At 46.9% G+C, this 558,263-nt stretch overlaps 24 protein-coding genes, 3 long non-coding RNA genes, 51 other non-coding genes and 2 pseudogenes across 94 annotated transcripts; 41 read left to right on the plus strand and 39 right to left on the minus strand.

Moving 5' to 3' along the window:
* Positions 1-9,262: 9,262 nt before the first annotated feature.
* On the plus strand, positions 9,263-12,480 carry Klhdc9 (kelch domain containing 9). The gene is made up of 4 exons (XM_048452118.3): positions 9,263-9,979; positions 10,220-10,379; positions 10,465-10,663; positions 12,203-12,480. Exons 1-4 carry the CDS (start codon positions 9,453-9,455, stop codon positions 12,367-12,369), a joined length of 1,053 nt encoding a protein of 350 aa, XP_048308075.3. The 5' UTR covers positions 9,263-9,452; the 3' UTR covers positions 12,370-12,480.
* Positions 12,481-12,793: 313 nt separating this feature from the next.
* Pfdn2 (prefoldin subunit 2) lies at positions 12,794-22,555 on the minus strand. The gene is made up of 4 exons (XM_048452216.2): positions 22,423-22,555; positions 15,118-15,206; positions 14,891-15,014; positions 12,794-13,111 (listed from the first exon to the last, which is right to left on the minus strand). The coding sequence occupies exons 1-4, from the start codon at positions 22,495-22,497 to the stop codon at positions 12,935-12,937; spliced, it is 465 nt and encodes a 154-aa protein (XP_048308173.1). The 5' UTR covers positions 22,498-22,555; the 3' UTR covers positions 12,794-12,934.
* On the plus strand, positions 22,546-25,994 carry Nit1 (nitrilase 1). Of its 2 annotated transcripts, none has more exons than XM_048452131.3 (7): positions 22,546-22,640; positions 23,224-23,319; positions 23,689-23,946; positions 24,053-24,156; positions 24,353-24,486; positions 24,615-24,740; positions 25,437-25,994. In XM_048452131.3, coding segments are annotated over exons 1-7 (987 nt in total). In that variant the 5' UTR covers positions 22,546-22,638; the 3' UTR covers positions 25,704-25,994. The 2 variants fall into 2 exon arrangements, with proteins under 2 accessions (XP_048308088.1, XP_048308103.1); XM_048452146.3 differs by having other exon boundaries at positions 22,553-22,672.
* Positions 25,995-26,604: 610 nt separating this feature from the next.
* Dedd (death effector domain containing) lies at positions 26,605-37,923 on the minus strand. 5 transcript variants are annotated; one of them, XM_085687709.2, is made up of 7 exons: positions 37,776-37,872; positions 36,715-36,855; positions 36,042-36,074; positions 29,564-29,952; positions 29,279-29,386; positions 27,868-28,014; positions 26,605-27,399 (listed from the first exon to the last, which is right to left on the minus strand). In XM_085687709.2, the coding sequence occupies exons 4-7, from the start codon at positions 29,886-29,888 to the stop codon at positions 27,023-27,025; spliced, it is 957 nt and encodes a 318-aa protein (XP_085543835.1). In that variant the 5' UTR covers positions 29,889-29,952; positions 36,042-36,074; positions 36,715-36,855; positions 37,776-37,872; the 3' UTR covers positions 26,605-27,022. The 5 variants fall into 5 exon arrangements, with proteins under 5 accessions (XP_085543835.1, XP_048308126.1, XP_048308141.1 ...); XM_048452169.3 differs by lacking the exon at positions 36,715-36,855 and having other exon boundaries at positions 37,776-37,896; XM_048452184.3 differs by lacking the exons at positions 36,715-36,855; positions 37,776-37,872 and adding an exon at positions 37,615-37,699.
* A 14,624-nt stretch (positions 37,924-52,547) lies between these two features.
* Positions 52,548-57,783, plus strand: Ufc1 (ubiquitin-fold modifier conjugating enzyme 1). 3 transcript variants are annotated; one of them, XM_048452351.3, is made up of 7 exons: positions 52,548-52,671; positions 52,757-52,950; positions 56,094-56,161; positions 56,376-56,439; positions 56,737-56,813; positions 57,064-57,154; positions 57,352-57,783. In XM_048452351.3, exons 2-7 carry the CDS (start codon positions 52,828-52,830, stop codon positions 57,430-57,432), a joined length of 504 nt encoding a protein of 167 aa, XP_048308308.1. In that variant the 5' UTR covers positions 52,548-52,671; positions 52,757-52,827; the 3' UTR covers positions 57,433-57,783. The 3 variants fall into 3 exon arrangements, with proteins under 3 accessions (XP_048308308.1, XP_048308316.1, XP_048308325.1); XM_048452359.3 differs by having other exon boundaries at positions 52,559-52,671; positions 52,828-52,950; XM_048452368.3 differs by having other exon boundaries at positions 52,594-52,776; positions 56,376-56,468.
* A 618-nt stretch (positions 57,784-58,401) lies between these two features.
* On the plus strand, positions 58,402-64,339 carry Usp21 (ubiquitin specific peptidase 21). Its single transcript, XM_087906151.1, has 13 exons — positions 58,402-58,600; positions 59,421-60,041; positions 60,811-60,870; positions 61,043-61,163; positions 61,374-61,485; positions 61,668-61,823; positions 62,290-62,354; positions 62,547-62,650; positions 62,837-62,923; positions 63,173-63,244; positions 63,458-63,572; positions 63,659-63,773; positions 63,986-64,339. The coding sequence occupies exons 2-13, from the start codon at positions 59,442-59,444 to the stop codon at positions 64,074-64,076; spliced, it is 1,698 nt and encodes a 565-aa protein (XP_087762277.1). The 5' UTR covers positions 58,402-58,600; positions 59,421-59,441; the 3' UTR covers positions 64,077-64,339.
* Positions 64,340-65,016: 677 nt separating this feature from the next.
* On the plus strand, positions 65,017-69,329 carry Ppox (protoporphyrinogen oxidase). 4 transcript variants are annotated; one of them, XM_048452247.3, is made up of 13 exons: positions 65,017-65,394; positions 65,492-65,586; positions 65,736-65,870; positions 65,983-66,131; positions 66,284-66,416; positions 66,668-66,812; positions 66,918-67,108; positions 68,114-68,174; positions 68,328-68,446; positions 68,542-68,652; positions 68,751-68,900; positions 69,024-69,066; positions 69,144-69,329. In XM_048452247.3, exons 2-13 carry the CDS (start codon positions 65,500-65,502, stop codon positions 69,284-69,286), a joined length of 1,467 nt encoding a protein of 488 aa, XP_048308204.1. In that variant the 5' UTR covers positions 65,017-65,394; positions 65,492-65,499; the 3' UTR covers positions 69,287-69,329. The 4 variants fall into 4 exon arrangements, with proteins under 4 accessions (XP_048308204.1, XP_048308211.1, XP_048308214.1 ...); XM_048452254.3 differs by having other exon boundaries at positions 65,030-65,394; positions 66,016-66,131; XM_048452257.3 differs by lacking the exon at positions 65,017-65,394 and having other exon boundaries at positions 66,000-66,131.
* Positions 69,330-69,424: 95 nt separating this feature from the next.
* Positions 69,425-75,745, minus strand: B4galt3 (beta-1,4-galactosyltransferase 3). The gene is given in 9 exon segments (XM_087906148.1): positions 69,425-70,201; positions 70,282-70,386; positions 71,806-71,928; positions 72,054-72,244; positions 73,299-73,508; positions 73,510-73,535; positions 74,068-74,362; positions 74,691-74,859; positions 75,636-75,745. Coding segments are annotated over 7 exon segments (1,185 nt in total). The 5' UTR covers positions 74,327-74,362; positions 74,691-74,859; positions 75,636-75,745; the 3' UTR covers positions 69,425-69,930.
* A 25,590-nt stretch (positions 75,746-101,335) lies between these two features.
* On the minus strand, positions 101,336-111,853 carry Adamts4 (ADAM metallopeptidase with thrombospondin type 1 motif 4). The gene is made up of 9 exons (XM_048452380.3): positions 110,686-111,853; positions 109,270-109,593; positions 108,923-109,055; positions 108,211-108,381; positions 106,864-107,150; positions 106,574-106,760; positions 106,109-106,284; positions 104,863-105,038; positions 101,336-104,412 (listed from the first exon to the last, which is right to left on the minus strand). Exons 1-9 carry the CDS (start codon positions 111,367-111,369, stop codon positions 103,986-103,988), a joined length of 2,565 nt encoding a protein of 854 aa, XP_048308337.2. The 5' UTR covers positions 111,370-111,853; the 3' UTR covers positions 101,336-103,985.
* A 3,092-nt stretch (positions 111,854-114,945) lies between these two features.
* On the plus strand, positions 114,946-132,579 carry Ndufs2 (NADH:ubiquinone oxidoreductase core subunit S2). The gene is made up of 14 exons (XM_048452393.3): positions 114,946-115,093; positions 115,895-116,001; positions 125,621-125,811; positions 127,925-128,045; positions 128,412-128,524; positions 128,737-128,811; positions 128,936-129,013; positions 129,156-129,241; positions 129,456-129,575; positions 130,227-130,356; positions 130,757-130,852; positions 131,014-131,097; positions 132,109-132,166; positions 132,347-132,579. The coding sequence occupies exons 1-14, from the start codon at positions 114,999-115,001 to the stop codon at positions 132,382-132,384; spliced, it is 1,392 nt and encodes a 463-aa protein (XP_048308350.3). The 5' UTR covers positions 114,946-114,998; the 3' UTR covers positions 132,385-132,579.
* Positions 132,580-132,697: 118 nt separating this feature from the next.
* Positions 132,698-136,906, plus strand: Fcer1g (Fc epsilon receptor Ig). 2 transcript variants are annotated; one of them, XM_048452509.3, is made up of 6 exons: positions 132,698-132,806; positions 133,168-133,243; positions 135,709-135,800; positions 135,946-135,981; positions 136,386-136,403; positions 136,546-136,906. In XM_048452509.3, exons 2-6 carry the CDS (start codon positions 133,195-133,197, stop codon positions 136,606-136,608), a joined length of 258 nt encoding a protein of 85 aa, XP_048308466.1. In that variant the 5' UTR covers positions 132,698-132,806; positions 133,168-133,194; the 3' UTR covers positions 136,609-136,906. The 2 variants fall into 2 exon arrangements, with proteins under 2 accessions (XP_048308466.1, XP_048308456.1); XM_048452499.3 differs by lacking the exon at positions 132,698-132,806 and having other exon boundaries at positions 133,084-133,243.
* Positions 136,907-138,772: 1,866 nt separating this feature from the next.
* Positions 138,773-139,987, minus strand: Apoa2 (apolipoprotein A2). Its single transcript, XM_048452478.3, has 3 exons — positions 139,831-139,987; positions 139,384-139,516; positions 138,773-138,998 (listed from the first exon to the last, which is right to left on the minus strand). The coding sequence occupies exons 1-3, from the start codon at positions 139,880-139,882 to the stop codon at positions 138,878-138,880; spliced, it is 306 nt and encodes a 101-aa protein (XP_048308435.2). The 5' UTR covers positions 139,883-139,987; the 3' UTR covers positions 138,773-138,877.
* Positions 139,988-141,933: 1,946 nt separating this feature from the next.
* Positions 141,934-146,565, plus strand: Tomm40l (translocase of outer mitochondrial membrane 40 like). Its single transcript, XM_048452448.3, has 10 exons — positions 141,934-142,089; positions 142,312-142,561; positions 142,843-142,910; positions 143,202-143,294; positions 143,577-143,678; positions 143,825-143,930; positions 144,108-144,230; positions 144,342-144,418; positions 144,629-144,731; positions 144,865-146,565. Exons 2-10 carry the CDS (start codon positions 142,447-142,449, stop codon positions 145,002-145,004), a joined length of 927 nt encoding a protein of 308 aa, XP_048308405.1. The 5' UTR covers positions 141,934-142,089; positions 142,312-142,446; the 3' UTR covers positions 145,005-146,565.
* Positions 145,646-150,556, minus strand: Nr1i3 (nuclear receptor subfamily 1 group I member 3). Of its 3 annotated transcripts, none has more exons than XM_048452469.3 (9): positions 150,370-150,556; positions 150,058-150,200; positions 149,441-149,571; positions 147,882-148,051; positions 147,545-147,684; positions 147,216-147,361; positions 147,008-147,121; positions 146,735-146,837; positions 145,646-145,901 (listed from the first exon to the last, which is right to left on the minus strand). In XM_048452469.3, exons 2-9 carry the CDS (start codon positions 150,192-150,194, stop codon positions 145,772-145,774), a joined length of 1,071 nt encoding a protein of 356 aa, XP_048308426.1. In that variant the 5' UTR covers positions 150,195-150,200; positions 150,370-150,556; the 3' UTR covers positions 145,646-145,771. The 3 variants fall into 3 exon arrangements, with proteins under 3 accessions (XP_048308426.1, XP_048308418.1, XP_048308429.1); XM_048452461.3 differs by having other exon boundaries at positions 147,008-147,124; positions 150,370-150,555; XM_048452472.3 differs by lacking the exon at positions 147,008-147,121.
* Positions 150,557-169,359: 18,803 nt separating this feature from the next.
* Pcp4l1 (Purkinje cell protein 4 like 1) lies at positions 169,360-192,478 on the plus strand. The gene is made up of 3 exons (XM_048452527.3): positions 169,360-169,589; positions 190,393-190,447; positions 191,291-192,478. The coding sequence occupies exons 1-3, from the start codon at positions 169,581-169,583 to the stop codon at positions 191,431-191,433; spliced, it is 207 nt and encodes a 68-aa protein (XP_048308484.2). The 5' UTR covers positions 169,360-169,580; the 3' UTR covers positions 191,434-192,478.
* Positions 171,472-173,342, plus strand: LOC125412010 (uncharacterized). Its single transcript, XR_007235446.3, has 2 exons — positions 171,472-172,006; positions 173,056-173,342. It is a non-coding gene; the product is annotated as an uncharacterized LOC125412010 (long non-coding RNA).
* Positions 192,479-203,025: 10,547 nt separating the features above from the next.
* Mpz (myelin protein zero) lies at positions 203,026-208,772 on the minus strand. The gene is given in 6 exon segments (XM_048453004.3): positions 203,026-204,242; positions 204,352-204,412; positions 204,559-204,694; positions 205,256-205,469; positions 205,747-205,913; positions 208,626-208,772. Coding segments are annotated over 6 exon segments (939 nt in total). The 5' UTR covers positions 208,693-208,772; the 3' UTR covers positions 203,026-203,948.
* A 3,473-nt stretch (positions 208,773-212,245) lies between these two features.
* On the plus strand, positions 212,246-229,693 carry Sdhc (succinate dehydrogenase complex subunit C). Its single transcript, XM_048452560.2, has 6 exons — positions 212,246-212,343; positions 216,853-216,909; positions 218,968-219,069; positions 222,686-222,747; positions 225,086-225,249; positions 229,528-229,693. The coding sequence occupies exons 1-6, from the start codon at positions 212,282-212,284 to the stop codon at positions 229,630-229,632; spliced, it is 552 nt and encodes a 183-aa protein (XP_048308517.1). The 5' UTR covers positions 212,246-212,281; the 3' UTR covers positions 229,633-229,693.
* A 2,752-nt stretch (positions 229,694-232,445) lies between these two features.
* On the minus strand, positions 232,446-235,668 carry Cfap126 (cilia and flagella associated protein 126). Its single transcript, XM_048452545.3, has 5 exons — positions 235,526-235,668; positions 234,229-234,291; positions 233,955-234,035; positions 233,193-233,369; positions 232,446-232,859 (listed from the first exon to the last, which is right to left on the minus strand). The coding sequence occupies exons 1-5, from the start codon at positions 235,550-235,552 to the stop codon at positions 232,644-232,646; spliced, it is 564 nt and encodes a 187-aa protein (XP_048308502.1). The 5' UTR covers positions 235,553-235,668; the 3' UTR covers positions 232,446-232,643.
* Positions 235,669-248,583: 12,915 nt separating this feature from the next.
* Trnav-cac (transfer RNA valine (anticodon CAC)) lies at positions 248,584-248,656 on the minus strand. The gene has a single exon. It is a non-coding gene; the product is annotated as a tRNA-Val (tRNA).
* A 6,106-nt stretch (positions 248,657-254,762) lies between these two features.
* On the minus strand, positions 254,763-254,834 carry Trnae-cuc (transfer RNA glutamic acid (anticodon CUC)). Its single transcript has one exon. It is a non-coding gene; the product is annotated as a tRNA-Glu (tRNA).
* A 452-nt stretch (positions 254,835-255,286) lies between these two features.
* Positions 255,287-255,358, minus strand: Trnad-guc (transfer RNA aspartic acid (anticodon GUC)). Its single transcript has one exon. It is a non-coding gene; the product is annotated as a tRNA-Asp (tRNA).
* A 478-nt stretch (positions 255,359-255,836) lies between these two features.
* On the plus strand, positions 255,837-255,919 carry Trnal-cag (transfer RNA leucine (anticodon CAG)). Its single transcript has one exon. It is a non-coding gene; the product is annotated as a tRNA-Leu (tRNA).
* Positions 255,920-261,057: 5,138 nt separating this feature from the next.
* Trnag-gcc (transfer RNA glycine (anticodon GCC)) lies at positions 261,058-261,128 on the minus strand. The gene has a single exon. It is a non-coding gene; the product is annotated as a tRNA-Gly (tRNA).
* A 775-nt stretch (positions 261,129-261,903) lies between these two features.
* Trnal-cag (transfer RNA leucine (anticodon CAG)) lies at positions 261,904-261,986 on the minus strand. Its single transcript has one exon. It is a non-coding gene; the product is annotated as a tRNA-Leu (tRNA).
* Positions 261,987-262,421: 435 nt separating this feature from the next.
* Trnad-guc (transfer RNA aspartic acid (anticodon GUC)) lies at positions 262,422-262,493 on the plus strand. The gene has a single exon. It is a non-coding gene; the product is annotated as a tRNA-Asp (tRNA).
* Positions 262,494-263,593: 1,100 nt separating this feature from the next.
* On the plus strand, positions 263,594-263,665 carry Trnag-ucc (transfer RNA glycine (anticodon UCC)). Its single transcript has one exon. It is a non-coding gene; the product is annotated as a tRNA-Gly (tRNA).
* A 400-nt stretch (positions 263,666-264,065) lies between these two features.
* On the plus strand, positions 264,066-264,137 carry Trnae-cuc (transfer RNA glutamic acid (anticodon CUC)). Its single transcript has one exon. It is a non-coding gene; the product is annotated as a tRNA-Glu (tRNA).
* Positions 264,138-277,867: 13,730 nt separating this feature from the next.
* On the minus strand, positions 277,868-277,938 carry Trnag-gcc (transfer RNA glycine (anticodon GCC)). The gene has a single exon. It is a non-coding gene; the product is annotated as a tRNA-Gly (tRNA).
* Positions 277,939-278,752: 814 nt separating this feature from the next.
* On the minus strand, positions 278,753-278,835 carry Trnal-cag (transfer RNA leucine (anticodon CAG)). Its single transcript has one exon. It is a non-coding gene; the product is annotated as a tRNA-Leu (tRNA).
* Positions 278,836-279,693: 858 nt separating this feature from the next.
* Positions 279,694-279,765, plus strand: Trnae-cuc (transfer RNA glutamic acid (anticodon CUC)). The gene has a single exon. It is a non-coding gene; the product is annotated as a tRNA-Glu (tRNA).
* A 4,480-nt stretch (positions 279,766-284,245) lies between these two features.
* Positions 284,246-284,316, minus strand: Trnag-gcc (transfer RNA glycine (anticodon GCC)). Its single transcript has one exon. It is a non-coding gene; the product is annotated as a tRNA-Gly (tRNA).
* Positions 284,317-286,305: 1,989 nt separating this feature from the next.
* Positions 286,306-286,377, plus strand: Trnag-ucc (transfer RNA glycine (anticodon UCC)). The gene has a single exon. It is a non-coding gene; the product is annotated as a tRNA-Gly (tRNA).
* Positions 286,378-299,517: 13,140 nt separating this feature from the next.
* Trnag-gcc (transfer RNA glycine (anticodon GCC)) lies at positions 299,518-299,588 on the minus strand. Its single transcript has one exon. It is a non-coding gene; the product is annotated as a tRNA-Gly (tRNA).
* Positions 299,589-300,392: 804 nt separating this feature from the next.
* Trnal-cag (transfer RNA leucine (anticodon CAG)) lies at positions 300,393-300,475 on the minus strand. Its single transcript has one exon. It is a non-coding gene; the product is annotated as a tRNA-Leu (tRNA).
* A 4,869-nt stretch (positions 300,476-305,344) lies between these two features.
* Trnag-gcc (transfer RNA glycine (anticodon GCC)) lies at positions 305,345-305,415 on the minus strand. The gene has a single exon. It is a non-coding gene; the product is annotated as a tRNA-Gly (tRNA).
* Positions 305,416-306,701: 1,286 nt separating this feature from the next.
* On the plus strand, positions 306,702-306,773 carry Trnad-guc (transfer RNA aspartic acid (anticodon GUC)). Its single transcript has one exon. It is a non-coding gene; the product is annotated as a tRNA-Asp (tRNA).
* Positions 306,774-307,575: 802 nt separating this feature from the next.
* On the plus strand, positions 307,576-307,647 carry Trnae-cuc (transfer RNA glutamic acid (anticodon CUC)). The gene has a single exon. It is a non-coding gene; the product is annotated as a tRNA-Glu (tRNA).
* Positions 307,648-312,919: 5,272 nt separating this feature from the next.
* On the minus strand, positions 312,920-312,990 carry Trnag-gcc (transfer RNA glycine (anticodon GCC)). Its single transcript has one exon. It is a non-coding gene; the product is annotated as a tRNA-Gly (tRNA).
* A 1,753-nt stretch (positions 312,991-314,743) lies between these two features.
* On the plus strand, positions 314,744-314,815 carry Trnag-ucc (transfer RNA glycine (anticodon UCC)). Its single transcript has one exon. It is a non-coding gene; the product is annotated as a tRNA-Gly (tRNA).
* Positions 314,816-320,340: 5,525 nt separating this feature from the next.
* Trnag-gcc (transfer RNA glycine (anticodon GCC)) lies at positions 320,341-320,411 on the minus strand. Its single transcript has one exon. It is a non-coding gene; the product is annotated as a tRNA-Gly (tRNA).
* A 1,134-nt stretch (positions 320,412-321,545) lies between these two features.
* Positions 321,546-321,616, minus strand: Trnag-gcc (transfer RNA glycine (anticodon GCC)). The gene has a single exon. It is a non-coding gene; the product is annotated as a tRNA-Gly (tRNA).
* Positions 321,617-322,743: 1,127 nt separating this feature from the next.
* On the minus strand, positions 322,744-322,814 carry Trnag-gcc (transfer RNA glycine (anticodon GCC)). Its single transcript has one exon. It is a non-coding gene; the product is annotated as a tRNA-Gly (tRNA).
* A 1,313-nt stretch (positions 322,815-324,127) lies between these two features.
* Positions 324,128-324,199, plus strand: Trnad-guc (transfer RNA aspartic acid (anticodon GUC)). Its single transcript has one exon. It is a non-coding gene; the product is annotated as a tRNA-Asp (tRNA).
* An 8,327-nt stretch (positions 324,200-332,526) lies between these two features.
* Trnag-ucc (transfer RNA glycine (anticodon UCC)) lies at positions 332,527-332,598 on the plus strand. Its single transcript has one exon. It is a non-coding gene; the product is annotated as a tRNA-Gly (tRNA).
* A 5,571-nt stretch (positions 332,599-338,169) lies between these two features.
* On the minus strand, positions 338,170-338,252 carry Trnal-aag (transfer RNA leucine (anticodon AAG)). Its single transcript has one exon. It is a non-coding gene; the product is annotated as a tRNA-Leu (tRNA).
* Positions 338,253-343,602: 5,350 nt separating this feature from the next.
* Trnae-cuc (transfer RNA glutamic acid (anticodon CUC)) lies at positions 343,603-343,674 on the minus strand. Its single transcript has one exon. It is a non-coding gene; the product is annotated as a tRNA-Glu (tRNA).
* A 333-nt stretch (positions 343,675-344,007) lies between these two features.
* Positions 344,008-344,079, minus strand: Trnag-ucc (transfer RNA glycine (anticodon UCC)). Its single transcript has one exon. It is a non-coding gene; the product is annotated as a tRNA-Gly (tRNA).
* A 716-nt stretch (positions 344,080-344,795) lies between these two features.
* Positions 344,796-344,867, minus strand: Trnad-guc (transfer RNA aspartic acid (anticodon GUC)). The gene has a single exon. It is a non-coding gene; the product is annotated as a tRNA-Asp (tRNA).
* Positions 344,868-345,272: 405 nt separating this feature from the next.
* On the plus strand, positions 345,273-345,355 carry Trnal-cag (transfer RNA leucine (anticodon CAG)). Its single transcript has one exon. It is a non-coding gene; the product is annotated as a tRNA-Leu (tRNA).
* Positions 345,356-346,074: 719 nt separating this feature from the next.
* On the plus strand, positions 346,075-346,145 carry Trnag-gcc (transfer RNA glycine (anticodon GCC)). Its single transcript has one exon. It is a non-coding gene; the product is annotated as a tRNA-Gly (tRNA).
* Positions 346,146-349,362: 3,217 nt separating this feature from the next.
* LOC146894847 (uncharacterized) lies at positions 349,363-391,079 on the minus strand. The gene is made up of 2 exons (XR_015001118.2): positions 390,906-391,079; positions 349,363-349,775 (listed from the first exon to the last, which is right to left on the minus strand). It is a non-coding gene; the product is annotated as an uncharacterized LOC146894847 (long non-coding RNA).
* Trnag-gcc (transfer RNA glycine (anticodon GCC)) lies at positions 362,606-362,676 on the minus strand. The gene has a single exon. It is a non-coding gene; the product is annotated as a tRNA-Gly (tRNA).
* On the minus strand, positions 363,382-363,464 carry Trnal-cag (transfer RNA leucine (anticodon CAG)). The gene has a single exon. It is a non-coding gene; the product is annotated as a tRNA-Leu (tRNA).
* Positions 363,870-363,941, plus strand: Trnad-guc (transfer RNA aspartic acid (anticodon GUC)). The gene has a single exon. It is a non-coding gene; the product is annotated as a tRNA-Asp (tRNA).
* Positions 364,699-364,770, plus strand: Trnag-ucc (transfer RNA glycine (anticodon UCC)). Its single transcript has one exon. It is a non-coding gene; the product is annotated as a tRNA-Gly (tRNA).
* Trnae-cuc (transfer RNA glutamic acid (anticodon CUC)) lies at positions 365,104-365,175 on the plus strand. Its single transcript has one exon. It is a non-coding gene; the product is annotated as a tRNA-Glu (tRNA).
* Trnal-aag (transfer RNA leucine (anticodon AAG)) lies at positions 370,538-370,620 on the plus strand. Its single transcript has one exon. It is a non-coding gene; the product is annotated as a tRNA-Leu (tRNA).
* Trnag-ucc (transfer RNA glycine (anticodon UCC)) lies at positions 376,193-376,264 on the minus strand. Its single transcript has one exon. It is a non-coding gene; the product is annotated as a tRNA-Gly (tRNA).
* Positions 378,205-378,275, plus strand: Trnag-gcc (transfer RNA glycine (anticodon GCC)). Its single transcript has one exon. It is a non-coding gene; the product is annotated as a tRNA-Gly (tRNA).
* Trnag-ccc (transfer RNA glycine (anticodon CCC)) lies at positions 383,448-383,517 on the plus strand. Its single transcript has one exon. It is a non-coding gene; the product is annotated as a tRNA-Gly (tRNA).
* Positions 388,486-388,557, minus strand: Trnae-cuc (transfer RNA glutamic acid (anticodon CUC)). The gene has a single exon. It is a non-coding gene; the product is annotated as a tRNA-Glu (tRNA).
* Trnad-guc (transfer RNA aspartic acid (anticodon GUC)) lies at positions 389,774-389,845 on the minus strand. Its single transcript has one exon. It is a non-coding gene; the product is annotated as a tRNA-Asp (tRNA).
* An 84-nt stretch (positions 391,080-391,163) lies between the features above and the next one.
* Positions 391,164-391,234, plus strand: Trnag-gcc (transfer RNA glycine (anticodon GCC)). Its single transcript has one exon. It is a non-coding gene; the product is annotated as a tRNA-Gly (tRNA).
* Positions 391,235-396,246: 5,012 nt separating this feature from the next.
* Positions 396,247-396,318, minus strand: Trnae-uuc (transfer RNA glutamic acid (anticodon UUC)). The gene has a single exon. It is a non-coding gene; the product is annotated as a tRNA-Glu (tRNA).
* A 323-nt stretch (positions 396,319-396,641) lies between these two features.
* Trnag-ucc (transfer RNA glycine (anticodon UCC)) lies at positions 396,642-396,713 on the minus strand. Its single transcript has one exon. It is a non-coding gene; the product is annotated as a tRNA-Gly (tRNA).
* Positions 396,714-402,853: 6,140 nt separating this feature from the next.
* Positions 402,854-406,884, plus strand: Fcgr2a (Fc gamma receptor IIa). Its single transcript, XM_087906153.1, has 5 exons — positions 402,854-402,996; positions 403,676-403,696; positions 404,332-404,589; positions 405,371-405,625; positions 406,160-406,884. Exons 1-5 carry the CDS (start codon positions 402,912-402,914, stop codon positions 406,342-406,344), a joined length of 804 nt encoding a protein of 267 aa, XP_087762279.1. The 5' UTR covers positions 402,854-402,911; the 3' UTR covers positions 406,345-406,884.
* A 2,472-nt stretch (positions 406,885-409,356) lies between these two features.
* Positions 409,357-409,427, minus strand: Trnag-gcc (transfer RNA glycine (anticodon GCC)). The gene has a single exon. It is a non-coding gene; the product is annotated as a tRNA-Gly (tRNA).
* Positions 409,428-409,817: 390 nt separating this feature from the next.
* Hspa6 (heat shock protein family A (Hsp70) member 6) lies at positions 409,818-411,656 on the plus strand. The gene is given in 6 exon segments (XM_087906634.1): positions 409,818-409,907; positions 410,127-410,249; positions 410,252-410,402; positions 410,405-410,609; positions 410,611-410,910; positions 410,912-411,656. Coding segments are annotated over 6 exon segments (1,416 nt in total). The 3' UTR covers positions 411,459-411,656.
* A 6,707-nt stretch (positions 411,657-418,363) lies between these two features.
* Trnal-cag (transfer RNA leucine (anticodon CAG)) lies at positions 418,364-418,446 on the minus strand. Its single transcript has one exon. It is a non-coding gene; the product is annotated as a tRNA-Leu (tRNA).
* Positions 418,447-418,975: 529 nt separating this feature from the next.
* Trnag-ucc (transfer RNA glycine (anticodon UCC)) lies at positions 418,976-419,047 on the plus strand. Its single transcript has one exon. It is a non-coding gene; the product is annotated as a tRNA-Gly (tRNA).
* Positions 419,048-419,978: 931 nt separating this feature from the next.
* Trnad-guc (transfer RNA aspartic acid (anticodon GUC)) lies at positions 419,979-420,050 on the plus strand. Its single transcript has one exon. It is a non-coding gene; the product is annotated as a tRNA-Asp (tRNA).
* Positions 420,051-423,126: 3,076 nt separating this feature from the next.
* Trnan-guu (transfer RNA asparagine (anticodon GUU)) lies at positions 423,127-423,200 on the plus strand. The gene has a single exon. It is a non-coding gene; the product is annotated as a tRNA-Asn (tRNA).
* Positions 423,201-426,062: 2,862 nt separating this feature from the next.
* Fcgr3a (Fc gamma receptor IIIa) lies at positions 426,063-434,218 on the minus strand. The gene is made up of 6 exons (XM_048452609.3): positions 434,117-434,218; positions 433,614-433,634; positions 433,021-433,275; positions 429,641-429,898; positions 426,459-426,633; positions 426,063-426,278 (listed from the first exon to the last, which is right to left on the minus strand). Exons 1-6 carry the CDS (start codon positions 434,154-434,156, stop codon positions 426,209-426,211), a joined length of 819 nt encoding a protein of 272 aa, XP_048308566.3. The 5' UTR covers positions 434,157-434,218; the 3' UTR covers positions 426,063-426,208.
* A 44,989-nt stretch (positions 434,219-479,207) lies between these two features.
* LOC148122042 (glyceraldehyde-3-phosphate dehydrogenase pseudogene) lies at positions 479,208-480,465 on the plus strand (annotated as a pseudogene).
* A 10,365-nt stretch (positions 480,466-490,830) lies between these two features.
* On the plus strand, positions 490,831-507,253 carry Fcgr2b (Fc gamma receptor IIb). Of its 2 annotated transcripts, XM_087906155.1 has the most exons (8): positions 490,831-491,006; positions 496,296-496,316; positions 498,102-498,359; positions 499,726-499,980; positions 500,639-500,764; positions 502,867-503,007; positions 504,813-504,850; positions 504,948-507,253. In XM_087906155.1, exons 1-8 carry the CDS (start codon positions 490,904-490,906, stop codon positions 505,032-505,034), a joined length of 1,029 nt encoding a protein of 342 aa, XP_087762281.1. In that variant the 5' UTR covers positions 490,831-490,903; the 3' UTR covers positions 505,035-507,253. The 2 variants fall into 2 exon arrangements, with proteins under 2 accessions (XP_087762281.1, XP_087762282.1); XM_087906156.1 differs by lacking the exon at positions 502,867-503,007.
* A 9,341-nt stretch (positions 507,254-516,594) lies between these two features.
* LOC148122043 (uncharacterized) lies at positions 516,595-518,132 on the plus strand. Its single transcript, XR_015737795.1, has 3 exons — positions 516,595-517,054; positions 517,726-517,787; positions 518,030-518,132. It is a non-coding gene; the product is annotated as an uncharacterized LOC148122043 (long non-coding RNA).
* Positions 518,133-522,028: 3,896 nt separating this feature from the next.
* On the minus strand, positions 522,029-523,632 carry LOC125412347 (small ribosomal subunit protein eS24 pseudogene; annotated as a pseudogene).
* A 3,925-nt stretch (positions 523,633-527,557) lies between these two features.
* On the plus strand, positions 527,558-535,672 carry Fcrla (Fc receptor like A). Of its 2 annotated transcripts, none has more exons than XM_048452657.3 (5): positions 527,558-527,728; positions 532,000-532,161; positions 532,637-532,903; positions 533,280-533,564; positions 535,116-535,256. In XM_048452657.3, the coding sequence occupies exons 1-5, from the start codon at positions 527,650-527,652 to the stop codon at positions 535,160-535,162; spliced, it is 840 nt and encodes a 279-aa protein (XP_048308614.2). In that variant the 5' UTR covers positions 527,558-527,649; the 3' UTR covers positions 535,163-535,256. The 2 variants fall into 2 exon arrangements, with proteins under 2 accessions (XP_048308614.2, XP_048308608.2); XM_048452651.3 differs by lacking the exon at positions 535,116-535,256 and adding an exon at positions 535,272-535,672 and having other exon boundaries at positions 527,565-527,728.
* Positions 535,673-541,452: 5,780 nt separating this feature from the next.
* On the plus strand, positions 541,453-548,459 carry Fcrlb (Fc receptor like B). Of its 2 annotated transcripts, XM_085687714.2 has the most exons (7): positions 541,453-541,915; positions 542,523-542,594; positions 542,850-542,870; positions 543,208-543,462; positions 546,337-546,603; positions 547,125-547,403; positions 547,569-548,459. In XM_085687714.2, the coding sequence occupies exons 2-7, from the start codon at positions 542,564-542,566 to the stop codon at positions 547,997-547,999; spliced, it is 1,284 nt and encodes a 427-aa protein (XP_085543840.1). In that variant the 5' UTR covers positions 541,453-541,915; positions 542,523-542,563; the 3' UTR covers positions 548,000-548,459. The 2 variants fall into 2 exon arrangements, with proteins under 2 accessions (XP_085543840.1, XP_048308627.2); XM_048452670.3 differs by lacking the exon at positions 541,453-541,915 and having other exon boundaries at positions 541,957-542,594.
* Positions 548,460-558,263: the final 9,804 nt, after the last annotated feature.

Genomic DNA, 558,263 nt, shown 5'->3' on the forward strand with positions numbered 1-558,263 from the left:
CCTCCTTCTCTACGGTGTGCCTCCCCACGATCATGGGGAGGACAATGTGCCTGGACTTTGCGAGGATTTCTATCCTTGTACCCCTGTAACTCTTATGCTCATCCGATCACATATTTCCAATATGGGTGAATAAAAGTAACCAAGGGACAGCTAGAGAGCCGGAGGAAGCAGGGGTACATATCTATCCCCTGAAAGAGGGGAGGCGAGATCCCTGGCAGACTGGAATTTCAAAGACAGGTAAAAGTCAGACATGCTGGTGCATCTCTGCAGTCCCAGCCCTTGGGAGGTGAAGGCAGTTTTGGTTACATAGAGCTCTGGGCTATCCTGGGCTATATATGAGGCTCTACCTCAAACAATAATAATAACTAAAAAGACACATACATGTGGGGATAAACCCAGGGAAAGAAAATAGAGAGGTTACACAGTTCTCATGTCCAGAAGCATAGAAAAGAAGAAAGAAGTATCAATAATGGGGGAGGTAAATAATGTAGAAGATTTTCGGTCCCAATTTCCCCAACTCTACCTGTTCTGGTTTTCTTGTTTGTTTGTTTTTTAGGCGGAGGCCTAGGACCAGCGCTTTGTGCATACAAGCTAAGCTCTCTACCACTAAGCCACTTCCTCAGTCCCCTTACCTGTCAATCTTGCTCATCTCTCAAAACTGACCTCAAAGGCCGTATCTCCCTTGAAGCTTTCTCGGCTCCTCCCACCTTTCTTCTCGTCTTCCTCGGTCCTTGCCAGTCTCTTTATTATAGCTTGTGCACTCATAATTTGTGCACATCTTATCTCCTTAACTAAATTGTAAGCTTTAATTCAAGAGCCATTGATTGAGGCCTGTTGCATGCCCAAGATTTAACAGTAAACTTGTTAAACCGAGGGAAAGGATGGCAGCTGTCCTCTGTGAAGTACTAAAAGTCGGGCTTGTTTTATAATTTTGCCCAGTCAACTGTGCTAGGGGTGTTCACAACCATGATGGGAACTGGGTGCATTTTTTAGGAAGGCCTGCATTTCTAAATCAATAGTGTCAGTCTGGAGAAGATGGTGAGGGAGGGTCAGCAGGCAGAGATCTCAAATGATCATGTTCCCATTCTGAACTGGGGTTGGAATCCAGGCTCTAATGCTGCCCCATAGAGTAGACCCCTCTCTGGACCCTACCTCTCAGCAGTGATTATGATAGTGGCCTCTTCCTCGAGGGCTATTTCCTGCGGGTCAGAGGCAGATTTAAGGGTCAGGCTGGATGCCAAATCTCCTTAATTTCTCTCCACCTCCGCCTTGGCAAACCCCTTCCCCTCTTCAGGACCCAGGTCCCCACCTATGCCAGGGGAACAGCCCCACCCCGATGCTGCTTTGAGATCCAGTGTGGCAGGGGTGGGGTAGGGCCAGGGGGATGGGAGGGGGAGCATCCTGTGTTATAATTATAATTATCACACTTTGGATCCTATCACATGCTGTCAGAGGAGCTCTTTCCTTCCCACGGATTCATCCCTCTAGGTACAGGAAATCACGGGAGAAACTGAGGCATGGGGATGGGAAAGCAGCTAGACCACAAAGTGAGTATCCAGTCTGCTTGGGTAGCTCTATTCACAATATATTCTTCTCCTCAGAGGGCTACCAACCAGAATATCTCTGAGCCCCTGGAGACTGGGACCCTAAATCAGTCGCCCCAACTTTAGTCATAGGGATCACTAAAGGGGAACAGGACTTCTCTGAGGCAGTATTAAGGTAATGAACACCCCTACATCTTAGTGGATATGGTTAGGCCCTAGTAAACAACATTAAACTGGGGGCTGTAGGTGCCACGGCCAGAGAGAATAAGGCGGCTGTCCATGCCTTTAGTTGAGGGAGGAATTTTTCTTTCCTCATCTAACAAATATTTATCTTCAAGTCCTCCCTCCCTTAGTCCTATAATGATTCATGTAGACCATACTCCTGAGAAATATGCTTTATATTCAAGCCTTTTCTAACCTCTTCTGAGATAATTCCCAGGGAAGCCATATTTCAGGTCAGGGGCCATATACTAAAATAATGGTTATGAAAGCCTTTCAGGACCAGTGCCTACATTCAGAGCCCAATTCTTTCAACACTGACTCCCCATTCCCCTCATGCCTCACTACCTACCCTCCTCCCACCTACATTCTGAGCTCGAAGAATGGGGACAATTCAAGCCATGAAAGATGGCATCCTTCGCACATGCATTCGTCTGAGCAGCATCACCGTGCATGCCTGCAAGTGCACATTCAGTCAACAGACACTTAAGTGTCAGGCTCAAGGGAGGTGACAAAGACATAGGACACGCGATCCCTGACCTCAAGGGCCCTCAATCAGGAGAAGACAGACTCATCTATCTCTGTGACCCATGACATCTCACCATCACGTTTCCTTTGCGTGTCTCTGTGTGTTGCAAATACACACGGGCCTGCCTCTGTCCATATCCATGTGGATATTACCTGCATGTGTCCAAGCAGCTACTTCAACTGGTCTCAGTCCCCATGGAAGGCTGCACACCTAAGCCAAACCGGTTGGAGAGGCTTATGCTGAAATTTTTGTTTGTGACAATGGGACCTGAGGTGAGTCAGGGAGGGACAAGGCTGGGTGGAGTGGTGTGGGGGAAGAAGAGTGAGAGTGAGGGTCAGATTGAGTGATCACGGGAGGGTGGGAGTGGGCCAGAGTGGGAAGGGATGGGGTGGGGTGGGGTGTCAGGAGAATGGGCCCGGGGTAGGAGGAAATAAGAGGACTCCTCAGTGAGTGATGTCCTGTTTGTTTGCAGTGAGATTCCCGGTCAGAGAGCAGACATAAGCTTAAAGAGGAAGGTGAATAATAAATCAGGACACAAGTAGGTAGGAGCATGGGTGTGGACGAAATGTTGGTGCTCCGTTTCTGCACAGCCTTGCTAAGCTGTGTCGTCTCCCCCCCCCCCCCCCCCCCCAGTTCATCCTCCGGCTTCCTGCACAGAGAGCTGTGGATGCTGACTGACAATGGTAGAAGAACATTGGTAACTGGGGCTTGATTCCATCCCTGGGACTGAGGTTGCAGCAGGTCACCTCTACTGTTCCTCCATAGGATGCCTCTCCACTTACGGAGGTGTGGGGAGAGACTCCCCACATACACAACACAGGGGGCTCCAGAAGCCCTTCCTACCCCGGAAAAGGACTCAAAACCCCCACCTTAAAACCTCGCCACACCCAACATCGGGATGGTGGCATCTTGTTTTCCAAGCTATTCCATCTAAATGTTGATATGTGCCCTCTGCTCTTATCTGCCAATCATGCAGTCTCAATACCCAGCCCATCTCTTAATGACAACCACATTTCCTGGTTGCCTAACAACATCCCTTGGAGCTCAGGGGGCTGGGCGTGCTTGTTCCTCAAGGGTTCCAAAGCTGAAGTGAGCCACCCAGGAACAGAGAGGGCAGAACACAAGGCATAGCTGGGTCCCTGTTCTGGGCAGAGGCGGCTGAACGCAGAGCCCCTCCTCTTCGCTCTCACTCAGCCTCCGTAAACACACTTCCACAACACCAGTGACGAGAACATGGGTGAAGAGACAAAGCCTTTATTATTTTACCCTGTGTTTACGGATGGGCTGGCACTTTTAGAAGGCTGTTGGAATAGGCCCCAGCTGGCACGGGATGAGGATGGGAACTCTCAGGGAAGGCAGTCTCTGAGAGGTGACAGTGGCAACACAAGATGTAGGGGGGTGGGGTGGGAGTGGGGTTAAAGAAATAGGAGCGAAGGTAGGGGGAAGCCTGAGAAATTGGTGAGAAAATGGATTCTAGTGAGGACCCTGGCTGTGTTCTCCCTCTCCCCACTATCAATCATAGACAAAGCTAGTTTCCTCCTGGGGGAGCCCACTGTATTTGGAGGCAGCTCCCAGAGCTTTACCTGAAGTCTTCCTGATTGGTTTCTCTTTCAGTTCCAGAAGCAGCATTAAAAACAAAAGGGTTAGGTATCAAGAATGTTCACTGCCACTGATAACTAGCAAGGTCAGGCGCCTAGTCTAAGGGCTATAAGGAAAGGGTAGAGGAATAAGGACAGTAACTAACCAATCAGCATCTAGGCTTCCACTCACTGTGGTCTCCTGGGGGGTGAACGGTGGGGATCATATGCCTGGAAAAGTCCTACAGGGTGCTCACTTAGGTCCTTATCATGAAGGTCTTACGAACTGTGCCAAGGGGTTCCACTTAGAACCACCGTGTGGGGTTCTAAGACGCAGCTGAAGGGAAGATGTCTAGCCATTCCTGGGTAAGTCAGGTGGCAGCTCCATTCGGCAGAGAGGAAAAGGCAGAATCCTAAAAGGAAAGCAAGGGAAAACAGAGACAGATCCAAACTAGCAGAAAGAACGTTACACTGGGAAGAAAAAGGAAGGAAGCAGGCGCTGTGACCTAGCATACCAAGGAGGCTGAAGCATTTTTTGGTGGAGGGAAGAAGCCTCCTGGAGTGTCTGTATTCTATATGGAAGTCCCAAACTCAAGGCTGTCCCAAAACATTTTTTTTTGGGTGGGGGGGCTGACACAGTCTAGGAATGGGGGCATGCTCCTGTAAACGTAGCAAAAGCATGGGGAATGTCATAAGTTCAAGGCCACCCTCATCTACACAATGAGTTTTCAGCTAGCCAGAATCTCTCGTGTGTGTATTTGTGTGTGTGTGTGTATGTGTGTGTGTGTGTGTGTGTGTGTGTGTGTGTGTGTGTCAGAGTGCAGGGTGGGGCAACTCCTAGCAATGGAGCTCACGAGTCAGAGTGCTTGTCTAGGACCTAGAGTCCATTCCTAGGATTTTTTTTTTTTAAGAAAAAAAAGATTTTATTTATTTATTTATACAGTATCCAAGTATCCAGCCTATAGGCCAGAAAAGGTCACCAGATCTCATTATAGGTGGTTGTGAGCCACCATGTGGTTGCTGGGAATTGAATTCAGGACCTCTGGAAGAGCAATCAGTAGTGCTCTTGACCGCTGAGCCATCTCTTCAGTCCTGGTTTTGGTTTTTTCGAGACAGAGTTTCTTTGGGTAGCCTTGGGTGTCCTAGGTTTAGTGGCAGATCTCTTTATTTGATGAGCCAACTTGCCAGCTCCCCCCCCCCAAAATTTTAAAAGCAAAAGATAGCAGGGTGTGGTGGCCACACCTTTAATTCCAACACCCCAGAGGAAGATGCCCGGGGATCTCTGACTTTGAGGCCAGCCTGGTCTATAAATCAAGTTCTAGGTCAGCTAGGGCTGCACAGAGAAAGAAACCCTGTCTCCAAAAACAAAACAAAAACAAACAAAAAGCAAAAGATAGACAATCTCTAAAGAATGGAAATTACATTTATTCATTGTGAGGATGGTGTGGGGCGTGGGTGGGGGTGGTGGTTACAATGGCCCTCATGTGGAGGTCAGAGGGCAACTTGCAGAAGTCAGTCCTTCCAGCATGTGGGGCTGGGGTATTGAACTCAGGTCATCAGACTTAGCTGCAAGAACCTTTCCCTACTGAGCTATCTTAGAGAGGAAATTTGGAGACAAAATCTGAACAAGAGAAATCCTTTAAGAGAAATTTCTGGATGCCTACTGCCCACTACTGGGAGGATTTCTTTCTCTCGGATACTTTCCTTAAAATCTATCTGTCTGTCTGTCTGTCTATCTATCTATCTATCTGGTTTTTCAAGACAGGGTTTCTCTGTGTAGCCTTGACTGTCCTGGAACTAACATTGTACACCAGACTGACCTCAAACTCAGAGACCCACCTGCCTCTGCCTCCAGAGCACTGGGATTAAAAGCATGCGCCACCACTGACTGGCTTCTCTCAGATACTTTCTAGCTCACATCCAGTGAAAGGCACTCTCAAGCCCCTGACCTCATGCATTTATTTTCCTGGCCGCTCCTCTGATCTTGTTTGTCCATGTCCCCTTTGAGCTAAGAACACGGGCAGGATTTGCATCAGGCTATCATAAGGTCATGGAAATCGAGTGGCCAGAATGGGCTGTAGGAAAAATGGAGACAGGTCAGGGACACTAGAGGAAGAGTCAGAGAGAAGGCCTGACAGATGCGGCAGCCGGAGGAGACAGGAGGGCACGGTGGAAGTCCTGGGAGTGTGACAGAGACTCACTGGCAGAAGTGCTGGCTTTTGTGTGCACTGAACAATTCCGAGGCCCAGAGACGATGCCAGGGTCAGCAAATGAGTCAGGGACAGACATGGTGGTACATGCCTATAACCTAGCAGTCAGTAGGCCAAGGCAAAATTGTTTAAGGTCTGCCTGGGGTACTTAGCAAGGCCTGTCTCAGAAAAGAAAAGAACACGGAGGTAAGGCAGGGAGAAGATAAAGAGCACTGTGAAGATTGAATCAAGGCTTAGGTTTGGGTCCGGGAGGAACATCTCAGCCTGGACAGCATCGACCACCTCAGGTGCCATTCTCAGGTATATGTCATGCAAACGCAGACTGGCAGTGGTGGTGCACGCCTTTAATTCCAGCACTCAGGAGGCAGAGGCAGGAAGATCTCTGCGAGTTCGAGGCCAGCCTGATCTACAGAGCAAGTTCCAGAACAGTCAAGACTGTTTCACAGAGAAACCCTGTCTCGAAAAAATCAAAACCAAAACCAAATGCAGACTGGCTTGAGCCCACTTCCTCCTGCCAGCTCTCCCTTTTCCTGTCTTTTTTTCCTGCTTCTTCCAAGATAATGACTTGGTTTAGAACAATCAGGAGAAGAGTGAAGTCTAGGCAATCCCTCTCTTGGGAATTTCTCTCTAGGGTTATTGCTAGGTAGAACTGAAGGAAATACAGAACTGGAGTACGTACAGCTCAAGAGTGTGTGAGGCTCAGGCTGCATGTCCAGGTACGATGCACGAGTCCAATGCATGGCACTAGAGTCCAGGCTAGAAGGAAAAGAAACAAAGCTGGGAGAAACCACAAAGGCCCCTGGGATGGGGAGTTACTATTTCTCATGAGGAGAGGCAGAAAATAAGACTGGCAACTCAGTCACAGACAGGCAAGAGCAAGAGCCGAAAATGTGTAGCAGACCAATGAGGTTCAAGTAAAATGATCCCACCCCATCTAGCCAGCACCATGTTGACTCCAAGGAGTGAGTGTGTCAGATCCGTGTCCAGTTTCTGGAAAGTGAGTCAGTGAGAAGCCTTAGGGAGATTAGCTTTTAGCTACAGATACAAAAAGTTGGGGCGGGGGGGTGGGTGTCTTTGTTTGGGGGATGTTATTATTTAACTTTTTTAAAAAGTTAGGACCTTTTCATGTAGTCTTGGTTAGCTTAGTTCTGTGTAGCCTAGACCAATCATCCCCCTGCATCAGCTTTCCAACTGCTGAAATCAAAGGCGCTGATTATTCATGTTCATGTGTGTGCATGTGGAAGGACACACATCTGTGTATGTTGAAGGACACACGTGTGTGTATGTGGAAGCCAGAAGACAGTCTCAGGTGTCGTTTCTTGAATGCTGTCCACTAGTATTTTGAGACAGATCTCTCATTGCCCTGGAGCTCACCTAATAGACTAGGGCTGGCCACCAAGCCCAGGGATCCACCGTCTCTGCCTTGCCAGCACTGGGATGCCATGCCCATCTATTTTATGTGGATTCTGGGGATGGAACTCAGGTCCTGGGACTTGCATCACTGAGCTACCTCCCGGGCCTTAGATGTTTCTTTTAGAAGAGAATTTTACCATAACTTAGAAAACTGAGGATCTGACTTGTCAAATGCAGGAAAAGATAACTGGATAGGCAAAGACACGAAGCTATTGTTGAATCTCAGCTTAACATACAGGTGAGGACAGGCCTGGTGGGCGGGCCTGCAATCTCAGCTAGTCAGGAGACTGAGGCAAAGACTGCCTGAGCTACAAATGAGTTGAAGGCCATCCTGGGAAACTTATCAAGACCCTAACTCAAAGTTTAAAACAAAACAAATAAACAAACAAATAAACAAATAATAAAAAAACAAACATGGGTTGGAGAAACAGTGAAGTAGTGGAGTGTTAGCTAGCAACACCCTAGGTTCAATCCTCAGTACCACAAATTTTCAAAAAGTAAGGGAGGGATGGAAAAAAGGGCAATGGGTCCTGGTAATCACATAGTCTACAACTGTGGCTTCCCCTGCAAGCCCTCCCCATGTAGCTTCCTCTCCAGATCTAATTGGGATCAGGAGGGGAAGGCCCAGTGCACACGATCCCAGTCCCCTGAATACCATGGCCGTTCCCACTGAAATCTTGGACCCTCTCCGTGGCCTGGATTTCTCAGGCTAATCGGGAGCAAGTTCATGTTTAGAAACCAAGTGCCTTTAAGTGGGAAGGAAGCCATCCTTCCCACTTAAAGCCCAGCTTGGGGGACACAGATCCAATTCTGCCCCTCCCCAGCTGGGCTAGGAGGAGAAATCTGTCTCATTTCCTCCTACAGCCGAAACCAGTCAGCCTTGATCTGGGCCTCTCTATTCTGCACTGGGTCCTGTGGGGACAGTGTTAAGGCCTTCAGTAACCCGGCTTGAATCAAAGGAAGAGAGCAGGGAGGGGCAGGGGTGTTTTTCTCTCCTCCCCGTCTCACCCCCACCCACCTTCTAAGGCTGGGCACCTCTGCCCAGGATCCTATCGGAGAAACTCCCCACCCTTCCTTAATCCTGAGTTCCACAGTGCCATGCATTACATGATTCTAAAGAGGCAAGATGAAATCATTATTCTTCCCAGGACTCAGTAGTGAAAAAATGTCCGAGATATGCCTAAGCTAATTTTCCTCACGCACTTTACCCACTCTAACTCATCTCCTCCTCCCCATGTTGTCTCTTTTCTTTTCCTATCTCTCGCCACCATCACCACCTTTCGCTCCTGTCTCTTCCCTTGGAGGCTGGACTCTACTGCCCTCTAGCGGCCAGAGGTGAAAAGACTCTCCATCCAATCAGTACTTTGAAGGACTTTACCAACCGGTTACATAAATGGGAACGCTGGAGGAACTCTACCCAAATCTGACTCCAAGTCACTTAGTCGGTGTTCATTCCCTCAACCTCTGACCTGTGACTTGTTTCTTTCCTACCTCATCCCTAGAGAAAATTTCAAGTTTGAAACTTTGCAGCGGTGGGGAGTGGGAGGAAGACACGGTCCGTTCCCACAAACCCTACGCCCCGAATGTCATAATCAAGCTAACTCGTCAATATTGGGTTTTTCTAAGGACCTGTCAGCGCCCACCCTTTTTGAGCCCAAGTCTTTAAGGATGTTTACTGATTTCCCCACATCTCGTTGCATCACTGTATGATCGCGGTAGCTAACCAGGTGTCCTGTCTCCAAGGTAACAGGCGCTTTGCGACCTTCGGTTTGCAGCGGTCGCACTGCAGTCCTTGCAGTGGTTGCTGGGCGACAGCAGTGGAGAGAAGGGGTGTCTTGAGTACGGAAGGACCTGGGTTGGTCCTGGAGGGGAAGCTAGCCCATGCCTGAAGGAAGTGCTGGGCCCCGCAAGAAGGGGTGTGATCTGAAGCGATCCAACGGCTCTCCCTTCTGCTGGGCCCATGGCTGGGGCGGAATCCCCCGGTCGAGCAGTGGGCTCGGCCTGGATCTGGAGGCCAGTGGCGCGGGATGCGCTTCTGGCTCGTGCCTTCCATTCATGCACCGAACTGCGGGGACGGTTCTATCTGGTAGGGGGTCTCTTAGAAGGTGGTGCAAGGGTGCCCAGCAGTGATACTGTGATCTTTGACCCAGCTGGGGGACAAGCGGTACGACTGCCAGCCCGGGGTAGTCCCCTTCGCAGTCACCATGATGCGGCACTGGTGGGAGGACGTTGGCTATGTGTGGTGGGGGGCTGGGACGGGTCACGTCGCTTAGCCACGGTGGCCGCTCTGGACACGGAGAGTGGAGTGTGGGAGATATGGACTGCGAACCCTGGCAACAGCCCTCCTGCTGGCCTCAGCAGTCACACTTGCACTCGCCTATCAGACCGAGAGCTGCGAGTGTCCGACAGAGAGGGTGGTACCCGCACTCAGCGACGCTATGGAAGCATCTACACGTTAAAGTTGGACCACAGCACCCGCACTTATTGGTACAGCAACCTTTGCCCCAAACGTCTATTCATTTTCTCTATATCTAGAAAAACAAAACTTAATAAACTTACTGGTAATTGATTCCTGTCCTCACCCTAGCACCCTCCTTCTTGGATCTACAATTTCCAAGATGGCCTAACTATCTGCTCCAAGCCTGATTTTCTCTTTCACAAGGGCACTCTGGTAAAGCGGTACAACACTCGAATCTTTTCAGAAAACCCGAATTTGTGTACCAACAGCTACAAGGAAGAAGGCTGTCACACTGTCTCACGGTCTGGTCACTGTGCTGCTCTGCTGCCCACTGCTGGACCCCACCCGGGTCATCAGCTATTGCTCTTTGGGGGCTGCAACTCCGTTGAACCAGAAGTAGCAGGGCAATGGAGCCACGGGAAAATTAAGGTATTGGCGCCTCACATTTTAGAGTAGAAAAGGACTAAACTGAGATGAGCAAACCCTTCAGACAGTCCCTTTTCTCTCTCCAAAGGAGGAACCACCTGTTGCTCCTCGTTTGATGGAACAGCTTGCAAGGCTTGTGAGCAGTGGGCAGGGGTTGCAGCAGGGACCCCAGAGCCTGCGGCACCATTCCTGTTCAGTGGTGGGACCTTTCGCTGTACTCTTTGGTGGGGAAACTCTGACCAGAGCTAGGGACACGATCTGCAATGACCTCTACATCTACGATACCCGTGAGAGCCAAACTAATGTTCGAGGAAGGGAGGAGGGAAAGACGTGAACCAGAAAACTACAAAAAGATGGAGTGGTGGGACAGAATGGAAGACAAATTAGTTGACACAAGTTAAAGAAAGGTGGGCCGGGTGCAGTGGTGCGTGCACTAGGGGCAGAAGCAGGAGGATTTCTGAGTTCAAGGCCAGCTGGGTCTGCATAGTGAGTTTCAGACAAGTCAGAGCTACAGAGACCCTGTCTTTAAAAAAAAAAAAAAGGAAAATGCAATAGAGGATCAGAAAGCTAGCTCAGCCTTTAAAGGCTAAGGCTTACTGAACCAGATATGGAGGCTCTCACCTTTCAACTCAGATGGAAAGTAGAAGGCAGGCAAATGCCTTCTATGTGAGTTCAAAGCCAGCCTGGTCTGTATAGTGTTGTGGAATATTTCTTTCTTTCTTTTTTTTTTTTTTTTGGTTTTTCGAGACAGGATTTCTCTGTAGCTTTAGAGCCTGTCCTGGTACTAGCTCTTGTAGACCAGGCTAGCCTCGAACTCACAGAGATCCTCCTGCCTCTGCCTCCTGAGTGTTGGGATTCAAGGTATGCGCCACCACCGCCCAGTCGTAGAATATTTCTTTAACTAGGCAAAGATGTGTTACATTTGTTTGTGCTGCATTTAATTATGTAAAGATGTGTTGCTTTGCCTGTCTAAGGCACCTGATTGGTCTAATAAAAAGCTGAACGGCCAATACAGAGGCAGAGGTGGGATAGGTGGGGCTGGCAGGCTAAGAGAATAAGTAGGAGGAGTCTAAAGCTAGAGAGAGAGAATGAGGGAGAAAGAGAGCGAGACACTCAGGGCCAGACAGACATGGAGTAGCACATACAGAATTAAAGAAAGGTAAAAAGCCCCGAGGCAAAATGCAGGTAAAGAGGGGTTAATAAGAGCTAGTGGAGCAAGCATAAAATAAGGCTGAACATTCATAACCAATTAGATGTCTCTGTGTCTTTACTTGGGAGCTGGTTGGTGGCCCAAAAGAAAGCATGTTACAATATAATGAGTTCCAGGTCAGTCAGGGCTACACATAAGACCCTATCTAATATATATACACTTTTTAAAAATAGAGCCATAGCCAGGCTGTAGTGGCACATGCCTTTAGTTCCAGTACTCATAAGACAGACAGGAGAATGTGAGTTCAAGGCCAGCCTGGTCTACAGAGCAAGTTCCATGTCAGCCAGGGCTACACAAAGAAACCCTGTCTCAAAAACAAAAACAAAAGAAAAGAAAAAAGAGCCAGGTATGGTGGTTTACACCTTTAATCCCAGTACCTGGAGGCAGACAGAGATCTCTGGAAGTTTGAGGCCAGCCAGCCTGGTCTACATAGAGTTTGAGACCAACCAGGATAGTGAGACCCTGCTTCAAGAAACAAAACAAAATAGACAAGATACATAGAATATTTGAAAAGGCCAACAAATTAAATGGGGGAGGAAAATAATAGGCAAGCATTGTTGAAGCGAAGACCAAGGTATCCCCCCTCAACAACCACTTTCTGCTCTCCATCCAACAGGCAAGTCTCCGCCTCTGTGGTTCCACTTCCCCTGCGCAGACCGTGGACTGAAGCGCGTGGGCCATCGCACTTGCCTTTGGAATGACCAGCTTTATTTGGTTGGGGGTTTTGGTGAGGACGGCAGGACAGCAAGCCCACAGGTTTGCATCCTGGAACTCTTCGTCTAAAGAGCAGCCCAAAGGCAAATGGCCAGAGCCTGTGTCATGGCAGACACACAACACTATCATCAGAGCTATTGCCCACTTCAAATACTTATTAAACTTCAATCCGAGAATCAACACTTTGTCTCTGAGTCCGTTTTAGAAGGGCACTACATAAGTAGACACCTTTATTTGCAAGGGAAAACCTAAAGCCTCTCTGATACTGGGAGCCGTTAACCTGGTAGAGACAAAAACTGCAAATCAGATACTATTTTTTTTTCCTTTTTTGTTTGCTTGTTTGAAACAGAGTCTCACTATATATAGCCTTGGATAGCCTGAACCTCAGAGACCTGTTTCCTGTTACATTCCAAGCGCTAAAAGGCATGTGTGCCACCATGTCCAGCTGTATGCTGTCTTTTGTCCTTAATGAGAGAAAGTTTCAGGCTACAGCTAAGCATTCTGACCAAAACATTTAATTAACAAAAAATATTACAATAGCAGAGAAAATAATAATAATAATAACAACAACAACAACAATAAAAAGAAATTAGAAGTGGGTGTCAGGGTGAAAAAAATGCGGAGGACTTAGTTCCTAAGAGACCAGCACTCCTGCTGAGCTGGACTTCGCCCCAGCCCCTTCTGAGTTCTCCTTGGCTGCTGGCTTCTCGTCTTCCCCCATAAGACGAATGTTGTGCTTTTCCCGAAATTCATTGAGTTCTTTCCCCTTTGCCTGAAGCTGCTGTGACAGTGTCTCAATGATCTTCTGAATCTAGAAGTAAAGAAAAGAGGCTATAGAAAGGGCTGCACGCCTCCCTTCCCCGACCTGGAGTGGACAATGATTAGAGAAAGCGAAACAAGATCATACTCAACGTCACCTTTAGCCCAGGCTCTCAAGTTGTCTCACACACAGTGTCTTATACAAGGGAATCCCCTGACCTTCTTACTTTTGTTAGTCTTTGACAACTTCATAAATGTACAATGATGTGGGCGGTCCTTCTGTCTATGTGTTGCTTTTATTGGTTAATGAATAAAGAACTGCTTTGGATCTATAGTAGGGCAGAACTTAGCTAGGCAGGGAAGGGCAGAGTCAGAGAGAAGCTACAGATCCTCCACCTGAGACAGACACTGGGAACATTACCCAGAAAGCCACTGCCATGTAGCGATACACCGATTAACAGAAATGGGTTAAATTAATATAAGAGTTAGCCAATAAAAAGCTAGAGCTAATGGGCCAAGCAGTGATTCAATTAATAGTTTCTATGTGATTATTTCGGGTCTAAGCTAGCCAAGTGGCCAGGAACCAATAAGCAGCTTCCTCCAACAGTACAGTGTACATAATATATTCTGATCATACTTAGATACTTAGCCCCAGTCTTTTGTTTTGTTTTGTTTTTGAAACAGAGTTTCTCTGTGTTGCCCTGGCTGTCCAGGAACTCACTTTGTAGATCAGGCTAGCCTCAAACTCACAGGGGATCAACCTGCCTCTGCCTCCCAACTGCTGTGATTAAAGGTGTGCACCACTACCACCTGGCCAGCTCCACTCCTTTATTCACCTCCCTGACAAATCCCCCATATCTCATAATCATATATCTTGGATTTGTCTTGTGACCCACTGAGTTTTACCAGGACCATCCTTGTGGGCACGAGTCTGGAGCTATTCACGGGAGGATGAGCAACTCACCAGGGGCTGCAGTACTGAAGACAATGACCCACCCTCTCCTAGCAACCTTTAATTGCCAACAGCTTCCTGGGAGGGTGGGTTGCTTATTCTTAAAACAGCATTTATTGGACTGGAGATGACTCAGTGGTTAAGAGCACTGACTGCTCTTCCAGAGGTCCTGAGTTCAACTCTCAGCAACCACACGGTGGCTCACAACCATCTGTAATGAGATCTGGTGCTCCCTTCTGGTCTGCAGGTATACTTGCAGACAGAACACAGTATACATAAAAAACAAACAAAAAAACACAACAACAACAAAAAAAACAGCATTTATCTCCATCATTTCTCTTTGGTCACATTAATTTTTTTTTTTAAACTTATTGACTCGGATGGTTTTAAACCCAAGATTCCCCTGCCTCATCATAGCAAGTTAATCACCAATATGTAGCACCCCACTCAGTACTCTTTCTCCTTTTAAAATGTCACTTATGGTATCTTTGAGGGTCTGGTTCAGTGAATCCAGAAAGAGCGTAAGAAGTTGGATTTTCAACGGATTCTTGGCTGGAGGTGCAGCAGTAGCAGAGCTCTTAGCCTGGATTTGATCCAGCACTATTAAACTAGTTCTTCAGGTGATTTTGATTCAGGTATCCATAGACTACACTGTGAGAAACACTGCTCTACCCATCCTCCTCCCAAATCAACCACATCAAAGAGCCTATGGAAAGGGCACGCAGCCAGCAACTCCCTATGTAAGGAGTTGGACTTCGTAATCGTATAAAGGGCACAGACTAACAAGCTACACACCATCTTCAACATGAATTTCTGCCGGGACTTTCTTCCCTCACATTCCCTATATCCCTGGTCATCCCTATTTAACCCCTTGCTCACCTGCTCTTTGTTACCCTCCAAGGCAGGCAGCACTTCTTTGACAGTCCGCTCCACCAGCACACCTCCAACCATTCGGTAGCACTTGCGGGTTTCGTCCACTTCCTTCAGGGTATCAATCACTAGGCTAGGGTAGAGAACAAGACCTCAAAATTCAGTCCCACTCTACTGCAGCCCACCCTCAAAACGGCCCATCCAATTGTTCTATTGTTTCTCTGTGACTTTCTTACCTGTGCTCATTCAGTTCCATCTCCAGCTCAGCTGCTTTGGATGCCAAGCCTCTCTGCTCCTGCCGAAGGCGATTAAAGCCAGCAATTACCTAAGACATGAGAAAAGATGAGAGATGAGACAGTGAAAATGCCAGAAAGTGAAGGCAGTCCACAGGACGGCAAGTTTCACAAAGATGGAGGAGTGAATACCCATCTTGGGAAAGGAGGAGAATACAAATCTGCAATTTCTTAGTCTGTGTAATTCCTTCCCAGTAGGCACTTAGTGCCTACATGTGTGAGGCATTTGCTAGACACAAGGAGATTTAATAACTGATCAAAATAGAGGTAGGATGGGGCTGCTGGAATACCTACAGGAGACTTGCAGGAAAGGGAGGCTGTTAGCAGCCAGGTGGTGGTACATGCCTTTAATCCCAGCACTTGGGAGGCAGAAGCAGGCGGATCTCTGTGAGTTCCAGAACAGCTAGGGCTGTTGCGCAGAAAAACCCTATCTCTAAAAATCAAAAAAGGAGGGCTGAGAAGGCTTTTTTGTTTCTCTCAATTTATTCATTTTTATTATATGTTTATGAGTGTTATGCCTACAAGAATGTATGTATATGTACCATGTGTGTTCCTGATGCCTAGAGGCATCAGATCCCCTGAAACTGGAATGATGGTCGTGAGCCACCGTGTGGGTGCTGGAAACTGAACCTGGGTTCTATGCAAAAGTAGTAAATTCTTTCAACCACTGAACTATCTCACCAGTCTCCACCCCTACCCCTTCCCCAGCAAGATGCTTTTATCTTTAATTATATGGATATGTATTTGTGCACACAGAGACCAGAAGAGGGTGTTGGATTCCCAGGAGCTGGAGTTACAGGTCTGATATGGGAACCCGGAATCAGACCTGGGTCCTCTAGAAGAACAGTATGTGCTCTTAACCACGCCACCATCTTTTCAGTCCTTGCCTTTTTTTCTAAGATTTAAAAATGTTTACTTTTGTGTGTATGTGGTGTGCTTGTATGGAGGTCAGAAGAGGGTGTCAGATTCACCTGGAGTTAGTTACAGGTGGCTATGAGTTTCTGGGTGTGGGCACTGGGAAGTGACCTCCAGAAAGGACAACCCTGGGGTTCCATTCTCTCCTTCAACTTTAAGGATCAGATCCCAGGCAAGGTCCATGCAGCAAGTGCTTCATCCACTAAGCCACAGTGTTAAACTATCCTGAAAACTAGTAAGAAAAAGACAAACGAGTTGTTTGTTTTGTTTAGTTTAAAAAGGAGCTTGGCTTTGTGTGGCAAGTCTATAATCTCAGTACTGAGGAGACTGAGACAAGAGGATCACGAGTTCAAAGTCACCAGGGACAGAGGCTCTGTCTTTTAAAAGAAGGAAGAGAAGAGAAGATGAGAGGAAGAGAGGGCAAGAGAGGAGGGAAGATGAGAAAGAAGAGAGGGGGAAGTAAAGTAAAAGGAAATCCTCTAACTAAAGAAGACTCTAAATGTTCTTCCAGCACTATGGCGCGCTCTTCTGGACATGTGTGGTATCACACTCCTGGCCAACATCTTACCAACAGCCACCTCTCCACCCCTTTCACCTCAGTGTTAGACCAGACCTAGGGCTTGGGGGGGGGGTGTTAAGAAGGCATCTACCAGGGAGCTATCCCAGCCCCCTACCCTATTTCTTTATGCTAGTGTAATATGAATTATCTGTTGTTGTTGTCTTTCAGGATATCAACTAGATCTACTGAAATGAGTGAATTATCCCCAGTTGTGGAACAATTCGGACATAACTGCAGTAAAAGTAAATACACCGTCAACAGAAAACTGCAACATAACTCTGAGTAGGATGCACACTCAGCCAGTTTTAAGCAGCCATCGTTGGGGTCTCAAAATCATCTAGCTCCACTCCCACTCCTCGGAATTCCCACAGTTCGTGTGTGTGTGTGCGTGTGTGTGTGTGTGTGTGTGTGTGTGTGTTTATGGACAGGGTTTCTCTGTAGCTTTGCAGCCTGTCCTGGAACTTGCTCTGTAGACCAGGCTGGCCTCGAACTCACAAAGATCCTCTGTCTCCTGAGGGTACCAATACCGCCACCACCTGGCCACATTGTTCCTTTTAAAATACAAATTTTCTAGTGGTCTTCTCTGCTATGGCTATATCTAATTCTTCGCTTTTTCTTTTTTTCTTTTTTTTTAAAAAATATTTATTTATTTATTTATTATGCATACAATATTCTGTCTTTTTTATGTCTGCAGGCCAGAAGAGTGCACCAGACCTCATTACAGATGGTTGTGAGCCACCATGTGGTTGCCGGGAATTGAACTCAGGACCTTTGAAAGAGCAGGCAATGCTCTTAACCACTGAGCCATCTCTCCAGCCCCCTCTTCGCTTTTTCTTATTTCCTGTTGTTCTTTTTAGGCCAGAAGAGAGCACCAGATCCCACTATACACAGCTGTGAGCCACCATGCGGAAGAGTAGCCAGTACTTTCAACCTCTGTAGACCAAGCTCAACTTGAACTCAGATCCAGATCCGCCTGCCTCTGCCACGTGAATGCTGGAATTAAAGGCATGCGGCACCACCAACCCAGTATTTCCCCCCTTTTTAAACACAAAATCCTTTTCTTTTAAGATTTATTTATTATATATACAGTGTTCTGACTGCATGCCAGAAGAGGGCGTCAGATCTCATTACAGATGGTTGTGAGCCACATGCAGTTGCTGGGAACTGAACTCAGAACCTCTGAAAGAACAGCCAGTGCTCTTAACCTCTGACCATCTCTCCAACCCCCAGAAAATCTTTTCTACTTTTTCTTTTCTTTTTTTATCCCATATAGCCCAAGATGACCTCAAATTTGCCATGTAGCCAAGATGACTTGAACTTCTGATCCTCTTGTCCCCAGCTCCCAAGTCCTGCTAGGAATACAAGAGTGCTCTTCACACCCAGTACATTCAATGCTAATCATTCAACCTGAGGCCTCATGCAGAGAAGACAAGCACTCGACCCAACTGGGCTATACCCCCAACCCCAAATCTTTTTTATTTATATTTGTTTTATTTGCCACTATATATTGTGCCTTCTTTTCTATTATCTCTCGAAAAAATTAACATGTAAATATAACCCATTTTTAAACACTTAACTCTTTCATGACCCTACAACTGCTTTCCCCAGTATGGAAAGTAAAGAGCATCTACTATGTGCCAAGCTCTATGATAGCTTAGATGCTGTGTCTTGCTTACTTCTAAAACATGAAAACAAATTAAGGTCTGGCTCAGTAGTAGAGCACTTGTCCTATGTGTATCAGGGTTCAATTTACAGGCGGGGGGGGGGAGGGGGCAGCTTTACATGGATCCTGGGAATGAAGCAAAACATCATGCCTATGCCCCTGAATCATCTTGCTGACCTTGTGAAAGAACTCTTTTTATTTTTCCATTTTGTGTGTGTACATGTATGTGTGTGGGCGTCCATGTGTGTGAGTGCATGTGGGAGCCTGATGTTGAAGAATCCTACTGTAACACCGTGAAAATGCGTTGCTCTCATTGTTAATAAAAAGCTTATTGGCCAATAGCTAGGTGGGATTTTCAGGGCAGAGAGAATGCTGGGAAGAAAAAAGGCAGAGCCTGCAGGGTCAAGATGAGACAAAGAGGAGCAGGATGAGGTACCAAGTCACAAGGCAGAAACAGACAGAAGTATGGGTTAATTAAAACTGTAAGAGCTAGTAACAAACCTAAGCTATTGGCTGATCATTTATAATTAATATTAAGTCTCTGTGTGGTTAGTTGAGGACCCGACGAAAAACTCCTCCTACAGGAGGCTGGTTCCAGGAAAGCAGGTTTTTGTAGAGTCAGACCGCTTCTCGAGTTTTTCCCTTTCTGCAAGCACACACTCGCCCTTCCCCTGTCTACCTCTTGCCAATACTGCTGTTATAACCATGGAATTGTCAGCTTCCAGAACCCTGAGGCAAAATAAATGTTTCATTTGTAAATTTCCCAGGCTTCCCTAGGCTGCAGTAGTATGGACTAGGGCATCTTTCCTTCCATCCATAAACACACACAAAAGAATAAAAGGTGAGACTAGCAGAAGACACGGTCCAAATGTAAGTTAGTCTAGTACAGTAAGATCATCTCCCATTTGTACCTGTCCCTACCCTTTTGTACATTAACCACAATAACATGCATTGTTTTATAGAGTAAAACTAATTGTAAAATATATGTTTCTGGGATTTCCTCACAGCTTACGGAGAGCTAGAGAGATGGCTCAGCAGCAAAGAGCACTTGTTGCTCTTGCAAAGGGCCTGGGTTCAATTCCCAACACCTACATGGAGACTCCAGTTCTAGGGAATCTGATGCTCTGCCCTCCACAGTCCAAGGGCATCAGGCACGAATATGGCATGCACATACATATACATAGGCAAATACTTTGTCGCCAAGTGCTTTGGTGCACCCGGGAGGAGGAAATGGAAAGAATGCCCCCACAAGTCCTAGACCAGAATTGTCTACATAGCAAGTCCCAGGCTAGCCAGGACTAACAGGGAGATCCCATCTCAAACAAACAAAAAACCCCAATAAATGATAAAGAACAGAAAATAAAACAAGTGACTCATATAAGGTATTACCAACTCCTATCTTCCTTATAAAAGACATATTTGGCTTGAATTAACATCAGTGATAAATACTTCAATTGAGCTGGGGAGAAAGTCCCACAGGTAAAAAGCCCAAGAACCCGAATCTGATCTCTGGAACAGACAGACAGACAGACAGACAGAAAGAAAGAAGGCCTGAAGGCACAAACTGCCCACAAAGGAATGTTAGACTGTTGGCGAACTTAACCCCCCGAGGCATATTTGCTATCCAGTGCTGGGGAAAGAGGACCTAGGGCTGGCTAGCCATCCCAGCTAGTTTGGTGAGTTCTAGGCTAAACAAAAGAAGTTGTCTCCAACAACAAAGTAAATGACACCTATGACAGCTGATGTCTTCTGGTCTGCAACCCGCAGACAAGAATGCTTGCACACTTTGGTCTCCTCTGGGGACTCTTCCCTATCACCCCTTGAATAACAAACAGCTGGACCATCCCCTTTCCATTTTTTTTCTCATCTAAAGTGCCATTGTCCATCAGAAACAGAAACCCTGTAGCCCCCTTTAAACTTTGCACTATATAGCTTTCAAGTCCACTAGAATTTCCAAGGCCAGGCTGTTCATGTCTGAATGCTTCCGAATTATTAATTCTAACAAAAAAACTCTTGACCAACTTTTCTCATCCTTCATAATTAAGCTGCAGAATTTTATCCTCCAGAAAATAAAAGCAAATTACCATTTATAGAAAATGTTTAGGCAAGGCAGTGGTGGTGCATGTCTTTAATCCCAGACCTCAATAGGCAGAGGCAGGGGGAATCTCTGTGAGTTCAAGGCCAACCTGGTCTATGGAGCTAGTTCCAGGACAGCCAAGGCTGCACAAAGAAACACTGCCTTGAAACAAAACAACAAAAACAAATGAAAAATTGTTCAGATTATGTGCGTGTATGTGTGTCTGTGTGGGAGCAGGCACACTTGAGTGCAGCTGCCTTGGAGGGCAGAGCAGGGCATTGGATTCCCTTGAGCTGAGGTGATAGAGAACTGGGAGCCAACCAACACGGGTGCTGGGAACCAAGCTTGGGGCCCTGCAAAAACCATCTCTCAAGCCCCTTATTAACATTTTTTTGTTTATTCTTCAAGACAGTCTTTCTCTGTGTAGCCTTGGCTGTCCTGAAACTAAACTAGCTCTGTAGAGCGGTCTAGCCTCGAACTCAGAGATCCTTCTGCCTCTGCTTCTTGAGTGCTGGGATCAAAGGTGTGCACCACCACCGCCAGGCCCATAAAATATTTTTTAAAGCCTCATTGTTTTATTTGTTTTTTCTGTCTGTCTTGTTTGTTTTTTGAGACTGTGTTTCACTCTGTAGCCCAGGCTAGCCTGGAAACGGACGTGGCAATCCAGCGAGATGACAGGTTTGAGTCACCACACTTGGCCATCTTGTTTTTCTTTGATCAAGTTGAAGACAAGGTCTGTTTTATTTACCTATTTCTCTGTGTTCAGTGGAGCCTAACTCAAGACAGACCCTCAAAGAGCATTATTTTTTGTTGTTTTTTCCACTGTGTCAGATGCTCCCTCTTCCATCCTCAAAACTTCACTGCAGTTTACTTCTCTTCGAACACTTACTTTCTGTCTCACAGTAGAATCATGAAAATCCTCCCTCCCCCCATTTTGTGGCTCCAATAGATTGTGCTCTTTGATAGGATAGGTTTTAAACTCTTTATGCTGATACTTTTACCTGCTTGTACTGATTTTTCAACAATTAACTAACAAATGCACCTATGATTAAAACAACTGTTCAACACACACACACACACACACCCCAACCTGAACACCCTCTCATATCCTACACTTCAGGGCTTTCCCACTTGACCCACTTAGCTACACCGCTAATCACAATTCAATTATGTGATTTTTCTTCTATTATGAATTAATCACTTAACAAGGCACAGTTCCCATACCACAAAGGGCTTTCTGATTAGTCTGACATATCCCAATGTTATGTAGGAGAAGCAAACTTGGATCAGAAAAGGGGTTCTGGTCCCTTCTGAAAAGTCAGTCTAGATTCCGAGAACACAGTCAGCGACTTCGAGGCCAGCCTGGGCTACTTGGTGAGACCATGTCTCAAAAGACTAAACAACCCTGGCCCAACATAGTGCCGCACGCTTTTTAATCCCAGAATTTGAGAGGCAGAGGCAGGAACAAGCAGATCTCTACGTTTCAGGCCAGCTTGATCTACACAGTGAATTTCAGAAAAGCCAAAGCTACATAGAGCGACCCTGTCGCAACCTCCACCCCACTCCAAGACCAAACCACAAAGCCTATCTACTTTCTACTCCTCGGTTAAAATAGTTACAGAAGACTAAACTGGTCGAGTCTGAGGCTCGTGGTTCTGCAGAGTGTCGGCGATGGTGAACGCGTGGTTAGGAGTCACAGACTAAACAACTCATTGACTAACAGCCCTCTGGGATTCGTTACTAAATGTCATACCAAACCATACCCTCTTTATGGTACCTCGAAGATGGGGCAAAGGACGACCCACACCCTAGGGACCTGGACACCCTCCCGCTCCGTGGCATGGCTCTCAGCTACATACCCGCCTACCCATGCCCTAGGAGGGCTCGAGACCACCCGCAAAGACACCCCTTCCCCTGTGTGCGACCACGGCGAGCGTGGAGGGGCCTAAGGGTCCGTCCAAGCCACAGACCCCATTTCTTGCACGAGCTCGACAGAGACCCAGTAACCCTCAGCGCTCGCGATCCGATCCTCACCTGTTCCGCCGACACCGCTCCCTTCCCCGTGCTGTTCCCGCTGCTCTTGCTCACACGACCGCCGCTGTCCGCCATCTTCACCACCTGCAAGCTTTCCGGCCTGCGCACTCCCAGTGCGTCACATCCGGTCTGGTAGTTACCACCCACTTGCCCGAGCGCTTCTGGTTCCAGGAAGCTCCTCAGATCGACCCTGCGAATGGTTTTGGCGGTGTCTTCATGTAGGACCTACTCCCCAACCCTGCCCGCTGCGGTGAATTCCACCTGCGATGCTTTAACTTGTGCGACAGAGATTCTTGTCCCAGGGAGAGGCGGGGAAGGACGCGCTAATCATAGGGCGGGGTCTAGGGTTGGGATCTGGTCCTGTGCCCCTTACCCACCACGAGATGGTGGGGATCCAGGGAGAGAGTGAACGCTCCTTCCGAGATACTGGTGTCAGGGGAAAGATATATGTTGAGTCTATAAAGCTGTGCAGGTGGCACAGCCGAGAAGAGAGAATTGGGGAAACGAGGAAGGTTCCATGAGATGACTTGAACTGCGGAAACGTTTGGCAGAGGAAAAGGGCTTCAGTTTTAAATGTGAGATCACTGGAAGTTGAGGTATTAAGGCACGGATCATAGTCTTCTCTCTCATTTTCCCATTTTATGATCTCCTTCCATAGCTACTAATAGTTTTTTTTTTAAAAAAAAGTGTTTTTGAAGCCTTGGGGGAGGGGAGTACTGACAGGGCCTGAAAATGGCAGAGAATTGTAGAAACTTACTGCTTGAAGTAGGGTTAGGTGTCCTGATTTCTCACCTTCTTCAGGCTGGGCTTCGTCACCAGGCCTCCTCGCCAACTCCTGTCCCTTCTGTGTATCGGATACCGATTACCTCGAAGCTCAGTACTTTGTACTCAGCCCAGGTAACATGTTTCTTTTTATGTTCTCTCTTGGCACATTGCTGCTCAATCCATGTTAATAACTGCACAGTGGGAGACAAAGGCGTCTGTCACCCACCAAGCAATTAATAAGTGAACTCCAGTAGCTCTGGGGTTCTGCTCCGTAAGAATGGTGGGACACACCACTATGTAATCTCAGCATTTGGGGAACAGGCAGGAGGAGGATCAGTCAGGAGTTTAAGGTCATCCACAGCTACATAACAAGGCCTGCTTGAGCTACAAAACACCCTGTCTCAAAAGAGAAAAACATATACGTTTCTGGCCCAGTCCCACTGGGGCCTCCGGGATTCTCCATGCTAGCAAACCTGAGAACACTGCCTGTGCCCTTCACAGGCCCAGAGCCATGGCGGTGTCCTCATCAACTTCCTGGGAGCTGCCCCTGGTGGCTGTGTGCCAGGTAACATCAACCCCAAACAAGCAAGAGAACTTTAAAACATGTGCTGAGCTGGTTCACGAGGCGGCCAGACTGGGTGCTTGCCTGGCTTTTCTGCCTGAGGCATTTGACTTCATTGCGCGAAATCCTGCCGAGACATTACAACTGTCTGAGCCACTGGATGGGGACCTCATGGAACGATATAGCCAGCTTGCCAGGTACGAGGGTGGGAGGGAAATAGAATCATGACTGGGCAGTGTTCCTGGATTGCCACATAGAGGGGGTAGAGCCTTGAGTAGAGTTGTCAGTGTCCCCTCCCCCCAGGGAATGTGGAATCTGGCTGTCCTTGGGTGGATTCCACGAGCGTGGCCAAGACTGGAAGCAGACTCAGAAAATCTACAATTGTCATGTGCTTCTGAACAACAAGGGTGAGACTCAACATTTTAGCTTGCCTCTTTCCAGGCTTTCCTACCTTCAGCTCAGATCCTTCAGCATTATTTTCTCAACTATTTGGCTTTAGTGCATTTTCTACTTCTGTTCTTAGCTTTATTACTCTTTGAGAGAAGAGCATAGCTGGGCTCCTCGCTTGCCTGTACTGAGTATTTTGTCTATCTCTTCCTCTAGGGCTAGTGGTGGCCCATTACAGGAAGACACATCTGTGCGATGTGGAGATCCCAGGTCAGGGGCCTATGCGGGAAAGCAATTCTACTATGCCTGGACACACTCTTGAGCCACCCATCAGCACACCAGCAGGCAAGGTGGGAGTTTGAAAAGTCAACAGAAATACATTGAAAAAGTGGTAACATCCCCCTTTGGAGTAGGATAACGAAGGTGCTGGATGTTATGAACGGGACAGGGAAGATGAGTGGGTTGTTTTTGATTTCAGGTGGGTCTAGCAATCTGTTATGACATGCGGTTCCCTGAACTTTCTCTGAAATTGGCTCAAGCTGGGGCAGAAATACTTACTTATCCTTCAGCCTTTGGATCGGTTACTGGACCCGCCCACTGGGAGGTAAGAGAATGGTTCTTCAAACCATAAGGACTTCTTTTAATCTTATTCTTAGTAGCGTGGTACAGAGCTAAACTCCAGGCACTCTAAGGATTTGCCACAGGTTCAAGGCCAATATGTTCTACATAGAGATACCTTGACTCAAAAACAAAAACAAAAAAACAAAATAGAAGCCAGATATAGTGGTGGCACACACCTAGAGGCAGAGGCAGGTGGATCTCTGAGTTCCAGACCAGCGAGGTCTATAGAGCAAGTTCCAGGACAGCCAAGGTTACACAAAAGCCCTGTCTCGAAAAACAAAACAGAAAACAGTGGGGCATGTGGTGCCTGCCTTTTATTCCAACACTTGTGAGGCAGAGACAGGCAGATCTCTGTGGGTTCCAGGCCAGCCAGGGTTACACAGGGAAACCTTACCTCAAAAAAAATAGAAAATACAAAAAAGCAAAAACAAAACAACAAAAAAAGCAGCCAAATCTTACTCTCCTTCTCTTTCTACTTGAAAGGATTATCTTCCTTTCCCATCTAGGGGGAAATTCATTTCTTAGACAGATGTTGAGTCGTATTAGAGAGTTAATACAGTCACTAATTCTGGTTGATTTGCAGAATGGTCAATGAGTAAATTGGCCTGGAGTGTCCACTTCTTGTCACTTGCCTATTAATCGCTGTATGTGCTTGAGTGAACACACTTCTTCTTCTCAGGTGTTGCTGCGGGCCCGTGCCATTGAATCTCAGTGCTATGTAATAGCGGCAGCACAGTGTGGACGCCACCATGAGACAAGAGCAAGTTATGGCCACAGCATGGTGGTGGACCCCTGGGGTACAGTGGTGGCCTGCTGCTCCGAGGGACCAGGCCTCTGCCTTGCCCGAATTGATCTCAACTTTCTGCGACAGATGCGCCAACACCTGCCTGTGTTCCAGCATCGCAGACCTGACCTGTATGGCAGTCTGGGTCAACCGCTCTCTTAAGCCTTGTAACTTCTGCTGGGGTTGAGACACACACAGACATACACAGCTGTGAAGTGAGGCCACTGTGACTTGCAGGCAGGACCCAAGCACAGTTCTCTCACTTGCAGAACCTGAAACTCTTAATGGAACACAGGTTCAGGTTCATGGGAAAGAAGAAACTTTGACCTGATCTCAGATTTCAGTTTCAGAAAAGTAAAATTTTATATAGTCAGTGTTTATTTCATGAAAACTGAAGTTACGCTGAAGGCTGAGCAGCACTGGCATTGAAAAAAATATAATAATCATAATGTCTGTCTGGGCTTCTCCTTTGGGGGCTGGAAGGGGAGGTGGTATGGTACCTGCTTGAATAGGCTCCACTTGTAGGCCTCCTGGCTCAAACATGCCTCCCTACCTAAGAAAGTGCAACAAGGCTCAGTGCAAGTCCTAGCCCCATTCTCCAGGAGGAAAGGTAGAGGGCAGGAGGAGTTGATACCGAATACTCACTTTCTATCAAGCCAGAAGGAAGCAAGGGCAAAGGGGCTCAGGATAAGGGAAGAGTTCATTTGTTATTTCACTAGAAATGGAAGGGACATGCCACACACCCCCTCCTTTTTGGAGAAACTTTAACCAGCACCCTGTCCTCCGTCTATCCTGTGTATTGGTGTCACACATACATCACAGCTGGGAGGGGTTATGAGGCTACCCCAGTCATTTAACTGTTGGAGAGAATCTGACAAAGGGAGAAAAGGAGGGAGCCACATGAGGCAGCAGTTTCAAGCCATGGAATGAAGGAAAGGCAGAGAGGAGCAGCACCAGAGGCCAGGAGAGAGTGGAAAGGGCCACAGCTTCTTTGTTTTTAAAAAATTCTATAATTTGGAAGAAGGTGGTAATTAATTTCCAAAATACACTTCAGAGTCCCACCTTCCACATACCTCCTTTACTCACAGCCCTTTGGTTTTTCAGACAAAATTTAAGAGCCCTCATAAAGCCATAAGTATTGATTACCCCTCGATGCACCTGAAAGCAATGTTCAGTCCCTTACAAAGGCTATGTTCCATAGACTCCGTCCCTATACACTTGTCTTACGGCTCAGTGGTAAGGTGGCTGTAGAGACACACATTACGGGGTAAGTGGCAACAGGAAACAGAGGGGAAGCCCAGGCACATGGGTGCAGGGAGGGGTAGGGAACACCACTTCCACTTTCCTTTGTCTTTTCCTTTAAAAAAAAAAAAAAAAAAGGCGGTGTGATTGGCTGAAGGGCAGAGAACAAACCCCAGAATAGTATGTAAGCTCCAGAGGTGATGGAGCAAACAGTCCCCAGAGGTGAGAAGGGGGAAAGGTCAGGGCAATGCTTGCAGCATCAAGTTCCTCAGGAGTTTCTGTCGGCCCAGCTCATAGTCCTCCTCATCCACGTTCACCAGCAGCTTGATGGCTTCGTGGCCCACAGCTTGCTTGAGAGAGTCTGTGATGAAAACACCTTTCAGTGCTTCTAATAACGAGCCATTGATGTAGTCGCGCCAGAATGCGTCGAGGTAGGTGAGCTCAGAGAACTTGATGTCACAGATGATGGAGCCCAGGTCCCGGGACTTGAGGATAGTGTTGGCCTGGTTAAAGCGCTCAAACTGGCGCTCAAGTGGGTCCTGCTTATTGGAGAAGACGTTGCCTTGCAGAGCAGTCTCATGCTGGCAGTATTCCGCCCGGACTCGAAGCCTGATGTCTGGGAGAATTTAAGGAGAATGGTTTATAGGAAGGACTGTGTTTACATCCAAAGCTAGAAAAGCAAGCAAGACCAGCAGAGTAGAAACCCTCCTCTCTCAGCTTCCCCATCCCTCCCCAAAACCACTGTCTCTGAAGTCCTTGCCTCAGTGTTAGAGCTTCCCTACAGTGAATATGCTCAGGTCACTCACAACAGCACCTTGTTTGTAACAGCTGTTTTATTAAAAAGGTGCAGAAATGTATTTTAATTCTGTCTTGACTTGGTTCATCCTGTAATAAAGAAGTCATATTGGCATTCCTTTGACTTAACTAAAAAGAATTGTAATATAACACTGCCAAAGGATAATCTCATAAAAACCACACCCGACCTGACAAAAGCAACCAAAGCCTGCCTTGCACTGAACAACACACTGCCCATTATCCCAGGAGTTCTTTGTATTTTTCCTCTAGAATCCTTGAATTTCCTTACCACATGTCTGCTTTTCCTTGGGATCTGGTGTCACTGACTTCCGGCGTTTTCGCTGGTTCCCAAGTGTAGCTCTCCCTCGGGCTGGTCGCTTACTACACATCTGAGAACCTGAAGTGGGGCAGCACACCACAGGATAGTGGGGAGGCACTGACCAGAAAGGAAACGGAAACACAAGGTTTTAAAAGCAGAACTTTCAAATACTTCACTTGGAATATGCAAAGGAATCATTTATACTTAATATTAAAAGCAGTATTGATGAATCTGATGGCTGAGGTGATCAAATGTCTGCCTAGTATTATTGAAGATCTGTGCTCAACCCCAGAATGGAGGTGGGTACCAAGTGTGGTGGAAGAAGTTTGTTATCCCAGCACTCAAGAGTGAAAGAAGGAAGCTGGGCAGCAATGCACACCTTTGATCACAGCGTTTGGGAGGCAGAGGCAGGCAGATCTCTGAGTTTGAGACCAGTTTGGTCTATAGAGTAAGTTTCAGAACTCTGTCTCAAAAAAACAGCAACAAGAAAAAAAGTGAAGGAAGATGAAGTCAAAGGCCAGCCTGGACTACACAGAGTTCTACATTACCTGGGCTAAATAGAAATCGCAAAACAAACAAACAAAAAGTTGGGAGAAGGTCAGGCAGTGGTGGCACACCCTTTAATCCCAGCACTTGGAAGGCAGAGGAACGTGGAACTCTGTTGAGTTCTCAGTTTATAACATCTACAGTGGCTTATAATTATCTGTAACTCCAGTTTGAGGGGATCTGACACCCTTTTTCACCTCCACAGGACCAAGGCAGATGCTCATATACATAAAAATAAATTAAAAAACCACAAAACTGCCCTAAAGGCTGGAGAGATATCTAACGGGCATGCAGACAAAATAGTCATATGCATAAAATTGATTTTTTTTTTCAAAAAATGACTTAAAAGGAAGATCTGAGTGAGAATAAACACTGGACCTAGACAAAGCGTATCTCATCTGATTTGTGTGTGTACAGGTTCATAGGATGTAGTCACATGGGCATGCCTGATTCAAAGGCCAAAGGTCAACAGTGGGCATCTTCCTCAATTCTCTGCCCATTACTTTCTAGACAGGGCCTCTCACTGAACCTCGAGTTCACGGATGTGCTAAGGCTGGTTGACGGGGAGCTCCAGAGATTTGCCTCTCTCTGCCTCTACAACTGTGCTTACAGCCACTCTTTTTGATTACCCAGCTTTTCTATGTAGGTGCTGGGATGCTGAACTTGAGTCTTCATGCTTATGCAACAAGCACGTTACAGACTGAGCATCTCCCCAGACTCTGACTTTTTTAATGGAGTAGATGAAGAGGACAACATCCTTTCATTGATGTTGGCCCAGCCAGGCATGTGATGGGGTCAATATTCTTGCTTATGAAAATTACAAGTAAAATCTCACCTGTTTTAGAGGGCTGGGGAGGCCTCGGTTCTGGATCACTGAGGGCTCTGGGGGTCACATAGCGAATTGATGTTTCCTCCAGATACTTGTCTACAAGGTCAGGGCATACTGTAAGAGGAGAATGAGGTACTCAGAAAAAATACACATCTGCCTCCTCCCAAGGGTCTCACAGCTTATTCTCTGGGTATTCCCTAGGTCAAAATCACCTCCCTTTTAGACTCCTATGCTATGAACTCCCACGAGCCTTCTCGTACTCAAGTGCTCCCAGACCCCGTAAGCCCTCACCAGCCCGTCTCTTCTTGAGAGTAACGTAGGGCAGCAAGTCATGACGAGTGATGATGCGCAGCAGCTGCAGCACCTGGCGAAAGTTACTCTCATCACAGCGGCCCTGGCGCTCCAGTGCCAATAAGAAGTCACGGCCATTTCGAATGAGTCCACGCTCATGGTCGTCAATAACATCAACAAAGAGGAAAGAAAGCACACGAACATCTCTGTGCGTTAAGTGGGTGCCCACGATGTCAAACATACGGTGGAGGCTGTAGAGCCCATGTTCCTGCTCACCATGCTCTTCAGGCCACACCTGGCTTGCCCGCCGCTTCAGGCCCGCCATGCTAGAGGCTCAGGGACAGAGTGCCTTCCAGAACCCCTGCTCAGCAGCTGCAATCTCCAGTGTCCTGTAAGGCAGGCCAAGAACCCATGAGCCACACACTGGTAGCAACTAATTTTATTTATCTGTAGTGTCTCAACATGCTACTAACAGTACACTGCTTAGTACATTTATTAAATATCACAAAGTATTTACTTAAAATAAGTAAACAAACAAACAAACCCATCCTTGGTATGATGGTTCATGCCTTTCATCTCAGCATCCAGGAGGTAGACACAAGTAGATCAGAGTTCTTGGACAGTCAAGGCTACATAGAGACCCAGTCTCAAAAAACAAACAAACAAATCCTAAGGCTCTTCATACTGAACAGATGACACCCTAAGTCCAGATCCTATGGAGGGATACTTCCTTGAGTGAGAATTTTTGTGCGATTTTAGTATGGCATAGTTTAGAAGTTTCTCTAGCAGCTAAGCACGAGAGTGCACACCTGTACTACAACACTCAGGAGCCAGAGGCAGGAGGCCTGTCCTAACTCTGAAGTATTCTGGTCTGCACAGCAGGTTGCAGTCCAGTCAGGGGTACATAGGCAGACCACTTCTCAAACAAGACAGGCCCGTGTGATAAAGCATGCCTGTAATCCTAGCACTCAAACCAGAAGTTCAAAGCCATCCTCAACTATAGAGCAAGATCTAGGCCAGTATGGACTATAAGAAACTATCTCAAATTTTGTTTATTTCATGCTATCCAGATTGTTCAACACTACAACACCTCTTGTCTTCAAAACACTGTTTTTGGTCCCTTGAAAACACGGGTCATGGAGCCACATGCCTATAACCAGCAATGATGAGGCAGAGACACTAGGCTCTGAATCCAGACCAACCTGGTCTAGTTATTGAAACCCCATCTTATACAAACAAAAATACAGTAAGAGTAACATCTGGGCGTGTACCCCTTTGATCCTAGAACTCAGAAGGAACTCTGTGAGTTTGAGACCAACTAAATGGTCTACAGAGAGAGTCCCAGGCCACTATGTAAACCTGGCTGTCCTAAAACCATGTAGACTAGGCTGGCCTCAAACTCAGATCTGTCTGCTTCTGTCTCCTGAGTGCTGGGATTAAAGACAGGCAATATCACACCTGGCCTCATGCATTCACTCATTTAATCTATCTCTCTTTCAAGTGGGTTTCTCTGTGTAGCCCTGGCTGTCCTGAAACTCACTCTGTAGACCGGGCCAGCCTTGAACTCACAGAGATCCACCTGTGTGCACCATCACCATCTGCCCCATTTCTTAAATATAGGCAAAACCGAAAAGTAGAGAATACAATCTTTGATATAGAAACTGAATCAGACACTAGCTAGAGCTAGTTTAAATTCTGACTGTATCATTACACACTCTAGTTGTGTGACTTTAAGCATGTCCCTTAACTTCAAAGTCTCAGTGGACAAAGTGAGTATAGTGGCACACGCCATAATCCCAGCACACTGAGAGCCTCACACAACAGGAGAATTGGGAGTTTGAATCCACTCTGGGCCACTGGTTTCAAAAACAGAACAATACAAGAACAAACAAAAAACTAACCCTTCCTCACAGATGACATGTAACAAACACCTGCAAAGGACCAATCACAGTTCTGTATTTCATTCACAAACTCACCCTGGGTAATATCATTAACCAATCATCTAGTCTTAACAGTTTTACCTCCACTTTATAGTTATTCATACTTAGTGTCTTGAGAGATAGTTTTATTGAGTACTGTTCTACCCTGACCATGACCACCAACCACAGCCAGTTCTCAATTCCTACTGTACAATGTAAAATATTTTTTGTCTCTGTATCCCCAGTGCTGGGATTAAAGGCGCATGCTACCACTGACTGGCTGCAAAATATTTCTTAAGTGTGCTCTCCCTTTTATTGCTACTGCCATTGCCATGGTTCAACTAACTCTTTCAAGTAATCTCTGTTCTCTAAATCTTTTTTTTGACACAAAGTCTCAACATGTAACCCAGACTAGCCTTGAACTTGCTAAGTAACCTAGGTAGGCAATAGACTTTCTTTTTTGTTTGTTTTTCGAGACAGGGTTTCTCTGTAGCTGTTGGAGTCTGTCCTGGAACTAGCTTGTAGACCTAGCTGTCCTTGAACTCACACCCAAAGAGATCCGCCAGCCTCTGCCTCCCGAATGCTGGGATTAAAGGCGTGTGCCACCACCGCCCGGCTCATCTCTATAGTCCTAACCCTAACAGCAGACATCTGTAGGAGCAGCCTGTTGTTGAGAATTGAACTGAATTTCTAAGAGGTCAACAATACAAGCAATGCCAAACTCAAACTTATCAAAGTCCAAGACTGAGAGAGGACCCCACCAAAAAGACATGGAAACCAGGCATGGTAGTACGTGTGCACGCCTATAATCCCTGAATTAGGAGGGCTGAGGTGGGTAACAAATTCAAGGCCAGGTTGAGTTATACAGTGGAACCTGACTCGGAATGACGTGGGTAGGGAGTGTGCAGCACATTCCGTATTTCAGTAACCAAGTCCATACCATAAAAAACTACGCACACCAAACTAGCCTATTCAACAAGATGGTGTTCTGACCATTTTACACACAAGGATACTGGCTAAGCTACAAGACAGAAACTGAGCTTTAGCTATCACTCAGTGGTAGAGTGATGCTCGGCCCTCATGAGGCCTTGGATTCCATTTCTAGCACCAAAAAGAAAAGAACAGAGTGCTAAGCTACTTCAGAAGGACCATTATGATAGCTGGTAGAACCTTTCTCCCTCAGTGACCCAACAAGGAAAGTGCAGAGAGACTCCTTCCCTTTAAAAGAAAAATCCCAGCACTCCAGAGGCAGGCAGGCCAGCCTGGTCTACAAGGCAAGTACCAGGACAGTCAGGCTACAAACAGAAACCCCGTCTCAAAAAACAAAACAAAACAAAGAAACAAACAATAAATAAATTTTTAAAAAGAAAAAGGAGAAATCCAAGAAAAAAAAAAAGGAAATATAAGCCACATGTAGCTTAGGTATCCCACCCACAGTATGGGAAACAGCTGAGGAAACCATTATTCACTACAGACTGGCTTTCCCCATCTCTTCCTCTCCCATTTCACCTGTTGTCACTGAGTACAAATGGGGCTGCTGAGGAAAAATAGCTTCTTACTCAAGTAGGCAGCAGGAGAAAACTGAGCTTCCTTAGAGTCCCTGCAACTTTCCCACGGTCCCTATCCCACCTGTTCCCTGGGCCAGCTGCTGATTATAGGCATCCCAAAGAAAACAGATGGGCAGGTTTCACGTCCAACCAATCAGAAGAGCAGGTTATTCCTTGGTTCCCTAATTCAAAGTGTCCTGAAACCCTAAGCAATTAAGAAAAACCACCCCCACATACTCTGTCCCTGGAAAATAAGGCAAAATAAAGGAAAACACTATAGTCCTAATTTCACAATCAATGTAATTCTACAATAGGTCCTGATCCTCTGGGATCAACTCCCTTCACTTGGGAGGGAGGGAGGGGGAAAAGAATCACCTTTAAGTCCTAGATCATCTAAGGTACTAGGATTCATCAGAGCAATTTGTCCAACCAGGGGACATCTGGCAATGAGACAAAACTGGAGACAGTTTTGATTGTCAAGCTTTGTGAAGAGCCCACTACCAGCATCCAATAATGCTAGGGCACTGCTACACATCCTATAGCGCAGGAGACAAGCACTATTAACAAAAGTTTATCTGGACAAGGTCAGGCGGTGGTGGTGGAAGCCTTTAATCCCAGCACTCAGGAAACAGAGGTAGGTGGATCTGTGAGTTCCAGGCCAGCTTGGTCTACAGCCTGAGTTCCAGGACAGGCTCCAAAACTATACAGAGAAACCTTGTCTTGAAAAACCAAAATAATAATAATCTGGATAAAAATGTCTATAAGTACTAAGTTTGAGAAATTCTATTTTACATAAGAGATGGTTAAAAAAGGATGCATGTCACTTTCCTTATTAGATCCAGAGAAGGAGCTATTAGGTCTCTTCAACCCAAAACAATTCTATCATATTCTACAAGAAAAGGAAGGCCAGTCAGACACAGCTCATTTAACTCATAAATCCAACTACCACAGAGGAGTTTCATTTCACCCCAGCAATGCCTCCTCTGTTGCCTGCTGTTGCCATTCAGGTGAACAGCAGGTGGTAGAGACAAACTCCCTTCTGGTTCATCCCAGGAGGTCTACTTTGACCTAGTTATATCTGAAATTGTGAGGGACTAAGAAAATGCCATCTTCTTCAAGACCAACACAAATGATCCAGACTCTTCCTTGTTGGGCCACTGATCAGACTTACACTATTCAAGGAAGCAAAACACAGAAATAAGCATTTCCCAAGGCATGTCTTCCAGCATAATATCAAGACGCTGGCATGCAGGCTGGTAGGCAGCTCTCCCCACTTAATTATCATCTAGGATTGTGAGTTAACTCAGCAACCCAGCCAAGGTGTCTAAGAATCTAACTTCAGGATGAAAAGAATGTTACCAACTTCCTCTTAATCCAAATTATATTCAGCTTTCAGTGGCAAGAGAGCTCAGCCTAGACACAGAGCCCCTAGATGGAAGATAGCGCAGTGACCAGAACACACTCCTCTAAACAGATTTCTTAGAAAGAACGTTTGTGTTGGTATCTAAGATACGGTAACTACTGAGAGAAAGCAGCAGGCAGCCAAGCATGGTGGCACGCCTTTAATCCCAGCACCTGGGAGGCAGAGGCAGGTGGATCTCTGAGTTCAAAGCCGCCTGATCTACAACAGTGAGACTCTATAAAAACAAACAAACAGGTACACAACCATAAACAAGTAAACTGATCCACTGAATGATCTTGCTATATTTCAGATATTAACATGTACTTTTTTTTGTACTAAGGATCAAACCTAGGGGCTTTGGGCATGAGTAGGTAAGTGCTCTCCCACTAAGCTACATACATCCTAGCACAGAAAAATTCTAGATTCTGATGAACTGCTGAATTTCCTGGAGTCCTCGTTTGTTCTCCTTTAGGGAGGACTGAAATAACCAAGAGCCTCTAAGAGGCTATATGTACCTAGACGGTTTCTTCCTGACAGATTATTCTCTATTGGGTTTCCATGTCCAAGCAGTCTAGACCCTCCCATCCAGAAATGACAACTCTAACTTTTTAAAGTGCTTTGATTATCAGAAACAATATGTGAAGAAATATCTTAGAATAAAAATGTAGCTTCTAACAGAAATAACAGCTATATTTTCACAAGAGAAAAAGAAATATTTGACTCTTTTGGAAGCCCTTAGAAGACTAAGTCATGTGGAAGAACTTTAAAAAAAAGTGACAATAGCCAGGTGTTGGGGCACACCCTTTGATCCCCATACTCGGGAGGCAGAGGCAGCTGGATCTCTGTGAGACCGAGGCCAGCCTGGTCTACATAGCAAATTATGGGTCAGCTAGAACTACATAGTGAGAACCTAACTAAAAAAAAGAATGGCTTGCCAGGTGGCGGTGGCAAATGCCGTTAATCCCAGCACTTGGGAGGTGTAGGCAGAGGCAGGCGGATCTCTGAGTTCAAGGCCAGCCTGGTCTACCATAGTTGTTAGACAAAGAAACCCTGTCTTGGAGGGGGTGGGGTGGGGACAGTGGCTTGAACCTTGAAGCAACTACTACGTGAAAACTCTTCAAGGCAGTTAAGAGTACGTGAAGCGCTTTCCTGCTGGTGGGACTAGGAACACATAACCAAATATATCTGGAAGGCAGAATTACACAGTATGTTTTTTTAAAAAAAATCCCAAGAACTCTGAACAGCTGGGAGAGACAGTGAACTAGAAGAAAAGCCTTCCCGCTGAAGAGCCTCAGCCACCCTCCAAGAGAAATATTTCACAGATAATGTACAAGAGCACAGCTTTCCATATGCTAAACACGCTTCACTCAGAGCTGACCAGAAGGCTGGACAATAGCAAACCAAACCTTGTCCCAAGACACCTAAGATCCATTTTTCTCTCCTCCTGTCTAACTCCAGTTACCTGAGGAGTAACTGCGACAAACCTTAATGAACTCAGATGAGTGAGTGAACCTCAGTTTCCCTAGCATCTATCCACCTCACCACAACGCTTGCCATACCATTCCCATTCCCTTCCACTGTTGGAAAACAATAAAAAGTTCCAGACTTACCTTTGCAAGAAATTTAATTTCCCAGGTCTCTTCCTAGCACAAGTTTCAAAGCCAGCAGAAAAACAAAAACAAAAACAAGTAAGGAGAGAAAGGGCAAAATTTCAAGCTTTAATTGAAACTTCAAAGGTCCAGTTAGTCAAAAAAGTCATCGGAGCCTAAAGTCACCTCACTGAACAAACTACTCCAAGCTAAAGAAGAGAACTCAAACATAACAAAGTCCCCAAGGTCCCCTCTCTGATTGTCAATTCACAATGTAGTATCAACCCCAAGAATTTCCAGTCTCAATGGCTCATAGCAAGAAGAGCCCCAACTCAAACCACCTCTGGGGAAAAAAACCATTCCACTGACACCGTCTCTTTTCTCCTCAGATCCTTAGTCCATCTATTTTCTTACAACGTGGGTGCTAAGGGGGAACTGGAGGGGAAAAAGTTGCAGCCCAAGAAAGCACTTCCTTGGCTAGACTTCACTCAGCAGACCAGAATCAATTTCGAACTTCACCTTTTCCTTTAGCACACAATGAGAACCAAATAGCCACTAAAGCAGCCTCCAGTCACGCCTACGCTTCACTAAGAACCAGGCCTCGAAATATGCATATGGACCCCCCTTCCCTCCTAGCACCCGAAGAGCAAAAGGAGGGTCTGCAAAGGAAGGCATATTTAATTAGCCTGATTACCTAAATGCCAGCCTGCCTCTTCCATAGCCTCCTCAGGCTTCCAGCGCCTCCACCTTGGTATATAAGGTTCCAATCACGATTCCCTCCCCATTCTTGTACGGCTAATTGCAAAAAATCTAGAAGAGCGCTTTACTCATCTCCCTATTTGTAACCAGGAAAAACAAGGAAGCAGTAAGCAAGAGACTGTTTTGGAAAGCAAATCCGGTTGAACCCTCATTCAACCCCAATTCTCCAAACCCACATGACCATTCCTTTCTGCCCTTCCCACCCTATTAAAAGCTAAGCGCCTGGCAATTAAAATTGGCTGCAACTGATACTGCTTAACTCTGCTGTCTTTCACAGGGGAGAGGGAAACCCCCAAACCTCTCTCATCCGTGCAGCTCCACTGCCCTATCTCCCCCTTCCTTCCAAACTTTCCTCCGGGTCTCTCACTTTCTACACCGCCTCGGTACATCTCCACTCTTCCCATTCCCCAAACCCTCCTTCTCTCCCTTCTCTCCTTTTCCACCCGAATTCTCCCCAAGGCCCTTCCGCTTCCACTACCAATTTTAACACTTTGAAAGCCTCCCTTCACGAAACGTCTCAAGTCCAATTCTTCCCCCCTTCTCCCACGTCCTCACAACAGCGCTCCCGGGAGTCCGGTCCCTCCTGCCACCACCGCCTACCACAAGCCCCCTGCCCCTTCGCACCCTCAGCCTCTCCCTCCTGCTCCTACCCCTCTCGAGGCTCTGGATCCCAGCCCCGCTCCCCACCTCGGCCTCTTTAATACCCCTGGCCTGGCCCGGCCTGGGCCCTTGTTTACGCCCCTCCCCATGCTCGCACTCGTGCGCCCCGACCCCTGCCCTCTCCCACAGTTGCCACCTCCCCTGCACGCCCCCCTCGGCAGCTCCCCTCCCCCACCTGGCAGCGTCCCGTCACCTCCCTCCCCGGAGGTTCTCCGGCTGGACGTCGCCACCGCCTCCCCCTTCACTTTCCTTCCCCCAAGCCCTCGGCGGCCCCGCCCGGCCCCGCCCCGTCCCACTCGACTCCCCCTCCCCACTCCGGCCGCCCCGCCGCCTCACTCTCGGCTCAGGTTCGGCGCCGCCATGTTGGATCCATCCGCGCGGCTCTCCCGGGCCTGTCTCCCGGCGCCGCATCCGGGCTCCAGCCGCCGCCGCCTCCGCCTCCGCCGCCGCCGCCGCCGCGGGCGTGGGGGAGGGGAGGGACGGGCGGGGGTGGCTGCATCCTGCACAGCGCCTCCCGGAACCTGGCCGGTTAGTGTCGGCTTCGAGACCATAACGAGGCATGAGCGGAGGAGCCATACTAGGTGAGGGCAGCCTGGCAGCGGCATTAAGCAGGGAATGGCTAGCTTCACGTTGGGAAGAGAGAATGGAGACGGGCAGCCATCTTGCTTTGGGGCAAGCTGGCAACGCAGGGTTTTCTTAGCGGCCGTTTCGGGGCGGTTCTAAGAAGCGGAGAGAGTAACGCGCTTGGCTGTGGAAGACTTGGTGGCGCCAGAGCTTGCTGGTATCGGACTCCGAGGCCCATTGGGAGAGTTGGGCTGGCAGCCATGACACGTAAGGGCGGAATAGTACGGGAGCTGGACTGCCTGGTGAACTTGGGTGAAAGTTCAAGATCTCGTTTTAACCTTTGCTTTGAACTTCCTGTCACCCGGACGTTCTGAAACCCGGACCTTACAGCGCTTCTCAGAGTCGCTCTCGGAATTCATCCCTTCAGTGTTTTCCTTTTGCGCTCTCACTTCCTGTCGAACGTCTCTCCTGGGCTGACTCGAGAAGGACTGTCGGGAATTGAATAGGGGGGGTTGCGGTGGGGTGGGGCTCACGTTTGTTCTGGAGCTGCCAACAGCCTAACGTGGCTAAAGAAGAAGGTAATGCATAAGGTCTTTGAGATAGGGAAGGATCTGGTGTCGCGGCCTTGTAGATTTACTTTATCCTAAGGGCAATGAAAAGGCTTTGAAGGGTCTAAGCAGAGGTGTAAGCAATTATGTTTGTATTGTAGAAAGATCACTGCTTGCCAACCTGGGCATGTTAGTGCCGGTCTGGAGCCTGAGGCAGGAGGATTGTTTGAGCTCTGGAGGTGGAGACCAGTTTGGGCTTCATCTAAGCGAGGAAGACCACTATAACATTAGCTCAGTGATAGAATGTGTTCTTAGCACGGTTAAGCCTGGTGTTCACTCCCCAGGGAGTGGGGCTGGGTGGAAAGATCACCGGTTGCCATGTAAAGAATGATTTGGAAAGTAGAAGAGAGAACAATTATGAAGATAAGGAAGAAACAGTGGTGGTGTGTAGGTAGGAAGGCATGCGTTGGATAAGGTGATATGAATGTTCTGACTTGAACTGGGTTACATTATTTTAACTCTAAGGGAGATTGTGTGGGTTGGAAACCAAGAAATATGTATTTGAGGGATTAGACGAGGGGAGGAAGCCGAAAAGAGGACAGTAAGAAGGAGCAAATAGGAAGAAAGAAAGAAAGAAAGAAAGAAAGAAAGGCATCAAGGAAATTTGCTTAAAATGTTACATGTAACAGGTCAGGTAAGGGTGGATTAAAATGTGTCCTTTGGATTGTGGAAGAAGAAAGGACACTAGGTACATTTGAAGAAAGCTGTTGCATAGATAGATAGGGTAAGAACCGGATTGAAATGGAAAGATAAAAACATTTTTGTGGCCAGGTATGGCAACTCAGACTTGTGATCCCAGCACTCAAAAAGCTGAAGGATATGATTTGAGCCAAAGCTGGACCTATGTAACAGACCAGCCATATGTTACAGGATATTGGATCACACTGTGAACGCCAAGATTGAATTATGTTGCTTTCCATATCACATTGTATATTTCCGATATTGCATTACGTTGTTTTTCTCATTACTTCATCAAACATTTTTTCAAAGGTATCTCCATCTGAATCAGCCAGTTAGATATCCATAGATTTTAGATTGAGGAAACTGTTTACGAATCCTTCTTTCCTTCTTTCTTTCAAAATTTATTTGTTTTATACAGTGTTCTGCCGGCATGTATGCTCACACACTCCGAAGAGGTTACCAGATCTCATTCTAGGTGGCTGTGAGCCACAATGTGCTTGCTGGGAATTGAGCTCAAGGCCTGGAAGAGCAGCCAGTGCTCTTAACTTCTGAGCCATTGCTCCAACTCCTATGAATTATTTCTAATAGCTATTGTACAAAATATTTATACAAGATGAAGCTGTTTAACATTCCTTGTGGAAGAATTTTCTAGTGGTACCTTTTAACAGGCTGGGAATTATTAAAAGTAGGCATTGTGAAGAGAAGCTTTTCTCTGTCCGGTTCTTGTAAAGGTATAGTTAAGAAGCAATCTATAACTATACCTTGTAAAGTTATAGTTAAAAAATAGCAAGCTTACTTGTCAAATTATCTTTGGCCCTCCAGCCTGCAAATAATGACCCGCAGACTTATTACTAATTCTTAGCCTTAGCTTAGGTTTTTATCCAACTAACTCTTATAACTTAGCCCATAATTTTTAATCTGCCTTCTACCACGTGGCTCAGTTACCTTTTTTTGATATGTCACATTCAACTTGCTCTGAGTCTGGTGGTGAAATTGCTCACCTAGATTCCTCCTCCCAGTTTCTTTCTCTCTCTGCCTGGAAGTCATACCTATTCTCTCCTGCCTAGCAATTGGCCGTTTAGCTCTTTCTTAAACCAATCAGAAGGTGCCTTAGACAGAGACACAATACACTGCAGCACACTATAATAGACCATCCCTTAGGTAATAAGGAAGACAAGGAAATTCCAGGCTGCAGAGACCCCATTGGCTGAATTGCCTTAGTTATAACTCTCAGATCTGTTACCATTCTCCATTTTCCAGGTTTCTTTTTAATAACAAATATAGGAGAATTCCAAGGACTGATCAATTCTTCAATATGTTAAACATTTAACTGCTGCTCTGCCAGCTGTTCTAGTGCTGTAACAAACTCCATCTCAATAAATTCATTGCTATGTTAGCTGTCAGTGGACTTTTCTTTCCTGTCCGCCAGTTCCCAACTAACCAATTTAGAGACTCAATAAATCTTTATAAATGCTTGACTGATAGCCCAGGCTTATTACTAACTAGCTCTTACAACTTAATCCAGTTTTTTTTAAATCTTAGTTCTACTACTTGACTCGTGGCTTGTTACCTCATTTTGTACACATTTCCTCTATGTCTGGCTGGTGACTCGAAACTCCACCCTTCTTCCCTACTTCCTTCTAGTCTGGCTTTCCCACCCAGTCCCTTCCTGCCCAGCTATAGGCCAGTGAGCTCTTTATTAACCAATGAGAGTAATACATATTTACAGTGTACAAAGATTGTTCCACAGCAGTTAGCCACAAATGGTTTTAATTTCCCTACCTGTCCTTCTGGCCCTGTACATTCAGTCCACCTTGTACTTTGTTTTACCTGAGAAAAAGTTTCATTCCCTAGAAGCTGAATATTTACCTCCTAAAGAGGCCAGTCTTGGTGCCAAGATTTGGGTGAAATGTTGTGGGATATTTCTTTACACTATATGAGGATGTGTCACTGTGATTGGTTTAATAAAGAGCTGAATGTCCAATAGCTAGGCAGGAGAGTTAGGCAGAGTTGAGGGGGAGGAAGAGAAAGACTAGGTGCAGCAATTACGCTGAGGAGATGCCAGGAGACACAGGAAATAGAAAGTGCAAGATGGAAGAGAGGTAATGCCATGTGATATAAATGGGTTAATTTTCTTAAAAGAGCTAGTTAAGACAAACCTAACCTAAAAACCAAGATTTCATAATGAATAATAATAATTATTGGGTACTGCAATAAGATTACTGTTATTTCTGCTCCTGTATCTCCTAAACCTTCAGTTTCAATGCCATTTATCTATATTTTTAGCTTTGGTCTCTGACCATTTGTACCAGTTTGCCAAAATACTTGTTTGATCTCTTCTGACCTTTTTGTTTTATCTACTGATACTGTTCTAGCCTTTATCACATCCAGAGCTGTGTTGTTTTTAATAACAGGTATTAAGTCTTTCAATTGTTCTGTGGATGAGTTTCTCCAATGCTGACAGGGAATGATTGAACCAAATTTGGTTTAGAAGCCTGCAGTATGTCCCTTGAGGCATTTGCTCAAGGCATAGGGTTACTTTGCTTGTCCTTCATTGATTTGCATTCGTTAGTCCAATGCTTTGCCACACACATCTTCTGCATATTCCAGAAGGCTGGGATGTGTGGATGTGCCATGTAGTCATGTCATGTGTTGAAAAGCCAATGTTGTTTTTAACAAAATCTCAATTGTTTAATTTTACCAATAAAGACTCAGGTGCCAGATGCTCAGGAGAAGCAGAGAAAGCACCAGCTGTGTCTCAAACAGGAGTCCCCCCCAACTCGTTGTCCCTCTCTTCTGCTTCCTGTGCATCTCTCTACCCATCCTTCTGATTCCCTCTTACTCCCTATGGTTTTTCTTAATAATCTTATGTTCTCTTCCTGCCACCTAATTGTTTGCTCCCCCTTTTGGTTGACTTTTTTTTAGTCCTGTTTACAAAATACAAATGGAACATTAATAAAAATATATGTCTTTTTCCCTGCCTAGTCTGTTTATTGTTAGATCATTCCCTCAAACCTTCAGAGGATGGAAGGAAAATTTTTTGTGTTCTTACAATGAAGATTTATTTGTAACAAGTCTTCCTCTGTTCCTCCAGCATCCAAATAATGACATGGGAAGCTCAGCTTAGATCTTAGACCTGTTACTTGCTCACTCTTATAACCTAAATTAACCCATTTATATTAATTTACATTCTGCAACAGGTCTTGTGGCTGTTAGTTCACTTTCTGCACATCTTGTTTGCTCTGCATCTCCTGGCGACTCTGCCTTTCTTCTTCTCAGAGTCCTCTCTGTCTCCTGAGGGTCTGCCTAACCTCTTCTTGGGCAGAGAGAATGCTGGGAACGAAAAGGCAGAGATGCTAGGAGTAAGCAGGATGGGCAACATAGAGGAGATAAAAGTCATGAGTCACGTGGCAACATGTAGATGAATAGAAGTGGGTTAATTTAGGTTATAAGAGCTAGTGGAGCCAGGTGGTGGTGACTCATGCCTTTTAATCCCAGCTTTTGGGAGGCAGCAGTGGGTAGATCTCCACTAGTTCAAGGCCAGCCTGGTCTACAAGAGCTAGTTTCCAGACAGTTAGGACTTTTACACAGGGAAATCCTGTCTCTAAAAACAAAACAAACAAAAAAGCGCTAGTGGGACAAACCTAAGCTATAGGCTGAGCATTCATAATTAATAATGTCTCCATGTCATTTTTTTGTGAGCTGGTGCCCCAAAGGAAATTCCATTTACACTCTAACACAGTAAAACTGTATATAACAAGAATAATCACCAGGTAAGAATTACGTTTACAATATCTAATTCATTTGTATTTGGCAATTTTGGAGAATATTCTGTTGTCTTGCCTATGTTAATGCCAGACGTGGAGGGAGCAATATGGGTGATGGGTGATATGGAGAGATGAAGTAAGGATTTATGCAACAGAATGTAGGTTAAAATAAATGGGTTAATTTATAAGAGCTAGTGGGACAAGCCTAAGCAAAGGCCAAGCTTTCATAATGTCTCCATGTCATTATTTGTAAGCTGGTGGCCCAAAGAAAAACCCAGCTACATATGTGTGTGTGATATTTATATCTGTGTGCATGGTCTATATGTATATATGTCTGTAATATGTATGTGTGTGTAAAAATGTATGTGTGATATGTGCCTGTATGTAATATGTATATGTATGTGTGATGTTATATCTAGATATATGTGATATGTATAGCTGTGTACATGATGTGTGATATGTGTGTTGTGTGTAATATGAATGCAGCCATGCAGATACCATGACGAATGTACAGAGGTCTGCAGTCCTTGCCTTCTCCCTCATTTGAGATGAGATTTCTTTTTGTCATTTACCACTGCAAACAGGATAGCTGACCTGTGAGCGTCCTATCCATGCCTCCCATCTCCCCTTAGCAACACTGAGATTAGGATTCAGACTTCCACATCTGACTTTGGTGGGTTCTGAAGATTCAAATCCAGGGCTTTGTACTTGTTCAGTAACTTCTTTATCCTCTGATCCATGTCCCTAGCCATGGTCAGTTTTTTGATACAGAATATTGTTACATAATGTAGGCTGATCTGGAACTCACTGTATAACCCAGAATGTCCTCAGACTCATGATGCTCCTACTTCAGCCTGTGAGTTCTGGGTTTATATATGTGTACCACCATGCACAGAGCTCTTGAATTTCTTTTCGTTTTCTTTTCTTTATTTTTGTTTTTTGTTTGTTATTCAAGAAAGAATTTCTCTGTGTAGTCCTGGCTGGCCTGGAACCTAAGTCTGTAGACCAGGCTGGCTTTGAACTCACAGATATCCACCTGCCACAGCCTCCTGAGTGCTGGAATCAAAGGTGTGCATCACCACTGACCAGCTGAATTTCTTTTTTTATGATAATTACTTTCATATCAGCTCTTTCCTCCCCAAAGAGTGTCTACATCTTTGTAAACCAAACGCTCTGACACCCTAAACTCTTTATCAGATTGTAGCAGGCTTTCTTTTGGGCTACCACTAGCTCCCAAAATAAGACATGGAAATTTATTATCAATTATGAATGCTTGGCTATATTTTGTGCATGTCCTATTAGCTCTTGCAACTTAATTTAATCTGTTTCTCTTCATCTATGTTTTGCTTCAGGGCTTTTTACCTTTCTTTCATTCTGTATGGCCTACTTTTCCTGCTTCCTCCATATCTGGCTGGCTTGCCCTGGGCATCTCCTACTCTTTCTCCCTTGTTGTCTCTCTTCTCTCGAGCTTAGAGTCCTCCTCCTGTTTATTCTGTCTGCCCACCAGCCCTGCCTATCAAGCATAAACAAATGTAACACATCTTTACATAGTTAAAGCAATATTCTGTAACATAGCAAATGTAACACATCTTTTCATAGTTAAAACAATATAGTACAACACCAGATGTCACTAACTGCTAGGTAAAGTGAAGTCACAGTGAAGGTTAAATTCTTCCAGGTTTGCAGCATGATAATGAATGGATGCAATTCCTCACTCTAGAGGCTGAAGCCAAAAAATCAAAAGTTTCTGGTTAGCCTAAGCTACCTAGACTGCCATCATTCCCAACCCCTTTGGTTCTTGCTGGTAATTAGGTCTGGAGGTGGTAGAAAAGCTCATGAACTGATAAAGGATGTGAATTCTGGAGGCAGGCTGTTGTGGAATACTATTTAACTTGGAAAAGATGTCTTATATTTGTTTATGCTGTGTAAAGCTGTTACGTTTGTTTATGCTACACTTGTTAATTATGTAAAGATGTGTTGCATTTGTTTCATTTTGCCTGCTTAAAGCACCTGGTTGGCCTTATTAAAAACCTGAATGGCCAATAGCTAGGCAGGAGGATAGGCGGGACTGCCCAATGGAAAGAATAAATAGGAGGAAGAATCTAGACTAGAGAGGGGGAGGAGAAAATGAGAGCCAAAAAGAGGGAGATGCCCGGGGCCAGGCATCAGCTGCCAGCCAGCAGATACAGAGTGGGACATACTGAAAGAAAGGTAAAAAGCCCGAGGCAAAACATAGATGAAGAGAAACAGATTAAAATAAGAGCTACGCTAAGGCCTAGCATTGAAAAGTAGTAATAAGTGTCTGTATCATGATTTGGAAACTGGTTGGTGGCACCAAAGAAAAAGCCTGGTACTCCAGGCTATGCTTGGGACTGAATAGCAGATCTGTCATTATATGTGAGGTTCATCGAATCTACTGTGCTTCTGTTTCTTTTCTGTTTTTCTTTGTTTGTTTTGTTGTTGGTTGGTTGGTTTTTGTTTTTTCCAGACAGGGTTTCTTGTGTAGCCCTGGCTGTCTCTGGAACTAGCTCTGTAGACCAGGCTGAACTCAGACTCAGAGATCCTCCTGCCTCTGCCTCTTGAGTAATGAGATGCCCAGCCTATTTCTTTATATGTAATTGAAAATTATAAAAGTACCTAAGAAGAGCTGTTGTTAGTATTCAAGGAGTTAACATACATAAAATATTTAGGACCATACCTAGCACATAATAAACATTCTGTGAATTTTACTATTTTCTTATCAAGTGATTATCTGCATGAATCTAATAGTTTATAGCAATAATAAAAATCAAACTATAATTTACAATAATTCTCATTGATGTCCCCAGGATAATTAAAAGAAATTACGTCGGGTGGTGGTGGCGGCGCAACCTTTAATCCTAGCACTCGGGAGGCAGAGGCAGGCAGATCTCTGTGAGTTCAAGGCCAGCCTGGTCTACAAGAGCTAGTTCCAGGACAGGCTCCAAAGCTACAGAGAAACCCTGTCTCAGGAAAAATGAAAAAAAAAAAAAAGAAATTACAAACTAAACCAGCCTACAAATCACAATCCCAGAGAACCTAGACAACAATGAGGGCCCTAAGAGAGACATACTATAGACCTAATCTACATGGGAAATAGAAAAAGACAAGATCTACTGAGTAAATTGGGAGCATGGGGACCTTGGGAGAGGGTTGAAGGGAAGGGGAGAGGCAGGGAGGGGAGCAGAGGAAAATGTAGAGCTCAAAAAAAAATCAATAAAATTAAAAAAAAAACCAAATTACAAACTGGCTGCTTGTGTATACTGATATTCTACATCCCTACAATATAAGGAGCATTTCTCTAACCATCTTAAAGAATCTTTTAGAGCAGAGGCTGGAGAGATGGCTCAACAGCACACACATGGCAGCTCACAACTGTCTGTAATTCTAAAAAGGTCCAGACCAATGCCTTAAAGTTCACAAAGAGCTCTCTTTGTCTCTTTTAATTTTGTTTTCCCCCAATCCAATGTTTTTTTTCCCTGATAGAATAGTCACATCTCCTCCTGTCCCACAAACTTGCTTGCCCTGTAATGACTGATAATGGCCCTACCAGAAACTCTCTGGAGCCTCCCCATTCACCAGCTGCACTCCTCAGCCAAACAGTAGTCTTCTATCAGTGCGGTTTGTACACTGAGTTATTCAGCCAGACCTGCTCTGCCACTTTGCTTAGATGTGTTAGAATCATTTCCATTTCCATGAGTACAGGGACTCTGAGTCCCTTGTGCACTACCTTATCTCCAACACCTAAAGTAGAGTAGGCTTTGGGGTTTTTTTTGTTTGTTTTGTTTTTTGTTTCAAGGCGCCTTTCCTGAAACTTGCTCTGTAGACGAGATTGGCCTCAAACTCAGAGATCGACCTATCTATGCCTCCCAAGTGCTGAGATTAAAGATGTGCACCACCACCTCCCGGCTAAGTAGGAATTCTTTAAACATATATTTATAAATGAGTTCTTCCTCTAAAAATAGGTGAACTTGAGGCCCTCCTTTAATCTTTTAGAATTTAGTTTCTAAAAATATTCTATAAGAATTACTTAAAACAAGTATAAACTAGCCGGGTGGTGGTAGTTCACACCTTTAATACCATCACTTGGGAGGTAGAGGCAGCCATAGATCTCTGTGAGTTTGTGGCCAGCCTGGTCTACAGAGTGAGTTCCAGGACAGTCAGAGTTTCACAGCGAAACCCTGCCTCAAATAAAAACAAAACAAAGACCCAAAAAGAATAAATTCATAAGAGACCATTTGAAGCTGGGCAGTGGTGGTGCACATGCTTAATTCCAGCACTTGGGAGGAGAGGCAGGTGGATCTTTGTGAGTTCGAGGCCAGCCTGGTCTACAAGAACTCGTTCAAAGACAGCTAGGACTGTTACGCAGAGAAACTCTGTCTCGAAAAAGCAGAGAGAGGAGAGTGGGGAGAGAGGAAAAAAGAGACCATCTGAAAAAACTAAATTTGATAGTTCCCCTCCTGTTTTATCCTGGTTTGCACTCTGAAGCGATGAAGATCTTTGTCCTGTTAAGAGGGCTCTTTGTACCTTGTGTACTGATTAATGGTCTTGATTATTTGTCTATAAGCTGATCTGAATTCTGGCTCCAGGTCAGAACATCTTACGTGGATGAGTCACTAACCCCAGCTTTATTAGTTGTATTCAGGGACAGGCTTTTGCTGTGAACAGAATGCTGCCTGCATTCTCTGAGTGTGACTTTAAGAAATATTTCTTCAAACTTGGGCATGCTCATTGAATATTTAATCTCACATGGATCAGTGATTTTTTTTATTATCATTATTTTTGTGTGATGCATGAGCATAACACAGCATCATATGTGAAACGTTGTGGAGTCAGTCCCTCTGTGGAAGAGTCCTTCTGTACACTGGGAAAATGTGTTGCTCTGATTGACCGATTGCTAGGCAGGATTTTGGGGGCAGAGAGGATACTGGGAAGAAGAAGTTGAAGGAATCAGGAGAGATGCAGAGAGAAGCAAGAGAGATGAGCGTGCTATGTTGAAAGGAGGTGCTAACATTGGCAGAGGGTATATAAGAAATACTGGTTAATTTAAAATTTTAAGAGTTAGCTAGTAACAGGCCTGAGCTCTTGGCTAAGCATTTATAATTTGTATAAGACTCCATGTTGGTTATTTGGTAACTAGTAGGTGGGAAAGAAAAGTCTGCCTACACAGTCCCTTACTTTGATGTGGGCTCTTAGGGTCAAATTCAGGCTTCTGTGGCAAGTGCTCTTGCCCTCTGAGCCATCTCAGCAGCCCTGAACCAGTGATTTTTAAATATCAGTGGGTATGTCCCAATATCATAGTATATTTAAAGAAAGTATTAAAATTTTTAAGTTATTTTTTTTTGTGTGAGAGTTTTGACTGCATGGTATGCATGTGGGTGCACATGTGGGTGCATCCTGAGTGGTCAGGATATGCTAATGTTGTTCTGCTCCTTTTGTAATTTTGGAGGTCACCTGGGGAAGAGGTGTTTTTCAGGCTACATGGCAGAACAGGCATAGGTGTGGACATGACCTAAGTCATTCTCCCAGCTACCTAGGAAACAGACTGCTAATGAACTTCCCCCTCCGTTCATGTTTTGATATAAAAGCTGTTTGGAGAATAAATGCGGGTGATCTTCAGGATTTGAATGGACCCTGAGACTCCCTCCCGATACTGTCGTGTAAACTGTTTCAATTATTCCAACACTTCCACGATGGTACGAGAAATGGTTTATGTCTGGGCTGGTCCTCAACAGTGTTCATGAAGCCCAGAAGAGGGTGTCGGAACTTCTGGAATTGAAATTATGGAAGGTGGTGAGCCACTGTGGTGCTGGGAATATACTGTGTTCAAAAAGTTTAGATTCTCTCTCAGATTCAAAAACAGAGGTAGAAGGTCCGAAGAGATGGCTTGTAGCAAGGCTTTCTCTGTATTGCCAACTCCCAAATAATGATACGAAGACTTATTAATTATGAAAGCTCAGCATATAGCTTAAGATTGTCCCACTAGCTTTTATAACTTAAATGAACCCATTTGTATTAATCTACATTTTGTCTTGTGGCTTTTTATCTCTCTTTCATCAGCACTTCCTGTTTTCTCTCCATGTCCTCTGGTGTCTCTCCCAGAAATACTGCCTAACCTCTTCCTGCCTAGCAATTGACCATTCAGCTTTATATTAAACCAATCAGAAGGTACCTTGACAAAGACACATCTTTACAGTGTACAAAGAAGATTATTCCAGGGGCTGGAGAGAAGGCTCAGCAGTTAAGAACATTGACTGCTCTTCCAGGGGACCTAGGTTCAATTCCCAGCACCCACATGGCTGCTAACAACTGTCTGTAACTCCCAAGATATGACATCTTCACACAGAGATACATGCAGGCAAAACACCAATGCAAATAAAATAAGATTAAAAAAAAAAAGCCAGACGGTAGTGGTGCATGCCTTTAACACCAGCACTTGGGAGACAGAGGCAGGCAGATCTCTGAGAGTTCGAGGCCAGCCTGGATGCAGAGTGAGTTCCAGGACTGGCTCCATAGCTACTGAGAAACCCTGCCATGGGAAAAACATTATTCCACAGCAATGACTCAGTAGTTGCTGCTCTTGTAGAGGATGGGAGTTTGGTTCGCAGCAGCCATGTGAGAACTTAAAATTATAACTTGAGTTCCAAGGAACCTGATGTCATTTTTTTTTTTTTTTTTGGCCTCTATGGGCATCAGGATGCACTCATACACATTAAAAAAAAAAAAACTTAAATATATTTTCTAAAAGTGGTTAAAAAAAAAGGTAGTACATGTAGAGATCCAACCAGGAATGTTAGGAAAAGTTAGTTTTCTTTAGAGATGCATATCACAGAATTAGAATAACTAAGGACAATTGTAAAACCTCATTTCTCATCTCTGTTCTCTGACCACATCACTGTGCCTACACCAAAAATGAAATAAACCTTTATTTACCTTAGGAGATCTCTAGTAAATCATTACAAAATTGTGTCTTATCTGTATCTAATATCTTTATGAAGAAATTTATAGTGTGCTAATAAGATAAAAAACGCTCATATAAAGAAATTTATAGTGTGCTAGTAAGATAACCCTCAGCCGAGTGGTTGGTAGTAGCATAAACCTTTAATCCCAGCACTCGGGAGGCAGAGGCAGGTGGATATCTGTGAGTTTGAGGCCAGCCTGGTCTACATGAGCTGGTTCCAAAATAGCTAGGACTGTTAGAGAAACCCTGTCTCAAAAAACCAAAAACTAACTAAATAAATAAATGAAGCAATTAATTAAAAATGCACCAGTGTGGTTTTTATTGTCCTTTTGTTTTGTTTCGAGGACTGAAGGGATGGCTCAGCAGTTAAAAACACTTCTACTCGGAGCTGGAGAGATGACTCAGTGGTTAAGAGCACTGACTGCTCTTCCAAAGGACCCAGGTTCAATTCCCAGCACCCACATGGCAGCTCACAACTGCCTGAAGATCCAGTTATAGGGGAACTGACACCTTCATACCAGTGCACATAAAATAAAGTTAAATAAACCATAAAAATATTTAAAAATAAATTTCTACTCTCACGGAAGACAGGTATTTACTTCTTACACCCACATGGAAGCAATGTCTGTTACTGTAATGTCATTTCCATGGTATCTTACATGCATGCAAGCAAAGCACTCATATAAAATACAAACAAATAGGCCAGATGTAGTAGTGCATGCCTTTAATCTTACCACTTAGGAGACAAAGGCAGGTGGATCTCTGTGAGTTCAAGGCCAGCCTGGTGTACAGAATGAACTCCAGGGTGACCAGGTCTGTTACACAGAAAAACTCCATCTCAAAAAAAAAGAAAACCACAAACAAAAATTTAAATTTTAGTTGAAGGGGCACACACGCCATAACACATGTATATGTCAGAGGACAACTTGTGGAGTTGGTTTTCTTGTGGGTTCCAGGGATGACTCAGGTGCCGGGCATGGGTTACAAGCGCCTTTACCTACTTGAGCTATTTCCACATCTGTTGTTCTTGTTTTTTTTTTGAGACAGGATCTGGCTGCCTGTGTAGACTTAAACTCACCAAGATCAGCAGACCTCTGCCTCCCGGAAGCTGGGATCGGAAATGTGCACCACCACAGCTGCCACATAGGGGCCTTTGATTGTTTGTTTGTTTTAGATTGAGTTGCAGCAATCTTCCTGTCTTGCCCCCACCCCACTGCACCCTGTGCTGGGATAACAAGTGTGAGATCTCTTAGCTTCAAATGAATTTAGAAATTACCCGATGGCACTTGGGAGACAGGCAGACTGATCTCTGAGTTGGAGGCCGGTCTGGTCTACATAGTGAGAACCTGTCTCAAAATCAACAAAACGTTACCAGAAGATTTGTCTTAAACTAAGAATAGGCATTCAGTGACTGTACCTCTAGCCATTTGGGAGAATTCATCCTGGATCGAATTATGTCTATATACTTAGTGCATAGCACATAAAAAATATTCAGTAACTCTTTTCAAAATCTTTTATCTTTGGGGCTGGAGAGATGGCTCAGAGGGTAAGAACACTGATTGTTCTTCCAGAAGTCCTGAGTTCAATTCCCAGCAACCACATGGTGGCTCACAACCATCTGTAAAAAAAATCTGGTGCCCTCTTCTGGCCTGCAGGCACACATGCAGACAGAACACTGTAAACTAAATAAATAAATAAATCTTCTTTTAAAAAAATCTTTTATCTTTCAGTTGATTCTAAAACATAGACACATTCATTTTTTTTACATAAGCAAGAAGAGTTCCAGGCCATCCTGTGTGAGACCCTGTCCCCTTTAAAGACAAACAAGCGTGCCACAAGGACATGTGCTCAACTATGATCATAGCAGCTTTGTTTGTCATAGCCAGAACCTGGAAACAACCTAAACGCCCCTCGGCCAAAGCATGGATAAAGAAAATGTGGTACATTCACACAATGGAGTACTACACAGCAGAAAAAAATGACGGCTTCAATTTTGCAGGAAAATGGATGGAGCTAGAAAACATATTTTGAGTGAGGTAACACAGACACAGACAGACAATTATCAAATGTACTCACTCATAGGTGGTTTTTTTAATATAAAGCAAAGAAAACCAGACTATAAACCATAATCCCAGAGACCTTAGACAACAATGAGGACACTAAGAGAGACTTACAGAGATCTAATCTATATGGGAAGTAGAACGCAGAAAAAGACAAGATCCCCTGAGTAAATTGGGAGCGTGGGGACCTTGGGGTAAGGTTGAAGAGGAGAGGGGAGAGGTAGGGAGGGGAGCAGAGAAAAATGTGGAACTCAATAAAAATCAATACAAAAAAATACAAAAACAAACAAGCACGTGTACTTCCTAATTAGGTGGTATTCATTTTTCACTAAGGAAGTAACTCTGAAGCACAAACACGTAAATTGTGCATTCTAGGAGACAGTACTTTGAAGAGTGTCTCGAAAAACCTGAAACAACTTTCCTGGTTTGGGAAGGTCGTGGGCTTTTCCAAAATTGCTTCTGAGCATGAGCGGAAGTCACTCTTTGAGCAGTCTCCGGTGTGGTTTAATGATAGGTGCCATATTCTGGACGGAGTAGCCCGTCTTCATTCTGTTCTTCCGGAGGTTCACACCAGTGAGTCTATTTTATTTTCTTACAAGAAAATAAGAGTGCATTCAAAGACGGCTTTAAGGTTACACAACGCCTCATCTTCCCATAGTAAAGATGGCGAAACCCTGAGTAAGTAAGAAGCAACTCCACTTCCGCATTTTTCTTGTGCCCTGGTCCAAGATGGCGGACGAGGCTACCCGGCGGGTCGTGTCCGAGATTCCGGTGCTGAAGACTAACGCCGGACCCCGAGATCGGGAATTGTGGGTGCAGCGACTAAAGGAGGAATATCAGTCCCTTATCCGGGTCAGTTTTACTGCTGCGGTTGACCGCGTAGAAAAAGGGTGGCGGGGAATCAGGTGTCCTCAGAAATTGGCTCCGTGTGGAAGCTGCTTCCGGTTTTTAAGTTTATAAATTCATAGAAATGCGACTCTTTGGGGGTCTGGGGGGGGTGGGGTTTACGGGTGGACGGAGGGAGGATGCAGAAGAAATTCTAATTAGGAATACAGTAGGACTAGACCTTGAAGGAAAAAAACAGCAGTGTTCTTGGAAGGTGACGTGTCGCTCCCGCTCCAGGTGTTTGCGCTACTGAATATAGGACTAGGGGTCAAAAGTGCTTCTTAGAGCCCGAGGTCTCAGCTCTTCTTTCATTCTTCGTGATGAAATTAATGGAATGAATGTCAAAACTGAAAACTTAATGTGTTAGTTGTAGAGCTAGGGATTGGTGCCTCTAGTTATAAAATAGCTATCTTTTCAGCTAATCTGTTGTATCAAAAGAAAGAGTACACCCCTTATGGTGGTTTCTATCAGCTCTTCTTATATATTGCTTCACTGAGAAACTGGCTGAGTGCTTGCTTAGCAGGGGTCTACTGCTCCTAGCACCTCATAAACTGGTGTGACTCATGCATTCTCAGCACTCAGGATGTGGAGGCAGGAGGATTGGAAGTTCAGGTCATTCTGGACTACACGAGACCCTGCCTCAAACACAAAAACAATAAAACATTATTGTGTTCTTAGTACCCTGGAAGGCATACAAGGTCACTAACAAGGGTCCTGCTGAGGTTGACAGGAACAGTGTTATGCTGTGTTTAAGTGGAAAGACAGACGTAACTAGGATATTTTGAGAGTATGAGGAGAGATGTGTAATTCAACTTTAGTTTGCTAAGGTAAGGATACTCAGAAGTTTAAAACCTGGGGGCTGGAGAGACGGCTCAGAGGTTCAGAACACTGATTCCTCTTCCTCTTCCTCTTAGAGGTCCTAAGTTCAATTCCCAGTAACCACATGGTGGCTCACAACCATCTGTAATGAGATCTTATGACTTCTTCTGGTGTGCAGGCATGCATGCAGATAGAACACTGTGTATATAATAAGTAAATCTTTTTTAAAAAGTAGTAAAACTTGATTTGAAACTTGAACTATAAATACAGGGGCAAGAGAGAGATGGCTCAGTTTGTAGAAATGGGCTACTCAACCTGACAACCTGAGTTTGGCCCCTGGAACCCACATAGTAGTAGGAGAGAACAGGATCCTTTGAGTGCCCTCTGACTACCACGTGCACAGTCTTGACATGGGTACACACACACACACACACACACACATCTAAAACATAAGGGTAGGAAAAAAGATACTCAAGACATAAGGACAGAGGCTGGAGAAATAGCTCACTTACTGCCCTTGCAGAGGACCTGGTTTGGTTCCCAGCACTTAAATGGTGGCTCACAGTTATCCAGTTTCAGGGGTTCTGATGCCCTCTTCGAGTCTCCTCAGGTACCATGTGCACATGTGGTATATACAGGCAGAAAAAAAAAATCACTCACGCACATAGATATTTTTAAGAGTTTTGTTTTTATTTTTTGTTTTGCAAAGGAAAAAAATATAAGGACACCATGAGCAAAGGAATGCAAGCTAGCAACAGGATGGTATAAGCTGGGAGCCTGTAACTGCAGCAGTCGTGGTGCTGAGGCAGAAAAATTTCAGGTCTGAGGCCAGCCTAGACAGTTTCAAAGCCTTCCTGGGTTACAGAATGAGTTCAAGGCCAGCCTGAGCAATTTAGTGAGACCCTATCAAGAAAAGAAAAAGTAAAAATTGGGCTAAGGCTGGCTGTCATGGTACATATCTATAAACCTAGTATGAGGGAAGCAGAGGCAGGAGAATTTCAGTGACTTTATTGCCAGCCCTGGCTACAGAGAGACCTTGTAACAGGCAAACAGCAGAAACTAAAGTCAGCAGGACATCATGAAATATTAGTGGGGAAAGGAAAGGGAAGGTCAAGGATGAAGGCTGGTCTTTTGGTTTAGTGACTGAATGAGACTGCCACCTGAAATTGAGAATGTGTGTGGTGGTTCACACCTGTTATCCCAGCACTCAGGAAGGGCAGGAGGATCAAAATGTCAAGGTCATTCTTAATTATAAAATGTAGGTTGGGCAGGAGTCCCTGAAGTGGAAGAGGCAGAGGCGAGGGGTACAATATAAAATCCAGATGGGAGTGCTAAGTTTCTGTTTTCTGTTAAAGGTATATAAATTGAAGTCAGAGGGTGGTTGTAAATACCTTTAAAACCAGCACTGGGGAGGCCGAGGTGGGTAGGTAGGTGGGTCGCTGTGAGTTCAAGGCCAGCCTGGTCTACGAAACAGTTCCAGGACAGCCAGGGCAACACGGGGAAACCCTGTCTTAAAAAAATAAATTAATTAAAATAAGTAAATTTAAAAAGAAAAGGAATAAACTGAAACATGCAGTTGAATTATAGAACCTGAAATTCTGGTTTGAGTCACTAACTTGTAGGTGCTAATGAAAGCTAGCACAGGGTCCTCCAGGAATAATGTAGGTGGTAAAGTGAGTTTGGGGCTAAGGAGAGGTACTATCAGAAGTGAGAAAATAATCCTATGAGTCTCTAAACATTTCATACTTGCTGTACTGTGGGAAACCTGGACATTCTGTTCTCTATTCTGGGAAGGCACCCAGCTTACATATGTATCCTTTTCTTTCATTTTGCTTATGTCTGATAAGTTGTGAAAAATGTACTAGAACAGAAAATAGTCATACTTTTGAAGAGGGACAACCCTTGACTCTAGCTCCCCCTACCCTTTTTTTTTTTAAAGATTTATTTATTGTACTATATATACTGTGTTCTGCCTGCATGCCAGAAGAGGGCATCAGATCCCATTATAGATGGTTGTGAGTCACCATGTCACTGGGAATCGAACTCAGGACCTCTGAAAAAGCAGCCACTTCCCTTAACCTCTGAGCCATCTCTCCAGCAATCCTCCCCCTCTTTTTTTGATACAGAGTTTCTCTGTATAATTCTTTGGACAGGAACTCACTTTGTAGACCAGGCTGGCCTCAAACTCACAGAGATCCTCCTGCCTCTGCCTCCTATGCTAACATCACAGGTGTGCGCTCTCACTGCCTGGCTCCAGCTCCTTCTTCTAAGATTTCATTTTCTGCTTTCAGTATGTGGAGAACAACAAGAATTCAGACAATGATTGGTTCCGACTGGAGTCCAACAAGGAAGGGACCCGGTAAGCAGACCCTCTTGGGAGGTATGAGTGGGATCCTTACCTGGCTTAAGCAATTTGTTATCCAATAACCAACCCAAAGCCGCCATGCCATACATCAGTTTGGAGTTCCCTAATTCCTGACCTATGAGTCTTCCTGCTTGGTGGCCTAAACAGAGGTGTCATATGAGTGTGATCAGAGTAGGCTGACTAGACTGGGGTTTGGTCTTTGTTCCAGGTGGTTTGGAAAATGCTGGTATATCCATGACCTCCTCAAATACGAGTTTGACATCGAGTTTGACGTGAGTGTGATAGAATGGGAAGTATGAAGGTTAGTAGAAAGGGATTGATCAGATGATTGTTAGCAAGCTAAACTGTTTGGAAGGGACTAAATAAAACTTGTAAAATGGGAGGGGAAAGCTGAGGTTTGAAGCAGATATGTAACAGTTGCTAATCTCTATGTTTAGAATCCTAGCCTGTACCTGTCGCTTGGGGGATCTGCTGAATAAGCAATTCAACCAAGAAATGTGTATGTTTAATTAGACGAGTTCATTTCTCTCCTGATTCTCTGTTTTATTAAGGCTTTGTAATTTCTCCAGATTCCTATCACATATCCCACTACTGCTCCAGAAATTGCAGTCCCTGAGCTGGATGGAAAGACAGCAAAGATGTACAGGTAGGACTGGGTAGGAGGTGAGAAAGAGCAAGGAAAGCCTTAGGGAGGAGCTCAAGAGACAGAGAGTTTCCCCAGAGGGTACCACTCCAGAGTCTGGAGGGAGTCTAGGTTTCCCTGTGCCATGCCTATGCAAAGTACTTAGCTGACCCTGTTCTCAGTTCTGAGCGCTAATCTTCCTGTGTTCCCAAGAGACTGCTACACATTATGGCTAGTTTTTCATGTCAATGCCTTCTTCTTGTCCTCCTCCTAGGGGTGGCAAAATATGTCTGACTGATCATTTCAAACCTTTGTGGGCCAGGAATGTGCCCAAGTTTGGACTAGCTCATCTCATGGCCCTAGGGGTAAGTTTATTTTTCTTGGTATATGAGAGGAAGTGGGGAGGGTTCATGACCTAACCAGTACCAGCAATGTAGCTGAGACTAAGGGAGTAATGGTGTTGTCACTTGGGCATGTTGTGGAGTCTCTAGGAAGGAGGGTCAGATGCAGTAAGAGGCGCTGACTATGGCAGTAACCTCACAGGGTCTCCCTTGTATTGCAGCTGGGTCCTTGGCTGGCAGTGGAAGTCCCTGATCTGATTCAGAAGGGTGTGATCCAGCACAAAGAAAAATGCAACCAATGAAGGATCAAGCCACCGAGGCAGGACAGAGGAACTTGATAGGCTGTATTCCTGTTTTCTTGTGAATTTTTTCCCTAACTCATGATTCTTTCTCGGATCACCTCTGGCTGTTACAAAGTAGCTATAGGTGGAGTGGGGGGAAGAAACCAAAACCCAACAATAGGGTAAGGTCACAAAGTTTCTAAGTTAAGCTGTACAGGGAGATAAAAGACTTGAACCTTGAAAGAGGCAATTTGTATTCCTTCTGCAAGTGGAACCCTGGAGGCATCTTGGAGGCACAGGGAATTAACTGACAGCTCATGGCTTTTTTTGGTTTCTGGAAACAACCTGTCAATAAAAGCTGCTTCCCATGTATGTAGCCTGTGGTTCTCACTGATGACTGTTACAAGGTGAACAAGCAAAATACAGAGGGACATGAACAACTATACTAGGTTGGGAGGGGAATGTCCTTTCAAAGGATAACAAATGGAAGAAAAAAATCCGTTTTTTTTCACTGTCGTTGAGATTTGAGTTTGCCCTTTAGCGATGAGCCATGTTTTGCTTACTGCCTGAGCCTGCAAAGGGACTTGAAGAATGGGTTTTACAGGTTTGGCGTTCTATGCTCACTAGGGATCTCTCATGCCTAGGTGGAGTGCTAAATGCTTCGCTATTGGTTTTCTGGCTGCAGCTGGACCTGGCATGCAGCTTTCCACGCTGCATCCCTTTTGTTTGGAAAGAAGCCCTTGCAAGTCCTTCCGTTATTCGATGTTTCGGTTCTTCATCCCTTTGAACCGCATGAAGGGATGGGGGGCCCTGCCCTCAAGGACTTGCAGCAATGGTTTAAAGACCACCAACCAGCAGGGCCGGGAACTAGTGGTTCTAAAGTTGGCTGCGTTTCCATGGTGTCGGTCGGGGAGCCGTGGGGGCGGGCTCACGCAAGCGCCGAGGAGGTGGGTGGGAGGATTCCGAGAGTGGGCGCGCAGGCGCCTTAAGAGATTGTGAAGCCGGTGGCCGGTGGCCGGGCGGCACCAACAAAGATGGCGGTGGCCCTTGCGGCGGGAGCAAGCTGGGCAACAGCTGCGGCTAAAGCTGCAGCCCGGCCCGCGGGGAGGCTGTTCGGGGTTCGGAGGGGGTGGCCCTGAGCTGGAGCTGGACCCCGGCTGGCCTCCCCCGCCGCCTCACCGGGGGACAGGTATGGGCCGGGACGTTATGGCGGGGTGGGGTGGGGTGGGGTGGGGGAGCTGAGGGAGCTGAGGGAGGACGGATCCAGACCCCAGAGGACGTTCATCACAAAGGGAGAGGCTCGCGGTGCCCAGCGGGGCCTGGGAGAACCGAGCTGGATGAACAGCATTCTCGGACCGCGGGGAATATGCCGCCGGACCCCGTAGCCAATCAGCGGCCTCGGCCTTTCTGCCCTCGAGGGGGGCGGACCCGGGTAAAACCCCCCCCCCCCCCGCTGTGGTGGGAGAGGTGCAGAAATTAGGGGTCAAGTAGTCGTCCTCCATCTCAAACCATTGCCCCCTGAGTTCAGCTATCAAGTGGGGGCCCAGAACTGGAAAGGGAATGGGTTGCAAATCACCCATTTAATCGGCTTCATTTGCAACCCAGAGGGGCAAGGGTTGAGGTTGGAATGCTGTCTTTTGGACTGATTCCAGAATCCAGGGTCCCAGATCTGGGGTATATCTTACTTGACTAGCCAAATATGAGGATTTTTAGGAGTTTGTAGATTATAAAAACGGCTGAAATTGGGACCACCACTGGCTTTTCAATAAATCTGTATTCTATAGAGGGGGTGGGGCATGAAAGGTCAAAATGATGGGCTACTATTCAGTCATTAGTTTATTCAAGGGATACTAAGGATTTCCTTTATGTCAAACATTGCTAAGTTCTGGGGATGCAAGAATTGATTTTATAGACGTGATTCATGCCCTCGGTACATATAGAAGCCAGCTTGCGTGGTAGCCTATATCTTATCTCCCTTACTAATTCAAATGCTGATCTTCTGTTCTCAGGTCCAGCCTGTGGTGTCCACAATGCCCCAGGCTTCTGAGCACCGCCTGGGCAGGACTCGAGAGCCACCTGTCAATATACAGCCCCGAGTGGGAGCCAAGATACCATTTCCTCCCCGGGCCCGCAGCAAGGAGCGCCGAAACCCAGTTCCTGGGCCAAACTCCATGTTACGGCCTTTGCCACCCAGGCCATGTCCCCCAGATGAAAGGCTCAAGAAACTGGAACTGGGTCGGGGTCGGACCTCAGGCTCTCGTCCTAGAGGCCCCCTTCGAGCAGATCATGGGGTTCCCTTGCCTGGCTCACCGCCCCCAACTGTGGCTTTGCCTCTCCCATCCCGGACCAACTTAGCCCGTTCCAAGTCTGTGAGCAGTGGGGACTTGCGTCCAATGGGAATTGCCTTGGGAGGGCACCGTGGCACTGGCGAGCTAGGGGCTGCACTGAGCCGCTTGGCACTCCGGCCTGAGCCTCCCACTTTGAGACGTAGCACTTCTCTCCGGCGTCTTGGGGGCTTCCCCGGTCCCCCTACCCTGCTCAGCATACGGACAGAGTCCCCTACTTCCCGTGGCTCCTTCCACATGATATCTGCCCGACCCTCTGAGCCTTTCTACTCTGATGACAAGATGGTGAGGACTTGCCAGCACACGTGGTCTCCCATGACCATGTTACTCTTGCCTTCAACTCTCTTGTCGTAATATGGCTTTCTTGTTCCCTTCTCCAAGTCCCCTTGTCAACCCCTTATTACACCAGTGGACTCTTCTCTTTTCTGAGGCCTTCTAGATATTATTTTGGGTTGTATGTGATTCTTCAACTCGATGTGCCATTCTGGTCCCTAGGGAATTAACTATTTAGAATTCTTCTTTAGGTCCTTAGGCCCGCCCGTTTAAGGCAATTTCTCTCCTAGGACTGGGCCTAGACCTAATTAATCCCTGGGTTGAAGAGGGGCGGAGTTAGAGCCCCTGGGCTGAGTAGGGGCGGAGTTAGAGCATCTACTGCTACTGTTCCCCATTTCCTGAGCTAAGTGAGCTAAGCTGCTTGCAGTTGGAGCCAGCAGGACAGGGTGCAAGAAGGGGCCACGGGGGCAGGAGGGGGATTTGGGGGCAGTAAAGTGGGGGTGGGGAGCAGCTGGGCAACCATGCCAGTGCTTGGGGAATTGCCTCAGGAACTGCAGCGCCGGCTAGCTGGGCAGCGGAGCAAATGGGGAATAGGTGTGACAGCCATGGCTGAGTCTGTGGTACACTCAGCTGTGATGGGTTTACTACTCATGACCAATGAGGTAGGAGGACCAGGGAGGGCAAAAGGGTCGAGCTGGGGCACGAATAGGGTGGGGGAGACTTTCAGCAATATGCTGCTGAAAGTACCGACTAGAAAAATGACTGTACTCTGACCTTCCAGGCTCATCACACCCTGCTTCTGGGCTCTGGTCATGTTGGCCTCCGAAATCTGGGAAATACAGTAAGAGCCATTTTCCTGTTCTTTTCTCTGTAAAAGGAGTGTGAAATGGTGTTGGGGGTGGGGCCAGCCTGCGAATTTGGGGAAGACACACAGGAGAGCGCTGACCTCTCCTTAAGGCTGGTTGGACCCCATTACTGGAAAGGTAATGGCAGTGTCCCTGCTGCTTCCCCAGTGTTTCCTGAACGCCGTGCTACAGTGTTTGAGCAGCACAAGGCCTCTTCGAGACTTTTGTCTTCGAAGGGACTTCCGGCAAGAGGTCCCTGGAGGAGGCCGAGCCCAGGAGCTCACAGAAGGTGGGCAACGTCCTTCTGATTCTTCTGTTCACTTCCCCCTATCCTTTCAATTCTATACCCCAGTACCTATGGTTCCCAGCCCTTCAATCTGACACCTACATCCATTTTCCGGGTTCCTCCATTCTAGAGGTTTTCTTTCCACTGACTCTCCTCTTGCCTGCTCTTCTAGACACTAATCTTTGTGCCCCTTCCCCACGGTCACACCAACAGCCTTTGCAGATGTGATTGGTGCCCTCTGGCACCCTGACTCCTGTGAAGCTGTGAATCCTACTCGATTCCGGGCTGTCTTCCAGAAATACGTTCCCTCCTTCTCTGGATACAGGTGGGGATACTGAGAGGATGGGAGTTCTCTCTGGCTGGGGCTGGGGCCAAGCAGGGGCTACAGCTCCATCGTTCGGAGCCTTGAGAATTTCTGCACTGAGGATATAGGGACCCATATTTGGGCAGGGAATACTGTCTGTGGACTAAGAGGGGATCAGTTGCTCATATTCTGTCCGGCTGTAGCCAGCAGGATGCCCAAGAGTTTCTGAAGCTCCTCATGGAGCGGTTGCATCTTGAAATCAACCGACGTGGCCGTCGGGCACCACCAATCCTGTCCAGTGGTCCAGTGCCCTCTCCGCCTCGCCGAGGAGGGGCTCTGCATGAAGAACCAGAATTAAGGTAAAGGTTGCTCCCCCTTGCTCTTCTCCCCAGTAGCAATCAGTCGTCACAGAACTGAGCTAAGTGAAACTGGAAATGTGGGACCCTGGGGAGACCCTTTACCATAGAAAAATAAATGGTTTGTAAGTATAAGAAAGGACAGAAGGGAGGAGAAGGGAAGCTGAAGGATGCAGATAGAGGCATAAAATAGAGTTGGGGGTGTCACTAAATTGGGAAAGGAGGGATCTTTTACAATAAAATATACCAATGGGCTTTCAGAGGGGGGCTGGCATTTTTCCTTTATATACTTTTCCTCTTATCCTGGACTTCCCCAGAAAGTTCCTGAAAGAACTTTGACTAGAAATTTAGGGAAGGAGCTGGTATGCGGATAGGGAACAGGGCTCTGTGGTTAATTTCCATGGCTTGGGGGTACCCGTTATTATAACTGCCTCATGGGTGCTCCCTCCCTTCCCTTGATCTGTGGTAGTGATGATGACCGAGCTAACTTAATGTGGAAGTGCTACCTGGAGCGAGAAGACAGCAAGATCGTGGGTATGGAGTGGGCAAAACAGTGGGGGTTTGGGCTTGGGAGAGGAATGAGAGCGAGGCTGGGTGATGATGTGAAGTGGTTTGTAGAGTCGGGTGGTGGCGGCGTTGGAGTCAGAAAGGCAGGTCCAGCAGGGGCAGGATTCTGCCGCCTTCAGCGTCCAACAGTGACTCTCTCCTGCTTTTGCCTCTACCCAGACCTATTTGTAGGCCAACTGAAAAGTTGCCTCAAGTGCCAGGCCTGTGGGTATCGCTCCACGACCTTCGAGGTTTTTTGTGACCTGTCGCTGCCCATCCCCAAGGTGGGATTCCAGAAGGTTCCAAGGGTGGATGAAACATGGGTTCTGTGACCCACCCCTATGTGTGGGTGGGAACTATGTGGGCCTCTAAAGCAGAATTGAAGCCTGGATTATGAAAAGATAAAAGATTTAAAAAAAAGAAAGAAAGAAATTCAGAACATTCTGACCCTTCCTTCCTTCCCCCCCCAGAAAGGATTTGCTGGGGGCAAAGTGTCTCTGCGTGACTGTTTCAGCCTTTTCACCAAGGAAGAAGAGCTAGAGTCGGAAAATGCCCCAGTATGTGGGGGTTTAAAATGGTGGGAGACTTGGGGGAGTCTGTCTGGATAAAAGGAAATGCATACTTACTTAGTTGGGAACATGTCCGGGTGTGTTAAAGTTAGGATCTCAGATATGTTGTAGTATGCCTAAGTTAGAGGGGGAGGTGCAAAGCCATGAGAAACATACTAAATTTATATGTGAAGTGGGGTGTCAAAAACGAGCTGAGGTGAGAACACACTGACCTAACACTATTTGCTGTTTATTTAGGTGTGTGACCGATGTCGGCAGAAAACACGAAGTACCAAAAAGTTAACAGTACAAAGATTCCCCCGCATCCTTGTGCTCCATATCCTAATCTTCGCGTTCTTATTCCTCTTAGGGCATCTCCCATACATTCTCTTTCCTTACCTTCATTGTAGTTTTCCCTCAGAAAAACCTGCCACCCCAACTTTCTTTGCCATCTCTCAGGACATGTTGGGGGAAGAGAGGGTACTGAATTTCTTACTGCAGCTCCCTTAGGGACCCTCAGCCTCCCAAATGCTCCTTAACCAGGGCTTAGATCTGAATCGATTTTCCACCTCCCGAGGCTCCATCAAGAAAAGTTCAGTAGGTGTAGACTTCCCGTTGCAGCGACTGAGCCTAGGGGACTTTGCCAGTGACAAAGTGGGTGAGTCTGGTGGGGAGTGTCCTGCGGCACCTTCAGGGGTGGAACACAACTCTTGATTGAAGAAACTCATGTTGTCTGACCCGCAGGAAGCCCTGTCTACCAGCTGTACGCTCTTTGCAACCACTCGGGTAGTGTCCACTACGGACACTACACAGCCCTGTGCCGGTGCCAGACTGGTTGGCATGTCTACAATGACTCCCGGTGAGCACAGCCTCTTATTCAACTCCTGCCCCATCGCACTGCAGCCCTGGCACCCTCCCCTCCTCTGAGGCCCCAAAAGATGAGCTCCTGACAAAGAAGTCTCGGTCAAGTCTCTCCTGAGCTCCACCTGGGTACTCTGAGTTGAGGCCTGTAGGGGGGAGGGGGAACACACAGGAATAACTACAACCACTCCCTATTTCCCTTCTTCGTAGTGTCTCCCCTGTCAGTGAAAATCAGGTGGCATCCAGTGAGGGCTACGTGCTGTTCTACCAACTGATGCAGGAGCCGCCGCGGTGCCTGTGACACCATCTTGAAGCCCTGGCACCTGTGAAAACCTTTTCAACACCCTTAAGCCCCCAGGCTCCCCATTTACCTCAGAGACGTCTATTTTTGTGTCTTTTTAATCGGGGAGGGGGGTGGTTGTAGCTCCCATTATTTTTTTTATTAAGAAACACCCTTTCACCTTGTTTCCTGTCCCATGTACAGAGCTCACCAGGCCCTTGACCATGTACAGCCCCCAGAACCTCTGCAATCTCACTTTTTGTGAATAAATTTATTAAGAAAAAGTGATGTTCACGTTTAAATTTGCGGATAAGAGGGAATGGATATCCAGCATTTGGTTCAATTGGAGCCGTTCTGGGGCCCAATTCCGTCTCTGAACAGGCGGGGGCGCTCTCAGAGTAGAAGGAAAAGACGGGATTGAGTAGGCCCAACACTTGTGCCCTAACGGAGTTTTAGTATTACTCGGAAGACAAACATTGAGACTTGTGAAGCGGCGGAGAGGCCTAAAACTAGAGCGCAGGCATTGGCACGCCGGGTTTGCCGGAGAGAGGACCTGCCCCTCGAGATCAAGGCACCCAAGAACCCCTGTTGACAAACACTGGTTTCGTTGCCGGGTGGCCTTTGCTCCCGTAGGCCCTGACTGTTGCTAACATCAAAGAGCTGTTTATGGAACCACCTCCCCACGGACTGGCCTCCAAGTGTCTCTCTCCAGCCAAGGCTCATGGGGCCCTCCCTCCAGGGTTCTCACCACAGGCCTAGGAAGCTTGAGCTGGGGAATGCTAACTCCCGGATTCAGCTTTTCACTGCCTTGGCCCTGGGGAAGGCCGCGCCGGCTATTGCAACTAACTCCGATTAGGCAAAGAACCGGTTAGCTGACTCTGGACGTAGCTGCTGCTCCGCTGGCAACGTCACTGCCAATCCGGTGTCTTCATTGGTGGATGTATCCAGCACTCACCAATCAAGAGCCTACTTTCCAGAACCCACCAATCCTGAAGCAGTAAAGCAAAGCGCAGCTGCGGGCGGACTGAATGGAGTAGACGGAGAGTCGGAGGGACCCTAAAATTTAGGGGCGGGGATCCTAGACTTGAACCTGCTCACCCGCTGAGGTTGGGGAAACCGTGTGCTGCAGAATTCTGGCCCCCGGAGGGTTTGAGCTGGGAAGATAGCGCGGGCGTGGGCCTTATCTGCACACCCACAGGAGACACTGGTCCTAGGGCCTCTATATCACTCATTTCCCCTGGTTTCCCCTATCTGGTGGGTAAGTCCTGACCTCTGAACGAAGACTTCACTCTTCTACCAGCAAGTACACGCGCGCTCTGCCTTAGATGCTCACAAATAAGTAAGTGCCCAGAAGTGGGGTACGGGGCCAGTGGGGGTTTCTGCAGTTGTAAAACAGTGTGCCTCCGGTTCTGCCGGGTATCTTGACCTTTCCCTAGGCCTTACAATGGGCCGGACTGTGATCGTGCTTGGCGGGGGTATCAGTGGATTGGTCGCAAGTTATCATCTGATCCGAGGCCCCTGTCCCCCTAAGGTGAGTTTCCACTAGAACCAAAGAAAGACTAATTTAAAACTCTTAACATTTCCCATAAAAACTGAATAGATTCTGTTCCATGGAATGTGAAGTTCCCTCTATCCCCAGTCCCTTCCCCTGAACCCACAGTGTCTCACTTTTGGCACCAGGTGATCTTAGTGGAGGGCAGCAAGCGTTTGGGAGGTTGGATCCGCTCAGTCCGAGGATCAGATGGTGCTATCTTTGAACTTGGACCTCGAGGAATTAGGCCAGCTGGAGTGTTGGGAGCCCGGACCCTGCTCCTGGTGAGCGTCTTGTGGAATGTGTAGGACAGACAGGCAGTTGGGGGAGGGGGAGCTTTCCAAAGGGAGGGAGTGGCAGAGGGGAAAGACATTTGTTGGGTCAGTTTTTCCTTAGTGTCTCCTCTTCCTGAGGGCTTGTGGAGAACAGGTTTCTGAGCTTGGCTTGGAGTCAGAAGTCTTGCCTGTCCCGGGGAATCATCCAGCTGCCCAGAACAGGTTCCTGTATGTAGGTGGTGCCCTGCACCCCCTACCCTCTGGCCTCAGGTAACACCTCACCTCCTAACTGTACACCTACCTCTTCCATCCACTCCCTGTCAGCCCTTCCAGCCATAGGGGTTAAATGAATGAAAATAACACCCAGGAGCTGGGAAAGTGACTCGGGGAGCTTTCTTTTCACAATGCCTTCCTCCATGCAGGGGGCTACTCCGCCCTTCACCCCCCTTCTCCAAACCTCTGTTTTGGGCTGGGCTGAGGGATTTGATGAAGCCCAGGGGCAAAGAGCCTGATGAGACTGTGCACAGTTTTGCCCAGCGCCGCCTTGGACCTGAGGTGACACTGCTCAGACAGAGGTGGTCTCAACCCTCTCCCCTCCTAAACCAGCTGCTGTATCTAGGGATATCCTCTTCCCATTACTCGGTGTTGGGAATAAACGCCTTCCTTTCCTTCCCACCCTTTGGTTATAGTGGGAACACCCCCCAACACAAACTCTCTCCCTTCCTCATTCCCTCCCAAGCAGGGGCAATGGAAGTCAGTCAGGGTGCCTTATTCCTTGACCCCTCAGACCCAGTCTTACCCTTAAGGTGGCATCTTTAGCCATGGACAGTCTTTGCCGAGGAGTGTTTGCAGGCAACAGTCGTGAGCTCAGTGTCCGGTCCTGCTTTCCCAGTCTCTTCCAAGCTGAGCAAGCCCATCGGTCCATATTACTGGGGCTGCTGCTGGGGGCAGGTGAGGGGAGGGGCATTGGCTCACAGGGTGAAATATAAAGCCTGACAAAGTGAGGTATTTGTACAAAGGGTACTATTTTGATAATATATATTTGTCTCCTTTTAGGACGGAGTCCACAGCCAGACTCCTCATTAATTCGTCAGGCCCGGGCTGAGCGGTGGAGCCAGTGGTCACTCCGTGGAGGGCTGGAGATGTTGCCCCAGGCCCTTCACAACCACCTAACCAGTAAAGGAGTCACTGTTTTCAGAGGCCAGCCGGTCTGCGGGCTCAGCCTCCAGCCAGAAGGGCGCTGGAAGGTAGGAGAACCTCTGGAGTATAGTAAACTTGTATCAGTGTTATTGGATTTGTTGTTGCTGTTGTTGTTATATTTAATATTGCAAAAATACATTTAGCAAAAAGTTTCATATGAAAATGTGCATGACCCGATTTTATACCATAGTCAAATAGGACCTCTGGGGAGGGATGTGGACTTCTCTGCTGAATATCCATCTCTTTAAACTTGGTCCAAGACTTAAAAACACGTTTGCCATGTGTCTTCCATCCTATTATTCCGTGGTCCACAAGTTATCATCTCTCTACACACCTCCCAGTCACAAGATTCACAAAGGCGTCAAAGCCCTGCAGTATTCTGTGGACATACCTGCCACCTTTTAACGTCAGTGATAACTTCTTGTCCACAAACTTCTGCTATGGAGCAAGGGAGGGACTGAAGAAATAACTCAGCAATTAAGAGTACATACTGCCTTTGCAGAAGACCTGGGCTCTGTTCCCAGAACCCACATCAGGTGGCTCACCACTGCCTGTAATTCCTCCTCGGGGGCTCAGAAAATCTCTACTGGACTCCACAGACTAGTATGCACACACACACCCTGTTTCACTATCTTTGTCTGAGTAGTTTAACCAGGTCAGGGCTGATAGCATTCGACTGTTTTCTTGCCTTAGAGAAGCTCTTTTGATATTGACTACCTCAGGTTCCTAAGCTTTATGTGTGAACCTTCCTCAAACAGCCCTTATGGATGTGAAGAGAAGTAATTCTTTGGGGTGGTCTGGGACAGGAAGAAGATAGCCCACTTTCATTGACCATTTCAGAGCAGCCACGCTGACCTCTTTCTGGTCCACCTTCTGGATTATGCAGAGGATTTTTGTTGTTCAGATGATATTGTCATTCCCAGTCTTCATCCTGGGTCAACACCCAGTCTTTCCTGTCTCTTGGGTACCTGGGAAGCTAAGAGTGAGGCAGCAAATCTCACTTACCTCTAAAGTCCTCATAACATCATTATCTCTCAAATGTTATCACTCAGGTGTCTCTAGGGGACAGCAGTCTGGAGGCTGACCACATTATCAGTGCCATTCCAGCTGCAGGTAATGGGACAGTCCCTCCCTTTCCCTAACCAGGAGGCGATAGTATGCCTTCCTATGCCAGCAGGGCCACATTGGGTTCCTGGGCTGGTCATCCATGAGGGATTCCTATAAGACAAAGCTAGCCTACTATGAATGCCTCTGCCTGATCCCCAGTGCTCAGCAAGCTGCTCCCTGCCGAGGCTGCACCTCTAGCTCATGTCCTGAGTACCATCACTGCCGTATCTGTCGCTGTGGTGAATCTGCAGTACCAAGGAGCTTGTCTGCCTGTTCAAGTAGGAAGAAGAGGAGGGGGAAGAGGAGGAGGAGGAGGAAAGACATGTCTCAGTGAGAGCCCTTCCCTCCTGATCTACAGATATTTTTCCCCCAGGGATTTGGACATTTGGTGCCATCATCAGAAGACCCAACTGTCCTGGGAGTCGTGTATGACTCAGTTGCTTTTCCTGAGCAGGATGGGAACCCCCCAGGCCTCAGAGTAACTGTGAGAGAAGGGAACTTTGCGTATAGTGGGGTTTCCAAGGACTCCTCTGTGCCTTAGTGGAGGCAAGGCAGGATGGCCGATGCTGTATTTCCTCGCAGGTGATGTTGGGAGGCTACTGGTTACAGAAGCTAGAAGCTAATGGTCACGAATTGTCTCCAGAGCTGTTCCAACAGCAAGCACAGGAAGCAGTTGCTACACAATTAGGACTGAAGGAGCGACCAAGTCACTGCTTGGTCCATCTACACAAGGTGAGTTGAGATTCTTATTAGTTCCCCATTGAAAATAAGGACTAACATGTTTATCAGTATGTCAGCCAAGCGAGGCCTTGGAAATCAGTAATAAACTTGCCCTTACATCTTGTCTCTCCTTAGAACTGTATCCCTCAGTATACACTAGGACACTGGCAAAAACTAGGTAAGCTGGGAAAGCGGCTGGGCTGAGGAAGTCGGAGCCCAGCTATAACATTCCTCTCATCCTTCCTTACCTTTCAGAGTCGGCTATGCACTTCCTGACTGCTCAAAGGTTGCCCCTGACTTTGGCTGGAGCTTCCTATGAGGGGGTCGCTGTCAATGACTGTATAGAGAGTGGACGTCAGGCGGCAGTTGCTGTCCTGGGCACAGAATCTAACAGCTGATTTCCCTTCTCCCACTCACGAAAATAAAAGTTGCTGGAACTTGGTTTGGTCTTGCTATTCTGTCAGCCTACAGGCTTGTTGGGACCAGGGGTGGTGGAAGAGGAGAAAGTGTCCTGGAATGCAAAAGGCACAAGCAGAGATGAGACAAAGTCCTTTATTAGAAAAGATATCAAAATCCTAGCCCCCTGGGCCAAGACCAGAGGAGCTACTCCAGCACAGGCAGGAAATGCCCTGGAAGGGGCTTCCTCCACCAGACAGCTTCTTGGGAACCATAAATAGAATAAATATTCACAGAGGTCCCAGGAGAAGCCACGTCACTCGTGGAAAAGAGTGGCATCCATGGACGAGGAAGGGGCTTGGGGTCCAGCCCTGCTCCTACCCCGGGGGCAGGGGACTCCCAGGATTCGTCACATAAAATGACAAGGATTCACAGTTATAAGCCCTGATAGGTGGCCCCTAGAAAGAGGAACCTCCAGGTCTAGAGGAGCCCAGCTCCAGTCTAGCAGTGAGGAGAGGTCCCTGCCCCCCAGCCCAGCACTAGAGTTTAGTCCCCTCACATCCCTCCGAGAGCAGTGTGGAGCAGAGGGTGTGGGGAACACAATCCCTCTGATTCAGTTTCATGATTAAAAGTGGGCAAAGAAGAGTCAGTGTGAACCATGGGGAGCTGTGTGGTTGGCAGTAGGCAGAGGGCCAGGCCTAACTGGGGGCCGGCGTTGCAGCATCTCTTGTCGGAAGGCCTGGGAGGAGCCCGGTGGGTATCGGGGACCAGAGGACCGAGGACCCCGAGGGTCAGTTCCAATGTCTGCAGTGATGTTGGTATAGAGAGGACCCAGTTCTCTAGCCAGCAACTGGTATGTCAGTGAGTTCATTCCATCTTGTGTCCAAGAATTCTGGGTGCGGACCAGGAGGTCAAATCTGAAGGTTAAAGGTTTAAGACTAAGATCTAAAAGGAAGAGCCTGGAGTTTGGGGACCCCAATAACAACGCCCTTCCTACCTGTGGGGATTTTCCTCGTTGCCTTTGTCCCCTCTGTGCTTCACCATCTTATAGTGTCCTACAGAGGTGGGTGGTCGAGAGATCTTCATCCCAGCCAGACGGACCCTAGGAGAAAAGAAAGGGAGGAAGTCTTGGAGGAGCCAGAGTGGGGAAAAAAAATCTGCTGGCAGATGAATGAGGAAAGTAAAGACAATCAAGGAAGTGATGACATATGCCTATACACAAAGAATAATTACCGTCTGTCTGGCAAGAAAAAAAAAATAAATAAAAACTGCCAGGTAGAAGAAGGCAGGAGAAAATCAAATAGAAAGAAGGTAAAGTTGGCTGTACCCAAGTCAGCAGGGCCTAATGCCAGACGCCCTGGGGCCTTAAAAGAACTGGCAGAGATAGATATGAAATTCTTTGACTTCCTTTCTAAATGGCTCCTAGGAGTGCCCTTGGAGTCTTGGGAGGACAGAGAAGAGTAACCATTTTGTCTAAAGCATAGAAATGGCAGATCTAAAGTCATCCACCTCTGCCTTTCGGCATTTAAAGTGAGGCTTACGTAGGCTAAACACACGTGACCACCGAGCTGCACCCCTAACCCAGCAAGTCTTATTTAGAAGTAGTGTAACCACCCAGCTCCTTTCCAGCTGCTGCCTCGTGTGAAAGAGAAGAGCAGAAGCAGGCAGATGCTCAGGACCTTAAACAAGCCCAAACTCTGAAACATAAAAGCAAGGAGTGGAGGTAGTTTGACAAAGAACTGAAAAAAATACATCTAGAATTTTCAGGGTGTAAGATTTACACACAGAGAGATGAGAATTCACATAAAGATGTCGCTACAGGGGACAAAAGGGGAGGGGAGGCAATGGACCCGGCATACCAAGCTCAAATACACCGCTCATGAAGCTGGTTCAGGGGAGGCTAAAGATAAGAATGTTTCACGTGCTAGGAAATGAGTGGGCATTATGCCAGTTAGGAGCCCCTCCCTTTTTTTCCTTAAAAAAAGAAAAAAAGAAAGAAAAAAAAGTGATTCTAGGGTATGTGGGGCAGAATCCCTCTCCTCCGTTCTCACAGAAGCAGTCTCTGCGTAAGCCTATCAAAATGAAGAACTACTGTCTTCTTTGTTGTTGTTGTTGTTGTTTGTTTGTTTTTTGAGACAGGGTTTCTCTGTGTAGCCCTGGCTGTCCTGGAACTAACTCTTGTAGACCAGGCTAGCCTCGAACTCACAGAGATCCGCCTGCCTCTGCCTCCCGAGTGCTGGGATTAAAGGTGTGTGCCACCACTGCCTGGCTGAACTTTAGGGGCATGTCTTTAGGCCCCTTCTTGAGAGCTAGAATTCCATATTTCCAGTTGATCTTACCCCTCTTTTCAAGAATATAACCAACCAGATCTATCTAGAAAACTGAAATTTGACAGAACGGGCAGCAGTGGACAAAGGAGGTCGAAGGAAAGAGTTGGCTCAGTGTAGAACAAGGAAGCTAAAGATCTGTGTTGAAAGACTGTGGCCAGGGTTTAGGAAAGAGGTGTCGTAAGAAGTCTGACCTGGTAGCAATGTCATCATCCTCACCACCCCAGCCCCAGTATTCATTGGGGAAGCCGTTCATCTTCAGGTACTGGTCAGGAGTGAGTGCCGAAACCCCACCAAAGTACTGGGGGTACGGGAGGCTAGGGAGAAAAAGATCTTTGTATTTCACAACTTTGGAGCATCAACCCTACCCACAATCCCCTTAGCTCTCCACCTGCTACAAGGCTGCTTTCCCGGCTTTCTGGTGCTCTTCCATGCCCATTACCTGTATCCAAACTTGTTCATGGCAACAGCAACATGGCGGGGTCCCCGGGGGTCGCAAACATACAGGTTATGATCATTTTCTGGAAGAAGGTCCACGTCATGTAAGAACAAGCAGTCCCATTCTTCATCGCGCAGGGCTTCCCGCACCCCAACATTCAGTAGCTTTGCCCTGTTAAACGTTCCATTTCCAGCCTAGAAGATAATGAAGGGGACCGGGCTCAGTATGAGAAAGTGTCTGTGCACGAGCACTGAAGTAAAAAGAGGAAAGACCTAAGCGGAATATGGGGCCAAGAGGAGGAAGAACAAAACAGACAGCTGAGCGTGGTGGTACCTGAGTGTAACTCCAGCACTCAGAAGACAGACAGGAAGATCTTAGGTAGACTATAAGCAAAACAAGGGCTGGAGATGTGGCTCAGCTGGTTGAGTGTTATCTAGCATTCATTAAGCTCTGGGTATAATCCTCAGCACCATATAAAACCAAGCATGGTATCATGTGCCTGCAATCCCAGTGTGGGAAGGTAGATGTAGCAGGATCAGAAGTTAAAGGTCATCCTGAGCTACATAATAAATTCTTAGGACAGCCTGGGCTACATGAGACCCTATCTTAAAAAACAAAACAAAGGGGGGTCGGAGAGATTTAGAAGTTAAGAGCACTGGCTGTTCTTCCCGAGGTCCTGAGTTCAATTCCCAGCAACCACATGGGGGCTTACAACCATCTAAAATGAGATATGATGCCCTCTTCTAGCCTGTAGGGATATATGCAGGCAGAATACTGTATACATAACAAATAAACAAATCTTTAAAAAACAAAACAAAGGAAAAATCATAGAAAAAAATATAAGAGAGTAGGAATACCTTAACATAATAGGGAGGCAGACCTGACAGAAAAAGAATGGGACTAACAAAGTTGAAAGAGCAAGGCTCCAATTATCTATTGTCTAATCCTTTAACAGTTACCCCACAGACCCATTAGACGAGAGAAGAGGCATTTATTTGAGGCTTCCTTAACATCAAAGAAAGAGGAAGGAGCCAGGTGTTGGTCTTTAATCCCAGCACCTGGGAGGCAGAAGCAGGTGGATCTCTGTGAGTTCAAGGCCAGCCTGGTCTACAGAGTGAGTTCCAGGACAGCCAGAACTACAACACAGAGAAACCCTGTCTCAAAAAACAAAACAAACAAAAACTAAATGAAAAAATGGATAGCAAGAGTAAGGTGGAAAGGGGGAATACCTGGTGGATGTGGGGATACCTGGTGGATGACATAGATGCCATAGGCAAGCTGCTGGCGCTGTAGGAAGGGGTGCAGGTGATAGAGCAGCAAACGCAAATGGTGCTCCCTGGCACGATGGGGTACAATTATGGCTGTTCGGGAGCGTGGCTCACATTCTGCAGGACGGTACCGGCCCCCTGGTTCCACCCGGGGGTTCCGCTCCACAATCTCTGCTAGAGATGGCACTGGGGCTGAACGATACTGACACAGGACCCACTGTTGGTAGGGAAAGGCAAGTTCAGAAATTGGAGACACGAGGAGAAAATGGGCATCAGAATCTGAGACTACCTCTGGCCAAATAGCCTGATTCAGGGCTCACTTCCCCCAAGGACTCACTCAAAAATCTAACACGCCTTGGATTTCCCTTCATTAAGACAGTTCCACAAAGCCTAAAGCTGCAGGCAGCCTCCTTACCTTAGACTACTTACTTTCTTATTTTAGGGTTTATATAACTTTCTCTTGTCCCACACTGAAGCTACAGGAGAAGAGCAAAAGGACTTCTACCTAATAAAGCCAAGACTCATCTACAGGAGAAGTAATTCCTACCCTGGGGCATAAAGAGCCCATAAAATGGGCAGGCAGTGGAAAGCCTGGTACCAAGAGCTTAGTCTATTTGAATTCATAGGTCACTCTATCTCGACATGAGCCCAGCTTAGAATACATTAACCTAAGTCTCAATTCGTGCCTGTCCAAGGCTCCCTGCCCCCTCTCCTCGTTCTCTTCTTCACCTTCTTCCCTTGGTACTCACCTAAAAAAGGAGATCTTTCTGGACAGTAAGGCAGAGCTTGGGCTGGAGGAACCCCTGCAGCGACAGGAGCTCCAGGCAGGTGACTGAGGTTACTATAGACATCACGGGGATGAGAATAATCAAACGTTGGGCCCTGATCTCGACCAAATAGGGCACTAAGGCTTCGGAAGCCCCCAAGTGACAGATACATCATAACTGCCAGCTGGGAGCCCACAAGCAGGGCCAATGTGCACGGTCTCTCCAGTAGCCTCCGCAACATCCTGACTTGAGGGCTAGGGAAAGAGTTAAGAGATTTCTGGAAGCAAGCAGGAAGGCGGAGAGCAAGGCAGCGGAGACATCAGCGGGTAGGGATGAAAGCGGTGCCGGGAGGAGGAAGAAAAATGGGCAAGGAACAAAGTCACAAAAAGAACACCGCTGTAATCAAACAAGGAAAAAAAAAAAAAAACAGCCCAGAAGGTAGCCAGTCACTACCAGTCCTAAATACAAGTCACTAAAACTCTTTCATTTTCACCCACAGCACCCACTTTCGGTCTCCACCCTCAAGAAAGCTTACGTCAGTCAAGTCCTACGTCCACTTCAGAAGTCTTTAAAATCCAGTCTTACAAAAGAAGAGACAGACGCACCTGTGTTCAAGCTGTCTTCTTTCGGATCATGGGGGCTCCAGGAGGTCCCCGGGGAGCAGAGAGGGGAGGCATTATCTAAAATTGGAACTGTCACAGAAGACAGAAAAGGGCATTCCAACAGCCAGCGTGGGACCAGCGGGGACAGACGTGATCAAGGAGAACCAGTGACCTGTACAGCAGAGTTCACAATCAGGAAGAAACAACTTTCCCATCATGGGGAGTGCGGGAAAGTGATTGGAAAAAAGAAAAGGTCAAGTCTCAGGCTCCCTGCAGCGGAGGGGCAAGTGTCAGATCCGTACCTAACTCTGTACTCCAACAAATTTGTTTGGGGGAGGGGGGTCAGGGAAATGAATGGAGATACAAAAAAAAAAAAAACTATTCAAGAGGCAAGAGAGTCGTGAAAGGACCTTGGCGTGGCCTAGAAAACATTGGAAACAGGTTCTTTCGGTTCTTCACGTACCAGGGAGCGCCTCCGCAGGTGCAGGGTGCTTGACCACCTGGGAGCTGCAAGCAAGCAACCCGGAGCGAAGCCCAGAGAAGGGTGGGGGTGGTGTCCTTGTCCACCTCGCTCCAACCCTAGTGGGGGTGGGGAGGCGAGTTCTAGGTGAAGTGAGAAGTAGAGAGCGAGGGCCAGGGCAGACTCGGCCCAGGACACCTGGACCGGCTCACCTGGAAGGGCGTGGTCAGCGCTTTGCGCGCGCGGGGGATGGGGATTAGAACCCCATTCTTTTCGGGCACGCCCATCCCATCTCAGTCGCTTGTGTTTGTCCCTACCGTGCAACGTGAAGGCACCGGCCCGCGTCCACATTTCCACCCGAGACCATGATGTGCTCAATCTGGTTTTGCAGCCTTTACTCAGAACTTCTCCTCCCCGGCCCCCCCCCCCCCCGACCTCCCGATCCTTTCTCCGAGGACTCTGTCTCTGAGGTTCCAAGCCCACCATACCTGGTCTGCTCCCAGTCGTCACCGTCGCTCGGACAGCCGGGTAGGTATTGCCACCGCCATCTTGGAAGCGGGCGCGGGGGGCGGGGCTCGCGTCACGGGGCGGAGCCTCTAGCGGGCAGGCGCAGGGGCCCAGCGGCGCCCGGCCTGTTAGCCTCGGAGCTGGCGACCTGCACCGCGGAGAAGCTCGCTGGTGTCTCGGAGGAGTCCCAGACCCCCGATCTTCCTCTCCACCTCACAGTCTCCTTACGGGGCTCCACTGCTCACGTCGGAGCACAGCAGCTAAAAGCCCTTGTTTCTCAGTAGGGTTGAGAACCAGTTTCTGGTGCATCGGACTACCTCATCCCCGGGGCACGCTGAGCCCTTTCCCAAACGTGTCAATGGCGCCCCCTATAGCCTAGTGCTACTTAGTATCGAAGTTGTTACTCTCAAAGGCTACTGTGACAGGCATTTGTATCCCCATGGTTAGTTAACAGGGAAGCAGAGCAGGTGGACGGAAAGGCAGCGTCGGCTCTGATGTAAATATACTTTCCGAAGTATTAGACTAAAATGAATGCTACGACGATGTGCAAGATATTTAATCCAGTGGCGTCTACCAGACCGTAGTTTATTATTCCTTAGAAGCAAATGTTCATAAAAGGAAACAATAAAAAGCCAATTACTTACGTCGTTTGCTTTAAAAAAAAAAAAAAAAAAAAGCACCGTCTCCTGTGGGGGGGGTGCGGAGCTACAAACAATATAGTGCAATGATCATGATGACTCGAAAGGACACCTCAACTGCTGGTGGTGGGTGGCACACGCATTTAATCTTATCACTCAGGAGGCGGAGACAGGCCAGTCTCTGTGAGTTTGAGGCCAGCCTGGTCTACAGAATGAGTTCCCGGATAGGCTCCAAAGCTACAGAGAAACTCTGTCTCGAAAAACCAAGAAAGAAAAGACAAAGAAAGTACACCTCATTCACGTGTGGCAATGCTGGCAAGCTTCTCAAAGGTAGTCAGTCATGTCTAATAGGAAACCTAAAGGACTTGTCTGCAGCATATCTTGCTTTAAACATTGTTTTCACGCAAGTTACCTTACAACTCAGTATAGGTGAGTGTCCTGCACGCAAATGTCTAGTAAACACCTCTTGGAGAAAAACAAAGTGAAGTATTTGTCTCCATTTTCTCATTCAGTTTTATATTCATCTGTAAGCATGTGCTCTGTGAAGTCAATTCCTTCATCATTTACACAGTATAAACAAATGTTCCCTTTGTATATGACTATTAAAAAGGACTTGGGTGGGGAGGGGCTGGAAAGATGGCTCAGTGATTAAGAGCATTGCCTGCTCTTCCAAAGGTCCTGAGTTCAATTCCCGGCAACCACATGGTGGCTCACAACCATCTGTAATGAGGTCTGGCCTACAGGCATACACACAGAATATTGTATACATAATAAATAAACTGTTTTAAAAAAAAAGACTTTGGGGGAATGTTTCAAAACTGGGTTTCTTTGTGTTACCCTAGCCGTCCTAGAACTCCATCTTGCCTCAAACTCAAAGATCCACTTGTCTCTGCTTCCCCAGTGCTGGGATTAAAGGTGTGTGCAACCACCACCTGGCTAGGCCCTCTTTTTAACTAGATCTTATCTTTGGTGACCCTGTCATGGTACTGCCTAAACAGTTTTAGCCAGAAAGAATCCTGCCAAACCAGATAAGCAAGAGTGATCTTGGTACTGCCTAAACAGTTTTAGCCAGAAAGAATCCTGCCAAGCCAGATAAGCAAGAGTTATACCACCATCCCCGGGCTTTCTGGTGGCCCCCATCTGCCTTTAGTAAGAATCCTGTCAAGGCAGTTCACCAGGTACCCCTCTATTCTTCATGTTATTTTGAAGCTGAATAAAGACTCATTCGACTCATTGTCAGATTTCCATAACCCTGTTCTTCCTGTTTCCCTCATCCTTTTTCCTTTTACGATCAACCTGAAGAAAGTCTCTCTAACCAGCCGTGCGGTGATGACACACGCCTTTAGTTAGTCCCAGCACTTGGGAGGCAGAGGCAGGCAGATCTCTGTGAGTTCGAGGCCAACCTGGTCTACAAGAGCTAGTTCCAGGACAGGCTCCAAAACAAAGAGAAACACTCTCTCAAAAGAAAAAAGAAAAAGAAAAAGAAAAAAAGAGAAAAGAAAAAGAAAAGGAAAGAAAAGAAAAGAAAAGAAAAAGAAAGTCTCTTTAACCATTTTAAGTGTCAAAATATAACAAATCTGAATGCTGAGATTTGGGCCTGGGGCTCAAGCAGGTAGAAAAATATTCTAAGTGTGAAAAGAAAGATGACAGTGACAGGACAGGGAGAAGCACTTGCTGCCAACCCCAAAGACCTGAATTTGATGCCTGAAAACTACTGGTAGGGGAGCCCTGACTCCCACAGGATATCCTCTGACTTCCACACATTTATACTATGACGTGCGCCCCCCCCACAATCAATCAATAAATGAGAAAAAACAAAATCAAAAGACTATAAACCTCTTTAAAAGAGTATGGAGCTGAGGCTGTATGTTGGGGAATATTATTTTAAGGTGTGTTGCTTTTGTTTATGCTGCATTTGTTTAACTCTTCTCAGAATGTTTCTCTGGTGGAGATGTGGCGCATCATTAAAGTGGTCAAGACTGAAGCCGGATCTCTAGTGTAGGGCCCGGGTCTGCCCCTGCTCCTGGGGTGTATCTTGAGGACAGTTTTCTGGTCAGGCAGCTAAAGCATTCTGTTTGTTCCTGTGCTCCCTCTGCCTCACCTGGTGATTAGCTGTAGGACACTGTTTCATCTTTGGTATGGTAATTTCCCACCTATCTGGGGGGAAATCCTTGTGCAGCAGCTAGGTTTATAAGGATGTCCCCAAAGTTGAATAAATAGCATTGGGCTGATCTCCTTTCAAATGGCCCAGGTTTCTTGTGTGTTCTTTCCATCTCCAGGCCCTTGCCCGACTCTCGAAAGGTACAGTGGTGCGTGAACTGTACCGAGTGGGTAACACAGATTCAGGAGTTACACTCTACGTCTGTGGTTGTTTACTTAGACTTGGCAACAAGTAAAAGGCTATGCAGGCAGTTACTATAGAAATCAACAGTGAGATCAAGCTTATGCAAATAATGTATTGCTGGAGCTAGAGAGAAGGTTTGGTGGTTAAGAGCACACATTGCTCTTGTGGAGGACCTGGGTTTGACCAGCAGCTCACAATCATCTGTAATTCTAGTACCAGGGTTCCAATGCCACCGTCTGGTTTCCAAGGACACCAGACATACATGTGGTGTGTGGTACCCATATATACATGCAAGGAAAACACTCATACACATAACTAAATCTTCTTGTTAAAAATAATGTAAGTGGGTGGGTATTGTGGCACATGCCTTTTATCCCAGGCAGAGGCAGGTCAAGTCAACCTGGTCTACATAAGTAGGCTCCAGGCTAGCCAAGGCTATGTAGTATAAAGTGGTGTTCCGATGTGGGGCCCGGATTCCCACATAGGGCCTGTAAAGGCTGAAAAAAGAAAAAAACCTCCCCTCCTCCAATGGATACAGCCCCTTTAAGAGGCTGCGCCACACAGCGAACACTTCAGTAGCTCACACGTTAAGTGGAAACAAAAAGCTAAGGAAAAACACCTGCCGCAGGGCGGGCACCAACTTTCTGGAGCTGGGGTGGTTGAATTCAGTTCTAGGTTTAAGGCTTAAACAGGCATAAGGCTCACAGACCGGGAAGGGGGTGGAGCCAGCCGCCAGAGCCACAGGCATAAGGCTCACAGACCGGGAAGGGGGTGGAGCCAGCCGCCAGAGCCACAGCAAAGGGCCTAGCAACCACTTAGCAATTTAAGGTTTGATTGACACAGTTATGAAAGGCTAGAGACAGACAGTAAAGACGGGTGCCGGTGGAAAAAAAACCTCTAAACAGGTTACAGTGTGTTTAAAATGAGCATAGGCTTAAGGAAGAAATGAAAATGGGTATAAACAATTATAGGAAAAAGTAAATAGTTTGTAAATAATAAAGTCTATAAAGAGAGAATAAAGTAATACAAAGGGGGAAAAACCACGTAAAGATGGGAACTACACAGGGAGTCTGGATTTGTATGGTGTTACTGATTTCTTTTGCTTATTTATTATAAAACTGAAGAACAAAATGTAAGATAAAAACCTGAGGTGGGTTGCAAGCTGCCAATGAAAAGCCCCGCCTGTGCAGCTTTCTGGTTCAAAAAGACTGTACTCCTCCACTCCGCCTCTTGTCATGTCCATCCCCAATAAACATCCCATCTCTTGGACCAAGATGCTCCTCTCACTTGGCTGGTGGACCAATGACAGAATTCCTGTAACGTGTTCCCCTTTTTGTGTAATTAAGAAGGAAAGCCTTGGCGCTAGAGAGATGGCTCAGCAGTGAGCATGGCTGCTCACCCAGAGGACCAGGATTCAATTCCTATCACCCGATGGCAGCTCACAACTGTCTGTAACTCCAGTTCCAGGGAATCTGATGTAAGGCCATATTATACAGGCCTATGTTTCTACATTGTATGGCGGCCAGAATGTCAGGCCAGTTTGCCCCTGCCACACAGGAAGTGGTCACCTAGCCTTTTGAGAAAAACTGACACCATCCTAAACGCCATCCTAAACAAAGGGTTGGGGTATGCTAACCTCACTCTGCTCCTTCTTTGTAATTTGGGAGGACGCCTCGGAAAGAGGTGTTAACTCAGTTTACGTGGCAGAGCAGTCATAGACAGGAAGACGTGACAAAATGGGATAGAAAGATGTGGTCGGTACCACAGTCATTCTTCCGGCTACCGAGGAAAGAGAATGCGAATGAACTTCCCCCTCAGTTTATGTTTTGATATAAAAGCTGTTTGGAGAATAAATGCGGGTGGATTTTCGGGATGTGAACTCAGGACTTCATGAAGGATCCCTGAAAACGCCCTCCCAATAAAGTCATGTGAGTTGTGTCTATTCTTCCCACGCCTCCCCTATGGTCTGAAAAGTAATTTATGGTCCAGGCTGGTCCCAGATCACGATATAATAACGCCCTGCAACGTGGGACTGATTGGTGAACCCCCCCCAAAAAAAAAACCCATGAAAGAAATGACCAGACATACGGAGGAGAAGGTGAGGAACCCGTGAGGGAAAATTGAACCACAGGTGGATACATGAGTAATGAGCGCTCAGAAATAAAGAATAGAATTTTTAAAAGCATAGACCAAAGCAAGACAAAATAAAATTGGGAGTAAAATTTGTAAATAAATTATATATATGGGATAAGGAAAGAGTATTCAGTTATATATTTGGATAACTAAAGGAAGCTAAAGTGGAACAGAAACGTAACAGAGATATTTAGAATCTGTAAGCGTGATAGTCGCAGAGATACAACTTTTATCACTGCTAAACGGGTAGGAAAGTGAAGGGAATACGGCATTTGGCCCAAGAATCACCTAGGTTTCCACTGAGATTGTCACAGTCCTTGCACATGCGCTGTAGCTGAGTTTTGACCCACGCACAGTAGCCAGCTGAATCTAATCTGCCTGCACGGTGGAGCCAAAAAAGAAAGCAGGAGTTAACGTTAGAGGGTAAATTTAACCCCCTACACGGTCAGCAGCCCAGAATATGTCAATACAACAGAGGAGAGGGTTCAGGAGTATCTTCACAAGAATAGGAGATCTTTCCATTTTCTGATGTCTTAATTTTTTCTTCAAAAATTTAAAGTTCTTACCATACAGTTTTTTTTGTTTTTGTTTTTGTTTTTGTTTTTACTTGTTTGGGTAGAGTTACTCCAAGATATTTTATGGTGTTTGTAGCTATTTATGAAGGGTGATGTTTCTCTGATTTCTATCTCAGCTCATTTATCATGTTGTAGAAGAGTTGCATTTTGGGTTGTTTTCGGGTTCTGGCTACGACAAAATAATTCTGCTGTGAACATAGTTGAGCACATGTCCTTATGGTATGGTTGAGCATCTTTTGTGTGTAGGCCAAAAACTGATATTGCTGAGTTTTAAGGTAGATTGTTGCCTAATTTTCTGAGAAACTGCCATACTAGAATCCAACGTGGCTGTGCCAGTTTGCATTCCCACCAGCAATGGAGGGGTTTTTCTCTACCTCACATTCTCTTCAGCATAAATTATCAGCAGTGTTTTTAATCTTGGTCATTCCTACAGGGATAAGATGGAATCTCAGCGCTGTTTTCATTTGCATTTCTCTGATGGCTAGGATGTTGAGCATTTTTTGAGTGTCTTTCAGTCATTTTAAGTTCATTTATTGAGAATTTTCAGTTTAGTTCGTACCATATCCCATTCTATAGGTTGATATTATGTCTTGTTGACTATGTCCTTTTCTATACAGAAGCTTTTCAGTTCAGGAGATCTCATTTATTATTTCTCTCAATGTCTGTGTCACTGGGGCTGTATTTGAGATGTGCCAATGTATTCAAGTATACTTCTAACTTTTTCTTCTATGAGGTTCAGTATTGTTGGTTTTATATTGAGGTCTTAGATTCATTTAAACTTGAGTTTTTTGCTTAGAGATAAATATGGATCTATTTTTATTCTTCTATATGTTGATATCCAGTTATGCCAGCATTATTAGTAGAATATGCTTTCTTTTTTCATTTTCCTATTGGTTAAGAGACTTGCAACTTAAAAAGAGGACAGCTTACAAACTTATAATTAGATGTAAATGTCTAAAGCCTTAATTATAATATTCTTATGGGAGATCTTGAGCTACAAAGTAAAATTCTTAAAGGGAGCAATGAATCAATTTCCAATAGAAAGCTTATAAAAACTTCCAGATGGGTACTCAAGCAGGTAAAGTATATTAATTATGATTCAGCTATGGCAAGATATGTATATATTAAGTACAAAACTTAATTCTATAGCAGTTTTTTGGAAAAATGCTTTTTATGACTGCACCATTCCATTTTGCCAGCTAGGATGTTAAACTCCTAATTTAAAGCAGTTGTTTGTCTAATACAGAAGAGCAGGCTGGAATCTAGGAGATGATTTAGCAGAGTGCTGACTAGGATCAACGTTTCTTATACTAAGGAATAGATGAATTGATAATTTTAAGATAGTGATTCTTGGACAATTGTGTTTGCTCAATTTAAAGACCAGAATAATAATCTTTTCCTAGATGATCATTGCTGCAATTTGCAGAACTATATTTTGTTATTGTTATAGCTAAAGATCCCTTAAAGGATGTTATGCTAAATTTTACAAAAGGCTCTTCCAATGGAAGGCCCACATATATGGTTAATAATGAAAAGGAATTGTGGAGCCAATGGAAGGCCCGCATATATGGTTAATAATGAAGAGGCACTGTGGAGCCAATGGAAGGCCCGCATATATGGTTAATAATGAAGAGGCACTGTGGAGCCAATGGAAGGCCCGCATATATGGTTAATAATGAAGAGGCACTGTGGAGCCAATGGAAGGCCCGCATATATGGTTAATAATGAAGAGGCACTGTGGAGCCAATGGAAGGCCCGCATATATGGTTAATAATGAAGAGGCACTGTGGAGCCAATGGAAGGCCCGCATATATGGTTAATAATGAAGAGGCACTGTGGAGCCAATGGAAGGCCCGCATATATGGTTAATAATGAAGAGGCACTGTGGAGCCAATGGAAGGCCCGCATATATGGTTAGTAATGAAGAGGCACTGTGGAGCCAATGGAAGGCCCGCATATATGGTTAGTAATGAAGAGGCACTGTGGAGCCAATGGAAGGCCCGCATATATGGTTAATAATGAAGAGGCACTGTGGAGCCAATGGAAGGCCCGCATATATGGTTAATAATGAAGAGGCACTGTGGAGCCAATGGAAGGCCCGCATATATGGTTAATAATGAAGAGGCAGGAATTGTGGAGCCAATGGAAGGCCCGCATATATGGTTAATAATGAAGAGGCACTGTGGAGCCAATGGAAGGCCCGCATATATGGTTAATAATGAAGAGGCACTGTGGAGCCAATGGAAGGCCCGCATATATGGTTAATAATGAAGAGGCACTGTGGAGCCAATGGAAGGCCCGCATATATGGTTAATAATGAAGAGGCACTGTGGAGCCAATGGAAGGCCCGCATATATGGTTAATAATGAAGAGGCACTGTGGAGCCAATGGAAGGCCCGCATATATGGTTAATAATGAAGAGGCACTGTGGAGCCAATGGAAGGCCCTCATATATGGTTAATAATGAAGAGGCACTGTGGAGCCAATGGAAGGCCCGCATATATGGTTAATAATGAAGAGGCACTGTGGAGCCAATGGAAGGCCCGCATATATGGTTAATAATGAAGAGGCACTGTGGAGCCAATGGAAGGCCCGCATATATGGTTAATAATGAAGAGGCACTGTGGAGCCAATGGAAGGCCCGCATATATGGTTAATAATGAAGAGGCACTGTGGAGCCAATGGAAGGCCCGCATATATGGTTAATAATGAAGAGGCACTGTGGAGCCAATGGAAGGCCCGCATATATGGTTAATAATGAAGAGGCACTGTGGAGCCAATGGAAGGCCCGCATATATGGTTAATAATGAAGAGGCACTGTGGAGCCAATGGAAGGCCCGCATATATGGTTAATAATGAAGAGGCACTGTGGAGCCAATGGAAGGCCCGCATATATGGTTAGTAATGAAGAGGCACTGTGGAGCCAATGGAAGGCCCGCATATATGGTTAATAATGAAGAGGCACTGTGGAGCCAATGGAAGGCCCGCATATATGGTTAGTAATGAGGAGGCACTGTGGAGCCAATGGAAGGCCCGCATATATGGTTAATAATGAGGAGGCACTGTGGAGCCAATGGAAGGCCCGCATATATGGTTAATAATGAGGAGGCACTGTGGAGCCAATGGAAGGCCCGCATATATGGTTAATAATGAGGAGGCACTGTGGAGCCAATGGAAGGCCCACATATATGGTTAATAATGAAGAGGCACTGTGGAGCCAATGGAAGGCCCACATATGTGGTTAGTAATGAAGAGGCACTGTGGAGCCAATGGAAGGCCCACATATATGGTTAATAATGAAGAGGCACTGTGGAGCCAATGGAAGGCCCGCATATGTGGTTAGTAATGAAAAGGAATTGTGGAGCCAATGGAAGGCCCACATATATGGTTAATAATGAAGAGGCACTGTGGAGCCAATGGAAGGCCCGCATATATGGTTAGTAATGAAAAGGAATTGTGGAGCCAATGGAAGGCCCGCATATATGGTTAATAATGAAGAGGCAGGAATTGTGGAGCCAATGGAAGGCCCGCATATATGGTTAATAATGAAGAGGCACTGTGGAGCCAATGGAAGGCCCGCATATATGGTTAGTAATGAAAAGGAATTGTGGAGCCAATGGAAGGCCCGCATATATGGTTAGTAATGAAGAGGCACTGTGGAGCCAATGGAAGGCCCGCATATATGGTTAGTAATGAAGAGGCACTGTGGAGCCAATGGAAGGCCCGCATATATGGTTAGTAATGAAGAGGCACTGTGGAGCCAATGGAAGGCCCGCATGTATGGTTAATAATGAAGAGGCACTGTGGAGCCAATGGAAGGCCCGCATGTATGGTTAGTAATGAAGAGGCACTGTGGAGCCAATGGAAGGCCCGCATATATGGTTAGTAATGAAGAGGCACTGTGGAGCCAATGGAAGGCCCGCATATATGGTTAATAATGAAGAGGCACTGTGGAGCCAATGGAAGGCCCGCATATGTGGTTAGTAATGAAAAGGAATTGTGGAGCCAATGGAAGGCCCACATATATGGTTAATAATGAAGAGGCACTGTGGAGCCAATGGAAGGCCCGCATATATGGTTAGTAATGAAAAGAAATTGTGGAGCCAATGGAAGGCCCGCATATATGGTTAATAATGAAGAGGCACTGTGGAGCCAATGGAAGGCCCGCATATATGGTTAATAATGAAGAGGCACTGTGGAGCCAATGGAAGGCCCGCATATATGGTTAGTAATGAAAAGGCACTGTGGAGCCAATGGAAGGCCCGCATATATGGTTAGTAATGAAGAGGCACTGTGGAGCCAATGGAAGGCCCGCATGTATGGTTAATAATGAAGAGGCACTGTGGAGCCAATGGAAGGCCCGCATGTATGGTTAATAATGAAGAGGCACTGTGGAGCCAATGGAAGGCCCGCATGTATGGTTAATAATGAAGAGGCACTGTGGAGCCAATGGAAGGCCCGCATATATGGTTAGTAATGAAGAGGCACTGTGGAGCCAATGGAAGGCCCGCATATATGGTTAGTAATGAAGAGGCACTGTGGAGCCAATGGAAGGCCCGCATATATGGTTAATAATGAAGAGGCACTGTGGAGCCAATGGAAGGCCCGCATATATGGTTAGTAATGAAGAGGCACTGTGGAGCCAATGGAAGGCCCGCATGTATGGTTAGTAATGAAGAGGCACTGTGGAGCCAATGGAAGGCCCGCATGTATGGTTAGTAATGAAGAGGCGCTGTGGAGCGCGCCACGGCTCCTTGAAAACAACTGAAAAGAATAAAAGCTGCGGACAGAGCTGGCATGGCGGCACCAAGGTGACCTTTGCTAAGGCAAGGTGGAAAAGTCCTTGCAATGAATTATAAAAAGACTCAGCCTATATTAATTTTGGGTCGAAGATGTGTTTGTGCTTTTTTCACAGAAAGAAAATAAAGCTGGATGAGATGGCTGTATATACAATAAAGGAGTGGCAGACCTGATGACATCGTAGGTGCAAACGTCGCCATAGAGAAGTTCGAGAAAGGAGTTGGAGAGGAGTCCTTGGGCCAGTCTTCCCCGCCCCCAGAGAGAGTAGTGCCTGGTCTGTAGGACCAGCTGACACCACTCTGCGCTGCAGGGTGCCATGCTGCTCTGAGGGACAGATGCTGAGCTGCTTCCAGACACTCCGGACACACACAGACCCAAGGCCCTGCTACAGGATTACTACAGTTTTCTGCAGTCTGAATCCCGTTTGCTGTGGAGCTGAAATGAAGACTGAACATCTGACTGTTTTAGTCTGTGGGACACAGAACTCATTTTGATTAAGATATTGAACCTGAGAACTAAGACCTATGCTTTCCCCTCAGGGAAAGAAAGATGCAAAATAAGGAATGGCTGAAGCCCCTCTTCACTTAAGAGGGGGGCAGCCTAAGGGTTTAATTACTGTTCAGAGACTGGAACTGGTATTTGATAATAGTGATGTCATTGTACTGTCACCCATCAGAAAAGCTTTTCTTGTCTTTTGATTAATAAGGATTTAAGAAGATTGTGATATGTTAAATTGTGGATTTATTGTTAATTTCCATTCTAGAATTATGGTATTGACCTGATAATGTTTGTAATTGTTTATAAGATTTTGAGAAAAATTTGACACGCCCTGTAAATGTTTGGGTTTAATGCATATGTTAAGAATTTTAGATTTTGATACAATGTAAAAAATTTAAGAGGTGCTCTAGACTAGCTGAAGAAACATTTTCAACTCAGGCAATCCTCCTCTTCTTTAAATAGAAGACTACAGTCTTTAGGAGCATGATTGTTCATAAAACATTATGATCTCTCCTGACTAGACAGTATGGCTCCGAGACACAGAACCCAAAGGTGTTTCTCTCCCTTAATCTCTTGTTTGTTCACAGAGGACAGCAGTCAGAAACGGGTTTGAAGTTTCTTCTCCCCAGATGTCTAAGACAGGAGCTCTCATAAATAAAATGCCTGTTCCAAGGACGGGTAAATTTGGGTAAATGTAAGAGTCTTTGCCTAAGACAGAAGTAATCTTCTGTCCTGTTGCAGAAGCACAGGTTTATGTTATTATTAAAATTAATAAGAGGGAGTGGATTGTAGCTCCATATTGTACAGGCCCATATTTCTATATTGTATGGTCAAAATTTCAGGCCAGTTTGCACCTGCCACCCAGAAGGTGGTCACCTAGCCTTTTGAGACAAACTAATGCCATCCTAAACAAAGGGTCGGGGTATGCTAACGTCGCTCTGCTCCTTCTTTGTAATTTGGGAGGATGCCTGAGAAAGAGGTGTTAATTCAGTTTACATGACAGAGCAGGCACAGATAGAAAGACATGGCAAAAGGGGCATAGAAAGGTGTGGATGTGACCACAGTCATTTTCCCGGCTACCCAGGAAACAGAATGCTAATGAATTCCCCCTCAGTTTACGTTTTGACATAAGAGCTGTTTGGAGAATAAACATGGGAGATTTTCAAGATGTGACCTTAGGATTTCATGAGAGATCCCTGAAAACTCCCTCCCAATAAAGTCATGTGAGTTGTTTCTTCATTCCCACGCCTCCCCTCTGGTCTGAGAAATAATTTATGGGCTAGGCTGGTTCTGGACCATGATAATCTGATATCTTCATACCAAATGTGCATAAAATAAAGTTAAATAAATATTTTAAGAAGGGAAAGGCTCTAATTCTAACATAGTAAAACTATATACAATAAGAATTATTATTGTCCAAAGAGAAAGAAAAGGTAATAACTTTAACAAAAATGGAAGTACGTACAACAAGAACAATTATCATGTAAGAAATACATTCTCAATGTCCAGTTCATAAATAATTGGCAAATTTATTTATTTATTTATTGCATAATTAAACAAGCTGTATAGGTACCATTTTATAGGTAATACCTTAAGCAAAAATGGAAGCAGATGTACAGTCTAAGGACAATAACCTCAAATTTGTAACAATATGCAAAAATATCTTAAACAGGAGTAGAAACATATATATATAGTGTAACAAAAAACTTAAATTTGTATCAATATACAAAAATCTATACCAATGTAAATTATTTAAGTCTAGTTGTTGTTTTTTAGTTTGAAATTTGATTTAGTAGTCTACCATTTCATCTTATATCTGTATCTCCCTTTTTGTGACTGTACCCAATAACAACTTGTAAATAACCCCTTACATGATGACAAATATCCATAACTCAGTAAAAGACCAAAAACAACCTACTTAAAATTACTTCCTGTTGTCTGGGGGGTGATGGCACCTCTAGGGGACCCTGGGAAAAAAAAAATGAGGCTACGGTTAAGTCCTGGGAGAGTTAGCTGTATCATGCGTTGCTAGCTTCTCAGCAATGGGAAAGTGTAGGGCTTATGTGAAGTACTGGCTGGAGTAGTGCCTGAGGGTGGATCATCTCAATTAACCACCTTGGAATTACCCTGAGCAGTTTGCAGCCCAAAGTCAATCTTTGGGTGGTATTTATCAATTGAGTGGCATTATCACAATCCAGGTAGAAATGCCGTTGTGGGGCCCCATGTGTTTTGGAGACTTCAGAGATTGTTGTTAGGAATGTTTATCATTCACTGTACATAACTTACACATACTAAATGTCATATGCTGTAAATTTTAGGGAGGTTAAATGTCCCTGATCTACTAAATACTGATATCCAGACTTAATTCCTAAATAGCTGTTTAAACTCAAGCCTGAAATCACATACAGGAAGCTACATGAAGCCTAAGTTAGAATTAGTTAGTACTTTATAATAACATTAATATCAAAGCAAAGTTTATATTTTAAGATAGTACTTATACGTTAAAAAAAAAGTTTTAAAGAGTCAAAATAAATTTGAGGGGTATGAGATTAGTGACAATACAATAGTCTCTAGATTTTGGTTTTCTTCTGTACCATATCAAGTGGCTCTTCTGATATGAGACAGAGACTTTGAATTTTCATTTAGCAGACATGCTTGGGTTTAGAGAAAGAGAGAGCCACACTGCAACTCCAAAGTCAGCCTTAGTTTTGAATTGAGTTGGATTATATAAAGACTATCAGTTTAACATGTCTATAGAAACCAGCAAAAACAGACATTTTGAAAGGTTTAAGAAATTTTATCGTATAGGAAATATTCTATACCATTGGGCCATATTACTCCTCTTCCTGGTACTTTCTCAGATGGTTCTCCCTTCTTTTTTCGATGATTCATTTGTCCAAAGGTCTTCAGATTTTTCAGTTGGATGTTTTTATTTTTCTGGAAAGCCAAAATCAAATCCCTGTCCCTACCTTAATTTTGTGAGTTTTCCATCTTGTCAGATTGAATCGCCACATTGGTGGTTGAACTATCACCTCTTCTAATCAAAAGGTCTCTCCTGTTTCGAATGGAATCCTGGTCAGTTTGACAATATCCATACTTTTCTTTTCCTGAAGAAATAAAAGTAAAACTTCTTCTCCAACGTAACATTTTCCACTTTAAAGTATACTGACTGATTCAGTTTAGTGATTTTTTTTCTGTTATCTAAAGTCTCTCTGCAAATATTGTTCCATTTTTCTTAACATTTAAAAAGTTTAAAATCAACAAAGTATTGTGCAATCTGACTCTAGGGGTCATTATTACCCCTTTTGCTTATTAAGCATTTCTTTTTTAAAGGATTTATTATGAATACAGTGTTCTGCCTGCATTAATGCCTACACGCCAGAAGAGGGCACCAGATTTCATTCTAGGTCGTTGTGAGCCACTGTGTAGTTCTAGAAATAGAACTCAGGACTTCTGAGCCATCTCTCCAGCACATAAGCATTTCTTGTAATGTGCAATTATAACTTTCTATAATTTGCTTGTCCTGTAGGATTTTATACTATACCTGTAATATGTTTTATGTTGTAATATGCAAAAAAGTTTCATTTTACTAGAGACATCATGCTGGAACATTGTCAGTCTTAATTAGTACAGGTATACCCATGATGACCATAACTTCTAATAGATGTGTAATTACAGAATCAGTCTTTTTAGAACTCAGAGTAGTTCCCCACTGAAACCTTAAATATGTATCTATGGTATGGGGTACATACTTTAATTCTCCAAACTCTGCAAAATGAAACACATTCATTTGCCAAATTTTGTTTCTTTGAGTACCTTGGGTTGATTCCTGCAAGTAATGGAGTTTAGTTATACAAAGAACAAGTAGGACATTTCCTTATAAGTTCCTTGACTTGTTTCCAAGTGATAAAAAATTCCCTTTTCAAACCCTTGCTATTAACACAGTGTTTCTTATGAAATGTTGAGACTTCCAGCACATTTCCTAGCAATAGCTGATCAATTTCATCATTACCTTGTGCTAGAGGGCTTGGTAGACCTGTATGGGATCTGATATGTGTAATATATATGGGATGATTCCTATTCCTGACTATTTACTATAACTGTAAAAATAATGAAATTAATTCTGAATCATCAGGAATAAGTTCAGCAGTTTAAATACATAAAACAACTCTTTCTGTATATTGAGAATTAGTAAGTATACTAAGAGTTTCTGAAAAATCTAATAATACCATGAGAATAGCCTGTAATTTTGACTTTTGAACAGAATCTTAAGGGTTTTGAGCCATTTTATTAAATTTCCTGATTTATAATCTGCTTTTCCTGATTTATTTGCACCAGCATAGAATGTAGGGGCTCTAGATATTGGTGTTCCTCATACAATCTGAGAAAGCATCCAATTGGTTCTTTTTATAAATTGAAGTCTCTTGGGGATGTATGTTGTTAATCTTTTCCAAAAATTTATTGCAAACTCTTTGCCAGTGTTCATTTTCATTACATAAGGAGAAAATTTTAGCATTAGTAAAAGGCACAAATATTTTTGTTGAGTCTATTCCTGTTCATTGATGAAATCTCAATTTTCCTTTTAGATTCAATTCAGAAATCTTTTTCATATACGTCTTTAATTTTTTGTGCTGTTTGTGTGACTGTAGGTACCAAGGTCTTTTTCCCTTCTCCTTGGGGATTTGCAGGGCCGTGTGACCTCCAGCTCCCTGGAGATTCTGAACTAGCACTGGCTTGAGGGGATAGCTTAGGAAGAACCTGGCTCTCTTTGTTATGGTGATTCCACCTGTAATCAAGGTTCTAGCAGTGGGCTCCACATGCCTGGCCCCTCCCAGCTGATTCTGCCTGAGGTGCCAGGGCCTTTAATCTCCTTCTCCTGCTCCTGATGGGAGGAGGCCTTTCCCTTTTGATCCCCCTTGCCCACTGGTATAAATACCTGACTTGAGTTTAATAAAGTGGCCATTTACTCTTGGTAAGTGAGCAAGGTCTCTTTTTTTTTTTTTTTTAAATATTTATTTATTTATTATATGTACAATATTCTTTCCGCGTGTATGTTTACAGGCCAGAAGAGGGCACCAGACCTCATTACAGATGGTTGTGAGCCACCATGTGGTTGCTGGGAATTGAACTCAGGACCTTTGGAAGAGCAGTCAGTGCTCTTAACCACTGAGCCATCTCTCCAGCCCCGAGCAAGGTCTCTTTTGTGTGTGTCTCTTTAAACCCTCAGGACAATCGTCCATTCTTGTGGGCCCGAGTTGGGGGGGGGGAGCGCGCACCTGGATCGGGTGTGGGTATCCACAGAAGAGGCGGGGTCCTACATGTGACAATAATATCTATTGCAGAATATTATCTTCTCTCTGCATAAGAATTCCAGTGTGGGGAGGCTGGAGAGATGGCTCAGAAGTTAAGATCACTGCCTGCTCTTCCAGTGATCCTGAGTTCAATTCCCAGCAACCACATGGTGGCTCACAACCATCTATACTGAGATTGGGTACCCTCTTCTGGCATGCAGGCATATATGCAGGCAGAACACTGCATACATAATAAACAAACAAACAAATAAATAAATAAATCTTATTTTAAAAAAATCCAGTAGTAATGCCGAGCATTGGTGGCACACTCCTTTAATCACAGCACTTGGGAGGTAGAGGAAGTTGGATCTCTGTGAGTTCCAGGCTAGCATGATCTACAGAGTGAGTTCCAGGACAGTTCCAAAAGTCCAGAGAAACTTTGTCTCAAAAAACAGAGAGAGAGAGAGAGAGAGAGAGAGAGAGAGAGAGAGAGAGAGAGAGAGAACTCCAGTAGGAGAACAGGCAGAAGATAGAATAACTAGAATACAAGCTCCGGATTCAAGAGACCCACATGTGCATCCTGTAATTTTTTTTCTCTACCACACTCAATTCTCTTTCAGCTTCAGCTGATAATTTTCTTGGACTAGTTAAATCCTTGTCACCTTGTAAGGTTTGAAATAAATTACTTAGTCCGTGAGTTGTTCATCCAGTTGTGTGCCATAGCCAGTTAATGTCTCCCAGTAAATTTTGAAAGTCATTAAGGCTGTGCAGTTGATCTCTCTGGATTTGTTCTTTTTGTGGTTGAATTTTTTGTAAACCCGTTTTATAGTCTAGTAATCAATAGGATCTCCTCTTGTATTTTTTCAGGAGCAATCTGTAATCTCCAGTAAGGTAATATTTTCTTTATTTACCTAAACATTTCTTTTTAAGGTATCTATGCTTGAATTAGCTAGTAAGATATTGTCCATATAATGATAAATTATGGATAGAGGAAACTGTTTATGAATTATTTCCAACTAATCTCTCTACATGGGAACAGTTTTGAGACTGGACAGTAAATGTAACTACTGTGGAATATTCCTTTACACTGTGTGAATATGTGTCATTGTGATTGGTTTAATAAAGAAGTTGGCCGATAGCTGAACAGAGTAAGGTTAGGCAGGAGAGCCAGACTATGAGAAAGCTGGGAGGAAGAAAGGCAGAGTCTGGAACTGTCAGCCAGATGCAGAGGAAGCAAGAGATGAACGTGCCATAAGTAAAGGTGCTGCGGTATGACAGAGTGTAGATAAGGAACATGAGTTAACTTAAAATTTAAATGCTAGTTGGTAATAAGCCTGAGCTATTGCTTGAACACTTATGATTACTTTAAGCCTCAATGTGTTTGAGAGTGACTGTGGGACAGGAAAACTCCACTTACATGTTACAACTTGTTTCCCAAGACTTGATCATTATTTCAATTTTCTCTGGGTCACCTAAAGATACTGTTGCCCACAGACAGAATAGAAAGTATTCTTTTTTTTTTTTCAAGACAGGGTTTCTCTGTGTATCCCTGGCTGTCCTGGAACTTTCTCTACAGACCAAACTGGCCTCAGACTTACAGAGATCTCCCTGCCTCTATCTCCTGAGTGCTGGGATTAAAGGCATGTGCTACCATGTCCAGCTAGGAAGCAGTCTAGAGAACACAATGCCCACATTTCCAAGAGGTGGGGTGAGTGGTTTTTGGTCATTTGGTCATTATGGATGTTTGTCATCGTGTAGGGAAGATATAGGAATATAGGATAAAAAGACAATTATTAATCTCAAATATTTTACATTAGTATGGATTTTAGTTTATTGACACAATTTTAAAGTTATTTCTGTTATACTGTATATATGTTTCTACTCTTGTGCTTATGCAGCTCATTTTAAAATGTAATGTATAATGAAGAAATGCAGGAGAGGCGGGTGGTGGTGGTGCACACCTTTAATCCCAGCACTTGGGAGGCAGAGGCAGGTGAATTCCTGTGAGTTTGAGGCCAGCCTGGTCTACAGGAGCTGGTTTCAGAAAAGCTAGGACTGTTACACAGGAAAACCTTGTCTCAAAAAACCAAAAAAAAGAAGAAAGAAAGAAAGGAAGAAAGAAAGAAAGAAAGAAAGAAAGAAAGAAAGAAAGAAAGAAAGAAAGAAAAGAAATGCAGGTGAATAGTTAATCTTCTATAATAATCAAATTTGTAGTCATATTAGGTATGTTTTCGAGGTTAAACTTATATATTCTAGATAAGTAATCTTCAAATGTTTCAGAGACCTACAGAATATGGCAATTAAGATATTTAATAGTCTAAGGATTTTCTTGACAGTGAGACGCATCTGTTCCTGGTCGCACCAATTCACTTCGGAAAGGATGATAGGCATTGAAGAACCTTCATATGGAGTTTACTTTCATCATGGAAAAACTAGCCATTTGGACAAGAAACTGCCCTTGCCTTGACTGCTTATAGTATGTTGTACAAACTGAGCAAGCAGGACCCAAAAGAAAAAGACTGCTTAGACTAAACTTGTCCTTCAAAATTCCTGCTTCACAGAAAAGTCTGTCAGATAGTCTTCAGGACACAAAGGAAAGTGACTACTGAGCTTTGCCAAAACAAGGTAGGCTAGTCCTTCAGGATTCCTTCTTCAAAGAAAAAGTCTGCCAGATCTTCTAGGCCTGGAATCCGAAGATGTATGCCCCAACATTAGAGAGGAAACTTGGGTGATTATCCAGGCAGCCAGGAGTCTTAGTTGTTTCTATAGTTCTGGAAGTGGCTTGTACTGTACTTCCTATTTACTCAGGTAATATTATATCCTTCTGGGTCTTTGATGGAGCTAAAGACTAGATAGTTATAATTTTCCCTAGTTATGAAAGGTAAATTAGGTACAAAACTTTGGGCTCACAAAAATAGAATAATGGAGTATTTTTTCTGAATTTGCCAAATACAAATAGATTGGACATTATAAATGTAGTTATTAATTGATAATTGTTCTTTTTAAAAATTTTACTTATGGGACTGGAGAGATGGCTCAGAGGTTAAGAGCATTGCCTGCTCTTCCAAAGGTCCTGAGTTCAATTCCCAGCAACCACATGGTGGCTCACAACCATCTGTAATGAGGTCTGGTGCCCTCTTCTGGCCTTCAGGCATACATGCAGACAGAATATTGTATACATAATAAATAAATATTTTTAAAAAATTTTATTTATTTATTATGTATACAGTGTTGACATCAGATCTCATTATAGATGGTTGTAAGCCACCATGTCGTTGCTGGTAATTGAACTCAGGATCTCTGGAAGAACAGTCAGTGCTTTTAACCTCTGAGCCATCTCTCCATAATTGTTCTTATTGTATAGAAATGTTGTGGAATATTACTTTAACTATGTAAAGATATGTTACATTTGTTTATGCTGCATTTGTTTAACTATGAAAAGAAGATATGTTGCATTTGTTTTTCCTTGCCTGACTAAGGCAACTGATTGGTTTAGTAAGAAGCTGAACAGACAATATCTAGACAGTAGATGGACAGGCAGGACTGGTGGGCAGAGAGAATAAGTAGGTGGAGGAATCTCTGCTCGAGGGTGGAGAGAGAAGAGAACAAGGGAGAAAGAATGGGAGACGCCAAGGGTCAGTCAACCAGACACAGAGTAATCAGGGAAGGAGGACATACAGAAGGAAAAAAGGTGAAAAGCCCCAAGGCAAAATGTAGATTAAGAGAAACCGCTTAATTTAAGTTATAAAAGAACCGCTTAATTTAAGTTATAAAAGCTAACTAGAAACAAGCCTAAGGTAAGGCCGAAAAGTCATAACTAATAATTAAGTTGGCGTGTCTTTATTTGTGAGCTAGTTGGTGGCCCAGAGGAAAGCCTGGTACATTAAAAATCTGAATAGGTTCAAAATTAGGTAATATTGGAAATGCAATGGCAGCTTTGAAAACCTCTGATTTTGTGGCTGCTCATTACACTCTGGGTTTCATCTGCGAAAAGAACCCCACTTTAAGACTTGTGGTCATTAGTAAGGACTACAGAAAAGTGTTGGTAGGCAACAGACGCTCTGTTCTCAACATCTGAATAGTGACCACAAAATAGGAACTGAGTAGAAGCCTGGTTTTCAGCTTAGGACTTAGTTTGGTGGAAGGGCGGTAAAAGGACGTTTCTGTGGAGTTCTTTCTCTCCCACCTCTTATAGGTTCCAACCAAGATTGTCAGGCTTACACCATTGGGAGCAAGTACCTTTAACCCACTGAGCCACTTCACTGGCCTCACACCTGATTCTTCTGGGGAACCGACAGGAGTTGTTTGGTTGTTGGTTGGTTTTGCTTTTTTTTTTTTATTTTATTATTTTTTTTAGCTCACTTTAGCAGAAGTGTCAGATCATTGGTATGTGTTTCCCTCCCTCCAGGGAACTTCTCTGTAGCAGATAGTCTTTCTCTGTCCTGCCAACCAGCCCCCAAATAATGACATGAAGATTAATTATGGAAGCTTGGCCTTAGCTTAGGATTGTCCCACTAACTCTTATAACTTAAATTAACCCATTTAGCCAGATGTGGTCGTGCACGCCTTTAATTCTAGCACCTGGGAGGCAGAGGCAGAGGCAGGTGGATCTCTCTGAGTTCAAGGCCAGTGTGGTCTACAAAGCAAGTTCCAGGATAACCAGGGTTATTACACAGAGAAACCCTTATTTTGATCTATGTTCTGTTGCGTGGCTCATTACCTCATCTCTCCAGACTGCCCACACTACTTCCTCTGTGTCTGGCTAGCAGTTGCACCTTCTTCTTCCCAGAGTTCTCTCTCTGCCCAGAAGGCCCACCTAGAACTCCAGCGTACCTATTGGCCATTCAGCTTTTCATTACACCAATCACAGCAATACATACAATATACAAATATCCCACAACACTTCCGAGACTTTGCTCTACCACGTGTTTCATTCCTTTTGCTGTTGATGCTTTTGTTTTCCTTGTTTTGTTCTGAGACACATGTAGTCCATGCTAGCTGGGAACAACTGGTCCTCTTGCATCCTGCCTCCAGTACTGATCTTATGGATGTGTGTCATCACACGCAACTACTTTGTTCTTCTGTTTCTGCTTTGTTTTGTTTTGTCTTTTTGAAACAGGTACTGCCATCTGGTCTGGTATTCATGGCAATCCTTCTGCCTCAGCTTCTGAATTTCTGGGGGATTATAGACATGAGCCACCACATCTGGAATAGAATTCTATTCTTGTAAAAACTGAACTTTATGTTCCCTCTTTTTACTTTTGTTTTTACCTTTTTGGAGTGTGTGTGTATGTGGTGATACACGTGTGTGCATGGATGTGGAGGATATAAGTGGATTTTGGGCATTGTTCTTTGGGAGCCATTCACTTTGTTCTTTTTTTTAATTTTATTTATTTATTTGTTATGTATACAATATTCTTTCTGTGTGTATGCCTGCAGGCCAGAAGAGGGCACCAGATCTCCTTACAGATGGTTGTGAGCCACCATGTGGTTGCTGGGAATTGAACTCAGGACCTTTGGAAGAGCAGGCAATGCTCTTAACCTCTGAGCCATCTCTCCAGCCCCCCACTTTGTTCTTTTAGATATATTTATTTTCTCTAATTTTTAGATATTCATTTATTTTGTTTTTGTGTATGGATGTTTTGCCTTTATGCACATATGTGTACCACATGCATGCCTGGTACCCACAGCAAACCAGAAGAAGGTATTGAAATCCCTGGAACTGGAGTTACAGGTGATTATGAGCTGCAGTGCGGGGGCTGGGAACCAAACCCCAGTCCTCTGCAAAAGCTGCTGAGCCATCTCTCCAGCCCCCATTAGTTATTATTTTTATTTCATGAGTGTGAGTGTTTAATTGCCTATTTGCCTGCTTGTGTGTATGTGCACCCAGTGGTGCCCGGTGCCTGCAGAAGCCAGAGAGGGTGTCAGATCGCCTGGAACTGGAGTTACAGGTGACTGTGAACTGCAGGGTGAGGGGCTGGGAATCCAGCCTGGTCTTCAAAAGTAGTACATACTTTTAACCACTGAGCCGTCTCTTCAGCCCTTTACCTAGTCTTTGGAGACCAGATCTGGAACCTGAGATCAGCTACTTAGGCTAGACCAGCTGTCTCCACCCCCTTTCTAGGATTACAAGTACATAAGGGTCTGCCTCCTTAGACCCTTTTCGAGTTTTTGAAGCAGTCTTTTTCCTTTCTCCCTTTTTTCTCTACATAGCCCTGGCTGTCCTGAAACTCACTTTATAAACCAGGCTGACCTCAAACTCGGAGATCTACCTGCCTCTGCCTCCCGAGTGCTGGGATTAAAGGTTTGGACCACCACACCTGGCATGAGGCAGTCTTTTTTCATAGCCAAAGTTGGCCTGAAATTCCTGGCAAATCTTCTGCCTCAACTTCCTGAGTGCAAGAATTACAGTAATATACCTTCATACCCAGCAGGATTTTTAAAAGATTTTATTTTATTTATTTTATGTATACGAGTGCTCTATCTGCATGTATGCCTTTATGCCAGAAGAGGGCAGCAGATCCTACTAAGATAGTTGTGAGACACTGTGTGATTGCTGAGAATTAAACTCAGGACCTCTGGAAGAGCAGCTGGTGCTCTTAACTGTTGAGCTATCCCTCCAGCCCAGCCTATCCCTCCCAAGCAGGATTTTTAACTTATTCTTGAGACTCATTTTCCTGATCTCTCTCCCCTCTCCTCTTTCTCCTCCTCTTCTGTCTCTGTCTCTTTCTTTCATGGATATTTGCAAATACATTATCAAGAGGATGTGGCTAACATGTCTCTATCAGGGTGTGTATAAAATGTGTGTCACTGTTTGCTAGAGCTCATGGGACTTCTGTTAGTTGAATACTATAGTGAATGCTTAAATATACTTTCACCCTTCCTCTCCTTCCCAAGGCTAATTAAGTACTCTGAGCCTGTCCCCATATAAGGTCCTGTCTGGGGATGTTGTTGAGTATATTGCTCCCCCACCTTCTCTGACTCCCCTCTTTCCAAGCATATTTAGAGCTGGTGGTTTCCTCCAGCTTTCAGCTGGTGACTCTTGTGCTGCCAAAGATCTTGGCTCCCTGCCCCCCCCCCCCAGCAACAGTCAATGGGGAAGGTATTTAACTGGCTCAGAAGCATCGTTCTCGTACCCAATAAAATGTTAATCCTTTGAATCCGGTCCCTTGGCCCTTCCTCCCTGACAAGTTCTGACCAATGAGATACTGCTTTATCACTGTCAATCTAGTATTTTAGAGACAGAGGGAAAAAATACTGCATGGAGAGGAAAGAAGTGGAGCAAGAGCTCATGTAGAAAAATAAATACCCATTCAACAGCACTCTCCAGAAACCCTGGCTCTCCCACCACTACCACAAAAATAGTGATTGGACAAAAGCCCAGATTTCCTCTGCTCTAACTGCAGAAACGAGAATATGATGGCCAGGCAATTGAAGAAATTGGTCCGACTCATGTATCGCCTCCATCTCCTTCCCTGTTCAGATGAGTCCATCTCATGAAATGAGCTAGTCCGAACTCCTCTTGAACTTTAAGAAGTACGCCCCTTGTCAATCACTGCCACCTCTTTTACAAGTCCCTTACCGCTTCCTCTTTACACCCTTACAAATAGAGATGTGAGCAATCTCAGTGCCTCCTTTTTTCTCTTTTCCTTTTTTCTACTCAGGACCTCTGGAAGCGTAGTCAGTGGTCTTACCCACTGAACCATCTCTCCAGCCCCTCAACTACTTCTACACCACATCAGAGTTCCAACCTACAGAGGCAATACTTAGACTGATATGGTCATCTTGGCCCATAAATGAAGAGGTATATTCCCTCATCTCCATTCCTAGCAAGAGCTGTTGGACTCAACTTCAGGGTAGGTATTATGTGTAGCTTATATCTGGCTGTGGGGCAGGGTGGAATATGGAAGACATTCCTGGAAGGGGTCAGGGGCTGACTGACACTGAGGACTGGACTACTCGTCTTTTTGAAGTACTAGCTCTTTCTGACCCCCTTTCACTATATAAATCTTCCTACTGTCTCAATCACAGTAGGAGTCTTTAAACTCAATACTTTCTAAATTTATTTATTTTTATTTCGTGGCTATCCGTGATTTGTCTGCATATATGCCTGTGCACCACACACACGCCTAGGACCCACAGAGATCATGTGGTGGGATATACTGATCACACTCTGACACTCCCAAGACTGCCCAATAAAGTTTAACTTGATTCAGGGGGTGGAGCCAGTGACTAGCTGACCAGAATTGACCATGGAGAAGCAAACAATTTGGATAGAGAAGAAGCACAGGAAGGAAAGGGCGGGGAACGGAGTTTGAGCTTCCTCTTGGTTGTGGGATGAGGATGCATCACTTGCGGTGTCTCCTGCCAAAGCACAAGATCAGCTAGCTGCTATTCAGCCTCTCTGAGTTAGCAGGTTGTACCCCAGCCTTTGACTCCTGAGTCTTATTGATACATCTATGATAGAGATTTTATTAAGCCTACATATCGCAGCTGCGGTATAGCCGGGGCCTAGGGACTGGAAGCCTCGCCAGTCTGCCCCTGAGTGGCCAGCCGGTGGCTGACTGAGGGGCCGTGGGGCTGCAGATGATCATTAGAATACAGTAGATTCATGTGCAGTCACTGAGCTGGCAGAGGAACATCAATACCCGAAGAAAGTACTGGATTCCATGAAACTGGAGTTGTAGATTGTTGTGAGCTGCCATGTGGCTGCTGGGACTCAAACTCAGTTCCTCTGGAAGACCAGCTAGTGGTCTTAAATGCTGAACCATCTCTCTAGCCTTCAATACAGTCTTGGAAAAAAATAAATTTCTCTTCCCCTTCCTGCCACCCCCCTTCCCTCATGCCAGGGTTTCTCTGTGTTGTCCTGAAACACTCTCTGTAGACCAGGCTGGTCACTAACTCATCAATCCACCTGCCTCTACCTCCTGAGTGCTGTGATTAAAGGTGTGTGCCACCACCACCCAACCCTCCTCCTCTTCTTTTGAGACAGGTTTTGTGTAGCCAGGCTAGCTTAAATTTACTGTTATGCAGCAGCACAGGCTGGCCTTGACTTCCTGATCCTTGCGCTTCCACCTTCCAAGGAGAAAACTTCTTTGTGTCAGCCTAGTGAGCAACATAGTTTCTTAAAAATAACTTTTGTGAAAGTGATTTACAAAGTAAATTGCCAAGTGCCCTAAGGAAATGTGAGAAGGGCTATCATAGTGATCTACCTTCCAAAACCCAACCAGGGTTCCTCCTTCCTGAGCCCTGAGGGTGCTCAGGTTCCAGGCTCAATCTCTGCAAAGTCCGTTTTGCCCTTATCTTAAGTTCCTTGTACTATTCCTTTGTTTGTTTGTGCACTTGCAAGGCACAACCTCCCCTCCCAGGATACAATGTGAGCTCTTTAAGGACACGGTCATATATCATTTGTGTTTTTATTTTACCTTCACTTGAACAGAGCTCGGCTTGTACCACGAGTGCATAGTATTAAGGTCCAAAAGCGTATGGTCCAATTTTACTGGCTAGACAAAGCAACTGCAGATCCCCTTAGTTTCATCCCACTCTCCAGTCCCTGCCTCCTCCTGCCTGGTTGGTAGCAGGACCCTAAGACCCACCAGAGAACAAGAACAGCAGGGGGAGCCACGCTTGCTAGAGGGAGAGAGAGGAGCAAGGCCATCATCATCCCCCCCCCCCCCTCCACGTGCTGCTGTAGGAGTGAGCAGGTAGGCACTGTGCTGGGTGGTGTAAAGCTGTCTCATACAGAACCTGATCAACAAAGCCTCTCTCTGTAGCTGGCTTTTTTGGACAACCAGTCCCCAAATCATGACATGGAGACTTATTATTAATTATGAATGCTTGGCTTAGTTTAGGCTTGTTTCTAGCTAGCTTTTATAAAACTTAAATTAACCCACTTCTATTAATCTACATACTGGGGCTCATTCACCTCATCTACGTACTGTCCATTTTGCTTTCCTGTTTCTTCCATGTGTGGCTGGCTGGGCGCCCAGCTGGCTGGTCCCTTTTCTATCTGCTTGCCAGCCTTGCCTATCCCTCCTCTGCCTAGCTATTAAGCACTCCGTTTTTTATTAGCTCAATCAGGTGCCTTAGGCAGACAAGGTAAAACAGAACATATCTTTTCATAGTTAAACAAATGCAGCATAAACAAAAGCAACACATCTTTACATAGTTAAGCTAATATTCCACAACACAGCTCCACTGAAGAGAGCACAGCACAAACATCGACAACCTCTGGGCCTGCCTCTCCACCCCAGAGGCCCTGCTTTGCACCTCAAGTCCTATCGGGCAGTTCCCACTGAAGGTGGTATGGTAGAGCAAGATGCCTTTGGTTTCTCCATCGTCCACCCTTACCTTGGGGTCTTCTCTTCCTACAGCTCCTTCCCACCTCAACATCCAGTCCCTTTTCCAGTCCCTAGCAGGTCTGCATTTGCCACTTAACATTCAAAATTCTCCACCATGCCTTTGCCCACCTGTCCCATCTATAGCACACCCAAGACTGACTAGGTTATTCCTCTTGTTCCTCAAGGAAAGGAGATCCATTTCAGCTCAGTGCTGCTCCTCACATTTTGCACCACTGAACAGATGGCTCCACTCTCATTAGATCCGTCTACGTTTTTTTCCCTTTTGCTTTGCTGTTTATTGCTTACCAGACCACATCCTGTTCCTCTCATTGAATTCCATTCTAACCTCACATCTTCCAAGAAGTCTATTGGGCTTACATTGACTGATGTTGGAGTCAGTCATCACAAAGGTCACTTCCCATGTTACAACACCCTTTGCTGTTCGAAAATCCTTGAGCACAGAGCAATGGGAGCAGTTACTATTGGCCCCATATGCTTGTAATCCAAAATTGTGTATCAGTGACTTGCCCAACATCACCCAGGTAATAAGGTGCTGAACCCTAGCTCAAGTTCAGATCCATCAGCTCTGGAGTGGCAGGATGCTACCGCAACATCCTCCATCCCTCAGAACCATCACTCTTACAACTACACTCTTGTTTGTGTTGAAGGAGTTGGGTTTTTGGTTTCTGTATCTTCATGTTCTTGTTGGCTATATTGCCAAGTGTTTATAATGTCTGCTTCAGGTGATTATGTGCCCACGGAGGGAGGGACAGAATGGCCTTTTCTGACAATGTCTCCCAATCTTAGAGTTCTGACAACTACGGGATCTGAGCCTGGGGATAAAGAGCAGCATGAGATGGATGCTTGTCGGCTCCACAGAGGAGCAGTGTGGGCAGAACAATGATGAGAATAAGAGCAGTCCCCATTGCTGAGTACCTGTGGAGGGTGAGGCATTATGCTAGTTCTTTATTTACATTATTTAACCCTTACAACAAATTTCTAAGGGAAGTATTATTATTATTGGCAAATGAGAAAACAAATGCTCAACGATGTGGGGCCAAGGTGCAACCCACATTTGTCTGACCCCCAAAGGGGCATATAAATAGCAGACTTCGATCTGTACATTTAAAAATATGATAATCCCTCACTCCCTGAAGACCAATCCTACCTTTGGCTCTCCTTTTCCCAGCCAAAAAAAGCCAGGGAGAGGAAAGCAGGACAGGTTGTACCTCATACAAAAACACACGCGTGTACACACACACACACACACACACACACACACACACACACCACTTATATTTGTTACCACCACCCTGGATTTCATAGCTAGGGTGGGGGCTATAAGGGGTGAGTTTCCCCAAGACCCTAGTCCCCTTCCCTGGTGCTAAATAAAAGTGAATAAATACTAAATAAATACAACTGGGATCCAAGCCTTCCCCTCTCCCTCCTGTGACCTGCAGGGCAGAGGGGGCAGTTTAGATAGGGGACATCTCCTAACCCCTTTCCATTCACCTACACATCGCTGCCTCCCAGGGCAGGAAGCCAGGGCAGGGCCAGCCTGCAGTTTAGGGCAGAGAGGCAGGGTAGGTTTCGCCCTCTACAGCACTTCCCTGCTGTGTTTTAGCATGAGGCAGCTGCAGAACCCCCTCCCCTCATTCTCCCAGATGAGTCCGAGGCCCCGGCACCCCAAAAGGGCAGCCGGGAGAGTGAGGTTATTTCCTGCCGGCCCAGGGACGCTTCCGAATGATCTCCAGAATCTGTGCCCGGCGGTGCAGCCAGTCTTGGGGAGGAGGGCGTGGTGTTGAAGGAACTGGCCGCGGAACGAAGAAGCTGTACCGCAGACGTGCGTTCTGTGGGTTGCCAGCCACCAGGACTTGCAGCGTCAAGGGTTGGGCCAGAGGCCCATGTCCAGACAGTGTCTCTGAGGCTGCCGTGGCTCCGCTATAGCGCAGACTGACTGCCCCAGGAAGTATCACATCCGTGGGGGAGGGCATCAGCGTGTATTCACCATTGAGGGCGTAGGAACCATCTGGAAGCTTCAGGGCCAGGTAGATGCTCCTGGGGCCAGAACCCCCTTGCTGCCGTACAAGAATATGGGTGGCTCCGGCGGGGATAGTGACCACATCACTGTATCCGTACCTGTGAGGAAAAAGTAAGTGAAGACCTCGGCATCTCTCTAATCCAGCTTGCCCTACTGTGTTTGTCTGAGTGAGTGAGTGAGTGAGTGAGTGTGTGTGTGTGTGTGTGTGTGTGTTTGCCTCTTCAGGCTTACACAAGACACGTATCCACCTGAGAACAGAGCTACCAGCAAGTGTGTCTTCCTCACTGGACACTTCCTGTTGCTGCTTTTTATTCCATTGTCTTTCCAGTCCCGGCCTCCTTGGGGCCTGTCCAGTTCCTACTCTTAGTTCTGAGGTCACCACCCCAGGAGACCTTCCCTGGTGCCCTCAAAGGCTCTTACGGCATCCTGTGTCCTCTCTGTTCACCGTGTGGAACCTAGCATTGTAATGCCTGCTAGTCTGTCTCCCGTCGTAGCATTTAGCCCCAAGCCCAGCATAGCAACCAGGAAAACAGAAATGGTGAAAAGACCTGAATTTTCTGAAGGAGCCCGACTGCTTGCTGCAGCTAGAACCATTCCCGCCGCAGACCATGCACTTGTCAAACTTCTTTTTGGAGCCAATAATTCGGTCACAGCCAGCATGGATACAGCGCCCCTGGACACAGACTGAGGAGCTGTCTGGGGAACACGGAGTTCCGTCTGCCACCTGAGGAGTAGAGGAGGGACATGGCTAAGGGTTCTTGCTAAGTCGGGAGGGGTTTGTAAGCTAAACATCTGGAAAGTGGTGTCAGGAAAAAAAATGGGTAAGGAAAGGGATGTAGTGGGGCTTTACCTATATGGAATTTTTTTGTTTGTTTGTTTTTTGTCTTTGTTTGTTTTTGTTGTTGTTTTTTTTTTTCCGAGTCAAGATTTCTCGGTAGCTTTGGAGCCTGTCCTGGAACTAGCTCTTGTAGACCAGGCTGGCCTCCAACTCACAGAGATCCACCTGCCTCTGCCTCCCGAGTGTTGGGATTAAAGGCATGCGTCATCACCACCCAGCCTCTAAGGGATTATAATGATAATAGTGTTGTGATCATTTTCCCAGCATTACCTATGAAACAGGTAATGTGAAAAATGCTTTGTAAACACAAATCTAGGTCCCACAATTACTGCATGAGATTTCTAAGGGTGAAATTATGAGGTTTAGAAAGATCACAAACTGAGAAGGCAAGGGTTTTTAGTCCCAGCAACAAAAACTTAATGGTATGGCCTCCGGATCGACACTAGAGGGCAGCAAACCTGTAGGAATTTTCCATAGACTACTGGGGAAGGGAGGGGGTCCAAGGCTGGTAGGCAGGGCATGCTTTGCCTGAACCAGCCACTCTGTAATACAAAGGGAGTGTCCAGATGTCAGTAATTTCTGGGAGGTCTGTCCATTGAGGACTGGCTGTCCAAGGGTAAATACTTTGACAGAATGCTTCATGGAAAGGAGAGCTGAGGACCTCCCCAAAAGGCCACACTCTTCCATTCTCACCAAATGGGGTACGAAAGGATGGACAAAGAGGGAAGGAAACAGAGGCACGACAAGTTAGAGCAGCTTCCCTGGCCACGTATCCAGAGTTAGGCATTTGTTTTCCTAATACTGGGCGTGGACAGACAAGCTAGTGAATCTGTAGGCAGGCCGACATGGCGTGATGCACTCCAGCAACGGTCTGAAGGGACTTCCCCCCGCCCCCACAGAGGGATCACTGGGAAGTGTGTAAGCCCTGACTGGGCCTAAGGGTTTCTGGTCCTCACCCGTGGCTCCAGTACATAGTAGTAACCCAGTGCCCGAGCCTGGCAGGTGAGTTTGCACTGGTCTCGCGGGGCTACACCTGTGTAGCGTGGGACCCAGTCCATGGGCCCTGGGAAGCTCTTGAAGAGGTCCGTCCTGTGGTTGTAGGCAGCACACTGCTCCTCACGGAAGGTCAGTGCTATGGGGATAAAATGGGTAGACTGAGCCTCTCTCTCCTCCCACTAGCCCACACAGCCTTCCACCAAGCCTCTCAGAACTTGAGCTGGCATGACATCTCTCTCCCTCACAGACTGCCAGGGACAGTTATAGAAAGATAAAGAAACACTCCCCCACACCACCCCACACCATTCCCCCCCCCCCCCCCCCCGCCGGCAGCAGAGTCAATGAGCACCTTAGTTCAGCAGCCTAGGGACAGCACCTCTCCTCTAGCATCCCTTCCCAGGGCTCTCAGCCTTCCCAGCCCTCACCTGAGCCGGTTGGGCAGTTCTCAGTGTTGCAGGAGCGGAAACGGGTACGGCGACCCTCGCAGTACTTGCCACCATTCCGGGGGACGGGCCTTGTGCAGTCCCGGGAGGAGAACTGGACACCACCCCCACAGCTTCTAGAGCAGTCACCCCATGGTCCCCAGGGACCCCAGCCCCCAGCCTGTGGAATCTGCAGAGGCACAGAACGGAAGTGGGATCAGCACACTCTCCTAGGTTTAGAACCGGTCTCCTCCCCGCAGGCTTTTCACCCGAGCCGAGCCCTGGGCTCTCACATCGAAGTCCTTGAGCTGGTCCACGTGAAGACAGCGGCCGCCCATGCAGGCCTGTGCGGATCCGCAGGGAGTACCGTCAGCCCAGGGTGAATGCTTAGTCTGGCACATAGCATGGCCATTGAGGTGGCCTGAGCACCAGAGGGCAGCACAGGGTGGTGGCAGCTGTGGACAATGGTGTGAGTCAGGCCCAAAGGTCAGTTGGCACTGGCGGTCGGCATCGTAGTCCTTGCCAGGAAAAGTCACTGGTAGATGCAGGGGAGCCTCTGGTTTGTCTAAGAGACAGTGCCCTGAAAGGGGGTTAAGGTACAAAGTTAGCAAGAGCCTGAGGTGGGCACTAAGGATTGCCAAGTGAAAGCCTGGGCTCCCTGGTGGCTAAGGTACCCTCGGCCTCTGAGTGCTGGGATTAATGGTTTGTGCCACCATGCCCATCTATAGAATTCTTGAGAATGCCTCTAGTCAGTAACTTTGGGGAGCTGGAGAGTTGGCTCCACAGTTAAGGGCACTTGGAGAGGTCTAGAGTTCAGTTCCCAGCACCTGGATCAAGTAACTCACAAACTGCCTCCAGTTCCAGGGGATCCAACACCCTTTTTCTGGCCTCCATGGGCACCTGCAAGCATGTATGCATACACATATACGCACATAAATAAAAATAAAATAAACTTTGGAGAAAGTCATTCTGTGATCTTGTACACTTTATCGAATGACAAGGTAATTACATGATTTATAGCCAATCCATTTCAACACCGGACAGTGCTAGTCCTTAAAAGATCAATTCTTTTTTTTAAAATATTTATTTATTTATTATGTATACAATATTCTGTCTGTGTGTATGTCTGCAGGCCAGAAGAGGACACCAGACCTCATTACAGATAGTTGTGAGCCACCATGTGGTTGCTGGGAATTGAACTCAGGACCTTTGGAAGAGCAGGCAATGCTCTTAACCACTGAGTCATCTCTCCAGCCCCCCCCCTTTTTTTTTGATAGGGTTATTTTGTATAGCTCTGGCTTTTCTAGAATTCACTCTGTAGACCAGGCTGGCCTCTAAGTCAGAGACCCTCCTGCCTCTGCCTCTCAAGGGCTAGGATTAAAGGTGTGTCACCACTGCCCAGATTAAAACGTCAATTCTAATTGTATGGAGCCAATATGTGCCTCTCTTACCTGTGCTATTTGTTTTCATAGGAAGTGGGAACCATACCAAGACAGTAGCATTTCTCACCCCATCACGTACAGCAGAGGCAGCACACATGGAGGAGTCAGTAGGGCCCATAGAGAATGTTCCAGAAAGAAGAGTCTAGTGGGAGAGGGCAGGAATCGAGTCTTATACTGAGAAAGATGTCGCCTGCTTACCGTAGCCATTGTCCAGGAAATCAGTGATGAAGCGGGCACTGCATGGGGACCAAGGCTCTTCCGGATCCACGTGAGCCATAACTGGAGCCATGACGTGGCGAGTGGAGCCCCCCTGCCCATTCAGATTAACACATGGCTTGGAGTTATCATGGAGCATGTTGAAGACATGGCCTGTAAGAGAAAAGATCCCGCTAGCATCCAAGGGTTCCATCCTGTGTCCTCGGGGGGCGGGGGGGTCCATCATAAGCTTGGTTGCAGCTGCTGCTGATCAGATCCACCTCCCCTCCCCCAACTCAGATCTCCTTATAGTTCTCTGAAGGTTCCATGTGTAGCCCCTATTGCTCTGTCTTCTCTTCCCCAGAGGAAAGGCCTCTTCTGCTTGTCGTCCACTGTAGCTAACACTCCCAATCCTCAGTCCCCATTCCCTTACTCTTTCTCCTTCTGAACATGTAAGTCAGGTACATATATACAATATATACAGTTCAAAGAAGTTCCCACCTGCCTGCTACTTTTTTTAATGGAAAAATCTATGTTTGTCTGCACCCAGAACAGAGAAGGAGATAGAACTTGGACCTAGGCCTGGGGAGGAGGAGGAGGAGGAGAATACCCTGGTACCCCCATTTGCACTCTAGTGAGCGCCTTAGCTCCTTATAGCATCCTCAGTACCCTTCAGGTCCACTTCAGGGGCCACACTGCCCCAGTGCTACCTTACCCAGTTCGTGAGCAGCAGTGAAGGCCGACTGAAGTCCGTCGTCCTCCACAATAGCACAGCTCCGAGCTGGATCACACACTGTGCCCACATCAGCCATACCCAGAGTGTCACAAGTAGAGACGCCACACAGGTCCTGTGGAGAAGGAGCACAGAAGACGCTTGGGGCTGATACCCAGATTAGTGAGGACCCAGCATGGTCAGGGCCCGGATGGCCACCCCACAGCAGGATGGCTGGGGCCAGGGACATGTTGCATGACTTTAGGGACACCCTTTCCACCAGGTTTGTGTAGGGGCAGTGTCTCTTTGTGTTGTGGTTCTTTGCGTGTGGTACTGACCGGGAGCCTTACCTGACGGGTAAACAGAATGGCTGTGTCAAAGTGGTCAGGATCTGAGTCCTCAGGGGTGTTGAGGCCCCGCTGCCAGGCACAGAAGCTCCGTAGGGTCTGGGCTGCACTCGGCTCCACTTGGGGCCCTTCCTGGCCTGACCCCAGGATCACTAGCCGAGTCACCACCAAGCTGACAGGGTTTCGGATGCTTGGGTGCTTAAAGGCCTTGGCTGCTGCAGCCATAACTGTCAGCAGGTAGCGCTTTAACCCTGTACCATGGAATGCTGCCATCTTGTCATCGGCCACCACCAGTGTCTCCACGAATCTACTCAGAGAAGCAAAGCGCTGAAGAGAGAGGAAAAAGAAGAAGAAAAAAAAAATGAGAGGAGGGTCCTGAAACAGCCGCCCAGGCCCATGGATCCCTTCTCCTCTCCCTCTCTTCTTGGGTCTAGAACTCAGCAGAGTCAGCTGGCCCTCACATGCCTCACAGGATTCCTGAAGTGACTGGTTTGGACCCTCCCCCTAACCCCAAAGCTCAGTGCTTTTGTGGTAATGTTGAAGAATCAGCTGTTGTTCTGAAAGAGGAGAAGGCTTTGCCACGTTTCAGGACTGAGTGGGCCCCAGAGGTGAAAAGCAGCTGGGACTGCTTTGGGGAGGGGCACTGGGGTCCCTGAGTGTGGCAGGGGTTGTCTGAGCAGAGCTAGAGGGCTGGGCTGTGACAACGACCGACCGACGTGTCTGCCCTGTGTGGTTGGAGGAACAATTCAGTCAGCAGCTAGGGCCATGGCCAGATCTCAGCGTGGCGGGTGTGGAAGGAGCGTCTGGTCTGGATTAAAGCTAGAGAAGGGGTGGGAGAGAAAAAAAGGGGGAGACCCAGGAGTGGGAGGGAGGAAAGGATGGCGCCTCCAGCAGCCTAGCAGCCAGCCCACAGTGTGGGAAGAGGATTGACCCAGAGGTATGGATGCTTCCCCTCGGCTGTCCTACTTCGCCATTTGCCAGAACAATTTTAAAGGCAACATCAGAAGCCAAAAAACCCAACCCCATCAGGCTTCAAACTTCACTTCTCTAGCTGGGGGTGGGGGTAAAAATCACTGGGGCAGAGAAAAGAGCCTAGGCCAACAGGCTGTTAGGAGAGCTTTACTGCTGGGAACTGTGTCAGCAGGAGACTCCATGGCCAGGAAGGGGCGGGGTAGAGGGGGAGAGGTCATTACAGCCCAGAGAATCTGGCTTACCTCGGGGAATCCTCAGAGCAAAGCAAATGGCTAAGGCAGGGAGAAGCCAACACTTTTCAAAGAAAGGGTAGTGGAGATAGGAAAGGCAGAGAGGAGAAAGGCTGAAAAGCTAGAAGTGGAAGTGGGAGGAGAGAGGGTGAATAGGGGTCAGTAGGACAGACTTGGCGGGAGGATAGTACAGGACAAAAACTCCAGGGTTGCCTACCTTGGTTCTTCGGGGAATGGGATTAGGGCTCCCAGAAGGAGCCTTGACGTTGCACATGGGACCTTGGCTGCTGTCAGGACTCTTCCGGCGTAGGATGTGAGCCCCTGGTCCCCCAGCAGAGTTAAGGGAGCCTCCCTCCAGAGGCTGGAGGTGGAGTTCAGTCCCTCGGTACTGCAACACCCCTAGTAGGGCTCCCCCGTCCCAGTGCAGAGATGCCACCGACTCCGGATCTCCATTGATGGTGCCAGTCAGGTAGGTACCTGGCTCTGCCCCACCCAGCATCTCAGGTGCCTGGCCCAGGTACTGCACTGTCAGCCCCTCTACCTGGACCCCAGGGTCCTGCTCTAATTCTAGTAGTAGTACCTCCCCAAAGGCTGGCAAGCGGTACAGCAGCCTGGCAGGGGTACCTGAGCCGGGCAAGATGCTGCCATTGAGCTTCTCTGGAAACACGATTTCTTCCTCCCGAGGGAGGGGGCTGGCTGCCCAGGCTAAAGGCAAGAGGGAGGCCAGCAGCAGCACCAGCGGCCGCCTCCACTCCAGACCAGAGAAACGCACAGTATGAAGCTGCAAGCGGAGTTGGGCTCTTCGCAGCCAGTGCCCAGTCAAGCCCCTCCCGGGATGCAAGCCCATCTGGGACATGGTACCCGTGCTGCAGCTGGGATGGATTGAGGCCATTGGAGGCATCAAATCCTCCCCACCCTAACTGTGGAAAACTCCTCGTTAAAGCCGGAGGGGCTCGGATTTGTGCCAAAATCTGAGGCGAAGTTTTTAGAGGGGCTAGGGACGTTCAGAGAAGAAGAAGAAAACAGTCCCTGGGCTCAGGAAAAGCGCCTGGGGACCTCTCTCCTCCAAAACTTCCTCCTGTGCCCTTCTCTCCTGGGTCTTTGTCTCTCCCTGTCTGTGTCTTCTTCAGCTTCTCTGACTTCTCCCCCTTCCCAGTTGTGTCTTTCCCTCAGTGCCTGCACTGTCTCTGCCTCCCTTTGCTGTCTCTTTGTCTCTGTCTCTCTTCTCATCAGTCTCTTTCCTTTCCGTGTATCAGTGGGTCTCCCCCCGGGTTCTCCCCAGCCTCTCTCCCCGCCAGCTCTTTTAAGCATCCCGAGCCTCCCTCTGTGTGTGATTGGCTGATCTGTAAGCCACTCAGCCAGAAGCTCAGTCAGTGGGACTCAGACGCATGTATCATCGCTTCCCAAAGACCTTAGTTGTTTCTTTTCTTTTCCTTTTTTTTTCTTTCCCTTAAAAAGAAAGAAAGAAAAAAAAAAAAAAAAGAGGGACTTGCCCAGGGGAAGGGAATCTCTAGCAACCAGATGCATTATGGGCACTGAGCCAGCGGATGACACATCCTTTTCCCAAATCCCACCAGCAGCCCTCAGCTGTCTCTTTCCCTTTTTGGTGGGACAGAACCCCAAGGGAAGCAGGGACTCGGGGAAAGGGCCTGGCGAACACACACAGATGAGATTCTGTCCTGGGAGAATTCATGCCCCTACTGTCCAGCCTGGAATAGCCTAGACACCCTCACATGTCATTTTTGCTGCCCTCTACCCCAGAGGTTGATTTCAAGCTGTCTGGGTTTAAAAGGAAGTGGCGAACAGGTAAAGAAGTATTAAGAGAGAAAAGAGGACGGGACCAAGTGGACGAGGCAGTAGAGACAGGAAAGCAGGAGACAGCAGTCAGAACCTTTCCGTTGGGATGAAAATAAACAGATGACAAAGGAGGAGTCAAGTCAACTACTTTTCTTTTTATAGGAGGAAGATCCAGAGTATATCTTTTCTGCTCCCTCTCTCCCTGCTCTGCTATGCCTTCCTGAGTTACCCCTACCCTATCCAAAGCATGGAACAGCCATTCCACCCTAGGCCTCCTCCCCGACTTCCTGACTGCCCATTCCCCTGGCTCAGCTCCCAGTAGCTTCCCCCAGGCTCTTGGCCCTGTTCCTACCCACTCCCAACTACCCCAAACCCTCCCCCTTCCTCAAGTCAGTCAGCCTCTCACCTAGACAAGACCTGCTCTCTTGGGAACCCAGAATTACTCAAAGGCAATCCCTGCTCCCTCCCACCCCCACATTTTGAATCCAATAGTTCCTGGAATATCTAGTAATCTTTGACTCTTCATTCTCCATGGGACAGAGGGAGAGACTGCAAATAGCATTTGAGGGTACTAAGAGAAACAAGAGCCTAGAACCTGGGATGGGATTAATGATTGGTGGGTACATGTGTGGGGTGTTAGAGAAGGGAGCTGAGTTCTCTGATTCAGAATTGGAGGGGACTAAGGAAATAAATAGCTGACTCTGAGGGCAAGGAAGCAAGAGTTCAGCAGTGGGGCAATTTCTGTCCACTCCACCCGGTGTCCACTTGTTTCCCCAGGAAATCCCCAGGAAGGAGAGTACACTCAGCAGTCCCTTCCCTTTCCCAGAGAAGCACCACCTCTCCTACCCCATCCCCTTTATTCATTCTCTGCCTTGTCACCTCCTGTCCCCGACATCGCATTCATCAGAACGCTTCCTCTCCCCCCTCCCTTCCTGCTCCAGTCACTAATACCTGCCCTGGTACCTATCACTTCCTGAATTACCCGCCCTATGGTGACTTCTAGTCTCTCCTCTTGACCTCATCTCATGCCCTGGCCCTCCCTGGCCCTGAGCAGAGGGGTTGAGGCTGGAGGAGTCACACAAGGGATGAGGGACCAGAAGGGACAGGGGCAAGAGGAGCTGTCACCAGGGTGCTCTTATTGCTTCTTTCCATCCCCCCATCGGGAGATGAGAACAAAGAGGGTGAGTGAGCAGGGCAAGACAAAAGGCCATAGAGTGGCAGCCACAGCATGTGGGGGGTGTTGGCAGAAGGGAGAAGGCACAAAAGACGCAGTGTCCTAAGCAGCCCCCCAAGAGTCCTCCTCCCAGTTCCAGCTTAGACTACCCCCAGGGCTAAGCAAACTAGAGTCTGTCTTCTCATAGGCTGCATTAACACAAAAATGAGTAACCCCTCCTCTCATCATTATTGCATTTAGTGTTTAAATTATATTGCAGGGAAGAAGGCCTAGAAAAGGGAGGGGCATGTAGAGGGTAGAGGGACCAAGCCTCTGCCCTGGCTTTCTGGGGGTTGCCTAGTCTACATCAGGTCTTGGTCAGTTCCCACAGCCCAGGGATCTCTGGCCCCACCCTTTGGTATGGTTCCCATTAGGTCAATTTTCAGCCTAGAAATCTGGCTTTCTCCTCTTCCTCTGCAGCTAAGAATTCTCAGGGCCGCTCCCCTCCCTGGTCGGTCTGCTCCACCCAGCTGCACTGCTGGTGGGCTATATCCCAGAGACCCTGTCTGGGGGAGGCCTCTTTCCAATGAGAAAATTGTAGAAGAGAAAATTGTAGAACCTCAGAGAGTGGGTGGCCCAGCTGGAGCTGGGCTTGGAGACCAAAAAAAAAAAAAAAAAAAAAAAGAGAGAGAGAGAGAGAGAGAGAGAGAGAGAGAGAGAGAGAGAGAAATCAGCCTCCAGGGCACGAAAACTCTTTGTCCATACAGAATTAGGCCCAGAGTCCTGTTATTATTACATTTCTATGTTATTAGATCCTTCTGAAGAGGACTGTGGCAGGGTGAGACTGTCCTGAATGGAGGTGGGGTACCAAGTATCACTAAGAACGCTTCCTGAATCTGTGATTCCGTAGGGATATAAGGGTTCCTGACAGGGGATCTCCATTTGTAAAAAGGTGGCTCCACACCCTTGCACGACACTACCAATGCTGGTGGTCTTGGCCTTCGATTCCTTTTTGTTTTGGCTAGCTCTCAGACCCAACTGCACTTTTCCACAATCCCTTTCCATAATCCCGATTTCGGACATCTGGGAATTAACTCTTGGATTCCGTAAAGAAAGGACAGTTCTCAAAACCTGAGCCTTCAGAAAAATCGGAAAGCCGTAAGGACTACCGCAGGAGGATGACGAAGATGGAAAGGAATAGTGAAGGAACACCCATGCAGAGTGGGCGGCGGAGTCCTAGAGGGAGCGCAGTTTGTAAGGTAAATTCGAGTGCAGGGAGTGGACTCAGCGCGAAGTGTGGGATTCACCGCGGAGTTGCCTCAGGAGAGAGCAGTTAATTTCTCTTAAGCCTAGAAAAGCCGCGGGAGGAACGCCCTTACTAAAGATGACTGCAGACGTAGTTATTTAAGCGCAAGTGAGCCGGAGAAGCGAAATCCGGATGTCGTCGCGTTCGCAATTGACCGCCCTGCCAGCTTCCAAGATGGTGGCCCCATTGTGCCAATAGAAGAGAAGCCCACAAGGAGGCGCACGGGATTCACTTCCGCCCGGTTCTCCTTCTTACGATCTGCAGCCCGGGAAAGATGGCGGCACTGAGGGCTGTGTGCTGCCTCCGCGGCGTCGGGGCTCAGGTGCTGCGGTCCGGGTCTGGGGTCCGACTGCCGAGTCAGCCCAGCAGGTGAGGAGGAAGCCGTTCCCTGGTGCGTTCTCTTCAAAACTAGGATTTCTCGAGTCTGAGGACATCTCAAGGGCCCTGTGACCCCTGAGGAAAGAATGACCCAGGCCTCTGACCCTCCTTTCGCAGGCCAGGTTTCTCAGGTCCCTAGATACAGTGTGCCTCCTGTAACGGAGGATGGGGCAAGGGGGGGGGGGGGAGTGAGTTTGTTTTACCAGAGGCGAAATAGGTGGGGTGGAAGACTCTGCCTTACAAATTAATGATTTGAGCGTACCTCCTTTCGTATCGGAAGGCAGACCCCTCCTCTCTGAGCCCTCTTTTCCTAGTTCCTCTCTTTCGCTCGCATATGCCAGTTTGCTTTTTCTTTCTCCCCGTCCTCCTTCCCTCCCCCCTCTCTCTTAGTAATCTTAGGTTTACCATGAACAAATGCTGTTCTCAGCGTTCGTATTCATGCAAGAGCTTGGGCCCCAGCTTTGTGTGTTCAAAACTGCACTATGGCATTGAAGAATACAGCCCTGCAATACAGGCCTTCCTTCTTTGGACCCATCCACATAAGAGTGAATAGGGTAGTTAGGAACATATATGCATATACGAATATATGTACGTATGCAATAGCACTTAGTGAAAAAAGGCCATGTATTTGAAGGAGAGTGTGGAGGGGCATATGGGAGGGTTTGGGGGGGGGAAGGGAGAAATGTAACTAAATTAAAATTTAAAAACATTTTTGAAAAACAGTGAATGGGGACAGAGGAACCAAGCACACTGTTCGTGCTGTTTGCATAGGATCTATCTTTAATTCCTCAGAGGTGCTCGGCAATGGCAGCCAGATATAGAATGGGCACAGCAGTTTGCGGGAGCTGTCATGTACCCCTCCAAGGAAACAGCCCACTGGAAGCCTCCTCCTTGGAATGGTGAGTGCTCAGAGCTGCCGTCTCAAGTCATCAAAATCTCTGCTGATTTTTTTAAAAGTGCTATTGAGTTCCTTCTGGATCAGGCAAAAAGTGATAATAAGGATTTATTAGTTAGAGATAGAAAGGAATGACAGTCGTCCTCAATTAACACTAAGAGGTCCATGCCATTATTTAATTAATGTCAGCTTTTTTCCAGATTCAATACACTTCTATCTCTTTGTGGACAACGTGGGTTTCCTAAAAGCATTTGAATGAAACCTATTTAAATAGAATCATCTCCCCCCCCCCCATCAAAACTAGGTGTTTTGGGACTAGAGAATTGGCTGAGTTAAGAGCACTTAATGCTCTTGCGGAGGACCCAGGTTCAGTTCCCGGCATCCATATCAGGTGCCTTATAACCACCTATAACTCCAGTTCCAAGGGATCCACTGGCCTCTTCAGGCAACTGCATATAGTGGTGAATATTCATACATACAGGCAAACCACTCATACACATAAAATTAAAAAAAAATAGCCAGGCAATGGTGACAAACGCCTTTAATCCCAGCACTCAGGAGGCAGAGATAGGCAGATCTCTGTGAGTTCAAGGCCAGCCTGGTCTAGTTTTAGGACAGGCTGCAAAGCCACAGAGAAACCCTGTCTTGAAAAACAAAACAAAAGTCTTTAAAATAGGAAAAGATCCAAAGATCTGCCAATAAAACAATAATGAAACAAAACCCAACCAATTAAGCTCTTTCGGTTTTCGTATTTTGAAAATATACAGGGTCTTGTGCTGGAGATAGGGCTCAGTGATTAAGGGTACTTGCTGATCTTTGAGAGGATATGAGTTCAGTTTCCAACACCTACATGGCAGTTCATAATCATCTGTGACTCCACTTTCAGGGAAACTGATGCTCTCTTTTGCCCTCCAACTGCACCAGGCATGCATGCATTTTACACACACACACACACACACACACACACACACACCCCACTCATACACATAAAATTTTAAAAAGAAAGAACTAGGGTCTTGCTGTCCAGGTTGGCCTTAAAATCCAGATCTTCCTTCCTGAGCCTCCCAAGTGCTGGAACTTGTCTTGATCTTTCAGTTTTGATCAGTGGTACCATGATTGTGGTGTTTTGTTTGTTATTTGAGACAAGGTGTCTCAGTGTACATATTCTGGTTGTCCTGGAACTTTCTGAAGACTAGGGTGGCCTTGAACTCTCAAAGATGTGCCTGCCTTTGCTTTTCAAGTGCTGGGAATTAAAGGTATGCACTGCCACTACCTGGCATTCTTTGTTGTTTTAACAAAATCTCAGTTGTTCAATTTTATTAGTAAAGATTCAGGATCAGTAAAGACTAAGGCGCCAGATGCTGGGGTGAATGTCTGCCAGGTCAGAGAGGCAGAGAAAGCACCCAGTTTACCGTCCTCCTCTGCCAACTTCCCAGAAGTCTCCTTCCTTTTCCTCCACCATCTCTAACCAAACTCCTCAAACTGTATGTCTCTCCCTTCTACCTTTCTGTGTATCTCTCTGTCGTGACCAACTGTACTTTAAATTTTTAAGGTACATATGTTTTCATCAATAGTTTCTTTCTTCCTTTTTTTTCTTATGGATGCTTGGCCTTAGCTTGGCTTATTTCTAGTCAGTTTTTTTTTCTTTTCTTTCTTTTTTTTATTGTTTTTTATTGACCTATATTTCTCTGCTCTTCTCCTTTCCTCTCCTCTCCCTTTCTACCCTCTCCCATGGTCCCCATGCTCCCAGTTTACTCAGGAGATCTTGTCTTTTTCTACGTCCTATGTAGTTTAGATCCATGTTAGGGTCCTCATTGTTGTCTAGCTCATATAATCACTTTTTTTGCTTGTTTTTTTTTTGTTGTTGTTCTTTGTTTCCTTGTTTTTTGTTGCCCCCTTGCAATATTTCACTAATAGACCCCCAAAAGAAACAGAACCCTCACAAAATACAGAAAGGATTTACTGAATTTTTGTCGCTGATTTTTGTCCCATCTCCAGGAATCCTATATAGTGTCACCTTCTTCATCTTTCCCAAGCATCATTTTACATGTTAGTATTTTTTAAAGATTTTTTTATTATGTATACAGTGTTCTGCCTGTATGTATTCCTACAGGCCAGAAGAGGGAACCAGATCTAATTACAAATGGTTGTGAGCCGCCATGTGGTTGCTGAGAATTGAACTCAGGACCTCTGGAAGAATAGCCAGTGCTCTTAACCACTGAATCATATCTCCAACCCTGGTTTCAAGTCTTAACTCTCCATTTACCAGTGAATGGAGTACCTACTGCATTTCATGACATTGTTGTGAGGTAGTGGTTCTCAACCTTCCTAAGGCCTTTAATACGATTCTTCATGTTGTGGCAACCCCCAACCATAAAATCATTTTTGTTGCTGCTACATAACTTTTATTTTGCTACTTGTAGATGGTCTTTCTCATTGGGACCACCAGCTCACAAATAATGACATGGAGATTTATTATTGTGAAAGCTGGGCCTATAATTTAGGCTTGTGCCCCTAGCTCTTAAAACTTAAATGAACCCATTTTTATTCATCAACATGTTGCCATGTCACTCATGGCTTTTTTCTCTTTCCTCCTGCATGTCTTGTTTTCTCTTGCATCTTGCTGGCAATACTCTTTTTTTCTTCCCAGCACTCTCTGTCTAGAAGTCTGGGCTATACCTCTGCCTAGCTAGTGATCACTTAGTTTTTATTAAACCAATAATAGTGACATATCTTCACATAGTGTAAAGGAATATTCCACAACATTTCTCCTTTCTTGTATAAAAGAAAGGTTTTTAACTATCAACACAGTAAAACTATATACAGTAAGAACAGTTATCATGTAAGAATTACACTTAAAATATCCAGGTCAGGGGGCTGGGGAGATGGCTCAGTGGTTAAGAGCACTGACTGCTCTTCCAGAGGACCCGGGTTCAATTCCCAGCAACCACATGGCAGCTCACAACTGTCTGTGATTCTACTTCCAGGAGACCCAACACTCATGGCAAAACACCAACGTACATAAAAAATAAATAAAAAAAAATATCCAGGTCATTTGTATTTGGTAAATCTAGGGAAAATATTCCATTATCTATCTTCTTTTGATGAGTCCAAAGTTTATCTCTAAAACATTTTTTGAGATTTATTTATTTATTATGTATACAACATTCTGCCTCTATGTATGCCTGCATGCCAGAAGAGGGCACCATATCTCATTACAGATGTTTGTGAGCCACCATATGGTTGTTGGGAATTGAAATGTCTCTCAACCTTATAAACTTTTTCTGAATTTGGTAACAAGAAAAACTATAAAACTATAATTAGCTAATTTTCAGTCTCCATCAGAGACCCAACAAGGATAAAATATTACTTGAGTGAACAGGAAGTACAGAGCAAACAACTTCCAAAACTATAGAAACAACAGAAACAGTTGGCTGCCTGGAGAGTCACCCAAGATTCCTCTGTAATGTTGGAGCATCCATTTTTGGCTTGTAGTCCTATAATATCTGACAGACCTGTTTGTGAAGCAGGAATTTTGAAGGACTATCCTACCTTATCTTGGCAAAGTTTGGCAGTTGCCTTTCTGTCCTGCTTTCCATTTTGGAAAATATACTATTAGCAGTCAAAGCAAGAGCAAGGGCCTTTTTTTTTTTTTTTTTTTTTTTTTTTGCCCAGTTGCTAGCTTTTGCCACAAAGAAAGCAAACTCCCTGTGGAGCTCATCATGCTCATCATGATTGTTTGAAGAAAATTGGTTTTGCCGGGTACAGACACTGTCTGTCTCAGTGTCTCACTGTCGTGAAAAGCCTTAGGTTATTAAAACATCTTAAATGCCATATCCTGAAGGTCTTTGAAGTATTTGAAGATCACCTATCCAAAATATATCTTTGTATAACCTTGAAAACATCCCTAACATGACTATAAAATTAATTGATATAGATGACTTAGCTATTAATCTTTATTTTTTTATTATCCTAAATAGTTTTCAAGTACTAAAACTATGTTTTAAAATGAGCTGCCTAGATATAATACCTAAAACAAGAATAAAAACATATATTCCATATAACAAAAATAACTTTAAATTTGTATCAATTGTAGGCAGACTTTTCTGTCCCACCAGCTGACTCTCCAAATAACCACACAGAGATTTACTAATTATAAATGCTCGGCTCATAGTTTAGGCTTGTTTCTAACTAGCTCTTACAACTTAAATTAACCCTTATTTCTTATCTTCCCTCTGCCATGTGGTGGTACCTTCTTTCAGCACAGCTTGTTTATCTTGCTTCTCTCTGCTTTTCCACACGACTCCTCAGACTCCACCTTTCTTCTTCCCAGCATCCTCTCTGCCCTGAAAATCCTGCCTAACTATCAGCCAATAAACTTTATTAACAATGAGAGCAACACATCTTCACAGTGTACAGAAGATTATTCCACAGCATTCATTATACAAAAATCCATACCAATGTAAATATTTGAGACTGTGGTTTTTCTTTTTTTTTTTTAAATATATATTTATTTATTTATTATGTATTACAATATTCTGTCTGTGTGTATGTCTGCAGACCAGAAGAGGGCACCAGACCTCATTACAGATGGTTGTGAGCCACCATGTGGTTGCCGGGAATTGAACTCAGGACTTTTGGAAGAGCAGGCAATGCTCTTAACCTCTGAGCCATCTCTCCAGCCCGAGACTGTGGTTTTTCAAAAGTAGACTCAACAATCTACCCTTTTATCTTTTCATTTCTGTACTATAGCGCCCCCCCCTTTCTCTTCAGAAAGAGATCCCCTAAATCTAATCTCCTTTGTATTTTGTTTGTTTGGTTTTCCGAGGCAGGGTTTCTCTGTGTAGCTTCGGAGCCTATCCTGGCACTAGCTCTTGTAGACCAAGCTAGCCTTGAATTCACGGAGATCCGCCTGCCTCTGCCTCCCGAGTGCTGAGAATAAAGGTGTGAGCCACCATAGCCCAGTGAATCTCCTTTGTTTAGCTTTCTCCCTGACCATGACCAGTAACAATTTGTAATCAATCCCCGTAAATGATGACAAGCATCCATAACCCACCCAGTGACCAAAAACCACCCATCCCACCTCTTGGGAATGTGGGTGTTGTGTTCTCTAGACTGCTTCTTGTTGTCTGTGGGGGATGGCATCTTTATGAAGCCTGAGAAAATTAAGATATTGGCCAAGTCCTGGGAAAACTAGCCATAACATTTGTTGTTCAGTCTCTGCAATGGAAAAACTTGAGGCTTATTTGTAGTCCTGGCTGGAATAGTCTGTATGGCTGGACCTTCCCAACCAGTAACCTTGAAGCTGCTCTAGATGCAGAACTCTGAGGAAACTGCAACAGAGGTACCCTGAGAGGCTGGATCACCTGGGCTACCAATTTTTATTGGTTTCTGGTTCCCTTGCTGTAAAAACACACAAGCTTTCAAAGGTAACATACATATCTACATTAACACAAGTATGTACACAACATAGTTGTTGGTTTTGTTTTTTTTTTTTTTTCTCTTTGGGGGCCTACCATCCAACTCTCAAGTAAGTACTTGGAGACTTATTCTTATGAATGCTTAGCTTTAAACTTAAATTATCCTATCTACCTTTTGCCTTTGGGCTTTTACCTTTCTTTATTCTACATCTCTTTCTTTCCTTCTTACTCTGTATCTACCTATGTTGCTGGGTGACTGGATCCTGGTATCCTCCCCTTCTCTCAAGCCTAGATTTCTCTTCCTATTTATTCTCTCTGCCTGGCAGCTCCACCTATCTTCTCTCCTGCCTGGCTATTGGCCATTCAGTCCTTTATTAGACCAATCAGGTGTTTTAGGCAAACAAAGTAACACAGCTTCACAGAGTTAAACATATGCAGCATAAGAGAATGCAACACATCTCTACATCATTAAACAGATATTTCAAAGCATAAACAAATGTAACATATCTTCAATTAATATTCTACAACAGCACAAGCCAGCCAAAGATGATTTTTTTGTTTTATGTTTGAGCAGGTAAAATATACGTCACCTGTCTTGTATTTTTTCTAGGTTTGTTTCTTTATATCTGCAGCCAGGATTTTCAGGGGGCCTTCCCCAATCAAACCTGATCCTCTCTAATCTGCAGTGAATCTACAACCCTTTTTTTTTCCTGTGGAAACAGAAGCATAACCTCTTCCCTAAAGCAATATATTTTCTGACTTCCATTTTAAAGTTAAGGCATTCCTAAAGTATCTAGGCTGGTTTGATTCAACAGTTTCTTCCACTTAGCAGCTGTTGTTCTTTGTTCATTAGCAATCAAAAAATTGAAAATCAACAATATACCATATGAGTTCCAGGCTCTCTGTGTATTTTCTATCTTTATGTGGATTAATTTTTTTTCACATTATTTTTCTCTCTTTAAAGACTTTATCTTATTATTTATAAATTAATTTTTTCTATGAGCATTTATATCCATTTTTTTAAAGCCTATGCATATTTTTTAAACACACTGTAACCTACTTAGAGGTTTTTTCCATCTGAATTTATCCTGACTAAACACCTGCCACATTTTTTGACTGCATGAGACAAATCTTAAACTCTGTGTCAGCTGCTATGAAACTCAGCTTAGTGCATGGGGCTGGTGGCTGATTCCAGCCCACAGACAGTCTCTGCTCACCATCAAGCCTACCCAGGAGATCAGGGACACTGGGAAGTCACTTTTGACTCTGTGTTCTGAACTTTTTTTTTCCCCAGCTTTATCAGGCCTTATGTGGATATATGAAGCTGGACGTTGGGTGCCAGATGTAGATGATCTTTCTCGTCGGGACCACCATCTCACAAATGTTAACATGGAGACTTATTAATTATGACAGCTTGGCCTTTGCCATAGCCTTGTCCCCGTAGGCTCCCCCCCCCCCCCCCCCCCCGTTTTTATAGATTTTTTGAGACAGGGTTTCTTTGTGTGGTCTTGGCTGTATTAGAATTTACTCATAAACTCAAAAAGTTCTGCCTGCCTCTGCCTCCCAAGTGCTGAAGTTAAAGGCATGAGCCACCACCGCTAGCCCCTAGCTCTTAAACTTAAATTAATCCATTTCTATTTATCAACATGTTACCACATGACTCGTGGCTTTTACCTCTGCTTCTATATGTCTTGCTTTCTCTCTACATCTAGTGGCAGTGCCCTTTTTTCTTCCAGAGTTCTCTCTGTCTAGAAGTCTAGGCTATACCTCCTGCCTAGGTATTGGCCATTTAGCTTTTTATTAAACCAATCACAGTGACACATTGTCACACTTTGTAAAGGAATGTTTCACAACAGCTATAATTAAGAATCATTGCGGTTGTAGTAGTAGTAGTAGTAGTAGTAACTTACTTAACTTACATTACCCCTCTCTGCCTTTTGCCCCTGGCCTTTTCCCATTCTCTTAACTTCTGTAAATCATACTCTTACTCTGGATTGCTGTGTAGCTGAATGACTGGCCCTCCTCTCCGCCCAGATTTCTCCTATATATTCTCTCTGTCTGCCAGCCCTGCCTATCCTTTCTCCTGCCTCGTTATTGACTGTTCATATTTTTATTAGATCATCAGGTGTTCTAGGCAAAATATCACAGCTTTGCAGAGTTAAACAAATGCAGCATAAACGAAAGTAACACACCTTAACATAATATTCCCAATATGTCTCACTTTTTTTCTAAACAAAAATACAAAACTTTAACTTGAGCATAGTAAGGTGTATACAACAAGAACAGTTATCAAGTAAAGATTCCATTCATAATGTACTGAATTCCAATTCACTTATGTCTTTCAATTTAAAGAAAGTACTCTATAATCTATTCTGACTTTGTAAATCCAAACTTTTATACCTAACTTACTTTCTGTAATATCTAAGAAAATCTGCAACTATAACTATCTAGTCTTCAACCTCATCAGAGGCACCAGAAGGATATAATATTATTTAAATAATCAAAAAGTGCATTGCACATGACCTCCGAAAGCTCTAGAAATGACAGAGGCATCTGACTGCCTAGACAGTCACCCAAAGTTTCTTTGCATTTTTGGGGCATCCACACAATCACAAGGTCCTAGGTTCAATACCCAGCATGGCATAAACCAGAAGCAATTGTAGACTCCTATAATCTCAACACTCAGGAAGTAGGGACAGGATGATCAGAATTTTTTTTTTTTTTTCCCCAGACAAGGGTTTTCTCTGTAGCCTTAGAACCTGTCCTGGAACTAGCTCTTGTAGACCAGAAGATCCACCTGCCTCTGCCTCCCAAGTGCTAGGATTAAAGGCATGCGCCACCACCACCCGTCAGCATCAGAATTTTAAGGTTACTGCCTTCAACTACATAGTGGTAGTGAGTTTGAGGCCAGCCTGAGCTGAGACCCAGTCTCAAAATCAATGAGCAATCTTGTCATTTAATATTAAATATTGAACATATTTCTCCCCCCCCCCCTTAAGGATGGGTCTCACTATGTAGTCCTGGTTGGTTTTGAACTCACAGAAATACTTGGCTCTGCCTTCTTTGTGCTATGTTAAAGACATGTACTCCCTGCTGAGCTGAAGTGTATATTTCTCACTGGTTGTCCATTCATCATATACTTTTAGATATGAGTTACTGATAAGGAGCCAAGGCTCAGTAGTTAAAGGCTCTTCTAGAAGACTTAGGTTCAATTCCCAGTACCCATACTGATTGGTTCACAACCATCTATAACTCTAGTTCCAGGGATCTGGTGCCTTCTGACCTTTGTGGACTCCTGCACACATGTGCCACATATATGTACACTCAGGCACACACATACTCATAGAAAAATAGATAATAAATATTTGTCAGCTGTATTAGCACATCTTTTTAATTACAGCACTTATGCAGGGGCAGGCAGATCTCTGAATTCAAAGTTATCCTGGTACACGTGTGGGTTCCAGGCCAGTTGGAGCTACAATAATAAACCCTGCCCTAAAAAAAAAAAAAGAAAAAGAAAGAAAAAAAGAAAAAAAAAAGAATAGTAGCCAAGCCTCATGACACAGGCCTGTAAGCCCAACTCTTCAGGAAGATCATTAAGGGTTCGGTACTAGTCTTGTCTACAAGGCCATCCTGGGTAACCTAGTGAGATCTTGTCTGAAAGTTAAACGGAGGAGGGGTATAACTCACTGGTAGAGCACTTGCCTGGGACAAGCAGTGCCCTAGGTTTAATCTTCAGCACCACAGCAAAATAAAAGGTGTTCTAGGGCAGGGTTCTCAACCTTCCTAACGATGCAACTCTTTAATGCAGTTCCTCTTATGGTGACCCCAACCATAACATTATTTTTGTTACTACTTCATAATTGTAATTTTGCTACTGTTGTGAATAATAATGAAAGCATCTGTGTTTTCCTGTGGTCTTAGGTGACCTCTGTGAACAAGTCTTTCAGCTCCTAAAGTGGTTGTGACCCACATGTTGAGAACCACTATTCTAGAGGCTATAATATGGACTTTATGATCCCTTTCATTGGATAATTTAGAGCTTCCTTCCGTTTTCACCACCTGTTGCCATCTTCCTAGTTATATTGGAAGGAGGGTGTTAACAAGGTGTGGAGTGGAGAGGCAGAAGATATGTAGAAAGAACTAATTTTTTGCTGTCTTTGGGGATTACCATTTGGCTCTGAACTATTTCCCACTTCTCAGATGTGGACATTTTGAAGGACAAAATAGTCTCCAATGTGACCCTGAACTTTGGGCCCCAGCACCCAGCAGCCCATGGAGTCCTGAGACTGGTGATGGAATTGAGTGGAGAGATGGTGCGGAAGTGTGACCCTCACATCGGACTCCTGCACCGGGGCACCGAAAAGCTCATTGAGTACAAGACCTATCTGCAGGTGTGGAGGTGAACAGGGCTCTGTTGATGGGGTCTGAGCTGTAGCTTGAGACCTGATGGTTTTGCTGCCCCCAAGCTTCAGGGCAGGAAGGTGGCAAGGGTTAGTGTGTTGTGGAATATTATTTTAAGAGGTGTTACGTTCCTTTATGATGTGGAATATTTGTTTAGTGATGTTGTTATTTAAGGAGGTGCATTCTTTTATGTTGCATTTGTTTAGCTCTGTGAAGCTGTGTTACTTTGTCTGTCTCAAACACCTGATTGGGCTAATGAAGAGCTGAGAGGCAGGAGAGGGATAGGCAGGGCTGCCAGGCAGAGAGAATGAAAGGAGAAGGAGAGGAGGGAGAAAAGGAGAAGGAAAGGAGGATGCCAGGGGCTGGCCACCTAGCCACACAGACAGCCACTCTAAAAAAGGACAGAAAGGTAGATAGAATGGAGAAAGGTAAAAGCCAAGAGGCAAGAGGTAGACAGGATAATTTAAGAAAAGCTGGCTAGAAACAAGCCAAGCTAAGGCGAGGCATTTATAAGTAAGAATAAGTCTCCGTGTATTTATTTGGGAGCTGTGTGGCGGGTCCCCCAAAGAGTAAAGAGTAAATAACAACCAACTACATTAGTCCTTTGAGGTCATTGTTGGCTGGGAGCATGGAGCAGGTGTTACAGGATGCAGGAATCTTGGGTTGTTCCAACATCAGTGCTTTATAGCTGGAGCCACACTCCAGCTTTTCTCTGTCTGATTTTTGGCTGGCCCTTTTGTCATTGCTTTAGTGCCTCAGTTTCCCTCCTTTTAAATGAGTGCGTCAAAGCCAGTGTCCCGCAAGGCAGAGACAGAGGAATGAGATGTCAGCTCTTCAGGATTAACAGCTGACTCTTGTGTCTTCCCACTCTCTTAAATTTGTTTTCGAAACACTCAATGAGTCAGAGTGACCGGAGGTTTGTGACAGAATTTGCTGCGTTTGGAAGAACTGTGTGACCTAAATCGTTGAAGGTCAAATTTGAAGGAGTTGGATCTGGAATTCAATTCCAAATGTTGTTTTTCTGTCTGTCTGTTTGGTTGGTTGGTTGTCTGTTTGTTTGATTGGTTGGTTGTTTTTCTGTCTGGTTGTTTGTTTGTTTTTTGGTTGGTTGGTTGTTTTTCTGTCTGTTTGTTTGTTTGGTTGGTTGGTTGCTTGGTGGTTTTTCTGTCTGGTTGGTTGGGTTTTGTTTGCTCTTTTCTTCTTGCTGTTGTAGAGAAAGGCCCTGAGAACAGCAGAGTGGAATCAGGGCTTAGATGTGACTGTATATAATGTGCTTCCTCCAGGGAGCCTAAGCAGTGGTGGCTTCTGTTCAAACTTTCGTGGGTTAACCCCTGGAGCGTCATCCTGCGTCAGGAATGACATCAGGACCAGAACAGGCTGTCCCAGTGAGAAGCGTTTTAACTCCGCCTTCTTCCTGGAAGTTGGAACTGGCTTGGTAGACAGCTGGAACTTAGCTTTCTTGACATTCTGGGGGAAAGCTCTGTAACACTGATTACTTTCTCCTTCAGAATCTCAGTTTCAGGGGACTAAGAGGAGAAAGATGTAGAAGTTCAGGGTACTCTTTGAGAGAGGTCACAATGCTGAAGTCAACTTGTACTGGCTTGTAAGAGCCTGAGTACTAAGTTTTTAGGAATTTTATGACTTGGTTGCTGAAGTTATTATTACAAATTAGATTATACATAGTGTGTGTGTATGTGTCTCTGTGTGTCTATGTTTGGTTTGTTTTGGTTTGTTTTTTTGAGACAGGGTCTCCCTATGTAGCTCTGACTGTCCTAGAACTCACTATGTAGAGTTCTAAAAATGCTGTATAGTGTTGTACCACGTGTCTCGGGGGTACATTCAGTTATATTTTGATAGCTTAAAATTGACCATAGTGGGATTATTTTCACCATGGAAATTATCAAACATGGTAAATCAAGGTTTGCTCATCCTTTAGAGAGCCAGGTTTAAACATTGAGTGCTAGTTCTAGATAAGCTGTATGGGAGCTGTGTTCTGTTTCGCTGGGACTCCTGAGACTCTGCAGGTGAGCAGTGACTTCTGATGCCTGACACAGCGCAGTTCTGGGCCTGGTAGATGTCATCTTTCTTCCTCCCTTCCGACAGGCCCTTCCATACTTTGACCGGTTGGACTATGTGTCTATGATGTGCAACGAACAGGCTTATTCTCTAGCTGTGGAGAAGTTACTAAACATCCAGCCCCCTCCTCGGGCACAGTGGATCCGAGGTATGTTCTGCTCCTTGTTTCTGCTGGAATCCCACAGAACATCTAGTGCATTGAACTCAACTCTGATAGTTAGGCTCCAGATTCCACCCACACTGATTGGCAAGATGAGTCTTTGGCTCCTCTGTGCTTCTTTCTTAAACAAACAAACAAAAAACCCACAACACACACACAATATAAATATTTGATTTGTATGTTTATTGTGTATATGGATGCATGTGAAGTAGCATGTGTGGGGAGGTCAGAGGACAACTTTTGGGAGTCAGTTCCCTGCTTCTACAATGTGGCCTCCAGACTTGTTAGCAAGTCTTTACCCGCTGAGCCATCCTTCCAGCCCTGTCCATCACTTTTTGTCTTTCTGTCTCACAGTGCTGTTTGGAGAGATCACACGGATTTTGAACCATATCATGGCTGTGACTACACATGCCCTGGACATTGGTGCCATGACTCCTTTCTTTTGGATGTTTGAAGAAAGAGAGAAGGTATGAGATAGAGGCGTGGATAGGAATAGGGCAGGAGGGAGAAGATGAAAGGAGGAGACAGATGAAAACGGGGGAGAAGCATATTTTGTTGGATTGTATTTGTAGGAAGTGTTTGGCTAGCCACAAGAAGTCAGAGGTAGGGCAGTGGGCTACCGTGTTGCTGAACTTGGGTTGCTGGACTTTTTTTCTAATTCCCAGTGCGTTCTGTCTAGATGTTTGAGTTTTATGAGCGGGTGTCTGGAGCCCGGATGCACGCTGCTTATATCCGACCAGGAGGAGTGCACCAGGTGAGTGGTTCAGCCTCCACATGCCTCTTCCCTCTTTGTCCACTGGAGGGCAGTGTGGGCTCATGGAACGGAACTGTCTCCTTGGGAAAGGGTGCTATAACAAGAATTGTCACTTGGTTTCTAGGACCTACCTCTTGGGCTTATGGATGACATTTACGAGTTTTCTAAGAACTTCTCTCTTCGGATTGATGAGGTGGAGGAGGTAAGATATAAATCAACGGGAAAAAAATATCTTGGTCCCCTAAGAGGTCTTGTGGAGTTTTAGTACCCAGTGTTATGTAAGTATAGAGACTTTTGAAGATTGTCATGTAGAATATTAGCACACTGGATTTCTCCACCCATAGATGCTGACCAACAATAGGATCTGGCGAAATAGGACGATCGATATTGGGGTTATATCAGCAGAAGATGCACTTAACTATGGATTCAGGTAGGAGAATACAGCTTCTTTCCTTAGGGGTGGGAAAGTCTGTAGAGGACTACAGCCCAGTGTCTTGGTTGCATGCATGCTTGCTACTCTCCTCTCCATGCCGGGAGTTTGTGTCCCATAACCAAAGTGGTGGGGAGGGAGAGGCAGATAGGAAGCACGCGTGTCCTTTTCTGTTTTTGTGGAGGGTGGTCCTTATGCTCATTACACCCTACAGTGGAGTGATGCTCCGAGGCTCAGGCATCCAGTGGGACTTGCGGAAGACCCAGCCCTATGATGTTTATGACCAGGTCGAGTTTGATGTTCCTATTGGTTCTCGAGGGGACTGCTATGATAGGTAAGACCCAAATCACTGCTCAGCTCGTTGTCCTTGCTGGTGTCTGTAGGAACCTGTGTAATGTGTAAACTCGGTAGAGTTGTGCTTAGCATTCATAGCCCCTAGTATGCTCCCCCAACACAAACGCCAAATAATAGCACTATTTATTTTTTACTCTTATCCCACCATCCTGCCTTAGATAGAACTAGTTTGGATGCTTTTGTAGCTGAGAAAGCTGAAGCACGAGTTAGGGATTAGTCTGCTCGTGATTAGCATTGGGATCTTCCTGACCCAGCTATCTGCCCACTTGATTCTAAGCTTCAAAATCCGTTCCTATTTACTGACCCTGAGTAAGATTTGCTTCTATTGTTCTCTTTGTTTATCTTTCCATTTGACTCCTTTACTCTGTAGTCAAAACTGTGTTTAAGAGGGTAAGGGGTAAGGAGGGAAAAACTATAGGCCACATTCTTGTGGGGAGGGATTGGAGAAGGACTCAGTGGTAGAATCAAAATACTGCAGGGTTTATATGGGCAGCCAAGGCGCACAGAGACACTGTTTCTGCAGAAGCAGGAACATTTACCGAACATTTCAGATCTCACACAGGGCATCCGCCAGACCCCTGCCTACTCCTCTGCCTCCTCCTCTGTTTTGAGTCTGTCTCCCCCACACCAGGTACCTGTGCCGTGTGGAGGAGATGCGCCAGTCCCTGCGCATCATCTTACAGTGCCTGAACAAGATGCCTGCGGGGGAGATCAAGGTCGATGACGCCAAAGTGTCCCCACCTAAGCGAGCAGAGATGAAGGTGGGCTGCAGGGACAGGGAAGAGAGATCAGGCATGGGAAAGAGAAAAGTCCTTGGATTAAATTCTGCCTTTCAGTCTAACCACACTCAAGTTTTATCCTGTCTTCACTGCTTCCTGATTTACATGTAGGTTGTTAGTCTCCCAAAGGGCAGAGAGTGCTTTCTCTACTGGGGGAAAGCCCAAGGGAAGAGCTTGGATCAGACTTCTTCCTTTTTCTTTTATCGGTTTTTTTCAAGGCAGGATTTCTCTGTGTAACAGCCCTGGCTGTCCTGGAACTCACTCTGTAGACCAGGCTGGCCTTGAACTCACAGAGATATTCTGCCTCTGCCTTCTGAGTGCTGGGACTAAAGATCCACCTGGCTGGATTTGTATTTTTGATGCTTCTTTTTTCTCCCCTCAGACTTCCATGGAGTCACTAATTCATCACTTTAAGCTGTATACTGAGGGCTACCAAGTTCCTCCCGGAGCCACATATACGGCCATTGAAGCGCCCAAGGTGAGGAGAGAAGGGGAAAGAAAAGTTGGTGGCTGGAGGTAGACAGTGAACAAACACCCTTACTAGTGACAGAGAAGGTTCAAACGTGAACCAGAGAGGCTTTGGTAGAAGAGAGAACACTTTTCCTACTAATGGGGCATCCAACTTTCTTCCTTGAACAGGGAGAGTTTGGGGTATACCTGGTATCTGATGGCAGCAGCCGACCTTATCGCTGCAAGATCAAGGCCCCTGGTTTTGCCCACCTGGTAAGACAATCTCAATGGTTCTAATTGTAATACATCAGTAATTATTTTTGTTTATTTTCAGCTGCTTAAAAAATTTTATTTAGCCAGGTGATGGTGGCGCATACTTTTAAGCCGAGCACTTGGGAGGCAGTGGCATGCGGATCTCAGTGACTTTGATGGCAGCTTAGTCTACAAAGCGAGTTTCAGGACAGCCAGGACTGTTACACAGAGAAACCCTATCTAGAAAAGCAAAACAAAATAAAATTCTTTTTAGCTTATTTGTATGTGTATGTGTGTATGGTACATGAGTGCAGGTGCCTTCAGAGGCCAAAAGAGAGACTCGGATCCCCTGGAGCTGGAGTTACAAGCAGTTGTGAACTACCTATTAATTGGTTTCGGGAACCAATTTCGGGTCCTCCGCAAGAACAGTACATGCTCTTAGCGGCTGAGTCATGTCTCCAGCACCTTGCTTTTTGAGATAGGACTTTGCTATACAACCCTGGTTTGTGTAGAACTCCCTGTGTAGCTAAGGCTGCCCTCGAGCTCACTGTCTCCTGCTTTAGCCTCCCAGGTACGAGGATTACAGGTACACACCTCCACATCCAACTCTTGGATGAGAATTTGTTTTTTCCATTTGTTTGTTTAAGACAGAAGTTTGCTTTATAACCCAGATAAGCTTGGAGCTCACTATGTGTGTGGTCTATCCTTGGATTCACAGTTACCCTTCTGCCTTAAGACTTTCAAGTTCTAGAATTACAGACGTGAGCTCCTATGCCTGACTTAGATGAGGACTTTGGCTTGGGGTTTTTTGTCGTGGTGTTTTGTTTTGTTTTGTTTTTGAGGTGAGATCTCAGTATGTAGCTCTGACTGGCCTAGAATTTTCTATGTAGACTAGGCTGGCTTCAGACTCATAAACATCTTCCCATGTGCTGAGATTAACTTTATATACTATCACACCCTGCCTTGGATGGAATTTTAAAGAGCTCTTCTCTGCAAACTTATATTAACATGTTGTTATCCCCGTCTCCACAGGCTGGTTTGGACAAGATGTCTAAGGGACACATGTTGGCAGATGTCGTAGCCATCATAGGTATGAGACCTGTTATACGTAAGGTTGCCTAAGGCACGGGGTTTGGGATTCTGTTTGGTAACAAAACCAAACACTCCCTGTTCACTATAGACTGTAGCCTGAACTCTAGGCCAGAGTGTCTCGGACACAGTCTTGTGCTCTGGATCTCTGGCAGTAACACTTTATCCTCTCACCTTCTAGGTACCCAGGATATTGTGTTTGGAGAAATAGACCGATGAACAGAGGCACAGCCTTTGTGTTCCCACGCCTGGCAGCTTCCCCTGCAAGGCCTGTCCCTCATAGGAAACGAAGCTGTGTGTCTCTGTGTGTATAAACAAACATACATGTACATGCCGACTTAGCTGTACAGGCTTTCTGTGCATGTACTAGAAAAAGAGAAATTATATTAAATTAGCCGCCTTGCGGCCCCCTATGCCAAGCTTCTAGTGAGTCTTTCTTGGTGTCTTACTGTCTTTCACTTTGTATTTCTGTCTGATTTTCCCAGCTGAATCTCCACCCCCTCTCTGACTCTTGCTTGCCCTTTCCACTTCTCCATTCCCCATTTCCCCTTTCCTCTCAGTTCCTCCTGCCCAGACCCTCTTAGCATCTATAGGGTGTAAACTCCAGTGAAGACTGGGTATATAAAGTTCCAAATAGAAAGGTAAGGGCTGTAATGGGATCTGAGGGAGTCTCCAGGAGGGGCAGTTTGCCACATATATATGACCCATGTCTGAATGGTGGATGAGGGGGTTGTTAAACATGGCGGATATAGACAGCCTTTCCCAAACATGAAAGTCTGGTCATTCTGTGGGTTAGGAGGTTGGTCCCTGAAAGGGCTGAGGCGTAGAGGGCAGATCTTCCAGCTCCCCTAGTTGGCCCTTCCGGGAGCCGCCTGGTCTCTAGTGCAGGAAGGGGAAGGGGCCAAAGTGTGGGGGGAAGGCGTGGCAGGAAGGGGGGAACTGTGGTCAGGGAGCTGTTCGTGGGCACAGCTGCGCAGTTCTGTCAGAGTGTCTGATCGCCAGTTCCCAGCCCCGAAGCCCCTGCCCAAGATGATTCCAGCCGTGGTCTTACTCTTGCTCCTTTTGGTCGAACAAGCAGGTAGGTGAAAGGGTTTGGCATGTTTTAGCTGTGCTTGAGTGGGAAGCTAGGGCGTGAGTGGATGGCAGGGAGAAGGCTGGTGCTGGGCGGGTGGACACAGGGCTGTGGCCGATTCTGAAGTTAGCCCTGTTGGGTCCCCACCTGGACACTAATCAATTCCATCTTTATTGTTCCTTTCTTACCTCCCGTACTGACGTCAGGACAATATGAAGGGTTAGTCTGTCGGGGTGGGCCGGGCAGCATGAAGAGCTTCTCTAGGACAGTCCCGTCTCCTGGTGAGCAGTACCACGGGATGCTCTGGTCTCTGTTGGGAGCTGATCTCTATATACAACGCCCTCTAGATAGGCCAGGGCCTGTCTGTGAGCTTGGGAGTGAGGCAGGGGAGTCAAAATAGACCTGCATTTTGTTTCTGGGGATGGCGTGGACCATTCCATTCTGTCAGCTGACATCAGTAGGCAGCAGAGGGTTGAGTTCCGTGTTCTCAATCATCGGTTGGGAAGTAAAAGCAAAAGCCCAAGATCCAGTGACTCTGAGCTTCTAGGCAGCCAAAGGACTTCCCTCAGCTTTGACTTATTTTGCATTCTATCAGTGTGAGGTGTTTGTCTTGGTGTGTGGGGACAGGGTATTATGTAGCCAAGACAGACCTAAAAACTCTCTGTTTAGCTAAGGCTAACCCTGATTTCTTAATCCTGCCTCCACCAGGAGTGCCGGGTTTATAGGCCTGTACTACCATGCCCAGTAAGGAGTTTGAAAAGCTGGTTGAGGGCTGACTTTTACAGAGGTAGTGCTTAAACTGTAGGGAAACAAGAATGGCCAGGAAGGACGGGCTTTGGAAGCAGAAAAAACTGGGCTTGAGTTCCAATCCTGTTGCCCGACTCTGGCCCTGGGTGTTTCTAAGCTTTTCTGAGTACCTGCATTTTATCCTCCGTGAAAGGGTGGTGCTGACGTTTGTTTCACAAGGTAGTTTTGAGATTTATGTAATACCGTGTAGGAGTGTCGTAGAATCAAAAGTAGAAGTGACTTGTGTGGAATGGACAGGGGTCACCCCGTTTTGTCAGCTGGTGAGAGGATGGGTGGTATAAAGTCCCAGTCCAAGCAGGCTCACATTCACCCCTGTGGTCCTGAAAAGGCTGGGAGCAATCTCGAGCCCAGATCCCATGTGATCATTTGAGGCAGGATGCCCAGGCTGGCATCATTCACACTCTTCCTGCCTCAGCCTCCTGATGTTGTGGGGCTATCGTGTTGAGTTCCTGTACACTTTATTGTTTGGGGAGTTTTGTTTCTTAGGTTTTTGTTTTGTTTTGTTTTGTTTTTTGTAGTGGGGGGTTGCCGTTTGTTGTTTGTTGTGAGTTCCTATTTTGTTTGTTCGTGTTTCAAGGCAGGGTTTCACTGTGTAGCCCTGGCTGTCCTGGAACTCACTGTGTACACCAAGCTGGCCTCGAACTCAGAGTCTCACCTGTTTCTGTCTCCCAGGTATCATGTGCCACCACCGCCCTTTTTTTTCCCTCCTTCAGGATCTCACCGTACATTCTAGGCTGGTCTGGAACTCATTAATTATATAGCTCAGGCTGGTCTCAAACAACTCACCCAATGTTTTTAGCCTCAGCCTCCCAAGTGCTGGGATTATAGGCATGGCTCGCCACTCTCAGCTCCTGTGTGATTTGGTTTTTTTCTTTCTTTCTTTTTTTTTTTTTTTTGGTTGCACAAACTTCCCCTCTTAGAGGCCTACCATGATTAACGGGGCAGAGTAGTAAGAGGAAGAATCTATATTTTAGATTTAGTTTGTGGTCATTCCTTTGAGCTGTGGTCACCATCCAGCTTTACATGGAGAGTCAGTGGTGTCTATCAGGCCTCAAACAGTAGTCACTTTGTTGTTGTTTTTGTTTGTTGGTTTGTTTGGGTATAGTTAAGTGCCTTGGGTGGCAAAAGGCAGTGAGGCTGAGATGACCAATAATAGAGTAATTGCCTTCCCTCCCTTCCCCAGCTCACATCCTTCCTGTCCAGCCCTCAGCCACAGGTCACAGGACTTAGCAGAGACACACTCTTGTGGTTTCTTTGTTGAAATTTTGCCACAATTTCTCTCTCCCTCCCCCACTGGGCTGAGGTTTTTGTCTCAGCCCAGTAAACTCTGATGGGTCCTTGAGGTAGAAGAAGTGCTCAATGATGCCTGAGGAACCACAGTACTGAAAAGAGAGGTCGGGGCTGAGAGGGAAGTCTGTAACCCTCAGTAAACCTAAGTCCTACCACAACCGAACCCTTTATGCTTCCTATCCAACTCCTGCCAGTGTGAGGGGGAAGAGGGGCAGGTAAGAGGAACAATAGTCTAAAGATGGGGTTAGTTTCTTCCCTTAGAAGGACCCCCCCACAAGACCCTGTCCTACCTCTCTGATCCCTTCCCCTTCCTCTAAGTAACAACCCTCCCTTTCCCTGTGCACCGAGTCCATGGCATCCTGTATCCCCCTCAGCTGCCCTAGGAGAGCCCCAGCTCTGCTATATCCTGGACGCCATCCTGTTTTTGTATGGTATTGTCCTTACCCTACTCTACTGTCGACTCAAGGTAAGGCGGGGCGGGACGGTTGAAGAACCGGACCCAGGAGTGGGAGGTCTCAAGAAGGGAAACCGAAGGGGTTCGCCACGGTTTGGAGGGGAAGGAGATGGGCCTCCAACTTCTCCCTTACTGATTGCCTCTCCCCCCACTCCAGATCCAGGTCAGAAAGGCAGCGATAGCCAGCTATGAGGTATGGAGTCCCTCACCTGCGCGTCAATGCTTGTTTTTTCAGGCTCTCAGCCTTCCTGGGTTATTAGCCTTAGCTCTGAGACCTCTGGGAAGGCATGTGTTTTGGAGACTGATCTGCACCCTGCCCCTCACCTCAGGATAAGTAGCACGCTGCCATCTAGTTGAACTGCAGTTAAAATATCTGGACAGGGAAGAATGAAGCAGAGGTGACAACGCCGGAGAGTTGTGTGTTGTACTGAATGGTGTTTGTAGCCATACGGGTAAAGGAGCAAGTATGTGAGTGCTCCCAGCTTAAGGCAGCTAACGCTAACCTGGACCCAGATAGTCCCTGGGTGGGAAAGACGATGGGAGGCAGGGCCCGAAGATGGTATAGGTCTTTAATGCTTGCTCCTTTCATCTCTACAGAAAGATGCTGTTTACACGGTGAGTGAACCTCTTTTCCCTACCTTAGGGGTCAGAGAAAAGAGGCTGGGGTCTAGAGTGACCTCGATAGGAATGGGGTGTGAGGTAAATGGGGGCCCTGTGATGAGCTCAAACCCCTGATCAGCCTTTGACTCTCCTGCAGGGCCTGAGTACCCGGAACCAAGAGACATACGAGACTCTGAAGCATGAGAAACCACCCCAGTAGCTTTAGAGCATGTGTCCTTGGCTGCATTCTTTTTCTGCTTCTGGTTCTCTCTTAGCCCTCACGGCTGACATCACGATGCTCTCTCTGTGCTTTTGATGCTAGCTGACCTTACTCCCATAATGAGGCCAACCTCTAAGTTAATGTCCGCCAGCAGTCGCTCATTTCCGTTAAAGACTTACTCACAGATGGTTGTTCCCTTACATATTCCGTTGCTTCGTTTCTTTTTTCTCCCCTGATCCCCAGCTCTTGCTAAACAATGGAAAGGGATTGCCTTCCAATAAAGCCGGTACAGATGTGACTCTGCTCATTTCATCATTTGTCACATAGCGGTGGGTCAGCTTGTACCAAGCATTAGACTGGATACTGAAGATACAGTTTAGAGTGAGGCTAACTCAGCTGCTGAGAACACGGAACTCTAGGGCTACTTTGCTCTTTTGTTTGCTTGTCTGATTTTCAAAACCGGGTTTCTCTGTGTAGTCCTGGAGCTCATGCTGCAGGCCAGGCTAGCCTCGAACTCTGCCTCCCAAGTGCTGGGATTAAAGGCGTGCACTACCACAGCCCGCTGCCTTGCTCTTTTAAGGTATGAGTGCTGACTGTGTCTGGACGAGTGCTAAGACCCTTGTTCTCTTGGTGCTCTGAAATGGAGCCTAGTGCAGGGAGCCTTCTCACACTCCCACCCCGTGTTGGTTGTATACATGTATTTAGAGACCCTGGAACCTAAGAAATTACTTCTGTACTCAGTGTGGCTTTTTGTGTCTGAAAATGAATCCTGATTGGTTTGTAGAGAAGCCTGTATGTCTAACCTAAAAGAGTCACCAATCTAGATAATACCAATCCAGCTTGTGCACGTTTGAGTTAGCATCGCTGAAGGGCTAAGCATGCAGAAGGAATGTGATGGCAAGGATCATGTGACCCTCCTAGTGGAAGATTTATAAGGACAATGGATTTTCACGGGATTTAGGAGCAGGAAGAGTCTTGGAGAGAACCTGATAGGTTGGAGGTAGGAAAGGTCAAGGGGAACAAGTTGAGTCCAAATGGGAGGTCATTTCCCACAAGGTGGGTAGTCAGGGAATCCCCTACCAGTACCTGTTCTCTTCTTGGTCACCAGGAAGCTCTTCATGGAGATATTTAAGCCTTAGAGGGTGTGGTGAGCTCTGTCTCTGACTTGCCTGCCTTCTTCCAGAAAGGCTAGAGTGTCCAGCCTAGCAATCTCCTTTGCCAGGCAGCACAGCACTGCATAGTGATTTATATTTTCAAAGTATTTTCCCATTGTATCATTTTATCTGTCACTAACCTGTATAAGAAATTCAGGTTCTTTAAAATATTAACTTGTCTAAGGTCACCTTGAAGGTAGGAACTGACTTTCTTGTACATATATACACTGTTCTACATAAAACAAAAAGGGTGTTTTTTAAAATTTGTTTTGCTGTTTTTGTTGTTGTTTTACATTGATTCAAATGCTAGGGATTGAACCTAGGGCTTCACACATGCTAGGTAAGGACTCTACCATTAAACTATATCCTTAGCCTTTTTGTTTTGTTTTCTTTTTCCTTTTGCAGTTTGTTTACTGGCTTGCTTTGTCTTGAGACAGAGCCTCTCTATTTTGTAGCTCTGGCTGTCCTGGAATTCCTGAGTGCTGGGATTAAAGGCAGGTGTGTGCCACCACACCTGGCTAAATGAGCGGTTTCGAGGGAAGAAGCTAGAGTGCTTTGGGAGAAAAGGGTTAGCCTAATCTTTTACTGTGGGATGGTGGAAACACAATGTTCTCCAGGTTCACAGGGAAAGATGGGGTCTTCAGTCACACCTCTGGGCTCTTTTTAGAAAACAAAACAACAACCACCTCACGATCTATTATTCATAGAAAGTTAAGAAGAAATTCTGAGGGTTGCCCTTGTTTCTTATGACTCCAGGCTGTGAGTCCTTCATTCCTTTCGTAGGTCCATGTCCTTCAGTGATGCTACTGAGCCACTCACGCGGGAGACTCCTTGAGTCTGGAGACAAATCACAGGCATCTACTCTATCGTGCCCGTCACTTATTTCTTCACAGGTCACACCAAAACTCTCGTCCCTTTCCCCTTTTAGAAACAGATTAATCTTTTTCCTTCCTCGTACTTCTCCCCCACTCTGCTACTTCTTCCCAATCATCCAAAGACACGAGGCAGAGTTTGCTTCCTTCCGCATTTATTGTACAACACAGGCAGAAGGTAGAATTGGGGGCTCCAGGGCAGGCCAGTGGAGAGCTGGGGTAAGAAGACTGGTGCCCCACACTTCACTTAGCATCAGAAGCTGGTTTCTCAAAGTTCATAAAGCTGCTGAAGAAGTTCATAAAATCTTCTCTGGCTTTCTTGACCAGGGGTGTCAGCTGCTCTTGGGTCTTTTCAAAGTAAGCCCTAGGGTGGGGAAGCCCAGAGGTTGATGTGAAGGGCCCCGATCGCTGACCGGGTCTGTGTTGGTGGTGAAGGTCAGAGCTGACCCAACCCAAGTTTCTAAGTGGTGCACCCTGAAGTACCCTGTAAAGTCTGGAAGAGGTTAGACCTTCCATGCAGCCAGCAGGGCATCAGACACTAACGACTAGAGTCCAAGGTCCACTTCCTGCTGCCCCCACCTGAGGAATACACTGGATGGATCTACTGAGGTGAGGGAGGAATTTTTCTTCCCGATTTTTAAGCCTAATCTCCAGGAACCCCAGCCTCTGAGTTAAGATTCCCAGGAGAACGCCTATCTTCCCATTCTCTGCACCCCTGGAGCCCCTTGAGTCCTCTCCTATAGACTTACCTGGCTTGGGTCTGGATCTCCGTGCTCTTGGCCTTCTCCATCAAGTCCTTGCCATAGTCAGTCATGGTCTGAAAATACTGACTGAACAGGCTCTGCAGACCCGGCTCCTCTGCCTGTCTCCGAACCAAAGCCCCTACACAAACACATATGCACAATCTTTTCATTTGGATTCCCAGCAGGGAATCTCAGTCTCCCGTCACACCCCACAAGGTCCACCCCAGCTTTCAGCCGCTTCCCCAAACTGGTGTCCTGCTAGGTATTTGAGGTTTTGTTTTTTGTTTTCTTGTTTTTTGGGGGTTTTGTTTTGTTTTTTAGACTTTCGAAAGGGAACGATCTTCTTCTTAGGTTCTGTTGGCACACTCATCTGTAGAAGCACAGAGAGTTGGGTAGCCAAGAGCCCCAGCACCTTCTTTCCTTTGGTTTCCTTTCTCCGTATTACAAACTCACCTTCCAAGCTACAGACAGTGACGAGCAGTACAACTATTGCAAGCAGCTTCATGATGGCGGCAGTGGGAACGTAGCCTTGGAACAGTGCTGCTGGTGAGAAAGGACAATGAAGTCAAATGGGCTGCAGCCCCTTCTGGAGATCCCCCCACCACCTGAATACCCACACTAACTTAATTTCCAGTCCACAGTCAAAGCCCCATCCTCTTTGCGTGTTGCCCACAACCTTGCTCCCTTGCCATACCTGTAGCGTAGCTGTCCTTGGCATCTACCCCGGGCCTGGATGGAGACAGGGCTATATAGGCTTCTCCTTCCCCACCCCTGTCAGGTGATGCCGAGCATGGCAAGTCCAGAGGGGCAGAGATCATGCTGGAGTAAACAAGCTGCAGAGATGGACGGAAGAACAAGCAAAAGGGACTCTTCGTGTTAGATTGAGAGGCGGGGGTATAAACCCAGGGGAAGACAAGATCTGCTTTTGTTTTATTCTTTTGGGATCGAGGGCTGAAGTTAACGGGATTGATACATAGCAGGGAATCGGGATTCTAAGCTATTTCTCTGGGAAGTTCTGACATGAAGCCTGTAGCCCTTGTTATCTTTACCTCACTGTGGATAGACTTCATTCCCCCAACCCTATAGGTTTCATACTTTCATAGTAACTTGGCAAAGAGGTGTTTGGGAACAAAAGAAAGGAGAAAGAAGCCAGGTGTGATGGCATGTGCCTTTCATCCCAGTATTGGGAGGTAGAGGCAGACTGATCTCTGTGAATTTGAGGCCAGCCTGATCTATATAGTGAGTTTTAGGGCTACATAGAGAGACCCTGTCTTAAAAAAGAAAGAAAGTGTGTGTGTGTGTGTGTGTGTGTGTGAGAGAGAGAGAGAGAGAGAGAGAGAGAGAGAGAGAGAGAGAGAGAAGAAAAGGAAAAAGGAATTGAAATAGGAAGTGGAAGAGAATGGGACTTAGGGGAATACAAGTCAGAACAGATACCGCTGACTCTGTTCCTTTTTGAGTTAATGTGTAATGAGGATGTGGACCTAACACTCCTGGGTTCCCATCAGTGAATATATACCCTACCCCCCAAAAAAAACAAATTTGGAAAAATAGCCTCTGCCCTCCTTCCTGCTTCCAGCTGCAACAGTTAAGAGGTTTCAGTACCGACAAAGGTCGAAGGTGCCTGGTTATTTGATCACCTTATCAGTTAGGTCCTGGCCCTTGGACCAAGCTCTAATTAGTGTTGTGGGGTTGGAGGGGACAAGGCACATTCTCTAGCCCAGAGATCTCCAGTGGAATCAGCTAAGTAGATATTGAAAACATTGCTATCTTTCACCCTTTGCCCCCCCAAATTTACCCTGTGTGCACTGGAACAATACTGAGAGGCAGGGTACCAACAATGAAATCTTTCCCATTTCCAGCTGTCCTCTTGTGAAGTAGCTCTATTGTCACACTACCGCTTGCCCCCGGCCCTGAGGGAAGACTGTAAGGACCGGCTGTAGCCGGATTCCTGGATTTTATTAGTCTTGTCTGCAAGGAAGGAGTAACTAGAGAGGCTAGCTTCAGAAATTCTGCCCACAACCCACTCCCCTCCCTCCAACTCACAGCCTTTTCTATTCTAACAAGAAGGCCTGGCTTGTAGAATTCCAGAGGGGGTCGGTAGTGGTGATAGGGTTCTATTTTCCGGGGGAGAGCTGTGTTTGTGAGCAGCAGCCCTCTGGAGGTGAGCGGGGGAGGGCTGTGGGGATCCCCTAGAGGATTTTAGGTAGGTAGAGAGTAATGCGAGCTGCAGTCTTCACAATCCCTCCCTGAGTCTCTTCACAAAACACGTCTCCAAACTCAAACTGTAGTTTCACTTTTCTCAGCTCCGGCTGCTGGACAAAATGCTCCCTCTAGTGTCTTGAACGCACGAAATTTTTCTCGACCTTGAAGAGGCTGCGCGGTCTTAGTTACGTGGCCTTCGAATGAAGTCTAAAGTACCACCCACAAACTCCCACTCGCCCCTGCAGCGGCGGACTGAAGCTCTGGGGCCGTCAGGGCCGCCACTCTTCTGTTTCCTCCTCTCCCATTGGGCACTGGAAATTAAGCACCTTTTTTCATCATTGGGTGGGTTGGGTCTTTGAGAGCTTCCTTTGCCCATTTCCAAGATGGCGCTTATGGCCATGCTTAGAATGCAGGTTGAAGCTACAGTTCTGCCATTACTTAAGATGGCTGCCCCCATCAAGATGACCGGGGTGTGCCTAGGGGAAAGAGGCAGCAGGAGGCTTTGAGATGGTAAGGGTTAGGGTTCCATTGCGGGCAGAGCCTTGGGACGTGGGAATGAAGAATAGAGAAACTAGGGAGCTAGCTGAAGCCTGTGGTGGTGGTTAAGAATAGATAATGGGAGAGCGGACAGGGGTGACAGGTGGGGGGTGAAGGATCAACGATGGGGCGGGAGTGTGCCTGGGATTCAATTTTTCCATCGCTGCTCTCTTCCCCTACTGTTTCTTGTTGCAGGTCTAGCATTGAACCCTATGGAAGTTTCTGAAACTGGGGAGCCTGATGATGGGGGGTGGAGCCCGTGGGGGATAGAGGGAGCAATAGATTGTTTCCCCTGGTTAACCCCGACCCCTCCCTGTCCTCTGGACTAAAATGGGGAACACTCTGGGCCTGGCACCGATGGGGACTTTACCCCGCCGGACCCCCCGTCGAGAGGAACCGCTGCCCAATCCCGGGAGCTTCGATGAGCTGCACAGGTTGTGCAAAGGTGAGGACGTGGTGGATGTTTGGGTGTCTTAGGTGGAAGGGGCAGAGGAGGGGAGGGTCTTGAATGCTGATGCCCCGTGATGTGAACAGAGAGATTACAGCTGGAGGGAGCATCCAACAGTCAAGAGGGATTGGATGTCCAAAGCAGAGCATTTTTTGTTGCAGGATTTGAAAGGAGGTCATTTCCTTCAGTGCTTCATGTGGGACTGAAAGAGAGGTCTATCTCCTTGGCTAGGGGTCCTCATCTGTACTTATTCCTTCCCTCCCCCTCACTTCTTTCAGATGTATTTCCAGCACAGATGGAGGGCGTGAAGCTGGTTATCAACAAGGTTCTGAGCAGCCATTTCCAGGTGCTCCCACTTCTCCGGCCCCTCCTCACGTCACCTCCCTGCCCGTCCCTGGGTCCTCTTCTTCACACCTTATTCCAGTCTTAGCCAGGCTAGGTGTGACAAGTGAGGGACGATGTGGGGTCCCTTTTCCTTTCTTTGCCTGTGGGACTTGTTGCTTAAAATCCAGTGACCCTCTTCAGATGTCGGAACAGTTGAGGTTTTTAGAAACACCCGCCGAATGGAAAAAGATCAAGGGTGGGATAAGGGATTAAAGAAGAATGTTGTGTTCTCCATTGTCTCCTTTTTCCTCAGGTGGCTCATACTGTGCACATGAGTGCCCTGGGCTTGCCAGGGTATCACCTCCATGCCGCCTACGCAGGGGACTGGCAGCTTAGCCCCACTGAGGTGAGGGCTCCACCACAAATGCGTCAACTCCCTAGACCCTCACGTGGGCGTAGGTCTTGAGGAGGAAATGTATGTGCTGTCAGGAAGATCATTCAGCAACTTTATTCTCTGCGGCTCTTCTGAATGGGACAGGGTAGAGACGCCTGTGCAAAGATGCCCGCGTTTGTCGTTGACGCCCACCAGGGGGCACTGTGTGTTGTTACGGAAATCCCTTAGTGTTCCTGTTTAGGTCAATAAAAACTACCTACCCATCTCAGCCTTACTATCTACACTCCTTAACAGGTGTTCCCCACCGTAGTGGGGGATATGGACAGCAGTGGCAGTCTCAACGCCCAGGTCTTGCTTCTGTTGGCAGAGCGGCTGCGAGCTAAGGCTGTCTTCCAGGTGACCCACAGTTCCTGCCTCCATCCGCTGAGGCACCTCTCTCTCTCCCATGGGTATCCTGCCTCGGGGGGTCTCGCGGGAGGAACAGAGGCAATATTGAACATAAAAAGAGGGAAGGGTATTTTACTTCTTACTCTGCTCCCCAGACACAACAGGCCAAGTTCCTGACGTGGCAGTTTGATGGCGAGTATCGGGGAGATGACTACACAGCCACTCTGACCCTGGGAAACCCTGACCTGATTGGGGAATCAGGTGGGGAACTAGGACGGAGTTCTTTCTTGCCTGTCCATTTGCAAACAATGTCAGTCATGCCGTTTCATTTTCAGTGTAATTTGGGGATTAGAAAAGGAACTTTCAGGGCGGGCCAGAGTCAGGGTGACTGGATGGTAGGGGCGCAAACCTGACTCTTGACTCCTTACTCGCCCACAGTGATCATGGTCGCTCACTTCCTGCAGAGCGTCACCCAACGGCTGGTGCTAGGAGGAGAGCTAGTTTATCACCGGCGACCAGGCGAAGAGGGGGCCATCTTGACTCTGGCAGGGAAGTACTCAGGTACGGAGCCAAGTGAGACAGTGGTGAGGGGGAGCGACTCTCGGATTTTTGGGGTTCCTTGCCCGTGTCTACTACAATAACTGTCTTTTCCCTCTGTACTTTTCCCACCAGCTGTACACTGGGTAGCTACGTTGAATGTTGGGTCAGGTGGGGCCCATGCAAGTTATTACCACAGGGCAAATGAACAGGTAAGATTACTGACCTAATCCGCTATCCTAGTGAGTCAGTGAGAAACTCTGCCCCTCAGGTGCCCCCAAGCTTCGGGCCTATTATTCTTCCTACCCTCACTCTGGTATACATTTCCACACATGTTCCCAGCTTGCTGCTACCCTGTCGGGACTCTTCTGGTATTCATGGTGACAGTTCCCCCTCTCATTTTTGTCCCTGCTTCTTCTCAGGTTCAGGTTGGAGTGGAGTTTGAGGCAAATACAAGGCTACAAGATACAACCTTCTCCTTTGGTTACCACCTGACTCTGCCCCAGGCCAATATGGTGTTTAGAGGTGAGGGTTATTGTGACGTTTGGAACTGGTGAGGGATTTGGGGTTATGCAGGGAGGGAGGAGGCTCTACCTTCTGTTGACTCCTTACTCCAAGTCCTGCTATACAGCCTGACCAGTGTCCTCTTCCCTGGCAGGCCTGGTGGACAGTAACTGGTGTGTTGGTGCTGTGTTGGAGAAGAAGATGCCCCCCCTGCCCGTCACTCTCGCCCTTGGAGCCTTCCTCAATCACTGGCGCAACAGATTCCACTGTGGCTTCAGCATCACCGTGGGCTGAAGTGGTCCTGGAGGCGATCTCCACACAGAAGCTGGAACCTTTGAGTCAGATGCCCTAGGGCCAGAGACTAACTAGGTCCCTCTCCAGAGCCTACCTTGCTGATGACTTCTAGGTCCCATGGGCAGAGTGGGGGACAGGACCGTGTCCTCCTCGGAACTGAAGCTGCCACACGACCACTTTCCCGTGAGGCAGTGGTTTGAGGTTCCCAATTCTGCCATCAGCCCCACTATAATTTTCCATATCTCTACGGCTCTGGACTGAAGGAGGATTAAGGGATGTATCTGGCTTCCCTCACCCTACTTTCTTCTTTATTATTTTTATTTGATTAAGGTATTAGCTTCTTCTTCAGAGCAGAAAGATCTGCGTGGGATTCACTTCCTTTACCATTTCTTCCATTTTCTATCCCTCAGCCTCCCAAGGTTGGGAAAGGAGGGTTAAAGAGCTAAATCTTTGGCCATAGAAAGACCAAAGAATGGGCCCACCCATTCCTTGAAGGACCGTCCCCTCCCAGCCCTGAGACCTCCTCCTTTCCCATCTTCTATGTTTCCAGAGAGCCACTTTGGTCCTATGATCACCCCAACTCCCCACTCTCTGCCCCCTGCCCTGTCCATGCCCCATGGATGACAGCACGAAGAGACAGCTACTGTTCAGTGTTTCATTGCCGTCACTGAGATCCTTTTAGCTGGTCCCCATCTTGGGCACCAGCAATTTCCCCTTGCCAGTCCAATGTATCCCAGGGGGTCTGTGGAAGGAGGCAAGCCTGGGCCTCAGCTGAAGATTTCCCAAAGCAGCGGCATCATAGCGGACAGTCCCTGGATGCGCTGTATTTCGTACCAGTATGCGTTGTTTATGCTCCGGAGCTCAGCCAGCAGGCCCATCAGCTTTGCATACAGAAACCTTTGGAAGGAGTAGTAGGGTTACCAGGGAAAGAAGAGGGAAATAAGGCAGCTGGGAATCTTGTCCTGAGGCCCCAGTCCCCCCGAACTGTCCCTCCAGGGAGTTAAGTCTGAACATTAGAAAATCCTGCTGTGGATGGCACACACTACACTTTGAAAATGTTCAGAAGTCCCCAAGAGGGCCTCTGTCAGCACTGTCTTCCTTCTTTGTGCCTAGTTTTTCCTGAGCCCAGGGCTTAGAGGTCAAATGTAAAGAACTAGACTTGGCCAAAACTTCAACTGTATAGAACCTGAAGAAGGTGGAACCTTCTAGATGGAGTTCTAGAAGGCAGGTGTGTTGTTCTATGGTATAAAACATCCCCCTCTTAGCAAACTGATTTATCAAGGAATGAGCAGAACAAAAGTGGCGTTAACGTCAGAGCCTGGGCCTATTGAACCAGGGACAGGCTTTGTCCATGAAACTGTGAATGACCATGACTTCAAATGGAACTGAAAAATTCAAGGAATTGACCCAAGGGAAAGGAGAGGGCCAAAAAGAAGAATGAAGTTGGAGAGGTGAGGTGATGGCTACCACCAATCTCAGGAATGCTATCACACACAGGCTATGAGCTACTACTTTGCATCTCTACTGAATAAAAAAAAAAAAAAACTTGGAAAAGTGAGAACAGCAGTATGTGAAGTTTGGGTACTGGAACTATGTGTGATAGGGGTGGCCCAAGGGAAGATCTAGATTCCCGAAGGAAACAACGGTAAATGCATTCATTCTGATCCCAATGTTTCTCCAATCCCTTCCCTCCCCCAGTGCAGCCTGTGAGTCCCTAGCCTCCGACCTACCGACTTTGGGGTCTCTGCTGTTCCAAAATGTGGTTGTTCAAAATCAGTGCCATCTCTTCTTGCAGCTGATCAATCTCTTCTCTCTGGGTGACTCCAGGCCTGTCTGCGATAGGAAAGTGGGAAGGTCAAGGTGGCAGGGACACAGGTGGGGAGCCTCGCATGGTACAGGGACTGAGAATGGTATAGATCCACACTGTGGGCTGGGAAGCAAGATAGTCAGGGATAGATTAAAGGGGCCGAGAGTTAGTTCCTTGGCTTTTGGATGATTCTCACCAGGAGAGAAGAGGGCCATGGCGGCCATGAGCACATACTCGGGCTCCTGGAGTTTCAGTCGTTTTAATGTCCCATGGAAGCGGACGATCAAATCCAAAAATTCCCACTGGAACCCTACTGTGAGAGGCAGCAGGCTTAGGAGCCTCCTGGTGGCACTTCATACTTTATAGCCCACTGACGCACAGCCTATGCCGCCCTACCGTCTTACCATGGGCTGCATCTTCCATTCTGTAGCACAGAGGCCCACAGAGGAAATTCTGCGTTTGAAGACAGAAAGTAAGGTTGAGTGAGATGTGCAGTATCTCCACAGCCGCTCCCTTGAGCAGGGAGATCTGGTCCTCCATGGGTAGGGCCCTGTGTGGGGCAGAAAATAAGGGCGCTTTAGACTTAGGCCTGCCCATCAAAAGGCCTGACTGACATACCTAGTGCTGAAAATTGAAGGCCTAGTGCTCGGAAAGGCCAGCGAATATGTGACTTTTATCAGAACCTGGTATAGTTTATGAAGCATTTACTTCCTGAAGACCACATGGTACTCACCGAAAAAGGGGCAGTTCCTTGGTAAATTTGATAATCTGCTGCACCATGAAAGTATTGATATCTGCAAAGTGTGTGAGCAGAGGCATCACGGGAACCAGAGTGGGGAAGGGCCGCTGATGGACGAACAGGTGGGCTGGAGGCTGTAAGAGTTCAGAGCATGAGTGACAGGCCTCAGCCTTGGCCATCCTTTCGGTCTCACCAGCCTTAGAGGGGTTTTTGGCTGAGGAACCTGCCCACTCTGGAGTTCTGGAGATCTGTCCTCCGTCAGGACACGGTAATAGCTCTCTCCCTCAGGCCACCTCCTCGGGCACCCAGGACAAATCCTGTAAGTTCTCACCCTGAACTTCACTAACTGGCCAAACATGGGGACCACATGGCGAGTGTGGGCCCCCAGGAGGGTCTGGACCAGCTCTTTCTGCTCCTGACTCAGCTGCAGGGATGCTTTCTGTGCCCGCCGCTGTGCCTGCCTGGCTCGCCGCAATGCCAGGGCTTCTGCTGACAGGATCACTGTGGCAGGCAAGAAAGACGACAGAAGTTGAGAGCGGCAGAGGGTACCTTTCCTCCGCTCCTTGAGGCGAGGCTACTCAGTCTCCCCGTGTAAGGACTGAGGAAGAAAGGGAGGTTTCTGAGGCTTCCGTGGACTTCACTGAACTAGTGTGTCTAGGTGGCGGCGGGGGGGGGGGGGGGGGGGGGGTGGGGGGGGTGGGGGGGGAGGGGTGTGTGTGGGGGTTCCTGCACACATCTACCGACCTCGTATTTATCGCTGACACACAGCAGCAGGAAACAGTGCACCATGGGAAAGAAGGGGGGGTGTGGAGAGTAAAGTGGGAAGGGGAGAAGATGTTTGGCTCCTTGGGAACGTTGAAGAGTCTTCATATTGAAAATGTCACTTTAGATTTGCATAGCATTGTACTTTCAAAGGTTCTACGGCTAGATTTCACTGGCTGTAGCGACTCTAGACAGGGCAGGCTTCGTATTTCTCAGAAGCGTAGACTCCAGCAACACTTCCACAGCCATAAAATGAGTGAGGCAGGCGGAACTCAAGGCAGTGCCATTTGGCTTCTACAGTGTCCTTTCCACCCGCTCCATGCTGGAAGGAGTGCGATGTGGAAGTGCAGGGGTTTGAGAGGCAGACGGGCTTGATGCCCAAGTGTGACTGGGCTGTCTAGCTGACAGGCTGAAGCTGTGGGAGGCCTGCTGCATTATCTGTTGGGAGCACAGCATAGCTACCTGGCACAGGGAAGGCAGCAATGAATAATTAAGAACTTCCTACAAGAAGACAGGTACCACGTTCTCCAGAGATAGAAGAGAAGAGGCAAGCCAGGTGACTTTGAAGGGGAAGGGCATTTCAGAGAGAGGGAATGGCGAATGGGGAAGTCCTGGGGAAGAGTCTGCTTGCTACACTCAAGGACAGCCTTGAGCCAGAGTGGCTGGAATGTGTTGAAGGGGCTTAAGAGACAAAGTCTGAAGTAGGATATGTATGAAGTCATGTACCTTAAAGGAGATTGGAGCAGGGAGAGACTGAAGGAATGGCTCAGGGTTAAAAGCGCTGGCTGATCTTGCAGAGGACCTGGGTTCAATTCCCAGCACTCACATGGCAATTTATAGGCATCTGTAACTCCAGTTCCAGGGGATCCAACATGCTCTTCGAGCCTCTGTGAACACCAGGCATACACAAGGTGCACAGACATATATGCAGGTAAACACTTATACACATTAAAAATTTTAAAAATTACTTTTAAAAAGAGAGACTGGACATTTTGGAAACCATGGCATAATCTAATTAAGTTTCAAAAAGCTTTCTCTGCCTGCTATGTGGAACACGAGCCGTTAAGTATACCAAACGGCAGAGAAGCACACTCAATGGCATCCCGGGATGGTAGGGGGCCAACTCACTGTCTTTCCTCATGCCAGCATTTAGACACTTCTGCAACCTGCAGGCTGGACAGTGGCGTCTCTGGGCTTTGCTGACCTCACAGCTTCCAGAAAATGGACAGACGGGACCAGTGTTTTTGCTGACCGTTCGTCTGCGAGACAGAGAGAGACACTGCAGGATCTGAGGCGGCAGCGAGGCAGGCAGCTGAGCCAGGCAGCTGAGCCTAAGAGGAGGCTGGAAGGGTGTGGAAATGGAAAGGCTAACTGGCTTAACAGCAGGCTAATCTGAGTTGTGTCCAAAGGTCCTCAGAAGCAGCTGAAGCATTTTCACGGGGGAATCGAGGCCACTCAGGAACCCTCATTGTGTAGTAGTAACTTGGTCCTGGGCAGATCATGTGTACTACACAAATGCTCTTGACTAATAGGCTGTGCCTCCAGGATAAACGGTTGGCCTGCTTTTTTATTATGTCACCGGTTCCATACAGTGTTGGGGGCAGCAAGACTGAGGGTGCTAGACACAGGACAGTATAGCTTAGCTGTGAGAGTATTACAGCCCGAGAAGCTTAGAGATGGGCCAGTGTTTCAAGGCGGCCCGATAGGAGTGTGGAGGTTGTTTCTGATGGGGAGAAAGCATTCACCTGAAGAAGCCTTTGCAGCCCTCACAAGTCAGGGCATGGAAATGATAGCCCGTGGCTCGGTCTCCACACACCACACAGTTCCTCGACTCATATTCCTCTCCATTGGCCATGGTTTCAAGTGTTAGCGTGGCTGTCATGATCTCCTGGATGTGGGAGGAAGTTTACAGTCAGCTCGGAAACATACTAGACTCTCTTCCTCTTCTTCTGCAGGATTCCTTCCCAAGACTACCTACCCTCCACCCGATACCAGCACTGTTTACACTAAAAGCAAAAATGTTGTTTTCGGTCTCCGGCCTTCCACAGATTACCCACCTGTTTCTCTTAGGCAGCATGCCGCATCCAGGCCACAGAATCTCTCCCCAAGCCTCCACGCTGACCCTACTCTCCTTTTGATCTCAGGAACTGCAGAAATTTGGGATTGTCCTCAGTACCTTGTCTCTAGGGCTCTTGCATGTGACATCCAGGTACTCTCTGTGCCATATGTAGTAGGTAGGATGCAGACTTTGGACCCAGGGCAAAGACCTGAGGCGGGAGGTTCTCCTGGCATGCCCTGGCTGTTGGTTGGTAGCAGATGGGGAGGGGTTATGATAGGTGGGGCCCTCACGAATCAGTAAATCTGCTCCTTATTAGGCTCATGGAGGTTTTCCCTATTGCTGAGCTTGAGGCTAAATCTACAGTCCTCTCTTTACGTGGACCCTGGATAAACTGAGGAGAGAGGAAGAGAGGGCAAGGTTTTTCACATGCAGTATGCCAATAGTCAAGGGATAGCTATCACAATTATACCAGGTTCTCAAAGAAATTTCTTTTTTATTTATTTTATGTGCAATGGTGTTTTGCCTGCTCAAGATATGAGAGTTAGTCAGTAACTAACTCTCTAGAGATAATGGGCCAGGCAGTGCTTAAATGAATACAATTTGTGTGTTATTATTTCTGGGGCTAAGCTAGCTGTGCGGGAGCCGGGCAGGATGAAAAGCAGGCCTGCCCGCAGCCCATTACTACAGATGGCGCCAACGTGGATAACTGAATCCACAGAAAGCTTGAGAAAGCTTAAAAACGAATGTTTTGTTGGTAGCAGCAATTTCTCAGGTCTGCTCTGTTTGCTAGAGCAAGCAAGCACTCTCATCTAAGGGAGGCTTCCTGACTCAGCTTTAGCTGCAAAACTTTGTAGCTCATTAAGAGGTCCTGCCACGAAACACTTAAACGGTGTTGGTGAAAAACTAAATGAATGCTTTTCGGTTTTCAGCCGTAGCAGGAAAAAAAGCTGCACTGTTTTAAAATGCCAGCTTTCTGGGCTGCCCTGCCAGGGCAATCTCTGACTGTTTCAGGCAGGCAGTCTGACTGAGTGTGGTCTGTGAGCGGAATGTTGCAGTTTGCTTGCTGTCAGGGACCTTGAAACGCCATAGAGTTGTGGCAACAAAAATGGCTACAGCCAGTACCTCCACCAAGGCTGGAAAGCTAAGGAATGGGCCGTCAAAGCCGCGGCTTTAATCCTCTCCAAAAAGACTCATGTAGTCAGAAAGACATACAGTAAAGAGAGATTCAAAGACAAAGGAAACCTCTAAATGCTTTACTATGTGTTAAAAATATGCATGCTAAAGGTTAAAGTTCTTAGGGTAAAAAAGGAAAAAAGAAAGTAGTTGGGTGTGGTGGTACACACCTTTAATCCCAACACTTGGGCGGTAGAGGTAGATTGACCTCGGTGACTTCAAGGTGTGGTAGCACACACCTTTAATCCCAATGCCTGGGAGGCAGAGACAGAAGGATCTCTGAGTTCAAGGTGTGATAGCACACGCCTTTAATCCCAGCACTGGGGAGGCAGAGACAGACAGATCTCTGTGAGTTCAAGGACAGCCTGATCTACAGAGTTATTCCAGGACAAAAATATACAGAAAACCTATCTCAAAAAGTAAAAGTAAAAATATAAGAAATAATGGTTAAAATAAAGCCACATAAAGATGGAAAATAAACAGAGAATCTTGATACTGTATGTTATTATGCTCTCTTTAAATTGTTTAAATGCTGAGGAAGGAACAACAGCTGCTACAAGACTTTTGTTTATAAATGCTGCTGAACTAATCCAAGATAGATATGTTAAAAATACCTTGACTTCTAAATTTGGATCTAAGGATATGATACTTTGGAAAGGAGGTTCTTCTTTTGTTTACACAGAGGATGAGACCCTGTGGATTGCTTCTATCCCAATATGGTATGATAGACCACGTCCTCCTAAAAGGTTGCTGTGAACACCCTCAAAAAATTACTTCACTCAACTGCCAACTGAGATGAACCTGGCAGACAGGTTTTACCATGAAAGACCTGATTAACAGCGCCCCTATACAGCAGGAAGAAGTTTGGAGAAAAATAACTACGTCCATATTCCCAAATATTGTTTATAAATGTTCTTTTACATTTAAAGGGGGATATGATATAGATATGAATAATTTCATTGGTATGGATTTTAAGGTCAATTTTGTTATATGTATATATGTTTCTGATCTTGATTGAGGTATTGTGATTGTGTAGTTTATTTAAAAATGCAATGTATAATTAAAAATATAGATTGTTAATGGATAATACTAGCTTGTAGTAATGTTAGTCTGATTTTCTAGAAGTGCATAGATATATTTCAGATAGACATTCATATCTTTCAAAGACTACAGAACATGGCATTTAATGTTTTAATAACTTAGGACTTTTCATGACAATGAGACACGTCTGCTCCTGGCAGCATCAATCTACTTCAAGAGGAAGATGGGCATCGAAGAGGCTCCTTATGGAGTTGGTTAGCCATTTGGGCAAGAAACTGCTCTTGCCTGGACTGTTATATAAACTGGACACAGAGAACCCGCAGAGAGAGGACTGCTAAACTTGCCTAAAGGTGAGATGATCTTTCGGGGTTCCTGATTCATGAAAGAGTCTGCGAGACATTCTGCAGGACACAGCAGATAGTGACTAAATTGCCTTTGAAATTTCCTGCTTCATGGAAATGTCTCTGGATATTATGGGCCTGAAGGCTGAAGATGGGTGCCCCAACGATACAGAGGAACTTTGGGTGACTGTCTAGGCAGCGAGATGTCTCTGTCATTTCTAGAGTTTTGGAAGTTGCTTACTTCTTGTTTACTTAGGTAATATATCCTTCTGGAGTCTTTGATGGAGTTAAAGAATGGATAGTCGTAGTTATAGTTTTCCATTATTATGATAAAGATATAGTTATAAATATTGTGACTGTAATTCTTGCTTGGTAACTGTTTTGTTATGTGTAATTTTACTATGTTAAAATGAAAGCCTTTCTTTTTTGTTTAAACAGAAAAAGGGGAAATGATGGAGGAGGGTTATCTGTCTATTGTGTTATTTTCATTGGTCAATAAAGAGACTGCCTTGGCCCCTTGATAGGACAGAAAATTAGGTAGGCGGAGTAAACAGAACAAAATGCTGGGAAGAGGGCTATGAGCCAGACGCCATGGAGCCAGCCACCAGGTCAGACATACTGAATCTTTTCTGGTAAGCCACTACCTCGTGGTGCTACAGATTATTAAAAATGGGTTAATATCAAGATATGAGAGTTAGTCAGTAACTAACTCTCTAGAGATAATGGGCCAGGCAGTGCTTAAATGAATACAATTTGTGTGTTATTATTTCTGGGGCTAAGCTAGCTGTGCGGGAGCCGGGCAGGATGAAAAGCAGGCCTGCCCGCAGCCCATTACTACAGCCTGCATGTATGTCTGTGTGAGGGGTGTGAGGATGTCGGATCCTTTGGAACTGGAGTTACAGGACTGTTATAACCTGCCATATGGTACTGGGGATTGAACCCAGGTCCTCTGGAAGACCAGCCCAGTGCTCTTAACCGCCCCGCTTCCTTCCTTCCTTCCTTCCTTCCTTCCTTCCTTCCTTCCTTCCTTCCTTCCTTCCCTCCTTCCTTCTTCACTTCCTCCTTCTTCCTTTTGTCTTTTCACGACAGGATTTCTCTGTGTGTAGCCTTAGCTGTCCTGTTACTCACTCTGTAGACCAAGTTGGCATTAAACTTACAGAGATCAACCGGCCTCTGCCTCCCAAGTCCTGGGATTGAAGGTGTGTGCAACCACCTCCCAGCTCTTTCTTTCTTTCTTTCTTTCTTTCTTTCTTTCTTTCTTTCTTTCTTTCTTTCTTTCTTTTCTTCTTTCTTTCTTTTTAAAAAGATTTATTGATCTTTTTTCTTTTAATGTGTACACCAAGTACACATAGAGATTGGAGAACATTGTCAGATCTTCTGAGACCAGAGTTATAGGCAGTTGTGAGCTACAATGTTCTGTACTAGGAACTGAACCTGAATCTTTTGCAAGAGTGTTAAGTGCTCTTATCCTCTGAGCCTTCTCTCTAGCCCCAGAAATTTGTTTAAAAAAGACTTCAGGAGATTAAGAATTTAGGCATAAAGTCAGAAGAGATACCTCTTTCTTACTTGAGATGACTGAGATATAAATAAAAGTGAACCCTAGGTGGTAGAGCAATAGCTCAGTCATTGAAGTGCTTACTACGCAAGCAAACAAGGACCTGGGTTTAAATCCTAGAACCCACTTTAAAAAAAAAGGGGGGGTGTTTGTTTTGTTTTGTTTTTTGTCAAACCACGACAGTTTTTTGCCTCTACATGCATGTCTTTTTAAGGGTGCCAGATACCTTGGAATTGGAGTTACCCAGACAATATTGAGCTGCCATGTGGTTGCTGAGAATTGAACCCAGGTCCTCTGGAAGAGCAGCCAGTCTTCTTAACCCAAGGGCCATCTTACCAGACCCAAACCCACATTGTTTTAAAAGGCACAGTGGGATGTTGTGGAATATTACTTTACACTGTGTGAAGATGTGTCACTATGTTTGATTTAATAAAAAGCTAAATGGCCAATAACTAGGCAGGAGGTATAGGTGGGACTAATGGACAGAGAGAGAACTCTAAGAAGAAGAAAGGCAGAGATGCCAGGAGATACAGAGCAAGCAGGATGTGCAGGAGGAGAGGTAACAGCCTTGAGTCATGTGGCAGAACACAGATGAATATAAATGGGTTGATTTTTTTATAAGAGTTAGTTAAGAACAAGCCTAAGCTATAGGCTGATCTTCCATAACTAATGGTATGTCTTCGAGTCATTATCTGGGAGCTGGTGGAGCAGATAAAGACTCATTGCTGTGGGCCATACTTGTGATCCCAATGCCAAGAAGGCAGAGACAGGCGGATCTTTGGGGTAAGCCTAGCCTAGCTGGCCAATTCCAGACCAGTGAGAGACTGTCTCAAAAAACAAGGTGGGGCTGGTGTAATGACTCAGTGGGTAAAGGCACTTGCAGCCAGGCATGATGACCTCTTTGATACCAGAATCCACATGGTGAAAGGAGAGAACTGGCCCTTTGCAAGTTGTCCTACGACCTCTATCAATGCTTAATGGCATAAGTCCACCCCTTCCCAAATAAAGGAATGTAAAAACAACAGCAAAACCCCACACAAAAAAAGCGGCTGGCACTTGAGAAATGAATGATACCCAGGATTGTCCTCTGGTTTACACTGAAAAGGAAAAAGAAAAAAAAATATATATATATATATATACCACCCTTGATGCTGGAATGCAGGGCCTTAGAAATAAACAATTCAGGCCCCTTGCTGTAAGGGAGGGGAAGGGAGCCTTTTGTCCTGTGACAGGATGTGAGTCAGGATATTTACAGCCGGCCATCAGGTCTCCAGCTAGGAAGGCAGGAAGAGATAAGAAAAACAGGTAGCACAACCCCCTCCTTGGTATCCAGGTGGGTCTGGACAACCCCCTCCTTGGTATTTAGATGAAAAGTCAAGAATGTGCCACTCAGCTTAGCCTTATTTAAATTGACCAATGAAATGAGTCCCCATAACCACGCTTTTTTTGCTTCTGTACCCGCGCTTTTGTTCTCCTATAAGAACCCCTCACCCCCAACCTGCGGGCGCGCAAGTCCTTCGAGAGACTTCGTCGCCCCAGGTACCTGCGTATCCAATAAACCTCTTGCTGTTTGCATCCGGCTGCGTGTTTTCGACTGATCTTTGGGCACGGGGTCTCTCCCGAAGGAAGACGCCCACGGGAGTCTTTCAACACATGTGCCTACACACACACACACACACACACACACACAAGACTCTAATAAGTTAGAAGTAGTTGAACTTGATTTGGGAACTCTTGTCCTAGAGCTGAGTTCATGGGTTGTGTGTGACCTGTGTGATTGATCACGCAGGACCTAGCAATCAGAGAATTCCCATACTTGGTTCAATTTTGTTGTTGCCATGTTGATTTTGTTTGTTTGTTTGGTTGGTTTGGTTTTTCAAGACACGGTTTCTCTATGTAGCCTTGGCTGTCTTTGTAGACCAGGCTGGCCTTTAACTCAGAGATTCACTTGCCTCCGCCTTCTGAGTGGTGGGATTAAAGGCCTGCACCACCACCTGCCTAGTTCTAGGAAACTCTTATTAAAGAAAAAAAAAGCATTTAATTGGTGCTTGCTTACAGTTTCAGGGGTTTAGTACATTATTATTGTGGCAGGAAGCATGGTGGTATGCAGGCGGATTTGATGCTTGAGAAGTAGCTAAGATTTCTACGTCAAGATTTGCAGGCAGGGGGAAGAGGGAGAGCAACACCAGGACTGGCTTGGGATTTTGAAACCCTAAAGCCCAGCCCCATTTGTAGCAGGCTTTCTTGGACCACCAGCCCCCAAATCACGACACAGAGACTTATTATTAACCATGAAAGCTCAGCTTTAGCTTAAGCTTGTTTCTAGCTAGCGTTTTTAACTTAAATTAACTCATTTCTATTAATGTGTGTGATGCCTGAGGCTCGTTTATGTCATCTACAGACTGCCCATACTGCTTTCCTGCTTCCTCCTGTCTCCGCCCTTCTTTTTCCCAGCATCCTCTGTGCCTGGAAATCCTGCCTACCTACTGACTGTTCAGCTTGTAATTAAACCAATTAGAGTGACACATAGTCACAGTGTGCAAAAAGATTATTGCACAACGGCCTTAACATTATTTATTTTATGTGTATGTGCATCCCAGAGTGTTTTTATGTGTACCACATGTATGCATTCATCCACGAACTTCATAAGATGGTGTAGTAATTATTTCTATTAAATACTGACTGAAGCTGGGCAGTGGTGACACATGCCTTTAATCCCAGCACTTGGGAGGCAGAGGCAGAAAGATCTCTCTGAGTATGAGGTCAGTCTGGTCTACAGAGTGAATTCCAGCACAGTTGGGACTGTTACACAGAGAAACCCTGTCTCAAAAAACAAAAATCAACCAACCAACCAGCCATCCAAACAAACAAACAAAAAACTTCAAAACAACAAATACTGATTGAGACCCTACCATAGGGTCTCATACCATAGATACATGATAAAAAAAGATGAGTAAGACACTCTCTTGTATTTATGAAGGTTAAACCTGTTAAGCAGACAGTCTTTTTTAACAGATATAAAGAAATATATTCAGACCCCTGATAGAGCTATGTTCGGAGGATGATGTGATCAAAAGAGGGGACCTTAATCCTGATTTGCAGAGTGATATCATTTTCCATTTCCTTCTTGAATGAGTGACAATTGAGTTGATTTCTAAGAGACAATGAAGAATTAGCTAGGAGAGAACAAAAATAAACTCAATCTGAAAGTGCAACCGAGATGTTCAAGAAGCCAGAAACATGAAGGCAGATATGGCAGAACCATGAGCAGGCTTCTTGCTGTCGCACAGGACTTTTGCTGAGAATGAGAAGGGACAAGGGCGAGAGAGAAGCGATATGAGGCTGAGATTCGTGCGAACCAGACTGGGACATCTCATGTGCCAGAATAAGCAGTTTGAATCCACTGGGAAGCTTGCCTTCCTCCCTCCCTCCCTCCCTCCCTCCCTCCCTCCCTCCCTCCCTCCCTCCCTCCCTCCCTCCTTCCCCCCTCCTTTCCTCCCTCCCTCCTTTGCTCCCTCCCTCTCTTCCTTCCTTCCTTTCTTCCTTTCCTTCCTCCCTCCCTCCCTCCCTCCCTCCCTTCCTCCCTCCCTCCTTTCCTCTCTCCCTCTCTTTCTTCCTTCCTTTCTTTACTCCCTCCCTCCCTCCTTCCCTCCCTCCTTCCTTCCTTCCTTCCTTCTTTCTTTTTTTGCAATACAGGTCTCGCCTCTTGCTATGTAGCCCAGGCTGGAATTCTTGCAAATTTGCTCTCCAGTCTCCCCAGTGCTGGGATTACAGGAGTATAGGACCCCAGCTGGTTTTTTAGAGATCTTCAGGTGGTAAGCTTGAGACTGGAGCAGTGGCTCAGTATTAAAGGTGTTTGCTGCCAAACGTGACAGCTAGAGTTCAATCCCAAGGACCCTCAGGACAGAAGGAGGGAACCAGCCTCTGTTAGTTGTCCTCTGGCTTCTACACATGTCCTGAGGTAAACGTGCATACACACAAATGAACTGATGCAGGAAAAATTAAAGCTCGAGCTGGGAAAAGATATCACCAGATCTGTTTTCTGGTTGGCTCGCTTTGGTGGCCGGTTGACAGATAACTGTGAGGATGAGGCCCTGGAAGCAGAGACCAGCAAGCTATTGTCATAATGCAGGCGAGAGGTTAGGTCTACTTGAGAATAGTGGTAGTACGTAAAGGAAGAGGAAGTGTCAAAAAAATTCATGGGAAGTGAAATCATTGGATTGAAAAAGAGGAAGAAAAGTTAATAACCATTCTGGTGTCTTGTATGGCTGATTGGGAGATGGTGGTACTGAGGGGTAAAGAGGCTACTGGAGCTACTAATGTCCTCCATTGGTCCCCCGTCCTCTTCTATAGTGACAATGCATTTCAGCACTATACTATCAAGCACCTGTTCTGCGGTTAGACAGCTGAGGAGGAGGAGGAGGAGGGAGGAGAGAGAGAGAGAGAGAGAGAGAGAGAGGTCCTATGACAAGGAATCTCATTATGGAGCTGCTCTGGTTTCTCTCTGTAGCTGTGATAGGATGCTCTGGCCAAAAAGCAACATATGGAAGGGAAGGATTTATTTAACTCACAATTCCGGTTCCAATTCCTCAGTCCAGGGAAGGAAGGCAGGAGCTCCAGCAACAGGTCACATCCTGGCTTCCCCTAATGACTGACTGAAGTGTAAGCTGAAGCAAACCCTTTTCTCCTCACTTTTGTTTAAACTACAGCAATAAAGCCCTAAGAGCCTAGAGTACACCACCACTCAGGAGTTCCACTGCTTGGGAGGCAGAGGCAGGTGGATCTCTGTGAGTTTGTGGACAGCCTGGTCTACAGAGTGAGCCCCAGGACAGCCAGGGCTACATAGTGAGACCCTGCTTCAGAGGGTGGAGGGAGAAGAAGAGGGAGAGACCTGTAGTTGGAATTTTCTTTGGGCCACCAACCAGCTCCTAAATAAAGATATGGAGACTTATTATTAATTATGAGTGCTCAGCCTTAGCTTAGGCTTGTCCCACTAGCTCTTTTAATTTAGTTTAACCTGTTTCTGTTCAGTTATGTTTTGCCTTGTGGCTTTTTAGCCTTTCTTTCATTCATGTATGTCCTACTTTCCTCCTTCCTCCATGTCTGTCTGTCTGGCCTCTGACATCTCCCTGTCATCTCTTTTTCTTTCTCCTTTGAGTCTAATTCTTCCTCCTATTTACTTTCCTCACCCCCAAGTCCCACCTCTATCTTCTCCCTTGCTATTGGCCATTCAGCTTCTTATCAGACCAATCAGGTATCTTAGGCAGGCAAGGTAAAATAACAACACATCTTTATATAATTAAACAAATGCAACACATCTTTACATAGTTAGCCAAATATTTTTCAACAAGACCCTAAGAACTTAAGTTCAAGTTCTGACCTTAGCTCTTTAGCTCTTACTAGCTGAATTAGTGGTTTTGTCCTTTTATTGAATGTTTAACACAATTAAGACCCAGTTCAATCAGATATTGTCATCCTGGACTCACTACATAGCAGGAAAATAATAGTTCTAGGTTTTTGGTTTTTTTTTTTTTTGGTTTTTGAGACAGGGTTTCTCTGTAGCTTTGGTGCCTGACCTAGAACTAGCTCTTGTAGACCAAGCTGGCCTTGAACTCACAGAGATCCACCTGCCTCTGTCTCCCAAGTGCTGGGATTACAGGTGTGTGCCACCGCCACCCCGGCCTAGCTCTTAAAACTTAAATTAGCCTGTTTATATTAATCTATGTTCTGCCACATGACTCATTACCTCTCCTCAGTACCCTTAGTCCAACTTCCTCTGCATTTGGCTGGTGAATCCTCTGTCTTAGTTTCTTTTCCAGAGTTCCTCTCTCTGCCTGGAAGTCACACCTATCCTCTCCTGCCTAGCTATTAGTCCTTCAACTCTATTAAACCATCAGAAGGTGCCTTAGACGGACGAGGAAGGACAGAGACACATCTTTACATAATCTACAAAAAGATCCCAACACTAAACCTCTGAAACTGTAAGCCAGCCCCAATTAAATGCTTTCCTTTATGAGAGTTGCTGTGGCGTGTTGTCTCTTCACAGCAATAGAACCTTGACTTAAACAGTACAGGATGTCAACCAGAGGAGACATTTGAGCCTGGGGCTGTTCACTCATTGGGGTCTAGAAATTATTCTGAGCTTTGTTTTTTTTTGGGGGGGGGGGAGAAGTTTACCTTATACTTCTGTTGCTGTTGCTGCTGTTGCTGTTGTTCGAGACAGGGTCTCATGTAGCCTCAGTTTGTCTGGAATTTGTTATGTAGCTGAAGCTGGTACTGAACTCCCTATCCTCCTGCCTTTGCCTCCTGTGTGCTGAGATTATAGACACGTAGCACCACGTGTAGGACATCCTATAGTTCTTTGAGACAGGGTTTCTTGGAAACAGACTTCTCTGAGATAACTTTCCTATGTATAGCACAGCTTCTCCAACCTTAGGGCCTCTTCTGTGGACCAGACCAAGAATGGAATCTTCTGCATGGGTCATGGGCATCCATGGAAAATAGGATTTCAGTTCATTGATGTGTTCACCCTCTCCCTACACACCTACCCCAGTCCAGGATCTGGAAAACTGCTGGCTGAGACCTGAGTGTTACACTTTCTAAATTCTTATTCCTTTTACCTGGGGTCAGGGAACTACCAGACAACTTTATTGTAAAGAATAAAGTAATATGTAAAATTTTTTGGACAGTGTTTAAAAGATGGGAGGGGTCTATACGTGTTCACCCCCTTACTGTCTTCCTTCTTTGTTCTTCCATTCCCACCCTCTCCCAGATTCTAAGTGGGAAGATGGAGTACCTGGCCTATTTTCACTCCCTAAAACTGACCAGAAGTCGCGATTTGTCATTGCTGTCCCCGACCTCTAAACGCCCACCACCTCTCAGCTGAGTTCAGGCCCACACTGTTTTTCATTCTCTCTACAGTAGCCTACTAAATTATTCTCCCTGCTCTCAGCCTCATCTCCTAACCCATCCTCCATGGTTGCTATTTCAAAAATGCAAATTTGATCATGTCTCTCCCCTGCTTAAAATTCCTCATTTGATTTCCATCACCTTCAGGGGGAAAAGAAATCCAATCTCGTTAGCATGTAACACAAAGTCCTTTGTGATCTGACCCCTATTTATCACCCTGGCCTCTTCTATTCTGTCCTCACTTCCCTGCCCTGACCCAGTACATTGCACTTGGCGCTAGATGTGCTTAAACATTTAGAGTGCCCTGAACAGGCTGTGCTCACTTACCTGGGGACATCTGCCCTTGTTGTTTCATTCAGATGGAATCACCTCACACACCCGCCCTCCCCATCCAACTCCTGCCACCCCCAGTCCCTCCTCTCTTGGTCCTCCTGGCCCTTCAGCCTCTAGGAGCCTTTAAGTTACCTCTGCACCCAAACTTGTCACAGTACTATCTGAAGAACAACTGCAGGCTTCTGACTATCAATCAATTGTAAGCTGCTGTATTAAAGACATGGCTTTTTTTTTTCTTTGAGACAGGGTTTCTCTGTGTAGCCCTGGTTGTCCTGGTCCTTGCTCTGTAGACCAGGTTGTCCTGGAACACATAGAGATCTGCCTGTCTCTGCCTCTCTACTATTGGGACTAAGACGTGTGCCACTACTGCCCGGTAAGAACTGTTTTTTAAAATGGAGCTTAAAAAAATTTTTTTTTCTTAAAAATTTAATCCTTATTTATTGTATGTCTATTCAGGAGCACGTGTAGGAGGCCAGAAAGGTACCAAATCCCCTGGAGCTGGAGTTCCAGGCAGGTGTGAGCTGCCTGATGTGCGTCCTCTGCAAGAATAGTATAAGCTCTTAACCACCGAGCCTCCTCTCCAGTTCAAGGATTGCTCTTTTTCCTTCCTTCCTTCCTTCCTTCCTTCCTTCCTTCCTTCCTTCCTTCCTTCCTTCCTTCCTTCCTTCCTTTCCTTTTTTCTTTTCTCTTCTTTTCTTTTCCTTTCTTCCTTTTCTTTTTTTTTTTCTTTTTGGTATTTCAAGACAGGGTTCCCCTGTGTAACAACTCTAGCAGTCCTGGAATTTCCTTTGTAGACCAGGCTGGCCTCAAACTCACAGAGATCCACCTGTTTCTGCCTCCCAAATGCTGAGATTAAAAGGTGCCATCACTGCTTGGCTCCTCTTTTTCTTTTTTCTTTCCAAGTTTTGTTTTATGTGTATGGGTATTTTGCCTACATATATGTCTGTGCACCACTTACAAGCCTGATGCCTATGGAGTTCAGAAGAGGGCATTGTATAGATGGTTGTGAACTGCCATGTGGGGTGCTGGGTATCAAACCCAGGTCTTTTGGAAGAGCAGAAGTGCTCTTAACTACTGAGCCATCTCTCTAGTCCCCTTTTCTTTTCTTTTTGAGATTTATCATAGCCTCCTGAGTACCGTGATAACAAACCTTTATTGTAGGTACCCAGGTCTTCTCCCCCTTTTCTTCCTTGGTGATTTGCAGGGCCCTTTGACCTCTGGCTCCCTGGAGATTCTGCACTAGCACTGGCTTGAGGGAATAGCTTAGGAAGAATTTGGCTCTCTTTTGTTATGGTGATTCCACCTGTAATCAAAGTTCTAGCAGTGGGCCCCACACGCCTGGCCCCTCCCAGCTGATTCTGCCTGAGGCACCAGGCACCTGTAATCTCCTTCTCCTGCTCCTGATGGGAGGAGGCCTTGCCCTTTTGAACTCCCTTACCCACTGGTATAAATACCCGACTTGAGTTTAATAAAGTTGCCATTTACTCTTTGGTAAGTGAGCAAGGTCTCTTTTGTGTGTGTCTGTTCAAACCCTCAGAACACTCGTCCATTCTCGTGGGCCCGAGTTCGGGAAAGCGCGGGCCTGGATCGGGTGTGGGTATCCACAGAAAAGGCGGGGTCCTACACTTTATGAACCAGTGAGTCAGACTAAAGTCTGCATCTTTTACTTTTTGATTCACAGAGGTTTTGAGATGTGGCTTTTGGTTTTTTGAGATAGTGTCTTCCTCTGTAGCCCAGGCTGACCTCAAATTCACGGCAATCTTCTTGCCCCAGCCCCCTAAATGCTAGGTTTACAAGCATAAAACCATGAGTCAGGCGGTGATGGCGCATGCCTTTAATCCTAGCACTTGGGAGGCAGAACCAGGTGGATCTCTGTGAGTTTGAGGCCAGCCCAGTCTACAAAATGAGTTCCAGGACTCAGAAAATCCATCTATAGAAAAATCCATCAATCAAACAAACAAAAAGAAAAACAAGCATGAACCATGATACCTGGGTGGGACATACACAATCTTAAGTATCCCAGGCACATATAAATGTTTTCAGGCTAAAACAATTGAGTAAGATATGAATTAAAGTCTCATTCCAGTGGCTGAAGAGATGGTTCAGTGGTTAAGAGCACTTGTTACTTTTGTTTCCCTTGCAAGGGACCTAGGTTCCATTCTCAGCTCCTCTTTGTTGGTTTACAGCACCTGCAGCTCCAGTTCCAGAGGATCCAGTGTCCCCGTTCTGACATCAGAGGATACCAGGCAAGACCCATGGTACATAGACACAGATGAAGGAAAAACCCTGATACACATAAAATAATATAAAATAAAATACAGTCTCATTCTAAACTTACACTCTTTCCATGCTAAATTATTTGTGTTATTCATTCATTCTGTAAATATTGAGTGAATGTACTCATTCTTACAATAAACTTTTAATGGATGTCTTGTCTGTGTGGGGGCACTTTGCTACACTGGAGTCCCAACGTGTCGTCTGGAAACATTCCTATTTTCCTTTTAGCTGCTGTCTGTTAGACCTGATTATCCTTTGTTGTTCCGACTCTCTGGCCAGATGCCTATTATTTTCTCATGCTGATTCCAGACTCCTTTTTGACTTCTGAACTGTTGCTACATGCTGTTCCTATCTTCCGTGTGTTTGCCTTTGATATTGGCTGACCTTCCTCAGGTCCGTTGAGTCAACTTTCCAGCCTGGGCCTGCTCTATTCTGTTTGACCTCCCAAGTACTGGCACAAACACTCTGAACGGGAAGAGCCTTTCATCTGAGTCTCATAATTTGATTTTAATTTTTTTTTTTCAATTCACCAGTGATCTCTAATAGTCTCTTGAGTTCAGTGGGCTTTCTCTTATGTTTTTCCCCTATCAATATCTCTATTTTTGAACCCTGATAGCCACGTTGTCTTCTGTGATACTTCTCTAACCCCCCCGAGCTACTCTTTTTTCTTCATTGTTCCCTAGTGCTGGGAGTTAAACTACCAGAGAAGAACCCTGCTCCTGAGCCAGAGCCACGCCTCCAGCCCTGCCCCCACGCCTCCAGCCCTGCCCCCTCTATTCCAAAAACTCTATATTCCTCCCACTTCGAGGTGATTCTTCTCTCAAGACTCTAAGAACAACTATGTAGACTCTCTACTCAGGCTCAGCCTTGCTTCCTTCCATCTTCTATCTTCTTCCCTAAAGATCCATCTGTTCCCAAGGAGCGAAAATATCTAACAGCTGAAGATAAGATAACCGTTTACAAAGTGCCTTTATGTGCTTTATTCATCCTCATCTTAGCGCGTGAAGATCTCCAAAATCTATAACTAGTTCCACAGAATTATGTTATTTGTTTGTTTGCTTGTTTTTGAGACAGGGTCTCACTACATGCCCTTGGCTGGTCTCGAACTTAAGAAGTAGACCAGGTTGGCCTTGAACTCTGCCTGCTCCATCTTCCAGAGATTGGGATTAAAGGCATGCACCATAACACTTGTAACTTTTTTTTTAAGATTGCTATTTTTGAGTGAGGTAACCCAGACCCAGAAAGACAAATATCATATTGGCTCACTCATAAGTGGTTTTTAGACATAAAGCAAAGAAAACCAACCTACAATTCACAATCCCATAGAACCTAGACAACAAAGAGGACTCTAAGAGAGACATTCATGGATCTAATCTACATGGGAAGTAGAAAAAGACAAGATCTCCTGAGTAAATTGGGAGTGTGGGGAGAGGGTAGAAGAGGAATGGGGAAGAAGGGAGGGGAGTAGGGAAAATATACAGCTCAATAAAAACAAACAAACAAAAAGATTGTTATTCTTGTCAGAACTCAGAAAGCAGAGGCAAGTGGATTTCTGTGAATTCTAGGCCTTTCTGGTCTGAGTTCCTGGACAGCCACAGCAGGACTAAACCCTACAAAACAAACAAACAAAAACCTAACAACTAAAATTGCTATTCTTAAAAGTCATCTCTGCTGTTTTCTCAATTTAAGTCTCTCTCTCTCTCTCTCTCTCTCTCTCTCTTCTCTCTCTCTCTCTCTCTCTCTCTTTGGAGACAGGGTCTCACTATGTAGGCCTGTCTGGCCTCAAACTTTCAGATTTGTCTGCCTGTGCCCCCTAAACACTGGGATCAAAGGCCTGTGCCTGAACTACCACACCCAGCAATTTCAATGACTTTTATTACTTTATGGGACTCCACACTTCCCTAGACTTCCTTCATAGCACTTCCAACACTCTGCCTTTCTGTAGCATGCCCGTATCTCTCCCATTAGACTATAAAGACTGCGCTGCATGAGGATAATCTAGAAACATTATTTGCTATTGATTGTATTTATTATTGTGTGTATGATGGCAGGAACTCATGCCATGACACATGTTTGGCGGTCTGAGGACAGCGTTGTGGGGTCAGTTCTCTCCTCCCGCCTTTATATATGCTTCAGGGAGCAGACTGGTGTCATCAGGCTTCTGTGGCAAGCACTTTTAGCTGCTGAACCATTTTCTCAGCCATAGCAATGCTATTTGTATGGGAGGTAAGTTAGAAAATTCTTCTGAGAGTCGAAAACCCCTCCATATATCTTTATATATTTTTCCATATCTAGCGTAATTGTATTTTTCTTGTTACTCAGATTTTCCTCCTTCCATTTGTCTATATTCTTTTCTTCCTGTAAGGCCCAATTTCAATCTTATCTTCCCTAGGAAACTTTTGACTTTTTGGTCCTAACTGATTTTTTTTTTTTTTTAAGACAGGGTTTCTCTGATCGCTTTGGAGCCTGTCCTGGAACTCACTCTGTAGACCAGACTGGCCTCGAACTCACAGAGCTCTGTCTGCCTCTGCCTCTTAAGTGCTGGGATTAAGGGCATGTAACACCTAACTAATAACTAGGCTGGCTAGTCCTAACTAATGTATTTCTTCTTTTTACTACTATTTATCATTATATGACCTACTATTACAGCACATTTAGGCATATTTATATTGTCCTATGAATCATCTAAGGCAGGGATTGATTTGTGAGCCAAATATAGGTCGCTATATAGGTACGAATGGTTTTACTGGGCTGAGAGACGGCTCAAGAGTTAAGAGCATGGACGACACTTGGAGAGGACCAGAGTTTGGCTTCCAGTAGCTAGCTCATCAGGGTTGCTTACACCTACTTGTAAGTCCAGCTCCTGGCAAGTCAGTGCCCTCTGCTGGCCTCCATCAGCACCTGCACGTACATGTATAGTGTCCCCCTCCCCAGGCACACACAAACACATAATTAAAAGTAAAATAAATCAGAAGCTGGAGAGATGGCTCAGCAATTAAGAGCACTGGATGCTATTTCAGAGGACCCAGGTTCAATTCCCAGCACCCACATCGTGGCTTATAACTGTCTATAACTCCAGTCCCAGAGGATCCAATGCTCTCTTCTGGCTTCAGTGGGCTCCAGGCACACACATGGTGCCCAGACAAACACTTATACACATTAGCCAAAGTAAAAATAATTTTAAAAAGAAATAAAATAGGGTTGGGAAGACGAATCAGTGGTTAAGAGTAGTGACGACTGCCCTTCTAGAGGATCTGGGTTCAATTTCAAGCAATCATGTGGTGGCTTCTAACTATCTGTAACTCCAGTTCTAGGAGACCTGACACCCTCACACTGGAACACGTGTATGCAAAATACCAATGCAGGTAAAATAAAAATAAATACATTATTTAAAAAAAAAATAGTGCTGCCGGGCAGTGGGGGCACACACCTTTAATCCCAGCATTTGGGCAGAGGCAGGCAGATCTCTGTGAGTTCGAGGCCAGACTGGTCTACAAGAGCTAGCTCCAGAACAGCCAAGGTGATTACACAGGGAAACCCTGTCATGAAAAACCAAATAAATAAATAGATAAATAAATAAAAATCAGTGCTAGAGGGTTGGTTAAGAGCACTTGCTATCTGGCAGCGGACCTAAGTTCAGTTCCCAGCACCACATGGAGGTTCACAACCAGCTGTAGCTCTAGTTCTAATGCCCTCTTCTGACCTCCTTGGGCACTCTGTTGTGTAGCTGTGGTTGTTCTAGAATTCACTATGTAGCCCAGGTTGGTCTCGCACTCACAGGAATCCACCTGCCTCTGCCTCCCAAGTGCTGGGATTAAAGGTATGTGCATCATCATCATACCCAGCAAAAATAAATCTTTAAAAACTTAAATAATTGAAAAAAATCAAACCCTACAATTGATCATTTATTCCCATTGTGTGGCATTGTTAGCATCTTTGGGAGTCTACCTTTTTTTTAAAAAAAAGAAAACTTTTTACTAAAATTTATTTAATGTACTTGTGAGTATCTGCCATGTTGTCACGTACGTGCAAGTGCTTGCGGAGGCCAGAAGAGGGTTCCAGATTCTCTGGAGCTGGAGTTACAGACACTTGTGAGCCACTGGATGTGGTTCTAGGACCTGTACTTGGGTCCTCTGGAAAGGCAGCAAGTGCTCGTAACTGTTAAGCCATCTTTCCAGCTCTTCCACTAAAACTAAAGAACTTTCTTAGCTCATGAAATTCATATAAGATTCAAACTTTATTGATCACAAATACATTTATATCAGCCACAGTCAAACCTGTTTGTTGACATAACTGTTTGTGTCTTTATTCACACATAATAGGAGATGACTCACCAATAGAACATATGTCCATCAAAGACAAAAGCATTTATTAATTTGATTGCTACCTGCAAAACTAGCTGATCCCTAACCTGGAGGCTGAATTCTCACTAGAATTTTTTCATAGCAGCTTAAGAATCGAGGTCTGTTTCACTAAAGACAACCCTTTCAAAGCTAATTAATTGTTCATTAGAAAGATTTCAGAGGTTGCATAAAGGGAGTAGGAGCTAGCCTAGTTAGAACTTTAGTAACCGAGGCAACCAGATTCCTAATAGAAACAGAACCAGAGGATCTCAGGTGGATCTTCTTTCCAGGGGAAATGTGTAACCGCAAAGGCAAGCTAGAAAAAAAAAAAAAAAAAACTATTTGAAGTCTTACTGGAATTCGGTTGTTGAGAAGAGGCCAAACCACTGAATGGTTGAGACAAGTGCAGTTATGGTTTTAGCAGGCTGTGAAGGTATTATAGTCTACCAAAGAACATATCTGTGAAAGTTAAAAGTATCTGGGTTTGGCTGACTGAAGTTGTAAGAGATTGTACAATGCCAATAAGTAATACAGGCGTGAAAATGTAAAGAATTTCCTTAAGGGGATAAAAACTATATAGATAAACAGAGCTATGTTAACTAAAGTTACCAGAAGGTTCATGCATTTACCTGTGTTCTATTTATTTTCTTCTTCCCTGTTTATTCCCCTAAATATATATATACGTGTATATATATATATCACATGGGATTACAGAGATAGCTCAAGAGCATTTGCTGTTCTTGCACAGAGGACCAGAGTTCAGTTCCTTCGGATACTACTTACTACTTTTCTCTCCTTCACCGCTTTCCTACTTCGTTTTCTGTCTTCTCATCCCCCGACGGTCTCCCCCTCCTTCCCGCTCTCTCGGTCTTACCCTAGTTTGGAAATGCAGCAGAATTCTGAGTCTGCCACCACTGGGTTCTAGGAGCTGTCACTCTGCGGTAGGCAGAGTTTCTATTGGTTGGGCTGGAGGCGGGGACCGGAGCTCACTATAAAAGATGGGGCCGGTCAAGGCGCGCGGATCTGCTGACAGGACTTGGTCAGAAGGGGTCCCTTCAGCAGAGCTTCAGCCAGAGCGCCCAGGGCAGCACGAAGCAGCGGCTCGAAGCGCGCACTTTCTCCTCCAAGCGGGCTACGGCGCCTGCCCCGGAGCCCGGCAACTCTCGGCCACGGTCCCCGCATCCCCCGAGGACCCTTCGCCTCACCTGCGCCTGCCACGCCCCGTCCGGCCGCCGGGATGAGCGAGGTGAGCCGTGCCGCACCGGGTAGGAGGCTGCGGTTTCAGGTCCCCGGGAGGCGAGGGGTACTTTCTGGGTGAACGCCACTGCCCCTCTAGGGCAGCTCTCAATCTCCCGTCTTCCTGAAGCTACTGGAAAGGGGGTGCTTTAGCCTACCAACTGTCGATAACGCTTTGGGGAGGGGGTGACTGGAGTCAGCTGTAGGCGGGAACTGAGCTCTCGGGGTGATAAGCTGTCTCTTGGGGTGCTAGTCCTCCGCATCTATCTTATTGCTCCGAGGTTACCATGGTTTTCCTTGCTGTCCTCACTTCGGTTCTGTCCAGCCTACCCTAGCATTGTGTTGTTCTCCATAGGCAGCAGCCAAGAGCTCCATCCCTGGCGCTTTTCACTCATTCAGTGAGGAACGTTGGGGTACCTGTCCTGCCTCCCATGAGCATTGGGGTAGAAGCAAGTCCAATCCCTGGGGAGATGGTCTCTTACAGAGTAGACCTCCATCTTCAGTGCCTGCTACATCTCGAAGTCTTCGGACAGGTTCTGTGGTGTTCATCAGAGCCAACCCAGTCCATTTAATTGGTTGACTCATTTCAAAGAACACTGTCCATGGTAAGACTTTGAGAAGACCTGTCCTATTGTCTGACTTGATTTGTGGCACCCCCGGGGGGGGTGCCACATCCTCATATTACGACGAGGACTGCCGTCCCAGGTGATGTTGGTATGAGCAGTAGCATCTCATGCTTTCCTTCTGTGCCCTCTTTCCTAGTGAGCATGTCCTTGTGTTCAATCTGTTTCTCAGGAATCTGCCAGTCCCTTGTTCTGCTACTTACTCAGTCTGAGGCCTTAGGAGCGGCCCAGAATTTGTCTGTGCTTCTACTTTTTCTCTGTAAAACGAAGGTAATACTGATTGTTCGAAAAGATTAAATTTTATGTGCAAAGTACTTTAAACACTACCTGGCTCTGAATAGGCATTCAATCTGGAGTCTGGATTAGCTATTGTGGTGTGTGTGTGTGTGTGTGTGTGTGTGTGTGTGTGTGTGTTTCAAGTTAGCTGCAGAAACCAGCATAAGAATTCCCAAGATTGCTTGGTGATAGAGCACTGGCCTCTATCATGAGTGAAGTTCTGGATTCGATCTCCAGTAGTGAGCAAGAGGAGAGAGAAATGGGGGGGGGGGGTGGAGAGAGAGAAAGAGAGAGAGATGGAGGAAGAGAGAGATATGGGGGAGAGAGCAAGAGAGGCAGAGAGAGAGAGAGAGAGAGAGAGAGAGAGAGAGAGAGAAACAGACCCACACACAGAGAGGCAGAGAGACAGAGAGACAGAGACAGAGAGAATTCCCTGCAGCCTGGGCCCCGGTTTAGATAGGAAAGAAGAATATCTTCAGTAGTTCTGCCGACTCCTACCAAAAGTTGTCACCTAGGGTGTCAATTAGTGCCAGCTGCTATGCTGTCTTGGTTGCCATGTCCACTGAATTTATCCTGGGAAATCCAGTGAGTCTGGTGGGCTGCAAAGGAAAGACAATGGCTTCCACGTACCTCAGCTGGTTGTGATTGTGACCGTGGCAATCTTGCCGAAAGAAAGAAAATAATAATAAAAATAAAAGGAGTGACTTTCTCTGGCTTTTTAGCTCTCCCAAGAGAAGAGGGGCTCCCCCCCCCCCCCGCCCGCTGCAACCAAAGTCTAGGGCTCAAACCACTCCTTCCACCATTGTGCTTCTAAATCTGACCATTTGAATCCAAGCCATCCCCCTTGGGAGCTTATCTGAGGCTCTGCTGACATGGTCTGTGGTTAGTTTGTGCCTATGAGGAGAGACACATGGCCCCTGGGTAGGACAGGCATTAGAGGGCTTTGAAACGGATCTTTAGGGGTGTAACAGTGGTGTTGCACGGTAAGGAGAACAATCTGGTGTGTGCTCGGGGGAGTCATACCTTGGGGCCACTCTTAGACAGCAGCTGAATTTAGCTAGCCTTAATTAGGGACTCTGCAGGAGAAGAGTGGGATTCTTTGGTGGGGACTCTATATGTAAGACTGCCCAGCCTCCTAAGCTGTCAGAGAAAAACGGTTCCAGCTAGCAATTTAGCCATCCAAGTTGCCTCCTAACACAGAGAGGAGCCTTGCTTCAGGGATGATTATTTATAATATCCAGAGGCAGCCACCTGGGTGTACACAGAGACCAGCTGTTTTGAAATTAGAGCCCCAAGGGGGGGATCTCTGTTTCCCCACAGTCTTAAACCAGTCTGTTTTCTTCCTCTTGTAAAAAAAAAAAAAAAAAAAAAAAAAAAAAAAAACTCTGATAAAAGCGGAAGTGTTGCCCGGAGCTCTAGAGCTCTGGGGAGACTCCAAAGGGCTTTACTTCTCTTAGCCCTACCCGACGGATCTCTTCCTTCAAGTTGATGTGCCCGGGCCAGGAAAGCCTTGTACCCTGAATCTTATGTAAGTTTCACCTCCCCCACCTGCTTATTTCCTTGCTTCAGAGACACTGCACAAAATGGGATTTGGGATGTCTTTAACAAACTCACGTCTCAACTGAGGGACGACTAGAGGTGACGGGGGTGGGATGGGGGCTCTTGACCAGGGCGACTGGAAGTGTGAGGGTCCTGGTAGAGCTGCTGAGCAGGACTGCTCGCTCTGTCTTCCCTCGGTGGCCCTTTGCTGTCACTCAGTACTGCAGCAGAGCGGTTCCCTGTGTCTACACGCTCCTGTGCTGAGGAGCTGCGGGGACCATCGCCAGCTTGTCTGTGTTCACAGCTGGAGGCAGGACTTGATTGCTGTGAATCATAGTCTGTCTCCTGTCGTTTAATAACTTTCCCCTGGTTCCTGTGAAGCTTGACTATAGGAAATCCATCAGTCCCCGGGGGCTCTTTCCTCTAATCCCTTTTGATGCAGCATAACTGGCTGCACGGAGCAGAACTGCAGGGTTTTGCATGTTGCATTTTCTCATCTGTGAGAAACTTGACTGGAAGAATCCTCTGGTCCAGCAGTCACTCTCCTGAAAAGGGAGCCACGGCTTCTGGTGACAATCCCCCACAGTTCCTCTCCTGAGTTTTAGCTGGCAGGGGACAGAACAAGGGACAGGTCCTCTAGATCATTAGAAGAGAACTTGAAACTGCTGCTCTCTCCTTTGTTATTCTTTTGAGGTGTTCTTACCTGACGGAAACAGATATTGCTCTTTAGGGATCGCCCCACCCTCACCCCACCCCCTGCTGTGTACACCCATCTTCACCTGCAACCTTCCTCACAAAGGGCATTCATTAGAGCATCTTCTGTGAGCTAATTGTTAGGGAGCCTGTCATCCAAGTTTCTTTCTCTCGCGCTCTCATTGATGGTTTATTATTACTATGGTTAAGTTGAACAAACAACATAGGACCGGCTACTTATTATTAGAATTTTTTTTTTAATCTCTGGAAGTCTGTATTTCAAAACAGGGAAACCAGAATTTGGTTCACAACTTTGTTCATCCTTTTTTTTGCTCACCCATTTAGGTTGCCAGCTTTAGCGGCTTGAATAAGAATTCTGGTGGTAAGGAGTTGATGGCTTTCTCGTCTTGTGATGCGGCGGGCAGGCGTCTAAAGATGACTCATTCTTCCAAATGGCAGCCACCATCTCACAGACTGTCAAGTTTCTGTGGGGCACGTGACCATAGGGGGTGTGGTGGGTGTGTCTGATGCATCTCTCCTGCCTGTCTGTGGAGGGTTCTAATAGAGGACAATGATGGAGTCTGTAAACCTGGCTAAGGGGAAGAAGATAAACCAACAAGCTGTTGATTCTGTGGATGTTTACTGACTTTTTTTTTTTAATGTTCTACTTTTCTAAATTTCTAAGTTGTTTTTTTCTAAGTCTGGTTCATCATAGAAAAATGCAACTTCGTTTTGCAGGAATTCTTCAAGGTAGAAAGTCGGGTATATCTTCTACAGGATAACCCCAAAATGAAATATCTAGATGGTATAGCGGCAGAGTTTTAGATTTGCTGAAGAGCTCTACAGATCATCTGGCCCAGTCTTCTTATTTTACAGGTGAAGAACCTGAACCCAAATTTCATTGAGTTTGTGCAGTGCTAAAAGGCTAGGGCACATTACTGCTGCTGCCTCTGTCCAAATGAATTTTCTTCAGGACTCTTTTAACTTGTTACTCCGTTGAATCCGGAGGAATCTGATTCACATGCAGAGTTTTAAAAAGTACGGCACTGGAGATTGAGCTCAGAGCAAATACTTTATCACTAAGCTATCTTTTCCCTTTAAATTTTCATTTTTAATTAATTAATTTATTTATGGAGACATATACTTCTACCTTGACCTCCTCACATAATGGCCTCTACCTCCCAAATGGTATCATCATACCCAACTCCTTTTGTATGTTATTTTGAGACAGGCTCATATTAGGTTGCCCATACTCGCCTTAATCTTGCAATTCTACTTTTGCTCCCCCACATCCCTTGGTGTCTGACACAGGATCTCACTATGTAGCTCAGGCTGGTCTGGAACTTTCTATCCTCTTTGACTGCCAAGTATTGAGATTGCAGATACGTGTCACCCTGCCAACCTGTAATGTAGTGTTCTCTCTCTCTCTCTCTCTCTCTCTCTCTCTCTCTCTCTCTCTCCTCTCTCCTCTCTCTCTCCCTGAGACAAGGTCTATTGTAGCCCAGGCTGGCCTCAAACTCCCTGTGTGATCAAGGATGACCTTGAACTTCTGATCCTCCAGCTTCTACTTCCCTAGTACTGAGATTATGAGGATACACCAATAAGTCAGATTTTATGCAGCCCTGGGAATAGAACCCAGGGCTTCTTACTTGCTAGGCAAGCCCTCTACCAACTGAACTACATTACCAGGCCCTGTCTGTAACTTCTTCTTCTTCTGAGACAGGGTTTTTCTGTGTAACAGCTCCAGCTGTCCTGGAACTTGATCAGTAGACCAGGCTAGCCTTGAACTCACAGAGATCTTCCTGCTTCTGCCTCCCAAGTGCTGAGACCAGAGGCGTATATCACCACCACCGGGCTTAATTTTTAGTGAATATATATTATAGATATTTTCTATAAGCAACAGAAACTGTGATTTAATAAAGGCTGAGAAAGAAGATAGAAAGACGGTTTGGACCCACCAGACCTTCGTATTTATCAATAGGGTACGTTTTGGTAGAACACCAGATGTCTTAGTCACTGTTGCTGTGATGATACTCTGGCCGAGGCAACTTTTATAAATGAAAACATTTAGCTGGGGCCTCATGTACAGTTTCAGAGGTTTAGTTCATTATTATCATGGCAGAGAGCAAGGTGACATACACACAGGTAGGTGATAGAGCAGTACCTGAGAGCTACATCCCGATCCAAACACACACACACACACACACACACACACACACACACACATACACACACATGAGAGGTGGGGAGAGCGCCATGCTGGGCCTAGTGTAAACTTTTTGAAGCCTCAAAGCCCACCCCCAGTGACACCCTTCCTCCAACAAGGCCACACCTCCTGATCCCTCCCTAGCAGTGCCATGCTCTGGTGAGGCTTTCTTTTCCCAGCAGGAGGATGGTTAGTTTGAGCCCCCTGGGCTATGTAGCCAGCTCAGGGCTGGTCTCAGGTCTGAGGGGAGATCCTCCATCAAAACATAAATGAATAAACCAACAAAGACTAAGGCTGTGGCTCAGGTTGTGGATTGCTTGCCTAACACGGGCAAACCCTCCGTTTGCTCTCCAGTACTGCATAAAATAGGCTCCTGTAATCCTAACACTCTGAGTTAGAGGCAGGGGGATCAGAAGTTGGAAAAGATCCTCCCCAGGTAGTGAGTTTGAGGCCTGGCTGTGTTACATGAGAATTCATGGATATAGAGAGGAAAGAATATGAAAATGAGAAAGAGTAAACAAAACATCAAATGTTCCCCCCCTTTTTTGCACAAAATCTGCATTCCTTCAAAGCGCCTTTAAACAAATGCCTGGGAGCCTAGACTCTGTGGTTAGGTGTGGTGGTGTGTACCTATAATTCCAGTACTTAGGAGGCGATAGATAGCAAGATCAGGAGTTCAAAATCAGCCTGAGCTACATGAGACCCTGGCTCAAGACACAGAAACAACACCAAAACCTAAAACAGCGACAAAAAAGCCAGACAATGGATTTAGACCTTGTGATCTTCTCACTGGTCAGGCTTACCCGAGCCTGGTTCCCTCCCTCCTTCCTTCCCTTTATCTTTCCTTCTTCACTTCCTTCTTCCCTTCCTGCCTGCATTGCTAGCCCAGGCTGGCCTAGGGCTTATTGGCTCAGACTAGCCTCAAACTCAGAGATGCTCCTGGCTCAGCCTCCTGACTACTGAGGTTACAGGGGTGAGCGACCACAGGGGTAACCACTAGGGGCAGCTTGATTTCTGCTTGCTACTGGGTGAGCCCTAAAGGCTTTCTCACCTGGTTCCCAACCTCCACCCAGGGGAAGCGGTGCCTTTTACCATTCTATTGTGCTTGGTGCTGCCTCCCTCCCACACAAAGCCCTCCAGCTGAGTGTTTGCTTTGTAGGCTGTGGGGGGGGATTAATACGGTTATTTTAGACCGTTAACACCAGGGGTGGGATGCACATTGAAGATTATAGTAATAAATGAAGCTTTGGCTTTACTCTCTCTCTCTCCCCATCCCCTGGTCCTCAGTATGGGGTAAAGGCACAGCGCCAAGCTGTGTGCAGAGTGCCACAAATAACCACTTATTAAACTGTGGCAGCCCGGGTTGGGAGGAATGGGCAGGGGCTGTTGATTCACTGCATACCGTGATTTGGCATGGGCAGGGAATTCTGCCCCTGACTCTAGTGGGGGGTCCCGCTATTCTAGGAAACAGTGGGGTGGCTGAGGGGAGAGGTACAAACCAGGGGACTATTCCAGGAAACAGGGTGGGGTGGCTAAAGGGAGAGGGACAAACAAGGGGACTCTGGGGCTGTTTTGGGGTACAAGGCTTCTGAGCTCTCAGGCGCCTGGTCTATATTTTCTGTATGAGGAGAGGAATGTGCATATGTAGAAACTAGAGTACAGGTTCCCAGTTCTTTTTCTGTTATTATCTTGAGGGTGACCTTGAGCAAATCTTTCTAAAGCAGCCGGAGGACTGCAGCTGGTTGCTGCGCTGGAAGAGTTGAAACACTTCCAACAGTACTCCAAAAACAGCAGTCCAGGGTCGCGCCGGGGCACGGGATCCCGGCGGCTTCTGTACCGGGCCTTTAACGGTGACTTTCCTTTAACCCCGGTGGAGGACACTTCGGCACTCATAGACACACCCCCGTGGGCGGGGAGGAACAAAGTTTCTTACCACCGCCTGGAAAAAGATCCACTAACTCGTGCCCCCTTTAAAATATCCACTGATTTGTGCTCCCTTTTACTTTCTGAAAATGGAGTTGGTGAAGTCTCTGATTCACGACAATACAAAAACAAAAGGCAGGGCTCTTTTCAAGCTTATTATGTAGAATGTTTTCGGCTTCAAGTTCTTTTTGGGTTTCTCTGCCCTGGTCTACAGAGACAGAGCTGTGGGTATCGTGGCTGCTCATCGAAGTTACGTGATTGGGGCAGTACTAGAATTTGTGTTTCCATCTGCACAGCACCCAAGTCATGTCATGCAAATACAGGGTGCAGTTGGCCCCGGTACAATGGACTGATGCTCGCTTCTGAAGAGTCCCGGGGTGTGAAGAGTATGGAGCAAGCTTACCTTTCCGAAAACTGGCTTTAACTTGCTGCTTGGAAGAGGAGTGTGTGGGGGGGTGGGGTGGGGGGGTGACCCCGCCTTCCCCTTCCGGTGGTAATGGTTGCTGTGGTAACACCACTAAAAGGGAAAGCGACAAAGGAAGAAAAGAAACAAGGGAAGGGGTCAGGGTGAGTTGGTCCTGTGTAACACTGAGTTAAGCGGTACCTACTCCTCAATAGTGGCAGCTGGGAAGGAGCAGCTAAGCAAGACAATGCTGACTCATATAATTATTGTTGAATTTTGTTTTCTTTCTTTTGTGTTTTATTTCTTTTTTTAAAGACACGGTTTCATTATATAGCTCATATTGGCTTCGAACTCATGATCTTCTTGACTCAGTCTCCCCAGTGCTGAGATTACAGGCATGCTATACCATGCTTGAACACAATTATCTTTTGGGTTTTTTGTTTGTTTGTTTTTGTTCTTGGGTTTTAGTTTTTTTTTTCTTGGGGGTAGGGGTTGGGTGTCCCAGGACATGGCAATCAGTGCTCTTTTTTTTCTTCTTTTCTTTTTCTTTTCTCTCTCTTTTTTCTTTTTCTTAATGAAGGTTCTCTCTATTATGTAGCTTTGGCTGTCCTGGAACTTACTATGTAGACCAGGCTGGCCTTGAACTCTCAGAGATCTGCCTAACTCTGATGTGGGAGGTGATGTATGCGGTGAATATGTTTTATTGCCATTGGTTAATAAATAAGAAGCTTTTGGCCAATGACTTAACAGAATAAAGCCAGACTGAAAGAGATATGTAGAGAAAGTAGGTGGAGTCAGAGAGAAGCCATATAGCCACTTTTGTTCTTTAAAAAGATATGATGTGGGGATGCCCCGGGCGGCCTGAGAACCAGGCAGTGGCTGCTGCCAGAGCAATGCAGGTTCCCTGGGCAAACGGCAGAGTTAGGCAGCTGGATGCGGTGGGCGGCAGAGTAAATGGACATAAGGCTATACATAAAGCTAAATATTTATTATTTAGAGAAGAGGGAGATATTTATTACTTAAAAAAGAGGAAATCAGAGAGACATAAAGAGAAACATAGGGAGAGACAGACACGTGTGTACACACCAAGGGGGGGGGAAGGGCGGGGGGGAGGGACAGAGAGAGAGAGAGAGAGAGAGAGAGAGAGAGAGATTAAGATGGCGACCAGGAGGTCAGAAGTGGCGGGGGGGGGGGGGGGGGAGTGGGCGTGGTTAGTCCTTAAAGGCACTGCAAAGGAATAACAGCCACCACTAGGAGAAAGAAAGAGGTGAGCCTCCTGGTGGGAACTTTGCCATTAGGCCACGACCTCGTGGTGATGCACAGATTAATGGAGATGGGTTAGTTTAGGATATAAGAGATAGCTAGAAATACACTTAAGCTACTGGCCAAACAGTACTGCAAATAGTATAGTTTCTGATTGATTATTTTGGTTCTGGGAATGAACAAGCAGACTCCGTGAACATAACTCTGCCTTCTGAATGCTGAGATTAAAAGCGTGCTCCATGGCACCTGACTGCAGCAAGACTCTTAACCACTGAGCAATCTCTCCAGCCTCCCCGATCCCCTTTAAGATTTATTTTTATGTGTATATAAGGGTTTTGCTTGTGCATATGTAAGTGAACCGTGAGCTTGCCTGGTGCCCAAGAAAGCCAAAAGAAGGCACTAGACCCCCCAGAACTGGAGTTGCAGGTGGTTGTGAGCCAGCATGTGGGTTCTGGGAATCAAACTCGGTCCTCTGTTATAGCAGCAAGTATTCCTGACCACTGAGTCATCTCTTTAGTTCTAATAAGAAATTTTTAAAAGTTTGTTTTAGAACCTACTCTATGGTGAATCATGCCTGTAGTCCCAGCACTTAAAAGGTTAAGGAGGATTGCCATGATTTTGATATAAGCCAGGGCCACCTAGTGAATTCTAGGTCAGCTTCAGCTACACAGCGTAAGACCATGTTTCAAAAAAGCAACAAACCCCAAACCAAACAATGAAAAAGTCTCTAAACACAAATTCTTTATCAGATATGGGATTTGTAAATATTTCTTTCTGCCTGTAGCTTGCCCCTTTCCTCTCTTAGGAGAAATTCAGTTTATAATGTTTTTCTATGTGTTTTGCTTTTGGTATATCAAAAAAAATTTTTTTTTGTATCCTAAGGTTGCAAAAACTTTCTCCCTATGCTTTATTCTAAAAATTTACACTTAATTGTAACTACTGCTGTCTTGTTGAGGCAGGATTTTCTTCTTTCTTTTCTTCCTGTTTGTTTTCTCAAGACAGGGTTTCTCTATGGAACAGTCCTGGCTGTTCCTGGAACTCACTCTGTAGACCAGGCTGGCCTCAGACTTGCAGAGATCCCCCTGCCTCTGCCTCCTGAGTGCTGGGGTTAAACGCAAGCGCCACCAGACTTAGCTTTGAGACAGGATTTCTCTGTGCTGCTGGCGGTGCTGCCGAGACTGAGTTGATCTTAAACTTGCCTCAGTCTTCCTGCCTCTGCTTCTTCAAAGTTTAGGTCCTGTGTCTGTTTGTAGGTCATTTCTGGACGGTGCAAGTATAGTTTGAGGTGGGCTTCTTTGGTTTTGCAAACGACCGTCCAATTGTTCCCTTACTGTTTGTTGGAAAGAAGAGTCCTCCTCCCCTTCCTGTCCCAGAGTCTCCCCTTCTGCTTGTAGTCCATCATTTTTCTCCTCTCCCTTAAGATCGCTTCCTCCCCTTCACGGTCCCCTTTCTATTTTCATCTTGCTCATCGCCCAAGACATACACACTCCCTCCCGTCTAGAGTCTGCATGTGAAAGAAACCTGCTATTTGTCTTTCTGAGTCTGGTTTATTTCTCTTACCATAATGATCTTCCTTGTCCTTTTAACAGTATTGTTCCTCAGACCTTGGTCCCAGGCCCACCCTGCTTCTTCTCATTCTAATGGTGCTCGGAAAAGGAATTCACATCAAAGTGGGGAAACAGACAGAGAGAGAATGGAGTATTTATGTTTGAGAGTAAAAAGAACTGATTGTCCTGATTCCTAAAAGAGAGAGAGAGAGAGAGAGAGAGAGAGAGAGAGAGAGAGAGATGAGTTGGGAGCTCAGATGGAACCAGACATCATCTGGATGCTGATAAAAGTTCTGGGAAGGTAGAGATGGGCAAAGTATATGTTTTCCTCTACTGGAATTGAAAGAACTAAAAAGACTAGAAAGCTTATTGGAGAGAAATACCAGAGAAAGAGAAGATGGTCTCGATCTGCATCTGAAAGCCCAAAGAAAAAAGTTCCCTGACCCAGCAGACCTTTCATCTTCTATGCCCCACACCCCCTGGGAGGGACAGTCCACAACATGGAGCTACAGAGAAAACAAAAGGATGCTCATGGGAATTGGCACCTACTGCCAAGATGATGGAATGGAACATTGCTGGAATACATCAGGCCCAAAGGAGAGAGAGGCGGAGAGGACTACAAGAAGGTAGGCAAGGAAAGGAACTAGGGCTCTCTAGGGAAGGCAGGAGTTGATGGGCTTCACAGTTGCTAATTAGTGTTTGGTACAGAGAAGTGTGAAACAATTGGTCCTGTGTGGGCAATGACACTGAACTGAACCAAGCTCCAGGATCGCTAGAACTGGAATAACGGTTTTGAATGTAAGCAAGGGAGTCATTTGCTGTGGAAAAGAGTGGGGTGATCTTGCACATGTAAGTCTCAGACTCACTCGGAAGGGCCAGGACCTGGTCCTGTGAGAGAAGAATGTGACTAGTCCTTGGAGGTCAGTTTGGTGTGTCAGGAGACTCACAGAGCAAGTATGGCGGGGGGTGGGGAGATTGGGAGGGCAGGGAGGGGAGTGAGCTGGATGGTCAGAGCAACAAGCAGAGCAGGAACCCGAGTGGGTGCACATGGTTGGGGATAAAATCCTCACAGGGCATGGAAGATGGCACCGTAAGGAGGAGGCAGGTTGCAGCTCCCAGCGTTCCCTGTGGAGCAGATGTGAAGAAGGTGTTTTGGATGTGCACTGAGAAGTTAGACTTTAGAGTCAGCTGCTTTACTGTGGGTATAGAATTAGGTCATGACTCCTGAGATCTTTCTTCCTACCTGGGGATTGCTGTGCTGTATGGGATAATCTGAATGGTCAAGTTGTTCATATTAGACTTCTTCCTCAAGTTCATGTGGATGAAGGCATATGTGCACACACATGCATACTTTAGTTGTTGAGCTAGATGTCACATAACATAACGTTCAAGAGCCTGGACTCTAGCTGCATGACACACGCCTTTAATCCCAGCACTTGGGGAGGAAGAGGCAAGTGGATCTCTGTGAGTTCGAGGCTAGCATGCTCTACAAAGTGAGTTCTAGGACAGCCAGAGCTGTTATCCAGGGAAACCCTGTTTTGAAAAACAAACAAACAAACAAACAAACAAAAACAACAACAAAAAGCCAACCAAACAAAAAAAGAGCTCTAAGGTTAGACTGCCTTTCTGGCTTTAAACCCTGACCTTGTGACTTACCTTTATGACCTTAGGCCAAAAAAATTAACTACCACTCTTGACCTCAGTTCCTGGTTTGAAAAATTAGAATAACAATACCTATTTGATGGATCTATTAGAATAACTCACCATGTTAGTGTTTTTAATGTGCATACAAAAGACTTGTAAAACGGGTTAATCCCAGCACTTGGGAGGCAAAGGCAAGCAGATCTCAGGGAGTTACAGGCCAACCTGGTCTACAAAGTGAGTTCCAGGAGATCCACAGAGCAAGCCAGGACTGTTACCCAGAGAAACCCTGTCTTGAAAAACAAAACCAACCAACCAACCAAAAAAAAGCAACAAACAGGGCTCAGTGGTTAAGAGCACTGCCTGCTCTTCCAAAGGTCCTGAGTTCAATTCCCAGCAACCACATGGTGGCTCACAACCATCTGTAAAGTGATCTGGTGCCCTCTTCTAGCCTGCAGGCACACATGCAGACAGAATACTGAGAATACTGTGTACATAATAAATAAATAAATCTTTAAAAAAAAGCAACAAACAAAAAAGTTAGTAATATTATCTATGTGATAATAATTAACAAGGTAAGGTAACATTCCCAAGTCCTTGATTTCTGTCAGCTCTCCTTGTTGGATCCTGTAAGAAGAATAAAGACTTTGCTCAACCATTTACCATTGCTATTTCTGACCAAAAGGCAGCAGAAGCTGAGAGGTTTGTGATCCACACCCACCCGGAAGGAGGGGCTAAGAAGAGGCTGAGAAGCGCAGGCAGATTTGTTGCGGCTCTTGAGTTGACACTGCTCCTTCGGAGAGAGGAGTGTTTGTAAGGGGTTTTCTCATAGAGCTCCAGACGAACTTGAAATATGGAGTCTGATGCCTGTCCATACATGTACCAGACCTCCCTGATTCGGCTAAAACCGATGACTTTCTAGAAAACCACCCAGGGCACTGAAGTAGAGGACAGGGACCTGTGAGCAAACCGAGGACCATATAGAGGCTAGTCCAACTGTCCCTACCCCCAACAAGTCACAAACAGCTAAATCTAGAAACGCAGTGCCCACAGCAGCTATTTTGAGAACTGGCCAGAAAGAATGGAGAGAGGAGGGGCAGGAAGAAGAACCTCTAGCACTTTTCAGCTGACGGTGTGAGGGAGATTTCACGGGGCGTTGTGAGCAGTGGGGACCTTACTGTACCCCTTTCTGGCCTCCTCAATGGAAACTCTTGATCTTAGGTTATGACCTTTCATAAATATAACCCACATGGAGCTGGGAACCCCTAGGGAGCCAGATCATAGCCACCAATCTATTCTGAGGCCAGGCCAGGCTCAGGGAAGAGGAACGCTGGCACAGCGGACAAGCATGGCAGCCTGTGTGGCAGACCTGACACATCTCTTGCTTAGAAAATTTGGCTCAAGATCAGCTGACACGAGAAGGAAACAGCTTGTGTTACTTACTTTTCTAGCGTTGTGGTAAAACGCCTCGACCAGGACAACTTATAGAAGAGTTTATTTGGACTATGTTTCCAGAGGGCTGGAGTCCGTCATAGTCGAGTGGAGGCGGAGACCTTTTACATTAGGGATTGAACGCTGAGAGCAGAGGCTGAGGGCTCACGTTTTAAATCAGGAGCACAATGTAGGGAGAATAAACTAGAAAATGGTGTTACGTCTTTAAACTCTCACAGTCAGCCTGCCTCCAGTGACGTAATTCCCTCAACAAGTCCGCACTTCTTGAGTCTCACCATCTGTAACTGTATGGTTTGAATGAGAATGGCCCCCAGAGGTTCTTAGGTTTGATACTTGGTTCTGAGTTGGTGGAACTGTTTGGGAAGGACTAGGAGGTGTGACCTGGAGGAGATTTGTCACTGGAGATGGCTTTGAGGTTTCCTAGTGTCTTTGCCTCCTGATTGTGATTTGATTTGAGATATGAGCCCTTAGCTGTTCCTGCTACCATGGCTTCACCCTGCCATCATGAACTTCAATACTCTGGAACCATAAGCCCTATTAAATGCTTTCTGTTATTACTTCTTAGTCACAGTGTCTTATTGCAGCAATAAAAAGTAACAAATACAGTGTCATAGTTAGGGTTTCTGCTGGTGTGTGATAAAGCACTGTCTTAGTTAGGGTTTCAATTGCTGTGAAAAGACACCACGACCATGGCAACCCTTACAATGGAAAACATTTAATTGAGGTGGCTCCCTCACAATTTCAGAGGTTTAGTCCATTATCATCATGGCAGGGAGTATGGTGGCTGGGAGGATGGCGGCATGCAGACAGACATGGTGCTGGAGAATTTTACATTTTGATTCAGTGGTAACAGGAAGTTAACTCTCTCACTGTGTGTGACTTGAGCATATATGGAACCTCAAAGCCCATTTCCACAGTGACACACTTCCTCCAACAAGGTTAAACCCACCCCAGCAATGCCACACCTTCTAATAGTGCCACTCCCTTTGGGGGCCATTTTCTGTCAAACTGCCACAAGCAGCATGACCAAAAGTAACTTCTGGGGGTAAAGGTTTATTTCATGTGGCAGCTTATAATCCATCATCCAGAGAAATCAGGGCAGGAAACTGGAAGCAGGAGCTGGTGCGGAGGCCATGGAGGAGTGCTGCTTACTGACTTGCTCCTCATGACTTGGTCAGCCTGTTTTCTCACAGTTCATAGGACCACCCAGGGATAGCACTGCCCACAGTGAGCTGGGTCCTCTCACATGAAGAAAATGTACCACAGACTTGCCCAGAAGATCTGGTGGGGACATCTTCTCAAATGAGGTTCCCTCTTCTAAAAGAATTCTACCTTGTCAGAAGGTGGTGGCATGTGCCTTTAATCTCAGCACTCAAGGGCAGAGGCAGGCAGATCTCCTGAGTTCAATGCCAGCCTCTTCTACAGAGTGAGTTCAAGGACAGCCAGGGTTACACAGGGAAACCCTGTCTAAGAAAAAAAAAAGGACTCTACCTTGTGTCAAGTTGACATAAAACTAGCCAATACATGCAGGGACAATACATATAAAGTATTCAACACTTTAGGGAACATTTCTCATTGAAATCATCACAAAATCCCCTTAGGGGAGATACTTAGCATGGAGCTCCAATTTTTTATTTTTAAAAGGGAGGAGTTGGGAGGAAGAGGAAGTTTTGATGGGTTAAGACAATAAGGTTGGAGGAAAACAGAGGGATAATGGTTAAAGCCAGGATAACAGATTTGCTGGTCAATAGAGAAAGTAAGATTTGAAGTTAGAGAACATCCAACTATAGAACTTGCCTCTTGTTCCATGACTCTCATGTCTTGACAATTGGCCAGCAAATCGCTCACTACACACGATCTATGCTACACATTTACAGCAAACTTCTTGTTACGGTGGTATGGCACAGTATAAGTTATGACCAGTTAGACCATTATTTTTATCATGAGCAAAAATAAAGTAAAAATTAATTAACCCAAAAAGAGAAAAAGAAGAGTGACTGGATCAGTCATCCTAGAGTTTCAAAAAATAATCCTTCCTCCCTTGAAGCTCTTCTGGTCTACAAGAGACTAGAAGGACTTCCCTGGGGTTTCAGTGTCTTGACTGGAGTCTTTTCTTCTTCTTTTTTAAACTTTTATTTATGCATGTATTTTTATGAGTGCTCTGGATGCCTTAGATGGTTGTGAACCACCATGTGGTTGCTGGAAATTGAACTGAGGACATCTGGAAGAGCAACCAGTGTTCTTAACCGCTGAGTTGTCTTTCCTGCCCCTCTTTTTCCCATTTTTGAGACAGGATTTCTCTGTGTGACAGACCTGGCTATTTTGGAACTCATTTTGTAGACCAGACTGGTCTCAAACTCACAGAGATCTGCCTGCCTCTGCCTTCTAATTGCTGGTACTACCATGCTTGATTCGGTGTGTTTTTAAATCCCACCCCACTCCCACTTCTGTAGCTCAGGCTGGCTTGGAATTTGTAATCCTTATTCATTGACCTCCCAGATGTTGCTATTATACATTTGTGTCTGCATATGCAGCCTCAGATTTTAAATTCTTATTTTTTATACACTATGTGTATGTATGTGTGTGTGTTCCAAAGCATGTAAGTATACCTATTTATTGAGGCTCCAGGCTAACTTTGAGTATTATTTCTCAGGCTCTGTCTACTTTGTTTTTTGAGTCAGGGTCTCTCCCTGACTTGACACTCAGTGGTAGGTGAAAGCCCCAGAGGTCCGCCTATTTCTGTCTCTCATTGTGCTAGGATTATCTTGTTTTTTTATGTGGTTTCTCGGGACTGGACTCAAGTTCTCAAGCTCACACGGCACAAGCAAGCACCTCCTGGACTAAACTCTCTCTCCAGACCCATCCTCTGCTTAAAAAGAAAAGATATAATAGGTAAACAAATACTATCTTTAAAAAATATTAGACTCTATCAGTGTCTTCGTTCGGGTTTCTATTGCTGTGAAGAGACATCATGAGCACAGCAACTCTTCTAAAGGAAAGCACCTCATTGGAGCTGGCTTACAGTCCAGAGGGTTAGCCTATTACTGTCACGGAGGGAAGCATGCCAGCACCCAGGCAGACATGGTCCTGGAGGAGCTAAGAGTTCTACATCCAGATCTGAAGGCAGGAGGAAGAGAGACTGACACTGACCTGGCTCCAGTATTTGAAACACCAAACCCACTACCAGTACCACACTTCCTCCAACTAGGCCACACCTCCTAATACCACTCCCTAAACATTCAAATATAGGAGTGTGGTGCGGGAGAATTATCTGTATTCTGTCAATCATATTTTAATAAAACGCTGATTGGCCAGGCAGGCAGTATAGGCGGGAAAGCCAGACAGGAAGTAGAGGTGGAGAAAAGAGACCGGGAGTATTCTGAGAAGCAGGAAGCTCTCTGAACTCCTGCGCAGACCACTGAAGAGGCAGCATGTAACTTGCCCAGCTGAGAAAGGTACGGAGCCATGTGGCTAATGTAGATAAGGATAATGGGGTAACATAAGTTATAAGAGTTAACAAGAAGCCTGACCTAATGGGCCAATCAGTTTATAATCTTATGGAGTCCTGTGTGTGATTTTCTTTGTGACTTGCCGGTTGTGGGGTACCGGACGGGAACAGATACCCCAACAAGCCGGCCCTCATGTTACAGGAGTGTATGAGGGTCTTTCTTACTCAAATCACCAAATCAGTTTATTGTTGTTTATTTGGTTCTCAGAATAGAAACCAGGGCCTCTAACATGCTAAGTACATACTCTACTACTGAGATAAATCCTCGCCCAGACGGTACTGGTTTATGACTTTTTTTTTGGACAGTGTTTCATTGGTTGGCTTGGAACTCATTTTGTAGACCAGAATGGCCTCAAATTCATAGAGACCTGCCTGCCTCTGCCTCCTGGGTGTTGGGATTAAAGGTGTGCATCTCCATATCTGGCTATGACCTACTTTTAAAGACACTTTCCTATGCTAAATAACAGTATATTACCATATGTGTGAGCATGTGTGTGGGTTACATGCTGGGGGAATGTATGTGCACATGGTGTGTGTGCATACAGAAGCCAGAAGGATCCCTTAGGAGGGGTGTCATTTCTTGAACACCATCCACCTATTTTAGGACAGGTGGAGAGACAGGGTCTCTTGCTGACTTGACACTTGACACTTCTCAGCAAGCCCAGAGGTCCACCTGTCTCTGCCCCCTCAGTATTGGGATAGCAAATGTGTCCCACCACGCCTGAGTATTGAACTCAAGTCTTCGTGCATACAAGCTATCACTTTAGTAACTGAGCTATCCTCCCACTCCATACCTCACTGTTATGTTTTGGTTTGGTTTTGGTTTTGGTGTTTTTTTTTTTTTTGAGACAGTTTCCAAGGCTAGACCTCGGGTTGTCAAGCAGGCTTGCTGGTCAAGTGCTTTTACCTCTTGAGCCATCTTACTAACTCCTACAACTCTTTAACTCCAATTCTGCTTCTAAACAAGCAAACAAAAATGAGAAAGTAATTTAAAGTTAAAAATATTAACATAAAAATTCAGTGAGTTGCTGGGTGGTGGCAGTGCTCGCCTTTAATCCCAGTACACAGGAGGCAGAGGCAGGTGGATCTGTGAATCTGAGACCACCCTGGTCTACAGAGTGAGTTCCAGGACAGCCATGGCTGATACAAAGAGAAATCCTGCCTAGGTAGCTCCCTCTCTTTCTCCCTCCTCTTTTCTCTGCCTCCTAGCCCCACCTATCCCTCTACTGCCCAGCTATTGGCCATTCAGCTTTTTATTAGCCCAATCAGGTGCCTTAGGCCAGGGCAAAGTAAAACAAATGTAACACATCTTTACATAATTAAACAAATGCAGCCTAAACAAATGTAACACATATTTGCCTAGTTAAACAAATGCAGCGTAATATGTCTTTGCCTAGTTAAAAAAAAAAAAACATTCCACATCTTGCCCTTAACTCTCGGATGACAACTGTCCTTGTTTCACTGAGAAAGTGGGAACACTCAGTAGAGATCGTCTGTACATTCCCACCATGTCTGCCACCAGTTTGCATCCATTGCATGCTTTCGTTCCTATCTGTTAATGCTGTGTTAGGACCCTACAGCCAACCCTTCCACTTGTATGCCAAATAGCCTTTTCTTTCTTACTCATTTAGAGACCTCTCTGGTAATTATCCTTTCTGACTTCCATCATCAATTTTTCCTTCTCTACTAAATCATTCCCATCAGCATTCAGATCTGCTGCTGTAACAGGCTCCTTTCTGCAACCTCATATCCAGCCCAAACTATCTCCAGTTCTGCTGTCTTTAAAGGGAAAGCTCTTTCCCAGGGTTCTCTGTGCTCAAAACCACACCTGCCAATCTAACTTGTAACCACAAAACCTTTTTGACAGCTGATTCTCTCTTCATCACTGTGATCCCAGTCTAAATGCCCATTGTCCTGCTTACCATGATGCCCGACCCTCCCAATTTCCCCCACGGTTTTTCTCTTTCTCTTCCTTCTGTAGTTTAATCTGTCAGATAGACTCGTCCCTGAAACACCTGATAGAGAGTGTGCCACGTGATCAGCCTCCTCACACACCTTCTGTCAGACCTCCTGAGCCACGGTGGGCTGTGTCCTTCCTTAAACCCTCACTATCAAAACAATACAAAAAACATGCCAGAGTCAGGCATTGTGGTACATACTAGTTATCCCAGAATTTGGGAAGTGAAGGGCTACCCTGTCTGCATACTGACCCCATGTCAAACAAGCAAGCAATGACAAACAAGAAAAATATCCTCTTGGATAATTAAAAGATATCCCAAATTTGTTTTAAAAACAAAAACAAAAACAAAACAAAACGAAACAAAACCCCCTCCTGATCCTGTCCCTAAAACCCACGCCATTAGCTGTCGTCTCTGTAGCAGGAAATGAGAAATCCTTCTTTTAGTTTTTCAGGCCAATTCTCCTTCTCAGGAAGAGAATCGACTCCCTCTATCCCAATGCCACGTATCCAACTAAAGTCACCTTGGTCATAGTTTGAAAATAATACTCAAAACCTCATCACGTGCTCCCTGCACTGCCACTGTTCCTGATTCAAGCTGCCATCTTCTCTTGCCTGGTTTACTGTGGGAGTCCCGCGCCCTCCCCACAGGCTTTCTGCTTCCTCTTTCATTTGCCTTTTGTGCAAATCAGAGTTCTGCAAATGGCTTATACTTCTAGTCCAAGAAATCCCTTACTAAGCCTTCCCAAGGCCCTACATAATCTGCTCCCACCCAAAGCTAGGTCTCCGCTTGTCTTTCTTTCCTCTCTGCACTTCAGCTGTGCCTGGATCCTGCTGGTCTTCAAAGAGGCGAGCCCTGCTTCCACCCCAGGGTCTTACCACGGATCTCCGCAGTCTTCACAACTTACCTCCTACAGCTGCTTGCTCAAGTGCCATCTTTCAGAGAGACTTTTCCAGGGTTGGTGATATAGTTCAGTGTTAAAGCACTGGTCTAGCGTGCATGAGGCCCTGGATTCAGTCCCTATTACGTCATCATTATCATTACCATCATCATAATAATATGATGATGACCCCACAGTTGACCAGATAGGTTTTTCTTGATGATTATGTAAAGGACCTCTGTCCTTAGCTAGTACTCATCCTTCCCTACCTTGCCCTCTTCTCTGGTATTTTTTTACCATCTTTTTTTTTTCTTTTCTTTCCTCTTTTTTTTTTTTTTTTTTCTGAGACAGGGTTTCTCTCTAGCTTTGGAGGCTGTCTTGAAACTCACTTTGTAGAACAGGCTGGCCTCGAAATCAGAGATCCGCCTGTCTCTGCCTCCCAAGTGCTGGGATTAGAGGCATGGGCCACTACCACCTGGTTACTTTCTTACCATCTTACCCCATCGTCACCTTCTTGTCTGAATATCCGTCAAAGGAGCTCTGTGAAGGCAGGGTTACTTTATCTGTTTTGTCCTCTACAATCTCTGACATCAATAGTCATTGATTTAATTCTTTTGGAAAAGTTTTCGTTAAGTAGCTTGCTACTTGGCCCGAGTTGGTCTGGAATTCATGGTAGTCCTCCTGCCTCAGTCTCGCGAATGTTAGGATTACAAGCACTCTCTATCATGCTGGGCTTATTGAGTGAACGTTGATGATTTTTTATCTGATCTCAAGACCTACTTCTTCGAAAGATGTGGGAAATCTGCCTGGTCACGGAAGACTTGAATGCGCATAAGAGATCTGGGCCAGTGGTGCCTTCCTCCCTCCATACATATCTCACACTGTGATTCTTCTCTTCCAGCTGAACACAAAAACATCCCCAGCAACCAACCAGGCATCTGACCCTGAGGAAAAAGGTAAGTGAGGCCGGGCTAGGCCATTAGCAGAGCTAATGAAGGGAGAACCGTGATACAAGAACTGTGAATGGTTAGAAAAGGCATGTAAAGTGATAAAGGGGCCAGCGAGATGGCTCAGTGGGAAAAGGTGCTTATTTACCAAACCTGGTGGCCTCAGTTCAATCTCTGGGATCCACATGACGGAAGACAAGAAGTGGCACTCACAAATTGTCCTCTGACCTCCACACACAGGGCACATACAGATTCGGGGGAAAAAAGTAACATATTTTAAAAGATTTGTTTATTTAAAATTTTTTCTACATATGTGTGTTTGCCTGTATGAGTTTGTGTGCACCATATGCATGAAGGTACCCAAAGAGGCCACAGGGCTTCAGAGCCCCTGGAACTGGACTTACAGGTGGTTGTGAGCCACCAGACGTGTATGCTGGGACTATAACCCTGGTCTCCTGCAAGAGCATTAAAGACTCTTAACCACTGAGCCATTTCTCCAACCCCATAAAACATTGATCAATAAAAAGAAACCTCTCAGATAATCCAAGCCACTGTTCTCCATCAGACACTGAAGGACGTGTGCTTTGGGATTTAAACCATAGGGTTTAGGGATAAGTAATGATAGAAGATGTTTGTCATTTGATTCAAGGATAGCAAAACTTCCGGTGGCAATCATGCTGATTCTAAGCCTAGCACCCTAACTTTTAGAATCATGAGTTGTCTGTAATCTCCAGACTGCAGGCCCTCAAGGAGTCTAGCGCAAAGTAGACTCTAGGTGCTGTGTTTGAGGTTTGGAGGAAACAAGTGGAATCGGTTGGGCTGACTCATCAATATGTCTCCATCTGTCTACAGGGAAGGCTGGCAGCGTCAAGAAGGCTGAGGAGGAGGAGGAGATTGACATTGACCTGACGGCTCCAGAGACAGAGAAGGCTGCCCTTGCCATTCAGGGCAAGTTCAGGCGATTCCAGAAAAGGAAAAAGGACTCCAGTTCCTGAATGGGCAGCCTTCCCGTCACCCTTCTACTTCCTCTCTCCCCTCCACAGCTCTGGCTCTCGTGTGTCTTGTCCCTTTATCCCTCCGGCCTCTCCTAGAGGCAAGCTTAACCTTTATATATTCTTTCCTCAGGCTCTCTTAAGCCACCACAGTAGTAGAGACACAAGGACTTGAGAAGACACCCCTGATTGTCACTAGGCTAAGGGTGGATCAGTGCGTTGCAGAGAACAAAAGGTTTTGAGGTTTGACCCTTCCCTACCCCTACTGCTGAGGGCAGGATGGGAAAGCCTTCAGGGTGCAGTGCCTGAGGGTGGGTAGATGTACTCTGTCAGGTGCAGCCCTCACGCCTCAGGTAACACTTTCTGGTCCTCTGAACCATCCCTCCCATCTCCCATGGTTCAGCCACAATGCAGCTGCCCTTTCCCCTGGGCAGATATAAATCAACGAGCTTGCAGAATGTGATGGTGCATGCCTTTAGTCCCAGAACTTGGAAGGTGGAGACAGGGGAATCTCTGTATGTTCAAGGCCAGCCAGGGCTACATAGAGAGAGACCCTGTCCAAAAAAAAAAAAAAAAAAAAAAAAAAGCCGCAAAACCCTGCACCCCTCCCCCCAAAGCAGCTTAATAAATTAGTGCATGCTGAGTAGATTCCTTCCAAGGAAGGAAGGCAGGTAGAGACAGGAAAGTCTTCCTTCATGGTCCAGTCTGAAATCAGAGGAGCCAAAGATGGCAGAAGGCCCAGAGGCCATAGGCCAGAAAACATTTAGGAAGGAAAGAAAAGTAGAGAAGGGAAAGATGTCTGAAGCTAGAAGTTAAATTTAATTGTTAAATAAATACTACACAAGGGGCTTTCTGGCCATTGCTAATCTGCCTACCTTTTAATCTACCCCATCTCTAGTCATCCCCAGAGCCACATGAGCCAAGTGACACCCCTATAGTTCTCAGCCACCCCACTGTGGAGTCAGGGCAAAAATAGTCACTGTAATGTGATTTTAGCATGTTTAATAATCATAACAATAAAAAAAAGCCCTCAAATGGGGCCACTGAACCTCTACTAGTGTTTTTTCTTGGGTTGAGCACAAATGTAAGCCTACACTGGCCCAGGGAGAGCAGTGGAGAAACTGCATGGGTTACAGGGTGTCACGGGAAATTAACACAGCCCGAGCAAATTTACTGCTGAAGCTAATCCTGCCTTCCTGTTCCTGACCTTGGCCTCACCTTGATGCAACGCCCACACGGGGTCGCTCTGCTGCTGTCACCGCCCCCAGGTGCACCTGCGAGGACAAAGGCTTCCTGCTCCCCTGCCAGCTATGATCACTCTTGGTACCTATCTCTGAAAACGAACCTTTTCTTCCCTGTTTCTTATCCCCAAATGACCTGGTCTTGATTTCCCTCCTACTTGGTCTTCCTCCCAGACCAGCCCCTCCCCTCCTAGCATTTATAAAGTTAATAGGTGGAGACAATGGCTCTGGACACTAGAAGAGTATCACTCTTACACTGAGGGTTTTAATCAGAAATCAGAAATCAAACAGAAATGATTTTGAAGTGAGGTAGCATTGCTGAGCAATGGGCTCTACACGTTAACATGACTGAAGATTGCGCAAAAAATCATCTATACCTGCCATACTTCTTACTTTTTTTTGCGGGAAGTGGCGATTAAGACAGTTCCACTACACTAACCAGGCATGGTGGCACATGTTTTTAATCTCAGCACTCAGGTGGCAGAGGCATGATGATCTCTTGAGTCTGAGACCAGCCTGGTCCACAGAGCAAGTTCCAGGACAGCCAGGGCTACACAGAGAAACCCTGTCTCAAGAAAAACATGACAAAACAAAATGGTTTCTCTTTGTAATCCAGGTTAACCTAGCACTTGTTATGTAGCCCAGGATGTCTTTGAACTCACAACCCTACTGTGTTAGCCTCTCAAGTGACTTGGATTACAGCCTTTATGCCCAACTAATGGTTTTTATTTTGGTAAACTTTGTAAAACATAAATTTTACCATTTTTTTGTTATTTGTTTTTACTTTATATATACTATGAGTTGGGGGTTTTGAGTTAGTTATTTTATGTAAATCAGTGCTTTGCTTGCATTTTTGTCTGTGTACCTTGTGTGTGCCTGGTGTCCCTGGAGGCCAGAAGAGTGCATCAGATCCCCTGGAACTGGGTATATAGATAGATGGTTGTCAGCCATGCAGGTGCTGGGCACCAAGCCCAGGTTCTCTGGAGGAACTGCCAGTGCTCTTAATGGCTAAACCATCACTACATCCTTGAGTTCATTTTTTCATGTATGTGAGCGTTTTTCTGCATGTATACATGCACACCATGTGCTTGCCTGGTGTCAACAGAGGCCAGAAGGCAGCCCTGGATTTCCTCAGAACTGAAGTTACAGGTGGTTATGAGCTGCCGTGCCGGTGCTGGGAACTGAACTTGGGTCCTCTGCAAGAGTAGCGCCATCTCTCCAGTCTCCAAATTTTATCTTTTAAACAACCCCCATCCTCTATTCCTGGCCTCTGTGAATTTTATTGTTCTACTGCCCTTCTCTCTGACTTCCTTTATTTTATTTTTTTATTTTAATTTTTTTTTTAAGACAGGGTGTTACCATGCAGCTGGTGCTATCCTAAAACTTAAGATCCTCCTTTGAGGATTGAGATTATAGGAGTGTACAAAGCCACCATGTGTAACTCTGTAGCAGGCCTTCTTTTGGGCCACCAACTTGCTCCCAAATCATGACATAGAAACTTAATACCAATTATAAATGCTCAACCTTATCTTATGCTTGTCCCACTAGCTCTTATAACTTATTTTAAACTGTGTCTCTTAATCTATTTTTGCCTCAGAGCTTTTTACCTTTCTTTCATTCTGTATCTCTTTTTTTTCCCCTGCTTCTTCTGTGTCTGGCTGGACAGTGGTTGCTGGCTGGCTGGGCCTGGCCATCTCCAGCTCTTTCTCTCTTGTTCTCTTTTCTCTCAAGCCTAGATTCATCCTCTCACTTAGTCTCTCTGCCTGCCAGCCCTGCCTGTCCCTCTACTGCCTAGCTATCAGCTGTCCAACTCTTTATTATTAGGCCAATCAGGTGCCTTAGGCAGGCAAGGTGAAACAAACGTAACAATCTTTACACAGCTAAACAAATGCAACAGAAACAAATGTAACACACCTTTATACAGTTAAAGTAATATTCTACAGCATAAACAAATGTAACACATAGTTAAAGTAATGTTCCACAACATAACTTCCTTCTTTTTTTTTGGTCTATGAATATAGGAATCAAAACCATGAAGCAGCCACGTGTAAGAAACAAGCAACAGTATCTCTGGAAGTCAACCTGTATTCCAGAGTATATTCACTCATAGTGAGCCCATGGCTGTGGGATATTAATAGAATTGAATACTAAGTCATAGGAGGGCCCTCTGCAAAAGGAAGTACTTCTTCCGGATGCCAGAGAAAAGAAGGAAGCTTCATTGTTATGTTTGAAATCTGATATGAGTGCAATAGAGTAATCATGGTAGCCTTAAATCTCAGCCTCGTAGGCAAATAGAAAAAAGATCCCATTGCTACCGCTGGGGTGTAAAATAAGTACTCCAAGGGCTAGAGAAATGGCTCAGCTGCAAAAATGCTTGCTGCTCTTCCAGAGGACCCAGGTCAGGTGTAACTCCAGGTCCAAATGATTCAGTGCTCTCTTCTAGCTTCTGTGACCACTCAAATACACATGCACACACACATTCACACACAGACACATACATACACACTAATTAACAAAAACAACAATAATAAACCTTTTAAAATACTCCCTGTCCTTCGGTCCATGGATGAGATGAGAATTGATGGCACTCTACCTTGATCTGCCTCTATGACAGTGAAGTCAGGCAGAAGTTCCTGGTCCTGGCTATGTGGCTGGTGCTAAGCAATGGTGATTTCTCTGTTGCCAGCCTGTTTATGTAGACCTGCTGGTTGGAGGGGATCTGCTGAATCCTTTTGCCACACTAATGTGGAGCCTATTGATGCAGCCCCAACCCCTTTGATTTTGGAAAGATAATTCTGACCCAAAAGAGAGACTTGGGCATCTTCAGTTAAATCAGTGGTGTTTCTCAATGAACACTCTAAGGGCTGGCCCTCTTTCACATGCTATTCCTCATGGCTTGAGCTAAGTTGCTTCTCTCTGCTTGCCTGGAACACTCTCTTGAGGTCCAGGACTTTTGATGGGCTCTCCTTGGCGCCCTAAAACTCTGCCAAAGAAATGATCTTTGAATGCTAAACACAGAGAGACTTTTTTTCTCTCGAGTGTTTTGTCTTGTGGAACAAAAACTGGAGATCTTAACAGAAAAGATAAGCAGAAGGAAAAAAATGACACAGAGCATGGTTGGGTGTGCCTGTAATTTCAGCACTCGGGAGGTGGAAGCAGGAATATCAGGAGTTCAAGGTCATCCTTGGCAACATACTTCGTTCAATGCTATCCTGGGCTACACGAGACCTTGTCTCAACCTCCAAGCCCCAAAAAAGTTTAAAAGAAAAAAGAAATGTATGTATATTACTTCTGACAACATATGTGTGACTTCCTCTCACATAAAACCATTCTCCAGCTCAAGACATCCTGTAGTTATGACACCAGGTTTCCAGAATTAAGGCCACTTGTGGCTTGCACTTCTAGCTAATCAATTGCCGGCCAGAATGCTTCCTCCTGCTCAGTCATTTGCTGGACTGGCTCAGGAAAGTTCCTTACTTGTTATTGTCACTTCGTTCTAAAGGAGGCAGCTCAGAACTCACTATGGTGCCGGACACTTGCAATCCCAGCACTTGGGGTTCTGAGGCAAGAGAGGATCGGGAGTTCAGGGATAGCCTGAGCTAAGTAGTGACGTAGTGAGAGGTGAGAAACACGGAGAAACTCTCCTACCTATCTCCTAGGGAACAACTATGAACGTGGAAGAAATAAACAGAGCAAGGGATGAGGTGAACAGAATCTTGTGTGCCGCCTTTGGGCATGTTCCTGGCACACTGATATACCAATCTGGAAGCTCTCTGAACTTTGAACCCTAGTTTTAGAGTTTTTAATAGAATCATCATTACATAATCATGATTAAGTCACCTGATGTTGGTGGTTAAATCAATTTCCACTCCCTTTCCCCTTCCTAGAGATCAGGGTTGGGCTAAAAGCTCTAATCCTCACATCACAAAGTTGGCTTCTCAGGCAGTTGACCTTGCCAGATTCCAGGAGTCTTCTCGGAGTCACAACTAACACCAGCTCTGGTGTGGCTGGATTGTGTTTTTGAACTAGCTGAGGTGGCGCAGGCCTGTAATCCCAGCGCTCAGCAGGTTGGATTGCTTTGACTTGGCGAATAACCTGGGGTTACACAGTAAATTTGAAGTCAACTTGAGCCACATAGGGAGACTCAAGCAGGGGTTAAAGGGTTTAGGAATATTGAAAGCTGTTCCCCTTACCCTTATCACACAGTAAATTCCAGGAGTTCTAGGATTTCTGGGCCAAGACCTAAGGGTGAAGACAAAACATATGTGTTTAGTAGGAACTAGTCCAAGGCTTGTGGGGGGAAGGAATTTACTAGACTAGAATTAATATAAAAATTGAATGACGGATAGACACTTCGGCAGAAGTGCAGTAGGTGGGGCTGGAGAGGTGGAGAGATGGCTCTACAGTGAAGAGCAGTGGCTGCTCGCGCAGGGGACGCAGGCGTCTACGTGAGGCGGCTCACAACTGCCTGGAACTTCCAACTCTAGAGAAACTGACAACCTCTCATGGCCTCTGTTGTCACGCACACTCATACACACACGCGCACACACACACATTTAAAAAAATAGAGAGAGAGAGAGAGAGATCCAGGATGCAACAAGATCCTTTAACAGCAGTTGGAAGCTCCTCAGCCTTGCCTCCTGGGCCATTTGTGCAGGGTCATACTTGAATAAAATCCAGAGAGCAGCTCATAATCCCAAGGCAGTAAATCTTAGATCAACACTTGTCTCCTTTGACACACGCCACTTGGGGTGAGGCTCCAGAAGCCATCAGGAGTTGGTCTCTAATTGTCTAAAGAACCACAAGTCACTAGGTCAGACTCCAGAGAGTTAGGATCTGTCAGTTAGAAAATGGATTTTTCTCTTTGGCCTGTTTGACCCTACATTTCTTACTGTATCACATTATCACATCTGTAACACTGACTTCTCTTCTGGAGCTTTCTCAGCTGTGTGGGGGATGACAGAGTTAGGGCTGCAGCCGTAAAAGTGGAAAGGGTCTGGGCATCTTATAAGCTAGGGATATACTTTTAATTACGTTCCCAAATCCCAGACTGGAACAGATAAAAGTTTGGGTGAGGTCAGGAGTGGGAACAGGGCATGGGGTGTTTCCAAAGCCCAGACTTGGACAGATTAAAGTCTGGGTGAGGTCAGGAGTGGGAACAGGGAAAGGGGGTGTTAAAGAGACAAGAATTCTCTCTGGACAGTATTTCAAGCTGCATTCAGAGTCTTGACAGTGTTTCAGGAAAGAATTGTATTGATCTTGCCCAGTGTTGAGCTAGTTTTTTTCACTTCCCTGGTTTCCTTTTTTTTGGTGTTTTTTTTTTATTGTTGTTGGGTTTTTTTTTTGTTTTTTTTTTTTTGTTTTTTTTTTTTTTTCCGTGGCAGGGTTTCCTCTGTACTTTTAGATCCTATCCTGGAACTGGCTTCCTCTTGCGGGAATCCCTGGAATCCTTCTAGGAGTTGCCCTTCCTTCCCAGCTCTTAGCTTCTTATTCCTGAGTGTTCCTGATTTCTAATCTTGCTTGCAGAGGTAGGGATTCCTGGTAGCTTCCTTGTCCCTGCCACGTGTTCAGTGTTTGAGAATCAGTCCTCACCGGACTCACTGTAATTAGCTGCTGTCATCCTGTTTGTCAAAACCACTCTAAATGTAGTCCCTGTTGTCTGGGCTTTTGGAAATTGAGAGCTTGAGGGTGGGGAGCTCTGCTTTTTATATTGCTAGGTATCTAAGGTGCTCTTTCTTCTGGTTAAGTGACAGATCAAACTCCAGATCTGGAAAAGCAAGAGAGTCACAGTCTCCAGATAGACAGAAAACCTGTTCACAATACCGCAAGAAAAACATCCTCATTCCCTCCTTGGATATCTCCTGGAAGTCATAGAAAAGTTCTGGATTCCTTGTTCCCTGCTTTGCGTCCTAGCTTCCCTTAGAGTTCATTTACCAACATGATTGTTAATCAACTCAATCATTGAGACTGTGGAAGTTAAGGGACTTCGTTTGAGGGTCTTAGGAAATACAGTCAAGGAGCCAGATTCAGACGGCGTTGAATGTGTCTTCTCAAAGTCGTGAAACAAGTGGAGACTTAACAGCCAAGCAGTGCTGCTGTATTGCAAAGCAGTAAAAATTCCTTTCTAGTAAAAGTTTCTTTCTATAGAATGCCTGGAAATAGCTGAGACTGTGACTAACAGAAGATGAAGGATGTGTATAGTAAAAATGTCCACAAAATGGGAATCTGACCTTTAGGTGCATAGTTTGAGTCTCTGAGGACAATGTAATTAATCTGGTTTTTCCAGATGCCTGCAATCAAACGGCGCAGATGGGGCCCAAAGCTCACACACCTGGACACTAGCCTGAGATGCAGGTGCATAAATGCTGCCCCTCAATGTCCTCTCGATTCTAGGTCTAGTCCTGAGTTCTAGTCTTAGTTCAATGACTCGTGTGCCTTGGGAAAGTTTCTTCACTTGTAAAGCGAGACTGCTGTGTCAGACTGGACGTAGTGGGTGGGTGAGAAGACAAGGTCACCTAGGTCATCTGTGGATAGTCTTTGCTAGGCTGAACTCTGCTGACTTAGACGACTTCACAGTTGGGGTCTCTGGGATTCTCATTCCGTAGGTTTAAAATGTTAAAATTTCATGAAGAATAGACACTTCAGACAGAAATCTGAGGTGGAGCAAGCTACCCTTTAACTGAGCCCCAGAATACCTATTTGGTCCAGAATACCAGACCCTCTTTCTTTCTTTTCAGGAGGACCCCATCCTGGCTTTACCTGACTCCCAGATTTCTAGCTGGGCCTGTTGCTGCAGGGAGCATATAGTGAGGCTCTCTCAAGTTAACAGTAGTTGGAAGTGAACTAGATAGAGAAATGGGGCTCAGAAGAACTGATGTGCCTGGAGGTGGAGAGACAATAGGAGACTCGTATCAGGTGTACCACTGGCTTGTACAAGTTCTTTCTCTGAAAATTGGAAGGGCCTTATCTATACCTCTAAAGAGTTCTCAGTGGGAGGATGTACTGTCCTCTAGGAAAAGTGTCAAGAATCTACGAAAGGTTTTAGTTTATTGTTTGTCTTTTATTTATTTATTTAGCTTTATTTTATGTGCATTGGTGTGAAGGTGTCAGATCCCCTGGAACTGGATTTTCAGACAGTTGTGAGCTGCCATGTGGGTGCTGGGAATTGAACCTGGGTCCTCTGGAAGAGCAGTCAGTGCTCTTAACCTCTGAGCTATCTCTCCAGCCCCTGTTGTTTGTCTTTTTAAAATTAACTTAAAAAGATTATTTGTGTGGCTACACAGAGTGGAAGAACATGGTAGTTAAGAGTCTAGGAAAAATAAGGATGCTAGACAACAACACAATAGCCTGGAAAATACAGAAGAATTATCTCACATACCTTGAAAACCTCAGTGGGTCTAGTGCTGTAGGGCAGCGGTTGAGGGCACTCACCTCTGAGACTGACAACTTGAGTATGATCTCTTGAAGAGTTTGAAGTAAGCCTAGCCTACGTAGTAAGTTCTAGACGAGCCTGGGATACAGTGTCAGACTCTGTCTCAAACAAACAAACAAAGCTCTATCTAAAGGGGGAAAGGAGGTTGGATAGCTGGTTTAGTGGTTAAGAATAAAGTTAATAATCTTTAACTTCAGGTTCAGGGAATCCAATTGCCCCCCGTTGAACTCCTTGGGCAGCAGGAATCCATGTGGTACATATACATACATGCAGGGAAAAGACTCCTACACATAAAGTAAATAAATCTAAAAGCAAAGCTTAAAAAATAACAAGTTAAGGGGGAAAAAGAATATTCATCTCTAATCGACTGTAGCCTTGTGGAAATTTTAGCATTAATGTGAATAAACACACAGTGTGTGAAATAAGCTAAAGAGAATGTTTCAGTCTCTGCTGTGAAGTTAATTCAAGCGTTTTTCTCAAATAGATAAAAACAACGAAGCAGAGTAATGTATCTCAAGGAAGCCAAGAGGTGAACCATTACCAAAAAGAAGAAATGGTTGATAATGCTGAACAGTGCTGAGAGGTGACAAAGACCCCAAAGTGACCACTGGTTTGACAACAGGGGGCTAGTGATGTAGCTTAGTGGTAGATCACTAGGTTCAAGTGCACAAGGCCCTAGGTTCAATCACCAATAATACACCACACACACACACACACACACACACACACACACACACACACACACTATGCTATGCTATGCTAGAAGCATATTTAGTTAGCATAGACATTATTAAAGCCCTTTGAGGAGCACAATTTTAATGGGTTGATGGAAATAGAGACATGAAAGATAGGAGCAGGCTGAAGGGAGAGAATGGGACATACTGCAGATAATACACCAGAATAGGCATATTCAAATGGCTTCATTATACAGGGAAGCAGACGAACGAAGCTGTAGATAGAGTGGAAGTATAGACGCTATTAAAATGCCTCGTATTCCCTCTGTCACTACCAATTCAGTTTCGGATTTCGTTTATACTATTTATTACACTATATTCTGCCAATAAAGAGGTTAAAATTTTGAAGGATTTCCTGTGTGATTTTTAGATTTCCTGTGTTGCTTAAAGGAGTTTAAGCAAATATCCTGTGCCCCCCCACCCCTTCTCACTCCCATGCTGGCCTTAATTTCAAGGCAATCCTTCTACCTCAAAATCCCAAAAGTGATGACTGCAGGCATCTACCAATTTGTCAGACTTTAAACAAATGTTTGTTTTTAATAATTGTCTCCCCCACTCCTTCTCAAATTCATGAACTATTCTTTAATTAATGGTATGTGTATGAGAGTGTGTCTGTATGTGTGTGTAAGTGTGTGTGTGTGTGAGAGAGAGAGAGAGAGAGAGAGATGAATAAACACATCCTGCTGAGTCCATTTAGTGCTACTTATATGTGTATTTGTTTAGGTTTTTTGTTTTTGTTTGTTTGTTTTTATTTTTGAAATAAGGTCTTGTTCCATAGCTCTAGCTTCCCTTGAACTTGCAATCCTTTCACCTTCCGGCCTTCTGAAGGTCACAGCAGTAGACTACCACACTTTCTTACCTCTATGTTTTATTTTCTTAATACAGTATGAAATAAAATCTCCGTTTTCTTTCAGACATTGTGCTGATGTCTTTTACAAAGAACCCTTTTGAGCAGCTGGAGAGAGGACTCCACAGGCAGGCTGTGCTCTGCTCTTGCTGAGAAGTCCCAATGCTCACATCAGGCAGCTCACAATGGCTTGTCATTCCAACTCCAGGAAATCTAATACTCTCTTCCAGACCCCTCAAGTGGTAGAACTCACATGTGTGTGAACACACACACTCACTCTAAAAACTAATGATAAATAAAAATTTTAAATATGTAAGCCACATCCTCAAGTGAATAGACACACTCCTGGGTTTGGCAAAGCCAGTGTCAATTACGTCTTTGGCTTGCAGGGGGAATGATGTATAGTTGTTTTCTCTCTTTTGTAACTAGTGGATCCCCCTGACCCAGGGGAAGCTGTCGCAAACATGTTTCCACAGTCATCGAAGGATTCTAATATATTAGTGATATATATGTGTATGTGTGTTGATATATCAACAAACTGTCTAGTCAGTTATTAATAGTGTAACTAGAATAGAGAACAAAGAAAATGAAGTTGCTATTGTCATTGTCTCTTGTAGCCCAGGCTAGCCTTGAACTTTAATTTGATATTTAGTCAGAACTGGTCTTGAACTTCTGATCCTGCTGACTGTACCTTCCAAGTGCTGAGGTTATGGATATGTATTATAATGCTTAGCCTAAAGTTCTATGTATATTTGTAAGGGTGAATGAGATTTGTGCTAATTTATAAAGTACACTTGTTTATTTTTTAATTTAATTTTATTATTTGTACATGTGTTTTGCCTGCATGTGTGTCTATGTACCGCATGAATACCCATTGCCCACAAAGGCCAGAATGTTATACTATGTGGAGGGTTCCACTGTTTCTTACTTGATTCTTACAAAAGGTCTGGGAGTCACGCAGGGTGGATAAAATGGTCCTGTATGTTTATGAGGAGCAAAACAAACTTACCAAAGGTAAGTAACCAGCCTGGGGAACACAACCAGTGAGCAGCTGGCATGTTTTAGAGGTCAGGTCTCGGGAAAGAAAGCTATTGTGTTCCCACCCATGTACAAGCAGAGCCGGACACAGATTAGCATAGTATAAGCTCACTGGATGGCTTGTAATAAATAAATGTGTCTATGAGCCCATTTCAGAGTTTTCCCCCACTATGCTACATGGACCAACACTACAAAATCAAATCTGACAACCAAAACCAGCTAATGAGGAAAAATGTGGGTTGGGAATGAGAGAAGAGGTGGAGATTCTTATGAGGACTAGAAAATGCAAGATAGAGGCAGCGGTGTCTGGAAATGTCAGTGTTTATTAAACATTTAAGGACATTTGGAGGTGGTAGAAGAAATATACAGAATGTAGAAAAATCCTAACAATCCCCTGCGCCTGGGAGCGCAACCTCTTCCTTTCCCTCCCATTCTTGTGTGGTTTTGCTGTTTGCTGTCTCATTATTTCTTAAAGCCCCCTACACCACCCCTGACCCGTGAGGATCCATTTTTCTCTCTCTCCTTCCCCAAATCTTGAGTCCCAGAACTCTGCTCCAGTGTGGTCAGAGGGCATCAATTATGTAGCTGAGGTCTGAGGATCAGGGGCTCCACTGCTTGGGCTGGCTGGTTCTCCAGTAGAGATAAAGACTTAGCAGGGAGTGGGGAACTGCAAAAGCCACATGACGTCATTGGTCCTCAGTCATGGGGGCATGGGCTCAGATAAACAAACAGAAAAAAAAATATGGTGAACAATAAAAAATACTCGACAACCTAGATAAACCCTGATGGAGAACTCTGGTCTAGATGATGTGGATTTGAGCCCAAAGACAAGAGTGTGGAGCTGGGCCTCTGAGGGAAGGAAAAGAGAGAGCAGGAAAGAGCCAGGGGAATCAGTTGGGGTGGAGTTGGGGGGGGATGGGAAGGTCAAGTGGCCTGTTGTTGGGCAGAGGCTATCAAGGTCCCTTTCTTCTCAGTGCCTGAGGAACAGGCACCAAACACGCAGCCCTTGGGGCAGGCGAGGAGTAGGGTTAGTCCCTAGGCTCTGAGAAAGCCGAGGAGTAAGGGTGAGGGAGGAATACAAGAACTTGGAAAGGAAGGTGAAATGAAACTTTACATCTCATTGGGAGGTGAGGGCAGGGCAGGGCTGAGGAGCAAGAGGAAAGCACCTAGACCTGGGAAAAGAGGAGCCTAGGTCCCCCTGCTCTGACAGGGCCTGGACGTAACCGTCACTTATCCGACTCCAAACCCATCATGTTCTTGAGGGCGTTCTTGAGGCTGGTTCTACTGGGGGACTTGACTGCAGGCCGGAGCTCTGAGCTCTGTTCATCCTTACGAAGCTCCATCTCGATGACCACCACCTGAGAGCCTTTGGAGGACTCCGTCGCAGACCCCCGACCCCCCGCCCGGCCCGCTAACCGCTATTTCTTATCCTTGCGAGAATCCCCCAGCCCTTTAGACTTCTTCTCACTGGCAGCTTTGGTGCTTCTGCTGTGGTCCAGCATGGCATACAGCACAGGCGTCTGCGGGGAGGGTTGCACACATTAGCTTAGGTCTTGACCTCGCCCACCCATCCCTCGCTGCTGTCCCGGGTTCCCAGAGTTCTCCTCCCCAGTTTCACGTCTCGCTAACCTGACGCCCGCGCTTCGAGGAGTCCTTAGAAGACTTGTGAAATTTCCCCTTCTCCATGGCACTGTGGAAAGAGGGGTTGTGGCAGGATTGGTCTCACTGGAACCTACTCCCAGCGAACGCACTTCCTCTTTTCTTTCGCCCTCCCACCTCTGAAGCAGTCTCGGGGGATCCTGGATAGAAGGTGGGGAGTCAGGCTCCGCCCCTTACCTGAGCCTCCTTTGCAGGGTCGCCTGCCTGCGCAGCCAGCAGTACCGAATCAGGTAGAAAAGCAGCAACAGCAACAGCACCACCCCGAGGATGCCTCCGATCACGGCTCCCAACACCACCCCGTACCTAGTGGGCACTAGGAGGGGGCAAACAAATAACGTGGGTGGAGGGGTAGGTAACAGAAGCCTGTATCTATGTTGCTTAGTACTACACCTATTTCCAGCTGTTGGAAAAGTGAAAATTCTAGCCAAGACTGCCTTTTGCCTCCCTAGCCAGCGTTTTTGGTTTTTTGTTTTTTTTTTTTACTATTATTTTATTATATTTTTTGGGCTGGGCAGGGTCCCACGTAGCCCAGGTTGGCCTTTGACTAGTCTTTGGGTACTTGCTACATAGCCAACGATGGCCTTGAACTTCTGATGGATTGGCTTCTACCTCTGAAGTACTAGGATTCCAGTCAGAACCACCATGCCTATCCACACAGCTCCTCATCCTCACCCCAGTTTTACTATATATTTCAGCCTGGTCACTGTGTGACCCGGGCAATCACCTCCTCAGCCTCCCCAGAGCTGGGATTAAAGGCTCACACCACCACATCCAGATTAGTAAAGGCTGTTTGCCCTTCCCCCAGTCTATCAGCCCTCCCTGATACCTTCTTTGAACTGCTTCCCAGACCCCTGTCCCTTGTCCCTTCTCACACCTTTTTCAAAGACATAGAGCGTGACCTGAGAAGTCTTGCCCACTATGTCTGGTGGGTTTTTGACATCACAGGTGAAAGTGCCGTTGTCGCTGTAGTCAAGGTTGTGTATGACAATGGAGCCGTCCTTCCAGCGAGGGTCCCCTACCCACTGGATGCGCTCTTTGAAGGTCCCCACTTCGTCGATGTAAGGTTGTCCTTTGGCATAGTGGAAGATCTATGAGGAATGAGGGGAATTGTGTGAGGGAACCCTAGTGTGAAAACTGCTGAAACTTGGCTCCGGACTCAGGGTAACAGGTCTTGGCCTGGGAGAGGGAGGACAGTGCACACAGGTCCTAGGCAAGGTGACAAAGACCGTTTACTTACTTGCTACAGTTGAGTTTATGGCTCATAAAATAGCTTCCCTTCTGTAGCCCAAGTTCACTTTTCTATTGTTTGAAGCACCCTGCTATCTAACTCCAGGACACTCCCCTACCCCGCCCCTGCACACTCACCGAAATGGCATCTCGGCCCCCTTCAGGCTGGTAGCGCCAGGTAAAAGAGATGTCATCTGAGACCCATTCACTGGACCAGAAGGAGCAGTGCAGGGTCACCTGGGAGCCCACAGCACCATAGACTTCCCTGTCTGTGTAAACCACAATGGCCAGGGCCGGGGACAGCACTGCAAGCAGAAGAACATGGGATGTACACACCGGCCCAGTGAGACATGGAGAGGATGTGAGATCAACCAGCCGTCAAGGGCCGGGACATGGTTGAGGCCATAGCAAAGAAACACATCTGAATGAATTTGATTGGTGAATGTGAATGCTTGCATCAGCTCACAGTCTCAGCAGAAAGACTGCTCCTCATGTCTACAGCCATACCACCCTGAGTGTATCCAGTCTTGTCTGATCTCAAAAGCTAAGCAGGTTCATGTCTGCTTAGTGTTTGGATGGGATGCTTCTTCAGCATGGAGGAGCTAGATCAGTGCTTTTCTGTAGGATTCTAGAAGGTGGATGGTGTGCAACTCCCACTTTCCCGTTTAGTCTCCTTTTTCTCCTTCCTTTCTTCATTCCTTTTTTTCTTCCTTTCTTCCTTTCCTCTGAGGCAGTTTTACTACAGCCCATAGTTCTCCTAGCACTTACTATCCTCCTGTCTCAGCCTTCTGAGTGTTGGGATGACAGTCATCTGCCAATGGTTGATAACTAACGTTTTTGTTTTTGTTTTTTCCAAGATAGGATTTCTCTGTGTAGCCCTGGCTGTCCCAAAATTCACTCTGTAGACCAGGTTAGTTTCGAACTCAAAGAAATACGCCTGCCTCTGCTTCTTGAATGTTAGGATTAAAAGTGTGCACCACAACCACTCAGCTTATTTGTTTGTTTTAGACAAAGTCTTACTATGTAGCCCAGGCTGACCAGGAACTCAATATGTAGACCAACGGGACTCACAGAGATACACCTGTTGCTGTCTCCTGAGTGCTGGAATTAAAAATATGTACCACCGTGTGCATTCTTATAAGCTGTTAAAGCATTCTTATAAACTGCTAAAGCATTCTTATAATCTGTTAAAGCAATACCAATAAAAATAATGTCTCCTTTGACACCTACTCTAACAACCAATTTCTTTCCTAAAGTCTCCACCCACTTTGAACCACCATTACTAGTTAGTAAATATATTTTCTCTATGTATAAAACCCAATATAAATGCAATACACTCAAGATATATCTGTGCTTATAACAAATGGCTAAATTTGTTTTGTGGAGCTTTTAAAAATATAATGTATATACAATATATTGCATTATAATCTACTTTTTTGTTTTGAATTAAGAATTTATGTATCTGGGATGACTTTCCGTGCTGACTCATAGACATCATTCCATACTGAGCAGTTTTATAGTATTTTGCAGTACAGCAAATTCAAATTCTTGCAAGAAGACAGAAGCAGGAGAAGGAGGAAGAAGAAGACAACTAGGAATATGAGTCCTCTTGCTGGGCACAATTGTCTTGTCTGCCTGCTGCCTCCCTGGTTGCCCTTTAGTTTGCTCTTTACTGGGGAGCCAGGGAAGAAAGGACTTCATATCACTGTCGGGAAAAAGTAGGCATAGAGTAAGACCCTAAGTCCAGCACTCAGGTGCCTCTGTATGTGGACCTCTGTGGTTCACCCATCTTTCCTCGTCTTGGTCACACTGGCCCACTGCCACCCCTATAAGCCACCCACACAAGGAGAGTCATTCCAGGGAGACTATGTGTGGGCTGGCCCTGGGGACAACTGTAGACTTTTCTGTTCTTTAGGAGGGGGGCAACCAAACAAAGTCTCATTGTCTAAACAGCGCTGGAGGCTCATGCCACACCCACTCTCACCCTCGTGGTCCTGAATCCTCCACCTCAGCATAAACAATATCTTTTCTTTGCTTCCTGGGAATTCTACCTTAGAGCCTCCTTGGGAATCCCCAATATAATAAAGAGGATTATTCATTGGTTCTGACTCCTATTCCTCCTATTCCATCAAGTTGAGAGTTGCTCTTCTCAACTTGCTCAGTGGTTCTACGGGTGGAACAGAGCTTTCACCCCCTAGCTCCTCCTTTCCTTTACCAAGGCTTCCCCCAACATCCTATCTTCATCATAGTCTTGGGGAACCGCAGAAATCTCAGTATGAACCAAAAAAGTCTAATTTTTTTGGATATACAACCCAAAGAGTTGAAGTTGACCAAGGAAAGAACCTTAGATTTTCTAACCGTTCTCCACCCCTGCTGCTCATCCCGCCCTTACTCCAGCTTGCCTTTGGAAGGCAAGACAGTTTGGAGGGATCCACTTAATTAACCTTGCTTTCTGATGCTCTCTTGCTCACTCAACATCTTTCAGAGGTAAAGGAAAAGGTTGGTCAGTTTAAAGAAGACGGCTTTAGTGGGACAAGATCTTAGGATTCACTGACATTATAGATGAGAGGCCACAGGCAGAAACCCAATCTAAGAAGTTGAGACCCCTGAGGGTGGGCTCACTCATTAGTTCATATTGCCTGGCTTTTCTTTTCTGGAAAATTAAGGTTGGATAGCTCTTGCACCACTTGGGAATGAATGGGGTTCAGAACCCAGTGTCTGATCCTGTTCTTTGCCGTACCCCTCTTTGCTTCTTGATGGGCTGTCAGCGTGGATCTGGGGACATCTGACTGGTTTCCAACCTGGATACTCAGGGAAGCTCTCTGTGATCTTTGACAGTGTCTTTTCAAGAAATACCCTTTCTGCTTCCTTTAAATGATATATCCCTTCCCTTCCCACACCTAACATAGCACCCCCTTCCTGCTCTCACTTGCTGTGAAGAGTGCAGTGGGGACGGGGAGAAGTTGCTGAGAGAACACCTGAATCTTAGGGTTCCAGGACTTGGGGGCTCCACTTACCCAAAGAAGAGAAGAGCAGGGCAGCCAGGATAGGGCCGGGGTTGGATGAGGGAGCCCCAGGAGCCATAGCTGGGGTAGGGGCTGGGGCCCAGAGCGTCTGTGGGGTGGAGAAGTGGGGGACAAGGAACTGAGCAGGGTTTTCTGGAACCTGCTTAAAATCCCCTGGATTCCCAGCATGAGGGGGCTGTCCTGAGCCAGTGACCAATTGCAGCCTGGCATGTGCGATTGAGAGGTGGTTGGGAGGGTGGCAGGGGGCATGGAGCAGAAGGGGCATTGTCTACTCTGGGTGGAGGGGTGGGAGAACACATACCACCCCATACACAGAGAGCTTTGTATATACTGACCTCCCCCTACCCTGGGCTGGAATGTTGGGGGGGTGGGGGAGAGGGACAGAAAAAGGGACACAGACACCCTTCTCTGAGGAATAGATAAGCTGAGAAACCTAAATCCAAAAGGCCGTGCAAAGGCTTCCTTCTTAGCCTCCTTGCCTGAGAGCCCTAGAACCTAGAGGCCAATTTCTTTCAGAAAACTCCCAAATTAGGATGTCCCATGTTGTTCTGATTGCTACGGCAACACTGTGGCCTCCTTGAGATGACAAAGCCCCTTGGGAACAACTTTTTCCATCTCCCTGAATCCTAGGAGATTCTACCTAGACAGAAACTTTTTTTTTTTTTTACCCAGAAACTTCCAAGAAGCCCAAATTTTCCCCTTTTGTTAGGAAACCCTTCAATGCCTTATGCTGTACGGCAGTTTAAATGAGCAAAGGCACATACTGTCTTGCATGCTGGCCATTTGGACAGTGTAAGAGTGCTGGTATTCAAATGGTAAGTCAGTTCTGCCTGCAAGCTCAAAATCTAGTTTGAGGAGGCAGCGGGGAGAAACAGCAAACAAACTCATCAACAGCCAATGAACAGAACGCTGGGAATACCACACAACACCAACCACTCACTCCATCAGGAAGCTTGGTTCTTCAAATACCTTCACTTAATATACGAAGTTCAGAGGAAGGAGCAGCCAGGTCTAGGGGAAAATGTTCTATAGGGACCTTGAAGGAGAAGTGCCATTTTGAAAAGGGGAATAGGAGGGACAGTGGCTAGATGGAACAGCGGAAAGCAGAAGCAAAAGTAAGTTTCCTCCTAGTGTGTGTGTGTGTGTGTGTGTGTGTGTGTGTGTGTGTGTGTGTGATATTTGTGAAGCTCTGGGCATATTTAAAGCAGATTATATACATCCATGTTTGATTTGATGTGGGAATCTTAGGGTACAGCAGAAAACAAATCTGAATAGGAAGTTTGAAGGTCTCAAATGACAGGCTCAAGAGGGTAGACTTACTCTAGTGCACTGTAAGGATCGCCTCAAGAATTGAATTAGAGATGGGGAAATCAGCTCCACTTTATGCCTGTCTTCCTAGCACTTAGGAAGTGGAAGCAGAAGGTTCAGGAGTTCAAGCCTAGCCTGGGCTATAAGAGATCATCTCATCAAGCAAGCAAACAAACAAGATGTTTGGAATGTCCCCATGACCAGAGTCTGAGATTACAGGTGTGCACTACTGCGTCTGGTTATATGCAGTGCTGGGCCTAAAAACTGGGGCATTGTGAATACTAGGCAATCATTCTACTAACTTAGCTACATGCCCAGCTTTACTATTTTCTATGTTTGTTTCTTTATTCACCTTGCTAAGGCTGCAAGTTTCTTCAGGTGGGCTGGTCAGTATATTCTTGTATCTTTGAGTTCCCTATAGCACTTTCACAGACTGCAAAAAGTCAATTATACATATATGTTAAATAAAATTATAAGAGCCTTAAGTGATGGGACTGGAGAAATGGCTCAGCGGTTAAGAATACTGACTGTTGTCCCAGAGGGTGGGGACTGAGTCCCAGCACAGCACCCACATGGCAGCTCACAGGTTTGTAACTCCAGTTCCGGGGATCTGGCTCTCTCTTCTGGCCTCCTGGAGCACCAAGCACAACGTGGTGCACATACAAAACAAGTAAAACACCTATATATACTAAAATAAAACGAAAAAAAAAAACAGAGCTAAGTTTAATAGGCATTCATTACATTTTACTGTTTCTGTTTTTGAGATAATGGTTTATGAAGTCCAGACTACGTGGAACTCAATCTGTAGCTGAGGATGACCTTGAACTCCTGATCTGTCTGCTTCTACTTTCGAAGTACTAGGATTGCAGGTGTGCCACCAAACCTGGGTTAGAGAGGGTTAGAGTTCAATATCAGAAGACTATATTTACTGATTAACTTGTTTACTTTTAAAAGCTATTTATTTGTTGTTCTGTTTCTCCTGTTTACTAAATTTTTAAAAGCAGGTGGGTTTTTTGTTTGTTTGTTTGTTTTGTTTTGTTTTTCCTGTCTCTGGAGGTTGGCTTCAAACTCATGATCTTCTTATTTTAGCCTTCTAAGTGTTGGGACTACAGGCACCGCCACTATTCCCAGCATGAAACTTATTTTTTGATGTATCCAGCACTAAATTGTGTCGCAGCCGTCTTGAAGATCAAGAAATGCTTCAAATGAGATTCTTGGACTGAATAGAGGCTTGGACGAGAGAACCTCTAAGGTCCCTTCCAGTCCCTAAAGTCTATAAAAGTGCTTTGTCAAACGTTACAGAAATATTATTCATTTGATGCAGGGGGGGAAAGCGAATTTGTGCTATTTAAATCCTGAAAGGAAAAAGGCAGGAGAGTGCTAGAGAGCTAAATATAAATGGGATCTGAATATTAACACAACCGAAAGAGATTTACAATAGAATAAGTCGCCCTGCCCTCCCCCTTACTCTTTCTCTCTTTGCCCCGCCACCACAGCTCCCAGGGTCGGGAACTTTGGCATTCTATTTCATTCCTTTCTCACTTGCTCACTCTCTTTTCTCAGTTGAGAGTGCTCTGCAACTGATTTCGATACTTGGATTCCTCAAAACCCATTTATATACAGCACATATAAATCAAAAAATGGGTTCTCCACGCCCCAGCTTCTTGTGGCTGTGGGTGTCACCCACATAGCGCTGAAAAAGAAACAAGGGAGCGTTGTCTTTGGCCGGTGGGAGTTTGGTTCGTGCAGCAGCACAAGCCCTGGAATTGTCAGGCCTAATGGAGGTGGTCAAAGAGGATCCCCGACCCTTGCAAATAATGGTGTAAGGCCCTCTGACAGCCCCGCCCCCACTCTGTACTGAAATTGGGGTTCAGTGTGCCTATCTCGCTAGGGATACAGCTCGAAAGTATAGTGTTTGCCTAACATCTCTTTAGGGCTGAAGAACCGTGAGGAAGCACTAAGGAACCAATGGAAGCCCAAAGAAGCTTTTTCCTTGAGTGTCTCAGTCAGTTAACTCGGAGATTTTAAGACAACTTGGAAAGGAGGGAGTTGAAGTGAGCTGCCGAAATCCTCAGTGAATAAAGGGGGCGAAGTCGCTGTCTGGTAAAGCGAGCCGTACAAAATAAACACTTAGGTAGGTAAAGGCACTAAGTATAATCACGCGACGCTTTGGCCAAAGCTTTGACAAACGATGCTAGAAACTACGACGCGAGAGGGAAACCAAAGAGCCGGGAAAAAAAAAAAATCACCATCTACAAAGAACCGAACCGCAAAACACAGCTTTAACCTAAGTAGTCACATGACAGCCCCGCCCGCTTCTCCGCAAAGGGAGGGGCAGCATGGGAGCCGCTGCGTCATTTCCGTCCAGACCGGAACTCAAGATGGCTGCGCTCTTGCTGAGGTGACTTTAGCCTGGGGCTGGGAATCCGTGCCCGCCATCCTTGGAGGACCTGAATTGGGCCCTCAGGGTGGTGACAGCGTCGTAGGCGTACGGGGACGGGGAAAGGACCGTAGATGTGCAGGCCGCGCCCCAGGGATCCTAGCATCCCCCGTCCCGCCCGGCTCGGAAGGGCTTAGAGGTCACTCTGTGTGGACGAGTGGCGCGGCTGTCCCTCTGCACCACCCACGTCTAAAGCCTCTTCCCAAATTGCTCTTGTGATCCCACCCAGGTCCGAGGCTCCAAAAACTTTTAACTTCAAGATCAGTTGACCCCTAGGCCTGCGGGGAGGGAGGTTTAGCGACTATAGGGAGAGGGGCTCCGTTGTGCACCTCCATGCTTCCTAATCCCTGGCGGTTCAGCTGCTGTAACGCGTGGGCACTACCTGGTTTCCAAATGTATCCCTCCCAGCCCAGGATTAGCAGTCGCAGCCGGAGTGGGTCTTTGCTGCTGCCCAGAAAGTTCACTTTGTTTTCATTAGCGTTGTGTTATGGTGGGTATCCCCGCCTTTCTCTGAAATTCAATTTCCTGTCCAGAGAAATAGCCTAGATTTTCTTTTGTTCTGAATTCTTCACTGTTTAGGTATCATCCCCAGAGCCTCTATAGTTGTAAGGGCATAGACAGTTGTGGTACGAATCCCAACGCAGTTTTATGCCTGTACTATTTTTGGAAATTATTTGTTATGGAAAACTAACTTCAGTGCTGTTGAAATTCCAGTCCCTGATTCTCCCAAATGTGTTTTCATTTCTCTTTCCACTTCAGTCAGGCAGTATAAAAATAGAGGGATTCTGTTTAGTTTTCTTTGTTACAAAGTGAGTCTTTGGGAGTTGGGATCAGTTATCTTTAGTCTTATTTTCATGGTGCTGTGCATTTTCTTAGGTGTCTCTTCTCTGAGATAGGGCAGGACTAGGTTTTCCAGAGCTGTGTCCTTCATTCTTAATTATTTGACCCGTAATTGAATGCCTTCAAATTCTTTGATGTAACATATGTTGGTGACTGTTAGGGCTTGTTGGGTGAATTAACATTTAGCTTGAAATGATCATATTGGTTCCAAACATTTCATTTTAGGAATTTCGGGGTTAGTGTTTAGAGTCTTCATCTTTGGGTTCTTCCTGGAGTCGACCAGTCTCAGACTGAAAATATTTGAAAAACAAGTTACAAAAAGCTGTTTGAGTTTGTTACCTGACAAGCGTTATGCTGAGTCCGTGTGGATGAAACTGTAGGTATACCCTGCTGTAGCCTTCTGTCATTCAGATACTCATTCTCAGCCCAGCACTTATGGGTATTGTTTGCTTTAAAACCTTTGTTCCATTTAAAACATTTAAAAACTTTTCCCCATTGATTGTATTTGGACTGCAAATAGGTAGCACCCCTCTTTCTTAAACCATATGGCATAACATTTATGGAACATTTAAATTATATTGGGCATAATAAGTAATATAGAAATTATTGGAAGTATAGGACAATGTGCTCAGGACATCCGTTAATGCCACACCATTCCACATAAGTGACATAATCAGCTGCCTGTGGAGGGTCACACCGGTGGTCTCAGCACTTAGGAGACTGAGACAGGAAGGGTTGCTGTAATATTCAAGCCAGCCTGAGCTATAGCGTGAGTTCCAGGTCAGCCTGGGCCACAGTATAGGATCCTATCTCAAAACAAAGCACTTGCTTCTAGCCATAACCCTTTTCAGTTTTTTTCTCTTTCCTTTATTGTGGGTGTGGGTGGGCACACATGTGCCATGGCTCGTGTGTGAAGGTCAGAGGACAGTTGTGAATCCCAAGGGTCCAACTAAGGTTGGCTTGGTGGCAAGTGCCTTTGCTCTCTGAACTGTCTCGCTGGCTCCTTTCCAGCACAGAAAGTCTTTTCAGAGTTTCTGGTTTCACGTGAAACACAAGGATAGATACTTTCATATTTCAAATAAGGTTATGGAGTTGATGCAGCTTGTTTCTGTAGGGCCTTGTGTTAAGCGTACATTGGTATTTGGGGAACAATAGCACTAGACAGAACATGCGGTAGATTCCAGCCCACATCTGCAAACTCTTGCTGGGTAGTGATGGGGCCTAGCTTGGTGTGAGGAATGTGTGCCCTGCAACTTCAGAGACAATTCAGTTGATTTAAAGAGATTTGTTCCCACTTCTTTCTAAGAGCCCTGAGTACACAATGTCTGCATTCACTTCTTGCCTCCAAAGGGAAGACAGAGAATTGAAGACGGGTTGGTTGGATTTTTCTCTTCAAAATAATGGTCCCTTCTGATGCTCTGTTGTAGAGCATAAGGCTCTTGAAATGATGTGTGTCTAGTGTTGGTGATGTGATGGACGTCATAAACCCATTTAGAAGACTGTTGCATTTAGATGATTGTTGGAGCTTTTTGTTTGTTTTGTTTTATTTTTCCAGACAGGGTTTTTCTGTGTAACAGCCCTGACTGTCCTGAAACTTGCTCTGTAGACTAGGCCAAACTCAAATTTAGACTCTGCCTGCCTCTACCTCCCTAGTGCTGGGTCAAAGGCGTGTGCCACAAGCGACTGGTTAGAAGGCTAATTCCTAAACTATTAGATGCAGGAGTTTAAATTTTTTAAAATAAATTATCCAGGTAAGATATACTATTTGTTCGTTTTTGGTTTTTTAGTTTGGTTTTTGAGACAGGGTTTCTTTCTAGCTTTGGCTATCCTGGCACTCACTCAGTAGAGTAGATCAGCCTGACTTCGAACTCAGAGATCCACCAGTCTCTGCCTCCTGAGTCCCAGGATTGAAGGTGTGCATCACCACTATCTGGCTCAGGTTTGGGGGTCTTAATGAGCTCTTCTATCTCCACATGCCTTGCACATAGTGAATAATTCTAATTACATAGAATTAACATAGTAAATGTTTTGGCTTCCAGAACTTCATTGTGTCACCTTCTTCAATGCTTTGGAAGTGTCGGCTGGAATTATGAGATTAAAGGATGTGTTGTTGAATGTTTTTCTTTTTCATTTTCCTTTTTGGCTTTTTGGACAAGGTCTTGATATAGTCCTGGGTGGCTGGAAATTGGTGTTTAGACCAGGGTGGCCTTGAATTTACAGCAATCTTCCTGTGTCTTATCTCCGGAATGCCTGTATTACAGGTTTACAAGCCTGATTACCTGACTTTGATCCCAGGATTCACATGTTGGAAGGAGAGAATCAAGTCCTTGCAAGTTGTCTGATTCCCACATGTGTGTTGTGTACACTATCACACACAAAATAAATAAAATGTAATTTCAAAATTTTTAATTATTTTATTTTTTTTTATGTGTATGAGTGTTTTGCCTACATGTTTGTCTATGTACCAGGTGTGTGCCTGGTGCCTTCAGAGTTCAGGAAAGGGTGTTGGGTTTCCTGGAATTGAAGTTACAGATGGTTGTGAATACCATGTGGCTGCTGGAAACTAAACCCTAGTCCACTAGGAGAGCAACATGTGCTCTTAACTGCTGAGCCATCTCTCCAGTCCATGTAATTTTTTTTTAAAGTAGCAACTTTTAGGTAGAAAAAGTAATTATTTTTTGTAAATACTTTTTGTGGGAATGTAGAGAACTTTTGCTTTCTCATGTTTTTATACTATCATGTAGAAAGCTTTGTGACTTGAAGTTTGTCTCTGCTAGCTGGAAGTAGATGGTAGGTTTTTAATTTTTAAAAATTAATTATTAATTATTATTATTGCATGTTGTGTGTGTGTGGCTGTGTGCACGTGTGACAGTCAGAGAGAACTTTGTACAGTTGATTCTCATCTTCCACCTTTAAGTGGGTTTTGTGGGATTGAACTCAGGTTGTCAGGGTTATATAAAGTGCTCTTATCCACTGAGCCATCTCCCTGGCTCCAGATGGTAGTTTTTGAAATGACCTAGCTTAATATTAGGACTGTCCGTCCTCAAATCCCTTGTTCTTCAAAATTTAATTCATCCATTTGGAGCAGGTCTCTGCCATACATAAACTATGTGCTTCCTAGTGTCAATTACTCATTTTTGACTTGTTTAGTTTTTGCAAATGCTGGGGATTAAACCCAAAGCCTTATCCTTTGAATGTTGGGCAAGCACTGAACTATTACAACCCCCCTTCTTATTATACTCTTGTGTTTTATTTAACCTATGTCGGGATCCGGGACCAGCCCACACCTAAATTATTTCTCGTGCCAGAGTTGAGGTTTGGTCCTGAACCCCGACAAACCACCTCCTTTAAGACCCAGCTTTAAAACAAACAAAACAACAACAAAAACATCCTGAAGACAAATGTGGACTCCTAGCACTTGGGAGGTGGAGAGACTTTAGCTACATAGTGAGTCTGAGGCCAACCTAGACTACATGAGACCCTGTCTCAAAAAACACACAACAAACTTGTTTCTGTCTTGTCTCACAAGATATATATATATATATATAGATATATATATATTTATTACAAGGTGGGAAAGTTGATATGCTGGTGTTAGTCACTAAATTTGTCTTCTTGAATCTCTTGCAGACACGTTGGCCGTCACTGCCTCCGAGCCCACCTTAACTCTCAGCTTTGTCTCAGAAAGTAAGTTTTGAAGTCTGTTATGGAATTCCTTTATACTGTGTGAAGATGTGTCACTGTGATTGATGTAATAAAAAGCTAAACAGGGCTATTATTGGTTTAATAAATAGCTAGGCAGGAGGTTAAGCAGGGACTTCTGGCCAGAAAGAGCTCTGGGAAGCAAAGCGGAGTTGCCAGCCAGACGTGGAGACCGCAGGATGGGCAGTACAGAGTAAAGGTAACTCGGCCACGTGAGAAAACGTAGATTAAAAGGTAAGGGTAATGATTCTCCGTGTCTTTTTTTTTCTCTTGAGCTGGTGGCCCAAAGGAAAATCTGTCTACATACTATGACTATTTTATATTATTAACTTTTTTCCTCATGAAAAGGCTGTAGAAAACTGGGTGTGGTGGTTCCTACACTCCAGAGGCAGAGGCAGCTGAATCTCTGGGAGTTTTACTTTTTCCTGCTAAATATTTATTCCTAGTTGTTGGCTTCAGCAGTTACCTTCAACAATTTTTTTTATGATTTATTTATCTTTTATTTTATGTGCATTGGTGTGAAGGTGTCAGGTCCCCTGGAACCAGATTTTCAGACAGTTGTGAGCTGCCATGTCGGTGCTGGGAATTGAACCTGAGTCCTCTGGAAGAGCAGTCAGTGCTCTTAACCGCTGAGCCATTTCTCCAGCCCCCAACAATTTTTTTTAAAGGCTTTACCTTGGAAATATCAAAAATCTTACACTTTCAGAAAAATAAGAATAGTACATTTTTGATCCTTTGTGTTGGTCTCATTGCCTTGTTTCTTCGAGTAAGTCTTGCAGTGTTGCGCAGCATGGTGTTGAACTTCAGTGACCCCAGTGTGAGCCTCTGTTGTGCTGACGTTGTAGACAGTCACTGCCATATCTGGTGTGTAGTCCTGTGGTCGTTTCATCCAGGTTCATCAATTGCTAACATGTTTGCTTACGTAACAGTATAATTATACAAGCATAATCATTACCATTAAGAAATTAGCTGATTAATGCTTATCTGATACACAGCTGATTTTCAAATTTTCTGTTTATCCCAAATAATGTACTTTATAGAACTACGGCCTTTTCTAGTCCTACAGCCAGAGCCTAGTCAGGCTCATAAATATACATAACTGTCATGTTTTCTTTTTGATTTTGATTTTTTCATGCTTTTGTTTGATTTTAAGACAGGGCTTCATGTAGCTCAGGGTAATCATTGAGCTTGCTATGTGAATAAAGATGATACAGAACTCAATCATGATACCTCTGCCTCCTAAGTGCTAGGATTGTAAGCTCTTTTGCTTTTGAGTCAGTTTCTCTATGTAGCTTAGGCTGGTCTTATACTTACTATGTGGTCCAGGCTGGCCTTGGACTCCTCAGTCTTCTGCCTCTGCTGGTGTGCTGGTGTGTGCCACTTGATCGAGACAGGGTTTCTCTGTGAAGCAGCCCTAGCTGTCCTGGAACTCTCTCTGTAGACTAGGCTGACCGTGAATTCACGGAGATCTACCTGCCTCTGCCTCCCGAGAGCTGTGTGTCACCACCACTGCCCGCTGTTCTTTACTTTTTCTATTTTAATTTTATGTGTATGGGTGTTCTGCTTGCATTTTTGTCTGTGTACTACATTTATTCAGTGTCTATTTTGATGTATTTTTACACCCTTATCCTTTTAAAAAAATATATATTTTACTTATTGATGTGTGTGTGGTGGGACTCCGGGGTGATCAGGTGATGGTCAGAAGACGTCTTGTGGGAGTGGTTTTTCTCCTCCTACCATGTGCATCCAGGGAGATCAAATTCAGGTCATCAGATTTGTCAGCAAGCACCTCCTCACTGAGCCATCCTCCTGATCCAACCATTCCTTTCTTAAACAAGACACTTTAGGGGCTAAAGGGATAGCACAGTATAAGAGCATGTACTGTTCCGCATACCCACACACAGACACACACGCACACGCATGCACGCACGCGCGCGCACATGCGCGCGCACATAACTAAAATAAAATAAATCTTTAAAACTACACTTTTTAGTATGTAAAATACAAACCTTAGTCCTTTCTGAACCTCTTGTTTTATTTTAGTGCTGTTCCGTTGGCAACCACAGCCAAGGAAGAGATGGAGCGGTTCTGGAATAAGAACACGAGTTCAAACCGTCCTGTTTCTCCCCATATCAGTATCTACAGGTAAGGGCTCTGGCCGGATGGTCTAGAGTTGGCCTTTTCTAAGTATCTTACTGAATGCAGTACATGGGAGCAGTGGGCTGGGCAGTAATGCACGCAACTTCTTCATCTGTGAGTTGTCGGTGGGAGTGTCTTGAGAAAATTCGCCACAAGTGAAAGATTTCTGAATGCACAGCTGCCAAAAAGAAAGTTCAGAAGCAAAGAGCTCAGAGCCAGAGGTGTTTCTGGAGTTGCTTGCTGTTACATTGACGACTTCACACACACTTTGTCCTGTACGTTGCCGTCACACCACACAACACTGAATGCTGTCTGACCCTGCTCACATTTGAGACTGTGGAATGTTTTGTTTTGAATTGTAGCATTTTTATTACACATACAGAGTGTTCTGCTCTTACAGAAGCCTAATGGTTTAATTATGGAAAACAGTGACTTTTAGTACTTTCTTATGATTTCTTAGTCTATAAACAACACAATCTTTTAGCCTTGGAATGTGTTGTGCTAGATTGTTTGATCTTAAAAATTGCTGTTTGAAGTCTGGCCATGGTGGTACAGGCCTTTAACCCCAGGCCTTGTGAGGCAGAGGCAGGTGGATCTCTGTGAGTTTGAGGCCAGCCTGCTCTGCAAAACAATAGCCAGGGCTGTTTCACAGAGAAAAAAAAAATTGCCGTTTGAGGCTGATCAAGGTGGTGCACTTGGGGTGCTAAGGAAGGAAGATCAGGAGTTTAACCTGTCCTCAGTTGCATAGCAAATTTAAGGCCAGCCTGAGCTATGAAAAAACACATAAGTTCATACTTTTGCACTTGTGTTAGAAATGTGACTCGCTCCATTAAGCTAAAGTTATCAGTCTGAGAAGACGGTTCAGTAAGTTGAATTTCTTACCACTAAGCCTGACGACCAAGTTTGATCTTCTGGTCCCGCATGGTGGAAGGAGAGAACTGACTCCCCAAAGATTGCATTTTGTGTATCATGGTACACTAAATTAATAACATGAAATATTTTAAAATAGGGCCTGGAGAGATGGCTCAGAGGTTAAGAGCACTGCCTGTTCTTCCAAAGGTCCTGAGTTCAATTCCCAGCAACCACATGGTGGCTCACAACCATCTGTAATGGGGTCTGGTGCCCTCTTCCGGCCTGCAGGCATACACACAGATAGAATATTGTATACATAATAAATAAATAAGTATTTAAAAAAATATTTTAAAATAAATAAGCGAACTAACAGGAGCTATCTTTTCCTTGGGCTCTAGGGGAATCCATTTGTTTTTGCAGTTTCTAGCTTCTGGAGGTCTTGTACATTTCTAGACTTCGTGACTTACTAATTTCTCTATTTATTGGTGCTTTAGACAGGGTCTTACATAGCTCAGGCTGGCTTCAGTCTCAGTGTATAACTGAGGATGACCTTGAATTTCTTACCCTCCTGCTTCCACCTTCTAGAGACTGAGATTACAGGTTGAGTCCACTATGCTTGCCTTACTGCACATGCTCTTTAGATTTCTTTCTTTCTGTAGGGCAAACCTTGCTTTCTTTCAAGAATCCTTATTTTGCACAGAAGTTGCACTCTTTTACAATCATTGTTTATTTCAATGCTCAAGTTGTTCTAGCCATGGCTATTAGGAGTTCTTCACTATGGCATCAGTATTGGAGTGTTAGATGTGCTCACTGCTACCAGCACATCATTGACTTTAGGTCTTGTCAGATAGAGCTAAGATAATATACTATGCTTGCAATTGTGTGTGTGTGTGTGTGTGTGTGTGTGTGTGTATGCATTTATACATACATATTTGTTCATCTCTTGTTTTCAGAAGTAGAAGTGCTAGCTGATTTTGTTTATGTCTTCTTAAAGAATCCCTATAGATCTTTTAAAAATTAAAAATAAATAAATAAACACTAACTCAGCAAAGCATCTTGAACTGCTGCCCTCTTTTCTTGGGTCCTTGCCAGGGGATACTGACCATTTTTTTAACCACCTCCACAAATACCACAACCCTTCAGGATTTTTTTCCAGCTCAGATTCCAGAAATAATTTTTATTGTAGAAATTGGACATTGTACCCTAACAGAAGGTTAATAAATGATCTTAGTATTTAAGATACATGGTGAGAGCCTGTCTCAAAAATGAGGGGAGGGAGCTGGGGAGGGGTAGGTTTACTAGGATGGAGATAATTCCTAATAAGTCTGGCCTTTCCTCACAAGTCGTTTGAAAAATTGACATTAGGTCCAATTATGGAATTTTGCATGAAAAAAGGAACAGCAGGAAACGTGGGGCTATTTCCTAAATAATATATCAAGGAAAGGTGTTGGAAGTAGTTACCATTGTACTTCTTTTCTGTTTCTCTGTTTTTTGAAACAGAGTCCTATATAGGCCAGACTGGCCTGAACTCTTTTAAGTTGTTGTTTTTTGAGACAGGTCTCGCTGTGTGACCTGAGGTTACAGGCAGGAGTCACCGCAACCAACATAATTGCTCTCTAGTTGAACAAGCTCCACTTGGTACCAATATGGGGCCCTGGGTGAAAAGAGCTAGAGAAAAAAGATTTAGTTTTATTAGATATATATGCGTGTTTTGTTGTTGTTTGTTTGTTTTTGGCATGTACACCACCTACATGTCCTATACCCTCAGAGGCCAGAAGAGGGTGCCAGAAGATACCCTGGGTTACAGGTCATGGGTGCTGGGAACTGAACCTCTGGCCTTTGCAAAAGTAGCAAGTGTTTTAACTGCTGAGCCATTTCTGCAGCCCCAAGAGATACTTGTTATTTTCACTTATTTACTTTTGTTTTGTTTTTCAAGGTGGTTTCTCTGTGTAGTCATAACTGTCGTGGAACTCGCTCTCTAGACCAGGCAGGCCTCAAACACAGAGATCCACTTGCCTCTGCCTCAAAACTGCTGGGATTAAAGATGTGCACCACCACCACATCTGACTTTTTTTTTTTTTTTTTGAAGATTTTTGTTTTGTTTTGTTTTCTTGTTTTTTGTTTTTGAGACAGGGTTTCTCTGTGTCACTTTGTTGCCTGTCCTGGAACTAGCTCTTGTAGACCAGGCTGGCCTCGAACTCACGGAGATCCTCCTGCCTCTACCTCCTGAGTGCTGGGATTAAAGGCGTGCGGCACCACCACCTGGTTTAAGATGTTTTTTAAAAATCATTTTTCTTGTTCTTTTTTGCAGTGTATTGAACTCAGGGCCTCGTGCATGATACTCAAGCATTCTATCTCTGAGCTGTGTACTCAGTCAAATTTCTTATTTTCAAAATTAGAAAGTGGAAATAGGAATGTGAAATCTAGGTGGGGTTTTCTTGCTTTTTGTTTTTAAGAATTTTTTTATGTCTATGAATGTTTTGCCTGCATGTATTTGTATATACCAAATGTATGCTTGGTCCCTTGGAGGTTACACTGCTTGACAGGGCCCCAGAACTGAGTGTGAACCACCACTCGGGTAATGGGAACCAAACTTAGGCCTTCTGCAGGGATAACAAGTACTCTTGACCATTAAGCCATGTCTCTAGCCCCAGATGGCTTTTGTTTTTGTTTTTAAATTACGTATCCTCAAAAAAAACAAAAAAGCAAAAAAACCAAAGCAAAACCTGGCATTCTTTTTTAAAAATTGTCTTTGTGTGTTTCTTTGTAGTTGGTCTCTTCCCATGGCAATGTCCATTTGCCACCGTGGCACTGGTGTGGCCTTAAGTGGAGGTATGTATGTATATTTACACACATACACAATCTTTGTGTGCACAAAGGGATCTTTGAAACTGTGTTTCTATGACTCTCATCCCTGCCTCTTTTGTACCTCAGTAACTTGACTTGAAGTGAATGTAATCCCATTAAGCCTGGCTTTTTTGGGGGGGAGGGTTTCAAGACAGGGTTTCTCTGTGTAGCCTTGGCTGTCCTGGAACTCACTCTGTAGACCAGCCTGGCCTCAAACTCACAGAGATCTCCCTACCTCTGCTACCTGAGTGCTGGTGCTAAAGGTACACCAGACACACAACTGGTACATATCCATATTTGCGATCAAAACCCCATACACATAAAATAAAATTAAAATAAATCTTTTAAAAGTAATAAAAAAGAAAAAAATGCCTGACGGTGGTGGTGCACGCCTTTAATCCCAGCACTCGGAGGCAGAGGCAGGCAGATCTCTGTGAGTTTGAGGCCAGCCTGGGCTACAAGAGCTAGTTCCAGGACAGGCTCCAAAGCTACAGAGAAACCCTGTCTCAAAAAACAAAACAAACAAGCAAACAAAAACCAAGACATAATAGGCTTTATTTCTGTAGAATATGTTCCAGGAATTCCCAACAGGTCGTGGTGGTGCATGCTTTTAACACCAACACCCAGGAGGCAGAGACAGTCCAGTCTCCGTGTGTTTGAGGCCAGCCTGTTCTACATAGTGAGATTCTGTCTCAAGCAACAACAAAAAAAAGAGTTCCTGTTTCCTTTGAGATTTCCTGGATCATTATTCTTTTTATTTGTAATGCTTACTAATGACTGTGAATTTAATTAGCTACATATAATTCTGAATATAGGCTGTGGTGATTATTATTTCTATTAATAATTGGCATAGTAACCTTGGGCATTGCACATGCACAGGGAAACCACTGTCACCAGCAGAGGAAGTGCTGACAGAGTTTCACTGTAAGTTAGCATTTGTATACTCCTGAGTCCGAGAGAGAGTCTGGGGAAGCAGATGGCCAGAACATATCTTATAAGTGTAACAACGTTGTAGATAAAGATAACTAACGAGGTTCTACCAATCCAAGTTTTCATGGAAGCAGGATCCCTTGAAACCAAGATTCAGGCAGTTATGAGCCACCCACTGTACGTGCTGAGAATTGAACTTGGGTCTCCTGGAAGAGCAGTATACTCTTACCACTGAGCCATCTCTCCAACCCTGTCCTACCGCTATTGTTTTTTGAGGGCTTTTTTGTTTTTGTTTTTTTAAGTTTTTTTTAAAAATGTATTTATTTATTTTACAGGTTTCATGTAACTTTATATGTAGCCCAGGATAAACCTGAACTTTTTTTTTTTTTTTTTTAAATGATAGGGTCTTCTTATATAGCTCTGGCTGTCCTGAAATGCACTGTATAGACCAGACTGGTCTTGAACTCACAGAAATCCATCCTGGCCCTGCTTCCTGAGTGCTGGGATCCAAGGCCTGCACCACTACTCCCAACAATCCTGAACTTCTAATCCTCCTCTATCTCCCAAATCCTGGGATTATAGGCATGTACTACCATACGTGTTTTGTTTGGTTAAGTTTTTTGTTTTCTTTTCTTTTGTTTTTGTTTTTCAAGACAGGGTTTCTCTGTGTAACAGCCCTAGCTGTCCGTAAACCAGGATGATCTCGAACTCACAGAGATCTGCCTGCCTCTGCTTCCCAAGTGCTGGGATTAAAGGCGTGCAACACCACTGCCCAGCTTTGTTTGGTTAATTTTTTTCATTTATGTTTCTAAGTGTTTTTCCTGTATGCATGTCTGTGCACTGTGTGCACACCTGCTGCCCTAATTGTCCAGAAGGCATTGACTCCCCTGGAACTGGAGTTACAGATGGTGTTAACAACCATGTGGGTGCTGGAAAATGAGCCCAGCCAGGTCCTCGGGAAGTGGAGCCATCTCTCCAGCCTACATGTTTTATAAAATATATTTTTATTTTTTTTAATTATGTGTGTGTGTGTGTGTGTGTATTTGTAGGGGGATATGTATACGTGAGTACAGGCGCCCTTGAATGCTGGAGGTGTTTAATTCCCCTGGAGCTAGAGTTACAAGTGATGTAAGCTACTCATTGTGATTTTCGGAAACCAAACTCGGGTTCTCTGCAACATCAGGATTCACTTGTAACTGCTGAGCCATCTCTCCAGTCCCACATGCATGGTTTTTATTGGTGCTAGTTTCAAACCCAGGGCTTGTATATGTTAGTCAAACATTTTGGCAACTAAAATACATCCCTGACTAACTTTTCTCTGTATCAGGTGTCAAGAAGTGTCATAGAACCCAACTTAACCCATTACACTACTTGAAGGCTTGCTTTTCTCTAGGGGTTTCTCTTTTTGGCCTGTCGGCACTGCTGCTTCCTGGGAGCTTTGAGTCTTATTTGATGTTTGTGAAGTCCCTGTCTTTGGGTCCAGCACTCATCCACTCAGCGAAGTTTGTGCTGGTCTTCCCTCTCATGTACCACACGTGGAACGGGATCCGACACTTGGTAAGTTAATTGTGGATTTGTATGTTTCCTGGGTAAAGGGAGTGGGAAGGCTAAGAGGGTCCTCTCCCTTATTTCTAAGTTTCCTTTCCTCCCACCCACTTTTCTGATGCTGAGTCATTGAACCCAGGGCCTTGCACATGCTGTACCTTTAACCTTAGAGCTATCCTTTGTTTGCTTGTTGAGACAGGGTCTCTCACTGTGTAACCCTGCCTGGCCTGGAATATGCTGTATAGACCAGAATAGCCTTGATTTTGTGATTATCCTCCTGACTCTGCATCTCAAGTGCTGGGATTATAAACATGAGCACCACACATGACCCAACCTCATCTGTCTATCTGCTTTTGTTTTATTATTTATTTATTATTCATACAGTGATCCAGGGGCTTGAACTCAGGTTGTCAGGTTTGACAGCAAGTGCCTTTTCCTGAGCCATCTTGCCAGCCGTCTAGTGCCATTCTTAAGGCTAGTTGTACTGGATCTTTACTCAGGCTCCCCCACCCCCCCACTCCTTTTTAAGTGTGGGTTAGGTCAGTACTGAAAGGGATCATTGTGAAGTTTCCCACTTTTAAGAGGCATATAATTATTAAAAGACCCCTGAAAGCAAATCTGACAAAGAAGACTTATCTATTAGATAAATATGAACTGGTCCCTGTTAATTGTCAAGCACTATTCTTGACACTGGGAATTTAATTATGAGCTAGATATAAGCAGTTACTGCTTTCAGTGTAGCATTCCTTTTCACCCAGAGTGACAAACCTGGGCAGACTCAGGTATATTCTCTTTGATTGTATTGAGTATTTGGAAAGAACGAGAGCAAACACAAACCAGGTGTCAAGGATTCTAGGGTGGTTTCTGTGCTTCTTGTCATGGTTTCTTGGTGTGCTGTGGGGAATTGAACCCAGGATCTTGTGCATGCTAGACTCTACCACATAGCTACATCTCCCATCCTTTAAAAAAAAACTTTACTAGTTTAAATTTTTTTACTTTATTTGCTGTGTTGCCTGCATGTATGTCTGTGCACCAACCATGTGCATGCTTGGTGCCCATGGAAACCAGAAGAGGGTGTGGCTTTGAGTCACCTTGTGGGTGCTGGGAACCAACCCTGGGTTCTTTGGAGGAACAGGCAGTGCTCATACCGCTGAGCTATCTCCCCAGACACTCATTTTTTTGAGGGTCTCAAACTTATTATGTAGCCAAGAACAGCCTTGAAGTTCTTATTTACGCACCTCTAGCTCCAAATTGCCAACTGCTGGGATGACGAGTGAGTGCTATCATGTCTGGTTTATTTATTTATTTATTTGGCTTTTTGAGACAGGGTCTCATAAAACCTAGGTTAGCTGTAAATTTTCTGTGTACCAGGGCTGTCTTTGAACATACCCAAATTCCTGTTCTATTTCAGACAGAACTTTACTGTATTGCCCAGGCTGCCCTGGTCCTCACCCTGTAACAAGGTGGACCTTGAATTCATCATCTTCCTGCCTGACAAGTTTGAGCATTTTAAGAGTTTGTATTTTGGGGCTGGAGAGATGGCTCAGTGATCAAGAGCATTGCCTGCTCTTCCAAAGGTCCTGAGTTCAATTCCCGGCAACCACATGGTGGCTCACAACCATCTGTAATGAGGTCTGGTGCCCTCTTCTGGCCTGCAGGCATACACACAGACAGAATATTGTATACATAATAAATAAATATATTTAAAAAAAAAAGAGTTTGTATTTTGTGATCCCTACTCTTGTATTCTTTTCCAAGAAGAGTTAAAATGTATTTTTCCAGTCTTCCATTATTTCTGAACCCAAACAAAATATCAGTTGGATGCTTTTGCCTTAGTTTGACCTTTTATAACCTCAGAGACAAGCATTTTCTGGATTTCAGTCTGGTCCAATAGACAGTTGAATGAAAAAAAAAAGTGAGAGACTAAATGGCCTATTAAATTAAGCGTATTTATCAAGTATTCCCTGGAGCGGTGTTCAGTTTGATTTGAAGTGACTTCTATTCCTGAGAGAAAAGGCAGTTTCACTGATGGCTTTTGACTCCACAGAACAAAGCTCCATAAAGAAAATTAGCTGAAGGCTTCACATCTTGGCTCAGATGGGAGCTTATTTATGTCTGTTTTTGTCTTAATATGGAGCTGGACTTAGGGGTCACCTGGCAATCCCAGAACTCAGGCTTTTTGCCTTAGTTCCTACCCATTATGGTAATCTCTTTGTTGAGATAAGTGAGGCACCTAAGGGCTTTAAACAAGCCCTAAATCTGCTTTTATGTTTTTCTTCTAACAAGCACTAACCCCGGGTACGGGTCAGGTTTTAACTGCTTGCCATGAAATTGTGTCTGACTGGAACGTCTCCAGGATGGGGAAATGATATGGTTTAAAGGAGGAGCTGAGGGCCTTTGACCTTCTGGAGGCTTCTACCACCACTACCCAAGAGTCGGTGTCTTGTGAAGCACTGCACCTCTGTGAGCAAAGCAGCTCCTTGTGGAGCCTGCTCAACGCTGCACGTCATCTACCTAGATGCTAGCCAGGCACTGGGATGAGGGTGTCCTCTCCGCAGTGACTCCTGAGTCAGTCAGTTTTATAGTCAGACTGTAGAGGTTCATGTGTTAGTATGTGGTGAGGTTGCTTTGTGTGCTCAGAGTGAAACTTGAACACTACTTTTTACTCTAGAGCAGTGGTCCCAACCTTCCTAACACTGCGACTCCTTAATACAGTTCCTCATGCTGTAACCCCAACCATAGAATTATCTTGTTGCTACTTCATAACTGTAATTTTGCTACTGTTATGAATGTTATATAATATTATATATAATTATAATTATATCTGATAAGCAGGATACTTGGTATTTGACCCCTGTGAAAAGGTCATTTGACCTCCAGAAGGGTCTCTACCACAGGTTCCAAACCACTGCCCTAGAGTGTTTGTACCCTAGAGAGTGTGAGAGTTGAGAGTCTGGTTTCGTTTGTTTTAGTTTTGGTGCTGGAAACTGATAACTGGTAACTCAAGCTAGCACATAAAAGGCGAGCGCCTTACCACTAAGCTACAGCCCCTCTATTCTTAGTGTTTACAAAATGTGACCTTTGACCCAGTGAGAGACAACCACTTAGTGAATTGATTCCAACAAAAAAAGATGAAGACTGAAAAGAAGGAATTTAAATGTTCATAACTTTGTATTATATATACATTTCTACTATGACCCCACATAAGTTTAAGAGCCAGGCGTCGCTGTAAGTGCCTGTGGTCCCAGCTCTTTAAGAGCCTGAGGTTGGAGGATCTCTTCAGCCTGGGAATTTGAGTGTCTTAGGTCAGTAGAGAAGACCTGGATGGGAGAGAATGGAAGAAAAAGAAAGAAATTGAAAGTTAAGATTCTCCTGAGGGTTTTGGCACATGCCTTTAATCTCATACTCAGACAGACAGAGTCCTATAAGCTTGAAGCCAGTAGTTTTTATGTAGAGTTCCAAGTCAGCCAGGAATATGTAGGAGATCATGTCCAAAAAAAAAAGAGAGAGAGAGAGAGAGAAAGAGAGAGACAGGCTGGGCAATGGTGTCACGTGCCTTTAATCTAATCCTAGCAGGCACAGGCAGCCATATCTCTGTGAGTTCAAAGCCAGCCTGGTCTACAGAGTGAATTCCACATAATGCCCTACACTATACAGAAATATGTTTGGGCCAGACATGGTGAATGCCTATAATTCCGGCACTTAAGAAATTTAAGCAGAAGGATCTTGAATTTTTTTTATATCTATTTTATTGAGCTCTACATTTACTCGCCTCCCTGCCTCTCCCCTCCTTCAACCCTCTCCCAAGGTCCCACGTTCCCAATTTACTCAGAAGATCTTGTTGGATCTTGAATTTTATGCACGCTGGGCCACATGACTTCTAGGCTAGTCTGGATTATACAAGATTTTTATCTCAGAAAACAAAGCTGTGTTTTGAAGGACTCTCTCAGGGAACGTTGATCTAAATGTATTGTCGCATTGGGTGGGTTTGTCTCTGCACAGTCTGGAAGCTTTTGTCTACAGGGCCTCTGGCCTTCTGGAGAACACTCGCCTTATCACCCTCACATGAGAGGTTTATTTCAGTCATGGCGAGATGGGGTGGGTACTGTAGTGTGACTTTGAGGAGAGGGAAGCTGGGGCACAGGATGTAGTGCTCTTCTCTGGAATCCCTCAGAAGGGAGCTACACTCAGCAGGTAGGAAATTTTTGAGGAAGGAATTGTAAGAGTGACTGGGGTTCTAATTATTAAAAATAAATATAAAACTTTCCCCTCTTTCTTTTTTTTCTGCAGATGTGGGACTTAGGAAAAGGCCTGGCGATCCCCCAAGTCGAACAGTCTGGAGTGGCTGTCTTGGTTCTTACTGTGCTGTCCTCTGTAGGACTGGCAGCCATGTAAAGAAAGAGCTGAAATTCCCAGCATTGTCCTGTACATCATCAAACCGATTTATATTCCTGTTTATTACCACTCTTATCTCCAGCCACCAAAGTTCCCCTGATTTGTTAGATGCCACGCACTTCAGATCCCATGGAGCTCAGCAGACACTTGAAGAACTGTAGTAGTAGGAAAGGCTGTCTTCCCTGGGCCAGGAGCCCTTCCTCCTGCTCCACATTTGACTCTGGTTTGTGCTGAGGGGTCTGCTTTCATCTCCTTCTTGCTGAGACAGTAGAAACAATGCCAGTTCTGTGGCTGCCCTGGGTGCCACTGTCTGTGGGCTGCTGGCTTAAAGGACAATTCTGTTCATTGGTCAGCTTGGGGCCTTTAGCGCCCACACAGTGGAACTGAGAGAAGAGAGGTGGAGGTGGAGGGAATTGCTCTGCCCAGCTAGAAGGAGATGAAGAGCGAGTTGGGTCTTGGAAGCTCATGCTTGGGGAAAAGATGCATAGCTTTTGATGGATGGGGACAATCCAAAAAATTGTATTTTCTGTTCTTTCTGTTTTTCACTTCTAATGAAACATACCTTTAATGTCATGTTTTCTGTTCTAAATTCTTGTCTCATCTTCTTTGGAAACAATTAAATTACTACTCATTTCATGTTGACTCTTTGAAATCTAGTGAGGGTCAGTAGAAAGGATCTATCTCATTTCTGCCCCTTCTTTTGGGTCTTGGACATTTACACCCTCCAGCCTGACCTTTCCCACCACTGACCACTGGAAAAAATATGAGGTCATCACATACAAGTAGTGAAGAGACTTGGGTACTACAGGGAAGCCTTAGGAAAGAGCAGAGAAGGGTAAGCATGTTGAGAGCTTGCTTTTTCGGGGAGGGCTAGGTGATTTGTGTAGCTCTGACTGTCCTGGAATTTGCTCTGTAGACCAGGCTGGCCTTGAACTCACGGAGATCCGCCTACCTCTGCCTCCTGAGTGCTGAGATTAAAGGCGTGTGCCACCACTGCCTGGCTCTGTCGAGAGCTTTTAAGGTCTTATAGGGTCACATCCTAGCTAGTTATATACTTCCTGGTACAGTTCAGCAGGTGTTTCATTTAAGGACTGAGCACCAGTAGAGGTGATAACTAAAGGTTAATGACCTACAGAGACAGATTTGGGCAGCAAGGGGTGGGGAATAGTAGAGAATTTTTAAAGCCGAGCAGGGGTGTGAGGTGTCAGAATCCTAGGAAAAAAATATATATAATGGAAGAGCTTGCTGTTTTATCCCTATTGGGACCCTGAATCCTTAGCAAGAGTGCTTTGTCTGTGGCGCTAGGGGAGGCCAGTTCCTTGTACATGCCAGCAAGCACTGTACCACTGAACTAGTCCTTAGCTAGGAGCGCTATTTTGATAGTTTTTCCAGCTATTTTGAAAGTTTTTCATCTTTGGACTAGGTACTTGTCTCCATGGTAGAATGCAAAGTTCTCTGGCATCAAGAAAAATACTGCTCCAGGAGATCAGTCAGAGCAGTGGATTGAAGACACGGGCATTGAACAGGAAGACGTGAATTCAGCCATGGCGGTGGGGTGGGGTTGGGGCTTCTTTAGTAGTCTCATGAAATCGTTTGAAATAGGGTCTCCCCGTGTATCCCTGAGTGGCCTAGAACTCTAACCCAGGCTACCCTCCAGTGGGTGTGGTCTTACTTCTTTACTTCTGCCCCCCACCCCAGTGTGCATTAGCATCACCCTCGGCTCTCAGCCACCTGTATTCCCCGTTCCAAGTAGTCTTTGGGCTTAAGTGATGATCACTTCCCCTTTTCTCTAGACAAGCCCTGGGAAGTCTTGTGTAGCTAGGGATTCATGCTTGGCAAGCATAGCCGTAGCCCCAGTCCCATTGTCTTTTGTTTGTTTTCGAGACAGACCGTACCAAGCTACCTAAGCCCAGGCAGACCTTGAACCTGCTTCAGCACCCCAAGTAGCTGGAATTACAGGATATGCCACCACATCTGACTATCCTGGGAGATCGTATAGAGTTCCTCCAGCAAGAAACAGCTGTCTTCTAAGTTGTTCTTTGAGTAGGGTCAGTGTTCATGAGAAAATACCTTTGGCTTTAGACTTGACAAGGGCATTAAATTTAACAGCCATTGCCAGAAAGGTGCCCAGCAGGGCAATGGTAAACAGACTGGAGGCTGAAATGCATGTGGACTTCATGACTCTTGACTTCTCAACCATCCAGGAGCAGTGGAACACCCCAGCTTTTTCCTTTTTCTCCTTATGAGCTGGTCTGTCTGAGATAGCTCAGTGGGTATATGATCCAGCCACCAAGCCTGACGACCTGAGTTCGATCCCCAGGGTCTACACGGCAGAAGGCGAGAACCAACTCCCCCAGTCCCACAAGTTGTTTTCCGACCTCCACAAGCTTGAGGCACACCTACATATATTCATTAAGTAGGTGGGTAAACAATCCTAGAAAGGGTCACATACCCTACCTGTGATTTTGAAGATGCTGGTGTACAAAGTTCAGTGCTCTGAGGGTTTGCCCTCATGTGATGCAGACCAGTTTCTTCTTGGTCTTTGTTGAGGTGTAAATGACATTCTTTATCGAGACCTGCTTGCACGCCTTTAATCCTAGCACTTGGGAGGCAGAAGTAGGCAGATCTGTGAGTTTGAGGCTAGTCTGTTCTACAGAGTGAGTTCCAGGCCAGCCTGGTCTACACAAAGAAACCCTGTCGAAAAACCTAAGTAAAAAAGTCTTGGTGTTCTTTTCCCTACTCTTTCCCAGCCTTCTCTCAAATTATGGGTTACAAAAGACAGCCATAGAACGAGGAGAAAACCCAGGTCAGTAAAAGATTTAACAAACAATGTTTATTTGCCCAAATTTGCCTTTCATCTTGGCCCACCATTTTTCTGATCCACGTTTCTGAATACAGGGTCTTCCGTATTCCAGTCAGTCCCTAAAATGTCACCTGAGACTCCTCCCTTGCAGAGTTACAGCTTTGCATGTCTGGATCTCAGCTAGACAAGGACCTTCCTGCTTGAGAGTCTAACATGGGCTTGCAGGTGGGGTTAATTGCTTGGGTGAGTTAATTGGAGTCTGGGGCCCTGGTGTGTGGCCTGCAGAGGGGTGTGAGCTTTGAGTTCCTTCTGAGTTGTCACCATCCACAGCTGGGGAACTGGGAATTATTGTTGGGCTTGCTGCTTGCTGTACAGTCTTCGTACCAGATTTCTTCTGTATCTTCTGACTGTCAGGGCCATGGGGCTGTTGGGGTTAGAGTGGAAAAGATGATCATATTTCTGGTTAGGTCAAGATAATCCCCAGTCATCCTCAGAATTCGACTCCCTTTCTTCCTGTACCGTGGGCAAGTCAAGAATAGTTATATTTTACCTCCCCTTGAGACTATTTTATACTGGGGTTAAGGGTGGGCAACAAGATGGCTTTATTTTGTTCCTTAAGACTGTAGTGATTAGGGACTAGACAACACAAGACAGAACTGGTTAGAGGGCCCTCCCCTTGCTGGATTGGAATAACCACTTTGAGGTTGCGAAGAAGTGGAGACAGTAGGGGTTTGGGTTAGATGGGAAGGCTAGATACCTTGCCTAAGATTTCAGGACGCAGTCCATTAGAGGCGTTGAGTAGATCAGGATTCTTCTGTATCCATTTGGTGAGGGAGGCAGCAGCAGCAGTTGTGCGGGAGGTCAAGGTTACCCGAGCAGGTGGCACCTTCAGGGGCATTTGCCAGGTGCCCATGAAGGAACCCCAAGGACTTGCCTAAAAGGAAAAGGGAGTGCACAACAGGTCCTCATGGCTGCTGTGTCTGCTTGGCAGGGCTTGCTGGCCTCACATTCGTTCTGTCCCTTTGGTGTCTTAATAATGAAACGTCTGAAGGGGTCGTCTCCCTACTCTTCCTCTCTTCAGTCAGCTACGATGCTGGTTTTCAGCCCCTTTCCTTACAACACAAGTTTTGCATTCTTAGGCTAAGTGTGATAAAGGAGTCCTGTGCTTAAATACTGCCACTTGAGAACACTTTATATATTCATCATTTTCAGGACTTCCATGTGCTTGGCACAGCTCTGTCCTGGTGGATAAACTGGTTAGCAGGTTGGGGCCCTCACAGACTGTCTACTACAGTGATTGTAGCTCCATTTTTATGCATCAGCCCTTTTTGTGTTGTTTTGAGACAGCATCTCTCTGTATAGTCCTGACTGGCCTGGAATTCACTATGTCGACCAAGCTGACCTCAAACTCACAGAGATCCTCCTGCTTCCGCTTCCTGAGTGCTGGGATTAAAGGTGTGCACCACATCACCTGGCTAACTCTTACCTTTTTGATATGAATGGGCGTGGGGAATCTCACCTTGGAACGGGGCACTGAAGGCAAGAGATGACCTCGATCATTGGCAATAATCTGAGTGTAACCTTCGTGGGTATCCGCTCTCTGTGGTGGAGGTGGAAAGAGAAGTACTTGAAGCGAAAGGGGGGAGAAGATGAAGTGTCTGCGGGACTTGCAGTAGAGGCATGGGAGAGGTGAAGGTGGACCATTAGAAGGCTAAAGGAGTTAGGTGGGTGACAGGGAGAAGATGAGGCCAGTCACCATCAATTGGCTTTAGAAGGCACTGAGCTCGGAGTACCTCTTTTGTTGGTTTGGCAGGAGACCAGTTCTGCAGGTACTTGGGCGAGAAAGCTTTTTCGTACTGTGGAGAGAAAGAGGAGACTCAAAGGCTTCACACTCATGAAATCTAGATAGAGTTCTCGATAATTGAAAGCCAAAGACTTCAACAACTATGTGAACTCTTAACTCACCGTCACAAGGGGGTATATAGGGAGGAAGAGATCTTAAGGGAGGAGGGAACCTCCTCCCTTAGTGATGGGTTGAAAAGAAGGCAGAAGTGGGCACTACATCTGGGAAGAAAAGGACCCAGCTGGAGAGGGGAGAAGAGGGAGGGACTGAGAACAGTACACTTCATACACAGTCGACACCTTCAAGAGAAACCCTGTCTTGAAAAACAACAACAGCGACAAAAGACTGGATCTTATAAACATTTGTGTCGCTTTAACAAAAGGTAGTTGGCCATGATGACACACACACCTATAATCTCATTACTTTCCAGAGTGAAGTAGGAAGATTGAGTTTGTGGGCCAGTCTAGGTGGGCTACATAGTAGCAATACCTTACCCACCTCACACACACATAAAAGAAGAAGAAAAAAATCCACTAAAATTTGAATTCCAAGTGAACAAAATGTTATTTCCAAAAGAATTCCAAAATGTGTAGACAGGGTCTTCAGACAGGGTTCCACTACCACACTCTAGCTGGCCTGGAAGTTGCTATGTAGGCCAGGCTGGCCTCAAACTTTCAGTGATTATTTTACCTCCTTGTCCTAAATACTGGGATTACAGGTACATACCACCATGGCCGCATTTGTGCGGGGTGTGTGTGTGTGTGTGTGTGTGTGTGTGTGTTCGGGGCGGGGGAGCTCAGGCTAGCCTAGGATTCAGTATGTAGCCAAGGATACCTTGAACACCTGACCATCCTGCTTTGCCTCCAAAGTCCTAGGATCGCTGGGGAACACACCTACGCTCGCTTTAGTTACTGTGTCTTGAATTTTTCCGAAACAAATTAGGGAGAACTTTCATGTAAATAGCTGTAACTTTGTTATTTGACTTACAAAGCCTAAAGCGTTTACTCTGGCCTGTAAAAATAGAATCCCTGCCTTCTGGTTTACACTCTACAAGCTTAACTCAGGCTCTTTTTGCTGGTTCCTGGACCCTCCCAACTGTGAGGTGAAACCCTCAAGCCCCCTCAGTCCCCTCAATCCCCTCAACCCCCTCAGCGCCTGTTTGGGGAGCACAATGTGATGGAGGGATAGGCCCAAAGGTAAAATCTGGAAGGTAAAATCAAATTTTAGGGTGTAGAACGAGAACTTACCTGGTTGGCACTGTAGTTACTGGCCATGATCCTGTCCTGTTTACACTTGTTGCCTGGCAACTGCAGGAGGACAGCCTTCTGGGAGTACCTCCCACGATCAGCAGGGGTTGCCTACCTTCTGGGGCTCACACTGCCCCCTTCCTTTCTCTCTGAAACTTAGGTTCCTTTTCCTTTTAGAGTGTGGAGGACCAAATAAACATGAAAAAACGGGCAGAGAAGCAGCTGCCTCTTTCCCCAGTATGTTAGCCCTGCTTCAGAATTTCCAGGTTGTCTATGAATGACATCTTCAACTATTTAAACAAACTGTGGGACACTGAGAGCTGAGCCTGTGCGACAGTGTGGTATAATGAACTAACCATAGAATTAGGAACAGGGTGGGTCCGTATTTAACATGGTGTTATATGGCTTAAGCCCCTGGCTTCTCTTCGATAAACAGCTATCACTACATACTGTGGAGATGACCTACTTTGTACAGTGCAGGATAAAACGAATGAACCATCTAGATATTGTAAACGCACAGTGGGAACTGAACACAGCCAAGACACTGTTTACAGAATAACAAGGGCGCAGTGCTCAGGAAGCTACCAACTTGTTTGCTCCCAGAATGAAATGTGCGTCTCGTCTTGGTCCTTAACTGACTCCTGTCTCCTCCATCACTCCACAGTCACAGAACCTAAGAACATAGGCTCATAGTGTCGGTTAGGATATGGCAAATCAGGACCTAGGGTGGGAAACTGAGCAGGGATGGTGACAGTGTAAGATTAAAGTACCAGGCTTGGGAGGGGCAAGTGATGGTGCCCAAACCTGCTAGATGTAAAACTAAGAAACCCTCCGAGGCTCATCCAAATTTCTGTTAAACCAATATACTCATCTACTGGGGTCTTAAAACTAAAGAGCACTTGACAGTTATATAGTTTCAAGTTTAAAAAAAAAAAAAGAGGAAAAGAAAACAAATCCAAAGAAATAGGTACTTCAGAGCCAGATATGGCTATTCATGCCTGTGATCCCAGTATTCAGGAACCAGAGGCAGGTGGATCTCAAGTTCAAGATCAGTCTGAACTACATAGTAGGACCCTATCTTTAAAAAAAATATGGAAGAGGCCGGGCGGTGGGTGCACGCCTTTGATCTCAGTACTCGGGAGGCAGAGACAGATGTGTCTCTGTGAATTTGAGGTCAGCCAAGTCTACGTAGTGAGTTCCAGGCCAGCCAGGACCACATAATGAGACCTGATCTCAACAAATAACCAACAAATATCCACATAACATAGGAGGGGGACTTGTTGGGGGGGCAGAGGGAGGTTTATTGGGAGGGATAAGAGGATAAGATCAGAATATAGACATGTATGAAAATGTCACATTATATAATTAATAAATCTGGTTTAAAAAAAAGAAAGTGGAGGGAGTTGGAGAGATGGCTCAGTGATTAATGTTTGCTACTCTTGCAGTGGACCCAAGTTCAGTTTCCCAGCACCCATGGCTCATAACTCATAAGCTCCATAGAATCTGACTCCCTCTTCTGACACAACCACTCCAACCCATACATATGATTAAAAATAAAATCTTTTTTTCCTTTTTTTTTTTAAAGAAAGCAAGCTGCTTGTGGTAGCTGACACCTATAATCCCAGCACTTGAAATGCTGAAGCAGGAGGATTGCTACAAGTTTGGGGTTAGCTTGGCTTACTTGAGACTCTGCCTCCAAAATTCAGGGGTAGATAATTGCTAGTTCTTTCTTCCCCTAAAATCTTTATCCCATCCAACACACCCTGCATAAGGACACTCATAACCATTCTAGATAATGGGGTAAAAACAGCCCTTGTTAGGCTCTCACAGTTAACTGCTGGATAGTGTGACATAGGAAAGTTGACCCGTGTGCTTTGTCCCTGGGGTTCTCATTGCTCTCTAGAGTGATAGAAAAGACGAAGGACTGTCTCTGCTCTAGAACATCCATTTTGACAGCTCGGCACCCATAGTTCCTCTGGGAGTTTTTGCCTTTGTTACTTGCTATGAAGACGGTTTTCCTTGGTGCTGTGGACAGTGTGTAAGCTTGGAGCTAAGTGAGGACAGCCACTAGTGTCCATCCTGGAGCCAAACTATCTGGGTGAAATTCTAGATGTGCTTGGAATCGAAGCCTTCCTTAGGGAGGAAGTTCATTGGCCCAGGCCTCCGTGACCTTGAATGGAAAGTGAAGGCAGTCCTATTTCTTAGTTTAACTATGCATAACATGCTGTGGTCGACATTTGATACAAGGAGGCTTCAATAATTTTAACATTGTTATTGGCTTAAGAGCACACAGAGGGGCTGGAGAGATGGCTCAGGGGTTAAGAGCATTGCCTGCTCTTCCAAAGGTCCTGAGTTCAATTCCCAGCAACCACATGGTGGCTCATAACCATCTGAAATGAGGTCTGGTGCCCTCTTCTGGCCAGCAGGCAGACACACAGACAGAATATTGTATACATAATAAATAAATAAATAAATATTTTAAAAAATAAAAAATAAAAAAAAAATACGGGATGCTTCGTGTTTTGTATAGCACAGGGGCCATGCTGATCTCTGTATTGTTCTGTGCTATGGCTCACCCCGTGGCAGGAGTATACAGCTTGAACTTTTAATGTATTTCCTCCCCATGACAAAAATATTAAACCAAAAACGATGAGTAAGCAGTTATTGTTAAAGACTTAGGCATCTATTTCCCCTACCACACGACTTGGACCACTTGAACCACTATCTCTAGTATATTGTCAACCCTCCAAGATTTCTCCCAAGTAGCTCCAAGGAGCCCTGCATCCTACCTCCCTGGTCCAGATGGTGAAAAGGTGCTGGAGCGGAGACCTGGGTTTTGTAGGTTTCCCCATAAAAACGGAAATAGTTTTGTACACAATAAGTCAGAAAGCTATTATTAATTTTCTTCTCTGAGATTACAGCACCCCCTAATGGACATTATGGACATTGCTATTTTCTCTCCCTCTCTGTCTCTCGTCTGTGTGTGTTGTGTATACAATAACAAAAACAAAACTGGTAGTTTTTTGTTTTTTGTTTTTTTGTTTTTTGCCAAACTACTCAAGAGATGGCACAAACTAAATTAGAATTAACGAAGAGGCAGAAAAGAAAGAGTGTAAGTCACAGTTGGTACCACATAGCTCAGATTAACCTTGAACTTCCAGAGTAGCAGAGCCTGGCCTTGAATTCCAGGTCCTCCTGCCTCCACCTCCTGAGCAATGGGATTGGATTACAAGTGTGACACACTCAGTTGGAGGAAGAAATTTTTTTAATCGAAAAAATCTGCAGTCAATGGATTTTCAAAAATAGAAAATCAGCCAAACAAAACTGGTCCATGCATCAAGTGTGAAGAGGTGAGTTAACATCTAAGAATCACAGACCCTGACTTTGAGCTTGGGCCTGCTGAGCTCTCAGGCTCACCTCCATTCTTGGAAGTACCTTCCTCTTCTTTATCTTCAGAAACTATTTCTACCAGTTATTATTATTATTTATTGTATTATTGTTTTTATTGATTTTGTAAGTACCAGGGATTGAACCCGGGCTTAGCACATGCTAGGCAGCACTCTGTCACCGAGCTACATCCTCAGTCCTTTTAGCTTGTTTTGGAAATTGCTTTCCCTGGGCCAGCGAGATGGCCACAGGAGTAAAGGTGCTTTATCACCAAGCCCGACAGCCTGAGTTTGACCCCTGGGACCCGTGTGGTGGAAAGAGAGAGCTGACTCCTGGAAGGTGTGGCTGGGTCTGGTGTCCTGCAGGCTGCCCTTGAACTCACTGGATAGCCAAGGGTGATGCTGAAATCCCAACCCTCTGACCTACAGCAACTGAACTGCATCTTCAGCTATAAGAATAATTTTTAAGGGTTGAAGAGATGGCTCAGCAGTGAAGGGCACTGGCTGCTTTTCCAGAGGACCAGGGTTCAATTCCCAGCACCCACATGGCAGCTCACAACTGTCTGTAACTCCTGTTCCAGGGGATCTGACGCCTTCACATGGACCTGCATGCAGGCAAAACGTCAATGTACATATAATACAAATAAATAAATTATAAAAAATAATTTGTTAAAACAAAAAAAATCAATTCTCCTTTTCTTTTTCTCTTCCTCCTCCTCTTTCTTTGAGAGAGCCCCAAACTCAGAGCAGTCCCTTCTGCCTCAGTTTCCTGAGTTCAGGGATTACAGTTATGTGCTACAATACCTGGACTCCTCTTCACAACAACAAAAAAATATTTCCCCTGAGACATGGTTTCTCTGTGTAGCCCAGGCTGTACTGGAACTAGTATTGTAGACCAGGTTGGTCTCAAATTCAGACCAACCTCTGCCCAGCTCTGCCCCCCGAGTGCTGAGATAAAGGCCTGTACCACTATGTCTAGCTCACAAAAGAATTTTTTTGAAAGAAGAGTTGGTTATGATCCAAGTTATATATCCCTGAGTTGTGATACATTGTACCATAACACGTTTTGAAGGGTCTGGACACAACCCACGCAGACCTTATCCTCCCTGTGCTAGGACTGCAGGCATGCCACCGCGCCCTGTTCACCACAGCCCTTAAATTATGTGAGTACTAGTGTCAGGAACAGGAAGACGCGGTGGGAGCCCCCTGAGAACAGAGCAGCAGAGAGTCGAGGGCAAAATTAAATTCCAGAAAGTGGGGCGGTAAGCACATAAATGTTAAACCTGGCGGTGGTGGTGCACGCCTTTAATCCCATCACTCAGGTGGTAGGGGCAGGCAGATCTCTGCGAGTTCGAGGCCAGCCTGATCTACAGAGCAAGTTTCAGGACAGCCTCCAAAGCTATAGAGAAACCCTGTCTCAACTCCCCTCCCCCGCCAAACAAACTCTGAGAACCAAAATCTAAGTTACTCAACTCGGAATGCTCAGAATGGGGAAAGACTCTTGACTTCCTATTACCTTTGCTTAGAAAGATGTGGTTAACATACTGGCTGGTGACACCTAGGGAGAAACACTGATGTCTAGGAGAAGATGACTGACTTTCCAGAGCCAGGTAGAGGATCCTGGGGGAGCCTCCATCCCAGGGCTGTCCCAGCTATGGTATCATGAGGGTAGCTTCCATTCCAGAGCCGTCCCAAGTATAGTGTCATGGGGAGGCTCCACCCCAGGACTATTTCCATAAGCTGCTTCTGTCCAGTATTTTTTCACAGTGCTGAGAAAAATAACTAATATACAAGCCACATTATATCTGGTACTTTTCCAGGACTTTGCCAGAAGGGAGTTCATAACTTTAAAAAAATAGATACCAAGCCAGCCTGATACTCATAGCAAGTTCCAAGACAACCAGGACTATACAGAGAGACCCTGTCTCAAAAAAAGAAAAAAAAGGGGTTGGAGAGATGGCTCAGAGGTTAAGAGCATTGCCTGCTCTTCCAAAGGTCCTGAGTTCAATTCCCAGCAACCACATGGTGGCTCACAACCATCTGTAATGAGATCTGGTGCCCTCTTCTGGCCTGCAGGCATACACACAGACAGAATATTGTATACATAATAAATAAATAAATATTTAAAAAAAAAAGAAAAAAAAAACAACAAAAAAAAGCCCTGAATAAATAAATAAATACAGGACATTTAAAGAACCCTGAAAGCAGGAGGTAGAAATGGGAACACCCCAAGTAGGCTTGGGCTATGTAGCAAAACTCTGGGAAACAACAACAACAAAAACTGGGCAGTGGTGGCTCATGCCTTTAATTCTAGCACTTGGGAGGAAGAGGATCTCAGTGAGTTCGAGATTACCGCGCCAGCACGGTCTGGAACCACGAGTCTCGGCGGAGGGTGTCCAGGTTGAATGAAATCCACAGAGCACGAGGTTGAGGTGAAACAGCAACTCGTTTATTGTTCTGCTGGGGCTAGCTTCTATACCATGGCACCACATGGGGAGGGGGCTGCGAAGGGACTGTCACCTGACCCAAGGAGGAACTCTTACCTGACCCCAGTAGAGGTCAAGGACTGATCACATGCACTCCACCTTCACCTGTCCCCAGTAGGGACTGTCACCTGACCCCAGCAGGGATCAAGGAATAATCACGTGCACTCAAACTTCCTCATCCAACTCCAGGAGCAGAGGGAAGTTAAGATTCTTTGCAGATAAGCACCTCAAATGGGGGCAGGGAAATATAACTCTGGGTAGCAATTCCCACAGGGAGGCTCCACCCCAGGACTATTTCCATAAGCTGCTTCTGTCCAGTATTTTTTCACAGTGCTGAGAAAAATAACTAATATACAAGCCACATTATATCTGGTACTTTTCCAGGACTTTGCCAGAAGGGAGTTCATAACTTTAAAAAAATAGATACCAAGCCAGCCTGATACTCATAGCAAGTTCCAAGACAACCAGGACTATACAGAGAGACCCTGTCTCAAAAAAAGAAAAAAAAACAACAAAAAAGCCCTGAATAAATAAATAAATACAGGACATTTAAAGAATCCTGAAAGCAGGAGGTAGAAATGGGAACACCCCAAGTAGGCTTGGGCTATGTAGCAAAACTCTGTGGGAAACAACAACAACAAAAACTGGGCAGTGGTGGCTCATGCCTTTAATTCTAGCACTTGGGAGGAAGAGGATCTCAGTGAGTTCGAGGCCAACCTGGTCTACAAAGCAAGTTCCACAACAGCCAGCACTGTTACACAGAGAAATCCTATCTTGAAAAACAAAAAACAAGCAAGCAAACAAAACAAAACAAAACAAACCCCCCTCTGTTTAAGAAACCAAAAGGGTGTGTGTGTGGGGCGGGAGGACAGTAGGGATGGGTTGTCTCTGCCCCCAAATCCAAATCACTGACCCTTGAGCTGGGAAGACTTGGAGGCTCGAGGTTGATGATAGCTCAGGGACTGGAATCGTCTGGAACTGCCCGTTCATATGACTGTAAATTATGCTGGTTATAATGTACATTACAATGGCATGTTGTCATATATGGAACTCACCCTTTCCCCTATTTCAGACCCCAGCATGCAGGTCTCACAGGGTCCTTCCAGACTCTTTGTCTGTGAATTGGCTGAATTGGCTGCCCCGCCCTCCACTTTGTGACAGGGAAAAGCAAGGTGTTGGCTGCTTCCCAGCTGAGGTTGTAAGCAGGATCACGAACATGTGACTTCTCAGACAATATCTTGTTTTTAAAATTAATTTTATTGAACCATTTTACCATCAGGGCGTTTTACTTCTCATGTCCAGGATGGTGGATTCTAAGTGCATCCCAAGAGAACGAAGAGGAAGATGTGTCACTTTGTCTAACGAAACCAGTGTCATTTCCTTCTTATTAGTCAGTGTCTCGCAAGGAGATGCAGACTCCATTGCTCAAGTGAGTACACAGAAATAGCCAAGATACAAGGTAGTGACTGGAAGTTATTAGTGAGGAGCCTTCCCCACCATCAGGTCTGTAAGGCGTGCGCTGTCTTTTTTCCTAAGCTCCTCTCCATCTTTCAATGTTTGTACTTAAGTCTGCATTAAACAAGGTGGTGTCTATGCCTGCAGTCAATACCAACACTCAGGAGGTGGAGGCAGGAGGATAAGCATCAGTACTTGTCATCTCTCCAGCTCCTGAAGGACATTTCAAACAGATTTTAAATGTGAAGATTAAAAGAAAGAGAGACAGGAAAGAGTAAGACCCCTAAGTGTGCATATGGGCTCCTTCAGGCAGAGTCACAAATAAGTATCTTAACCTAAGCTGTTAACACAGACCTGAAGTTGTATCACAAACAGTTGCTTAGGAAACATGTAAACAGGATTGTTCTAGAGGAGCCATCAGGGTTGCTCAGAGGGTTTCTGCTGAGAGTCCTGGAAAGCTGTCTCTTCACAGATGGGAAGGGTCAGAATGCCTTAAGTAAACGTGCTAACTGTGTTTGCAGTACTTTCTTTCCTTTTTCTTATTCTTTTCATTTCCTTTTTCTTTTTCTTAAGACAGGTTCTCTCTAGCCATACTGAAACTCACCACATAGACCAGGCTGGCCTTGAATTTACAGAGATCCACCTGACCCACCTCAGCCTCCCGAATGTTGGGATCAAAGGCACATACCACTATGCCCAGTCCTACAGTTCTTGATTATCAATGGACAAGAGGCTTCTTCAGCCTGGTTCTGAGGTGAGGGGCTCCTTTCCCATATCCCCATAATTTTCCGTCTTCCTATCCGCTCAGCACAGGGACCTCTCAGTCTCCTCACTCTCTCACATCGCTGTGGAAACGGACTCTCTAGTCCTGGTTATACGAGTGCTTGCTATGCAGCCCAGGTTGGCCTGGAATTCACAGAGATCCTACCTGCCTCTGCTTCTGGGATTAAAGGTGTGAGCCACAGGCTCTGTAGAACAGATTTTAAGTCAGTGGTTCTCAGTCTTCCTAAAACTGTGACCCTTAAATACAGTGCTTCCTGGTATGGTGACCCCCAACTACAAAATTATTTTCATTGCTACTTCATAATTGTAAATTTGCTACTGTTATGAATTGTAATATAAATATCTGATATGAAGGATATATGATACGGGACCCTTGGGAAAGAGTCATTTGACCCTCTTATGATTTCAAAGTTGACATTAGTGAATTAAAGATTCTAAAATTTCAGGCGTGATCCTGCACGCATTTCATCCCAGCACTCAGGAGTCAGAAGCAGGCAGATCTCTGCGTCCGAGGCCAGTCTGGTCTGCAGAGCACAGAGAAACCCTTTCTCAAAAGACAAAAACAAAACAACAACAACAAAACTTTAAAAAGTTACTTAGTGAGAGATAATATTCCTAAATTAACTGTTGAACTGTTGGGCCAGGCAGGGGGTGGGGTGGGTGCACCACTGCTATTACAACACTCAGGCGGAGGCAGATGTATTTTTGAGTTCGAGGCCAGCCTGGTCTAAACGGCAACAGAGATAAAACCCTGTCTGGGGCGGGGGTGGACGTGGGGGAGGGTGGGGGCAGAGAGGGTGGGGGACGGGAGGGAATTAGACAAGAGTGCCGGGAACTCGGTAGAAACGAAAATACCCATTTCCCTTGCGAGGTCTTGGGGTTCTTGTGGCCACAGCCCCGGCCACAGAGAGGGATGGACTTGCCCCCGAGAGTCACATCCGGTCCCCACTGTCCAGAAATGAGCTCAGCCCCCAATCGCCCCCCCTCCTCTCCGTTTCCATGACTCACGCTGGACTACCCAGAAAGCTCTAAGGGGACCGTGGGACAGGGCAGGGAGGCGGAGCGGCCAGGGGATGAGGCGGGGCAGTCTGATCTTCTCCACCCCCACTCCAAGAACCGGAAGTTGGGGATGAGCCGAGTGGTCTGCGAGGCCTCAGGTCGTCTCGTTCTTTCTAGAAACGCTTTGCAACCCAGGCCAGCCCCAAACTCGTCTGGGAAGCCACCACATACGATATCCCTCCGGTTTCGGTTGGCTTCCTTTGTAACTAGTTGTTGCAACCACTTTTCCCTTGCTTTCTTCCTGCTAGAGGGCATAAGCCAGCCTCAATAAATCTTCCACCTCAAAGTCTGTGCCACATGCTATGTGTGTTATGACGATGCCTCTTAATAGAAGAAAATACCATAAGGGGTACAAAGCAAAGTTTATTTGGCTCTCATTTGGAGGTCAAAGGTCCAGTATCAAGTGTTAGTTCTCTGGTGAGGACCACATAGTGAGAAAGGAGACAGGTGGAGAGATCGGGAAGGCTAGACTTTTTAGAAAAATAACTGCCTCAAGAGCTACATTCATGATGAAAGCAGCTCCAATGATCTGGACACCTTCCACTAGCTGTGTGTGTGTGTGTGTGTCTTGGGCACACACATATATGTGCAGGAACACAGTTGTGACACATGGGTTAACTTATTGGGCTCTACTTTTATTTTTAATTGATTTTTATGTGTACAGGTGTTTTGCCTGTATGCATGTCTACACAACAAGCAGGGTGTCTGGTGCTCAGGGAAGCCAGGTGGAGTGAGTTTCACTGCGGGTGCTGGGATCGTCTGGAAGAGCAGCTTTTAACCACTGAACTGCCTCTCTCGTCCCACCAGGGCTATGCTCTCGCCTCAGCAGAGCCACAATGGGCTCTACTGCTTCTAGCTTCTAGCACACAAACATTTGGGGACACATACTTAAACCACATCCAACACATAGTACAACATTGGGCAACATATTCATGACTTAATACATGGATACATGGGGGGGGATGTTATTTTGCCTAATATTATGGGTCAAGTTCAGGGCCAGGTTTGAGGTTAGAGTATGATTTATGGTCCAGGTTCAATTGCAGCTCAATCCTCATCCATCTTTATTGAAACTTGGGGTGATGAACAGGCTCAGAATGCCAGCACAATGGTGAGCTCCTTCTTTCCGATCCCCAGGATGTGGTTTTTCACTCTGTGTTTTGGAGTGCTTTTCCCTGACGATAAAAGTAGGCCATCACATACTTTGCATTAAATAAATAATTTTTAAAAAGGGATATACAAAACAAAAACTCAGGTAACTGATATAGGAGTATTACCTTGGTTCAAGGCCAGTAGAGACCACAGTGTCAAACCCTGTGTTCTGTATCATCCTTCAGGTTTTTTGTTTTTCTTTTTTGAGACAGGGTTTCTCTGTAATTTTGGAGCCTGTCCTGGAACTTGCTTTGTCGACTGGTCTGGCCTCGAACTCACAGAGATTTGCCTGCCTGTTTCCCGAGTGCTGGGATTAAAGGCGTGCACCACAACCACCCAAAACTGCGTCTTCAATTTTGGATGAGTGGATTTTTAAGTATATATGGAGCAAAAGTAAAAGTATCCAGGTAGAGAAGCATACACCTTTTATCCCAACATTAGGGAGGCAGAAGCAAGCAGATTTCTGTGAATTTGAGGCCATCCTGATGTACATAGAGAATTTCAGGCCAGTCAGAGCTACACAGTAAGACCCTATTTTTAGAAAAAAATGGAATAAAGAAAAGAAAAGGGGGGAAAACTATATTAAGAGCACTGTTTGCCTGGTTGCCCTTCCTTGAGACTGGGCTTGGTTCCCAGCAGCCACATGGCAGCAGCTCACACTGACCGCCATCTCTCTCGAGCCATGGGAATGATCCTTTCCATAAACATTATTATTATTATTATTATCATTATTATTATTACTACTACTATTTTGAGATAGAGTTTCTCTGTGTAGCCTGGCTGTCCTGAGACTCACTCTGTGTTGGGTCCATGGGGGTCGCACAAAGATGGGGACAGACCACTGAAGTCTAATAAACCAGAAGCAAATTTTATTCCAGGAAAAAATAAAAAATTAAAAAAATAAATCTCCATGGGGCACAAAAAGGTTATCAGCTAGCTGAGACCACAGCCAGAGATGGACTTGTAAGGTTGTGGCAAAGGCCGGTTTTTTAACTCCTCCTTTTATAGCAAGCATTAGGCGACAATGAAAGAATTTTACAATCTCAAGGTAAAACTCAGATACAAATTGCCCTTCTTTGCAATTTCCATTAACAGAGTTTTTCAGTTAAACTAGTGTTTGTACTTAATCTATTGTTTTATCCTGGCATTCCTTGATAGTGTTTACCAAGACTCTGCACTCTGGCACTGCCAGTTTCTCATAGCAGGGGAAGGTATGGGATAACATAAAACCAAAAAGTCAAAAGTCACGTCCCATCATTTAAAAGTTAACTCAGCTCGCATTTCTGGTCATGAATGGCCAGGGTATTATCTAAAAGCTGTCCCTCGGTTTGCAGAGCTGACCCTCAGAGGAACCCACTGTTAATAGTTAATCCTTACGCTGCCGAGAAAGCTGCTGACAGCCTGCTCTCATTCTCCTAGGCTTACAACTTTATATATTTCTTTACTTTTACGTTCTTATTTCTTTTATTTATTTATTATGTATACAACATTCTGCACACCTGCACACCAAAAGAGGGCACCAAATCTCATTACTGATGGTTGTGAGCCACCATGTGGTTGCTGGGAATTGAACTCAGGATCTCTGGAAGAGGTCAGTGCTCTTAACCTCTGAGCCATCTCTCCAGCCCCTACATTCTTATTTCTTGACTCTACATTTCTATATTCTTATATTCTTATTCTTGGACTCTATCTGTAGAACTCAGAGATCTGCCTGCCTCTGTCCCTTGAAAGCTGGGATTGGGATTAAAGGTGTGCGACACCACTGGTCAGCTCCATAAACTTATTTTTTTTGTGTGTGTATATGTATGTACACCACTACCTGCAGGACAGAAGGTGTTAAATCCTCAGGAATTGGAGTTCCAGGTGGTTGTGAGCCAGCTTGTTGATGGCAGACCCACCTGGGTCCTCGGCGAGAGCTCTTGACAGCTGAATCAGTTATTTCCCTTCTGGCCCTAAACTCTGTGAGTTTGAGGCCAGCCTGGTCTACAAGAGCTAGTTCCAGGACAGGCTCCAAAGCTACAGAGAAACCCCATCTTGAACAAAACAAAACAAAACAAAATAACAACAAAATGTTTCAAACTGATTTAGAACCAAGGACCTTAAGATTCCTCGTGGAAAAAGACTGTGAAAAGGGAGAGAGAAAAATAATTTTCATGTCCAAGAACCGGACGGTGTCATCTTATAACTCAACCAAAACCATCCACAGTAAAGACAGGTGTAAGTAATAGAGATGGAGCGTCTCTGCTAAATGAAGGTTAATCAAACTGCATTTTATAAAGCAAGATTTAAAAAATATATATATAACGGGGAAGAGGGTTTGGATCTCAGTAAAGGTTATAAACTCTGGAGGAGAGAGACATGAGGCAATGCCCCTGTAGAGACTAGAGACCTTCCGGGGGCAGAAATCAGACTTGACGACTCCACGCACTGGGCAGCGTATTTCTGGCTCTCAATGTGTCCATGGTGCTTTCTGGAAGACACGATTGAGAAACTGAAGGGCAACAAAACTACCTACGGATCTCTCGCTGAAGAAACAAAATCTACCTTATGTGTCAATGCCCTGAAAGAACCAGCACACCGTCACCAATCTGCCTTTCTTGGTGTAATTGTCACTGCAAAAGCTCCAATCCTCGTAGGACCCCGGAGACGTAGGGATTTCGTTGTAAATTGGTTGGGTTCTTCCCAAGATGATCTTTCTACCAGGGTGAAAAGACAAAAGACAAAAATGTTGACTTGATGTTTCCGCCCGGTTTCGAACCGGGGACCTTTCGCGTGTGAGGCGAACGTGATAACCACTACACTACGGAAACCGTCTGGTGGCACTGGCTTTGTAAGCAAGCTACATTTGGAGTGAATTTATTGTTTGCTGACTTCCGTTCTTAAATTCAACTTCTGGAATCAGGCAGGTTCCACTCCGAGGCTAGATGACATTCACCCATGGAGATACATGGTACCTCCAAAGAAAACTGCCAGCGAGATTAAGGACCCCAGGACCCCGAGGCCACGGGAAGAGCTGTTCTCGGCTTCCGTAAACACTCATGGTTTTCCAGATTCCGAGGAGCTCCAGGAATGCCTGGATGATGAATCTAGGGCGCCCCCTAGCGCCCAGCATCTGCTGTGCCGCGGAACTGGAGAAAAACGGACCGGTCGTTAGGCAGGAAGCCATTCCGGGGAGGGCCTTGGCAAGAAGGACGTTGTAAGCCCAGGCCCGAAACAATGAAATTGTATCTTACGTTTGTCCTATGTCCAAGTTGAAAGCATTTTCAGGCTTTCCCGTTTAGCTTTTTTTTTTTTTTTAATGAGTCAGAAGGTTTATGTGAAGTATTCGTCGACGACATTCTTGACCTTAGTACTTAACCACTGCACAGCTGCAGCTGGAGGACAGAGACATGAGGCATTCCCCGCTGTAGAGACCAACACCCTCTTCTGACCTATGTAGACCAAACTCTCTCTCTCTCTCTCTCTCTCTCTCTCTCTCTCTCTCTCTCTCTCTCTCTCTCACACACACACACACACACACACACCTAACATATTTTTAATTAAAAAAATAAGATTAAATAGTTTTAATTTTACCTGTTACCTATATTGTGTAATTACAGCATTTGATGCCCACAAAGTGCTCGCGATTTTCTAGTTGCTAGCCTCTGTTTTATCTGGACCTACCTTTTTGTTTTGTTTTGAAGCAGGGTCCCTCTATGCTGCCCTGGCTGTCCTGGAACTTCATTTATAGACTATGCCTGCCTTTGCCTCCCAAGTGATGGGATTAAAGATGTCTCTAGTCTCCTATATTGGGTTTTATTTTACAGTGTGTTGTTTTCTTACAGGGTTTCGCTGTAGCTTTGGAGCCTGTCCTGGAACTAGCCCTTGTAGACCAGGTAGGCCTCAAACTCACAGAGATCTGCCTGCCTCTGTTCCCGAGAGTGGGGATTAAAGGCCTGTGCTGCTACAGACTGGCTACATTGTATTTATTTTTAAAATTAGCTCAAATTTATAGTGTTCACATTGGTAACCTTAGCACTCAGGAATTCTAAGGCAAGAAAAGGTGGGGTTTGTGGCCCACCTAGACTATAAAGCCAAACTCTGAAAAAGCAGACAAAAGGACAGACTCCTTTGCCCAAGTCTTAAGTCCCAGTGCCCAGGAGGAAGAGGTCAATGGATGTCTACAAGTTCCAGTTGGACCTGCCTGTTTGGGATTGCTTAACCCACTCTGCTGGGAACATTTACACGTTAGAAATCAATATAGAGCCAGATGGTGGTGGTGTATACCTTTAATCCCAGGACTCAGAAGACTGAGACAGGCATATCTTTGAGTTCAAGGACAGCTCTGATCTACAGAACAAGTTCCGGGACAGCCAGAGATACACAGAGGAAGCCAGTCTCAATAAACAAACAAATAAACAAGAAAAGGAATTCATACAGAAAGATAGGATTAACACACATGGTTTAAATAGGATGCAGATCCTCCTCCCCCGTTTCCTTCTCTGTTTGAGATAGAATGTCCCGACGGTGCCAAAGGATAGCAAGCAACCTCCACTAGCCATGAAACCCACGGGGTTACACCTGGCCTGGTTCCGGAGTTTTCACACAGCCCCTAGGCCTTTCTTTGTGTCACAAATACCTTCTGTGGCCCTATGTTTCCCATGGATACAAAGCCTATGCAAAACTTGGTTTAAAGGAAACCAGGAAAACCATGGCACCTGGCGAATCAGGTATTTGCACCTGGCATCGTGTTCTCAGAAGCTTATACCAGTTTGTTCTGTAATATGGAAATCTACTTAAGTTCATTCTTCATGTGTCCCCGGGTCTTCATTTCTCTGTCCCGCGTGAACCCACACACCCGCACCAAAATATTCCCGACATCTGTATTTCCTACCTGTTCACTGGGCCTCTAAGGGCAGGTGTGTTCCAGGATTGGACCGCACAGGTAATGGCACCAGCTCCACTGCTGTCTCCACTTTGACAGTTCTTCTCAGGTAACCCAGTTGGGAAGCCCAATCAGTACACTTAATTTACATACTTTAGGAATGGAGTCATTCTCAATTCATTTGATCAGAGAGAAGGGGGTGGGGCACAGTAATGAGGACACATGTCCATCCATAATAAGCTTCATACGTGAAATGAACTGTAATGAGTTAAGCAGAGGTAAGGTTCTGAGAGCATCAAGGTTCATGGCAACCGTGACAGCTCCTCACTGAGCTTCACCTGTGGTTAGTGACGAGCAATTCAGGATCTTTGAAACGTGTACCAGACTTTGACAAATAGGACGGAGGACTGTGGAGTATTTGTCTGATGGTTATAATATTGGCTAGATGTAAAAGCAAGATTTCCTAACCAGGAATTAAACCCAGACCACAGTGATGACAGTCATGAACCCTAGTCAATAGACCACCAGGAAGGCGTAATGAATATTTTTACATAGTGCACTCTGGGAAAAGTTTGCAGGACTAATTTGAATACTTTTGTTTGTTTGTTTTAGTTTTTCTGAAATGAGGTCTTATGTGGTCTAGGCTGGCCTCCAACTTGATAGGTAGCCAAAGATGGCCTTGACCTCCGAATTCAGATGCCTCTGCATCCCAAGTATTGGGATTGCAGGCATGAGCTGTGGTGCCCCTCTTCGAGTATGTTCTAGTAGTTTTTAGATATACCTGGGTATTTGGAGATGCTTGTGTGTCTAGCACATTGGCTACCTCTTGGATAAGAGGGATAAGAGCATGGGTAGAGGCTTCATTGACAGAAAATATGGAAGGAAGACATTGTAAGTCCTTCTTGAGGTACTTCTGTCTGACTGTAACTGATCCTTTGGGGCCTCATTTTAGGAAGGGCCCTGTGCTGTGTGAAATGTGTCTGGCATTTTGTGCATTCCAACAGTTGATCTATTTTATGTCACTTTAGGTCTCAGGTCCCAGTGGGACTCTAAGAGGATAGAGGCTGAATTTTTGCTGCCCCCAAACCCTTCCAAATTGCCCCCAAATCACTCTTGTTCCCTCCTAGTTGTTTTAATGTCTGCTGTGAAAAATTAATGGAATGAGCTGAACATGGTAGTCAGCACTTAGGAGACAGAAGCAAGGGGCAGGATAATTGCCTCAAGTTTGAGGCCAGCCTGGCCTACATAGTAAGTTCTCCTCCAGCCAGGACTTCACCGTGAGTGGGTGTGGGAATAAGAGAGAGCAATAGTGTAGACAAATACAAGCAAAGTAATATGTGTGTGACTATATATATGTTTTTATATATTATATGATAAAATAGGATAGAATGCTATTCTTGGTTGTCAACTTAGCTACATCTAGAGTTCACTAAAATTCAAGTGGCTGAGTACACCTATGGTGGATTTTCTTAATTAGATAATTCGAAGTGGGAAGACCCACTTTCACTCCAGATCTTTTGAGATGGGAAGGTCCACCTTTAATCTGAACTACATAAAGACATGGAAGAAGGAAACATACACACACACACACACACACACACACACTCACTCTCTTTCTCCCTCTCTCCCCACTTGCCCTCACTCTGACTGACGCATGCTTTCCTTCACTGACTTTAGGGCCTACTTCTCTGAGATTCCGGCAGACACTGAAGACATCCAGTAGAGGCCTCCAGACTCGTGGTCTGAGCAACTACTGGATCCTTGGACTTTTGGTTGGTAGACAGCCATTGTTGGAGTAGCAGGACCACAGCTGTAAGCCGCTCTAATAACCCCCTCTCTATACAGAGAGAGTCGTTCTATAGTTGTGTTCCTGTAGAGAACCCTGGCTAACCAGAGGGAAGAGAGGAAAGGAAGAAGAAGGGGAAACACAGGAACCTCTCGTTTGGCCTGGACTCTCTGTGTGAGGAGGTAGGAGGAAATGTCAGTGAGGGAACCAAAATTTGCAAGACTCTGGATGAGAAGTTGAGCTTCTGGGTCCTAAGAAAGAACAGAAAAACTAAAGGCTATAAAAGAAATAAACACTCCCTTAAGGCCCTGACTTAACAGCTAAATCAGCTAACCGGTTGGAAGCAAATTTGGTTATAGCCATCTTATTCACAAATTAAGTAAGCCTCTGTAGGGCAAGTTCTGGGCCTAGGGTAACCCTTATCTCCCAGGGTAAGTAAAGATATCCCCTGCAGACCTGCGGATCCCAGGCATCAGAAGTAATTAGCATTTCCCTTGTTAGTAAATATTTACAGACCCTCAGCTCTCCTTTTCTCTTCCCATCAGCTAGGGGATGCCTCCAGCCTGACATTCCAGCATCCTATCCTCCTCCCTGCCTGTTTGTTGTATAACGCTCCTGAGAAAAATAAAGTTGGCAGCTTGATTAGAATACAGACTTACCGTCCATTTCTTGTGTCTCCTGTCTCTCTTCATTCCTCTCTCTTCCAGGGCCCAGGGACCCCGGGTCATTTCCCGCTGATCAGAACACTAACTGACCGTTCCATCAAGGTAATACCAATACAGATCCTCTTAAAGATCATATTTATGAGGGGCTCCTAAGCCTCCACCTTTGCCTGAGGAGCTATGGACAGTTGGTGGCTTCTGAGAAAAAGAGACTCAGTTTTCTTTAAGGGGGAATGAAGTCCCTGGTACAGTTGACCAGGTTTCATTAAATGGTCCCATACCCAGAAAAGTGTGGGCAGCACAAACTGAACCCAGTGGGTTATGAAAAAGAAAGAACCATAAGGTTGGGGGAGGGGTAACAAGACGGGGTGCTTTGTAGAGGAGTTGGGGATAAATATGAATGAGATACACTGTATGGAATTCTCAAAGAATTAATAAAAAGAGGCTTTAAAAAAAAGTTGTATTTACAGATTCTCTGCATTTGTCGAGCACCTTGTCAGAGCTCAGTGGCATAATTGTAAAACACAGAACACCCAACTACCATGCATGTCATCCAGGACCTTGCTGGTTTGCTCAGTTCCCAGTTAGAAACTGATAACACTAAGCTCACTGAAGACTGCGGTTGCGGAATGGAGCAAGCGTGGATGTGTTGAGAAAACAGCTCACTGTTCATTTGAACTAGGGAATCTGTGCTGGAGATGTCAGCATGATGTCTTTGTTTTTGCAGAGGTTTTTGAAGCCTGGTTTTCTGATTTATTTATGAATTTTAAAGCCAGACACTTTTTTTTTTAAGTGCAGCAGGTTTTACATGAAAAGACCCTCTCTTAAAAATCCCAAAAGAAAAAAGGAAAGAAAGAAAAAGGGAAAGTTTTAGTAATGGATGTGGGTTGTCTCTGGCTTTTAAAAGTCACAAAGCCATTCATCATTTGGCGTTCTCTTCTATGGAAAGTTCAACAAAGATTTCTGACATTCTAGCCATAGTTTCTAACAGTTACCCAGAGGTTCCTGGTTAGAGACTGAGGCCATCACCCCTGATGGTGCTAAATGTTCAAATGACGAAATGATCATGGAACAAGTCCGTCCTGGGCAGCTGTGCACTGTAACCACACGCTATGTTTTCAGTCCTCTCTGATTTACAATCACCGAGATCCCCTGGAGCTTTGGAAAAGAGCTAGAAACACTCAACGAGAGTTCAAGGATCAAGAGCCCAGAAGACTCAAATCAACTAACTGCCTGTCCAATCTGCTTTGGTTTGCAGCATCCAAGAAGATGATGGAAAGCTCATCAGGAGCAGGTGAGACGGTCCAGAGTCTCAGACCTAAGAGCCGGCGGTGTGGTCAGGTGATCTGGGCACTCTGAGTGGCATGTGTGTGCGCCGCATGTGATGGTGGCAGTGTGACTTCGCACCAAGGGAAGCAGAAACACCGAGATGTGCAAGTGTAAATTTCGGGGAAGTGCGTTAAAATGTACAGGAGTGCGTGGCAAAGAGAAATGTCCTTGTGTGGTGAGGTGTTGCTGGGAAGCATGAGGACCATGAGAAATATTTGGCGAAAAGGAAAACAATTCTATGAAGGAAACTAGGGTATGGTGACTAAAAGACATACTTCCCTGACCGGGAATCGAACCCGGGCCGCGGCGGTGAGAGCGCCGAATCCTAACCACTAGACCACCAGGGAGTGATAGTTCTACTTGTTCCTTAATAAGTCCTGGCTATGATTAGACGTTCATGACTAATACGGCAATTATGGTGGCCAACCATAAGCAGACGTCACACAAAGACACATTCCCTGGGGATACTCCCAGTCCTCACAGCCTCAAAACCTCCCGCGCCTTCTTCTGTCCTTCAGACAGAGAGGCACCAGACGGGGCCACCCTCGGCCCTGAATCTTGGCAAAAGGTCCGTAAACTGCCGGGAACTGCTACCAGCCAGCGGACAGCGAAGACGTCGCGGTCGTCTACCAGGTCCTCCCCACGACGGCCCCAACCTCAAAGTCAAAGCCGACACCAAAGCCAACCTCCACCGCCCAGGCCGCGCTGTTCCTCGCCATCCAATCCCACCCGCGATTCTCGCACCGGCAAGCCTGTGCTGAGTGGCGTTCTCGCCTCCTGGCTAAAAAGAATGCCATGTCTCCCCGTCGGGGAATCGAACCCCGGTCTCCCGCGTGACAGGCGGGGATACTCACCACTATACTAACGAGGACGACGACGACAGTACTGTCCTCGGGAAGGCGGGCCATCTCCGTCGCGCTTCTCAGACAAACCTGCTACCCTCTCCCCGAAGCACCGCCGACCTCGGCACCGAACCCCAAAGTCTCCCCGACAAGGCCAGAACGCCCCTCCCATCAGGACCCGGACCCGGGGCCCTGTGTGACCACCGCGACTCTGGTCCCCTGCATTCTCCGGAGAGGAGCTCGATGGCTGGCAGGCATGCTTTGTTGCCGTGCTGGTTCCTGTACTGAAGATGGTGTGACAACGCCCGCCTGTGGAAAGACCAGAGCTCCGGGGGCTTGGAGCACTGTGGCCATCTGAGTAGAAGGCGGTTGCTTGTTTTCTGTGGATAGGTTGGCAGCTTCAGTGTGGAGTCGACATGTCCCGGTTGCCGGATCCAATCACTGATTGGTGACCGAGCGGGTTCAAGTTGTCTCTGCCAAGAATGTGCCTACGTCCCTCAGTCGGTAGTCAGGATGGCCGAGCGGTCTAAGGCGCTGCGTTCAGGTCGCAGTCTCCCCTGGAGGCGTGGGTTCGAATCCCACTCCTGACATGCGTGATTTTTTTTTTTTCCCCCGCTTGGATTCTTCATTGTAAGGTTAGTAATTCTTTTCTCTTTCTGCCTAGACATAAATATCAAATTTTACATTGATTCTCCTCCCTTCCCCGCCCCTCACCCCTCCCTCTCTCCTTTTTCTTATGAATGTTAGGCACGCGGTTGAGTACATCCCCAAGCCCTTTTTAACTCCAGTCTTACTTCATTGTGCTTTCAGTGTCGTCCGCATCACCGCTCACCCTCACCCCACGTTAACATATCTAGGTTTTCTCCTCATTTCTTCTGCATTTTCATTCATCGCTAAAAGACCATTACACTTTATGCTGAACCCTTTTCCAGACCCTTTACAACTTTATTTCCACATTTGGTACAAGCCTTCTTCAGACTATATAATTGAATGGTGAGAGTGAACCCTTCTTCTGCAAGATAGCTATCCAGTGTTCCCACCTTTATTTGCCATATAGAACTATTTTTTTTTTTACTACTTTCTGATACTAGCCTTTACACACTAAATTTCTGATATTGTATTTAACTCTAAACTTTATTTATGTTTGGCTTGTTTCTTTGTGGGTTTTGCCCAGGGCTGGTCAGGTGCTTTATATGTTAGCTACAAACCCCTGCTCTTTTCAATTTTTTGAGATAGCATCTCACAGAGTTGTCCAGAGTGGCCTAAAACTATGTGGCAACGACTGACTTCACACTTGAGATTCTCTGGCCTGGTCTCCAGTTTTCTAGAACTCAGACTGAGGCTGCCTCAAGGCTCCATTCTTCTTCCCCTCTTGCATTTGTCACCACCCCCTCCCTCTCCTTTTACTATACTTTAATACTTTTTATTTTTATAAATGTGTGGGTGAGTGTTTGCCTGAATGTAAGAGCTCCACGTTGAATACAGAGGCCTGAAGAGGAAATCCATACTCCTGGACTGGAGTTAAGCACTTGTGAGCTGCCATATGGGTTCTGGAAACCAAAACTGAGTCATCTATAAGATGTGGCTGGGCTGACCTTGAATTTGCCCGTTAGTGGAAGAGGGACTTGAACCCCTGATTCTTCTGTCTCTCCCTCTGACTACTTAGATTACAGGCCTGCACCACCACGCCTGGCTTACTTGTTACTGTTGTTGGTAGTAGTATAATTATTATTAGGGGTGAATGGTGAATGTTATGTGCACTTGTGGAGGTCAGGGGACACCTTTGTGGTGTCAGGAATGGTGAATATTTCCTGCCTGCATTTCTTCCAGGAACAGACCAAGGGAGACACAAGGTCTACCGTGCTCCAGAACAGCCAGAGCTACACAGAAAAACCCTGTCTTGAAAACCCAAACAAAACAAAACAACAAAAACCAACCAACCAAACAAACAAACAAAACCCATCCTGTTTGTAGTCATACAAATACAAATATGACTCATTTAAAAAGACAAATTTATGGGGGAAAGAGGCAAGTTGGGCGGTGGTGGCATGTGCCACTCCCAGTCCTTGGGAGGCAGAGGCAGGCGGATCTCTGTGAGTTTGAGGCCAGCCTGGTCTGCAGAGTGAGTTCCAGGACGTCCAGGACTGTGAAACCCTATCTGGGCCGGAGGATCGGGAGGAAAAGACAAATTTGGCCTCCTATATATGTTTTCAAGGTTAAGTCTAAAACAAGTATCTAAAAACAATTTTGTTTAAAATAAGTTATAATTAATAGATGGATGCCTGGTTAAATTATGCATTCGTCCAATAATGAGTTACCAACATAAGCAAAATAAGAGATTTTATTTTGTGCTTTACTATGAAACTTCATTTTTTTTTAAAATTTATGTGTTCACAACATAAGAGAATTTTTAAAATATCAATTTAAGGGAGGTGGAGAGAAGACTCAGAGGTTAAGAACACTGGCTGCTCTTCCAGAGGTTCTGAATTCAGTTACTAGCAATCACATGGTAACTCACAGTCATCTATAATGGGATCTGATACCCTCTTCTGGCATTCAGGTATACATATTTACATAAATAAATAAATCTTTAAAAGTTATTAAAATAAAATATCAACTTAAACAGACTTGAAATGGATTTTAAAAGGAAAATAGAAATAAATTGAACTCAAAATTTTTAAAAAGATTTTTTTTGATAATATAGTGGTTAAAAAAATGCAAACATAATTGCATGTTTCTTAAATCACTTTGGAGACCAGAAGCAGTTAAACTGAAAATGTAATCAATATAAATTAGATTATTTTGAAAATTTTCACCTAAAATTATTTTTGGAAAAGCTTATGCATCTGTGTATCAAACTGCTTAAGAAGAGCTTTTTCAGCTCGTAGCTCAAACTGTCCTAAATATTAAAGATCTTAAATCTTTTAAAAATATTTATTTATTTATTTTTATTTTATTGTATTGGTGATTTGACTATATGTGTATCTACGTGAGGGTGTCAGATTCCCTGGAACTGGAGTTACAGACAGTTGTGAGCTGCCACGTGAGCTCTGGGAATTGCCCTCGGCACCTCTGGAAAAACAGCCAATGCTCTTAACTGCTGAGCTATCTGTCCAGCAGCCAAGACCTTCAATCTTAAGTTAAAAGTTAATGATCATTGTTAATTAAACGCATCTTGTTTGTACTTTAGTTTTATACATTCCCTTGAGGTTGGAAGCCATGTCCTGAGAAGAACAGATGGCGATTAATATCCAAGGTATCAGCCGACCAAAAGGAAACTGTCGGATGGGAAAAACAGTGTTAAGCAAGGCTACGGGGCTATAGACTCCGGAATATCTTTTACTGATATAAGCCTGCAACTTCACATGTGCTTCTGAAAAGTCCCCTGTCTGTTTATCTCCCTGTGTGTTTATCTCATGAACACATTTTGTTCTACCGGGCATTTTTATCTGTGGATTGACAAGAAGATGACTCCTCCTTAAGCTGTATTGTCAAGCTGATATAAATAATGTTAACTTATACAGAGTATTGATCAATAAAAAGGGACACAAAGATATGAGGTAACAAATTCATAATGCAGAGTCGACTTATATTTGGCAAACATGGAGAAAATATTGAACAATCTATCCTACCTTGAAAAGTTCAAGGTTTTATACCAAACCACATTTTATCTATCTATGTGGCTCACATCAGAAAGATGTGAAAGAAGGGGGAAAGTGCTCAAAGGACTAGAACAAAAGAATATGGAGGAAGCTCTAAGAGAAAGAAGGCACCCTCCTTTCAACCCCGACTGTCCATTACAAGAGGATACAGAAGAAGGTTCGGTTGAGGGAACCCTTTGAGATCCCGGGCAAGAAAGGTTCAATAAGTCTCCATTTTGAGGGAGGCAGGATGTGTGTGGACCACACTGTAGAGTGGGAGGCCGGAGGGGTGGCATGAGGGTTGCATCAGGCAGTGATGTAAGAGGTTGGAAGACCTTGGGGTCAGGAACCTTCTGTGTGGGGAGGAGGGAGTCCTTAGGAGAATTGGGATGCTGTGATCTCAGTGTGGCTTGGACTGGGCTAAAGTGTGTCTAAGAACCAAAAGAGAGAGGACTCTGCATGGGCCAAAAATCAAAACAGGGCCTCCTGCATGGGCAGGCGAGATTTCTTCCACCGAACCACCCATGCCATGACCTCATCCCAACTCATTAATACATCACCACCACCACCACAACTACCAGCAGCAGCGGCAACAGCAGAGGTCAGGGTAATAACCCCACCTCCAAACACCAACACTGGACTTTTTTGCTCTTGGTCGGCTTCCTTGTTTGAGCTGGGACTGCCGACAAGAGTCAACTGAAGAGCCCCACTTGGTTCTGTTACTGGATTCTGTTTGGAAAAAAGAAAAAAGCTGCAGTGGTCACGACCACTCCCACTCGCCTTTGTTCAGGCTGGTCAAGGACTGACAGGTGACAGGGGGCCATCTGTCTCCTGTCATGAGACAGGCCCTTTCTCTGCCGGTGGGCGGTGGTTGAGTCCGGTGACAGGTGAGTGAACGTTTTCCTTCGTGGTACCGGTACCCACCGCAGTCGAGCACAAAGAGGATTACGATCGCAGGAAGGGACACACAGACCAAGGCTTGGGAGGCTGGAGAAGGTGCGCAACACAGAGTCTGTGGACACCCTGAGCTCGCTGGAGCAGGCTTTGAGCCTTGCTGGTTCATCGGGCCCTGATAGTGAAGCTTCCTGGACAGAGGACTTGCCAAAGAGCAACCTGAACGAGCCAAGCTCTCAGAAGGCCAGGGGTCAGGGCGGGACCTACGACGAAGAGCCATCTTGGCACAGAAGGACCTTCGATTGAATTGTGCATGTTCGTGCCTCTCTGGCCTGCACGTCAGTTTCCCTGTGTTTGTGTTTGTGTGTGTGTATTTCTGGTGCATATGGTTGATTGTGTAAGGGTGTGAGAGATAGAGACAGAGATAGGCAGAGAGAGATAGAGAAAGACAGAGGAGGGGAGGAGAGACAAAAGACAGGATAGATAGATAGATAGATAGATAGATAGATAGATAGATAGATAGATAGATAGATAGATACGGAGACAGAGAGAAAGACAGAGACACAGCCAGACACACCCACAGGAGAGAGAGACAGAGACACAGTCAGACACACACACACACACACACACACACACACACACACACACACAGAGAGAGAGAGAGAGAGAGAGAGAGAGAGAGCGAGAGAGCGAGCTCTCATCAGGGAGGGAGGAGTGGTCTGAAGTGCCAAAGTCACCTTCACCTCATCGAAGTCACCAACACCAGGTAGAAAGGCCTCCTGCCAGCTGCCATCTCCCGGGAGCTCTGAAGCTCTCTGGGCTCTGCAAGAGTTGCTGTTGGCGAAGGATTAGGGGAAAGAAGGCACCTGGTCCCCTGCAGGACTGTCCCTTGGCAAAGGAGGCAGAACAGGGTCTGAGGTCCCGGGCAAGAGAGGTTCACCAAGTAAGTGTCCATTGTGGGAGAGCCAGGCTGTGCGTGAGACAGCACTGTGGAGTGGGAGGCTAGAGGTGTGGGGTGTGAGTGACGCGGGGTCGAGTTATAACAAAGGTGAAGGAGCTGGATGGCGGGTTACTGGTAGGCAGTTGGCGCTGGGCAGGAGATGTACTGTGCGCCCTGGGCATTGGGGACTGGGACAGTGTGTGCGTGTGTGTGTGCGCGTGTGTACGCATGAGGACCAAAATGGACTGGACTCTGCATAGGCCGGGAATCGAACCCGGGCCTCCCGCGTGGCAGGCGAGAATTCTACCACTGAACCACCCATGCCATGGTCTAAGCTGTCCCCGGACTGCTGTCACAGCCTGCTCTCCCGGATCAGCGAGCTCCTCTTTCCCCCTGACACCTAGATCCCGGACCTGGGCCCCATGGACCAAGCAGGCGAGGGCGAGGGCCACGGACAGGAGAGTTCCGGGACCAGACTGAGGCTCCGTGGCTGAGCCGTGCCTCTCCCCTCTCCGGGACGCCTGGGTCCCACGTCAACCGTGTCTCTTCCTGCGTGCCGGCCGAGGAGCTAGCGAGCCAGCGAGCTTTCGGGCCGGGGATGGGCGGGCACCCGGGTGGCTGTGCGCGCCCGAAGGGTCGGCAGGTGTGCGGGGCGACGGGCACCTGCGCACAGAAGCAGCCTGGACGAGCACAGCCAGAGAGGATGTGCGCGGGGGGCGTCTCCCACAGGAGCTGGAGCAGCAGGAACGAGCAGGAAAGAGGTGGTGAGCGCGACGGCCGGGCCCAGAAGTGTGGGTGTCGGGTCGGGGTGGACGAGGTCCTCCATTGGCACTGGGCTGGCGGGGTGCTCGGGTGCGGCCCCCGCACGGACTCGAGCCTCTCCCCTCCCCGGAGGTGGCTTTAGCAAGGCATCCAGCACGCGACGCAGCCGCTGCCCTCCAGTAACTGTAGGGTGTCGAGAGCAGGGCGATCCTCCAGGCCCAGGCGTGTGAAGCAAGGTTGCGATCGTGAGGGGAGTGTGGGCGGCGTCGGAGCGGAGGTGGAAGGAGGCACGCACGGGTCTGGTCGGGTGGGAGCGGGCGGTAAAAAAAGGCAAGCTTGTCAGGAGTGGGATTCGAACCCACGCCTCCAGGGGAGACTGCGACCTGAACGCAGCGCCTTAGACCGCTCGGCCATCCTGACTGCAGGGGTGGGCGCGTGGCGGACCCGGCATGTCTGGGCTGTCGGGCTCGTGCGTGTCGTCTGGGTGCTCAAGGTGCGGGCGTGGAGCGGAGTCCACTGCGTCGACGTGGAGATGCTGCTAGGCGCCAAAATCGCTTCCTGTCCCGGACCCGGACCCGGACCCGGTCTGGCTCCCCGCACCACCACAGCCCACGCGTGGCCGCCCAGGAACGGGACCAGCGTCTCCCGCGGCCAAGGGCGGGACCAGGGGCTGGGACGCGGTGGTAGCACAGGGCTGCGGGTCCGCGTCCTGATTGGAGGGGCGTTCTGGCAGCTTCGGGGAGACTTTGGGGATCGGTGCGGAGATCGGTGGAGCTTCGGAGGAAGAGTGGCTGGTCTGTCTGCGAAGGGCGTCGATGATGGCCGGCTGTCTCGGTACTGGTGAGGCTGTGGTCGTCCTCGTTAGTATAGTGGTGAGTATCCCCGCCTGTCACGCGGGAGACCGGGGTTCGATTCCCCGACGGGGAGACATACTGTCATTTTTAGCCAGACGGGCGGCCCTGGGCCCGCTGGCCATCCTTGCTTTGCCCTTCTCACCAGTGCCAGGACAGTGGTCCTCTGCCCAAGAGCCAGGCTCGGGGCGCCCACTGCCAGGCCGGCCCACTACTACTCCTTGCCGTCGGGTCCCTGGCCTGGCGCCTGGCCGAAGTCTCTAACGCCTGGGAACGCGACTCCCACCCCTACGAGGATGAGGGGCGGGTGTAAGAGCCAGCGGCGTGCGACCCTCGGTACCTGAGCCACCCTGTGCCAGGCGGCTCTGGATGGTGACGAGCCCTCTCGGTGTTGTCCCGGCTGTTCCCTGGTTCCTGTGGCCGTCGTGAGAGCGCAGGCGTGTGCGTGCGAGAAGCGTGGGTGGCATGGAACGGCAAGGAACAACGGGTGCTCGGCGGCGGAGGCCCAGGACCGGTTGCGGTTGGCGTGGGTGTCGGTGTCGCTGTCTTCGTTGGTGTCGGCTTCGGCTTTGACTTTGAGGTTGGGGCCGTCGTGGGGAGGAAGTGGTAGGCGATCACGACATCGAACTAGTATAGCACAGAGCCACAGGCAAGTCTAGTCCCATAATGTGGTGTATTCAATGATTATTGAACACTTAATTGAAAGATCGCACAAAGCACAGCCGCCGATCCAACAGCTGTAGAACTCGAAACAAAAGTGCTTACTAGAGGGTAGCACACAAGACTCTAGTGGGGCCTGCAAGTCGGAGCAGCAGGGAAAGGTAGGGAAAGGTACCTGCAACCAAGCCTGATGACGAGAGAGAGACAGAGAGAGAGAGAGAGAGAGAGAGAGACAGAGAGAGAGGGAGGGAGGGGGAGGGGGCAGGGGCGGGGGAGGGGGGGGAGAGAGGAGGAGGGGGAGAGGGGGGAGAGGGGGAAGAGGGGGAGAGGGAGGGAGGAAGGGAGAGAAGGAGAAAGGGGAAGAGAGAGGGGGGGAGAGAGAGAGGGGAGAGAGAGGGGGGAGGGAGGGAGGGAGGGAGGGAGGGAGGGAGGGAGGGAGGGAGGGAGGGAGGGAGGGAGGGAGGGAGGGAGGGAGGGAGGGAGGGAGAGAGAGAGAGAAACCATGCTAGCGGTGTGGCGTTGGTGGTATAGTGGTGAGCATAGCTGCCTTCCAAGCAGTTGACCCGGGTTCGATTCCCGGCCAACGCACAGTGCCTGCTTTTTGCCAAGGTTCAGTGCCGACAGTGGCCCTGTCCTCCAGCGCCTGTCCCAAGACTGCGCGACGGGACGATCGACCACATAATGGCAGGCGCTCTAGACTTTTTGAGAGGGTGACGAGTCGGAGGAGAAGGGCCAGGAACAGAACTAGGGGTCTACCGGAAAGTGGTGCCCGGCTTGCTGGAGAAACGACACTTAGGGCTCCGGGCACCGGGCACCTAGCAAGGTACTAAGGGGTGCAGGCAGGTGCCGATCCATCGCATGGACGCCGAAAGCCAGCTGCGTATTGCCGGGCAGGCGACTGGGGTCAGCGTCTGGAAACCAGCTTGGCAGACTGGCTGACATTCTGTCTGCCCGCGAGAAGCTGGCACCATCGGTATATGACAGCTGCTCCCTGGTGGTCTAGTGGTTAGGATTCGGCGCTCTCACCGCCGCGGCCCGGGTTCGATTCCCGGTCAGGGAAGTTTCTTTTCTTTCTCTCTGCACCTTTGCTTCCCGATATCTCGCCCCCTTCTTGAAGCCTGTCCTGCCCTGCAAGGGAAGCAGGACTACCCCAATATCACCTTTCTTACCTTTTACTCAACAGCGTCGCCGTGAGACCCTGCTGCTCTTCTCCGCTCATACACCCTCCCTCACAAATCAACAACCTACAGCTTCACCGGTGCTTCCTCCCCACACACGCATCACCCTTTTCCTACCTTCCCACTCACGCCCACCGTCTTCTCCTGCACACACCAACTCCTCAGCGCCTGTCCAGCTAAGCCCTGCTGCGGCCGGACACACCCAGCCTACACACCGCCACTATCACACCGACGACACACACACACACACACACACACACACACACACACACACACACACACCACGTTCCATCAAACTCATGGAGCAAACAGAGTCTCCACCTCACTCTATCGCCTGCTCTTAGGTCTCCGTCTAGCTCGTCCTACATGCCACACCTGCATCACACGCCCCCGGGACTTTTCCCCTGCTCTTCACAACTGAGCAACGACTTCAAACAAATGCAGTGATTCTTACCAGCCCAGTGTGTGTGTGTGTGTGTGTGTGTGTGAATATGTCTGTCTATCTGTCTGTCTGTATTTCTGTCCTCTGTATGTATGTGTATGAGCCTAGGCATGTATATACGTATGTATGTACGTATGCGTATCTTGCAAAACTCCATGATTTTTGGATAGTTTACGGTGACAGTGTTGCTACAGAATCGGGAGGAGAGCGCGTGCCCGGCCGTGGGTGGGGGCTCTGTGGGGTAGTGTTGATTCCGTGCTGATAACACACAGGGTGACTGCCGAAAGCATCTAGTGTGGTTACTAAGCTTCCGCAGCGACGCAGTGCGGACCATGCGCGAACCCGGGTTCAATTTCCTTGAAAGACCTCAGAGCGCCTTGGGAGAGCTGAGGCCAAGCACGGCTGTTTTAAGGCCGCTGTTTCTGCGGCTCCTTGTGTGCGCGGGCAAGAGGTGCAGGTGCGGGTGTGAGTCGGGAAATAGGAGCGTACCTCTAGAGGCCCACCTACGTTTTGGGTCCGTTGCCGGGTGGGTCCCCACGGTCGTGACCCTGTCAGCAAGTCCGGGGCACGGAGACTGATCCTGGAGTGCTCACCGCTGGGTTCAGCTCCGCCTCGATGGGAGGTATAGTGTCACGCACCCTGGGGGAGCATGAACCCCGGCTCTGCCCCCATACTCCAGCCTTTTTCACACCTGTCGTCACCCCTGCCCTGCCCTGAAGCCTTCCCAATACAGAGACACCCCAGTCGAGCCGGATCTGGGAAGGGTCTGTCCAGCCAGTTCCCGGGCCAGTTGTGTGGCTCCCATGAGACGGCCATGGGAAAAAGACACCAGGCAAGCCTACGCTAGCAGGTGTCCGAATGGGGCCGTCGCATGCGAAAGACAAGGCTCCATGCTCGCCTCTGTGCTCCCTGGTTTCTCTTCAGCTCGGCCTTTCTGGCTGGGAAGAGGAACTCTGCTTGGAGAAAAGGTCTCTCTAGCATGTGCCTGTGATGAACGATCGAATGATTGCTGTGGGACAGACAGCACACGGGGGGGGAGGGATGGTGGTTGGGGTGTGGGGACAGAGCCGGGGTGGTTGTGACCAGGGGCGTGCCATCCTTGGTCAGGTGGTCCTGAGGTTTAGGGCAGAAGGCTGAGCACTCCCCCACCAACAGCTACCTACAGTATCAGTTCCTGACTCTGCTTTCCTATCTGGTCTGCCCTCTGTGAGGACTTAGCAGCCTAAGAAATCAACACTTCTCCACCCAAGCTGCTTTTGATCGTGGTGTTTGCTGGAAACAATCCCAAGCCTAACTCAGACTGAAATCAGTACCAGGAGTGGGGTATTGCTGAGAAAGAGCTGATCCCGTGCCTTCGGGATTAAAATGAGCTTCTGGGGATGAACAAGAAAGGAATGATTATGGTTCAATAAATGACTGGCTTGTGTGCCACGTTGGCACAGGGTGAATTGTGCTGCTTGTTTTTGGAGAACTTGACAAAACCCTGCACTCATCTGGAAAGAGAGACTCTCAATTCAGGAGATGCCTCCATGAGACGATGATTGGTCTTTTTTTTTTTTTTTCCTCTTTTGAAATTGATATTCAGTGAGCTCTACATTTTTCTCTGCTCTCCTCCCATTTTACTCAGGAGATCTTGTCTTTTTCTACTTTCTACTTCCCATATAGATTAGATATATGTAAGTCTCTCTTAGTGTCCTCATATTGTCTAAGGTCTCTGGGATTGTGTTTTGTAGGCTGGCTTTCTTTGCTTTATTTTTAAAAACTGCCTATGAGTGAGTACATGTGATAATTGTCTTTCTGTGTCTGGGTTACCTCACTCAAAATAACGTTTTCTAGCTCCATGCATTTTCCTGCAAAACTCAAGATGTTGTGGTTTTTGTTTGTTTGTTTGTTTGTTTGTTTGTTTTTCTGCTGTGTAGTACTCCATTGTGTAAATATACCACATTTTCCTTACCCATTCTTCGGTCGAGGGGGATTTACGTTGTGTCCAGGTTCTGGCTATGACAAACAGAGCTGCTATGAACATAGTTGAGCACATGTCCTTGTGGCACGATTGAGCATTCTTTGGACATATTCCCAAAAGTGGTATTACTGGATCTTGAGGAAGGTTGTTTCCTTATTTTCTGAGAAATCACCACACTGACATCCAAAGGGGTTGTACCACCTTGCATTCCCACCAGCAATGCACAAGTGTTCCCTTTTCCTCACAACGTCTCCAGCATAAGTTATCATCGGTGTTTTTGATCTTAGCCATTCTTTCAGGTGTAAGATGGGAACTCAGAGTTGTTTTGATTTGCATTTATTTCTCTGATGGCTAAGGATGTTGAACATTTCCTTAAGTGTCTTTTAGCCTTTTTAGATTCCTCTGTTGAGAGTTCTCTGTTTAGGTCTTTATTCCATTTTTTTTGTTAGATTATGTGTTATTTTGGTGTCCAATTTCTTGAGTCTTTTGTATGTTTTGGAGATCAGACCTTTGTCTGATATGGGATTGGTGAATATCTTTTCCCATCTGTAGGCTGTCATTTTGTCTCGTTGACTGTGTGCTTTGCTTTCCAGAAGCTTTTATGTTTCAGAAGGTCCCATTTATTGTTTCTCTCAGTGTCTGTGCTGCTGGGGTTCTATTTAGGAAGTGGTTACCTGTGTCAATGCGTTCAAATGTACTTCCCACTTTCTCTTCTATAAGGTTCAGTGTGGCTGGCTTTATGTTGAGGTCTTTGATCCATTTGGACTTGTGTTTTGTGCGTGGTGATAGATACAGGTTCATTTTCATTCTTCTACATGTTGATATCCAGTTATGCCAGCACCACTTGATAAATATTCTTTCTTTTTACCATTTGAGATTTTTTCTTCCTTGTCAAAAGATGATGGATCTTTATTCGAACATGTAGGGTATTGTCTTGATTCACAAGTGGTGTAGGAAGGCACATGAAGAGAGGTATCAGCGAATCAATCCCACACCAGTTATGTTTTAAGGGTTATTTATTTTGGGGGGTAAAACTTACATACACCATAAACCATCAGGAAGGGAGCCTAGTCGCTGGAGCAGGAGCCGGGAGCAGGAGCCAGGAGCAGGAGCCGGAAGCAGGAGCTGGGTCCAAGCACCGGAACCAAGATCTGCTTCTCTTTTTAAAAGAGAAATATACCACACCCCAGTGGGCTGGTATTTCAGCAGCTATTGGCTGACAGAGTGGAAGTTGCTCCCCGCTGCACTGTGGGCTCGTATTTCAGCAACTATTGGTTGAGGCAGCAGAAGTTACTCCCACAACACCTCCCCCTTTTGTTTAAGTAAGAGAGTTCTAAGCCTACTATGAAATTATATACAGTAAGTACAAACCTACACAATTATATACAATAAATACAAATATCCTATTCTAACTAGCTTAAGTCTTGTATAAGAAATAACTTGGCCACGTCATGAAAGGAAAGTAACTACGTTTATATAATCTTCAATCTCATCAAAGATCTGAGAAGGGAAATAATGTTACCTAAGTAATTAGCAAGTGCAATCAAACTTCCAGAACATGTAACAAATCACAGAGACAACTGACTACCTGGGCAAACACACAAAATCACGTTTGCAGCGTTGAAGCAACCAACTTTGGCTAAGGCCTGACGTAACTGACATACCATTTTCAAAGGCAAGGAACTTTTCAAAACTATCTTATCCTGTCTTGGCAGGATATGACAGTCCTGTTTTATCCATTTACGGATACTCTGGAACTCTGTCAGTAGTTGAGGTATGGGCATTTCTTTACCCAAAGGCCAGTTCTGCCAAGAAGAAAGGCTCCAGGTGGAGTGTCTTTGGTGCTCAACATTCTCTCGGGAATAGATCAGTGTTGTCAGGAGCGATTGTGTCTCCCTACCACAGAACTCTGAGTTAGATTAAAGGCCATTTTCTACAGCTCTTTGAAGAGGTTGAAGATTATCTATCTATACTGAATATAATCTCTATGTATCTAAAGAACCTGATTAGTCTAATTATAAATGACAAACTTAGATGACTATTGATCTATATTATTCTCGATATCTATCTAACTTAAAGACTGAAATAGTAAACGACTGTGCAATTAATGGGGACAATATGACCTCCAAATATAAACAATATGCAAGTATACATTGCAATATGGTAAATATATATCAATACAAAAACAATATGTAAGTGTCTTAATCAGAGGTAGAAGTGTACAATGCAATATGGTAAAATATACATATATCAATACAATATATATATATGTCAATACATAAAAATGTTTTAAACAGAGGTAGAAGCATGCATGCATAAAATAGTCAACATAATTTAACTTTGTATCAATATATAAGAATCAATACCAATATATTTGTCTAAAAACAATAACTCACAAGTACAAAGCTATTATCCCATAATCCAATTATCCCTCTTTTTTTTTTAAGATTCCTGCACTTATAAAATTCCTCCCCCAACCCTCAACCCTATACTAATTATAACCAACCCCTAAATGATGTCCCTAAACCCAAGGACAAACTTTACTGGGAGAGGGGACGTCGTTCTCTAGAATTACTTCCAGCTGTCATGGGAGCGACGTTCTTTCTGGGGGATCCTGTGAAAGCAAAATGATGGTTAAATTTCAAGATCAATGTCTTTTAAAATTGCAAATAGTCTCTGAGTATTTTGTGGAGGACTGGCCAGAATGTTGTACAAGATGTGCATCATTTCAGCTAACCACGTTGGAATCGTCTTGTATAGCTGGTACTCAAAACAGGTCTTGTAGTAGCGCTATCAGTATCATGATGTCATATCAACCAGGTGGAATTGTTGTTATGGGGCCCCATCTTCTTCCTGGAAACTTCAAATGTCACTGCAGGAAAAATTTATTGTTCATTGTGGAAAACTTAAACATTAATCATATATATTATCATACATTAATATCATATATTATATGATTATAATAATATATAATCATATATTAATCATATAGACATATACAGACATACATATATTCAATAAAAGACATGATAGATATATTTAATGAAAGGTATGATAGATATGAAGAAAAGTAAAGATGTTTTCTAAACTCATATTCCTTTCTGTCCCATATCATGGCTCTTGACATGAGACAGAAACTCCAGAAACTCTGGGTTTTTCTTTTAACAACAGGCTTGGAATTAGAGAGGGACTGAGCCAGAGTCCAACTCTAAAACCAGCTCTTTAAATTTAGAAATATGATTTAGTATATTTTACTTACAGAACCTATTCAGTTTTCTTGATAGTCCTTATTGGGCCATTATTTTCCATCTGTCAGTATTCAGATATCCAGGGTCCCCTGAACTTTTCAAAAATCAGTGTTTTCCTGTGGAGATAAGAACAGAACCCTGCCCCCATTCTATATGTTTTTCTTACCAATTGTATGAATATCATCATTGTGGATGAGCTGTCATTTCTCCTTTCCAAGAGGTTTCTCCTCTTCAAATCGAACCTTTATTAATTTTGATAGTATCCACAATTTTTCTTCTCCTGTGGAAACAAGAGCAAAACCCCTTACCCAACGCAGCACATCTCCTGGCCTCCATTGAGAGGTCAGCATGTCTTTGAAATAAACAGGTTGGTTTAGTTCAGAAGTTTTTTCCATTATCCAATGCCTCTCTGCTGCTGTTGTTCCTTTCTCATTAGCATTAAAAAATTCAAGATTAATAAAGCATTATGCAATCTATTTCTGGGGGTATCTTTCGTCCCTTTCTGTTTGTTTATCATATCCTTTATAGTACGATTTGATCTTTCTATGACAACTTGACCTGTAGGATTGTATGGTATACCTGTAACATGCTTAATATTATAATAAGCAAAAAATCGTTTCATTTTCCTAGATACATAAGCTGGACCATTATCTGTTTTTATTTATGCAGGTATACCCATAATGGCCATAACTTCTAATAAATGTGTGATTACTGAGTCAGCTTTTTCTGAGCTTAAAGCAGTTGCCCACTGAAAGCCTGAATAAGTGTCAATGGTGTGATGTACATATTTTAATTTGCCAAATTCTAGAAAGTGAAACACATCCATCTGCCAAATTTCATTCCTTTTAATACCCTTTGGATTAGTCCCTGCAGGCAATGGTGTTTGGTTATAAAAAGAGCAAGTAGGGCATTTTTTTACAATCTCCTTAGCTTGTTGCCATGTAATAGAAAAGTCTTTTTTCAAGCCTTTGCTATTGACATGATGTTTTTTATGAAATTCAGATGCCTCCAGCACACTACCAATCAATAATTGATCAATATCTGCATTATTTTGTGCTAGAGGACCTGGCAGACCTGTATGGGATCGGATATGCGCTATATACATAGGGCAGAGCCTGTTTCTGATCATGCCTTGTACCTGGATAAACAATGAGGTCAGTTCTGTATCATCAGGTATAAATTCAGCAGTTTCAATATGCAAAATAACTCTTTCTGCATATTGTGAGTCAGTAATTATATTAAGAGGTTCTTTAAAATCCCTAAGCACCATAAGGATGGCATATAATTCTGCCTTCTGGACAGAATCATAAGGACTTTGTTCCACTTTACTCAATTCTTCTGATTTGTAGCCTGCTTTCCCTGATTTATTAGCATCGGTATAAAATGTATGGGCTCCAGTTATTGGAGCATCACGGACAATTCGAGGGAGGATCCAAGAAGTTCTCTTTATAAAGTTAAGTCTCTTGCTTTTTGGGTAATTGTTATTGATTTCTCCCAAAAAATTAGCACAAGCTCTTTGCCATGGTTCATTGTCTTCCCACAACTTTTTTATCTCATCAACAGTGAAAGGCACTATAATTTCTGCTGGGTCTATACCTGCTAATTGACGAAGTCTCAATTTTCCTTTTATAATCAATTCAGAGACTTTTTCCACATAAGTTTTTAATTTTTTACTTGGTTTGTGTGGTAAAAAGATCCATTCTAAAATAGTATCTTCTCTCTGCATTAAAATTCCTGTAGGAGAAATTCTAGAAGGCAATATAACTAGAATGCAACTAAGATTTGGATCCACCCTATCTACATGTGCCTCCTGTAATTTTTCCTCAACCATCATCAGTTCCTTTTCTGCTTCAGCTGTTAACTCTCTGGGACTATTCAAATCTTTGTCACCATCTAAGGTTTTGCTTAAATGAATTATTAGATCAGGTGTTATCCCAACAGCTGGTCATAGACTGGAAATGTCTCCTAATAATCTTTGAAAGTCATTAAGAGTTCGCAACTGGTCTCTCCTGATTTGTGCCTTTTGAGTCTTAATTCTTTGTAAGCCTATTTTATAACCTAAATAATTAACAGAATCTCCTCTCTGAATTTTTTCAGGAGCAATTTGCAATCCCCATTTAGGTAATACTAGTTTTACTTCTTCAAACAGCCTTTCTAAGGTGTCTTTGTTTTGATCAGATATCAGGATATCATCCATATAGTGGTTTATTATGGACTTAGGAAATTGTTTGCGTATAATTTTTAATGGTTGGCTTACAAAATATTGGCACAGGGTGGGAGAGTTCAACATTCCCTGTGGGAGGACGGTCCACTGGTACCTCCTTGCAGGCTGAGAGTTATTATAAGTGGGCACTGTGAAGGCAAACTTTTCTCTATCTTTTTCTTGTAATGGTATAGTGAAGAAACAATCTTTCAGATCAATAACTATAAGAGGCCATCCCTTTGGTAACAGGGAGGGCAGAGGAATTCCAGATTGCAAAGGGCCCATAGGTTGAATAACCTTGTTGATAGCTCTAAGATCTGTCACCATTCTCCATTTACCAGATTTTTTCTTAACAACAAATACAGGAGAGTTCCAAGGGCTGGTAGATTCTTCTATATGTCCAGCATCTAATTACTCTTGTACCAGCTATTCTAAAGCCTGTAACTTTTCCTCAGCTAAAGGCCACTGTTTAGTCCATATTGGTTTCTCGGTCAACCATTGTAGAGGCATGGCTGTTGGTACCTCTGAAGGGCCATCAATTGTGTTGTGTTCTTGTATAGCTCTAATGGCTGGTTTCCGCCATCTGTAATATCTTGTAATATTGTCCTCAGAAATATAGGCTCTGGAAGCAGCAGGAATGTTAATTTGGGTATTCCATTGCTGCAATAGGTCACGGCCCCATAAATTCACTGCAATATTTGCTACATATGGCCTTAGTTTTCCTATTTGTCCGTCTGGACCTATACAATTGACCCATCTCGTGCTTTGTCTTACTCGAGATAGGGTTCCAATTCCTAAGAACTGAATATCTACCTCCTGAAGAGGCCAATGCGGATGCCAAGACTCTGGAGTAATGATACTTATATCTGCACCTGTGTCCAGTAAGCCAGTAATAAGTTTGCCATTTACACACACTCTTAGCTGTGGTCTTTGTTCATTTATAGAAGTCTGCCAGAATATTCGTTTACTTTGTCCTCTTAGATTTCTTGATTCATTCACCACATTTAACTCATCCTTCAGGCCGTTATTGCTTTTAACAGCAGGCATGGGGCATTCTAATTTCCCTGAAGAGGCATGTTCTCTGCAGTGATCGGAAATGACTGGACCACATTTGCCATGGGGGCCTTCGAGAGGCCCCCTATTGAGTTTCCCGATGGCAACGGGTTGCCCTGTTTATCTCTTGTTGACCTACACTCATTCGTCCAATGCCTGCCCTTTCCACATCTCCTACATAAACCTGAAGGCTGAGTCCTCCTATTCCTGTTATTCCTAGAAGAGGCATTATTCCTGGACTTCCATTGTCTGCAGTCCCTTTTCATGTGTCCCATTTTGCCACAATGAAAGCATTTTGTAATCTGATGTCTCCTTTTACCTTTGGAAATTGCTTCTTGTACCCATGTTTCATTGCCATAACCAAATGTATCAACATTCATTGTATGTAAAACCCATTCGTCCAAAGGCGCTGATCTGAGCTTTAAAGGCCCCAGGATCCTTTTGCATTCTACATTGGCATTCTCATAAGCCAAAGACTCAATTACTATATTTCTTGCTTCTGGATCAGGTATCCCTATTTGTACAGCCTTAGTTAGTCGTTGCAAAAAGTCACTAAAGGGTTCTCTCTGACCCTGTTTGACCCTGACATACGATTCTACTGTCTGACCTGAGTCTTGAACCCTGTCCCAGGCCCTTAGAGCTGCTGTAGCACATAGGGATAAAATGTTTTCATCATAAAGAGCTTGTTCCTGAGGATCAGAGTAAGGTCCTTCCCCTAGAATTTGATCTAGAGAAACCTCAATTCCTTTCGCTGATTCTTGTTGTTGTAAAAGTCTGGCCTCTTGTTTGAATAGGCATTTGAAATGCCATAAAGGTCCGTTCTCAAGGACAGCTGATGTGAGCTGGTTCCAATCTTGAGGGGTGGCCCTGTTGCTCAGAGCCCAGGATTTTAACATCTCCCTAACAAAGGATGAATGTAGTCCATAATTCACAATTGCTTGTTTAAATTCTTTCAGATCATTCATACGTATAGGCTCCCATGTATGTTCTTTAATGACCTTAGGGGTTTTGGAGCCAGTTATCTTTTCTGATGTTATTACTGGAAAGGCAGGTATAACTCTAAGTAGACTGAGAGTTTTTTGAGGTGAAGGTTGCCTTTCTACCTTTTGCTCCTGTTCATCAGAGTCTATGATTTCCTCAATCTTATTAAATCTGCTCACCATTGCCTTCTGTAAGTCCTGAATCTCCTGTTCAGTATTATGCTCCAAAGCCTTCATTAACGATTCTAAGGCATGGAACTTGTCCGTCAGAGACACTATTTCCTCCTTGGACACAATCGCCTTCATTGATAATTCCAAGGCGTGGAGCTTGTCCGTTAGAGATACGATATCCTCCTTGGACATAATCCTCATGGCATGTACTGTGCCTTCTTGTATGGAAATCCTGTCAATTAATCTATCATACCCTTTTGATAAAGTCCGATTTTCACATTCAATGGTTATAATCCTCTCAGCTAATGTTTCAGCACTTACAGTCATGGACTGGAGGTTATGAGTCATTTTGGTTGTCCCCTCCTCCAGAGCAGTGAAGCTCCCTTCTAAAGAAGCAATATCAGACTGTACCTTCTTGATATTTTGGTCAGTCGACTGAGTCATATCACGCAAAGATCTAGTCTCCTCCTTGAGAACTCCAAACTCTGATCTAGTCTCCTGCTTGAAAACTCCAAACTCTGATCTAGTTTCTTCCTTGAAATCTCCAAACTCTTTTTTGAGGAGGTTGGTATCAGTCTGAATTGTTCTTAAGGTTTTAATCTCTGCCCTCGGCATTGTAGATTCAGTCTGTAAGGACTGTATCTTTCTTATAAAATAGCCAAACACCAGAAAAGCAACAGATCCCAGGAATAACAAAGTAAGAGGAATATCTGAGACATCCTTCAGAATATCCTCCATAGCGCAATTAAAAAAACCATTGAACTTTTGGATAGTAATATTTTCTGACATTTTCAATCAAAGGAAATTGTACTTGTATGTATTTTCAACCGAAAAGAAAAATCTTACCTGTAATGACCGTTGCCTGCCAGTAGGAGGTGGGGCGTACCTGAATCCACATGGCAGTGGTGTTGATTCAGGAAGTAAACTCTAGAATATATACACTCAAATCCAGAGGTTAAATCCACAGATCACAAAAGGTCAGAGAGCTTTTAGTGGCCAATAAACAAGGCCCTGCTGCTCTATTCAACCGGATGCAGAGGGTCGTGACACAGCCACTGCGCTGTTGCTAAAGAGGCCTAGTGCTTTGGGCCCTGTGTCCCTGTGCTGGGATTAAGGATCAAGCTGCTTGCAGCACTCCTAATCAGTTATGGCGGATGGCAGGGGTTTCAAACAGCTTGCTGGAACTTCAACGGGAGCTTGCGCTGTGAGCTCTTTGACTCACGTTGCAAGGAGAAATTTAAAAATCTATGCCGAACAGGGCAAAGTAAGCCGGCAGAGACTGTCCGGACCTGTGTATCCTGGGAGGCCGAGCTGGGGGTGGGGGGGGGCGGTTCTTAAACCAAATGTTGGGCATCAATTATCGGCGAATCAATCCCACACCAGTTATGTTTTAAGGGGTTATTTATTTTGGGGGGTAAAACTTACATACACCATAAACCGTCAGGAAGGGAGCCTAGTCGCTGGAGCAGGAGCTGGGAGCAGGAGCCGGGACCAAGCACCGGAACCAAGAGAGCCTGATCCGGATCTGCTTCTCTTTTTAAAAGAGAAATATACCATGCCCCAGTGGGCTGGTATTTCAGCAGCTATTGGCTGACAGAGCGGAAGTCGCTCCCCGCTGCACTGTGGGCTCGTCTTTCAGCGACTATTGGTTGAGGCAGCGGAAGTTACTCCCACAACAGAGAGGAGGTGGGTGGTTGTCTCCCACTGGATAAGAGAGCCAGTAAGCATCCCACATGCTAGTCCTCTGCTCCAACTCCCGCCTCTATGTCTCTCACCCCACCCTGCTTACAAGCCCCAAAACCCAAACCTCAAATCCAAATGAAACCCAGCCCCACCTTCCCCACTTATCCCCACCTCCACCAGTGTGACATTAAGGATTCCTAGTAAGAAATGAAACCGTCTCTCCTAAAGGTTTCTCTAAGTCACACATTTGATCCAAATATGATGTGATCCTGGTCCATACTCAGAAATAAATGTGCAGGAACCACAGTAGATGGTCCCAGGACCTGCTAGCAGAGATCAGGCTGCCTATGCTGCTATGGTTTCCCACTGCCCGAATCCCAACGCCTCCATACCTCACCACCACCACAAGCACTAACAGCAGCAGCAGCTGCCAGGTTAAAAAACTATCTCTAAGCACCAACATTGGGTCTCTTTTTCTCCTGGTCGACTACCTTGTTTGAGCTGTGAGGTTAAAAAACTCCATCTCTAAACACCAACATTGGTCTCTCTTGCTCTTGGTCGGCTACCTTGTTTGAGCTGGGACTGCCCACCAGAGTCAACTGAAGAGCCCCTCTTGGTTCTGTTCCTGGGTTCTCTTTAGAAGAAAGAAAAAAGCTGAGGTGGTCACGACCACTCCTGCTCGCCTTTGTTCAGGCTGGTCAAGGACTGACAGGTGGCAGAGGGCCATCCGTCTCCTGTGGTGAGACAGGCCCTTTCTCTGCCGGTGGGCAGTGGTTGAGTCCGGTGACAGATGAGTGAACGTTGTCCTTTGTGGTACCCACCGCAGTTGAACACAAAGAGGATTAGGACCGCAGGAAGGGACACACGGTCCAAGCATGGGAGGATGGAGAAGGTGGGCAACACAGAGTCTGTGGACACCCTGAGCTCGCTGGAGCATCTTTGAGCCTTGCTGGTCTACAGGGTCCTGATAGTGAAGCTCCCTGGACAGAGGACTTTCCAGTGAGCAGCCTGAAGGAGCTTAGGTTTCAGAAGGCCAGGAGTCAGGGTGGGACCTGCGAGGAAGAGCCATCTTGGCACAGGAGGACCTTCGATTGAATTGTGCATGTTCGTGCCTCTCTGCACAAACCCTGCACGTCGGTTTTCCTGTGTTTGTGTTTGTGTGTGTATGTGTGTTTTCCTGGTGTGTATGGTTGATTGTGTAAGGGTGTGAGAGATAGAGACAGAGGAGGGTAGAAGAGACAAAAGACGGGAAAGATAGATAGATAGATAAATAGATAGATAGATAGATAGAGACAGAGAAACACAGACACAGTCAGACACACACACACACACACACACACACGAGAGATAGGGAGGGAGAGAGAGAGAGATAAAGAGAGATAGATTCTCTTCAGGGAGGAAGCAGTGGCCTGAAGTGCCAAAGTAGCCTCCACCTCATGGAAGACACAAAGGCCAGGTAGAAAGGCCTCCTGCCGGCTGCCATCTCCCGGGAGCTCTGAAGCTCTCTGGGCTCTGCAAGAGTTGCTGTTGGCGAAGGATTAGGGGAAAGAAGGCACCTGGTCCCCTGTTGGACTGTCGCTTGGCAAAGGAGGCAGAGCAGGGTCTGGGGCTAGGGAGGTGTTTGAAGTCCCGGGCAAGAGAGGTTCACCAAGTAAGTGTCCATTGTGGGTGAGCCAGGCTGTGCGTGAGACAGCACTATGGAGTGGGAGGCTGAAGTGAGTGAGGTGGGGTCGAGTTATAAGAAAGGTGGAGGCGCAGGGTGGTGGGCTACTGGTAGGCAGCCGGCGCTGGGTAGGAGATGTACTGTGCGCCCTGGGCATTGGGGACTGAATGATTGGGTGCGCATTAGGACCAAAATGGACCAGACTATGCATGGGCCGGGAATCGAACCCGGGCCTCCCGCGTGGCAGGCGAGAATTCTACCACTGAACCACCCATGCCATGGTCTAAGCAGTGACCTGGACTGCTGTCACAGCCTGTGCTCCCGGATCAGCGAGCTCCTCTTCCCCCTGACACCTAGATCCCGGGCCTGGGCCCCATGAACCAAGCAGGCGAGCGCGAGGGCCACGGACAGGAGAGTCCCGGGAACCAGACTGAGGCTCTGTGGCTGAGCCGCGCCTCTCCCCTCTCCGGGACGCCTGGGTCCCACGTCAACCGTGCCTCTCCCTGCGTGCCAGCCGAGGAGCTAGCGAGCCAGCGAGTTTGCAGGCCAGGGATGGGCGGGCACCCGGGTGGCTGTGCGCGCCCGAAGGGTCGGCAGGTGTGCGCTGGCGACGGGCAGCTGCGCACAGAAGAAGCCTGGAAGAGCACAGCCAGAGAGGATGGGCGCGGGGGGGCGTCTCCCACAGGAGCTGGAGGAGCAGGAACAAGCCGGAAAGAGGTGTTGAGCGCGAGGACCGGGCCAAGAAATACAGGTGTCGTGTTGGGGTGGAGGAGGTCCTCCATTGGCACTGGGCTGGCCGGCCGGGCTGGCGGGGTGCTCAAGACCGGCCCCCTCACGGATTCGAGCGTCTCCCCTCCCCAGAGGTGGCTTTAGGAAGGCGTCCAGAACGCGCCCCCACCGCTGCCCTCCAGTAACTGTCGGGTGTCGAGAGGAGGGAGCTCCTCCAGGTCCAGGCATATGAGGGAAGGTTGCGGGGGAGGGGGGGTGAGGAGAGTGTGGGCAACATAGGAGCGGCGGTTTAAGGAGGCACGCTCGGGTCTGGTCGGGTGAGAGCGGGTGGCAAAAAAAAAAAAAAAAAAAAAAGGCAAGGTTGTCAGGAGTGGGATTCGAACCCACGCCTCCAGGGGAGACTGCGACCTGAACGCAGCGCCTTAGACCGCTCGGCCATCCTGACTGCAGCTGTGGCTAGGACCGACCTGTCGAGTCGGGGCACGCGGGCTCGTGCGTGTCTCGGTGCTCAACTTGCGGGCGTGGAGAGCGTCCTTCGCGTCGACGTGGAGATGCTGCTAGGCGCCAAAGTCGCTCCCTGTCCTGGTCCCGGACACGGACCAGGTCTCGCTCCCCGCACCACCCCAGCCCAGGCGTGGCCGACCGGAACGGGACCTGCGTCACTCACGGCGATGGGTTGGACCAGGGGGCTGGGACGCGGTGGTAGCACAGGGCTGCGGCTCCGGGTCCTGGTTGGTGGGGCAATGTGGCCGCGTCGGGGAGACTTTGGGGTTCGGTGCTGAGGTCGGCGCTGTTTCGGAGGAAGGGCGACCAGTCGGTCTGTGACGCGCGTCGGAGATGTCCGGCCGTCTTGGTGACAGAAACCCAGTCGTTGTCCTCGTTAGTATAGTGGTGAGTATCCCCCGCCTGTCACGCGGGAGACTGGGGTTCTGGGTGGTGACATTACCGCTCCGTGTTGTCCTGGCTGCTCTCTGGTTCCTGTGGCCGTCGTTGCGTTAGCTACCCAGAGCAGCGGGTTGCTGCAGTCAGGAGGCGAGAGCGCCGCGCAGCACAGGCGTGTGCGTGCGAGAAGCACGGGTGGCATGGGACGGTGAGGAACAACGCGTCCTGGGCTAGCAAGGCAGGGAGGGGACCGGCATGGCCAGGGGGCACGGGCAGGCGCCGATCGATCGCATGGGCACCGAAAGCCAGCCGTGTATTGCCGGGCGGGCGACTGGGGCCAGCGGCTGGCAGTCATCTTGACAGACTGGCTGAGATTCTGGTTGCCCTCGAGAGGCGGGCACCGTCGACACCTAACAGTCGCTCCCTGGTGGTCTAGTGGTTAGGATTCGGCGCTCTCACCGCCGCGGCCCGGGTTCGATTCCCGGTCAGGGAAGCTGCAACTTTTCCTCCCGACACCTCGTCCCCTTCTTAAAACGTGTCCTTCCCCGCCAGGGGTTCCCCACTACCCCGACATCACCCTTCTTACCTTATGCCCAACAGCGTCGCCGCGAGACCCTGCTGCTCCTCTCCACTCACACACCCTCCCTAGCAACCCAACAGCCTACAGCATCACCGGCGCTCCCTGCCCGCACACTCACCACCCTTTCTTTCCTTACCTTCTCACTCAGGCTCTATGTTTTCCTGCCCACACCAACTCCTCAGCGCTTGTCCAGCTAAGCCCTGCTACGGCCCGAACACCCAGCCTACACACTGCCACTATCACACCGACGACACACACACCTGTCACGCAGCGCTCCCGTGCAAGCTTCCGACCCACTCATGGAGCCCACTGAGTCTCCACCTCACTCTATCGCCTGCTTTTAGGTCTCCAAGAAACCGTCTAATTCGTCCCACCTGCCACACCTGCATCACACGCTCCCTGGGACCTTTCCCCTGCTCTTCACAACTGAGCAACGACTTCAAACAAATGCAGCGATTCTTACCAGCCTACTGTGTGTGTGTGTGTCTTTGTGTGTGTGTGTGTGTGTGTGTGCGTCGGTCAATATGTCTGTATATTTATCTATCCACCTGTCTGTCTGTATTTCTGTCCTTCTCTATGTTTGTTTGTGAGCCTAGGTTTGTATATACGCATGTATATGTGTGTGTGTGTGTGTGTGTGTGTGTGTGTGTATGCATGCGTATCTTGCAAAACTCCAGGGTCTTTAATTGATCGTTTATGGTGGCTGTGTTGCTACGGGATAAGGAGGAGAGAGCGTGTCCGGCGGTGGGTGGGAGTGCTCTGTGGGGTGGTGTTGATTCCGTTCTGATAACAGACAGGGTCGCAGCCGAAAGCATCTGGTGTGGTTACTGTGCTCCCGCAGCGCCGCAGGGGGACCGTGCGCGATCCCGGGCTCGATTTCCTCGAAAGCCCTCAGAGCGGCTTGGGAGAGCTGAGGCCAAGCCTGGCTGTTTTAAGGCCGCTGTTTCTGCGGCTCCTTGTGTGCTCGGGCAAGCAGTGCAGGTGCGGGTGTGAGTCTGGAAATAGGAGCGGAACCTCTAGAGGCCCACCTACGTTTTGGGTCCGTTGCCGGGTCCGTCCCCTCGGACGTGACCCTGTCAGGAAGTCCGGGGCACGGAGACAGATCCTGGAGTGCTTACCGCTGGGTTCAGCTCCGCCTCGATGGGAGGCATAGTGTCAGCCCACCCTGGGGGAACACAGACAAACCTTTTTCCCACTCGTCGGCACCCCTGCCCTGTCCTGAAGCCTTCCCAATACAGAGACACACGTGACGAGCTGGGTCTGGGAAGGGTCTGTCCAGCCAGCTGCCAGGCCAGTTGTTTGGCTTCCACGATAAGGCCATGGGAAAAGACAGCAGGCAAGCCTACGCTAGCAGATGTCCGAATGGGGCCGTCGCATGCCAAAGGCAAGGATACATGCTCGCCTCTGTGCTCCTTGGTTTCTCAGTCAACTAGGCCCTTCTGGCTGGGAAGAGGGACTCTGCTTGGAGAAAATGTCTCTCTAGCATGTGCCTGTGATGAACGATCAAATGATTGCTGTGGGACAGACAGCACACAGGGGAAGGGATGGTGGCTGGGGTGTGGGGACAGAGCCGGGTGGGTTGTGGACAGGAAAGTGCCATCCTTCCTCCTGAGGTTTCCTGTAGCAGGCTGAGCTCTCCCCCACCAACAGCTTCCTACCACATCAGTTCCTGCCTCTGTTTTCCTACCTGGGTTGCCCTCTGTGAGGGACTTAGGAGCCTAAGAAACCAACACTTCTCCACCCAAGCTGCTTTTGGTCGTGATGTTTGCTGGCAACAATCCCAAGCCTAACTCAGACTGAAATCGGTACCAGGAGTGGGGTATTGCTGAGATGGAGCCGATCCCGTGCCTTCGGGGTTGAAATGAGCTCCTGGGGATGAACAAGAAAGGAATGGTTATGGTTCAGTAAACGACCGGCTTGTGTGCCACGTTGGCACAGGGTCAACTGTGCTGCTTGTTTTTGGAGAACTTGACAAAACCCTGCACTCATCTGGGAAGAGAGAATCTCAGTTCAGGAGATGCCTCCACAAGATGATGATTGATTTTTTTTCCTTTTTTGAAATTGATATTCAGTGAGCTCTACATTTTTCTCTACTCTCCTCCCTGCCTCTCCTTTCCCCCTTCAACCCTTCCCCAAGGTCCCCATGCTCCCATTTACTCAGGAGATCTTGTCATTTTCTACGTTCTACTTCCCATATAGATTAGATCTATATAAGTCTCTCTTAGTGTCCTCATATTGTCTAAATTCTCTGGGATTGTGGTTTGTAGGCTGGTTTTCTCTGCTTTATGTTTAAAAACCACCTATGAGTGAGTACATGTGATAATTGTCTTTCTGTGTCTGGGTTGCCTCACTAAAAATAACGTTTTCTAGCTCCATCCATTTTTCTGGAGAATTCAAGCTGTCGGGTTTTTGTTTGTTTGTTTGTTTTTCTGCTGTGTAGTACTTCATTGTGTAAATGTATCACATTTTCCTTTCCCTTTCTTCGGTCGAGGGGCATTTAGGTTGTGTCCAGGTTCTGGCTATGACAAACAGAGCTGCTATGAACATAGTTGAGCACATGTCCTTGTAGCACGATTGAGCATCCTTTGGACATATACCCAAAAGTGGTATTACTGAGTCTTGTGGATGGTTGTTTCCTAATTTTTGAGAAATCACTACACCGACATCCAAAGGGGCTGTACCAGCTTGTATTCCCACTAGCAATTCAGAAGTGTTCTCTTTTCCTCACAAACCCTCTAGCATAAGTTGCCATCAGTGTTTTTGATCTTAGCCATTCTTTCAGGTGTAAGGTGGAATCTCAGAGGTGTTTTGATTTGCATTTCTCTGATGGCTAAGGATGTTGAACATTTCCTTAAGTGTCTTTTAGCCATTTTAGATTCCTCTGTTGAGAGTTCTCTGTTTAGGTCTTTACTCCTATTAGATTATGTGTTATTTTGGTGTCCAATTTCTTGAGTCCTTTGTATATTTTGGAGATCAGACCTCTGTCTGATGCGGGATTGGTGAAGATCTTTTCCGATTCTGTAGGCTGTCGTTTTGTCTCGTTGTCTGCTCCGATCCACTTCCATCCCAAGGCCTCCATATCTCACCACCACCAGCACCACAATCACCACCACCAGCACCACAACCACCACCATCAGCAGCACCACCAGCAGCAGCAGCAGCAGCAGCAGCAGCCAGGGTTAAAAAATTCAATCTCCAACACCATCATTGGGTCTCTCTTGCTCTTAGTCGGCTTCCTTGTTTGATCTGGAACTGCCTACCAGAGTCAACTGAAGAGCCCCACTTAGTTCTGTTCCTGGGTTCTCTTTAGAAAAAAGAAAAGAAGCTGCAATGGTCACGACCACTCCTGCTCGCCTTTGTTCAGGCTGGTCAAGGACTGACACCTAGCAGGCCTTTTCTCTGCCGGTGGGCAGTGGTTGCGTCCGGTGACAGGTGACTGAACGTTTTCCTTCGTGGTACCCACCGCAGTCGAGCACGAAGAGGATTAAGACCGCAGAAAGGGACACATGGTCCAAGGCTTGGGATGCTGGAGAAGGTGCGCAACACAGAGTCTGTGGACACCCTGAGCTCGCTGGAGCAGGCTTTGAGCCTTGCCGTTCAGTCGCGACCGGATAGGGAAGCTCCCTACACTTGCCAATGAGCAGCCTGCACGAGTCGAGGTCTCAGAAGGCCAGGGGTCAGTGTGGGAATGCCCATCTTGGCACAGGATTAACTTCGATGGAGCTCCGCTTGTGTGTGCCTCTCTGGCCTGAGCGGGATAGGCTTCCCTGAGTGTGTGTGTGTGTGTGTGTGTGTGTGTATGTGTGTGTGTGCGCGCGCGCGTGTTTTTCTGGTGGGTGTGGTTGTTTTTGTATGGGTGTGAGAGATGAGAGAGAGATAGAGAGAGGCCTCCTGCCGGCAGCCATCTCCCCGGAGCTCTGAAGCTCTCTGGGCTCTGCAAGAGTTGCTGTTGGCAAAGAATTAGGGGAAAGAAGGCACCTGGTCCCCTGCAATACTGTCCCTTGGCAAAGGAGACAGAAGAGGGTCCAGGACTCGGGAGATGTTTGAGGTCCCGGCCAAGAGAGGTTCACCAAGTAAGTGTCCATTGTGGGAGAGCCAGGCTGTACGTGGATGGCACTGTGGAGTGGGAGATTGGAGGTGTGGGGTGTGAGTGAGGTGGAGTCGAGTTATAAGAAATGTGGAAGCGCTGGATGGCGGCTGCGACTGTGTGCACATGGGAGGGTGAGTATGTCAGGTGCTTTGAAAAAATGGAGTAGACGGTTAGGGTGTGTGATGGCGTCTGAGTTGAGGAGAGAGGACTAGGCTGATGGGCAGGCGCTGGATTGGAGCTGGGCAGGAGATGTACTGTGCGCCCTGGGCATTGGGTGCATGAGGATCAAAATGAAGCGGACTCTGCATGGGCCGGGAATCGAACCCGGGCCTCCCACGTGGCAGGCGAGAATTCTACCACTGAACCACCCATGCCATGGTCTAAGCTGTCCCTGGACCGCTGTCACAGCCTGTGCTCCCGGATCAGCGAGCTCCTCTTTCCCCCTGACACCTAGATCCCGGACCTGGGCCCCATGGACCAAGCAGGCGAGCGCGAGGGCCACGGACAGGAGAGTCCCGGGACCAGACTGAGGCTCCGCGGCTGATTCCCCTCTCCGGGACGCCTGGGTCCCACGTCAACCCTGCCTCTCCCTACGTGCAGCCAGCTAGCGAGCCAGGGAGCTTACGGACCGCGGATGGGCGTGCATCCGGGTGGCTGTGCGCGCACCAAGGATCAGCAGGTGTGCGCTGGCGACGGGCAGCTGCGCACAAAAGAAGCCTGGACGAGCACAGCCCGAGAGGGTGGGCGCGGGGGGCGTCTCCCGCAGGAGCTGGAGGTTCAGGAACGAGGAGGAAAGCGGTGGTGAGCGCGAGGGCCGGGTCAAGAAATGCAGGTGTCGGGTTGGGGTGGAGGAGGTCCTCTGTTGGCACCGGGCTGGCCGGCCGCTCACGACCGGCCCCTCACGGACTCGAGCTTCTCCCCTCCCCGGAGGTGCCTTTAGCAAGGCGTCCAGCACGCGCCGCAGCCGCTGCCCTCCCGTAACTGTCGGGTGTCGAGAGCAGGGCGCTCTTCCAGGCCCGGGCGTGTGAGGGAAGGTTGCGGGCGTGAGGGGCGTGTGGGCGGCGTCGGAGAGGCGGTAGAGTGAGACACGCACGGGTCTGGTGGGGTGGGAGCGGGTGGCAAAAAGACAAGTTTGTCAGGAGTGGGATCAGAACCCACGTCTCCAGGGGAGACTGCGACCTGAACGCAGCGCCTTAGAGGGCTCGGCCATCCTGACGGCGGGTGGGGGCGACCGGCGAATCTGGCGCGTCGGGGCGCCCGGAGTCGTGCGTGTCTGGGTGCCCAAGCTTCGGGCGGGGGCGGCGTCCACCGCGTCGACGTTGAGATGCTGCTAGGCGCCAAAGTCGCTCCGTGTCCGGGTCTCGGTCCCGGTCCCGTACCCGGTCTGGCTCCCCGCACCACCACAGCTTACGCGGGGCAGCCAAGGAACGGTACCAGCGTCGCTGGGATGGGCGGGACCAGGGGGCTGGGACACGGTGGTCGCAAAGGGCTCCGGGTCCGCGTCATGATGAGAGGGGCGTTCTGGCCGCGTCGGGGAGACCTTGGGGTTCTGTGCGAAGGTCGGCGGTACTTCTGAGGGAGGGTAACGGGTCTGTCTGCGAAGTGCGACGGAGATTGCCGATCGTCTTCGTGACGTTGACGACTTCGTACTTCTGGTTAGTATAGTGGTGACTGTCCCCGCCTGTCACGCGGGAGACCGGGGTTCGATTCCCCGACGGGGAGACCTGCCATCCTTTTTAGCCAGAGGGGCAGTCCTGGGCTCACTGGCCATCCTTGCTTGGACCCTCGCACCAATGCTAGGACAGTGGTCCTCTGGCTCAAGATCCGGGCTCTGGCCGCCCACTGCCAGGCAGGCCCACAAGTCTCCCATCCATCTGGTCCCTGGCCTGGTCCAGGGCTCCGACGCCTCGTAACGCGCCCCTCCCCTCACGAGGTTGCTGGCGGCGTGCGACCCTCGGTGCCTGAGCCACCGCTGTGCCAGTCGACTCTGGGTGGTGATGTCCTGGCCGTTCGGTGTTGTCCTGGCTGCTCTCTGGTTCCTGTGGCCGTCGTTGCGTGAGCTACCCAGAGGAGCGGGTTGCTGCCGTCAGGAGGCGAGAGCGCCGCGCAGCCCAAGCGTGTGCGTGCGAGAAATGCGGGTGGCATGGGACGGTGAGAAACAACTCGTGGTCGGCGGCGGAGGCCCGATTGTGGTTGGCGAGGGTGTCGGTGTCGGTATTGGTGTCTTCGTCGGTGTCGGCTTCGGCTTTGACTTTGAGGTTAGGGCAGTAGTGGGAAGACCTGGTAGGCGATGGCGACATCGCTGTCCGCTGGCTGGTGGAAGTCCCTGGCATCTTGTGTGTGTGTGGCGCTGTGGCCGTGCGGCGTTGGTGGTATAGTGGTGAGCATAGCTGCCTTCCAAGCAGTTGACCCGGGTTCGACTCCCGGCCAACGCACAGCATTCCACTTTTGCCAAGATTCTGTGCGCAGCCGGTCGAACGACCCACCATCGTGTGGGCGTAGGCTCTAGACATTTTGAGAGGGTGGCGAGTCGGAGAAGAAGGGCCACGGAGAGGCGTCTTACCGGGAATTGGCTCTCGGCTTGCCCGAGAAGCGACAGAGGTCACCGGGCATCTAGCAGGGCAGAGAGGGGACGGCCAGGGCCAGGGGGCACGGGCAGGCGCCGATCAATCGCATGAACCCCAAATGCCAGCCGTGTATTACTGGGCAGGCGGCTGGGGTGAGCGGCAGGCAGTCAGCTTGGCAGACTGACTAAGATTCTGGCTGTCCAGCGGCCTCAATGACGCCGGCGTGAAGCGGGCATCGTCAGTGTCTGACTGTCGCTCCCTGGTGTTCTAGTGGTTAGGATTCGGCGTATCGCCCGCCGCGGCCTGGGTTCGATTCCCGTTCAGGGAATTCTTCCTCTCTGCAACTTTGCCTCCTGACACCTCTCCCCCTTCTTGACACCTGTCCTGTCCTGCAATGGGGGCCCACTACCTCACATCACCTTTCTTTCATTTGCCCAACAGCTTCGCCGCAGGACCCTGCTGCTCCTCTCCACTCATACACCCTCCCTCGCAACCCAAAGGCCTACAGCCTCACCGGCGCTCCCTGCCCGCACACTCACCACCCTGTTCCTACCTTCCCACTCATGCTCACCGTCTTTTCCTGCGCACACCAACTCCTCAGCGCTTGTCCAGCTAAGCCCTGCTACGGCCCGAACACCCAGCCTACACACTGCCACTATCACACCGACGACACACACACATCACGCAGAGCTCCCGCGCAAGCTTCCGACCCACTCATGGAGCCCACAGAGTCTCCACCTCACTCTATCGCCTGCTCTTAGGTCTCCAAGAAACCGTCTAGCTCGTCCCACCTGCCACACCTGCATCACACGCTCCCTGGGACCTTTCCCCTGCTCTTCACAACTGAGCGCTGACTTCAAACAAATGCAGTGATTCTTTCCAGTCTACGGGGTGTGTGTGTGTGTTAGTGTGTGTGTGTGAAGAATATGTCTATTTGTCTGCCTGTCTGTCTGTATGTCTGTCCTCTGTATGTATGTGTATGAGACTAGGCATGTATATACGTATGTATGTATGTATGTATATGTGTGTGTGTATGCATGTGTATCTTGCAATACACCAGGGTCTCTAATTGATCGTTTATGGTGGCAGTGTTACTATGGGATCAGGAAGAGAGCGCGTGGTGGCTGTGGGTGGTGTTGATTCCATTCTGATAACAGACAGGGTGGCAGCTGAAAATACCTGGTGTGGTTACTAAGCTTCCGCAGCGCCGCAGGGCTGACAGTGCGCGGACCCGGGCTCGATTTCCTCGAAAGCCCCCAGAGCGGCTTGGGAGAGCTGAGGCCAAGCCTGGCTGTTTTAAGGCCGCTGTTTCTGCGGCTTCTTGTGTGCGCGGGCAAGCGGTGCAGAGGCGAGTGTGAGTCGGGAAATTGGAGCGGAACTTCTGCCCAAAGTTTTGGGTTCTTTGCCGGGTAGGTCCCCTCGATCGTGACCCTGTCAGCAAGTCTGGGGCATGGAGACAGATCTTGGAGTGTTTTCCGCTGGGTTCAGCTCCCCCTCGATCCGAGGCATAGTGTCAACCCACCCTGGAGTGTAGGCCTATATTTTTATATGGTGGCTGCCAGGCACTGAAGCCATAGAGGCCCACCCGAGGTCACGTGGCTCAGCAGACAAGCTGTCTCTGCCTAACAAAAGTCAGGAAGTTTCTTACTCCTTTGTAATTTGGAGGATACCTTATAGAGATGCTAATTCAAGCCTACCTGACAGCTAGCATACTCAGCAGACAGGTAGATGCCAACGTGACAAAAGGCCATTCACCTGGTTGTCTAGGTAACAGAATGCTGATGTATCCCCCCCCCCCCCCCCAATTTATGTGCCGGAGAAGGGACAGGACGTTCGTGAATGCTGATCGCTGAACCCCCGAGGAAAACCAGACAAAGGACAGAGGAGAACGTGAGGCTGATCCGCACACCCCAAAAAGCAAAGAAGAAGTGACCAGATGTGAGGAACCCGCGAGAAAAAATCAGTGGATGTGAGTAATGTGCACTTAGATAACCAAACGGGACAGTAATACAGGGAGTAAAACTTGAAAATATAGAAATATGGGATAAGGAAAGTGTATTCAGTTATTTATGTTGGTAACTAAAGGGAGTGAGAGTAGAGCAGAAGCAATGGCAGAGTTATTGAGAATCTGTAAGTGTGATAGACATAGAATTGCAACTTTTATTGATTGCTAATAGGTAGGAAAGGTGGAGGAAAAATAACTTTGCCCAAGAATCACCAAGTTACCGCTGAGATTGAGTAGCCACGTGCTCACAGTAGCCAGCTAATCCAACTCACCAGCGGGTAAAAGGCAAGCAGGAGCAAGGATAAGTGTAGAGAGCAAATTTAACCTCACACAGTCTACAGAACAGAGGAGAGGACTCAGAAATTCTACTAATTTTATGATTTACAAGTTAAAATAAAAAGGATAGTTAAAAATCCGCTCGCCAGAGCTCGGGATGGCAGTCTAGCAAAGTGAGCCTGTGTCCGACCCCCTGCCGTGCAGTACAGCTTCAACTGAAAGAAAAAAGACAGGTTTAAATTAAGGTAGCCTCTGAGATAAGCAGGTTAAAATGTTTCTTTTCCATTTCATAATTTTGCTTCTTTGTCAAAAGTCTGCTGTTTGTAGGCAGGTGAATTTGTATCCAAGGTGGATTGATTTCAGTACTGTGGCTCTGTAGTAACGTTTAAAGTCAGAGATTGTAATGCATTCAGAAGTTCCTTGATTGTACAGGATTTTAAGTTTGCCTAGGCTATCCTGAATTTTGTCTTTTCTCGTTAGGTTGTGGATTGGTTTTTTGAAGTTTGAAGAATTTTGTTATAAGTTTAATGGGCGTTTGCATTAAATCTGTAGATTGCTTTCAGTAAGATTGTCGATTTTGCTATGTTGGTGCTGTCTTTACAAGAGAATAGGAGATCTTTCCATTTTCTGATGGCTTAAATTTCTTTCTTCAAAGATTTAAAGTTCTTGTTATACAGGTTTTTCAATTTGTGTGATTAGAATTACTCAAAGATATTTTATGGCATTTGTGGTTATCTCATTTGTCAGGTGTGGAGAAGAGATACATTTGGGTTGTTTTCAGATTCTGTGTATGATAAAGTAATTCTGCTGTGAACATAGTTGAGCACGTGTCCTTGTGGTATGGTTGAGCATCTTTTGTATATAGGCCCAAAAGAGGTATAGCTGAATTTTAAAGTAGTTTGTTACCTAATTTTTTGAGATTTCACCATACTAGGATCCAAAGCAGCTCTGCCAGTTTGCATTTCCACCAGCAGTGGAGGAGTGTCTCTTAAGCATGGGTTGTGAACAGTATTTTTGATCTTGGTCATTTTTGCAGGGATAAGATGGAGTCTCAGAGTTGTTTTGATTTACATTTTTCCAAAGGTTAAGGATGTTATATTTGAGTACTTTTTGAATGTCTTTCAGTCATTTTAAGTTCATCTATTGAGAGTTTTCAGTTTAGGTCGTAACATATATTCTTATTGGATTAATTGTTCTTTTGGGGATTAATTTTCTGCATTCTTTGTCTGTTTTTGAAGTGGATTAGTGATTAGTAAGGATTTTCCAATTCTATAGCCAGATATTATGTCTTGTTGAAGATGTCCTTTGCTATACAGAAGCTTCTCAGTTCAAGAGATCTTATTAATTGTCTCTCTCAATGTGTATGCCATTGAGGCTGTATTAGAGTTGTACCAGTGCATTCAAGTGTTAATTCTAAATTTTTCTTCTATGAGGTAAAGTATAAGTTTTATGTGGAGGTCTTAAAAAGAAAAAAGAGGAGAAGACGGATTTGGTTCGTCTGATGCATTTTGGCTACAGACAATAGGTCCTCTGAGACCAGAACTCACTTTGGTTATAAATGGAAAAAGATTTTCTGGCCTCCTGGACACTGGCACCGATATTTCAGTCATAACCGCCAGCCAGTGGCCTTCTAAGTGGCCCAAAACGGAGACTATTGCACAGTTACAAGGAATTGGTGAGACTAGAAGTCCTGAACAGAGTCGTAATGAACTGCATTGGAAAGATGAGGAAGGCCATGAAGGAACTGTTAAGCCATATGTTATTCCTCATTTACCTGTGAACTTATGGGTCAGAGATATTATGTCCAGAATGGGAGTATATTTATATTCTCCCAGCACAGCTGTTACTAATCAGATGTTTCAACAAGGATTATTACCTAATCAAGGTCTAAGCAAGGATAATAAGGGAAAGGTTGATCCTGTCGTACCAGACAGTAGACCTCCTAGAGCAGGATTAGGATATTTTTAGGAGAAGTTGCTGAAAGACCTGCACTCCATGCAGACCCGATAATATGGAAAAGTGATGAGCCTGTATGGGTGAGTCAGTGGCCTCTAACACAAGAAAAATTACAAGCCGCCTAGCAGTTAGTGCAGGAACAGCTGGATAGTGGACACATTTCACCATCTAATTCTCCATGGAACACTCCAATTTTTGTTATTAAAAAGAAATCAGTAAAGTGGAGATTAATTCAGGATTTAAGAGAGGTCAATGCAACCATGCAGCCAATGGGAGCATTACAACCAGGGCTGCTGTCTCCAGTAGCCATACCAAAAGGCACAAATAAAATTATCTTAGACTTGAAAGATTGTTTTTATACAATTCCTTTAGTGCCACAAGATTGTCAAAGATTTACTTTTAGTATTCCTTCAGTTAATTTCAGAGAGCCAATGAGGAGATAACAGTGGAATGTTTTACCCCAGGGCATGTTAAATAGTGCTACTTTATGCCAGAAATTCGCAGCTCAAGCTATACAAAAAGCTAGAAATCAATTTCCACAGGTCTATGTTATTCATTACATGGATGACATTCTGCTGGCTCATAGAGATGAGGATACTTTACTAGAGACATATGGATTGTTACAACAGAGCCTAAGCCATGCAGGGTTAATTATTGCTCCTGAGAAAGTACAGAGGCACCCACCTTTTCAATATCTAGCTCATATGTTATACCCCGAAGAAATTAAGCCTCAGAAGATAGAAATTAGGAAGGATGACTTAAAAACTCTTAATGACTTTCAAAGGTTGTTAGGAACTATGCAATGGCTAAGGCCTTATTTAAGGTTTCCTATAGGAGACCTCGAGCCTCTAAATGAAATATTTAAAGGAAACAGTGATCCAAATTCGAGCAGGCAGCTTTCAGAAGCTGCCAGACAGACTCTCTCACAGATAGAGCAGGCTATACAGGAACAGCAGGTGTGCTATATCGATTACAGCCAAACGAGTCAGGCATGTATTTTACCTACAAGACTGGCTCCTACAACAGTCTTATGGCAGAACGGACCACTGCTGTGGCTGCATCTGCCTGTATCACCAGTAAAAGTATTAAATCCTTATTTTGAAGCAGTAGCATGTCTAGCACAGAAGAGCAGAATGGAATCTAGGAAATATTTTGGCAAAGAACCAGCTGTAACCAATGTTCCTTACACTAAGCAGCAAATTGAATGGTTATTTCAAAATAGTGATTCATGGGCAATTGTATTTGCTCAGTTTCAAAGTCAGATTAATAATCTTTCCCCAGATGACCAGTTACTACAGTTTATGCAACAGCATTCATTCATTTTTCCTAAAATAGTAGCAAAGAATCGCTTAAAGGATGCTTTGTTGATTTTCGCTAATGGCTCATCTAGTGGAAAAGCTGCATATGTAGTCAATGGCGAAGGACATGTGGTTAAGACAGAACCAGCTTCAGCTCAAATAGCTGAGCTGCGGGCAGTAGCTCTGATATTTAAGAATTTTGCTATTAAGGCTTTTAATATGCTGATATTTTATATAATATATAAATATATTATATAATAAATATATAATATATTATATAATATGCTGATTTTTTATATACTGATAGCTGGTATATTTATGAGGCGTTGCAAATCTAGGAAACTTTATCATATATAGAAACTGGCAATGAACAAATTAAGATATTGTTTCAGCAGATTCAGGAAGCCATACAATGTAGAAAGTTTCCATGTTTTGTGGGACATATAAGAGCACATTCAAGTCTTCCTGGTCTATTAGCTGAAGGTAATGCTCTAGCTGACGAACTTACAAAAATAATTGCTATATCTCAGGTTGAACTTGTACAGCAGTCACATGCTTTGCACCATCAAAACAGCTTAAGTTTAAAAAAACAATTTAAGTTGACCAGAGAAGTTGCTCATCAAATTGTTAAGCAGTGTGAAAAATGCCCACAATATCTACCTGAGCCTCATTTGGGGGTAAATCCCCGAAGACTGCTTCCTAACCATATATGGCAGATGGATGTAACTCACATTACTGAGTTTGAAAAATTGAGATATGTGCATGTGACAATTGATACGTATTCAGGATTTATGATGATCACAACACAAACTGGGGAAGCTGCCAAGCATATAATAACTAATTGCTTGAAATGCTTTTCATGCATGGGAACCCCAAAGGTAATAAAGATGGACAATGGGTCTGGATATGTTAACAAAGCTTTTCAAAGATTTTGTACTCAATGGAATATTGTTCATAAGACTGGTATTCCATATAATCCTCAAGGACAAGGAATTATGGAGTGTGCACACAGCTCCTTGAAAACACAACTCCAAAAAATAAAGACAGGGGAGTTGTATCCTCAGACGCCACACATTGCCTTAAATCATGCATTGTTTATGCTGAACTTTCTAAATACAGTTGTCCATGAATGATCAGCTGTGGACAGATTGTGGCATAATGGTACAAAAGCCACATTTGCTAAAGCAAGGTGGAAGGACCCTTGCACTGGAATACGGAAAGGACCCGATCCCATCCTAATATGGGGTCGAGGGCATGTCTGTGTTTTCTCACAGGATGAAAATCAAGCCAGATGGCTTCCAGAGCGACTGATTCGGTGCATTCAGCAGAAGGACAACGGACCTGAGGACAGCTTAGCTGACGACCAAGAAACGGAATAAGAAAAGCCCCAGGAGGAACTGGTAACCCAGCCCACAGAGAGGAGCCTGGTCCTGACCTGCAGTCACCAACTCACATCTCTGCAGGGAGACTTCAGACAAAGAGATCCTGCTGAGATGAGATGACTGCAGTGTCTGCAGCTGGCTGTGGTGTGAAACCTGTTGCTTTAGAATGAAGATACAAACTGAACATTTGAGTGTTCTCGGTTTATGAGACACAGAACTCATTTTGAATAAAATATTAAACCTAAGAACTAAGACCTAAGTTTTCCCCTCAGGGAAAGAAAGACTCAATAAAGAATGACAAAAAACCCTTCTTTTTATTTTTTTAATATTTTTATTTATTTATTTATTATGTATACAGTGTTCTGTCTGCATGTATGCCTACAGGCAAGAAGAGGGCACCAGATCTCATTACAGATGGTTCTGAGCCACCATGTGGTTGCTGGGTATTGAACTCAGGACCTCTGGAAGAGCAGTCAGTGCTCTTAACCTCTGAGCCATCTCTCCAGCCCCCGACAAAAACCCCTCTTCACTTAACAAGGGGGCAGACTAAGGGTTTAACAGCTGCACAGTGACTGAAAATGGGATTTAATAACAGCAAATGGTATTATACTCTTAACGGTAATGACCTGATATTTGCAGCTGCATATAAGGTGATGGAAAAGATCTGGTAATGACCAATGGTGCTAAGTACTTCAGTAATGACTGAGAAGAATATGAAATTATGGAAAAGAAAAATATGAAATTATGAATAATTGGGGAGTTGGTAATAACCAACTAAATATGAAATTACGATAATTGGAGAGCTGTTATTAAACAGCTAATATGAAATTATGAAAATTGGAGAGCTGGTTCTGACTGACTATGAAATTATGATATGAAAAATTTCAAGATCGGTATTGACCGATGATAATGTGGAAAAATCATGATTGTGAATGATTGTGATTGGAAGTTGCTGAAAAAGAGGTTGTGGTGGTGAATGTTGAGAGGTGATGTGTATGCTGAGAATGCTGAGAGGTAAGTGATGTTCTGTACCAGCGGAAGAAACATTTTCAACTCAGGCAATTCTACTCTCCTTTAAAATAGGAGATTATAGACTTTGGGAGCATAATAATTCATAAAGCATTATGATATATCCTGAAAAAAGATATGGCTGATACACAGGGCCTGAAAAGTATATTTCTGTCCACTAATCTCTTTTCTTTACAGAGATCAGCAGTCAACGACGGGTTTGAAGCTTCTTCTCCCCAAATGCCTAAGACAGGGGCTCACATATATGAATGCCTGTTAGAAAGATGTGAAAATTTGAATAAATGAAGAGGACTTTGCCCAAGTCAGGCATGATCCATCTGTCCTGTTGCAGAAGCACAGGAGTTATTAAAATTAATAAGAGAGAGTGGATTGTAGACCCATATTTCTATATGGTGGCTGCCAGGCGCTGAAGCCATAGAGGCCCACCCGAGGTCATGTGACTTAGCAGACAAGCTGTGTCTGCCTAACAAAAGTCAGGAAGTTTCTTGCTCCTTTCTTTGTAATTTGGAGGATACCTTATAGAGATGCTAATTCAAGCCTACCTGACAGCTAGCATACTCAGCAGACAGGTAGATGCCAACGTGACAAAAGGCCATTCACCTGGCTGCCTAGGTGACAGAATGCTGGTGTATTTTCCCACTCAATTTATGTGTTGGTATAAAAGCTGTCTGGATAATAAATGCAGGGAGATCTTCAGGAGGGAGAAGCCTGAGATGCCCTTTGTGTAATAATGGTGTAAGCAGTGTCTGGTTATTCCTTGCGCCTCTGTACCAGTCCAGTGAGAAAAAATAGTTATCTGTGTTGGAGTCACACGGTCTCTAACACTGGGTGAGCACAGACACGCCCTCTCCCCACCCGACATCTCCCCTGTCCTGCCCTGAAGCCTTCCCAATAAAGAGACACCTATATCGAGCTGGATCTGGAAAGGGTCTGTCAGGTAAGCTGCCGGGCCAGTTGTGTGGCTCCCATGAGACGGCCATGGGAAAAAGACACCAGGCTAGCCTACACTAGCAGGTGTCCAAATGAGGCCATCACATGCCAAAGGCAAGGATCCATGCTCGTCTCTGTGCTCCCTGGTTTCTGGTCACCTCGGCCCTTCTGGCTGGGAAGAGGGACTCTGCTTGGAGAAAAGGTCTCTCTAGCATGTGCCTGTGATGAACGATCAAATGATTGCTGTGGGACAGACAGCACACGGGGGGAGGGATGGTGGCTGGGGTGTGGGGCAGAGCCGGGTGGGTTGTGACCAGGGGCGTGCCATCCTTGGTCAGGTGGTCCTGAGGTTTAGGGCAGAAGGCTGAGCACTCCCCCACCAACAGCTACCTACAGTATCAGTTCCTGACTCTGCTTTCCTACCTGGTCTGCCCTCTGTGAGGACTTAGGAGCCTAAGAGACCAACACTTCTCCACCCAAGCTGCTTTTGATCGTGGTGTTTGCTGGCAACAATCCCAAGCCTCACTCAGACTGAAATCAGTACCAGGAGTGGGGTATTGCTGAGACAGAGCCGATCCCGTGCCTTCGGGATTAAAATGAGCTCCTGGGGATGAACAAGAAAGGAATGGTTATGGTTCAATTAACGACCGGCTTGTGTGCCACGTTGGCACAGGGTCAACTGTGCTGCTTGTTTCTGGAGAACTTGACAAAACCCTGCACTCATCTGGGAAGAGAGGCTCTCATTTCAGGAGACGCCTCCACGAGGTGATGATTGATCTTTTTTTTTTTCCTTTTGTGAAATTGATATTCAGTGAGCTCTACATTCTTCTCTGCTCCCCTCCCTGCCTCTCCCTTCCCACCTTCAACACTCCCTCAAGGTCCCCATTCTCCTATTTTACTCAGGAGATCTTGTCTTTTTCTACTTTCTACTTCCCATATAGATTAGACATATGTACATCTCTCTTAGTGTCCACATTGTTATTTAAGGTCTCTGGGATTGTGGATTTTAGGTTGACTTTCTTTGCTTTATGTTTAAAAACCACCTATGAGTGAGTACATGTGATAATTGTCTTTCTGTGTCTGGGTTACCCTACTCAAAATAACGTTTTCTAGCTCCATCCATTTTCCTCCAAAATTCAAGCTGTCGGGTTTTGTTTGTTTGTTTGTTTGTTTGTTTTTTCTGCTGTGTACTCCATTGTGTAAATGTATCACATTTTTCTTATCCATTCTTCGATTGAGGGCCATTTAGGTTGTGTCCAGGTTCTGGCTATGACAAACAAAGCTGCTCTGAACATGGTTGAGCACATGTCTTGTGGCACGATTGAGCATCCTTTGGATATATTCCCAAAAGTGGGTCTTGAGGAAGGTTGTTTCCAAATTTTTGGAGAAATTTCACACTGACATCCAAAAGGGCTGTACTAACTTGCATTCCCACCAGCAATGCATAAGTGTTCACTTTTCCCCACAACCTCTCCAGCATAAGTTGTCATCAGTGTTTTTGATCTTTTCATCTTAGCCATTCTTTCAGGTGTAAGATGGAAACTCAGAGTTGTTTTGATTTGCATTTATTTCTCTGATGACTAAGGATGTTGAACATTTCCTTAAGTGTCTTTCAGCCATTTTAGATTCCTCTGTTGAGAGTTCTCTACTTAGGTCTTTACTCCTTTTTTTTGTATTGGATTATGTGTTGTTTGGTGTCCAATATCTTGTGTCCTTTGTATATTTTGGAGATCAGACCTCTGTCTGATGTGGGATTAGTGAAGATCTTTTCCCATTCTGTAGGCTGTCATTTTGTCTCGTTGACCATGTCCTTTGCTTTCCAGAAGCTTTTCAGTTTAAGGAGGTCCCATTTATTGTTTCTCTCAGTGTCTGTGCTGCTGGGGTTCTATTTAGGAAGTGGTTCCCTGTGCCAATGCGTTCAAGTGTACTTCCTGCTTCTCTTCTATAAGGTTCAGTTTTGCCAGCTTTAGGTTGAGGTCTTTAATCGATTTGGACTTGCGTTTTGTGCATGGTGATAGATACAGGTCTATCTTCATTCTTCTACATGTTGATATCCAGTTATGCCAGCACCACTTGTTAAATATGCTTTCTTTTTTCCATTTGAGTTTTTTTTTTTTGCTTCCTGGTCAAAAGATGATGAGTCTTTATTCGAACATGTAGGGTATTGTCTTGATTCACAAGTGGTGTGGGAGGGCACATGGAGGGAGGAGGTGGGTGGTTGTCTCGCACTGGATAAGAGAGCCAGTAAGCAGCCCGCATGCTAGTCCTCTGCTCCAACTCCTGCCTCTAGTTCTCTCACCACACCCTGCTTACAAACCCCAAAACCCAAACCTCAAACCCTTGTCCCCTATGCCCATGAACTCCCCACCACTCCCCACTTCCACCAGTGTGGCATTAAGGACTCCTAGGAAGAAATAAAACCGTCTCACCTCAAGGTTTCTCTAAGTCACACATTTGATCCTAGTATGATGTGATCCTGGTCCCTACTCAGAAATAAACGTGCAGGAACCACAGCAGATGGTCCCAGGACCTGCTAGCAGAGATCAGGCTGCCTCTGCTCCTATCCATTTCCCACTCCTTCTCATTCCAAGTCCTCCATACCTCACCACCACCACCACCACCACCACCACCACCACCACCGGCGGCGGGAGCAGCAGCAGCCGCCAGGGTAAAAACTCCATCTCCAAGCACCAACATTGGATCTCTCTTGCTCTTGGTCGGCTACCTTGTTTGAGCTGTGACTGCCCACCAGAGTCAACTGAAGAGCCCCACTTGGTTCTGTTCCTGGGTTCTCTAGAAAAAAGAAAAAAGCTGCAGTGGTCACGACCACTCCTGCTCGCCTTTGTTCAGGCTGGTCAAGGACTGACAGGTGACAGGGGGCAGTCCGTTAGGGTTAGGGTTAGGGGTTAGGGGTTAAGGTTAGGGTTAGGGTTAGGGTTAGGGTTAGGGTTAGGGTTAGGGTGTCTCCTCTGTTGAGACAGGCCCTTTCTCTGCCGGTGGGCGGTGGTTTAGTCCAGTGACAGATGAGTAAACGTTGTCCTTCGAGGTACCCACCACAGTCGAGAACAAAGAGGATTAGGACTGGAGGAAGGACACACGGTCCAAGGCTTGGGAGGCTGGAGAAGGTTCGCAACACAGAGTCTGTGGACACCCTGAGCTCGCTGGAGCAGGCTTTGAGCCTTACTGGTCCATCGGGCCCCTATAGCAAAGCTCCCTGGACAGAGGACTTGCCAATGAGCAGCCTGAATGAGCCTAGGTCTCAGAAAGCCGGGGGGTCAGGGCGGGACCTGCGACGAAGAGCCATCTTGGCACAGGAGAACCTTCGATTGAATTGTGCATGTTTGTGCTTCTCTGGCCTGCACGTCGGTTTCCCTGTGTGTGTGTGTGTGTGTGTGTGTGTGTTTCTGGTGCGTATGGTTGAATGTGTAAGGGTGTGAGAGATAGAGAGAGGCAGAGGAGGGGAGAAGAGACAAAAGATGGGATAGATAGATAGATAGATAGATAGATAGATAGATAGATAGATAGAGAGATAGATAGAGAGATAGATAGAGAGACAGAGAGAGAAAGACAGAAACACAGTCATACACACACGAGAGAGAGAGAGAAAGAGAGAGAGAGAGAGAGAGAGAGAGAGAGAAAGAAAGATAGAGCTCTTATCAGGGAGGGAGGAGTGGTCTGAAGTGCCAAAGTCGCCTCCACCTCATGGAAGACACAAAGGCCAGGTAGAAAGGCCTCCTGCTGGCTGAGGTCTCCAGGGAGCTCTGAAGCTCTCTGGGCTCTCCAAGAGTTGCTGTTGGCGAAGGGTTAGGGGAAAGAAGGCACCTGGTCCCCTGCAGGACTGTCCTTTGGCAAAGGAGGCCGAACAGAGTCTGGGGCTAGGGAGATATTTGAGGCAGGTTCACTGTCAATTGTGGGAGAGCCAGGCTGTGCGTGAATAGCACTGTAGAGTGGGAGGCTGAAAGTGTGGGGTGTGAGTGAGGCGGGGTTCGAGTTATAAGAAAGGTGGAGGTACTGGATGCTGGGTTACTGGTATGGAGTTGGTGCTGGACAGGAGATGGTACTGTGTACCCTGTGTATTGGGGACTGGGGAAGTGTGTGCGTGTGCGCAGAAGAACCAAAAGGGACTTAACTCTGCATGGGCCGGGAATCGAACCCGGGCCTCCCGCGTGGCAGGCGAGAATTCTACCACTGAACCACCCATGCCATGGTTTAGGGTGTCCCCGGACTGCCGTCACAGCCTGCGCTCCCGGAGCAGCGAGTTCCTATTTCCCCCTGACACTTAGATCCCGGGCCTGAGCCCCATGGACCAAACAGGCGAGCGGGTGGGCCACGGACAGGAGAGTCCCGGGACCAGACTGAGGCTCCGCAGCTAAGCCGAGCCTCTCCCCTCTCCGGGACGCCTATGTTCCACGCCAACCCTGCCTCTCCCTGCGTGCCAGCTGAGGAGCTAGCGAGCCAGCGAGTTTGCAGGCCGGGGTGTGGTCGGGCACCCGGGTGGCTGTGCGCGCACCAAGGGTCGGCAGGTGTGCGCTGGCGACCTCAAGAAGCGCACAGAAGAAACCTGGACGAGCACAGCCCGAGAGGATGGGAGCGGTGTGCGTCTACCGCAGTAGCTGGAGGTGCAGGAAGGAGCAGGAAGGAGGTGGTGAGCGAGAGGGCCGGGCGAAGAGGTGCGGGTGTCGGGTGTGGGTGGACGAGGTCTTCCGTTGGTACCGGGCTGACCGGCTGCTCAGAACCGGCCCCCTCATGGACTCGAGGCTCTCCCCTTCCCGGAGGTGGCTTTAGCTAGGCGTCCAGCACGCGCCGCTGCCGCTGCCGCTGCCGCTGCCGCTGCCGCTGCCGCTGCCCTCCAGTAACTGTAGGGTGTCGAGAACAGGGCGCTCCTCCAGGCCCGGGCGTGTAATGGAAGGTTGCTTGCGTGAGGGGAGTGTGGGCGGCGTCTGAGCGGCGGCAGAAGTAGGCACGCACAAGTCTGGTGGGGTGTGAGCGGGTGGCAAAAAGTTGTAGTGTCAGGAGTGGGATTCGAACCCACGCCTCCAGGGGAGACTGCGACCTGAACGCAGCGCCTTAGACCGCTCGGCCATCCTGACGGCGGGTGTGTGCTCGGCAGAGCAGGCTCGTTGGGGCGGCCGGGCTCGTGCGTGTCCGGGTGCTCAAGCTGCGGGCTTGGAGAGCATCTTCCGCGTCCCCGTCGAGATGCTGCTAGGCGCCAAAGTCGCTCCCGGTCTCGGACCCGGACCCGGACCCGGACCCGGACCCGGACCCGGTCTGGCTCCCCGCACCACCCCAGCCCACGCGGGGCCGCTCAGGAATGAGACCAGCGTCACCCGCGACGATGGGCGGGACCAGGGGGCTGGGACACGGTGATCGCACAGGGCTGCGGGTCTGCGTCCTGATGGGAAGGGCGTTCTGTCCTCGTCGGGGATACTATGGGGTTCCGTGAGGAGGTTGGCGGTGTTTTGGAGGGAGGCCTTCGGGTCTGTCTAAGAAGGGCATCGGAGGTGGCCTGCAATCCAGGTGAAATCTTTGCCGTAGTCGTCCTCGTTAGTATTTTGGTGAGTATCCCCGCCTGTCACGCGGGAGACCGGGGTTCGATTCCCCGACGGGGAGACATACTATCCTTTTTAGCCAGACGGGCGGTCCTGGGCCCGCTGGCCATCCTAGCTTTGACCCTCGCCGCAATTCCAGCACAGTGGTCCTCTGGCCCAAGAGCCGAGCGAGGGCGTCCACTGCCAGGCAGGCCCACATGCCTCCCGACCGTTGGGTCCCTGGCCTGGCGTCTGGCCCAGGGCTCTAACGCCTGGGAACGCGCCCTTACATTCAAGATGTTGCATAGCGGGTGTGAGAGTCGGCGGCGTGCGACCCTCGATGTCTGAGCCACCGCTGGGCCAGGCGGCTCTGGGTGGTGGTGTGCCCGGCTGCTCCCTGGTTCCTGTGCCCCTCGTTGCGTGAGCTACCCAGGACAGCGGGTTGCTGCATTCAGGAGGCGAGAGCGCCGCGCAGCACAGGCGTGTGCCTGCGAGAAGCGCGAGTGGCATGGGACGGTGAGCAACAACGCGTGCTCGGCGGCAGAGGCCAGGTTGGGGTTGGCGTGGGTTTCGGTGTCAGTTTGTCGGCTTCGGCTTTGAGCGTAGTGTGTGTGTGTGTGTGTGTGGCGTCGAGGTGGTGCGGCGTTGGTGGTATAGTGGTCTTCCAAGCAGTACCCGGGTTCGATTCCTGGCCAACGCACAGTACCTGCCTTTTGCCAAGGTTCAGGGCGGACATTGGTCCTGTCCTATGTCGCCTCTCCCCCTATCCCGAGACTAATTGGCAGACCGAACGACCACACGATGGGAGGAGTCTCTAGAACTTTTGAGAGGGTGACAAGCCAGAGGAGAAAGGCCAGGGCGAGGCGTCCTACCGGGAAGTGGCGCCCGATTGGTGGACATGCGACAGAGGTCACCGGGCACCGGGCAGCTATCAGGGTAGGGAGGGGACGGGCAGAACCAGAAGGCACGGGCAGGCGCCAAACGATCGCATGGGCGCAGAATGCCAGCTGCTGACCCTCAGCTTGGCAGACTAGCTGAGATTCTGGTTGCCCGCAAGAGGTGGGCACCGTCGATGTCTTTCCGTTGCTACCTCATGGTGTAGTGGTTAGGATTCGGCGTCCCCATCGCCGTCCCCCCCCCCCCCCCCCGTTAGATTGTCGGTCACGGAAGCTTGTCTTCTTCTTTTCTGCAACTTTGCCTCCGGACACCATTCCCACATCACCTTTCTTACCTTTTCCCCAAAAGGGTTGCTGCGAGACCCTGATGCTCTTCTCCGCTCATACACCCTCCCTCGCACCCAGCAGCCTACAGCCTCACCGGTGCTCCCTGCCCGCAAACTCACCACCCTTTTCCTACCTTCCCACTCATGCTCACCGCCTTTTCCTGCACACACCAACTCCTCAGAGCCTGTCCAGCCAAGCCCTGCTGCGCCCTGAAAAACCCAGCCTACACACCGCCATTATCACACCGACGACACTCACACACACACACACACACACCACGCAGCGCTCCCGCCCAAGCTTCCTACCCACTCATGGAGCCCACTGAGTGTCTACCTCACTCTATCACCTGCTCTTAGGTCTCCAAGAAACCGTCTAGCTCATCCCACCTGCCACACCTGCATCACACGCTCCCTGGGATCTTTTCCCTGTTCTTCACAACACAGTGCCGACTTCAAACAAATGCAGTGATTCTTTCCAGTTTACAGTGTGTGTGTGTGTGTGTGTGTCTGTCAATATGTCTGTCTATCTATATGTCTGTCTGCCTGCCTGTCTGTCTTTATGTTATTTTTCGTGTTTGTTTGTGAGCCTAAGTATGTATATACGTATATATTTATGAATGGATGGATGGATACAAGCATGCATACATGCGTATCTTGCAAAATTCCAGGGTCTCTAGTGATCGTTTATGGTAGTAGTGTTGCTATGGGATCAGGAGGAGAGCGCGGTGTCCGGCCGTGGGTGGGGTCTGTCAACAAAAACGTCAGTGAGTGTCTTGGAGATGCCGGTCCCATGGAACAAACTACCAAGGGGAGCAGCAGCCTCAGAGTGGGAGACAAACTGCAACTGTTGTGAATGGCAGAGCCAGAGGAGGGTGACTGTCCGCACCTTCTGTAACCCACAAGGTGAACAGGTGATGTCAGGCACTGGGCTTCTGACAGTGTTGGACTCTGGCTTTGTTTTCCTCTGATTGTGATCCTGCCCTGGTTCTCTTTCCTCTCCGTGCAAAAGACTGTTTTACTTGTAAACAAACAAACAGAAACGAAAAAGAAAAACCAAAAATATTCTTTTGAAATATTGAAATTGACAAGAGTCCATGGCCAAGGCAGTTAAGGTTCGAAGGAATTTTGAACGTTGAAACGACCCTGGGTATCTTAAGGAGACTGAACGTTGAAGTTGGGATTGTTACTGACTGACTGTGGCACCTCTAAAGTTCTTTAAGATATTAATCAGAGATGTGTTTCTTACGTTCGTTTATGCTGTGGAATATTTGTTTAATGTTGCAAGGATGTGTTGCATTCTCTTAGATTGGATTTGTTAAACAGCTCTGGGAAACTGTGTTATTCTGCCTGTCTAAAACATCTGATTGGTATAGGAAGGAGGTGAATAGTCAATAACTAGGAAGGAGAGGGTAGGCAAAGCTGCTAGGTACAGAGATTGAAAGAAGAAAGAAGAGAGGAGGGAGAAAAGGAGAAGGAGAGGAGGATGCCAGGGGCCGGCCACCCAGCCACACAGACAGACAGCCACTCAAGAAAAGGACAGAAAGGTAGATAGAATGGAGAAAGGTAAAAGCCCAGAGACAAAGGTAGACGGTTGAATTTAAGTAAAGAAAAGCTGGCTAGAAAGAGGCCAAGCTGATGCCAGCAAGCATTTAATAAGTAAGAATAAGTTTCCACATATTCATTAGAAATCTGGGTGTCGGGTCCCCGAGCGTCGTGACTTAAGAATAAATTACCCAGCTACAGTTCTTTGTGTTTTCTATGACAATGTTGAGATTAAAATTAGGTATTGGGAATGAACCAGAGAGGAACGGTTATGGTTCAGTAAACAACCGATTTGTGTGCCAGGTTGTCACAGGGTCAACTGTGCTGCTTGGTTCTGGTGAACTTAACAAAACCATGGACTCATCTGGGAAGAGAGGCTCTCAATTCAGGGGATGCCTCCATAAGATAATGATGAGTCTTAAGTCGATCATCTAGGGTATTGTTTTGATTCACAAGTGGTGTGGGAGGGCACATGAAGGGAGGAGGTGGGTGGTTGTCTCACACTGGATAAGAGAGCCAGTAAGCAGTCCGCATGCTAGTCCTCTGCTCCAACTCCTGCCTCTAGGTCTCTCACCGCACCCTGCTTACAAGCCCCAAAACCCAAACCTCAAACCCTTGTCCCCTATGCCCATGAACTCCAGCCCCACATTCCCCACCTCTTCCCACTTCCACCAGTGTGGCATTAAGGACTCCTAGGAAGAAATAAAACCGTCTCACCTCAAGGTTTCTCTAAGTCACACATTTGATCCTGATCCCTACTCAGAAAAAAACGTGCAGGAACCACAGCAGATGGTCCCAGGACCTGCTAGCAGAGATCAGGCTGCCTCTGCTCCTATCCATGTCCAACTCCCTCTTATACCAATGCCTCCATACCTCACTACCACCACCAGCAGCAGCAGCACCAGCAGCAGTAGCAGCCACTGTAAAAAACAAAACAAAACAAAATCTCCAAGCATCAACTTTGGATCTCTCTCTCTCTCTCGTGTGTGTGTGTGTGTGTGTGTGTGTGTGTGTGTGTGTGTGAGAGAGAGAGAGAGAGAGAGAGAGAGAGAGAGAGAGAGAGAGAGACAAAGAGAGAGAGACAGAGAGAGAAAGAGAGAGAGAGAGATAGAAAGAGAGATACAGAGAGGCCTCCTACCGGCTGAGGTCTCCTGGGAGCTGTGAAGCTCTCTGGGCTCTCCAACAGTTGCTGTTGGCGAAGGATTAGGGGAAAGAAGGCACCTGGTCCCCTGCAGGACTGTCCCTTGGCCAAGAAGGCAGAACAGGGTCTTGGGCTAGGGAGGTGTTTGAGTTCCCGACCAAGAAAGGTTCACCAAGTAAGTGTCCATTGTGGGAGAGCCAGGCTGTGCTGGACGGCACTGTGGAGTGAGAGGCTGGTGGTGAGGGGTGTGAGTGACGCGGGGGTCGAGAAATAAGAAAGGTGGAGGCGATGGATGGCAGCTGCAACTGCGTGCACATGGGAGGGTGAATATATGAGGTGCTTTGAAGAACTGGAGTAGATGGTTAGGGCGGGTGATGGCTTCTGAGTTGACACTAGGCTGATGGGCAGGAGCTGAATAACTTGGTAACTGGTACGCCCCTGGAGCTGGGCAGGATATGTATAGTGTGCACCCTGGGCATTGCGGACTGGGGCGGTGCATGCATGAAGACCAAAATGAACTGGATTCTGCAGGGGCCAGGAATCGAACCCGGGCCTCCCGCGTGGCAGGCGAGAATTCTACCACTGAACCACCCATGCCATGGTCTAGTATGTCCCTGGACTGCTGTCACAGCCTGGGCTCCCGGACAAACGACCTCTTCTTTCCCCCTGACACCTAGATCCCGGGCCTGGACCCCATGAACCAAGCAGGCGAGCGCGAGGGCCACGGACAGGAGAGTCCCGGGACCAGACTGAGGCTCCGCGGCTGAGCCGCACCTCTCCCCTCTCCGGGATGCCTGGATCCCACGGCAACCCTGCCCCTCCCTGCGTGCCAGCCGAGGAGCTAGCGAGCCAGCGAGCTTTCGGGCCGGGGACTGGGCGAGCACCCAGGTGGCTGTGCGCGCCCGAAGGGTCGGCAGATTTGCGCTGACGACGGGCACCTGTGCACAGAAGAAGCCTGGACGAGCGCAGTCCGAGAGGATGGGCGCCGGGGGGGGGGGGGGCGTCTCCCGCAGGAGGTGGAGCAGCAGGAACGGGCAGGAAAGAGGTGGTGAGCACGATGGCCGGGCCAAGAAGTGTGGGTGTCGGGTCGGGATGGACGAGGTTCTCCCTTGGCACCGGGCTGGCCGGCAGCTCAGGACCGGCCCCCTCATGGACTCGAGCCTCTCTCTTTTCATGAGGTGGCTTTAGCAAGGCCTCCAGCACCTGCCGCAGCCGCCGCCCTCCAGTAAATGTCGGGTGTAGAGAGCAGTGCGCTCCTCCAGGCCCAGGCGTGTGAGGGAAGTTTGCGGGCGTGAGGGGAGTGTCCGCGGCGTCGTTGTGACGGTGGAAGGAGGCACGCACGGGTGTGGTGCAGTGTGAGTGGGTGGCAAAAAGTCCAAGTGACAGGAATGGGATTCGAACCCACGCCTACAGGGAAGACTGTGCCCTGAACGCAGCGCCTTAGACCGCTCGGCCATCCTGATAGCGGGAGGTGGGCGCGCCGCGGGGCGCCCGCGCTCGTGCGTGTCTGGGTGCTCAAGCTGCGGGCGTGCAACGGCGTCCACTGCGTCCACGTCGAGATGTTGCTAGTCGTAAAAGTCGCTCCCTGTCCCGGACCCGGACCCGTACCCGCTGTGGCTCCCCGCACCACCACAGCCCACGCTTGGCCGCCCAGGAACGAGACCATCGTCTCTTGCGGCGATGGGCGGGACCAGGGTGCTGGGACGCGGTGATCTCACAGGGCTGCGGGTCCGCATCCTGATGTGAGGGGCGTTCTGGCCGCGCCGGGGAGACTTTGTGGTTCGGTGCGGAGATCGGCGGTGCTTCGGAGGGAGGGTGACGGGTCTGTCAGCGAAGCGCGTCGAAGATGGCTAGAAGTCCAGGTGACGACGAAGCCGTCGTTGTCCTCGTTAGTATAGTGGTGAGTATCCCCGCCTGTCACGCGGGAGACCGGGGTTCGATTCCCCGACGGGGAGACGTGCTATCATTTTAGCCAGGTGTAATGTGACAGGCGTCTCTGAATGGTGACGAGCCCGCTCGGTGTTGTCCCGGCTGTTTCTTGGATCCTATGGCCGTCGTGAGAGCGCCGCGCAGCACAGGCGTGTGCGTGCGAGAAGCGTGGGTGGCATGGGACGGCGAGAAACAACACGTGCTCGGCGGCTGAGGCGCAGGCCGGTTGCGGTTGGCGTGGGTGTCCCTGTCTTCGTTGGTGTCGGCTTCGGCTTTGACTTTGAGGTTGGGGCAGTCGTGGGGAGGACCTGGTAAGCGACCACGACATCTTCGCTGTCCGCTGGCTGGTGACCGTCCCCGGCGTCGTGTGTGTGTGTGTGTATGTGTTTGTGTCTGTGTCTGTGTCTGTGTGTGGCGTCGTGGCGGTGCGGCGTTGGTGGTATAGTGGTGACACGGGGTCGATTCCTGGCCAACGTACAGTACCCACTTTTGCCAAGGTTCAGTATCGACAGTGGCCCTGTTCAGCGGGGCCTCTCCGCCTGTTCCAAGACTGCGCGGCGTGCCGAACGAACACACAATGGCAGGAGACTCTAGACCTTTTGAGAAGGTGGCGAGTCGGAGGAGAAGGGCCAGGAACAGGTCCTGGGGTCTACCGGGAAGTGGTGCCCGGCTTGCTGGAGAAGCGATATAGGGCTCCGGGCACTTGGCAGGGCACTGAGGGACACAGGCAGGCGTTGATCAATCGTATGGACGCCGAATGCCAGCCGCCGACTGGCTGACATTCTGCCTGCCCACGAGAGATCCGCACCGTCAAAAGCTGTGCATCTCTCCCTGGTGGTCTAGTGGTTAGGATTCGGCGCTCTCACCGCCGCGGCCCGGGTTCGATTCCCGGTCAGGGAAGCATCTTTTCTTCCTCTCAGAGACCCTGTTGCTCCTCTCCACTCATACACCCTCCCTCGCAACCCAACAGCCTACAGCTTCACCGGCGCTCCCTGCCCTCACACGCAACACCATTTTTCCTACCTTCCCATTCACACCCACTGTCTTCTCCCGCACAACACCAATTCCTTAGCGCTTGTCCAGCTAAGCCCTGCTGCGGACCGACAAACCCATCCTAAACACCGCCACTATGACACCGCCGACACACACACACACCCGACACGCAGCGCTCCCGCGCAAGCTTCCGACCCACTCATGGAGCCCACTGAGTGTCCACCTCACTCTATTGCCTGCTCTTAGGTCTCCAAGAAACTATATAGCTTGTCCAACCTGCCAAACCTGCATCACACGCTCCCTGAGTTCTTTTCACGGTTCTTCACAACTGAGCAACGACTTCAAACAAATGCAGTGAATCTTTCAAGTCTACAGTGTATGTGTGTGCCTGTGTGTGTATGTGTGAATATGTCTGTCTATCTGTATGTCTGTCTGTATTTCCTTGTATATATGTGTGTGAGCCTAGGCATGTATATACGTATGAATGTATGTATGCATGCATGTATGCATGAGTATCTTGCAAAACTCCGTAGTCTCTAAGTGATCATTTATGTTGACAGTGTTGCTATGGGATTGGGAGGAGAGTGCTTGTCCGGCTGTGTGTGCGGGTGCTCTGTGGGATGGTGTTAATTCCATGCTGATAACAGACAGCGTGGCAGCCGAAAGCACCTGGTGTGGTTACTAAGCTTCCGCAGTGCCACAAGGCAGGCAGTGCGCCACCTCAGGCCCGATTTCTTCGAAAGCCGCCAGCGCTGCTTGGGAGAGCTGAGGCCAAGGATGGCTGTTTTAAGGCCGCTGTGTCTGCAGCTCCTTGTGTGCATGGGCAAGCGGTGCAGGTGCGGGTGTCAGTTGGGAAATTGGAGCGGAACCCCTAGAGGCCCATCTACATTTTGGGTCCGTTGTCGGGAAGGTCCCCTCGGTCGTGACCCTGTAAGCAAGTCTGTGGCAGGGAGACAGATCCTGGAGTGCTTACCGCTGGGTTCAGCTCCACCTTGATCGGAGGCATAGTGTCAGCCCCTCCTGGGGGAGCACAGACACGCCTTTTTCCAACCAGACTTCACCCCCTGACCCGCCCTTTAGCCTTCCCAAAACAGAGACACCCCTGTCGAGCTGTATCTGGGAAGGGTCTGTCCAGCAATCTGCCAGGCCAGTTGTGTGGCTCCCATGAGATGGCCATGGGAAAAAGACACCAGGCAAGCCTATGCTTGCAGGTGTCCGAATGGGGTCGTCGCATGCCAAAGGCAAGGATCCACGCTCAACTCTGTGCTCCATGGTTTCTAGTCAGCTCGGCCCTTCTGGCTGGGAAGAGGGACTCTGCTTAAAGAAAGGGTCTCTCTAGCATGTGCCTGTGATGAACGATCGAATGATTGCTGTAGGACAGACAGCACACGGGGGGAGGAATGGTGGCTGGGGTGTGGGGTCAGAGCCGGGGTGGTTGTGGCCAGGAGTGTGCCGTCCTTGGGCAGGTGGTCCTGAGGTGTAGGGCAGCAGGCTGAGCAAGCCAGGTGGGAGCACTCCTCCACCGAGAGTTACCTACCTCATTAGTTCCTGCCTCTGCTTTCCTACCCAGGCTGCCCTCTGTGAGGGACTTAGGAGCTTAAAAAACCAACACTTCTCCACCCAAGCTGCTTTTGGTGGTGGTTTGCTGGCAACAATTCCAAGCCTCACTCAGACTGAAATCGGTACCAGGAACGGGGTATTGCTGAGACAGAGCCGATCCCGTGCCTTCGAGATTAAAATGAGATGAACAAGACAGGAATGGTTATGGTTCAATAAACGACAGGCTTGTGTGCCACGTTGGCACAGGGTCAACTGTGCTGCTTGTTTCTGGAGAACTTGACAAAACCCTGCACTCATCTGGGAAGAGAGAATCTCAATTCAGGAGACGTCTCCACGAGGTGATGATTGATCTTTTTTTTTTTCCTTTTTTGAAATTGATATTCAGTGAGCTCTACCTTTTTCTCTGCTCTTTTCCCTGACTCTCCCTTCCTCCTTCAACCCTCCTCCAAGGTCCCCATGCTCCCATTTTACTCAGGGGATCTTGTCTTTTTCTACTTTCTACTTCCCATATAGATTACATCTATGTAAGTCTCTCTTAGTGTCCTCATTGTTGTCTAAGACCTATGGGATTGTGGTTTGTAGGCTGGCTTTCTTTGCTTTATGTTTAAAAACCACCTATGAGTGAGTACATGTGATAGTCTTCCTGTGTCTGGGTTACCTCACTCAAAATAACGTTTTCTAGCTCCATCCATTTTCCTGCAAAATTCATGCTGTCGGGGTTTTTTTCTTGTTTGTTTATTTCTTTGTTTTTCTGCTGTGTAGAACTCCATTGTGTAAAATGTACCACATTTTCCTTACCCATTCTTCGGTCGAGGGGCATTTAAGTTGTGTCCAGGTTCTAGCTATGACAAACAAAGCTGCTATGAACATAGTTGAGCACGTGTTCTTGTGGCACGATTGAGCATCCTTTGGATATATTCCCAAAAGTAGTATTACTGGCTCTTGTTGAAGGTTGTTTCCAAATTTTCTGAGAAAATGCACACTGACGTCGAAAGGGGTTGTACCAGCTTGCATTTCTACCAGCAATGCAGAAGTGTTCCCTTTCCTCACAATCTCTCCAGCATCAGTTGTCATCAGTGTTTTTGATCTTAGCCATTTTTTCAGGTGTAAGATGGATGGAAACTCAGAGTTGTTTTGATTTGCATTTCTCTGATGACTAAGGATATTGAACATTTCCTTAAGTATCTTTCAGCCATTTTAGATTTCTCGGTTGAGTGTTCTCTGTTTATGTCTTTACTCCATTTTTTTTTTTGGATTATGTGTTGTTTTGGTGTCCAATTCCTTGAGTCCTTTGTATATTTTGGAGATCAGACCTCTGTCTGATGTGGGATTGGTGAAGATCTTTTCTGATTCTGTAGGCTGTCATTTTGTCTCGTTGACCGTGTCCTTTGCTTTCCAGAAGCTTTTCAGTTTATGGAGGTCCCATTTATTAATTGTTTCTCTCAGTGTCTGTGTTGCTGGGGTTCTATTTAAGAAGTGGTTTCCTGTGCCAATACGTTCAAGTGTACTTCCTGCTTTCTCTTCTATAAGGTTCAGTGTGACTGGCTTTGTGTTGAGGTGTTTAATAGTTTTGGACTTGAGTTTTGTGCATGGTGATAGATAGGGGTCATTTATCTTCATTCTTCTACATGTTGATATCCAGTTATGCCAGCAACACTTGATAAATATTTTTTCTATTTTCCATTTGAGATTTTTTTTGCTTCCTTGTCAAAAGATGATGGGTCTTTATTCGAACATGTAGGGTATTGTCTTGATTCACAAGTGGTGTGGGAAGGCACATGAAGAGAGGAGGTGGGTGGTTGTCTCACACTGGATAAGAGAGCCAGTAAGTAGCCCGCATGCTACTCCTCTGCTCCAACTCTTGCCTCTAGTTCTCTTACCACACCCTGCTTACAAGCCGCAAAACCCAAACCTCAAACCCTTGTCCCCTAACGCCCATAACTCCAGCCCCACCTTCCCCACCTCTCCCCATTTCCACCAGTGTGGCATTAAGGACTCCTAGGAAGAAATAAAACCGTCTCACCTCAAGGTTTCTCTAAGTCACACATTTGATCCTGGTCCCTACTCAAAAATAAACGTGCAGGAACCACAGCAGATGGTCCCAGGACCTGCTAGCAGAGATCAGGCTGCCTCTGCTCCTATTCGTTTTCAACTCCCCATAATCCCAAAGCCTCAATACCTCAACACCAACACCACCACCACCACCACCACTACCACCACTCCACAATCAACACCAACACCACCAGCAGCAGCAGCAGCAGCAGCAGCAGCTGCAGCAGCCGCCGCCAGGGTAAAAACCCCATCTCCAAGCACCATCATTGGATCTCTCTTGCTTTTGGTTGGCTACCTTGTTTAAGCTGGGACTGCCCACCAGAGTCAACTGAAGAGCCCCACTTGGTTCTGTTCCTGGGTTCTCTTTAGAAGAAAGAAAAAAGCTGCGGTGGTCACGACCACTCCCACTCGCCTTTGTTCAGGCTGGTCAAGGACTGACAGGTGACAGGGGGGCAGTCCGTCTCCAATGTTCAGACAGGCCCTTTCTCTGCCGGTGGGCACTGGTTGAGTCTGGTGACAGATAACTAAATGTTGTTCTTCGTGGTATCCACCGCAGTCGAGCACAAAAAGGATTAGGACCTCAGGAAGGAACACATGGTCCAAGGCTTGGGAGGCTGGAGAAGGTGTGCAACATAGAGTCTGTGGACACCATGAGCTCGCTGGAGCAGGCTTTGAGCCTTGCTAGTTCATCGCGCCCCGATAGTGAAGCTCCCTGGACATGCAATTTCCTCATGAACAGCCTGCAGGAGCCAAGCTCTCAGAAGGCCAGGGGTCAGAGGGGGACTGCAAGGAAGAGCCTCTTTGGCACAGGAGGACCTTCAATTGAGTTGCACATGTTTGTGCCTCTCTTGCCTGCGTGTCGGTTTCCCTGTGTTTGTGTGTGTGTGTGTTTCTGGTGGGTGTGGTTGTTTGTTTCTCTCTCTCTGTCTCGAGAGAGAGAGAGACAGAGACAAAGACAGAGAGAGACAGAGAGACCTCTTGCTGAGTGCCGTTGCCCCTGAGCTGTGAAGTTCTCTGGGCTCTCCAAGAGTTGCTGTTTGGGAAGGATTAGAGGAAAGAAGGCACCTGATCCCCTGCAGGACTGTACCTTGGCAAAGAAGGCAGAAGCTTGCGAGGTGTTTGAGGTCCCAGCCAAGAGAAGTTCACCAAGTAAGTGTCCACTGTGGGAGAGCCAGTCTGTGCGTGGACGGCATTGTGGAGTGGGAGGCTGGAGGTGTGGGGTGTGAGTGACGCGAGATCGAGTCGTAAGAGGTGGAGGCGCTGGATGGCGGCTGGACCTGTGTGCACATGAGAGGGTAAGTATGTGAGGTGCTTTAAAGAACTGGAGTCATGGGGGAGGCGGAAATGGAAACTTTTATAATTTAATAAAATTTACTAAAAAAAAAAAAAAGAACTGGAGTCATAAGGTAGCTGTAGCAGAGCTGTTAGGGCAGGTCATGGAGTCTTTAGCGCTGGATCATTGGCTTACTAGTAGGCAGTTGGCGCTGGGCAGGAGATGTCCTGAACACCCAGGGCGTTGGGTACTGGGGCAGTGTGTAAGTACATGAGGACCAAAAGGGACTGACTCTGCATGGGCCGGGAATCGAACCCGGGCCTCCCGCGTGGCAGGCGAGAATTCTACCACTGAACCACCCATGCCATGGCCTAGGCTATCCCCGGACTGCTATCACAGCCTGTGCTCCCTGACCAGCGAGCTCTTCTTTTCCCCTGACACCTAGATCCCGGGCCTGGGCCACATGGACCAAGTAGGACAGGTCGTGGAGCGCAAGGACCGTGGAGCGCAAGGACCACGGACAGGAGAGTCCTCTCCGGGACGCCTAGGTCCCACAATCAACCCTGCCTCTCCCTGCGTGCCAGCAGAGGAGCCTGCAGGCCCGCGAGCTTGCGGTCCGGCGGGTGGGCGAGCACCCGTGTGACTGTGCGCACACGAAGGGTCGGCAGGTGTGCGCTGGCGACGGGCATCTGCGCACAGAAGAAGCCTGGACGAGCACAGCCAGAGAGGATGGGCGCGGGGAGCATTTCTCACAGGAGCTGGAGGAGCAGTAACAAGCAGGAAAGAGGTGGTGAGCGCGAGGGTCGGGCCAATAAGTGCGCGTGTCGGGTAGGGGTGGACGATGTCCTCCGTTGGGCTCTACAGCGGGTGTGGGCGCGTGGCGGACCCGACTCTTCTGGGCACCCGCGATCGTGCGTGTCTGCGTGCTCAAGCTGTGGTCGTGGAGTGGCGTCCACCGCGTTGACGTCGAGATGCTGCTAGGCGCCAAAGTCTCCCCGTGTCCCGGTCTCGGTCCCGGTCCCGGATCCGGTGTGGTTCCCAGCACTACCCCAGCCCACGCGGGACCGCCCAGGAACGAGACCAGCATCTCCCGCGACGATGGGCGGGACCAGAGGGCTTTGACGCGGTGGTCGCACAGAGCTGCGGATCCGCGTCCTGGTTGGAGGCGCGTTTTGGCCACGTCGGGGAGACTTTGCAGTTTGGTGTGGAGGTTGGAGGTGTTTCGAGTGGAGGGTGGCTGGTCTGAGAAGCGCGTCGGAGATGGCTGGCCGTCTCGGTGGCGGCCGGGTCTTCGTCGACCTCGTTAGTATAGTGGTGAGTAGTCCCGCCTGTCATGCTGGAGACCGGGGCCCATACTCCGACGGGGAGACATACCATTTTTTTTTTTTTTTTTTTTTTAGCCAGACGGGCAGTCCTGGGCCCGCTGGCCATTCTTGCTTGGCCCCTCGTCCCAATGCCAGGACAGTGGTCCTCTGTCCCAAGAGCCGGGCTCGGGGCGCCCACTGCCAGGCCAGCCCACTGCCACTCTCGGCCTTCGGGTCCTGGCCTGGCGCCTGGCCAAGGGCTCTGGTGCCTGGGAACGCGCTCAACACCACCCATACGAGGATGCAGGGCGGGTGTCAGAGACGGCTGCTTGCGACCCTCGGTGCCTGAGCCAACGCTGTGCCAGCCGGCTCTCCGTGGTGACGTGCCAGCTCGGTGTCGTCCCGGCTGCTCTCTGGTTACTGTGGCCTTGGTTGCATGAGTTCCCTGGCCGGACCCAGGGCAGCGAGTTGCTGCAGTCAGGAGGCGAGAGCGCCGCGCAGCAAAGCCATGTGTGTGCGAGAAGCGCGGGTGGCATGGGACGGCGAGGAACAACGATTGCTCGGCGGCGGAGGCCAGGTTGGGGATGGCGTGGGTGTCGGTGTCTTCGTCGGTGTTGCTTCGGCTTTGACTTTGAGGTTGGGAAGTCGTGGGAAGACCTGGTAGGCGACGGCGACGTCGTCGCTGTCCGCTGGCGGCTGGTGGCATTCCCTGGCGTCGTGTGTGTGTGTGTGTGTGTGTGTGTGTGTGTGTGTGTGTGTGTGTGTGTGTGAGAGAGAGAGAGAGAGAGAGAGAGAGAGAGATGTTAGTGGGGTGGCGTTGGTGGTATAGTGGTGAGCATAGCTGCCTTCCAAGCAGCTGACCCGGGTTCGATTTCTGGCCAACGCACAGTACCCACTTTTTGCCAACATCCTCCCGCGCCTCTCCACCTGTCCCGAGACTGCGCGGGGGACCGAATGATCACACGATGGGAGGAGGCTCTAGACCTTTTGAGAGGGTGGCTAGCCGGAGGAGAAGGGCCAGGGCGAGGCTTCCTACCGGGAAGTGGAGCTCGGCTTGCCCGAGATACAACAGAGCTCACCGGGCACCGGGCAGCTAGCAGGGCAGGGAGGGAACGGCCAGGGCCAGGGGCCACGGGCAGGCGCCGATCAATCGCACGGGCGCCGAATGCCAGCCGCGTGTTGCAGGGAAGCCGTCTGTGGCCAGCAGCTGGTAGTCAGCTTGGCAGACTGGCTGAGATTCTGGCTGCCGGCGAGAGGCGGATACCGTTGGCCGGGTCAGGGAAGCTTCTCTTCTTCCTCCGTGCAACTTTGCTTCCTGACACCTCTCCACCTCTCTCCCTTCTTGACACCTGTCCTGCCCTGCAAGGTCGGGCCTAATACCCACCCCACATCACCTTTCTTACTTTTTGTCCAACAGCGTCGCCGGGAAACCCTGCTGCTCCTCTCCACTCATACACCCTCCCTCGTAACCCAAAGGCCTACAGCCTCACCGGCGCTCCCTGCCCGCACACTCACCACCCTGTTCCTACCTTCCCACTCACGCCCACCGTCTTTTCCTGCACACACCCACTCCTCAGCGCCTGTCCAGTTAAGCCCTGCTGCGGCCCGACACACCCAGCCTACACACCGCCACTATCACACCGACGACACACACACACCACGCAGAGCTCCCGCGCAAGCTTCCGACCCACTCATGGAACCAGCAGAGTCTCCACCTCACTCTGTCGCCTGCTCTTAGGTCTCCAAGAAACCGTCTAGCTCGTCCCACCTGCCACACCTGCATCACACGCTCCCTGGGACCTTTCCCCTGCTCTTCACAACTGAGCGCTGACTTCAAACAAATGCAGTGATTCTTACCAGTCTAGTGTATGTGTGTGTGTGTGGGGGGGGGGGTTGGATGTGTGTGTGTGTGTGTGTATGTGCCTGTAAATATGTTTTTCTATCTATCTGTCTGTTTGTCTGTCTGTATTTCTGTTATTTTCTGTATTTGGGAGCCTAGGCATGTATATACGTATGTATGTGTGTATATATGTATGTATGTATGTATGTATGCATGCGTATCTTGCAATATACCAGGGTCTCTAAGTGATCGTTTATGGTGGCAGTGTTGCTATGGGATCGGGAGGAAGCGAGTCTCCGGCTGTGGGTGGGGGGTGCTCTGGGCGGTGGTGTTTATTTCATGATAATAACAGGTCGCAGCCGAAAGCAGCCTAAGCTTCCACAGCGCCACAGGGCGGACAGTGCGCGACCTCAGGCCTGATTTTCTCGAAAGCCCCCAGAGCAGCTTGGGAGAGCTGAGACCAAGCCTGGTTGTTTTAAGGCCGCTGTTTCTGCGGCTCCTTGTGTGTGCGGGCAAGCGGTGAAAGTGCGGGTATGAATCGGGAAATTGGAGCGGAACCTCTGCCCACCTACATTTTGGGGTCCATTGGCCGGTGGGTCCCCACGATCATGACCCTGCCAGCAAGTTTGGGACAGGGAGACTGATCCTGGAGTGCTGACCGCTGGGTTCAGCTCCGCCTTGATGGGAGGCAAAGTGTCAGCCCACCTTGGAGGAGCACAGACAGGATTTTTCCCTCCCGATGTCACCCCTACGCCGCTCTGAAGCCTTCCCAATAAAAGAAACGGAGAGACACCCGTGTCGAGCTGGATCTGGGAAGGGTCTGTCTGTCTAGCAAGCTGCCGGGCCACTTGTGTGGCTCCCATGAGATGGCCATGGGTAAAAGACACCAGACAAGCCTACACTAGTCTAGCAGGTGTCTGAATGGTGCTGTCGCATGCAAAAGGCAAGGATCCAAGCTCCCCTTTATGCTCCCTGGTTTCTTGTCAGCTCGGCCCTTCTGGCTGGGAAGAGGGACTTGGCTTCTGAAAAGGTCTCTCTAGCATGTGCCTGTGATGAATGGAAGGAATGATTGCTGTGGGACAGACAGCACACAGGGGGAAGGGATGGTCATTGGGGCCGAGCCAGGGTGGATGTGGGGGGGGGCGTGCCATCCTTGGGCAGGTGGTCCTGAGGTGTAGGGCAGCAGGCTGTGCAAGCGAGGAGGGAACATTCCCCCACTATCAGCCACCTACAGCAACAGTTCCTGCCTCTGCTTTCCTACCTGGGCTTCCCTCTTTGAGGGACTTAGGAGCCTAAGAAACCAACACTTTCCCACCCAAGCTTCTTTTGGTCGTGATGTTTGCTGGCAACAATCCCAAGCCTAACTCAAACTGAAATCGGTACCAGGAGTGGGGTATGGCTAGGACAGAGCCGATCCTGTGTCTTCAGGATGCTTGGGGAAGGCCTTTGAATGGTGGGCCTGCCAAGCAGCTGAAGGCTCCAAGCTGCCTGTGCTCCTCTGCAGGATTTTGGGAGAATATGTTGAGATTTGCAATGCAGACACAAGATAAAGGCCTGGCTCATGAAGTTTCAGAGGAAGGGGGTGGGGGCAGTGGGGGGGAGTGAAGTCCCTGAAAGACTCTGTTGTGGCCATTTGGAGTTTGGAATGAAGAATCTGCGGTCCTACTGTGTCTACAGGTGGGGCTGAGGAGTCACCTGTGATTAATGAACAAGAAAGGTGAAACCTGGGCTGACAGGGACAGTCATCGCTGGTGCTCACCTAGAGCTGAGAAGCCAGCGGTGATGAAGACAGCAGCATCACTGAGGTGAAGCGCCCTGGGGGAGCTTCCTGAAGGTCAGCATGCAGGGGCTGTGGTTCAGGGTGCTGAGGCTGAATCTCACGGCAGCCAGTCGTTCTGAAACCATATATGAGGAGTGAGCTACCTAGTGATGTCTCTGAGAATGTGGGAGGTTGGATCCTAGAGAGCATGGGAAGCTGGGAGGTGTGTGTTGAGTGGAGTTCCTAGAAGCTGAGAGGGGACAGGAGTGAAGGCACAGCCTAGGGTGCAGTGAAGTGAGCCACAATTCAGTCAGAAGAGGTGGGTCTTAGGGAAGCAGCCCGAGGTTTGTCACTTCCACAGGGTAGGGGTAGGCTCAGAGTCCCTGAGGAGAGCCCAGCAGAGCTGGGCTGTCAACAAAAACGTCAGTGAGCATCTTGGAGATGCCGGTCCTGTATCGTGGGACAAACTACCAAGGGGAGCAGCAGCCTCAGAGTGGGAGACAAACTGCCACTGCTGTGAATGGCAGAGACGGGGAGGGTGACTGTCTGCACCGTCTGTAACCCACAAGGTGAACAGGTGATGTCAGGCACTGGGCTTCTGACAGTGTTGGACTCTGATTGTGATCCTGCCCTGGTTCTCTTTCCTCTCCGTGCAAAAGACTGTTTTACTTGTAAACAAACAAACAGAAATGAAAAAAAAAACAAAAAAATATTCTTTTGAAATGTTGAAATTGACAAGAGACCATGGCCAAGGCAGTTAAGGTTCGCAGGAATTTTGAACGTTGAAACGACCCTGGGTATCTTAAGGAGACTGAACGTTGAAGTTGGGATTGTTATTGACTGACTGTGACACCTCTAAAGTTCTTTAAGTTATTAGTCGGAGATGTGTTTCTTACGTTCGTTTATGATGTGGAATATTTGTTTAATGATGCAAGGATGTGTTACATTCTCTTAGATTGCATTTGTTTAACAGCTCTGGGAAGCTGTGTTATTCTTCCTGTCTAAAACATCTGATTGGTATAAGAAGGAGCTGAACAGTCAATAGCTAGGCAGGAGAGGGTAGGCAAAGCTGCCAGGTGCAGAGATTGAAAGGAGAAGGAAGAGAGGAGGGAGAAAAGGAGAAGGAGAGGGGGATGCCAGGGGCCGGCCACCCAGCCGCACAGACAGACAGCCACTCAAGAAAAGGACAGAAAGGTAGATAGAATGGAGAAAGGTAAAAGCCCAGAGACAAAGGTAGATGGTTGAATTTAAGTAAAAGCTGGCTAGAAAGAGGCCAAGCTGATGCCAGCAAGCATTTAATAAGTAAGAATAAGTTTCCACATATTCATTAGAAATCTGGGTGTCGGGTCCCCGAGCGTCGTGACTTAAGAATAAATTACCCAGCTACAGTTCTTTATGTTTTCGATGACGATGTTGAGATTAAAATGAGCTATTGGGAATGAACCAGAGAGGAACGGTTATGGTTCAGTAAACAACCGATTTGTGTGCCAGGTTGACACAGGGTCAACTGTGCTGCTTGGTTCTGGTGAACTTGACAAAACCATGGACTCATCTGGGAAGAGAGGCTCTCAATTCAGGGGATGCCTCCATAAGATAATGATGGGTCTTAAGTCGATCATCTAGGGTATTGTTTTGATTCACAAGTGGTGTGGGAGGGCACATGAAGGGAGGAGGTGGGTGGTTGTCTCACACTGGATAAGAGAGCCAGTAAGCAGCCCGCATGCTAGTCCTCTGCTCCAACTCCTGCCTCTAGGTCTCTCACCCCACCCTGCTTACAAGCCCCAAAACCCAAACCTCAAGCCCTTGTCCCCTATGCCCATGAACTCCAGCCCCACGTCCTCACCTCTCCCTACTTCCACCAGTGTGGTATTAAGGACTCCTGGGAAGAAATAAAACCGTCTCACCTCAAGGTTTCTCTAAGTCACACATTTGATCCTGATCCCTACTCAGAAAAAAACGTGCAGGAACCACAGCAGATGGTCCCAGGACCTGCTAGCAGAGATCAGGCTACCTCTGCTTTAATCCATATTCAACTCTTTCTCATACCAACGTCTGGATACCTCACCACCACCACCACCACAACCACCACCACCACCAACACCAGCAGCAGCAGCAGCACCAGCAGCACCAGCACCAGCACCAGCAGCAGCAGCAGCCAAGGTAAAAAATCCCCTCTCCAAGCATCAACTTTGGGTCTCTCTTGCTCTTGTGTGTGTGTGTGTGTGTGTGTGTGTGTGTGTGTGTGTGCGTGTGTATGTATGTAGGTGGGTGGGTGTGAGAGATAGAAAGAGAGATACAGAGAGACCTCCTGCCGGCTGAGGTCTCCTGGGAGCTCTGAAGCTCTCTGGGCTCTCCAACAGTTGCTGTTGGGAAGGATTAGGGGAAAGAAGGCACCTGGTCCCCTGCAGGACTATCCCTTGGCAAATGAGGCAGAAGAGGGCCTTGAGCTAGGGAGGTGTTTAAGGTCCCAGGCAAGAGAGGTTCACCAAGTAAGTGTCCATTGTGGGAGAGCGAGGTTGTGCGTGGATGGCACTGTGGAGTGGGAGGCTGGAGGTGTGGGGTGTGAGTGACGCGGGGATGGAGAAACAAGAAAGGTGGAGGCACTGGTGTCAGGTGCTTTGAAATACTGAAGTAGATTGTTGGGGTGGGTGATGGTGTCTGAGTTGAGGGGAGAGGACTAGACTAGGGGGGGGCAGGCGCTTGTATCACTGGGTTAATGGTACACCGCTGGCGGTGGGCAGGCGATGTAGTGTGCACCCTGGGTATTGGCGACTGGGGCAGTGCGTGCATGAGTACCAAAATGAACTGGACATGCATGGGCCGGGAATCGAACCCGGGCCTCCCGCGTGGCAGGCGAGAATTCTACCACTGAACCACCCATGCAACTGTATAGTATGTCTCCGGACGGCTGTCACAGCCTATGCACCCGGACCAGCTAGCTCTTCTTTCCCCCTGACACCTAGATCCCGGACCTGGGTCCCATAGACCAAGCAGGCAAGCGCGAGGGTCACGGACAGGAGAGTCCCCAGAACCAGACTGAGGGACCAGACTGAGGCTCCTCGGCTGAGCCGCGCCTCTCCCATTCCGGGATGCCTGTATACGACGTCAACCCTGCCTCTCCCTGCGTGCCAGCCGAGGAGGTAGGAAACCAGCGAGCTTGCAGGCCGGCGCGTGGGCGGACACCCGGGTGGCTGTGCGCGCACCTTGGGTCGGCAGGTGTGCTAACAAAGATCAGGCTACCTCTGCTTTTATTCATATCCAGCTCTCCCTCATACCAACGCCTGGATACCTCACCACCACCACCACCACCACCACAACCACCACTACCACCACCAACACCACCAGCATCAGCAGCATCAGCAGCAGCAGCCAAGGTAAAAAAAACCCCTCTCCAAGCATCAGCTTTGGGTCTCTCTTGCTCTTGTGTGTGTGTGTGTGCCTCTGTGTGTGTGTGGGGGTGGGTGGGTGGGTGTGAGAGATAGAGAGAGAGATACAGAATGACCTGCCGGCTGAGGTCTCTTGAGCTCTGAAGCTCTCTGGGCTCTCCAACAGTTGCTGTTGGCGATGGATTAGGGGAAAGAAGGCACCTGGTCCCCTGCAGGAAAGTCCCTTGGCAAAGGAGGCAGAACAGGATCTTGGGCTAGGGAGGTGTTTGAGGTCCCAGGCAAGAGAGGTTCACCAACTAAGTGTCCATTGTGGGAGAGCGAGGCTGTGCGTGGATGGCACTGTGGAGTGGGAGGCTGGAGGTGTGGGGTGTGAGTGACGCGGGGATGGAGAAACAAGAAAGGTGGAGGCACTGGTGTCAGGTGCTTTGAAATACTGAAGTAGATTGTTGGGGCGGGTGATGGTGTCTGAGTTGAGGGGAGAGGACTAGACGGGGGGGGGGGGGGGGGGGGGCAGGCGCTTGTATCACTGGGTTAATGGTACACCGCTGGCGGTGGGCAGGCGATGTAGTGTGCACCCTGGGTATTGGCGACTGGGGTAGTGCATGCATGAGGACCAAAATGAACTGGACTCTGCATGGGCCGGGAATCGAACCCGGGCCTCCCGCGTGGCAGGCGAGAATTCTACCACTGAACCACCCATGCCACTGTATAGTTTGTCCCCGGACGGCTGTCACAGCCTATGCACCCGGACCAGCTAGCTCTTCGTTCCCCCTGACACCTAGATCCCGAACCTGGGTCCCATAGACCAAGCAGGCAAGCGCGAGGGTCACGGACAGGAGAGTCCCCGGAACCAGACTGAGGGACCAGACTGAGGCTCCTCGGCTGAGCCGCGCCTCTCCCCTCTCCGGGATGCCTGTATCCGACGTCAACCCTGCCTCTCCCTGCGTGCCAGCCGAGGAGGTAGGAAGCCAGCGAGCTTGCAGGCCGGCGCGTGGGCCGACACCCGGGTGGCTGTGCGCGCACCTTGGGTCGGCAGGTGTGCTAACAAAGATCAGGCTACCTCTGCTTTTATTCATATCCAGCTCTCCCTCATACCAACGCCTGGATACCTCACCACCACCACCACCACCACCACAACCACCACTACCACCACCAACACCACCAGCATCAGCAGCATCAGCAGCAGCAGCCAAGGTAAAAAAAACCCCTCTCCAAGCATCAGCTTTGGGTCTCTCTTGCTCTTGTGTGTGTGTGTGTGCCTCTGTGTGTGTGTGGGGGTGGGTGGGTGGGTGTGAGAGATAGAGAGAGAGATACAGAATGACCTGCCGGCTGAGGTCTCTTGAGCTCTGAAGCTCTCTGGGCTCTCCAACAGTTGCTGTTGGCGATGGATTAGGGGAAAGAAGGCACCTGGTCCCCTGCAGGAAAGTCCCTTGGCAAAGGAGGCAGAACAGGATCTTGGGCTAGGGAGGTGTTTGAGGTCCCAGGCAAGAGAGGTTCACCAACTAAGTGTCCATTGTGGGAGAGCGAGGCTGTGCGTGGATGGCACTGTGGAGTGGGAGGCTGGAGGTGTGGGGTGTGAGTGACGCGGGGATGGAGAAACAAGAAAGGTGGAGGCACTGGTGTCAGGTGCTTTGAAATACTGAAGTAGATTGTTGGGGCGGGTGATGGTGTCTGAGTTGAGGGGAGAGGACTAGACGGGGGGGGGGGGGCAGGCGCTTGTATCACTGGGTTAATGGTACACCGCTGGCGGTGGGCAGGCGATGTAGTGTGCACCCTGGGTATTGGCGACTGGGGTAGTGCATGCATGAGGACCAAAATGAACTGGACTCTGCATGGGCCGGGAATCGAACCCGGGCCTCCCGCGTGGCAGGCGAGAATTCTACCACTGAACCACCCATGCCACTGTATAGTTTGTCCCCGGACGGCTGTCACAGCCTATGCACCCGGACCAGCTAGCTCTTCGTTCCCCCTGACACCTAGATCCCGAACCTGGGTCCCATAGACCAAGCAGGCAAGCGCGAGGGTCACGGACAGGAGAGTCCCCGGAACCAGACTGAGGGACCAGACTGAGGCTCCTCGGCTGAGCCGCGCCTCTCCCCTCTCCGGGATGCCTGTATCCGACGTCAACCCTGCCTCTCCCTGCGTGCCAGCCGAGGAGGTAGGAAGCCAGCGAGCTTGCAGGCCGGCGCGTGGGCCGACACCCGGGTGGCTGTGCGCGCACCTTGTGTCGGCAGGTGTGCGTTGGCGACGGGCACCTGTGCACAGAAGATGTCTGGACTAGCACAGTCCGAGAGGATGAGCGCGGGGGTGGGGGGTGGGGCGTCTCCCGCAGGAACTAGAGGAGCAGGAACGAGCAGGAAAGCGGTGATGAGCGAGAGGGCCGGACCAAAAAGTGCGGGTGTCGAGAAGGGCTGGACGTGGTCCTCTGTTTTTAACTGGCTGGCCAGCCGCTCTGGATCGGGCCCGCACGGACTCGAGCCTCTTCCCTCCCCGGAGGTGGCTTTAGCAAGGCGTCCAGCATGCGCCCCCGCCGCTGCCCTCCAGTAACTGTCGGGTGTCGAGAGCAGGGCGATCCTTCAGGTCCGGGCGTGTGAGAGAAGGTTGCGGGCGAGAGAGGAGTGTGGACGGCGTCGGAGCGGCGTCGGAAAGAGGCGCGCACGGTGTGGTGGGGTGGGTGCGGATGGCAAAAAAGTGAGGTTGTCAGGAGTGGGATTCTTACCCACGCCTCCAGGGGAGACTGCGACCTGAACGCAGCGCCTTAGAGCGTTCGGTCGTCCTTATGGCGGGTGTGGGCGCGGCGGACCTGGTTTGTTGGGGCTCTCGGGCTCGTGGGTGTCTGGGTGCTTAATTACGGGTGTGGACAGGGTCCACCGCATCGACGTCGATATGATGTTAGGCGCCAAAGTCGCTCCCTGTCCCGGTCCCGGACCCGGACCCGGTGTGGCTCCCCGCACCACCCCAACCCACTCAAGGCAGCCCAGGATCGGGACCAGGGTCTCCTGCAGCGATGGGCGGGACCAGGGGGCTTTGACGCCTTGGTCTCACAGGGCTGCGGGTCCGTGTCCTGGTTGGAGGGGCGGTGTGGCCGCGTCTGGGAGACTTTGGGGTTCGGTGCGGAGGTCGGCTCAGTTTCGGAGTGAGGGCGGAGGGTCTGTCTAGGAAAGGGGTGAGAGATGGCCAGCCATCTCGATGATGATGACGACGACGTCGTCATCCTCGTTAGTATAGTGGTGAGTATCCCCGCCTGTCACGCGGGAGACCGGGGTTCGATTCCCCGACGGGGAGACATGGTATCTTTTTAAGCCAGACGGGAGGTCCTGGGCCCGCTGGCCATCCTTGCTTGGCTCCTCGCCCCAATGCCAGGACAGTTGTCCTCTGGCACAAGGGCGGGGGCGGTCCAGAGCCCGCTGGCCATCCTTGCTTGGCTCTTCGCCCCAATGCCAGGACAGTTGTCCTCTGGCCCAAGAGTGGCCTCGGGGTGCCCACTGATAGGCCAGCCCACAGGCCTCCAGGCCGTCGGGTCCCTGGCCTGTCGTCTGTCCCAGTGCTCCGACGCTTATAAACAACCTTCCCCCCGCCCCCTACGAGGATGCGGGGCGGGTGTGAGAGCCGGCGGTTGCCGCCCACGCTGCCTCAGCCACCAGTAGGCCAGGCGACTCTGAGTGGTGACATGTCCACTAGGTGTCGTCCCGGCTGCTCCCTGATTCCTGTGGCCCTCGTTGCGTGTGCTTGCCTGGCCGAACCCATGGTAGCAGGTTGCAGCAGCCAGGAGGCTAGAGCGTCGCGCAGCACAGGCGTGTGCGCGCAAGAAGCACGGGTGACATGGGATGACGAGGAACAACGCGAGATCGGCGTCAGAGGCAAGATTGGGGCTGGCGTGGGTGTCAGTGTCTGTGTATTCGTTGGTGTCAGCTTCGGCTTTGATTTTGAGGTTGGGGCCGTCGTGGGGCGTACCTGGTAGTACCGGAGAAGAAGGCCAAGCGCCATGGCGAGACATCTTACCGAAAAGTGACTCCTGGCTTGCCCGAGAAGCGACAGAGGTCACCGGTCGTCGGGCAGCGGGCAGGGCAGGGAGCGGACGGGCAGGGCCAGGGGCACTGGTGGCCGAAGATCGATCGCAGGGGCGCCGAATACCAACCGTGTATTATCGGGCAGGCGTCGGGGGCGAGCGGCAGGCAGTCAGCAGGGCAGACTGGCAGAGATCCTGGCTGTTCAGCAGCATTGAGGCCCTCGGGGAGAGGTAGGCACCATCGGTGGCTGGTCGTTGCTCCCAGGTGGTCAAGTGGTTAGGATTCCTCGCTCTCACCTCCATAGACCGGATTCAATTCCTGGTAAGGGAAGTTTCTCTTCTTCCTCTCTTCAATTTTACCTCATGAACCTCGCCTCCTTCTTGACACCTGTCCTACCCTGCAAGAGGGTCCCCACTATGACCACATCACCTTTCTTATTTTTTGCCCAACAGCTTCGCTGCGAGAGAGACCCTGCTGCTCCTCTCCACTCATACACCCTCCCTCAGCAACCCAAAGGCCTACAGCCTCACCTGCGCTCCCTGCCCGCACACTCACCACCATTTTCCTACCATTCCACTCATGCCCACCATCTTTTCCTGCACACACCAACTCCTCAGCGCCTGTCCAGCTAAGCTCTGCTGCGGCCCGACACACTCAGCCTACACACCGCCACTATCACACCGACGACACACACACACACACCCATCACGCAGCGCTCCCGCGCAATCTTCCTACCCACTCATGGAGCCCACTGAGTCTCCACCTCACTCTGTCGCCTGAAGCTGACAGCTGGAAAAGGTACCAAGCCATATGGCTAACATAGATCAGAATAATGGGTTAATATAAGTTACAAGGACTAATAAGAAGCCTGACCTAATGGGCCAATCAGCTTTATAACTTATAGAGATCTCTGTGTGATTGATTTTCTCTTTGGGGCATGCTGGCTGTGGTGTACCCGGCGGGACAGATACCCCAACAAGCCGGCCCCTCATGTTACAGTCGCCTGCTCTTAGGTATCCAAGAAACCATCTAGCTCATCCCACCTGCCATGCCTGCATCACACGCTCCCAGGACCTTTCCCCTGCTCTTCACAACTGAACGCCGATTTCAAAAAATTCAGTGATTCTTTAAAGTCTATTCTGTGTGTGTGTGTGTGTGTGTGTGTGTGTGTGTGTGTGAATATGCCTGTCTGTCTATCTTTCTGTCTGTTTGTATTTCTGTTATTTTCTGTTTCTTTGTGAGCCTAGGCATGTATATACGTATGTATGTATGTATGTATGTATGCATGCGTATATTGCAAAATCGTTATGGTGGCAGTATTGCTATGGGATGGGAGAGCACGTGTCCGGCCGTGGGTGGGGGTGCTCTGTGGGATGGTGTTGATTCCGTGCTGATAACAGACAGGGTAGCAGCCGAAAGCACCTGGTGTGGTTACTAAGCTTCTGCAGAGCCGCAAGGCGGACCGTGCGGGACCTCCGGCCCGATTTCCTCGAAAGCACGCAGAGCAGCTTGGGAGAGCTGAGGCCAAGCCTGGCTGTTTTAAGGCCGCTGTTTCTATGGCTCCTTGTGTGTACGGGCAAGCGGTGCAGGTACGGGTGTGAATCGAGATATTGAAGCGGAACCTCTAGTGGCCCACCTATGTTTTGGGTCCGTTGCCCGATGGGTCCCCTCGGTCTTGACCCTGTCAGCAAGTGCGGGGCACGGAGACAGATCCTGGAGTGCTTACCGCTGGGTTCGGCTCCGCCTTGATGGGAGGCATAGTATCAGCCCACCCTGGGTAACACAAACACGCCCTTTTCCCACCCGACAATATTCCTGCCTCGCCTTGAAGCCTTCTCAATACATAGACACCCCTGTCGAGCTGGATCTGGGAGGGGTCTGTCCAGCCAGCTGCCGGGCCAGTTGTGTGGCTCTCATGAGACGGCCATGAGGAAAAGACACCAGGCAAGCCTACGCTAGCAGGTGTCTGAATGGGGTCATCGCATGCCAAAGGCAAGGATCCACTCTCGCCTCTGTGCTCCCTGGTTTCTTGTCAGCTCGGCCCTCTTGGCTGGGAAGAGGGACTAGGCTTGTGAAAAGGTCTCTCTAGCATGTGCCTGTGATGAACGATCAAATGATTGCTGTGGGACAGACGGCACACAGGGGAAGGGATGGTGGCTGGGGTGTGGGGCAGAGCCGGGTGGGTTGTGGCCAGGAGCGTGCCATCCTTGGGCAGGTGGTTCTGAGATGTAGGGCAGCAGGCTGAGCACTCCCCCACCGACAGCTACCTACAGCATCAGTTCCTGCCTCTGCTTTTCTACCCAGGCTTCCCTCTGTGAGGGACTTAGGAGCTTAAGAAACCAATATTTCTCCGCCTGAACTGCTTTTGGTCGTGGTGTTTGCTGGCAACAATTCCAAGACTCACTCAGACTGAAATCAGTACCAGGAGTGGGGTATTGGTGAGAAAGAGCCGATCCCGTGCCTTCGGGGTTGAAATGAGCTCCTGGAGATGAACAAGAAAGGAATGGTTATGGTTCAGTAAACGACCGGCTTGTGTGCCACGTTGGCACAGGGTCAACTGTGCTGCTTGTTTCTGGAGAACTTGACAAAACCCTGTACTCATCTGGGAAGAGAGACTCTCAATTCAAGAGACCCCTCCACGAGATGATGATTACTCTTTTTTTTTTTTGAGATTGATATTCACTGAGCTCTACATTTTTCTCTGCTCTCCTCCAGGCCTCTCCCTTCCTCCTTCAACCCTCCACCAAGGTCCCCATGCTCCCATTTTACTCAGGAGATCTTGTCTTTTTCTACTTTCTACTTCCCATATAGATTAGATCTATGTAAGTCTCTCTTAGTGTCCTCATTGTTGTCTAAGACCTATGGGATTGTGATTTTAGGCTGGCTTTCTTTGCTTTATTTTTAAAAACCACTTATGAGTGAGTACATGTGATAATTGTCTTTCTGTGTCTGGGTTACCTCACTCAAAATAACGTTTTCTAGCTCCATCCATTTTCCTCCAAAATTCAAGCTGTCGGGTTTTATTTGTTTGTTTTTCTGCTGTGATGTATTCCATTGTGTAAATGTACCACATTTTCCTTACCCATTCTTCGGTCGAGGGGCATTTAGGTTGTGTCCTGGTTCTGGCTATGACAAACAAAGCTGCTATGAACATGGTTGAGCACATGTCCTTGTGGCACGATTGAGATTCCTTTGGATATATACCCCAAAGTAGTAAAACTGGAACTTGTGGAAAGTTGTTTTCTTATTTTCTGAAAAATCACCACACTGACATCCAAAAAGGTTGTACCAGTTTGCATTCCCACTATCAATGCAGAAATAATCCCTTTTACTCACAACGTCTCCAGCATAAGTTGTCTTCAGTGTTTTTTGGTCTTAGCCATTCTTTCAAGTGTAAGATGGAAACTCAGAGGTGTTTTGATTTGCATTTCTCTGATGACTAAGGATGTTGAACATTTCCTTAAGTGTCTTTCAGCCATTTTAGATTCCTCTGTTGAGAGTTTTCTGTTTAGGTCTTTACTCCATTTTTTTTATTGGATTATGTGTTGTTTTGGTATCCAATTTCTTGAGTTCTTTGTATATTTTGGAGATCAGACCTCTGTCTGATGTGGGATTGGTGAAGATCTTTCCTGATTCTGTAGGCTGTCATTTTGTGTCGTTGACCATGTCCTTTGCTTTCCAGAAGCTTTTCTGTTTCAGAAGGTCCCATTTATTAATTTTTCTCTCAGTGTCTGTGTTGCTGGGGTTCTATTTAGTAAGTGGTTCCCTGTGCCAATTCGTTCACGTGTACTTCCCACTTTCTCTTCTATAAGGTTCAGTGTGTCTGGCTTTATGTTGAGGTCTTTGATCCATTTGGACTTGTGTTTTGTGCTTGGGTCTAGATACGGGTCTATCTTCATTCTTCTACATGTTGATATCCAGTTATGCCATATTTATACTTGATAAATATGCTTTCTTTTGCCCATTGAGATTTTTTGCTTTCTTATCAAAAGATGATGGATCTTTATTCGACCATCTAGGATATTGTCTTGATTCACAAGTGGTGTGGGAAGGCACATGAAGAGAGGAGGTGGGTGGTTGTCTCGCACTGGATAAGAGAGCCAGTAAGCAGCCCGCATGCTAGTCCTCTGCTCCAACTCCTGCCTCTGGGTCTCTCACCCCACCCTGCTTACAAGCCCCAAAACCCAAACCTCAAACTTAAGTGAACTCCAGCCCCACCTCCCCATCTCTCCCCACTTCCAGCAGTGTGGCATTAAGGACTCCTAGGAAGAAATAAAACCGTCTCACCTCAAGGTTTCTCTAAGTCACACATTTGATCCGAATATGATGTGATCCTGGTCCCTACTCAGAAATAAATGTGCAGGAACCACAGCAGATGATCCCCAGACCTGGTAACAGAGATCAGGCCGCCTCTGCTCCTACCCATGTCCAACTCACCCTCATCCCAACGCCTCCACACCTCTCCACCACCACCAGCAGCAGCAGCAGTAGCAGCAGCCGGGGTAAAAAAAAACCCATCTCCAAGCACCAATATTTGGTCTCTATTGCTCTTGTTCGGCCACCTTGTTTGACCTGCGTCTGCCGACAAGAGTCAACTGAAAATCCCCTCTTGGTTCTGTTCCTGGGTTCTCTTTAGAAAAAAGAAAGAAGCTGCGATGATCATGACCACTCCAGCTCGCCTTTGTTCAGGCTGGTCAAGGACTGACAGGTGGCAGAGAACTGTCTGTCTCCTGTGATGAGACAGGCCATTTCTCTACCGGTGGGCGGTGGGCGCTGGTTGAGTCCGGTGACAGATGAGTGAACGTTGTCCTTCCTGGTACCCACCGCAGGCAAGCACAAAAAGGATTAGGCCCGCAGGAAGGGAGACACAGTCCGAGGGTTGGGAGGCTGGGGAAGGAGTGCAACACAGAGTCTGTGGACACCCTGCGCTCGCTGGAGCAGGCTTTGAGCCTTGCTGGTCCATCGTGCCACGATAGTAAAGCTCCCTGGAGAGGACTTGCCAATGAGCAGCCTGAAGGAGCCTAGGTCTTCGAAGGCCAGGGGTCAGGGCGGGACCTGCGAGGATGAGCCATTTCCTGTGTTTACGTGTGTGTTTCTGGTGGGTGTGGTGTGTGTGTGTGTGTGTGTGTGTGTGTGTGTGTGTGTGTGTGTGTGAGAGAGAGAGAGAGAGAGAGAGAGAGAGAGAGAGAGAGAGAGAGAGAGAAACCTTTGCCGGCAGCCATCACCCCGAAGTTCTGAAGCTCTTTGGGCTCTGCAAGAGTTGCTATTGGCGATGGATTAGAGGAAAGAAGGCACCTGGTCCCCCGCAGGACTGTCCCTTGGCAAAGGAGGCAGAAGAGGGTCTGGGGCTAGGGAGGTGTTTGATGTCCCGGGCAAGAAAGGTTCACCAAGTAAGTGTCCATTGTAAGAGAGCCAGGCTGTGTGTGGATGATATTGTGGAGTTGGAGGCTGGTGGTGTGGGGTGTGAGTGGGGGCAGGGTGTAGAGTTATAAGAAAGGTGGAGGCTATGGATGGCGGGTTACACCTGGGCAGGAGATGTTCTGTGCGCCCTGTGTTTTGGGGAATGTGGCAGTATGTGAAAGAGAACCAAAATGTATGAGCCGGGAATAGAACCAGGGCCTCCCACGTGGCAGGCGAGAATTCTACCACTGAACCACCCATGCCATGGTCCAGGATGTCCCCGGACGGTTGTCACAGCCTGCACTCCCAGACCAGCTAGCCTCCTTCCTCCTGACACCTAGATCCCTGGCCTGGGCCCCATGGACCAAGCAGGCGAGCGCGAGGGTCAAGGACAGGAGAGTCTCGGGACCAGACTGAGGGACCAGACTGTCCCCTCTCCGGGACGCCTCGGTCCCACGCCAACCCTGACTCTCCCTGTGTGCAAGCCGAGGAGCTAGAGAGCCAGCGAGCTTGCAGGCCGGGGTGTAGTCGGGCACCCGGGTGGCTGTGCGCGCACCAAGTGTCGGCAGGTGTGCGGGGCGACGGGCATCTGCGCACAGAAGAAGCCTGGACGAGCACAGCCAGAGAGGACGTGCGTGGGGGGCGTCTCCCGCAGGAGCTGGAGGAGCAGGAACTAGCCGGAACGAGCCGGAAAGAGGTGGTGAGCGCGAGGGTCGGGCCAACAAATGCAGGTGTCGGGTCGGAGTGGACGAGGTCTTCCGTTGGTACCAGACTGTCGGGTTGCTCAGGACCGGCCCCCTCTCGGGCTCCAGCCTCTCCGCTTCCCGGAGGTGCCTTTAGCAAGGCGTCCAGCTGGCGCCGCAGCCTCTGCCCTCCATTAACTGTCGGGTGTCCAGAGCAGGGCGCTCCTCCAGGCCCAGGCCTCTGAGGGAAGGTTGCAGGGGTGAGGGGAGAGTTGGCGGCGTCGGAGCGACCGTGGAAGGAGGCACGCAGGGGTCTGGTGGGGTGGTAGTGGAATGCAAAAATGTCTAAATATCAGGAGTGGGATTCAAAGCCACGCCTCCAAGGGAGACTGCGACGTGAACGCAGTGCCTTAGACCGCGTGGCCATCCTAATGACGGACGTGAGCGCGGCGGACCTGGCGAGTTGGGGCGCACAGGATCGTGGGTGTTTGGGTGCTCAAGCAGTGGGCGTGGAGAGCGTTCACTGAGTCGACGTCGAGATGCTGCTAGGCACCAAAGTCTCTCCCCGTCCCGATCCCGGACCCGGACCCGGCCTGGCTCCCTGCACCACGGCAGACCACGAGGGGCCGCCCAGGAACGGGACTTGCGTCACCCTGGCGATGGGCGGGACTAGGGGACTAGTACACGGTGGTCACACAGGGCCGTGGGTCGGCGTCCTGGTTGGAGGGGCAGTCTGGCCGCATCGGGGAGACTTTGGAGTTCGGTGAGGAAGTCGGCGCTGTTTCGGAGGGAGTGCGGCGGGTCTGTCTGGGAAGCGGGTCGGAGATGGCTGGCCATCTCGGTGACGACGACGTCGTCGTCGTCCTCGTTAGTATAGTGGTAAGTATCCCCGGGGTTCGATTCCCCGACGGGGAGACATACCATTCTTTTTAGCCAGACGGGCGGTCCTGGGCCCGCTGGGCATCCTTGCTTGGACCCTCGCCCCAATGCCAGGACACTGGTCCTCTGGCCCAAGAGCCAGGCTCGGGCCGCCCATTTCCAGGCCGGCCCACAAGCCTCCCGGCCGACGGGTCCCTGGCCTGGCGCCTGACCCAGGGCTCTGACGCCTCGGAACACGAGAATGCGGGCGGGTGTGAGACTCGGCAATATGCGACCCTCGATGTCTGAGCCACCGCTGGTCCAGGCGTCTCTGGGTGGTGACGTGTCCACTCGGTGTCGTCCCGGCTGCTCCCTGCTACCCTGGTCAGCGGTTTGCTGCAGTCAGGAAGCTACAGCGCCGCGCAGCAGAGGCGTGTGCGTGCGAGAAGTACGGGCGGCGTGGGACGGATCGCGTGCTCGACGGCAGAGGCCCGATTGGGGTTGGCGAGGGTTTCGGTGTCGGTGCTGGTGTCTTCATCGGTGTCGCTTGGGCTTTGACTTTGAGGTTGGGGCAGTCGTGGGAAGACCTGGTAGGCGACGGCGACTTTGTTGCTGTCCGCTGCCTGGTGGCATGACAGGTGTGTGCCATGTTAGGGGTGCGGCGTTGGTGGTATAGTGGTGAGCATAGCTGCCTTCCAAGCAGTTGACCCGGGTTCGATTCCCGGCCAACGCACAGTACCCACTTTTTGCCAACATCCTCCCTTCGCTGTCCGCTGGCTGGTGGCAGTTCCCGGCGTCCCGCGTGTGTGTGTGTGCCGTCGTGGCAGAGCGGAGTTGGTGGTATAGTGGTGAGCGTACTTGCCTTCCAAGCAGTAGGTCCGGGTTCGATTTCCGGCCAACGCACAGTACACTCCTTTTGCCAAGGTTCAAGGCCGACAGTGGCCCTCTCCTCCGGCGCCTCTCTTCCTGTCCCGAGACTGCGCGGCCGGCCGAACGACCACACGATGGGAGGAGGCTCTAGACCTTTTGAGAGGGTGGCGAGCCGGAGGAGAAGGGCCAGGGCGAGGCGTCCTGCCGGGAAGTGGTGCCCGGCTTGATGGAGAAGCGACCGGGAAGCGGGAAGCTAACAGGGCTGGGAGGGGACGGGCAGGGCCAGGGGGCACGGGGGCACGGGCAGTCGCCGATCAATAACATGAACCCCGAATGCCAGCCGCGTATTGCCGGGTGGGCGGCTTGGGCCAGCAGCTGGTAGCCGGCTTCGCCGACTGGCTGAGATTCTGGCTGCCCCCGAGAGGCCAGCACCGTCGGTGTGTGGCCCTCGCTCCCTGGTGGTCTATTGGTTAGGATTCGGCGCTCTCACCGCCGCGGCCCGGGTTCTATTCCCGGCCACGGGAGCTTCTCTTCTTTGTCTCCTCTACTCTTCTCCCCCTTCTTTACACCTGTCGTGCCTTGCAAGGGCGGGGCCACTACGTACCCCCACAGCACCTTTTTTTTACCTTTTGCCCAACAGCGTCGCCGCGAGACCCTGCTGCTGCTCTCCACTCATACACCCCCCCTCGCAACCCAAAGGCCTACATCCTCACCTGCGCTCTCTGCCCGCACACTCACCACCCTTTTCCTATCTTCCCACTCAAGCCCACCGTCTTTTCCAGCTAAACCCTGCTGCGGCCCGACACACCCAGCCTACACACCGCCACTATCACACCGACGAAACACACACACCGACACGCAGCGCTCCCGCGCAAGCTTCCGACCCACTCATGGAGCCCACAGAGTCTCTACCTCACTCTGTCACCTGCTCTTAGGTCTCCAAGAAACCGTCTAGCTCGTCCCACCTGCCACACCTGCATCACTTTTCCTCTGCTCTTCACAACTGAGCGCCGACTTCAGACAAATGCAGTGATTCTTTCCAGTCTACAACGGGTGTGTGTGTTTCTGTCAATATGTTTTTCTATCTGTCTGTCTGTATTTCTGTCCTTCTCTATGTATGTTTGTGAGCCTAGGCATGCATATACGTATGTATGTATTTAAGCATGCGTATCTGGCAAAACTCCAGGGCCTCTAAGTGATCGTTTATGATTGCAGTGTTGCTATGGGAATCAGGAGGAGAGCTCGTGTCCGGTCATGGGTGAGGGTGGTCTGTGGGGTGGTGTTGACTCTCTGCTGATAACAGACAGAATGGCAGCCGAAAGCAACTGGTGTGGTTACTAAGCTTCCGCATCGCCGCAGGGCAGGGCAGACAGTGCGCGGACCCGGGCTCGATTTCCTCGAAAGCCCCCAGAGCGACTTGGGAGAGCTGAGGCCAAGCCTGGCTGTTTTAAGGCCGCTGTTTCTGCGGCTCCTTGTGTGCGCGGGCAAGCGGTGCAGGTGCGGCTGTGAATCGGGATATTGGAGCGAAACCTCTGCCCACCTACATTTTGGGTCCGTTGCTGGATGGGTCTCCTCGGATGTGACCCTGTCAGCAACTCCGGGGCACGGAAACAGATCCAGGAGTGCTTACCGCTGGGTTCAGCTCCGCCTCGATGGGAGGCATAGTGTCAGCCCACCCTGGGGGAGCACAGACACGCCTTTTTCCCACCCGACGACACCCCTGTCCTGCCCTGAAGCCTTCCCAACACAGGACACCGAGAGACCCCCCTGTCGAGCTGGATCAGGGAAGGCTCTGTCCAGTAAGCTGCCGGACCACTTGTGTGGCTCCCATGACACGGCCATAGGAAAAAGACACCAGGCAAGCCTATGCTAGCAGGTGGGGGAATGGGGTCGTCGCATGCGAAAGACAAGGATCCATGCTCGCCTCTGTGCTCCCTGGTTTCTCAGCCAGCTCCGCCCTTCTGGCTGGGAAGAGGGATTCTGCTTGTGAAAAGGTCTCTCTAGCATGTGCCTGTGATGAACGATCAAATGATTGCTTTGGGACATACAGCACACGGCGGGCGGTGGGGTGGGAGTTGGGGGGGAGTGTGGTGGTGTGGTGGTGGTGTGGGGGTGAGGGGAGGTGAGCCAGGGTGGTTGTGGCCTGGGGCGTGCCATCCTTGGCCAGGTGGTCCTGAGGTGTAGGGCACTAGGCTGAGCAAGCCAGGAGGGAGCACTCCCCCACCGAAATCGATATCAAGAGTGGGGTATTGCTGGAACAGAGTCAATTCCATGCCTTTGGGAGGATTGTGCAAGGCCTTTGAACGGTGGGCTGCCAAGCAGCTGAAGGCTCCAAGCTGCCTGTGCTCCTCTGGGGTAGCTTGGAAGTGAATGTTCAAAGTAGTGTATACAAGAGTTCTAAATGCCTGGCTCATGAATTTTCAGAGGGCAGGGGAGAAGTTCCTGAAAGACTCCATTGGGGCCATTTGGAGTTTGGAATGAAGAACCTGTGGTCCTGCTGTGTCTGCAGTTGGGGCTGAGGAGTCACCTGTGATTAATGAACAAGAGGCTGGAGCCAGCAAGGTGAATCCTTGGCTGACAGGGACAGTCATCGCCGGTGCTCACCTGGAGCTGAGAAGCCAGCAGTGATGAAGACAGCAGCATCACTGAGGTGAAGCGCCCTGGGGGTGCTTCCTGTAGGTCAGCATGCAGAGGCCCTGTTTCAGGGGTGCTGAGGCTGATGACTCACAGCAGCCAGTCGTTCTGAAACCGTGTAGGAGGAGAGTCAGCTACATAGTGATGTCTTTGAGAATGTGGGAGGTTGAATCCCACAGAGCATGGTAAGCTGGGAGTTGCGTGGTGGGTGGAGTCCCTGAGATGTTGATTGGAAACAGGAATGAAGGTGCAGCCTTGAGGACAGTGCAATGAGCCCCACTGCAACTGGAAGGGGTGGGTCTTGGTGGAGCAGCGGAGGCTTGTCACTTCCACAAGGTAGGGGTAGGCTCAGAGTCACTGAACATCTAGGCTGTAAATGGCAAATGGTGAGTAGTGTCTTGGAGATGCCGGTCAAGTACTGGGGGAAAAACTACCAAGGGGAGCAGCAACCTCAGCGTGGGAGACAGACTGCCACTCCTGTGAATGGCAGAGCCAGGGGACGGTGACTGTCCGCACCTTCTGTAACGCACAAGGTGAACAGGTGATGTCAGGCACTGGGCTTCTGACAGTGTTGGACTCTGGTTTTGGTTTCCTCCGATTGTGATCCTGCCCTGATTCTCTTTCCTCTCCATACAAAAGAGTGTTTAACTTGTAAACAAACAAACAAGCAGAAACAAAAAACTATTCTTTTGAAATATCGACATTGACAGCATTGACAGAAGCCCATAGCTTCTGGATGTTTTTCTGTAGGTGTGAGAGAAAGCTAAAGAGATAAAGAGAGTGAGAGACAGAGGGAGAATTAGAAAGTCAGAGGATGATTTAGGGGGATAGAGGCAAAGGAGGAGGAGCGGGGGGGGGGGAGAGAGAGAAAGAGAGAGAGAGAGAGAGAGAGAGAGAGAGAGAGAGAGAGAGAGAGAGAGCGCATCAGGGAGGGAGTGGTTTGAAGTGTCAAAGTCACTGTGGATGGCCAAAGGCGAGGGTGGGCTCTGAGCAACAAGCTGAGACAGGGTACCCACCTCCACCTCATGAAAGACACCCTGCTGGCTGATGTCAGGCACTAGGAAGCACTCAGGGCTCTCTAAGAGTTGTTGTTTGCAAAGGATTAGGGAAAAGAAGGCACCCTCGTCCACTGCAGGACCGTCCCTTGGCAAAGGAGGCAGAACAGGGTCCGTGGCTAGGGAGGTGTTTGAGGCAGCCTGGAAGTCCCTGAAAGACTCTATTGGATCCAGTTGGGTTTTTGAATGAAGAATCTGTTGTCCTGCTCAGATGTGCATGAGGAATTATTTGTGATTATTGAAGGTGAGTTCAGCTTTCTTCTGTGTTGTGTGTGTGTGTGTGTGTGTGTGTGTGTGTGTGTGTGGTGTGTGCGCAAGCGTGTGTGTGTAAAAGAAAGAGAGAGAGAGAGATAGTAGCGCTTACCAGGGTACTTACCAGGTGTAGCCGGGGAAAGGTTGCAAAGTCACTGGAAAATGTCAAAATTTTAGTAGACCCTGACTGGAGGAAGACACTGAATCATTTCACATGTCCTTGATAGATATTGGGTCTTGGGTGAATGGGCCAGGCAGGGGAACACGAATTGACCAAGGTTCAGACTGAGTCTCTGTGAGTGAGCCCCTTCTCTCTCGTTGTAGTATTCCCCACATCAACCTCCACCCTGTCCTGCTGACCCCCTGCCTGACAGATTGCCACTGTCTTATAGCCTCTGCTCTCCATAGGTAGCTGCTCCTTTGCTAAAGTATGTAGAGAGGGGGCAGGGGAAGAGTCTGTTCAAGGGCAGGCACCAGGCCCTTTTGAGCTGGCCAGGGATTATGGGCAGTGGATTTAATCTCAGGCTGCATCCAGACTGTGCTCCTGTAGAGCCCGGGTCTGCCCCTGCTCCTAGGGTTACTTGAGGACAGTTTCTGGTTTCAGCCAGCTAAAACATTCTGTTTGGTTTTGACTCCCTCTGCCTCCTCTGGTGATTAGCTGCAGGGCAGGGCATTGTTTACTCCATTTTGGGTGTGGCAATTTCCCACCTGCCTAGGGGGAATTCCTTGTGCAGCAGCCGGGTATTTAAGGCTTTCCCTAGAGTGGAATAAACGGCTTTCGGCTGATCTCCGCCTGCCTGATCTCCTTTCGAATGACCCAGATCTCTTGTGTGTTCTTTCAGTCTCCAGGACCTTGCCCAGCTCGCATTCGGTACAGTGGTGGCGCGAACTGTACCGAGGGGGTAACACAGAATCGGGTGTTACAAGCCCCCTTGGGCTCCTCCTGCTGGCAGGAAAGGAGTGACTGCGGGTTGGGGGGGTTGGCGCAAGGGGCTGGGGCTGTGTGTTGACTAGGAATCAAGCAGGTGTGCCTAGGGAAAGGCCACCAGCAGAGAAGATACCTCAAAGACCACCACCCAGCAAGATGGGCGCGGTGGGTGTTCCTGCCGGGCTTGGAGGAAATGGAACGGACCAGAGGTACTGACTGGGCCTGAGGGTTACTCGACGGGACACCACACTAACCTCACTAACAGGTTGGCCATCTGCTGGTGTTCAACGTTTTTGTGCAACGGCCTGGCTGCCCCTGTGCCTCCAATGCTCAGGACCGGCACTGTTACTCTGTTTTCACACAGGTTTCTCACAAACAGGAAACAACACCTTTACCAAATGCTACACAACAGAATTTTGCGTGTGTTTACAAGACGGTTTTTCTCCAGACACTGTCTGATAGGGTGAATTGTGTGGGTGAGGGGATTGGAGACACTAGAGTGGTTTTGGAAGGAAGTGTGAAATGTATCTCAGGTTTCAGTGTCTGTGGTTTTAAAAAGAAGGCCTGTCAGGAGTGGGATTCGAACCCACGCCTCCAGAGGAGACTGCGACCTTAACGCAGCGCCTTAGACCGCTCGGCCATCCTGACAGTACATGCATCGCTTTTTTTTTCTTTTTTTACACTGCTGTCCTTCCTGATATGGAATTCTACTCCTGGGTCTACCTGAGTGAATGTAGCAATTTAAGTACTCAGGTGTCTATTAACTGGCTTTCCTTAAATATGTTTTAAATATCTGCTCAAGTATCCCATTTCATCTTATTTAAAGGTTTATGTTTGTTGTTATGAGTCAGTGACTGTCCCTGGATGCCAGACTAAGCACCAAAAAAGAAATAAAAATAGATAGTAATATACACCTCTAAATACTGTCTAAAAAACCTTAAAATATATTTTATTGTTTATTTTCATATATTTGGTTGCTTTTTTTTCCCCAGGCATGTGCATCAAATGGAGTCTAGAGAGAGCATCAAATCCCTAAGAAGTTGAGTTACAGTGGATTGTGAGCTCCCAGGAATCGAACCAGGGTTCATTAGAAAAGGAGCTAATGCTCTCAACCACTGAGTCATAGCAATTAATTAATTTTAGACTGTCTTATATAGTACAAGCTCACTTCAGTAGCTACAGAAGATTTTAAACTCTGACCCTCCTCCTGCATTTACTTTCCATGGATTGGGACTGCAGGGAGGTGCCACCACACCGGGCATGCACAAAGTTTTGTAAAACATTCTTCTCTATATACATACTTACTATTTTTGTATTTAAGTACTCCTTGCATAAGTAAATGTTTTTATTTATGTAAGTAATATTTTATATACATAAGTAATTTTCTGTTCACATGTTTACATAAAATATTTACTTATGTACATTTTGTTTACATAAGTAAATAAAATAAGTAAATATCATACCTAGCTACTAATTTAACACGATGTTTGTAGCCTAAAAGAGTTTAAATGTTGAAACAACATAAAATGAACAAAATCAATAATAGAGGCAAGGTACCATGACAATGAAATATAAAAATCTTCCTTCATTGCTGGGAGTGCTTTACAAGTAGTCATGATTGTCCTTGAGACAGACTTTTCTTTCTCAAATTGAGTGTCATTGTTTTTCTGGAATTAGATGTGTTTCTGACTCATGCAAAACCAATGTAGTTGCTTGTTTGTTTTGTTTTGTTTTTATCCAAAAAAGGTATTTTTATGATACTGAAAAATACAGCAGCAAAAACCTGGCGGAAGCCATGCTGTAATCTCCTGGAACGGCCCACAGATGTTTTGTGAATGGAGTTCCTTATGGCATGGCTCTTTGGAGAATCCTGCCCACCCACAAGGACCTGTGCAGGTGATGCTGCAGACCCCTGTGTCGATCCTAGGGAACTCATGAGCTTCAGGCCTTTCTAACTTTCGTAACGCCTGCTCTTATGGTCATTCTTAGCTTTCCTTTGTTAGTTCTGATTGTGGCTGAGTTTACAGGGAACTAAAGCTGATAATTTTTCTAAAGTTTCTACAAGGAAGTTAAATAATTTCTTTGCTGTCTAGCACAAAAATTAGTTAATCAAGTAACCCCTGGCAGCCTTTGCAGCCATCTTGAGTAAGCAGGGAGAACTCTCTCTAGATAATGACTCTTGCTTACTTGAGTGTCCTTAAAGAGAGAGGGATATGGATAGGGAGAGAGGCGGGGGAGGGGGGAGCTACATCCCAAGAACTTAGGAGATGGTTTCTTAAAAGATGACATTAAGAATTTATAGAAAAAATAAGGAAAAGATAAAGGGTATTGAAAGGTCAGAGATCACTCTGGTGCCATGGTATGAAAGACAGGTCAGACATTTTTCTGGTGCTCAAATATGAGCAAAGGAATCTAAATCTCCCAGTCCCCTTGGAAGTCAAAGTACAAGTAGAAACTGCCAGGCAGAATAGAAACTTGGTCCCAACAGTTAAAATTAACGAGGTATTAATCATTACTATCCTGAGAATGTATTAAAGAATAGGATTACAAGTGCTTCTCACATAAAAGTGATATGCAGACAGTAAGAAATTGACCTACAGCAGAAAAATATTACTCTAGGTATGAGATCACGTTCTCTGTTATCTACTAAAATATAAAAGCATCATAATGTTAAGGACTAAACATAGAGTTTGAATGTATTTCATTTTGTAGCCACATGTTTGGAAGCAGCCTGGGCAGAGTACAAATAGGAAGTGCCCAGCTACACATAATCACTTGGTGAGCAATATAAAATTCATGCTTATACAGGAAAATGTCAGTTAATGACGACAAGAAAGTGGGGAAAAAGAAAAGAAACTAAAATGTGTAAATGTTCATGTCTTGGAAAATGATTAAAGGGAAATGAATTGAAACTGCCCGTGTTTGAATGCATTACAGATAAACATTAGTAAATGCAATATACATGCATTATATAACTAATAAATAAAGCTCGAGCTCTTCAGGGTAACGTGTTTGAAACAACCAGTGATAAGACTCTCCATTTTCTCCAAATTTACACCTCAGTCCTCATGCCCCGAAAGGTGGAGCTGGACTTGGGGAAAAGAAAAAGAAAGGAAAGAAAAAAGAAACAAAACAACGACAACAAAAACCCTCAGAACAAATAAAAAATTCAAAAACATGCAAGAAATAGAGGCTATTGTAAATGGTTGAGAAATAGTAGGTAAAAAGTATTTTACTTCCTATCATTTAATTGAAATCTCCAAAAAAATGGAAAAATAACAAATCTAGAATTATAATGCTGCTGTGTTCATAATCACCACCGGCATCACAACACGCTTTGAGCACGATCAGTGACTATCCATGCACAGAAAAGTTTTCACCCAGGTAGTGAAAAAAGTCTCCCTCCGATTCACCCAACCTAAAAGCCTCGCGACACCCCAAGAACGCCAAACCTATGAGGACCCATGCCTGCAGCCTTTTGAGACCATCATGTCCCTGGCCATCTGGTCGGGTCAATGGCTTCAGAAAAACGCTGGTCCCATTCCCGAGCGTCTCTGAGTGTGCTGGGGTCTTGTCGGGAGCAGTGCCTGGCTGTGGTCTCACGCAGGACAGTGCATGGGCAATTCTCGCCTGCCACGCGGGAGGCCCGGGTTCGATTCCCGGCCCATGCAGAGTCCAGTCCATTTTGGTCCTAATGCACGCACTGCCCCAATCCCCAATGCCCAGGGTGCACCAGCTGGGCTCCAGTAACCCAGTGACCCAGCGCCTGCCCACCAGCCTAGTCCTGTCTCCTCAACTCAGACGCCATAATCATCACTCTGCTCCAGCTATGCTACCTTAGGACTCCCAGATCTTAGAGCACCTGACATACTGACCCTCCCATGTTCGCATTTCCCAGCGCTTCTACCTTTCGAAATGTAACTTGACCCTGCGTCACCTCCTCCCCCCACAAGCACACCTCCAGCCTCCCACTCCACAGTGCCGTCCACGCGAAAACCTCCCTAGCCCCGGAACCTGTTCTGCCTCCTTTGCCAAGGTACAGTCCTACAGGGGACCAGGTGCCTTCTTTCCCCTAACCCTTCGCCAACAGCAACTCTTGGAGAGCCCAGAGAGCTTCAGAGCTCCCGGGCGACGGCGGCCGGCAGGTGGCCCCTCACTCTCTGTATCTCTCACACCCACACACAAATAACCACACCCACAAGAAACACACACACACACACACACACACACACACACACACACACACACACAGGGAAACCGCCGCGCAGGCCAGAGAGGCACAAACATGCGCAGCTCCGTCGAAGGTCCTCCTGTGCCAAGATGGCTCTTCCTCGCAGGTCCCGCCCTGACCCCCGACCTTCTGAGACCCAGGCTCCTGCTGGCTGCTCATTGGCAAGTCGTCTGTCAAGGGAGCTTCCCTATCCGGGCCCGATTGACCAGCAAGGCTCAAAGCCTGCTCCAGCGAGCTCAGGGTGTCCACAGACTCTGTGTTGCCCACCTTCTCCAGCCTCCCAAGCGTTGGACCGTGTGTCACTTTCTGCGGTTCTCTCTGTGCTCAACCGCGGTGGGTACCACGAAGGACAACGTTCACTCATCTGTCACCGGACTCAACCACTGCCCACCGGCAGAGAAAGGGCCTGTCTCACCACAGGAGACGGATGGCCCTCTGCCACCTGTCAGTCCTTGACCAGCCTGAACAAAGGCGAGCGGGAGTGGTCGTGACCACCGCAGCTTCTTTTCTTTTTTCTAAAGAGAACCCAGGAACAGAACCAAGAGGTTCTTCAGTTGACTCTGGTGGGCAGTCCCAGCTCAAACAAGGTAGCCGACCAAGAGCAAGAGAGATCCAATGATGGTGCTTGGAGATCGGGTTTTTACCTTGGCCGCTGCCGCTGCCGCTCCCGGTGGTGGTGGTGGTGGTGGTGAGGTATGGAGGCCTTGCGATGAGGGGGAGTTGGACATGGATAGGAGCAGAGGCAGCCTGATCTCCGCGACCAGGTCCTGGGACCATCTGCTGTGGTTCCTGCACGTTTATTTCTGAGTAGGGACCAGGATCACATCATATTCGGATCAAATGTGTGACTTAGAGAAACCTTGAGGTGAGACGGTTTTATTTCTTCCTAGGAGTCCTTAATGCCACACTGGTGGAAGTGGGGAGAGGTGGGACGTGGGGCTGGAGTTCATGGGCATAGGGGACAAGGGTTTGAGGTTTGGGTTTTGGGGCTTGTAAGCAGGGTGCGGTGAGAGAACTAGAGGCAGGAGTTGGAGCAGAGGACTAGCATGCGGGCTGCTTACTGGCTCTCTTATCCATACTGACAGACACACATACACACCGGCGCATACACACACACACACACACACACACACACACACTGTAGACTGGAAAGAATCACTGCATTTGTTTGAAGTCGGCGCTCAGTTGTGAAGAGCAGGGGAAAGGTCCAAGGGATCGTGTGATGCAGGTGTGGCAGGTGGGGCGAGCTAGATGGTTTCTTGGAGACCTAAGAGCAGGCGATAGAGTGAGGTGGAGACTCAGTGGGCTCCATGAGTTTGACGGAAGCTTGCGCGGGAGCGCTGCGTGGTGTGTGTGTGTGTGTGTGTGTGTCGTCGGTGTGATAGTGGCGGTGTGTAGGCTGGGTGTGTCGGGCCGCAGCAGGGCTTAACTGGACGGGCGCTGAGGAGTGGGTGTGTGCAGGAAAAGACGGTGGGCGTGAGTGGGAAGGTGGTGAGTGTGGTGAGTGTGCGGTGAGTGTGGTGAGTGTGAGGGTGGTGAGTGTGCGGGCAGGGAGTGTCAGTGAGGCTGTAGGCCTTTGGGTTGCGAGGGAGGGTGTATGAGTGGAGAGGAGCAGCAGGGTTTCGCGGCGACGCTGTTGGGCAAAAGGTAAGAAAGGTGATGTGGGGTGGGTATTTGTCCCGCCCTTGCATGGCAGGACAGGTGTCAGGAAGAGGGAGAGGTGGAGAGGTGTCGGGAGGCAAATTTGTAGAAAGGAAGAAAAGAAGCTTCCCTGACCGGGAATCGAACCCGGGCCGCGGCGGTGAGAGCGCCGAATCCTAACCACTAGACCACCAGGGAGCGACGGCCGTACACCGACGGTACTGGCCTCTCCCGGGCAGCCAGAATCTCAGCCAGTCTGCCAAGCTGACTGCCAGTCGCTGGCCCCAGCCGCCTGTCCGGCAATACGCGGCTGGCATTCTGCGCCCATGCGATCCATCGGCGCCTGCCCGTACCCCTCCGCTAAGTCGCTTCTCCAGCAAGCCGGGCGCCACTTCCCGGTAGACGCCTGGCCCTGTTCCTGGCATTCTCCTCCAGCTCGCCACCCTCTCAAAAGGTCTAGAGCCTCCTGCCATTGTGTGTGCTCGACAGGGCCACCGATGGCACTGTACCTTGGCAAAAAAGCAGGCACTGTGCGTTGGCCGGGAATCGAACCCGGGCCAACTGCTTGGAAGGCAGCTATGCTCACCACTATACCACCAACGCCACACTATCACGGCGACACATACACACACACACACACACACACACACACACACAGACACACAGACACACACACACACACACACACACACACACACACACACACGACGACGCCGAGGACGGCCACCAGCCAGCGGCCGGCGAAGATGTCGCGGTTGCCTACCTGGTCCTCCCCACGACGGCCCCAATTTCAAAGTCAAAGGCGAAGCCGACACCGACGAAGACAGCGACACCAACACCCACGTCAACCGCCACCGGGCCTCCGGCGCCGAGCACGCGTTGTTCTACACCGTCCTATGCCACCCGCGCTTCTCGCACGCACACGCCTGTGCTGCGCGGCACTCTCAAGACGGCCACAGGAACCAGAGAGCGAGCGGTCGAGATGACACCGAGCGGGCACGTCACCACCCAGAGCCGCCTGGCCCAGCGGTGGCTCAGGCACCGAGGATCGCACGCCGCCGGCTCTCACACCGGCCCCGCATCCTCGTAGGGGTGTGGGGGGGGGGGGCGGGGGGAAGCGTTCCCAGGCGTCGGAGCCCTGGGCCAGGCGCCAGTCCAGGGACCCGACGGCCGGGAGGCGTGTGGGACGGCCTGGCAGTGGGCGACCCGAGCACGGCTCTTGGGCCAGAGGACCACTTTCCTGGCATTGGGGCGAGGGTCCAAGCAAGGATGGCCAGCGGGCCCAGGGCCGCCCGTCTGGCTAAAAAAAGATGGCATGTCTCCCCGTCGGGGAATCGAACCCCGGTCTCCCGCGTGACAGGCGGGGATACTCACCACTATACTAACGAGGACGACGACGGCGTCCCTGTCACCAAGACGACCGGACATCTCCGACGCGCTTCGCAGACAGACCTGCCACCCTCCCTCCGAAGCACCGCCGACTCTCCCCGACGCGGTCAGAATCCCCCTCCCACCAGAACACGGACCCGCAGCCCTGTGCGACCACCGCGTCCCAGCCCTCTGGTCCCGCCCTTGGCCTCGGGAGACGCTGATTCCGGTCTGGGTGGTCCCGCGTGGGCTGGTGTGGTACGGGGAGCCAGACCGGGTCGGGACCGGAACAGGGAGCGACTTTGGCGCCTAGCAGCATCTCGACGTGGACGCGATGGACGCCGCTCCACGCCCGCAGTTTGAGCACCCAGACACGCACGAGCCCGGGTGCCCAGACGCGACGGGTCCGCCACGCGCCCACACCCGCTGTCAGGATGGCCGAGCGGTCTAAGGCGCTGCGTTCAGGTCGCAGTCTCCCCTGGAGGCGTGGGTTCGAATCCCACTCCTGACACTTCAGCTTTTTGCCACCCGCTCCCACCCCACAACACCCCTGCGTGACTACTTCCACCGCCGCTCCGACGCTGCCGACTCTCGCCTCACGCCCGCAACCTTCCTTCACACGCCTGGGCCCGGAGGAGCGCCCTACTCTCGAAACCCGACAGTTACCAGAGGGCGGCGGCTGCGGCGCGTGCTGGACGCCTTGCTAAAGCCACCTCATGAAAGGGGAGAGGTTCGAGTCCGTGAGGGGGCCGGACCTGAGCACCCCGCCATCCCGATGCCAACGGAGGACCTCGTCCACCCAGACCCGACACCCGCACTTCTTGGCCCGGCCCTCGCGCTCACCACCTCTTTCCTGCTCGTTTCTGCTCCTCCAGCTCCCGTGGGAGACGCCCCCCGCGCCCATCCTCTCTGGCTGTGCTCGTCCAGGCTTCTTCTGTGCGCAGCTGCCGGTAGCCAGCGCATACCTGCCGACCCTTGGTGCACGCACAGCCAACCTGGTGCCCGCCCACCCGCAAGCTCACTGGCTCGCTAGCTCCTCGGCTGGCACGCAGGGAGAGGCAGGGTTGGCGTGGGACCTAGGCGTTCGGAGAGGGGAGAGGGGAGAGGGGAGAGGGGAGAGGGGAGAGGGGAGAGGGGAGAGGGGAGAGGGGAGAGGGGAGAGGGGAGAGGGGAGCTAGTTGGTCCCGGAGCACACGCTGGGACAGCAGTCCAGGGACAGCTTAGACCGTGGCATGGGTGGTTCAGTGGTAGAATTCTCGCCTGCCACGCGGGAGGCCCGGGTTCGATTCCCGGCCCATGCAGAGTCCAGTCCCTTTTGGTTCTCATGCTCGCATGCACAGGCACACACTGCCCCATTCCCCATTGCCCAGTGGGCACCGTACATCTCCTGCCCAGTGCCAACTGCCTACCAGTAACCCACCATCCAGTTGTTCCTCCATCTTTCTTTCTTATAACTCAACCCCCGTCTCACTCACAGCCCACACCTCCAGCCTCCTACTCCACAATGCCATCCACGCACAGCCTCGCTCTCCCACAATGGACACTTGGTGAACCTCTCTTGCCCGGGACCACAAACACCTCCCTAGCCCCAGACCCTGTTCTGCCTCCTTTGCCAAGGGACAGTCCTGCAGGGTGCCTTCTTTCCCCTAATCCTTCGCCAAGAGCAACTCTTGGAGAGTCAAGAGAGCTCTTCCTCTTCCCAGCCAGAAGGATCTTGCTGACAAGAAACCAGGGAGCACAGAGGCGAACGTGGATCCTTGCCTTTGGCATGCGACGACCCCGTTCGGGCACCTGCTAGCGTAGGCTTGCCTGGTGTCTTTTTTCCCCACGGCCGTCTCATGGGAGTCACACAACTGGCCCGGCAGCTTGCTGGACAGAGCCTTCCCTGATCCAGCTCGACACGGGTGTCTCTGTATTGGGAAGGCTTCAGGGCAGGACAGGTGTGACGACGGGTGGGAAAAAGGCGTGTCAGTGCTCCCCCAGGGTGGGCTGACACTAAGCCTTCCATCGAGGCGGAGCATAACCCAGTGGTCAGCACTCCAGGACCCGTCTCCGTGCCCCGGACTTGCTGACAGGGTCACGACCGAGGTGACCCATCCGGCAACGGACCCAAAACGTAGGTGGGCCTCTATAGGTTCTGCTCCAATTTCCCGACTCACACCGGCACCTGCACCGCTTGCCCGCGCACACAGGGAGCCACAGAAACAGCGGCCTTAAAACAGCCAGGCTTGGCCTCAGCTCTCCCAAGCCGCTCTGGGGACTTTGGAGGGAATCGGGCCTGAGGTCGCGCACTGTCTGCCCTGTGAAGTTGCGGAAGCTTAGTAACCACACCAGGTGCTTTAGGCTTCCACCCCGTCTGTTATCAGCACGGAATCAACACCACCCCACAGAGCACCCCGCCCACGGCTGGACATACGTTCTTCCCGATCCCACAGCAACACTGCCAGCATAAGGGATCGCTTAGAGACCACGGAGTTTTGCAAGATACGCATGCATGCACACATACATACATGCATGCATACGTATATACAGGCCTAGGCTCACAAACTAACACAGAGAAGGACAGAAATACAGACAGACAGACAGACAGATAGCTAGATAGACAGACATATTCACACACACACATACACACACACACACACACACACACACACACACACACTGTAGACTGGAAAGAATCACTGCATTTGTTTGAAGTCAGCGCTCAGTTGTGAAGAACAGGGAAAAGGTCCCAGGGAGAGTGTGATGCAGGCAGGGCAGGTGGGACGAGGTAGACGGTTTCTTGGAGACCTAAGAGCAGGCGACAGAGTGAGGTGGAGACTCAGTGGGCTTCATGAGTGGGTCGGAAGCTTGTGTGGGAGCGCTGCGTGGCGGGTGTGTGTGTGTTGCCCAAAATGTCAAAAGGGGGCTCATTGGACTAATGACTGTCACTCTAAGACCGACTGTCAAAAAAAAAATCTCATCCCACATGTCGAAAAACAGGAGGAGGGGCCTGCCACGGGTCCCCCAAAACACAAATGTACGGGGCCATGAACGAACCATCTGTTCCCATCAGATTCATTCCTCAAAAAAACACCTCACTGTCTACCACCTTGTTCGAGGCACCTCAAAAAAATACAAGGCTAGACCTCTGTACCTACGCCCGGAAAAAACTGACCCCACAAATGGATAAGCAGGCCTTGGGGACTGGAGTATTCAGACCTATTCCAGAGGGTTCAATAGGGATAGTTTTGGACAAAAATAGTTCTACACTTAAAGAAATGAAAATTCTACAAAAAATTATAAACTATGATTATACTAAAAAAATAAAATTATTATTAAAGCTGATATGGGAGTCCTTGTCATCCCTCAAGGAGCGAAAATAGCTCAACTAGTGCTTTTACCCATGTTTCACTCTACTAATCCATTCTTTAAACAAGAACGAGGGGACAAGGGGTTTGGCTCCACAGGATTCCCTGGAGCTTTTTGGGTCTCTAGTTTAGAGAACCGCCTCACGCTTACATTAACAACCAATGAAAAAAGATTCCAAGGCCTTCCAGATACAGGGGCTGATTCTTCTATGATTACTAAAAATCACTGGCCTGCAGCCTGGCCTCTACGGCCAGCCTCCACGACATTACAGGGGGTAGGAATGGCCAGTTCTCCAGAGTGCATTACTCAATATTTAGATTGGGAGGATAAAAAAAACCATAAGGACGTTTTTAAACCATTTTTCCTAAAACACCTTCCTCTTAATTTATGGGAAAGAGATATTTTCTTTAAAAAAAAATATAATGGTGGTGAAAGACCTGGATAAATCCAGATCCCCATAGCAGGAAAATAGAGCCAAAAATCTAGCAGGAAGAGAAGAATCAGAAATCTAGGATTAGCCAGTTTCAGGATTTCAGGAACTAGCTGAAGATAACGGTAGATTGTAATCTTGAGAAACAGGGAGATTCCCCCTAGTAATTATCACCCCCTAGTAATTATCATTCTTATTTTTAGAAAAGGAACTAGCTGATTATGACCTTGAAAATGATCTTGAGAGGCAGGGAGTTGCCCCCTTTAATCATCACTGGAATTTTCAGAATTTTCTGTGACACCCTCCCTTCCCCCTTTTTGGATTACTGGGCTGTGTGGTTTCTTCCTATAAAAACTTCTTCTCCCGGTCACTTGAGGTTGAACTCTTCCCCTGCTTGGGTTATGAGTCTCGGCCCCAGTGCACTGGTTCCAGTCTTGTTGCCTTGTCGTTAAACCTCGTGTGATTGCAGCAAGGGCGGTCTCTCGTGAGTTACTGGGGGGGGGGTGCGTTACCCCGAGGCTTGAATGAGAGGCTTCCAATATCGGGGGTCTTTCAGTGGCATGCCCCCCGAGCGGTCTGTGAGCCAGGCAGAGGCTGCCACCAGAGCGGTAGAGGTTCCCTGCGGTGAGTGGCAGAGCTGGCCTGTCCTGGACAGGCTGTTACCAACCATGCGGCCGGGAGAGTCAGGCCAGGTGGTGGATAAAAGACTTACAGGACACAGTAAATAGACATAAGGCTAAACATAAAGGTAAACATTTATTACTTAAAGAAGAGGGAGAGAAAGAAAGGCAGAAATAGAAAAAAGAGAGAAAGGGGGAAAACACATGTGCACACGCCAAGAGAGGGAGCAGAAAAAGACTTAAGATGGCGAAGGAGAGGTGGCTGGGAGTGGGCGTGGCTTGCTCCTTAAAGGGACCAGACCAAAAGAATAACATTCCCGGATCCTTTTTATAATAAAAAGCAGGAGATTAGACATTACAGTTTGAAGGAATTGGGGTGGCAAATTCTCAAGACTGCTTCCGGCTGATTTGTGGGTGTCGTCTTTGAGGGGGGATCCGAGAGAAGGCTGGGTGCTGGTCACATCCTGGCATAGTTGGTCTCTGCTCCCGACAGGTGTCTGTGGCATGGAGATGTCTGGTGTCCCTTGTACCTGGTTAGGGTATTAGCAGAACAGAGGACAAAGTTAAATTAAGAAAAAATTTTTAGGACCAGGGAATTGAGGGAGATGTATCTGACCTGTTTAAGGTGGGTTCTTTAATTTGGCTCCCTGGAACTTACAAGAACTCCTTGGGTTTGTAAAAACAGAAGTTTTGGACGTATGTATTGTATAATGACTGTGACAAATTTTTGTACAATGAAAGGTATTTTTTATTTGGTGGGGCAGCCTGGAAAAATCTCTATTTACAAGCTATGAAAACAGTTCTGACCACTAAACCTATACAGCACAGGCTATCAAACCAAGGCTTTGTCCCTGGTTCGGGTTTGGACAAAAATCTGCAAAGAGATATGCAGATTTTAGTGGACAAAAAAATAATACAACAATTACTTAAACAACATGCAGGGTTAAACATTTTTTTCTTAGGAGCCATTACAAAACAGCCAAAAAGCATTCCCATAAAATGGATATTACCCATGCTCTTTCTTTTGGGCACATGCAATATGTTCACGTAACCAACTGCAGCCCCAAGTTATATATCCCTGCTCCCATTTGAGGTTCTTATCTGCAAAGAAAGCATAATAAATTCCCTCCACTCCTGGAGTTGGGAAAGGAATTTTGAGTGCATGGTGACCATTCCTTGATCCCTGCTGAGGTCAGGTTACAGTCCCTTCACAGCCCCCTCCTCATTTGGTGCCATGGTATAAAAGCTAGCCCCGGCCAAAAAATAAAAAAATAAAAAAAAATTAAAAAAAAACCTGTTCCACCTCAACCTTGTGCTCTGTGCATTTATTCAACCTGGACACCCTCCACCAAGATTCTTGGTTCCAGTCCGTGCTGGCACGGTATTTGGAGGCCCCCCCCCCCCCGAGATCGGAAAGTGAGGTACAGTGGACCGGGTCGTCCTGTAGCCGGCCAGGACGAATTGGGGATTAAGAGATAATTAAGAAATGGGGAATATCCTGGGTAAATCAGAGTTAAAGTTTCAGTTAAAGAGATTGTTGAAAGAGCAGGGAACAGCTGTAAAAACTAAGGCTTTAGAAGATTTTCTTAAAACTATAGAAACGTGGAGTCCCTGGTTCGTCACCAGTGGAGCCCTCAATATTTCTGAATGGGAACAGATTCGCGGGAATTTTCAAAAAATTTTGAGAAAGGAAGGGCCTGAAGTCCTGCCAATCGCCACGTTCTCCCTTTGGAGACTGATCAGGGATTCTTTGCTTACAGAGAAAGTCCGGGTTAAGCAGGCTTTGGAAGCAACAAAAGAGGTGTTATCTGAGATTCAAGACAGTGAGACTAAGGCTTCTCTTTGTTCTGATATTGCCTCCGGCATGGAGGTGGAACCACTCTCTCAGCCTGCTAAGGTAGAGGAGAGGAAGACTAAAAAGCAAAAACCTCCAGACAGGGGGAGGGAAATGAGTCCCAGGACGGAGTTTCCTCTCAGAACTTAGGGGCTCGTCCCAAGCAAAATTCTTCGGCACAAACATGCCTCTATCCCTCTTTGTCTGATTTTGAAGAGACCTTGGGGGAACCAACAGGCTCTGAAGAAGAAACTTTAGAGCGAGAAATCGCAGCACTGCAGCGGGAATTACGGGAATTACGCAGGACCCGTTTAAAAGAAAAGACAAAGGGGACCTCTGGAGAGCAGGACAAGACCCCTCCCTATCCTCTTTCTGATGCAATCAGGACCTCTCTGGCCCCTCCCCTTTGGTCAGGCTGGGGGGGGGGGGAGGCTCCCCGCGGAGGCATTAAGTGTTACTCAGTGATTGCCCCTGTTATGGAAATTCCAGATCCCAACAATCCAGGGCAGGTTTTTTGTCATCATGAACCTCTGGCCTTTAAGGACTTAAAACAATTAAAGGAAACTGCCAGCCTTTACAGCACCCAAGCGCCATTTACATTATCTCTTATGAAGTCTTTTCTGGCTCTTAATCTCACCCAAGTGATTGGCAGCAGCTCTGCCGTGTTGCGCTCAGTGGGGGAGACTTTCTTATATGGAGAGGAGAGTTTCAGGATAGATGTACCCAGACTGCCGCTCAGAATGCGCTGCATGGGCAACTCCAAAGAAACGTTGACATGCTGGCAGGGACAGGTGCTTTGGGGACCATCCAGCAACAAATTCAATACGATCTGGCAGTATATGCCCTGGTGGCAACTGCAGCCATCGGGGCCTGGAGGGCCCTCCCTCTAACTGACGGAGGAGATCACCTGCCTAAAATCCTTCAGGGACCTTCCGAACCATTTCAGATTTTGTAGATCAACTCAGACAAGTAGCAGAGCGACTTTTTGGATCAGCAGGAAATTCTATGCCAATGGTGAAACAAATAGCCTATGAGAATGCCAACAGGTTCTGTAAGGAAGCCCTCTGTCCCCACCAGAAGAAGAGTCTTAATGACTATATCCGGATATGTCGAGACATCTATAGGAATTTTATTCAGGGGCAGGTCTTGGCCGCTGCACTAAGGCCACAAAGAGGTGGGGAACAATAATGGTGCCACCAAGGGACCAAGGACTTGCTTTGGTTGTGACCAAATTGGACATTTTCGCAAAGAGTGCCCCAAAATTTAAATAGCAATCTTCGCCACCCAGGACTATGCCCCAGCTGCAAGCGAGGATACCATTGGGCCAATGATTGTCACTCTAAGACAGATGTGGAGGGACAGCCTCTTCCTCCTCCTATCAATCAGGGAAACAGGAAGAGGGCATAGCCTCAGGGCCCCAAAGCCAGTGCGTATGGGGCTATGACCTCCCTTCCAGAGAGTGGCAGGATTCGTTTTGTCCCCCAGAACAACACCTTCACATCTCAGATCTCATCCAGGGAACCCCCGGGAGTGCAGGACTGGACCTCAGTCCTGCCAGTTGAACAGTTTTGACACCTGAAATGGGAATACAGGCCCTGTCTACAGGGGTGAGGGGACCCCCACCTCCAGGTACTATGGGCCTACCGTTGGGACACGCTAATGCACTCCTTAGGGGCATCCGTATACATCCTGGACTGGTGAATCCTGACTCGGAAGGGGAAATTAGGATTATGGCCTCTGTGGAGAGGAGAGTGGCAGTAGTGCTAGCTGGGGACCGAATCACCCAATTAATCCTCATACCAGTGGTCCCGTATGACACTTTGGTGTTAAAGGAGAAACGGGAAAGGCAATGCTTAGGGGAACCTGGGGCATCTGCGTTTTGGGTAGTCACCTTGAATAAACGCCCTCAACTCACCTTAAAGGTGGAGGATAGACCCTTTATAGGAATTTTGGATACGGGGTGGATGTCTCTGTTCTGGCTGAAAAACATTGGCCTAAAGCATGGCCTAAGCAGGTGGGGACCGCCACCCTTCAAGGAATTGGCCAGGCGATCCCCCAAAAGAGTACAAAAATTCTAAAATGGCAGGATCCAGAGGGACAGACAGGCTATTTCCAACCATATGTCCTCCCAGGACTCCCAGTTAATTTGTGGGGTTGGGACATTTTGGAAGACATGGGGGTCATTCTCACCATGCAGGGCTCCTCATCAGCCCAGAAAGCCACCAGAATAATGCAAAAGATGGGATGGACTCAGGGCAAAGGCCTAGGAAAGTCAAAACAAAACGCTTAACGTGCACAGTAGCGAACCTCCCAACTGATACCCGTGCCCCCAAGGATAGAAGAGGCTTGGGGCATTTTTAATGAGGGTCACTGTTGCGCCGCCAATGCCCATACCAATTAAATGACTTGATAACACTCCAGTGTGGATAGAACAGTGGCCTTTGTCTAGAGAGAAGCTTCAGGCGGCCCATGAGTTAGTTGAAGAACAATTGGAGGCTGGACATCTCATCCCCTCTACCTCTCCGTGGAATACTCCCATTTTTGTTATAAAAAAGTCCTCTGGCAAGTGGCAACTGTTACAGGACCTGCGTGCTATTAATGCCACTATGCAACCTATGGGACCCCTTCAACAGGGCTTGCCCTCCCCGGTGGCAATTCCACAAAAATGGCACTTGGTCGTTATAGACCTTAAGGATTGTTTTTTCTCTATACCCCTGCATATTCAGGATAGCCCTTGCTTTGCTTTTAGCCTTCCCTCCATTAATTTTCAAGAGCCTTCCCTGTGCTATCAGTGGGTCATCCTCCCCCAGGGCATGGCTGCCAGTCCTTCAATTTGTCAGATGTATGTTGCAGCTTGTTTGGATCCACTTAGACGTAAGTTTTCCCCCTTCCATATTGCCCATTATATGGATGTTATACTTCTGGCAGCACCAACAAAAGAAGAAAGTTTACTAATGTTTGCAGAGTTACAGGCCCTTCTGGAGGGACATGGGTTCATTTTGACCCCAGAGAAGGTGCAGATGCAGCCCCCCTATTCTTATCTGGGCTTTCAAATCCAATCAGTCGGGCTTCAGCCTCAGAGGCTGCAGCTGGATTGCTCCCATTTGCGGACCCTCCATGACTGGCAGAAATTACTGGGAGACATTCAGTGGATCCGTTCCTCCCTTTCCATTCCTACAGGAGTTCTTAAGCCCCTTTATGACATGCTGCCTGGGGACCCTTCCCCTGCCTCCCCCAGGATCATGATTCCAGCATCAAAAGAAGCCCTATATGCCTTGCTTAATGCTCTTGAGCGAGCACATCTCCGCTACCTCGATTATGCCCGCCCTTTTTATTTCATGGTCTTTTCTTCACAATTTTCACCTACTGGCATTTTTTGGCAAGGGGGACCCATTTATTGGCTACATTTACCCACTTCTCCTAAGAAGGTAGTGACCCCATATTATGAAATGGTGCTACAGCTTCTATGGAAGGCATATGATTTTAGTTTACAAGTTTTTGGCAGGATCCCAAATAAATTTCTAATCCCTTATCAAAAAGAGGAAATAACAAGTCTACAGAGGGTTCAAGATGGATGGACCTTGTTCATCGCAACCACTGGAGCCATTTTGGATAACCATTATCCTGATTCCCGTTTAATTTCATTTTTTAAGAATCATCCTGTTATCTTTCCAAGAATTATTAAAACTTCCCCCCTTAAGGGAGTGTGCTCAGTGTTCACTGACGGTTCTTCCAAGAGCTATTCAGTGGTGGTCTCTGATTCAATTAAAGAAAAGCAGCCCTTAGGTCCAATTTCTGCCCAAGCTGCAGAACTTACGGCCTGCCTTATGGCCTTTTCTCTTTTCAAGGATCAACCCTTCAATTTGTATACTGATAGTATATATGTGGCAAGGATTGTTGGGCCATTGGAAACCTCGCCATACATATTACCTACCTCTCAGGTTTTTCACCTTTTGGTTCAGCTGCAAAGTTTAATATGCCAAAGAGTGTTTTCTGCCTCTGTTGGCCACATTCAGGCCCATACTGATCTGCCAGGGCCCTTGGCAGAGGGAAATAAGCTTGCTGATTCCCTCACGCGCCCAATGGCATTGTTCATTTCTGAGGAACAACGAGCCCATCATCTTCATGAAAAGTATCATTTAAATGCTTCTTCTCTAAAGTTTCACTCTGGCTGTGCTCTAGCCACGGTTACTCAAATCACGTCCCAATGTCCAGCTTGTGCTCCATTTCATAATGCCCCCAACGAAGGTGTTAATCCTTGAGGCCTCCATCCTAACCAACTTTGGCAGATGGGTGTTACCCATTTGTCTCAAGCTGGTAGACTTAAATTTTTACATGTCTCTGTAGACACTTATTCCAAGGTAATTTATGCCTCCCTACATTCAGGGGTAAAGATTGAGGACGTTATTGCCCATTGTCTACAGACTTTTGCCTATATGGGCATCCCAGACTTTCTAAAAACAGACAACGGACTGGCTTATACCAGCCAACGGTTTGCAAAATTTTGCCAAGAACAACAAATTACACACACTTTTGGAATTCCACATAATCCCACAGGACAGGCCATAGTGGAGCGCACGCATGCTACCCTTAAACAGTTTCTTTTTTTTATAAAATAAAGAAGGGGGAGTACTTGTATTTGTACTCCCCAAATACCCAATTATCTACAATTTTATACATTTAAAATTTTTTAACAGTAGATAAACAAGGTCTATCAGCAATGGAAAGACATTGGCAAAAACCTTCCCAATCTCTGGGTTGGGTTAAATGGAAGGATAGTATCACGGGACAATGACAATCACCCACACCCATGTTGGCAAGGGTGAGGGGAGTCATTTGTGTCTTCCCTCCAGGAACCAAAAAACCCATCTGGGTGGCAGAGCAGAATGTTTGGCCAGTGGAGCCAGGCCCTACTGGCCCTGATAATATGGATTCAAGTGAAGAACATCGAGGGAGGCCTGAGATGGGCACTGGTGAGGAATCCACCCATACTGATGCCAGTAAGTAAAATAAGCTTTGTTTTTCCATCCTTTTATTGCACCAATTATACCTTGGGGGTTCCTGCAGCAAATACAGCATTAGAAAGATCTTCATTGGGTAATTTATCGTTTGATATATCCCATGCCTTCTGCTTCTGGAGGATTAACAATATTTCAGCGATGCCTAGTGTCTCTCTTTCTGGACCATGCGTGGTCCTTAGTAATTATTCTCTGGGAGACTTTTCTTCTAATTCTTCTGGGCATCCCTGTTTTGGATTGAGAGATATCTTTTACCCAATAAATTTTAAAAGAACTGTTTCTAGACTTCCAACCCCTCCAAGACCAGCTCCCTTATGTTGGAAGATACTACAATCCTTCAGATTGTACTTACCATTGCCTTGTGGAAATTGTGCTCCTAAGGAACCATGGAAATTGGAGGGAGATAAATATTTATGGTGGTTTGGTCACTGACCTACCTTTAAAAACTCCTTGAGAGGGGCCTTTGATTATTCCTATAGAAATACAAATATGGCAGGAGTTTTACCTACGTTCGCGGGCATGTTTCTCTGCGGTCCTTGAGCATGTACAGATATTAGGCCTTTAGTCCTTCCAAGGGGCTTGGCCTTCAATGCTACAGCCAGATGGAACACATCAGACATCTTTGAAACATCCCTCCAGATTAATTATGCAGCAGGAATGAATTTCTCTATTGTCAGCCTAGCTTGTGTTCTGCCTCCCTTTATGTTTGTCTTCTTTAATGGGTCGGTCGGGGAGGATGGTGTCCTTAATTGTTCTTCCAGCTCCTGCTTTTTGAGCAACTGCTGGTCCCCGACAGATGAGTCCGTGCTGATGGTGAGAATTCCTGCCCTGGTTCCCCTGGTGGTAGAAGACCCACATGATGAACGAGAGCTTATCTTGTATCGAGAAAGAAGAGATTTTGGGATCACCGCCGCAGTCATGGTAGCTATTGCAGCCACAGCCGCCACCATTGCGGGAATCACCGTGTCCCAGAGTGCAGCTACTGCAGAGACTGTTAACACTCTTGCTGCCCGTGTTACCCAGGCCTTAGAAACACAAAATACCATTAACTTACATATTCATTTGGGGATGTTAAATTTAAATCAGCAAACAGCCTTATTACAGGAACAGATTAATGTGTTGGGGATGGTGTAACAAGCCTCTTGTTCTCATTTTTATCATTCTGCCTGTGTGACCCTTATGGAAGTGAAAAATATGTCCTTCGAGGTGCAACACCTTAATGCTTACCTTAGGGGGTCCTTGGAATGATTACTTTGTAAACTTTACCCACTCTTTGGTACATCAAATTATTGCAATTAATGAAACTCGTGTTAAACCTGTATCTGCTGAGGGATGGTGGAATACCATGCCCCAGATTGGGGGTTGGGCACAGCGATGGGGAGGTGCCTTGTCCCTGGGGATCTTGGGACTAGTAGGGATGGCAGTAGGCCTGCTCCTCTTAAAACGACTCCTAAACACCTTCACCATGACTGAGCTTGTCCACCGTCAGGTGTTACTTAGTCTGGCCCATGACTCTCCTGGAAGTCATGAGATATGGCTGCAGATGCTGAAAAAATGAGGGTCTCCAAGGACGGGCAACCTGTGATGAGACCCCCAACCTAAGACAGGGCATTGGGGGCCCTATGACAGGTAAGGGAAGGTACTTCCCTCGCAGGACCTAAGACAGGATCCCTCATTATAAAATAAAGTAGGGGGAATTGTGGGAACTGCAGCCCCGAGTTATATATCCCTGTCCCCATTTGAGGTTCTTATCTGCAAAGGAAACATAATAAATTCCCTCTGCTCCTGGAGTTGGAAAAGGAATTTTGAGTGCATTGTGACCATTCCTTGATCCCTGCTGAGGTCAGGTTACAGTCCCTTCACAGCCCCCTCCTCATTTGGTGCCATGGTATAAAAGCTAGCCCCAGCAGAACCAAAAAAAAAAAAAAAAAAAAAAAAAAAAAGCTGTTCCACCTCAACATCATGCTCTGTGCATTCATTCAACCTGGACACCCTCCACTGAGATTCTTGGTTCCAGCTCGCACTGGCGCGGTAACCATGGATACATATTCTCATCTTATTTTTGCCTCAACTCATACAAAAAAAATTATGGGATGTTAAAAGTCACTGTCTCCAGGCTTTTGCCTATACGGGAGTTCCAAAAAGTATAAAAATTGATAATAGGCCAGCCAACAGCAGCACTGGCTTTACTAAATTTAGTTCTGAATTCTCTATTTCTCATAAAACAAAAATACCTTATAATCCTCGAGGACAAGCTGTAATAAAGTGAGTACAAAGCCTATTTCCATAAAACAAAAAAGAGGGAATATGATTCCACCCCCAGAGACCATTTCTCTTTTATTTTATACATTTTAAATTTTTTGACTATTGATGCTCAATCTCATACCGCTGCTGACTGGCACTGGTGGCCAGAATCTTCCAAAATGCCTAATGTCAAATGGAAGAATCTAGCAGATGGCACCCGGTATGGTCCAGATCCTGTACTGGTGTGGGGAAGAGGAGGTGTTTGTGTTTTCCTGTAGGATGCAGACAATCCAATTTGGATACCTGAGCATCTGATGCATGCTGTGGATTTTCCTGTCCAGAAACCTAAAGACAGGACAGAGTCAAGAGATCAAATAGACTCTGGCTTGTCAACTGAAGAGTTGCTGGGATCCTTAGGAGCTGACTATGGTGGTCCGAATGCCAAGAATTGTTCCTTTACCTATCGACCCATCCCATGATATTGGCAGCCATTGCTGTGGCTGCCAAAGCGACTAGAGCTGCTGGATTTTCCATTAGTCAGTCAGTTGCTTCTGCTAGCACAGTGGATACCCTCTCAGGACAGGTTACAAATGCCTTGGCCATTCAAATTGAACTAAATTTACAAATGAATTGGTTATGCTTTATAACCTCTGCTAGGTTACAATAAAGGCTTATTTCTGTTATTCACGGACCCTAAAATGCAAAAATTATAAATTGGCTATTGATATTTTTCTAGTTAACTATACCAGGGTTCCTTCCACCAGTGCTGAGACCTTACTTAAAGGGCTCCAATTTGGACAGACTTATTAAGAATTGAGCAGGCACAGTCTCCTTAAAAAAATACTTATATATGCTGGAGCATCATCTTCATGGTTTCATGGTGCCAGAGCCAAAGGCAAGCTCAGGTCAATGTTGCCCCATGGCAAGTCCTCTTAGCTATTGCCCCCAAAAATCTTTCAACATAAATCTGGCTAAACTTGGTGATAGATGACTAATGAGCCAAAAAAGAAAAATGTTTTTAGGGGGATGCCCCAACCTAAGAAAAAAAATTTGTTTTAACCTGGATGCTTTCCCAAGACAGATAAGGGATATTGCCTGACGTCCAATGCCACCAAAGACAGACCTAGTCATATAATTTATATAAAAGGGGGACCTGTAGGGCCCAGGTCTGCCCCTGCTCCTGGGGCGCATATTGAGGACAGTTTTTGGTCAGCCATCTAAAACATTCTGTTTGTTCCTGTGCTCCCTCTGTCCCGTCTGGTGATTACATGTAGGGCCTTGTTTCATCTTTGGTATGGTAATTTCGCACCTGCCTGGGGGGGGGGAATCCTTGTGCAGCAGCTAGGTATATAAGGATTTCCTCAAAGTTGAATAAATGGCTTTCTGCTGATCTCCTTCCCAATGACCCAGGTCTCTTGGGTGTTCTTTCAATCTCCAGGCCCTTGCCCGATTTGCAAACGGTACAGTGGCGCGCAAACTGTACCAACGGGATAACACAGAATCAGATGTTACAGTAAACCAACAACATACAGCCTCACCTGCGCTCCCTACCCATACACTCACCAACTTTTCCTAGCTTCCCACTCATGCCCACCATCTTATCCTGCACACACCAACTCCTCAGCTTCTGTCCAGCTAAGCCCTGCTGTGGCCCGACACACCCAGCCTGCATACTGCTACTATCACACAGACAACACACAAACACCTGCCATGCACCGCTCCCACACAAGCTATTTTCCTGCTATGGGGATCTGGATTTATCCAGGTCTTTCACCACCATTATATTTTTTTTTAAAGAAAATATCTCTTTCCCATAAATTAAGAGGAAGGTGTTTTAGGAAAAATGGTTTAAAAACGTCCTTATGGTTTTTTTTATCCTCCCAATCTAAATATTGAGTAATGCACTCTGGAGAACTGGCCATTCCTACCCCCTGTAATGTCGTGGAGGCTGGCCGTAGAGGCCAGGCTGCAGGCCAGTGATTTTTAGTAATCATAGAAGAATCAGCCCCTGTATCTGGAAGGCCTTGGAATCTTTTTTCATTGGTTGTTAATGTAAGCGTGAGGCGGTTCTCTAAACTAGAGACCCAAAAAGCTCCAGGGAATCCTGTGGAGCCAAACCCCTTGTCCCCTCGTTCTTGTTTAAAGAATGGATTAGTAGAGTGAAACATGGGTAAAAGCACTAGTTGAGCTATTTTCGCTCCTTGAGGGATGACAAGGACTCCCATATCAGCTTTAATAATAATTTTATTTTTTTAGTATAATCATAGTTTATAATTTTTTGTAGAATTTTCATTTCTTTAAGTGTAGAACTATTTTTGTCCAAAACTATCCCTATTGAACCCTCTGGAATAGGTCTGAATACTCCAGTCCCCAAGGCCTGCTTATCCATTTGTGGGGTCAGTTTTTTCCGGGCGTAGGTACAGAGGTCTAGCCTTGTATTTTTTTGAGGTGCCTCGAACAAGGTGGTAGACAGTGAGGTGTTTTTTTGAGGAATGAATCTGATGGGAACAGATGGTTCGTTCATGGCCCCGTACATTTGTGTTTTGGGGGACCCGTGGCAGGCCCCTCCTCCTGTTTTTCGACATGTGGGATGAGATTTTTTTTTTGACAGTCGGTCTTAGAGTGACAGTCATTAGTCCAATGAGCCCCCTTTTGACATTTTGGGCAACACACACACACCCGCCACGCAGCGCTCCCACACAAGCTTCCGACCCACTCATGAAGCCCACTGAGTCTCCACCTCACTCTGTCGCCTGCTCTTAGGTCTCCAAGAAACCGTCTACCTCGTCCCACCTGCCCTGCCTGCATCACACTCTCCCTGGGACCTTTTCCCTGTTCTTCACAACTGAGCGCTGACTTCAAACAAATGCAGTGATTCTTTCCAGTCTACAGTGTGTGTGTGTGTGTGTGTGTGTGTGTGTGTGTGTGTGTGTGTGTGTATGTGTGTGTGTGAATATGTCTGTCTATCTAGCTATCTGTCTGTCTGTCTGTCTGTATTTCTGTCCTTCTCTGTGTTAGTTTGTGAGCCTAGGCCTGTATATACGTATGCATGCATGTATGTATGTGTGCATGCATGCGTATCTTGCAAAACTCCGTGGTCTCTAAGCGATCCCTTATGCTGGCAGTGTTGCTGTGGGATCGGGAAGAACGTATGTCCAGCCGTGGGCGGGGTGCTCTGTGGGGTGGTGTTGATTCCGTGCTGATAACAGACGGGGTGGAAGCCTAAAGCACCTGGTGTGGTTACTAAGCTTCCGCAACTTCACAGGGCAGACAGTGCGCGACCTCAGGCCCGATTCCCTCCAAAGTCCCCAGAGCGGCTTGGGAGAGCTGAGGCCAAGCCTGGCTGTTTTAAGGCCGCTGTTTCTGTGGCTCCCTGTGTGCGCGGGCAAGCGGTGCAGGTGCCGGTGTGAGTCGGGAAATTGGAGCAGAACCTATAGAGGCCCACCTACGTTTTGGGTCCGTTGCCGGATGGGTCACCTCGGTCGTGACCCTGTCAGCAAGTCCGGGGCACGGAGACGGGTCCTGGAGTGCTGACCACTGGGTTATGCTCCGCCTCGATGGAAGGCTTAGTGTCAGCCCACCCTGGGGGAGCACTGACACGCCTTTTTCCCACCCGTCGTCACACCTGTCCTGCCCTGAAGCCTTCCCAATACAGAGACACCCGTGTCGAGCTGGATCAGGGAAGGCTCTGTCCAGCAAGCTGCCGGGCCAGTTGTGTGACTCCCATGAGACGGCCGTGGGGAAAAAAGACACCAGGCAAGCCTACGCTAGCAGGTGCCCGAACGGGGTCGTCGCATGCCAAAGGCAAGGATCCACGTTCGCCTCTGTGCTCCCTGGTTTCTTGTCAGCAAGATCCTTCTGGCTGGGAAGAGGAAGAGCTCTCTTGACTCTCCAAGAGTTGCTCTTGGCGAAGGATTAGGGGAAAGAAGGCACCCTGCAGGACTGTCCCTTGGCAAAGGAGGCAGAACAGGGTCTGGGGCTAGGGAGGTGTTTGTGGTCCCGGGCAAGAGAGGTTCACCAAGTGTCCATTGTGGGAGAGCGAGGCTGTGCGTGGATGGCATTGTGGAGTAGGAGGCTGGAGGTGTGGGCTGTGAGTGAGACGGGGGTTGAGTTATAAGAAAGAAAGATGGAGGAACAACTGGATGGTGGGTTACTGGTAGGCAGTTGGCACTGGGCAGGAGATGTACGGTGCCCACTGGGCAATGGGGAATGGGGCAGTGTGTGCCTGTGCATGCGAGCATGAGAACCAAAAGGGACTGGACTCTGCATGGGCCGGGAATCGAACCCGGGCCTCCCGCGTGGCAGGCGAGAATTCTACCACTGAACCACCCATGCCACGGTCTAAGCTGTCCCTGGACTGCTGTCCCAGCGTGTGCTCCGGGACCAACTAGCTCCCCTCTCCCCTCTCCCCTCTCCCCTCTCCCCTCTCCCCTCTCCCCTCTCCCCTCTCCCCTCTCCCCTCTCCGAACGCCTAGGTCCCACGCCAACCCTGCCTCTCCCTGCGTGCCAGCCGAGGAGCTAGCGAGCCAGTGAGCTTGCGGGTGGGCGGGCACCAGGTTGGCTGTGCGTGCACCAAGGGTCGGCAGGTATGCGCTGGCTACCGGCAGCTGCGCACAGAAGAAGCCTGGACGAGCACAGCCAGAGAGGATGGGCGCGGGGGGCGTCTCCCACGGGAGCTGGAGGAGCAGAAACGAGCAGGAAAGAGGTGGTGAGCGCGAGGGCCGGGCCAAGAAGTGCGGGTGTCGGGTCTGGGTGGACGAGGTCCTCCGTTGGCATCGGGATGGCGGGGTGCTCAGGTCCGGCCCCCTCACGGACTCGAACCTCTCCCCTTTCATGAGGTGGCTTTAGCAAGGCGTCCAGCACGCGCCGCAGCCGCCGCCCTCTGGTAACTGTCGGGTTTCGAGAGTAGGGCGCTCCTCCGGGCCCAGGCGTGTGAAGGAAGGTTGCGGGCGTGAGGCGAGAGTCGGCAGCGTCGGAGCGGCGGTGGAAGTAGTCACGCAGGGGTGTTGTGGGGTGGGAGCGGGTGGCAAAAAGCTGAAGTGTCAGGAGTGGGATTCGAACCCACGCCTCCAGGGGAGACTGCGACCTGAACGCAGCGCCTTAGACCGCTCGGCCATCCTGACAGCGGGTGTGGGCGCGTGGCGGACCCGTCGCGTCTGGGCACCCGGGCTCGTGCGTGTCTGGGTGCTCAAACTGCGGGCGTGGAGCGGCGTCCATCGCGTCCACGTCGAGATGCTGCTAGGCGCCAAAGTCGCTCCCTGTTCCGGTCCCGACCCGGTCTGGCTCCCCGTACCACACCAGCCCACGCGGGACCACCCAGACCGGAATCAGCGTCTCCCGAGGCCAAGGGCGGGACCAGAGGGCTGGGACGCGGTGGTCGCACAGGGCTGCGGGTCCGTGTTCTGGTGGGAGGGGGATTCTGACCGCGTCGGGGAGAGTCGGCGGTGCTTCGGAGGGAGGGTGGCAGGTCTGTCTGCGAAGCGCGTCGGAGATGTCCGGTCGTCTTGGTGACAGGGACGCCGTCGTCGTCCTCGTTAGTATAGTGGTGAGTATCCCCGCCTGTCACGCGGGAGACCGGGGTTCGATTCCCCGACGGGGAGACATGCCATCTTTTTTTAGCCAGACGGGCGGCCCTGGGCCCGCTGGCCATCCTTGCTTGGACCCTCGCCCCAATGCCAGGAAAGTGGTCCTCTGGCCCAAGAGCCGTGCTCGGGTCGCCCACTGCCAGGCCGTCCCACACGCCTCCCGGCCGTCGGGTCCCTGGACTGGCGCCTGGCCCAGGGCTCCGACGCCTGGGAACGCTTCCCCCCCGCCCCCCCCCCACACCCCTACGAGGATGCGGGGCCGGTGTGAGAGCCGGCGGCGTGCGATCCTCGGTGCCTGAGCCACCGCTGGGCCAGGCGGCTCTGGGTGGTGACGTGCCCGCTCGGTGTCATCTCGACCGCTCGCTCTCTGGTTCCTGTGGCCGTCTTGAGAGTGCCGCGCAGCACAGGCGTGTGCGTGCGAGAAGCGCGGGTGGCATAGGACGGTGTAGAACAACGCGTGCTCGGCGCCGGAGGCCCGGTGGCGGTTGACGTGGGTGTTGGTGTCGCTGTCTTCGTCGGTGTCGGCTTCGCCTTTGACTTTGAAATTGGGGCCGTCGTGGGGAGGACCAGGTAGGCAACCGCGACATCTTCGCCGGCCGCTGGCTGGTGGCCGTCCTCGGCGTCGTCGTGTGTGTGTGTGTGTGTGTGTGTGTGTGTGTGTGTGTGTGTCTGTGTGTCTGTGTGTCTGTGTGTGTGTGTGTGTGTGTGTGTGTGTGTGTGTGTGTGTGTGTGTGTGTGTGTGTGTGTGTGTATGTGTCGCCGTGATAGTGTGGCGTTGGTGGTATAGTGGTGAGCATAGCTGCCTTCCAAGCAGTTGACCCGGGTTCGATTCCCGGCCAACGCACAGTGCCTGCTTTTTTGCCAAGGTACAGTGCCATCGGTGGCCCTGTCGAGCACACACAATGGCAGGAGGCTCTAGACCTTTTGAGAGGGTGGCGAGCTGGAGGAGAATGCCAGGAACAGGGCCAGGCGTCTACCGGGAAGTGGCGCCCGGCTTGCTGGAGAAGCGACTTAGCGGAGGGGTACGGGCAGGCGCCGATGGATCGCATGGGCGCAGAATGCCAGCCGCGTATTGCCGGACAGGCGGCTGGGGCCAGCGACTGGCAGTCAGCTTGGCAGACTGGCTGAGATTCTGGCTGCCCGGGAGAGGCCAGTACCGTCGGTGTACGGCCGTCGCTCCCTGGTGGTCTAGTGGTTAGGATTCGGCGCTCTCACCGCCGCGGCCCGGGTTCGATTCCCGGTCAGGGAAGCTTCTTTTCTTCCTTTCTACAAATTTGCCTCCCGACACCTCTCCACCTCTCCCTCTTCCTGACACCTGTCCTGCCATGCAAGGGCGGGACAAATACCCACCCCACATCACCTTTCTTACCTTTTGCCCAACAGCGTCGCCGCGAAACCCTGCTGCTCCTCTCCACTCATACACCCTCCCTCGCAACCCAAAGGCCTACAGCCTCACTGACACTCCCTGCCCGCACACTCACCACCCTCACACTCACCACACTCACCGCACACTCACCACACTCACCACCTTCCCACTCACGCCCACCGTCTTTTCCTGCACACACCCACTCCTCAGCGCCCGTCCAGTTAAGCCCTGCTGCGGCCCGACACACCCAGCCTACACACCGCCACTATCACACCGACGACACACACACACACACACACACACACCACGCAGCGCTCCCGCGCAAGCTTCCGTCAAACTCATGGAGCCCACTGAGTCTCCACCTCACTCTATCGCCTGCTCTTAGGTCTCCAAGAAACCATCTAGCTCGCCCCACCTGCCACACCTGCATCACACGATCCCTTGGACCTTTCCCCTGCTCTTCACAACTGAGCGCCGACTTCAAACAAATGCAGTGATTCTTTCCAGTCTACAGTGTGTGTGTGTGTGTGTGTGTGTGTGTGTGTATGCGCCGGTGTGTATGTGTGTCTGTCAGTATGGATAAGAGAGCCAGTAAGCAGCCCGCATGCTAGTCCTCTGCTCCAACTCCTGCCTCTAGTTCTCTCACCGCACCCTGCTTACAAGCCCCAAAACCCAAACCTCAAACCCTTGTCCCCTATGCCCATGAACTCCAGCCCCACGTCCCACCTCTCCCCACTTCCACCAGTGTGGCATTAAGGACTCCTAGGAAGAAATAAAACCGTCTCACCTCAAGGTTTCTCTAAGTCACACATTTGATCCGAATATGATGTGATCCTGGTCCCTACTCAGAAATAAACGTGCAGGAACCACAGCAGATGGTCCCAGGACCTGGTCGCGGAGATCAGGCTGCCTCTGCTCCTATCCATGTCCAACTCCCCCTCATCGCAAGGCCTCCATACCTCACCACCACCACCACCACCACCGGGAGCGGCAGCGGCAGCGGCCAAGGTAAAAACCCGATCTCCAAGCACCATCATTGGATCTCTCTTGCTCTTGGTCGGCTACCTTGTTTGAGCTGGGACTGCCCACCAGAGTCAACTGAAGAACCTCTTGGTTCTGTTCCTGGGTTCTCTTTAGAAAAAAGAAAAGAAGCTGCGGTGGTCACGACCACTCCCGCTCGCCTTTGTTCAGGCTGGTCAAGGACTGACAGGTGGCAGAGGGCCATCCGTCTCCTGTGGTGAGACAGGCCCTTTCTCTGCCGGTGGGCAGTGGTTGAGTCCGGTGACAGATGAGTGAACGTTGTCCTTCGTGGTACCCACCGCGGTTGAGCACAGAGAGAACCGCAGAAAGTGACACACGGTCCAACGCTTGGGAGGCTGGAGAAGGTGGGCAACACAGAGTCTGTGGACACCCTGAGCTCGCTGGAGCAGGCTTTGAGCCTTGCTGGTCAATCGGGCCCGGATAGGGAAGCTCCCTTGACAGACGACTTGCCAATGAGCAGCCAGCAGGAGCCTGGGTCTCAGAAGGTCGGGGGTCAGGGCGGGACCTGCGAGGAAGAGCCATCTTGGCACAGGAGGACCTTCGACGGAGCTGCGCATGTTTGTGCCTCTCTGGCCTGCGCGGCGGTTTCCCTGTGTGTGTGTGTGTGTGTGTGTGTGTGTGTGTGTGTGTGTGTGTGTGTGTGTGTGTTTCTTGTGGGTGTGGTTATTTGTGTGTGGGTGTGAGAGATACAGAGAGTGAGGGGCCACCTGCCGGCCGCCGTCGCCCGGGAGCTCTGAAGCTCTCTGGGCTCTCCAAGAGTTGCTGTTGGCGAAGGGTTAGGGGAAAGAAGGCACCTGGTCCCCTGTAGGACTGTACCTTGGCAAAGGAGGCAGAACAGGTTCCGGGGCTAGGGAGGTTTTCGCGTGGACGGCACTGTGGAGTGGGAGGCTGGAGGTGTGCTTGTGGGGGGAGGAGGTGACGCAGGGTCAAGTTACATTTCGAAAGGTAGAAGCGCTGGGAAATGCGAACATGGGAGGGTCAGTATGTCAGGTGCTCTAAGATCTGGGAGTCCTAAGGTAGCATAGCTGGAGCAGAGTGATGATTATGGCGTCTGAGTTGAGGAGACAGGACTAGGCTGGTGGGCAGGCGCTGGGTCACTGGGTTACTGGAGCCCAGCTGGTGCACCCTGGGCATTGGGGATTGGGGCAGTGCGTGCATTAGGACCAAAATGGACTGGACTCTGCATGGGCCGGGAATCGAACCCGGGCCTCCCGCGTGGCAGGCGAGAATTGCCCATGCACTGTCCTGCGTGAGACCACAGCCAGGCACTGCTCCCGACAAGACCCCAGCACACTCAGAGACGCTCGGGAATGGGACCAGCGTTTTTCTGAAGCCATTGACCCGACCAGATGGCCAGGGACATGATGGTCTCAAAAGGCTGCAGGCATGGGTCCTCATAGGTTTGGCGTTCTTGGGGTGTCGCGAGGCTTTTAGGTTGGGTGAATCGGAGGGAGACTTTTTTCACTACCTGGGTGAAAACTTTTCTGTGCATGGATAGTCACTGATCGTGCTCAAAGCGTGTTGTGATGCCGGTGGTGATTATGAACACAGCAGCATTATAATTCTAGATTTGTTATTTTTCCATTTTTTTGGAGATTTCAATTAAATGATAGGAAGTAAAATACTTTTTACCTACTATTTCTCAACCATTTACAATAGCCTCTATTTCTTGCATGTTTTTGAATTTTTTATTTGTTCTGAGGGTTTTTGTTGTCGTTGTTTTGTTTCTTTTTTCTTTCCTTTCTTTTTCTTTTCCCCAAGTCCAGCTCCACCTTTCGGGGCATGAGGACTGAGGTGTAAATTTGGAGAAAATGGAGAGTCTTATCACTGGTTGTTTCAAACACGTTACCCTGAAGAGCTCGAGCTTTATTTATTAGTTATATAATGCATGTATATTGCATTTACTAATGTTTATCTGTAATGCATTCAAACACGGGCAGTTTCAATTCATTTCCCTTTAATCATTTTCCAAGGCATGAACATTTACACATTTTAGTTTCTTTTCTTTTTCCCCACTTTCTTGTCGTCATTAACTGACATTTTCCTGTATAAGCATGAATTTTATATTGCTCACCAAGTGATTATGTGTAGCTGGGCACTTCCTATTTGTACTCTGCCCAGGCTGCTTCCAAACATGTGGCTACAAAATGAAATACATTCAAACTCTATGTTTAGTCCTTAACATTATGATGCTTTTATATTTTAGTAGATAACAGAGAACGTGATCTCATACCTAGAGTAATATTTTTCTGCTGTAGGTCAATTTCTTACTGTCTGCATATCACTTTTATGTGAGAAGCACTTGTAATCCTATTCTTTAATACATTCTCAGGATAGTAATGATTAATACCTCGTTAATTTTAACTGTTGGGACCAAGTTTCTATTCTGCCTGGCAGTTTCTACTTGTACTTTGACTTCCAAGGGGACTGGGAGATTTAGATTCCTTTGCTCATATTTGAGCACCAGAAAAATGTCTGACCTGTCTTTCATACCATGGCACCAGAGTGATCTCTGACCTTTCAATACCCTTTATCTTTTCCTTATTTTTTCTATAAATTCTTAATGTCATCTTTTAAGAAACCATCTCCTAAGTTCTTGGGATGTAGCTCCCCCCTCCCCCGCCTCTCTCCCTATCCATATCCCTCTCTCTTTAAGGACACTCAAGTAAGCAAGAGTCATTATCTAGAGAGAGTTCTCCCTGCTTACTCAAGATGGCTGCAAAGGCTGCCAGGGGTTACTTGATTAACTAATTTTTGTGCTAGACAGCAAAGAAATTATTTAACTTCCTTGTAGAAACTTTAGAAAAATTATCAGCTTTAGTTCCCTGTAAACTCAGCCACAATCAGAACTAACAAAGGAAAGCTAAGAATGACCATAAGAGCAGGCGTTACGAAAGTTAGAAAGGCCTGAAGCTCATGAGTTCCCTAGGATCGACACAGGGGTCTGCAGCATCACCTGCACAGGTCCTTGTGGGTGGGCAGGATTCTCCAAAGAGCCATGCCATAAGGAACTCCATTCACAAAACATCTGTGGGCCGTTCCAGGAGATTACAGCATGGCTTCCGCCAGGTTTTTGCTGCTGTATTTTTCAGTATCATAAAAATACCTTTTTTGGATAAAAACAAAACAAAACAAACAAGCAACTACATTGGTTTTGCATGAGTCAGAAACACATCTAATTCCAGAAAAACAATGACACTCAATTTGAGAAAGAAAAGTCTGTCTCAAGGACAATCATGACTACTTGTAAAGCACTCCCAGCAATGAAGGAAGATTTTTATATTTCATTGTCATGGTACCTTGCCTCTATTATTGATTTTGTTCATTTTATGTTGTTTCAACATTTAAACTCTTTTAGGCTACAAACATCGTGTTAAATTAGTAGCTAGGTATGATATTTACTTATTTTATTTACTTATGTAAACAAAATGTACATAAGTAAATATTTTATGTAAACATGTGAACAGAAAATTACTTATGTATATAAAATATTACTTACATAAATAAAAACATTTACTTATGCAAGGAGTACTTAAATACAAAAATAGTAAGTATGTATATAGAGAAGAATGTTTTACAAAACTTTGTGCATGCCCGGTGTGGTGGCACCTCCCTGCAGTCCCAATCCATGGAAAGTAAATGCAGGAGGAGGGTCAGAGTTTAAAATCTTCTGTAGCTACTGAAGTGAGCTTGTACTATATAAGACAGTCTAAAATTAATTAATTGCTATGACTCAGTGGTTGAGAGCATTAGCTCCTTTTCTAATGAACCCTGGTTCGATTCCTGGGAGCTCACAATCCACTGTAACTCAACTTCTTAGGGATTTGATGCTCTCTCTAGACTCCATTTGATGCACATGCCTGGGGAAAAAAAAGCAACCAAATATATGAAAATAAACAATAAAATATATTTTAAGGTTTTTTAGACAGTATTTAGAGGTGTATATTACTATCTATTTTTATTTCTTTTTTGGTGCTTAGTCTGGCATCCAGGGACAGTCACTGACTCATAACAACAAACATAAACCTTTAAATAAGATGAAATGGGATACTTGAGCAGATATTTAAAACATATTTAAGGAAAGCCAGTTAATAGACACCTGAGTACTTAAATTGCTACATTCACTCAGGTAGACCCAGGAGTAGAATTCCATATCAGGAAGGACAGCAGTGTAAAAAAAGAAAAAAAAAGCGATGCATGTACTGTCAGGATGGCCGAGCGGTCTAAGGCGCTGCGTTAAGGTCGCAGTCTCCTCTGGAGGCGTGGGTTCGAATCCCACTCCTGACAGGCCTTCTTTTTAAAACCACAGACACTGAAACCTGAGATACATTTCACACTTCCTTCCAAAACCACTCTAGTGTCTCCAATCCCCTCACCCACACAATTCACCCTATCAGACAGTGTCTGGAGAAAAACCGTCTTGTAAACACACGCAAAATTCTGTTGTGTAGCATTTGGTAAAGGTGTTGTTTCCTGTTTGTGAGAAACCTGTGTGAAAACAGAGTAACAGTGCCGGTCCTGAGCATTGGAGGCACAGGGGCAGCCAGGCCGTTGCACAAAAACGTTGAACACCAGCAGATGGCCAACCTGTTAGTGAGGTTAGTGTGGTGTCCCGTCGAGTAACCCTCAGGCCCAGTCAGTACCTCTGGTCCGTTCCATTTCCTCCAAGCCCGGCAGGAACACCCACCGCGCCCATCTTGCTGGGTGGTGGTCTTTGAGGTATCTTCTCTGCTGGTGGCCTTTCCCTAGGCACACCTGCTTGATTCCTAGTCAACACACAGCCCCAGCCCCTTGCGCCAACCCCCCCAACCCGCAGTCACTCCTTTCCTGCCAGCAGGAGGAGCCCAAGGGGGCTTGTAACACCCGATTCTGTGTTACCCCCTCGGTACAGTTCGCGCCACCACTGTACCGAATGCGAGCTGGGCAAGGTCCTGGAGACTGAAAGAACACACAAGAGATCTGGGTCATTCGAAAGGAGATCAGGCAGGCGGAGATCAGCCGAAAGCCGTTTATTCCACTCTAGGGAAAGCCTTAAATACCCGGCTGCTGCACAAGGAATTCCCCCTAGGCAGGTGGGAAATTGCCACACCCAAAATGGAGTAAACAATGCCCTGCCCTGCAGCTAATCACCAGAGGAGGCAGAGGGAGTCAAAACCAAACAGAATGTTTTAGCTGGCTGAAACCAGAAACTGTCCTCAAGTAACCCTAGGAGCAGGGGCAGACCCGGGCTCTACAGGAGCACAGTCTGGATGCAGCCTGAGATTAAATCCACTGCCCATAATCCCTGGCCAGCTCAAAAGGGCCTGGTGCCTGCCCTTGAACAGACTCTTCCCCTGCCCCCTCTCTACATACTTTAGCAAAGGAGCAGCTACCTATGGAGAGCAGAGGCTATAAGACAGTGGCAATCTGTCAGGCAGGGGGTCAGCAGGACAGGGTGGAGGTTGATGTGGGGAATACTACAACGAGAGAGAAGGGGCTCACTCACAGAGACTCAGTCTGAACCTTGGTCAATTCGTGTTCCCCTGCCTGGCCCATTCACCCAAGACCCAATATCTATCAAGGACATGTGAAATGATTCAGTGTCTTCCTCCAGTCAGGGTCTACTAAAATTTTGACATTTTCCAGTGACTTTGCAACCTTTCCCCGGCTACACCTGGTAAGTACCCTGGTAAGCGCTACTATCTCTCTCTCTCTCTTTCTTTTACACACACACGCTTGCGCACACACCACACACACACACACACACACACACACACACACACACACACACAACACAGAAGAAAGCTGAACTCACCTTCAATAATCACAAATAATTCCTCATGCACATCTGAGCAGGACAACAGATTCTTCATTCAAAAACCCAACTGGATCCAATAGAGTCTTTCAGGGACTTCCAGGCTGCCTCAAACACCTCCCTAGCCACGGACCCTGTTCTGCCTCCTTTGCCAAGGGACGGTCCTGCAGTGGACGAGGGTGCCTTCTTTTCCCTAATCCTTTGCAAACAACAACTCTTAGAGAGCCCTGAGAGCTTCCTAGTGCCTGACATCAGCCAGCAGGGTGTCTTTCATGAGGTGGAGGTGGGTACCCTGTCTCAGCTTGTTGCTCAGAGCCCACCCTCGCCTTTGGCCATCCACAGTGACTTTGACACTTCAAACCACTCCCTCCCTGATGCTCTCTCTCTCTCTCTCTCTCTCTCTCTCTCTCTCTCTCTCTCTCTTTCTCTCTCTCCTCCCCCCCCGCTCCTCCTCCTTTGCCTCTATCCCCCTAAATCATCCTCTGACTTTCTAATTCTCCCTCTGTCTCTCACTCTCTTTATCTCTTTAGCTTTCTCTCACACCTACAGAAAAACATCCAGAAGCTATGGGCTTCTGTCAATGCTGTCAATGTCGATATTTCAAAAGAATAGTTTTTTGTTTCTGCTTGTTTGTTTGTTTACAAGTTAAACACTCTTTTGTATGGAGAGGAAAGAGAATCAGGGCAGGATCACAATCGGAGGAAACCAAAACCAGAGTCCAACACTGTCAGAAGCCCAGTGCCTGACATCACCTGTTCACCTTGTGCGTTACAGAAGGTGCGGACAGTCACCGTCCCCTGGCTCTGCCATTCACAGGAGTGGCAGTCTGTCTCCCACGCTGAGGTTGCTGCTCCCCTTGGTAGTTTTTCCCCCAGTACTTGACCGGCATCTCCAAGACACTACTCACCATTTGCCATTTACAGCCTAGATGTTCAGTGACTCTGAGCCTACCCCTACCTTGTGGAAGTGACAAGCCTCCGCTGCTCCACCAAGACCCACCCCTTCCAGTTGCAGTGGGGCTCATTGCACTGTCCTCAAGGCTGCACCTTCATTCCTGTTTCCAATCAACATCTCAGGGACTCCACCCACCACGCAACTCCCAGCTTACCATGCTCTGTGGGATTCAACCTCCCACATTCTCAAAGACATCACTATGTAGCTGACTCTCCTCCTACACGGTTTCAGAACGACTGGCTGCTGTGAGTCATCAGCCTCAGCACCCCTGAAACAGGGCCTCTGCATGCTGACCTACAGGAAGCACCCCCAGGGCGCTTCACCTCAGTGATGCTGCTGTCTTCATCACTGCTGGCTTCTCAGCTCCAGGTGAGCACCGGCGATGACTGTCCCTGTCAGCCAAGGATTCACCTTGCTGGCTCCAGCCTCTTGTTCATTAATCACAGGTGACTCCTCAGCCCCAACTGCAGACACAGCAGGACCACAGGTTCTTCATTCCAAACTCCAAATGGCCCCAATGGAGTCTTTCAGGAACTTCTCCCCTGCCCTCTGAAAATTCATGAGCCAGGCATTTAGAACTCTTGTATACACTACTTTGAACATTCACTTCCAAGCTACCCCAGAGGAGCACAGGCAGCTTGGAGCCTTCAGCTGCTTGGCAGCCCACCGTTCAAAGGCCTTGCACAATCCTCCCAAAGGCATGGAATTGACTCTGTTCCAGCAATACCCCACTCTTGATATCGATTTCGGTGGGGGAGTGCTCCCTCCTGGCTTGCTCAGCCTAGTGCCCTACACCTCAGGACCACCTGGCCAAGGATGGCACGCCCCAGGCCACAACCACCCTGGCTCACCTCCCCTCACCCCCACACCACCACCACACCACCACACTCCCCCCCAACTCCCACCCCACCGCCCGCCGTGTGCTGTATGTCCCAAAGCAATCATTTGATCGTTCATCACAGGCACATGCTAGAGAGACCTTTTCACAAGCAGAATCCCTCTTCCCAGCCAGAAGGGCGGAGCTGGCTGAGAAACCAGGGAGCACAGAGGCGAGCATGGATCCTTGTCTTTCGCATGCGACGACCCCATTCCCCCACCTGCTAGCATAGGCTTGCCTGGTGTCTTTTTCCTATGGCCGTGTCATGGGAGCCACACAAGTGGTCCGGCAGCTTACTGGACAGAGCCTTCCCTGATCCAGCTCGACAGGGGGGTCTCTCGGTGTCCTGTGTTGGGAAGGCTTCAGGGCAGGACAGGGGTGTCGTCGGGTGGGAAAAAGGCGTGTCTGTGCTCCCCCAGGGTGGGCTGACACTATGCCTCCCATCGAGGCGGAGCTGAACCCAGCGGTAAGCACTCCTGGATCTGTTTCCGTGCCCCGGAGTTGCTGACAGGGTCACATCCGAGGAGACCCATCCAGCAACGGACCCAAAATGTAGGTGGGCAGAGGTTTCGCTCCAATATCCCGATTCACAGCCGCACCTGCACCGCTTGCCCGCGCACACAAGGAGCCGCAGAAACAGCGGCCTTAAAACAGCCAGGCTTGGCCTCAGCTCTCCCAAGTCGCTCTGGGGGCTTTCGAGGAAATCGAGCCCGGGTCCGCGCACTGTCTGCCCTGCCCTGCGGCGATGCGGAAGCTTAGTAACCACACCAGTTGCTTTCGGCTGCCATTCTGTCTGTTATCAGCAGAGAGTCAACACCACCCCACAGACCACCCTCACCCATGACCGGACACGAGCTCTCCTCCTGATTCCCATAGCAACACTGCAATCATAAACGATCACTTAGAGGCCCTGGAGTTTTGCCAGATACGCATGCTTAAATACATACATACGTATATGCATGCCTAGGCTCACAAACATACATAGAGAAGGACAGAAATACAGACAGACAGATAGAAAAACATATTGACAGAAACACACACACCCGTTGTAGACTGGAAAGAATCACTGCATTTGTCTGAAGTCGGCGCTCAGTTGTGAAGAGCAGAGGAAAAGTGATGCAGGTGTGGCAGGTGGGACGAGCTAGACGGTTTCTTGGAGACCTAAGAGCAGGTGACAGAGTGAGGTAGAGACTCTGTGGGCTCCATGAGTGGGTCGGAAGCTTGCGCGGGAGCGCTGCGTGTCGGTGTGTGTGTTTCGTCGGTGTGATAGTGGCGGTGTGTAGGCTGGGTGTGTCGGGCCGCAGCAGGGTTTAGCTGGAAAAGACGGTGGGCTTGAGTGGGAAGATAGGAAAAGGGTGGTGAGTGTGCGGGCAGAGAGCGCAGGTGAGGATGTAGGCCTTTGGGTTGCGAGGGGGGGTGTATGAGTGGAGAGCAGCAGCAGGGTCTCGCGGCGACGCTGTTGGGCAAAAGGTAAAAAAAAAGGTGCTGTGGGGGTACGTAGTGGCCCCGCCCTTGCAAGGCACGACAGGTGTAAAGAAGGGGGAGAAGAGTAGAGGAGACAAAGAAGAGAAGCTCCCGTGGCCGGGAATAGAACCCGGGCCGCGGCGGTGAGAGCGCCGAATCCTAACCAATAGACCACCAGGGAGCGAGGGCCACACACCGACGGTGCTGGCCTCTCGGGGGCAGCCAGAATCTCAGCCAGTCGGCGAAGCCGGCTACCAGCTGCTGGCCCAAGCCGCCCACCCGGCAATACGCGGCTGGCATTCGGGGTTCATGTTATTGATCGGCGACTGCCCGTGCCCCCGTGCCCCCTGGCCCTGCCCGTCCCCTCCCAGCCCTGTTAGCTTCCCGCTTCCCGGTCGCTTCTCCATCAAGCCGGGCACCACTTCCCGGCAGGACGCCTCGCCCTGGCCCTTCTCCTCCGGCTCGCCACCCTCTCAAAAGGTCTAGAGCCTCCTCCCATCGTGTGGTCGTTCGGCCGGCCGCGCAGTCTCGGGACAGGAAGAGAGGCGCCGGAGGAGAGGGCCACTGTCGGCCTTGAACCTTGGCAAAAGGAGTGTACTGTGCGTTGGCCGGAAATCGAACCCGGACCTACTGCTTGGAAGGCAAGTACGCTCACCACTATACCACCAACTCCGCTCTGCCACGACGGCACACACACACACGCGGGACGCCGGGAACTGCCACCAGCCAGCGGACAGCGAAGGGAGGATGTTGGCAAAAAGTGGGTACTGTGCGTTGGCCGGGAATCGAACCCGGGTCAACTGCTTGGAAGGCAGCTATGCTCACCACTATACCACCAACGCCGCACCCCTAACATGGCACACACCTGTCATGCCACCAGGCAGCGGACAGCAACAAAGTCGCCGTCGCCTACCAGGTCTTCCCACGACTGCCCCAACCTCAAAGTCAAAGCCCAAGCGACACCGATGAAGACACCAGCACCGACACCGAAACCCTCGCCAACCCCAATCGGGCCTCTGCCGTCGAGCACGCGATCCGTCCCACGCCGCCCGTACTTCTCGCACGCACACGCCTCTGCTGCGCGGCGCTGTAGCTTCCTGACTGCAGCAAACCGCTGACCAGGGTAGCAGGGAGCAGCCGGGACGACACCGAGTGGACACGTCACCACCCAGAGACGCCTGGACCAGCGGTGGCTCAGACATCGAGGGTCGCATATTGCCGAGTCTCACACCCGCCCGCATTCTCGTGTTCCGAGGCGTCAGAGCCCTGGGCCAGGCGCCAGGCCAGGGACCCGTCGGCCGGGAGGCTTGTGGGCCGGCCTGGAAATGGGCGGCCCGAGCCTGGCTCTTGGGCCAGAGGACCAGTGTCCTGGCATTGGGGCGAGGGTCCAAGCAAGGATGCCCAGCGGGCCCAGGACCGCCCGTCTGGCTAAAAAGAATGGTATGTCTCCCCGTCGGGGAATCGAACCCCGGGGATACTTACCACTATACTAACGAGGACGACGACGACGTCGTCGTCACCGAGATGGCCAGCCATCTCCGACCCGCTTCCCAGACAGACCCGCCGCACTCCCTCCGAAACAGCGCCGACCTCCTCACCGAACTCCAAAGTCTCCCCGATGCGGCCAGACTGCCCCTCCAACCAGGACGCCGACCCACGGCCCTGTGTGACCACCGTGTACTAGTCCCCTAGTCCCGCCCATCGCCAGGGTGACGCAAGTCCCGTTCCTGGGCGGCCCCTCGTGGTCTGCCGTGGTGCAGGGAGCCAGGCCGGGTCCGGGTCCGGGATCGGGACGGGGAGAGACTTTGGTGCCTAGCAGCATCTCGACGTCGACTCAGTGAACGCTCTCCACGCCCACTGCTTGAGCACCCAAACACCCACGATCCTGTGCGCCCCAACTCGCCAGGTCCGCCGCGCTCACGTCCGTCATTAGGATGGCCACGCGGTCTAAGGCACTGCGTTCACGTCGCAGTCTCCCATGGAGGCGTGGCTTTGAATCCCACTCCTGATATTTAGACATTTTTGCATTCCACTACCACCCCACCAGACCCCTGCGTGCCTCCTTCCACGGTCGCTCCGACGCCGCCAACTCTCCCCTCACCCCTGCAACCTTCCCTCAGAGGCCTGGGCCTGGAGGAGCGCCCTGCTCTGGACACCCGACAGTTAATGGAGGGCAGAGGCTGCGGCGCCAGCTGGACGCCTTGCTAAAGGCACCTCCGGGAAGCGGAGAGGCTGGAGCCCGAGAGGGGGCCGGTCCTGAGCAACCCGACAGTCTGGTACCAACGGAAGACCTCGTCCACCCCGACCCGACACCTGCATTTGTTGGCCCGACCCTCGCGCTCACCACCTCTTTCCGGCTCCTTCCGGCTCCTTCCGGCTCGTTCCTGCTCCTCCAGCTCCTGCGGGAGACGCCCCCCACGCACATCCTCTCTGGCTGTGCTCGTCCAGGCTTCTTCTGTGCACAGGTGCCCGTCGCCCCGCACACCTGCCGAATCTTGGCACCTCCCGGGTGCCCGACCACACCCCGGCCTGCAAGCTCGCTGGCTCTCTAGCTCCTCGGCTTGCACACAGGGAGAGTTAGGGTGGGCGTGGGACCGAGGCTTCCCGGAGAGGGGACAGTCTGGTCCCTCAGTCTGGTCCCGGTACTCTCCTGTCCTTGACCCTCGCGCTTGCCTGCTTGGTCCATGGGGCCCAGGCCCGGGATCTAGGTGTCCGGGGGAAGGAGGCTAGCTGGTCCGGGAGTGCAGGCTGTGACAACCGTCCAGGGACACCATGTACCATGGCATGGGTGGTTCAGTGGTAGAATTCTCGCCTGCCACGCGGGAGGCCCGGGTTCGATTCCCGGCCCATGCAGGGTCCACTTCATTTTGGTCCTCATACACGCACTGCCCCAGTCGCCAATACCCAGGGTGCACACTACTTTGCCTGCCCACCACCAGCGGTGTACCATAACCCAGTGATACAGTGCCTGCCCACCCCCCAGCCTAGTCCTCTCCCCTCAACTCAGACACCATCACCCTCCACAACAATCTACTCCAGTATTTCAAAGCACCTGACACCAGTGCCTCCACCTTTCTTGTTTCTCCACCCCCGCGTCACTCACACCCCACACCTCCAGCCTCCCACTCCACAGTGCCATCCACGCACAGCCTGGCTCTCCCACAATGGACACTTACTTGGTGAACCTCTCTTGCCTGGGACCTCAAACACCTCCCTAGCCCAAGGCCCTCTTCTGCCTCATTTGCCAAGGGACAGTCCTGCAGGGGACCAGGTGCCTTCTTTCCCCTAATCCTTCGCCAACAGCAACTCTTGGAGAGCCCAGAGAGCTTCAGAGCTCCCAGGAGACCTCAGCCGGCAGGAGGTCTCTCTGTATCTCTCTTTCTATCTCTCACACTCACCCACCTACACACACACACACACACACACACACACATAAATGCACACACACACAAGAGCAAGAGAGACTCAAAGTTGATGCTTGGAGAGGGGTTTTTTTTACCTTGGCTGCTGCTGCTGCTGCTGGTGGTGTTGGTGTTGGTGGTGGTGGTTGTGGTCGTGGTGGTGGTGAGGTATCCAGACGTTGGTATGAGGGAGAGTTGGATATGGATTAAAGCAGAGGTAGCCTGACCATCTGCTGTGGTTCCTGCACATTTATTTCTGAGTTGGGACCAGGATCACATCATATTCGGGTCAAATGTGTGACTTAGAGAAACCTTGAGGTGAGACAGTTTTATTTCTTCCCAGGAGTCCTTAATGCCACACTGGTGGAAGTAGGGAGAGGTGGGGACGTGGGGCTCGAGTTCATGGGCATAGGGGACAAGGGTTTGAGGTTTGGGTTTTGGGGCTTGTAAGCAGGGTGGGGTGAGAGACCTAGAGGCAGGAGTTGGAGCAGAGGACTAGCATGCGGGCTGCTTACTGGCTCTCTTATCCAGTGTGAGACAACCACCCACCTCCTCCCTTCATGTGCCTTCCCACACCACTTGTGAATCAAGACAATACCCTAGATGATCGACTTAAGACCCATCATTATCTTATGGAGGCATCCCCTGAATTGAGAGCCTCTCTTCCCAGATGAGTCCATGGTTTTGTCAAGTTCACCAGAACCAAGCAGCACAGTTAACCCTGTGTCAACCTGGCACACAAATCGGTTGTTTCCTGAACCATAACCGTTCCTCTCTGGTTCATTCCCAATAGCTAATTTTAATCTCAATATCGTCATAGAAAACATAAAGAACTGTAGCTGGGTAATTTATTCTTTTTTTTAAAATATTTATTTAGTATACAATATTCTTTCTGTGTGTATGCCCACAGGCCAGAAGAGGGCACCAGACCCCATTACAGATGGTTGTGAACCACCATGTGGTTGCTGGGAATTGAACTCAGGACCTTTGGAAGAGTAGGCAATGCTCTTAACCTCTGAGCCATCTCTCCAGCCCCCTGGGTAATTTATTCTTAAGTCAGGACGCTAGGGGACCTGACACCCAGATTTCTAATGAATATGTGGAAACTTATTCTTACTTATTAAATGCTTGCTGGCATCAGCTTGGCCTCTTTCTAGCCAGCTTTTACTTAAATTCAACCATCTACCTTTGTCTCTGGGCTTTTACCTTTCTACATTCTATCTACCTTTCTGTCCTTTTCTTGAGTGGCTGTCTGTCTGTGTGGCTGGGTGGCCGGCACCTGGCATCCTCCTTTCCTTCTCCTTTTCTCCCTCCTCTCTTCCTTCTCCTTTCAATCTCTGCACCTGGTAGCTTTGCCTACCCTCTCCTGCCTAGCTATTGACTGTTCAGCTCCTTCTTATACCAATCAGATGTTTTAGACAGGAAGAATAACACAGCTTCCCAGAGCTGTTAAACAAATGCAACCTAAGAGAATGTAACACATCCTTGCATCATTAAACAAATATTCCACAGCATCAACGAATGTAAAAAACACATCTCTGACTAATAACTTAAAGAACGTTAGAGGTGCAACAGTCAGTCAGTAACAATCCCAACTTCAACGTTCAGTCTCCTTAAGATACCCAGGGTCGTTTCAACATTCAAAATTCCTGCGAACCTGTACTGCCTTGGCCATGGTCTATCGGCGAATCAATCCCACACCAGTTATGTTTTAAGGGGTTATTTATTTTGGGGGGTAAAACTTACATACACCATAAACCGTCAGGAAGGGAGCCTAGTCGCAGGAGCCGGGAGCAGGAGCCAGGAGCAAGCACCGGAACCAAGAGCCGGAACCAAGAGGGCCTGATCCGGATATGCTTCTCTTTTAAAAAGAGAAATATACCACACCCCAGTGGGCTGGTATTTCAGCAGCTATTGGCTGATGGAGCGGAAGTCGCTCCCCGCTGCACTGTGGGCTCGTATTTCAGCGACTATTGGTTGAGGCAGCGGAAGTTACTCCCACAACAATGGTCTCTTGTCAATTTCAACATTTCAAAAGAATATTTTTTGGTTTTTCTTTTTCGTGTCTGTTTGTTTGTTTACAAGTAAAACACTCTTTTGCACAGAGAGGAAAGAGAACCAGGGCAGGATCACAATCAGAGGAAAACAAAACCAGAGTCCAACACTGTCAGGAGCCCAGTGCCTGACTTCACCTCTTCATCTTGTGGGTTACAGACGGTGCAGACAGTCACCCTCCCCTGGCTCTGCCATTCACAGCAGTGGCAGTTTGTCTCCCACTCTGAGGCTGCTGCTCCCCTTGGTAGTTTGTCCCATGGTACAGGACCGGCATCTCCAAGACGCTCACTGACAGCCCAGCTCTGCTGGGCTCTCCTCAGGGACTCTGAGCCTACCCCTACCCTGTGGAAGTGACAAACCTCTGCTTCCCTAAGACCCACCCCTTCTGGCTGAATTGTAGCTCACTTCACTGCACCCTAGGCTGTGCCTTCACTCCTGTCCCCTCTCAGCTTCTAGGAACTCCACCCAACACACACCTCCCAGCTTCCCATGCTCTCTAGGATCCAACCTCCCACATTCTCAGAGACATCACTATGTAGCTGACTCCTCATATATGGTTTCAGAACGACTGGCTGCCGTGAGATTCAGCCTCAGCACCCCGAACCACAGCCCCTGCATGCTGACCTTCAGGAAGCTCCCCCAGGGCGCTTCACCTCAGTGATGCTGCTGTCTTCATCACCGCTGGCTTCTCAGCTCTAGGTGAGCACCAGCGATGACTGTCCCTGTCAGCCCAGGTTTCACCTTTCTTGTTCATTAATCACAGGTGACTCCTTAGCCTCACCTGTAGACACAGCAGGACCGCAGATTCTTCATTCCAAACTCCAAATGGCCACAACAGAGTCTTTCAGGGACTTCACTCCCCCCCACACCCCCTTCCTCTGAAACTTCATGAGCCAGGCCTTTATCTAGTGTCTGCATTGCAAATCTCAACATTCTCTCCCAAAATCCTGCAGAGGAGCACAGGCAGCTTGGAGCCTTCAGCTGCTTGGCAGGCCCACCATTCAAAGGCCTTCCCCAAGCATCCTGAAGACACAGGATCGGCTCTGTCCTAGCCATACCCCACTCCTGATACCGATTTCAGTTTGAGTTAGGCTTGGGATTGTTGCCAGCAAACATCACGACCAAAAGAAGCTTGGGTGGGAAAGTGTTGGTTTCTTAGGCTCCTAAGTCCCTCAAAGAGGGAAGCCCAGGTAGGAAAGCAGAGGCAGGAACTGATGCTGTAGGTGGCTGATAGTGGGGGAGTGCTGCCTCCTGGCTTGCATAGCCTGCTGCCCTACACCTCAGGACCACCTGCCCAAGGATGGCACGCCCCCCCCCCCCACATCCACCCTGGCTCGGCCCCAGCGACCATCCCTCTCTCCTGTGTGCTGTCTGTCCCACAGCAATCATTTGATCGTTCATCACAGGCACATGCTAGAGAGACCTTTTCAGAAGCCAAGTCCCTCTTCCCAGCCAGAAGGGCCGAGCTGACAAGAAACCAGGGAGCACAAAGGGGAGCTTGGATCCTTGCCTTTTGCACCCGCGCTTCTCACACGCACACGACTGTGCTGCGCGGCGCTCTCGCCTCTTGACTGCAGCAACCCGCTGCCCTGGGTCCGGCCAGGGAACTCATGCAACCAAGGCCACAGTAACCAGAGAGCAGCCGGGACGACACCGAGCTGGCACGTCACCACGGAGAGCCGGCTGGCACAGCGGTGGCTCAGGCACCGAGGATCGCACGCAGCTGTCTCTGACACCCGCCCTGCATCCTCGTATGGGTGGTGTTGAGCGCGTTCCCAGGCATCAGAGCCCTTGGCCAGGCGCCAGGCCAGGGACCCGAAGGCCGAGAGTGACAGTGGGCCGGCCTGGAAGTGGGCCACCCGCTCCCACCTCACCAGACCCGAGCGTGGCTTCTTCCACCTCCGCTCGGACGCCGCCCACACTCCCCTCGCGCCCTCAAACTTCCCTCACACGCCTGGGCCTGGAGGAGCGCCCTGCTCTCGACACAAAACAGTTACTGGAGAGCAGCGGCTGCGCCGCGTGCTGGACGCCTTGCTAAAGCCACCTAAGAGGAGGGGAGAGGCTCGAGTCCGTGAGGGGCCGGTCCCGACCACATTCCAGCCGAGTCCAACGGAGGACCTCGTCCACCCCTACCCGACACGCGCACTTATTGGCCCGACCCTCGCGCTCACCACCTCTTTCCTGCTTGTTACTGCTCCTCCAGCTCCTGTGGGAAACGCTCCCCGCGCCCATCCTCTTCTGGCTGTGCTCGTCCAGGCTTCTTCTGTGCGCAGATGCCCGTCGCCAGCGCACACCTGCCGACCCTTCGTGCGCGCACAGTTACGCGGGTGCTCGCCCACCCGCTGGACCGCAAGCTCGCTGGCCTGCTAGCTCCTCGGCTGGCACGCAGGGAGAGGCAGGGTTGATGTGGAACCTAGGCGTCCCGGAGAGGACTCTCCTGTCCGTGGTCCTCGCGTTCGCCTACTTGGTCCATGTGGCCCAGGCCCGGGATCTAGGTGTCGGGGAAAGAAGAGGTCGCTGGTCCGGGAGCGCAGGCTGTGATAGAAGTCCGGGGATACCAAAGGCCGTGGCATGGGTGGTTCAGTGGTAGAATTCTCGCCTCCCACGCGGGAGGCCCGGGTTCGATTCCCGGTCATGCAGAGTCAGTCCCTTTTGGTCCTCATGTACATACACACTGCCCCAGTCCCCAATGCCCTGGGTGTTCAGTACATCTCCTGCCCAGCACCAACTGCCTACCAGTAAGCCAATAATCCAGCGCTAAAGACTCTATGACCCGCCCTAACCATCGCTCTGTTACAGCTACCTTATTACTCCAGTTCTTTAAAGCACCTCACATACTCACCCTCTCATGTGCACACAGCTCCAGCCGCCATCCAGCGGCTCCACCTCTTACAACTCGATCACGCGTCACTCACACCCCACACCTCCAGCCTCCCACTCCACAATGCCGTCCACGCACAGCCTGGCTCTCCCACACTGGACACTTACTTGGTGAACCTCTCTTGGCCGGGACCTCAAACACCTCGCAAGCTTCTGCCTTCTTTGCCTAATCCTTCCCAAACAGCAACTCTTGGAGAGCCCAGAGAGCTTCACAGCTCAGGGGCAACGGCACTCAGCAAGAGGCCTCTATGTCTCCAAGAGAGTCACAAACATGTGCAACTCAATCGAAGGTCCTCCTGTACCAAAGACGCTCTTCCTTGCAGTCCCCCTCTGACCCCTGGCCTTCTGAGAGCTTGGCTCCTGCAGGCTGTTCATGAGGAAATTGCATGTCCAGGGAGCTTCACTACCGGGGCGCGATGAACTAGCAAGGCTCAAAGCCTGCTCCAGCGAGCTCATGGTGTCCACAGACTCTATGTTGCACACCTTCTCCAGCCTCCCAAGCCTTGGACCATGTGTTCCTTCCTGAGGTCCTAATCCTTTTTGTGCTCGACTGTGGTGGGTACCACGAAGGACAACTTCTAGTTATCTGTCACCAGACTCAACCAGTGCCCACCGGCAGAGAAAGGGCCTGTCTGAACATTGGAGACGGACTGCCCCCTGTCACCTGTCAGTCCTTGACCAGCCTGAACAAAGGCGAGTGGGAGTGGTCGTGACCACCGCAGCTTTTTTCTTTCTTCTAAAGAGAACCCAGGAACAGAACCAAGTGGGGCTCTTCAGTTGACTCTGGTGGGCAGTCCCAGCTTAAACAAGGTAGCCAACCAAGATCAAGAGAGATCCAATGATGGTGCTTGGAGATCGGGTTTTTACACTGGCGGCGGCTGCTGCAGCTGCTGCTGCTGCTGCTGCTGTTGGTGTTGATTGTGGAGTGGCAGTGGTGGTGGTGGTGGTGGTGGTGAGGTATTGAGGCTTTGGGATTATGGGGAGTTGAAAACGAATAGGAGCAGAGGCAGCCTGATCTCTGCTAGCAGGTCCTGGGACCATCTGATGTGGTTCCTGCACATTCATTTTTGAGTAGGAACCAGGATCAAATGTGTCACTTAGAGAAACCTTGAGGTGAGACGGTTTTATTTCTTCCTAGGAGTCCTTAATGCCACACTGGTGGAAGTGGGGATAGGTGGGGACATGGGGCTGGAGTTCATTTGGGTTTGAGGTTTGGGTTTTGGGGCTTGTAAGCAGGGTGAGGTAAGAGAACTAGAAGCAGGAGTTGGAGCAGAGGAGTAGCATGAGGGCTGCTTACTGGCTCTCTTATCCAGTGCAAGACAACCACCCACCTCCTCCCTTCATGTGCCTTCCCACACCACTTGTGAATCAAGACAATACCCTACATGTTCGAATAAAGACCCATCATCTTTTGACAAGGAAGCAAAAAAAAATCTCAAATGATAAAAAGAAAGAATATTTATCAAGTATTGCTGGCATAACTGGATATCAACATGTAGAAGAATGAAGATAAATGATCCCTACTATCACCATGCACAAAACTCAAGTCCAAAACGATTAAACACCTCAACACAAAGCCAGCCACACTGAACCTTATAGAAGAGAAAGCAGGAAGTACACTTGAACGTATTGGCACAGGAAACCACTTCCTAAATAGAACCCCAGCAACACAGACACTGAGAGAAACAATTAATAAATGGGACCTCCTTAAACTGAAAAGCTTCTGGAAAGCAAAGGACATGGTCAACGAGACAAAATGACAACCTACAGAATCAGAAAAGATCTTCACCAATCCCACATCAGACAGAGGTCTGATCTCCAAAATATACAAAGGACTCAAGGAATTGGACACCAAAACAACACATAATCCAAAAAAAAAATAAATGGAGTAAAGACATAAACAGAGAACATTCAACCGAGAAATCTAAAATGGCTGAAAGATACTTAAGGAAATGTTAAATATCCTTAGTCATCAGAGAAATGCAAATCAAAACAACTCTGAGTTTCCATCTTACACCTGAAAGAATGGTAAGATCAAAAACACTGATGACAACTGATGGTGGAGAGATTGTGAGGAAAGGGGAACACTTCTGCATTGCTGGTGGAAATGCAAGCTGGTACAACCCCTTTCGAAATCAGTGTGCATTTTCTCAGAAAATTTGGAAACAACCTTCCACAAGTCCCAGTTTTACTACTTTGGGGTATATATCCAAAGGAAGCTCAATCGTGCCACAAGGACATGTGCTCAACCATGTTCATAGCAGCTTTGTTTGTCATAGCCAGAACCAGGACACAACCTAAATGCCCCTCGACTGAAGAATGGGTAAGGAAAATGTGGTACATTTACACAATGGAGTACTACACAGCAGAAAAACAAACAAATAAAACTCGACAGCTTGAATTTTTGGAGGAAAATGAATGGAGCTAGAAAACGTTATTTTGGGTGAGGTAACCCAGACACAGAAAGACAATTATCACATGTACTCACTCATAAGTGATTTTTAAACATAAAGCAAAGAAAGCCAGCTCACAAACCACAATCCCATAGGTCTTCAACAACAATGAGGACACTAAGAGAGACTTACATAGATGTAATCTATATGGGAAGTAGAAAGTAGAAAAAGACAAGATCTCCTGAGTAAACTGCGAGCATGGGGACCTTGGAGGAGGGTTGAAGGAGGAAGGGAGAGGCAGGGAGGAGAGCAGAGAAAAAGGTAGAGCTCACTGAATATCAATTTAAACAAAGGAAAAAAAAAAAGATCAATCATCACCTCGTGGAGGCGTCTCCTGAAATGAGAGCCTCTCTTCCCAGATGAGTGCAGGGTTTTGTCAAGTTCTCCAGAAACAAGCAGCACAGTTGACCCTGTGCCAACGTGGCACACAAGCCGGTCGTTTATTGAACCATAACCATTCCTTTCTTGTTCATCTCATTTTAATCTCGAAGGCACGGGATCGTTCCTGGTACCGATTTCAGTCTGAGTGAGGCTTGGGATTTTTGCCAGCAAACCACCACCAAAAGCAGCTTGGGTGGAGAAGTGTTGGTTTTTTAAGCTCCTAAGTCCCTCACAGAGGGCAGCCTGGGTAGGAAAGCAGAGGCAGGAACTAATGAGGTAGGTAACTCTCGGTGGGGGAGTGCTCCCACCTGGCTTGCTCAGCCTGCTGCCCTACACCTCAGGACCACCTGCCCAAGGATGGCACACTCCTGGCCACAACCACCCCGGCTTTGCCCCACACCCCAGCCACCATTCCTCCCCCCGTGTGCTGTCTGTCCCACAGCAATCATTCGATCGTTCATCACAGGCACATGCTAGAGAGACCCTTTCTTTAAGCAGAGTCCCTCTTCCCAGCCAGAAGGGCCGAGCTGACTAGAAACCATGGAGCACAGAGTTGAGCGTGGATCCTTGCGACGACCCCATTCGGACACCTGCAAGCATAGGCTTGCCTGGTGTCTTTTTCCCATGGCCATCTCATGGGAGCCACACAACTGGCCTGGCAGATTGCTGGACAGACCCTTCCCAGATCCAGCTCAACAGGGGTGTCTCTGTTTTGGGAAGGCTAAAGGGCGGGTCGGGGGTGAAGTCTGGTTGGAAAAAGGCGTGTCTGTGCTCCCCCAGGAGGGGCTGACACTATGCCTCGGATCAAGGTGGAGCTGAACCCAGCGGTAAGCACTCCAGGATCTGTCTCCCTGCCACAGACTTGCTTACAGGGTCACGACCGAGGGGACCTTCCCGACAACGGACCCAAAATGTAGATGGGCCTCTAGGGGTTCTGCTCCAATTTCCCAACTGACACCCGCACCTGCACCGCTTGCCCATGCACACAAGGAGCTGCAGACACAGCGGCCTTAAAACAGCCATCCTTGGCCTCAGCTCTCCCAAGCAGCGCTGGGGGCTTTCGAAGAAATCGGGCCTGAGGTGGCGCACTGCCTGCCTTGTGGCACTGCGGAAGCTTAGTAACCACACCAGGTGCTTTCGGCTGCCACGCTGTCTGTTATCAGCATGGAATTAACACCATCCCACAGAGCACCCGCACCCACGGCTGAACACGCACTCTCCTCCCGATCCCATAGCAACACTGTCAACATAAATGATCACTTAGAGACTACGGAGTTTTGCAAAATACTCATGCATACATGCATGCATACATACATTCATACGTATATACATGCCTAGGCTCACACACATATATACAAGGAAATACAGACAGACATACAGATAGACAGACATATTCACACATACACACACAGGCACACACATACACTGTAGACTTGAAAGATTCACTGCATTTGTTTGAAGTCGTTGCTCAGTTGTGAAGAACCGTGAAAAGAACTCAGGGAGCGTGTGATGCAGGTTTGGCAGGTTGGACAAGCTAGACGGTTTCTTGAGACCTAAGAGCAGGCAATAGAGTGAGGTGGACACTCAGTGGGCTCCATGAGTGGGTCGGAAGCTTGCGCGGGAGTGCTGCGTGTCGGGTGTGTGTGTGTGTGTCGGTGGTGTCATAGTGGCGGTGTTTAGGCTGGGTTTGTCGGTCCGCAGCAGGGCTTAGCTGGACAAGCGCTGAGGAGTTGGTGTTGTGCGGGAGAATACAGTGGGCGTGAGTGGCAAGGTAGGAAAATGGTGTTGCGTGTGAGGGCAGGGAGCGCCGGTGAAGCTGTAGGCTGTTGGGTTGCGAGGGAGGGTGTATGAGTGGAGAGAAGCAACAGGGTCTCTGAGAGGAAGAAAAGAAACTTCCCTGACCGGGAATCGAACCCGGGCCGCGGCGGTGAGAGCGCCGAATCCTAACCACTAGACCACCAGGGAGGGATGCACAGCTTCCGACGGTGCGGATCTCTCGTGGGCAGCCAGAATGTCAGCCAGTCCGCGGCTGGCATTCGGCGTCCATACGATTGATCAGCGCCTGCCTGTGCCCCTCAGTGCCCTGCCAGGTGCCCGGTGACCGGAGCCCTATATCACTTCTCCAGCAAGCCGGGCACCACTTCCCGGTAGACCCCAGGCTCTGTTCCTGGCCCTTCTCCTCCGACTCGCCACTTTCTCAAAAGGTCTAGAGTCTCCAGCCATTGTATGGTCTTTCGGCCCGCCGCGCAGTCTCGGAACAGGCGGAGAGGCGCCAGAGGACAGGGCCACTGTCGATACTGAACCTTGGCAAAAGTGGGTACTGTGCGTTGGCCGGGAATTGAATTCGTGTCACCACTATACCACCAACGCCGCACCGCCACGACGCCACACACAGACACAGACACACACAGACACACACACACACACACACAAACACACACACACACATACACACGGCCCCGGGGACGGCCACCAGCCAGCGGACAGCGAAGATGTCGTGGTCGCTTACCAGGTCCTTCCCACGACTGCCCCAACCTCAAATTCAAAGCCGAAGCCGACACCAACGAAGACAGGGACACCCACGCCAACCGCAACCCGGCCTGCGCCTCAGCCGCCGAGCACGTGCTGTTCCTCGCCGACCCATGTCACCCGCGCTTCTCGCACGCACACGCCTGTGCTGCGCGGCACTCTCACGACGGTCATAGGATTCAAGGAACAGCCGGGACAACACCGAGCGGGCTCGTCACCATCCAGAGACGCCTGTCACAGCGGTGACTCAGGCACCGAGGGTCGCAGGCCTGCGACTCTCACACCCGCCCATCATCCTCATAGTGGTGGGGCGGGTCATTTAGTCCTAACTCCAGTAGGACTATGTTGAGAGGGAAAAATTATCAACTCACGAAAGGAAGTTGCATCTGGACTCTCCTGTAGAATGTCCATACAGCCATTTACTGTTCTAAGATCTTACAGCAACCTCCATTATTAGACTTTTTCTTAATAACAGAGATATGAATATTTTAGGGAGAGGTGGATGCCACTATGCATCCTGCCTCTAGCTGTTCCAGGAACTTAGTCTGCAGAACAGGCTGGCCTTGAACTCACAGAGATTTGTAGGTCTCTGCCTCCAAAGAGCTGGGATTGAAGGCACGCGCCATTACACCTGGCTAAAATAATAGCACGTCTCCCCGTCGGGGAATCGAACCCCGGTCTCCCGCGTGACAGGCGGGGATACTTACCACTATACTAACGAGGACAACTACCACTTTGTGGTCACCAGCACTTCCAACCATCATCGACGCGCTTCGCTGACAGACCCGTCACCCTCCCTCCGAAGCACCGCCGATCTCCGCACCGAGCCACAAAGTCTCCCCGACGCGGCCAGAACGCCCCTCACATCAGGACGCGGACCCTCAGCCCTGTGAGACCACCGCATCCCAGCCCCCTGGTCCCGCCCATCGCCGCAAGAGAGGCTGGTCTCGTTCCTGGGCGGCCCCGCGTGGGCTGTGGTGGTGCGGGGAGCCACAGCGGGTACGGGTCCGGGTCCGGGACCGGGACAGGGAGCGACTTTGGCGCCTAACATCATATCGACGTCGAAGCGCTGGACCCTGTCCACACCCGTAATTAAGCACCCAAACACCCACGAGCCCGAGAGCCCCAACAAACCAGGTCCGCCGCGCCCACACCCACCATAAGGACGACCGAACGCTCTAAGGCGCTGCGTTCAGGTCTCAGTCTCCCCTGGAGGCGTGGGTTCGAATCCCATTCCTGACAACCACAACTTTTTGCCACCCGCACCCACCCCACCACATCCGTGCGTGCCTCCTTCCACCGCCGCTCCGACGCCGCCCACACTCCTCTCTCGCCCGCAACCTTCTCTCACACGCCCGGACCTGAAGGATCGCCCTGCTCTCGACACCCGACAGTTACTGGAGGGCAGCGGCGGGGGCGCATGCTGGACGCCTTGCTAAAGCCACCTCCGGGGAGGGAAGAGGCTCGAGTCCGTGCGGGCCCGATCCAGAGCGGCTGGCCAGCCAGTTAAAAACAGAGGACCACGTCCAACCCTTCTCGACACCCGCACTTCTTGGTCCGGCCCTCTCGCTCATCACCGCTTTCCTGCTCGTTCCTGCTCCTCTAGTTCCTGCGGGAGACGCCCCACAACCCACCCCCGCGCTCATCCTCTCGGACTGTGCTAGTCCAGACTTCTTCTGTGCACAGGTGCCCGTCGCCATCGTACACCTGCCGTCTCTAGGTGCGCGCACAGCCACTCGGGTGCCCGCCCACGCGCCGACTTGCAAGGTAGGCTGGCTTCCTACCTCCTCGGCTGGCACGCAGGGAGAGGCAGGGTTGACGTCGAATACAGGCATCTCGGAGAGGGGAGAGACGCAGCTCAGCCGAGGAGCCTCAGTCTGGTCCCTCAGTCTGGTTCCGGGGACTCTCCTGTCCGTGACCCTCGCGCTCCCCTGCTTGGTCCATGGGGCACAGGCCCGGAATCTAGGTGTCAGGGAGAAAGAAGAGCTAGTTGGTCTGGCAGCATAGGCTGTGACAGCCGTCCGGGATCATACTAGACCATGGCATGGGTGGTTCAGTGGTAGAATTCTCGCCTGCCACGCGGGAGGCTCGGGTTCGATTCCCGGCCCATGCAGAGTCCACTTCGTTTTGGTTCTCATGCACGCACTGCCCCAGTCGCCAATACCCAGGGTGCACAGTACATCGCCTGCACACCGCCAGCGGTGTACCATTAACACAGTCATACAGCGCCTGGCCACCCCCCGCCCCAGCCTAGTCCTCTCCCCTCAACTCAGACACCATCACCTGCCCTAACCATCTACTCCAGTATTTCAAAGCACCTGACATACTCACCTTCCCATGTGCACACACAGTTCCAGCTGCCATCCAGTGCCTCCACCTTTCTTGTTTCTCCACCCCCGCGTCACTCACACCCCACACTTTCAGCCTCCCACTCCACAGTGCCATCCACGCACAGCCTGGCTCTCCCACAATGGACACTTACTTGGTGAACCTCTCTTGCCTGGGACCTCAAACACCTCCCTAGCCCAAGGCCCTCTTCTGCCTCATTTGCCAAGGGACAGTCCTGCAGGGGACCAGGTGCCTTCTTTCCCCTAATCCTTCGCCAACAGCAACTGTTGAAGAACCCAGAGAACTTCAGAGCTCCCAGGAGACCTCACCCGGCAGGAGGTCTCTCTGTATCTCTCTTTCTATCTCTCACACCCACCCACCTACACACACACACACACACACACACACACACACACACACACACACAAATGCATACACACACAAGAGCAAGAGAGACCCAAAGTTGATGCTTGGAGAGGGGGTTTTTTACCTTGGCTGCTACTGCTGCTGGTGGTGGTGGTGGTGTTGGTGGTGGTGGTGGTTGTGGTGGTGGTGGCGTTGGTATGAGGGAGAGTTGAATATGGATAAAAGCAGAGGTAGCCTGATCTCTGCTAGCAGGTCCTGGGACCATCTGCTGTGGTTCCTGCACATTTATTTCTGAGTATGGACCGGGATCACATCATATTCGGATCAAATGTGTGACTTAGAGAAACCTTGAGGTGAGACAGTTTTATTTCTTCCCAGGAGTCCTTAATACCACACTGGTGGAAGTAGGGAGAGGTGGGGACGTGGGGCTGGAGTTCATGGGCATAGGGGACAAGGGTTTGAGGTTTGGGTTTTGGGGCTTGTAAGCAGGGTGGGGTGAGAGACCTAGAGGCAGGAGTTGGAGCAGAGGACTAGCATGCGGACTGCTTACTGGCTCTCTTATCCAGTGCGAGACAACCACCCACCTCCTCCCTTCATGTGCCTTCCCACACCACTTGTGAATCAAGACAATACCCTAGATGATCGACTTAAGACCCATCATTATCTTATGGAGGCATCCCCTGAATTGAGAGCCTCTCTTCCCAGATGAGTCCATGGTTTTGTCAAGTTCACCAGAACCAAGCAGCACAGTTGACCCTGTGTCAACCTGGCACACAACTCGGTTGTTTATTGAACCATAACCGTTCCTCTCTGGTTCATTCCCAATAGCTAATTTTAATCTCAACATCGTCATAAAAAACATAAAGAACTGTAGCTGGGTAGTTTATTCTTAAGTCACGACGCTCGGGGACCCGACACCCAGATTTCTAATGAATATGTGGAAACTTTTTCTTACTTATTAAATGCTTGCTGGTATCAGCTTGGCTTCTTTCTAGCCAGCTCTTCTTTACTTAAATTCGACCGTCTACCTTTATCTCTGGGCTTTTACCTTTCTCCATTCTATCTATCTTTCTGTCCTTTTCTTGAGTGGCTGTCTGTCTGTGTGGCTGGGTGGCCGGCCCCTGGCATCCTCCTCTCCTTCTCCTTTTCTCCCTCCTCTCTTCCTTCTCCTTTCAATCTCTGCACCTGGCAGCTTTGCCTACCCTCTCCTGCCTAGCTATTGACTGTTCAGCTCCTTCTTATACCAATCAGATGTTTTAGACAGGAAGAATAACACAGCTTCCCAGAGCTGTTAAACAAATGCAACCTAAGAGAATGTAACACATCCTTACATCATTAAACAAATATTCCACATCATAAACGAACGTAAGAAACACATCTCCGACTAATAACTTAAAGAACTTTAGAACTTTAGTCAGTCAGTAACAATCCCAACTTCAACGTTCAGTCTCCTTAAGATACCCAGGGTCGTTTCAACATTCAAAATTCCTTCGAACCTTAACTGCCTTGGCCATGGGTTCTTGTCAATTTCAATATTTCAAAAGAATATTTTTTTGTTTTTATTTTTCATTTCTGTTTGTTTGTTTACAAGTAAAACACTCTTTTGCACGTAGAGGAACGAGAACCAGGGCAGGATCACAATCAGAGGAAAACAAAACCAGAGTCCAACACTGTCAGAAGCCCAGTGCCTGACATCACCTGTTCACCTTGTGGGTTACAGACGGTGCGGACAGTCACCCTCCCCTGTCTCTGCTATTCACTGCAGTGGCAGTTTGTCTCCCACTCTGAGGCTGCTGCTCCCCTTGGTAGTTTGTCCCACGGTACAGGACCGGCATCTCCCAGATGCTCACTGACAGCCCAGCTCTGCTGGGCCCTCCTCATGGTCTCTGAGCCTACCCCTACCCTGTGGAAGTGACAAACCTAGGCAGCTTCCCTAAGACACACCCGTTCTGGCTGAAGTGGGGCTCACTGCACTGTACTTGAGGCTGCGTCCTTACTCCTGTCCCCTTTCAGTTTCTAGAGACTCCACCCACCGCGCACCCCCAAGCTTCCGGTCCTTCTAGGATCCAACCTCCCACACCCTCCACAGAGACAAACACTATATAGCTGACTCCTCTTACAGGGTTTCAGAACGACTGGCTGCCCTGAGGTTCATCCTCAGCACTTCTGAACCACCGGCTCTGCATGCTGACCTACAGGAAGCACCCCCAGGGCGCTTCACCTCAGTGATGCTGCTGTCTTCATCACCGCTGGCTTCTCGGCTCCAGGTGAGCACCAGCGATAACTGTCCCTGTCAGCCCAGGTTTCACCTTGCTGAGTTGAGCCTCTTGTTCATTAACCACAGGTGACTTCTCAGCCCCAGATGCAGACACAGCAGGACCACAGATTCTTCATTCTAAACTCTAAATAGCCACAAAAGAGTCTTTCAGGGACATTCCCCCTGCCTCTGAAACTTCATGAGCCAGGCCTTTATCTTGTGTCTGCATTGCAAAACTCAACATTCTCTCCCAAGGTCCCACAGAGGAGCACAGGCAGCTTGGAGCCTTCAGCTGCTTGGCAGGCCCACCATTCAAAGGCCTTCCCCAAGCATCCTGAAGGCACGGGATCGGCTCTGTCCCATCAATACCCCACTCCAGTAACCAATTTCAGTCTGAGTTAGGCTTGGAATTGTTGCCAGCAAACACCACAACCAAAAGCAGCTTGGGAGGAGAGCTATTGGTTTTTTAGGCTCTTAAGTCCCTCACAGAGGGAAGTCAGGGTAGGAAAGCAGAGGCAGGAACTGATGCTGTAGGTTGCTGTCGGTGGGGGAGTGCTTAGCCTGCTGCCTTACATCTCAGAACCACCTGCCCAAGGATGGCACGCTCCTGGCCACCACCACCCTGGCTCTGCCCCACACCCCAGCCACCATCCCTTCCCCTGTGTGCTGTCTGTCCCACAGCAATCATTCGATCGTTCATCACAGTCACATGCTAGAGAGACCTTTTCACAAGCAGAGTCCCTCTTCCCAGCCAGAAGGTTCGCATGCGACGACCCCATTCCCACACCTGCTAGCATAGGCTTGCCTGGTGTCTTTTTCCCATGGCTGTCTCATGGGAGCCACACAACTGGCCCGGCAGCTTGCTGGACAGAGCCTTCCCAGATCCAGCTCGACACGGGTGTCTCTGTATTGGGAAGGCTTCAGGGCAGGGCAGCGGTGTCGTCTAGTTGGAAAAAGTCGTGTCTATGTTCCCCTAGGGTGGGCTGACACTATGCCTCCCATCGAGGCGGAGCTGAACCTAGCGGTAAGCATTCCGGGATCTGTCTTCGTGCCTTGGACTTGCTGGCAGGGTTACGACCGAGGGAACCCACCGGCAATGGACCCACAAGCTAGTTGGGCAGAGGTTCGGACTCACACCCGCACCTGCACCGCTTGCCCGCGCACACAAGGAGCCGCAGAAACAACGGCCTTAAAACCGCCAGGCTTGGCCTCAGCTCTCCCAAGCCACTCTGGGGCTTTCGAGGAAATCGTGCCCCGGGTCGCGCACTGTCAGCCCCGTGGCGCTCCGGAAGCTTAGTAACCACACCAGATGCTTTCTGCTGCCACCCTGTCTGTTATCAGCACGGAATCAGCACCACCTCACGGAGTACCCCTACCCACCGCCGGGCATGCACTCTCCTCCCCATCCCATAGCAACACTGCGTTGCCACCATAAACCATCACTTAGAGACCATGGAGTTTTGCAAGATACGCATGCATACATACATACATACATACATACGTATATACATACCTAGGCTCACACACATACACACAGAGGACAGAAATACAGACAGACAGATAGACAGACATACTGACACACACACGCGCACGCGCGTATACACACATACACTGTAAAGAATCACTGCATTTGTTTGAAGCTGTTGTTCAGTTATGAAGAGCAGGGAAAAGGTCCTAAGGAGCGTGTGATGCAAGTGTGGCAGGTGGGACGAGCTAGACGGTTTCTTGGAGACCTAAGAGCAGGCGATAGAGTGAGGTGGAGACTCAGTGGGTTCCATGAGTGGGTCGGAAGCTTGCGCATGAGCGCTGTGTGTCGGGTATGTGTGTGTCGTCGGTGTGATAGTGGCAGTGTGTAGACTGGATGTGTCGGGCCGAGCAGGGCGTAGTTGGACAGGCGCTGAGGAGTTGGTGTGTGCAGGAAAAGATATTGGTCCTCAGTGGAAGGTAGGAAAATGGTGGTGAGTGTTCGGGCAGGGAGCGCCGGTGAGGCTGTAGGCTGTTGGGTTGCGAGGGAGGGTGTATGAGTGGAGAGGAGCAGCAGGGTCTCGCGGCGAGACGCTGTTGGGTAAAATGTAAGAAAGGTGATGTGAGGTAGTGGGGGCTCCCCCTTGCGGGGCAGGACAGGTGTCAAAAAAGAGGTGAAGTGTCAAAGAGGCAAAGGTTTACAGAGAAGCTTCCCTGACCGGGAATCGAACCCGGGCCGCGGCGGTGAAAGCGCCGAATCCTAACCACTAGACCACCAGGGAGCGACATACATCATCCGACGTGTCCGCCTCTCGCAGAATGTCAGCCAGTCTGCCAAGCTGACTGCAAGCCGCCCGCCGCAGCTGATCGCCCGGCATTATCCGGCTGGCATTCGGCGCCCAGGCGATCAATCGGCGCCTGCCTGTGCCTCTCCCTGCCCTCGCTTCTCCGTCCATTCGGGCGCCACCTCTCGGTAAGACGCCTGGCATGGCCCTTCTCCTGCGGCTCGCAACACTCTAAAAAGGTGTCTAGGGCCTCATCCTGTTGTTTGGTCGTTTGGACAGGCGCAGTCTTGGGACAGAAGCTTGGCAAAAGCCAAATACTGTGCGTTGGCCGGGAATCGAACCCGGGTCAACTGCTTGGAAGGCAGCTATGCTCACCACTATACCACCAACGCCACACTGCTGCTGCGCTAGTCCACAGCAACTAGTGGACAGCAGAGGCGTCGGGGTTTCCTACCAGTTTACACCCTGTGTACTCTTCATGCTGACATTGACTGCAACCCCAATCCTGGCTCCGGCCCTGCGCCTCGTTATTCGACGTTCTCTCCTTTTCGTCCCTCCTGACTGCTGCAATTCTGTTCTGACAGGTCACACCACGACGGCCAAAGGGACCAGACTAGGGTCCTCGGATAGGGTTCATCATTATTATTACTATCAGCACCATCGCCAGCACCACCAGCACCACCGCTAGCTAGCTTCAGCACCACCACCAACCACACCCTTCGCAATAGATTTGAGCTGTACTCCGTAGACTGAATGGGTTTAACACACATTTGTAGAACATTACACTAATTCAATGCTGAATATGCATTTTTTCTCTGCAGATTGGAAACAGGAGCAGAGTGCGTGGAGTGCAGGACACAGTTCTGGGCTTGGAGTATGCCGCCAAGGTTCAAAGGCCCCGGGGCTGCCATCAAAAAAAAAAAAAAAAGAAAAGCAAATTGTCCCATGGGGAACGGAACCGCAGTCTCCCGCGTGACAGGCAAGAGTATCCATCACTATGCTAAAGTGGATAATGGCACCCCTGTTTTTGTGACCCTGGCCCCATTCTGACAGGCCTGCCAGCCTCCAGTGCCGACTTCTGCACACAAACACGAAAGCCTCCCGGACTCCTTGGGAACGCCCTTCCCACCAGGTCAGGACCTGCCGTCCTGTGTGACAATGGAGTATCTGTTCCCTGCCGCCGCCCGGGCTAGTGAGCCGGCCTCTGAGAGGTGAGAAGAGACTGCGGACCTCGCCCTTGGCAGCAGGAGAGGCTGGTGCCACACCTGGGCGGCCCTGCGCCGGGTGGGGGTTGAGTGGTGTGTTATGAACATTTCGAAAGGTACAGGGATTTCGTCCTGTGGGGATTTTTGTGTCCAGGAGTGTTTGGACTGGGTACTCCGGGGACACCGACTTGAGGCAGCAGACTTGAGTATTGAAGGCTGAAGTAAATAGTAGGCACGAACCTAAAAGTGCTGTATTCCTGGAATCCTAGGTATATTTCTAAATGAAATCTTTGACAAAAAGAGCAGTAATGAACAGACAGAAAAGACATCGAAGGCCAACTCACACAGATTGTGAGATGATTATATATTTGATGTATAATACATGTAGTAGCCACCACCCCTTGAAATACTTAAAATTGAGTCTAAACTGAAATATGTTGGAAGCAAAACAATATATGTAGGCTTTTGGAAATCTAAAAATATAGCAGGCTTTCTCTTAGGCCACCAACCAGCTCTCAAATCATTAGTTTTGAATGCTCGGCCTTAGCTTAGCTCTTATTTTAATCTGTTTCTCTTTATCTAGGTTTCTCCTCTGGGCTTTTTACCTTTCTTTCTATCTTTCCTACTTTTCTGCTGTCTCCATATCTGTCTGGCAACTCTCTGACTTCTGGCCCCAAGTGTGGCCCTCTCTCTCTGGTTCTCTTCATTCCTTCTTCACTTCTCTCTTGAGCCCAGATTCCTCCTTCTATTTATTCTTTCTGCTTGCCAGCTTGCCTATACCTCTTCTGCCTAGCTATTAGCTGGTCACTTTTTTATTAGACCAATCAGGTGCCTTAGGCAGGCAAGGTGAAACAGCAACACTCCTTTACATAATTAAACAAATACAGCATAACCAAATGTAATACGCCTTTGCACAGTTGAAGTAATATTCCACAACATAAACAGATGTAACAATATTTACATAGCTAAAATAATATTTCACATTTCCCCTTTGTCTAAATAAAAAGAAAGATTTTAACTTTAATATAGTAAGACTATATACAGTAAGAACAATCATCAAGAATTATATTTACAACATTCAGTCCATTTCTATGTGTCAAATTAAAGAAAGTGTTCCATTATCTATCATTTCTTGGTAAGTCCAAAGCTCTGTACCTAATTTACCTTCTATAATAACTAAAGAAAACTGTAACTATAACAATCTATCTTCAACTTCATCAAAGACCTCAGAAGAATATATTATTACCCATAAACAGGAACTGCAGTGCAAGCCACTTCCAAAATGACAGACATCTGGCTGCCTGGATAGTCACCCAAGGTTCCTCTGCAATGTTGGGGCATCTATCTCCAGCCTACAGGCCTAGAATATCTGACAGACTTTTCTGTGAAGCAGGAATTTTGAAGAACTGTCTAACTTTGTCTTGGCAAAGTTTGGTAGTCTTTTTCCTTTGTGTCCTGCCTGTCCAGTTTGTCCAGCACACCGTCAGCAGTCAAGGCAAGGTCTGTTTCTTGCCCAAATGGCAGCTTTGCCACAACAAAGCAAACTCCATATGGAGGTTCTTTGATACCCATTATCCTTTCTGAAGTAAACTGGTGCTGTTAGGAGCAGACATGTCTCACTGCCATGAAAATCCTTAAGTCATTAAACATCTTAAATGTTATATTCTGTAGATCTTTGAAGTGCTTGAAGATCACCTATCTAAAACATATCTCTGTATGAGCTTAAAATCATACCTAATGACTACAAGTTTATTATAGATGATTAGCTACTAACCTGCATTTCTTCATTGTACATTACATTTTAAATGAGCTACATAACACAATACCCCAAACAAGAGTAGAAACATACATACAGTATAACAAAATAACTTTAAATTTGTATCACTATACCAAAATCCATACCAATGTAAAATATTTAATGTTAATAGTTGTCTTTTTTTTGTTGAGGTCCAGTGCTAGCTCAGACCATAAGTTATTTCTCTTGATCAGACCCCAACATAAACTATCTCTCTGGACTGGCATGGAGGCACATGAACAAAGACAAAACTCACATGGCTTTATCAGGAGGGAGATTCTCAGTGGTCCCTCATGAAGTCCTGAGTTCACATCCTGAAGAATTCCTCCTCATATATTCTCCAAACAGTCTTTATACCAAAAATGTAAACTGAGGGGTAAATACATTAGCATTCTGTCTTCTAGGTAACCAGTTGAATGGCTTTTAGTCACATCTACAACTACCTGTGTGCTCTGCATGCCAGCTGTCAAGTAGGCTGAATTAGCATCTCTATCAGGCATCCTCTAAAATACAAAGAAAGGAGCAAAACAACATCCTGACCCTTTGTTAGGGCAGCTGCAGCCTGTCTGCAGGGCCTATGGCTTTAGAACCTGGCTGTCACACCATATAGAAACATGGGCCTACACTTTTTATCCTATATCTCCCTAAATGATGACAAATATACATAACCCATTGAATGATCAAAACCACTGACATTCACCTCTTGGGAATGTGGGCATTGTGTTCTCTAGACTGCTTCCTGTTGTCTGTGAATGACAGCATTTTTAGGAAACCTGAGAAAATCGAGATAATGGTCAAGCCATGGGAAAACTAGACATAGCATTTGTTGTCTAGTCTCTGTGTAACGGGAAATCACAAGACTTATCTGTAGTCCTGGCTAGAATAATCTATGAGGCTGGACCATCTCTGTCAGCTGCTTTGAGGCTGTTCTGGATGTAGAACTCTGAGGAGCCTGTAACAGAAGCACTCTGAGATGTTGAATCACTTGGGTCACCCATTTTCATTGGTGTCTGGTTCCTTGCTCTGAAAACACACAAACTTTCAAAGGTAACATACATATCTGCCTTCACATAAGTATGGACTGTGTGTTGTACACAAGCCAGCCAAACATGATTTTTGTTTTTGTTTTTGTTTTATGTTTGAGCAGGTAAAATATAATAGCCTGTCTAGTAGGGTTTTTTTTCTTTTTTTTCTTTTTTTTCTTTTTTTTCTTTTTCTTCTTCTTCTTTTTTTTTTTTTTTGGTTTATTTCTTTATGTGTGTAGCCAAGATTTTCAGGAGGTCTCCCCTGTTCAAACCTGATATTTCTTCACCTTGACAGACTGCACAGCTTCTTTCCCTTTCCTGTGGAAACAACAGCACAACCCCTCCCCCCGCGCAATGCACTTTCTGACTTCCATTTTAAGGTTAAGGCATCCATAAAGTATCTAGGCTGGTTGAGTTCGGCAGTCTCTTTCACAGTCCCGTGGCTCTCAGCAACTTTTGTTCTCTCATCAGCAATGAAAAAACTCAAAGTTAACACAGCACCACACAGGAACCTGACTCCCAGTACAATTTTCACCTTTATGTGGCTTTTTTTTTTATATTACTTTACTCTTTCTTTAAAGGTTTTATTATTTATAAATTATTCACTTATTTCTAAGACTGTCTATATCCATTTTCTTTTCTTCCCTAAGCCTACCATCATTTTTAAACACACTGTAGTTTAGAGTCCCCCACTCCCGCCTTTCTGAACCTATCTCTACTGTGTGTCTCTAGCCTTGTGAGCCAAACCTTTAAATTGCTAAGTGGCTTTGCGCTGGCAACTGACTCCACCCAACTCAGGTCAATGAAAGCAGAGCTTTATACCGCTTGAGGCTGTGTTCAACTGGGAGCCTCATTCAACCACCCTGGCTCTAGGAAGTTGGTGCCCCACACTGTGGCATGCGGTTTTTACTTAGCTTTCCGTTTCTACTTAGTGCACCAGTACAGCAGAGCCTCCAAAAGGAGTCAAGGAGTCATATCCTTTTTCCCTTTCTTTCTTTCTTTCTTTCTTTCTTTCTTTCTTTTTTTCTTTTTCTCTTCCAGCTTTCTCAGACCCTATGTGGGAATTCCAGCTCCATATTGGAACGCCAAAAAAGCGTGAATTACTAAAACATTGGGACAAAGGTTATAAAGCATTAGCAATTCTGTGGGGGCTGGGGGGAGAGGACTATCCTGAGACGTGACAAAAGGAAGGTACAGTTCCAGGAAAGATCAGCGAACAGCCAGCCTTCACTCACAGAAGGGTTCTGTTGTCAACTTATATGACAACTACACACGCATGCTTAACGTTTCCTGACTTTCATTATATCTGTTCTGTGAAACAATCAGTTAATTCCAGGGAGGTAAAGTCAGAACTGAGCTGAAATTGTAGGAATCCCAGATGGTGCTGGAGAACTGTCTGGCATGGACACTACCCCCAACGCCCATATATTTGGCCTCAGTAGTGTGTAGACGATGAGTATATAGACCAAAAAAGTATTTTTTAAACATTTATTAAATGTGTGTGTGTGTGTGTGTGTGTGTGTTCAGAGCACAGAGAAAATCAGTTCTCTCCAACCACCATGTAGGTTCCAGAGGTGAAACTCAAGCCATCAGATGTAGCAATAAGTGCCTTTACCTACTGAGCCATCTTGCCGGCTCCCATTTTTCTCTTTGGAATAGCATTTATGCTATTGCAGTTTCTTTATTAACAAATTTACTTTTTATACTTAAAAATTTGTGTTTGCTCCGCGTGGGGTGTCACACACCTTTAATCCAGCACAGGCAGGCTGATCTCTGGGAGTTCAAGGTCAGTCTGAGTTTCAGGTCAGTCAGGGCTACACAGAGAGACAACATCTCAAAAACCAAACCAAACCAAAAACTCTCAACAACTTTCTTATGTGTGTGGAGGGCAAGGTCAGACTCTTACATATAGGATAGAGACATTCTTGGACTGTTTTCTTACTTTTAACTGATTTTTGTTGTTGTTGTTATTGTTCTGATGAGTCTTTCAATAGCCTGTTCGGGTTATCTCACCTGGCTTACCTTTGCCAAAGTTCCCTTAGGACTTTTTTTTTTTTTTTTTTTTTTTTTTAGATTTATTTATTTTGTTTACAGTGTTCTGTCTGCATGTATGCCTGCAGGCCAAAAGAGGGCACCAGATTTCATTACAGATGGTTGTGAGCCACCATGTGGCTGCTGGGAATTGAACTCAGGACCTCTGGAAGAACAATCAGTGCTCTTAGCCTCTGAGCCTGCATTGGCCTGTGAGACTGCACAGGGACTGTGGAAGCAAAGCAAAATTGAGGCCCCAGGCACTAAAAGGAGAAGCCCTCTGCTTTCTAGGGTCTCCCCCAGTTTCCTCACCAGCAAACAGTAGCTCGGGATTTTCCCCAAGGGTATAGCAAGTGGCTACACAGACAGTCCTGTCTGTCAAGCAGATTCCACATCTTGTTTGACCAGCAATCGTTAAGTTAGCAGAACCAGAGTCTGCTGACCTACAGTGGTTAAGCAAGAAGATGAATTCATTTCCTTCCTCTTTTCTTAGTTTGTCTCCTAAAGCCTTTCAGACTCTGGCCCGGGTCTTGAATGACTCTGGAGATACAGATGTTCCAGAATGTACCTTCTGGAGGCCGATGGCTCCTTCAGCCACTGACAATTTTCCTGCTGTTCGGTGAGTAGGAGGCATCCTGAAATAAAGTAATTTCAGCTTTTCCTAGAGTCTGGACTTCAAAGACATGGACAGCAAGGGACAGGCCTGGTTTAGAAGCTGGGGAGAGATAAAAAGGCAAGAGACTCAGGTCTGATGGTACCTGCTTGTAATCTCAGCACTTGCAGGGTGGGGACAAGGGAACCAGGAGTTCAGCTTTAGCCTCAGCTATAGTGAGTTCCAATTCCAGGCCAACCTGGCTTCGTGGAACCCTGTCGAAAAAAAGAGCTGGGTGTGGTGATCCTTACCTTTGTCTTAGCACTTAGGAGACAGAGGCAAGTGGCTAGTCTGGTCAACACAGTGAGTTCTAGGCCAGCCAGAGCTACATAGTGATACCCTGTCACAACAACAACAACAGCAACAGAATTCTAATTTCTTACTGCCCTAGTATTTTTTAAGTTCAGAGGTTCCTTTACAGTTGCTGGGAAGTCTGCCTTGCGCCAAACATTCATACTTATTTTGCAGCCATGGCAACCCCTTGGCAGGATAAGGCGAGAAGGATATGAGAGATAGATAACTAGAAACAGACTCTTGAGGTGGGGGAGGAGGCTCCAAGCCCATCCCGACTTTCCTTATACACAATCCTATTTGCTTTTGTCTATGGCTGCTGCTCCACACTGACCCCTTCTCTTCTCATTTACAGCTCTTGCAGACCAGCAGACTGGTAAGTCTGTGCTTCCCTTGTTTCCACGGCGCTATTCCCTTACCATCAAATGCTGTGCTTACTTTGTAGGGAAAAGTCTCTTCTACTGAGGATCAGACTTGAGTAGTTCTCTCACAGCAGGGCCTGGAGCAATCCTTAGTAAGATTCCAACTGGATTCTCCAACAACGCAAGGGAAAGAGACCAGCGCAAGTACACAATTTTTTTTTAATGGTCTAGAGAGTGAACCCAGGACCTGGGGTGTTCTAGACACTCTTCTACTATTGAGTTATAACCCTTTTAAAATTTATTTTGAAACAGACTTGTTAAGTTGCCCACAAGTGGTCTTGAATCAATTATATATCACAGTCAGCTCGTAAATGCTTCATCCTTTCCCTTGCTAGATGACATCATCCCCACATCTTTTTATTTTTATTTTTTTATTTTTTTTGTTTTTTGAGACAAGGTTTCTCTGTAGCTTCGGAGCCTGTCCTGGAACTTGCTCTTGTAGACCAGGCTGGACTCGAACTCACAGAGATACGCCTGCATTCCCAGATCTCTACTGGATCAATGACAGGGACTCTCTGGCCCCTGGGCTGCCCTTTGGAATCTCTCAGAATTTACTTGTTCACATTCCTTTTTGCTCTTTCACTCTCAGCGGATCTACCGAAGGCCGTGGTGAAACTTGAGCCCCCATGGATCCAGGTGCTCAAGGACGACAGTGTGACATTGAAGTGCGAAGGGACCCACAACCCTGGGAACTATTCGACCCAGTGGCTCCACAATGGGAGTTCCCTCTGGAGCCAGGTCCGGCCCAACTACACTTTTAAAGCCACAGTCAATGACAGTGGAGAATACCGGTGCAGACTGGAGCAGAACGTCCTCAGTGACCCTGTACAACTGGAAGTGATTGCTGGTTAGTAGATGGCCCAGGAAGGAGGGGAAGGAGCTGGGATACCAGGCCGTGGGACTCTGCCTACCAGACAGAAGTTTACAAGAAAAGGGGTGGCCTGGTTTCTGGGAAGTATCGCTGAGAACTTGTTGGAAAGACATTTGATCGCTAGTTTCATTTTTGACCCACTCTGCTTAGTACTGTCCGGAGGGGACAGCTGTTATCTGGCTCAGTCTGGATTGAGCAAGAGGTTCAAGGTTGGTGTGACAGAAACAGAAGGAAGTCACTGCTTCATAAACATCACTCTCGTGATGGCAGTGTGGGGAAGCGTGAGACTGGAGGCCAGGAGGCCTGCAAAGACGGAAGCAGGCTTGGCAGGTGTGAGGAGACGAAGTGAGATTTCCAAGGGAAGAACTAAAATCTGGAAACTGAGGCCAGAGGTGAGGGGTAGGGTACCGTGTCAATCATATAGAAAAAGATAGGCTGTGTGATGACTTTTATCCCCAACTGAAGTAAAAGCTTATAAAGTCATTATAAAAACTTGAGACTATTTTATTTTGTTGTTTGCTGTATAAAATGACATATATTTACAGAGGACATGGTGTGACATTTTGTTGTGTATATATATTGTTTGGTTCTTAAACTGAATTAGTTACATTTATGACCTCAAATGTTTTTCATTTCTTTATAGTATAAATATTGAGAATCCTTATTTTTGTGTGCCCCCTCCATTTGGAATATACAATATAGCAAAGGCAAGAGAGCCCAGGCCCTCTGAGTCTGATGGTCTTTCTGTGTCGCTCAGACTGGCTGCTGCTCCAGACCCCTCAACTGGTGTTTGAGGAAGGGGAAACCATCATCTTGAGGTGCCATAGCTGGAAGAGCAGACCCCTGAACAGGATCACATTATACCAGAATGGAAAAGCTGTAAAATATCGTCGGTTCAATTGCAGCTTCTCCATCTCCAAAGCAAATCACAGCCACAGCGGCGATTACCACTGCACAGGATTCCTAGGAGAGAGAAGAGAAGTGTCGAGGTCTTTGACCATCACTGTCCAAGGTACGGGGCCTCTGTCATACCTTGTTTCCCTGTTGGAAAGGGAGAGGAGGAGACAGACAAAGGCTAAAGTTGTATAGTCCCACGTGGAGCTCTAGGAAGGTCAGAGCAGCAAAACTGGGCTGGGAGGCAAAGAGGAGAGCTGTGAAGGCCCTGCCAGGTGAGGGCAAGTGGGCTCAGCCCAGAGCTCTTCTCTTGTGGGTGGCGGGTGGCAGGACTGGCGGGCAGCAGAGAAACAGAGCCCTGTCATTGGTGCATGGGTTCTCTGTGTCCCTAGACATCCCTAAGAGCTGAAGTGTAACTTCTTGTATCTCATACAGATGTGGCTGTGGTCATCCTTTAGGAAAGGCAGATTTAGCAACATATGAGGGAGACTGAGAGATAAAAAGTCCATTAAGGCTCCCTGACTTATTCATCTGCTCTTGTCCTTACTTTATGTACTTGGTGTGATGACTTTACAAAGGCTCTGCACTGGGGACCTCACAGTTTATTCTGAATACTATCTTAATGGCTCATGTCTTCTGATTCTCCTGCCAGGTTCAGCGGATGCAACCGTCATCTCTTTGCTTTGGTACCATGTCACTTTCTGCCTCGTGATGTTCCTCCTGTTTGCAGTGGACACGGGCCTTTATTTCTATTTACGGAGAAACCTTCAAACCCCAGTGGAGGACTGGAGGAAATCCCTGTCAGTCAAAAAGCGTCAGGCTCCTGAGGGCAAATGACATCTCATCGCTTGGCAGAGCAGTTGTGGCAGCACCATCTTCTCAGCCCCCCACCCCCCACCAGCCTTCCTTTGAAAGCAACTTAGGACCAGGCCCGATGTGTGGTCCTGTAATTACAGCTACTTAGGATCACCAGTTCCAGGCCTGCCTAGGTTACAGAGTAAGTGCAAGTCTAGACCGGATAACTTAGTAAGATACTATTTCAAGAAAAGTAGGCTGGGTGGGAAGTGTATAGGTGTGTGTTTAGATGGCTCACCAGGAAAAGGCACCTGTGGCTGAGCCTGCCAACAAGAGGAGAGTTTGATCCTTGGGACGCATATGACGGAAGGAGAGAACAAATTCCTGAAGGCTGTCCTCTGATCTCCACACATCCACCACGACAGGCGCACCTTCTCTCTCTACACAAAATAAATTAAAATGTACTTTTTTTTTCAACAAGAAAAGGAGAAGAAAGAAAGCAAAGAATGGTGGCAGAACTCTTATTCAGTTTACATGATGTCCTAGGTTTGACCTCCAGCAATAAAACAAAAATCAATCTGGGCTAAGGATCTCCTTTTTGTGACTTCTTTGCTCAAAATAAATGCAAAGCTTTTCCTTGTACTTAGAAGGAAATCTACAGACTTTTCAGTGTTCTCCGAGATGTTGCCACATGATCTTGCCGCTCTGATCTCATTTCCTTCTGCTTTTCCTTGCTTATTCTTGGTCCTGTTTGCTCTTCTTTGAAGGCAGCACCTACGCTTCCACACACACTGTCATTTTCTGTTTCAGGGGTGCCCTTGCTTACAGAGGCCCGCATTCTGTTTCACTGTGCGCTCCTCCTTGGTTTAATTGTGAATTGTTCCAAGCAAAACTCAGGCTGAGGCTTGCTCCTCAGGCAGTGGTGCTAGGAGGTGGAGACCAATGGGAGGCATTCAGTCTCAAGGGCTGATCTGTGCCTCCACGGTGCATAGACTGATGCTTTCCAGGAAGAATAGCGAAGCCATCCTGCAGCTTAGCTGCTTTCTGTCTCACCAACGCCCTTACTTGTCCTTGTCTGCCATGCATAGAGAGACACAAAGGAGCCAAGCAAATATGACCACCATTTGAACTTGGACTAAAGTCTCTGTAACTGTGAACTACAAAAGCTTTAAAAATATATAAAGAACCTAGTCTCATGTGCTTTTCTATAGCAACAGAAAACAGACTAAGATAATGTCCTTTCAGTTTTTATTCAAATGCCATCAGTAAGGGCTTTTTGTTTATTGAGTAGTATAACCTTTTCCTGTACCACACTCCTAAACTTTCCTGCTTTGTTTTTCTCCTTTGTACTTATCATCAATCAGTGTACAGTCTGCTCGGTTAGTGTGTTGTGACTTCCCTCCTCCCACCAATTAGTCTCTCTCTCTCTCTCTCTCTCTCTCTCTCTTCCTCCTCTTGTTCCCCTTCCTTCTCCTTCTTCTTCTTGAGAAAAGTAGTTCTGGCTGTCCTAGAATTCCCTATGTTACCAGGCTGGCCTACAAACTCACAGAAATCTACCTGCTTCTGCCTCTTGAGTGCTGGGATTAAAGGCATGGGCCACCACGCCTAGCCTCCCCTCTGCTTCCAGCACCTATCTTCTCTTAAGATTCTGACCAGAATCCTAAGTGTGCTTACTGGTGACACTTGTCTTTCTTACTGCTTTCTTGATGACCTCCAGCCCCCTTTTATGGCTGCTTGCAGTCCTCCATTGCTGATCTCAAAAGGCACGACTTGTCCATTTCCCTCCTCCTGGCAGCTTCTGGGGTTTGCAGTGGGCCCATTCTGTGGTTTTTCCTCAAATTCTAATGAAACGGCCCTTGAGTTTCTTTATGAGTTTGCTTTTAGGTTCTTTTATCTAGGAGACTGAGAACTTGCAAAAGGGAACTCTGATTCTCTAGAAGAAGCTAGGCGGCTTTCCGAGCCCTGCCCCCCTCACGCTTTGAGGAGGCTCTTTCTCTCTGTGTGTCTTCTGAAGCATGTGTGTGTCCTCACCTCCAATAAACACATTTCTTCAGTTGCTGCTCCTGTCTGTGGTGCTTGAGGTTTCGTACACCACCACCTGTTGAGTTGAGATTTTTCTTACCTTTTAGCTCTTTAACTGTCAGAGAAAACGAACTTGACCAAGACCCCTAGACTGTATCACTTTAGGAGACCCATGTGAGACCCACTTCAGGAAGCCATGTGAGAGTGTGTGTGTGTGTGTGTGTGTGTGTGTGTGTGTGTGTGAGAGAGAGAGAGAGAGAGAGAGAGAGAGAGAGAGAGAGAGAGAGAGATCTGGCTTCTTCAAGGCATTTTTGAATCTGAATTTCAATATAAGTCCAACATCATACAGTCGAAATGGGATATTCTGAATTAAAATAGATAGGACACAATAAAAAGACTCAGTTTTCACAACCTCAGTGGGAAGTAAAGCGGTTTCACTGCTTGGTGAACTCACATCAGCCTTAGGGCAGTGGTTCTCAACCTGTGGGGGGTGTCAAAGGACCCTTTCTCAGGGGTCGCATATCCGATATTCTGTATATCAGATATTTACATTATAATTCATAATAGTAGCGGAATTACAGTTCTGAAGTAGTAACAGCAATAATTTTAAGGTTGCAGGTCACCACAACATGAAGAACTATACTAAAGGGTCGCAGCGTTAGGAAGGTTGAGAACAAGTGCTTTAGAACATATGGTGAACTGATGCTACAGCAATTTATTCTACATCTGAATTCTGGGGTCATTTCCACCTGAGGGAAAAAACAAAAACAAAAACAGGCTCACAGATAAAAACACTTTTGGAAGTCTTTCCAAAACACCGTGAGGACGATGCTTTTTTGGGAGAGGATTAGTCTCAAAACCAGGAGCAGAATGCAGGCTTTCCTATGTGCAGCGTTTTCATGGGTTACTCAGTTAGGTTCCCGAATCCCATGACCACAGCGTTAAGTTAGTGTTCCTCAGTGGTAAATCAGTGAAGGAAAAGGAGTCAAATCGAAAGAACCCTACGTTCGGGAGAGAGAGAAAAACAACGCGTGCATTGGCCGGGAATCGAACCCGGGCCTCCCGCGTGGCAGGCGAGAATTCTACCACTGAACCACCAATGCCAGACAGTGCAAACACCTTTCAGTACTCCTATTTCAGCTTATCTCTATTGCTGGTTGCACTTCATATGTAATCATTCTCCTTGTATGAACTTCAAAAAGCCAACCCTCGTGTTTCCAGAATTCATTTTTTTAAGACAAACTCCACACCACCATTTACATTTCTAACTCAGAAGCTATGGTTCTGATTCCTTGGGAGCACGCACCGGGCTTTGTGAGGCATCATTTTCTGGGGCGGGCCTCGTGCTCTCGCATGCTCAGGACTGTCCTCCAAACTGGAACCGGGAGTACAGCGCTGCTACCTGGACTTGTGGCTGTCACCTATAGAATTAGCCCGGAACAACTGAAACTTTCTGTGTGGTTCTTTGCAGCAGCTCTGAGTCAAAACCGGCGATGGATGGGGGTCAGAAACTCTGCACTCCGCCTCTCCGGATCCCTGGATCCGATTCTTTTGCGGCAGTCAGCGCGGCCGGTTGTGTCTGGGTCCGCGGGTGCACATAAAAGGTGTGGGAAGGTTCTCGGCTGCGAGGGCAGGAGGAGTCGGGGCTCTCACACTGGATAAAAGCCCAACCAGGCCGGTCCCGGCTTGGCTGGCTTGAGAGACAGCGAAAGAACAGCAGCGCCGAGCAGTACCAGCTTCCGCCACTTCAAGCATCCGTGTCCTCTTCCAGTCTGAGAGCGAGAAGCCATGCCTGTCCCTAGGGAAGTGTCATCTTGAAGATCAACTTCTTGTTCGAAGATGTGGGCTACTGCATGTCCATTACTCGTGCCCACTTTGAGGAACTGTGTTCAGACCTTTTCTGTACCCCCCTGGAGCCCGTGGAAGATGACCCTGAACGATGCGGAAGATGACCCTGAGCGATGCCAAATTGACTAAGGCCCCCATCCATGAGGTCATCCTGGTGGGTAGTTCTACTCGCATCTCTAAGATGGAGAAGCGTCTATAAGACTTCTTCAACGTGCAGGAGCTAAACAAGACCAGCCTGATGAGGCCATGGCCCCTGGGGCTGCTGTGTTGGTGGTTGTGTTGATGGAAGACAAAGGTGAGAAGGTGCAGGATCTCCTCCTGCTGGATGTCGCTCCCTTGTTTGTCTCTGGGGTTGGAGACGGTGAGGTGATGACCACATTAATCCGTCGGAGTGCCACCATCCTTGCCAAACACACTCTGCCCAGCAGCCTGGGGTCCTCAGGTGAATGAGGGTGAGAGGGATGTGACAAAGAACACCAACCTGTTCTGTAGCATTCCTCCCGCTCCACGTGGAGTTCCCCAGGTCAAAGTGAATGTTGACATAGACGCCAATGGTATCCTAAGAGCTTCTGCCACCGACAGGAGTACAGGCAAGGCTAACAAGATCACCATCACCCACGACAAGGGCCAGCTCACCAAGGAGGAGGTACAGAGGATGGTTCATGAGTCTGAACAACACAAGGCTGAGAGTGAGGTTCAGAGGGACAGAGTGACTGCGGAAAACTTTCTGGAAGTTCGTGAGTTGCTTGCAGGAGGATAGCCGTAGGGAAGAGATTCCAGAAGAGGACAGATGCAAAGGGCAAGATAAGTGTCAGAAAATCCTGGCCTGGGTAGAGCACAACCAGGTGGCAGGCGAGGAGAGGACACTAGTGCAGAGCTGCTGCCCCATCTTCCGTAGGTTTTATGCAGCGTCTGGTGTTCCTAGGGGTAACAGCACTGGGACTCAAGCTTGCCAGGAGAGGCCTAGTACTGACCCCGTCATTGAGGAAGTTGAGCGTTTGACCTGCCATGATAAGTCATCTATGTCTGTAAGGGCTGGACTTATGGGTCTTCTAGACTCTTCTATAATCTCACTTTGTGACTTCAGAGGTGAGTCGGGGTATCTTGCCCTGGCAACTGGGAGCTTTTGTTCTCTCATTATGTTTTATAATTGCGGTCTGTGTTATTTGATTTTTTTTTTTAAAGTTCACTTCTTGCCAGGCATGATGGGTCATGCCTTTAATTCCAGCACTTGGGAGACTGAAGTAGGAGTATCTCTGAGTCTGACGCCATTCCTGTCTATATAACAAGTTCTAGGACATCCGGGACTATGTGAAGAGGCCCTGTCTCAAAAAATAAACAAACAAATAGACAAATTCTCTTCTCGCATTAAAAAAACAAAACAAAAGTGATTTTGTTATGAGTGTGTGACATTTTGCCACTACCTTCATCTATATTTCATTTAATTTGTAATTGCATGAATTGAACTTTTTATGTGCAATATAGTTGTGGTTTTAATAAACTTTTTTTTTTAAAGTCCTACTTTGTTTTTATTCCAACCAGTTGAGTAGAAGATGGGGCTCAGCTTTCAGAAGCATTTTTGGAGTAAATGTTGCAGGAGGGTTGTGAAGAAAACCCACAAGGCTACATACAAGATATCTTTCTTTTAAAATCATTTGTATTTTTAAAGGGTTCACTTTGAAAAGCTGGGTGGTTAGGAGCACCGCTTTAATCCTGGCACTTGGGAGGCAGAGGGAGGTGGACTTCTATGAGTTTGGATTTGAGATCAGCTTGGTCAACAGAGCGAGTTCCAGGACAGCCAAGGCTACACAGAGGAACCTTGTCTGAAAAATTCCCCCAAATGCTTCACTTTCATTATTTTTAATTGTGTGTGAAGGGGACAGGAGAATGTGCAAATGAGTGTTGGTGCTCTTGGAGGTCAGAGGTATGGGATCCCCTGGAGCTGGAGTTACAAACAGTTGTGAGCCACCTGATGTGGGATGGGAGACCCAAACTCAGGTCTTCTGTAGCAGCAACACGTACTCTTAGCTGCACCAGACCTCCAGCCTTTAAAATACATTTTTCTTTAGATTTGTATAGAAAATAACAGGCTGTGTTATGGCATCTTCACGTATCCATGCCGTTCAGCTTTCTTTTCCCTCGTCGCCCCCCAACTCTCCTTCCTTATGCCCCTGTCCCCCCAGCTCGCCCTTTTCTTCTCAGTCACTTCCCCTTCTGCCTCATTACATTATTTCATTACTATTTTGCTTCAGATCTTCCGCTCTCATGTTCCCCTTTCCAGTTTTGTGGAACGTACATGCACACGCACACGCACACACCTCATCGTATATAAGATTTCTATGTGGAGGAAACAGGGTAAGCGAGAAAGTGTGAGGTGGACGCAGAGAAGGAGCACAGTGGTGTGATGATCGTGCTGGACAAGGCCTGTGGCTCTTATAGGTGACCCGAAGGTAAAACTAAAGATGGAAAGTTTGGTTGGTCAGCATTGATTGCACTAATAAATAGTTTATATCATTGTTTGGTTTATTCATTTGTTTTGGTGTGTTTTGAGGTATGTTGTCCTGACTGGCCTAGAACTCACTATGAAACTAGACTGATCTACAACTCATATTTGATCCTCCTGCCTTTGTGTCCAGAGTGCTTTGACTAAAGGCATGGGCCCCCAGGCTGGGCCCACACACATGACTGTTTTTTAAGCAGGCCATTTCATTGTTTTGTTGGAGATAAGACCACCCGAATCTTTAGGTGTATTAGAGTTGGTCTGGGGAGGGAATTCAACTTAGGTTGGTTCTATCTCTGTAAGAGAACTAGAATGGTCTGTTCTGATTTCTGGTGAGGATAACAACAGGAGAGGAGAGAATAATATCAACATGCCAGACGGCTTAGCTTTTCACCTCCGCCATAAACTACTGGGCAAATCAAACCCTCCAAACTCTAATATCCCCTTCTACATACTGGGAATGTTGACAATAGCATTCCTCAGCATTGCTGTGAGGGCTCAACAGATGTAAGAGGTGAAGAGGAATGTTAGACACAGCACACTGTGGACAAACATTAGTTCTTACTAGCTGTTATTCTCTGAGTACCAACTAGGTAACGGATATTTGGTATATCCAACTAATCCAATAGCAATATCGTGAGGCTTTATTATTATTACATACATAGCACAAGTGTGGATGTCAGAGGACAGCTTTGTGAAGTTGGTTCTCCCCTCCCACCTCTAGTTTTGAGGCTAGAACTCAGAATTGTGTGCTGAGTCATCTTACCAACCTCTTATTTAAAGATGAATATTCCAAAGTGCAAGAAGGTCAAGCAGTTTGTTCAAGATCATAGAGTTATTATGGGAACAGAGAGGGGGACTGTTTGATGTAAAGACCTATTCTCAAGCAACTGAAAGTGGGAAAATATCCTCCAGCTCAGTCAGGCAAATGACAAGGATAAGCTCGCCTGGCTTCAGCTCAGCCCATCCTGTCCATGCCACCTCTATCAATCCCCCAAGCTGTGGTCACCTTCAGAAAGGAAAGTGAGCTTGCTCAGAGCAATGCTACGTTGTATTGAGTCACATAAGCTCTTTCACGTAGAGGAAAAGCCACTTGTCCCTGGATGTCATTTTTAACTGTGTTGTTTGCCTGCACTTGATTCAAAAGCTTTTCAATCTGGCTTTACATTAAAAGCAACTGAAAAAGAAGTAAAAAAAAAAAAGGCATTGAAGATAGGCCAAGCAGGACAGAGTTGCCTAGAGCACCCCCTTCCTTTCTTTGTAACTTATAACATTAACCATTTCAACCTGTTCTTCCAAAGAGGGGCAATGATGTAGGATTTGAGTTTCTTAGCATTTCAACAGCAAGCCTTTCTCTTTTAGTTCTGAAAAAAATATATGTATTTGTTCTAAATATATATATATACCTCTGATCCTCCCAAAATGAGTGGTATTAATTGTCTACATCAAGATTTAAGCACCCAGGCAGCTCAGTGTGCTTATTACGTTCAGCTGAACAGTGAGCACGGCCATTGCATACAGCTGAGTAAGGAGGCAGCCTTAACTAATCTCACTAGGAGCAGTCTCAGGCCTTAAACAGCCAGGAGAGAGAGCTATGGAGAACATTTTCTGCACCCACGGCCCTCGACATGGCTGGACCCATGTCAACAGCACAGATTTTCTCAGGACTTCACCCCGTCAGGGCTTCCTCCACTCCCACAGTCTTACTTGGTTTATTGCCATCACAGCTATGTTTACTCAGTTCCTCCGAACAATTAGAACAAATTAAATCAGCATACACGCCCATTATTAAGAAATCAAATACTGCTATGGGTAGTTTCTTGCCCTACTCTCAATTCCTCCTCAGAGGCAATTACTTTCAAGGTTTTTGTTTGTTTGTTTGTTCTTGTTTGCAATAAATTTAGATTAATGGAGGAATTGCAAAGACACTATGGAAAATTACTGCATGTCTGCCAGGCAACTTCTCCTATTGTTAAGATGTTGTATAACCACGACACACTTATCAAACTTCAGAAAACGACATTGGAAAACTGCTGCTAGCTGAGCTGTTGACTTAATTCAGGTTTCACTTTTCCTACCAACGCCTCCTTTTTCTGTTTCAGAACTCAATGTCCAATATCACATTACACTGTCTTACCATGCTTCCTAAACTCTATACACCCTGTGACAGTTTCCATCTTATTTTTCATGGTCTGGACATATTTGAGGACAGGTCAGGTATTTTATAAACGATCTCCTAATTTTGATATGAGTGATTTTTTTTTTTAGAAAAGTGTCATTTTTATTATGTGTATTTGTGAGTGTCAGCCTGAGGAGGCCCGAAAAGGGTATTGTTGGATTTCTAGCGCTGGAGGTACAGTTGGTGGTGATTTGTCCAGTACGGGTACTGGCAACCAAACTCAGGTCCTCTGGAACAACAGCAATTGTTCTGAACTGCTGAGCCGCGTCTCCAGCCCTGGTTGTCTAATTTAAAGATGCATTTTTATTAAATTTGTTCTTTTATAGAACATAATAGTCAACACTCAAGAGTCAGAGGGAAGGAGGATCCCTGTGGTTTTGAAGCCAGCCTGGTCTACCTAGCAAGGTCTAGGCCAGCCAGAGCTATAAAGTGAGATTCTATTTACAGATAGATAGATAGCTAGATAGAAGATAGATAGACAATTTCACATACCTACAGAGTACGTTTTGATTATCGGCACCCACATGGTCTCTTATTTTTTAAACATTTTTTTATTTATCTTTTGACAATTTCATACATACATATAATGTATCTTTGTCCTATTGGTTCTGAAGATCCCCCTCAATGCTCCTCCTCCTCCCGTCAACAGCCCCCAGCACACACCACTTCTAATCGTGTCTTCTCCTCTTTGTTTTTCCTCACTGAGTCTGGTTAGTACAGCCTGCTGGACACTGACTGTTCTTGTTGGCTTGATCTTGTTCAGGTACCCACAGTTGCTGTGGGTTCCTGAGAGCAATCGACATGTCCTGTCCACAAGACGATGTTTTACAGCCTCCCTCCCACCCTCCAGCTCTTAGATCCTTTCTGCCCCCTCTTTCTCGGTGCTCCCTGAATCTTGGGAGGCCCGTAGAGATGCTCCATTTCGGGCTGAACACTCAGCAGCATTTTCAGCATTTTTACCAGTTTTGAGTCTCTGCCTCAACTGTTGCCCATTGCAGACAGAAGCGTCTCTGGCAAAGTTGAAAGGGGGGTCTAATCTATGTATATAAACATAAGTATTTAGAAGGCAGTTCGATACAATCTCTAGTGATATTTCCTTTGTATTTTAGTAAATAAAGCCAGAAGGCAAAACAGAGACACTAGTCAGCCATACTGGCCAGGCAGTGGTGGCTCACACCTTTAATCCCAGCAGCCACACTAGTTAGCCACAGAGGTGGGGTGGTGGTGGTGCCTGCCTTTAATCCCAGCACTAGAGAGGAGTATAAGGTGGGATGAGACAGGAACTCTCTCTTTCAGTCTGAGATGTGATAGAGGTAAGAGCTCTCTGGTGGCTTGGCTGCTGTGCTTTTCTGATCTTCATGTTGAACTCCAGTATCTGTGTCTGGGTTTTACTATTTGTGCTGTTCACATCCATTTAGTAACAACTGTAGTAGGTCCTCCTAGGGACTTAAAGCCCTAAGTTGTGCGCTTTAACAGGGTTTACAGTACCAGGAATGCATTTCCTATGGAGCAGGCCTCAAATACAACCTAAAAGTGGTTGTCACCCCCACCACCAGTGGGCACCTCTCTCTCTCTCTCTCTCTCTCTCTCTCTCTCTCTCTCTCTTAATTAAATCACTGCTTGGGTCATTAACTCTAGCTTCTTTCTTTTCTTTTCTTTTCTTTTTTTTTTTTAACTGATTTTTATCGAACTCTACATTTTTCTCTGCTCCCCTCCCTCCCTCTCTTCTCCCCCAAGGTCTCCATGCTCCCATTTTACTCAGGAGATCTTGTCTTTTTCTACTTTCTACTTCCCATATAGATTAGATCTGTGTAAGTCTTTCTTAGTGCCCTCATTGTTGTCTAAGTTCTCTGGGATTGTGGTTTGTAGGCTGGCTTTCTTTGCTTTATGTTTAAAAACCACCTATGAGTGAGTACATGTGATAACTGTCTTTCTGTGACTGGATTACCTCACTCAAAATAATGTTTTCTAGCTCCATCCATTTTCCTGCAAAATTCAAGCTGTTGTTATTTTTTCTGCTGTGCAGTACTGCATTGTGTAAATGTACCACATTTTCCTTATCCATTCTTCGGTTGAGGGGCATTTAGGTTGTGTCCAGGTTCTGGCTATGACAAACAAAGCTGTTGTGAACATAGTTGAGCACATGTCCTTGTGGCACGATTCTTTTTAAACAGAACTTATTTTAACTGTGTGTGCATGTACGTCTGTGTGTCCTTGTGGCCTGAATAACACCTCCTAGCAACACGAAAGTTAGCCATCAGAGAGGAAATTGCTGATCAGTTCAAAGTTGCTCTTTCTATGCCTTGAAGCTGTAGCATGCTGTGTCTTCAGCAATGGGGTCCTACTTATATAGCATGCTGGCCAACCAAGTGGGATGGTAATGGCCTCTGGGACCTCTCTAGTAACGCACAGAGAGGGAGTCTACCCTTGACACTGTGGGTATTAAAGTTCCTTTAATTACTGTGCCTTCTGGGGGAAGTGGATGTTTCCCTGTGACATGACTGACACTTTTGTGGAGAATAACACAGAAATGAAAGTACTCAAACCGTCACATTATGGCATTGGGTCCATTGTACATCTGTCAATTGACTAATTAATCATAGGTGACTCTACTTTTAATGCTTGGTTCCTGCTCCGTTTAAGAATTTTCTGACATGTCTAATATCTATTTTCTTACTGATCTCTCCTGAAAATGCACTGCTTTAATTTTTTTAAAAAACATAATGACTTTGTATCCTTTAAATATTGTAATACAATATTGACATATTGTAAATGCTTAAATGATACAGAGTACAAAGTAGCCTTCTGAGAAGCAAGGGAAAGGGTCCTTCTAGGTCAGCAGCATCCTGGGAAAAGGATAGGCCAGATCTTCTGAAACTTTAATATGCATTCCAATTACGTGGGTATCTTGTAAGTGGCAGTCAGTCAGCAGGCCTGAGACAGAATCTGAGTTCAGAATTTCTAATGAGTAGACTATCAATTCTTATATCCATTTTATTTGGAAGGGAATTAAGACTCAGAAAGATTGAAAACATTTTTAAGAGTCATAGTCTGGTCAGTGACAGAGAATATGGCTATGTCTGGCAAACTTTAATTAACTACTCTAAAGCTGTACCCATTCTCACAGTTACAGTCAACTTCTTAACAGTTTTCCCCTCTTGTCAAATAGATCCCCCGGCCCATTAAGCTTCTCTGAAAACAGAAAGTGTTTTCTTTGTGATTTTCTAAAAAAAGGATGTTATGAAGACATGAGTTTACTCGGTTCTGCTGTATGAAATAGAAAACACATCCACTTAAGTAGCAAATCTACTTAATTAGAATTGGTGGTGGGGTTGGATAAGACGATAATTTCATGCTCACAAAAATTTGGTGACACGGCTTTAGCATAGGAAGTGTTGGGATAATTGTAACAAATTAAGGATAGGGGGTCGAGGAATTGTTTAGTATTCTTTTTTCCAAAATATACACCATAAATGTCGGTGTTCAGTCATGATAGAAAGAAAATCAAATGTTGTCAGAAGTGGGATTCGAACCCACGCCTCCAGGGGAGACTGCGACCTGAACGCAGCGCCTTAGACCGCTCGGCCATCCTGACACTCAACAACCTCTTTTCCATACTTTCATATAAGCTGATAAACACTGGTGACGCACCCATTACCTGTGTTTTGTTTGCCTATGATTTCAAGTAAAAAGAAAAGCGAACTTCCCCGGAACGCTTTTACAAAGCAGAAGAAGTGAAAGTGGGTCACAAGCCTTTCCTATCTCCTACTTCTTCATCACTCTAAACTTTCCATCTCCATCTCTTCTGGGGACCGATCGCCTCTCTCCCGGGCCGCATCAGCCCGGGGAGGATCTCCTACTGGTCAGTTCTCCTCCCCGCCTTCCGTCCTAAATCGCCTAACTGAACCCGTGCCGGCTGGATTCTGGGTACTGTCTGGTGGAGCTACGTGGGTGGAGCCCCGAGCTGGGAGTGTCGGACTGTGAACAGCTGAGAATCAGAGAAAGTGGCTTCTGCCAAAATGTTCTCACAAAACCGGCTTTAAAGATTGCAGAAACCGACTCAAACCGTGATCGGCAAATTCTCACTTGTATTAGAGAGACTAGAGAAAGCCGAAGGTCATGTTGCGTTGGTGGTATAGTGGTGAGCATAGCTGCCTTCCAAGCAGTTGACCCGGGTTCGATTCCCGGCCAACGCATAGGCATTTGTTTATTTTGTTTCCTTCAGTTTACTCACATAGAACGCGGTTCACACAATGTTCTATTTTAAATCTTTGAATGAAACCAGCACAGCCAAGTTGGGACCGGACTGTGTTCCTGAAGTTACTTTATTTTTTCTGTTTTGAGAATCTTCTGGAGTTCTGTGACCTCTTGTCAGAATTTCAGATTCGCATAGGCCTCCGTATCCGAGAGGCTCATCAAGTAGGAGTGAGTTCTTGAGCGTTTTAAAACTGGCCGGTGCGTGTAAATATCGCATTTTTAAATTTGATTTTAATTGAACTAATCGAAATGAGTAAAAAATGGAGTTATTAACTAAATGTCTATTCATTTCGGCTACTGAAGAACTTTTAAGCAGGGAACAGACATATGTGTGTTTTTGATTTGTATATTTTTATGAAATTTACATAGATACTATCTGCTCTTCCTATTAAACTTTGAGTGTAAAACACATTCCGGCTTTGAAGACTAAGAAAAAAAATCTAATTAATTTTTTTTATTGATTACATGTCGAAATCATATTTTGAATGTATGTGGCTGAATAGAATTTATTAAACTTATCATGTCTTTGTTACTGGTTAAGTTTGTTCTTTGAAAATTTCACATGTGTATACAACGACTTGTTTACGTTCACCTCGCGCCCTCTTTTATTTCCCTCTCACTCTTGATTCCTCCCTTCTCCCTTCAGTCCCTTTTTCACTTTTCTGTTTTGTTTTGTGACCCACTGATTTTAATGAGGAACCTGTTTCTTTCTGCTGTTTAATCTTATTGTTAGAAAATTGACAGATACAAGAAATTTTCACATTACCTCATTTAGACAATAAAAACAAAATTTTACTAACTTTTAAGGGTACACAGATTGCTGAAAAGTACTTTTCTTGGGCAGCTACTTTAAGGGGCCTTATGCAGTTGTCCTCGTTAGTATAGTGGTGAGTATCCCCGCCTGTCACGCGGGAGACCGGGGTTCGATTCCCCGACGGGGAGACTAGCAAAACTGTTTTTTTTTCCATCAATTTTTTGGTCAGCCTTTCTATTAAAGAGGAATAATCACTTTTAAAAACTCAAGGCTTAGATTTCAAGACCTTGTCTCTCTCTAACCAAATTAGTAGGAAACGGGCAGCAACTCTTCAGTAGGTGCAGTTAGTTAGCCCTGCCTATAGCTAGGGTTCAGATGTTTTCACACTTCCTAAAACACTGTACTTCACAATGATTCCACCTATGGTGCTACACCATAGCGAGGTGGCAGCAGCGGTTAGACTTTTCAAGTCCGGAGTCCTTACCACTGCCACGCTGCAGGTACGTAGATATGGGAAACATCAGTCCACCCCTGCAGGCGACCACACAAGAACAGAAATGTCCTCTCTGAACTTAGCTGGTCCGAATGAAAATCGGGAGACTTGTCTTTTGTTTTAATGTTGGTTGTTTAAAACTACTAAGGAAAAGTTGCTTTGGGGGAAATAATTTGATTGCTTTGGCAAGACTGTTTTCTGCATTCGTACATTGGATCCATAATCGCTGAGATCCTTTTCAGTATTAAAGTCCTGCAAAACACACTCCCTCACCATGAAGAATGTGATCTGTACAGTCAGCTTTCCAAACTCAGCTCTCTGACCTCAAACTGTTCAGTCTAGTAAAGCCCCAATTTCAGCATTCGTTTTCATTGCTTTCTTGTGTTAAACGACATAACTACACCATAATTTCGTTAACAAATTTCTTATTTCTGATCATTTATGTTATTTCCAGTGGATTTTCCCCATCTTCTGGTAGGGCTCTTTCTCTCTGTCTCTCCCTTCCCCCCCTCTTTTACAGTCTCTCCCCCACCCCGTGCACGTCTGTTAATTACGTCTATTTTAAATGGTTGTTTTGAGTGTAAATGATTATATGTGTAAAAGTACCTGGTTATGTAGTATATGTTCATATGCTCATTTGAAAACAATATACATTTGTTTTTCTGTAATACATACCCCTTGCAGAAAAATGGAGAGCAAACAAATAGAAGGCACCCCACTCTCACCGTGCAGGGACTATCTGTTCATGTTTTGCTGACTATTTCTCTGGCATTTATTCTTCAAGGGCTGGGAAGCCCAGGGTCTCCTGCGCGCTCTGTGCTGAGTTATGTACTTCTCCAGCTAGCTCCCTTGGGCTTTTGGGGGTGGGGCGGGGTGGGGGTGGGGCATATTTTGAAAATAAAGTTGGGATAAAACTGCGTATTGCTAGCTTTTAGATAAGACTAATTTTTAGAGCTACCTTGGCTTCATGGTGGAGTTAGAGACGATTACAGAGTTTTTCTATACACGCATATAGACTCTCCCATTAGCTCTTGCTGGAACCAGAGTGATCTGTTTCTTACTGTTGGTGACCTCTACTGACTCATCATATGCACCCAAAGACATAGTTTCCTTAGTTCACTCAGTGTTGTACATTTCACGAGTTTGGACGGATGTATAATGATTTTTTTTAAAATCTGCTTGACTTTTTGTTTAGTATTGTTCTATTTCTACAGATATTAAATATTAGCCCAAAACATTCTCTCCATCGTTTCATTGTGTTATGCTGTAGAGCTACATCACAGTTTCTTAGTTTTGAACATTTATGCGCTTTCCAGTGTTTTCCAGCTGTCTGTGCTGTGTGGGATCTGAGTCTTTCACATGTACTGTTCACCTTGGCTACCCTAGAATTCCCCCTAGCACGTGTCCACTTCAGGAGGCAGGCAAGGATTTGAGAGGTGGTTTTGTTTTATTTTAGTTTTCAGAACTGACTTTCCCTCATGTGACTCTCCTTTCTGGGATTTACTCCTTCAACTTTTGGCTTTTAAAATATCGAGTGAAGACTCAGTATCTGTTAGCTCTACCATATAAAACCACTTATTGGAATGACACCTATAATTAGGTTAAGGCTTAATGAAACAGCGCAACGTGTAGGTAAGTCGTGGGGTGTGCTGCGTTTCCTGATATGTTGGCTTGGCATGGCACTGGAGCAACGACTGAGAGCTTACATCCCGATCCACAAACAAAACCCAGAGAAAGCTAACTGGGAATAGCCTTTTGAAATCTCGAAACCCACCCCACCAATGACACACGTCCTCCGATAAGGCCACATATCCTAATTCTTCCCAAAAAGTTCCACCAACTGGGATCAAGCACTCAAATATATGAGCTTATGGGGACCATGCTCACTTAGACCTCCACAAAGTGCCAAAACAATTTCAATGGAAAGGTCATGTAGCAATTATACATATACACACACACGCATACATGTGTGTGCGTATAATCACAAAATATAAAGATATACATACATAATTTCTGCACATAGGGTATCTATGTTTTTATGAAATCTTTGAAAATATTGACCACTTAAACTGAATCTCAATATTAACGAAAGATGCCACAGAAACATACACAAGGAGGTACTAGTGTGTGGAGGCTCCAGAGAACTCCTGAGACCTGGGCAATCCAGAAAACAGCTCATTAGACCCCAGCCCTGATGAGGACCCTTAAGCTGAAGGCAGTAGAATAACGGAATACGCCCTTTGATATTTGTTTGCAGATGTGTTATTGTTAACGTTGTTAAGTTGCAAGAATTTAAAATTTCTTGTTTCGCCTGGGTGACTCACGCTCCAGTAGACTTCAAAACCGTCGGTGTGATTTGTTATTAAGAACCCTTAGTACTTTTCGCCAGACATGCCTGGAAACGCGGTTACTATGTTAAAAATAATGGGTTAATGTATCAGTACTTAAGTACGCACATTTGCACACGTAAATTATCTAGACCAGTAACGTTTCTGAGCAAAATCAAATGAAGTCCCAAACTCAGAGATCATCCATTTTGGATTTCCTAAAGGCTCTCGGTTCGTTCATCGTCTTGCGCTCCGCTATCCTCAGGCTCGGTGGGTAGAACCCGGACCAGCTACTTATGAAACAGCCGCAGGTGCCCTTCCTTACGGTATTTACGCTAGGGTGCCGCCAGTTTCGACTTCTATTTCAAACACAAGTTTTGGCAGACGTAGACGAGCAATATATCCTTTAGTGAACTGACTTGACAACCACGTTCAGTACCACCTGTCTCTGTGGCGCAATCGGTTAGCGCGTTCGGCTGTTAACCGAAAGGTTGGTGGTTCGAGCCCACCCAGGGACGGACGGGAGTCTTTTGTGTACCTTGCATTCTAAGAATCTGTCTTACAAGGAACCCAACGCTAGCTAACCACAAGGAGCTTTGTGTCTGATGTTCTTAATGTTATGTTGTGGTTAAGAAACTCCTCGGCCTACCTGTTTTGCTTTTTCGCGGTTAAGGTTGCAGTTTCACTGTAGAAATTATATCTGAAAGCTGATTACTCTGGGAGTTTGGACGTTAATGCTAATGGTCCGAAGACTTCCTCATCTGTCCTGAGGAAACTGAGCTCCTACTTATTTCCTTGCTCCCAAATCCCTCCGTGGCTGTCACTTGTCACTCTTTACTTCCTCCTTAATCTCGGCATCATCTGCTAGGAGCACGAGGGGTTCCCTTTTTTAGTTAATTTTCAGCTCCGATAGCCGCCCCCAGAATCTGTTAACTCCGCACCCGATCGGCGTCAACTCCTTCAATACCATCTCTTTAGCTCGGACAGCAAAGTCTTAGAGCGAGTGGCCCTCAGAATCCCCCTTCTCCCTCACTGCCTCCTTTAGACCTAGTAGAACCACACCTCCTAAATTCGCAGTTTGGCTTTTAAATCGTCGCCCTGGACGTCCAACTTCTTTCTCTCTTGCCTGACAAACTTCCCTTTTCATGCTCTCACCCAGAATGAACCTTTTCTGCCGGCTTCTCCACTCTCCCGCTACCTGCTTCTTCTGCTGGCTAGAATCAGAGTTTGCGGATCCAGGATGAAACTGAGTTGTTCACGTGATCTTTTCAGCACCTACTCTCACTGCTGGCACAATGGAGGCGAGGAAGGTCAGCATATGAGACATTTTACGACCCTGGGACCTCCAACTTGGTCTTGGTTTATGTGTACACACACTCTTGCTGTAATGCGACAGGCACTCCTGAGTGACAGCACACGTATCCGGCTCCAAACAACGCTCGGAGCAAACTCAGAACCCTCCGGGCCCCAACCTGCACAGGGCTATACATACTCCATCTCTGAAAAATAACTTGTCGCCCCACCCCGGACAACAATCAAAATTAGACCGTTTCTATTATTCAAGTGTATGCTCATTAGGCCTGGATTGAAGAGCAGAAGAAATCGTCCAGCCTGAATTAGTTTGGGGTGCATGCCTTTTAGCGATCTTTTAGGGAAACTCTCTTATTTGCCATCTTATGCTTAGGCACAATAGGGAGCGCAAATGACTAAAATCAGATGATTCTGGGAAGGGACACAGAAACAGAAAAGCTGGTTTTTAATAGTCTCGGTGCCTTTTTTAATTTTTACTAAGACGACCTTGGTCAGCAGAACTGTCCTCACCTTCTGACCATTCCTTTGTGGGAACTTGTGGTCTCTTCCCTGTGCAGATCCTGAGCTACCTGTATGTGTTCACTCGGCACAACCCCGGTTATTTGCTGCTTCTTTTCAACCCTACCCCACCCCCACAATGGCCTAGAATTGACCGATGCCCTAGAACCACACATTAAGACACATGTTCTGAGACCATCCCAATTCCTGTGGAGACTCCCCTGACCAGCTCAAGCTGATGCCACACGTGCAGCTTCTTTAATAAGAAGCTCACTTCTCAGTCACTCACTTAGTCGTGACTCTTGGACGAGGAAGATAACCTTATCCCGGGCTCAGATGGTGATGTCTCCCTGGGCTGCCCTAGGCTCCCCTGTTATCTCATTCTTTTTAAGATTTATTTTATTTTATGTGTATATGTGTTCTGACTGCACACATATGCACACTATGTTTGCGTTTGGTGCCTGGTGCCAGTGAACCACCCTGAGGGTTCTGGGAATCAAGCCCAGGGCCTCTGCAAGAACAGTAAATGTCCTTAACTGACAAGTTAGCTCTCCAGCTCCTTCCCCTGCTCTTTACAATTAGAACAAAAAAATGATTTGACATGGAGCTGGAGAGATGACTCAATGGTTAAGAGCACTTCTTACAGAAGCACTGAATTCAGTGCCCAGCACGCACATGGTGGCTAATAACCACCTGTAACTCCTTTCTAGCGACTCTGACTCCCTCTTTCTGACCTCTGAAAACACCAGGCACATACATGGTGCGGATACATACAAGAAGGCAAAATACTCATACACATAAAAATAAATAAATCTAAATATATATACTGCTCTTCCAAATAAGAAGCATGGCACACCACGTCCCCGAAATCAGAACACTGAGTTCTGAAGTAACGTGAGTAGCCGGTAGCTGGCTTGTTTGTTCCTTCTGTGTCTCCTTTGGTGTGATTCTTCCTCATAGAGACCCTGGTGGTATAAGCGCTCATTATCCAATCCGAGGTAAGGTACTAAACAATCGCAGTCGACACATTTCCACTATTTAAGTGGCTGTCACCATGCAATAAAGCAGACGCTGTTCCCGGAAGCTTTCTCCAGAGTGGTTCATGCCCTTTACCAACCCACAGGCATTGCTGTCTTGTCAGGGAACGCCCCAGTTATGGCGGCAATTCTCACCCTCCACTACCTTCTTCCACCCCTTCCCACTCCCCCTGAAGCCCCTCTTCTTCTGAAAGAGTTTCCCCCTCCAACTTTCTTTTGTGCCTTGCTTGCTTGTTTCCCACTGGGTTTAATAATTTGGGTGACTTGCATGGGAACAGGTAGTAGGTTATCTAGTGGAATAAAGGGAATTTTCAGAGGCTCCACTATTGAAGAAAGGGAACCCCTCCTCCCCCAGAAATCATCAACTGGCTCTGGCCTCCCCTCCCCCAGCTCCCGGCTCTCTACCTCATCAGTTCAGGTGCTTGTCTAGGTCCCCTGGACTTCCCACACTCTGCAAGAAGCCTGGGGGCTCCCTGAAGGCAAGCAGGCCCGAGGAAGAGATGCAGACAGCTATTCCACTAGCTGTCGCAGCCATTCACGTTTCTACAGAAGTTTATTGGGAACAATTGCTAAGCATGAAAAGGGTCGCCATCCAGAGCTCAGGCTGTTGCTTCGCTCTGAGGGAATGCCTGGGATAGAAAACGTGTAAAACTCTGAAGCATCACTTTTCCGGAGGGCAGCTACGTACTCCCTGGGGCTTCACTGTCGGCTCTCGAAGATCTGAAGCTTTTCTTTTCCGCAGAGGTGGTCCTTTAGAGAAAAAAAGAAAACCGGGTTTGGGGAGGGACCTTTGTTTGTCGTGTTCCTGCTGCTCAATGCATGACGCCCGAAGTGGATGAGGTGGCGAGTCCACGGAGAGGTCCGTAGGTACTACGTCACCACTCTTACCACCCCACGAGACAAGGGCCACCCCACGAGATAAGGGCTCACTTGTCCTCGGGTTCCTTGCTCCAGTGCAACTCGGGCTCCTCATAGTCTGCCACTGACCTCCGAAGATCCCTCTGCACCGAGAAACACAGCACTGTGTCTACTGCAAACAAGAGTCCTGTCAGCAGGCAGAAAGTGATTTGAGGCCACGGCGGAGAGGTGGATGAAGATGTCGGATCTAGTAGGGGAAATAGAGAGATGAAAAAGATGACTCTCATTAAGGCAGAGATTTGGAATAAACAGGGAGGTTGACACTGCGAGACCGTGTTCCTGACGCCTGCCAGGAATCAGGTAGGGGGAATCGATGGGAGAGCCTGGGCCAGTTCTTTGTCTCCTCGCACTGAATCTCCATCCTAGTGCAACCTAAGGGGGAGCTCAGCAGGCCACACACCTGGGCACTGCTTCTGCTTGTTCGGTAGTGACACAACAGGGGATGTTTGGCAAGGTAAGCTGTCTACAGGAGTCCCGTGACAGTCGTGAAGTTGTCATATTGCTGTCGTCTAGAAAGGGGATTGATTTGTATATTTTATTTTATTTATTCTCTCTCTTTCTTCTCTCTCTCGCCTAATTTTTAAAGACAGGGTCTCATTACATAGCCCCGACTGTTCTGGAACTCACTATATAAAACCAGACTGTCTTCAAACTCAGAGATATCTACCTGCTTCTGCTTCCTGAGTGCTGCGATTAAAGATGTGCACCACCAAGTCCAGCTCAGTACTTTCCCTATTTAGACATTTTTAATTTTAATTTTACATGTATGGGAATGTCTGTGTACCAGGTTCATGTCTGGTGCTCACAGAGGCCAGAAAAGGACGTTAGGTCCCATGGAACTGGAGTTGCAATTGTGAGTCACCATGTAGGTGCTGGGACTCAAACCCAGGACCCCTGGAAGAGCAGCCAGTGCTCTTAACCACTAAGCAATCTCTCTAGCCCTGGGTTCAATATTTTTCAATTAAAAATTGCATGCACGTGGTGTGTGTGTGTGCTTGTATGCTCGTGCATTTGTGTATGCACTTGTCTCTGTGTGTGCACTTGTGTATGTATGCATGGGTATAAGTGAGTGTGTATGTGTTTGAGTGTGTGTGTGTGTGTTTGTGTGCATGCATATGGAGAGCAGAGGACAATCTTGGGTATTATCCTCAAAAATGCTGTTCACAGCTGGGTGGTGGAGGTGCATGCCTTTAATCCTAGCACTTGGGAGGCAGAGGCAGGTGAATCTCTGTGAGTTCAAGGCCAGTCAGGTCTACAGAGCTAGTTCTAGGATTGCCAGGACTACACAGAGAAACCCTGTTTTGAAAAACCAGAGAGAGAGAGAGAGAGAGAGAGAGAGAAATAAAGAAATGTTCACTTCTTTTAGACCATGTTTTGATTAGTTTTTACTGTCAATATGACACAACCCAGGTTCACAAGGAAGAGGAAACCTCAGATGAGTAATTGCCCAAGTCAGAATGTCTGTGAGAAAATGTCTTGATTGATGATTGACGTAGGAAGGCCAGCCCACTATGGCAGACAGCCCTATACAGACACCATTCCTAGGCAGATAAACTATACAGGAAAACAAGCTGAGTATGAGCCAGAGAGCAAGGGACTGTGCAGTGTTCTTCCATGGTTTCTGCTTCAGTTCCTGCTTGTGTTTCTGCTGTGACTTCCCTAAATGAGGAACTATGCTAGAAGTATAAGCTGAGATAAACCCTTTCCTCCTCCAAGTTATTTTTGGTCATGTATCACAACAATGGGAAGCAAACCACAAGTCTCTCATTGGCCTGGAGTCCACCACTTGGGTAACTGGGAGTGCCCCAGGGTCCCTGGTCTCTGCCTGCTCAGTGTTGGGATTACTGTGCTAGTTTCCTGGCATAGTTTCCTGGCTCTAGGGCTCTGCTCCAGGACCCCGTGTTTGTGATCACTTTAAGATGAACTGAGCGAGCTCCCCAGCTCTAGTTATGTTTGTTTGTTTGAAACTCTGTGGCCTGGCTGGCTTGAAACCCACCTCCAATTCACAGAGATCCACTTGCCTCTACCTCAGAGTGTTAGGGTTAAAGGCTTGTGCCAACATGCCTAGCCCAGTTTTAATCTTAATTTTTATGTATGTATGTGTCTGAGTGAATGTATTTTTATTTTTATGTATGTGTGTGTGTGTGTGTGTGTGTGTGTGTGTGTGTGTGTGTGAGTGTATGTATTTCACCACATTCATGTAGTGCCCTGGCAGGCAAAAAGAGGCATTAGAGTCCATGGAGCTGGAGCTGTATAGATGGTTGTGAGAGACCATGCGAGTGCTTGGAATTGAACTCCGGTCCTCTGCAAAAGCAGATAGTGCTCTTAACTGCTGAGCCATCTTTCCAGCCTCTTAACTTTAAATTTTGATATAGTTTTAAACTATGAACAAATTTACCTTAGTAGCATAAGGAACTCTCAAGTGTCTTTTACTTAGATTCTCTCATTGTTTACATTTGACTTTTTGTCTCATCATTTGGTCTTTCCTCTACCATCTTTTATGGTGGTTTGAAGGGAGATGGTCCCCAAAGGTTTATATATTTGAATGAGCCTACTTGTTGTTCCCTGGTTGGCAGAACTATTCTGGGGAAGATTAGTAGGTATGGTCTTGTTGGAGGAGGCATGTCACTGGCAGTGGGCTTCAAAAGCCCACACGAGGCCGAGTCTCTCATGCTCTCTGCCTGCTGTGTGGAAGATAGCTGGTGGAGAAGATATCCTTCTCAGCTGCCACTCTAGTGCCACACCTGCAGCCATGCTCCCCATCACGATGGCCACGGACTTGCCCTCTGAAACTGTGAGCAAACCTCCAACGGAATGCCTTCTTTTATAAGTGACTTTGGTCATGGTGTCTTTTCTTGGCAATATAAAAGTAACTAAGACAGCCTTTGAGAGTACGATAGGTCCTCCTTGTCTGTGCCAGATGAAGAGTAAACAAAAATTGGAAAAGGCCAGCAAAGGCTCTCGCTGCCAATCCTGACCATATTAGTTAGCTTATCAACCCTCAGGACTCAGGTGGTGCAACGAGAGAACTGAGTCCTAAAAGTTGCCTTCTGGCCTCCACAAGCTCACTGTGACATGTGCACACAGACATGCACACATATGCATACACACACACACAAATAACAGTAATAATAACAAATAATAATAATAATAAAAACCCTAGCACATTGTAAAAACTTCTGAATAGCTCTCACCTCTTACAGTGATTCTCAAGGCCTCTGAAGACTTGTTATTTCGTCCAATTATCCCCCTGCAGAAGTAGGAGCCACTGTCATTTTGTGTGGCTTTTGGAATGTATAATTCAGAATTCCGATGGAAATACTTCTTGCCTCTGCCATTCTGTAAATAGGTGACCTTATATACAGGTCTGCTTTGCCAGCTGTGGCAATTCAGCTGAATGGGGTCCCCCTCCTGGAATTCAGGCCGCTGAGTTGTTTGAAGCAACAGCCAGCCTGAAAGACAGATGGGGGTGTTAGAGGGGGGAGCAAACGCGGAGTGCAAATCTCTTCTGAAGGGGATGATCTGAACCATTCGATCCCGGATGCAATGGAAAGCCAGACTGAGAACTGTCCTACACCGCGCCTCAGAGCACACAAAGACCTTTTGTCTAAGGGAGAAAAGACACACACACATACACACACACACACACACACACACATACACACGAATGAAAAACTAAGAATGAAGGAGGTGAGAAGCAAAGTTGAGGATGTCTGCAGGGTCCCTATATGCTGGGTTCACACTTGCTTTGGCAGCTAATAAGGACTCACAGCGTTTCTAAACCAAAGGGTAAATGTTACATTTAAAAGTGGCCTTCTAGGGGCTGTAGAGATACTGCTCACTGCTCTTCCGGAGGTCCCGGGTTCAATTCCCAGCAACCACGTGGTGGCTCATAACCATCTGTATAATGCATTCCGGTACCCTCTTCTCATACATGCAGGCAGAACACTGCATACATAATAAATAATAAAAAAATGGCTTCCTAGCTGGGTGGCAGCGGCACATGCCTTTAATTCCCGGAAGGCAGAGGCAGGCATTTATCTCTGTGAGTTCGAGACCAGCCTGGTCTACAAGAGTTCGTTCCAGGACAGACTCCAAAGCTACAGAGAAACCTTGTCTCGAAAAAACCAAAACAAAACAAGAAAAAACAAAAAAAAAAAAACCTAAGTAGGAGGGTAGTGGGGGCAGGAAGAGTGGGAGACTGTGACTGAACATTGCTTTCAAGAGAGAAATGACCCTGCTCTCACATCACCTTTAGTAATCAGACTCCACAGAGAAAATGTGACACCAAGGTAGGAGGAGAGTACCTGGGGAAATAAAAACTATGTGTTGGATAAGCACTGAGAGCAGGTGCAAACACTGATGCCTGAAGATTAACAGGAGTTACTTCTTACTGATTTTTGAAATACAACCCTAATGATGTTTATAGTAAGAACAAAGCAAAAATATTTGGTGGCTTTTAAATTTGAGTGCTCAGTGCTAAACAAAATTGGTAGAACGTTTTGGTGAAGATTCTTTACCAGGAAGACTTGCCAAACAGAGGGTAATTTCTAATATTTAATAAGGTAGGTCATTTATCAGTGAAGACAGTATACAAGAAGCAGAGGCAAGAAAAACAGGAGTTTAAGACTAGCTTAGACTTCATAGAGAGTTCCAGGCAACTCTGAAATATACTGTACTTATTACTAAAGAAATGCCCCCAAATAAACAAGATTTGGTTATCAAAAACATCACAAGTCTATTTAGCTTCTTTTTTCAGCTAAGGAATGCATTTTGATTAGCATAAGATTGTGATTGTTATGGATGTAGTTTGGTGTTGGGGAATAATACTCTTTTATTAAAATAGTATGTTTATTTATTTGTTTTTTGAGACAGGGTCCCATGTAGTCGAGGCTGTCTTGAGCTTGCTTTGTACAGCCAAGGAGGTTCTCATGCCCCTTGATTCTCCTGCTCCGCCTCCTAAGAGCTGGGCTACCAGGTATGCTTTGCTACAATGGCTCGGGGAATATTCATGTTTTATCTGCCTTGCTGTGAACACAGCTAATACACCGACAGATTAATAACCTTTAGCCTTGAGATTTATTTTCTTTCCTCTTTTTAACTTTCATTTTTATTTTTAGACAGGGTCTCACTATATATCACTGGCTGTTCTGAAACTCACTATGTAGACCAGACTCACAGAGATTCTCCTGTCTCTGACTTCTGAGTGCTGGGATTAGAAGCATGAGCCACCATGCCTGATTTTTCTTTTTTTAAAAAATGTATTTGTGTGTGCATGTGTGTGTGTGTGTGCATGCCATAACACATTTGTAGAGATCAAAGGGCATCTTGCAGGAGTGGCTTCTTTCCTTCCACCCTGTTGTTTCTGGGAACTGAACTCAGGCTTAGCAGTCTTAGCAGCAAGCATCTTTACCACTGAGCCACCTCCCTAGCCCTGAGACTTGATTTTCCTGTTGCCTCCTCTCAGTAATTCACTTCGTTCACTCTTAGCCATCTCTCACCCAACAAGATAGTTAATATTCCTTCTTGAGGCTCTGCCGGGTGAGAGGCAAAGGAGCCACAAGAGCCAGCTGTTTGGGAGGCCTAATTCAATGAAACTCCACTGTAGATCCACTTCTGGGTCACCTTCTTCCCCTCTGGGCCTCTCCATCAACTCACACTGCACAGCTGTGTGTATAGAGTAAAACTGACAGCATCTGATGTGATGCCAAGGATACTGGGAAAGACCTATGCCTGAAAAAAAACCAGTCCTCTTACCGGCTTGTAATACCAGGATGCTGCTAATTGACACAGACATGTTCATCCTATGACAAATGTAGAAGAGTGTGTAGACACTCCACACAGCCGTGTTGAGAACTCTAGAGCCTCAGACCCACGGGAAGATGACAAAGTCTTCTGTAGGGGTGAGACTTAGAGGGACAGCCTGAGTGTGGATGTTGACAGTGTGTGTAGGAAATGGCCACCACAGCCCCCCACCCCCTGCGGATGCTTACGGCCTAAAGACTGTCTCTAAACCTGCCTCCTTGGCCATCTGCATACAACAAGAACCCCGTCTCCTTGTTTATCTGTATGTAGCAACCCAGACTTCTCATTCAGTTGTATGTAATAACTACACTCCCTGCTCTGCTGTATATAACAAACAAGCTACATATAACAACCACGTGAGCTCCAGCATGGTATTGGTGGGAAGATAGTACAGACAGACACTAAGTGGTGTGGTCACAGATGGTGAAAGATCTGCAATGGAGGAGATCCATTGCATTAAGTGTAATCGTTAAGATCCTAAGAAGAAACTCATCGGTCTAACTAACGAGTGTTATGGAGCATGCGCTGACCTCAGAGCACCTGCCTGTGTTGTATGTATTCTGTGAAAATGCCCATTCCTGGAATCATTCGAAGTCACCATCCTGTCTGCACCACATGACAGGTTTCGAGGCTCTGCTTAGGGCTTACTTATAGCAATAACTTTAGTTCTGCTCCCATCTGATGGGACACACATCATCTCGCTTCCTTATTAACCCAACCGCAGGGCTTTCTCCAAGTGATTCAGGGTCCTTCTTTCCCCTCAACTCACCTACATGAACTTCGAGGTTCACCGGGTCACTGAGCACCGAGAGGGCTGTCTGACACTTGTATTCTCCACTGTCCTCCACTCTGACCGTACTAATGACATAGGTGGTGTACTGGTGTGGGATGAGGCTTCCGTTATGGAACCACTTGGTAGAATTGTCCCCAGGGGAGTAGGTGGCCTGGCACCTGAGGGTCACACTGTCATCCTTGAGTACCCTGACCCATTTAGGGTCTAGGATCACCACAGCCTTTTGGAAACCTGAAGAGAGAAGGTGGAGTAAGAACTCAGTGATGAGTGGGCCCGTCACTGGCACTCCCAGGGTAAACACGGGCAGAGTGAACAAACCCACAGTGCTCTCTGGCCATCTATGACTCACTCTTAGGGTGTCTAGGCAGGGAGGCACTTGGTCCATATTTTGACCCTTTCTGTAGTTGGAGAAAAACCAGCCAGAGAGACGTAAGGCTGATCCCAGCTGTGTTAGGGAATTGCTCCTAGTCCCCAGACATGCCAGACACCACACAGTGATCCTTTCCCAGCTTTCTCTGACCTTTGTGTGTGCCACACTCAATCAGTCTAAGACCCTGAAGCAAACTCACCAGCTTGAATGCCATAGGAAACTGCAAGGGAAAAGAAAAGCATGCGTCAGGTGTTGAGCAGGGCGGCTCCCTCCCACCTGTCCTGCAGGAAACTCAAATCATAGTTTTTGGACATTGTTTCCTTTACCCTGTTCCTCATTAAAGCTGTCAGGTTAAAGGTAAAGATTGCATTTCCCTAAATCAAGCCACAGAAACCACCTTGAACCTAAGCCCCACCTGGAAAGAGAAAAAAACAAAAAGGGAAACCTGGGATGTCAGACTGGAAGACGCAAGCCTCAGGAACCACCTGGTCCTGGCTCTTTGATTTCCACCTAGGGAAATGGAGACCCAGATGGGTGAACTCACAGTCCACTCCTGATCAAGCACAGATCAAAGCCAGGGTGCTGCTTACCTAACAATCTGTCCTAGGAGTTAAATCTGGGCCTGACCTGAAAAGAGGGGAGGTCTCTGCTGAACACAGACCACCCTAAGCTTCACCTTCATCCAGACTGAGCCCCACTTACCCATGAGTAGCAGAGCTGTTGATAGTAGTCGTGCACACATGCTGCTGCACTGGGCAGAAAATGTCACCACAGATATCCGGAACCCTTAAGGGGCCTATGTGACTAGAAGAGAGGAAGTAAATAGCTTTTCCCCAACCTTCCCCAACACCCCTGCCATCACCCCCACCCCGTCTCTCTCACTAGTTTCATTTTCCAGAAATAGCCTTTGATCCCTAAAACAAAGATGAGAGAGCCCTGTGGCAGGGCAGGAGCAGGAGGGAGAGCGCCCGGAGAGGATGCCAAGAGGGACGGGCCCACTTGTTCTACGGATGTCACAGTCTAGCACCTGGGGGACACACACAGAATCTACCAGAGGTACTTTTGGCAGTCTCAGGGTACCCAGGGCCAAGAATGGGACAACATGACCTGGTGAGGGCCTTCACAGCAAGGGGCATGTCCTGGATCCCTTGGCTCTCTCCTGCCTGGTCCACAAACAGACCAGGGTCTGACTCTCTCTCTCTCTCTCTCTCTCTCTCTCTCTCTCTCTCTCTCTCTCTCTCTCTCTATATATATATATATATATATATATATGTATATATATATATACACACACACACATACATATATATATATGTATGTGTGTATGTGTTTATATTTAAAACAGTAATTTAAACTTTTTCAATTCACTAGTATCCCTTTTCAATATTATCTCAACCTACACTTTCTTTCAAAATGTCCGCCCCTGGGATATATAATCTAAAGGAGTTACCAGCTTCTTAGTGTGAATCTGACCACTAAATGATCATTGTATTGTCGTTATTGTCGTTGTTTTGAGTTTTTGAAGGCATTCACACAGGAAGGAGTGCTCTGCAAAGAGGAAACGGCGGGAGGCTGGGAGACTCACAGAGAAGTGGGCAGGCCAGGAGAGGACAAGAGCTCCTTAGACCTTGTTTTCCCCTGTATGGTCCCACTGGTTGTAGAAAGGAATCGGCCAGAATCCCAAGCATACATACTTCTCTTATGGAAAAAGCAAGATGAAGGCATGAGCTCTGAGGGCTTGGCCGCTGGTTTCGGGATGAGCCCCAAACCTTGCTGCTGCTGTCATGTGTGCAGTAAAGGACTGAAGGAAGTGGAGGTTCCCCTATTTGATACACCACTATCTTTTTTGACACCACACTCAGGGGATTATCTTTTTCTATTGAGCTTGAAGGGGGACCAGAGGTTCCAGTCCAGACCGCTTGGCTCCGTGTGTCGAACCTGTGGGGAGGCAGGACACGGTGACGGCAGGAACATGCAGCAGAGGAAGTTGCTCAGCTCACGGCAACCAATAAACAGACAGCTGAGTTAGAAGTTCTACGTTCCCTCTAATGTGGCTGTGGCTGTGCTCACCACAGTAAGTAGCTCAGAGTCACTCTGTCTTTAACCATTCTCTGGGTCTGGGCTGGTCTATAGTTCCCAAGGCCAGAGTGCAGGGCTCCTCAACAGAAAACATGGAGGGAGGAACAGGAAGTGGTAAGATTGGTTAACATCTTCTCATTCCCACCTCCTCCCTTACATAGTCACACTTTGTTCTCCCTCAACCTCCTCTTAGCAAAGCTAAGTGTTGACTCCCAGACAAAAGAAATCAAATGGCACTGTTTGGGAGGGCGGTTCCCCTGGGGGTTCCTAGGACTCTGGGCAGCAATCACCTGACTTAGGGGAGCAATTCAAACAGGGCAAGTGAGGGTTAGCAAGGGTTAAGTGGAGTAGGGGCTGCTAAGGGGGCCTGCTGACCCCTGGTTTGGGCTAAGGCCCTCTCTACTCCAGAACCATAGAGAAATCACTTCTCAGGGCTTGCTTTTGTTTTGTTTTGCTTGTGGGTAGAGCTTGTTGATTGTTGCCCGTTGCCATCCAATCCTACTCATGATCTCGCTGAAGCCCCTCCCTAACTGGCCCATCGTTTAGATGTCTAATGAAGGAGGACAGTGGGCATGATCCAGACAGTCATTAGAATGCTGTTCAATAAATTCACGTTGGGTAAAATACAGCTGAGGGTCTGGAAGTTTCAAGCTCGTTGCTACAGTGCTTTGATACCTGTCTAGAAAACCTAAAACAGGAAGAAAAAAAAAAAGATGTTGGTCAGCCTGTGTGCAGTCTCTAAGGCAAAGGGTGTGCATTCCCAGGCGCTTTCTGCACTTTCTTGGTGGCTTTCTGCTATTTGACTTGTGACATAAGGGTCCACTTTACTTTTCTTTCTTTGAGTTGTGGTTTTGTCTCTGACTCATCTTTTCTCCATGGTCCTCAAATGAAGGAAGAAGTTGTTAGTAGCAAAGGCATAGGCTAGATAGGAAAGAGAGGAGAGGGTGCGCAGGAGAAGAGAAAGGGGCCCAAGATGGATCATATCTTAGTTCTTTTTTATTGCTGTGGTAAGATACCACCATGAGCAAGGCAATTTATAAAAGAAAGGCTACTGGAGCTTGGAGCTTCATTGGGTAAGTCTATGACCTGATGGCACGATTGGCAGCAGGTGGCATGGTGCTGGAAAAGCAGCTGAGGGTTTACATCATTATCTGTAGGGAGGAGGCAGAGAGAAACACTGACAATGGCATGGACTTTTGAAACCTCAAAGCATACAGCCAGTGACATACCTCCTCCAACAAGGCCACACCCCCAATCCTTCCTAAACACTTCTACCAACTGGGGCTCAGGTATTCAAATATGTGAGCCTATAGGTACCATTCTCAATCAAACTATCACAGGCAAGCAGCATCCAGAGGGATTTTTATGAGTTCTTGTTGAGTGGTCCTTAAATGGAATGTCATTAGGGCTGTTGCTGGATTCACTTTACAGTGTTGGGTATGGTTAAAGTTCTTACAGAGAAGTGTGATGCACTTGGGATGTCTTGTACAGAATCTTTCTGTGGACACGTGATTATCTTCACCTTCAGTTTTCTCTCCTTCCTCTTTCCCCCTCATTCTTTTCCTCCTTCTCCCCTTTTTCCTTCAATGCTGTAATTAAAAAAAAAAAAACCTGTGAAGAGAAGTCACGTCATGCAACAAGGCTCACATGGGAGATTTATTGGAAGAGGGAAGAGAAGGGGAGAGAAGGGGACCGGGGGGGGGGCAGAGACCAGTTCTTGGAGACAAGAGTGGCAGAAGAGAAAAAGAAGGGAGGAAAAGAGAGAGAGAGAAAAAGAGTAAAAGAGAAAGAGGGGGGATGGGCAGGCCCACCTTTTGAAAGGAAATGTAGCAAATGTGCACAGGGGGTGCTCTTGTGGCTGCAGAGAGGATGTATCTTCTCAGAACCTCAAGGGCAGGCCAGTGCAGAAGCCTAAACACTACCATTCCTCCCTTTTGTTTATTATAAAAAGGTGAGGAGTTAGAAATGGGTAGCGGGTGAGGTGGGGAATGAGGATGCCGTGTTCTCAAGACTGCTTCATGCTGACCAGGGGGCATCACAATCTCTGGGGGTCCTGAGAAAACTGGGGTGCCGGCCACATCTTGGGGTATCTGGCTGTTTCAGTTCACTGTCCAGGCTCTGTGGAAGTGTCAGGCGTTGGCAAGATGCTGTTCGAGGTGGGTGCAAGTCGACTCCCTGGCGCTCACAAGAACTTAAAGCACCTGCTCCTTTCCCATCACCTCAGCAGCACCTGGGCACCTTCTTTCTAGCCGATTCGCCAGGACACACAGGTGTTGGTAACTGAGGGCAGTCAATAGTCAAATGTGAAACAGAACAAATTTGTACCAAACGGGTAAGGCTGTCTCCTGAGAAGGTAAGGAAAAGTGACAGGGGAGGAATCGCCAGGTCCAAATGGAAACAGGAGCTGAGTAAATAAAAAGAAAGGGAGAACTGGTGTGTGCTGAGCAAGAGGAAGCTGGCTTCTCCATCTACCCGCACATTGCAGCAAACACACAGGACATTTAGAGAGGGAGAGGAGACAGAAAAAGAAAGAGGAGAATTCTTTCATGGAGGAAAGACACAACACAGCTCCCATGAGTGAGCAGAGAAGACCCAAGGGTCTGCAGTTCCTAGCATCCCAGGAATCCAGGGATCAGACTGTGTGGGCACAAGCAGTTTCAGCATGTCATCACGCAAGAACAGGGGCCAAGGGCTCTGAGCCTGAGAGAGACACAGTCGCCTGGTACCAGAACTTCGAGAAAAGCAAGAAAGCGAGGAGAGGACTATGCTGGAGAAATGCAGCTTCACATCCAGGGGAAGGATCAGAGGTGGAAACCCTGCCAGAGACCCCACTATTGGTATTGAATGGAAGGCAAAGACATCAGCGAACAAGAAAGCAGATTTGCTGCAGGTGGAAGAGAGCGGACCAGAAAGCAGTATCTAAGGGGTATTTGGACCAGGTCTGACTGCAAAGGTGGTGGAGTTTAGAAGCCCTTAAATCGAGCTCTGAATGCAAACGTTGGAGGAATAGATGATGAAAACGTTCCCATGAGAGAGGCAGATAAGTGAGGGTCTATAATTCTGGCACCCCAGGGATTCAGAAAGGGTTGATTTCAAGATGGCACAGGCTGCCCCAGTGATTTGTCAAACACAGAGCAGGGGCAAGGGTTCTACCTAAGAGAGCCATGGTTGCCTGGTACCAGGGCTTAACGAGGCTGAAAGGTGAGAAACCATGTCCAAGAGATGAGTCTTCACTTGTGGGAAATGGTCAGAGGTGGAGAAGAGGGGACTCACCAATCATGTTGGTGTTGGATGGAGGGGCCCAGTGATCCATTAGTTGGAGAAGCGAGGCTGTCATATGAGAGGACTGGTTCCAGGGGCCCAGTACACTTCAGACTGCCGGTGGGCAGGAGGAAGTGCCAGAAGAGCCTTTCCTGGTCAGGGAACCAATGTTGTACCTTAAAAAAAATTCACAAAGAGAAGGGGCAGAGACTTGTTCTTGTCCCTGGGGACAAGAGTGACAGAAGAGAAAGGGAGAGGGTGGGGAGAGAGAGAAAAAAAAGAAAAGAGATGGCAGGTGGGCACCTTTTAAAAGGGAATGTGTAGATGGAAGTTTCTGACCTGCCTGGTTCCATCCACAGCTGTTCAGTCCCAAATAGACACACAGAGGCTTATATTAATTATAAACTGTTTGACCTATTAGCACTGCTTATTATTAACCAGCTCTTAAAACTTAAATTAACCCATAATTCTTATCTACGTTTAGTCACGTGGATTGGTGCCTTTTCTTAGTAAGGCATTTTCATCTTGCTTCCTCAGTATCTTGCCTGTGAGTGACTCTCTGCCTTTCCTCTTCCCAGAATTCTCTTAGTATATCCACCCCACCCATACTTCCTGTCTGGTTACTGGCCAATCAGCATTTTATGAAACTAATATAAATAACAAATCTTTACAGTGTCTAAGAACATTGTCTCACGGCAGGAGTGTGCATCGGGGGTGCTTTCAGTGGCTGCAGCTGAGGATGCCTCCTGTCAGGACCAAGGGCAGGCCAGTCCAGATGCCTAAACACTAACATTCAGTACTGGGATATAAAGAACAGCACGAATTATTGAGATCACAAAAGTCAGTCAGCTACAATTCCATCACACTTACAGATTCCTGGAGAGGCATCACCACCAGGCAAGAATCTCAAGTGCTCTGAGGACAGCAAGGGTGCTTTGGAAACATTACACATGCACAGAGAAGGTGATGGCTGATCCATTTAGGTGAAGGGTCTACATGGGAGAGCATGTGCTAGTTGGACCACAACAGATGAAGGAGAAGCCTAGACTTCTTGTTCATGTGACATCTATCTGCTCTCAAATGAGCCTGGGTCAAATCTCAACTCCAGCCACTTACTTAACCCGTATAGGCCTCAGTATTGATGATAAAGTGGGACTAGTAATAATAGCACTAAGGCCAAGGAGTTGTAAAGTTTAAATGTGACAATTCAGACAGAGTTGTTGCTTTGGTATGTGGAGCCTTACTTGTTGGAAGAAGATGGGCAGTTTTCTATATTCAGTTGTATTTGTCATTTTTTCTCATTACTATGACTGAAGGGTTTGTTTTGGTGTATGGTTTCATAGGACACAGTCCATCATGGCAGAGAATGTACATCTGCAGGTAGCACCACGGCCGTGGCAGCATGCAGTTGGGACTCTTTATCTATTCATGACTTGGCAGAGAAGAGGGCAAAGACAGGGGGCCTGGAAGCAGGGTGAGGCTATACACCTCCCCACAGTGAGCCAGTTTCTTCAAGTGGATAGACTTCACTTCCTAAAGGTTGTGCCACCAGCTAGGGGTCAAGGACTTGGTGACATTACACATTTAAACCGTAACCATTGCAACACAGCTGACCTCTGAAATTCTTTTAGACCTTTGTGCTTCCACATGACTCATCTCATCGTGGACTGCAAGGCCTTGGAAGGAGTGGGGTTTTCTCATCTTGCTTAATGACTTCATTCCCAATATTCAGCTCAGGGTCTGGCATCTTGTAGGGACTCACTTAGTAGCTAGGCAGGAGAGGTTAGATGGGACTTCTTGGCAGAGAGAGGAACTCGGGATGAATCTAGGGGCACGTAAGATGCCAGCGAGATGTGGAGGGAGTCGGACTTACAGAACGGAGGAGAGGTAAAGCCCCATGTGGTAGAACGTAGATAAACAGAAACAGGTTAACTTAAGTTATAAGAGCTAGCTGGGAATAAGCCTAAGCTAAAAGCCAAGCTTTCATAATTAATAATAAGTTTCTAATTATTTTCAGGCTGGGTGTCCCAAAAGAAAATCAGACTACAGAAAACTGTATTTTTAAAATTTTTTTATATGTATGGGTGTTTTGTTTACAGGTTTATCTTTGCTCTCTCTGTGTGTAATGCCAGTAGAGGTCAGAAGAGGGAGTCCCTTGGAACCAGAGCTAGAGATGGTTATGAGCTGCCATGTGGGTGCTGGGAGCTGAACCCAGGTTTTCTTCTAGAGCAACTGTGCTCTTAACTACTGAGCCATCTCCCCAGCCCCCTAACTAAATATGTTTTTGAAAATAAAAAACATTGTCATATTTAAAAAGCACTCTAATCACCTGAAAAGTGAGATACAGGGCAGAGAGATTAAGAACAGGGAAGAGCCAGATTATGACAACTATCTATTTGAAATTTAGGCTTCATATTGTAAAGGTCTTCTGTTTTGCCACTCATGGTGGCACGTCTTTAGTCCCAGCACTTAGGAGGCAGAGGCATGCAGATCTCTGTGGGTTCAAGACCAGCCTGGTCTACACAGTGAGTTATAGAACAGACAGGGCTACCTAGAGAGACCCTGTCTCAACGAATGAACAAACGAACAAACAAACACAAAAGATCTTTCTGTTCTAAAATATGCATTTGTAGAACGTAAGAGAGGTGCCAAGAAGGTAGTTTTGACAAGACTTGAGTACCTGATTGTCTGTAGGAGGTGATGGAGAGGGAGATCCTAGGTGAGGCTCAACTTTTTCCTTCTTCTTGATTAGGAGGGTAGTAGTGTCTTCCATGGATACGAGAGATGCAAGAGGAGCAGGAAGCTTTGCAAAGGGGGATTGTGTTCTCAGCTTCTGTTTGTTGCTGCGTGGAAGGCAGTTGTGGCGATTTCAGGTGATGACACCAAGAAATCAGTGCGACGTGAAGCCCTGAACCCTGGAAGGCAGATTAGGATCAACGACACAGTTTAGGAGGCACACGTGTTTGATGTTCTGAACTTTAGACAAGAGTTTGGGTTCTTTCCCAAGACAACATGCACATGCACTCTCTTTCCCCTCTAATTTAAGAAGATCCACGCTGACCCCTGCAGAAATCCTAGGAAGATAACATGTAGCTCAGTTGCAGAGTGCTTGCTAGCATGTTAGCCTCCCAGCATTATAGGGGAAAGAAGGACTCACAATAGAGTATGGGTAAGATCTACAGCATCCCTATACCCAACTAAAATGAATATCTGGGGAGAGAAGGGGAGGGCAGCGAGGGGAAAGAAGGTGGGGTTGAGGAGGAGAAAGAGGCAGTCAAAGAGAGAAACTTGGCACAAATATTCACATCCTGTGAAAAGAAAGGACAGTTGACAAAGGAATTTGGGCATAAGAAGTCCAAAAAGAGAAAGTAGGAAGGTCATTAATAAGTGAGTGGTCCATAAAATTGGAAAGGGCACATGGGATTTCATCAGTGTTATGATTGAGGAACTAGCAATGGCCCAATGTCGGTCAGAGTTCAAGGACAGGAGCTTGATAGTTTTGGCTGAGAATTAAGAAGAGGAGGGACCTTTTAGTTCCTACTCCCTTTTAGGATCTCCGTCAGGAAGGAGTTCGGGACATTTGTCCTGGTTGTGCTCTTTGTCCTTCTTCCTGTGAACATTTCATTCTCTTCTGGGGAAGTCCCACTGCTCAGTGTTAAAAAGTGGCAACTGCTTTCTACCACAGAAACTAAAGGGGTCAGGTCCTTCATTGCTCCATTTTGGGGCAGTGTTATGGACTAAAGTGTATCTTCCCCAAAGCCATATATAAAAGTTGACGTGTTGAGACTCTTGTACCAGGGACAGGGCTTTAAAGTGGCTGGTCATTAAATTAAAGCAAAGTCATTAAGATGGGTCCTACTACAACATGATCAGTATAAGAAGGAATCTAGAAGGCTGGAGAGATGGGTCAATGGTTAAGAGCACTGGCTGTTCTATCACGGAAACTGGGTTCAAGCCCCAGGACTAACATGGCAATTCACAGCCTCTCTGACTACCTTGAATGGCAGTGGAAATGGGCCCTATGGGTCCTATGGCTTATAGCATTTCTAAAGCTGTTTAGTAGAATGGGAAATAGTAAGTGAGATTATATTGGACTTCAGTGATATCATCCAAGCTAGGAAATCATGAAGGGGTCTTTAGAATAGGCCAGGCCTAGAATTTCAATAATTTACTATTTAAAGACTTAAAAAAGAGTGTGTGTGTGTGTTGGGGAGGGGTATTTGCACATGTGTGCAGGGTGCAGGTGCCTGTGGAGGCTAGAAGGTTGCACTGGATCCCTAGAGTTGGAGTTACAGGTGGTTTGAGCCACCCAGTGTAGGTGCTGGGACCTGAACTGTGGTCCTCTGGAAGAGCAGGGCTGTTAGAACCACTCTGAGACTTAGTGTCTTTTTTTTTAAATATTTATTTATTATGTATACAATATACAATATTCTCTCTGTATGCCTGCAGGGCAGAAGAGGGCACCAGACCCCATTACAGATGGTTGTGAGCCACCATGTGGTTGCTGGGAATTGAACTCATGACCTTTGGAAGAACAGACAATGCTCTTAACCTCTGAGCCATCTCTCCAGCCCGAGACTTAGTGTCTTAACAGTGCAATAACTTCAACGTGAGAAACAAAGATCCTTACTTCATCGCCTGAGCACTGGGGAGTCAGTCACAAAAGCAGTCACCATGCATAACCAGAGACTAAAATCTTACACATCATCCAGGTCTAAACTCTCCCTCTAGAATTTATATTTGTTTGTTTCTCAACCCAAACCTTGTGGAGGTCCATTTCTATGTTTTAAATTTTGCTTCTTTTAAAGCTTATAAGGTGCATGACCTTGAAGGAAAACTGGCTGTTAATAATTTTCTCTTCTATACTTCTGGTTTGAAGAGCCTGGAAGATTTTGGGTCAAGGGTGGTGTGGTGTAGCCATTAGCAGAAGTCTAGTGATTTCTGTTCATTTGTAGCTGGACCTAAGCTGGTTTGAGGCACCTTTGAGATAATTTTTGTTGATTCTTTTGTCAAGACATGGTTTCATTGTGTAGCTCTGACTGTCCTGGAACTCGCTTTGTAGACCAGACTGGCCCCAAACTCACAGAGATCCATTCCCCATGTAGAAGTTTGCCTGAGACAGAACAGCAAGGGGACTCTCTTAGCTTAGTTTTAGAGCAATACTAGCATGTATAGGAAACATGGATTTGTTGGATTCAAATCTATATTAATTTCAGTGTTCTTTCCAATCCATCAATTCTGTAACTCAGTTGACTCAACAGAATCGGATTCATTTCCTATCTTCCTCCTTCCTAGAACAATCTTGATTTTATTCATTAGTCTATTTTATCTCCATCTGGAGGGGTGGATCCTCACTGATCTAAGACCCTTGGGGAATGTCAGGTTGCTCTGACTTTTACTAGTCATTTGGAAGAAAGGTGGACGTTGTCTTAATCAGACCAGCTGAGTAGAAGGGCAGGCTGTGTCTGGGAGAGAATATCTTTCTTCTACTGGGCATGAAGAAGGGTCACTTTTTGTTTCAAAGTCTGCTGGCAGTTTTTGTGAAGACCCCGAGGCTGCGTTCGTGATGACACACACCTGTGTTCCTAGCACTTGGGCAGATCATGAGTTCAGGCCAGTCCGCACTATATAGTGAGAGTATGCCTCCCAAAGTCAAGGGCTTGAGGTGTCAATGAGTGATAGAACATTTGCAGGCACTTAGCCTGGGACTTTGAAGACAAGAAGACTAAGGTCAAAGGCAAAAAAAAAAAAAAAAAAAATAAAAAAAATCAATGATCGGCAAATGGAGGAGTAGATGTGTTTTTGGTGACACTGTGAGCTGAGGCACCCGGTTCAGACATCTTCAGTTTCAGTTTAAAGTACATCTCCTGATAGCTCAAGTAGCTCTAAGTCTGGGCTGTTGCCATAGCTGAAAGATCCCATGGGATATATAGACGTTCCCGATTCAAAGGCTAGGAAACTCTCTGATTTTTTTTTTTTAAGAGGGTCTCACCCCATAGCCCAGTTGGCCTTGAGTTCATAGGGATCTTCTGATTTTAGCCTGTTCAGTGCTAAATCCAAGGCATGAGCCATGCATGACCCCTTGGCAAAGCTCTGTTTTGGGAGGGAACTAATGATGACTGGGGAGGAGGGGCAGTTAGTGAAGTAGAGTGAATCCTGACCTAGAGGCCAGGAACTCTAGATCTGGCTGTTCAAGTCAGGTGAGGAGTTCAGTCTGACCAGATTTCATTGTTTATATCTGTAAAATGAGGAAGTGCTCCGTGTGTTTGCTAAAATGCCCCTCTGGTTACAGGTCTTCATATACTGGCCAAGATGATCTTAATTCACTGTGGTCTTTTTCCTGAGCCTCCCAAGAACAGGCACTACAAGGCATGCTTCTTCACCCATCCAATTTTATGTCTTAACAAATATCAACTAGAGGAAAGATGATTCCCCCACCAGCTCACAAAGAAATGAACAATTAATGTTTACAGAAAGACAAAAATTTAATTGTCATATCTTGTTGAAACAAGGTCTCACTATGTAGCTCAGGCTAACCGCCAACTTGAGATACCCCTGCTCAACTTCCCCAGATTGGGATTATGGACATGCACCACTTCACTTATCTTTAATTGTCTTTTAATCAAATAGTCTACTTGCTTACTTTAATTCTCAAAGCAAAATATGTAAGCATAAAGTTATATAAAATAATTACTAGAATCATTTAATAAAACAATACTCACTTTACATGTCTGGTAAGCAAGGAAATAGGAAATTGGCAGTATAAAAGGAAGAAGAAGGTAGTTAGAGACATGAAGTTACTATTTATTTTTCTATTAGATGTCTATGGTTGTTTTGCATCCATGTATGGATGTACACCAGGTACATGTACTGCCCATGCAGTCCAGGGGGGAGCATCACATGCCTCAGAACTGGAGTTACAGACAGTTGTTAGTAGCCATGTGGAGGCTAGGAATCAAATCCTAGTCTTCTCTTAACTACTGAGCCATCATCTTTCCAGTCCCAGAGACATGGAGTTATTAAATGGGGTGAAAGGTAGAAAAGAACCCCTGGAGGAGGGAGTTAAAAAGACAGATGCCACTAGATATGGTGGCACATGCCTTTAATCCCAGCGCTCAGGAGACAGAGGTAAGGGGATCTCTGTGAAGTCGAAGTCAACCTGGTCCACACAGGTGAATTCCAGGAGAGCTAGGCTGACTGCTAGAGCCTGTGTGGCTCCAGCACAGATAACTATTTTCCCTAACTGAACTGGTACAGAGGCGCAAGGAATAACCAGACACAGCTTACACCATCATCACGGAAAAGGCATTTCAGGCTTCTTCCTCCTGAAGATCTCTCGTTTATTCTCCAAACATCTTTTATACCAATACATAAACTGGGCGGGAAAATACATCAGCATTCTGTCTCCTAGACAACCAGGTGAATGGCCTTTTGTCACCTCTGCATCTACCTGTCTGCTGAGTATGCTAGCTGTCAGGTAGGCTTGAATTAGCATCTCTATAAGGTATCCTCCAAATTACAAAGAAAGGAGCAACAAACTTCCCGACTTTTGTTAGGCAGAGACAGCTTGTCTGCAGAGCTGTGTGACCTCTGGTGGGCCTCTATGGCTTCAGTGTCTGGCAGCCACCATATAGAAATGTGGGCCTACAGGTGACATAACAAAACTCTGTCTCAAAGGAAAAAAAAAAAAGGACAGATGCTGGAAAAAAATGAAAGAACGCATCAAGTTCAATAACATAGAGTCTTAGAAACAGAAAGAAAAGTCATGCAGAGTTAGGCATACACAGAGTGGTCCAGACACAGCTATGCCTAGAGACCGAAAAGCAGTCATGGGAACCAGCTGAGAACAACTTTCACAAACAGGACAAGACAGAAGTAAGAGGAGAAAATGGTGTGAAATTTAAATATATATTGTGGTGTGACCTTAAACCGTAGCTTATTTACTTTGCCTGTGGGTATTCAAATGTGATAGCATGTTGGCATTTGAGAACTTTCCAAACCATGATGCTATTTATTAGGCTGGCTTATAACCAGCCTACCTTATGTTACACCACTTTAGAGCACAGTTAGACTCTGTGTGAAGGTGTGTTGCTGTGATTGGTGTAATAAAAAGCTGAACAGTCAAGAACTAGGCAGGAGGTATAGTCAGGATTGGCAGGAAGAGAGAGGAAGAGGAGGAGGAATCTAGGTATAGCAGAGACTCCTGGAGACACAGAGAGGAAACAAGAGGTATAAGATGGAAGAGAAGTAATGCTTCATGATAAGATGGAGATGTAAATGGGTAAATTTAAGTTTCAGGAGCTAGCTAGGAACAAGCCTAAGCTATACACCAAGCTTGCATAGTTAATGATAAGTCTCTGTGTTGTTATTTGTGAGAAGGTGGGTCCAAAGGAAAGTCCAACTACATATGGTGTCCAGCGTGGAGGCTGGAATACCCACATAAGGCCTGATAAAGTGGTCTCTCAGGTAGGTTCAGCGTGTACAAAGATGTGCCACTGTGATTGGTTTAATAAAGAGCTGAATAGGCAGGAAGAGGTTAGATGGAACTTCCAGGGACAGAGAGGACTCTGGGAAAAGAAAGGTGGAGTGACTTGGAGAGGAAACAGGAGATGCAAAATGGAGGAGAGGCACGTGACAGAACATAAATTAATGTAAATGGGTTAATTTAAGTTATAAGAGCTAGTTGAGACAAACATAAGCTAAAGGCCAAGCTTTCATAATTAATAAGAAGTCTCCCTATCATTATTTTGGAGCTGGCAGTACAGAGAAAAACTTGCTACACTCTACTCAAATTGCAAAGTAATTTTAAAAAGATTTAAAATGTATATTTATTTATGTTTTAAAAATATTTTATTTATTTATATTTTATGTATGAGTATTCTGCATGTAATCTGCCTGTCAGAAGAGGGCATCAGATCTTATTATAGATGGTTTTGAGCCACCATGTGGGAATTGAACTCAGGGCCTCTGGAAGAGCAGCCAGAGCTCCTATTGCTGAACCATCTGTCCAGCTTCACACACTTATTTCCACCATTGCTCACATCATGTGTGTGTGTGCGCGCTTGATGAGTGTGTACGTCTGTGAATGTGAGTGCAGGTGCCCCCAGAAGCCAGAGGCATCAGATCCCCTGGAGATGGAATTGAAGGCAGCTGTGAGCCACCAGATGTGGATCTTGGGAACCAACCTTAGGTTTTCTGAAAGAGTAGTATATGCTCTTAAGTGCTGAGCCATCTCTCCAGATCCTATAAAATATTTTTTTAAACATTAGTTTTAGGGGGCTGGAGAGATGGTTTAGCCACTAAGAGCACTGATTGCTCTTCCAGAGGACCTGAGTTTAATTCTCAGCACCCACACAGTGGCTCACAACCATCTGTAACTTCAGTACTGGGGGATCCAATGCCTTCTGACTTCCACAGGCACTACTGCATGACCATGATGCACATACACACATGCAAGTAAAACACCCATACACATAAAATAAAAAGGAAGGTTAAAAATATTTTAATAGATAATTTTTTGAAAACTTGGTTTTTACCTTTTAAGTGATATATATATATATCACTTTATATATATATATATATATATATAAAGGCTGTATGCACCTATGGGTACTGTGTGAAAGTTCCATGCTGGTTTATAGCTATATAATGTTTAAATTAAATGAAACCAGTCTCCTGAAGCATTTATCATTTCTTTGAAACAGCAAAATTTTAAAGTTTCAAAACAGAAGATTGCTGGTGGAGTGTTTAGTTATGAGATGAATTTGAATCTAGAAGGAAGGAAATCCAGGTTTTGGTTTCAGTCTCATGGGGCATCAACCACTTCCCTTCCCTGAGTCTGTTTCCTCATTCATAAAGTTAGGTAATTAGGTTAGATGTGTCTGGTTCTTACTGGACTATCTAGTCTATAGTTCTGGATTTGGCTTCCAGGTGAGGTAGGGTAGAAAGACAGGAAAAATTAAGGGGACACATGACAGGAAAGAAGCCCTTCACCCAAGAGTCTGAAGACTCTGTCAACCGAGAAGCAGGAATTGCAGCACAGTGAACATTAGCTATGAAGGATATCAGCATAAAAATAACATCCCTTTATGCAGAAGGTACGTTGTTTTAAAATAACAGTGAGCTAGGCTTAAGGACTGTATGTATATGACCTTGGGTTCCAGGGCCTCATTCCTTTGACAGTTTCTGAGACTCTCAACCAAGACTGTTAACTTTGTTTACAGTAAAGATGTCTTTCTACCATATATTCAGATGAACCAGACGCTTCCTTTATCGAGTGCGATCCTGTCAGCCTCCCCGAATTGGTCCTCCTCGAGATCTCGTTTAGATTCCTTAGCAGACCTTTAAGATAGTCACTACAAAATCCACCAAAATGTTTGAGTGCTGTGAAGTTGAGGAAGAACACTCGAGTAGGCCACCCCACGCTCATGCTTTAAAGTGTATCTTGTGGCTTCGGCACCTCCTCCCTTCCTCTTACTCCTCATGCTAAAGTCTCTGTCAAAATTTTTTTCTTAGACCCCGACTCTGCTTCACACTGACTATGCCTGAAATTGTTGACTGAGCCAAAGCCACAAATTCTCTATTAGACCAGAGTCAAGGAGTCTAAGAGATGAATCGAGCTTTTGGAGGTGCTGTGGGTGACAGAATGAGGTAGCTGGGCCTCCTGTCTCCACCCCCACACTACTGACAGCAATGATAATATCTAGACAGTGTAGAAAGTGGTTGTTTGGTTAAGGGCTGGCATCCATTAAACCTGGACCTTTTTTTCTAATTAGGTTTGGTTTGGTCTGATTTGGTCGCATCAGCGGAGAAGTTTGTTGGGCTGAAAAAAACTTAACATCTGGAGGTCCCATGGGGAGGAGGGGGGCTGTTTTTCACCACTGGCCCAGGACTTATGTGTTAAAAAAAAAAAAAAAAAAAAAACGTCCTTCTCGCCAGTGCGCTCCACCAGGCTAACACTGGCTTCGTGTGGGTGAGTTCCCCTTTTTCAAGTACATGATGGCCCTGGGGCCCAGGGCCCATTTGCCACGCCCCCCCTCCCCACCAGGCTAAAGCAGTGAGGCAGTCCTCACTCGGGTGGGATTCCGTGGGATTCCGTAGAACAGAGATGTCTGTCCACGAAATTCTCATACTCCTCTGTTTTTTGACTCAAGAGTCTTACCACAGTGGACGCATTGTGGTAGGCATTGAGTCCCAAGACTTGGCGTAGACGTGTGAAAATGTACACTTGCGATTTGAGGCCTGATCTCCAAACGCCCTTGGACTGCCTTTTACAAAAATTCTTTTAAATTGGGGCTATCTAAAGCCTAACGTAAAACAAACAAAGTCCCATATGCCCATAGTTTCTGGATGCTGTTCTCCCGCTCTCCCTCCCTGTACTCCCCTCCCCCTTCTCTCGCTGTTTGCTCTCTATAACAGATCCATTTCTCCCTGTGCTCCCACTCTAAAACCGTACAGGTGTTCCATCCTTATGTTTCTGTTCCCTCTTGCAGCCTCTGCTAATCTGGTCCTTAATGGGACCACCTGTGTGCTTCCCTGGCTTCTTTTTTTTTAAGTTTTTTAAGGATTTTTAAGTTGGCCAGCTGACACAGGTTCCTAAAAAAAGTTTTATATGTCTGTCTGTTAAAATAATGTGGCCACACTATGCTTTTATGTCTACATGTGTACGTGTATTTGTTTCCATAGTATGTTTGTCTTATTTCTGTGTGTATGTGTGCATGTTTTCAGATCTGTAAAACTTGTAACTCCAGATTACAACAGTTCTAAAAAGACACAAACATGTACGTAGCCACTATTTTGACCTCAACTCCATCTTTGGTAAGAGAACCCACATGTGCTTGATCTACCAAAGAGCCATTTCGCCTCCAAAATTCTTTAATTTACTAAAGTATTCCTTTTAATCTTTTTACATTTATTAGCATTGATAAGCTGTAACTAATTGGGTAAAATACATGTCTAAATTTAACTTATATGTCTAATTTAAATATAACTAACAGGTAATGGTACCCAATTCTCAAGTGCCTTTACAGACCTGAGAGTATGGCATTTAACAAAAGAACTTCTAATTCAGAGACTTGCCAGCTCCTGCAGCATCCTATAGCTCCACCAAGAAAATGCATGGTTACAAAAGACCTTACACCTGGAGGCTTGCCTTTGGGTATGGCAAAGCCACCCACACAGCAAAAAACAGCCTTCCACCTCATCAGCTTCCTGAATGCTATATCTGGGGATCGATCTTCTCATCCTGACAAGATAGGTAGACTAAATCCTTCCCCCACAGAAAAATCTTTTGGCCTCTTAAACTCAGCAGCTAACGGCAAGCACTGCTTCTAAGGCTGGTGTTCTCCAAAGACTACAAAGAGACTTGGGATTGCCTGTGTAGCTAAAAAAGCTGTCTCATTTCTGCTCATTTATCCCTCTTAGATCTGTCTAATGGCATTTGATGACTTAAGTACAAGTAGCTCATTACTTCATTTGTTAAGTTTCCTGCTAAAAATACAGACAGGTGTGCCTCTTACAGGCTCCATAGCCCTGCATTAAGAGGTTTCAGATGTATCTTCAGAGATCCAGAGTTCCCAATTCCCTTTGATTGTCTTCTAAAATGTTCCTGTTCCAATTGTCTTACAGATATCTGCAAGTTCCTAAAAATAGTTATACTGCTACATCAAAAATCAGATCTGGTAAAAAATTAACAGTCTCCAGAGCCTATTTTAACCCCACCCATTTTCAAGCATATTTTACAGATCACTTCTGCTGTCTGGGCCAAGATCAACTTACAAAGGGCCCTTCAGACAACGCCAACACCTGCACCAGCTCCTGGGACTTCACCATTGGTACCAACTCTCCTGGCTCAAAAGGACACCTACCAACTGAAATCTGGTTTTAAAAGGCGTATCTGCTCTTGTGTCTCACTTATTCGCCCAAGTCTCACCTGTACAACCAGGACACTTCTCTGTCCATTCTTTCTAGGATCTAGTTAATGATTCTTTCCATGGTTAGTCTCATCATAGGGCCAATAATGTGTGTGTGTGTGTGTGTGTGTGTATTTCTCCTAGCCCCCTGTCTTTTCATCTCCCCCAAGAAACATATGCCTGAGGTCTCCAGGATGGCAGTAAACCAGATGCTTCTCCAACCACACCTCTCAATGAGCATGAATCCACCAACTCCCAGCTCTCCCCTCTCACTCCCACGTCACCCATGCCCACAGGAAGTAGCCAGACTTGAGCTGGTGCCCCCTTTATCCAAAGAGTCTGGAATGTTTGGTTGGAAGCATCATCTCAGCCCCTAACATCCTTATCAAAAAAGTCTGGTTAAAAGTATCACCTCAGCTCCCTGACCCCCCCCCCCCCATTATCCAAAGAGTCTGGAATGTTTGGTTGGGGGCTTCACCCCAGCTCCTGGGGTCTGTTTTGGAATGGTAGGTGGAATGTTCCATTTCAAAGTCCCCTCCCCTGGGAGTTGCCTCAGTACAGAAAGTCAACCTCCGAGAAAGCCTGCCAAATGGTAACCCCTCCCCAGGGAGAGTCCAGGGAGAGTCAAGACCACTCCCACGGGCTATTTATTTGTTTACTTTAAGAAATGTTATTTATTTATTATGTATACAACATTCTGCCTCCATGTATGCCTGCAGGTCAGAAGAGGGCGCCAGATCTCATTACAGATGTTGTGAGCCACCACGTGGTTGCTGGGAATTGAACTCAGGTTCTCTGGAACTCAGGTCCTCTGGAAGAACAGCCAGTGCTCTTAACTACTGAGCCATCTCTCCAGCCCCTCCCCCCCCCCCCCAAGATATTTAAACTGCCCCTTAGAGAACAAATACATGGTCGTTCTGGTCCAACTTTCCCCTCTCTGTGTTTTTCCGAAGGGCCACCAAGGAGCACTGGCATTCATTAAACCTGGGCCTTTTTTCTAATTTGGTTTGATTTGGTCTGATTTGAATTATTGCATTGGTGGAGAGGCTTGTTCGGCTGAAAAAACTTAACATTGTTATTCTTTCTTTCCTGAAAATCCAAAATGAAGGGCTTTAGACAATGTTGGACAGTCAGCAAAGCAAAGCTTTAACATGTAAAAATTACTTATAAAAACGGAATTCTTGCTTTTATTCAGATGCAAAATAGTCATCGAGCCAGTTAGGAAAATGAAGACATGAAGACTTAGTTCTTGAAAGGAAGTGGGAGACTGGTGGTAGCAGAGGACGCCTTCAATCCCAGCAGGCAGGCGAATCTCTGTGAGTTCAAGACCAGCCTGGTCTACAGAGTAAATTCCAGGACAGCCAGAGCTACACAGAGAAACCCTATCTCAAAACAAAAACAAAACAAAACAAAAAACAAATAAAATAAATAAAAAAGAGAGAGAGAAAAGGAAATGGAAGTACTGCTTTGTTCTAATTAGTGCGTTCTGCATCCCGAGCGGGGATGGAAAGAAGGGTAAATGTAAGGACCACGAGAAAAGAAAAGAAGTCCCATGACCGGAAGCCACTCAGCAGTGAAGACCAAGAATTTCCAGTGCAACCTTCAGTTATGTAAGGCCTTCCTCCCTCCCGGCCACAAGTCTATGATTTTCTAGACATTACTCCAGAAATCTTATTTATAGGAAAGGACTTGCCCACAATCCCTGTTTAATCCTAATGGCTTCTGGTTTTGTTTCATCTGATTATAATTCTGAACATGGTACCTCCAGAACCACCCTAGAACCTCACTTAGCAAAGGAGTAGGTGGGTGGGTGGGTGGACTTACCAGCCACCTCTTGAGATGTAACCTTAGAGTCACCAAATTGGTGTACCAAGGAATCCTAAAGCTCTTAATTACGACTCTCCTTTGAGGAACACAGACTCAACATGAGTGTCTTTTTGCATCTTTTAGAGAAGTCCGTATGCACATCTTAGGTGTGTCTTATTTTCTTTCCCTAAGTACCTTCCTTTCTCCTAATCCTACTACTTAAATTAAATCCTTCATTAAAATATCTTGAGCTGGGCACATCTTTGATCCCAGTACAAGGGAGGCAGAGGCAGGCGAATCTCTGTGAGTCGGAGGCTAGCCTGGTTTAACAGAGAGAATTCCAGGTCAACCAGGGCTACATAGAAACCTTGTCTTAAAAAAAAAAATGAAAAGAAAAAGAAAGGAAGAAGGAAAAGAAAAAAAAAGAAAGAAAAAGAGAAAACTTAAGGCCAGAGAATAGAAATATAAGTAAAGTTAGTAAAGGCTCTTGTGGCCAGACAGAAATTTGATCACTGGGGCCCCACACAGTGGAAGAAAAACCATTTCCAGCAAATTTCCCTCAAACCTCCACAGGTGCAGGCACACACCCTAATAACAATAATATGACGACGCAGGGCATGATGTCTGGGTGTCTCTTTCTCAAAGTTTCTAATTTTGGTAGGGCCTGAGAACTTGCATTTCCAATAAGTTTCCAAGTGATGCTGAAGTTGGCCTGGAGAACCACAGCTTTGATGCAATCCTGGGGGATCTCCTGTCGGTCATCAGGCTGAGCATGTGATACAACTGTGGAGAGCGAATCCCAGTCTCCTGGGTTCGGAGGCACGAGGCTGGGTGGGTTCTGTCAGTCTTTAGATGTGGTACTATTTAGAGGCGATGCCAGGACCTATTTCAGTCATCTTTGTCATGCTTTACGAGAAAGCAGCTGGCGTGTTGGAGAGAGCCAAGCAGAGAAGGAAGTGCCTGGGTTATTGCTGGCATTGTGGTTGGCTAGGGGCTGCTGCCACGGCAGCCCTGTGGTGCATAGGTATGCCAAGACTGCTTAATGAGTAAAAAGCAAGACCACTCAAAGCCGACTGGGACCCAACAGAGATGACAACTATCATTGGCTTCATCAGATCGATGTCTTTGTATGACTAGCCTTGTAACATGGCGCATTCCCTGCAGGCATCTGAGGACTCCATCTAAGGACAAAACTGGGCAGTAACCCTGTGGGGGAAGTAAGAGGGATCCCAACCCATTCCTGGGGTTCCCTGATTTTTCCCTGCTTTCACTCATGAATAATCTTCCCCTCCATTCAAGTTTGCCCAAAACAAGCTATTCAAAATCCCATGTAGCGTGACTGTATCGAGGAGCCTCCCTCACACACTGCCTGAGCCTGCACTTTCGTTCTGAAACGAACTTCCTCCCAATTCCTTACTTTGCCCTATTTGAAAACTATTTTTCTTTTCCTTTTTTTTTTATTCTGTGTGTCTTTTACATCATGTATCTTCATCCCATTCATTTCCCATCCCTTCACATCTGCCCTCCACCCCTAACTCTGACTCCCCCAAATAAAGCAAAGTTTAAGAGAAAAGAGGAAAAAAGGGAGGGGTCTCATCATGGAAGCTGCAGTCTGACACAGTGAGTCATGCAGCAACCCCCCCCTCTTTTTGTTCATGTATCTTTACTTGCAAATATTCATTGCAAAGAGTCACTGGTCTGGTGTGAGACCTCTGGTTTCTGCTACACTATTGATGCTGGACCCTCACTGGGAGTCTTCTTAGTTACCCGTTGTTGCCCTGTGTTGTGGAGATCCTGCACCTTTGGGTCTGCAGGTCAAACCCCTTCATGTGCTCCAGCAGACGATAGATGGGGTGAATGTTGGGGCGGACCTAGTCGTGACCCTGGTTCTGGGCCTGAGCAGCTGCAGGGTTGGTCCACCCAGTAGTTTTCCCTGTCCTCACCACTAGGGTGAGCTCTCCAACACTGCCTGAGATAATTCACCTCTTGCAGCAATGAGCAAGGTGTGGGGCCAGTTCTCCTGCTTTCAGGCCCTCAGGGTCAGCGCTCCCACACCTGTGCTTTCAGCGCCAGCTGAACTGTGTGGCCCAGGGGAAATAGAGGGGCCACTCTCCCGAGTGTTGCAGCCGGAGAGGCAGGGAAAACTCTCCCACTCTTATGACCCAGGGCCAGCTCCTCCACCTGTCTCAGGGGTTGATGCGTGGAGTGGGGGGAATGTAGAGGTGGGCATCTCTCCTCCAGCCATGCCACCACATGACAGATGAGTAATGGGGACAGCTCTCCCTTGCTCACAACACCAGGGCTGGATCACCCTTACCCCCAGTGACTCCAGACCAGCTCTGCTGTGCTGCCTGGACAAGGAATAGGTCTCATCTTCCTGTGTACTGCGGTTGGCAAGGGGTACGGTCAGCTCTCTTGTCTGTCGCAGGTGGTAAGGGGGCACCTCTCCCTTTACCACAGAACCACATGACAGACATTTAGTGGGGCAGCTCTCCCATGCGGTCATGCTGTCTCACCCTCACCTCCACCCAGCAGGTTTGGCTCCATTGTGTTGCCCAGACAAGGAGCAGGGTCTTGCTCTCCAAAGTGTTGCAGCTGGTGGGAGTTAGGGATAGTAGACTTTTTCATGAAGCAGCAACCCCAAAGGATTGTCTCACTTTTAGGCAAGTTCAGCAGTCATTTCTCTGTGGGTTCTGCATTCCAGTTCATACAGCATAGCATCAAGCAGGCCAGGCTAGAGCAGTTTCTTGCCCAGATGACTAACCAATGCCATCCTCTTGAAGTATCTCCGTGATTATGTCCCACCTACCTCTGGAGATAGTGCCTGCCACCCTGCGCCGTAGCCATCCAGAAACCGGCAGGCCTTAGCCTAAAAGGCCAGAGGGTGAGCTCCTGGCAAGATTCACAAGAGGGGAAGCAGACAGAAACACCTACAGAAGGAGTGCTGTGCCTCCTGGTGCTGACAAGAAAGCCTAGGCCCAGGCTGGCTCAGCCACTGAGCTCCAGTTTAGAGAAGGCTTTGGTCGTGGATGTGGTCAGCCACCACAGTGAGCTTGAAGACTGTTGTTTTGAACAAACTTTAAAGAAAAAATAACCCTGCCAGGAACAGACGTGTCTTATTGTCATGAAAAGTCCTAAGTCATTAAAACATTTAAATGCCATATTCTGAAGGTCTTTGAAAGATTTAAAGAATACCTATCTAGCTGAAATGTATCTCTGTACATCTAGAAAACCTAACGAACACAACTACAAGCTTGGCCCTTATAGATGACTATCTATTAACCTATATTTCCTAACTATACATTACATTTTTTAAATGAGCTGTACAAACGCAATACCTTAATCAAGAGCAGAAATATATATAAAACAAAACTGATCTTAAATTTGTATCAATAAACCAAGATCCATACGAATGTAAAGTATCCATCTCTATAGCATATCCCCCTTTAAGTGTAAACAAACACTTATAAACAATATTTGGGGGGCTGGAGAGATGGCTCAGTGGTTAAGAGCACTGACTGGTCTTTCAGAGGACCAGGGTTCAATTTCCAACACCCACATGGCAGCTCACAACTGTCTGTGATTCCAGTTCCACAGGATCCAACACCCTCACACAGACATATATGAAGGCAAAAACACCAATGTGTATAAAATAAATAAATTTTAAAAACTATTTGGAAATTTGGGTGTAGTTCTCTCCAAACTGCTTTTTGTTGGGTGAAGTTATTTTTTGTGGCTGTTTACAGTGACCTTTCTGGGGGTCTTGGTCCATAAAAACCACATTAGTCTGGAATTAATTAACAAATTCTCATCTTCTGTGGAAACAAAAGAAGAACCTTTTTTTCCAAAGCAACAAATCCTTAGACCCAAATTCTGAAGACATGGTACCTTTAAAATATATATGTTGGTTTAGCTTAGCAGCCCATACAATGAAATGTCTCTCTGTACTTAGCTCCTTCACAGTCAAAAAATGTAAAGAAAACACAATAATATACACAATCTAGACTCTCTGTGTATATTCCATCTTTACGTGGCGATTTTGTTTTATTTTTTAAAATCCTTTTACTTCTTTTTGTAACTCTCTATACTCTTTTTGTTCACTCTCCCAAACCTACGTACATTTATTCAACACTGTCACTGTGACCCATTTAGAGGTTTTTTTTTTTTTAAATCCTAATTTGTCTTTATTGTATATCTGTAATTATTTTCTGACCAGAAGTGTCTTTTTCTTTTTTTGTTTTCTTTTTCTTTTTTGCTAAGCAGGTGTGGCCAGGGCTAAGAAGGCCTTGCCTACTGGCCCTGCCCAGTCCAACATGGAGGAAGCATGTTTACGACCTCTGAGACTACCTGGTGAGAGCCATCCTCACCACCTCAACTCTGGGAAGCACCGTGCAGCATACAAACCTTTTTAACTGAGTAAAAGCTAATCTCTGTGTATTGTGGTGGGAATCTACCAAGCTCTCCTGCCTGTGTATGCCTAGCAGACCTGCATACCTTATTCCACTGCCTGCCCAGGCAGGGAGCGCTGAGCCGCAGGCATAGTCTCAGTCACTTTCCTCCTAACCCCAAGCGGGCATATAAGCACCTGGGCCAACAAACCCCATTCAAGTGCTACTTAGTCGAACATCCCAAAGTATCAGGGACACTAGTGCTGGTGAACCAGGAAGCCTTCTTAAAGGAGTTGTGCAGTTTTGGCTGCTACCAGGAAGCCTTGTCTTAAAAGAATCGTGCCTCTGCTTGTTTCTAGCAAACAGAGCCCACCCGAGAAAAAAAATGCAGCTAAACTTTGTTTTTTAGTGTCTAGAAGTCCTTTACCAGCCCTCTTAGGTTTCATGTGGATTTAGCAAGCACACTTTGGAGCGCCAATTTGTTGTAGGAGGCCGCTAGTTAGTTCCTGGCTGCTCGCCCCGAAGTAATCACACAGGAACCATATTATTTGCAATACTGTTTGGTCAATAGCTTAAGCATATTTCTGGTTAACTCTTATATCCCAAACTAGCCCATCTCCATTTATCTGTGTATCACCATGTGGCTGCAGCTTACCAGGTAAAGTTCTGTCCTGAGCATCTGTCTCCCGCAGGGCTACATGGCTTCTCTGCCTTTTTTCTCCCAGCATTCAGTTTAGTTTTCCCCACCTAACTCTACTCTTTTGCTCTATCACAGGCTAAGACAGTTTTTTTTTTTTTTATTAACCAATGGTATTAACAGCATACAGAGGGGAATCCCACATCAAACAGTAATGCTAGAAAACACCACTTGTTCACTGCTGTCAAGCGCTGGGGGAAAGGAAGCCTGCCAGAGCCCAGGACTGGAGAGCTAACAAGCTCATTCCTATGCCTCAACCTTGAAAAGCTTTACTAACTGCTAGACAATGACCATTTGTGGCAACCCTTTGCTTGGGACCTACCCTTGCCTCTTGGGAGCTCTACTTGCTCCTCTTTCTCCAACTCTTCCTTGTAAACCTGTATTAAACTTTATAAACTTACCCTCCTATTTGCCTGTGAAAGTCATGCTTTGAGTTTATAGAGACAAAGGACCCAGACACCTGCGGAGGGAAAGCCTCCATGTCTCTCAAGGACCTCCCACTTTTCCCCTGCACCAATACAAATGGCAAAACTTTCTTCAACTCTTCACCTTTAGGAAGGACAAGCATCTTGTGGACAGAGTGTCAAAATAAGATGAAAGACCCCTGCGCATTGAATGGATTGCATTTTGATTGTGAAGAGTGTAGCCTAGTGAGATGCAGGTAGAATGCCAAGAGGCTTTTGCACATCACCAGTGTGCTTCACAGGCCCTGGTGAGTTCTGAGCTTATCCCAAGGTCATGGGGAACCACTCATCATTTTAAACAGAGACACTAAAGACTCTTTCAGAAGACTCTTCTGGTACCAATTTGCAGACAGATTGAGGAATAAGACTGAGGGAAAGATGAGTCAAGTTGTTGCAACAATTCTGGTGGCAGATGAAGGTGGCTTCAGACTAAAGAGAAAATGGTGTAGTTTGGCTGGGGTGGAGCTGTGTGAGAGTTTGGGTATTTGGAATCTGGTGTGGGGTGTGTGTCTATGGGTCATGCCAGTGGTTTGGTCAGGACTAGCTGGGTATCTGCAGTAGAGGTCTTTGCTAGAACTAGACACATGAACTTGAGATGAATTGTGCTTTGAGAAAATCAACTGGAAGCTGAAAAAATTAGAAACTTAGTCTAGTACTCAGTAACTGATTCTCTAAAAAGCACTAACTCTCTTTGATCCATGTGGTAAAAAGTAGGGAAAAAAAGCCTGGCATTTACTTTGAATTATACTATTTCTCTCTGCATAGCCATGTTAGTCATTCAGAGCATTTATCTAAAAACTGGTGATGCCCAACCGACCTCATCCTTCTTCAAGGCTGGAGACAGGAATATAAGAGTAACTGAGACTAAGTTTTTACAATGCCCTGTTCCAGGCACCCTAAAGGAGTTTAGTAGAAATGGGTTAATTTACATTTTAAGAGCTAGTTAGAAGCAATGCTAAGCTAAAGCCAAGCTTCCATTACTAGTAAGAAGTATCTCAGTCATTATTTGGGAAATGGCTGGAGGGACAGAGAAAGATTCATTACGTTTTTGAAAACCTTTATACTGACTTTCATAGTGGCTAGAATAATTTACATTCCCACCAGCAGTGTATAAAGTTTCCCCTTTCTCTGCATCTTCCTGCCTCTGCTCCCTGAGAGCTAGGGTTACCGGCATGCACAACCATACCTAGATTTAGTGCAGTTTTGATTTGCATTTCTCTGATGGCTAGTGATGTAGAACATTGTTTCATATTTCTTGGCCATTGGTACTTCATCTTTTAAGAATGGTCTGTTCAGTTTTCTAGTTAATTGATTAGATTGTTAGATTTCTTGGTATATGGTTTCTTGAGTTCTCTGTATGGTCTAGATATTAATCCTTTGTTAGATATGCAGTTAGCCAATGTCCTTCTCCCATCCTACAATCCAGTTATTTACTTGGCTGTCTCCCTTGTTCTGTAGAAACTTTAAAATTCCATGCTATTCCAGCAGTCGATTGCTAGCATTGTTTCCTGCGCAATTAGAATCCTTTTTATAAAGTGCTCGCCTGTGCCTGTATCCTGAAGTGGTTTCCCTTATTCTTTCTTCTGTTTCAGAGTTCAAGATCTTACTTTAAGTAGTAGTAAGACTACTAGCTGTCTGCTTCTTCTGTTAACCCACTTGGATCTTCCTTCAGCAGCCTTAAACTCTGTTCCCTTGTCACAGAAGCCAATATTCATTTTGTTTCAGCAGAGGGTGGTAGAGAGCGGCAAAAGAGTCTATATTTTTAAGTTCAGGAAAAAAAAAAAAAACAACAACCCATGATCGCATCCAGCATTACACAAGTTCTGTCTCGAATGGGGGATCTTTATGCAGACAGTCTAGACCTCAGAGAATCAGCAACTAAGCGACAGATTCGTGTCCTGTGACTTGTGGAAGGCTTCTGGAGAGGGAGTGTGATTGTGAAGGGTAAGTGTGAGTTTGCAAGGTTAAGTGCTCACATAAAGCAGCCCTGGGGCCAGGGATGTAGCACTGGCACTGGGAGTTTGAGGACAGCTAGGAACTTGAGATAAGGTTGAGGTGGGGCTGGGCATGGTAGCACACACCTTTAATCCTGGCAGAGGCAGGGGGATCTCTGTGAGATGGAAGCCAATCTGGTCTATATAGTGAGTTTCAAGCTAGTCAGGGCTACAGAGCTGAGACTCTATCTTTAAAAAAAAATAAATGAGGTCGGGAAATGGATGATAGCTAGACTCTCAAATGCTATGTGTCACCCTGAAGTGTGTGACTATCACTTTAATGGGTGGGCATTCTCTCGATGGCAACAGATACCACCAAAAGATTGAAAACAGAGCACTAATCTGTTCCATCAGATAATTTTTTTAAAGTCTCAGTAGTTAAGAGTGCCTGCTGCTCTCCCAGAGGACTGGAGTTTGAATCCCAGCACCAGAACCAGATGTTCTTCTTTTGTAAAACAGTGTTTTGCCAAGTCTAGCTAAAATTCAGGTATTCGTGAGCTAACATAGAATTTGGAAGGGAAGAAAAAAAAAAATAAAGCTCATTATGCAAGGACTTGCTCTCCATCAGGTCTAACTGAATGTAGATCTGGAAATGTTAAACTTGAACTTCCAGGTGGAATACTTTGGATCTGGTGTTTGCAAATGTTAATTCTTGAAACAGAGGCTGGAAAAAAAAAAACCAAACAGATAAAGAAAAGACAAACTTGATGTAGTTATACAAGAAAGATAAGGAAGGGACTTGCAAGAAAGATATAAAAGCAGGCAATTTTAATTTGTCATAAAAACAATTTGAATTTAACTAGGTACCCATAGACCCAATAAATTTATACTGTCTGGTAAACTCAGGTACTCTTCATATTTTTAAAAATTGTTAAATGGTATTTATTTTGGGCTCTATTTAATGCTTCTTAAAACATGAAAATGCTTTAACGCAGTATTAAGGGACACCTGCACTTCAGTCTGGGGCTGGGGCTCAATTCATACTCTGCCTAGCATTCATGAAGCCCTGGGTTTGCGCTCTAGCACTGTACAAAGTGGGCGTGGTGAAGCATGCCCGTAAACCCAGCACTTGGGAGATGGAGGATAACAGGTTCAAGACCATCTTCAGCTACAAGCAAATTCAAAGCCAGACTGATGATGATGAGAGGAGACAGAAAGTGGTCCAACATTTTGGATACAGGGACCTCAGAGTCCTTGGTCAGAAGGTGGAAATGTCCTTGGTTCTGCTGTGGTCTGAGGCCAGAAATACGAAAGGAACTGTGGCACTGGGTCCGGTTTCTTGTTATCCTTCTTCTTCTTTTACAAATCCTCTGTCTACTTGTGAGGATGTGACCAAAATGAAGTACATGGACATCTCATGGGGGGACCAATAATACCGATCAGCTCATCCTCCATGCCTCAACCCACAAAGCCTTATTAACCCATGGATGAGAAGCCTTGAAGAGAATGCCCTTCTTGAGACCTGCTCTTGCTACACAGGAGCTCTCTAGGCTTCTTCCTCATAAGCCCTCATCCATGAACTTATAGTATATCCCTTTTTAAAAACATACACCTTCACCCATTGTCTGTGAAATTCATTCTTCAAGTTCTTGAGACAAAGGACAAAGAAGCCATTGTCTTAGGTGACCTTAGTAGCTGCTGATTTTTCTGGGACCTCTGTCCCCTAAGATACTGCCCATCTGAGATGAGAAAACTTCTGTCGTATTCAAAGATCCCCTGATTTTCTCCCATGTTCATATCACTGGGGTTTATGAGACCCCACCTCAGAGAGGAGACAGATAGAGAGAGATTGAACTTTACTCTTAGCTACCTCACCAGATATATTATTCAGGGGTCTCTAGAGTAACAAAACGTAGAGAATAAACCTCTCTCTATATATAGAAAGAAGGTTGATGTTTGTCTGTTGTCTTTGCAGCTGCACATAAATTTACTGATGTTTTAATTATCACTTGAGGCCTCAAGACCTCAAAGTCAGCACTCTGCCTCAGCTGCAATATATAGGTTTAAATTAAGTCTCTATCATTCTATTTACCAATAAGACTCAGAAGTCAAAGGCTAGGGCAAAAACCTGCTAGCTCAGAGAGGTTGAGCAACTAGCTGATCGTGATTTCTGGCCAGAGATACTGCAGGAGTCTTTCTGTCTCAGAAACCAAAGGTTGCTCAAACGCTAGTCCCTGCCCTTTCCTTCTTGTGTGTCTTCTCTATCCAAATCACTGGCTTCTCTATAGCTAATTCTGCTCAGCTAGTTGCTTGGTCTGTTGCCCTGATTCAAGGTAAACTTTGACTGTTATTTCTTTAACAGTCTTGGAGTGTCACAGTGTGATCAAAATATCCCACAACAGGGGATTTATTATAATGATTTACAGGCTGCATTCCAGTTAATCCAGTACTAGCTGGCTGTGAACAAGAATCCAGTAGTTGCTCCATCCATGAAGCTGGATGTCTCAGCTCATTTTCAGTATACATTGGAGTCCCGAAGAAGCAGGCTCAATGCCAGTGAAGGAATGGACTTGCTAGTAAGGTGAGGGCAAGCAGGCAAGAAGCAAAAACTTCCTTCTTCCATATCCTTCTGGGCTATCAGTATAGAAGGTGTGGCTCAGATTAGAGGTGTATCTTCCTGTCTCAAGATCTGGATTAAAGGAGTGTATCTTCTCCCCTCAAGATCCAGATTAGGAGTGGATCTTTCCACTTCAAATTAAACAAAAAAATTCCCTCACAGGTGTGGCCTCCATTTTTGAATTTTTCACTAATTCCTGATGTAGTCAAGTTGACAGCCAAGAATAGTCAGCATAGCATTTGAAGTTGTATTTGAAGTATTTGAAGAGACAATACACATCTAAGTAAGCATCTAGTTGACTGAAAGTACATTTAGTCTTTTTAAAACACCGTTTACCAAATCAAACCATGTAATGTTAAAGTATCCTTGAAAGCCTTGGAGGATGGATATTAGTGTACTATTGAGACCCATTAAGGAAAAGCTATTTCCTCCTGGTCAAAAAAATGGAATTTACCTCTTGATGAGAGTGGAAACACAGGAGTTTTGACCTATCCTAATATTATAATTGTCTATTCCCTTAAGAGGTAATCTAGGGGCTGAAGAGATGGTTTAGTGGGCAGATACTTGCTTTCAAATTCAACAGCCTAAGTTTGATCCCTTGTTCTTTCATGGTGGAAGGAGAGAAATGACTCTTACAAGTTGTCTTCTGAACTCTACACTTATGCCTTGGCACATTCTTCCACATGCTATATATATATATATATATATATATATATATATATATATATATATATATATATAATCCAGCTGGGTCTGCCAACAACCTAGCCAAGAGACCACCCCTTGGGGAGGTTGATTCATCTAAAGCCACGCTAAGACGATGGGAGGAATAATTACCCCTTCAATGGGATAATGTACTTACCCTTCCTTCCCAGAAACTCCTCTCCCAGGTATCTCTGCTAAGTCTGCTAAATTTTCTGAGTTATCTCTTTTTCTTCTCTTTTTCCCAGGGCCTATTCATGCTTTCCTTGATGCCCTAGGCTTTCTCACTTTGTCTTTGAGGCTACCACATCCTTCCGCTGCAAGGATGCTTACAAACAGCGTGACTGTTTCTCTTCCTCTTCTCTGTCTCCTTCCTCCTGGCAACTGCCAAGATTTATAGCTTGCCTATCTTGTTTTTCTCTCAAGCTCTAAAAATTGCCATCAAACTTCCTTTCAAGTTCATTAATTTTTTTTAATTAATGGATCTAAGAACCCCTGGAAGGGAACCCCAATTTCCCCAGAAACAAGGTTGTGGGATGTTTGTATACTGAAGATGTGTTGCTGTGTTGCTGTGTTTGATGTAATAAAAAGCTGGATGGGGTATAGCTAGGCAGGAGGGATAGGTGGGACTTACAGGAAAAAGAGAAGAAATTGGGATGATTCGAGGCACTCGAGAGAGGCGCCAACAAGATACAGAGGGAGTTGGATGTACAGAATGGAAGAAAGATAAAAAGCCACAAGGCAAAATGTAGATTAATATTAATGGGTTAATTTAAGTTATAAGAGCTAGTGGGGTAAGCCTAAACTGAGGCTGAGCTTTCATAATTAATAACAAGTCCCCATGTCATTATTTGTGAGCTGGTGGCTCAAATAAAAATGTGACTACAAAAGATAAAATTTTAAGTTACATATTTTGGACTGATTTTATAGATATTGATGATGATGTTTTTCCAAAACAGGTTCTAGAAATAATTAAATTTTATCCATTAAAAGTCAAGGGTAAAAGAAAATTAGAGGACATTAGAAGTAAAAAATGTACCAAAAAACCCTTTATTAGATTATTGCTATAAAGTTTTTTTGTTTGTTTGTTTCTGTGTTGTTTTTTGGTTTGGTTTTTGCTTTTTTTTTGTTTTTTTTTTTTGAGACAGGATTTCTCAATGTAACAGCCATGACTGTCCTGGAACTCGCTTTGCAGATCAGGCTGGCCTCAAAGTAACAGAGATATGCCTGCCTCTGCCTCCTGAGTGCTGGGATTAAAGGCACGTGCCACCACTGCCCAGCAGCTATGAGTTTTTTTTTCCCCAAAAAAATGTTACCAAAATTTTGAGGTTCAACACTTTGGCCCGAGCAAGTCCAACAAGCTAAGTTCAGTCACTCATTCCAAATACATCAATTAAAAAAGCATGTAATATCAAAAAATAGAGAGAGGGGATGGATTCAATATGGCCACATTGAAAAGAAGGAAAAATGAAGGTGTCTAATAAACCCAGATCCACTTTCAGGTTATTAACATGAAGTTTATATTTAAATAGAGGCCAAGGAGGATGCACAGTTAGACAGTTCTGTTACGGAGAAGTCCCATCCATTCCTGACCCATCTCTCACCTCCACTCCTGTCAGTCCAGCAAGATGGTCTGATAAGTATCGGGACTGTGTGAAGCCTCTTCCTGGAAAACAAGTTCCTCCTCTGGCTGCCACCCCTTAGCCCCCAACCCCCAGCACGGGATTCCTGGGGAAATTTTAATTTTTTGAGGTCCATTGTTTTAATAATCTGAGAATCCAAGAGAGAAGCACAAAAGTCTTCTTTTTATTTTCAGACCACAACATTGAGGAATATGAGGTAATTTCACAGTTTGCCATTTTTAAGAATTACCATTTGAGACTGGAGAGAAGGCTCCGCAGTTAAGAGTGTTTCTGACTTCACCAGAGAACCTGAACTCATTTCCTAGAATCCTTAGACACCTATATCCAATTCTCCAGGGAATCTGACACCCTCTCTAGCTCCATAAGCACCCCACACATAGGGCATATACTCACACAGACAAAACATACATGCATAAATAAAAATAAAAGATAAATCTTTAGAACTGCTGTCATTTCACTAGGAAACTCAAACTTAGCATTTCAACAACTATATTCTAGCTGACTGAAGTTAGAATTTTCTTTGAGCCACCAACCAGCTCCCAAATAAAGACACAAAGAATTGTTATTAGTTATGAATGCTTGGCCTTTGCTTAGGCTTGTCCTACTAGCTCCTTTAACTTAATTTGACCTGTTTCTATTCATCTATGTTTTGCCTCAGGGATTTTCATGTTTCTGTCATTCTGTATGTCCTCCTTTCCTGCTTCCTCTGTGTCTGACTGGTTGCTCCCTGGCATCTCCCTGACATCTCTTTTTCTTTTTTCTCTGGGCACAAAATCCTCCTCTTACATACTCTCCCTGCCTGGACACCCCATCTACATCTCCTCCCCTGCTATTGGTTGTTCAGCTTTTTATTAGACCGATCAGGTACCTTAGTCAGTCAGGCTAAAACAGCAAGCAATGCATCTTTACATAGTTACACAAATGCACCATGAACAAGTGCAACACATCTTTACACAGTTAAACAAATATTCCACAGCATAAACAAATGCAATACTTCTTTACATAGTTAAACAAATTCAGCACATCTTTGCATAGTTAAACAAATACTATGCAACAGCTGACTGAGATAAAATTCTTGAACAGTTTTTTTCTTCAGTCCTGAATTCTACAGTTAACTCTTTCTTTACTTTTTCTTCAGTCCTGGGAATTGAACATGGGACCTCATGTGTGTTAGACAAGTGCTCTAGAACTGAGCTATATTCCTAGCCCCAGTTAATTTTTAAATGCTAACATTTTAGCTAACAACTTTCTCAAAAGAAGAGGTAGATAAAGAAAGACAAAAGCAATTAACGTAGTTCAAAAATTATCCCCAAGACAGATTCACACGCACACACAAGCACACACACATGCAAGCACACACACAAACACACACACACACACATTTTAAATATGGACTACCAAAGAATAGTAATTTTAGTATATAGTAAGCTGAAAAAATTCAAGTCAGTTAATTTTAGGAGCTCTGGGGGCAGATCAACTTTTGCTTATACTGCTTCAGACACAGTATGACACCCACAGTAATAATTACATTAATGCAGACACATTCTTAGATAATTCATCAAGTTTGCAACTGGTCAGCTAGAATTCTACTAGGAGCACCAGCACAGCACAGTGCTGGAAGAAATCAGTTTCCTCAACACTCTTGTTCTGCACATCACATCCCCCCTTGATAGTTACCAAAACAATTTAAATGTCCCTGCCATGCTGGCGGATGCCAGCTGTTGTGGGATATTTTGATCACACTCTGACATTCCCGAGACTGCCCAATAAAGTTATACCTTGAACCAGGTATAACCAGTCAGTGACCAGCTGACTGGTATTGGCCATAGAGAAGCCAGCAATTCGGATAGAGAAGATGTACAGGAAGGAAAAGGAAGGGAACTAGAGTTTGAGCTCTCTTAGTTCTGGGACAAGGGGAGAGATGTATCTCTTGTGCTGTCTCTGGCCACAAAGCAAGGTCAGCTAGTTGCTACTCAGCCTCTCTGAGCCTGCAGTTTTCACCCCAGCCTTTGACTTCTGAGTAGTATTGAGAAATAGAATGATAGAGACTTAACTTAAACCAACCATAATCATGGCCAAGGCCGAGCCAGGGCTGCTGGACTAGAAGCCCTGCCAGCCATGGCCAGCAGGGTGCTGACTGAGGGGCTGTGGGGCAACAGACCATCATTAAAGTATCAGTAATGTGCAGTTGCTAAGCTGTCAGAAAAACATCAGATGCCTAAGTAGTTTAACCAAATTCCAGGTTTATTCAAGAGAGCTCCCTAAGACAAAGCCTGTTACAAAACATCAGCCCCCAACAAGTTCAACAGAGTCCCAATTTGCTTAAAAAACAAAAAAGAGTGTCCAAATACTGCCACAAATGTAACAGTCACCTGAATGATTCAGTCGAGCCCCAGAGGCTCAAAAGAATCTCCTCACAAGACAAGGAGCCATGCTTACCGTCGGATGCATCGGAGGCATTCAAATCGGTTTAAGAAAAACCCAAATAGTGACAAAGAACTCCCAAACTGACAAGAAAAAGGAAGGGTAAGGCCCAAGTTATGCCCACCTGAGAGTTCTTATAAAGGATTGGACTTTAGGGTGTATGGAGTCCACACATTTGTTTCTCTGCCTTACTGAAGAGAGATGGAGAGCAAGTGATGCCGGCCATAAAGGCTCTGGGATAGCACAATTCCACATCTGCGTGGGACCCTTCCACCTCCCCTCTTCATCTGAGGTATGTTTCCTGAGAATGGACACCTAAAATGTGACTTTTCTCCTGGATAAGCAAATAAAGTATTGTCGGAGGTTTATAAGGTGAAAGCCTGGTCTCAGGTAGGCCAAGCTAGGCTCAGACATCCATCTCCTCTATGCCAATTAGAGAACAAGTGATGGCCTCTGCCAGATAGTCACCAGGATGGACATGAGTTGCTGGCAGCCTATCAAGTTGTCCAGGTAGTCAGCATGCTGAACGGGCTTGCAGGGACAGTGCATACATCTGTGCCTAGAATTTACGGATGACACCAGCCACTCTTTTATCTGTATCATGGAAAGTTCAGTGTGATGTGAGAGGGTAAGGTGCTCACTCCTCTGGAGTCAGAAAAAGAGACCCAGAAGTTGCACTAAACTTGTGATTGGGTCCTGGGTATCTACCTTTTGGCCCATGTGATGACCTGTAACAATTGAATAAAAGTTTTGGAGGGGGGTAGGAGAGGGAGGAAGAGAGGGAGAGAAGGAGAGGTGAAGATGGACATTATAAAGTAATCCCATACTAGCTTAGAATTGAGTATAATAAAGGATTCTTTATCCAGGGACAGACTTGTAGATCATAGTCCACTGCACGAACAGGGAACAGGAACTGAATCCAGCAGCAGAGAGAAAGTTCATGCACAAGCATTATGACTGCATTTATAGTATAAGAGACCATGCCCAAGTGGGTTGGTATCTTAAAGGCTATTGGCTGAAAGAGTTCCCACAACGCCTCCCCCTTTTGTCTAAATAAGAGAGTTCTAAGTCTAATTCAAAACTATACAATAAGAACAAATATCAAGCATAAAAATTAGAATTACAACCAGCCTAAGCAATATCAAGCAAGAAACATATACTAAGTGTTTCAATAATTATCCTGTCTTAAGGAATCTAAGTTTTGTATTAGCATATAACTTGACCAAGTCATGAGAGGAAAGTAACTACAACTATCTACTCTTCAACGCCATCGAAGACCTGAGAAGGGAAACAGTATTACTTAAATAAGCAGGAAGTGCAATCAAGCAACTTCCAAACTGTGCAATAAAAGACAGAGACAACCAGCTACCTGGGCAATCATCCAAAGTCTCATTTGCAATGTTGAAGCAACCAACTTTGGCTAAGGCCTAGAGTAACTGACAGACCATTTTCAGAGGCAGGAAAAATTTCAGAACCATCTTACTCTGTCTTGGCAATGTTTGACAATTTGACCATCTTTTTTCTTGTATCCTGCTTATCTTGTCCAGACACCATTCATTTTGTCAGTGGTCAAGGCATGGGCAGTTCCTTGGCCAAAGGCCAGTTTTGCCAAGAAGAAAACAAGCTCCAAGTGGAGTGTCTTCAGTGCTCAACATTCTCTTGGGAATAGATTGGTGTTGCCAGAAGCAACTGCGTCTCACATCAACAAAATGCTAATTTATTTAAATGCCATATTCTACAGTTCTTTGAAGTGCCTGAAGATTACCTATCTATGTGGAATACAATCTCTATGTATTTAAAGATAACTGTTTTATTATTTGTAATTTACTATGTTAAAGTTAAAACCTTCATTTTTATTTAGGCAGAAAAGGAAGATAGCGTAGAAAGTCCTTCTGTATATGTGTTGATTTTATTGGTTAATGAATAAAGAAGCTTCTTTGGCCTATGATAGAGCAAAGTAGAGATAGGTGGGAAAACTAAACTGAATGCTGGGAGAAAGAAGGCAGAGTCAGGGAGATGCCATGTAGCCACTGGAGGAGAAAGATGCAAGCCAAAACTTTGTCCAGTAAGCCATGACCATGTCGTAATACACAGATTAATAGAAATAGCCTAATTTAAGATGTAAGAGCTAGCTAGAAATATGAACAAGCTAATAGGTCAATCAGTGAAGTAGTTAAATTAATATAGTTCCTGCATGGTCATTTGGGTTTGGGTGGCTGGGAACAAAGGAGCAGCCTCCACCAACACCAATGTAAATTGCCTAAAAATTAAAGCTCACAGGTATTCTTATTACTCACTATTATTATTAGTGTGAGTAAGCTAACACGAATCTATTATCCCATCCAATTTCTCTCTTTTTTTTAAAGAGATCCCTGAGCCTACATAATTTCCACCCCAATCCCCAACCCTAAATCAGTTATAATCAACCCCTAATTATTATTCCTAATCCTGAGGACAGACTTAGTTGGGAGAGGGGATGTCATCTTCTAGAATTACTTCTAGCTGTCATGTTCTTTCTATGGGATCCTGTAAAAGTAAAATGATGGTTAAGTTTCAACTTTACTGTCTGGTATAATTGCAAAGAGTCTCTGAGTATTTGGTAGGGTTTTTCTGAAGCTCCTATTTGGAATTCTGGTTAGAATGTTCTAAGAAGGTGCACCATTTCATCTAACCAAGTTGGAACAATCTCGAGCAGCTGGTACCCAAAACTGACCAGGTATAGTAGTATTAACAGCATCATGATGACACATCAGCCAGGTTGCTGTAGGGCCCCATCTTCTTCCTGAAAACCTCAAAGATTACTGCAGGAAAATTTATTGTTCATTGTGTAAAACTTAAACATTATTTATATAGACATATGTTCAATGAAAGGTACAATAGAGACAAAAATAGGTACAGAGAAAAGAAAAATTTTTTCCTAAATTCTTTCTTTTCCTGTCCCATACCAGATGGCTCCTGACATGAGACAGAAATTCTAAATTTTTCTTCTAGCAATATGCTTGGACTTAGAGAAGGATAGAGCCATTGTCTAACTTCAAAGCCAGATTTGAGTTTTAAGTGAGTCATGATTTTTATTTTATATATATAAAATAAAATGAATATATATTTTATTCATTTTGACATGAATGACATGAATATATATATATGTCAGATAGCAAAATGCCATCCATGTAATGATAAATTATAGATTTAGGAAACTGTTTATGTATTATTTCAAATGACTGACTTACAAAGTATTGTCACAGGGTGTGGTTATTTGAACATTCCCTGTGGGAGGACAGTCCATTGATATCTCCTAGTAGGTGGAGAATTATTTATAAGTAGGCACTGTGAAGCAAATTTTTCTCTGTCCTTTTTTTGTAAAAGTATAGTGACGAAACAATCTTTTAAATCAATAACCAAAAGAGGCCATCTTTTAGGCAATAGGAAAGGCAAAGGAATGACAGACTGTAGAGGGTCCATAGGCTGAATTACCTTGTTGACAGCTCTGAGATCTGTCACCATTCTCCATTTCCCAGATTTTTTATAACAACAAATACAGGAGAATTACAAGAGTTGGATGATTCTTTAATATGGTGAGCATCTAGTTGCTTCTGTACCAGCTGTTCTAAAGCCTTTGGTTTCTCTTCTGTTAAAGGCTATTATTTAACACATATTGGTTTCTCAGTTAACCATTTTAAAGGTTGGGATTGGTATTTGCTTTGTGTTCTTGTCCAGCCTGAACGACTGGTAACCTTTGTGTATAGCACCTTATAATATTCTTTCTAGAAACATGACTTTCTGAAACTTCAGGAATTTTAATCTGGGTATTCCATTGCTGCAGCAGGTCATGACCCCATAAATTCACTGTGATATTAGCCTAGTATGACCTCAACCTTGCTCTCTGTCCTTCTGGCCCTATGCATTCAACCTATCTTAAGATTTGTTTCACTTGAGACAGGTCTCCAATTCCTAGGAACTGAACATCCGACTCTCGAAGGGGCCAATACGGATGACAAGACTCTGGAGTTATGGAAGTCACATCTACCCTGTATCCAGTAATCCCTCAATTACAATGTTATTTAAAAACACTCTTAGCTTTGGTCTTTGATCATTTATAGAAGTCTGCCAAAATACACATTTCCTCTTTCCTATTGGAATTTTTTATTCATCTTCCATATTTATTCCATCATTCAGAACATTATGGCTTTATACAAAAGGCAATGGATTTTTAAATTTTTCCTGTTTAGACTTGTCCTCCACAGTGACTGGGAATGAATGGGCCACATTTGACTTGGGGGCCTATGAGAGGTCCCCAAAGGAGGTTCCTGATAGTATCAAGTTGCCTTATCTGTCTTTTGTTGATCAACATTCTTTGGTCCAGTGTCAACTTTTGCCATGTCTTCTACATAAACCAGAAGATCAAGACCTTTTATTTTTGCCATTCCCAGAGGAGACATTATTTCTAGGAATTCATTTTCTACAATCCCTTTTCAGATGTCCTATTCCACCACAATTAAAACATTTGGCGTTTTGATATCTCTTCATACTTTTGGAAATTGTTTCTCCTATTTAAGCCTCAGTACTATAGTCAAATGTCTCAAGATTCATTGTATGCAGGATCCATTCATCCATTGGTGCTGATCTAACCTTTAAAGGCCCAAGCATCTTCAAGTATGTTTTGCATTCTAAGTTGACATTTTCTAAAGTCAGAGATTCAATAAGCACATGTCTAGCTTTTGAGTCTGTTACTCCTATTTGTACAGCCTTAGTTAATCTTTGTAAAAAGTCACTAAAGTGTAGTCTTCGACTCTTTTTAACCCTAATATAAGATTCAATTCATTTTCCTAGTTCTTGAATCCTTTCCTAAGCATTTAAGGCTGCCGTGTGGCACAGGGACAAGATGTGTTCATCATAAAGAGCTTGAGTCTGTGGGTCAGCATAAGTGACCTCACCAAGAAGTTGATCTTGGGAAGTTGAAAATCCTTTTAACTTTTCTTGTTGTTCTAAAATGTTTGCATCTTCTCACCAATAACATTTCCACAGTAGTTGTGGCCTTCCTTCCAGAACCACTGAAACTAATTGAAGCCATTTATGTGGGTTGGCCTTATTGCTGGAAACAAATGGTGAATGCAAACCACAATATACTAGTGCTTGCTTAATTTCTTTTAGACCATTCCTACCTATAGGTTTCCATCTATGTTCTTTGAATCCTTTTGGGCATTTAGAACTTGATGATTTTTCAGAGGTGATTACAGGGTAGGAAGCTAAAACCCTGGGTAAGTCATCTTTGACTCTGACAGGTACTGGTGATGTTAAATCCTGTCCTTGTACCTTCTCTCCCTGCTCATCAGCTCTGATAATTTCCTCAATCATTTCAAATCTTTTTTTTTTACTACTGTCTTTTGCAAAGCTTGAATCTCTTGGCCTATATATATTTCTAGTGATCTCATTAATACACTTAGCCTCAGGTTCTCATCCTACACACGTGATTCCAAGGTATGAAGTTTTCCTTTAAAGATAACATCTCATCATTGGATATTATTTGGATAGTGTGCAAATTGCCTTCCTGAAGAGATACTCTTTCTGCTAATCTATCATAACTTTTTAACAGATTTTGATTGTCAAATTCAACAGTATGAATTCTTTCAGATAATTTCTCAGTACTCCTTGATGTGGATTGAATTTTGTCTGTCAAATTAATGTTATCCTTTTCAATGATATTAATTTTTCACCTAACTTTTGATTTTTGATTATATTAATCCTGTCAGCTGTTCATTATTAGTCTGTAAAGACAGTATCATTTCTAAAAGTGCCTGATTCTTGGCTCTGTTATCAAACCATTTTCTTAAGGATATAATATGAAAAACAGGGATGGAGAGATGGCTCAACTTGCTTTTTTATAGCACCCAAGACCACCAACCCTGAGGTGGCACCTCCCACAATGAGCTGGGCCTTCCCGCATCATTCACCAATCAAGAAAATGTAGCCCAGGCTTGCCCACAGCCAAGTTTCTTTTTTTAAATGTATTAATTTTTTTTATCATTAGTGTAGGGATGGGGGTTGCCACGATGTATATGAGGAGGTGTCACAAGACAACTCTGTGGGTTCTTTCCTTACCTTTTGCATGGTTTCTAGGGACAGAACTCAATCAAGCAGACCTGTGTGGCAAGCACTTTTACCTGATAAGCTATCTCAATGCCCCTGGAACAGGTAACATTTACTTATGATACAAAAACCACAAGAAATAAACAGTGAATAGGCTTCATTTATAAGAGAAGCTTTGTTCTTTGAAAGGAGCCTCTAAAGTGCACAAAATAATGAACTTCAGATCTGGAGAAATTGCCTCAGTGAATAGCTGATAAAAGATACCAGTCCGTGGTAAACTAAGACCTTGTATTTCAATTAGCAAAGGAAAGAAACAGCTCAGAAATCTTAGAAGCAAAGCATGAAGACATAAAATACATCCGGATGCCCAATAAACAAATGAAAACACATCCCACGCTTGTGTTGGCTAGTTTTATGCCCACTTGACACAATCTAGAGTCATCTGAGAGAGGGAGCCTCAATTAGAAAATGCCTCTGTAAGGTCTGGATGTAGGCAAGTCTGTAAGGTATTTTCTTAATTAGTGTCCCCTGGGAGAGGGCCCAGCCCATTGTGAGTGGGGCCACCCCTGGGCTGGTGGTCCTGGATACTATAAGAAAGCTGGTCAAATAATATTCTAATAAGCCTGAAAAAACCCTGAGACTGAGGGGTATTGTGGTGCAGGCCTTTAATCCCTGTACTTAAGAGGCAGAAACAGGCAGATCTCTGAATTTGAGGCCAACCTGGTCTACAGAGTGAGTTCCAGGACAGCCAGGGAGACACAAAGATATCTGGACTCCCCCTGCCCAAAAAGTGACAGTTCAAATCACATCTATTCCGTCTCTTGGATTTTAATACAGTATCACCCAAGGAGACACACCAGTCGTAAACCCCTTACCCTTTGTTGTCCTTCTTTGTGCTGTTTTACTCAACTTACAGTAATGGTTATCTTTTTGGAAAACTCAAATAAATTTAACTGAAAATAAAACAGAATTCCATAGTAACTAAAAAAACACAATATAAATTAGACGTTATGGAGTTATAGTATCATGTCCTATTTTATATACATATAAAACCAAAGTCTCCTGGAAGAGTAGCACATACTCTTAGCCCCTGAGCCATTTCTTTGGCCCTAGATAATCAAATCTCAAAATTAACCAAAAACAAAACCCACAAAAGCCCAAGAACTCATAATGAAGCTAAGTATATACTGCTGTTGAAGAGGCCTACCTCAACATTGGTGCAGCCATGACAGGCAGCAAAGTAACAATACTGGAATTCTAGGCCTCACCCTTTCAATAACCAGGAAAAGCCACAAACTGTACCCTGCAGGGACCAATCAGAATTGAGACAAACAAGTACTAGATGCTCCAGAACCTTAAGGATATATAGGCTGCCAATTTCCTTGTAGCAACGCCAGTACTTATCCCTGTTTGACAAGATTTCTGTTGCCCCACTGGTGTAGGAGGGTCTTCTTTCTATGTGCTGCTTTCATTGGTCAAATAAAAAAACTGCCTTGGCTTTTGGATAGTGCAGAATTTAGATAGGTGGAGTAGACTGAACAGAATGCTTGCAGAAAGAAAGCAGAGTCAGGCCATGGCTCTCCTTTCCAAGATGGTCGCTGGTTAGACTCATGTGGATAAGCGACAGTCAAGTGGCAATACACATTAATGGAGATGGGTTAAACGAATATGTCAGAGTTAGCCAATAAGAGGTTGGAACTAATGGACCAGGCAGTGTTTAAATGAATACAGTTTCCGTGTAATTATTTTGGGTGTAAACTAGCTGGGCGGCCGGGGTGCTGGGAACACAGCCCACTGCTCCTTTTACAACACCTCACTGATGCCCAACCAGGAGTTCAACCCCCATCTGAATCTGGAATTCTTCTACCCCATCCTTTATTCCTTAAAACCCCTGTCATAGCTGAGCTCAAGGCTTTCCCTGATCCAACCGCTGTGTCAGAATGGAGAGAGCCCGAGCTCAAGCCTGCAATAAAGGCTCTTTCTTTGCTTCTGCAGACAAACTCTGGTGGTCTCTGGGAGCTCATGACGCCCTGGGCATAACAGCTGTAACTGCAAACAAAGTCCAGCTCATGGAAGCCAAAGCAGGGAATGGGAAATGATGCAAACACAGTCAGAAACTTTTTAGAAATTTCCTGAACGAAAAGAGATCAGGACACACTTAAAGTCCCCATGGGAGCTGTGGAGAAGAGTATTGGTCTTGTGAAGTGCACACACCACAGCTTGCAACTGGAGCAAACAGCTGCTCCAGGAGTTGTGCCGAGCAGGGTGGGTGTGGAGTGACTGGAATACGGTCACAAGCAAAATGTGTGTTGACGATACACACCAACAGTAAAATCAGAGGCCCTGTCACATGTGAGGGATGGCACAGGCTGGTGAAATGGCCCCAAATCACCACTTGATGAAGTACAAAGGATTTTAATGAGTTCACAGGGTTATACAGAAGTGGAACTCAGAGCCTTACACCTGCTCAGAAAATGCTCTGCCACCACTGAACACACCCTAGCCAATTTTATATTTTGAAAGGAAATTCTCAATATATGGAGAGTGATTGCAGTTTTGTCTTCTTGACCTCTTAAATGTAGACTGAATTTTAGCAAGGAAGTATGTGTCACTTTAGGAACAGAATCGATAAACAGACCAAATTCATGATGAAGGCAGCGGGCCCAGTTCCCTCCCCCCAATGCTTTGCCTGTGACAGTGAACAATGCTGTTCTTAGAAGCTACAGCTTTGCTACTATCATCATTGTCAGACACACGGGTTATGTCATGTGTATGAGTGCTACATCTGCATGTACATCTGCAGGCCAGAAGAGGCCATCAAATCCTGTTAGAGATGTTGTGAGACACCATGTGGGTGCTGGGAATTGAAGTCAAGACCTCTGGAAGTGCAGCTGGTGTTCTTAGCTGCTGAGCCATCTCTCCAGCTTCTAAGGACGTCACTTTAATGCTGAAAACCCACACTAAACAAGGCTCATTGTCCACACCAAAAGTGGTTTTTGTTTGTTTTTTTTCTTCTTTTTTTGTTTTATTTTTTTGGGGGGAGTTGTTGTTGTTGTTTTTCCGAGGCAGGGTTTCTCTGTAGCTTTGAAGTCTGTCCTGGAACTAGTTCCTGTAGACCAGGTTGGCCTTGAACTCACAGAGATCCACCTGCCTCTGCCTCCCGAGTGCGCCACCATGGCATGGCCCAAACGTGTTTTTAAATATCCAGAGTGACAGACTAGAACTGAGAGATCCTCAAGAGACTTAGACCTGGTCTATTTCCCCGTATCCATCTTGGTATTTCTTGTCACAGAGCAGAGAGAGAAGATTCTGGAGGCGAATCAGAGAGGTGCGTGCTCCATAATGTGATGAGCAGTTTTATGCATTCTTAGACATTTCTAGGTCCCAGAAACAAGCCAAATGGCTTTTATTTTGTTTTATTTAGTTTTTGCGTGTCCTGGAAAGGGCCTTTTGCAGATGGTGGATACAGCTTCCAAAGCCATAGAACTTGTGACGTTATTGCTTGAATGTATTGACCACGTCCATGGCTACAACCATCCCTGACGTTCCAAGTGACTGCCTAGCACTTGGAGTGTTCCATGTATGTGATGGTATTACAGATCAAGTTCTTCAGGTATACTTCTAGACCCTGCCGGTTTCCAGGCCCTTGACCCTGCCACCAGGGCACATTGTAGGTTTAGTGATACCCAGACGTTGTCAGACGTGGTGGTTGAGTACAAGAAGAAGTTTTGCTAAGTCAAATGGCATTTTTAATCATCCTATATTTAAACAACCAAGAAGTCAAGCATGATAGCACCGGTAATCCCAACATTCAAGAGATTGAGGAAGATAGTAAATTCTAGACCAGCCTAGGCAATGATAGCGACCTTGTCTCAAAAAAACAAAACAAAACAAACAAACCAAAACAAAACAAAAACAAAAACAAAAACAAAAACAAACCCAAATCAATAAGAATTTTTTTGTCCAAGACAGGATTTCTCTGTGTAATAGCCCTGGCTGTTCTGGAACTAGCTCTTGTAGGCCAGTGTGGCCACAAATTCACAGAGATCCGCCTGTCTTTGCCTCCCAAGTGCTGGGATTAAAGATGTGCACCACTGTTTAGGGGTAAGGATGCTGGTCAAAGAATCCCAGGCTAACTCCAAAATATTTTAATTATATTTTCTTTACTATAAGGGTCATCATCATGCCACCACTGCCCGGCTCAATAAGGATTATTGAGGAACCTGCACAAACACATACTTAGACACACACATGTGTGCATGCATGTGCACAAACACATGCACATACAAAACCCACAAGGATACACACATAAATAAAAACAAATATTTTTTAAATTTTATTAGATTTTATTTTTTTATTAAGTTTATTTATTTTATACAGAGTCAGGCAGTGGTGGCATTGGCCACTTGGGAGGCAGAGACAACAGATCTCTGAGTTCAAGGTGGTCTACAGAGTGAGTTTCCTGACAGTCAGGGCTACACAGAAAATCCCTGTCTCAGAATATAGATTAAAACAAATAAACAGATAGAAAGATAGATAGATATTTTATTACAAAGAGAATTCCTTAAATCGATGTCTCATTTTCTATCATATTTGAATCATGTATGACTAATGACTCCATTAATTTATTTTTGAATGGAGATTAAACCTGGGACTCTTGCATGGGAATCTAAGAAAGATCAGTGGAAAAGATCTTCTGTTTTTACTTAAAATATGTTTAACCTTTCGAGGAATGAGATGGATGGAGGAAGCAACACATTAAGAAGTGAGCACCTTGGCTCTCTGCTCCTCCCTGTTCTAGAGACAGCCGCTTCTTTTTGCGCAGTGCCAGCCTTGTTCCAGAGACACGATGGTGAAGGTCGGAGTGAACGGATTTGGCCGTATTGGACGCCTGGTTACCAGGGCTGCCTTCACTTCTGGCAAAGTGGACGTTGTTGCCATCAATGACCCCTTCATCGACCTCAACTACATGGTCTACATGTTCCAGTATGACTCCACCCATGGCAAGTTCAAAGGCACAGTTAAGGCTGAGAATGGGAAGCTTGTCATCAACGGGAAGGCCATCACCATCTTCCAGGAGCGAGATCCCGCCAACATCAAATGGGGTGATGCCGGTGCCGAGTATGCTGTGGAATCGACCGGTGTCTTCACCACCATGGAGAAGGCTGGGGCCCACTTGAAGGGTGGGGCCAAAAGGGTCATCATCTCCGCCCCTTCTGCGGATGCCCCCATGTTTGTGATGGGTGTGAACCATGACAAGTATGACAATTCCCTCAAGATTGTCAGCAATGCTTCCTGCACCACCAACTGCTTAGCCCCCTTGGCCAAGGTCATCCATGACAACTTTGGCATCGTGGAAGGACTCATGACCACAGTCCATGCCATCACAGCCACCCAGAAGACCGTGGACGGCCCCTCTGGGAAGCTGTGGCGAGACGGCCGTGGTGCTGCCCAGAACATCATCCCTGCATCCACTGGCGCTGCCAAGGCTGTGGGCAAAGTCATCCCAGAGCTGAACGGGAAGCTCACGGGCATGGCCTTCCGTGTTCCTACCCCCAATGTGTCCGTCGTGGATCTGACATGCCGCCTGGAGAAAGCTGCCAAGTATGACGACATCAAGAAGGTGGTGAAGCAGGCATCCGAGGGGCCACTAAAGGGCATCCTGGGCTACACTGAGGACCAGGTTGTCTCCTGCGACTTTAACAGTGACTCCCACTCTTCCACCTTTGATGCTGGGGCTGGCATTGCTCTCAATGACAACTTTGTAAAGCTCATTTCCTGGTACGACAATGAGTTCGGCTACAGCAACAGAGTGGTGGACCTCATGGCCTACATGGCCTCCAAGGAGTAAGAAGCCCGTCCTGGACCACCCACCCCAGCAAGGACACAGCAAGAGAGAAGCCCTCGGCTGCTGAGCAGTCCCTGTCCTAACTCAACCCTTGACACTGAGCTCTCCCTCACAGTTTCCATCCCAGACCCCCAGATAGCAGGAGGGGCTTAGGGAGCCCTACTCTCTTGAATACCATCAATAAAGTTCACTGCATCCCCTCAAAAAAAAAAAAGAAGTGAGCACCTTTTCTTACTAGTACATGGTAAGTTTAATACAAAACATCCATCTAGCAGGAGGAAACCAGCATATCAATCATTGTAATATTTTTACTTAGTAAGGATTATGCTATATGGTGACATTACAATATGTGTGTGTGTTTGTGTGTGTGTGTGTTAGCATTTATACATTACACAATATCAAAAGTAATTTTGCACAAAAAGTCACTTTGGGCTCCAAGTTGGAAAGGGGAAATACAAAGCACCCAAAGCCGTTGATGTATTTGACCTAATTGCTGAGGCTGAGTGGAAATATGAAAATAAGCCTTTGTTTAAATAATTATTCCATAACTAGGCTGGGTTAGCACTAAACTCAGTGGAAGTCATTGGTACTGACTGGCTTCTACCCCATGATTGCTTTAACTTAATGGCTAAATCTCCATTGAATTAGGAAGTGAATACAGTACAGTCATACACATGCATGGACATGTCATAAGGAGACTCATTATGTTGTAAGATAACTAAAGATTTAATTACAAAGCAATTACTACCCGCAATAAAGATAATTAGAACAGTAACAGAAAGGCAAAAGCGTAAAAACTGTGAACAATACAGTCATTATCTGGTGCAGGAGGTCCTTCTGTTTGTGTGTTGCTTTCATTGGTTAATAAATAAAGAAACTGCCTTGGCTCAATAGGGGCAGAACTTAGGTAGGCGGGGAAGATGGAACTGAATTATGGGAGGAAGAAAGCAGAGTCAGAGTGAGAGAAACACCATGGAGCCACCAGAGACAGACATGCTGAATCTTTCCCGGTAAGCCACTGCCATGTGGTGATACACAGATTAATAGAAATGGGTTAAATCAAGATGTGAGAGTTAGCCAAGAAGAGGCTAGAACTAATGGGCCAAGCAGTGATTTAATTAATACAATTTCTGTGTGGTTATTTTGGGGCTAAGCTATCTGGGTAGCTGGGATGAACAACAGGCTCTCCTTGCCACAACTATCAGTATTTCCTAGGACAATTCTCCTTCCATGTGGAAGTAAATACTCTCAGGGGACCATGGAATACAAGTCATGTTTCATTCCTGCTGTATAAACAACAATCACAATATGCCAGTGCCCTCCCTTACTTACCTGGACCTGATATGGCCATGAGGAATTAAACCAGGCTGGTTGGAGGGTCTTCTGCAAAACTTAAGCTGTGGCAATTATATTAAAAGTATTCAGATTTTTTATACCTTTATCAGAAACAGAATATAATGACAATTGCCAGGACCAGTATAGTTGTAGTTACCAGGATAAAGTGACATTCACAATCTATAGAGGGCACCTGAGAGACCAATTGTCCTGTTAAGCTTCCATGCTTCTTTGACTTCTAAGAAAACTATAAATGAAAGTTTCTGTTTTGCCTGGTCCTGCAGAAGTTCAGTTCCAAAGAAACACAGAAAGGCTTATATTAATTATAAGCTGTTTGACCTCTTAGCTCAGGCTTATTATTTACTAGCTCTTACAACTTAAATTAACACATAATTCTTGTCTATGTTTAGCCACGTGGCTTGGTACCTTTTCTCAATGAGGCATTCTCATCTTGCTTCCTCTGTGTCTGGATGGTGCCTGATTCTCTGCTTTTCCTCTTCCCAGAATCTCTTAGTCTACCCTGTCTAGGATACTCAACTGTCAAACCTCAGAGCCCATTGAAGAAACAAGTTAGAGAGAAAAGCAGAAAAGGAGACTTAGTCAAATGTCTCCACATTGGGAAGAAAAACAAGAGGTCTAATAACAAGCACTCATCCCCTGCATCCCTCCCCCAGCCCATCTTTTGTGTCCTGACATAAGGTTTAGGTTTAAACAGAGGGCAAAAAGTATGTAAAACTAAGCAATTCTGGTCAAGGTGTGGTCTCTCCCATCACTGATCCATCAGTTTCTGGACTCCAACCCACCTGCAAAATAATCTTCTGAGCTGTGAGAACGTGTGAGAACTGGTAGGCCAGCTCCTCCCCTAACTGGTACCAACTTCATCTTCCTCCCAGAACAAGCTTCATGAAAAAAATTTAATTCTTTGGGGAAAATTTTGCCAGTAATCTGAGCGCTGAAAGGAGGAACATGCATGCCTCCTTAGAACAGCTTTGTTCCTGCCATGGCGACTAGACATTTTAATCTACCCAATGTGTGTCAACACACCCTATAATGGCAGATTAAAAGTTTGTAGGGTTAGGGATGTAGTTCAATGAAGGAGTGCTTGTCTAGCATGCATGAGCTCATAAAATATTGCAAGTGTTTTAGCAGAGTTGTTTATTGAAGCGGTTCTCAAAAATGCAACATTGGAATCTTCTCACAGTTTTTCCTCCATAAAGTATTTTAATAAAGGCTCTTATGAAAATTTCAGAAAATGTGACTAGAATCAGGAACACGAGCCAGAGGAGGCTGTGAAAAAGGAGAGAGCGAGTCTCCTGGAAAGCGATGGCTCGGGTGTGTGCTTGCACTCGTGTGGGGCAACCCAAAGGCAGTGGGTGGAAGGATGTCAGCCGCAATTACTATTTTTATGATCTTCCCATCCACAGATTCCCTACCCTTGCTGCTGTGAATAGCACAGCAATAGACACAGATGTGCGGGTGTCTCTGTGGTGGGAAGCAGCTCTTCAAATATGTATGTCCACGTGCATCTTATGGCAGTTTGAGTATTAGGTTTTTCAGAAACCTCCATACTGATTCCCAGGGCTGTACTAGTTCCCGCTCCCTACAGTGAACCACAGCGGCTCCTTTCCCTCCTTTCCCGTGTCCTCGCAGCTTTTGGTGGTGTCCATTTCCTTGAGAATGATCATTCTGACTGAGGCAAAATGCATCTCAAAGTCATCTTATTTTGCATTTCCCTAACGGCTAAGAAATAGACTCACACCTTTGAGTCCTAGCAAAAAACATAGATTTGGGTTAAAAGTGTGTAAGCCTATATTCAGAAGACAACCAAAAAAAATTTAAAATCTTGAGCTTGTGACCCAAAGAGTTAACAGTCATCACTCAATCAGCTTATCAGAGCTATAATGTAGAAGAAGAAAGAAATCTGAAACATTTCTATATTTTAATTATTTATTTATACCATGTGTCTTGCATTTCTATCTTAAATAATTTTTAAGACCCTTAAAGCTTATTAACTTTTATATCTCCAGACCTTTATATATCTTAGAACATTTTTCTCATGCTGCCAAGGTAACAAAACTATAGCTAGCCTAGCCATCAATACTGTCAGAGATCTCAGAAGGATAAATAAATTATATAAGTATAGACCAAACAGTTCCTGAATCTATAAAAAAAATGACAGGGACCAGTTCATACAGTCATACCAGGTCTCCATAGCTTTGGAGGCAGAAGTGTCAGAACAGCAGACTTTGCCAGGCTCATAAGAGTAGAGGTTCCTGTGGAAGAGGGACATGGAAAAGACTGATCTTATCTTGTCTAGAAAAAGTGGTGCAATCAATTCTACACTGTCCACAGTTTGGGTTGGGTCCGGGCAGCAGGTTGTAGCGTTGGGACACCTCATCCAGTAGTCAGCAGCATCATTATCCAGGTGGAGACATCAGGGTGTCCCTTAATCTTCCTTGGAGACCTTGAGTCACTGATAGGATTTGGGAGTCTCTCTCTGATACAAATTTTTTTATTGTCATTTTAGATGCCATAGTCCACAGATCTCTGAAGTATTTTAGGGCTGCCTAGGTAGATCTAATTAGACTTTGTTATTAATTACTTGTTTTAAGCTTGATTTTAAAAACTTATACAGGGAACTAAGTGAGGCTTATCCCTGCAATTAATTATATCAGTACCTTGAGGAAGTTTGACTATTAACTTGTGCTTTCTAATGTCTACAATAAGTTAGCAGCTTTCATAAGACTAGAACTTCATGCTCCATGTTTGTCAGGTTTTAGTTTTAAAAATCCTTTTAGTATTAATATAAAATATGGCTCAGTTTTTTAAATGTTGTATTTGCAGGTACAAGAAACCATAGCAAACATATTTTACATCCTCTAGCCTTTTAAAAACTTTTAAATATACCTTTTACAATGTTTAGGTCTGGCTCTCCCTGTAGACAAACTCCTCTTTTTTTTCTTCTCTTCACTGTTTCAGTTTCCTGCCTTCTCTTGCTTTTCAGAAAACAACACAAAAACCTCCATCACATACTTGTCTTTCTTCTCATTTTTCAGACAAACTGCAAATTTTTATCAAAGTCTTTTTTGTGACTTTTTTTAGCAGTCAAGATCATTGTATAGATATAATATTTAAAACAAAGGCAGAAATATATATATCTTAATTATTAATAATTTGTACCCAATTTTTAAAAACGGTGGTAAGTATTTGTAACCCATTGACTCTAAATGGCTAAAACCCATATATTTTTCCCCCATGGAGGCAAAAGCATAATTTTCCCCAAACATAATGTATCTTTGACTTTTGTTTTAAATCAATGCTTTTCAAAGTATACCGATTGGTATAACTTAACATTTCTTATAAGCAGTATCAAGATAGAAAGGGGTAAGATGGGAAACTGCTGGTCAGCAGAAGAGACCTTCAATTCCCTGCAGCCTGTGCATGGGTCCCTTCCCCTGCATTACGTGGTGGAGACCTTCCAGATACAGAGACAAGGCCTACTGAGAGGGGCGTGGAGAAAATGCTCACGTCCCAGGTGGCTCCCGGGTTGTGTGGTCCAGCTGCGCCCCAGGTCTGTGCTGTATAAAAGCGCTCTCTAGACGCGTGGGCCTCTAACCGTGCCCTCTCTCCCACTTCGCCACATTTAAGCTCTGGCCGGGTAGTGGGTGGAGGAAATTATCTGTCCCAGAGTCAGTTAGAAACAGACGTACAGAAAAATACAGACATCGCAAAAGACCAACAAAGCTTTAAAAACCGCGAGAGTTTGCTAGGAGCGACCCTTCGGCTCTCAACCATGCCAAAAACAGTCTGGCCTTCTGCCTCTCCTTTGATCAAACAAACTGCTGAGGATTCCACAACCCTGCCCAAACAAATACAGAGGGGGATTCCACCTCTTTGATGTGTTCAGAACATACTCTGGAACCCCGTGACCCGATCTACCAGCACGTCTGTCAGCTGTCCCCAGACACCGACCTTTAATGGATCACTTCACAGATTCAGATTTAGCATGCCACAGAACAGAAAACACTTATGGCCGGCAAAACCCTCCGGATTCTGCGGGTCTGTGGAATCTTGAGGATCCCAGACAAGTGCCCTAGTGTTATGCCCAAGTTTCTGGCCCCCAAATGAATTCATGGAGCTGGATTTCTGATGCAAATTACATGAAGGTTTTTTTAAAAATAATATTCAAATTTAAGTTTGTATGGTGGTGTGCAGAAAGTGTGGCAGGGAACCCTGGGAGGGTAGAACTTTTAAAGGGGAAATGCTGCCATAATCAGGGGAGTTCATGTCCTGTCATCTTGGGATTGGGTAAGAAGTACATAGGATAAGGTAGTTGGTTTCTGAAATCACTGGTTAGTTTTTGAGGGCGAAAACCTGACAAAGAGCCATGCATTACTGACAAGGTATCTTCCAGGACAGGATGCCTCCCAAGAACATCTGGACCTCATTAAATCTTATGGCCCTGCTCCCTATCTTTTTAATTGACCATTTTTAGGGTATCTGTTTAAATTTCTGCTATGGCAGCACATTTCTGGAGCTGAGATTCCCCCACCCCAACCCCAGCCCATTATATGACTTAAGATGAAGCCCTTTCTTTAACATGGAGTTTGCAAAGTCAGGTCCTCACACTAGCTTATAAAAATTGCACACTCCATCCTTGTAGACTGAGGTTTCTGTCCTGCCTGGTTCCTGCAGTCGTCAAGTCCCAAAGAAATCACACAGAGGTCTACATTAGTTATAAAACTGATTGGCCCATTACCTCAGGCTTTTTATTAACTCTTACATTAGTCTATAATTCTTGTCTATGTTAGCCACATGGCTTGGTACCTTTTTCGGCAAGGCAGTCACATCTTACTTCTTCTGTGGCTTGGTCATGTCTGCAGAGTGAAACTTCCCTCTTCCCAGAATTCTCATTGCTCCACCTCTACTTCCTGCCTGGTTACTGGCAAATCAGCATTTTATTAAAATAATACAAGTGACAGGATAAAAGACCATTGTCCCACACCACATCCCCATTACTTCCTAGAGTCCAGAGAAGTGATACTTTTCTCAAGGTTATGTGGTTTTAGTGTTGGGCAGAAAATCAAGTTTCCTCTGTCTCCCCCTCCCCCTGATCCCCACCACTTAGGTGATTAAAGATAAATTTTCCTTGCAGTTTAAGTCTTCACTATGTCAATGGTCTTGGCTTCCTTAGCAACAGCTGTCTGTTACTTCATCCCCCACCCCTTATTAGACCTCTTCAGCCTGTTGAAGGAAAGTGACCTGAGACCAACTTTACACTCTGGAGTTAATGATCCACAAAGGCTGGAACATTTGCATCTCTAAAAGGTTATTGGAGATGGTTGTGTTTGAGCGATGACCTGATTCCCTTGGTGGGTGATGCTGGTGAGTGGATCTAGCTGAGATGTCTCCAACCAGTGTCTCTTTAACTCAATCGTCCTCTTTGATTCCCGCTTTGCGGTTGCTATCCCTCACAAGCCTGCACTTCCCTGGAGTTGGCATCTGCTTTTATTGTTGAGGGAGCCTCAGTTCCTAGGGAAGTGGTTGTAACCAGGAAACCCTAGAGGGGACTGATAAAGTCATATCACAGGCATACACTGACATGGTGGTCAGGATACGAAGAGGAAGAGAAACAAAACTCAACCAAGAAGAAAGAACACTCAGAGAAGATGCAGGATCTGAGAAAGTCTAGAATTGGAACCTTTAGGGTTATAGCACTTACTACCTTCCGCAATCTGGGGCAATAAATACCGTTGCTCCTGGAAGTTGTAGGCAGCAAACTGGACTTTTCTAGTCTTTAATGAGAGTACTTCTAAAGAGAATTTATGTCAACTTTTAAGTGAACTTTTGTTTGTGTATTTTGCATTAATCTTTACAGCATCATAAATAATGCTAAAAAAAAGAAGGCAAAACAAAGGCTACAGCGGAAGCTGCCAAGGAATTCCCTTCAATGAGTCATTATGAGAGGGCCTCAAGGCCATGATCAGCCCCGAGGTGGGAGGGAGAGCATCAAGCAGAAACAGTATAATATATGGAGTTATCAACATGGTGGGTCTTTAAAGGGGAAAAGCAAGTTTCCTTGTAAAGCTCAGAGCAGAGATTCAGTAATAGTGTAATAAGAGAGACAGGGGTGGGTGGGGTGGGAAGCATCATGAAAGGGAGGGTGGGGGTAGGTGAGGGAATCCTCTTCAGAGAGCACCAGCCTTATTTTAACCTCTGGACCAGATCCCCATGGGGAGTCTCAGAGTGATCCCCCGAACAGAGGAAAGGCAGACGTTTTGTAAACTTTCGAAAGTGGCTGGAGATTTCGTATGACATACGTAGTTCACCATAGTGCGTGTGACAAAATGTGGAGGAGCCTCGATTGAAAGCTGAGAGAGCTGTGAAGAGGCACAGCCCGCGTCAGGCTTTGTTTGGGGCCTAAAGGTGCAGGCTGTGCTTCAACACTAAGAAAATCTCCATTTCCCAGAGCTTGGAAACAATGGCAACTATATCCAGGGCCGTATGTCTGTGAGAGGATCAGGCTTCGGTCGTCATTCTTGTTGGTTTTAATCTTTTGAGATAGGATCTTTCTATGTAGCCCAGAGTAGTAGCCTTGGATCATTTTTTTCTTCAATTTTTTTTATTGATTTTATTGAGCTATGTTTCTCTCTGCTCCCCTTCCTCCCTCCCTCTCCTCAAGCCTTGGATCATTATGTCATTCAAGTTTCCACTGAGATCACCATCCTCCTGCCTCCGTCTCCTGATCGTTGAGATTGCAGGTCAATGCTGTCATGCCTGGCCATCTTGTTCTTTACCAATGGACTTCCATGATTTTTCTGCCACTTTGACCTTTTCCAGGACTAGAAAAACGCTTCCTGTCATGCGGCTCCTTTTGAGGACTTTCCCTCCTTGGTTGGTCTATTCCAGTTTTCAGGTGTGTATCCCTGTGTTTGTCACCATTTCCTTTTAGACATGTCTCCTCTGTAGTCCTTTCCCAGGTGTGATGGGAAACTAACTCCAAGTTCTGTTTCAGTTTAGCGTTCCTGGACATGCCCAGGAGGGCTTTGTGAGGGTCTCACTTAATAGGTTATCTAAAGGATTTTGTCCTCTTCCAGCTTGGTGAGATGGTTGGGCCTGAGAAAATTCAAAAGAGTAACATGTGCGGCGTGCCGCGCTTTCAGGACATCGTCACATCTGGGTACTCAGAGAAAACCACACATGTCTTGTAAACAAATGAGGCTCTTCTCAGCTGGCACCACTGTGTCATCCAGTCATTCTCAAGCCTGAGGGACACTCAATGGCTGTCCTTGTTAGGGTCACATCAACTGGACACAAGTTAGAGTTACCTGAAAGAGGGGAACGGCGATAGAGACAATGCCTCCGTAAGATCCGGCTGTAAGGCATTTATTAATTGGGGATTGATAGCAGAGGGCCAGATCGTTATGGGTGGTGCCATCCCGTGGCTGGTGGTTCTGCGTTCTCTATAAAAGTAGACTGAACACTCCATGGGCAGCAAGTCAGTAAACAGCGCTCCTCCACGGCCTCTGCATGGGTTCTTGCCCTGACTTCCTTAATAAATCCTTTCTTCTCCAACTTGCTTTTTGGCCATGGTGTTTCATTGCAACAATAGAAACCCTAAGACAAAGGGTTAGTGCAAAAGTTAATGCACACAGGCCCAAAGGCAGTTCCTGGAGAGATTGGAAAGCCGCTTGAAGGCTGCAGTAAGAGTGGAACCTTTAATAATGAGCACACCCGGCTTTGTATTCTGACTCTGTCCCATGGGATCTACATGTGCTAATGGAGGATAATAATACTTTCTTGTTGCATTAATCAGGCAAATCTAGTGCATCCTTTATAGTTGGGTAGCATTCCTGTGTGTACATAATAATTATCGATTTTGTTTCTTGCTATGTTAACTACATACTGTTCTTATGTTTTAATTTCTAATGCTATTTAAACCGATATCATCCCGTTGCTCTTTCCCACAGATTAAAAGTCAGATAAAAGCTGGCAGGGGTGGGGCTGGGAGGTAAGATAGCCCCCATAGTAAAGTCACATGGTAGATAGGGTGGAACTGTTGAAGGTTTCTGAAGACCGCAGAATGTAAGATGGTTTTATGTCATTTCCTTGAGTACTACAGCTTGCCTTCTGAAAGGGATTTTGGGAAAGAGGCCCCAGAAGAGGGCCCTAAAATTGACCCCAGAACATCTCATGGTCTGAGGCCAGGAGGTAAGAAAAACAAAACCAGCATCCACTCATGGTCCCTTCATATTTGTTTTATTTTCCAGTAACCTTGAATTCACCAGTGACATTTTGCCCACCTTATTCAGAGGAACATTTACCAAAGCCTTGGGACCCTTTTCTTTCATGGCTGAGCACTATCACTGCTGCTTGCTGGGTAGCAGCAGGGTGTGCTGCTAAACATCCCATAATGCCCAGGGCAAGCCCTCGGGAGATTTATGTGACAACTAATGTGGGGTGGCCCACCCCTACCCCCCCACTTCCTACACCCCTACAATCCTAGTATCCTGGAGGCTGAGGCAGCAGGAGCTTAAGCCTGAGGCTACCTTGGGCAGCACAGTCGGTTCCAGGCCATCCTGGGTTGCATAACAACTTGCTTAATTTTTTTTTTTCTGCTAAAAGTATGGGTGCCGCAGAAGCTGAGAAACTCTGAGTGGGTAGAAATGATGATCTTCATCTTACAGCCCAGGATCCAGGAGCTCTCAGGAGCTCAGACTCGGTCTCACAGCTTGGAAACCTGCGATCTTTCACTAAGGCCACAGTGGCGAGACCAGTGATGGGGAACCGGACCAGGGTTTAAGAACCAGGGCACAAACTGGTGCTCACGAACAGAGGGGTGAGCAGAGCGAGATGTGGGGGCTGAATGCTCTCCTACTGCTCGTCTCGTATCTGTTCTTGCTTTTCGTCTACAGAAGTTCCAGAAGATTCTTGTCTACCATACTTCGTCCCCTTTCCTGAGGAACAGAGAGACTGAGGCAAATGATGTCTGAGCTGAGTTTGGGTGGCCATCTCCCATCTGAGTCACAGGTCGGCTATGGCTCCAGCAGAACAAGCAGGGAGCTGGTTCTCAGTTTCTCAATGTTTTGTAACTTGAGCTGAACCAAGTTCACTCGGTCAGTCCTGACTCTTCTAGTAAAGAAGAAAGGAAAGAGGGTGGAAGGGGAGGAGCCAATGATTAAACAGACCGTTTCTTTCTACTTCCTCATTTGGACTCCAGAATTTGTTCTCTGGCTGCAGTCTGCCAAGGCTGGAGAGGAGCCTGTGTCTGCAGCTGACTCGCTCCAGGAACCATGCGAATCCCATCACTCCTACCTCTCCCCCAGGAGAGCAACTGGGCTGCATGTATGCTCTCCCAGACTCTGTGCCAAGTGCTACTGTGGGCAGCTGTGCTAAGTAAGTCAGAATCTCCAGAAGGGAAGCAGGGGCAAGGACACCTGGGCTGGGGTTGGACTTGTGCAGGGATGGACACAGCACAGGGAGCATGTTGGTAGGTAGCAGGCTAAGAACTAGGCTGTAACAGCCTGGCTGGGCTTAGGAGTTTTTGTTGTTGCTTGTTTTCCTGTCACTTGGTACCCAGGTCCCTGTTGCACTAACCCTTTCCCATTAGAACCTACTGTTACTTGATAGTCAGGTCCCTGATGCACCCTCCCCACCAGAACCTTCTCTAAGGGAAATCTAGTGCCCTAGACTTGAGTGATAAATTTATCAATCAGCCAATTTCCCTTTGAATTTGTGATTCACGCAGGACCAAATCTAGGCAAGATGTCTAGTGCTGCTTTAGACAAGTGTTGGTAGGGAGCACTAAGATGCATCGGAGGGGGTGGCAATGGATGTTCTCTGTGCCTATGAAGCCACTCTATCTGGCAGAAGGACCCCTCCCTTTATATATAAGGGCAGGCACAAGAAGGTCTGGGCTGTCCTGGGATCTTAGGTTCAGATCATCACAAATCTGGGCAAGTTGGAGTTGTCAGTTATGGGGCCAGAGAAATGTCTCCTGCCTCCTTCAGTGCATAGACCATGGGGCTTGGTCTTGGCTCTGCATAGTAAGAAAGTCAGGGTTGGGAGTCTTAGACCGAGACAGAGGAAGATTCCTGGTCCTGGTCTCACCTGTGGGCCAGAGGGCAGAAAGTGATGGGGCTGGGTGAGTAGAAGAATCTGGGTGAAGTACAGTAGGGGAGTCCTGTTGTGGGTCCGTCTTCTAAGCTCAGTTCTGAGGTTTCTACCCACACCTCTGAGAGGAGAGCATACAGCCACCCCACCCCCTACCACATGCTATGTTACATGCTGTGACTCATAGTGAAATCTGGTCAGCCCTGAGGGACCTCAGCTGTCAGTGCTGGGTGGGACTTGGCTACCAGGGAGAGAGGTATGGAAGAGAGACTATCTGTACACAAGTAGGTATATTAGAGTGACACCAGATAGCTCGGTTTTCACATGGGAAGGCTCAGTCCTAGAGAGGCATATGCCTTTCTGTTTGTGCTGTACAGCCACCAGCCACCTGGTGATGACTCCCAAGAACGGCATGGGGAAGACTTCCAAGAATGGCATTTTCTTCCATTTTCTTTTGCTAAATCTCTACTTTTTTTCATTGTTTTCTGGGCCTCCACACTTAGGATTTTATCCCTTGATTCAATACTATAACTCCCTCTGACTGTGTCTTGCTTGCTCCCGCCTTTGACCCTGTGTAGCTCTGGAATCTTCCAGGACAGCTATGGGAAGGCTTGGTGCTGTCTAAGTGTCTTCAGGGCTGGCACTTTGGCTCCTGACATAGTTCCAGGTCCACCCTGCTCGTCATTCTCCCCTTTCATCCACAAGGGATCTTCCTCAGCCAGCAGTGTGGACACTCCACTTGCCTTTTACTACCTGTGCTTCAGTTGATTCTTCTAAGTTCTTTGTGCCAGAGACTAGATTTGGAGACGTGTCAGAGAACAGAACAGACGGCTTTTCTGACTAAAGTACAAGGTATTCGTCTTCCTCCTAATGACTGCACTGGACAAGAGCATAGTTTTCATATATGCTGAATATAGAAGGAGCATGTAAACGATGGCTTCTCCCTTCCACATGTCTGGTTTTTTTCTCCTTTTCACGCACTGTCCTAGCCTCCTTGCTTATCTCACACACTCAGGATTTTCAGTTATTACTTCTCTGTCACTTATTTGTCCTTCCTTCCTCTGTAGACTTTAATTTTCCTGCCTGCGGATTAGACATCTATAAGTCAGCTTAGAAACAAAACTATATTCAAAATCTAACATACCACCATCTCCTTACAAATGTTCTTATCTCTCTAATATTTCTAATTGCATGAGCAATGCCACCTTTCCCCTGCTCATTCACATTTATCAACTTCATGCTCTATTAAATGCTAATTTTTCTCAGTCTCGCCTCTTAGGTTTTTCTCACATGTGGGGCTTCTTTACTTCCTATCGTCAATGCAGATGAAGAAGCAAAGTCATGGGGGAATATTGATGCTTTTGATAGAGTCAAAGGGGTAAATAAGGGGATCCGTTCATGGTATTTGGGAAGTAGAAGCAGGAAGGACTGGAGTTCAAGACCAACATGGGCTACCTGACGAGTTTGAAGCCAGCTCGGGCTCCAACAACAACAGCAACAAAAAGATAAAGGGATTTGCAATGAGGTGAGGTAATGATGAAACACGGACTCTAAGCTAGGGGTGTGTGGGGGAGTGGACTTAGAGGTAGATATTGGTGAGAGAAAAGTTGTGGTCAGGTGACTATAGAGGCTGTACTTGGGCAAATGGGAGGAAAAAGGAGGAGGTTTATTGTTGTGACTGAAGCCTGGAACATTTGATTTTGTGGTTTTGAAGTTGGTGTGGCTGGGAGAGATAATCACAAGGCCTTGAGGTATAACATGGGCCTGTATGGCTAATCTATATGAGAGCAGGGTCACTACAGATGAGAAAGACAAGGGATGAAGAAGCCAGGTGTTTCACAGTCATTAGCATGCATTCTAGATCACCATCTTTTTCTTGCTAATCTCTTGCACTTCCTCTGTCCCAATTAGTCTGACACAGCACTTTCAGCCCCAGTGTGCACTTCTCATTGTTTACTGAACTAAACATCAAACTTTGAAAGTTTGTTCATGATCATTTAAAAGGTTCTCACATGGTGCCTTTGGCACCACCCAGATGCTGTATCTGGAGTATCACTCAGTCCTTGCAACAGCTTATGGCATGGGCATTGCCATAAATTTATAAATTTCCATTTATAAGCAAGAGGCTCAAAGTAGAGAGAAGTAAAGTTACCTCTGCAAGGCCATTGCCCATTAGTTGTGTTTAATTACTTTTCTCATTACTTTGACAAAACACCAGGCCAAAGCAACTCAAGGAAGGGTTTGTTTTGGCATAGATTGTGGTGGGAAGGTGACGGGAGCCTGGGCTGGTCACCTCACACCCGCAGTCAGGAAGCAGTCAGGAGAGAGATGAGTGTTAGTACACAGCTGGCCTCCTCCTCTTGTTTCTTCAGGCTGGGACCACAGCCTATTGGACCTGCTGGGCCACACCTGTATTCAGGGTGGGTTTTAGCACTTATGTTAAACCTTTCCAGAAATACCCTTTGTGACATGGTTAAAGATGTTTTCATGGTGATTCTAAGTCTAGTCAAGTTGATAATGAAGACTAACCACCACCATGATAAAGTCATGGCATGATTCCGAGTGCTCTGACTCTCTGCCATTCACTTCATCTGGCAACAACGGTCCTCCAGAAGATGGCATCTACCTCTACCTTCAGCTTTGTCTCTCATTACTGAGGGTGTCTTAAACAGACCAAAGCAGCCATCAGTCTGCAACTTGCTGAGCATGTTGACAAATATCTGAACATCTTTCTTAGGGAATATTCCCTTTCTGTCTGTCACAATTACAGACTACTTGAAGCTTCGTGTCGAACACCACTCTCTCACATTCCCGCCTAGACAAAAATCCAGCCAAAATCAAAGCCCTATACCCTCTACCTCCTCTGAAGCTCCATAACATATTCTTCTAAAGGCACTGAGAACATCTCTTTTATAAGATGCGGTGGGGTAGCACTAGGGAAGCAGAACTGGGTAGATAGATCTTGTGAGTACAAGAACAGACTAGTCTACATGGCGCGTTCTAGGTCAATCAGGGTTACATAATGAGAGTTTGTCAAAGACAAAAAGTCTTTTAAGTATTATGTTGCACACATGTTTGGTTTTATCATCAGACTGTTGGCTTCAGTGGGGATCAGGGACTTATAGCTTTTCCTTTAGGTGCACTCAGGATGAACAGGCAGGGCAGGAGACAGTCAGTGCGCTTTCTGGGATTGCAAAAGGATAGAGTGATTGTGTGTACATACTGAGATGCGGTGGCATGGGGATCAGAATCCAGTTTTCTGGGCACCAGAGCATCACTCCCCTTGCAGCATCCCCTCCTCAGCAGTCACTTTCACACTTTTATCCCTGAAAGGATTCAGGCTTGGGAGGCTCGTGATGTTTTCAGCACAAGTGCACGCGAAAACTCCCACCATGGACGGGTGCATAAATGTACCCACACACAGCACACACTTTGGGTTCTAGTTATCTCAGGACCTGCTTTGCTATTATACCCAGCAGTGGTGCATAGAGTTCCATCCTTCCATTTAGCATTTCCGTTCCATGCTTGGCTTCTACTTGGGAAGCCATTTCTGTCTCCATGGGTCATTCCATCTGCTCCCAAAGGAAGCTACAAATCTAGTGTTTTTTTCTTTTAGTTTAATTTTTGTGAATGAATATTTTGCTACACATATGTCTGTGCACCACACATGTGCCTGATGCCCAGGGAGACCAGAAGAGGATGCCAGAGCCCCTGGAACTGGAGTTGGATGGTTGTGAGCCACCATATGGATGCTAGGAATCAAACCCAGGTCCTCTGGGAAAGCAGCCTGTGCTCTTAAATGCTGAGCCATCTCTCCAGCCCCATGGTGTCCTTCTGTTGTTTCTTCCTCCCACCAGATTTGCCTATCAGCAAAAACTGGAAGACCAAATGTTAAGCAATAGGGATGTGAGATAAAATACAGGAAAATCAAATTGTAGGATAGGGCACAGGTGTTAAAAATGGCAACATAGAACAGACTCAGCTACTAGATCTTGTATTGCTTAGTGAAAGATCAGGTCAAAGAACACTTTTCTGGTATGGTCTCATTTGCTGTTCATCTGTGCTCAAACATTACACACACACACACACACACACACACACACACACACACGCAGAGAGAGAGAGAGAGAGAGAGAGAGAGAGGCACACACACACTTACATATATGTCCATGGGGGGAATTCTAAGGACACATGTGCTAAGGTGATGATAGTTTGTCATGAGTATTTTCTCTTTCCCTAAGGGTTATGGACTACCCGTGTGATCTGTAGACCCTTCCCACAAAACAAAAACCCTGCTCTCAGGATGGACCTTGGCAAAGTCTACTGAAAAACAAATCACATGTAAACTTTGACAGTCAAAGTGCTCGGCCTAATGAAAGTGTCACAGCACAGATGCCACTGGGGACAGAACTCAAATGTTTCTGAAAGTGTATTTCATTTAGGCAATCCCAGGGGAAGGTATTGACGTGAAGGTTGGGCTATGGGGGTGAAGGGGCCTCTGGGTCTGAGTAAGTAAGCATGTCTCAATGTGAAAGTCCAGACCCTGGTTGATGTTTGCTTCCTTTCTTACAGATCTTGTTGCTGGGACACATGGTGAGTCCTCTTTTCAATACTTATTACTGTCCTATGTGTCACCTCCCTCTTCCCTCAGTGATCTGCCCGGAAGTGCTCAGAATGTGCCAGCCACCAAGCTCAGGAGCGGGTCAGGACCAGGAAAAGGCTATTGTTCCCAGGAGACTTCCTACTCTTCTCCTCCTTCCCCCTGTCTGGGGAGGCGCGTGGTCAGAAAGCATGGCTCGCTAGTATAGCAATTCTTCTGGTTCTGTTATAGTGAGAAGTGGCCAATTATCTCAAACAATAAGAAGTCTGTCTTGTCCTCAACTGCCTTCTACTCTCTTAGTCAAATTCAGAGTCTGCAAAGTTGATCTCAAAGAAACATAGAGTAAATGACCAGAGCTTGGGAAGGGTGGAAGAGAGGGTAAGGATGGAGACAAGATAGTTAATGGGTACAGAGGAAGAGTTAGCTATGAGAAGCAAGTTCTAAAGTGCTATAGCAAGAAGGCTATCTTAGTTATGGGTCCTGTGACTGTGAAGAGACACCATAACCACGGCAATTCTTATAAAGGAAAATATTTAATTGGAGTTGGCTTACAGTTCAGATACTTACAGTTCAGATTATCATCATGGTGGGAAACATGGTGGCAAGCAGGCAGACACAGTGCCTGAGAGGTAGTTGAGAGTTCTATATCTGTATTAGCAGGCAGCAGGAAGAGAGAGAGACAGTGGGCCTGGCTTGAGCATCTGAAACCTCAAAGCCCACCCCCAGTGACACACTTCTAATAAGGCCACACCTATTCCAACAAGGCCATACCTCCTAATAGTGCCATTCCTATGCATGGAGGCCATTTTCATTCAAAGCACCACAAAGGGTAATTATGGTTGACAATTAATTGCCTATTTCACAGTAGCTAGAATAGAGGATTTGAACATTCAATGTGTGAGGTGATAGACATCCAAATTACTCTGGCCATTACACATTGTGTGCATGTACTGAAGTATTATACATAAATACATAGTTATATGTATCAAAGACTTTTAAAAATCAAACAAAACCAAAAGCAGTTGTATGTGGCAGTGCATGCCTTTTATCCTAGCATTCTGGAGGTAGGCATAGGTGGATCTCTGAGTACTAGGCCATCCTGGTCTACAGAGCAAGTTCTAGGACAGCCAGGGCTATACAGAGAAACCCTGTTGCAAAAACAATGCAAAAGAAAGAAAGAAAGGAAGAAAGGAAGGAAGGAAGGAAGGAAGGAAGGAAGGAAGAAAGCCGCCCCCCCCCCAATAAGATTCAAGCACATAGAAAACTACTATCTGTCTAGACTGTCCCATGTGTTGATAAGTCCTCTACTTTGCATAGGTGTGAGGACTTGTTTTATTTAGTGGTAACCAAGATGTCTGGATTATACAGGGAAGACCCTCTGGGGGAAGGGCAGCCCAGGACCTGGGTTGGAGAGTTCAGGGGAGGGAGCGGGATATGCCAGCCTTATCCTATCCTATATTAGGTAGGGACTGAGGGATGCCGGGAATCCCTGGCTGGCAGGTACGTTTTAATGTGTTAAATAGGCACCCAAGTTGTCCGGTTTGAAAGTTGACAGCCCTCTCCAGTCTTCTCCCTTGCTCTACCCTGCTGAGAGTCAATTACTTTCCTTGTGAGTTCACCGAAAGAGTAGAAGAATTTCGTGGAAGAAGTTTTCTGTACCGGATCCCACCCTTGGTGCGCTCAATAGGAATACTGGTGCCTTTTCATCGGAGACTTGGGGCCTGCTTAGGCTCTTGGGGCTCCCTTGCCTCATGTTGCCTTCTCTCTCCAAAATTCAGCGGATCTCCCAAAGGCTGTGGTGAAACTTGAGCCCCCATGGATCCAGGTGCTCAAGGACGACAGTGTGACATTGAAGTGCGAAGGGACCCACAACCCTGGGAACTATTCGACCCAGTGGCTCCACAATGGGAATTCCCTCTGGAGCCAGGTCCGGCCCAACTACACGTTTAAAGCCACAGTCAATGACAGTGGAGAATACCGGTGCAGACTGGAGCAGAACGTCCTCAGTGACCCTGTACAACTGGAAGTGATTGCTGGTTAGTAGATGGCCCGGGAAGGAGGGGAAGGAGCTGGGATACCAGGAAGTTGGGGGTGGGATGGAGTGGGGTGGAGTGAGCTCGCTTACTGCAAGGTTTGCAGGAAAAGGGGTCTCCTGGTTTCTGGGAAGCATCGCTAAGAGCTGCTTGGAGGACGTTTGTCTACTCACTTCCCTTTTCACCCTCCCTTGTGCTTGGTCCACATGTGGAGGGCTTGCGAATTCCTGAGAAATTCCTCAGCATGTGTGAATAGCTGGTTCTTTTTGTGGTAGTCCTGATTGAGCAACAAAGGTTCACGGACAAAGACAGACAGCTGAATAAGACAGAAAAAGGAAGTCCCTATTTCATAGAAACCCTGCTGTTACAGGACACTCAGAACAATGCCCGTAGCCCACAACTGAATCCAGGCTGTGGAAAGGGTTGTCTATACAAATACAGTTATTTATTTAACTTTGAGTTCAGCTTTCCCCTCTGCTCAGCTGAGAGGGCTAATGTCTCCTCCCCGAGGTTCTGGAGAGCACGGGTATTTTCCTGATCTCTTGCCTTCACAGTCCTGGGTGCCCTTGTCTTTCTTTCTCTTCCACCAGCTTGTGGACACATAAGGTGAAAAGCCGTGTCTCATCCATTTCCATATTCCGGAACAGGGTAGGACTTATTAAATCTTTCCTGGGCAGATCAACGATTTTATAAGGCTCCTGGCGAAAAGTAGATTTTCTCCACAGAAAGCCACCGCGAGCCTGCATTGTTGACTACAGTCGCTGTCGCTCTTAGTGCCTTCCTCTCACCAGTGTGTGCACAGCAAGCTATTGATTTTCCTCTGGCCCTGCTGAACTGTAGGTCCACACCTGTTTTTATTCATCAAGGTAACCAACATTTTGGGGGAGCTTAAGAAGTTCTACTGTCCCCCAAAGGGAAGGCTCTGTCGTATTCTCTTCACACCCGTCAGGCTGGATCCCTTCCTCTTTCCTGTATCTCCATCTCTTGTATTCTTCCTGACAGGACAGGGCCATAGCTGCCTTCTCTCAAAAGAGGAAGGAGACTATTATGCACCAAGAACTATTATAGCTGCAAAATCTGACAAAGCCCATTTCACAGATGAGGAAATCGAGGCCCAGAAGAGTTCAATGACTTGCCCAAGACTCAAGAGCTTGTGAATGAGTGGAGCTAGTATATAGAGATCAAGATTGTCTGATGTCAAACTAAAGCTCTCTTGCCCTTAGCAGATCATATCCTGCCAGGAAGGGTAACCTGGGTCTCAGAGCTGAGCCCAGGCCCTCTGAGTCCAGTGGTCTTTCTGTATGGCTCAGACTGGGTCTCAGACTGAGCCCAGGCCCTCTGAGTCTGATGGTCTTTCTGTGTCGCTCAGACTGGCTGTTGCTTCAGACCCCTCAACTGGTGTTTGAGGAAGGGGAAACCATCATCTTGAGGTGCCACAGCTGGAAGAGCAGACCCCTGAACAAGATCACATTATACCAGAATGGAAGATCTGTAAAATATCGTCAGTCCAATGGCAACTTCTCCATCTCCAAAGCAAATCACAGCCACAGCGGCGATTACCACTGCACAGGATTCCTAGGAAAGGGAAGATACTTGTCGAGGTCTGTGACCATCACTGTCCAAGGTACGGGGCCTCTGTCATACCTTGTTTCCCTGTTGGAAAGGGAGAGGAGGAGACAAACAAAGGCTAAAGTTGTATAGTCCCGCGTGGAGCTCTAGGAAGGTCAGAGCAGCAAAACTGGGCTGGGAGGCAAAGAGGAGAGCTGTGAAGGCCCTGCCAGGTGAGGGCAAGTGGGCTCAGCCCAGAGCTCCTCTCTTGTGGGTGGCGGGTGGCAGGACTGGCGGGCAGCAGAGAAGCAGAGCCCTGTCATTGGTGCATGGGTTCTCTAGGTCCCAGACATCCCTAAGAGCTGAAGTGTAACTTCTTGTATCTCATTTAATAGTCATTTATTCTCGAAGGCCCGACATGTTCTAGACAGTGGTGGTGCCACCAACTGTGGGAGGCTTCAGATCCATCCTCCCCACTGCCCCTGAGGGCTGTCCCCTCTGCTCCTACATCTTCGTCAGTGTGCCCTCATTAGTTTGGTGGAAGCACTCAGTTATTGGGGAGGCACAAGTCTGTGCACAGAAACCTATGCAGAAGAGGTTTCCGGGTGATGTTGTTACACCTCTGAGGTGACTCGGACACAGCAACTCTAGGTGACAAACGTTGGGCATAGCGTTGGAGGAAGGGTGGAAACACAGAGAGAACTTACTACCTTCCTCCCCTCTGTCTTTTGCAGCGCCCAGATCCAGCAGCAGCTCTGTACCGGTATTGACAATTGTAGCTGTTGTCACTGGAATTGCTCTAGCGACCCTTGTTATTATCCTGGTATCCTTGGTCTACATCAAGCAAAAACAGGCTCCAGGTGAGTGGCTCTCTCTGAACCCTCTTATCAGTTCCTGCATAGCTGGGGCTAGCTAGGGCTTAGAGACTTATTTGCTTTTGATATAGTGCCATCCTGTTCATTCATCTACTTACAAATTCATCTGTCAAACCAGACTTGAACAAGCTTGGTGATTTGCCACCCCATGTGCTGGACGATGGAGCTGTTCGGCTCCCTTTCTACCCTCAGCTAGTTCTCAGCATTGAGAAGCAGACAGAGGTGCAAGTGGATGCTCACAAGAGGGGGCTAGAGTGATGAGATGGTAGAACTGTGATTGTGACATTCTGTGGCCCCAGGATGGTAAGATAGAAGGGAGGAGAGGCTGAAGCCTAGTGAGATGGCTCGGTCAGTATAGGTGCTTGCAACACAAGCCCTGGGATCTTAGTTCAGTCAGTCTCTGGTACTGAAGTTAAGGTGGGAAGAGAGAAACTGATCCCAAAAAAGGTGTCCTCTGACCATCATGGATATGCTAGCATGTATACCACATAAAACAAGAAATAAAGATTTTTTTTTCAAAGAGTCTGAAGTCAGCCTGGGCTGAAGGATGAGTTTGAAGTCAGCCTGTGCTACACAGCAAGATCCTGTGTAAAATTTTACAAAGGGAAGCTTTCGTAACCCCGTGTGTTTATCAGCTTTCTGTCACGGTAACAATGTACTTCAGATAATCCAGCCATGAAGAGAAATAGTTCCTGGGCATAATGGTAAACACATGTCAGCATTCGGGAGGCCGAGGAGGATCACAAGTTCAAAATCTTATCTCAAAATATTTAAGCAAATAAGTCAATAAACAAACAGGTTTATTTTTAACACACTTTTGTCATATTTTCTTGGCCCTATTGCTTTGGGCCTATGACACGCTAGACTGCCATAGAGGAAGTACCCAGTGGGGCAAAGCTGCTCGCCTTATGGCCAGCAAGCAAAGTGATCAAGGAAGAGATGGGAGAAGCCACAATCTTCAAGAGCATGTCCCTGATGGCCTGAAGACTTCCCACTCTAGACATAATTTTAAAGTTTCTGCTTCCCCCCAGTTATTCCACCTGGAGACCAAGCATTTAACACATGAGATTTTAATGTGCTTAAAACACATTAAACACAGTTTAACGAATTGTGGCAGGCAGCCTGGCTGGGACAATTGGAGAAGGCTTCCTTGAGGAGCCCAGGTAGTGTGGCGATTGAAATACACACAGTGGGACCAGCTTGCTGTGGTTCAAATCTCAGCTCACAGCTCTGCAAATATTCAATGTTGAGTACATTACTCAACCTCTGTGCTCAGTTTACTAGTCTGAAAAATGAAGAACACTGTGTTATGACAATGAGTGAGTCTGAAGCCTTTGTACCGGTGCCTAACAGACAGTAAAGAGCACGTAAGTGTGAGCTGTTAACCACAGTGGAGAAGGGTGAAGTCTGGGGGTAGCCATTAGCTAGGCAAAGTGGAAGAGCATTCTAGGACTTGAGGTCAAGGCACGGAAATGGGGAATGTTGTGGATAGGTTGATGGAAGTCACTAAGAAAGAGAAAATGCTGCCACTGACTAATACCTAATACCTCATAACACACTTTGCAGTTGGAATTCATAGGAATTCGGTTATAGGTGATAAGTAAATATTGAGAGATGCAGAGAGAAAGATTACACTTTCTTTTTTCTAGGCAAGGTCTCACTTTGTAGTCCTAGCTGCTCTGGAACTCACATTATATAGACCAGGCTGGCCCCAAACTCACAGAGATCCTCTTTCTTCTGTCTCCTGAGTACTGGGATTAAAGTTGTGCTCCATCATGCCCAGTCAAAAGATCACACTTTAAAAACTGAGGCTAACACACACAACCACAAGATTAAGCTTCTAAAAAGGCCAGACAAACCTGAGAAAGATGCAGTGGAGTGGTTTTTGAGACTGGTGCCCTTGGTGTCCTCTTGGGTTAGTCACCACAAACTGGAGAGATTCCTGGGCAGGGGAGCTGGGAAGTTGGGAGGAACATTGGTGACCGCCAGAAGGAAAGGTCTATGTTGCCTTTAACTCAGTTCTGACCCTATTTCTTGATCCAGTACTAATCCCATAATCCTACTAACTTCCTACATGCCCCTCCTAGCTCTCCCAGGAAACCCTGATCACAGGGAAATGGGAGATACCCTTCCCAAGGAACTAGGTGAGTACAGCGTGCCCTCTGAGGGTTCAGTGCCGGGCAACCCAGGGCCTCCATGTGGACTGGAGCCAGCAAGCAGCAGCTATTGTGAGTTCCAGTGGGAGTACAGGAGAGGGAGGAGCAGTGGGAGGGTGGCTGGGACTCAAATCTCTTGGTCAGCTCTGAGTCTAGCTCTTGGCCCTAAGGAGGCTCTTACTAGAGACGAGAAAAGGAGAGAAAGAGGGTGGACTCTGGCTAAACTTCTAGACCAACTAGGAGTCTGGAGACATTTCCAGAGCAGGACTTCAGAGGCATTTGGATCTTTCTGGGGAGATGTGGCAGATCTGGCAAAGGATAGGCTTAATGGCTGTATGATGGTGGCCAATGAGATTAAGAAGGGAGGCCTCTTAGAGCAAAGGAGGAGGTCTGAGGCAACCCTGGAGAATTTTTCAGGCGTGTTTCCCTGTGGAGGAGTAGGGGTAGGCTTGGTACGGCTCAATTTTTAGTAGCATATTGAGAGGAGATTTGAGTTGAGGAAATTCTGGGGAATTAGCAGTACTCATAGGTTACACTCCGTGGGCACACCTTGGCTCTAATGCCCACTCATTATGGTTTATTAAACACCATCATACAACTGAATCTGAAGTAGATCACTCCCCATGAAGAAGCGGGTGGGTGGGTGAGCGGGTTCAGATGACCCCGGAACCCTCATAGGTCTGGGAAGTGAAAGCCAGTGTGACCTTTCAGCCCTGGAACAGGGGGAAGCATGCAGAAGGAGTGGGAGTATTTCAGGCGATTTTTGACTGTAGTGAAAGGCAGAGCACACAGGCAAGTGGAATTTTCTCTAGGGGCTTCCATGACAGCAGCAATAGGCAGGAGAAAGACTTTCCTCGAGAGCCCACGTCAGGGGACTGGAATATGACTCAGAGCAGAGCCAACGGGTCTGAGAGCTTGAGCAAGAGAGCATTCTCCTGGCTTCGCTTTGAGCAGGGTCTGTGTCCTTCAGCCCAGTTCTGCAGATCTGCACTGTGGCTGGATTCACCCCTCGCCTGGCTTTGTCTACTCTGCTATAAACACATGTCGTAAGGCGTTTACGCAGCCTGGTACTGGAGCTGGTGTTTTCCCCGAAAGGCATCGTTAGCTGCTGCAGTTGCTAAGAAGTGTATTAAAAGGGGGAATTCTGAACGTGTTGTGGGGGCAGAATCTGGAACATGGCAAACAGGGCTCTTTGTGTCCAGGGGCTGGGGGAAGAGACTGGAGGCATTGTCTCAGCCTTTTCCCCCACTTCCCAAAATGGTGATTCACAAACACTGCATTTCATACTGGCAAAGGGAACTTAGGGCAAAAGCATAAGAGAATGTGGTGTCTGGGATTTTTTCAGAGAAATATTGTCTTTTTCTATTTTTCTCTTTCCCATCTTCCCTCTCTCCCTGCCTACCTTTCTCTTTTCTTTCCTTTATTTCTCCTCCTCTATTTTTTTCATTCTTTTTAATGTTAGAGTACCTGGTTCTTCAACGCTTCCACAAGAATGAACTACATTTGTCTGGTAGAGAAAAAGCCATTCATTTCTAATCTGGACTCGATTTCACTCTGATCTGAATATTTCCCCACTCTCCAGTCTCCCAGAGCCCCAAACCTTCTGGTTTGCAGTTGGGAACGTTCAGCAATTGTCTGAAAAGAATGTGGCACGTGTTAGTTTCCCTTTGCCAGCATGGCCAATGGGGAAGCCTGGCTTCCAAGACAGTCAAGGGGAGGAGGCTATACTGCCACACTGCATAGCCTGAAGGCCTGGGGTGGCATTAGCAAGCCTTGTCTTGGCTCTGCTTTAAGCTTTGGTTTTGCAGCCTCAATAGCAGCGCATCAGGCCCTCCTTTCCAGCAGTGCTCCAGCTGATCACTTGTTTTTGCCCACAGACAATCTTCCTGATCTCGGGGAAGTTGCTAAAACTGAGGTGAGTGAGCCCAGGCGGGTCCTTTCCCTTCTCCCAGCTCCTCTGCTTCCCCCAAGACCTCGCTGCAGCTCTCAGGACTCATTTCTGCTTTCTCTAGGTTGAGAATACAATCACCTATTCACTTCTCAAGCATCCTGACGTTCCGGATGAAGATGCAGAACCTGATTACCAGAAACACATTTAATCTCCCTTGTCTTGGTTTGGGATTGGAACAAGCAAACCTTCCGGAAAGGCCAGGATCTAGTATCTCCTGGTCAAGAGGATGCTGGAGATATTAAGAAGGCTATGCACAGTCACCTGTGTGAGTCCTGAAACCAACAGACACTATGGTACTGGTCCCCAGTGGTTGATTGTACTAATAACTTCTATGACTTACCGCTTCCCAACTCAAGACTCTTCTGCCATAGATTCACATGGTCAATAAAATTAGTCAAATTACTGTCATTAACAGACTGCTCAGCATGGGAACTGCTTATATTACAGGCTACATGAGAACAATTACATTAGGATACATAATCTTAGCAATGATAAAATTGGGTTGTACAAAAATATCAAAAGTTACGCTTCAGGATGATGGAATTATAAGGGATTTTAATCCTCTTTATTTTTCTATAAAGATCACATGTACTTTTATACTAAAATACTGTAAAAATAACATCCTATTTACTTTTCCAAGGTTGAGGTGATTGGAGGGTAGACTGAGATCTCTGGGGTTTGTTGGTCTTCTGTGAGAATAATCTTGGGGAGATGGGTTAGTTAGCTTCTGCTGGGGAGCTGTAAGCATCTCAGCATAAGGGCGCTTATGACAAGCCAAAGTAATGATTATACCCAAGTCTAGTTTGGTGCGCCAATGAGTTTATTGGGCTAACTTACGGGAACATTGGTGAGGGGTTCCTTACAGGGGTGTGGGTGGTTCCTTGCAGAGGTGTGGGCAACCTTAAAACAGCGGTCTTAGCACAGGTGACAACTTTTTCACAGTTGCATAGATGGTGCCCCGCCCCCTTTAGTTAATTGATCTTCCTCAAACTGTCCTCTGCCTTCAGAGCTCCACAATGGCAAGCAGGCGTTCACCACCCACCACGCCTGGCCTGGTAGCAATAGATGGGAAGGAGCAGGAACAGAGGCTCAGTGTCTCTCTGCTTCAGGCCGACTGCTCTTCCGGTGGCTGTGACAGAGTAATCACTCTGTTTTGTAACACAAGTCCTCCGGAAGTTAAACCTCAAATGAATGCCAGTGGGCACTGGAGGATGACCTTGAACTCCTGATCCTCCTGCTTCTACCTCCTAACTGCTGGGATTAAAGGCATGTGCCACTACACAGAGCTGGTTTATGTATGATAAAAATTGGATCACATTGTATGTTTTTGTATGTCCACAAAATCACTCATGTAGAAATTTAGGCATGCTGTAACCATGTATGTTCAGAGCACAGAGGTATAAAAGAAAAAAGCAGAAGTTCTCTGTTGTCTTCATTCCTCTTAAATTTGTTCTTGCTCTATCTCTCTTCAATCATGAGTAACCACTGTTGCAGGTTTTATGCACATTTGGATTTTTTTGTGTGTATATTTAACATATTAGAGCTTTAGAAAGCCTATGTATGGGACCATACTTTCTTTACACACGATCATGTTGTTGACTTATTTTGTTCAACAAGAAGATGGCTGGGGCTTGCTTGGATGTCAGCCTGGCTCCAGACTCACTGAAAGACCTTGTCTCAAAGGACTAAGCAGACAGAGAAAGAGAGAGAATAGAGTACCCGATGGTTTCCTTTGACCTCTGCACACCGCACATAGGCACACTCCCACGTGTGTGCATCCAACAGACACACATAATAATAATAACAACCCTCTCTTGGACAGTGGTGGCACACATCTTTAATCCCAGCACTCTGGAGGGAGAGACAGGTGGATCTCTGTGAGTTTGACGTCAGTCTGGTTCATAAAGAGACTTCCAGGACAGCCAGGGCTACACAGAGAAACTGAAACTCTCTCCATAATTTCTGCCTTGAAATCCCTGATAACGAAGACACCTTACATGGATCTAGTGGTTCAGTCCAAACACATGAAACAAATAAGGTCATTTGACACCAGGGAGAATGCATCGAGAAGCTCTTGTATTCCTAATTTGTACCTTTAAGTAAAGCCTCGCATGCCCCATGAATCTAGTGAGTTCTTTTTCACATCCTCTTTATCAAGGCCTCTCCTAACCGCTGCTATTACTTTGTTTTTACTTTCTCCGTGGCACAGTGTGGGTAACTATGTATCTTCTTGTTTATATAGTCTCATGTACACTAAAATGTAAGCTTAATACAGTCCTGTTTTCAGTATTCACTAATGCACTCCAGAGACTAAGACAATGAAATAGATTGTTGAATGAATTCGTAAATAAATCTTTCCTCTCATAATTTCTGGGTTATTTGATATTCTTGCATGCTGGTTAGTTGCTCTACCACTGAGCTACGTGCCCCAGATGTTATTTGATGTTCTTAATACTGTGGCTTAGATTTGTCCCCTTGGAATCATGAATTGGAAACATACCCACCAATGCAACAGGGTTGGGAGGTTATCTGATCAGAGGTAATTAGCCCGTGTGGAGTCCTTAGAAAGAGGTGAATCTGGTGCCGTTTCGGCTCTGCCCCGCTTCCCTTTCTTCCCCACTCTCCCCCTTCTTAGCCCATAGAATGACACAGCAAGAATTCTGGTACCCCAGGTTTGAACTTCTCAGCCTCCAGAACCACATGCTCATAAGGAATTACCCAAGTCTGTGGGATTTTGTCATAGCAACTCAGAGAAGGCTTTCTGAATCTCAAGAGTTCAATAAAAGTCTACTTATTACCTTTCCTTGAAACCTTACTAAACCTTAATCTAAAATTCTTAAACATTTTAGAAAGGAACTGAATTTAAATACACTTGGAAATTCTTTTTTTTTGAATTTGGTGTAAGGTAAGGATCTAACTTAATTTTCACCCGTGTTGAGGTCAGTTATGGCCATGTCATTCCTTGAAAAAATGACTGGAAACGCTACCGTTCATTATCAGCTTCATGTTCATTATCAGCTCCCACACACAGGTCCACAGCAATCTCTCTCTCTTACCTTATTCCTTTTGGTTGTTTTTTTTTCTGCCTCAATAACACACACTCGCTTATTTTAGCTTTATAGCATATCTTCATATGTAGAAAGTCCAGTGTCCTCTTATTCCTTTGTTTCGGGGTTTTCTTGTCCATTATTGTGCTGTCTCTCTTCCAGGTAGACTTTAGAATTCCACGTACTGCAGGGTGCTAGGAGAACTGCAATGTCCATGTATTTTGTAAGAATTACAATGTTTATATATTCAGGTAAGATTTGACATCTGTGTTACATCCAGACCCCAAATGGCGGCTTCTGGTTTGTTTAGAATGTAGACTTCTCTAATGACATATGGCCCTTTTTTTGGACTAAAGTTTAGACACCCTTTCCCCTTCATATCACTATTATTCTGTAGAATTTTCTAGACTTTTTAAAGTCAATTTTGAAAATGTGTGTTTTTTTCCCAGAAAATCATACATTTTATTAATTGGTATGCAGCAAAATGCTTCTCTTTCTCCTTTCTTTCTCTCTCTCTCTCCTCCTCCTCCTCCTCCTTCTCTTCCTTCTTCTTCTTCTTCTTCTTCTTCTTCTTCTTCTTCTTCTTCTTCTTCTTCTTCTTCTTCTTCTTTCCTTTGTCAGGGTCTCAAGGAACCCACACTGACCCCCTTCCCCCATTCTTAGCTTTGAGCTCTTTTATCAGGACAACTTTAGTTGAGAATAACAGGAACTCATGGTTCAAATTGGCTTAAATAATAAGGAAATCTATTATTTCCCGTAACAAAAAGTTCGGAGACAGTGTGTCTCCTTGCATCTGAGTCCTTTTTTCTGCAATCCTCTGGGTAATGCTCTTGGACCGACAAGAATACACAGTGATTTTAAATGCCATATCCTGGTATCTAGAAGAAAGGGACTAATTACCTTTTTGATGTGTCCCTTGAGAACAAGGAAAATGTTCTCAGAAGTCCTTGGTAATGCTTCTGTCATAGTGTATTGATGAGGACAGAGTAAAGCACGGATTACAGAGAAGACTACGATGACCATAGCATACCTTGCTTACTGCTTTCAAAGCAGGATGACAATCGAGACTGAAACCCTTGACCTCTCTGTCTTTGTCCATACTAGAAGCCTCACTAAAGGTTTGCCTGCTTGCTTGTTTGTCTTGTAATAGCTTTAACTTATTAATCAAGTATTTTGCCTTTTGTTTGCTTTAAAGCATGCTATTTTCTACTTTATTTAGATTTATATATTGTATTACTTATTTTTGAATTTTTTGTTTTCAAACAAGTTAATAAAAGATGGTAACTTTTCCTCTACTGCTGTTCTGGTCATAAGCTTTTTATGGGTCCAGGGTCGCACAATGATGGGGGGCCAGACCACCAAAATCTATTAAGCCAGAAGCAAGCTTTATTTCAGACAAAAGGGGAAAAAAATCACCATGGGACACACAAAGCTTATCAGCTATAGCTGTGACCAGAGATCAGGCTTCTGTAGTGTGGCCATGGTGGCTGGTTTTGGGCCTCCTTTTATAGTAAAACCAAACACCAGGTGTAGGTCAAAGAGTTTTTAAAACCTTGAGGTAAGGCTTAAAGTCACACTGCATTTTAAGTTTTACAACTTTTGGTTATTGGATGTTAGAATGTTAACTCAGGATGTTTACGAAAGCCTGTGGCTGACATAGTTGCTTTTCACTGTCCCTGAAAGAATGCAGGGCAGAGAGTAGAGTCACATAAGGGGACAGTTAAAAATTAAGAGAACACAAGCAGAGGGTCCCATAGAGGCAACAGTTAGAAGCTACTCTTTGTCCGTAGTACCTGCCTAGCTGGGAAGCTGGGAAGCAGGAGACAATTGTTAAAAGTTTACCTCTGTCCACACAGCTGCCAGGATGTCTGCTCTCAAGGAAGAAAGGGTCTGTTAAAGGTTAACAGTGGCTGCTAGTTTTATTTATTTTTTTTCCCAAAATGTGTTTGGACTTACAACTTTATATTTCTATAGTTTTAGACCTGACCCTTTATTTCTATATTCTATTCCTGAACTCTTCAACTTCTATATGTCTGTCTGTCGATGTTCTTTCTCAACAGTTTATAATTTTAGCTTCATTTTCTTTTTTGAGATTTATTTTTATTGATGTGGCATTTTTGTCAACTTGACACAAGCTAGGATCATCTGAGAAGAGGGAACTGAGAAAATGCTTCCATCAGATTGCTTGTTGGCATTTTCTTGATTAATGTTGATATGGGAAGGCCCAGCACACTGTGGGCAGTGCCACCCCGTCCCCTGCCCTCTAGGCAGGTGGTGCTGGGCTGTACATAGAAGCAGGCTGAGCAAGGCATAAGGAACAAGCAGTAAATAGCATTCCTCCATGATCTCTGCTTCAGCTCCTGCCTCGAGTTCCTGTCTTGATGTCTCTTCATGCGAGACTGTCGACTATAATAAATTCTTTCCTTCCCAAGTTGCTTTTAGTCATGGTGTTTACTCATGCCTATAGAAAGAAAACCAAGACTGTGAGTGAGTGTGAGTGTGTGAGTGTGTGTGTGTGTGTGTGTGTGTGTGTGTGTGTATGTTTGAAGCTGGAGTTACAGGAGGTTCTAAGTTGTCATGAACTCAGGTCCTCTGAAAGAGCATCATGTGCTTATGGCAGTTTAACCGTCTCTCCAGCCCCTTTACTTCATTCTTAGCCAAAAGTGTAATTTGAAGTGTCTGTTGTGTTTATGTTGAGCACTATCCTTCTCATTGTCTATTTTTATTACACAACAACCAGCACACATGGCCTGTCTGATTTTTCTGAATGAATTTCTGCAAGTGTCTGTGTGAAGATAATGCTCTTATTTGGAAAAGAAATCACATTTTGCAACACTTCCACTTAATTTGAGTTGCATAATGGGGCAGGCATATCACAAGACAACTCTGCCTTCCCTCTCTCCCCACATCCCCTAAGTCCTGCACCCCATATGGAACCATTTTTAACTCTTTTAACTGTGTCTTGTGAGAATTGTCTTCCATATTTCCAAACAATATACTGTGTTGCGGTTCCTTGTTTGTGCTTTCAATATCAATCTCAATCATGATTTCCTGATGTAGAACTCAGGGACTGTTCTTGTCCCACTGTGCTTCCTCGCTTCCCACTTTCCCATCAAATACTCTCGTATAACCTTGTCGCAATTTGATTATCACCATTTATCCCGAAGACATTTGTCTGATTACACTTCCTTTCTTGAACAATCTTCTTCCCTTGCAGAGATAATCAAGGCTTCATTTTTGTCGTTTTCTTAGTTGAATGTGTGTCTATTATTAGCTTTTCCTAATGCTGAAAAAGAAACACTGAAAAGCGACTTAACATTGTTTTCCATACAGTAAAACGCACGGAGCACTTGATCACTTTTTTTTTTCTTCAGCACAATGTCCCTCCGTAACACTAATTTGGATGGCTCATCTCTAGGGCTCTTGCTCAGCTGTGCTCCTGGGACGTCTTATACTGGCCTTTTGCACTAAATCCCCTTTATTCCAAATCTTGTTTCCTATTTTGACTTATATTCTTGATTGGCTAAAGTGTGTTTTCCAGGGGCATTGTAGGGAAGGGTATATGGAAAGTCTAACAGATACCATTGATGCCTGCTTCCCAGTTGTGCAGCATACCTGAGTTCTTCTGTAGCTGCTGACTGGTTCACATTTTACTAAGAATTAAACTATGGCAGGGAACATCGGCCACCTATAAACAGTTGCTCTGAAGTTTAAGTCCTAGACAGGCTTTGCAGCTCCCTCCTCTCCGCAGCTGCCTTCCAGGAGACGAGGCTTCATATTGTAGCCAGGCTATCTATCCTAGAACTCACTGTGTAAACCAGGCTGTCCTCAAAGGCATAATAACCATCCTGCTTTAGCCTCTCAAGTGTTGGTCAGTGCCAACATGTCTGGTTGCTTTGGAGTTTTGTTGTTGTTGTATTTTTTTTCCTTGTTTTCTATTTCCTATATTTGAATACTTCTTAGTCTTGAACAATATTCCTATTCTTATTTCTAATTTTTTAAAGAGTCAGGGTCTTGCTATTTTGTCCAGAATAGTAGCTACAGTAGAGTGGGTAGGGTCCCACTACTGGTGCTCAGTATAGACAGACTCTGCAGCCTCTGACAAGGGCCTCAGGGGCTCCTCCTGTCACTACCTTCCAGGTATCAGGCACTAATAAACCTGTTTATTTTAGGCAAGGACTCACTCTGTAGCCCAGGCTGGCCTTGAACATTTTTATAATCCTCCTGCTTTAACTTCCTGAGTGCTGGGATTATAGGCAAATGCCATCATGCCCAGTATATATATAATCTTGATTATCATAGTTATATAGTTCTAAAATTATTTATATTTATTCCTCCTGCCATCTTTGTGTGTAAATGGTGGTTTATTTATTCTAGTCCCTTTGCCTTTCCATATACTTTTTAGGATAATATTGAATACACATAAAAAAATCTTGCTAGTGTTCTGACAGGAACTGTGTTAAAGATATTTACTAGTTTCAGCAGAAATGACTTTGTACGTGTGTGCGTGTGTGATGCGGGAGAATTGTCTGTATTCTGTCAATCATATTTTAATAAAACGCTGATTGGCCAGGCAGGCAGTATAGGCAGGAAAACCAGACAGGAAGAAGAGGTGATGCAATGAGAACAGGAGAATTCTGGGAAGCAGGGAGGTTCCTCTGCCACTCCTGCACAGACCACCGAAGAGGAAACATGTAAGCTGCCCCGCTGAAAAAGGTACTGAGCCCATGTGCTAACGTAGATAAGGATAATGGGGTAACATAAGTTATAAGAGCTAATAAGTAGCCTGACCTAATGGGCCAATCAGTTTATAACCTTATGGAGTCCTGTGTGTGATTTTCTCTTTGGGATACGCGGGCTGTGGGATACCGGGCGGGAACAGATACCCCCAACAAGCCAGCCCCTCATGTTACATATGGCACCCAGACGTGGATAACTGAATCCACAGAAAGCCTGAGAAAGCTTGGGAAAGAATAGAGTAAAGAATGTTTTGTTGGTAGCAGCAATTTCTCGGGTCTACTTTGCTTACTAGAGGCAAGCAAGGCTCTCATCTAAGAGAGGCTTCCTGACTCAGCTTTAGCTGCAAAACCTTGCAGCTCATTAAGAGGTCCTGCCACAAAACACTTAAACGGTGTTGATGAAAAGCTGAACACATGCTTTTCGGTTTTAAGCTGTAGCAGGAAAAAAGCTGTGCTGTTTAAAAATGCCAGCTTTCTGGGCTGTCCTGCCAGGACAAACTCTGACTCTTGCAGGCAGGCAGTCCGACTGAGTGTGGTCTGTGAGCAGAATACTACAGCTTGCTTGCTAGCAAGGACCTTGAAATGCCATAGAGTTGTGGCAGTGAACACAGCTCTGGCGGTACCCCAGCCATGAGGCTGGAAAGCTAAGGAATGAGCTAATTCCAGACGTAAAAGCCACAGTTTTAGTCCTCTCCTTAAAGACTCATGTGGTCAGAAAAAGAGAGATATACAGTAAAGAGAGATTCAAAGATGAAGAAAACCTCTAAATGGTTTACAGTGTGTTAAAAATATATGCAGGCTAAAAGGTTAAAGTCATTAAAAATGAAAAAGAAAGAAAGGGAGATATAGGGTGTGGTGGTACACACTTTTAATCCCAATGCCTGGGAGGTAGAGGCATATTGACCTCTGTGACTTCAAGGGACAGAGTTAGAGATTGACCTCTGTGACTTCAAGGTGTGGTAGCACACACCTTTAATCCCAATGCCTGGGAGTCAGAGACAGATCTCTGTGAGTTCAAGGTGTCGTAGCATACACCTTTGAGCCCAGCACTGGGGAGTCAGAGACAAGTGGATTTCTGTGAGTTCAAGGACAGCCTGGTCTACAGAGTTATTCCAGGACAAAGATATACAGAGAACCTGTCTCTAAAAGTAAAAGTGAAAATAAAAGAAATATATATTGAAATAAAGCCACATAAAGATGGAAAATAAACAGAGAATCTTGATACTGTATGCTATTATGCTCTCTTTGAATTGTTTGAATGCTGAGGAAGGAGCAACAGCTGCTAAAGGACTGTTGTTTATAAATACTGCTGAACTAACCCAAGATAGGTATTTTGAAAATACCTTGGCTTCAAAACTGAAGTCAAAAGGTTTGTTACTTTGGAGAAGAGATTTTGCTTTTGTTTCCACAGAAAATGAGAGGTTGTGGATTCATTCTAAGTTAAGAAAAATCCAGTATGATCAAGGAAGGCCACCTGAGAAATCTCTGACAGGAACAGATGGCCCAGATGTCTGAGTTCTTCATCCAGAACAGGTTCAAGACTGCTGCCTGAGATGATCAAGACTCACAGGATACTCCAGTCAGGACTTGATGATAATTCTAAATTTTCTTTAGGTCCCCATAAGATTATCAGCGCCCCCAACCAGCAGGAAGTAGTCTGAAATACTACGCCCACATTCCCAACAAATGGACTATGGGTATTTTCCTTTGTTTAAAAAAAAAAAGAGGGAAATGGTGTGGGAGAATTGTCTGTATTCTGTCAATCATGTATTTTAATAAAACACTGATTGGCCAGGCAGTCAGTATAGGTGGGAAAACCAGACAGGAAGTAGAGGTGATGCAATGAGAACAGGAGAATTCTGGGAAGCAGGGAGGTTCCTCTGCCACTCCTGCACAGACCACCGAAGAGGAAACATGTAAGCTGCCCCGCTGAGAAAGGTACCAAGCCATGTGCTAACGTAGATAAGGAAAATGGGGTAACATAAGTTATAAGAGCTAATAAGTAGCCTGACCTAATGGGCCAATCAGTTTATAACCTTATGGAGTCCTGTGTGTGATTTTCTCTTTGGGATATGCCGGTTGTGGGGTACCGGGCGGGAACAGATACCCCAACAAGCTGGCCCCTTATGTTACACGTGTGTGTGCATGAACACTCATGTACATGTGCCATGTGGATATTAGAGAACATCCTCAGGTATTGGTCTCACGCCTCGCACCTGGTTTGAGACAAGGTCTCGTGTTGTTTATTGCTGCGTACTTCCAGCTAGCAGGCCACCAACCTTTCAACAATCCTTACCTCCAGTAGGGGAGCCCTGGGATTAGAGATGTTTCTGCTATGGTGACTGTCCTTTATGTAGGTTCTGGGGATCTAAACTCTAGACTCTTGTAGCAAGTGATTTACCCACTTAGCCATCACCCCAGCCCCAGAAATGATTTCTATGTTGAGTTTTTTCAACCCTAATATGATATAATATTTAGATAAAATATTTTGTCAGCAATAAGAAAAGTAATGAATACACTGTACTAGTCAATAAAATTACAAGCTCTATCTCTAAAGATGAAAACTTCAAAGCAAGGTGTGGTGACAGCCTTGTATCCTCAGCACTTAGGCGGTATGGGCAGGTTGTTCTCAACTACATAGGAAGCTTGGGCTACACAAGGCTTTAAAAAATTTTAATGAGCTGGGCGGTTGTGGCACACGCCTTTAATCCCAGCACTTGGGAGGCAGAGGCAGGAGAATCTCTGTGAGTAAGGCCAGACTGGTCTACAAGAGCTAGTTCCAGGATAGCTAGAACTGTTACACAGGGAAAGTCTGTCTCAAAAACAAAACAAAACAAAATTTAATGCAAATTTCATCACTAATACAAAAGGATTCACTGAAAAAGATGTCTCACTTCCTTTTAATCAACATCGGGAACATTATTCTTTTGTAGCATAAATGTGGCTCAAGAATATGATTTGGAGCTGGGTGGTAGTAGCACAAGCCTTTAATTCCAGCATTTGCAAGGCAGAAGCAGGAAGATTTCTGTGAGTTCAAGACCAACCTGGTCTACAAGAGATAGTTCGATGACAGCTAGGGCTGTTACACAGAAAACCCCATTTTGAAAAGCCAAAATGTGTGTGTGTGTGTGTGTGTGTGTGTGTGTGTGTGTGTGTGTGTGTGTGCTTGTGTGTGTTTTGATAATGTGTTAAAGACTTTTATATAATTTATTGACCTTGTTTTCTTAGGTAAAAATTTGGCCTGGAGGTATAGTTTAGCGGCGGAGCTCGTGTTTAACATTCACAAGGCTTACCAGGCAGTGGTAGCACACGCCTTTAATCCCAGCACTCCAGAGGCAATGACAGGTGGATCTCTGTGAGTTGAGGCCAGCCTGGACTACAGAGTGAGTTCCAGGACAGGCGTCAAAGCTAAGAGAAACTCTACCTCAAAAAACAAAACAAAACAAAAAACAAAAAAAAAACCCCAAAAAACAAAACCCAAAAGAACATGCACATAGATCTTGATTCAACCTCCCATCACCACAGATAGTTTTGCCCATCCACTCCGCCCTTCACCAGGGCAAGCAGATCTTTCTTCTGCTTCCAGCTGTGTTTTCTCTCTCTGTCCTGTTCCCTCTTTGGAAGAGGTGGCTGCTGCCTTTCCTCCCCCCCACCCCATTTCTCTCTCTCTCTCTCTCTCTCTCTCTCACTCTCTCTCTTTCTCCCCTTCCCTCCCCCTTCCCTTTCCTTCCATAACCCACTAAATAAACTATTCCCATTTTCTCTGCATGGCGTCTATCCATCTTGGGTCACCTGCAATGGCTTCTCGTGGGACCCACTGGCCCTCGGGAAACTGCGCCAGTTTATCTAAACCATTACAGAAAGAGCCTTGTGTAAATATTTGTAATCGTTTACCAACTTGCTTTGCTAATATCTATCTTTCTTTTGAACTAAAACTTTATTGAGAAGGCCTAATGGAACTCCTTCAAGAAATGGTGTTAAGTGTAATGGTCTGTCCTGTCCCTTTAAGAGACAAGCCCCGCCTACCCTCCCAAGAAGGTCTTCCTTCTGCTTCCAGCCTGAGCTCCCTCCTTTCTAGCTCTCTCCCAAGGCAGCTTCTGCCTCTCTCCCTTCTCCCCACTTCTCCCCTTCTTCTACCCTGTCCTTCCCCCCTCCCTCTCTTTCTGCCTCTCTCTCTTTTCTTCTCCCTTCTCCTCTTACCCCCTTTCCCTTAACTCCTCCATAATCCACTAAATAAATACCCACTTTCTCTGCATGGCGTGCCTATCCATGTCTCTGTCTCTCATCCTCCATGTGGCTCTCTGCCTGAGACCAGTTGCCTTCATGTCCAATGCCCACTGCCACCACTTGGGGACCTGCAGCATTTTATTTTTACCATAACAGTAAGTAAATTATCTTTCAAGAATATTTTATTATTTTATGTGTGTTTGCCTGCATCTATATCTGTACACTATGCAGTGTCCATGGAGGCCAGGAGAGGACCTCAGATCCCCTGGAACTAGAGTGGCAGATATTTGTGAGCCACCAGGTAGGTGCTGGAAATCAAACCAAAGTCCTCTGGAACAGCGGCCAGTGATCTTAACTGTGGAGCCATCTCTCCAATCCCAAGAAAATTACCTTAAAGAACATAGTTTTATTTGGTCATCTTTTTTTAGAATTTGTTGGCTGGACAATAATCCTGTAGCTAGAGTCCCTGTATTAGCATGCAGATTAATACCTGTCTCTAACAACCAGTTTCAGGCTGACCTGGAGTTCAGGGTCATACTCTTGCCTTAGCCCCCAAAGTTCTGGGATTACAGGTATGTGTTAACAAATTCTGTAAAATTTCTTTGTTGAATCAGAAGCCTATCGCAGATGCTTTCATTTCCTCAGCCATGTATGTTGGAGGTAAGAAGTTCTATTGCTTGTGGTAGTAGTCAGGGACAAAGCCTCTACCTATTTGTTTCCAGTTCTTCTTTTATTATTATTATTATTATTATTATTATTATTATTATTATTATTATTCTCATATATTACATCCGGATCTCAGTTTCCCTCTGTCTTCTCCACCCAGTCCCTTCCCCCTGTTTCTAGGTTCTTATTACCATCAAGGAAAGAATTCAGAGACATGACAAAGTAAGGAACTGGAATAACATCTTATTACAGAGTGAAAACATAGACTCAAGAGGTGCTTATATGTTTCTCAAAGACTCTCATTGCTGGGGCTTTGGATAGCTTGTTTTATGTATAATTTTTAATGGAAGGAAGGCCTTATTCATGAGTTAAGGTATGTATGGGGATACTGGATACTCAGGGAGTCAGTCGGTTGAAACTTTTCTGAGAAGAGCATTTTCTCCCCTCTTCTGTTCTTATCTGAGATTTTCGGATCAGCATGGTGTCCAGTGCAATGATGGGAACCTGAGACTTTGCAAGGTTGAGATGCTGTCACAGTGCCGCAACAACACATTGTGGTTGTCTTGGTAAGCCCTGTTGGTTCCTCCCAGTTGGGATGGTCTCACGTGATGCCTGCTGCAAGGCAGCCCTGAGATTGCATCAATCTCTAGCAACCAGTTTCAGGCTGACCCGGAGTTCAGGGTCATACTCTTGCCTTAGCCTCCAAAGTGCTGGGATTATGGGTGTGTGTTAATCCCACCAACTGAGAGTAAGACCACGGGCACAGTTTAGAGCCAAGTTTGAAACAAGTTTTAACTGCATACTGGCCAGGAGGATGGGCTCTGGCCAGGTCTATAGCCAAGTCGCTCGGATCTGGCCCTAAGCCATGATTTGCAGCTGCTTAAGAAGGAAAACCCATAATCCATTACATTTCTTACCAAGTCCAACTGGGCAAGCACGCATCCTGACGTACCTCCAGCTTACATCCATCAGGGCAAGCACGCATCCTGACGTACCTCCAGTTTACATCCATCAGGGCAAGCACGCATCCTGACGTACCTCCAGCTTACATCCATCAGGGCAAGCATACATCCTGACGTACCTCCAGCTTACATCCATCAGGGCAAGCATCCATCCAGATGTTTTTCCTGCCTGTGAACCTCTTGCCCACATGTGACCGATCAAGCACATCCAGTGCAGATGGGTCAAACAAACTTGTTTAGAGGAGTGGAAAGCATGTGGCTTGTTAGCACGCATAAATAACAGCTTCTGGCCTTTCAGGAACTGACTGTCCCTGGGCAAGGGGCTTTCAGATCAGAGGTATTTTTATTTCATAGCTCTCTAAAGCATAGTAATTAAAACTTAAAATGTAACTTTGGCTCTCACATGTGAGCCACCACACTGGGCGCCCGCTTGTACCCCACATCTTCTCATCTATTTCATTTCTGCTCGATATTTTGTTTCAACAATTATCTCAATTAATACGTTAAATAGGCCAATCAGTAGTGACTGAGAATGAATTCTATGCTGACAATCTCAAGCAAAGCTACAAAGAACAGAAAAACAAACGTTCGTGTGGAGCCCCAGCCAGAGCCTGCCTGTTTCTGTGACGTCCCAGGAGCTGCTTTGCTGAACAAATCTGCAGTCATGGGTCATCGTGAAGAGATTGTGGCAGTTCATGCTGATTGTCAGCCTGGTGGGAGCTAGACTCACCTAGGAGACAAGCCTCTGGGCACACTTATGAAGGACTATCTAGTTAGTTTAAATGAGATAGGAAGATCCATCCGATGTGGACAGCATCATCCCATGGCCTGAGGTTCAGAACTGTACCAAAATAGGCAAAGCTAGCTGAGCAAGGACTGTCATCTTTCTCTGCTTCCCGAATGCAGATGCAATATGAACTGTTGTCTCAAGCTCCTGGTCCCCACTACTTCCTGCTGTGATGGACTATAAACTCTGATTCCTAAAACTCTGATTCCTAATAAACCTTTTATCTAACCCACAGGACAAGCAACTGATATAGAGACTAAGACATAAAGACACATATTTGGAGGGGCTGGAGAGCAAGCCTCCCCACTGGGAAGGACGGCTTCCCCAGGCTGAGGCACGTCTCTCTACCTGCCCAATGCCTGGATTTGATGAACGTTGAGGACCTGGGAATCAAGGCCCACATAGACTGGAAGTTACCTTTCTTTCTGCCTACCTGGACCACAAAAGAGACATCACTGATCTTTCTGGGTTTTGGTAGAGGGAGGAAGGCCTTCTATTTAGGGCAAGAGCCAGGCAAAAGCCCCCTCCTGGAAAATGTAGCTGAGATTTCTGTTTTGTAGCCATTTCTAGAAGAAGCCCCCAACACACACCCAGTTTGTTTTTGAGACAGGGTCTCGCTTAGCTGAGGCTGGTTTTGAACTGACCTTCCTACCTCCACTTCCCAGGTGCTGGGGGTTGTATGTATACACCATCACACTCAAATTCCTCCTCAGCTGTCTGCCCCAGTCCTCTACTATATCTCAGTGTTAGACTCTTGCTCTTTCTTAAGGAGGGGGAGTTGCGTGCTGAGCCAGAGGAAGGGGTGGGCAGATACCTTCCTTCCTATTTTTATCTAATAAAATGCTAACCTGACAAAAAAGACACATATTTAAAATTTGTCTGTAACCAAAAACTTAAATTTTCCTTCCTTCCTTCCTTCCTTCCTTCCTTCCTTCCTTCCTTCCTTCCTTCCTTCCTTCCTTCCTTCTTTCCTTCCTTCTTCCATTCCTTCCTTCCTTCCTTCCTTCCTTCTTCCCTTCCTTCCTTCCTTCCTTCCTTCCTTCCTTCCTTCCTTCCTTCCTCCATTCCTTCCTCCATTCCTTCCCTCCTTCTTTTTCCTTTCTGAGACAGGGCCTCTATGTAGTCCTGGCTATTCTGGAACTCACAGAAACCCTCCTTCTGGGTACTAGGATTAAAGGTATATGCACTCACTTCAATACCTTTCCTTTCCAATTTGAAGAGTCTAGAGCATAATTTGTTACTAGTTTCGTTTGTTTGTTTTGTTCTTTTCTGTCCCAAACTGTGTCTCTCTCCTCTTTAGATGGTGACGCTGTTTAAGAAGAGCAAGCGTTGAGCAGTGAGGGACACTTTCATTCTTGGTCAAGAATAGGGGAAGTGGAACAGACTTGGCAAACCTCAACCCTTTGAAGTAGGAGTTTCTAGAGATAGGTGGGAGAAGTGAGGGCCAAAGGGTAGGTTCATAAAAAAAGAGAAATATTCATATCTTTTCTGCGACTGGATGGACTTCCTCTGAGAATTTGGGGTCCACCTCTTCTCTCTCCTTTTATGGTTCTTTCCGGTGATTTCTACGTAACTGTCAGTTGTCATGGCACCAGAGACTGCATTCTTAGCATGGAGAGGGGATTATAACGAAGTTAGAGGGGATTCTGTGTTTACTCTGGTGGCCATTCTTGATCCAGCCAGCTTGTATGCTCAGAGGGAAACTTCTAGTCCACAAACTTGCTGTCTTCAGGGGTAAATGAGAATTAAAGCAGGGTAGAAATTAAGCCAGGTCATCTAGACCTCAGTTTTTTTTTAATTTTTTTTTTTGTGCATTGGTGTTTTGCCTGCATGTGCATCTGTGTGAAGGTGTCGGATCCCCTGGAACTGGAGTTATAGACAGTTGTGAGCTGCCATGTGGGTGCTGGGAATTGAACCCAGATCTTCATGAAGAGCTGCCAGTGAGTGCTCTTAACCACTGAGCAATCTTTCTAGCCCCTAGACATCAACTTCTTAAACTTCTCACTCATGATCATTTCTCACTTGAGAAAAAAAAATGTTTATTTTGTTTTATTTTTCAAGGTAAGATTTCTCTGGGAAATAGTTGTGGCTGTCCTGGAACTCACTCTGTAGACCAGAGCTGCCTAGAACTCAGAGTTCTACCTACCTCTGCCTCTCAAGTGCTAGGATTAAAGGTGTGTGCCACCAGTGAGCTGCCATCACCCACCCAGCGAGAAAAAAATTAAAAGGTGTGTTCGTTAGGGTTTCTAAAGCTGTGAAGAGACACCGTGACTATGGCAACTCTTATAAAGAAAAACATTTAATTGGGGTGGCTCACTTACAATTAGATCAGCAGTTCAATCTGTTATCATGATCATCGTGGCATGCAGGCAGATATGGTGTTGGAGAAGTAGCTGAGAGTCCTACATCCTGCAGGCAACAGGAAGTGTCTGTCACATTGGGCGGTACCTTGAGTATAGGAGAACTCAAACTCTTTCCCCACAGTGCCACACTTCCTCCAATAAGGCCACACCTACTCCAACAAAACCACACCTCCTAATAGTGCCACTCCCTTTGGGGGCCATTTTTAAAAACCACCACAGATTTATTTTATTTTCAATTACATATATATGTGCAACTCTATGTGTGGGTATACGTACATGTGGGTATATGTACAGGTAACTGTGGAATACAGAAGAGTGGGCAGGATCTTCTGAACAGCACCTTAGGTCACTTCAGAAGCTCTGTTTCTTTTGCATTTTGCCAGCTCCGACCCTGGCCTTTGCAGTCTGATCTTCCTCATTATCTTTGAGTTCCTTTTGCTATTTTCTGGAGGTCTTTTTCTTCTCATAAAGGTCATGTCTTGCAGGTCTGTGTTTAGGCTCATTCTTCTCAACATAATCCACAGAGTCATAGATCACTCTGAAGTCAATTGTCTTTCCATCATCAAAATAATTTTTGAGTCCAAATACAGAGATGATCTCTGGTGTGATCTTGCAGATTTGGGCTAGCTTTCCCCAAACTTCTGTCTTTGGTAGTTGTCTTCGCAGGGTGAAGGACATCAGTGACCACTTGTTTTTTTCTAACGTAGATGGTGGCTGCAAATTCAGTTGAGTTGACAATGCAGATTAACCATTGCTTGTAATTTCTAAGTATAAGCCAAGTCTGCCGGTCTGTTGTCCATTTGTAGGTCACAGGATGGCTACAAAGAGTTAAGAGAATTCTGCAGAGTTCAAGAAATTTCAAAGTAACCTGAGAGGCTGAAGCTGGGAAACTGATAGGGATGTAGAGCCTCTTCACGAATATGGCTGCAGGCCTGCTGGAAACACCATGCCTGCTACTGCTGTAGAGTCAGGGTGTAAGGACAGAGAGCCCAGAAACAAGGTGTCAGACCCTAGAGGCCCTAAAAGCAAAGAGCAGGACCGGTTCAGAGGAAGGAACAGGCAGGTAGAGAGACAGCAGTTCAGACGGATGAGAAGCCAAGCAGATGGATGACAATTCAAGCGGTCTGTGCCGACAGCAGGATTATGCTGAGTAGAAACTCCAGGGACAGTCAGGGGTAGTCTGGCCATCAGTCCTGTGACATACACACTAGGTATGTGCCATTGACATTGCAGAGTTCAGTGTCTTCTCTTTTATGGGCTCCAGATGAAGGAGTGTAGTACCCTTTCCTCAGTTTGATGTGTCTAATACGTTCTTGGACCTGGCTCTCTTGATATGATCTTCATATACCCATGTTCCTACAGTTCCAATTTATTTTTGATAAATTTATAGGGTATCACTTTTTCTATTTTTAGGGCTTATCAGTTTGTGCCTTGTGGGTGGTGTTGGAATGATGGTGTCATTTACATGCCCCGCAAGGTATAGAGTCACCCTACTCCTGTGTTTGCTTATAAGATAGTCTCTCGGAGCAAGGCTTAGCCTGTGAAAGGGTTGTTTTACACCATGTGGGGTAATGCAGGGTATTAACAAACACTCCCTAATAACTGGAGTTTTCCTGTACTGCTGGTGGCATTGTACAGGCATCAGCCACTGGGAGGGCTAGTTTTATGTGTCAACATGCCTGGGCTAAGGGAGGCCCAGCGAGCAGGTAGGACAATATTTCTGGCTGTGTCTGTGAAGGAATTCATGGAAGAAATTAACATTAACATTTACTCAGTAGTTTGAGGAAAGAGGATCTGCCCTCATCCGCTGCAGGTGGCACACACCCATTCCATTCAGGACCTGAAAAGAGCAGGAGGCGGAGGAAGGGGCACCTGGTTTCTCTGAGTTGGGCTGTCTATCTTTTCCCGCCCACAGATATCAGCACTCTTGCTTCTCACTTCTTCTTTAGATTCATCTTGAGAAACCACAGACTTTCCTGACAGCCAGGGCTTTGGACTTGAAGTATACAGCAAGCTTTCCTAGTTCTCCAGCTTGCAGAAAGAAGGCAGGAGTTGCTGTTTTTTATCAGCACGTGGGCCAAAATCGAGAATAAATTCCTCACTTGCGTACATTAGTTTTATTTTTTACGGAGAGCTCTGATGGATATAATCTAGAAAAAAAAATGTTTAGCATTCTCCTTTAAGCTTAAAAATAAAGCCAAGATATGGTGGTTCGTGCCTGTATAGTATCCTAAGAGACTGAGGCAGGAGGGTTGTTGTAAATTTAAAGTCAGCCTGGACTAGATAGTGAGTCCCAAGCCAGTGTGGTCTACAGCATAAGAACCTGTGTCAAACCGTTGAAAGTGAAAGCGGGGGAGGGGGTGGGTACTAGAGGAAAGACCCTACAGTTAAGAGAACAGATGTTATTCCAGAAGATGTGGATTTGATTCTCAGCAACCACACGGTGGCTCACAGCTATCTCTAACTCCTCCTTCTGGTTTCTGTAGGTGCAAGCCAGACAGGCAGGCAAATCATCAACACACAGAAAAGATTTAAAACAAACAAACAAACAAAAAGAAAAAAACAACACTTGGGGGGGAAGAATCAGACTTGTTTCTGTGAGTCTGAGCCCAGCTAGTTCTACACAGTGAATTCCAGGACAATTAGGATCACATAGGGAGATTCTGTCTCAAAAAAGCAGAAATAAATGTACAAAGTAAAAAAAAAATTAAAAAGTTAAAGTATATACATACCTAAAAACATACCTGTATGGATCCAATCAGTCCACTCATAGGTGCTCAACATAAATGAAAGCTTGTGTCCATGTAATAACATGTACCTGTACATATAATAGCTTTGCTTATTGTAGCCTTAAATAGAAACCATTCACTGGTTAACCGGTATGCCAGCGGATGAGCAGAGAGCGGTATAGGCATATGCCAAATGAAAAGAGCTATTGACAGATGCAGCAAAAGAATGTATCTGAAAGCAGTTATACTGAGTGAAAGAACTCCAGACAAAAAGGATGTGCTATACAATTCAGTTTATATATGATTACAGAAAATGTGCCAAAGGTCATAGTGACATTAAATCAATTAGTGGTTTCTTTTCAAAAGAGATAGGCAGAAAGTGTTCACAGAAGGACATGAAAACATTTCAGGGGCCACCACTTTGTTTATCTTATTCTGGCAACAGCTTCACACGCTTACTGTACCCAAATTCATCAAAGTCTACTGTTTAAATATGTGAATTGGGTATATCTCTTCATAGCTCAATAAAGCGGTCTCAAAACACACAATGTGGAGCCAGGGTGCTATTTCAGCGTGTGAGTCCCTGTCCCACAAGCATAATGACCCAAGGTTGACCTCCACTACCCACATAAAAAACGGGGCATGGTGGCATATGCTTATAATCCCACCGCTGAGGAGGTGGAGTCAGGCGGTGGACTCTCTAGCCAGACAGCTCAACTTAATTGGTAAGCCCCAGGTTCCAGAGAGAGAGAGAGAGAGAGAGAGAGAGATAGAGAGAGAGAGAGAGAGACCCTGTCTCAAAAAGCAAGGTAGTTGACTCCTGAGGAATGACAGCCAAGGTTGGCATCTGATATGCACTAGCACCCCCTAATACATGAACACATATACCCCTCCATATACTCCTCCCCCCAAATAAAAAGGAGGATGTAACATGAAGAGGCCAATCACATATTGAAAAGCATTTATAGTGCATCCAATTGATAAACAATTCACATTTAAAGCAGCTATAGATTCCTGGGCTGATGAAATGGTTCAGTGGGTAAAGGACCTGTTGTCAAGTCTGACAACCTGAGTTAAAACTGCAGGACGTGGTGGAAGGAAAGAGGCAACTCCCACACATTGCTCACTTGTGTCATGCTCCTGGCGTACGCAAACATGTATGCACACACACTAAAGTGAATGGGCAGGAGAAATGACTGAGCAGTTAAGAGCACTTGTTCTTGAAGAGGATAAGAGTGTGGTTCCCAGCACCCACATGGCCTGTTCACAACCACTTGCAGCTCCAGTTCCAGAAGATTCAATGCTCATTTCCGGCCTTCAAGGGCACCTGGTATGGGAAGTCCTTCTGTATATGTGTTACTTTTATTGGCTAGTAATTTTTGCACTTGGTGCCCATACAGACAAGCGGGTATACACACACATACATAAATAAAGACAAACAAAGAATCTTGTTAAAATATGTAAATGGGCCCACTGGTGACAAGCCAAGAACAACCAAGGAAGATCGCAAAGTACTAACTGGCCATGGGTTGGATTTGTCCCATGTCCTTGTGAGTAGTCTGAGGTGATCTGGATAGCAGAACTAACTCCATGAACTATTTGTTTCCTAGGACAACTAATCTTGCTTCTTTGAGTTTCTTTGACATGGGTATTTCACATTTATTCAGAAAAGTTCATTGGTAGAGCTTCAACTGTGTGAACCTCTCCATGGTTAAGTGGATAATCAAGTGTAAAGAATATGATGTTCAAGTGATAGCTTCAGAGGCCATCTTGCTTTCCATATTGAGATGGGGTTCTTCTGTCAAGACCAGTGCAGATGGCATGGGGTTTTAAGGGAACCCATGTACAAGGGGTCATAAGGGAAGGGAAAGATCATCATAGTTTTTCAAAATCCATGTTTGTCCTGTCTCATGAGAAGATCTGGTATGTAGTCTTCGGGGTGAAAGTCCATCTAACCATGGTTTATTTATTTGACTTCTCATAGAGCTGGCTAGATTGTTCTTCCTCTTCTGAGGCTGTTAAATCCACCACATCAGCTGCAAAACTTACTGCCTCACTGCCTTCCCCCACGCCCATATTCAACCAGCTCTGCATTCCCTGGGGCCATCTGCAAAAAAAAAAAAAATACTTATTACATAATGGAAAATTTATTCTAACTGCTTCTACTAGAAGAGGAAAAGCTGTACTCTCCCATGTCTGCGTTGCTAACTGGCCTGCCCTGATCTGTTCTATCTGACTGGCCATCAGTCCCACCCACTGCCTTCAAACCCCACATTTATGACGGTACACCCCACTTTCAAATCTATCTGGACCTGGGTGTGAGTAGTGTGTCAAGTGAGGGTAGAGGAGTGTGGTCACTGTGCAAAGAGGCATAGGTCCTGCCTCTGAGCAAACAATTGAAGTCAGGGGCAGTGATTCCCATAAGTCCACGTGGAGATAAAGAGAGATGCCGTGGTCTCTGCATCGCTCCCGTTCCCTGGTCTCATCCCGTTGTTCAAGGACTGGGTACTTCTTGTCTTCAGGTTCCTCAGAATCAGTGCTTTGAGCTTTGCCAGGGAACCCAAGTGCTAGGCTTGCCGCTGGGGCCTCTGGGAATAGATTTTCTTTTTCTTTATGTTCTTTCCCAGGGTAATAACTCTTCCTTCTACTCATATTTTCCCGGAGACTAAACAGCTTACATTATGCTATAGAAACAAAGCGAAGACACAGATCAGGAGAAATTTGGGTACAAGTTTGATGGGGCTGAGCCCAGTAGAGACTTATCTGTCCCCTGCCCTTATCAATCAATCCTCCTCTCTCTCCTGCCGTATTTTAATTCCTGGACACAAGTAAAGCTTGGAGCAGGACACTTCCACATCACATCTCTCATGCCCCAATGGTTTTCTTCCATTAATTTTCTACCTCCTGTCTCCAGTGAGCTGTCATGTGGACCTTTTCCAGATGTGATACGAAGGCCAGTTGATCATCAATCAATAACACATTTCGAAAGGCCCCTGAGCTCAACAAGAAAAAAAAAAAATTTTGTAACAGTTGAGAGCCCTAGCGTTTCATCTACCACCGGGAGAATGAAGATGACATCAGAACCAACCTGGCCCAACCTGAGTAAGAAGAGCCAATCTCAGACTAGGCCCCAGGTGTGCGGAGACAAGACAGTTACATTTATTTCCTCTTTTCTAATTTGAGAGGTTTCATGTGGAAGAAACTCAGCATGTTGGGGTTGTGGGAGATACAAACACCATCACCATGAAGCTGAGCTGTGTCCTGCGGGCATGGGTTCTTTATGTTAGTCCTGCAGTGCTCCTGGCAGCCCAGACGTTCCCAGGTAAGTAATGTTTGAATGTTGGTGTGGAAATGAGATACGCCTAATGTTGGTGTGGCGGGGAGGGACTCAAAGGTAAGAAAATGGACTGACTTTGGCTTTTCAAAGACTCCCTGTTTAGGTGGGACAAGGGCAGATAGAGGACAAGTCTGGTGTGCGGGACAGAATGGCTCTCTTTTTAAATAGAAAAACTCAGATATTTTCCATCCTGAAAGTCCCTTCTGACTATGAATCCTTTGCCAGCCGCAAATCTTATCTCTTGTTTTTCTAGTAAAACTTCCTTGGAAGCGTTGTGTGGGCTTGCTGTCTCTCCCTCATGTCTCACCCACCCTTCAGTGCTTGCAGCATGACTTCCACCAAGTCCGGTTGACATAGGATGCAGGGACCTCTGCACTAATGAGGCTGTTGTACGCTTTTCAGATTTTACCCGGATGGATTTCTTTGATGGCTTAGTCTCTCTTGCAGCCTCTATTTTCCTGACTCCTGTCCATTTTCTCTGTGTACTGCTTGGATGTCTTGTGGTCCTTCCATAGCTTTTCTTTCCCTCCTGTGAACTCCAGAGTTCTCCACAGTCTGACCTTCCCCTATACCTCTCACCCCGTACTCTTCTTTCTTGCACAGCCTCCTAGTGAGACTGCAGAAATGTATCTACATGGCTTTGCTGTGGCACTTGTCTGTTTTAGAGCCCCAGGGCAGGCTTCCAGCTCTAAGCACGCTTTTGACTTACGTGTTTGAATATTAAGCTTTACACAAGACATTTGGACCTATGCGTGTCACAGGTACCAACACGGCATGACCAGAGATGAATTCATCTGTCCTCCAGACCCTCACTTTTTTAAATTCATCTTTTTCTTTATCTGATCTCAGTCCCTTGCACTGGGACTCCCCTGGGACCTCGGCTAGAAACCCAAGAGGCATTCTGAACTCTTCGTTTAACGTCCTCTGAAGGTCCGACTTTGGCAAATTTCACCTCCTATATTGCTTTCATAACCAGTTCCTTCCCCGAACCACCACAAATGCTGTCTTGGGACAAGCCTCGATCATCTGTGGCTGAAGTTGTGCAATGGCTTCCTTACTAATCGTGTCTCAGCCTTGTCTCTTTGGAACAAATTTTCACTCTGCATCCAGAGTGACTTCTAAAATACAAGCGTTTGCCATGGCACATGAAGTCCCAAACCTGGCATCTACTAAACCTCTTCAGCCCCTTCTTCCACGCCCCCAAAGCCTCCCCACTGCTACTCTGACAAGGGCTCAACCAACCCAAATTTCTATCCACAGCCCAGGTTCACATCTGCTTCCAAGGCTTTGCGTGTATTTTTAGCTCCATCTGAAATGAACTTGCCATGGCTCCCCAGTTCCCTTTCCCTTTTAAACTTCTAGGTATCCTTAATTACACCATCTTGGTAGCATCTTCCCCCAAAACCTTGTGGGACCCCCTTTCTGCCTGAGACACTTTGTTCTTATTGCATGCATCCACACACTGCAATGATCCTTTCACGTGTTTGGTCTCACACCAAACCAAGAGCTATTTGTGGGAGGCTTGGGGATTTTGGTTTTGTAGCAAGAACTACGCATGGTGTTGGAATCACATACTCTAATTTCAAGCCCCCTTTCTAGCTTCTAGTTCTGTATCACTTTGAAAAAGTCACTTGTGGTAGAACAAAGTAGTGTGTACCTGTAATCTCCGGACTAGGGAGCCTTAGGCGGGAGGATCGCCTCTAGTTCAAGGTCAGCTTGAGTAACATTGAAAATGCCAGACCATCCAGGGATGGTCAGGATGTAAAATCCTGTTCAAACAAAAATCACTTTTAATATATCTGAGGCAGGCGGATCTTTGTGAGTTCAAGGCTGGCCTGGTCTACAAGAGCTAGTTCCAGGACAGGCTCCAAAGCTACAGAGAAACCCTGTCTCCAAGCCCCCCAATCCCCCCCAAAAAAATGAGAATGACAATATCTCCCATAGAACCACATAAGGTTTATCGAGTGGCGATGCCAGCTATGCCAACAAGGCTTTGCTTTAACATTTTTTAAATCACTTAACTTCAAGTGTGACTGTGTCGCCTGCATGTGTCTATGTACCACGTGTACGCCTGATGCCTGCAGAGGTCCGAAACGGATGTCGGATCCCCTGCAACTGTAGTTGTGGATGGTTGTGTGCCACCATGTGGATGCCAGGAATCGAGCTTGGGTCCTCTGCAAGAGCAGCAAGGATTTGTAACAGCTGACCCAACTCTCCAGCCCTGACGTTTTCTTTTGTTTTAGAAAAACAAAACAAGAGGAGGCTGAGTGTAGTCTTATGACAGTGAAGGAACTGAAAAAAGGTAGCCTAATAGAGAAGAAGGCTGAGAGGCGCAAAGGAAACACTGGGTACTGAACCCCGAGAACTAGGAAGTAGACTTGATGGGGAAGTCCACTGGGAGCGGAGGAGAACAAAGGTGCCTGGGACAGGAGAGAGTGGAGTGGACAAAGAGGCACACATGAGTATGGGGCTGAGAAGAAAGAGGGGCTAAGGGGACAAGAGCAGACAGAGCCGGGAGAAATGACACTTATCTATCCCGGTTAGTCATCGCCCTAAGAGGGAGATTGATGTGGGGAGGACTCTCTAAGATTCACCCTGGAGACAAAGTTACCAGTACAGCCTAACTATAAATGCTTTGCTGGAGAGAGGAGGATGGAGAAAGCTTTGCCATTTCTGGGGGAAGTTCAAGGGCAGAGGACATCTAGATAAGAGAGAACTGAAAAAAAACAAAGGTTTGGCCGGATGGTGGTGGCACACTCCAGAAGCAGAGGTAGGCAGATCTCTGAGTTTAAGGCCAGCCTGGTCTACATAGCAGGTTCCAGAACATCCAGGGCTACACAGAGAAACATTGTCTTGAAAAACCAAGAGAAAGAAAAAGAGAAAAAAAGATAAATGAAGAGTTGAAAGGGGAAGCAAGGAAGAAAGAGGGACATATGTAGAATATGTGTGTAGACAACATATTCCAAGACTAAAGAGCCAAGTGAGTTTTGGGAAAAGGAGAATGAGGGCGGGGTGTCCCCAAGGAAGGTCAAAGGATTGAAATAAACTAAGTTTTGGCACTGAAGTAAAGCAAACAAAAGTTCCTTTTGAACTTAAACCTGACATTCTTGCTCCATTCTTGACTCTTGGGGTGGTGCTGTTGCTGGGAATCAAACCCAGTGCCTCATGCAGGCTAGGTAGATATTCTCCTACCAGGCCTGCCTACCTGCCTGCCTTCTTTCCCTCCCTTCTCCCCTCCCTTCATTCATTCCCTTTTAAATGTACATGCGTGTATGTGTGGGATGCATGTTTGTATGTGTGTGGGTGTACATGCATATATGTACATGTGTTAGTGTAGCTCAGGGAACAACCTCAAAGGTCATTCCAGAGGTGTTTTCTTCCTATTTATTTATTTATTTATTATTTATTTATTTATAGACAAGGTCTTTCATTGGCTTAGTCATCACCTAGTGGCCCAGGTTAGCTGGCAGGCTGGCCAGCAACCGCTGGGTGTCTCCTGTCTTTAACTCCTGACACTGGGGGTTACAAGGCTATGTTTGATCCTCCTAGATACAAGTTAAGTAATTTTTCCAACTGAGCTATCTCCCCAGTGAACCCCCACCCCAAGTCTTTCTCTACACTCTTTTAAATTTGATTTTGTAGGCCTGCTTCTGTCAAGTTTATAGAATGGAAAGCCAGGCATTGTAGTTTACACCTATGATCTGTTAGTACTTAAGAGGCTGAGGCGGGAGTTCAGTTGCAGGTTCAAGGTCAGCCTGTGCTGCACAACTCATAAAACATCATCGACAACAGCAAAAGTGATCCAAGGATGGCGGGGTCACTACCTGAAAGGCTCTTGGGGATTAAATAGAGCATGCATGTGACAGCAGTATGTGACACACGGTAAGCACCGGGCGGATGCTATACTCTGACGTGCATCTTCCTTCCCTTCTACTCCTGCTGCGGGGTCAGGGCTGTCATTGTCCATTGGTTTCCTCAACCAACAGCTGGATGTCATGCCGATGAATTCACTGGTCCTTCATTCCCACTTCCTTAAACCACAGTCCTTTTACTGGGAGGCCTGAACACCAGCGAGACAAGGTCATGGCCATCTGGCCGAAGGAGTCTCTTAGAGGGGTTTTGATATCTTCCTCTTCTCCTGACCAGACGGTTTATTCCCTGGGTCAGAAGAGGAGTCCTTATGGAGGACCATTCCTAGCCTCTTCCTCTAAGTTGTAGCATCATTTTGTGGTTCTCCCTGGGCCATCCCTCCTCAGCTGCCAGTTCAGAGTCTCTGAAGTGTGAAGGACCTCTCAGCACTGACCAGAGCAGCTGCCACACTGATGAGGAAGAGGATGATGTGATCCATTCTGGTGACGCTGACTTCCAGATCAAGGGCTACAAGTTCAGTAAACCCTTCCATCTCATCGTTTCCTATGGTGAGGTCCCAAGAAGTTCTGAGCAGTGTCTCAAACTATTCCTGATAGCCGGCCCAGTCAGGAAATGACCCTCCAGGAGCCTGGCATAGGTGGAAGTACTTAGTTTCCTATCCTCAGCTTCCAGGAGACAGAACGTCCTCAGTCCTAGCCCCTAGGGTTGTTCTTCCCTTGACATTGGGTCAATTGTGAAGCCACAGGACAGGGTGAGGAAATGTGGTGAGCCATCCATAACTCTAAGTACAATCTCTAAGCAAAAGCTGTGCCCCAGTTACCAACATATTTTGGGACTAGATGGGGAGGGCAGAGAAAAAAAAAAGACTTTGCTATTGTTAGTTAAGTTCAAGGGGACAGAGAACATTAAGGTGGGCCAGTCAGAGTTGAGAGTGCCCTGGAAAGTTTAGGGGATCTGTTAGGGGAATTACTTCAGACCTCCCGAGAAACGTGGATGACACTCCCCTCTTCCTCTGGACTACAGACTGGCTGATCCTCCAAAGTCCAGCTACAGCCATATTTGAAGGAGACCCACTGGTTCTGCACTGTCGTGCCTGGCAAGACTGGCCACTGACTCAGGTCATCTTCTACCGAGAGGGCTCAGCCCTGGGTCCTCCTGGACCTAAAAGAGAATTTTCTATCGATGCGGTGCAAATGTCAGACAGCGGACTCTACCACTGCAGCGGCATCTTCAGAAGCCCTGGTCCTGGGGCCCGAGAGACTGCCTCCCCTGTGGCTATCACAGTCCAAGGTGAGAGCTGGAAGCAGTGTTGCCATGATAGATAAGGAGTAGGGAGGCCAGAACCATCCAAATCTATGCTTTCTGGTTCTCACAGAGCCAGAACCTAGGCTGTTGTAGATTTGTTCATTCATGGATCTTTTCTAGTCCTGCCTAGAAGGGAGGGAATTAGGAAGGGAAAGGAGGGAGAGAAAGAGGAGGAAGGAAAGAAATAAAAAGGAACAAAATGAGAGGAGGAGGGGGTAGAACCTGAAAAGTTCAAATGGGACCTTTCTAAAAAAAACCCTTACCTAATGGAACCGAAGGGAAGAATAATAGGTGGAGGGAGCTATGGGTCTGCTAAGCACAGGATGGTTAAACTTTTCTTCGCTGCTTGTCTTTTCCCTAGAATTGTTCCCAGCCCCAGTTCTCAAAGCCTCGTCTTCTAATGAACTCCAGGAAGGAGGCTCAGTGACCCTGAGCTGTCAGACAAAGCTGTCCCTGCAGAGGTCAGCTTCCCGCCTCCTCTTCTCCTTCTACAAGGATGGACAGTCACTGAGTATCGACGACATCTCTTCAGAACTCCAGATCTCCAAAGCTTCAGAAGAGCACTCCGGCTCCTACTGGTGTGAGGCAGCTACTGAGGACAGGCAAGTTTGGAAGCAGAGCTCTCAGCTGGAGATCCGGGTGCAGGGTGAGTCAATGTGTATGCCTGCCTGTGGGGTGTATATGAAACAAGACTGGGTTCAACTGAACCCCGGAGGAGGAAGATGAAGAGGGGATGCAGGAGAGACAGGGCAATAATCCAAAGGCCTTGGTAATGGAAAGGAACACAGAAAGAGAATGTCTCCCTCAGACCACAGAATATACCAATCCGAGACCTGGGCTGGCCCCTTGTGTCTCCCTATAGAACTCAGGATTCTATGGGATATGAGCATCTATGGGAGCATCATACCTAGGATGCAGACAATATCTAGAAAGGGTCAGCCAGGACGGCACAGTGAGACCTCATCTCAAACAAACAACCTCTAGGAAGAATAGTGTCTATCATGTTCTGGAAGTTACCATTAGGAAGACCGTATTTGAGTTGGGCGGTGGTGGTGCACATCTTTAATCCCAGCACTTGAGAGGCAGAGACAGGTCAATCTCTGTGAGTTCGAGGCTAGCCTGGTCTACAAGAACTAGCTCCAGGACAGGCTCCAAAGCTACAGAGAAACCCTGTTTTGGTTTTTTTTTTTTTTTTTAAAAAAAAAAGAAGAAGAAGAAGAAGAAGATTGTATGTGACCTGACACACCTAAAAGGAGTTGCCTAGGCTGATGAGAAAGCTTGACAACGTGCCAAGAGAAACTTGGGAGGGACTCGTGATATCATACTGAAGAGCGGGTGTCTCGGGGACCCGCTCAGAGAGGACTGAAACAAAGATGAAGAACTAGAATGATGGCACACACAAGGCAAGGCTGAACCCAGAGCTGACTTGCAGAAGCTAAATTCTGGCTTGAGAGAGGATCGACGGGCTGCCTAATGATGGGCTCCCTCCTAATGCTTCTCACGCAGAGACCATCAAGACAGTCAAGCCTCAGACTCAAATTTGAATTAGGAAGGACCTAAGAGTCCTCAAGCCCTGACTGCCAGTAGGTACCACAGCCACTTTCAGAAAAGAGGGAAGATTGAGTCTGTGGCCAAACACAGTGGGTTCACATCTTGTTGAGTTCAATACCAAATAAGAATAGATGAAGCATACAAGAGTGGGGAAGGATTTGTTACCAGTGTCGGGCGAGGAGAGGACAGGCGTTGTTTCCAAAGCAAGGCCCTCCTCAAACAAAGAAAGCATGGGGGGTTCATTAGACATTTTTACTCGTGTAAGGGTTGGCCCATTCTTAAGCATGTTAAGCAGTGTATTCTGCATGGTCAGTTTAAATTCATGCATTAAGAAAAGATAGTAGGCACATTTGGGGGCATGCTTCGCTAAAATGAAGCACATGCTTGAAACATTAAGGTGATAGATGGGAATACCCCTGGGCATACTGAGTTTCAGTCTAGAGTTTTAGGGGAGGTGAAAGAACGAACACTTGGAAGGCACATCCATATAGGAGTTTGACCCTGAAGGTGTCTAACTCACTAAGTAGCTAACAGTGTGAGGACAGGGCCTGAGTTAGACATCATCCTTATATATGTTTTATTTATTTATTTATTTATTTATTATTTTAAGATAAGGCCTTACTTTGTACTCCTGGCTGATCTACAGGTCACTGGCCTTTCATTTGCAATGCTCCCTTGGTCTCAGCCTCCTGAGCACTGAGATTACAGGTCCGCACCACCACGCCCAGTCAGACTTCACTTGTATATGCTTCCTGCTCATAATAATTCAGGTCCCTGCTGCTTCCTCCCATCTTGAATCCAGCTCTTCAGAAACCAACTGCTTCAGAGACTCCTCCTACGGAGCCCCCTGGTCCTCCGCCTCCGCCACCCTCTCCTGCAGAACACCTGGGATTCTCCTCCTCCGACCCCCACTTCCATCACCAGATGAGCCTTCTTCTCAAACAAATACAGGATGTAAAAGTTCTCCTTGGTCATCTGGTCATGGAGTTGAGGGACTTGACTGTCTACCTGAAGCCTGGTATCGCGAAGGCTGCTGACAAATGAATGCAAACTAAGTCATCTGTGATGCTCAAGCAACGTAGCAACTCCAGCTGTCTCTGGACTGCATGTGTGCAGAAATGGTTCTGCAAGCTGTGCTGGTACTTTGTTAGGATAATGGAGCTGGTTGAGAGAAAATAAACACATACAAGGTGGTACTCAGAATGTGCCTATAGCCATATATTTTCTTTTACCACGATGTAGCATGAGGGGCCAGCTTGTTGGGGTATCTGTCCCACCCAGTACCCCACAGCCAGCAAGTCCCAAAGAAAATCAATCACACAGAGATCTCTATAAGTTATAAAGCTGGTTAGCCCATTAGGTCAGACTACTTATTAGCTCTTATAACTTATGTTACCCCATTATCCTTATCTACATTAGCCACATGGCTCCGTACCTTTCTCAGCTGGGCAAGTTAAATGCTGCCTCTTCGGTGGTCTGTGCAGGAATGGTTGAGGGAGCTTTCTCCTCCTTAGCCTTATCCTATTCTCATTGCCCCGCCTCTACTTCCTGTCTGGTTGACCCGCCTATACTTCCTGCCTGGTCAATCAGAGTTTTATTAAAATACATGATTGACAGAATACAGATAATTCTCTCACACCACCATGACAAGGTTATTCTGTACCTTAGACCAGCAATTTCTTTCTGTTTTCTAGAAAAGAATTTAAAGAGAAGCAGTTGTGGTGGATTTAATACTGCAATATCAAATGAGGGGCAAGTCTTCCTCTCTATATTCCCAAAGAAAACATTAAACAATGTCCTCTAGACATTTTGGGCTTCACACATGGTGGAAAGGAAAGATATGCTACTAGAATTTAATACGTTAAGATATTTGCAAGTTAAGGAGGCTGCTGACCATCCTATAATGCACAGAACAGCCAGTAAAAAGACTTCCTGTCCCTAAAGTTTATTAATGATAAATCTATAAATACGGGGCTAATAAAAGCTAGGTGTTAATCACTTTATCTCTTCTAATTACTCTCCTTCAACAACTATTACTAGCATTTAATTAGTCCTGTGATTTGAATTTTTATGTGCCTCCTCCTCTAAAAATCTATGCTGAAATCTTAATTTTTTTTAAATGTGTATGTGCGTGTATATCCCACATGTGTATAAGTCCTGTGGAGGCCAGAAGAGGGCATCAGATCCCCTGGAGCTGTGGTTCTCGGCAGTTATGAGTGCTGGGAACTGAACCCTGTAATCTGAAAGCATAGCAAGCACTCTTAGCTCTGAGCTATCTCCTAGCACTGCCCCCTCCATGTTGAAATAGTAATCTCTAAGGCAACAGCATGAGAAAGTGGAGCTGATTAGGTAGTAAGGACAGTCCTCATGATTAGGGTCACCATCACTACAGAAGAAAGCCTCAATGCTAATGAAGAAGCTGCTTTTCTACACTTTCACCGAAATGAATGGCAGAAACAAGTTAAGCAGGGAAGGTTTAGCTTGGCTCACAGTTTCAGAGGGTTGCTATTGATCACAGCAGGGGAGCACAGTAGCCTGATTCAGTCCCTGGTAGTAAAGGGTGTATGTTCACATCTTTATAGGCAAGAAAAAAATATCCAGAACCAGGGGCAAGTATAGCCTTCAAGAGCCTACCCCATGTCATTTAATACTGCCAGGGAGACTCCTCTGCTTAAGAGGTTCCACAGCCTGCAAAACTGTGCCAAATGTAAGCACTGAGCATTCCAAACATAAGCCTGTGACGTCAAGTCCTAACATTTCATCCCTGGCCCCAAAGACTTATGGCCACCTCATAATGCAAAGTGTATTCAGTCTAATGTCAAAAGTCTCCATAGTTCTAATAGTCCTGACACTATTCAAAAGTCTCAAGTCTCCTTTGAGACTCAAAGCAAAAACTTAGCTGTGAACTCCTGAAAAACATGTTTCCAATAGATGATGACACATTAAAAAAAAAATTCCCATTCCAAAATGAGGAAGCAAGGAAAGACTGTACCAAAGAATGATTGAAACCCAATGGGGAAAACTCTAGGTCCTATAGCTCCAGGTCTCAGTTACTTTTCTGTGATAAAACACCATGACCAAGGCAAGTTCCAGAATAAAGGGTTTATTTATGTATATGGTTCTAGAGGAATATGAATCCACCACCAACACTGCATGAAACCATGGCAGTAAACACAGTAAGTGGTAGGGATAGTTGAGAGGTCAAGCAGGAAACAGAGAGAGGAAATTCAATATGTCATGAGTCTTTTCAATATCAAAGCCTGCCTCAGTGACATACTTCCTCCAGCAAGCCACACCTCCTAAATCTCCCCAAACAACCACCCACTAGGAACCAAGTATTCAAATGCCCAGACTGTGGAGAGCATCTCATTTAAACCACCCCACTCCATGCCCAGCATCCAGAGGCACAATGTGACCCTCAGTGGACTTGGGCAACCCTGCCCCTGTGGCCCGGATACCTGCAGCGCACATGGGCTCTTTCTTTGGCCAGTTCCACTTAGTGCCTGCAGCTTTTCTTGGCAAATGTTCCACACCTGGTACCTCCAACATCCTGAGGTCTCCAGTACAATTTGGCTTCACCTACACGGTGTCCCCCATTGCTTACTTAGGGGCTGTCTACAGGGAATCTGACCATGCATGGTACACATTGCCTTGTTTCACAGACTTCTCTCTGGAAACTTAGTGCAATCCTTCATGACCCCTGTAACTGCGTGCCTGCAAAACCAGCACCATGTAGACAGCACCAAGTTCTGCTGGGAGGTAGTCAGGCTGTCTTGTATCATGATTCAGTCTATAACAACACTTTCCTACACAGTCCTTTGCCAGCAGGGTCCCCAGGAACTTCTTTCTGTTCAGGTTCTTCTTCTTCAGGCACTTGGAGCTCTCTCTCCTCTACTATCTCACCGCAATGTGTCTGCCTTCTCGTTAGTGATGCTAATCTCTGCAAGGAAGACAGCTATTTTCTGACACTCACTTTCCTGCGACTTTCATCATAGTCACCCTCCTTTGTTCTATGCATGGACTACTATTGTTCATTCTCAAATGATGAGCGCTAGCCTGACAAATGAAGCAATAACCTTGGTTGATACAACCTTTGGTTGATGAATTAAAAACACCATGTTATTAAGGTCTTAGCGGACGCATACTCTACCGCGTTATCCTGTCTTATGTGGAGCTGTGTTCCCACTGTGCTCTCTTTGTGCTATTTATTTTTTTTATGATGTAGCCTGTAATAATTTACAACAAACATACACATGATATACTACAAAGAAACAAAGAAATAGGATCACACGGATGGCAAAATGAATTTTATGGTGGTGCCTAGCGTCTTCAAGGGTGTGATGATTCATCTTGATTGTCAGCTTGATTAGATCTTGAATCAGTTAAGAGCCCTGCTACTGGGTGGGTCTGTGAGGAGAGTTCCAGGAAGAATCTGAGTGGAGAAGGCATGAGAACTATGTGCCAGTTTATTTTAAAGGTTTCTGAGTCTAGTTCTTCCCTTCAGCCCTCACAGTACGCACCAAAGGAGTTCAATGTAGCATTTATAATAGTGGAGAATTGGGAAGCAGCCAGGGCATTAGGGAGTGGACAGGTACCACTTGGTGAAAGCATGAAGCAATAAACGTGATTCACATAGAGCAGCAAGAGTAAATTTTACATGGAATTAATTTTAAATAAAGAAAAACATTCAAAATACACCATTTATGTACTTTACTAATGCTAAATATTTCCCAAGATTCAATATATAAACATGTAGGGGATGGAGAGATGGCTTGGTGGTTAAGAGCACCGACTGTTCTTCCAGGGGACCTAGGTTCAATTCCCACCACTCACATGGTGGCTCACAACCTCCGTCACTCCAGTTCTAGGGGATCTGACCCCCTCTTCTGACCTCTGCAGGCACTAGGCATGCACATGGTGCACAACCATACATGCAGACAGAACACACTTAAACATAAAAGAATAGACACATACATACACACATATGTAGTGGCATTTCATTTGTATTTTAATAAATAAAACTTTCCTGAAAACCAGAAAGTAAATCAGCCCCTTTGGCCAGCCTTACAGACCAGGCTGTGGTAACACACACCTTTAATCCCAGTAGCCACACTAGTTGCCATAGAACCTGGGTGGTGCAGACCCTTAATCCCAACCCTAGAGAGGATTATGAAACAGGAGGAAACAACTCTCAGTCTCACATATGCACATATAGAAGAACATACATTAAACATTGCACAGCTGATGCCAATATGTAGGGAACAGTGGTGTGGATAGCAGTCAGAAAAGAAGGACACGATAGAGGAGACTTACAAAGGCTGAAGGCACAGCCTTCCCTGTTCAGCACCGTGGACCCCTAACGAGAGATAGACTTGAGAACAGATTTTTAGAGTGTGCGTCTCCTCAAGCATCCCTGTTTTCTGTCACCTCAGTTTCCTCACATGTAAAACAGAACTAGTAACAATCCCTCCCTCAAGCCCCCCCCCCCGTGAGGAATGAACGAAGCACTTTTCCATGTGTGAAGCACGAACATGGTCCCTGTCACACACTGGCGCACTCCCTGTACGTGAGCTCTTCTTACCCCACGTTGCCTCGGAGAGCAGTCTACTTACCACCGTCCTTACCAAATCGTGGCACATCTTGCCAGGAAGTTTTGCTGAGACAGGCTTCAAAGAAGTCAAAGAATTACTCAAGCCCAGTGTGGTGATGCACGCCGGTTGTCCCACCGCATAGAGGGTGGAGGAAAAGAGGAACACTTGAGCTCACTTTAGAGTTTGAGACGAGGCCAGGCAGGATGACAAGGCCCTTAAAGAGGAAAAACAAAACCCTAACAACAAAAATTTCCAAATTTATCTGCATACTAAAGGACTTGGCAATGTGCAAAGGATGAAGACCGACTTGGGAGAAATTCGGAGGAAAGCATAGAATAAACAAGTGCTGGTCGGGGCTGTTTTCAGGTCAAACTCTGGGCGTTATCTGTGTGGTTAAAGGGCTCTGTGGCTGACTCCTGTGAGTTCACAAGACTACATAGCGAATGAATTTTTGGTGTGATCAGGCTTCTTCTGAAATCCAGTAAAGGGGCTGAGATCTTGGTTGCTGGCTTATGAGAAGCCAAAACAGAGTCCGCTTGTGTATGCAGCAAGGGCATCTGTCAGGTGTGTGGTACTCCTGTCGTAGAGGCGGTGGCCTTGCAGAAGTCAGACCGTGGGGACCAGCTCTGGCTCACATGACGAGTCCTGTACCAGGCTTTTTCCTTTGGTTCACCAACCAGCTCCCAAATCACAACACAGAGACTTATTAATTATGAATGCTCGGCCTTGCTTACGCTTGTTTCTGGCTAGCTCTTTCAACTTAAATAAACCTATTTCTCTTTACCTACTTTTCCCCTCAGAGCTTTTCTTACTTTCTTACTGTCTCTCTGTCTGACTGGCTAGCAGTTGCCTGGCTTCTTGCCCTGGGTGTAGCCCTTCTTTTTCTCCTTGCTCTTCTTCTCTCCTTGTCCTCTCTCTCAAGCCTAGATTTCTCCTCCTATTTATTCTCTTTGCCTGCAAGCCCCACCTGTCCTTTCTCTGCTTATTTATTATTATTATGCTATTGCCGGCTCAGCTCTTTATTAGACCAATCAAGGTAAAACAAATGCAACACATCTTTACATCATCAAGCAATCGCAGCATAAACAAAAGTAACACATCTTTGCCTACTTAATATACCACGACAGAGTTCCACACTGATCCCAAAGGAGGAGGCAAGATGAGGAAGCAGGCAGGGTTCAGTAAGCATGAGAGCATTGCCTAAAGGGAGCATTCATCTCTGCTCTCTGTATCCAGCTCTCTCTGTCTCCAACTCTGCTCACCTTATTGGATACTTTCCTACTTTTCAGACCTACTTATCTGCTGCCCCCCCACCTCTGCCTCGCCATCAAATCCTGCTCCCAAAGCAAGATCCAAAAGCATCAGCATACTTTAAACAATTGGCCATATTTTCCTCAGAGACATTTGCATTTTAACAGGGGAAAGCATGTTGCACCTAAAATATCAGGGAATTCTCAGAGGAATACTTGGTGCATTAGCAAAATTGGGGGATGCGATCTTGGGGATCTGATCACTGATCTCCTTCCTGCTAGAGTTCCAAGCAAAGCAGGTATCCTGGTTCTAAACAGCAGCAAGTGTGGGCAAGATAGAGCTCAGGGAGACATGCTATCGGGTTGGAAACTTCATTAAATATTTACATGAAAATTCAGGCTCCTCCTTGCTCAGGTGTGGTCACGTGGCTCAGAGTGCAGGAGAACCAGAGCACAGAGGTCTGATCTGAGATGCCTTTGAGGGGCTGAGGTAGTGACTCTTCTTCCAGGCTACAAGCCCTGAGGACTAAGACGTGGCTGGGGAAGGGTCTTAGGGACTGGGGGAAGGAAAGAAGAAAGGCACAAGGGAGTGGAGGTGCAATAAGGTGAGATCATTGTGGACCGGAAGGGAAGGCTTTTCTAATTTCTGAGGGTTTCGGATTCTAGGAAAGAAGGAGGAGAAAATACATTACACTTCTAGTTTTGACTGGGGAACAACAGATCAGCAGGGGCATGGCAGGAGGGTTGAATCATTCCTTTCTGTTTACTCATTTTGTGGGAGGATGTGAGCTCTGCTTCCGGGAACTCAGCATTGACCTCTCAGGAATTAGGCAGAAACAAGATGGGCTTTGTGGACATCAACAGGACTGGTTGGTGGGGGAAAGGACGAGAGTGAGAAAGAGATATCAAAGACACCTGTTGGGGCCTGGGGATCTATGGGGTTCTTGTGTGCTAGAGAAGGCACACCTTGCTCTATAGGCCCTCCCTGTAGAAGTCCAGGCTGCACTGAGCTGGGACATGGGTACCAAGGCAGCAGCTGGGACAGTGCCTGATGCTGGGGATAAGTGAGTGGCACATTCAGGTGATGTCCTGCTTTCTCTATTGCACCATTTTCAAGAAGTAGGAATGGACAGAAGAAGCAACAGGGTCTCCTAGGTCTCAGTATCAGCTCATAGCCGCCATTTCCCCCTCTCTGTCCCTCTTCTGTGCCAGCGTATCCTCAATCTTCTACAGCTGCTGTAGGCAGACTCATCATGTGGACCCTTGCAGCCCTCCTGCTCCTAGGTGAGTTGGTGATGCTGCGGTGCCATCAGTAGGATTTGGGGAGGAGGATAAGGCAGGGCAGGGTGTGTGGGATAAGAAAGCTGGTGATGTAGATCTCAGATTTCAGATGGCTCAGCATCTGCTTTGGAAGGATGAAACTGAGGTAGCTCTCTCAAAGCTAGGTGATTTGAGACAGTTCAGTCTTTCCTGGGATCAAGAGTCTGTCCTATCGTAGAGAATATTCTTCACCTTCTTCCTTCTTTCTTGCTTTTGCAGTTCCAAGCAGTGGGCAGGCTGGTGAGTCGTCTACATCTCTCATCCAAGTTTTGATAAATTCCAGTAGGGCAAACGCCCCAGTTCCCGGCTGTCCTGAGATGGTGCTTCCCCCCCACTCTTGCTCAATCTTGGTGACTAAGTCTTCTTGTGCATAGACAGCCAGAACGGGCTCCGATTAATAGAATCCTTGTTTGGAGTCCCATGACTGTGGTCTCCCTTCTCCCCAGGGTGGGTTCATATGTGGACTGTGTCCCAGAAATGGATGTTTTCTAAGAAATTCCAACCTCAGACTTCAGTTTTGGGTAGGCACCTCACCTTCCTTTTTTTCCTCCCCATACCCCATGCCCCACACCCCCAGCTACTCTGGAGAAGCCCATATTGTCTCTACACCCACCTTGGACTACAATCTTCAAGGGCGAGAGAGTAACTCTGCGCTGTGACGGATACCACCCTCTTCTGCTCGAGCTCCGGCCCATTAGCACTCTCTGGTATTTGGGCCATGTCCTCCTGCCTTCCCACAAGAAGAGCATTGAGGTGCAGACACCAGGGGTGTATCGATGTCAAACACGGGGAGCTCCCGTCAGTGACCCCATCCACCTCTCTGTGTCTAACGGTGAGTGATCCAAACACGGAAAGAGGAGACAACAGTGTTGTTTCTAGTGATATTGACCCTCCTGGCTGGGCAGACACCAGGCTATGCTCAAAGGACAAGATAAAGGTCACACAGTGCCACTTTAAGTCTTTGGAGTAGGCAGAGAGCTGCAGTAAAATTTTTCTGGCCCCAAAGGACCCCTTGTCTTCCTGATGGAGCAGGAAGCAAATAAACATTATTAATATATTAAGTGAGGTGACCCAGTTTCAGAAAATTAAAAATTGCCCTCTCATTGTACTTTTGGAATCTTAACTTTCTTTTCTTTCTTTTTTCTTCCTCCCCCTCTTCTCTCTCTCTCTCTCTCTCTCTCTCTCTCTCTCTCTCTCTCTCTCTCTCTCTTTATTTCTATCTCTTTCTACCTCTCTATTGATATTAATAGCATCCCTGGCTGGCCTGGAGTTCACTCTGTAGACCACGTTGGCTTTGAATTTACAAGAATTCCTTTGTGTCTGTCTCTTAAGCACTGGGATTACGGCATGCACCACCATACCCAACCACAGTCCTTTTTGCTTGTTTGTTTTGCTTTTTCTTGAGGTAGGTTCTCACTGACCTACCTGCTGGCTTGGAACTCACTGAGTTCTGCCTGCCTCTTCTTCCTAAATGCTGGGGTTAAGGGTGTGCGCCACCATGTCCAGCCAGGATTTTAACTTTTAATGTTTGTGTGTATGTAAATAAGAGGATGTGAGAATGGGGTATATTTCATATTAGGTAGGAGACCAAGAGCGGAGAACAAGAGTGCCTAAAAGTCAGCGCAACATGTAAGTATCCCTAGTGAACAAGACTATTGGAAATGGTAGGCCACAAGGAAAAGGGGGAAATGCAGATGAAGGGAGAAAAATAATTAAAAATACTTTTTGTTTGAAAAACAATACCACAATGAAAGCTAATTATTTGTGATGTTTGCTTGTTTTGAGAGGGGATTTCTCTGAGTAGTCTTGGCTTATTTGTGATGTTTAAAAAAACAAGGGTAGCCAGGTAGAGTAATACATACCTGTAATCTCAAATTCAGGAAGCTGAGGCAGGAGAATTGCCACAAGTTTGAGACCAGCCTAGGCAGTATAGTAATACTCTACCTCAAAAGTCTTCTTATAAAGAATGGAATATGAGAGAGAAAAAGAGATGGGGCAGGGGAAAAGAAGGAAGGAGAAGGAAAAGAAGAAAGGCAGGTAGAGGAATTGAACAAAATAAAACTTGGGCTGTTGGCATGTATACATGAGCACCCAGCAATCGAATGAGAAATTAACTCTGAAAAAGCAGAAGCAGAAGAATGACTAGAAATCCGCAACCCAGCCATGGTTACTTAGTGAATAATATCCTGTGTTAAAACAAACAAATAAGCCCATCAAACCAAAAACCAGGATAGGAAAAGTAATAGAAACGTACTCATTAAGATACATGATTAGTTGCTTCGTATAGAAGATAGATGATCTTACTTTCGCAGGTAGCAATTTTTATTAAGCATCTAAAGAACACTGATTAATGTTCAAGTTATCATTTAACACTTCTAGAGCTTTCCTGTCATATGGAAGCCAGAATGCTCACAGACGGTGGCCATAACTGACAGACTGAGAATGGTACAGAAATTGTGACTGTGCCTTGCAAAGATTTTGGGGACAGGATTTCCATCTGAAGCCCAGGCATGCCTTGGCTTCTAATCCTGCTTCAGCTTTCCAAGTGCTCGAATTACAGGTATAGCTGGCCTGCAGGATTCTTTTTCAGTGTATAATACCTGAAGCAGGGCCTGGAGAGATGGCCCAGTGGTTAAGTATACATAATACTCTTGCAGAGAACTGGAGTTGGGTGCCCAGCACCCGCACTAGGCCTTAACCACCCGTAACTTAAGATCCAGCGGATATGACTCCCTCCTCTGGCCTCCTCTGCCATCTGCACTCACGAGCACATACCCACACAGACAGAGGCATACACACGTAATTCCAAACAAATGAATGAAAGAATAAATAAATAATTTTAAAATGTATAATACCTAAAATGGCATTTAGGATATGCTAAGGTTAGTAAGTGCTGATGGTGGTGGAGGTGGTGGTGGTAGAGGCGCTGGAGGTGGTGGTAACGATGAGGACTGGGTACATACAAGGCGCTGTAGGAGATACCTAAGGCTGTTCTTAGAGACCTTTTCTTTGGGAGATAAGGCCTACACACAGGCATGCAGGTCAAAGAGGCTCCAATTTAAGCTGAGAAGCAGGGTCTTTTGAATTTATGCAACAGCTTACAAGAGCCCTGGGCTCTGTACAGAGCCAACTTTCTGAGCAGTTCAGTGTGGCTAGGCCTAGCTCATGTTGAATGAAACCATGAGGTGGATAAAAGAGAAACCAGGCACAGGAGAGGCTATCAGGGTCTCGGTCAGGAAGGCCTTGAAGCCATTCTGTAGGGTCTAAGCTTGATTGTAAAAGGAGGCTCTCTGAGGCCGGAACCAAATCTGAGGTAGCTACGCTTCCCTGGTACCATTTTCCTTCCCCCTGTTCAGCTTGGCACCGTGGGGATTCCAGGTGCTAGTCACCAGGCCAGAAAACAGGAAAGGGGTTTGGGAATGCAAACAGGATGGGGATGGGGGGATGTAGGAGCAGGGAAGCTGGGAAATGGTTAAGGGAAGCTGAGAATAGGAGACCTACAGAGCTGGGTTTTCTTGTTTTGGTTGGAGGTCAGCTGTGTAACAGCACTGGTTAACCTGGAACTTTGTAAGACCAGCAGGTATCGAACTCACAGAGATCCTCCTGCCTCTGCCTGGTTGAGTGCCGGGACTAAAGGCATGTTCCACCACACCCTGCAGGGCTGGTTTTTCTGATGAGTAAGCGGTGTCTGTGGGGTCTGTTGCAGACTGGCTAATTCTGCAAGTGCCGTATGCTCCTGTGTTCGAGGGAGAGCCCCTGGTGATGCGCTGCCGTGGCTGGTACGACAAAGTCGTCTACAAACTTCACTACTACCACGATGGCCAGGCCGTGAGATACTTCCATTCTAGTACCAACTACACAGTGTTACAGGCACGAGCTAGTGACAGCGGTCACTACCAGTGCTCCGGCACCATGCGCATCCCAGTGGAGAGTGCGCCCATGTTCTCCTCCAAGGTGGCTGTCACTGTGCTAGGTAGGAGAGACGACCACTGGGAAATTCTGGGGCTAGAAGCGGGGTAAAAAAGGGAGGCTGCCCTTTGCAACCTGTTGTGTAGGCAGGTGTCCTTTTGGCAGGTGTCCTTTCCCTATGACACACATCCAGGTTTCTTTTTCTAGCTATGGAACCCACTTAGGAGTGATGAGTTCTTATTTGTCTGAGGACGTACTATATTACTACGAAGAGGGACCGCAGCTGTCCCATTTAAATATAGAGAATGCCAACTGATTACCAGCTAGGATGTAACTTGTAGCATCTATCAGCATCCCGCCTACGTTCAAATTGTCCTCATCACCTCCACCCGCCCACCCCTGTGGCCTCAGTCTCTCTGTCCCTTCTCTTTCTCCCATCCCTTCTTGTTGTCTGGGTCGGCGAGGAGACCTCTTGGAGAAGGCAAAGAGTGGGATCCGGGACGGTGGACAGGTTGGTCCTGGTTGGGTACCACTCCTTGCACGAACTCAATGAGCATCGTGGTCTCCGGGCCGCCCTCCCCGCAGAACTGTTCCAGACACCCGTGCTCAGGACTCTGAGCCCGCAGGAGGCGCGCGGTCACGTGGTGTTGCGCTGCGAGACGCGCCTGCACCCGCAGAAACGGGACACGCCACTGCAGTTTGCCTTCTACAAGTACAGCCGGCCAGTCCGCCGCTTCGACTGGGGCGCCGAGTACACGGTTCCTGAGCCCGAGGTCGAGGAGCTCGAATCGTACTGGTGCGAGGCCGCCACCACTACACGAAGTGTCCGGAAACGCAGCCCCTGGCTGCAGCTCCCCGGGAGGGGTGAGTGACAGCTAAGCACTGCCGGTGCCTTGCCTCCTGAACCCCGTGGTCCTCCTGCAATATTCCCACCTTCCCATCTCAGTCCTCCACACACCCCCACCCCTACCCCCACCACATCAGGGGCAACGATTTCAGTCACGGGTGACCAGGCTTGTTGCCTTGCAGGCGCTGCCCTAGATCTGGCGTCCACCACTGCTCCGGTCCCACAGGCTGCAGCCTTGGCGCCCGGGGATAAGCCGCTTTCCTTCCGGAAGACCCCGGTGTCCAGATCTGTCCCCTCAGTCACTTCCGACCCGAACAGCACCTTTGCGGGGTTGCAGTTGGCTGCTGGCCACGTCCCCACTGCCGGGCCACATGTTTGCGCGCCTCTGTCCACGTCGGTGGAACAGTCCCGCGAAGCTCTGCAGCCCAAGGTGGACCGCCTGCTTCGCGAGATGCAGCTACTCAAAGGCCTTCTGAGCCGCGTGGTTTTGGGATTAAAGGACCCACAGGCCCTCCACGATCTTACAGAGACCCCCAAGACACCCAATTCTCACGTTTCTGTGAGCCCCGGAACCCCAGAGACCACTGTCGTGGAGGGTGGGGTGGGCAGCTAGTGTCTGCTCTCCAGGATGGTTCCTCTTGGATCTTTCCTTCTTCAGCTCATTGACAAACCTGAGGCACATCTGTTAGTGTCTCCTTGTGCTGCTGTGGTTTTTAAAGAAACGCCCCTGAAGTGTGGTGCTGTGGACTTCCACCTTGCTAGACAGCTTGTAAGCGTTTGCAAGCTTGCACAGTAGTTTGTAAACAGAAGCACGCTCTCTGGTGTGTCCTTTCTTCCATAATCCAGCAGAGACGTAGACTGCTGCTGCTTCCTGTTTGTCAGTTTACACTCTCTTGGAAGTGAATTTAGACCTCACAGAAATTAAGCTCTCATTCCAGAGTATGTGGGTGCTTTGTTTTGTTTGTAATTGAATTCACTGAAGTTAGTGAGTGCTTTAGAATTAAATTTTAGGGTCAAGTTGTAATCATTCATAATGAATTTATTCTCTAATATTAAAACGACTTTCAAAATTCTATTAACTACTGAGTTTAATATCTTCAAAATCCTGACTATGGTTTCAACTTAGGGAGAGATTTTAGTGTGAGCTTCTCATTTCTTGCTATAAAGGTCAGAGATTCTGTGCCAGACTCACCCAGAGGCACCCCTTGTCCCCATGTAACCAGACAGAGTCACTCTGGAGCAGCTGAGTGGCAGGCACCAGAACTAACCTGACTCCATTTCAGGATCACACCTCCTCGCTTAAGCTTCACGGCAAAGGCTGAGAACCGATATAACTCTACCCTCCCATTCTTCATTCTGCTCCGAAGACGATCAGCTGTATGCAGGTTCTCATTTCCTTCTGAGCTATTAACCACAACGGACACGCTGACATGTTCTTATTGATTACTATTTCTCTCTCTCTCTCTCTCTCTCTCTCTCTCTCTCTCTCTCTCTCTCTCTGTGTGTGTGTGTGTGTGTGTGTGTGTGTGTACTTGCACAAGAGTATTCACGGTGGTTCCATTGTGGATGTCAAAGGACACTTGCCTAATTCTGAGAAGGGATGTTCAAATCCCTGGGTTGGATACCTGAGCTACAAATGTCCCAACTTTCTAATGCAGGCTTCTCTAGGGCAGCCTTTCCCATGCCCAGGCTCCTTCTCTCTACTGATCTTGTTCCCCCAAGGTGTTTGCTATCCAGATTTAGACATGAAGCAGCTACCGTCAGTGCCAAGAGGCTTAGTAATCAAAATATCTCAGGCCATTCAATAATAGAAGTAATAGTAATAATAATAATAATTTTTAATCTTCTGAGTGTGGAAGTGCATGCCTTAAATCTCAGAGAGGCAGAAGTAGGCAAAACTGTGAGTTCAAGACGAGCCTGGTCTACATAGTGAGTTTCAGGCCAGAGTTACATAGTAAGACCCTCTCTCAAAAACAAAACAAGAAGAAGAAGAAGAAGAAGAAAAGAAAAAGAAAAGAGAAAAGAAAGGAAAAAAACCACTATAACAACAAAATGAAATGAGTTGATCAAACGCCAGTGTGCCCGCTGCTCCCTCAGTAATCTTTGCTGGCAGCCTCGACATTCATTTTCCCGTCCTGCCATCTGCCTCCATTTGGAGCTAGTGGTGGAGGGGACAGTAAGGAGGAAGGAGAACTTTTGGACAAAAATTAAAATCGCTCACAGCCTGTCTTACCCTGTGAGGAAGAGGAAACTATGCCCTGTTCAGAACCTTTGAGTCCTTTCCCCACACTCTCACACGGGAGGGAAGGCCTAAGACCACCCCCTCTGGTGTCTGCTAGGACCTCTCAGGAGAGCCTGCACCAAGGAAATGATGCAGCAGCTGCATCCTGCCTTTGTTTCGGTTTTAGCACTCAGGCTGGCCAGAGGGCATTCTGGGAAACAGAAGTCGGCTATCCCCGGCTGGCCAGAGGGCATTCTGGGAAACAGAAGTCGGCTGTCCCCGGCTGGCCAGAGGGCATTCTGGGAAACAGAAGTCGGCTGTCCCCGGCTGGCCAGAGGGCATTCTGGGAAACAGAAGTCGGCTGTCCCCGGCTGGCCAGAGGGCATTCTGGGAAACAGAAGTCGGCTGTCCCCGGCTGGCCAGAAGTCGGCTGTCCCCGGCTGGCCAGAGGGCATTCTGGGAAACAGAAGGCGGCTGTCCCCGGCTGGCCAGAGGGCATTCTGGGAAACAGAAGGCGGCTGTCCCCGGCTGGCCAGAGGGCATTCTGGGAAACAGAAGGCGGCTGTCCCCGGCTGGCCAGAGGGCATTCTGGGAAACAGAAGGCAGCTGCTATCCCCGGCTGGCCAGAGGGCATTCTGGGAAACAGAAGGCAGCTGCTATCCCCGGCTGGCCAGAGGGCATTCTGGGAAACAGAAGGCAGCTGCTATCCCCGGCTGGCCAGAGGGCATTCTGGGAAACAGAAGGCGGCTGCTATCCCCGGCTGGCCAGAGGGCATTCTGGGAAACAGAAGGCGGCTGTCCCCGGCTGGCCAGAGGGCATTCTGGGAAACAGAAGGCGGCTGTCCCCGGCTGGCCAGAGGGCATTCTGGGAAACAGAAGGCGGCTGTCCCCGGCTGGCCAGAGGGCATTCTGGGAAACAGAAGGCGGCTGTCCCCGGCTGGCCAGAGGGCATTCTGGGAAACAGAAGGCGGCTGTCCCCGGCTGGCCAGAGGGCATTCTGGGAAACAGAAGGCGGCTGTCCCCGGCTGGCCAGAGGGCATTCTGGGAAACAGAAGGCGGCTGTCCCCGGCTGGCCAGAGGGCATTCTGGGAAACAGAAGTCAGCAGCTATCCCCGGCTGGCCAGAGGACATTCTGGAGCCCATTCCCCAAGTGTGGAGGTGGCAGGTTGCTGCTGATACCTGTGGAGGGAGCTGCTTTCTCTCTGGTTGTCTGATTCCTTCTGCATCTTAAGTTCAGGCCTCAGACTCTGAACCTGCCGCTTCCCATACCAGATAGCAGAAGGTGTGGAACCCAAACGTGCTCTATTTGATGACAAAAAGGATTCTGTGATCATCTCAGCCTTACTTCGTGTGTCTGCCCATCCTCAGCGTTTCTCATCTTTATAGAAATCTATTAATCCTCACCATATATGACATGCGCATCTTTTTTGTAAGAGCTTGGACGTGATCCTCTCGGTTGAGGTACAAGCTCTCGGCTTTTGACCTACTCTTGGCCACACTGACCCTTTGTCATTTTCCCAATACATTGCCATCTTTTATGTGCTCACCCTTTGGGTAGACTTTTGCCTCATCCTATACGGGAGGCTACACAGCTTCCGAGTTTCTTAATTCTGAAAACAAGGGCAATCATAGTAACCTAAAGGAGCAGACAGATAAAATGATTTTTTTAATTATCAGAGGTGCTAAGCTAGTGACCCTTGAGTACTCAGCAGCCCCGAAGGGGATGGTATTCCTGAAATCACTTTCTGGAGAGATAACTCCCTCACCCTTCTGCCCCTGCCTCCTCAGTGCTGGGATTACAGGGCTCCACCACCAAGCCTGCTTATTACCTATGTCATAGGGAATTTGCCTACAGACCTTTTCTGTTTCTGGAATTTGAAACAAACTTGGAAGGAGAAATGACCCAAAGAGAGAATAGGTTAAAGTGATAACGTAGAGTCAGTTAAGAGAATGAATGGGCCCCTGTGCTTCAGAAAGGCTCAAAGGGAAGGGGAAGCAAAAAGACAGTTTCAGAGGAACCCCTCACGTAACCGTGCTTAGGCTCATGACTAGCTCTCCTTCAAGAAAGGTTTCCTTCCCCCCCCCAACTGTTTTTCAGAGTTTCAACTCTTTCTGACTCTTCTCCATCCTGTCTGTCCAGAGCACCCCAGTTAACCTGCATTTGATTGAAAATGTGGTACCTACAATTGGCAACTGCTCTTCAGATGGCCGAGTCGGAGACAAATAAAATATGCAAGCAAAATTTTATTTTTAGTTTTTACAATTAAGCAACTGCACTTGTGACAGGATGTAAACAGTGATATTTCACTGATGCTAGCTCATCATTTCAGCATCTACAAAGGAAATGGTTTGAACCCATGAGGACACAGGGCAGGGGTGGGGTATGGGAGAAAAGAGGACTTGTCAAGTGTTTTGTTTGGGTTTTGTATGCTTGTTTTTTGTTTTTGCCACAGTTATTCCTCACATCGAGGAAGGATGGGAAATTGGTTGTCTGCTCCTCAAGCCTAATGAAAGAGTTCATGGGGGTCAGCCACACAAGTCTGAAATATGGCCCTTGAAGTCAGGGGGTGTAGTGGGGAATGAATCTGATTTAGGATCAAGGAAGCTGAAGTAAGCTATGTAAGATAGAAAAAGCTTGTTGGGAATTAGCCCACACCATGGAGCATCCTGGAGCCCTGTGATCACTGCAGAGAGAAAATGTATGCCTTGATTCATATGCAATAAAGCCCTGGGACAGGCAAAAAAGGCACCAAAACTTGGATTTCCCTCTTGACCTGTAAGGGTTGAAGGAAGATAGGCAAACAAACAACTGGAAGACAGATGTATCCACCTTAATACATTAACACAGTATTTACCAGAAGTAAAAACTGCCAAAACGTCCATTAAAGTGTCCCTAGGAACAGTCCCGTGTGCCAAGCTCAGAGTGCAGGAAGTCACCCATCCAAATAGAACAATAAAATCCTGTTATTCTTTTACCTATCCTCTTCTCTGCCTCCCTCCCTCCTCCTCTGGCCAAGATAAGAAGCAGAGGAAATAGAGATGTGAATAGGAGGAAAGATGGCAGAGAGGTATATGTGTGTATGGGTAGGGAGTGGGGACACAGTCTCCATGTTTCCTGGAGACAGGGCCTTTGCTGGATAAGAGGGCAAATGCTTATCTCTGAATCTGTTGCCATCTAAGGTTGGGAATCTAATTTATATGTTGATACTATCTGTGACTGTGGCCTAAGGTCTGTGCAGGTCTATTACAGGGCTGTGCGCTACTGACAGAAGCAGAAACACCATTGATCTTTGCAAACCATAGACGTGTCAATCTCCTCTCTTCTGTAAATAGAGGCTGTGATTCAGTGGGCCCAGGTCTGCAAGTCTAACAAGTTCCAACTGATGCTATAGGGCCCAGCCATAAAAAACTCAATAGAGGCCTGAGTCCCAGTAATTTACCCTAAGACAAAATCTGGTTTCAAAATTACAAACTGGGTATTATGATAAAAAATAAAATGGTGCTGTTCCCTGAGTGGTGGTAGCAGGTAGCTGGCCACTAGACCATGGTGGGCCATGAAGGCAGCTGGCCCCAGGCAGGGAGCTGCACAGTGGGTGAAAGACACAGACTATTAGGCACACCATGCTTAGTGATGTTGGATATTTATTTAGTGGGTTATGGAGGGGAAAGGGGGAAGGGGAAAAGTGAGAAGAGCAGAGAGAATGAGAGAGAGAGAGAGAGAGAGAGAGAGAAAGGAAGAGGGGAGAGAAGAGCCATTGCAGCAGCTACCTCTTCAGGAGAGAGATGGAAAGGAAGGAGCTCTGGCTGGAAGCTGAAGGAAGATCCCCTTGCCTCGGTGGATGGGGGAGGAAGTGGTTGGGGCTTGTCGCTTAAAGGGGCAGGACAGACCACTACATTCCAATCTCTTTTTTATTATAAAAAAGGCAGTAGGTTAGGCACAACAGGTTAAAGGAATTGGGACAGATGATTCTCAAGACTGCTTCCTGCTTATTTGTGGGCATTGTCTTGGGAGAAACCTGAGTGCTTGTCATATCCTGGGGTAACTGGTCTCTTTGCTTCTGTCCAGTGTTTGTGGTATGGAAATGTCTGGTATCTCTTACACCTGTTTAAAGTATTGGCTGAACAGCAGACAAAGTTGAGTTTAGAAAATAAAATTTAGGACCAGGGAATTGAGAGGGGTGTATCTCCCTGGAACTCACAAAAATTTGGGGGGTTTATGAAAATGTAAGTTTTAACATACTTATGTCAGAATGACTATGACAGATGTTTTTGCACAATGAAAAGTATTTTTAAGACTATGAAAAACAATATGAGAGAGAAATTTGATAGTGTGCACTTGTCCTCACACCTTTATAACTTGTCGGTACACACCTTAATAACTTGCATTTGTATTTTACTGAAATTTGTTTGGTGAGGTTGCCCCTTTAAACTGACAAAACCTCTCAGCTGTCAAACTGCATCACAGATCTTTGAGAAGGATAAAATTTTACTTGAGGAGTTATTGATTTAAAAACAACAGAGAACTTATGTGGTTGGCACCTAGAGCTACTCCTCAGGGTCCTCCATGTTTGCTGAGGGTCGTATTTTTCTTTTGCTGTTTAGTGCAGGGCCTGCCAGGCTCCAGAAGATCCTGTGGGCTAAGAAATCTGTAGGAAGACAAGCCTACCTTGACCTGAGCAGCTAGGCTGTTGATTCCAGCGATTCTGTTCATATCTGGAGATCTTCAGTTTAGATGAAAGGCAGTTTGCCCAGTGGTCAGCGCTTGGCAGTTGAAGCGAATTGCAGATGGATATTGTTTTGTGCCCATCTGTCTTCTGTCTTCTGAGGAAATAGAGTGCTGCTGCTAGGAACCAACCTGTCTCTTTCTGTTATGAAAAGTCTTTTTAATAATTAAATATTTAAATGTCATATTCTCCAGATCTCTGAGAAGTTAAGGGCTGTTTACTGGGTATAGATGAGTTATAACTACAATATAGAATCTGCCTGGAGAACTGGGTCTGAACTTGACTGTACTGACTTTCAACTTAACAGGTAAAGCAGGGTTGGATTAGGAGACTTAAAAGTACATACCAATTTAAAACATAAGACTTATTGCTTTGTAGTCTGAAATGAGATACAGTGAACAGACAATTATAACGTTTAACAGTAAACATAGGTGCATTTAAGTTACATGAATGCATACACACACATACACACATACACACACACACAGTGATCAGGAATTGGGCAAAGTGGATACTCTTGGTGGGCCCTACCAAAGGCATGCCACTGCAGAAAACACACGTAACAGAGTCAGCAAGAGGAATTTAGGCAGGGTATAGCTCAGTAAAAACGGTAGGACTTGATCACATTACCTGGCCATCAGTTAAGATGGCAGTGAGGTTGCCTGACCTTAGTTAAGATGCCAGTAAGGTCACCTGACCTCAGTCAAAATGGCAGCGGTCATGTGGCCACATTTTTTGAACTGCGGGAGTTTTAAACATAACAACAAGAGAGACCTAGAGGTGTGATTCACCCTGTTGCTGAGCCACTGCACCACAGCCACAGCAGGGAGCAAAGGCTGGAATTGAGAACAACTGCCTCATGGATCTGACTAATCTTGTCGTTTTCCACGGGGCCAGTGGTAGTGGTGGCAGGGACAGTCCGAGGAAAAGCAGAGCCAGCGAGACACTGGCAGAGCATTCACAGGTGGGTGTCATATAGAGAGCAGCTGCCTCGCAGATCCAACTAATCTTGTCGGTTTCCACTTCACCAGTAGTAGCGGTGGCAGGGATAGTCTGAGGAAAAGCGGAGCCAGCGGGATACCAGCAGGGCAGTCACAAGTGGGTGGATGAAGTTTGAGGGTTTATACCATAGCTGAAAACGCGAAAACCCACAAAAACAGTGAATGAACACCGCAAAGCCTATAGGAGAACGTCTCCTCTCTACAGGTGGAATGTTGAAGCCTGACTGACTCCAGTCAGCGACCAGGAAGCCAGAGAGGCTAGAGGCTGCTCCGAGCATCTCTCATGGAGGGGGACTACTTATGAGTGGTCCAGAAGAAAAGAAAAGAGAAAAGAAAATGAAAGGAAAAAGAAAAATCTGAGGGACCCCAAGCCCCAAATCGAATATACCACACAATGTGTGCAGTGCTAGGATGGGAGGACTAACCTTGGGTAGTCTGATCACATTTTTAGCTATGAGAAGCAACCGAGATGAATGTCAGTGTAGGGCTCAACTGTAGCCATGAAGGCTGTGGTTGGGCCTGGAAGGGCAAAATTCACTACCGAAGCTGCTGGTGTGCATAGAAGTCGGCATTCAGGCAGACAGAACACAGAGCTGTGGTAAAGAAACCTAGTTCCCGAGCCCAGGGTTCCATGTGTCCTTTGCAGGCCTGCAGGCGGGAGGGAACGTGGAGAGAGCCTGGCCGAGTCACAAGCACCAAATGTTATGGTAAAAATAAAATGATGGCGTTCCCCGAGTGGCTGAGGGCCACGAGACCATGGCAGGACATGAAGGTAGCCGGTTCCAGGTAAGGAGCCACGTGGCCAGCAAGAGACAGAGACCTACCTACTAGGTATGCCATGCAAAGGAAGTGGGTATTTATTTAGTGGGTTATGGAGGGGAAAGGGAGGGGGGGAAGGGGAGAAGGGAGAAGAACAGAAAGGCAGAGAGAGAGAAAGAAAGAAACACAGAGAGAGAGAAACAGAGAAAGAGAGGGGGAAGGGGAGAAGTGGGGAAAAGGGAGAGAGGCAGAAGCTGTCTCTTCAGGAGAGATAGAAAGGGAGGAAACTCAGGCTGGAAGTGGAAGGAAAATCTACTTGCCTCAGCAGACTGGGTGGGGCTTGTCTCTTAAAGGAACAGTACAGACCATTACACTCCTGACCTGGCCATCAGTTAAGATGGTGGTGAGGTCACCTGGCCTAAGTTAAAATGGTGGTAAGGTCACCTGACCTCTGTCAAAATGACGGCAGTCACGTGTTGTATGGAAAAGCCAATTTTTTGAGCTGTGTGAGACCTAGAAGTGTGATACGCCCTGTTGCCAAGCCTTTGCATCACAAGCCATGGTGGGAAGTTCCAAATTGTAGCTAGGATCACCATAGGACCCAGTCATGACATGCTCAATAGAGGCCTGAGTCTCAGTAGTTAACCTTGAGGCAACACCTGGTTCTGAGAAAGACCACAAACTGAGATTCAGACACCACCTGGGAAATTCAAAGGAAATTCCTAACGTTCCAACCATTGTAGATAGGATGATCTGCCAGCACACACTCTCCAGGACACCCCTAGACAAATGTTAGCTAATCAGGGGTCCTGAACCTTAGAAATCCCTTACCCCCACCTTTGCTACTATAAAAACCCAACTCTAACTGAGCTTGGATCTCTGAGACTATTCCAATACAATAAACACCTGGAGAGTCCAAGTTTGCAAACTTGTATAGAATAAAGGCTCTTTGCTTTTACATACAGGACTCGGTCTCCTAGTTGGTTCTGGGGGCACTCCATGATCTGGGCATAACATTTGGGGGCTCACCCAGGATTCCCCCAGGCCCACCAGGCCCACCACCTTGTAGCGCCTTCAGCTGGCCAGTAAGTTTTCTGTGTGTTTTGTGTGTGTGTGTGTGTATGCATTTCTTTTCTTGTGTCTTTCTCTTTGGATATCCTTCTGTAAATGGACCCAGAATCTGTGAAGGCCCGTAGATGCCCTATGTGGACACACGAAAAGATCACAGGCAGGGTACCTGGGGAGATGTCCTCTGGGCCCTTCTGTATTTGGGTCCCAGGACCCTTCTATATGAGAGTGGATCTCTTTGATTTATGTAGGTAGACAGCAAGATGCTTGCAGCATCTCAGTTCTGTAAATAGACAGGGTGGGTCGCTTCACAAAACAGCTTGAGGCTGCTTTTGATTTGGTTTTGCCTCCAGGAGCCTGGAGGACCCTGTATTGTTCTATGTGCTGTTTTGGTTTTTTGTCTTTTGTGCATCCTTATGAGACTGATATAATGGAACAGACTCAAATCACAACTTCTTTGACTTTGGTATTGGATCACTTACAGGACTTTAGAGATAGGGCCATAAACGTAGGGGTTTATTTTCCTAAAAGGGATGAGACAAACAGCCTCTACCTGTCTTAAACATTTCATTGAAAGGAGCCAGCCCGGGAAACATTGCCCGGGAAACACAGGCAGGTTTGTCATTCAAGCAGGAGGCTGTGGAGCAGCAGGCTTGTATGGGTGGGTGGCTGGGTTATACAGCCTTGTTGTTATAATGTAGCAAAGCTGCCAGCCACAGTTTAGCTGGCAGATGTATCCCAATAAGATTTCACACACTGGGCCAGGTGGTGGTGGCACACGCCTTTAATTCCAGCACTTGGGAGGCAGAGGCAGGCGGATCTTTGTGAGTTCGAGGCCAGCTTAGTCTACAAGAGCTAGTTCCAGGACAGGTTCCAAAGCTACAGAGAAACCCTGTATCAAAAAACAAAACAAAACAAACAACAACAACAACAAAAAAGATTTCACACAGGGAATCTGGGTTTAATTGCTATGTCTGGAGAAGTTAACAAACCCCCCCCCCCATGCTGCATGCCACCCTGTCCCTCCCAAGCTGGTGGATGGGTTCCCTCGGCCCTGCCCTGGGGACTATTTGCCTCAAATTCTGGCCAAATCTGACAAAGTTTG

This window comes from Myodes glareolus, chromosome 5 (genome assembly GCF_982192425.1).
Source record: "Myodes glareolus chromosome 5, mMyoGla1.1, whole genome shotgun sequence".
Lineage (NCBI taxonomy): Eukaryota > Metazoa > Chordata > Mammalia > Rodentia > Cricetidae > Myodes > Myodes glareolus.

Excerpts from the sequence above, each read along its gene's own strand:
- Klhdc9 (XM_048452118.3), top strand. The coding sequence starts at position 9,453 with ATGGCTGGGGCGGAATCCCCCGGTCGAGCAGTGGGCTCGGCCTGGATC. Across the intron at positions 9,980-10,219 it reads CACAGCACCCGCACTTATTG|CTACAAGGAAGAAGGCTGTC; the intron begins GTACAGCAACCT and ends GTGTACCAACAG. Across the intron at positions 10,664-12,202 it reads CCTCTACATCTACGATACCC|GCAAGTCTCCGCCTCTGTGG; the intron begins GTGAGAGCCAAA and ends TCCATCCAACAG.
- Pfdn2 (XM_048452216.2), bottom strand. The coding sequence starts at position 22,497 with ATGGCGGACAGCGGCGGTCGTGTGAGCAAGAGCAGCGGGAACAGCACG. Across the intron at positions 15,207-22,422 it reads GAGCGGTGTCGGCGGAACAG|GTAATTGCTGGCTTTAATCG; the intron begins GTGAGGATCGGA and ends CTCATGTCTTAG. Across the intron at positions 13,112-14,890 it reads TGGAGGGTAACAAAGAGCAG|ATTCAGAAGATCATTGAGAC; the intron begins GTGAGCAAGGGG and ends CTTTACTTCTAG.
- Nit1 (XM_048452131.3), top strand. Across the intron at positions 23,947-24,052 it reads CGATATAGCCAGCTTGCCAG|GGAATGTGGAATCTGGCTGT; the intron begins GTACGAGGGTGG and ends CCCTCCCCCCAG. Across the intron at positions 24,157-24,352 it reads TGTGCTTCTGAACAACAAGG|GGCTAGTGGTGGCCCATTAC; the intron begins GTGAGACTCAAC and ends CTCTTCCTCTAG.
- Dedd (XM_048452159.3), bottom strand. The coding sequence starts at position 29,888 with ATGGCGGGCCTGAAGCGGCGGGCAAGCCAGGTGTGGCCTGAAGAGCAT. Across the intron at positions 29,387-29,563 it reads TCTCAAGAAGAGACGGGCTG|TATGCCCTGACCTTGTAGAC; the intron begins GTGAGGGCTTAC and ends CTCCTCTTACAG. Across the intron at positions 27,400-27,867 it reads CAAGGAAAAGCAGACATGTG|ACATCAGGCTTCGAGTCCGG; the intron begins GTAAGGAAATTC and ends AAATTCTCCCAG.
- Ufc1 (XM_048452351.3), top strand. The coding sequence starts at position 52,828 with ATGGCGGACGAGGCTACCCGGCGGGTCGTGTCCGAGATTCCGGTGCTG. Across the intron at positions 56,162-56,375 it reads TCCAACAAGGAAGGGACCCG|GTGGTTTGGAAAATGCTGGT; the intron begins GTAAGCAGACCC and ends TCTTTGTTCCAG. Across the intron at positions 56,440-56,736 it reads AGTTTGACATCGAGTTTGAC|ATTCCTATCACATATCCCAC; the intron begins GTGAGTGTGATA and ends TAATTTCTCCAG.
- Usp21 (XM_087906151.1), top strand. The coding sequence starts at position 59,442 with ATGCCCCAGGCTTCTGAGCACCGCCTGGGCAGGACTCGAGAGCCACCT. Across the intron at positions 62,355-62,546 it reads AGAAGACAGCAAGATCGTGG|ACCTATTTGTAGGCCAACTG; the intron begins GTATGGAGTGGG and ends GCCTCTACCCAG. Across the intron at positions 63,774-63,985 it reads CATGTCTACAATGACTCCCG|TGTCTCCCCTGTCAGTGAAA; the intron begins GTGAGCACAGCC and ends CCTTCTTCGTAG.
- Ppox (XM_048452247.3), top strand. The coding sequence starts at position 65,500 with ATGGGCCGGACTGTGATCGTGCTTGGCGGGGGTATCAGTGGATTGGTC. Across the intron at positions 66,417-66,667 it reads AGCGCCGCCTTGGACCTGAG|GTGGCATCTTTAGCCATGGA; the intron begins GTGACACTGCTC and ends CTTACCCTTAAG. Across the intron at positions 67,109-68,113 it reads AGCCAGAAGGGCGCTGGAAG|GTGTCTCTAGGGGACAGCAG; the intron begins GTAGGAGAACCT and ends GTTATCACTCAG.
- Adamts4 (XM_048452380.3), bottom strand. The coding sequence starts at position 111,369 with ATGCCTCCAATGGCCTCAATCCATCCCAGCTGCAGCACGGGTACCATG. Across the intron at positions 109,056-109,269 it reads CCATTCTGTTTACCCGTCAG|GACCTGTGTGGCGTCTCTAC; the intron begins GTAAGGCTCCCG and ends CCTTCTCCACAG. Across the intron at positions 106,285-106,573 it reads GAACTGCCCAACCGGCTCAG|CACTGACCTTCCGTGAGGAG; the intron begins GTGAGGGCTGGG and ends TTATCCCCATAG.
- Ndufs2 (XM_048452393.3), top strand. The coding sequence starts at position 114,999 with ATGGCGGCACTGAGGGCTGTGTGCTGCCTCCGCGGCGTCGGGGCTCAG. Across the intron at positions 116,002-125,620 it reads GAAGCCTCCTCCTTGGAATG|ATGTGGACATTTTGAAGGAC; the intron begins GTGAGTGCTCAG and ends CCCACTTCTCAG. Across the intron at positions 130,853-131,013 it reads CGGCCATTGAAGCGCCCAAG|GGAGAGTTTGGGGTATACCT; the intron begins GTGAGGAGAGAA and ends TTCCTTGAACAG.
- Fcer1g (XM_048452509.3), top strand. The coding sequence starts at position 133,195 with ATGATTCCAGCCGTGGTCTTACTCTTGCTCCTTTTGGTCGAACAAGCA. Across the intron at positions 133,244-135,708 it reads CCTTTTGGTCGAACAAGCAG|CTGCCCTAGGAGAGCCCCAG; the intron begins GTAGGTGAAAGG and ends TATCCCCCTCAG. Across the intron at positions 135,801-135,945 it reads TACTCTACTGTCGACTCAAG|ATCCAGGTCAGAAAGGCAGC; the intron begins GTAAGGCGGGGC and ends CCCCCACTCCAG.
- Apoa2 (XM_048452478.3), bottom strand. The coding sequence starts at position 139,882 with ATGAAGCTGCTTGCAATAGTTGTACTGCTCGTCACTGTCTGTAGCTTG. Across the intron at positions 139,517-139,830 it reads CACTGTCTGTAGCTTGGAAG|GGGCTTTGGTTCGGAGACAG; the intron begins GTGAGTTTGTAA and ends GTGTTTGTGTAG. Across the intron at positions 138,999-139,383 it reads GAGATCCAGACCCAAGCCAG|GGCTTACTTTGAAAAGACCC; the intron begins GTAAGTCTATAG and ends TCCCCACCCTAG.
- Tomm40l (XM_048452448.3), top strand. The coding sequence starts at position 142,447 with ATGGGGAACACTCTGGGCCTGGCACCGATGGGGACTTTACCCCGCCGG. Across the intron at positions 142,562-142,842 it reads GCTGCACAGGTTGTGCAAAG|ATGTATTTCCAGCACAGATG; the intron begins GTGAGGACGTGG and ends CACTTCTTTCAG. Across the intron at positions 143,931-144,107 it reads TGACCTGATTGGGGAATCAG|TGATCATGGTCGCTCACTTC; the intron begins GTGGGGAACTAG and ends ACTCGCCCACAG.
- Nr1i3 (XM_048452461.3), bottom strand. The coding sequence starts at position 150,194 with ATGACAGCCACGCTAACACTTGAAACCATGGCCAATGGAGAGGAATAT. Across the intron at positions 147,125-147,215 it reads AATGGAAGATGCAGCCCATG|TAGGGTTCCAGTGGGAATTT; the intron begins GTAAGACGGTAG and ends TGCCTCTCACAG. Across the intron at positions 146,838-147,007 it reads CATGGCCCTCTTCTCTCCTG|ACAGGCCTGGAGTCACCCAG; the intron begins GTGAGAATCATC and ends TTCCTATCGCAG.
- Pcp4l1 (XM_048452527.3), top strand. Across the intron at positions 190,448-191,290 it reads ATCTGACCCTGAGGAAAAAG|GGAAGGCTGGCAGCGTCAAG; the intron begins GTAAGTGAGGCC and ends ATCTGTCTACAG.
- Sdhc (XM_048452560.2), top strand. The coding sequence starts at position 212,282 with ATGGGAGCCGCTGCGTCATTTCCGTCCAGACCGGAACTCAAGATGGCT. Across the intron at positions 216,910-218,967 it reads TCTCAGCTTTGTCTCAGAAA|TGCTGTTCCGTTGGCAACCA; the intron begins GTAAGTTTTGAA and ends GTTTTATTTTAG. Across the intron at positions 222,748-225,085 it reads TGGTGTGGCCTTAAGTGGAG|GGGTTTCTCTTTTTGGCCTG; the intron begins GTATGTATGTAT and ends GCTTTTCTCTAG.
- Cfap126 (XM_048452545.3), bottom strand. The coding sequence starts at position 235,552 with ATGGCCAGTAACTACAGTGCCAACCAG. Across the intron at positions 234,292-235,525 it reads GTAACTACAGTGCCAACCAG|TACGAAAAAGCTTTCTCGCC; the intron begins GTAAGTTCTCGT and ends TTCTCTCCACAG. Across the intron at positions 234,036-234,228 it reads CTGCCAAACCAACAAAAGAG|AGAGCGGATACCCACGAAGG; the intron begins GTACTCCGAGCT and ends CCTCCACCACAG.
- Fcgr2a (XM_087906153.1), top strand. The coding sequence starts at position 402,912 with ATGACTCTGGAGATACAGATGTTCCAGAATGTACCTTCTGGAGGCCGA. Across the intron at positions 402,997-403,675 it reads GACAATTTTCCTGCTGTTCG|CTCTTGCAGACCAGCAGACT; the intron begins GTGAGTAGGAGG and ends TCTCATTTACAG. Across the intron at positions 404,590-405,370 it reads ACAACTGGAAGTGATTGCTG|ACTGGCTGCTGCTCCAGACC; the intron begins GTTAGTAGATGG and ends TGTGTCGCTCAG.
- Fcgr3a (XM_048452609.3), bottom strand. The coding sequence starts at position 434,156 with ATGTGTGCACGACTACTATCAACAGCTCTGCTACTCATGG. Across the intron at positions 433,635-434,116 it reads AACAGCTCTGCTACTCATGG|TTTCCTATGGCATTCAAGCT; the intron begins GTAAGTGGGGCT and ends TTTCCCTTGCAG. Across the intron at positions 426,634-429,640 it reads CTTGAGAATCACTGTAAGAG|ATCCGACATCTTCATCCACC; the intron begins GTGAGAGCTATT and ends TTCCCCTACTAG.
- Fcgr2b (XM_087906155.1), top strand. The coding sequence starts at position 490,904 with ATGCGAATCCCATCACTCCTACCTCTCCCCCAGGAGAGCAACTGGGCT. Across the intron at positions 491,007-496,295 it reads ACTGTGGGCAGCTGTGCTAA|ATCTTGTTGCTGGGACACAT; the intron begins GTAAGTCAGAAT and ends CCTTTCTTACAG. Across the intron at positions 498,360-499,725 it reads ACAACTGGAAGTGATTGCTG|ACTGGCTGTTGCTTCAGACC; the intron begins GTTAGTAGATGG and ends TGTGTCGCTCAG.
- Fcrla (XM_048452651.3), top strand. The coding sequence starts at position 527,650 with ATGAAGCTGAGCTGTGTCCTGCGGGCATGGGTTCTTTATGTTAGTCCT. Across the intron at positions 532,904-533,279 it reads TGTGGCTATCACAGTCCAAG|AATTGTTCCCAGCCCCAGTT; the intron begins GTGAGAGCTGGA and ends TCTTTTCCCTAG. Across the intron at positions 533,565-535,271 it reads GCTGGAGATCCGGGTGCAGG|CTCTTCAGAAACCAACTGCT; the intron begins GTGAGTCAATGT and ends TCTTGAATCCAG.
- Fcrlb (XM_085687714.2), top strand. The coding sequence starts at position 542,564 with ATGTGGACCCTTGCAGCCCTCCTGCTCCTAG. Across the intron at positions 542,871-543,207 it reads TCCAAGCAGTGGGCAGGCTG|CTACTCTGGAGAAGCCCATA; the intron begins GTGAGTCGTCTA and ends CCACACCCCCAG. Across the intron at positions 546,604-547,124 it reads GGTGGCTGTCACTGTGCTAG|AACTGTTCCAGACACCCGTG; the intron begins GTAGGAGAGACG and ends CCCTCCCCGCAG.